At 41.6% G+C, this 527,167-nt stretch overlaps 4 protein-coding genes across 10 annotated transcripts; 3 read left to right on the top strand and 1 right to left on the bottom strand.

Annotated features, from left to right (window-relative positions):
- Positions 1-94,928: 94,928 nt before the first annotated feature.
- Positions 94,929-415,613, top strand: LOC125462409 (uncharacterized). Its single transcript, XM_059654215.1, has 179 exons — positions 94,929-95,055; positions 96,439-96,557; positions 96,705-96,866; positions 97,885-98,093; positions 101,572-101,675; positions 103,061-103,179; positions 103,327-103,488; positions 104,507-104,715; positions 107,332-107,435; positions 111,295-111,422; positions 112,180-112,344; positions 114,082-114,290; positions 116,005-116,108; positions 118,651-118,769; positions 120,393-120,548; positions 120,977-121,179; positions 122,000-122,085; positions 123,751-123,878; positions 129,312-129,467; positions 133,652-133,851; positions 135,671-135,759; positions 137,142-137,275; positions 138,746-138,870; positions 141,848-142,013; positions 147,634-147,846; positions 150,536-150,706; positions 150,965-151,102; positions 152,687-152,736; positions 155,086-155,206; positions 156,532-156,617; positions 157,955-158,081; positions 160,634-160,824; positions 161,837-161,924; positions 164,067-164,187; positions 167,479-167,651; positions 169,979-170,125; positions 172,380-172,507; positions 175,169-175,302; positions 177,091-177,185; positions 179,768-179,927; positions 180,208-180,235; positions 181,801-181,882; positions 184,433-184,600; positions 188,506-188,717; positions 189,376-189,470; positions 191,024-191,151; positions 194,223-194,378; positions 195,483-195,670; positions 196,516-196,601; positions 199,025-199,152; positions 201,447-201,602; positions 202,269-202,456; positions 204,144-204,229; positions 206,502-206,629; positions 208,760-208,915; positions 211,516-211,703; positions 213,599-213,684; positions 216,376-216,503; positions 220,870-221,028; positions 222,978-223,165; positions 224,443-224,531; positions 226,466-226,599; positions 227,251-227,375; positions 231,330-231,507; positions 231,593-231,805; positions 232,745-232,915; positions 233,092-233,229; positions 233,442-233,491; positions 234,407-234,527; positions 235,983-236,068; positions 236,944-237,073; positions 238,189-238,379; positions 238,931-239,018; positions 239,964-240,081; positions 240,636-240,814; positions 241,417-241,563; positions 241,973-242,100; positions 243,881-244,014; positions 244,559-244,653; positions 247,260-247,419; positions 248,671-248,690; positions 248,968-248,989; positions 249,082-249,109; positions 249,374-249,455; positions 250,663-250,830; positions 251,789-252,000; positions 252,771-252,865; positions 253,035-253,162; positions 253,419-253,571; positions 254,506-254,705; positions 256,411-256,499; positions 256,946-257,079; positions 257,536-257,660; positions 258,388-258,565; positions 261,535-261,747; positions 263,056-263,226; positions 263,405-263,542; positions 263,731-263,780; positions 264,890-265,010; positions 265,631-265,716; positions 266,317-266,446; positions 271,482-271,672; positions 272,145-272,232; positions 275,056-275,173; positions 275,716-275,894; positions 277,414-277,560; positions 277,961-278,088; positions 278,198-278,331; positions 279,388-279,482; positions 281,051-281,210; positions 282,659-282,678; positions 282,950-282,971; positions 283,062-283,089; positions 284,479-284,560; positions 284,773-284,940; positions 287,641-287,852; positions 288,218-288,312; positions 288,786-288,910; positions 289,692-289,850; positions 292,467-292,669; positions 293,541-293,626; positions 297,347-297,474; positions 300,229-300,384; positions 304,800-304,999; positions 307,939-308,027; positions 309,892-310,025; positions 311,151-311,275; positions 312,333-312,492; positions 314,882-315,094; positions 315,675-315,845; positions 315,999-316,136; positions 316,486-316,535; positions 317,799-317,919; positions 322,061-322,146; positions 325,121-325,250; positions 325,956-326,146; positions 330,018-330,105; positions 331,300-331,420; positions 337,512-337,690; positions 342,433-342,579; positions 343,636-343,763; positions 345,600-345,733; positions 348,029-348,123; positions 352,338-352,497; positions 352,755-352,774; positions 353,696-353,717; positions 353,805-353,832; positions 355,380-355,461; positions 357,152-357,319; positions 359,390-359,601; positions 360,607-360,701; positions 361,945-362,063; positions 363,750-363,917; positions 366,374-366,582; positions 367,530-367,633; positions 369,260-369,378; positions 371,667-371,825; positions 375,873-376,075; positions 377,765-377,853; positions 378,413-378,543; positions 378,799-378,920; positions 380,540-380,687; positions 382,402-382,614; positions 383,163-383,333; positions 385,954-386,094; positions 389,135-389,187; positions 389,780-389,897; positions 394,306-394,391; positions 395,142-395,268; positions 398,686-398,870; positions 399,432-399,522; positions 400,908-401,025; positions 402,623-402,804; positions 408,158-408,304; positions 409,931-410,064; positions 413,043-413,176; positions 413,804-413,898; positions 414,438-414,624; positions 414,748-415,613. The coding sequence occupies exons 1-179, from the start codon at positions 94,929-94,931 to the stop codon at positions 414,849-414,851; spliced, it is 23,646 nt and encodes a 7,881-aa protein (XP_059510198.1). The 3' UTR covers positions 414,852-415,613.
- A 5,489-nt stretch (positions 415,614-421,102) lies between these two features.
- On the top strand, positions 421,103-448,736 carry narfl (nuclear prelamin A recognition factor-like). Of its 2 annotated transcripts, none has more exons than XM_048552409.2 (11): positions 421,103-421,561; positions 425,849-425,944; positions 426,392-426,535; positions 430,679-430,811; positions 433,085-433,219; positions 434,816-434,934; positions 436,719-436,848; positions 437,622-437,694; positions 444,305-444,442; positions 446,080-446,237; positions 447,354-448,736. In XM_048552409.2, the coding sequence occupies exons 1-11, from the start codon at positions 421,496-421,498 to the stop codon at positions 447,593-447,595; spliced, it is 1,434 nt and encodes a 477-aa protein (XP_048408366.1). In that variant the 5' UTR covers positions 421,103-421,495; the 3' UTR covers positions 447,596-448,736. The 2 variants fall into 2 exon arrangements, with proteins under 2 accessions (XP_048408366.1, XP_059509893.1); XM_059653910.1 differs by lacking the exon at positions 421,103-421,561 and adding an exon at positions 424,804-424,907.
- A 36,689-nt stretch (positions 448,737-485,425) lies between these two features.
- hagh (hydroxyacylglutathione hydrolase) lies at positions 485,426-520,759 on the bottom strand. 6 transcript variants are annotated; one of them, XM_059653907.1, is made up of 10 exons: positions 520,045-520,759; positions 515,816-515,982; positions 511,400-511,464; positions 508,961-509,078; positions 508,063-508,171; positions 505,942-506,045; positions 505,313-505,369; positions 498,139-498,240; positions 496,749-496,828; positions 485,426-490,461 (listed from the first exon to the last, which is right to left on the bottom strand). In XM_059653907.1, the coding sequence occupies exons 2-10, from the start codon at positions 515,918-515,920 to the stop codon at positions 490,362-490,364; spliced, it is 840 nt and encodes a 279-aa protein (XP_059509890.1). In that variant the 5' UTR covers positions 515,921-515,982; positions 520,045-520,759; the 3' UTR covers positions 485,426-490,361. The 6 variants fall into 6 exon arrangements, with proteins under 6 accessions (XP_059509890.1, XP_059509891.1, XP_059509892.1 ...); XM_059653908.1 differs by having other exon boundaries at positions 520,473-520,759; XM_059653909.1 differs by having other exon boundaries at positions 520,596-520,759.
- Positions 519,747-521,221, top strand: fahd1 (fumarylacetoacetate hydrolase domain containing 1). Its single transcript, XM_048552025.2, has 2 exons — positions 519,747-519,973; positions 520,319-521,221. Exons 1-2 carry the CDS (start codon positions 519,966-519,968, stop codon positions 520,983-520,985), a joined length of 675 nt encoding a protein of 224 aa, XP_048407982.1. The 5' UTR covers positions 519,747-519,965; the 3' UTR covers positions 520,986-521,221.
- Positions 521,222-527,167: the final 5,946 nt, after the last annotated feature.

Raw genomic sequence — 527,167 nt, 5'->3', positions numbered from 1 at the left:
CATTGAGTGTTGGAAACCCCAATCCTTCTCCTCCCCTTATTTCAGCTTGAATTCAAGGAGGTCAGTGTTCCTGAACTGACTCCTAGTCTTTACAGTCCGAAATGGATTATATTGAAACATAAGCAGAAACATAGAAGGTAGGAGCAGGAGGAGGCCATTCAGCCCTTCGAGCCTGCTCCACTATTCATCACAATCATGGCTGATCTCCCGAATCAATGGCCTAATCCTGCTTTCTCTCCATAAACTTTGATCTCATTCGCCCCAAGTACTATATCTAGTTGCTTCTTGAATACATTCAATGTTTTGGCATCAACTACTTCCTGTGCTAATGAATCCCACAGGCTCACCACTCTTTGGGTGAAGAAATATCTCTGTATTTCAGTCCTAAATGATCTACCCTGAATCCTCGTACTGTGGCCTGTGGTTCTGGACACGCCCACCATTGGGAGGAGCCTCCCTGCATCAACCCTGTCTGGTCCTCTTAGAATTTTGTAAGCCTCTATGACATTCCCCCTCATTCATCTGAACTCCAGTCAGAACAACTCTAACCTAGTCAATCTCTCCTCATGCATCAGACCCGCCATCCCTGGAATCAGCCTGTTTAACCTTCATTGCACTCCCTCAAGAGCAAGAGAATCTTTCCTCAGAAAAGGAGACCAAATTCACATAATATTCTATGTGTGGCCTCACTAAGGCCCTGTATAACAGCAACCACACATCTCTCCTCCTGTACTTGAAAGTGTTCTCAATGAAGACCAACATACCATTTACCTTCTTTACTGCCTGCTGCATCTGCATCCTTACCTTCATTGACTGATGCACAAGGACACCCAGGTCCCACTGCGCACTCCCCTCTCTCAATTTACAGCCATTCAAGTAGTAATTTGCCTTCTTGATTTTGCTTCCAAAGTAAATAACCTCATACCTATCTAAATTATTCTGCATCTGCAATTGATTTGCCAACTCACCCAGCCTGTTCAGATCATGCTGAAGGATCTCTGCATCCTCGTCACAGCTCAATATTTTAGAAGATCCACAGAATTAATGGATCTTGAAGCCTGCACCATGAAAAGTAAGCCAATTCAGCAGTATTAATGCTGGAGGACATATCATGGACTCTTGCCTCCCAGAATCTGAACTGAAGAATTAGCAGTTTCACTGTCCATTTTGCCCATTAATTGTGGAATAATTCTGATGCAGAATAATATATCTCTATTTTGAAATACCTTGACATACTGTAGTAAATGTTTTGATTTATATGACCTTTAATTCAGTTAAATATCCTGAGGAAGTCTGCAGAAGTGTTATCATCTTGGGCAGCACGGTGGCTCAGTGGTTAGCACTGCTACCTCACAGGGCCAGGGATCTCAGGCAACTGTCTGTGTGGAGTTTGCATGTTCTCCCTGTGTCTACATGGGTTACCTCTGGGTGGGCTGGTTTCCTCTCACAGTCAAAGGATGTGCAGGTTTTTGGCCGCTAAATTGCCTGTTGTGCTCAGGTTTGTGCAGGATAGACGTGTTAGCCATGGGAAATGCAGGGTTACAAGGATGGGTCTGGGTGAGTTGATCTTCGAAGGGTTGGTGTAGACTTGTTGGGCTGAATGGCCTGTTTCCACACTGTAGGAAATCTGTTCTATCAGAATTTGACACCAAGACATTTGACATTAGGACAGATGGCCATTAACAAGGGTGGTATGGTGGCTCAGTGGTTAGTACTGCTGCTCCCAGCACCAGGGACCTGGGTTCAATTCCAGCCTCGGGCGACTGCCTGTGTGGAGTTTGCACGTTCTCCCTGTGTCTGCGCGGGTTTTCTCCAGGTGCTCTGGTTTCCTCCCACAGTCCAAAGATGTGCAGGCTAGGTGGATTGGCAATGCTAAATTGCCCGAAGTGTTCAGGATGTGTAGATTAGGTGTGTTATAGGGGAATGGGTGTGGGTGGGGTACTGCAAAGGTCAGTGTGGACTTGTTGCGCTGAAGGGCCTGTTTCCACACTGTAAAGATTCTATGATTCTCAACCTTCACAAGACAAAATGCACAGGTATAAGGATCATTTTAAAAGGGGAGAGAGGAACACAGATGTTAATGAAGGGAATCCAAGAACTAGGCTGCTGAAGGCACAGTTACCAATGAAGAAGCGAAGGGCACGTGTTAAGCAAGAACGAGCATGTGAGGAATGAAAAGATCTCACCGTATTGTAGAACAGGAGCACGTTGCAGTGTTAAAACAGAGCAGGCCACAAAGCCAGTTTCATAGAAGGATGAGAATTTAATATTTGAGGCTTTGATTGAAGGTATTTTATTGAATTCAATCTCCACCATCTGCTGTGGTGTGATTTGAACCTGGGTCCCCACAACATTATCCATGTCTCTGGATTAACAGTCCAACAACAATACGACTAGGCCATTGCCTCCCCTATATACACATGAGATGAGAAGAAAACTAAGCAATTACAGTAGTTCGGTTTAGTGGTAAATTAAGGCAAAAGTAAATCTGCAATAGCAAGGTCAACTTATCTAGGATTTATTGCAGGACAAGGACAGGAAAAGTAAAGGCTCTAATAGGTTTCTAAATTTAAACAGGAAATCGTGAGATTTTTTAGGAATGTGTTGCTTTTATTAGAAATTTGTCTAATTTGACCACAATAGGGTTTACGTTAACACAAATTTATTAAAGCTACCAAATAAAAACATGGGTAAGTGTGGCATGGCCAACAGAATACCTGGCTGCCCCTGAGAAGCTGAGTGCATTCCTAATAAATGAATCAATATTGGCCACTCCTGATTCTTCCAGATCTTTCAAAATGGTGATTGGTTCTAGTGACTTAGGAAGAGTTGCAGTCTTGTTACAGGATGAGGGATAGAGAAGACCCTGAGGTACTTCTCTAAGAAACCAGGCCAGTGTAAGAGAAGAAGTTTGCAACCAGAGAAAAGGAGATTTTTGGATTATTATAAGTTCTTCCACATTTTACCAGGATATTGCCGGGTATGGAGGGTTTGAGCTGGATAGGCTGGGACTTTTTTCACTGGAGCGTGGGAGTTTGAGAGGTGACCTTCTCAAAGTTTATAAAATCACGAGGGATATAGATAGGGTTAATAGTTACTTCTTTTTTCTCCTGGAATGGAGGAGTTCAAGAGTAAGGTGAGAGGAGAGATATTTTAAAAAGGCATGAAGGGCAATTTTTTTACACAGAGGGTTGTTCGCATGTGAAATGAACTTCCTGAGGAAGTGATGGATCTGGGCACAGTTACAACATTCAAAAGATATTTGGATAAGTACATGATTAGGAAAGGTTTAGAGGGATATGAGTCAGGAGCAGGCAGGTGGAACCAGTTTAGTTTGGGATTATATTCAGCATGGACTGGCAACCGCCCAAAGAGGATCCTCCTCGTTCTCACACACCACCTCACCAACCTCCGGATACAACGCATCATCCTCCGACACTTCCGCCATCTACAATCCGACCCCACCACCCAAGACATTTTTCCATACCCACCCCTGTCTGCTTTCCGGAGAGACCACTCTCTCCGTGACTCCCTTGTTCGCTCCACGCTGCCTTCCAACCCCACCACACCCGGCACCTTCCCCTGCAACCGCAGGAAATGCTACCCTTGCCCCCACACCTACTCCCTCACCCCTATCCCAGGCCCCAAGATGACATTCCACATTAAGCAGAGGTTCACCTGCACATCTGCCAATGTGGTATACTGCATCCACTGTACCCGGTGTGGCTTCCTCTACATTGGGGAAACCAAGTGGAGGCTTGGAGACTGCTTTGCAGAACACCTCCGCTCAGTTTGCAACAAACAACTGCACCTCCCAGTCGCAAACCATTTCCACTCCCCCTCCCATTCTTTAGATGACATGTCCATCATGGGCCTCCTGCAGTGCCACAATGATGCCACCCGTAGGTTGCAGGAACAGCAACTCATATTCCGTTTGGGAACCCTGCAGCCTAATGGTAACAATGTGGACTTCACCAGTTTCAAAATCTCCCCTTCCCCAACTGCATCCCTAAACCAGCCCAGTTCGTCCCCTCCCCCCACTGCACCACACAACCAGCCCAGCTCTTCACCTCCACCCACTGCATCCCAAAACCAGTCCAACCTGTCTCTGCCTCCCTAACCTGTTCTTCCTCTCACCCATCCCTTCCTCCCACCCCAAGCCGCACCCCCATCTACCTACTAACCTCATCCCACCTCCTTGACCTGTCTGTCTTCCCTGGACTGACCTATCCCCTCCCTACCCCCCCACCTATACTCTCTCCACCTATCTTCTTTTCTCTCCATCTTCGGTCCGCCTCCACCCTCTCTCCCTATTTATTCCAGAACCCTCACCCCATCCCCCTCTCTGATGAAGGGTCTAGGCTCGAAACGTCAGCTTTTGTGCTCCTGAGATGCTGCTTAGCCTGCTGTGTTCATCCAGCCTCACATTTTATTGTCTTGGACTGGTTGGCTGAAGGGTTTGTTTCCATGCTGTATGGCTCTAAGGCTTTGTTTGTGTTTAGCACAGTAAAAGTGAAATATTAATCCACACTAACAATAATCTACCTGTGTTCATTGAAATGTTTAAAACTTGAAATGCAAAGGTATCCAGGTGGAGTCTTTGATTTCAACCGTTTAATGTCAAGATTATCTACATTGCTGAAAAGGATAATATAATTGCAAACAAACACAGAGAATGCTGGAGAAGCCTAGCAGATCTGGCATCATCTATGGAGGAATTAGAAAAACAATTTTGCGTATGAAGGTTTACAAAACTGTGGAGATTATACAGGGCTGTATAAATTGGGGGTGGAGCAATGAATGCTTGTAAATCTTGTGTTTGTTGTTTGTGTAACATGTCTCATCAGAAATGCGTTTTTTTGAAATGTCATTTCAGCTCCTAAAAATGTAAAGACTATACATTTTTATTTTTCTGTATTTTTGATTGCAGGCTGAATTGGGAAATGGACTAATATAAATTGCGGAAGGGATCGCTGCACTTTTTAGTAGCAAGTTACTGTAACTCACACAGATGTAGCAAGAACTGCAGATGCTGGAGTCAGAGATAACACAGAGTGGATTTGGAGGAACACAGCAGGCCAGGCAGCATCAAAGGAGCAGGAAAGCTGATGTTTCAGATCAGGATCCTTCTTCAGAATAGGGGAGCTGGGAAATAAATAGTGAGGAGGGTTGGGGATGGGGAAGATAGGTGGGATGGCGACAGGTGAGTACAGGTAGGGATTGTTGGGTTTGGTCAGTGAGGTGGGAGGAGCAGATAGGTAGGTGAAGAACTCTTCTTGTTGTTCCTCCATCTCCACACTGTTGTTACTGTACTCACACGCTATCTATAATGATGTGCTATTTATCTGTGAGAAATAGTGATTCTCATTAAGTAGAAACCTGGTCTCTGTTTTCTCTTAATCTGGATCTAATAGAAAGGTAATTTGGGGACATTGTGAAATTTGGTAAAACCTTTAATATTTCTGCTTGCTGTGGAAATTGTGAGGCTTAAGTAAAGGAGGTAAATCTGTTGGAAACAGTTAATGGAAGCTGTACTAGACTAATACCTGGAATGGGTGTACTGTTTTATCACGATAGGTTGGACAACCCAGACTTTTGAAAGGGCCTACAGGGCCAGAAAACCTTTGTTTCTTAATTTTGTATATCTGTATATATTACTATTTTGTATATATTGTATTCTTAAGAAGAATATAATTTTTTCCTTCTCAAAGAGCAATACTTCGAAACTCAAGAAGATATTAAACAAGTATTTTCCATCAGTATTTACCACAGAGAAGGATATGGAAGCTAGAGAACATGAGGGAATAAATAGTGACATCTTGAAAAAATGTTCATATTACAGAGGAGGAGATGCTGGATGTACTAAGGTGGGTAAATCCCTGAGACCTGATCAGGTGTACCCTAGAACTCTGTAGGAAGCTAGGAAAGTCATTGCTGGGTCCCTTGTTGAGATATTTGTATCATCAATAGCCAAAGGTGAGATGCCGGAAGACTGGAGGTAGCTAAGGTGGTGTCATTATTTAAGAAAGATGGTGAGGAAAAGCCAAGGAAGTATAGACCAATGAGCCTGACATTGGTGCTAGGTAAACTGTTACAGGGAATTCTGCGGGACAGGATTTGCATTTATTTGGAAAGGCAGGACTGATTAGGATTTGTGCTGGAGATAAAATGGAAACGGGATGTATGAGTCCCTGCCAAGGTGTGCTGGTATTTCAAATTTGATCTTTGCGAGACTTCTTTTGGTCCATTTCTCTGTGACATATCCGTCAGTCCTCAGATGAGCAGAATTCCCAACAATGATAGGAAATATTCCTTTGTCAGAATTAATTTGTAGCCTATATTAATGAGAAGACCTGGTGCTACAGATGGTTCACAGGAGCAACCTTATGCTGAAAAAAAATCATCACAGCAGTCTGAAAGACAGGACACTTTCTCTTCAGTATATCCACACACAGCAATTGTAAATGAAATGTACCCACATTTTTTGGAAGGACAAAATGTTTATAAATTAGCTGCAACAGTCTTGGGAGTTACACTGTGCTACAAGATAATGGGACATTGTGCATAGGTTGGGATAGAGTTGGCAACATTAACTTTGAGCAGCTGTGACTTAATCTCTGTTTGTTGGCAGAGAGGTCTTTGTGTCACTTCAGCTGTCTTATGCTTATGGAATATAATGTTCCAGTTCTTACCAGTTGATTCCCCTATAAAGTATAAACAATACCACAGAAAATTTGCTAGTCTGCTGTAAATAGTTTTGTTCTATTGCACACTATTTTTGTTACAATTCAACCATGTTGCTTCCCGATACTCAAGTCGTCACACTGAAGGCATCACATGGTGTCAGTTCTGACTCAGTTAGTAGCATACTTGCCTCTGAACTGGCTGTGGGCTCAGCCCATTCCACAACATTGAGCACAAAATCAAATACTGTAGGAATATTTGGAGTAATGCATTGTAACCTAGTATGCCTTGCTCTGTCTGAGCACCCTATGATCTGTAAGCAGAAAAACGGAAGTTGCTGGAAAAGCTCAGCAGGTCTGGCAGCATCTGTGAAGAAAAAAATATCAGAGTTACTGCTTCGGGATCTGGTGAGCCTTCCTCAGAAGGGTCCTATGATCTGTATGTCCTTATTTGCTATCATCTGTCTGTACTGCTCACAAAACAAAACTGTTCACTTGACATCGGTACGTGTGACTACAATAAATCAAATCAAATCAGTAGTGGTCTTAATCAGATGTGATGGATAACCCTTTGGCCATTTAGGTAGACATCAAAAGTGCAAGGGAATCTTTTATAGAGAAACTGGAAAATTTTCACAGGTGTTTTGCTTAATATTCATCACGCAACCAACAACACTGAAATTGACATATCGATCATTATCACATTCGTGTTTGTGAAACTTTTCTGTGTGCTGCGTTTTCCACAATGTGACAGAGGCTACACTTTAAAATTATTTCATTGATTTATTCTGTATTCTGAGGCCACGAAGGGCACAAACTAAATACTCAGATCTTTTAAGATTTGTATTTCTTGTGGCTGACCTCTATCCATTTTGTGTTCGTAAAACAGCAAAAAGGACATTAAATGTTCATTTCATTCCTATCCAAAGTTCTTGAATAGAAACATTCCAACTTGAGGCACTCCTAAATATATGTTTTTTTATTTTCCAGTTGATCAGTGGGTAAAAAATAACACTGAAAAGCCCATGTTTGAAATCCACTTAGCCACACATTGGAACTGGGCTAGATGGTTGTTTGGGTGCTATACACCATCACTGAATCCCTACATTGCAGAAAGAGGCCGTTTGGCTCACCAAATTTGCACTGACCCTCTGAAGACCATCTTGCCCAAATCTAGTCCCCTACGCTATCCTTGTAACCCCAAATTTGCCTTGGCTAATCCTTGTAGCCTGCTCAACTCTGGACACTATGGACAATTTAGCATGGCTAATCCACCCAAACTGAGCATCCATTAACAATTCAGGCAAGATACTGGAGGATAGCAATGGAATCTAGCCTCAGCATTAAATTAGGACAGAGGGAGAAGCCTTATGGTGGAAGAAAGGTTCTATAGCCTCATAACGGTTAATTAAGAGACAGGGGGATTCAGGTACAAAATTCGTTGAACTTTGCATCACAAGTGTACAGGGTGGTTGAGAATGCTTTCAGCACACTTAGAACGTAGAACATAGAAAAGTACAGCACAGTACAGGCCCTTCTGTCCACGATGTTGTGCCGTGGAATATTCCTAATCGAAAAGTAAAATAACCTATCCTACATTCCCCTCAATTCACTGCTGTCCATGTGCATGTCCAGCAGTTGCTTAAGTGTCACTAATGACTCTGCTTCCATGACTACCACTGGTAAACTATTCCATGTGTTCACAACTCTCTGGGTGAAGAACCTCCCTCTGACGTCTCGTCTACACCTTCCTCCTAACACCTTTAAACTATGACCCCCCGTCGCAGTCAATCCTGCCATGGGGAAAAGTCTCTGGCTATCGACTCTATCCATGCCTCTCATTACCTTGTACACCTCGATCAGGTCATCTCTCTTCCTCCTTCTCTCCAGAAAGAAAAGTCTGAGCTCAGTCAACCTCTCCTCGTAAGACCAGCCCTCCAGTCCCGGCAGCATCCTGGTAAACCTCCATTGCACCCTCTCCAAAGCCTCCACATCTTTCCTATAATAGGGTGACCAGAACTGGACACAATATTCCAAGTGTGGTCTCACCAGGGTTTTGTAGAGCTGCAGCATAACCTCACGGCTCTTAAACTCAATCCCCCTGTTCATGAAAGCCAAAACACCATATGCTTTCTTAACAACCTTATCCACCTGGGTGGCAACTTTGAGGGAGCTATGCACTTGAACACCAAGATCCCGCTGTTCCTCCACACTACCGAGAATCCTGCCTTTAATTCTATATTCAGCATTTAAGTTCAACCTTCCAAAATGCATCATTTCGCATTTATCCAAGTTGAACTCCATCTGCCATTTCTCAGCCCAGCTCTGCATTCTGTCAATGTCTCGCTGAAGCCTGCAATACCCCTCGATACTATCAATGGCACCTCCAACCTTTGTGTCTTCAGCAAACATACTAACCCACCCCTCAACCTCCTCATCCAAGTCATTTATAAAACCTACAAAGAGCAGAGGCCCAAGAACAGAGCCCTGCCGGACACCACTCAGCACTGACCTCCAGGCAGAATACTTACCATCTACAACCACTCTCTGCCTCCTGTCAGCCAACCAATTCTGAATCCAGACAGCCAAATCACCCTGTATCCCATACCTCCTGACTTTATGAATGAGCCTGCCATGGGGAACCTTATCACTTACCTTCAGACCTTTGAATATGGGAGTTGGGGTGTCATGTTGAGGTTGTACAGGATGTTGGTGAAGTCTCGTCTGGAGTACTGTGTCCAGTTCTGGTCACCCTGTTATAGAAAGGATATTATTAAGCTGGAGAGGGTTCAGAAAAGATTCGCCAGGATGTCGACAGGAATGAAAGGCTTAGATATAGGGAGAGGTTGGATGGGCTGGGATTCTTTGCATAGGACGTTGATGGTTGACCTTATAGAGGTTTATAAAATCATGAGCGGTACAGATAAGGTGAATGGCAGGTATCTTTTCCCTATGGTAAGGGATTTCAAGACTGAGGGCATATTTTTAAGATGTAAAGAGAAATATTGAAAAAGCACATGAGGGGCTACTTTTTTACGTAGAGAGTGGTTTGAACGTGGAATGAACTTCCACAGGGAATAGTGGATGTGGGTACAGTTACAACATTTAAAAGACATTTAGATAACTACCTGAATAAAAAAAAATGCTTGGAGGGAAATGGGCCAAGAGCAGGCATGTGGGACTAGTTCAGTTTAGTATTAGATCGGTATGGACTGGTTGAACCAATGGGTCTGTTTCCATGCTGTATGATTCTATGACTCATATTGGAGCCACCCTTTTGCTCACAAAGTCAGGTATTACTTGTATGTTTTTTCTGCAAAAAGGCCTTTAGGCTCCCTAACTTTGTAAATAACTCAAAGCCAGCAGGCTAATTCAACTTATGACAGTTCTTATGGTTGACAATATTATCCAAGATTATCTGTGTTATTACTTTACAACACCTTAAGGGAGATTTTCTTCTATTTACTTAGGTTGGCGAAAAATTCTGAACATAAAACAGTGGGAATTCTACAAGATACACGTGCCAACATTTTTGCTATTTAAACAATTTGTACTTGGGATATGGGTGTGGCTAGTTAAACTAACATTTACTGACCACCTGTTTTTACTGTCCACCAGGAGAAGTTATAGTTGAGCTACATTCTTGAAGCACTATAGTCATTGGGATATAGGGACACCCATAGAAGGAAGGGAGCTCCAGGATATTGATCCAGTAACATTGCAATATAGTTCCAAGTCAAGATGGCGTTTGACTAGGAAGGGCACTTGCCATTGTTTGTGTTCCATGCATCTGTTGGCCTTGATTAATTGATTTATTGTGAAGTGTACCGAAATACAGTGAAAAGATTTGTTTATAAGCAGTATAGGCAGATCATAGTAAACAAAGGATGTATAGATCAAAAAAGACATAGAGGCATACAGGTTACACTGGCAGCACATGTGCTAGGGAAGATCATTGTTAGCAAGATCAATGATTATTTGATGCTAGAGAGTCCATTCAACAGTCTGATAATGGCCGGGAAGAAGCTGCTCCTGAACCCGCTTGTGAGTATGTTCAGGATTCCGTATCTTCTGCCTGATGGAAGAAGTTGTAGGAGGTCATTAAGAGGGTGCAGTGGGTCTTTGATGATATTCCGTGGCAGTGAGTCATGTAAATGGAGTCCATGGATGAAAAGTTGGCCTCCATGATGGCATGGGCAGTGCACACCACCTTCCAAAGTTTCTTACAGTTCTGGGAAGAGCAGTTGTCACAGCAGGCCATTATGCACCCGGATAGTATGCTTTCAATGGTACATCTGTAGAAGTTAGTGAGGGACCTTACGGAGATGCCAACTTTCCTGAGCTGTCTGAGGAAGAAGAGGCATTGTTGTGCCTTCTTGACTGTCACATCCATGTGGGAAGTCGAGGACCGGTCATCGGTTATCATCACTCCGAGAAACATGATGCTCTTCACTCTCTCAAGCGCAGTTCATTGATGTAGATGGGGGCGCTGTGTTCTCCTCCTTTCTTTCTGAAGTCAATGATCAGTTCTTCAGTTTTGCTGACATTGACAGACGGATTGTTTTCAATGCACCACACCACCAAGCCTTCTGTACATAAAACCTTCATATATCTCCCTTCTGTAGTTTGACTTGTCAGTGTTAAATATCCACCCCACTATGGTGATGTTGTCAGTGAGCTAGTAAATGGTGTTCATTCAGAATTTGGCACCACAGTTGTAGGTATAAAGGGGGTAGAGTAGTGGACTCAGGATGCATCCTTGGGGGGGAGTCCAGTGTTGAGTGTTATTGTGGAGGGGGTACAGTTCCCTATCCTCACTGATAGCAGCCTTGGGCCAGAAAGCTGGGGATCCAGTTGCAGAGGGCAGAGCCGAGAACAAGTCTTTGTACTTCTAGGTGGTACAGTCATGGGTTTAAATGGTGGTAACAAGGGAGCTTTTGTGTGTTATTGCTCTACATCTTTTAAGGAGTGTAAATTGCTATTACATAATTGCAGTGGTGAAGGTAGATGATGGGATGCTAATCAAGTGGATTGCTTTGATCTGGAGGCGACACTCAACCAGGCACATGGGATAGTATTCTTCACAATCTTGATATGTGCCTTGTAGGTGGTGGTCAGGCTTTGGAAAGTCAGGAGGTGAGTTAGTGTCTGCAGATTCCTAACCCTAAACAGCTTTTGTACCCACAGTATATATATGGCTGGTCCAATTCAGTTTCTGGTCAATGCCAACCCCCAGTGAGTTTCAGTGTTAAACATCAAGAGGCGATATCAGATCCTCTCATAGTAGAGATAATCATTGTCCAGCATTTGTGGGGCATAAATGATTCTTACCACTGATTAAACCAAACACAGATGTTATCACAGTTTTTTGTTGTATTTGGACTCAGGCTGCTTCAGTATCTGAGCAGTTACAAGTGGAGGCCCAGGATGGACATGTCGTCCAGGGAGTGGGAGTGGGAGTTGAAGCTGTTTGCGAATGGAAGGTGTTGATGTTTGCCGTGAACAGAGCACAGGAGCTCTATAAAGTGGTCCCCGAGCCTCTGGGGCCTCTTCCAGTGTCACAACGACACCACCTGGAAACTGAAGGAGCAGCACCTCATATTCCGCCTTGGGACCCTACAGTCCAATGGTCTCAATGTGGACTTTACTAGCTTCAAAATCTCCCCACACCCAGCCTCATCCCATGACCAACTCTCCCTCTCATCCCCGCCTCCTTGACCTGTCCGTCTTCTCTCCCACCTATCTGCTCCTCCCACCTCACTCACTACTCCCCACCACTTCTTACCTGCACTCAACCATTGCCATCCCACCTACCCTCCCCAGCCCCTCATATCCCCACCTCCTTGACCTGTTCATCTTCTCTCCCACCTATCTGCTCCTCCCACCTCACTGACGAAACCCCACCATTGCCTACCTGCACTCACCTATCGCCAATGCATCTACCTTCCCCAGCACGACCCCCTTCTCTCTATTTATTTCACAGCCCCCTTCCCCTCCTCCATTTCTGAAGACGGGTCCTGACCCAAAACGTCAAGCTTTCCTGCTCCTCTGATGCTGCCTGGTCTGCTGTGATCTTCCAGCTTCACACTGTGTTATCTCAGTCTCCAGCATTGGCAGTTCTTACCATCTCTGTGTTTTCTCATTGATGTTTCTGGCAGCTGGGTCAATGCTGGGTATTCCATAGGATTTTATTCTTTTGTTTGATATTGGAACGGTTTGATACAACTATGTGTATTGTTTTATAACAAAGTGTGGAGCTGGACGAACACAGCAGGCCAAGCAGCATCTTAGGAGCACAAAAGCTGACGTTCCGGGCCTGGACCCTTCATCAGAAAAGGAGGAGGGGAAGAGGGTTCTGAAATAAGTAGGGAGAGAGAGGGAGGTGGATCGAAGATGGATAGAGGAGAAGATAGGTGGAGAGGAGACAGACAAGTTAAAGAGGCAGGGATGGAACCAGTAAAGGTGAGTGTAGGTGGGGAGGTAGAAAGGGAATAGGTCAGTCCGGGGAGGATGGACAGGTCAAGGGGGCGGGATGCGGTTAGTAGGTAGGAGATGGAAGTGTGGCTTGAGGTGGGAGGAGGGGATAGGTGAGAGGTGTTCATGGAATACAGTTTGCTGATTACACCTGTGTTTATGGCACATCCCTAAGTGCCTAGACGGTAGTTAAGAGTCAATGACAGTGATTGAGCGCTGGAGTCATATGTAGACCAGACCATGTAAGGATAGCAGATTTCCTTTCCTAAAAAGCATTAGTGAACCAGATGGGTTTTTACAACAATTGACAACGGTTACAAAGTCACCATTAGGTTAGCTTTTTATTACAAAATTTTTATTGAATTCAAATTTCACCATTTACCGTGGTGAGATTTTGACTTACATCCGCAGAACATTAACCCGGGCACTGGACTGTTAGCCTAGTCATATTACTATTACAGTACAGCTACCCCTGAAGAAAGTGGGCAATTTTCTTTTTCCAGAGATCATCCCAGTTGGTTATTGTTCTGCAAATTGAGAAATTAATCAAATACTGGTATTTGGTTATTTCCTTGCCCCCTGTTGTTCTTTTCTATGTTATAAAACCAGTCAAAACGTGGGAAACACTTAATTTATAGGAAACTTGAATACACTTCAGGCATGCAGCTTCTGGTTCATCGCAACACATGACTGAGCTGATAAGAATGCGACTGTTTTTGATGAGACTTTTTGACAGGTGTCAAATAAAGTTTGTTCACCTATGCACTGGTTGCAGAAAATGGTTTTGTGTGTAGAACTTGTGTTTGTCTCTGGGGCTAGACTACTAACCTTTGGGTACAATCCGAAAAATAATAAGAGAAAACAAAAATCATAGTTCATTTTTGTAATAGGCCTAAAGTAACAAGCACAGAAACATAAAGAAAAAGGTCTTAATGTACATGACAAAGTCTGAAACTGGGAAACTGGTCACCTGACTACAGTATCTAGAATTAAAGTATGTAGTCTCAGGATTTCATTCTGAGATGAGTAGAACCATCTTCACTTTGGCAGTTGTGAATCTTCTGGGCGGTGGGATCTTGAACATTGGATAATCCAACTTTGAAATCAATGACTTTTGAGGCAGGATTTTGGGTTGGGTCACTGACCTGAGGGTCAATTATATAATTATCACTATGTACTGAATGGGCAGCTATCATCCAGTGGTTTTTTTCAAACTGGTCAATAAGTTAACCTGAGATAACAAGACGTAGAGCTGGATGAACACAGCAGGCCAAGCAGCTTCAGAGGAGCAGGAAAGCTGATATTTCGGGCCCAGACCCTTCTTCAGAAATCTTCAGAGGCCCAAAACGTCAGCTTTCCTGCTCCTCTGATGCTGCTTGGCCTGCTGCGTTCATCCCGCTCTACACCTTGTTATGTCAGATTCTCCAGCATCTGCAGTTCCTGCTATCTCTGAATAAATTAACCTTTTTGGGTAGCTGAATACAGAAGGATATCAGTTCACCCTTCCTTACTTAGGAGCTTAACGGTTTCGTGTACCCTGTCCAGAACAGTAACAAACTGGGGGACCTCACCTGGTTGTAATACTATAGCTCACTTATTGTTAGCTCCTCACCCTGTGCGGATCCAATTTCCATGCATTCTTCAAAGGCACATGGGTAAAGTTATGCATGGGTAAAAGAGGAAAAGAAAGGATGTATTCTTACATGTGTTGAAACAGAAGATAATGTGCAATGAGGGAGAGGTGCCCAGAGGAAAACAAAATGGCTTTCACATCTCATCTAAAGGACAGTGCCTTCAGCAGTGCAGTATTCCCTTGGTACCGCACAGGAATGATTTCAGTATCTTGATACAGTCTCTTGAACATATTAAAACATCCACTGCTTCACAAGTACATTGCAAAATGAAACATAGCAACAAAGAGGATAGGAATATGATAGACCATTTGATCATTTCAGCTTACTTTAATACGGTCATGCCTGATCATCAGGATCAATACCCTAATTACAGCCTCACCTCATATTCCTTGATCCCTTTAGCCACAAGAGGTACCACCTTCTTGAAAACACCACCCATAATGTTGGTAATATTCTTCCTGCATCTAACTGATATAGTCCTCTTAGAATTTTTGTAGGTTTCAATGTGATACCCCCACATTCTTCTAAACTCCAGTGAATATAATCTTAAAGAACTCCATCTCACTTTGTTAGTTCTGCCATCCCAAAAATCAATTTGGTAAGTCTTCATCTCACTCCATCCTTCCTTCCAGAGCATCATTCCTCAGATAAAGAAACCACAACTCTACATAATTTTCTAGGTGTGGACTCACCAATGCCCTCTATAATTATAACAAGACAGCCTCGTTCCTCTACTTGAATCCTCTCGCTATGAAGGCCAACATACTCTTTGCCTTGATAATAAAATGTGAGGCTCTTTTCCTTCTTTACTGCCTGCTGTGCCTGCTCACTCACTTTCAGTGACTGGTGCACAAGGACACCCGGGTCTCACTGAATATTCCCCTCTCTCAATTCACAGCCATTCAGATAGTCATTGCTTTGTTATTTTTACTACGAAAGTGGATAACCTCACATCTGCCCTGCACTTACCCATTCCCTCAGTGTGTCCAAATCACATTGCAACACCTCCGCATCCTCCTCACAGCTCACCCTTCCACCCAACTTTGTATCATCTGCACATTTTGCGACGTTATATATTAAGAGTAATTAGGGTCCCCTTTTCTGATCCTAGCAGTACACCACCAGTCACTGTCTGCCATTCACAAAAAGACCCATTAATCCCTACTCTTTGCTTCCTGCCTGCAACCCAATTTTCTATCCATCTCAATACCCCCAATCCCATCTACCTTATTTTTACACATTAATCTCTTGTGCAGAACTTTATTGAAAGCCTTCTGAAAGTCCAAATAAACCACATTCACTGGCTCCCTTGATCAACCCTACTAGATACATCCTTGAAGCATTCCAATAGATTTGACAAGAATGTTTTCCCTTTGTAAACCCATGCTGTCACTGACGGATTCTCCCACTCTTTTCTGAGTGCTCTGCTATAACATCCTTGTTAATGGACACTGGCATCTTTCCCACTCCTGATGTCAGACTTACTAGTCTAAAGTTCCCTGTTTTCTCTCTACCACACTTTTTAAAAAGTGAAGTTACATTAGCTACTCTCCAATCTAATGTATTAACAGAGGCCTGTAGCTTGGGTTGTGACTGGAGCTGTTGGTTGTTTCACCGAGCTGAATGTTTTTCATTGCAAACCTTTCATCTCCCTTTGAGGTGACATTGTCAGGCACTGTGTAGCCTCCACTGAAGTGCTGTTCTGTCCTGCTCTGAATTTTCCACCACCGATGCAACTAACAAACATGTTGAAATAGATGCCATCTACATACCACCACAGTACTAAACTAGAAACAAGGCGGCCCACCATTACAGACCGGAGCGTATAAATTCAGAGCTGGACAGAACAATAGCGCTTCAGTGGAGGCTAGACAGGACTGATGATGTCACCTAGAAAGGAGATGAAAGGTTTGCATAACAACCAGTCCGTTCAATGGACCAACCAGCAACTACTCTCCAATTTGTAGGAACTGTTCCAGAGTATAAATTATCTCGGAAGATAACCATCAATACAGCCACTGTTTCTACAGACACTTCCTTAAAGAATATGGGATATAGATTATCAGGCCTTGGATATAGAACATAGAACAATACAGCGCAGAACAGGCCCTTTGGCCCTGTGAACTAATCTAAGCCCATCCCTCTACACTATCTCATCATCATCCATATGCTTATCCAAGGGCTATTTAAATGTCCCTAATGTGGCTGAGTTAACTACATTGGCAGGCAGGGCTTTCCACGGCCTTACCACTCTCTGAGTAAAGAACCTGCATCTGCCATCTGCCTTAAATCTATCACCCCTCAATTTGTAGCTATGCCCCCTCGTACAAGCTGATGTCATCATCCTCAGAAAAACACTCTCACTGTCCACCCTATCTAATCCTCTGATCATCTTGTATGTCGCTATTAAATCCCCCTCAGCTTCTTCTCTCCAATGAGAACAGACCCAAGTCCCTCAGCTTTTCTCCATAGGGCCTGCACTCCAGACCAGGCAACATCTTGGTAAATCTCCTCTGCACCTTTTCCAATGCTTCCACATCCTTCCTGTAATGGGGCGACCAGAACTACACGCAATATTCCAAGTGAGGCCGCACTAGCGTTTTGCTTCATAGGATGCCAAGGCTCTGATGGAGATATTCAGGAAAATGACCAAAATCTAGCCTAAAGATGTAAGTTTTAAGGAGCCTCTGAAAAAGAGCAAAGTGAGTTAGAGAGATGAGAGTTTAGGGAAGAAATTCAGATCTTTGGGTTCAGGCATTTGAAACCACCTGTGGTAGGATGATTAAATTTGCGATACTCAAAAAGGAATTGGGTTTAGATGAGTGTAGATGTCTCAGACACTTATGGGGTTGAAAGAGAGTGCAGAAATGTGGATAGAATGAAACAATGAATGTATTTGAAAACCAGTAAAAAGATTTTAAATTAAGGTGTTGAATTCATGAGGAACCAATGTAAGTCTTTGAATAAAAGGATAATGGTGAATGGAATTTGATGTAATAAGTCAACAGTGTTTTGGATGACTTTAAATATTTACATTCCCACTTTCATTCTATGTTCTACCATACCTTGCAAAAATCAGAACAAAATTATATGAGGGCTTGTGTTGGTATTTTGCGATTGGAACTATTATGCAATTAAGCAGAAGAATTTGCATGTTGTATAAAGCCCTCACAAAAACAATATGCCTTTGATCGGTCAACAAGAAAACAAAACATTTGAAGAGGAGGAAACCCAGATGGGGAGGAATAAGGGTGTGGTCATAGAGGACTTTTGAGATGAAACAAAGGCTTATTTTGAGCCATTTCCAGAAACCAGGGGTGTAGTAGCTGAGAGACCAGAGCTGGGAACGAGCAATCATCCACAAACCCTGACTAACAGGTTTAGTTTGTCTCAACAAAAATTAAAATGCTGGAAGACTTGAATCTGAGCTGAATTAGTTCCTAGTTAGCACCTGAACCCGTCAGCCAAGTAGGCTGGAGTGTTTCCAAAACGCTTAGTACTGCAGCTATTATTTTATTATGCCATAAAATTAAAATGAGGCAATCTTAAGAAATGCAATAGTTATTACTTAATATCAATGCCGGAATATTGGTTCCTGTTCAACAACTTAATAAAACAACGCTAAGACCTTTCATGCAAGGAGGGGTACCCTCTAAATCACTTGTTCTACCACTGGTGGATAATGGCTGCCTCTGAACTCTTAGTAGCTTCAGGCTCGGCAGGATACCACTGTCATCGGAAATGACTGGCTGTACCAGGAGAGGTGGTAGAAACAGATACAATAGCAATGTTCAAGAGGCATTTAGTCAGACTCATGAACAGGCAAGGAATAGAAGGATAAGTACAGGCAGATGGGATTAATTTAGAATGGCAGCATGGTCAGCACAGACATCGGTCCAAAGGGCCTGTCCCTGGGCTCTACTGTTCTATAAAAGGGCCACTAGTACACTACTTATGCACTCAATTAGCACTCAATTCCACAGACTTTTTCACTGGTGGGAATGGGTTTTTTTTTCTCTCTCTTTAGGATGCGAACATCCACACTGAGATTAAAAATAAGAAAATCCCTGTAATGATGTTTGTGATGATGGTTGAGGCCGCAAGGGAGGAGGAGTTTGGGATCCAGGCCTGTCTGCTCCCTCTGTTATGACCAACCACATCCTTCCTTTTGTTTTATTTTAGTTTTCTTCATTTAACTTTTGAATCAAACTCGTTCTTTTCTTCTTTTTGCGACTGCGGTGGTGGAGAGAGGTTGTATGGGGGAAGCTATTGAGTGGTAGATGTGGTCTGTTCCTCATGGCCATACCTGTCATGGCTTCAGCAACTTGTTGATGATTTGCAGCCCATTCTTTTCGTAATGTTTTGGCGACGTCTACAAAGGCAATGGAGCAAACCATTTCTGGAGTGAGCGATCTCTCGGTCCTTGGGAGTTAATTTGGACAATTCTCAGAAGGTGAGAATGGGCCTGGCTTTGGAGAGTTGGGACAGTCTCCTGGCTATGACAGAGGCGGGAGTATTGGTGGCGATGAGGCAACTTTGGAAGAGGCGACGTTCTGGGTGCTGGTTGGGACTGGTACATTTACAACATTTAAAAGGCATCTGGATGGGTATAACAATAGGAAAAGTTTTAAGGGATATGGGCCAAATGCTGGCAAATGGGATTAGATTGATTTAGGATATCTGGTCAGCATGGACGAGTTGGACTGAAGGGTTTGTTTCCATGCTGTACAATTCTATGACTCTAACAGTGCCTGCCTCAGTGAGTTGACTGCCACGCGGCTTGTCTGAATATGTTCTTATTTTTTAATCATGAAGGTTTAACACAGGAAGAATTGGGTTAGACATCCCCCCCCCTCCCAGAAACCTCTGCCCCAATGCATTAATGATAGGCCATTCGTGCAAATCCTTACAACCTAGGTAAAGTGGTCGGATTCTCCTGTGTGAGGGCGCGACACCAGGTTATTCATAGACGATGAGGAGGCTAGAGGAGTCAGAAGTGGGATGAGGAATCCCAGATTCTAACGAATGGCTCACCATAGCTTTGGAGTCATGGAATTCAGAACTCCAGGTTCCAAGGATCGTTTGACCAATGTGAGGGCCTGTGACACCAAGTTCTGAGGACATGCAGGAACTGATGGCTTTGGCACTTCTGCAGCTCACTTCTTTTGCTTGTTGCAAACATTCGTGGAACACATGGCATTTCACTGGTCCATGGCAGATCCCCTAACTAGGAAGCCACCTGACAGAAGAGCTCTACAGCTCACTGTAATATATCAATAGTCTTTGGCTATTCTCTTGCTTTGTCCTGAAAGGACAGAAATAGATGGTGGCTCAATAATTAGCACTGCAGCTTCACAGCTCCAGGGACTTGGGTTCAATTCCAGCCTCAGGCAACTGTGTGAAGTTTGTGTATTCTCCCCATGTTTGCGTGGATTTCCTCCAGGTGCTCTGGTTGCCTCCCACAGTCCAAAGATGTGCAGGCTAGGTGGATCAGCCATGCTAAATTGCCCATAGTGTTCAGGGGTGTGTGGGTTAAAGGGGGTTGGGTCTGGGTGGGATGCTTCAAGGGGCAGTGTTGATCTGTTGGGCCGAAGGGCCTGTTTCCACACTGTAGGGAATCTAATCTAGATTTAATGTATTGTGCATTCTGACAGACATGTGCCAAAGATATCTCCTATTTTCAATAGGAATGATCGTGGATCAAGCTGCTAGGCTCTGTTACAGCACTTGTAAATGTGAAACATTTTGATTGTGTAAGTTCGAACATAATACAGATCCTATACAAAGCTTGCAGTGAAAGCTGGCTACAAGAAATGGGCACATTGCTTTCAGTGAGCTGGCAGTGTAGCAGGATAACAAGGTGTAGAGCTGGATGAACACAGCAGGCCAAGCAGCATCTTCGGAGCACAAAAGCTGACGTTTCTGGCTGATGAAGGGTCTAGGCCCGAAATGTCAGCCTTCCTGCTCCTCTGATGCTGCTTGGCCTGCTGTGTTCATCCAGCTCTATACCTTGTTATCTAAGATTCTCCAGCATCTGTAGTTCCTACTATCTCTGGCAGTGTAGTGGTACTGCCACTGAATTAGCGATCCAGGCTAATGCTGTGGGGATAGATGTTCAAATACTGCCATGGCAGCTGCTGGGATTTCAATTCAGTTTTTAAAAGATCCAGAATTGGAAGCTAGGCTTACTGTCGGAGACCAAGGAATGATTGTCTTAAAATTCCATCCAGTTCAGGAATGATGTTTAAGGAAGGGAACGCCTTGTGTGGTCTGGCCTTCAATGGAATCCAGATCTGTAGAAAATGTGTTTCAATCTGAAATATCTTAACTAGCCTCTCAGTTCAAGGATGATTCAGAATGGGCAAATAATGCAGAGATTTTTAGTGATTCTGATATACAAATAAGGTGCAGGCCTTTCAGCCCTTCAAGCCAACTTTGCCATTGAGTGAAATCATCGCTGATCTTCCACTTCAACAACAATTTCCTGCTTCATTCCTGTATCTCTCAATGTTTTCAATACGTAGAAATCTATCAATCTCAGTTTCGAACATACTTAATGACTGAGCTTCCTCAATTCCAAAGATTCACCACATCACTCTGGATAGGAAATTATCTCTTATTTCACTAAACTTCAGGGAATGTGGGCCTGCCTGTCTAATCTTTTGACAAAAAAAATCACTCCATCCAGGAATTAGTTTGTTGCACCTCTTTTAAGGCACATCCCATCAATGAATGAATAAATAAATCCTTTACATTTACTCAGCCACCAATTTTCAATTTCCTTCTTACAAATCACCACTGGGTTTGGGAGGTGGACCTTTGTATTCAAATGAGGCAAGTTGTGATTACCCCTTTATGCGAGTTTTATCTACTAAATGTTGATGACGTGCAGAGATATTAGAACCAATTGCCGAAAGCTTGGCCAAGGAAATTTAGTTGTCAGATGATCTTAAAGGAGAAAATAAATATTTATAAAGAACACATTTCAGAGCTTTGGGCTGAAAAAGCTGAAGACACAGATGCCAATAATGATTGATTTTCATCAGGATGTGCAGGTTATCAAAAGGATGCCATTAACCTGGAGAGGGTGGCATGGTGGGTAGCCCTACTGTCTCTCAGTGCTTGGGACTTGGGTTCAATTCTGGCTTTGGGTGATAGTCTGTGTGGAGTTTGCACATTCTCTCTGTATCTGTGTGGGTTTCCTCCCACAGTGCACAGATGTACCAGTGGGTGGATTGACCATGCTTAAAATTGCCTGTGGTGTCCAGGAATAAGTGGCTAAGCCATGGGAAACGCAGGTGTAGGATAGAGAGATGAGTCTGGGTAAGATGCTTTTCAGAGAGTCAGTGTGGACTTGTTGGGACAAATGGCCTGTTTCCATATTGTTCGGATTCTTTTTCAAAAAAAACAAAATTTGCCAGGATGTTGCTGGAAATGAGGGTTTGAGATTTAAAAACCGACTAAACCGAACATTTTTAACTGCAGCATAGGAGGTTGAAGGGTGGCCTTATTGAAGTTTATAAAATCATGAGGGATATAGAGAAGAGGTCTTTTCCCTACATGGGGGCATATTTTTAAGGAGAGAGGAGAAGGATTGAAAAAAAGACCTGAGGAGCAATGTTTTTACACAGAGAGTGGTTCATGTGTGGAATGATTTGCTTGAGGAAGTGATGGATACGGGTACAGTTACAATGTTTAAAAGATATTTGGACAAGTTCATGAACAGGAAAGGTTTGGAGATATATGGGCCAAATACAGGCAGGTGAGATTAGTTTAGTTTGGGAACTTGGTTGCCATGGACAGGTTGGGCTGGGAGGTTTGTTTCCATGCTGTATGACTCTTTAAGAATACAAAATTTCCCCAGGGCAGGATTGAGTGCCACGAGGGGTCACAGTTTTAAGGTGTTAGGAGGAAGGTATAGAGGAGACGTCAGAAGGACGTTCTTCACCCAGAGAGTTGTGAGCACATGGAATACTTTGCCAGTGGTAGTCGTGGAAGCTGAGTCATTAGTGACATTTAAGCGACTGCTGGACATGCACATGGACAGTGGTGAATTGAGGGGAATGTAGGTTAGGTTATTTTATTTTTGGATTAGGATTATTCCACAGCACAACATCGTGGGCCAAAGGGCCTGTACTGTGCTGTACTTTTCTATGTTCTATGTTCTAAAATTGTAGGAGCACAGAAATCTCTGAGGCTTGTGGGGCTGATCTACATTTCAGGGATAGAGAGGGGAAAGGCCATGACTAAATGTGAAAACAATGATGAAAATGATCTCTTCATCCAACATTGAACTGCAGATAAGCAGCCTAATACTTTAGAGACAATGAAGGTATTGAAAGAGATGATAATAAAATGGGATAGCAAGAACTGCCGATGCTGGAGTCAGAGACAACACAGTGTGGAGCTGGAGGAACACAGCAGGCCAGGTGGCATCAGAGGAGCAGGAAAGTTGGAGTTTCGGGTCGGGACCCCTCTTCAGAAATGGGGGAGGGGAAGGGAGCTGGGAAATAAATAGAGTGAGGAAGGATGGGGCTTGGGAGGGTAGGTGGGTTAGTGACAGGTGTTTGCAGGTAGGGAATGGTGGAGATTGGTTAGTAAGGTGGGAGGAGCAGACAGATGGGAGAGAAGAAGGACAGGTTGTGTCAGGTCAAGGAGGCAGGGATGGGTGGGAGGGCTGGTCATGGGATGAGGCCAGGGGTGGGGAGATTTTAAAACTGGTGAATTCCATTTTTAGGCCATAGGGCTGTAGGCACCTGAGGCGAAATATGAGGTGCTGCTCCTGTAGTTTGCGGGTGATGTCGTTGTGACACTGGAGGAGGCCCTGGAGGGATATGTCACCCAGGGAGTGGGAGTGGGAGGGGGAGGTAAAATGGTTGGCGACCGGAAGGTGTTGTTGTTTGTCGCGTACAGAGTGCAGATGTTTTAGGGAACAGTCTCCGAGTTTATGCTTGGTCTCACCGATGTAGAGGAGGCCACATACAGAGCAGCGGATACAGTAGACCAAGTTGACAGATTTACAGGCCTGACATGAAAGGTTTGCTTTGGAATGGACCAAGCGTCATCAGCATACATGTGAAATGTGTCTTTGTAGTTTAAAAGACATTGCTGAGCGACAACATGTGATTGAGAAGTGCAAGGGGGCAAGGTTATCCCCCTGAGGTAACAGGAACAGCAAAGTAAAACATATGGCAAATGATTCCCTGGTTATGGCTGAAAGATAAGACTTTAGCAAGGCAGGTTACCATTTCCCAGCCCCGAGTGTGTAATTAGAAGAAGTCTGAGAAGCATGATGTGATTGGTGCAGTACTAACCTTGTGCTGCTCAAGGTATTTGAACAGTGAATGTGTTACCATTGTCAGAGGGCCAGGACACCTAGGACAGCAACTCCTGGTATTTACGATCACCTTAGCATGTGCAGAAATTCTTGTCCTTAATTACAGTTAGTCTCATTAAATTCATTGCAGTCTGGCCCTTGTAGCAGACAAGCGAGCAGAATGCTTAATAGAATCCAATAAACCACTTTATTTAAACACATGCAATTTATTTTGAATGTTAGAATATGAATTTTCTAACAAGATTGTTCATGGAACGTGGGTGTAACTGGCTGGGCCAGCAACGATCGCCCATTCCTAATTGCCCCTTAATCTGAGTAGCTTGCTAAAGCCATATCAGAGAGCAGTGAAGAATCAAGTCAGTGCGCTGTGGGTAAGGAGTCACATGGCAGACAAACGAGGTAAGGGACGATTGATCCTTAAACAGCAATTACCATCAGGTCAGATCCTTATTGAATCCATATTTTACTGGCTGCCTGTGCAAAGTTTGAACTCTTGTCCCCAGGGAGTTAAACTGGATGTTCTGAGCTACTAGCCCCAGTGACATTAACACTACACCACCACTTCCCCAGATTACTGGTTACACTCGAAAGATGAGGCAGTTATTGGCCAAAAGAAATCGAGCTGAAACTGAAGAATGTTGTTTCTGTTAAAGTCAACCTGAAACATGGTTGAATTTTCCTTGTGAATTCTCTTAATCATCTGCTGTAACTTTAGTGGCTCAAATGATCATTTTCGCATTTCACATAGGAATTCTGCTTTGACCAAAGTGATCAATTGTCATGCAATTTCTATCCCAGAGAGCTTTAGTTGATAAATACTAGGCCAATACATCGAACTTGTGATTTCGCCAGATCCTGTCCACAGGCGAAGGGAGAATAACAATTCCAGAAGAAGTATTTGTTGCTTCATTTGATTTGACCTTGACTGTGCGAGTTCCAGGTGGAAAGATAGCATGACCAAATCCCCACAGTACGTGAACATTTTGTATCCACCTAACAGAGGACATTAAGTTCACATGTTTACAAGATCACACTGATCCCATTGTTAGATGGCATCTCTGAGAGCTATATTGTTACATCCAGGTGCATCCAAATGGATGTTCTGTCCTTTGATTAACATCATGGAGGGATATGCATAATCTGACCATCATTGCCACGTAAGCTATTCGTTCTCGACTGCACTGATTCGTTTTGGCAAATTAAAGTTTCACATAATATATGCTTTTGTCAATAAATGAGGTGCTGGGTTTTTTTTTTGTCGGTCGTTATTACCGTAAACAAAAACCCATGAAAGATTATGACTAAATGGTTAACCTGGTGGCACAATGGGGAGTGCCTCTGCTTCTGAGCTAAGAAGCTCTGAGTTCATCTCCCACTCCAGGATATGATGACCACAGAAGGTGTATTGAAGAAATGGCCAAACAGTTCAGTTATCAACCTATATACTCTTCCACTATGCCTCTGTGGATAGTAAGACTGTGATCATAGTTGACTACAGCACAGCAGTCTACCATGATTAAAAAGATTGCACACAGGTCTTTGCTGTTGGTTGCAATCCATAGCAATCACCCTCCTAGCTTTTAGGTATTAACAGAAGAATTAATTGAACAGGCAAGTTAGGGAAAAAAAACAATAAGAGTGTTTAGAATGCAAAAGTCAGTATCATAAAGTCATTGAGGTAAATAGTTTAGACGCAATAAGGGGGAGCTAGACAAATACATGGAGGAGAAAGAAATTGAAGGATATGTTGATAAGAGGGAGTGAGTAGGTTACTTAAACCAGTGACACCTCCTATCACTTTTCAGATGATTGATTAGTTCAGTTAGCAATACAGACTGAGGCCCCCAACGTGTGTTCAGTTCCCAAGGTGGCTGAGGTTAGTGTGAATGACTTTCCTTCTCAACCACTCCCTTTACCTGAGGTGTAGTGACCCTGAGGTTAAACCACCAATCATCGCTGTCTAATGAGAGAGCAGCCCTATGGTCTGGCAGGACTGGGTGCAACTTTACTTAGTGTCACAGAACAAGATGGAGGTTCTCCTCAGTGTGAAGTGAGGCAACTCCACAAAGGTTGCATAGTGATCGTCATTTATGATGGATGAGGACTGTATGTCTGACAAGAAGTAGAGATTGTGAATATCAAAAGCACTACAGTTGTATTAAGGTCCCTAAGAATGGAAAAAAAAGTTGAATTTTATTGAACTTGGTTCAATTTTCAAATCACAATGTTTGTAATGTACTTTGACAAAATTTATAAGTGGGGTATATTTCCATTAAAAAAGCATGATTTCTTCCAGCACAAACTAATATAATAAAGTTCAAGAGGCATGCTGTCATCTACATTGTCCCCAGATGCAGGATTACTTGACTACAAAATATGTGTTTGTGGAGGACTGCAGTCACACACTCCCCAATTACAAATCAAAAAATAGAATTCAAATCAGGCAGGGGCTGGTGTGGAGGCTCAGTGCTGCCTCATAGTGTCAGGGACCAATGTTTGATTCCAGGCTCAGGTGACTGTTGGAGTTTGTACATTTTCCCCGTGTTTGTGCGGGTTTCCTCCTACAGACCAAAGATCTGCAGGTTAGGTGGATCAGTCATTGGGAAATGCGGGGTTATAGAGATGGTATGGATCTGGATGGGATGCTTTTGGGAGAGTCAGTGTGAACTTGATACAAAGAACAATACAGCACAGGAACAGGGCCTTCTGTCCTCCAAGCCTGGGTCACTGCATTTTCCCCTTCCATACTAAAACTGTCTTCACATACAGGATCCATACCCCTCTATTCCCTTCCTTTTCATGCTTCTTGAACGCTGCTACTGTATCTGCTTCCACACCTTCTCTGGCAGCGCATTCCAGGAACTTGCCACCCTTAGTGTGAAAAACTGGCCTAGCGGATCTTTTTTAAACTTGCCCCATCCCTGCAACTTGAACCTGTGCCCCCTAGTAATGGACCCCACCACCCTGGGAAAAAAGCCTCATACTTACCACTCTCTCCATGCCATTCACAATCTTATAAACTACTATCAGGTCATCCCTCAACCTCCTCTGTTCCGGTGAAAACAAACCCAGTCCATCCAACATTTCTTCACAGCTAAAATCCCCCATACCAAGGCAACATCCTGGTAAACCCTTTCTGTACCCTCGCCAAAGAATCCACATCCTTCTGGTAGTGTGCTTCCAAACTGCAGGGATTCTATGATTCTATGTCTTCTGCAGCGTTTGTACTGCATCATCTTTCTCAATGTACCTTTCTTTGCTGAACCATGCACAATACACACCTTGACCGCAGCTGAAGAACAATTAACTTGGGGAAGGACACTCTCTGATTTGCTTGAAACATGCCAGACATATCATGCAATAAGTTGTCCATGACCCTGCATTTTAGTTCAGCATATTCCAAGTTCCAGAACATGGTAAGGAATGAACTAGAGTTCGGGGTATGGTGTGGTGCTTCCTGATTTGTGGGTACCCACCTTTTGTTTGTGATTCCATAATCACTTGGCTCCTCATTGAATGCTCCCTATTCCTCTGATCCTGATTTACCTTCAAGTTGCTGTTTCCAACAATTCAGCTTAATAAAACTGGCCTTTCCCCAACATAAAATCTTTCCTTCCCAGACTTATCCTGTCCATAACTAAACTAAACATAACTTTACTGCAATACTACCACTAAAATGTTCTTCTCCTTTCACTTGATACCCATCTTGATCTGGTCTGTATGTCAGAACATCACACAGACTAACTCCAACCACTGCTCATTAGTCTGGCCACTATTGGACATTTGGCTCCATTTTCTCTTCAATCAAACTGCATGATTCAAGGATTTGGCATGGGGGAATACACATTGACTGATCTTCGCAAATGGGTGTGCCTACTCTACACCAAAAAAGACAATACGATGAGTATTTAACCAAATATGTCGTGAGATTAGGTGCAGCAGTAAGTCTTTCCATTCTCTTTGCAGTTTTATGACTTTGAGAAAATCTGTTTGCAAGTGCTGGAAATACGCAGTAAGCCAGGCTGCGTGAGTGGAGTTAACATTTCAATTGACTTTTCATCGAAATTGGAATAAATTACACATATTGATGTTAACAGGTATTAAGTCATAGAGTCATCCAGCACGGAAACAGACCGTTTGGTCCAATCGGTCTGTGCTGACCATCATCCTGAACTATGTTAGTCCCACCTGCCTGCACCTGGCCCATATCCCTCCAAACCTTTCCTACTCATGTACTTAAATGTCTTTTAAACGTAGTAATTGTATCCACATCCACCACTTCTCGGGAAGTTCATTCCACAGGTGAACCACCCTCTGTGTAAAAATAAATTCCCCCTCAAGTCTTTTTTAAATTTCTCTCTCCTCTCACTGTAAAAATGTGGCCCCTGGTCTTCATATCCTTCAACCAAGGGAAAAGACAACTATCATTAACTCTTCCTATACCCCTCATTATTTTATAAACTTCTACAAGGTCACCTCAACCCCCTGTGCACTAGTGATAAAAGTCCCAGCCTATCCAGTTTTGTGCTTGAGAACAAAAGAAAGATCTGTGATAGGGGTGGATACAAATGAGATTACATTTTAAAAAATGCTAATAAAATTACAAGCGAGTGGTAATGATCAAAATGAAACAAAGTATTTGTCTCAAGGAGCCATATTTAGCATATGTGCCCTTGCGCCATACCCTATTTGTCAGCTAATCAATACCTTCTACCTTTTGTTCAGCCACCTCTCCCCCTACTGGTTGAGCAACCAGTTTATGGTGACCTAAGGAAATGCGGAAAAATTGTGCATGGTGTGTAAGCCTCAATCAAATCAATAATTTCAGCGCTGCAACCCAGCTGCTTTGCCACTTCAATTCCTATAAGCGCATTCATTACCACTCCTCTCATTAGTACATACCTATTCTGACCTGCTTCACCTGCTAGGCCTGTTTGTGTAGCGTGACTGTGCCTCTGTTAAGGATGAGCTCTTTGGAAACCACTGATGTGCAGTCGTGATACAAGTAGCAATGTAGTGGTAGGGGCAGGTCCTTGGATTATTGCACCATACTGCTGGTATTCGTGTCAACTGTGCTCCTCGGCATTTGCTTCCTCAGGGGTCAAGAGGAGGGGCATGAGATTTTCGTGATTCTGGTTCATTCAATCTCCCAGCGTTTGGAATCTAGCCTGTGGTCACTGTCCTTTTTGTTGGAGACTGCCTCAACCCAACAGTCAATCAGGCATCAGCAATGCAGCACTCAATGTGTGTGAGTGTACCCCCCCCCACCCATCTACTAAGCTATTCCTATAGTTTTGCCACTTTGTTTATGGTTCAAACTGGAACGTTTCAAGAATTTTGCTTTTTTAAAATTCATTCATGGTATGACAGTGTCCCAGCATTTACAGCCCATCCCTTAATGCCCAGAGGGCAGTTAAGAACCAATTACATTGCTGTGAGTCTGGGGTCACATGTAGGCCAGACCAGGTAAAGATGGCAGTTTCCTTCCATAAAGAGCATGAGTGAACCAGATGGAATTTTCCTCTCAGTCGATTCATGCTCATCATTAGACTCTTAATTCTAGATATTTATTGAATTCAAATTCAAATTCAAATTGCAGTGGGATTCAAATCCAGCTCACCAGAGCATTGCCTGGGTCTCTGGATTAACAGTCCAGTGATAAAGCCATGAGGCTATTCCCTCTCCTTCAAGTTACCATTCCTGTATTCCCTTCATGTGCGCCATCACCAACTTTCCAGTGACCCTGATTGGCCTCTTTCCACCCTATTTCTGGAGGAATGCTGTCAAACAGCATCTCTTATAGAAATTTTCTGATCAACCAGATGTTATTCTGGAACAGTTGGGAGGTGAACCCAGACCCCAGGGCTCAGAGGTACTACTGAGGGCCTCAGTATCAATTATAATCTTAATGACTCCTACAGCTACCTTATTACAATTCCTCTAAGGTGACCAGAAATCCTGATTTGTTTGAACTGGTATGGGTACTTCCTTAAACTGGGACTGTTCCAGTGTTCCAATGGCTGAAATGTCTACATTCAGTTAAGCCCACACGCTGCATTGAACCCTGGGATTGGGGTCAGGCCATTTGGCATTTGCTTCCTCTGGGGTCAAGAGGAGAGGCATGAGATTTTCATGATTCTGGTTCATTCAATTTCCCAGCGTTTGGAAGCTCCCCCGAGGTTACTGTCCTTTTTGTTGGAGACTGCCTCATCCCAACAGTCAATCAGGCATCAGCAATGCAGCACTCAATGTGTGTGAGTGTCAGGTGGCTTCTCGTAATCAGTAAGGAACTCACATGGAGGAGGGAGTTACAGGCTGATGTTGCACCAGTCAATGGGAAAGGTCTGATGGGATTTGGTTTTGCCACTCCAAGCCCCCGCACAGTGTGATTCGGTGTGCAGCCTGTCATATGGTTGGCAGTGAATTTGAACTGATATTGGTGAGAGTGAGAATTGACATGAAAATTGTGTGTCTCATGTTCCTGGCATTGATCAGGTGGTGACCACGCTTTTATCAATTGCTTGTACAAAATTACTATATTTTCACTGCATATTGTGATTTTATCATAGGTAGACTAATACACAAGTTGCAGATGTACAGTGTATTGGGTACAACAAACATACTTTGAATGATCACTTCACTGAATGGCTCCAATTTATCTACAAACATCAAACATCAAGTGCAATTCACAACTTAACTCTGCTCACTGCCGTGTTGTCGTGGAGTTTCTACTTTCCTGTGAGCTCTAATCTTAACTGCTTCAATCAGAAATTTAGCTGCTTCTACCAAATGTTTAACCTGCTCTTTGTGATGTTTATGGCCACCAGACAAAATGATGTAGCCTCGTTGAGCCCAGACCAACATACAGTCATGGCATACACTAAAGGCATACTGACTGCCTGTGTACATGTTTGTTCTTTGACCCATGGCTAATTTCAGTGTTTCTGTCAGGGCTTTTAATTCTGCTACTTGGGTTGAATATCTCACAGGAACCTGCTGTCCTGCTATCAAATTTCCCTCTACACCTACCACTGTCCAAGCAGTGCAGGGCGTTCCCTCATAATATTTCCTTGATCTATCTACAAATAACTCCAACACTTGGTCTCCTTCTAATGGTTCCTCAGCAATCCCATCACTCTCTCCATTATGAACTTCGCTCACACACTCATGGTTACCTCCTTCCTTCACCATCAATCCTACCAGATTTACTAAAATATCTTTGACTACTTGTACATGTTTACCTGCAGGGAGTGAGGCAGATTTCCATTTAGCTTCTATGACTATTTGATACTGCCTCAATTTTCATGTCTCCACCGAAGTCACTGAACTATGGGGTGTGCATAGGGCAACTCGTCCCATCGGAGTATTGGGGATTGGAGGGTTTGACTGCCCATGTGGCACAATCCAAGGCTCGAGCCTGCCTGTGAAGTCTGGCCACCTCTGATGGCTGGTACAATTGCAACACTTGGAGACCACCTGGATGGGGATATGGGTTGGGATGTTTTGGAGGGATGCAGGCTAAATGCTGGCAAAATGGGACCGGATGGGGACCATTTTGGGGATGTCTGGTCGGCATAGACAGATTGGACTGAAGGATCTGTTTCCATGCTGTATGATTCTATGCCTTTGGCACACTGCTGTCGCACAATGTATGTTCAGTTTGCCTTTGGCATTTAGGTCACATTTTAACTGAGCATTCCACTCCCACTCTGAACTTTCTGAGCTCAAAGAGCAGCTCATCTTTCGATGAGATAATTTATAACCTTGTGAACTCAAAACCAAGCTCAACAATTTCAGAAATGAAATTAGAGAATGCTGGGGAAACTAGAGTTTCTGAGCTGTAGTTCTGAAGAATAGTCATACTGGACCCAAATACTAACAGGTTCCCTAGCATTGTCCATGTTAGTTTCAGATTTCCAGCATCTGCAGTATTTTGCCTTCAAGCAACAAGTTCAGATCCACACTCCAACTTTTTCAAACATGCTATTAACAGACTGGCAAAATTTACATTGTTTTTATGCAGTGCATGCTCAGAGATTGATGAGAATAGTGGGCTGCTAATGTATGAGCTCAATGTGGATAATTATCAAAGTAAATGAGAAAGCATGCATTTCTTTCATGTGGAAAGTAGAAATACAGTATAGCACTAGTGTGCCTGATGACCTCTACTAGGAGGCACCAAATACAGGCAGCCATCTGACTGTTAGTTCAAAGACTGTTGATCCGCAAGCTTTTTAACCATCTGTCATAGGGAAATTATTAGGGTTATAGCAGGATGTTTTAAAATGCATAAGAGATGAGGCACAGTCAGCATGTATAAGGTAAATGGTGCTTAACTTGGGTTAACTATATAGGTTCCTGTGATGATTCTACGATAGGTTGAAGAATTGAAAGAATTGAAACATTTACTGGAATTTGAACAATCCTCAGAGTTTGAAACCATGTCATGACAGAGTTCTAATAGCCAAGAATGGCGAGGTTTGGATTCAGTATGCAGATAAAAATTCAAGGAAAATGAAATGTGACTGAGGGTCTAGGCCCGAAACATCAGCCTTCCTGCTCCTCTGACGCTGCTTGGCCTGCTGTGTTCAAGCTCTACACCTTGTTATCTCTGTGGCTCCAAAATGCTGACTTCCAGATTTAACAGAGGTATGTTTGCCTCCGTACAAGTAACCTGTTTTGCTGAGTTGATATAGCTTTGGCACAGGCAAGCATCCTTTTCAAGATAACCATCGCGTGGAGATGTCAGCTGATAAAGGGGTGTAACTTGCTTTCACAATGAGGGTGGCACTGTGCGTCAGTGGTTAGTACTGCAGCCTCACGGCAATGAGGATCTAGGTTCGATTCCAGCCTCAGGTGACTATCTGGGTGGAGTTTGCACGTTCTCACCATGCCTGCGTGGATTTCCTCCCACTGTCAAAGATATGCAGATTAGGTGGATTGGCCATGCTCAATTGTCATAGTGTCCTGGGATGTGTATGTTAAGTGGATTAACCATTGAAATGCAGTGTCTGGATGAGATGCTCTTCAGAACGTTGCTGTGGACTTGATGGACTGAATGACCTGTGTCCACACTGAGGGGTTTCTATTGCCCCAGCACAGGAAGTGAGATAGAGGAAATATTTTCACACATTCTGGGTCTGGAATGCCCTGCTGGAGTTATAGTGAAGGCAGATTCATTGGAGGCATTTAAGAGAGCATTGGATGATAATTTGAATTGAAATAACGTTCAGGCTTATGAGGAAAATTCAGGAGGTTGGCACTTGGTTAAAGAATCAGACAGGCAGTGCAGACATAATGGGCTGAAGGGCCTCCTTCTGCACTGTAACACCTCTGTGATGTTGTGATAGAACTTGTTGACACCATTTTGTTAATGGAAGACAGTCATCGAGCCTCGCAGCAATGGCATGCTGTGATGAGCTTAGCAGCTCTACAGGAGAGAACATGTCCACAGCAAGAAGGTGCAGATGAGAGTCAGCTGGCACAGTAGAAAACAGTGAAGGAACAGTAATGTCAAAATAAAGTTTTTTTCCCCCATTTAAGATGGACACAGAGTCATAGAATCAAACAGCACAGAAACAGACCCTTCAGTCCAAACAATCTATGGCAACCATAGTCCCAAACTAAACTAGTCCCACTTGCCTGTGCTTGGCTCATAGCCTTCCAAACATTTCCTAATCATGTACTTATCTAAACTTCTTTTAAACATTATAACTGTAGCTACATCCATCACTTCCTCTAGAAGTTCATCCCACACACAAACCACAACTAGCCCACAACTCAGGCTGCTAGCCCTGCCACAGGATTCTGCCTGTACTGTTTGGAGGATGAGTTCCCTGATTGGGGCTGTTAATCTGGTCCAGTCAGGGAGCCCTGGCTGACAGATATAAACAGGAGTGTCAGAGGTTCTGTACCCTCAGAGAGCTGGCTCTGAGGAAGCTGGATCAGTGTCAAGTAGTGGGCATGTATAAATGAAGGGTGACTTTATGATGGGATACCAGCCTCTGTGAAGTTATTTCACTGCCCACCACAGCTTTTCACCCCATAGATACAATATTTCCAGCTATTACTGTTTTTCTTCAAGATCCCAGCATTGACAGTATTTTTCTATTGTAGAGGAGGTAAAAGCTGATGAGTGTCAACATCTAATGCATTTCAAGGCCTGCAAGAGAATCTCTTGGTTTTAGCTTGGCCCACAACTGCCTGCAGAGACTGAATCCTATTCTTTCTAATGAAGAACCTTCATAAAAGGTAAAGACTCCAAGGTTTGCTTCTTGTGCTTCTGGCATTGCCACCCCCACCCCTGCTGCTGGGTTTATACCAGCTACAGTAGCATTAATTGTTCACCTAAAGGCATCATTAGCAGTGGTGTGGAAAGGCCAACCGCGGGCATTCCAACCACAAGATTTAGTCAGGGTGGAGGTGTGAAATTAAAGGGCATCGTCCTGCCTGATCAAATGCATGCCTACCCACTTTCCACAACCCAACTCAATATGGAGCTGTGCACAACATTCTTGACAATCATTCAGGTTTGTATTCTTTCATTAGACTGCACTCCATCCCATCAAAGTCTTTATCGGAACTGTCCGTAGCTCATGCCAAGTTACGAGATTAGGATGAAGTAGAATTTGGCTGGAACATCCTCTTATTCTGGATGGTTTTAAATGACGTTGGTTGCCATGGTATTAATCATGGCAAAACTGTGCAACATTGCATCCACCATTGTGATTAGTAAATGCATTCAAGCCTATCCTCCATCCATCCTTCGCTGCTTTCTTCTGTTAGATCCTATCCTTGTTCCACAGGATGGAATATGTTGTAATATGATGGAGTTGTAACAATGAAGGTTACATACGGAATATCGATATTCAACTTTTCATCTACTGATTTCAATACTTGAAAGCTTCACGGCTTAAGATTGTGTTTTTTATAAGAGGACAAATACAAATGAAATGGTTGCTGTGATCACCTGTCCACAGGTCCAGAACACAAACGTAAACTAACCAAAACTTGCTGCGCTGCTTTTTCCATTTCATTTTCGGACATTGAAACCAGGTAGCTGGTTAATATCTATAAATTTGCACCTTCTGTTTACTTCACAGTTGTATGGTATATTGTACGTATTGGAATTGAAATGGTTATCCGTAAATATTTAACTTGGAAAGACAATGGAGCTTGCATTAGGAATGTATACTGAAGCATACTTCAGTGCTTGCTTTGTGCAGCAGAGCAGAGAGAGCATAAATTCATAAAAGTAGAACTTGGAAAGCTTTCCATTTTTCTCTCCCTGTTTCTCATCACCTTGAAAGATGGCATCTGGTGATAAAACAATTTGGAAAAATAACCATCCACCAGGAACTTAGAGATCTGCAGATTCTGCTACTGCTGAAGTCTCTAGTCAACAATTAAACAATTTTGATTTCAGGTTTCCAAAAGAAAAACTAGTATCGCAAGGCTTCTAAGGTCTTTTAAGCAGCATGATCTTTATTCTCACTCTCTGTACCATTGTCTCTCTCCTTCATTGCCTTTATTTCATTTGTATTGTATGTCACATTTTCCTTTTTTCCTCACAGTTGGTGGATAATAACGTTTCTGTTTTGTCTACACAAGTGAATCTCATTATTGGCTCCTACATGTTATATTTAATTATATTTTAATTATAGTGTGATGGCTATATGCTAAAACAAAATATTGTAGTTGACTTGAAGGAGTTAAAAGGTGGATGATATAATATCTTGGCTCAATACCTGGCAGTATGTGGAAGTTGTGATGTGTGTGTGTGGGTGAGAGAGAGAGAGAGATGTGTCTAAATGGTAAACATGTAAGGTCAGGTGACAAATATGAGTCATGGCTTGTGAACTGATTGCTAGAGATTGCTGTTATGTGAGTGGTGAGGTGAATACATTCCACAAATTTTGAGCTTGGTGATACAATAAGTGTATGGCATTTAGGGCCATAAGATGTAGGAACAAAAGTAGGTCATTTATCCCATCAAGTCTGCTCAGTCATTCAATGAGATCATGGCTGGCATGATAACCCACAACTCCACTCTCATAAGTTTTCTCCTCAACTCTTTGAAATTATCTAAATTAAATTCGTTTTGCCACTCCTCAGCCCATGAGTCCATCTGTACAAGGTCCCATTGTTACTCTGAGGTAAACTTCTTTGCTGTCCACTACCCCTCCAATTTTGGTGTCGTCTGCAAACTTACTAACGATACCCCTTATGTTCACATATAAATCATTAATATAAATGACGAGAAGTAGTGAACACAATATCAATCTTTGTGGCACAGTGCTGGCAGAGGCCTCCAGTCTGAAAGGCAACCCTCCACCACACCCTTTGTCTTCTACCTTCAAGCCAGTTCTGTGTCCAAGTGGCTAGTTCTCCCTAAATTCTATGTGATCTAACCTTGCTGACCAGTCTTTCATGAGGAACTGTGTCAAATACCTCACTGAAGTCCACATAGATCACGTCCACTGATCTGCCTTCATCAATGCTCTTCATTATTTCTTCGAAAAACTCAATCAAGTTTAGTGAGACATGATCCCCCAAGCACAAAGCCATGTTTTCTACCCCTAATCAGTCCTTGCCTTTCCAAATGCATGTAAATTTTATCCCTCAGGATCCCTTTCAACAACCTGCCCACCACTGATGCCAGGCATTGAGCAGAGGAGTTGGGAGGTCCTGTTGCAGCTATACAGGACATTAGCTAGGCCACTTTTGGAATATTGCTTTCAATTCCAGTCTCCCTGCTATAGGAAGGATATTGTGAAACTCAAAAGGGTTCAGAAAAGATTTACAAAGATGTTGCCAGGGTCAGAGGGTTTGATCTACAGGGAGTGGCTGAATAGGCTGGGGCTATTTTCCCTGGCGCGTTAGAGGCTGAGGGGTGACCTTATAGGAGTTTATAAAATCATGAGGGGCATGGATAAGGACTTTTCTCCAATGTGAGGGAGTCCAAAGCTAGAGGGCATGGGTTTAACATGAGAGGAGAAAGATTTAAAATGGCCCTATGGGGCAACCTTTTCACACAAAGGGTGGTGTGTGTGTGTGGAATGAGCTGCCAAAGGAAGTGTTGGAGGCTGGGATAGTTATAAAATTTAAAAGGCATCTGCATGGATATACGAATAGCAAGTGTTTAGAGGGATATGGGCCAAATGCTGGCATATGGGACTAGATTAATTTAGGATATCTGGTTGGCATGGACGAGTTGGACCGAAGGGTCTGTTTCCATGCCGTACAACTCTATGATCCTATGACTCGAGAACTCTTGATTCCCTTATTGATTAAAACTCTGCCTAAGTCAGCCTTGAATATAATTAATGACCCAGCCTTTTAAGATCTCAGCAGTACAGAATTCCACAGATGCACTATTCACTTAAAGAAAAGTTCCTCCTCATCTCTGTCTTAAATAGGTGACTCCTTACTCTGAGTTGATGGTCATAGATTCTCCCACCGAGGAAAAACAACCTTTTAACATCTATCCTCTCAAGCTCCTTAAGAATCTTATATTGTGTTGAGGTCACCTCTCATTCTTCTAAATTCCAATGCATACAGGAGCAACCTACTCAACTTCTCCCCAAAAGAAAACCCCTCTAAACCTTAGACCAATCTGGTGAACATTTCCTGAACTGGCTCCAGTGCAAGTATATCTTTCAGTAGGTAAAGGTACCAAGCATGTTCACAGTATACTAGATGTTATCTGACTAGTACCTTCTATAGTTTTCACAAGTCATCCCTATTTTATAACCAGAGATAACAAGGTGTAGAGCTGGATGAACACAAAGGCCAAGCAGCATCAGAGGAGCAGGAAAGCTGATGTTTTGGGTCTAGACCCTCTTCAGAGAAAAAAAAAATTCTGAGGAAAACGTCAGCCTTCCTGCTCCCCTGATGCTGCTTGGCCTGTTGTGTTCATCCAGCTCTAGACCTTGTTATCTCAAATTCTCCAGAATTGGCAGTTCCCTCTATCCCTATTTTATAACCAATTCCTTTTGCAATAAAGGCCAGCATTCCATTTGCCTTCCCTATTATCTGCTGAACCTGGATGCTGGATTTTTGAGATTCATGCACAGAGACCCCCAAGGACTGCCTCCTGCAGTCTTTCTCCAGTTAAACAATATTCTTCTTCTCTATTCTTCCTTCAAAAGTGCATAAACTCATACTTTCCCCCGTTCTATTTGATCATTCAAGTTTTTGTGCATTCGCTTAATCTATTTATATCCCTCTGTGGATTCTGTGTCATCCTCATCATTTCTCTTCTGATCTATTTTGCATTATTATGCAAACTTGGGTGTCGCACATTCACTTCCCTTATCCATGATGCAAATACATATTTTAAATGATAGCGGCCTTAGCACTGATCCTTGTTCCATTTACCTAGTTCCATGTTGCCCACCAATTCCCTCACTTTAACCCAACTCTATGTTTACTATTAGTGAGCCAATCCTCTATACACGCTAATATACTACCTCAAACACCATGGGCTCTTACCTACTGAAGTGGCCTTATTAACATACCTTTGGAAATTCAAATATATTACATTTATTGCTTCTTCTTTATCAATCCTGCGTGTCATTTCTCAAACAATTCTAATAGATTTGTCAATAGGATTTCTCCTTCATCAAGCTATGTTAACTCTGGATGAATATATTATGTATTTCTAAAGTTTTGCCAACACATTCTTTCCAATGGACTCTAACATTTTCCAAATGACAGATATTAAGCTAACTGGCCTGCTTTTCTCTTGCCTTCCTCCATTTGAGAATAAGGAATTTATATTTCTTACATTATCTTTTAAGATTTCTTCACTGACCTAGACCAATTCGGTGATGTCATTGAACCATTTCTGACACTCCCAGGCCAGACTCCTTTAACAAATTCCCATTCCAATGGCAATGATTAATTTGAAGGCATCCTGACCTGTACAGAGAGATGAGACCTTGCCCCTTTTATTGTAATAAGACCTCCATTTTGCAGTCAAGAGCCAGCAGGTGCTGCCTTTGGTCTCATGCTCCATTTCTGAGCTTTTCTTCTGATCACAGAGTGTCTCCCAGCTACTTCCAACCAGTTCTGCAGCAGAATGCTTTTCCCTTTTTGGAGGCACAGGCTTGCTTTAAGAGGTTCGAGCTATCATTAATTCATGGTAGCCTCAGAGAAACCTGGGCCTCTGCTGTCTCAGACAGCTACACTTGCTGTATTTGTACAGTCACGGACAGGGAGTAAAATGTTAATAATACTTAAAATACAACATGAAAGATTTAATGATGCCAGGAGCCTTTTGACGAAGCTGAGCCAAGATCAACCTTCACTGTCCGTGCATGCCCACCCATTACATATACCGTTGTTCGTGGGGTAAATATACAGTGAGTCTAGTTCCCGCTGATGGGCGTTATCCATATGTTAGCATCACAAAGCGCATTGATATGCTCAGTGCATAGGCTGCACAATTCATATTCTCCCCGTTGGAACCCTACAGAGTCACCTGTGACAGGAAACCAGAGCACCTGGAGGAAACCTGCACTGACACAGGGAGAATGTACAAACTCCACGCACTTGCCCAAGCCTGGAATCGAACCCAGTTCCCTAGCACTGCAAAGTGGCAGTGCTGACTACTGAGTCACCATGCCACCCAGCCCACATTGGCATAAAAACAATTGATAAAATATCTCCCATCGGATAAAATCCTGACTGGCCTTTCCAAATGGCCCATTTCTGAAGCAGGGTCCTGAACCGAAATGTCAACTTCCCTGCTCCTCTGATGCTGCCCGGTCCGCTGTGGTCCTCCAGCTCCATGCTGTGTTATCATGTGACGAGCTATCAATACAGCATGCACAGCACACAGAGGCCCACACGATGCTGCAAGACATTTAATATATTGTATGTTTCTGTCACACTGACAGCAATGTAGAACCTTCGGGAAATACGGGTTGAAATCCCACAATGGTAGGTGGTGAACTTAAGGTTTGACTTCTAGCCAAATATTGACATTGATGTAAAAACTCATCCGTTTCACTAATGTCTTTTAGGGAAGGAAATCTGTCATCTTTACCTGGTTTGGCTTCCACGTGATTCCAGACCCGCAGAAATGTGATTACCTTTCTCTGCTGAATAGGCAATTAGGGATAGGCAAGGAATGCTGGTCTAGTTGCAATACCCCCATCAAATATGTAATTGCTCATGATTTTTTTTTTACAGCTATTGCCTGGGAAGTTTATAAAGGATTAATACATAAGGTAGGGATAACTCAGTGTGGAAGACACTAAGGAGCACAGCTGGCCAAGCAGCATCAGAGGAGCTGGAAAACTGATGTTTCGGATCGGGACTTTTCTTCAGAAATGGGCCATTTGGAAAGACCAGTCAGGATTTTATCCGATGGGAGATATTTTATCAATTGTTTTTATGCCAGTGTGGACTGGGTGGCATGGTGACTCAGTAATCAGCACTGCTGCCTTACAGTGCCAGGGAACTGAGTTTGATTCCAAGCTTGGGCAAGTGCGTGGAGTTTGCACATTTTCCCTGTGTCAGTGTGGGTTTCTTCCCGCAGTCCAAAGATGTGCAGATTGGGTGGATTGGTTGTGCTAAAATTGCCCACAGTGACCGGGGCATGCACACTAATTAGATTAGCCATGGGAAATTCAGGGATTGGGTGGGATACCCTTAAGAGGGATGCTGCGGACTCGATAGGCTGAATGGCCTGCATCCACAGTATAGTGATTCTATGAGATTTAATCTGGGCTGAACAAGACTTGGGTATGACTGGAAAATGATTCAATTAGATTCTATCCTGTCACTGCAGTTCACAAGGCATCTGCGCCTGGCCAAACTGTTCTTTGCTCCTAATCTCTCTTTCTCTTGGCTGAGCATTAATTTTCCTCACCTCAGTATGAAGCACCCTGTGATGTTCCTGCACATTAAAGTTCCTGCATAGATTCATGGTGAAACACTGTGATTCGTTCCCACTGACAAAACTGCTTTTCTGGAAACCTCAGGTTCTTAGGGCTTAGCGTGTAAAAACTTTTCACAGTATTAAATTAGAAGGATAACCATTAATACCCCCAGTACAAATGAATGTTGCACTTCACAGTTCAGTCCTACCTTACAAGAATTCCCTTATTTGCCAACACCCTTTAACTTCCATTTTACACTCCTTTGAGACTGCTTACCTGCATCTGACCAAACCTGATAATCTAGTTTGTTTCTCATTGTTTTCCTGTCAGTCCCAAAAATGCTCTCAGTATGAATTCATGAAAAATGTTTCTCAATTCTGATGTTATTTTTCTGTAAATTGTCGATAAGTATATAGTTGTGAAACATTCTGTTTGAACTCCAGCTAAATCACACAGATACAATTCATTTAATGTCATACCATGACACAGTACATGTCAAATGAAAGTTAAGCTTGCAAATAAAACAAGTTTAGAGTGTAATCTGCTCCAAATCGTTCAGGGCGTTGTTCCGCAAGTTAATCTCGGCAAGGAGTCTCCTGTGCTCAGTACAAGTTTCTTACTGTGGGTGGTTTATCAGAAAATTGTAGATGAATTGAAATTACCAGTGATGGGAAAATAATTAGTAAAGTACCTGAAAATTTTCACTAAGTTATTCATCAATCATGTGCCCCTACCCATGATTTCCAAAATCCTTAAATACCTTATTGACATCGAGCACCCTACTATACACTCCCATCATTTCCCCATTTACATTCAACACAGTCTTTGCACTAATAGTGCCCTGGCTAAAATTAGCAAAGTCTCTTTTACATTCTTGCAGCTGATGTACATTATTAGCTCTTTACCAGATTTTACCAGTTTCAAAATCTCCCCATCCTCGGCCTTATCCCATGACCAACCTTCCATCTCATCCCTCTCACAACCTGTCCATCTTCTCTCCCAACTATTCACTCCTCACTGACCAATCTCCACCATTCCCTACCTGCACTCACCTATCATCATCCCATCCACCTTCCCCTGCCACACCCTCTATTTATTTCTGAGCTCCCTTCTCCCTTCCCCATTTGTGAAGAAGGGTCCCGACTTGAAAGGTCAACTTTCCTAATCACCTGATGCTACCAGACCTGCTGTGTTCCTCCAGCTCCACACTATTCTATCTCTGACTCCAGCATTGGCAGTTCTTACTATCTCTTATTAGCTCTTGTGCTTTACAGCTTCAAATTGAGTAAACATTTCCTGTTCCCTTTACTCTCTTATAAAATGATTGAATTAGGTTGTATCCTGTCACTGCAGTTCACAAGACATTTATAATTGCTGTCTGGCCATTTAATAGATCCATTCTAACTGCCCTAAAACAGCTGGTGTTTTGGACGCAATTGAGCACATAATACAGACGGAAAACATTTGATCCAAACTTCCTGAAAGAGCTGCATTTACTCACATTTTGTTGGTCCCCCAAAATTCCTATTTCCAGTATTTATCGACTGTTTTATTTTTAACTTTTAAAAAAAAACTATATTTACCTTACCAATATTAATTTAGACCACAGCCTAACTTATAAAAGAATGTGTGGAACATTCTCGTTCTCCTTCAAATGTAATCAAACAAATTCTAGTAAGCACACCAGTATCTCTCCATTAACTCAGTTACTTTCTATAATTTGAAGTCATTCTCTTACTGGAAATCTTTGAGTTATTCTAAGGGCCTGCAGCAAACTCATATTCACCACATGAATTGGCAACAGAGTCAAGTGGCGAACAACTCTCGGCAAAGATAACAAAGTGTGAAGCTGCATGAACACAGCAGGCCCAGCAGCATCTCAGGAGCACAAAAGCTGATGTTTCGGGCCTAGACCCTTCATCAGAGAGGGGGATGGGGTGAGGGTTCTGGAATAAATAGGGAGAGAGGGGTAGGCGGACCAAAGATGGAGAGAAAAGAAGATAGGTGGAGAGGAGAGTATAGGTGGGGAGGTAGGGAGGGGATAGGTCAGTCTAGGGAAGATGGACAGGTCAAGGTGGTGGGATGAGGTTAGTAGGTAGGAGATGGAGGTGCGGCTTGGGGTGGGAGAAAGGGATGGGTAAGAGGAAGAACAGGTTAGGGAAACGGAGACAGGCTGGGCTGGTTTTGGGATGCGGTGGGGGAAAGGGAGATTTTGAAGCTTGTGAAGTCCACATTGATGCCATTGGGCTGCAGGGTTGCAGAATAACATAACATTTAACAGAACCCTGCAGCCCAATGGCATCAATGTGGACTTCACAAGCTTCAAAATCTCCCTTTCCCCAACTGCATCCCAAAACCAGCCCAGTTCTTTCCCTCCCCCCCCACTGCATCACAAAACCAGCCCAGCTCGTCCTCTACCCCCACTGCATTCCAAAACCAGTCCAACCTGTCTCTGCCTCCCTAACCTGTTCTTCCTCTCACCCATCCCTTCCTCCCACCCCAAGCCGCACCTCCATCTCCTACCTACCACCTCATCCCACCTCCTTGACCTGTCCGTCTTCCCTGGACTGATCTATCCCCTCCCTACCTCCTCACCCATACTCTCCTCTCTAGCTATCTTGTTTTCTCTCCATCTTCGGTCCGCCTCCCCCTCTCTCCCTATTTATTCCAGTTCCCTCTCTCCATTCCCCTCTCTGATGAAGGGTCTAGGCCCGAAACATCAGCTTTTGTGCTCCTGTGATGCTGCTTGGCCTGCTGTGTTCATCTAGCTCCACACTTTGTTGGATTCTCCAGCATCTGCAGTTCCCATTATCTCTGATACAACTCTTGGCAAAGGGAGGAATTTCCTGATACCTCACTTAACCATGTTTCTGCAACTTATCATGACACTCTCAATGCAACTTTCACCTACTTAGTTCAAGGCTCTGCAGCCTGGGCACATATCCTATCTCACTAGCCAGGGACCTTTACTGATGCACGAACTACATTTCTCAAATCCTTATCTCACTCATCAGTTTCCACTATGTAACCATATGCAAGACATACACATGTCTGAAATTGACCAAGCCCAAAAGCAGCATATTATCTCCATTAGTCAGCCTACTCTTCAGATTATCATCCTGGAACAAGTGAACAGAACTAAAATGCTTGATATCTGATCTGCCTTCTAGATGAAATTGAAGCCCGGCCCTCAGAGCTGTTCACTGAGACTACCAGGTGGTTAGCCACTTATAACCCGCTCAAGGAGAAAATTCACTCTATTCTAAGTTAAAGAATTGGTATAAGGAGTCAATGTATTTGATTTTCTCACACAGAGTATGAGATACAGTGGTAATTCACCATTGTGACCAATGTCAGTTTCACATGTAAAAAGAGTCTACTCCAACTCATGCTTTCCCAATTAAACCCTTCAATTGCTCATCTCAAAACTCTCAAGTTTAATTCAGTGCTCCATCCTTTGCTTTTTCTCCTTGTTTTGTGATGGGCAAGATGAGATTGCTAACCATTTCTTATTCAAAACTGATCTTGTGCTCCAGTGTGACATTAATTCAATTCTTTTCATTTCACTTCAGATAGTTATATATGGGAATATTTGTAAGATTAATTGTGATTGTCCTTTTGACAACTCCCATCAGCTTAAAAGAATATCATTCTTGTGGAATTCTTTCTGATTTCTCCAGGTATAAGCCAATGTATGTAGAAACATACATAGAAACTAGAAAATATGAATAGGAGTAGGCTATTCAACCCTTCAAACCTGCTCCCCATTCAATTTGATCATGCACAATCAGCCAACTCAGTATCCTTTTCCCACCTTTTCCCCCATACCCTTTAACCCTGAGAACCAAATCTAACCATTGCTTGAAGCCATTCAACATTTTTGCCCCAAATGCTTTCTGTGACAGAGAATTCCATAGGCTCACCTAGACGAAGAAATTTCTCCTCATCCCAGTCCAAAACAGCTTGTCCAATATCCTTACCTGATGACCCAGAGTACTGGACTCCCAAGTCATTGGAAACATCCTTCAGTATTCTAAGCACTGCTATGGTTAGTTCATATTTACCACTAAAATATCCTGCCATTATCAAAGAATACATGTTGCACCGAGATTTAGTTAATTTTAACTTCATTAGCAGGGAACTCCTGTTGACAGAATAGATCTCCTGACCTCCACCAGAAAGACTGAAGAGAACCAATAATTCTGATACTGCTAAATTGACCCTACAGCAGTTGAAGAGTTTCCATTATTCTTTTTGGAGATCGGTGGAGTTCAGTCATACTTTCGCATAAATGTCTACTGTGTTAGATTCACTCCAGAATTCAATTGTAGGCTAGTTTCTAGTCACTTGAATGTAGGTAGAGATATTTCTCCAGTTCTTTATTTTTATATAACCTAGCACAAAAGGTGGAAGTCTGAAATTAAGAAAATGCTGGAAAACATGGAACTAATCTGGGAGCATTAGAACGCCTTGACAGCTGCATATTTTCTATTCCTTCTGTTTTAAATCTTACTCACCTGAATATTTAATTGTAAGTATTGGTCAAACTCGTCAGTTCTTAGGAGTTGCAGGTCGGATTTAAAGTTATGTAACACAACAAAGAAATAGGTTCAGAAGCAGCATATATTTCTTCCTGAGATAATGGGAACTGCAGATGCTGGAGAATTCCAAGATAATAAAATGTGAGGCTGGATGAACACAGCAGGCCAAGCAGCATCTCAGGAGCACAAAAGCTTATTCCAAGATAATAAAATGTGAGGCTGGATGAACACAGCAGGCCAAGCAGCATCTCAGGAGCTTTTGTGCTCCTGAGATGCTGCTTGGCCTGCTGTGTTCATCCAGCCTCACATTTTACTATATTTCTTCCTGAGTTTGTTTCATCAGTCACTAAGAACATGGCAAATCAGAACATAGTCTCAATTTCACTTGCCACATTCTTGATAACTCTTGATTCTTTAGTGATAACAGTTCTCTTGGGCAGAGAATTTTAAAGATTCATGACCCTCTGAAAATATAAATCCCTCCTTGGCTCTAACTTAAATGGCTAACCATTATTCTGAAACAAAGCATTCTTGTTCTAGTTTCTCTCACAAGGGGAAACATCTTCCCAGTATCTACCCTGTCAAAGCCCCTCAGAATCCTATATGGTTCAATAAAATTTGCTGTTATTCGTCTAACCTTTAATAAATATGAGCCCAACCTGCTCTACCTCTCTTCATAAGGCAACCTTTCATGTTGGGAATCAGCTTAGTAAACCCTCACCAATTTACCTCAAATGTAAGCATATTTCTCCTTAACTAAGGAGATTAAAACCATATGCAATGTTCTCACCAGCACCAGCAAAGATGTAGCAAGATTTTCCTTCCTACCTTTGTATTCCATTCCCTTTGCAATAAATGCCAATGTAGTATTTGCCTGTCTCATAATTTGCTACATATGCATGTGAACTTTTTGTGATTCATATACAAGGAGGAGGTGGCGGCCTAATGGTATTACTGCTAGACTGTTAATCCAGAGATCCAGATAATGTTCTGGGGACCTGAGTTCAAATCCTGCCATAGCAGACAGTGGAATTTGAATTCAATAAATATCTGGAACTACAAGTTTAATGATGACCATGAATCAATTGTCAGGAAAAACCCATCTAGTCCACTCATGTCCTATGGAGAAAGAAGCTGCCATCCTTACCTGGTTAGGTCTACATGTGACTCCAGATACTTTGGCTGACACTTAACTGGACAACTTGGGTGAGCAATTACTACTGCCTAGCTAGCAATGCCCTCATCCTGAGAATGAATTAAAAAAACACCCAAATTGTTCTGTACCACAGCATTTTGTAGCCTCTTTCCATTTAAATAATAATCTGCCTTTCTACGCTTCCAAACAAAACTGATTAACAATGACATATCTCCACATTACAATCCACCTTTTAGTTTTGCTTTTTGTATCTGCCTCCAACTTGCTTTCTGTCCTGTCTGTGTCATCAGCAAATTTGAACATAACACACTTGGTCAATTCATTTAAATTGCAAAATAGATCATAAATAGTTGATGCCTAGCAAAGATTATTGTGGCACTCCAATAGTTACAGTTGGCACATTTATCAGAAATTTCTGGTTTCTGGGAGTTGGCCAATCCTCTATCCATGGTATTGTTTTATTCTCAATGCCACAATGCTGTCTTATTTTGTATAGTAACCTAAAAATGCACTACATTTACTGGTTCCCCTTTATCAAACCCCTGTTTGACATATCCATCAGGAAAGTTAGAAAAATGTCAAATATGATTTCCCTTTCCTTGCTTCCTCACATAAAATTCAGAAAATCCACAGAACACAAGAACGTACAGTTTATTAAAGTTTATCCATAATGTTTTCGCCTTCTCAATCCTATTCAGCTAATAGTAACTACACATTAATTAATTTCAAGAAAACTGGTCTTGACTGTAATCTTCTCTTCATTGTTGAAAAGACGATGAATATTTCAGTCAGGGTTTGTCCAGTCGCAAACATTTGAACTAGAAGCAGAAGCAGGCATTGGGCTCTTCTGGCCTGCTTCTTCATGCATGAGGGGCATGGATAAGTTGAATAGTCGAGGCCTTTTCCCTAGGGTAGGTGAGTCCACAACTAGAAGGCATAGGTTTAAGGTGAGAGGGGATAGATTTAAAAGGGACCTAAGGGACAACTTTTTCATGCAGAGGGTGGTGCATATATGGAATGAGCTGCCAGAGGAGGTGGTGCAGGTGGGTACAATATTAAAATAGCATCTGGATGGGTATGTGAATAGGAAGGGAGATACTGGCCGCTGGGACTGGATTAATTCAGGATATCCAATAGGCATGGACAAGTTGGACCAAAGGGTCTCCTTCCAAGCTGTACTTCCCTATGACTAATTAGACCACGGCTGATTTGTGTGAGTTTAGTATTCCACATTCAGGCTTACCCCCAATAACCTCTCAGTCCCTCCTCACAAGAATGTACCTAATAATTAAGTGCTCTTGTGGGGCCTTGGTAGTGCCCCTAACTGCAGACCAGGGTTCAAGTCACACCTGCGCCAGAGGTGTGTCACAACATCACTGAACAGGTTCATTACAAATTATGTAATGATTTAACTTGCAGCCAGCAGAAGTGGAACCATATCCCAGAACTAGGAAGAGAGTTGAAGGAGGGTGAGCGTAGACAGCCAGTAAGACCGGGAGAAGCAAACTTGCACAAAGCCATAATTTGAAACAGAAACTCAGACTGCATTCCCTTTGTCTCTCTGTCTCTTTCATAACCTTGCAACTTCTCGTTTTGACGTTACATGACCCCACCCAACTGGAAATGAAACTGCTCGGTGTCCTTGTCTTATCACTGTCTTGCATATTCCTCTCAGGTAGCAGGAAGGTGAGTCCATTCAGTATCATTTTGGGACTCTTTGTGATGTTTAATCCGCTCGTTCCTAATGTGCGTAGATTTATTTTAAAATTAAGTTAGCATCAGCAGTTCGGATATAGAGAATGAACACATTTGTGTTCGAAAGTTTTTTTTTCCCGGCGTTCAGATCTTTTGCAAAATTGTAAATGTGTTTGTAAAGTACGACTTCGAGTTGTCAACAAACGGGATTTTGCAACGGTATTATTATTGAACCAGCCTGATAACTGAAATAAACGGCAAGTTGTGGCTGAGGTTCACAGCATAGCTTGAAAGATATGACTGAGAATTCTAATAATTTATTGTATTGTAATTTATTATATATTATTTTTTGAAATCGGATGGAATGCACTGAGATGTAAGGCTGAGGTGTATAGTTAATTCAACGTGTGGATGAGATTTTAGAATTTGTTGAAAGGTATAGCAGAGCTTTATGAATGGAATGTACCAAATAGCAAGGCTGAGATTTATAGTTAGAATGTGTGAACAGGTAAGACTGAGATTCCTGCAATTTCATGACAATAAAACGGGCATTTACTGCAACTTTAGTTTTAAAATAATTTGCAATCCCACCTAACCTCCTCTTAAAACTCCCTGCAGTGCTTCCACTCCCGACCTTAAAAGAATTCTTAACTGTAATACTGTGATCCTGTAACATTTAAACTCTTGTAGAATTTTCTGAGCTCACTCTCCCCAGTTCCAGCTTTTAAACATTTCCCCAAATTCCTCCCTTGGAAACAGGTCTATAATTTGCACTAGTTCTAATTTCAAAGGAAGTTGCAGTACCTGCTAACCCTTAACTGTTTTATCACCATATACAATTGTTGATTGAACAACACGAAGTGTAAACCTCACCCAACCTACTGCAAAGGTTGGGATGAAATAGGAGATGGCAAAAAAAATTGAGAATCAAGTTGACCCTTTTCTAGGCACATTCCTGCCAAACTGTTTTGTGGAGGGTGGGGAGCAGGAGTATTGTCTTCACTAATGAATTACCCTCCTTTCAGAATTCGAAAGTGTTAAATCTCTTGAACTGCGACCATTATCGAAGGGTCTGTTTCCATGCTGTATGACTATTAGAGAAGTAAGCACTGTCCACATTTTAAGAGTAGAAATCCCATTCAATTTATCTAAATTATTGAGAATTAGTTGCGCACTGAGCATGAATATTGGAGCTTTCAGAGCAAATGAGTATGGCCCAGACCAAAACTGAAATGCAGAACCTCAGTAGTTTTGGATTATCTCCCGATCAAGCACATATTGGCATAGGACCAAACTGATCCAAGTGTTCAATTCATGACTGAATAAGTGACGTAGAAGGCAGAAGTTTCGATTCATGACACCTGACACCAATACTGAGAGGACACCTCTGTGCGAATTGACGTTACTTAAAATAGGAACATTTTACCCTTTAACATAACTAGAATTTTGATTGGGCTAAAAATGAGTGGGGATTAGTGGCTCCAGCAAGGGATAAGTTCAAAAACAGCAAGAGAAACATCAGGAGTATCAGTATAGTAAAAGTAGGAAGAGTGGGCGAAGAAAGACCAGAGAAATTAATAAGCATAATGGGTCACTTGTATCCAGCAGGGTGTGGGGAAAATACCACAATGTTCTAACAGTGGGTTAAATGACCCTCTTGTACACGATAGGGATTCTATGCGTAGAGAAATCTGCCATTAATTAAACTGAGGGCAGTAAGAGCCTGAAGTGAGAATCTCAGCTACTGGTTGTCCGACATTAGGTTAGTGAATGTGCCACTTTTCAATTACTCCTAAACCCATCAAAATTCAGTGGTTGATCAGGGATTAAATGAAACTTAACATGACTCTGACCCATCTGAGACTGTCCAGTAAATTCAGCATTGGGAAGCAGGTTAGCCAAAATAGAAAGTGAGTTTTAGCCTGTTTAATAGGATTAGATAAAAAGAGTAATAGATAGAGAGGACCTTGATTCAGGAAATCAAGGCACAGAGTCATTTTGACTGGAGTGAAGAGACAACAAAGGGCAGAACACAGTGCCACTGTAGTTTATAGCCTCCATGAACAAAGTGGTCACATCAAGCCAGATACTGTTAAGGCAGGCTGATGTTTTAGTTTTTATTTATTCATTTCATGAGATGGGGGCATTGCTGGTTGGGCCAGTATTTATAACCTGTCCCTAGTTGATCTTGAGAAGGTTGTGGTAAGGGCCCTGTTGAGCTACCGCAGTCCATGCGATGTAAGTAGACCAATAATACCATTAGGGAGGGAATTCCAGAATGTTGATGCAGTGATACTGAAGAAATGGCCATATATTTACAAATCAGGATGGTGAGTGGCTTGGAGGGGAACTTGCAGGAGGGGCTGGTGTTCCCATGTATCTGCTGCCCTTGTCCTTCAAGATGGAAGTGATTAGGGGTTTGGAAGGTGCTGCCTGAGGATCTTTGGTGAATTTCTGCAGTACACACTTCAGATTGTACACACAGCTGCCACTGTGAATTAATGATGGAGAGAGTGGAGGCAGTGACAGTGACTTCCTTACTTCTGAGCTGAGAAAATTGGGTTCAAATTTCACCTGCTCCAGAAATGTGTAATCTTTAAATACTAACATATGAGATGGGGGCTGAGGTAGACCATTTGACCCCTCAATACTACTCCAACATTCCATAAGATAATGGCTTGTCTCTTTGCGTTTAAATTTTACATTCCCATCTATCCCCAATAATCCTTAAGTCCATTTCCTAGCAAGAATCTATCCATGAGATAGCAGGAACTGCAGATGCTGGAGAATTTGAGATAACACGGTGTAGAGCTGGATGAACACAGCAGGCCAAGCAGCATCAGCGGAGCAGGAAGACTGATGTTTTGGGCCTAGACCCTTCTTCAGAAATGTTTCTGAACATTTTTCTGATTTCTGAAGAAAGGTCTAGGCCCGAAATGCTCCTCTGATGCTGCTTGGCCTGCTGTGTTCAGCCAACTCTACACCTTGTTATCTAAGGATCTATCCATGTCTGTCTTAATGTTTTCAAATCAGCTCACTTATACTGTCTACTAAGGCAGAGTTCCAAAGTCACACAAGCTATAGGGAGAGGCCGAATAGGCCAGGGCTGTATTCCCAGGCGCATTAGAGGTGGAGGGGTGACATTATAGGGGTTTATAAAATCATGAGGGGCATGGATAGGGAGAATAGCTAAGATTTTTCCCTGGGATGGGGGGTGTGAGTCAAAAACTAGAGGGCGTAGGTTTAAGGTGATAGGGGAAAGATTTAAAAGGGACCTAGGAGCGACTTTTTCACACAGAGGGTGGTGCTTGTATGGAATGAGCTGCCAGAGGAAGTGGCGGAGGCTGGTACAATGACAACATTTAAGCGACATCTGGATGGGTACATGAATAGAAAGGGTTTAGAGGGATGTGGGCCAAATGCTGGCGAATGGGACTAGATTAATTTAGAATATCTGGTCAGCATGAACAGAAGGGTCTGTTTCTGTGCTGTATAACTCTATGACCCTAAGCTGCTAAGAAATAAAATTTTTTTCAGCTCTCATTCTCCATTTAACTCGTGCTCTGTTTCTTGATTTTCTTCCCAAAGTGATCAACCTCACATTTTTTCACATTATTCTCAATTTGACAGATTTTTACCCACTTGATCTACTTAACTATATCCACCTGCAACTTCCTTACGCCTTCTTCACAACATTTTAGAGGGTGATCCCTTTAAAACGGTGCCCTCTAGATCAGGAGGAAGAGAAAATACATTTTCCATGCTCACCGGGCTACCCCTCGCTCTTCGAAACGTCGGTGGAAGCAAACCAGCCTGTCCAATCTATCCTCAGAAAACAACTGGATCATTCCAGCCATTAATCTGATAAATCTTCTCTGAGCTACCTCCAATGCATTAAAATTCTTCCTTAACTAAGGAGACTAAAACAGCTCTCTGTAGTTTAGATGTGGTCTCACCAATGGCTTGCCTGAAGCTTGATACCCTTACTTTTATTCCGCTTGTAACAAAGAATATAATCCCATTAGCCTTCTTGATTACACTTTCTACCTGTATTGTAACATTTTGTGACTCATGCACTTGAGGACCTTAATCCCTTTGTACCTCAGACACTTAGCTAATGCTCTGTTTTTTGTTCTTCTTCCTAAAATGACCAATTTCACATTTTTCCACGTGATTTCCCATTAGTCAGATTTATACCCACTTGGTATTCAACTATATCCACCCACAACTTCCTCATGTCTTCTTCACAACATACTTTATCATCTCTCTTGGTGTTACCTACAAATTTAGCTGTGGTGTCTTTACTTCATTCTCATCTTTGCACTGTTATTTACTTTATCCTTAAGTTTGATGCCTTCCTGAACTTATTTAGTTAACTTAGATAGTGAGTTTGCCCTTCTACAATTTCTCATTGTAGTCTGAATATACTTATTCTGAAATATCACCTTAAATGCCTGCCACTAGATCTCTTTTGGTTTAATTTCACTGCCTAATATGTTGGTTCGCTTCGTCAGCTCAGCTCAGTCCACATAATTGGACTTATTTAGGTTTACAACATTAGTCTTGGACCCAACATTCTGCTTTCAAAGTGGATTTAAAATTGGTCACTGCTATCTATGTGTGTCTTTACTTTGAGGTCATTAACTAACCCTATCACATTACACACTACTGTGTCTAATATAAACTACTGTCTGGTCGGATCCAGAATGACAATCTGATTTTTCCAATTTACGTATAGATTAAAGGCACCCACACTTATTGCAATTACTTTATCATGATGACCCAAAATTGCTTTTTGCATACTTTTATTCTACATTGTGAAAATGCTAGTTCAGTTGGCCAGATGGCTGGTTTGCACTGCAAAGTGATGCCAACAGTGTGGGTTTAATTCCCACACCAGTTGAGGTTTGCATGAAGGACTCTCCATCTCAGCTCTCCCCTCACCTGAGGCATGGTGACCCGCAGGTTAAACCACCACCAGTCACTTCCCTCTCACCATCATCAGCGGTCCCTCACAGATGTGGATGACTCTCTTCCACTCTCAGGGTGAGTGTGTAGTTGGCTGTACAAACAGATATGGCTACCGCAGGCTCTGTTACACTTGGGGCAGAAGGTGGTTATGGGAAGTGGGTGGGTGAGGTGTTGGTGTGGCTGTTTTCCCCTGGCTTCCGCTTTTTCTTGATGGCAAGCCTTGAGATGCTCGTACCTTCCCAGATGCTCCTCCTCCATTTTGGAGCGTCTTGGGCCAGTGATTCCCCGGTGTCCGTGGGAATGTCGCACTTCACCAGTGAGGCCTTGAGGGCATCACTGAAGCACTTCCTGTGTGTAGCTGGGGCTTGCCTGCTGTTTCGGAGCTTGTCTCCCTATAATGAGAGAATATCCCTTGGTCCTCTGGGTCAATGTTGATTTTACCTGTTTCTAACTATATTGTGCTGCTCTTTGGGAGCCTGTAGCCCACACCCACTGCTGACAACTTGCTCTGGCTCTTCTATATCAAATCAGTTCTACATCCTGATTTTCTGAACCAAAATCGTCTCTATTTATTGCACAAGTGTGATCCTTAAAGATCAGCACCACACCTCCACCTTTACCTAGCTTCTACTCTCCTTGAATGTCGTATGTCCCTTAATATTTCAGACCCAATCCTTGTCATTGTGAAATCACGTCGCTGTAGCAGTTGTCAAAGTGTATTTATTTACTTAAATATATATTATCTACTTGTTTACTTTTCTTTCTGAATGCCATGGGCAGTTTAAGTTAAAATTTTAAGTATTGCCTTTTTATTATTTTCATAATAGTAGGTGTATTCAAGCCTTTTTTTCTCTGTGCCCCCTCCCTATCATTCTCTGACCCTCATTTCCCATATGGATATTTTCCTCTCTACTCTTGTCTCTACTCTTTGATATACCCCAGCTTCTCATGTTTGAGTTCGCGCCCCACTGTTTAGTTTAAAACCCTCTCTACTTCCACGGTTATGCAGTTTTCAAGAACATTGGTCTCCTGCACATTATTTCAGGTGTGGACAGTGTGAAAGGTACAGTCCCTACTTTTCCTTTACTGGTGCCAGTGGTCCATGAAGCAAAATTCACTATTTCCATGCCAATCTTTGAGCCATCTGTTCATCTCTCCAATTTGTGTAGCATCCTATTAATTTGCATATAGCTGAGATAGTAATCCAGAGGCTATTGCCTTTGAAGTTCTGTATTTTAATTTTGCGCCTAACTCCTTATTGCCATGCGCCTTCCCCCCACAATTAAGTAGTTTCCTGTATTGCAGTACCATGGACAGTTTGCACATTCACTCCACGAACCCTATTTTCACCAAAACAGGTTGAGCGAACCTCAAACCCATTAGACAGTTGCAGAGGGCAGACACACCTGCCTTCTGGATCCCCTTACCTGCTTCATGCACAATCATACCCTCCTGATCACTCATGAAATCAGAAGACTAATTCTAAGTGGTTTGACCGTCTCCTGGTTCAAGTAATTCAAGCAACCTTCCCCTCCCTGATGAATCCCCGTGTCTGTAGTTCAGCCTTCAGATCATAAAGTCTGACCCAAAGCTGCTTGAACTTCAAACATAAGCAGGGTCTAGGCCAGAAACATCAGCTTTCCGGCTCCTCTGATGCTGCTTGGCCTGCTGTGTTCATCCAGCTCTAGACCTTATTATCTCAGATTCTCCAGCACCAGCAGTTCCTACTATCTCTGAACTTCAAACACTTGCAGGCTTATATGTCCTGGTTTACAATGGTATCTAGGAGCTCCCACATGTTGCATCCTTGACCCAATTTTTGAACTCTTACCTTTAATGATATGTAATTATTTAGTGATATAAGTCACTTATATACTCACAGTTTTATTTACTTTACCACCTATTGGTAAGCTGTGTTAAATTTACAGATACAAAAAACTTTAGCCTTTTACCAGAGACTCAACATACAGCAAACCCCTTTTTCTGTGCAAGAGCAAGAACGAATTCCAATGATCTCCAACGAATCTCACTTTGTTTCTGACTTAGTACCACGGGACCCTTTCCTCACTTGCTCTTCTTAATGATGCTGACTGCCCGTCGGTGATGCTGTCTGCCTGACATGGGTTAGCCTTCTTGCCCACTCCTGTCAATATGAACTGGTCAAAACAAATTTGTATTAACTGTGAGGATGATGAGGAAATGAAGAGTATTCAAAATGGTTTTTTAGATCACAATATCAAAGAAACATTTGGGGAACAGATCTAATATTACATCTAAATCTAATACTATTCAGTGAGACAGAGTTAATTCTTAGCTAAATAAATTAATAATAAATGATAGTGCCTTTGGGGAAGACTGATCATTACATAATTTCATTTTACATTGAAATTGACAATAATTAGATTAAATCCAAATCTTAAATCATAACAAAATAAACCATGTAAGTGTCAGGGGTAATGTGGCCAAGGTAGATTAGAAAACTACGAAAGATGTGATGTTTGGGAAAATAGGTATAACATTTAAAAGATATGATGGTTGGGAAGCTGACTAACTTTTGAAAATTAATTTATAATACATAATATTTCTTAATGCTAAAATATGACGGGCAATGTGGTTCAACTGAGTTAAAGGAGAATTTTAAGACAATATTTGATTAAAAGAAGAGGCTTCTATTTTTGTTCAAAACAGTGTTGAGCCTGAGGAATGTGAGACTTTTAGATTTTATCTCAGGATGGCAAGAAAATGGTAAATAAATAAAAATATAAGGATGTAAAAACAAGTAGGAAGAGGTTTTATTGGTATATTTGGAAAGACTTTGGAAAGTGATCACAATTCACCTTTTTGGATTCATAAGATTGTCAGAAATACCAATAGCTGAAACTTCAGCAAGATCCCAGAATTTTTAACTCAGAAGAGAGATTGTCAGCTCTTGGAGTTTTCTTCTTTATGACTACATATATCTGTGAAAATGCAATGAAGTCCAGAAAGAGTTGCTTTGCAACCATTAAAATAGTGACCTCTGTAGTGTTTTCAAAACTAGTTTTTCCAGCAATTAATTGTCATAAATCCCATCTAACATCTCCCTGAAAATGTTTCTTACCTTTTTGCGAAGGTCACCACTTTCTGTAAACAGTAGGCAAACCACAAGTCACTCGACTTCATTTCCAAGAATCCATGTGATAAAAACTCATGTAAATCCAGGAAGTGTCCAAAACAGCTCCGTATTATGTACTTTTAACATGGACCACAAATAAAAACATATATTCCAAGCATGCCTTCACCCTTGGAAAATGAAATACTACTTGTAAATGCATATTATAATGATGTACGCGTGAAAATGTAGGCATCATGAAAACATCAAAAAAGTCTTAACTTATTCATTCCCATCCACTTGTTTTCCATGATCTATACCGTTCCTTAGAACCTGTTTCATCCCTAAATTATTCCAATCATTAATCTCTCGATAGTGCATCAACAATGATATTATCTTCTCCTGAAATATGGAAAATCTTTATGTTAGATTAGATTAGATTAGATTTCCTACAGTGTGGATAGAGGCCCTTTGGCCCAACGAGCCCACACCGCCCCTTGGAGCATCCCACCCAGACCCATCCCCCTATAACCCATACACCCCTGAACACAATGGGCAATTTAGCATGGCCGATCCACGTAACCTGCACATCTTTGGACTGTGGGAGGAAACCGGAGCACCCGGAGGAAACCCACGCAGACACGGGGAGAATGTGCAAATTCCACACAGACAGTCACCTGAGGCGGGAATCGAACCCGGGTCCCTGGCGCTATTATTAGACTGATTTAGCAAACTCCATAAAAACACAGCAGCATTTTGATTCTTAAAACATATGACGAAGACTAAGGGATTATGCTTAGTGTTTATAAACTTTTTTTGCGATTGTGATGGACCTCAACTTTGAAATGTTTTAGAACCAAAAGAATCCCCAAGCTCCTTTGCTACAGTAGACTATTTCTTTTGAGACCAATTCAGTTTCTTAGAAAAGCACCCTCTAGGCTTGTGTATACCTATTTCATCTTCTTGCATTAAACCACCTCCACTCCACTCAATAGCATCAATCACCATTTTAAAAGGGTTTGGCGAAGTCAGGGACACCCAATATTGCTTCTTTGGTTGGTATTGCATCCAGATTCTCAAAAAATCGCTGAGAGCCCTTTTGATCAAGTTACCTGTGACAGTTTTTGCAATAAATAAGTTGGGGGGGGGCAGGTATTATGCTTTTGTTTGGTACATAGTTTCTGTAGAAGTCACACATCGCCGAAAATCTTATGATTTCCCATTTAGTTTTGGGAATGGGGGAATTCTATCAACACTTATACTTTTCTGCCTTTATCAGCACTTGCCCATGCCCGACTGACAAGTTGCCAATCTGCATGTCTCTGAAGAGCACCTCAAGACAACAGAAGTGACAGCTTTGTGGCTCTGGCTGAAGTGCCAGTGCGCTTACAAGCATGGCATGGGTAGGCATGATGCTGTGAGCATGCAGGTAGGCGCTTGCAGCCCTAAGCTGCAGTTTAGTCCAATGCTTGAGCGGAGTCCATGTCTAGATGTGCAAAGTGTCCCTGCTCTAATTGCTGGTGCACTCTGCAATGTGAGTCAGTACTTTCCTAGTGACCTGCAAGTGTATCAGAGAGGTGCCGTGATAGTCATGATGAGTTGGCAGATGTTGGATGCTCAAGTTCCAGATGGAGAGGTGTAAGTGGCTGGTGCCCATGAATCCTGCCCCGAGCTGCAGTTTCATTGAGTGCAACATTTGGACTAAGTGATAAGCTGAATCGTCCAGATAGCTGCTCAGATTTCCATGTTGCATTTTTCCGACATCGAGCTTGCTTGGTGAGTTTGGTCAGACAGGAAGCTGAACGTTCTTGCGGTGAGTTGGACCATCATCAAGTCATTGAACAAGCAATAATCTGCCTTCAACAGAACAAAAATTGCTCAGCAGGTCTGACAGCATCTGTGAAGAAAAAGATCAGAGATAATGTTTTGGATCTGATGATCCTTCCTTGAGCTGATGTTAGCTGGGAGAAACACTTAGAAGACAGGAAGGGGGAGGAGTAGGGAGTGAATGATAGGTGGGGATAGAGCCTAAAGAGAGACAAGAGCATTTGGATAGACAAAGGAGTTGATGACCTTCTGAGAAACTCACTGAGTTGCTTGTGACAAACTTAAAAGATGACCAGAGATGTTCCCAGTGTCAACATAGGCTTTTCACTAAAGCCCACTTCTCTCAAGTGCCTGTAAGGTTCCATCTTTGCGATTTAAAAATCTGGTCATCTGCTTGTCAAAGTGGACTACTTTACAATTTCCCATAATATGCTCCTCTCTGCCCGAGGTTACTGTCTACTTGTTGACCCCTTGAATGCTTCTCTCAATTTGATTTCTCACCCATCTATGTATTACCTGAAAATTTGGAGGGCCAGTACCGATTCTTGTGGCACACCAGTACTTAGAGTTTGCTGACCTGAAAATGACTCATTTATTAGAGTCATACAGAGTAGAGTCAGACCTTTCGATTCAACTTGTCCATTCCGACCAGTTTCTCCAAATTAAAGTAGTTCCATTTGGCCCATATCCTTCTAAACCTTTGCTATCCATGTGCCTGTCCAAATGTCTTTTAAATGTCATAACTGTACCTGCATCTACGATTTTCTCTGGCAGTTCATTCCATATAATCACCATCTTCTGAAAAAGTAGTCCCATAAGACCCTTTTAAATCATTCCCCTCTTGCTGTAAACCTGTACTGTCTAGTCTTGGACTCCCCTACCCTGGGAAAAGACCTTTTCCATTCATCTTATCTATGCCTCTCAAGATTTGATAAACCTCGGTAAGGTCACCCTTCAAACCTCTTTCACTCCAGTGAATAAAGTCCCAACTTAACCAGCCTGTCTTCATAATTCAAACACTCCAGTCCCAGTAACATCCTTATAAATCTTTTCTATCGCCTTCTCCAATTTACTAATACCCTTTGTATCGCAAGGCAACCAGAACTATACACAATATTCCAAAAGTGGCCTTACCAGTGTCTTTCTCAGTGCAACATGATGTCCCAACTCCTGTACTCAGTGCTCTGACCAATACAAGCAAGTGTGCCAAATGCCTTTTTCACCGTCCTGCTTACCTGCAATCCAACTTTCCAGGAACTATGTACCTGAGCCCGTAGGTCTCTCTGTTTGACAACACCGACTGCCTGTTTCCTGTTGATTGGGAAAAATACCCTATTCAGGCTACTTGATTGTCTCTAACACAATCTGTTATCTGATGCAATAAACAATTATGCGGCACCTCAACAATGCCTTTGAAAATCCAATGACACTACATCTACTGGCTCGCCTTTCCCCATCTTGCTTATTACACTGATAACCTTTTGAACATGATAACCCTTCCAAAAAAACACACTATCTCTGCAAGATTGCATTATGATTTTCTAAATATCCCCCTACACTTCTTCAATAATGGATTCCAGAATATTCCCATGCCAAATGTTAGGCTAACTGGCTTATAATCTTTTGCTGTTATCTCAGTCCTTTCGTGAATAGAGATGTTACATTTTCATTTTTCCATTTTACTAAGAGTTTTCTAGAATCCAAGGAATTTTGGAAGATTACAACCATTGTTTCTATTATCTCTGCAGCCAGTTCTGTTAAGGTTCCTGGGATGTAGACCATCAGGTCCAGTAGACTTGTCAGTTGTTAGTCCCATTATTACGTTTGCCCAAGGTGTCCTGTTTGGGATATGCTTCACATGCTGCAAACATTTCTAGAGCTCGAGTATCCTGGATGACTAAGGATATTGATGAGAAAGTAAGGAAGAGAAAAGAGACATATGATGTATCCGTGAATAATAATAGCAATAGAAATCAGGAAGAGTATCTCAAATACAGGAGAGAGGCTAAGGCTGGAATGAGGAAGGTTAAGAAGAGACATGTAGAAAAGATGGAATGCTGCACTACAACAAAGAGTAAAATGCTCTTCAAACATATTAACAGGAAGAGATTAGTGAACGAGTTTTGAGAAGATTTGTAGCTCAGGTTGAGGTTCTGGATGTGAGTTTGCTCGCTGAGCTGGAAGGTTAGTTTTCAGACGTTTCGTCACCATTCTAGGTAACATCATCAGTGAGCCTCCGACGAAGCGCTGGTGTTATGTCCCGCTTTCTATTTATCTGGTTAGGTTGGTGATGTCATTTCCTGTTCTTTTTCTCAGGGGATGGTAGATTGGCTCCAAGTCAATGTGTTTGTTGATGGAATTCTGGTTGGAATGCCATGCTCCTAGGAATTCTCGTGCATGTCTCTGTTTGGCTTGTCCTAGGATGGATGTGTTGTCCCAATCAAAGTGCAGTCCTTCCTTATCTGTTTGTAAGGATACGAGTGATAGTGGGTCATGTCGTTTTGTGGCGAGTTGATGTTCATGTATCCTGGTGGCTAGCTTTCTGCCAGTTTGTCCAATGTAGTGTTTGTCACAGTTCTTGCAAGGTATTTTGTAGATGACATTCGTTTTATTTGTTGTCTGTATAGGGTCTTTTAAGTTCATTAGCTGCTGTTTTAGTGTGTTGGTAGCCCACAAACCCACCAACACACTAAAACAGCAGCTAATGAACTTAAAAGACCCTATACAGACAACAAATAAAACGAACATCATCTACAAAATACCTTGCAAGAACTGTGACAAACACTACATTGGACAAACTGGCAGGAAGCTAGCCACCAGGATACATGAACATCAACTCGCCACAAAACGACATGACCCACTATCACTCGTATCCTTACATACAGATAAGGAAGGACAGCACTTTGATTGGGACAACACATCCATCCTAGGACAAGCCAAACAGAGACATGCACGAGAATTCCTAGGAGCATGGCATTCCAAACGGAATGTCATCAACAAACACAGTGACTTGGAGCCAATCTACCATCCCCTGAGAAAAAGAACAGGAAATGACATCACCAACCTAACCAGATAAATAGAAAGCGGGACATAACACCAGCGCTTCGTTGGAGGCTCACTGATGATGTTACCTAGAATGGTGACGAAACGTCTGAAAACTAACCTTCCAGCTCAGCGAGCAAACTCACATCCAGAGATTAACGAAGGATAGAGTGGGGCCCATAAGGAGTAGGCAGGGTAAGCTGCTCACTGAAGCAAAGAATATGGCAGAGAGACACAATAAATATTTTGCTTCTGTCTTTGCCAAGGTCGAGTTGAGAATGTAGATGTTGAGCAACTGAGCAGTATAGTGATGGATGAAGATGACGTGCTAAAAAGCTGGGTAGCACTCCAGGTTAGAGAAGTCATCAGGCCTGGATGGGGATGCATCCTAGATCCCTGAGAGAATTTGGGTGGCAAATTGTGGCGCCATTAATAGAAATTCTCTAGGTCTGTCTGAACATGGGATCGGTTCTGGGGAACTGGAAGATTGCAAATATAACACCATTGTTTAAGAAAGGGGCAAAGGATAGCCCAGGAAACTACTTGACATCAATAGTGGGGAAAAATGATAGAAGCCATAAAATGGGATAAGATAAATATACACCTAGCGAAAACATGGCTTTGTCAAGTGCATGTCATGTTTGACAAATTTAATTGTGTTCTTTGATGAGATGACACAGGCAGCAGATGAGGCTAATGTTGTGAATGTTGTAAATTTGTACTTTTAGGAAACATTTGATACAGTGCCACATGGCAAGTTGATTCGTAAATTAGAAATGTATGGGATTGAAGGGTCCTTGACAGCATAGATTAGAAGTTGCGTGAAAGTTTAAAGCAGTGTGGGTATAGATGGGCATTTCTCAGATTGGAGACAAATTGAGAGGAGTGTTTCTCAGAGATCAGTTTTAGTCCCCTTGCTTTTTCTGAATTACATATGATTTGGCGATGGGTATTGAGGGTGGAATCTCTAAATTTGCAGATGCTACTAAGTTAGGGAGAATAGTGGATTGTGGGGATGGTGCTGAGTGACTTCAGAGGGACTCTGACAAGTTGGCCAAATGGGCAGACACCTAGCAGATGAATTTCAATGCTGAGAAATGTGAGGTAGTGCATTTTGGTAGAAGTACGGAGAGACAGTGCAGGCTCAATGGTACAACTTTGATGGGAATACAGGAGCAGAGGGACCTCAGGGCTCATGTGCACAATTCTGTGAAGGTGGCCAGGCAGGTTGAAACATTATTAAAGTGGTTTATGGGATCTTTGGGTTTAAAAATAGAGGCAGAGTATAAAAGCAAGGAAGTGATGTTACACCTCTACAAATCATTGGTCAGGCCAGATTTGGAGTATTGTGTTCAGTTCTGGGCGCCTTATTTAAGGAAGGACATTAAACCCCTGGAGAGAGTTGAAAAGGAGATTTAACAGGATGATTGAACAGGAATGAGGTATTTTAGATACAAGGAAAGATTAAAGAAACTGGGCTTATTCTCCTTGGAGCAGAGAAGATTAAGAGGTGACCTTGTTGAGGTGTTCAAAATTATGAACAATATTGACAGCATAAAGGAGGAAAGTCTATTTCCAGTAGTTGATATGTCAGTAATTAGATGTTAGAATATCGATATTGTCAACAAGATAGCTAGTAGTGAGATGGGGAGAAACTTTGCTCAGAGAGTTGTTAGGATTTGGAATGTGTTGCCTGGAAGAGTCGGGGAGGAGGATTCCATAGGATGTTTCAAATGAGAGTAGAATAGATATTTGAAAACGATGAAGTTAGAGGGCTACAGAAAGGGCTGGCGAATGGGGATAGCAGGGTTGCTGTTTAAGGAGCCAGTACAGATATGACGATTCAAATGGCCTCCTTCTGTACTGTAAAATTCCAATTGACAGTATGCGTTAGGTGTGTTTTACTACTGATGATAAGGCCATCATAACTGTGGTGATCACACACTTGTTTCTAAAACCACTGCAAAAAACAATACAGGTAAACAAGCAAAACTATGATGGGACTCCTGCCTCTTTTAGTGCCTGCCAGACAGAGCTTCCCCGTGTGGAACTGGTGCATCATGTTTCATTCATTAACATCGTGTCAGCTGCAACATTTATATCCTCGAAAAATGTGGTTCAGGATTATAATAAATCAGGAAAATAATTACTGTACAGAAACTGGTCTGTTTGAAAATGGTAAACTTTTGGATTAGAAGTTTGCCTTCAGCCTCAACAGAATCTACTGTGTAACGGGACATAAGCAGTTCTGCTCAAGATGCAGTATTGTATTGATTGTCTGTTTTATGTTTAGATCTGTTACGACCACAGCACCAAAAGACATAGAAGCAGAAGTATCTGTAGGCCATTGAGCCCATCGAATCTATTCCATTGTCCCACAGATTCACAACCCTCTGAGAGAAGAAATTCTACCTCATCCCTCCTTTAAACATGCAACCCTTTATTCTGAAATTATGCTCTGTGGTCCTAAATTCTCCCACAAAAAGTAACAACTTTTTCACATCTACCCTGTCAAGTCCTCCAAGAATTTTGTATGTTTCAGTAAGGTTGGTTCTCATTCTTCTATATCCAATGAGTATAGGCCCAACTGTCTCAGTCTGTCCTCAGAAGACGGCACTTCCTAGTGAGGATCAACCTCATGACCATTTTCTGGACTAGGTCTAATGCCATAAGGAACCCAAAGCTGCTCACAGTTTTCTAGCTATGGTCTGAATACTACCCTGTATAGTTTTAGCAAAATCTCCCTATTTTTATAATCAATTCCCTTTGAAATAAAGGCCAACATTCTGCAGAACCTGCATGTTAGCTTTTTGTGATTTGTGGATGAGGACTCCCTAAAACCTCCATGCTGTAACCTTCTGCAGTCTTTCTCCATTCAAATAATATTCAGCTCCCCTACTCCTCCTGCTAAAGTGCCTAACCTCAAATTTCTCCACCTTTACATGTTGAGGTCCAAAGCAAATATATATCCCTTGGAAATTAATCAAGTAGCACAATTGTCCTAATTCTGAACAGGAAATCAAAATAAGTGCATTGTCAAGGAGCTGTAAGAAGGCTCTACTTCAAGATGTATCAGCAAGCAGAGAAGTATCTTTGTATTTTATCTTTCTTTTTCTTTATTTGTTCATGGGATGAGGGCGTTGCTGGCCAGGCACCATTTATTGCCTATACCTAATTGACCAGAGGCAGTTAAGGGTCAGCCACATTGCTGTGAGTCACATGTTGACCAGACCAGCTAAGGATAGCAGTTTCGTTCTCTAAAGGACATTAGTGAACCAGATGGGTTTTTCCCCAGCAATCGACAATGGCTTCATGGTCATCATTAGATTGTTAATTCCAGATATTTTATTGAATTCAAATTCCACTACCTGCCGTGGTTGGATTTGAACCCAGGCCCCCAGAACGTTATCTCTCGATTAACAGTCCAGTGATAATACCACTAGGCCATCGCCTTCCCAGAACTGAAGAGTCAAGTGACACCACTGTTGCACATTTCAGACTGGCATAGGTTTTCAATTCAACCATGATTTGTTTTTGAATAATCACTTAAACATGATTCTTATGTTTAACCTTCATGAGGATGTTTGCAATTTTTTAGGTGCTGTGTAAATACAAATTGTTGTTGTGATTCAATTCTGCTCACACAATAATTTCCTTATCCCATTCTGTAGAAGGTATTGAGAGAAAAGCCCGAGGTCCCTTACATTTTTAAATAGGCTTTAATGACTGTGGTTGTATTGCTCCACAATATTTGCAAAACAGAATCTGTGAATAACTCTTTCTGCAGATGGACAGCTGCGTTTGATTTGGAAAGGACGATCATTTCTCAACAATGCGGCTGAAGATGGTTTTTGAATGGTCTAGCCCTTGGACTGTCCTTGTGAGCCTCACAGTCGGTAGGTTTATTTTGTTAGCAAACTGTGTCAGAAGGTGTAACGTAGCAATAACTGGAAAATAGCTAGACATAACAAGTTTTTTATAACCCTAGAATAATGTAAATCATTTTTACACGATTACTTTCCCAATAGTATTCCCAAATGGTATTCTGCACTAAAGAGGTTCTGACCTATTGAACCATTTCCACTCCCCCTCCCATTCTTTAGATGACATGTCTATCATGGGCCTCCTGCAGTGCCACAATGATGCCACCCGAAGGTTGCAGGAACAGCAACTCATATTCCGCTTGGGAACCTTGCAGCCCAATGGTATCAATGTGGACTTCACCAGCTTCAAAATCTCCCCTTCCCCCACCGCATCCCAAAACCAGCCCAGATCGTCCCCTTCCCCCACTGCACCACACAACCAGCCCAGCTCTTCCCCTCCACCCATAGCATCCCAAAACCAGTCCAACCTGTCTCTGCTTCCCTAACCTGTTCTTCCTCTCACCCATCCCTTCCTCCCACCCCAAGCCGCACCTCCATCTTCTACCTACTAGCCTCTTCCCACCTCCTTGACCTGTCCGTCTTCCCTGGACTGACCTATCCCCTCCACATCTCCCCACCTATACTCTCCTCTCCACCTACCTTCTTTTCTCTCCATCTTTGGTCCGCCTCCCCCTCTCTCCCTATTTATTCCAGAACCCTCACCCCATCCCCATCTCAGATGAAGGGTCTAGGCCCGAAACATCAGCTTTTGTGCTCTTGAGATGCTGCTTGGCCTGCTGTGTTCATCCAGCCTCACATTTTATTATCTTGGATTCTCCAGCATCTGCAATTCCCATTATCACTCTGACCTATTGATGCTAGTTTTAATATATATGCATTCTGAAACCAAGAGCCATTAATGATCAAATTCTCAGATTAGATTCCACTGAATTTTTAATTTTTTATATATACATATTAAAACTATTTACTTGTTCTGTTACTTCCTTCACTGATGCTGCTCTCGTTTGCTGATCAACACAATATGATTTATTAACCAATATTTTGGATGGAAAATTATGAGCGCATTTCATTGTTCTCCACGCTGAAATCGGGCCATATACATGCTAGTCAGGCTCTTAACAAAAGGACTAAAAGAATTGAACTTGGCTCAGATGTCTGTGGAAACTGTCAAAAGGCGATTGCATATAATTTAATTTGCTTCAGCAATTTTGGGTTACTAACCCCTCTATGGGAAAACCATTCCTTTGCAACTGTGCTGGACTAGATGGCAATGGAAAGTATGGAAAGTAGTGGAAGAAGGTGAGCATATCTGATCTTGTAGCACATTGGTCTTTTGGGCAGCTGGATAGCCCCAACTCAAAGGATGGCCTTTTAACTATGCAAATCATTGCATTAGACCCCATTTGCTCACTCAAATGGTGTAGATATTTTTAAACCGACCTGTTCGGTGTTGTTACGACACACCTTTGGAGCAGGTGAGACTTGAACCCAGGCCTTCTGACTCATAAGTAGGGACACTACCACTTCACCACAAGAGCACCTTCACATGGCCAATGTATATAGGTGGTTGCTAGTGCTGCACAATCTCAGTGGGTTTCTGTGAACAACAGATACGAGGACCAACATCACATCAGAACAAATGCCTGCCCCACATCTCCAGGAGCCTAGCTTCAATCCAAGCAAAGGAAGTCAGTCTCAGGAATAGATGTTTGGTAATCAACCTGCTCATTGAATTTGGTATGGCTCTGGAGTAGTGGGATTTGAACCTGGGTCTCGAGGTGCAGAGGTGCACACTATCACTGCGCTAGAAGAGCCTTTCAGGTTAGTCAATATTATATTGAGCTAGAGATGGTGAGCTGCTCCCGTACCTGAAAATAATTGGAATGTAAGCCTGCTTCACCACCGTCTAACTCAATAAGACCTGTCATATTTAAGATGAATAAGCAAAGCTAGAAAGTTCCAGCAAGCAACTTGTAACAGCATTTTTCTGATGTCTTTCTTTCCAGCCTGTTTGGTGACAACTGTGAATACCAAAGAGGTAAGGAAGGACTTGTCAGTTAGTTCACTAATTTTATCAGGTTTAAACAATTCCATTTCACACTTCCCTGGGTTTCTTACAGCTGTGAGTTGAAGGAAAATTGGCTGAATGCTGGAAAGTGGCTCATAATGTTGGCACGTTTTCTGCTTCCCAAAGTAACGGCCAGAGCTTGTAAGGGCTCCAGGGAAACTCTCTACTTCATGTATTTAAACTTACCGTCACAAATTATTAAAATATTTTCTTTTCCCTTCTTAGTGCAATGGCCTTTTCCCAGATGGTAAGTGGGAGCGACACTGATATGATTTTTAAAGTCTGTTTCGGTTCAGGGATTTGGAGAATTTTGTAACTAATAGCTTTCCCTTTACTTTCCCTGTTACAGAACAGCGAATATGTGAAGGCAACAAGAGGTACGTGGAAGTATGGACAGCCATAATGTTAATTGTTGTCATTGCTGCCATGCTCAATCATGATGAGGACAGTATTGCCCCTTGATAGAATGCTGATGCATCAATGTAGTGCTTTTCACAATCACTGTATATAAGGCTGGGGGCTAGACTGGCAGGCTACAATTTTAACTGCTGGTGAAATTGGAAGGGATGTTACCCACTTTATCTTAACTTACTGTACTTTTAAATTGTAAGGAGAAAGAACAATAGTCCTCATACTGTTGGCATGCACTTTAAACATACAGCTTGGGTTCCAGTGGCTTTACTGGCCCTGGTCACAGATTTCCTCCTCCCTAATGGCATTGTGGGTCAACCCACAGCAGATAGACTGCAGCGGTTGGAGAAGGCAGCTCACCATCTCCTTCTCAAGGAGCAACTAGGGATGGGCAAGAAATGCTGGCCAGCTAACGATGCCCATGAATGAACTAGGAAAAAAAAATGCCCTCGTGGGTGAGGTGCTGGCTTGTATATCAGGCCAGACCTGCTCACGGCTGGATCAAAAGCCAGTTGAAAGCCAGCACAGAAAGGGCAAATTATGATTTTATTTTAAATTTCTTTCCTGGCCACAAGAGGCTGGCTCCTTCCAGCTCCCAAGGAAAACCTGGGTCTTGCTTTATTTACGCATCTCTAACTCTGTCTGTCGATCACTGATGAAAGTCAGCCTCCAGTTATCTGACTGCACTTTTCGTCTGAGTACCCAGCTGTGACAGTTATCTGCCCAAAATGGCATTCCCCACTGAATGGACAATGTTACCCAGGCCTGGGTGGGATTTCAGACTTCATGTTTAAGTGAAGCCCAAGAGTGTAAAACTGCCCAGGCCTCGGCCTGTGACTTTGTTGTAGCCCAGGACACAACGCAACCTGGTTGATCCTTGCCTGATTTAAAGCTGAGCCTTGAATTTTTGTCCAGCGAGACCAGTTAGCCACATTCTGGACTTAACTTGACCTTAAGGACTGCAGACCGGTTTAGTTTGGTCGGCATGGATTAGTTGGACTGAAGAGTCTGTTTCCGTGCTGTATGACTGTCTCTCACTGAATGCCTTCGTCCTGTGAATGTACCAAAACAGTACCAAGAGATGGTAAGAACTGCAGATCATAGAATCCCTACAGTGCGGAAACAGGCCACTCAACCCAACAAGTCCACACTGCCCCTCTGAAGAGATCCACCCAGGCTCATTTCCTATGTCTAACCCACCTAACGGAAACATCCCTGGGCACTTTGGGAAATTTAGCATAGCTAATCCGCCTACCCTGCACAACTTTGGAAGGAAGGAGGAAACCGGAGCACCTGGAGGAAGCCCACGCAGAAGCTGGAGTCAGAGATAACAAAATGTGGAGATGGAGGAGCACAGCAGGCCAGGCAGCATCAGAGGAGCAGGAAAGCTGAAGTTTCAGGTCGGGAACCTTCTTCAGAAATTCTCCAGCAAGTACCAACATGCAGGTTACAATTAGCATATGGACCTTGGATCACAAATTGGAAAAGTACAACATCAAAAGCAGTGTATTAAACTTAACCACAGTTTTTCTTACTTCAACCATCTACTGTTTTGTATATGTACACACACATATATATTCTATACACACGGGTTGTATCTTGCATTCACATATTATTATCTAAAACAATTATTTCCTTTCAGCATGGCACTGGAATCCAAACTACATTCTGGAAACCTAAGTGATTTCTGTGGCTTTACAGTCTCAGAATATGCATGTACTAAGGTATGACCTATACCAGTGAAAGGTAGGAATATGTAATCTTATGACTTGTTCTGGATTAATGAAGCTGACACTAATTACCTGGCAGACAATTGCAAAGTAATTAAATCTGACAACATTTAGAAATGTGAATTGGGTATGTGGGCTCTCTAAAAGAGTAATAAATAAAAATGATAAAGAAATACAATTCATCCAAAGTGAAACTTATTGATTGTGAAAAGTGAATTCAGCAACAAGAATAACTTATGTTTATATAATACTTTAATCAGACGGAAGAACTGATACTGAGACATGGAAGGAGAAACCTGGATTAAATTTGGGAGATAAATGTAGCCGAGCAAAATTCCAACGAATCCCAAAATAACAAAATTATTGTACTCCTTTTACACACGTGCAACCATTACTCTAAAATATACAGCCTGTGACTTCGCATTTTAAAGTTTTCTCAAGAACCTATTGCATTCATTTCTCTTCAGCCTGTTATTAAATGATACGTACACAGCAGTCTCTGACATTTCTAATATTACTGGCTGAAAGCACAATTTGTGCGGGGAATTTGGTAGCATATGTTTGTATTACTGCATCAGTAATATACAGTAAGGTCCCAATATAGGAGTTCAAATTATGATATCTGCAGTGTTTAAATTGAAATAAAAAGCTGGTCTTAGTCACGGTGACCATGAAACTACCAGATTTTTATTTAAAAACAAGCTTGTTTGCTAATGGGGAGATGGTGATGGATGGTAACATAACTGGACTAGTAATGCAGAACCCCAGGCCAATGTCCTGGGGATGTAGTGATCAACATGAAGTCACAGGACTCACAGAAAGATGGTTGTTGTGGGAGGTCAGTCATCTCAGCTCCAGGACATTTCTGCAGGAGTTCCTCAGGGTAGTGTCCTTGGCCCAACCATCTTCAGCTGCTTCATCAATGACCTTCCCTCCATCAGAAGGTCAGAAGTGGGGATGTTTGCCGATGATTGCACAATGTTCAGCACCATTCACAACTCCTCAGACACTGAAGCAGCCCATGTTCACATGTTACAAGATCTGGACAATATCCAGGCTTGGGCTGACAAGTGGCAAGTGATATTTGTGCCACAGAAATGCCAGGCTATGGCCATTACCAATTAGAGGCAATCTAACCACCATCCCTTGACATTTAATGGTGTTACCATCACTGAATCCCCCACTATCAACATCCTGGGGGTTACCGTTGACCAGAAACTCATCTGGACTCGCCACATTAACACAGTGGCTACAAGAGAAGGCCAGAAGCTGGGAATGCTGTGACGAGTAACTCACCTCCTGACTCCTCAAAGCCTGTCCAGAATCTACAAGGCACAAGCCAGGAGTGTGATGGAATACTCCCCAGTTGTGTGGATGGGTGCAGCCCGACAACATTCAGGAAGCTTGACGCCATCCAGAACAAAGCAGCCGCTTGACTGACACCACATCCATAAGCGTTCACCCCCTCCACCACCAATGCTCAGTAGCAGCAGTGTATGCTATCTACAAGATGCACTGCAAAAACTTACTAAAGATCCTCAGACAGCACCTTCCAAACCCATGACCACTTCCGTCTGGAAGGACAAGAGCAGCAGATATATGGGAACAGCACCACCTCCAAGATCCCCACCAAGTCACTCACCATCCTGACTGGGAAATATATTGCTGTTCCTTCATTGTCGCTGGCTCAAAATCCTGGAATTCCCTCCCTAAGGGCATTATGGGGAAATGCAACGGTTCAAGAAGGCAGCTCACCACTACCTTTTCAAGGGCAACTTGGGATGGGCAATAAATGCTGGCCAGCCAGTGATGCCCACATCCCACAAAATGAATAGACATATAAAGAGCCAGGTAGATTTCATTGAATATGAGATCCCTGATTGGGGCAGTTAACTTGAGCCAATCAGGGAGCCCTGATTGAGAGATATAAACAGGAGTCTCAGGGATTCTCCTGAACTCTGGGGACTGGCTCTGAGCTAGCTGGTTAGAGCCCATCCACTGTGCACAGGTAAATAAAGGGTGATTTGGTGATCGGATACTAGCCCCCTTGGAGTAATTTCTGGGCCCATGGGTTTGAATCCCACCAAGTCAGATAGTGCCATTCAAATTCCATTAAAATCCAGCCAAATGGCAATCATGTGATTGTTGTTGATTTTTGTTAAAATCCACTTTGACAGTAGGGAAGAAAATCAACTGTTCTTAGGGATGTGCTTGTTTAGCTTTCAAAGTATATTTTCCTTAAGTTGATATTCTCAAAATATGGATGCTACAACTGGGACTCTGTCCCTTTCTCTGAACTGATTCTCAGTTTATGCCTCATTGTAATTCTCACAGAATGCCACCACTATCCCCTAATGAAACTTCTACTGTTTTGTAATTTTTCTAGTATAACACATTTGTGAACTCTCCCATGTATTTTCCTTCAGTGTAACTTGCTGGCAAACTTAACCAGTAGCGATTTGGCCTCAATCTTCGAATGTTTTGCCGTCACGAGACCTCTGGGCTTTTCTGATGTCAATGCTACCATACTATTCATACAGAAGATCAGTTTACTGAAATTTGAGGAGTTGCTGAAGAAGGTCAACACAAAGGTAATATATAATATGAGTAGTCATTGTGAATACTGGGAAGCATGGAGATTCAAAGGAAACAGTAATATATTTCTTCACTGAGTGTTTCAACAGAAATCTGTGAAAACTCAGATCTTACTTGTCTGCAGGAAGTATTATTTCCTTTCAGATAAAGTCTCTACATCATAAGGATATTGATTTGGATATAATAGAAATGGATTTTTTCCAAGATCCAAATTTTGCATTGAATTGTCAGTAAAGAATTGGCTACTTTGACTAGTGAAGTTCTGCTCTCATGAGAAATGAATGGTCAGATGGAAAATTTAATGCAAAAGTGACTTCTCTGTCTCCTTTTAACAAAAAGATAATGTGTGTTATATGTTTGCCTATTCCTAAAGCCTGATATCTGATTAATGCTTTCGATGCATTTTAATCTTGATTTTATCAACCCTGCTTAGAGAACAAGATCTTACTCAGGTGAAACTAAATTCAGATTCCTCAGGAAACTCAAGAAGCCCCTTTTAATTTTCACTAAAGCCCAGTTTATACAACTAACCATCAATTCAATGGCAGAATAATTACGATAGGGTAAATATAAATAGCATTCTTTAGATCTGGTAAAAGTTCTGGTTCAGGTCCAGATTTTTGTCTGTCCTCTTATGTCTGACCCAACCGTAATTAATTTCCATCGGTCGGGGACCATTATTGATAAAATGACAGGTTCCTGATGAATTTCAGGAACATGGATAGCCAAGAATACCAACAAGATATTGGTAACCAGCTGCAAGAATCATAGGCTGAGATAACAACAAAGTACTGCAGGTTCTGGAGATATGAAATATAAACAGAAAGGAGAAACTCAGCAGGTCTCAGGATCAAAAGAGGCAAATGGATATTTAGTAAATCTGAAGAGACCCTGACATATACCTTTCCCTTTCCCCTCATCCATGTCCTTCTCCTTGGTGAATACCGATGCAAAGCGCTCACTAAGTTCCTCAACGAATTCTTCCAGCTACATGCGTAAATTTCTTCCTTTGTCCTTGAGTGGACTTACCATTCCCTGTCTACTCTTTTTCTCCTGAAATATTTATAGCTTTGGGATTCACCTTGTTCCTACTTGCCAAGAAAATTCCATGTCCCCTCGTGGCCCTCCCAATTGCTCAAGAAGTCAATAGTTTCAAAGGGCTTGGCACAGAGACTGGGAGATCAGTGGGGAATTGCAGGGCGGTGGAGTTGACCTTAAGAATTGTTCCTGCTGCTTCCTTGAATGTACAGCTGACAGGAGCAAATGGCAGTAGCTGGGCCAGACGTTCACTTGGAGTTGGGTCCTTTATTCCTGTTGCCAATTATAATCACCAAATCCAAAAGGAGCAGACAGCAATGACCCAGGATGAGGTAGATGGTAGGAAACCCAGTTTATGGCAATGAGATGCTCACTGCCACATAATCCCCACATTTTCCGGGGGCTTTTGAGGAATTTACCCTATTCTCCAGCAAGCTAATTTGAGGAATTTACCCTATTCTCCAGGGAGCTAATTTGAGGAATTTACCCCTATTCTCCAGGGGGCATGTTGGGGAGCTGACCCCTATTCTCCAGGGAGCATATGGAGGAGAATAGTTATGTTCACGGTAGATAGGCCCGTTAGTTCTGAGAACTTTCATCTCTGGGTTCTGAAGGAACTGGCTCAAACAATTGTAAAATTCCTCCAGCTCACTGACAGAGGTGACTGGGCTCTGAATAAATCCCATCCGAGTGAAATATAGCAAGTGTGACAAAATAGCAAACAGTGACTATCACTGCAAAAAAGATCTTGGCTAGTAAGAAGAGACATTGAAGAAGTAAATTAATACAGGAATGTGTAAAGTTATGAAATTGGCCAGAAGCGGTTATGGAGAGCTGGAAAGGGATCTTAGGATTTTAACGGGACAGATCACTGCAGGGTGTGCAGGATTTAAAAGAAAACAAACAGGGTATTAAGATGTATGACAAGAGATATAACATAAATCCAGAGAACTAAGTTTTTAGAAAAATTGTATCGTCCTGTAATGGAGTCACAATTTCCAGACTTGGGAACATATCGCCGTTCCTTCAGTGCCACTGGGTCAAGATCCTGGAACTCCCTCCCCTAAAGTTATTGTGGGCCAATTGGTAGTAAATGGACTGCAGTGGTTTAAGAAGGCAGCTCACTACTAACTTGTTAATAACAGCCAGGAGTGGCAATAAATGTGGTCCAGGCTGCGGGACCCATGTTTCATGAACAAATGTAAAACAAAATGTTCCTCCTATTTTAAAAGGACATTAATTTATTGGAAGAGGTACATTTGGTCTCAGAACTTATTTGAATTATGGCTGAAGAAAGATAAACCATCTTAGGTCTTCTCTCTTGCAAATGGAATACTAAGGGGAACAATGAAAGCATTTAAAACTAAGAAAATCTAGGACAAGTTGGATTGAAATAAATTTCACTTCGTGGCAGAAGGGGGCTATGGGCTAAGGCTTGATTCAGTTGTGATTCCTGGATAATCCTTCTTCCAGGCTAGTGCAATCAAACCCCACCACTAGACAGTGCAAAGTCATTACAAAAATATTCATCCACTGAGAAGAGTTTGAACTGCAATCTGCCATTAAGTATCAGGAACAAACTCGCAATATGCCAATGTTCCAGCTCCAAAATTTCTAGACTAGAGAGGGCAATCATAAAAGTTATGCTGTGGGGTTGGGTTGGATATTTTGACCTGACTGTGCAATTGACCTCATCCCCAGAATTTAAGACAGGTTTGTCATAAGATAAAGAACTGCAGGTACTGGAGATAGAGCCATGCAGCATGCAAACAAACGCTTTGGTTCAACGAGTCCATGCCAACCAAGTTCCAAAACTAAACTAGTCCCATGTTCCTGCGTTTGGCCTGTATCCCTCCAAACATTTCCTATTCATGTCCCTATCCAAATATCTCTTAAGTGTTGTAGCTGTACCTGCATCCACCACTTCCTCTGGCATGACATGACACTGATTCAGAGAGGGGTCCGGACCCAAAACGTCAACTTTCCTGCTCCTCTGATGCTGCCTGGCCTGCTGTGTTCCTCCAGCTCCACAGTGTGTTATCTCTGACTCCAGCATCGGCAGTTCTATCTCTAATTTAAAGTGGATTTAGCCTCCCTGGGTGAAGGCTTCACTTTCCAACAGTTTAGAATCAGATTGTGCTTTAAGAGATGGTGTAGAAATGAAGTTGGTTTGTTCTGATACTAAGCTAAAAGTTTATTAACTAACAAAGACATTAATTAAATTATTGCGAAGGTTATAATTTTAAATATCAAATTAGAGGGAGGCAATAGCCCAGTGATATTACCACTGGACTGTTAATCCAGAGACTCAAGTAATGTTCTGGGGACCTAGGTTCGAATCCTGCCTTAGCAGATGGTGGAATTTGGATTCAGAAATATCTGGAATTAAGTCTAATGATGACCATGAAACCATTGCCCGTTGTTGGAAAATCCCACCTGGTTCACTAATGTCCTTTAGGGCAGGAAACTTTCCATCCTTACCTGGTCTGGCCTACATGTGACTCCGAACCACAGCAATGTGGTTGACTCTTAACTGCCCTCTGGGCAATTAGGGATGGGCAGTAAATACTGGCCCAGCCAGCCATGCCCTAATCGTATGAATGACTATAGGTAACAAAAAAGGTCATTTCAAAGAGAAGAATGCTCTTGTTAATGTGCCAGTGAATTCCCAAATGCATTATTTTTGAATGTATCTCTGATACTGTTAGACAGACTGACCAGGACAAGTTTTCCTTCTCTGTTAGCTAACAAAGGGAAAGAGATATTTTGCTCACAATGGAGCGAGTTTTTTCAATGCACAAGCAATGGGACACATGTCATAGAAAATAGTTTTTTCACTCAACGTGCATCCCAAAAACCATCCTCTGAATTCCCTTGTGCTTTCGGAGCCATTCTGCAACTTGACCACATTTGGCAGTGAAGTCCAAGAGGCAGGGGCTGCGTTAGCACCTGCTAACTCGCTCTGGATGTGATAACTAGGGATATATGATTGACCAAAGCTTTCAGGATTGCTGGAAGCATTGGGTTAGAGAATGTGAAGAGCGTAAAGACTGATTTCTGCATCTGTTTGAACTTAACGTCAGAGTCCTCCATGTAAAAGATTATTAAACTCTGACAGAAACAGATGGTTGCAGATGCAGGTTTAACATCAACCTTGTCTGCTTTGTGGGGAATTTATACCTGGCTCTTTGAGGATATTGACTCATTTTTAACTTATTGCAGATTAATGACACACTTTCAGTTCCTCTGATGGCCAAAGAAACAATCCTTCGTGCGGTGTGGGAGAGATATAAAGCCGACACAAGATTAAAAAATTCAACATTTCTCGGGACCTTTCTACAGCTCCTCAGACCATTTATTGCTGGCATTTCTAAACCCATTCTGCAATCTCTTCCATACTCAAATATATCATGTGATGACTTCAAAGCATTGTAAGGATGCTTTTCTGCATTCAACACTTGCATTTTGTTAAAACTGTTGTATTCCTGCTAATTCTTTTCCTTTTTGATTTATTTGGGAGACAGAAGAACAAGAGGCAAATAGGTTATGGAAGTACAACAGACAAATCTGTCATTGCATTACGTGTTTGCAGGGTTTAAGATGTAAGGAGAGGCTAGATAGTGGGGACTTTTTCCATTGGAATGCAGGAGGTGAGCTTATTTGATTTGATTTATTGTTGTCACATGCACCTAAGTACAGTGAAAAGTTTTGTTCTGTGTGCAGTACAGGCAGATCATAACATACAAGGACATACAACCATTGGGTGAACAGAGGGAGGGTTACAAAGTTACAGTTGCACTGGAGAAGTGCACAGACAGGATCACCATTAGATTTGAAATTTGAGAGGACCTTTCAGCAGTCTCATAATAGCCGGGAGGAAGCTGTTATTGAACCTGTAACACGTGTGTTTAAGCTTTCATATCTTCTGCCTCACAGGAGAGGTTGGAAGAGATATAGAAGTTTATAAAATAATGAGGGGCAAAGATTAGGTGAATGGCAGGTGTCTCTTCCAGAGGGTGGGGGATTTCAGTGGCATATTTTTAAGGTGAGAGGAAAATGATCTAAAAAACAGACATGGGGCCAGTTATTTTACGCAGAGAGTGGTTTGTGTGTGGAATGAGCTTCCAGAGGAAGTGGTGGACGCAGGTACAGTTATAACATTTAAAACACATTTGGATAAGCACATGAATGAGAAATGTTTGGAGCGATATGGGCCAAGTGCAGGCAGGTGGGATTAGTTTAATTTGGGATTGTGGTCAGCATGGATGAGTTGAACCAAAGGGTCTGTATGACTCTATGACTCAACAGAGAGAAAAAAAATTGTCAACAGTTCTTAATGAAGATGGTGCTTCTTTGCAATTTATCAATGTGTTTTATAAAATCCTAGCCTAGGACAGCAGAAGAGACCATTTTGTCCATTGAAGCTCATCTCTTTGAACAACAATCCAGTTAGTCTCACCCTTACCGCATAATTTGAAAGCTTCTTTTGTAGTATTTACCCAGTTTTCTTCAGAATGCTACAATTGTATTCTGTCTCCACCATCTAAAAGGCAGTCCATTCCAAATTCAATGGGCGCATGCTTAAATGCATCCCTATTGTTGCTTTTGATTCTTTGGCCGGTCACCTTAAATTTATGGCAAACATTAAAAGAAATGGCTGGAGAAATGCAGCAGGTCTGGCAGCATCATTAGGGCAGCACAGTGGTTCAGTGGTCAGCCACCTTAGAGCGCCATTGGCCCAGGTTTGAGTCCAACCATGGGTGTCTGTGTGGGTTTCCTCTGGGTGCTCCGGTTTCCTCTCGCAGTCCAAAGATGTGCAGGCTGGGTGGATCGGCCATGCTGAATTGCCCATAGTGTACAGCGATGTGCAGGCTAGGTGTGTTAGCCATGGGAGATGTGGAGTTCAGGGATGGGGAGGGGTAGGTATCTGAGTGGGATGCTCTTAAGAGGTTCATTGTGGACTTCATAGGCCTAATGGCCTGCTTCCACACTGTTGGGATTCTATGGAGAGAGAAACAGATTTTTTGTATGTTTCAGATTTGTGGTTCTTTGTTTTATCTTGTCTTAAATTTATATCTTTTGGTTATCCACTCTTGAGGCATTGGAAATAGTTCTCATTATTTCTGTGATTTAAATTATTTATAATTGCATTCTGCACTAGATACTTACATTGAATGCAAATGTTAATTGTTATAATGAAATCATAATTGTTGGAATCAGTGTGCTATTCAATAAGAGTGGGTCAGCTTGTTAGGGAATATAGAGTAGAAAATTTTAAACTGTATAGTTTAACTGATGACACCTATAGGTTACAAAGAACAAAATGGCAACAGTTTGATAACTGATAATCATTTAAATTATGTTTAGCTCATGTTCTAATTAAATCAATGTTTATATTTGTTTACTATTGACAATCAGCGTGCAAGGATTCAAAGCAAGTCTGGCAGAGATGACCTTGAATACAAAAGCAGATCTAGAGGACTGGATCTTCAGTTACATCAATGCTACAGGTAAGTGATAGGAATTCTAATGCCTATTTGTTGAAATGACAGGATTACCTTTATAGAGGATATTGATTCTTCCAGATTTGCTCAAGAAGTTAGGATGAGAAAATAATTTAAAAAGTACTTCGATATTTTAACTTGTGGAATACTTCAAGAATATCATTAATTATGGTTTGGCAAGTCATTAATATGATTTCAGCTGATCTGTTACATGTTGAATGATGACTGGCCAATTTTAAACTTTTTAAATCGGCTGTAAGCTCCTGAGGTGGTCTTGATAGGGCGTATGTGGAGAGAAAGTTTCCTCCTCTGGGAGAATCTAGAGCTCGGAATCACTTTGGAAGGATCAGGGGTCAACCATTTAAGACTGCGATGAGGTGAAGTGTTTTCTCTCAGAGGCTGGTGATCTTTGGAACTCGCTTCCTGAAAAGCCGGCAGAACCAGAGTACTTGATTACTATAAACTAGATGTAAGGATATTCTTGCTGAACAGAACAGTGAAAACGTTGTGAGAGTTCAGTACAAATTTGAGGTTACAATCAGATCACCCATGACCTTATTGAATTGCGCAGCAGGATCAAGGGACCAAATTGCCCACTCCTGTCTCTCTTGTACATTAGGGTAATCTTAGTGTTCTCAAGGTTTTTCAGCAGTTTTATAATTCGAGTTTGGAATGGCCAGTCTTATGTCTACTGTGAATGATTGAAGGGACATACTGTGTGACATGATCCAGCAGTTGGGATGCATCACTGACACTGGGAGTATACCTGTAACAGTTAGGCCCTATACCTGACACCAACATTGACTGCTCCTTTCCTCCAGATGCTGCCTGGCCTGCTGTGTTCTTCCAGCATCCTGTTTGTCTACTTTGGATTCCAGCATCTGCAGCTTTTTTGTCTGTATACCTCTAGCTGTTGGGACATATACCAGACACCTGGACATTAGCTGTAGCTGTTGTTACACGTACCAGACACCTGGATATATACCTCTAATAGCTGAGATGTATTCCTGACACTTGGGTACAATTTATGTGACTAATGTTTTTCATTTTTATCTATAGGCGTGAGTTGCATCACCAAGACGAGTGAGTCCAGGGATTGGTTGCTGAAGAATTGGGAATTCATCAATGAACTCATTCAGACTGTGAATCTTACTCAGCGGAAAACCAATTCCAGTGCAGTAAGTCCTCAAGACTATGTGAGATGTAGGCAGCAATGGGTGAAGGGGGTTGAGAAATATTTTTGATCATAAAGATCCTTGACTGAAGTTCGTGATGTAAGGACTATGTTTTAGAAATTACCTATAATAGCTGAATGAGAGAATTGGTAAAAGCTTGGGATATTTAATCTGAATTTACACCCAGTGGAAGTACCAATTAAAAACAGCACTTAAAACTTTAGAGAATATTTTCGCTGTGGCCTGGCAGTGAAAGAAGTGCTTATGCCATTCTAGTCAAAGTTGTTTTCATAACGCTGCAATTATTTTGGGCCTATTTGCTTAGCAAACTGTGGCACTATACTAATTCTCAAACCTGCTTCAACTAACATCACAGGAGCTGGTGTCCCATCACCAAGTCCCCCTTTATTTGTATATGCATTGTACTTGGCACTTGTCTGGCTTCTTCAGAGCCAGCTCTCAGAGTGAACAGCACCCCCGAAGCTCCTGTTTATATCTGTCAGCCGGGACTCCCTGACTGGACCAGGTTATCAGCTCCAATCAGGGAACTCATATTCTATGAGGTCCACCTTGCTGACTTTATTACGATCACTTCACTGTCAATTGCCATCTAAGCCAGAAGTTGTATTTGTTTTTAGTTTGGATGTGTTAAAATTTCCAAAGCCATCACATCCTGAGGTGGATCTTGAACCTGGACCTTTTGACCCAAAGGTAGAGATACTACCCTTGACCAACAGAACTCTGAACCAGCAGTTGTATCATTAATAAAAAGTGGAAAGAAATCTTTAGGGCATTCATAACTTCTCACAAAGCTGGAATGTTATTGCCTGACCAGGAGCAGTATTTCTGAAGATTTCTGAAGAAGGGTCCGACCCAAAATGCCAGCTTTCCTGCTCCTCTGATGCTGCTTGGCCTGCTGTGTTCCTCCAGCTCTATACTTTGTTATCTCAGATTCTCCAGCATCGGCAGTACTTGCAATCCCTTCATAATCTCCAACATGTTCATAAAAAATCTTCTTCTAAGGGACCAATGACAGGTTTATTCAGGACCGATTGTGCACGCGTTGGGTCCTATTTAGTAAAGGTATCATAGTACCAGCAGGCCTTGTGGGTGGCACTGTGACTCAGCAGTTTGCACTGCTGTCTCTTGGTGCCACAGAGTCAGGTTCAATTCCACCATCAGGCAACTGTCTGTATGGAAGGTTGTCAGAAGGTTGGTGTATACTTGATGGGCTGAATGGCCTGCTTCCACATTGTAGGGATTCTATGATTTTGTGTTAGAGGGAGAGATGTGAGTAATGGTGGTTTCACATGTTATATGAGCTGTAGAATATCTTGACTGAACTTGTCATATACACTTACTGTACTTGGATAAACTTTCATTATTATTTGAAATATTTGTTTCTTGATTAGATCTAATATTTACAGAAATAATTATTCCATGAAATTAACAGAGCTGAGTGTTCGATACTAGCTTTGCTAGTGACTTCTTTAGACCTGATTTTATTTAAATATAAATGCTGAACATATTCTCAAAACAGCGTGAAGTAATATGTTTGATGATCAGATTAATTGAGGCGATTGGTAACTGGTTCATTTGCATCTTTCTGTTAATCTGAACTAATCAATTGAAAAGTTAATGAAATTTGTCAAATTTATTGGTTGTGAATTTAATCATGATTTTAATATGATAAATAATTGGAAGAAAATCCTTTAGGATTGAAACAATTCTTCTGAAGTTTTCTGCGAGAAAAATAAACTAACTCCATAGGGTCAGAGTAGCTCTACTGCATTAGGTTCTTTAGGATTTCACCCATTTTGGACACCTTTCCTGACCCTTGCCTTCAGAAATGTTAATGTAAATTATCTCTTTCCAGGTATTTGCTGCTTATATTCAGGCAGGAGGAAGACTAAAAGTTCAGGATAACATATAACTTAAGTTGCCTGTCATTGCTAAAACAAATGGACAGGAAAACTTTGTGTCAAATGAATCACAAGGCATTTGCCAAAATTTTTGCAGTACTCAATCAACAAGTTCTGTTGAAAACAACCTGTAAATTGTAAATGAAGTTGGTAACAGTTAGTAGCAAAATTGAAGCTTCCATTTCTTTTGCCTTTCAGATGAGCACAGCAGTGATTCAAAACAAGACAGCGAGTGACACATTACTCAGTAGTATCTTTGGCAACCTGAAACCCTTGTTTCCCGTGTTTAAACCTGTTAACTTCACAGACTGGTTCGAGAAGAGGCTAAAAGTACTGTTGCCCAGAATTACAAGCTTTGAGCTTGCTAGCATTCCCACAAACATAACATGTGAATCTTACCAGGCCATGTAAGTATTTCTGTTCATGTTATTGAGAATTGCTATGGAGATGCCAGTGTTGGACTGGGGTGGACAAAGTTAGGCAACACCAGGTTATAGTGCAACAGGTTTATTTAAAATCACAAGGCAATGAAAGAGCAGCACTTTCAAAGCTGGTGATGTTAAATAAACCTGTTGGGCTATAACCTGGTGTTGCCTGACTTCTGACCTTATTGAGAAATTATTGGTTAAAACGAAGACTTAAGCTTTGTTTAGAACATGAAAAAAATGGGAGTTTTCATTTGTGTGGGGATTCAAACAGTCTCTTTGCTTTAAACAAAATAGCTGAGAAATTAACTTTTAAAAGGCAGGTCATTCATTTTCTGTGGATTTTCAGCCCCCTTTTATTTTCCTTTACAGAATGAAAGGGTTTAACAGTGTGATAAACTTGACATTACCGCAACTTGGAGATCTGTACAGATTTGGTAAAAATGTCCTCTCCCATCACATCATTTTATCAGGTAATGCACACGTCATGTTTGATTGTACAACTTTTATGTTCTATCTGTGAAATATTTTGGCTTGGAATTAACAATGCTTTAATTCTTACGAAGCCTACTGTAATGCAGTTAGTTATTACTTCAAGACAGTTTGCACAGCTTCCTATGTTGGATCTTCCTGCTTCACTGATTCATCTCCAGGAGTCATCAGTGATTGATATGCCATCTTCAGCTCTTTACTGCAGTTGCAAGGTCGGGATTTGCAGGGTGGCATCCATTCAATTGCTTGGTTATGAGCAACAATAGTTGCAATCTGCTGGGAATTAAGTGTGGTGCAAATATCGGTGTAAAGCAGTGTGGAGAGTAGTGGATTAATCTGCTATGAAACATATTCGGATGTTGCATTGGGAACAATGTTATTTCAGAGTTTACAGACTCCAGAACAAACTCTTCCATTGGATAAAGGACTTGCCTCACTGCTATACAGCTCATGACTGATTATTTCTCACTGCCTTCTACAGGCTCGGAATGTGATGCTAATGTGACAAAAGGCCAGGACTGGATACAAGGGAAATTGATACAATCCTTAAGAGGCTTGTCGTACAGGAGCTTCTTAGCTCTGAACTTCTCTGGAGTAAGTTGAAATTGCAGCAGATTCCATATTGACGGCCAGACAAAACTGTAAACTGAAGAGCTTTAATTGGAAGGGAATAGATTTTTTCTCTTTTTTCATATGTTTTTAAAATATAATTTGATAAGATCACTTTATTTCTCTTAGTTTGAAATACTGGACCTCCTCACTCCACAATTACTTTCTGGGTTGACTGTACACTCTGATGCTTTGAATAACACGGATAAAGTTGGCCAGATCATTGATGCACTTGCTGGCAGGAATTTCAGTGACCTGATTGCATACTTGACACAAATTGTTTCTGATACTCAAGAGGTAAGATGACTTTCCTTTTGTTTTTGAAGCTTCCAATATCCGTCAGAACTTTCAAATTTCTTTTGTTACAGTCGTAAAACCTTTATCTCAATTTAAGAAATCTGCTGGGATGTTTGAGTTGTTTTAGGAAAGAGTATAGTTTATTTTAAATTTAACACAGTATGGAGCTGGGGGAACACAGCATGCCAAGCAGCATCAGAGGACCAGGAAAGATGTCTTGTGCCATTTGTCCTTGGATCCACCTATGCTTGAAGTTGGTTCGTGCAGGCTGTTCTTTCTACATTGACCAGTATCTGCCACTAGGTGGAGCCTGGTGAATTAAAATGTCATGTCGACTGATTACTCATTTGCAGGATGAGGGTGTCACTGGCTAGGCTAGCATTTATTGCCCATCTACTGCGGTGGGACTACCTCTCTGAACGTCTGATTCACCCATTTCTCAGTTTCAATACCAGCTGCCGCTCAAGCTCTGAAATGCAGGGCTCAGACCTCTGCAGCTGCTAAAGGTACACTGGTCTAGGTTGCGTGGAAAGTCTGTGACTCCCCACCGGCCACAGATTGAACATTTTGCTTGGCTGAGCTGCCCTTCTGCACCTTAATCTCACTTTAGTGCAATTTTCTGTCGACTTAATTTTCTTGTGTTTGGTTGTTCTAAAATCTTACATTTTCTAAATTGTAATGGCAATGAGACAAAGTATTGAACAGCAACTGGTCATAGAGGAACACCTCTTCCTCTTTTCACTGAGCTATCCACTCGGCAAGATTAACGTCTTGCAATAAACCCTACCTACAGCACTCCTTCCCCATTGTACACCAAATTCCCTCAGCACTCAGTCTGTCTCATCTCACTCCAGTCTCTGGTCTGAATCTGCATCCCTTAACTTATGAAGATAGGTTGGTCTGTTATTCAACTGAGTGTATAATAAGTACAGGTGATCTTATTGAAACACACAATCCTAAGGGAACTGCACAGGTGGATAATGAATGGGTCTTTCCCCTTTTGGGAGAGACTAGTGGTCACAGTTCAAAATAAAGGCTCTCCCAGTTAAATCAGAATTGAAGAGGATTTTTATTTGTCATGAATATTAGGAACTCTCTTCCCCAGAGAATGGTGGAGCTGGGTCATTGAACATTTTGAAGGGGATCTATGTTCTTTATTAACACCGGAGTCAATGGTTATTGAGGATAGACAGAAATATAGAAGAACACCATTACTCCTCATTGGGGTAGTGTGCTGGAACTCAAACTCTGCTATTCCAGGAGCCGCGACAAAACTTAAAGATTTTAAAACTGCACAGAATTCCCCAATTTATCTGTCTTTGACCCAGTTTGACAGAAAGGCCAGACCAATTTTCTGTAATTAATATGCATAACTATTTATCACAAATAAGTTGATTGTGGCCAGAGATAAATATCCACCATTGACATATTTTATCACGACTTATAGTAACAGCTGAAGAGAAAATAAACTCAGGCTTCTTCAGGCTCAAAGTGTTTTTACTGCAGAAGACGCTGTATAGGTCCTGGCAGCTTTTCTCGATCTTTTTCACAACCCCAAGCTCTTTGGCTCCCTGGGATCCAATTAATTCTGATCGGTGGCACGGTGGCTCAGTGGTGAGCGCTGCTGTCTCACAGCGACCCAGGTTCAATTCCACCCTCGGGCGACTATCTGTGTGGAATTTGCACATTCTCCCTGTGTCTGCGTGGGTTTCCTCCCACAGTCCAAAGATGTGCAGGTTAGGTGGATTGGCCATGCAAAAATGCCAGTAGTGTTTAGGGTAGGTGGGTCAGACATAGGCAAAATGCAGGGGTAGGGGAATGGGTCTGGGTGGGATGCTGTTTGGAGGGGTGGTGTGAACTTGTTGGGCCGAATGGCCTGTTTCCACACTGTAGGGATTCTATGATTCTTATTGAATGGGACAGAAGGAAAGAAGGGCCTACTGGTATTCTCCTGCACCTCTTTTCCCTTCTAGCACAGTTCCACTGGAGCTAGGTCTGCAACGCACTGCAATAAACAATGTCATTGATGTTCACACTCTCATGTTATCTGGTCTCAGTGTGGATGCTGGGGAAAGGGCTGATGTTGGACTCCACCAGTAATGCCAAAATGATAATGTCAAGCCGCAGTTACAACCATCACAACTTACAGTAATTTTTCTATCAATGGATACATGCTGTGAATCTGCATAGGATTAAGCGCCATCAGTAAATCAACACGAGCAGTTCTCAGTTTTGTCTTTTTCCATCTGAAAAATGCTTGTGGTCCACAAATAATTGATTCAATTGACTACACTTTCATTTCAGATGAATGTTACAACATTTCAAAATGCGACGGTAAGGCGCTTGATGCTGAGCAAGATCATGAAGTTGCTGGAACCCTTCCTTCCGATGTTTAATACCAGCAACTATGTTGACATGTTCCAGAGGAAATTAACTCTGCTGTTGCCTAGCATCACAGGAAAGGAGCTTGCCACCATACCCACCAACATAAGCTGTGCATCATATCAAGCAATGTACGTATATAATATTCCAAACTGATGGAGAACAGCCAAGGACATCCAATTATTCTGCCTGTGTCAGTGACCACTAATGGTTGGTAGCAAGGAACTGATTCTCAACAAGATGACCTGGGGAATGTTTGCCCCTGATGTACAATTAGATAGAATGTAAGGCATTGATAAAGGCCTCTTGACTAACTAGTCTGTGTTATACTGTTCATAAGACTCCACCCATTCTATCCACCTCGTTTCAACTTTCCAGCGTTATCTTTCTGCTGTTTGTTTTTCTCATGTATCACTTCCTTTCTCGAGAGTTCTGCCTGGATATATTAGGTAGAGGACTGCAATTTTGTGCTGCATTTCAGGAGAAAAACTGGAAGCTTCTAAGTTTATACACGCTTGCTGTTTCATGCATTTGATTAACAAGTATCAAATTTACAAGGACTGTTAGAAACATCTCAGGTTGGTGCACGTGAATGACTAATAATCTTAACATGATGAGAACTAATGTTTAAAATCCACTGCACATTTATGAATGCATGTGAAATTCTCACTTTGCTCTTAGCACTTTTGAAGTATTTATAAAAATGTGTCGGTATCTCCTATTAATATAGTGGTGAAGGGAGTGCAATAAATGTCAAGCATTTTGTTTGCCCTTAATAACTATTTCAAACTGCATTGAAGTTAGATGAATTACTCTTGTTTTAAGATCCCTGCGCAGTACATCTGCAGGAATGCTAACCACTTATAGCCTTTCCCAAAAATGAGGGTAATAAAGTTGCTTGTCTGCATCATAACTGTAGCCTACATTCCATCTGGAATTAGTGAGAAATGGAAAAGTGCGAAGGTGCCTATTCCCAACACTGTACTAGAGATGCAATGGACGGAGTATTATAGGGGTCTGACCAATATGGGCTAAGGAGAGATTTGCGGCAGAATCAGTTGGGGAGTCTATTAAGCTCATTTTGATGCTGGAAGTATCTTGCTCTATCTTTTGTGCTTTTGAAGAGTGGCAAGACAAGTTTCTCACTGGGTAAGTTCCTAGTTAAGGAAGATTACAGCTTGTTAAATGATTTATTAATGGGCCCATGTTCCTCATTAGCATTCAATTTCCTGTCTCACCAAATGCACCAAACATGTTAGACATTGTGAAAATCTGACTTAGAAATGAGAGCTTGTACCTGATGGATTCAAATTATTGCTTGCTCTGATAGAAATCCATATTACATATGACTACCGCACCAGCTGCATGCACAGACATTTGGCATTTACCAACCCCTCCTGACCATCATGGCTCCTCTACAATACACTGGCAGTGTGCTCTTGAAGCTCAAACTTGTGTTACATGCTTTGCCAGGAACCAGCATTGAAAGGATGCAGCAGGGACACTTTGTGTACAGGGGTGATCACCCAACTCATGGACTGGACCAAGAGGTGTCTCTTGGTGCTCACTCACTTAATGCCTACCTGTGTGCTCACAGCATCTGTGCCTTGCCTTGTGAGATTGATTTTGATTGATTGATTGATTTTATTGTCATGTACAGTAAAAAGTCTTTGTTTATGAGTGGTACAGGCAGATCACAGCAAGTAAAGGATGTACAGATCAAAAAGATTTTGAGTTATACAGGTTACTTTATTTGAGGCTAGTCAACCTGCTTGTGCCTTGATGTGCCAGTTAGTTCAGTCACATAACTAGCAGGTTGCCTTGTTGCTCAGCAGTCCTCAGTCTAAGGGGCTGTACATCTTATTGGGGGCAGTGGGCTGTGTCAATCTCACCCCTGCACCATGTGCCAGCAGCTCCCATAACAAATACCGGGCATGGGCAGCCAGCAGGGAGCCTGGGGTCAAATTCTTAGAGGAGTCACCCTCAGAGAAATCCATGGAGCTAGCCATCAGTCAGGGGGTCTTGGTACTGTTGGGCTCCTAGCACGGTCAGGGTGACCAGGCACAGTATAGGGTAGCTTCCCACACCATTCAAAGTATTTTGTCAGGATGCTCTTCATCAGAGGTCTGTGCTTCTACAGTCGAGGGTTATCATCAGTCCTGTGACTGTGATGTGTCCAGTCTGGGTGCTAAAGCTAACCTGATCAGGGATTTTGGCATTTCTTGTCTGTGGATGGATGTCTGGCTAGGTCAGTCAAGGGATTTGCCCACGGTCAGTCCATTGCCCAGAGGGGCCAATGGGAATAGGTTTAGGGAGGTGCAAGAGAAAGAAGAATGAGCAAGTTATGCTTCAGGGCTGGAGGCTGCAGGCTGGGGAGACGGGGGGATGACGACTATTGCATTGCACTGGAAATTGATAATGTGCAACGGGGAATAAAGTGACTGCACTTGGATTGAGCAGCCTTTAGAGGGGGCTGTAGCACCAACCTATGTGTATTTGGACCAAAAAAAGGTACGATTCAGCCTAATGAGTAATTTTAACTTGTCAAGTGGAGTGAATTGTGGGAAAGGGACTGGAGTTAATGGGAGGGAGGTAAAATGAGCTGCCAACTTGCTCTCAGTAATTTTATACCATCACATATTGTCAATACTATTCCCACTCTCCCAGCTATAAAATTACATATTGAAGCATTTGTTGCATTGGACTTCTAAAGATCCCTTAGCCTGAGAAAATACAGTGACTGGTCCCTTCCAAGCTATACCAAATTGAATAAAAAACAGAGACAGTGGGAGAAACTCAGCAGGTCTGGCAGCATCTTAGAGAGAGAAAGCAGAGTTAATGTTTTGGACTTCTTCAGAACCTTCTTCAGAACTTCTTCAGATCTGCAACATTCTTTGATTTTTGTTTACGTGCCAAATGAAATGTCCCAGTATGATGACACATGATGATGGAAATTCTCTTTAATTTTTATAGCATTCAAGGTCTAAGTGATTTGTATCTAAATCTGTCTGAGTTGCAACACAGAGACATCTACAACTTCAGCAGAAATTTCTTGACCCTTCAGGTTAACTTTACAGGTAATGTACATATCATTTTAATGATGATAGAGGTTCTATTTGAAAGTCAAATCAAGCATGTGATGAAAACATCGAACTATGGCAGAATAGATGATAATATCTGTGAAGCCAGGCAGCCCTGTGCTGAGATACTGCAATGTAGTATTTATCTGTCATTTGTTTATCTTACTGTATTATTTATCCTTTAATATTCTGGTGCTGAGACGTCATGATACCTTGTGCTTTTGGTTCCACAAAGGATAGCATACCACTTACCTTTGTTCACTTGTTTAGCTTTTCGAATGTTTTCAATGTTCTTTTTGTTCTTTTGTGGGAAGTAACTATCACTGGCAAAGGTATAGCGTTCATTGACCTTCCCTAATTGCTATGAACAAGGTAGTAATGACTCTGACCTTGTGTTGAATTGGGTGGTTACCATGGGCTTCCGTTGTGGGCCTGATTTTATCAGGTGTCTTACCCTTCATCAAAAAATATTGGCATTAAATTCCCCATGGAACAGAAACGGAGTAACTAATTTACCTACTGATTGTAGGGTGGCATCCTCTCATAGATTGTCTTGAAACAAAATGATGTGAAATTGTATCTCTAGCCCTGAGAGAACATTTGAATCCAGAGAGTAACAGAATCCTCCCTTAGCGTTCTATAATTGTGAAAGGGATTTCCTTGTGTAGATTTGTCCAATTAACAATGTTGATTTTTGCCTTGTAGGTTCCAATGGTATTCCATGTGCTCCTGACAAGGCTGGAATCCATTACTGGCTACAGAAGAACTTTAGGAAATTCATTGCCCAGGTTTCCTACATTGATATACTTCAGTTGAACAAGAACTTGTCTGTAGTAAGTTGACTACACTTAACCGTTTACTACACAGTTTTCAGACAGAGATTGGACATCAGCCCTTCATTTTCAATTCTGTGAACTTATTGTTTGTAAAACACTGGCTTTTGCTTTCTATAGTATGAAATATTGGAACTACTGAATGCACCCCAACTCTCTGGACTGACTGTAAAGTCGCTGAATAACACATCTCACATCAGAATGATCATTGATGCCCTTGGCAATAGAAACTTCACTGAATTAATCAGCTTTCTTACTCAATTTGTGAATGACGCACAAGTGGTAAGATACTTTTCCTTTTGCCTTAGCTGTGTTTGACTACCTTGTTAATTTTCAAGTTCATTCTGTCACAGGTAACAGTGTTTGAGTGTTGGATGTACAGGCTATGGTGATGTAGTGTCAGTTACACGTTGCTGATAATCTGAGGACCCAGTCTAATACTTTAGGATTCAAATGCCAGCACAGTAGTGGTGGATTTTAAAAATAGAGAATTAATTCAGAATGTAAAACACATTGTATATTGCAACTAGCATTGGCATGAACAGTGACCATACATCACTCAGAGTATGTCTCTGTACGGTAATATAAAGTGTGTGGTGGTAAGGTGGTGCGCATTTTAACATCTCTCTCCAATTTCCACTGGAGATATGAAATTAAAATGAGTAGACTTGTCAAATGGGCTGCCAAATTACTGTTAACCCGCTTTACGCTATTACTAAAAGTCATGATCTATGTCAATTTGTATCAGTAACTGTTACGTTTACCAATAACACGGCACTCTGCAGCAAGGGAAAAGACAGAATGTTGTTCTGTTCAGATATTATGTGGGAGATTTTCAGTTTTTATTTCTTAGTTTACTAGTTAACACTTCTTGGAATATTAAACAAGATTATACCACTTATGCAGTTAGGTTTGGTGGATAGATATAAGATGTACTTTGCTAAAATGTTAGAAACATCAAAGCAGATTGATTATTTCTGTCCAATGGCCTAATTACGGGTTGTTCAGTTTTTAATAGAATGGCTCACTGCTGCCTCACAGCGTAAAGGACCTGGATTTGATCCCAGCCTTGAGTGATAACTATCTGTGTGGAATTTGCACATTTTCCCTGTGTCTCTGTGGGGTTCCTCAGTGTGCTTTAGTTTCCTCCCACAGTCCAAACATGTCCAAGTTAGGTGGGCTGGCTGCGCTAAATTGCCCTGTAGTGTCTAAAGATGTGCAGACTAGGTGGGTTTTCTGCGGGGAATGCAGGGTTACAGGGAGAGAGTAGGGGTGGGGGTCTGGGTGGGATGCTCTTTGGATGGTTGATGTGAACCCAATGGGCTGAATGGCCTGCTTCCACAAGTGTAGGGATTCAATGAAATCAATGGAAAGGTGGTTAACTCAAACTCTGAAAATGAACAGCTATTTCCAGCATATTTCACTTTCATCTAACTTGTTACCATACAGTTAATTAATCAGCAGTACCTTTCGTTTCAGATGAAAATTACATCCATTCAACACACAGTAGTAAGAGACACATTGTTGAATGGGATTATGCGGCTGTTGGGACCTCGGTTTGTAAGATTCAATACCACAGATTATGTTGAGTGGTTTCAGAAAAGATTACAATTGCTGCTGCCCAGTATCACAGCTGAGGAGCTGGCCTCTATCCCCACTAACATCTCATGTGAATCATATCAAGCCATGTAAGTATAGAGTGCACATTATACAAGGTTTATTGACGGGTAACATGCTTAGTTTCACAACTAAAAGCCAACATAGTGTGTTTGATTAAATTAGTTTGATTGTGGCACTTTGTACAGAACATTCAGTTAATGTTTTTAGATCTTGGTTTTATTGCATTATCAGGTTTATCAATGTGGAAGGAATCTTGGCTGCAGAACTGCACTCATATGCATGGGCCCAGATGTGATAGAAATGGCAGGGTGTCCTCATTTGACAAAATCTGTGCCGGTCACAGTTTTGCGAGAGACAATAAAGTTGCATTGCCGCACATGTGCCAGAAGCCTAGGGTGTGGGCAGATTGTTGCGTCAATTAACAACACTGGTTTAGTGCCAGATCTGCTGTTTCAGAAAACTGGCTGAACACGTGTTTAGCTGCACCAAGACTTCAAACCCACACCTCTCACCTTTCCTCCAAACAACCTGCCTGCTCATATTCTAAACATTTCATTGCGGAACCTTTGGCTGGGCTGCTTTCGACCTCTGCTGTTGTGGTTAATGAAAATACTGTGTTACTGGAGAATCTCAAAGAAGTTCTTGCAATTAGTAGGGAGCTGTACTTTGCAAAGTGAAAATTCAGAAGAGTTTTAACCAGATAACGAGGTGTGGAGCTGGATGAACACAGTAGGCCAAGCAGCATCAGAGGAGCTGGAAGGCTGACGTTTCAGTCCTAGACGTTTCTCCAGAAATGGGGGAGGGGAAGGGGATTCTGAAATAAATAGGGAGAGAGGGGGAGGTGGATGGAAGATGGATAGAGGAGAAGATAGGTGGAGAAGAGACAGACAGGTCAAAGAGGCGGGGATGGAGCCAGTAAAGGTGAGTGTAGGTGGGGAGTTAGGGAGGGCATAGGTCAGTCCAGGGAGGACGGACAGGTCAAGGGGGCAGGATGAGGTCAGTCGGTAAGAGGTGGGAGTGGGGCTTGAGGTGGGAGGAAGAGATAGGCGGGAGGAAGGACAGGTTAGGGAGTCAGGGCCAAGCTGGGCTGGTTTTGGGATGGGGTTTGGGGAGGGGAGATTTTGAAGCTTGTGAAGTCCACATTGATACCATTGGGCTGCAGGGTTCCCAAGCGGAATATGAGTTGCTGTTCCTGCAACCTTCGGGTGGCATCATTGTGGCACTGCAGGAGGCCCAGGATGGACAAGTCGCCTGAGGAATGGGAGGGAGAGTTGGAATGGTTCGTGACTGGGAGGTTCAGTTGTTTATTGCGAACCAAGCGAAGGTGTTCTGCAAAGCGGCCCCCAAGCCTCTGTTTGGTTTTTCCGATGTAGAGGAGGTCACAACGGGAACAGCAGGTGCAGTATACCACATTAGTAGATGTGCAGGTGAACATCTGTTTGATGTGGAAAGTCATCTTGGGGCCTGGGACAGGGGTGAGGGGGTAGGTGTAGGGGCAGGTGTAGCCCTTCCTGTGGTTGCAGGGAAATGCGCCGGGTGTGGTGAGCCTAGAGGGGAGTGTGGAGTGGGCAAGGGAGTCATGGAGAGAGTGGTCCCTCCGGAAAGCAGATAAGGGTGGGGAGGGCAAAATTTGGTGGTGGGGTCACATTGCAGATGGCAGAAGTGTCGGAGGATGATGCATTGGATCCAGAGGTTGGTGGGGTGGTATGTGAGGACGAGGGGGATTCTGTTTTGGCGGTTATTGCAGGAAGGGGTGTGAGGGGTGAGATGCGGGAAATGCTAGGGACATGGTCAAGGGCGTTCTTGACCACTGAGGGCGGGAGTTGCAATCCTTGAAAAACGAGGACATCTGAGATGTACGGGAGTGGAATGCCTCATCCTGGGAGCAGATGCAGCGGAGGCGAAGGAATTGGGAATGGGGGATGGAATTTTTGCAGCAACGTGGGTAGGAGGATGTGTATTCTTGGTAGCTGTGGGAGTCGGTGGGCTTGAAATGGATATCGGTTTCTCTGTGGTTGCCAGAGATGGAAACAGAGAGTTCCAGGAACAAGAGAGAGGTATCAGAGATGGTCCCGATGAACTTGAGGTTGGAGTGGAAGGTGTTGGTGAAGTGGATGAATTGTTTGAGCTCCTTTGGGAGCACGAGGTGGTGCCGACATAGTCATCAATGTAACGGAGGAAGAGGTAGGGTTTAGGGCCAGTGTAGGTGCGAAAGAGGGACTGTTCCACATAACCTACAAAGAGACAGGCATAGCTTGGGCGTATGCGGGTAGCCACGGCCACCCCCTTAGTCTGTAGGAAGTGGGAGGAATTGAAAGATAAGTTGTTGAGGGTGAAGACAAGTTCGGCTAGGCAGATGAGGGTGTCGGTGGAGGGGGACTGGTCGGGCCTGCAGGACAGGAAGAAGCGGAGGGCCTTTAGGCATCTGCATGGGGAATGCAGGTGTATAGGGACTGGACGTCCATGATGAAAATGAGGCGTTGGGAATTGGAAGTTCTGGAGGAGGTGGAGAGCATGGGTGGTGATACAGACGTAGGTAGGGAGTTTCTGGACCAAGGAGGAGAAAATGGAATTGAGATAGGTGGAGATGAGTTCAGTGGGGCAGGAGCAGGCCTGACCACTCCCCCTCCACTGACACCCTCATCGGCTTCGCTGAACTAGTGGTACTATCAGTTAAAATATGAGTCAAAATACCATCAACTTCTATGCCTCGAAATCCTTCCAAACTGGCGCCAAGAGTATCACTCACCGTCCCTCAGTTTTTGATGGGGGAGGCTCCGTTAGGGGTTTAACCAGGTTTGCTATGGCAACTGCCCTGCTGAGGACCGTAATCAATAGGCAGCTGTGGATTAGCATCTGTCCTTGATGCTGTGGATAGCACAGTTTAAAAACTACCAGTAAGATCCCTGCATTGCAGGTAAAGAAAAGAAGAAATCTGTTACTCCGAATGCTGCAAACTAGTTCAAAAGAGAATCAGTACAAAGGAACTGCAAGACTTAAGAATTTCAAAAGAGATCAGAAGTCATACGATACCAGGTTTTGGTCCCACAGGGTTTATATTTACAAACACAAGCTTTCAGAGCTCTGCTCCTTCATCAGGTGAAGTGAAGAGAAGCACATAGGCGCAGAATTTATAAGCAGAGGGTTCAAAAGAGTCACATTCTGAGGGTCTAGCCAAAGTGACAAGTAATCAAAAACTGTAGAAACTATTTAAGGTAGCAAGATCACAACAAGTTATCAAGGTGATGGTGTCAAAGCAGGCACCAACAAACTTGAAAGAGGTGACACAGGTCTCTCAATGTCTCTGTAGGCAGTTGAGACCCCCATCTCCTCCATTAAGTACTGTCTTGTGTTTCCACTGCTTTTTTAGACTAAACAGTTGAAGGGAAGATCTCTGAGTGAGGTGTGACTGTCGTTTACATCGAAGAGAAATTCTATTACAGAGGGCACTGGTGTAAGAAAATAAATAATCCAAAATGTATAAAACTGACAAATACACAGATACGGTTCTCAGATCGAAATCATGATTTTCATTTATCTCGACAGATTGAAGGGACTGGATAATTTATACCTAAATTTCACACCCTCGCAGTGGCAGGATATCTACAAGTTCTGTAAAAACGTTTTGAATTCTCATCCCAGTTTATCAGGTAAGATACTCGTTTCTGCCCTTAAGTGCTTCCATAACTCCTTCAAAAATTTCCATTTAGTGTAATGTTGTGAAATGCACAAACAGATATTTTAAGGACCAGAGATTACAGAATTAATTCTCAAGCTATGGTCAGTTTCTTGATCTTAGTGTCAGTTTATCTGTGCCCCATAAGCTTGCACATGTTAGATCAGGCAGCATTCTCACTCACCACAATTCATAAATCCTCACAGGGAGTTGCAGAGGAGCTGATATCAGGTGGCAGGCTGGCCTTGACTTAGCTGCGTGGCCAATTTACATTTGTTCATCTCAAAGTTTTTGAATGGAATGCAGTTCAGCAAAGTAGGAAATTGTGATACTCACGCAGCATCTATATAACAGCAGGGGATAGCAAAGGTAGAATAGTGGGAATGAATGGCTCAGAGTCCATACTGCAGGAATGGATGAACACAGAGTATTTATCTGCATAATATATGGCACAGCCAGCCAAAGGGAATGGATGGATGTTCAGGGAGTCAGCACTGACAGAATTGCCGCACATGCGTTATGTCAATGGAGATAGTGGGAGAAGTTGAGAAAGCAGTTAATAAAGCTTACAACATTTGGGCTATATTATTGGAGGGTTTGAGTACAAGAGAAAGGAAGTTCTGCTGAACTTGTGTCAGACTCTGGCTCTGTCTGAGCTGAAGTGTTGCATAAAGTACTGGGCACCACATTTCAGGAAGGGTGTGCAGACCTTGGCGAGTACAGAAAAGATATACAGAGAATAGATCAAGGAATGAAGAATGTCGGCAATGAAGATAGATTAGAGAAGTTGGAATTGTTTTCCTTAAAGTTGTTGTTGACATGTTGTGCTGAGTGGCCTCATTCTATGCTGTAAAAGTTGTGTGCTATTCCTGAGTCAGGCGATAAAGCAACGTCCTCCCATCATTCGAGCTGCTTTTGCAGCCACATCACTTATATGGCTGATCCTGGTATGTTTCTGCTGGACACTGATGTCACTGAAATTCTCAACATCAACAGTAATGCTGTTGATCATTAAGGGGAGATGGTTAGATTCAATCTTATTGAAGGAGGGCACTGTGAATGTTACCAGTCATCTATTAGCCCAAACCTGAAAGTGGGGTGGACATTTTCAGTATGTAGGGAGTTATAAATGACATTGAAAACTCTCGAATAATTAGTAAGCATGGGGCTCCCTGGCCCCTTCTTGGAATATATTAATACATAATGTTGTGGTATGTGATACGCAGCAGTGAGCAAACTATTTTAATCACAGAGGACCACACTAAGTTCCATTACTGTTTGATAGCTGTATAAGGAATTTACCTCACGTGGATTTGCACGGACAGGAATCATGAACTTTGCCCTGTTGATTCGACAGGTTTGCCATGTGCTTCTAACACAACTGGAATTCGTGATTGGTTGCTGAAGAACTTTGATAAATTCATGTCACAGATTCCCTTCACCGAATTGTTACTTTTGGACAAGGACTTCTCTGTGGTAAGTAATGTACACATCACCATGTACAATGCAGGTTCCAGGTGGACCATCAGAAACATTTGCTAAACTTTGAATTCCCTGGTCTTATTGATTTTGAGGACACTGAAATATCAGCTTTGTCTTAATAACAGCTTTTCATTTCTGCAGTTTGAAATACTGGACTTCTTGAGTACATCACAACTCTCTGGACTGACTGTGAAGTCACTGAATAACGCATCTGACATCAGTATGATTATTGACATCCTGAGAAATAAAAGCTTCACAGATTTGGTTGCCTACATTACCCAATTTATTAATGACACACGGCAGGTAAGATAGTTTTACTTTCGGCCTTGCTGCGTTTAGCTTTCTCGTTAACTTTTGATTGTATCTGTTATCCTTTCAAGTTTAAGTTGTTGTGCATCAATAAATATTTGAATTGGGAAAATAGAAGATTGGAAGTTTTCTAACTTGTGCACCAACAAAATTGCAATTATTTAAAGGAACTCACAGATGCTGGAGAGTCTGAGATAACAAGTTGTAGAGCTGGATGAACACAGCAGGCCAAGCAGCATCAGAGGAGTAGGAAAGCTGACATCTCGGGTCTAGACTTTTCTTCAGAAATTATTTATTTAAACTTTACTTTCAGAAAGTTACCCACATAATAGGCAATGAAATTTTGGAAATTATTAACGTTTTGAAATACAAACACTGATGGCATTTTATTGGGACCAAAGCAAAGGCACCAGTTCCATCCAGAAGTTGGTGCGAAATGCATTTCCCTGAATTGAGTTACATCGTAGTTTGTGGAACAAGGTGCTGGAACATTTTACATTTTAACCAGCATTAGCGTGAGCAGTGACAATAAGAAAAGAAACAAATATAGGGTGGCATGGTGGCTGACAGCAGCAGGGACCTGGGTTTGATCCCAGCTTTGGGTGACTGGCTTGCTTTCCACACTGTAGGGATTCTAATCATTACAAATAAATCAGTGCAGGTCTTGTTCCTTAGTCTACTTGTTAACACTTACAGGAATAATGAAAAAGTGATTATTAAAGTCTGTAACTATGTTTAGTTGGGTGGATATAAGAAATATCAAACTGGATGGCTTATTTTTGTTTTATGGAGCTAAATCTCCATCGGCTATAGATTAATTGGCAGTGCAGGATGCCCAACCTTTATTAGAAGTGAAGTTAATGGATTGAATAACATTTATTGTAAAAGGTGTGTGATTTGATTCACAGCTTGTAACTGGAACAGTGTAAATAAACATCCATTTCCAGTATTTTTCACTTTCATGCAAATAGTTACTGTGCAATGAATGAATCGACTTATCCTTTTGTTTCAGATGGACATCACATCCATTCAACACACAGTAGTAAGAGACACATTGTTGAATGGGATAATGCAGCTGTTGGGACCTCGGTTTGTAAGATTCAATACCACAGATTATGTTGAGTGGTTTCAGAAAAGATTAAAATTGCTGCTGCCCAGTATCACAGCCGAGGAGCTGGCCTCTATCCCCACTAACATCTCATGTGAATCATATCAAGCCATGTAAGTATAGAGTGCACATTATACAAGGTTTATTGACGGGTAACATGCTTAGTTTCACAACTAAAAGGCAACATAGTGTGTTTGATTAAATTAGTTTGATTGTGGCACTTTGTACAGAACATTCAGTTAATGTTTTTAGATCTCGGTTTTATTGCATTATCAGGTTTATCAATGTGGAAGGAATCTTGGCTGCAGACCTGCACTCATATGCATGGGCCCAGATATGATAGAAATGGCAGGGTGTCCTCATTTGACAAAATCTGTGCCGGTCACAGTTTTGCGAGAGACAATAAAGTTGCATTGCCGCACATGTGCCAGAAGCCTAGGGTGTGGGCAGATTGTTGCATCAATTAACAACACTGGTTTAGTGCCAGATCTGCTGTTTCAGAAAGCTGGCTGAACACGTGTTTAGCTGCACCAAGACTTCAAACCCACACCTCTCACCTTTCCTCCAAACAACCTGCCTGCTCATATTCTAAACATTTCATTGCGGAACCTTTGGCTGGGCTGCTTTCGACCTCTGCTGTTGTGGTTAATGAAAATACTGTGTTACTGGAGAATCTCAAAGAAGTTCTTGCAATTAGTAGGGAGCTGTACTTTGCAAAGTGAAAATTCAGAAGAGCTTTAACCAGATAACGAGGTGTGGAGCTGGATGAACACAGTCGGCCAAGCAGCATCAGAGGAGCTGGAAGGCTGACGTTTCAGTCCTAGACGTTTCTCCAGAAATGGGGGAGGGGAAGGGGATTCTGAAATAAATAGGGAGAGAGGGGGAGGCGGATGGAAGATGGATAGAGGAGAAGATAGGTGGAGAAGAGACAGACAGGTCAAAGAGGTGGGGATGGAGCCAGTAAAGGTGAGTGTAGGTGGGGAGTTAGGGAAGGGATAGGTCAGTCCAGGGAGGACGGACAGGTCAAGGGGGTGGGATGAGGTCAGTCGGTAAGAGTTGGGAGTGGGGCTTGAGGTGGGAGGAAGAGATAGGCGGGAGGAAGGACAGGTTAGGGAGTCAGGGCCAAGCTGGGCTGGTTTTGGGATGGGGTTTGGGGAGGGGAGATTTTGAAGCTTGTGAAGTCCACATTGATACCATTGGGCTGCAGGGTTCCCAAGCGGAATATGAGTTGCTGTTCCTGCAACCCTCGGGTGGCATCATTGTGGCACTGCAGGAGGCCCAGGATGGACAAGTCGCCTGAGGAATGGGAGGGGGAGTTGAAATGGTTCGTGACTGGGAGGTTCAGTTGTTTATTGCGAACCAAGCGAAGGTGTTCTGCAAAGCGGCCCCCAAGCCTCTGTTTGGTTTTTCCGATGTAGAGGAGGCCACAACGGGAACAGCAGGTGCAGTATACCACATTAGTAGATGTGCAGGTGAACATCTGTTTGATGTGGAAAGTCATCTTGGGGCCTGGGACGCGGGTGAGGGGGTAGGTGTAGGGGCAGGTGTAGCACCTCCTGTGGTTGCAGGGAAATGCGCCGAGTGTGGTGAGCCTAGAGGGGAGTGTGGAGTGGGCAAGGGAGTCATGGAGAGAGTGGTCCCTCCGGAAAGCAGATAAGGGTGGGGAGGGAAAAATTTGGTGGTGGGGTCACATTGCAGATGGCAGAAGTGTCGGAGGATGATGCATTGGATCCGGAGGTTGGTGGGGTGGTATGTGAGGACGAGGGGGATTCTGTTTTGGCGGTTATTGTAGGAAGGGATGTGAGGGGTGAGATGTGGGAAATGCTAGGGACACGGTCAAGGGCGTTCTTGACCACTGAGGGCGGGAGTTGCAATCCTTGAAAAACGAGGACATCTGAGATGTACGGGAGTGGAATGCCTCATCCTGGGAGCAGATGAAGCGGAGGCGAAGGAATTGGGAATGGGGGATGGAATTTTTGCAGGAAGGTGGGTAGGAGGATGTGTATTCTAGGTAGCTGTGGGAGTCGGTGGGCTTGAAATGGATATCGGTTTCTCTGTGGTTGCCAGAGATGGAAACAGAGAGTTCCAGGAACAAGAGAGAGGTATCAGGGATGGTCCCGATGAACTTGAGGTTGGAGTGGAAGGTGTTGGTGAAGTGGATGAATTGTTTGAGCTCCTTTGGGAGCACGAGGTGGTGCCGACACAGTCATCAATGTAACAGAGGAAGAGGTGGGGTTTAGGGCCAGTGTAGGTGCGAAAGAGGGACTGTTCCACATAACCTACAAAGAGACAGGCATAGCTTGGGCGTATGCGGGTAGCCACGGCCACCCCCTTAGTCTGTAGGAAGTGGGAGGAATTGAAAGATAAGTTGTTGAGGGTGAAGACAAGTTCGGCTAGGCAGATGAGGGTGTCGGTGGAGGGGGACTGGTCGGGCCTGCAGGACCGGAAGAAGCGGAGGGCCTTTAGGCATCTGCATGGGGAATGCAGGTGTATAGGGACTGGACGTCCATGATGAAAATGAGGCGTTGGGAATTGGAAGTTCTGGAGGAGGTGGAGAGCATGGGTGGTGATACAGACGTAGGTAGGGAGTTCCTGGACCAAGGAGGAGAAAATGGAATTGAGATAGGTGGAGATGAGTTCAGTGGGGCAGGAGCAGGCCTGACCACTCCCCCTCCACTGACACCCTCATCGGCTTCGCTGAACTAGTGGTACTATCAGTTAAAATATGAGTCAAAATACCATCAACTTCTATGCCTCGAAATCCTTCCAAACTGGCGCCAAGAGTATCACTCACCGTCCCTCAGTTTTTGATGGGGGAGGCTCCGTTAGGGGTTTAACCAGGTTTGCTATGGCAACTGCCCTGCTGAGGACCATAATCAATAGGCAGCTGTGAATTAGCGTCTGTCCTTGATGCTGTGGATAGCACAGTTTAAAAACTACCAGTAAGATCCCTGCATTGCAGGTAAAGAAAAGAAGAAATCTGTTACTCCGAATGCTGCAAACTAGTTCAAAAGAGAATCAGTACAAAGGAACTGCAAGACTTAAGAATTTCAAAAGAGATCAGAAGTCATACGATACCAGGTTTTGGTCCCACAGGGTTTATATTTACAAACACAAGCTTTCATAGCTCTGCTCCTTCATCAGGTGAAGTGAAGAGAAGCACATAGGCGCAGAATTTATAAGCAGAGGGTTCAAAAGAGTCACATGCTGAGGGTCTAGCCAAAGTGACAAGTAATCAAAAACTGTAGAAACTATTTAAGGTAGCAAGATCACAACAAGTTATCAAGGTGATGGTGTCAAAACAGGCACCAACAAACTTGAAAGAGGTGACACAGGTCTCTCAATGTCTCTGTAGGCAGTTGAGACCCCCATCTCCTCCATTAAGTACTGTCTTGTGTTTCCACTGCTTTTTTAGACTAAACAGTTGAAGGGAAGATCTCTGAGTGAGGTGTGACTGTCGTTTACACCGAAGAGAAATTCTATTACAGAGGGCACTGGTGTAAGAAAATAAATAATCCAAAATGTATAAAACTGACAAGTACACAGATACGGTTCTCAGATCGAAATCATGATTTTCATTTATCTCGACAGATTGAAGGGACTGGATAATTTATACCTAAATTTCACACCCTCGCAGTGGCAGGATATCTACAAGTTCTGTAAAAACGTTTTGAATTCTCATCCCAGTTTATCAGGTAAGATACTCGTTTCTGCCCTTAAGTGCTTCCATAACTCCTTCACAAATTTCCATTTAGTGTAATGCTGTGAAATGCACAAACAGATATTTTAAGGACCAGAGATTACAGAATTAATTCTCAAGCTATGGTCAGTTTCTTGATCTTAGTGTCAGTTTATCTGTGCCCCATAAGCTTGCACATGTTAGATCAGGCAGCATTCTCACTCACCACAATTCATAAATCCTCACAGGGAGTCGCAGAAGAGCTGATATCAGGTGGCAGGCTGGCCTTGACTTAGCTGCGTGGCCAATTTACATTTGTTCATCTCAAAGTTTTTGAATGGAATGCAGTTCAGCAAAGTAGGAAATTGTGATACTCACGCAGCATCTATATAACAGCAGGGGATAGCAAAGGTAGAATAGTGGGAATGAATGGCTCAGAGTCCATACTGCAGGAATGGATGAACACAGAGTATTTATCTGCATAATATATGGCACAGAGCCAGCCAGAGGGAATGGATGGATGTTCAGGGAGTCAGCACTGACAGAATTGCCGCACATGCGTTATGTCAATGGAGATAGTGGGAGAAGTTGAGAAAGCAGTTAATAAAGCTTACAACATTTGGGCTATATTATTGGAGGGTTTGAGTACAAGAGAAAGGAAGTTCTGCTGAACTTGTGTAAGACACTGGCTCTGTCTGAGCTGAAGTGTTGCATAAAGTACTGGGCACCACATTTCAGGAAGGGTGTGCAGACCTTGGCGAGTACAGAAAAGATATACAGAGAATAGATCAAGGAATGAAGAATGTCAGCAATGAAGATAGATTAGAGAAGTTGGAATTGTTTTCCTTAAAGTTGTTGTTGACATGTTGTGCTGAGTGGCCTCTTTCTATGCTGTAAAAGTTGTGTGCTATTCCTGAGTCAGGCGATAAAGCAACGTCCTCCCATCATTCGAGCTGCTTTTGCAGCCACATCACTTATATGGCTGATCCTGGTATGTTTCTGCTGGACACTGATGTCACTGAAATTCTCAACATCAACAGTAATGCTGTTGATCATTAAGGGGAGATGGTTAGATTCAATCTTATTGAAGGAGGGCACTGTGAATGTTACCAGTCATCTATTAGCCCAAACCTGAAAGTGGGGTGGACATTTTCAGTATGTAGGGAGTTATAAATGACATTGAAAACTCTCGAATAATTAGTAAGCATGGGGCTCCCTGGCCCCTTCTTGGAATATATTAATACATAATGTTGTGGTATGTGATACGCAGCAGTGAGCAAACTATTTTAATCACAGAGGACCACACTAAGTTCCATTACTGTTTGATAGTTGTATAAGGAATTTACCTCACGTGGATTTGCACGGACAGGAATCATGAACTTTGCCCTGTTGATTCGACAGGTTTGCCATGTGCTTCTAACACAACTGGAATTCGTGATTGGTTGCTGAAGAACTTTGATAAATTCATGTCACAGATTCCCTTCACCGAATTGTTACTTTTGGACAAGGACTTCTCTGTGGTAAGTAATGTACACATCACCATGTACAATGCAGGTTCCAGGTGGACCATCAGAAACATTTGCTAAACTTTGAATTCCCTGGTCTTATTGATTTTGAGGACACTGAAATATCAGCTTTGTCTTAATAACAGCTTTTCATTTCTGCAGTTTGAAATACTGGACTTCTTGAGTACATCACAACTCTCTGGACTGACTGTGAAGTCACTGAATAACGCATCTGACATCAGTATGATTATTGACATCCTGAGAAATAAAAGCTTCACAGATTTGGTTGCCTACATTACCCAATTTATTAATGACACACGGCAGGTAAGATAGTTTTACTTTCGGCCTTGCTGCGTTTAGCTTTCTCGTTAACTTTTGATTGTATCTGTTATCCTTTCAAGTTTAAGTTGTTGTGCATCAATAAATATTTGAATTGGGAAAATAGAAGATTGGAAGTTTTCTAACTTGTGCACCAACAAAATTGCAATTATTTAAAGGAACTCACAGATGCTGGAGAGTCTGAGATAACAAGTTGTAGAGCTGGATGAACACAGCAGGTCAAGCAGCATCAGAGGAGTAGGAAGGCTGACATCTCGGGTCTAGACTTTTCTTCAGAAATTATTTATTTAAACTTTACTTTCAGAAAGTTACCCACATAATAGGCAATGAAATTATGGAAATTATTAACGTTTTGTAATACAGACACTGATGGCATTTTATTGGGACCAAAGCAAAGGCACCAGTTCCATCCAGAAGTTGGTGCTATATGCATTTCCCTGAATTGAGTTACATCGTAGTTTGTGGAACAAGGTGCTGGAACATTTTACATTTTAACCAGCATTAGCGTGAGCAGTGACAATAAGAAAAGAAACAAATATAGGGTGGCATGGTGGCTGACAGCAGCAGGGACCTGGGTTTGATCCCAGCTTTGGGTGACTGGCTTGCTTTCCACACTATAGGGATTCTAATCATTACAAATAAATCAGTGCAGGTCTTGTTCCTTAGTCTACTTGTTAACACTTACAGGAATAATGAAAAAGTGATTATTAAAGTCTGTAACTATGTTTAGTTGGGTGGATATAAGAAATATCAAACTGGATGGCTTATTTTTGTTTTATGGAGCTAAATCTCCATCGGCTATAGATTAATTGGCAGTGCAGAATGCCCAACCTTTATTAGAAGTGAAGTTAATGGATTGAATAACATTTATTGTAAAAGGTGTGTGATTTGATTCACAGCTTGTAACTGGAACAGTGAAAATAAACATCCATTTCCAGTATTTTTCACTTTCATGCAAATAGTTACTGTGCAATGAATGAATCGACTTATCCTTTTGTTTCAGATGGACATCACATCCATTCAACACACAGTAGTAAGAGACACATTGTTGAATGGGATAATGCAGCTGTTGGGACCTCGGTTTGTAAGATTCAATACCACAGATTATGTTGAGTGGTTTCAGAAAAGATTACAATTGCTGCTGCCCAGTATCACAGCCGAGGAGCTGGCCTCTATCCCCACTAACATCTCATGTGAATCATATCAAGCCATGTGAGTATATTGTCAAATTACACAGGCTTTATTGATGGGCAGCTTTCTTATCTTGAGCAACAATAAATCACACTTTGGTTTTAATTTCTCAAGCAGCAGGGTCTCCCCATACAAACCAAAGCATTGTAGCTGCCCCCCCGACTTTGCCAGCTGGTAGTAGTGCCATTCGGTAACTCTCATGCCCTTTAACTTGCTCAAGATGCCTCTTCCTCCCCAGTTATTGGGGAGGTCTCACCTCTGAGAGCTGCTGCCCCCTAAGGTCAGCTGAGAAGTGAAACACAATGTTGACATGATATCTGTTCAAGTCAAGTACTATTGCATTGTCTTTGTATTGAGTAAAATAATTAGAATTGTATTTTGAGGCTTTGACTCATATATTTTGAACAGTAGGGTCACTAAAGCTGGCCTGATCTAGTTTATGTATCCAAAAAGAAACTTAACTGCAAAACTAGACTTTGGCACTAGAACAGCCTAGAAGTGATAAACATGGCATTTTGGGATATCTGCTTCAGATGATCTCAGGCTTGGCCGCCCCCTTCGCCATATTAGGACAGAGATTTATGCTGGAATGTTCTGGAAACCTCAAAAGGAGGCAGGCTGTGTTGTCAAGTAGTTTTCCTTGCTCCTTCTGCCATTTTGGAAATGACAGGGCCTCATACCATGTGGTAAAAATATTGTGCGGTTGAAGTTGAAGACACTAGGTTGCCATCGGATCTGTTGAAGCATAAAGCTATAATTGGCAGTCATAATGCAATGTTTGGTTATATCATTTGGAAGTAAACAAAGAAAAGCTTTTCCTTGCGTAATAACTTGTTCATTAAGGGATTGTCCATGTTTTGGGGCAATCCTTCACCAAGACAGAGTTTCCTCTGAATCTAGTCCAACCCACTATGTGATTTCAGCAAATCCCAGCATTGATGCAATGGGAATGATGAGGGTGCTTGAAAGGGATAAAATACCCCACAGTTGCTGGAACATTTTGGGTTGGATGTTACAGAGATCCTCCTTCCACGAAATTCTTAGCCAACCATTTGCGGTGCCATACAGTTTAGTTGAGATGAGCCATCTGCATCTACCTGGGAAGAACGCTCCATCTCTGAGAGTGTTCAGCCAATTAGTGAGGAGCGGTGACTGCAACTGTATGTACTTTCTGATGGGGATTGTCGATGGAGCTGGGTATGGGCTTAAGTTGGGAGGATGGTGGATCTCACAAGGCCAAGGGAACCTGGGTAGTGTTGTTGACAGGGAAGGAGAGACTGGGAGGGAGGGATCATGAAGGACCTGGGGAAATGGGGGACCATACATAAGCCATGCTCCCCAACACATTGTTGGCTTGTGATCAGACCAGTGAAAGCCCTGGATGACCCAAGGTAGATTCTAGCAGCAGCAAGAGGAATCCCTTCAGTGGCTGTTGATTGGCCAGTTGGTGTGCTGCTGTCCTAACACCTCCTGCCCCCAATAGAATTGCAGTGCAGGAGGCTGGGTAGGTGATGGGAACAGCACCTATAGCATGCAGTCAGTATTTTTGCCTCCTACTGCCTGCCTGCCACCTGAGACTGTAAAATCCAATTCTTTGAGACCAGGAGCTTGACAGGAGAGGGAATAAATCATCAACTCTGTTCCTTTAACCTGCTTATTGACACCACCAGCAGACTTACAATGTGATGGCTTCCACAGGAGGGAAATCCACTTAGGAGCCAGGTTCAGATCCTCCACTTACCCATTGTACAGGTAAAAAGGGGTAAATAGTGTTCCTACCAAAACAAGTGAACGAAATTCCATTCTTCACTCCACATGTGGCTTCACTTTTTAATTTTTTTTTAACTGTTTTTAACAATATTCCTGCCCGTTTCAGACAGGGTCACAAAGGACAAATCTTCAGAAATGTAGAGGACCAAACTAGCCACTGTGTGATGGTGCACACCATGTGACAAAGAAAGGGACAGAACAATATTTTTTAACCTCTCCATGGCTGAATTGTTGATGGTGTAATCTGTACTATTTTAAGCACCTAATTATTATGATAGTGAGGATAAATATATAATAGTACTCTTGATTGCTCTTTAAGATTATATTGGACAAATAGAATTTGTAGAACAGTGTGGTATCACTTTTTGTGGTTTTATTACTGTAATGTTTCAATATCTCCAGTTACTCATTTATAGAGAGCTTTAATTTGACCAGCACTGAATAATGCACTGTTTAAGTTGTGGGTGAAATCAACGTAATTGTGGCTTTGAAAGGATAATTGGATATGAACCTGAAGTGAAGCAAATTGGAAGAAAAAGAGGAAAAGGCAGGAGAATTGGCATTAGCTGAGTTGCCCTTGCAGTGAGCTAGGTTGGACATAATGAACTGAATGACCTCCTTTTGTACTGTAATGATTCTGTGAATGTGAATTATTCCTTTTGCTTGTTTAAATGAATTGCTTTAATAGTTAGGGATGGTGACTGTGCAGACTGAGTGATAGAGGGCACATCAATGAGTTGAGCAACTCAGGTCCGAACCAGAGAGAAACTCTATTACAAAACCCACAAAAAATACAGCTGACTGATAAACACAGAGGTACGATTCTCAGGTGCAAATCATAAAATCTGTTTTATTTTGTTTCTATAGATTGAAAGGTCTGGATAATTTATACCTAAATTTTACACTGTCACAGCATCATGAGATCTATGCTTTTGGTAAAAGGTTTCTGAATTTCCAACTCAGTGTGTCAGGTAATATATACATTTTACTAATAAATACTGCAAAGAATAAATTGCCGGTGATTTTAGTATCATTCCATTCAATGTAATATTGTAGACATGAGAGTCTAAGGCTTTAAAATCATTTGGCAGGATCTTAAAATCAATAGTCCATAGTTTATTACTATTTCCACAAGAGTATGTAGTGAGATTTTTTTATCGTGGGTACATTTGGTACTGTGCTACTGCAGAAAAATAAGGTACGGCAAAAATATTTAAATATAAATATCCCTGATAAAAGGATGCATTGATGATTTCTTGTACATTGTAAGATCTCTCATTGTTGCACCAGAAAATGCTTAGTTCCTGAATGCTCCAGGGAGCACTTGGGCACAGAGACCCATTACAGGTGCTCTGTGCACCCAAGTATGCTGTTTAGCACTTCCAAGCTTTCTTTACATTGGCCTAGGTCTTAATAATTCACCCAAACACTTGAATGGTCCAAAAAATTTGCTAATGGAGCTTATAAAAAAACTCTCCAGCACAATCCAAAGCAGACATGGTGTGGAGTTGAGACACTCCTGTTTCGTTATTAATCGGCGATTAGAAGCTTACAGCTTCCCCCTGATTTCCAGCAAAATGAGCTGCCCTGGGATAAGAGTGTGGAATCAGTACATTTTAATAATCTCTGTAAGAAACGGAGGTGACTTGTGACCTTTGAAGGCATGGGTCAGTTTGTTTTCCTTATTCTTTCATGGGATGTGGGTGTCACTTGGAAGGCCAGCACTCTTTGCCAATCTCCACTTACCCTTGTACTGCATGGCTTGATGGATTATGTCAGAGAGCAGTTCACTTTCAGTCATTACTATGGACCCAGAGTCAGGTGTAGACCAGACCAATAAAGGATGGCAGATTTCTTTCCTGAAAGGACATCAGTGAACTAGATGGGTTTTTAAGTCAACCGATGGTAGTTTTATGGCACCATCACTGGAACTAGCTTGATATTCCAGATTTTTAAAAAAATGATTAAATTTAAATTCCTCCAGCTACTGGTGGGTTCAAACCCATGTACTCAGGGCTTTAGCGTGAGCTGCTGGAATAATTGGATATGATGCCACCACACCACTGTGATATCCTCTGGGTGCACTGAAAATCTTGAAAGTATGCAGTCATGATGTTCCATAAGACCATAAGACCATAAGACATAGGAGTGGAAGTAAGGCCATTCGGCCCATCAAGTCCACTCTGCCATTTAAATCATGGCTGATGGGCATTTCAACTCCACTTCCCTGCACTCTCCCCGTAGCCCTTGATTCCTTGTGAGATCAAGAATTTATCGATCTCTGTCTTGAAGACATTTAACGTCCCGGCCTCCCCCATGTTCCGTGGCAATGAATTCCAAAGGCCCACCACTCTCTGGCTGAAGAAATGTCTCCTCATTTCCGTTTTGAATTTACCCCCTCTAATTCTAAGGCTGTGCCCACAGGTCCCAGTCTCCCCGCCTAACGGAAACAACTTCCCAGTGTCCACCCTTTATAAGCCATACATTATCTTGTAAGTTTCTATTAGATCTCTCCTCAACCTTCTAAACTCTAATGAGTACAATCCCAGGATCCTTAGCCGTTCATCGTACGTTAAACCTACCATTCCAGGGATCATCCGTGTGAATCTCCGCTGGACATGATCCAGCGCCAGTATGTCCTTCCTGAGGTGTGGGGCCCAAAATTGGACACAGTATTCTAAATGTTCCACAGCATTGCTTGTTGGTGCTGTGGCAGGGGGACAACACCCGAGCATCCGTCAGCATAGAGCAGGTGTGCAGCTGCGAGATGAGATCCAAGCCTGCATTAATTAAAGCACTCCTCCACCGTTGGCAGGGAAGGTGATTTTCAATATGTTTTCTGAGCAGTGTTCATTTGCCTTTGTTAGAATGTAGCCAAGGAGGATCAAAGACTATCTGACCTAGGTATGGGAGCACTTGTTGTAGGGCCTCTCAGTTTGCAAATGGAATAGAGGAAGCTCAGAAGGGAAGCTTTGTAAGAAGCAGTGTAATAGAATGGCAACATTGAACAATAGAAGCCACCATCAAAAGGTTTCACTAATCCCTATGTAGAAGAATACATCCAATTTCACAAACATCAAAGACAGTTCATACTTAATACCAGTTCCGTAGGTGATCCTCTCTGACCTAGTGCAATGTTGTCTTGGTAACTGTAGCATGGCTGTGAGAGACTTCAGATGGTCTTGGAAATGCTGTGAATTGATCTGGGTCAGTTTATACCTTGGCAAGGGTAGTGGTAGACAGGCTTAGGTGACATGACAGAAACATAGCTGGCAGAGCTAAAATGATGGATGCTGTCATCTGAGATGGCCCAACAGGTCCATCCATCAAAGAGACAATACATCTCCTAAGATGTGGCACCTCATCAAATCTCAAAATCTGTTGGAATACATATTAACGGACTGCTGTTATAGCCTGCATGCCACTATTGTGCACTGAAACCTGAGGTCACAATTGTAACACTCTGAACCTGCCTGGTAAGCATGGATCCCCTGAGGTGCATTGCAGTATTGTTCACACAAGTGTGATTAAACATTTCAAGCTCTCCTCCAAGCCACACACACAACCATGACTTGGAAGTTCATGGCCGTCCCGTTGTTGTGCTGATTCAGGATCCTGGAACTCCTTCCTGCCAGCGCTCTATTTGTCCCCGCATGGCAAGGACTAAGATGTTTAAGAAGGCAGCTCACCACCGCCCACATCAGGGCAATTTCGGGTAGGCAAAAAATGGATCTCACATCCTATGAGCAAATACACAAAACTCAGGAGGACTCCATCTGTGCTACAGTGATCACCAGATCATCCATCGTGGGTAGGTGCTCCATCATGAATGGCCCTGGCAGTGTGCTCCCACACTATTCCCAGGCTTGTGCAACATCCCTGCTGTAGAGAGATAATGGGAACTGCAGATGCTGGAGAATCCAAGATAATAAAGTGTGGAGCTTGATGAACACAGCAGGCCAAGCAGCATTTCAGGAGCACAAAAGCTGACATTTCGGGCCTAGAATTCTCTGATGAAGGGTCTAGGCCCAAAACATCAGCTTTTGTGCTCCTGAGATGCTGCTTGGCCTGCTGTGTTCATCCAGCTTCACACTTTATTATTCCCTTTAGCAGTAATCTGTAAGAGCAGGCTTGCAATCATGACTGCAGAGCACAGATGTTGCAGGCACATGGAGCAGAGAGAAACAGCATGGAAGCCATTTCATCTGCAGATCATGAACTGTGACACTCATGCCCCACTAAATGTAATCAAAATTTACTCCACTGTATCATCGTGGCACATGTGCCTGTGTGTGGCTGTGTGTTTGTGTGTGTGTGTGTGTGTGTGTGTGTGTGTGTGTGTGTGTGTGTGTGTGTGTGTGTGTGTGTGTGTGTGTGTGTGTGTGTGAATGTGTGTATGCGTGTTTGTGTGTGTGAGAGTGTGTTGGTGGGTGGGTAGTTGGGTGTGGTGGGGGTGGGGAGCATGAACATCATGTTTAGTCCTTATGAGCCAATGACTGCAGCTCAAAACACAGCTGTGGTCCCATCGATAAAGGTAAGCTGCCCAGTAACATCAAGTAGCTAATCTCATCTTGTCTCCAATGGGGACTTTCTGGTATAACTGAAGTACTATGAACAATCTGCAGAGCAGAAGGAAAGTCATGTCTACTTTACAGAAGTAGAGGTGCCTACTTCAGAATACCCCTGAACTTAAGGCAATCATGTAATAGAATGCAAAATAAAGTGCAGCAAGACCTGTAGTGCAAAGGAACTGTAAATTACTGTCTTATGGCTATATAAATAACGTGCAGTGAAATCACACAGCTAGTAACATTAGTGTTTGTCCTGCAGGTTCCCTAGGTGTAGTGTGTGTTGACGACATCAGTGGAACTCGTGAATGGATAATAAAGAACTTCTTCCGATTCATGGCACAATTTAAATACAGTGACTTTGCAACTCTAAACAAGAACTTCTCTGGTGTAAGTGATTGAAACTCTTTTATCCTCACCTCTTCAGGCAGTGATTTCAGTCGGGAGCCCAATGCTGGTCTCAAATGCAGCCCTGACTCCGCACTATGTGAGAGCGGTGAGCCGACATTTTTCTCCCTGCTTTGGCCCATCAGTGGTCCATCTTGCCCTCCATGTAAGAACAGCGGGTGGGCTCTCAATGATAGAGGGCCAACAGGAGATCTTTCAGGACAGAAAACTTCTCTTGCAGGCACAGGTGAAATGCCGTCAACTTGAAATGCCCTCTCAAAAGATGTGAACGGAAAAATGACGAGTTATGGACCAACATTGTCGGAAGTAAACCTACCAGACTGGCTTGTGGTTAGGTAGATGAGGCAGGGGGAATCTCAGAGTCATCCTGGAGCATTGGACCCATTCCCACTCAGTGCACCACCAGGAAGGGATTGTGGTTGACCACATCGTGAATGTTGTTTGGATTCTGCTCACTGGCTTTAGTTGGCTTTTTAATGACCTGAACAAGCTTGCCTGGCTGATTTATGTGGGCAGGTAGCTGTCCTATCCCTGAACTGAGTCTCCCAAAAATGACATGGCGGGGGTGGGGGGGCGGGGTGGAGGTGACATGATGCTAACCAAGAGTAATGTAGCTGCTGGCACCCTTTCCCATACTCACATCAAGATAAATCTCCTACCGCTGATCTCCATCATCGTACTTTAGTGGCCCATGAATATCACTGTATTTAACTTGTGCACTGTTTGGTATATTTTTCAGTTTGAAGTTTTGGACTTACTCACCCCATACCAACTTGCTGAACTGACTGTAACCTCAGCATTGAACAGCACAGAGAACATCAGCAAGATACTCGATACCCTTGCAAGCAGAGGCTTCAAAGACTTGAACAAATACATTACTCAATTTAATCAAGAAACTCAAGAGGTGAGATAGATTATTTGAGTGTCCATGTGTAAAATTTCCATCTTTACCATCTGGACAGCGATTAAATGCTACATGTGGTCTGCCCGGTGCAGAACTTGTTTGATTTTCTCTCAGCGACCTTCTACATGTTGAAAGTTACACTCCGTATGCAACTTGCTGCAAAGCTGCAAATTACCCGCGTATCCAAATGGTGATGACTCTATCATGTAATACTTGTCAACTTATTTTTTTATGTTCGACCTCATCATATAAGAATGGATCTTGAGACCAAAACTCATCTTTGACAGAGGTACAAAACAAATGATCATGGACTGTTGGGTTTCTACTCCTAAAATTCCTATTGGGTGCAATGGAAACAAAATCAGACTGGGAGTATAAAGAGATGCCAGTTTGTTGGCTGCATTCTTATTTCTTATCATCACCTAAGAGCAATTTTGTCTCCTTTGCGGTTTAAATGAGAGTGCATATTAAATAGGCACCAGTTAAAAATTAGCATTTCTAACCAGCACTTGCAGTTTGCACCTGAAGGGTGCTTTAGGGGTGGCACAGTGGCTCAGTGGTTAGCACTGCTGCCTCACAGTGCCAGGGGCCCGGCTTCAATTCCACCCTCAGGCGACTGTCTGTGTGGAGTTTGCACATTCTCCCTGTGTCTGTGTGGGTTTCCTTCAGATGGTCTGGTTTCCTCGCACAGCCCAAAGATGTGCGGGCTAGGTGGATTGGCCATGCTAAACTGCCCATAGTGTTCTGGGATGTTTAGGTTAGGGGGATGGGTCTAGGTGGGATTTTCTGAGCGTTGGTGTGGACTTGTTGGGCTGAAGGGCCTGTTTCCACACTGTAGGGATTCTATGAACTATGAACAAGTACCACTAATGCTGGTCACTTGAGCAATAACTCTCTGCTGGGTCCCTCACCTTTGTGTTGAAGCACCAAGCCTAGGAGACTTAACACAGCAACACTGTCTGGTTGGGGGTCACTGTCAGACACCAAGTCTGCATTTCCATGGTCCATGCTGTTCGATATTTGCATGCCCACGTTCGGCACATCTGAACAAATGCCAAGATTTCCCCACTCTAGACCTTCATTGTTCAATTCGCTGATATGCTCAAGGACAGGGGCAGGTCCTTCATTTGCTTGGCACTAATATATACTGTGTCACTGTGACACCCCTATTGCACCAGTGCAGAAGGCAACGCTAGAAATTAGCATATAAGTAGGTTGTTGGTGCGTGTGGAAGATGGGAAATGGGAATGTGGCTGCTTTCCAGATAGATTTTACTCCATCTACTTGGCAATCCATAAGACCATAAGACATAGGAGTGGAAGTAAGGCCATTTGTCTCATCGAGTCCACTCCACCATTTAATCATGGTTGGTGGGCATTTTGATGCTAGTAAAAATGTTTTAAAGAAATGTAACTCTTTTGTGGAGTTGAGACTACAGTCTTGCCTAGACTCTCCAGTGATTGCTGGGTTGGGCCTATGTGCCTAGGCTTAAAGTCCCATTAAATTCTCACTTGAGGCTCTGACAGCAAGTAATGTCATAGACAGTGAGATACGTATGTTGAACACAGGCACATTAATGAGGGCTATTTTCCAGCCATTCTAGTGATTAAGGCAGGAGTATGTGGGATGTTTCACACATGTTGGGGCGACACAGTCTTATTTTTCATGTTGAAATGTCACTGGGGTTTCTCACAAAGGGTATTGAAGTAAGTCCAGGCATTATTCTCTTCATTTCAGGCGAACATTACTGTTATTAAAAACTCGAGAGTGTGGCACATAATGCTGAGCAGAATCATAAAGCTGCTGGAACCTCAGTTTCCGATATTTAAAACCATCGACTATATTGACTGGTTCCAGACCAAATTATCTCTTTTGCTGCCCAGTATTACAAAAAAAGAGCTTGACACCATTCCCAACAACATAACCTGCAAAGCTTACCAGTCTATGTGAGTATATATCTATTGTTTCGTGGTGATTTCACAATGACTGCAATTTTTAAAGGCAAGAGATTCATAATATTCAAATTTTGACTTTGTGTCAATTCTGAACTGAGCCATGTTAGTACATGATACCTATTGTTTGTACTTAAGGTCGTTGATGCTGTTTTCATTAGTGAGATCTTATAGTCAAGCTTTTAAAGATCATTGAAATAAAGGAAGAAAGAATTTGCACCTTTCACACCACTAAAACACTTTATGGCATAGTCTTACGCTCATCTGGAATTAAATGTCAACACAAATCCACAATATTATTGTGGCAAAATGGTCCATCATCAATGAGCAAAATCTCACTTCATCCCTTGTCTGTTCAAATTGGGACTCAACTATTTTGTGGTTGTAGTGACTGGAATGAGGTTGGTCATGTGGATATCATTGAGTATAATTTCCCTGATTGGGATTGTTAACCTGGGCCAATCAAGGAGTCCTGGCTGATAGATATAAACAGGAGTCTTGGGGATTCTCCTCACTCTGGCGACAGGCTTTGAGCTGGTTGGCCAGTGGCTATGCAGGACATGAGTAAACAAAGGGGGTGACTTGGAGTTATTTTAGTGATTAACAAGGAAATACAGTTTTTGGTTTGCTTGGCACAGCAGAGTCTGTGGTGGGCCTTCTTCCCCAAATTTTGCATCTGCTTGCTGCTGATGTGTGACACCCATTTGCTTCTTCCTTTGTGCCCAGTGCCCAGTGCCCAGGCACTAAAACTTGTACCTTACTTGCAATAATTTTATGCTGGTCTTCCTGTCTGCATGGCTACCTGGTCACATAGGCTTGTCTTTGTGCAGAGTGTGAGGGAGATCATGTCCCTTTCTCCAAACTGCCCCACTTTACTTTGAATTAAAAGAAACAGTTTAAAACATAACTGTCCTATAAAGTCTGGAGTTTGAATCATTTCATGTGTTGCTGCTGGGCAAGAAGTGATAATTTTTATGCCTAGCTGATTTTCCTTATCATTGCAGTGTCATAGGTCAGAGTGCAAATGGCAGCCAAGTTTTCAATACTCTGTTTTGGTCAAGCATAAAATTAAATTCAAGCCCAAAAAAGTTCAGTTGGCAGCAGTAAGCCACACTTTTTTTCATGGAAAGCATAGATTACACATGCCTACTAGTTTCAATCTACTGCTACATGAAAGAAATGAATGCAAATGAAAAATTTATCCTTCCACTTAAAAACAAGAGGCCTTCCCTTCTATTATTTACATGTAGTAACCAAGGACAAAAATTTTTTTATCCCTTCCTACCCCCCCCCTCACCTTCTGCAAAATGAAAGCAATACACAATAAGCAATATTTCATTTTTGAGTTCTGAGGAAGGGTCACTCAAGATGCTTGAGAACACCGTGTCTGTGTGGGATCCCCCTGCGGTCCGAGGATGTGCAGGCTAGGTAGATGGGCCATACTAAATTGTGCATAATGTCCAGGGGTGTGTAAGTCAGGTGGATTAGCCTTGGGAAATGCAGGGCTATGGGGAAGCGTTAATTCTGATTTCTCTTCACAGATGCTGTCTGACCTGCTGAGCTTTATCAGCAATTTCAGTTTTTGTTTCTGATTTCCAGTATCCGCAGTTCTTTTGGTTTTTAGCTTTCATTTTTGAGCATTCACCTACTGTTTGATCAGTGATAAACACAGCCTCACACAACATGTTGCATATTTGTTTGCTTACAGAGTGAGAGAACTGGACAAATTACATCCAGATTTATCAATGGAACAACAAAGGAACATTTCTGATTTTATATTAAACTACCTGTCTGCCCAACTTGTTTCAGCAGGTAATGTATCTCCAGTATTCTGTCTAATGCTGGCAGGCTTGCCATGAATTTTCCCACTGCACTGAGTATGGGTACTGTTGCTTTTTAAGCTCATGAGACAGAGTGGTGCTTCAGGTCCTTAGCTCTGATGAAAAGAACCAGAAACAATATGGAATTCCAAACTAGAATTGGGCTTGAGTAACTCTGTTTCCCCTTCAGCAGAGTGTTTTTCTCCAAAGATTAGCTGCCCACACCCCCACCTTCAGCATGAACTTGCTCCAGCAGGCCAGGACAATCGTTTTGATCTTCACCTGCACTTCTGTGATAGAGAAAGGACATAGCTCAAAAGAGGCCAACGTAAGAGAAACAGAAAAAGGGAAACTAGATGGTCGAATGGCTCCCCGGGGCTGTTCTATCCCATTCATTAAGAATATGGCTTATCTTCAAACAAAATTCCAAGCCAAGCTTCTAAACCTTTGATTGCCTTAAAGATGAAAAAAGTGCAGGTCAGCCTTGAATATTCTGAATGGCTGAACATCTGCAGAACTCCAAAAAATCCAAACCTCTTTCAAGAAACGTTTCTTCATCTCAATCCTAAGCAGCCAATGTGTTATCCTGACACTAGGCCCAGAAGCCCCTGCTAAGTTCCCCAGCTATGTTTTGAAGTACTGCACACTCAAACGATTTTGCCTAGTTCAACAAAAGCGCAATTAGATGTGATATTGCAATGATCCTAGTTCAAGATGCATGAGAACACCGTGTCCGTGTGGGTTTCCTCTGGGTGCTCTGGTTTCCTCCCGCGGTCCAAGGATGTGCAGGCTAGGTAGATGGGCCATGCTAAATTGCGCATAATGTCCAGGGGTGTGTAAGTTAGGTGGATTAGCCTTGGGAAATATACGGTTATGGGGCAGGGGCAGGGGGATGGGTCTGAGTGGGATGCTCTTTTGAGGAACGGTAAGGACTTGTTGGGTTGATTGGCCTGTTTCCACACTGTAGGGATTCTATGATTCAACGAAATGGAACAGGAGTAGATCACTGAGCTCTCTGTTGTTCAAGGATGGTCATGAAACCATTGTCAATCATTGGAAAAATCCATCTAGTTCACTAATGTCCTTTAGGGAAGGAAATCTGTCATCTTCACCTAGTCTGGCCTACATGTTACTCTAGGTCAATGTGGTTGACACTTAACTGCCCTCTGGGCAGCTAGGGATGGACAATAAATGCTAACATAGCCAGAAGATGCCTATGTCCTGTGAGTGATTTAAAACAAATACAGTGGTAGTTGATCTTAGCTTTCAACTCATCTTACTGCCGCCAGCTGGATGGAACATGTTCCTGCAATCTTTTATGCTTTCATGTGATCCTGAGAGTAAAGTTTCAACCTGTATGTGGAATGAGCTGCCGGAGGAAGTGGTAGAAGTGGGTACAGTTACATTGTTCAAAGCACATTTATATAGGTACGTGGAAAGGAGATGTACGGAGGACCATGGGCCAGTTGCAAGCAAGTGGGAGTAGTTCAATTTGGGAAAGTTGGTCAGCATGGATGAGTTGGATGAAGGCTCTGTTCCTGTGCTGTCTAACTCTGAGTGTATACTCAATCTTTCCATGTGATAGATATAAAGACATTCACCAATGGAATTGTCAACTCGTCACCTGGAAACATAGCTAGTGAGGTTCAGGAGGCAGGACCTGCCACAATTTGAAATGAAAAGATTGAGTCCTTCTGTAACTTTGTTGCAGTCCAGCAAACCTCCTTCATACAGTTGGTTACTCACCTCCTTCCCACCTTAGTCAATGACAGAAATGGATAGGTCAATGACTGGTTTGGATCAGGAATCTTTACCCACCAACTTGAATCAGACCTATACAATTTTGTTAAAACTTCCTTCTACATTTCTGGTCAAGAAATAGCAAATTGTTTCCCACATTAAGGGAATGGAATGCTTTGCCTGCAATGGTAGTAGATTCGCCAACTTTAGGTACATTTAAGTCGTCATTGGATAAGCATATGGACATACATGGAATAGTGTAGGTTAGATGGGCTTGAGATCGGTATGACAGATCGGCACAACATCGAGGGCCGAAGGGCCTGTGCTGTGCTGTAATGTTCTACGTTCTATGTTCTATTTACCAGGATGATTTGAAATTTCAAAACTATACTCATTGTTAAACCATCAATCACCTTGGGAAGCCAGCGGTGTGGGACTTTTCTCATTGAATTTAGCTATTGAATGGTTAACCGACCATAATAATGGCTATATAAATGTTTAAATCAGTTGGAGGTACTGCACAGTTACATTGATGCAAGCTGATGGAGCAAAATGTAAGCAGTGATATATATGGCCATTTTTTGGATCAGGGACTGCCAGGCAGCATCAGTATAAAATTGATGACCTGCAGTCTCTGATTCTGAGCCCAGTTAAGTTTATGGAGGAAAGAAACCAGCGCTAGGGGTGATGGTTTCTAAGTGTATCGCCCTGTCTTGAGTGCATGCAATCAGGGGATATCAGCTGCTTGTTTTATTTCATGAGTATGGGTGTAATCTGTCTGTTTTCTCTACCAGAAACTGCATGTACTGCTGGCACTAACGGAAGTAAAGCTTGGCTCGTAACTAATTTCGGCAGATTCCAATCATTCGTCCCCTACAGCAAACTCCTAGCTCTGAACAAGAACTTCATTGGGGTGAGTTACCCAGGTCAAAGAAGAAAGTTATCAAAGTTATTTTCCTGTCAATGTTGAGGCCTCATTATGGTACACCACCTCAGAACTGCTGAGTATGGCGTAGACAGAAGACACTCATTGTTATTTCACATATTGTTATTACACAGCTGAAGGATCTTAGCCAGCTCAAACTGTTAGGTATTCTCTTCGTTCCAAATATACTCAAGCGTCCAGTGATCCACTCATGCTGGTATGGTTGTGCATTATTTAGCAGGCCCCAACATTAATCTGGCAAGAGAGAATAGTTTTGAGTGGTTTGTCAGTGACCTCCCCCACTTCACAGTCTCAAGCGCTAGTGCAGAACACATGCAAGTTCATTCCCACAGTCAATGTCACAGTCTCAGATGATGCAGTCCTCTTGTCCTGTTTTGGGATTGCATTGTGTTTTTGTCCCATATCACATTTCATTGAGCACAGCCTTATGGAAGTGTGGAGCATTGCTGAAGTTCAGGTAGGAAAGTCATTCCTCAGTGCCTTATTTACCTTGAGAGTGTTTGTAACCTAGCAAGGAAAATAATTGTGTGGAGCTGGAGGAACACAGCAGGTCAGGCGGCATCAGAGGAACAGGAAAGTTGACATTTCGGGTCGGGACCCTTCTTCAGAAATTTCTGAAGATTTCCGAAGAAGGGTCCCAACTTGAAACGTCAGTTTTCCTGCCCCTCTGATGTTGCCTGGCCTGCTGTATTCTTCCAGCTCCACACTGTGTTGTCTCTGACTCCAGCATCTGCAGTTCTTGCTAAGTTCAGGTTAAATAATTATACTTGAAGGTTTCTGTTTGCAATTTCTAGACTTCTTAAGCCTAGGGGAAATACCCATAGCTTAGAGAGAGATGTATTTTCAGTTTTGGGCAGTTCTGCAGAGCGTTTCATGTGTAAGATTGCTCCTGAGAACATGAGAAGATAGTTTAGATTTTTTAAACACCAAGTTATCTTAGAATAAAGAACTAGTGATTGTTCCAAATTAAAGGTATTTGGCTGAAACCCTGAAAATGTCATCTGAAGCTGAGAATATTTAAGCACAGTTGTTCGACAGTTTCTTCCTGGAGCCATTAGATTGTCCAAATTGGAAGCTGAAGTCAAATTAAACCAATTGAGATGTTGGAGAAGGAGATATTGGGGTGGTAGTACAGTTACAGAGTATTTTGAGATCTGTAAGGTATGTTTAATGGATTTATAATTCACTATGTATTTCAAAGCCATTAAATTTGTATTATAAGTAAGTTGTCTTATTTCTAATTTATCTTCATTCCTGTTGTTAAGAAGAATACTAAAATATTGTACGGTTATGTTTCGGTGAGAGACCACTTTGTTAAAATCAATCAACAATAAAATATGATCTATTAAGTCAGATTTCATTCTGGAATCTGGCTTGTACAATAGTAATATCAGCCGTGATCATAACACTGTATTCTAACAACATACTGCATAAAGCAGGTGCAATAGTTTGCACTGTGTCTTGCTTGCCTGAACCAGTTTCTTGGTTTTATAATATCTCCACAAGTTATATGCGACATATTTCTCAAAGTGGACAGACTGCAGATTAGTAGAAGGATTCACATTTCTATTTTCTTTTCATTTTTCATAGTTTGATGTCATAGAATTACTGACTGTTTCACAACTGGGGGAACTGGCTGGCAATGGGGCACTGAGGAACGGATACGAAGTGCAGAGACTTTTCAGAAACATCAATAATGGCGCCATTGTTGAGTTCATTGATGCATTCAGAACTGCTGCTGACAAGGTGGGAATCTTTATCACTTCTTTTCGATCAATCTCAGCTCATAAACACCACCACACAGCAATTTCTCCAGGCGATTGATCTCATTTCCAAAGTGATCATTACTGGCAATACTTTGATGCCAAGCAGGTTAAGTTGTTATTGCCTACCTCTATTCGAATAATGCTCCAAATTTGAAGGTACTCCTAAAAGTACTTAAAGTACTGCAAATTATAATTTGTCTAATAGTTTCAGCTGCTGTGTGGGTCATATGTATGGATTATGACAAAAACAGAATATACAAAATTGCCTGAGCATGTGCAGCACCAGTCAGACTTGCAGGCGCTCGGCATGGCGTTCCTTATTTTCCATTGGAAGAGTGTGAATCTTTTTGGGGGTGATTCCTGCCCTACCTTTGTGTTTAAAAGTTATTTCATTCCTTGCCTTCTCAGAGAAAAGTGGACTTCTCTCCTGGAGTGCAAACAGCTTTGTTAGAGGAAGTTCTCAACCTCATCCAGTCTATTCTTTCAAATGCCAGTACTGCTGAGCTCCGTTTCTGGTTTGGAACAAGGCTACAAGCACTGTTACCTGGACTGAATGAAACCCTGGTAGCTTCATTATTTGTCACTGAAAGCTGCAATGGGTCTCAAGTCATGTAAGTCTAATATAGATTTCCTTTCAGTTCACTATAAACAAATGGAAACTAAAAAAAAACTTTGTGTTTTTGCACTGGTTGCAAGAAAGAATACTTTTAGCCAGATGGTCAATATTGAAAATGTGCTGAACTGCAACACTTTTATTGAAGCCTTTCATTGTGATCAAGAAACAGTTTTGAGCTACTTTTTTCTTTAAAGTCATCAGTGTTTCTAACAACAATGTGCCAGGCACTCAGGCTGATACCAGCTGTATGTAGATTTGGTGACTTTATTGAACATTATGCAAGCAATCTAAAGACTCTGCTTTAACACCGAGTCGATCATCACATTCCATTTCCAGACAAGGGCCTCAACACTAACATGGTGATGAGATGATGAGGAGCAGCCTGAAAATGTGCTAAAGAAACTAAAGGGCATGGCTGGAACACAGATGTATGAGTGTTTGGGAAGGGAGGGTTGGCTGTGTGTTTTTTTTGGGAGGGGTGGAATGAGTATGTGTTTTTGGGAGGCGAAGAGAGGTGTATGTTTTCATGAAGGGCTAGGCCAATGCACAGAACTCCTTAGTATCTGTAAGTGAAAAGATAGAGGCGAGAATCCCTGAAAATGCCTGGAAACGGATGAGTGTGTCATGGGAAAATTTATTTCAGCAAGTTAGCATGTTCTGAATCCAGCCGAATTTTTGAGTCCAGTCAGGAAAATGGCCCTCATAGTCTGATTCCAAAGGGGAATTTTGCACACTTGGGTCATATTGGTGTGAACAAAGCTTCACTTTTAATTGTGATGATCTCTCTGTAATATATATTTGTTTGTCTTTTATAGTATCTCCACATTGAGCTCACTCAAACAGCAACTAGATATTGCAGTTCAAGAAGCCATATACAGGAATATATTAGCTTCCTATAATGGTAACGATGCAATGATTTGTATTATTTACTCGCTTTTATTTGTGTGTTAGTAGACTTGTAGCATTTGAAGGAGAAGTTCGTTGTTTGTCTGATGTCTGAGTGTTCTGATGACCCTACACACAGTTGCAGCACACAGTGCAAGGGAATAGACAGACACCTATCCTGAGACCATTCTGCTGAAGTCTAGATTCCAGCTATATTTCTCAGAGAGGTACAATGTGAAGGCTTAGTATCTCTCTGCAGGTGTAGCTGGGAGAATAAAACAAACAGTCACAGGTGTCTCACTTCTTTTAGCATACGGTAGCCTGGAAGAAGGGGGCTTGCGATGGTGGAATGGGTCAAGGGGATGGAATTAGAAGCTTTCAAAAGAGATACCCATATTAAAAGACAATAAGTAAATAATACTGACACCCTGCTGTCTTCATAGATATAATGCACTTCCAAATTAATTTATTAATGTTTGGTCTGATGGTTCTTTTGATCATATTTTAAGATGAATCACCAGTAAATGAGTACAACTTGAGACGAGGTTACATTCTATGGTGTCCTTAAAATTGCACAATTTGTTTGCTACAGTAATTTATCTTTGTCCACTTTGTTTTTATATTAATAAATATCTATAGTTTTGAACTTTTATTAGATTGAGCATTCACATGCAAGGAATATTGTAGATTTGTTTTTTGAAAGTGAGTAAACATTTATGTAGTCACTGGTTAAGACACCTGATTCCATGAATATAAATTGCCAGGGTTGGAGGGTTTGAGCTATAGGGAGAGGCTAAATAGACTGGGGCTATTTTTCCATGGACAGTTGGAGGCTGAGGGGTGATATTATAGAAGTTTATAAAACCATGAGGGGCATAGATGGGGTGAATAATCGAGGCCTTTTCCAAAACTAGAGGGGCGTAGGTTTAAGGTGAGAGGGGAAAGATGTAAAAGAAACCTAAAAGGCAATGTTTTCACACAGAGGGTGGTGTGTGTTTGAAATGATCTGCCAGAGGAAGTTGTGGAAGCTGGTACAATTACAACATTTAAAAGGCATCTGGATGGGTGCATGAACAGAGTGATATGGGCCAAATGTTGGCAAGTGGGAACGGATTAATTTAGGATATCTGGTGGGCATAATGTACAACCATAATGTACAACTCTATGACTCTATTTAAAGAGAAATCAAGTTGTTCAGTTTAATAAATGTGCCCTAATACGATATTTGTGTGAATTTCTGTCAAATTGATTTGTGATTTTAGACTTGAAGTTATATTCTGAGCGTATGAATGGTCAAATGCTTAATCCATTAATGTGAAATTAGCTTTGTACTCATAGTGGGGAAGAAACATGTTAAAAGGATGTCAAGGCAAAATGTTAATTTGCTGATATGTCGTGTCATTTCAAGGTTAAGCTGACCACTTATGTATGTCAGCACCTATTTTGAATTGTTTCTCATCTTTCTCTCCTTGATGAATCATGAACAATAATACAAAACTGTAAGATTACTAAAAACTTAATTGCGCCATCAGTGCTGAATTGCTGTATTTGCCTTGATTGTTTTGTGTATTTAAAGAATAAATATGACTTGACTAGAGTACCAGTAATTTACATCTTTGTTGTATCAGGTTTGTTGTTTTGAAAAAAAAACTTAGCAAATATTTTCCTGTTTCTCCCACAGTCTCACCCCTTCATTGCTTTGGGAACAACAGTTTTGTTGACTACCTAAACAATCGATTCCAAAATTTCTCAGAATTTCTAACACTGACGGATACATTTCATCAGGTCCCTCACAGTCAACTTGCTGAGGTAAAAACAAAGAAAATTTCATAAGCATCTATGTATGACTCGTTGTAATACCTGTTGAAGTATAAACTGGTAACGTAAACACAAATGAAACTAAACTTGAGAGGTAGTGGAAACCAGGGGATCATTTAGAGAGAAACACCAAGGTATACAGTGCAATTGAAGAAACAGATATCGCTAGAGTAGGAAATTGGGTAAGGTACAGCATTAGTGGGGTGGTCATGAAGTTCTGAAGTAGACTTCCCATGCAGAGATTTGAATATACAGATTGCATTAAATAAGATTGGTGAGTTGCAGATGCAGATAGTGTAATGTTGTGATGAAGCCAGAGATCTGGATCAAAGAAGGCAGGACCCAGTATTAAATGTTCCAGGAATTCAGAGAAGATCGGGAATGAAGGAAAGCAGAACAGGTGACAGTACTGATTAGGGAGCACGTTGCAATGTTGGAGGGAGAGGATGACCAGAGGGTCCAAGGAAATAATCTTATTGGTTAAGGCTAAGCCACAGAAAAAGTTTTTTTTTGCTTGGCAATGTCTATAGGCTACCAAATGTGAGTAGAGATGTAAAGGAACAAACTTGCAATGAAATCTCAAAGCAGTGCAGGAATTGTATGTAGTGGAGCCATTAATTATAAGTATATTAACTGGGATAGTAGCACTGGAAGAAGCAAGATTTCCTAAGGTGTGTTCAGGAGAGGTTTCTGCAAGAGTATGATTCCAATCCCATAAAACAGCACGTACAGAGTAACTGGTTTTGGGGAAGAAGGTGGGCCAAGTGGGAAAAATGCTAGGGTGCAGTGATCATTGTATCATTAGGTTTAATCTGGCTATTGGCAACGACAGGAAACAATGCAGTGAAAAGAAGAATTAACTGGGGGAACAAAGCCAGCTTGGCCCAGAAAGGTTGTTGTGCAATACCATACCGAACAATGAGCTGTTTCTGAAGAATAAAGAATTCTTCAGTCAAAGTGCTTCTGTGCCTCAGAATCCATGCATGAACCCCAGTCAAAGTATGATCCCCCAAAGGTGAAAGATAGAACAGATAAATCCAAAGTCTTCGGATGGTGTAAAAGAAAGCGATTAAGATGAAACAAGCTTGAAAATTCCTTACTAACAGCTCTGTAGAATACCTGCGTCGCAAAGAATTAAGCATTTCAAGAAGACAGCTCACCATCGCATTTTCCAGGTACAGGAGTTTTAGGATGGGCAATAAAATTTGGCCTAGTTAGTGTTGCCCAAATCCAGTGTTTGAATTAAAGAAAAACAAAAAAAAAACAGGAAGTCCGGTATTTTCCAAGGAAGAAGATGCGACCCAGGTCATGATGAAACAGGAAGTAATTCAGCCACTTGGAATGTTAACGTTTGATAAGGGGATGGTATTATATATGCTGTCAGTACTTAACATGCATTAGAACCAAGGACCGGGGTGGAGTTCATCCATGGATTCTGAAGGCACAGAAGCACTGGCCATAATTTCCTAATCTTCCTTCGACTCTGGTTTCGTACCAGATGACTGAAGAATTGCAAATGTTACATCCTTGTTCAAACGTGTGTAAGAATAGGCTGAACAACTATAGTTTAAGCATGGTAATGGGGAAGTTTAAGAAATGATCATTTTGGACAAAGTTGATAGTTGTTTGCCAGAAGTGGAATAATTAAAGAAAACCAGCACTGAAATGTCATATGTGTACTGTGTTTAACTAACTTGCTTGGGATTTTTAATGAGCCAGAAGTTGATGAGAAAAATGCTATGGTGTGGTCTAGCTGGACTTCTAAACAGCATTTGATAAGGTGGCATCAACAGGCCTATAAGCAAAGTTAGAAATTGTGGGATGAAATGGAATAAAGCATCAAAACAAAATTGTCTGAATGAGTGAAAGGAAATATGTGTTAGTGGTGAACATTTGGGGTTTTTTGGACTGAAGGAAGGTTTCAAATGGAGTTCAAGAAGTTCTAAGTGAAAGATAATGAACTTGGAAGTCTGTTTCAGGATAGCTCAGAGGAGGCCATAACATCTCAGTGATGGCTGAAGCTTAGGCAGTTTCTTTAGTTTCGATTTCATTGTTTCCTGAGAGAGTTTCTAGTTGTAGTTTAGATTTGTTGTGTTTTGTAGCTAACTAAAACTTAGATAAAATTAACCTAACATAGCTAGAAATGTGCTGAAAGCAGAGCAAAACGCTTACATCATCTTTGATCTTGTAGAAGGTGGGTAAGGATTAATCTCTGTTCGAATTTTGTGAAAAACAAATGCTGCAAGCTCAGTTTGAAATGAGAGAAACAGAAAGTGAAATTGCTGGAAAAGCTCAGCAGGTCTGGCAGCAACTATGGCGAGAAATCAGAGCCAACATTTAAGGTCCAGTGACCCTTCCTCAACACCTGATGTCACATCAACAGTTCTAAGTGAACTGGTCAAGGGTATGGAGAGGTCCAAGTGGAGGGAGACTGTTGGAGGTGGGTAAAGGGGCCTGGGGGGCAATGAGATGACTCTTGTCCAAAGAAATGGGCATGGAGTTCAAAGCAATAGAAGAAGGGCTCAACGTCATGCTGTGTCTGAAATTCATTAAGGGAGGGACACTGAGGGATAAAACTGAGATGAAGTGAGTGGATATGCCTGAAGGTCCTTCAGTGTGTCGAAGACAGCAACAAACGTGTGTACTTGGCAGTATTGGATAAGTAATCATAACAAGGGATTTGAAGCATTGAGAGTAACGAGAGGGTAAATGGAAGTTATACCTCCAATAGCTGGAGTTAAAGAAAATTCTCCAGAGTACTGTGGCATACTTGTATAGTAGGAAACTTTGAGATTGGTGTATATTGTAGAGATGTTTTGGGGGGAATAGCTCCAAGTGAATTGTTCTAAGAGACCAGCTTGGATTTGCTGGCTTCCTTTAGTGCTGTAACCACTGCATCATTCTATAAGTGAACTCTGCACTAAAATACTCAGTCATCTCGTTGAATGATTGCAATCACTCAAACTCAATAATAATGGAATATGATTATGTGAAAAAGTAAGAAAAAGGATCTATTAATGAGTTAACAGTTCTGAAGAAGAGTCAAGCTTGACTTTAAAGCTTTACACTTCATCTCTCTGGGTGCTGTCAGGCGTATTGTGTTTTCCAACACTTTCCGCTTTTTTTTGGGACCTCCAGAATCTTGCCTTCATTGGCCAGGGCATTGAGTTTAAAAATGTGGCAGGTAATGTTGCAGCTTTATAGAACCTTAGTTAGGCCACATTTGGAATATTGTGTGTAATTCTGGTTGCCACACTACCAGCAGGATGTGGTGGCTTTGGAGGCGTTGCAGAAAGGATTTACCAGGATGTTGCCTGGTATGGAAGGCATTAGCTATGAGTAGAGGTTGGAGAAACTTGTGTTGTTCTCACAGGAAAGATGGAGTTTGAGAGGCGACTGATAGAGATTATGAAGGGCACAGACAGAGTGGACAGTCAGAAGCTTTTTCCCAGGGTGGAAGAGTCAGTTACCAGGGGGCATAGGTTAAGGTGTGAGAGGCAAGGTTTAAAGGTGATGTACGAGGCATGTATTTTATACAGAGCTTGGTGGGTGCCTGGAACTCACTGCCAGGGGAGGCAGTGGAAGCAGATACGATAGTGACACTTAAAGGGTATCTTGACAAATATATGAATAGGATAGGAATAGAGGGATACGGTCCCCGGAAACAGAGGCGGTTTTAGTTGTGATGGGCGGCATGTCTGTGCAGACTTGGGGGGCCAAAAGGCTTGTTCCTGTGCTGTAATTTTCTGCATTCTTTTTTCTTGTTCATCTTTAGTGTTATCATTTTATATTAATGTACTAATATGCCTCGATTAACATAAGGTTAAAGAAACTTTATCCAATGCTTTGAAATCAGGCACGGAAAACTATCTACACATGAAAGCAATTACATCTCTGTAGAAATTACTCAATTAAAAGATGTGTAAATCAGCGCATGTTGTTATTTGCTTTAACTCCCAATAGAAACTAATCAACATGCTTTAACTATCCGGTGTCCAAGGCAAAATTATAGAATTATAGAATCTCTATAGTGCAGAAGCAGTTCGTTCAGCCCATACTGACTCTCCAACGAGCATCCCATCCAGACCCAAATGCACACCCTGTCCCTCTGGCCCTGCATTTTTTATGGCTAATCAACCTAGCCAATGCATGTCTGAACATTACGAGCAATTTAGCACAGCCAATCCACCCAACCTGCATATGCTTGGACTGTGGGAGGAAACCCACACAGACACCAGGAGAATATGCAAACTCCACACAGTCTCCAGAGACTGGAATTGAACCTGGGTCCCTGGTACCGTGAGGCAGCAGTGCTAACCACTGAGTGACCGTGCCACCCCATTGATTGTCTAACTGTTTGATAAAACTGGTTTGGCCAACTTCGCACTTTGCAAGAATGCTAATATATTGAGGACCACATTTAATACTGTATGAAAAGAATGAGCCAACTAGTTGACATGTGGGCGCAGTGATAGAGATGTTACAGTTAATTGTGACTCACATTAAATGCCAAACTCTGTTTAATTAACTAAAGCAGGTTGATTCTGATTCTGGTCAAAGTGTTGCCCTAAAGAATCAGAGAGCAGCTGTCGCCTATTTTAAAAGTTGAAACAGTCACAATGTGTTTGCTTGTTGTTATCAGTAGATGTAGTTACGTGTGCACACAAGTGCTAATTCTTAACACATTCTGGATTATTTGGTAAATGCTGTCCAGTTGCTGAACGATATTTAATGTTGAACATCATGTCTTGAGATTTTCTGGTTGGATGTAGCTTTGTTTGTGTGAACAGCTGAAGGGACATGCTTTTGAAATTATCTTCCAGATGCTGTAATAATGGCCTATGTACCCAGCAGTGAAATAATACTGAAATACATATATTACATTGCTGAATTGTGTAATAAACAGAATGTCATTCTGGCTTGATGGTAACTTCCTGTTAGATGCTGTCAAGGCCATTGGCCAACCAATCACCTGTCTGTCCTCACACGTTCCCCCTTACAATGGTATCCTTGAGAGATGATCTGTTGAGTGAAAACCCAAAAGCTTCAGCTCAATGTGCCTTCTTTCAGCAATATTCCTGTTCTATGTGACTGGATTTGGACAGATCACCATTTCAAGGACGTAGAATGAAGCACCTGATTTCCTTACAATGGAGGCAAATCCCCATTTTTACCTTGCGTCCTGTTCATGCTGAAAAACAAGGTGATGAAGATTGTGCAAAATTCTCATTACATAGGCCAAACCAAACTCCAAACAAAACTAAACCAAAATGCCAAATTTTGAGCTAACTTTGATTGCCCCGTGTGTCAAAATAAATGCAGCTATATGCTGCTTTGTCATTATGAATTTATTTAAATGCTCAATAATCTTCAGTGAATGACACTATTGATATAAAATTGAGAATCTTCCTCTTGTTTATACAGGTGTTGAAAACCATCGATCCCAGTGGATTGGCTGATCTTCTGAACAGGCCAAGATTCATTAACGACAACACGATCCTGATCGCAGTGTTAACTACTTATGGATCCGTTCAGAATCTAGTTACATTTATCGATATTTTCAACCAAAAAGTCCAAGATGTGAGCTTCACATATTATGTTCCTGATTATATGCTGCGGAGATAAATAGTTCTTTCAAAACAATGTCTGTTATATCACTCTTTGTGAACTGAAGTTCTGATCTCAGGTCTAAGTGCCCCTTCATGGGAGGGCAAGGGGTGAATATAGGCAGGTATGGACACATTGCCTGTGAGCTAATAATTGCAGATAACAAGGTGTAGAGCTGGATTAACACATCTTCTTCAGAAATCAGGCCTGAAACATCAGCCTTCCTGCCTGCTGTGTTCATCCAGCTCTTACACCTTGTTATCTCAGATTCTCAAGCATCGGCAGTTCCTACTGTCTCTGATGCGAATAACTGCATGTAGCCGAGAGAGAGAGGAGGGCACCACAGTGGGAAGAGTGCTTTATCTCCCATTCCGATTACATTTCGACCCTTCCCAATCTTCCTACCTCTCCCTCACCTTTGATGCTCTGCAGTGCCCTTAACTATTTTGAATGCAAGTTATTCAGTTGGAAAACATGAGTGATTTACAGGTGATGGCGAGTAGATGGAGAAAAAGTGCCAAAGGTGATTTGGTGATAGGTTTAAAAAAAAGGACAGGCGTGTGTAAGAGCACATGTGTAGGATACAAAAGAAATAAAAAAAATCTGCATGTAGCGTTCTTGTAATGTTCCTACCTCAGGCCCAGGAAATGGCTGATGAAATTCAACGTGAATAAATGTGAGGTATTGCACTTTGGAAAAAAGAATATAGGCATGGACTATTTTTTAAACAGTGAGAAAATTCGCAAAGCAGAAGTGCAAAGGGATCTGGGAGTGTTGGTCCAGGATTCTCTAAATGTTAACTTGCAGGTAGAGTCCATAATTAAGAAAGCGAATGTAATGTTGTCGTTTATCTCAAGAGGGTTGGAATATAAAAGCAGTGATGTGCTTCTGAGACTTTATAAAGCTCTAGTTAGGCCCCATTTAGAATACTGTGTCCAATTTTGGGCCCCACACCTCAGGAAGGACATACTAACACTGGAGCGTGTCCAGCGGAGATTCAGACGGATGATCCCTGGAATGGTAGGTTTAACGTATGATGAACAGTTAAGGATCCTGGAATTGTACTCATTAGAGTTTAGAAGGTTGAGGGGAGATCTAATGGAAACTTACAAGATAATGTATGGTTTAGAAGGGGTGGACGCTAGGAAGTTGTTTCCGTTAGGCGGGGAGACTAGGACCCGTGGGCACAGGCTTAAAATTAGAGGGGGTAAATTTAAAACTGAAATGAGACGACACTTCTTCAGCCAGAGAGTGGTGGGCTTGTGGAATTCATTGCCGCAGAGTGCATTGGAGGCTGGGACATTGGATGCCTTCAAGGCAGAGATCGACAAATTCTTGATCTCAAAAGGAATCAAGGGCTACGGGGGGAGTGCAGGGAAGTGGTGTTGAAATGCCCATCAGCCATGATTTAAATGGTGGAGTGGACTTGATGGGCCGAATGGCCTTACTTCCACTCCTATGTCTTATGGTCTTATGGTCTCTGAGCCAGGAGATCCAGGTTCAAGTCCCACCTGCACCAGAGGTGTGCAATCACATCTTTGAAAAGGTTGAATAGAAAATCTGAGGAAAACTACATGTACGGTATTGTAATGCAGTGGTAACATCCCTATCTCTCGGCTGTGAGCCCCAGTTTAAGCTCCACTTGCTCCAGAGGTGTGCATAAATATCTCTGAATTGGTTGATTCGAAAAATATCTGCAACCTGTATGTTGACAGGTTTAGATTCCTTACAGTGTGGAAACAGGCCCTTTGGCCCAACAAGTCCACACCGCCCCTTGGAGCATCCCACCCAGACCCATCCCCCTACAACCCACACACCCCTGAACACTACGGGCAATTTAGCATGGCCGATCCATCTAACCTGCACATCTTTGGACTGTGGGAGGAAACCGGAGCACCTGGAGGAAACCCACGCAGACATGGGGAGAATGTGCAAACTCCACACAGACAGTCACCCGAGGCTGGAATCGAATCCCGGTCCCTGGCGCTGTGAGGCTGCAGTAGTGGGGTATGCAAGGATTGTGAAGTTTTGTTGCATGGAGTGTGCACGGATGTTCAGTCTAATGTATATTCCTCACTGACATAACTAACGCAAATGACTTGTTCTGGAACAATACTGCGTCCACATAAGCTGCCATATTTACTTCAACAGAGATAAGTCCATTCTGCAAACACTTAATTCATTGCCAAGTATCTTGGGATGTTTTGAGGTTGTGTAAGGAGCTATTTAAGTGCAAGCTACTTCCTTTAAAAAATCATCTTGCGCAGAATGAAGTTGTTTAGTCCATTATACCTCTGCTTGGTCTTTGAAAGAACTGTTAATTCAATCCTATATCCCTGTTTTTTCCACATAGCCATCCAAGTTTCTTCTTTTCATGTATATCTGTAATCTTAGTTTGAACGTTACTATTTAATATGCTTCGAGTATCTTTAAGATAGAGAATGATAGATTCCTCATTTGGTGGGGCATGCAGAATTATGGGTACGGGCTGAGCAAAAGGCATTGAAGTGATCAGTCAGCCATGATCATGTTGATCATGGGATTGATGGGTTGAATGGCCTGATCCTGCATCTGCCACCCTTTCAGGTATTTCAATCTGGGCCATAACTTGTGTAAAAATTATTTTCTTCTGATAATTTTCAGTCTGTTCCCTGGTCAGCCTCTTCTGCCAGTGGAAGCTGATTCTATATATCTATTCCACTGAGCACCCCTAATAAATCTCATCTTCACCTTCTTTGCTTTCCATTCACATGAAATTCTGCAGGATACCAGGTGGTTTTAAACTGGGTGCTATAGGGCAGTAACAGCACTGGTAAGATGGGGAATACTACTGTAACAACTTATCATGCATTTATAACATCAGAAATTGCACGAGATTACAAAGTCCAGAAGGGCGAGGTGCTGATGGGTGACCTTGTAGAGGTTTATTAAATCATGAGGGGCATGGATAGAGTAAATAGCCAAGATCTTTTTCCTAGTGTACGGGAGTCCAAAACTAGAGGGCGTAGGTTTAAGGTGAGAGGGGAAAGATTTAGACAGGACCTAAGGGGCAACTTCTTCACATTTATATCACGAAGTTCAAAATAAATTCCACGTTCTCTATTTTTTTGCTAAATTAGAGGGTGGTGTGTGTATGGAATGAGCTGCCTGAGGAGGTGGTGCAGGCTTGTACAATTACAGCATTTAAAAGGCATCTGGATGGGCACATGAATAGGAAGGGTTTAGCGGGATATGGGCTAAATGCGAACAAATGGTACTAGATTAATTTAAGATATCGGGTCACCATGAAGGGTTGGTTTCTGTGCTGTACATCTCTATGACTCTGACTTTATAACAAAGGCATTACTGAGAGTTTCTCTATCAGATAAGCTAAAATGGTGAAAGAATGAGTGTCATTCATACTCCACAGTGCATTAAATCCAAAATTTAGTTGTAATTAAGGTTGCAAATTGTACATTGATGCAGATAATGAGAAAGTAACACTAGCCTTGTGATGGAGTAGAATCTGGTTTAACCAGTTTCAGAGATCCTAAGGCATTGCTGAAAATGTTTGCATATAGTGTGAAAGGAAGCAATCAGCCAGCATTTGATTTGCATACCACAAACTGAGAATTTGAATTTTTCATTCCGATTTGTAGATCACTGAATCTTACTTAGAATTTGAAGCACAATCATTATCATGTCAGGGGAGGCGATGGGCCAGTGTATTCTTGCTGGATTCAGAGACCCAGATAATGTTCTGGGGACCCACATTCAAATCCAGCCATGGCAGATCGTGGAATTTGATTTCAACAAGAAAAAGTATGGAATTAAAAATCTACTGATGACTAAGAGTCCATCATTGATTGTCAGAAAAATCCGTCTGGATTCAATAACGTCCTTTATAGAAGGAAACTGCCATGTTTACCTGGCCTGACCTGTGTGTGACTTCAGGCCCTCACCAATGTAGTTGACTCTGAACTGCCCTCTGGGTAATTAGGGATGGGCAAAAAATGTCACCTAGCCAGCAGCTCCCTCATCCCATCAATAAAGGAAAACATGTTTTTTTTTAATTAGAATGAAATTGGGAAATGTTTCACTTTGAAATTACGTAAGGTCTATACAGCAAGCTGAGTGTTTCACTGTTTGAAACAAAACTATGTCTCTTCCTTTTCCAGAGCCGTCTGACTGATGATAATCGTGTTGCATTTCTAGAGGTTTTCTGGGACCACTTTGCTACAGCATTGTCTGAAGACAAAGATATTAATGTGGATGAATGGCTTAATGTCAGACTGCAACCGTATTTGCCTTTTATTACAACTGACCTTTTGGCTTCCAACATCACTCTGAAAATTCCATGCTTTCCTTACAGGAAAATGTAAATACACTCACATTTGTTTCTATCACTGCAGAAATGTTCTTTGCAGGCTTCTTGCTCAGTTCTACTTTAGCTGTTACATCAGCATCAATACTTCCTGTAAAATATTTACTTATAATTCACTTTGGTTCCAAGTGGGTAACAGTAAGTATAAGCAATGCTGGACTCTAATCACTTTCTGCTTCAGATGTATCTGGGTGCGGGAGCATCTGCATCACTTTCATTGTTGATGTTTTCTAATTCACATTGGATCCTTGAGCAGATTTGTTGCCCAGGTTGTGGATGCTGTGGTTGGTTCGCTCGCCGAGCTGGTTCATTGGTTCACGAATGTTTCATTAAACATAACAAAATGTCTGCGAACTAATGAACCAGCTCACTGAGCGAACCAACCACACATAATAAAATGTGAGGCTGGACGAACACAGCAGGCCAAGCAGCATCTCAGGAGCACAAAAGCTGACATTTCGGGCCTAGACCCTTCATCAGAGAGGGTCTAGGCCCGAAACGTCAGCTTTTGTGCTCCTGAGATGCTGCTGGGCCTGCTGTGTTCGTCCAGCCTCACATTTTATTATCTTGGATTCTCCAGCATCTGCAGTTCCCATTATCTCTGAACCAACCACACAATTCAAATTGGAGTTTATTTGTTTCCACTGGTTAGATACCTAGAATAATGCAATCATTATCCCCAATTATGTGAATTATTGATTGAGGGGAAAGTTCATACAACCCTTATTTGAAAGAAAAATTGTCATTTTATATCAATCATAGTATCAATACGATGTTACTTAATACTATGAAATTTCCTAAAGCCAGACTCAGCAGAGCAGTGGAAATAGGGTCAAGGCTTACTGCTGTTGGTCTCTGTTAGTTGGAGAAAAGAAAATTAGAGTCGAGGGGATGTATGATGGAAGTGGTAGAAAAAAACTTCCTTTGTTTTTAAATTGAACCGTATGGTACTTACAAAAGACTTCTAATTATTTAAGGAATGGATCTTTGGTGGACTGTTTGCAGGTTGATTCGTAATGTCACACATAGTGTAAACAATGATCTGACTTGATTTACAATTGTCTCATGTACCTAGCTACAGTGAAAAGTTTTGTGTGCAGTGCCACCTGATCATAACACATAAGGTGCGTTAAGGTGATAGAACAGTGCAAGGAATACAATGTTATGGCTGTGGAGAGAGTGAGATCAGTATTAAATTTATAATTTGAGACGTCTAATAACAATGGGGAAGGAGCTGTTCTTGAATCTATTCATACTTATATGCAAACTTCTTTAGCTTCTGCCAGGTGGAAGAGAGAATAACCAGGGTAGGAGGGGTCTTTAGTTACATTGGCTGCAGTGTGAAAAGAAGCCTTACCAATAGGGCAAATGGAGCTGAAACTGTCTTTCTTGTTCAATCCAGGTCCTTATCTAAATAATGAAAATTCATTAGTAACCTATCTAGAGTAGTTGGTAGGCTTGATGTTAAATTTTACAAATCTGTAGCTCTGGTGTAGTGCCAAGAATATTGTGTTCTGAAATTCCAAGAAAGTCTGGAATTGGGGTGTCGTGCATAGTAAGTCCCAAAATATGAATGCATCTTCGATTTATCATTATGCCCGTTCACACTTATATGTCTAACGTATTTATATATAGTATATAAAATGTGTGAGTGTATGTTGGGAGGGAGCATAGAGATCCAAATTGCAATTTGCTTTTCTTTTTCATCATATTATTGGACATTTATTTTCTTCGCTTGTCTTTTAAGATAAAACTTGCAATAATACCCAATGAAAAGATTAAGTGTTAACGTATTTTTAAATTTCACATTTAGTGTGAGAACATTGAACACCCTCTACAGTAAGATGACTTCTAGCAAACGGAGAGAAATCTATAATGGGATCAAAATTTATTTACAACAAGGTAATAAAAGTAGTTTTTCACTTTTAAAGTATTGTATTTATGGAATAAATGTACTATAATCTTGAATTGCTTTGTGATTTGTATTGAAAAGTTTGCATCAGGAAAAAGAGAGTGACTTCAGACTGAGCTGAAGAGAGATTCCTTCATTCGGAGTTGTGAATATCTAAAGTTCTCTACTGCAAGAGGGCTTTCGTTGGGTGTTCACACATTGAGTATAAGCAAGACTTTGTTGGAGTTGGAGTTGAAAGGAAATTAGAGGTGTCAAAATCATGTTAGGAGTGGAGTTCTGGTCAAAGACCATTCAGTATCTTTTTGAATGGGGATACTGGCTCAAGGACTGTATGATCTCTTCTTAATTGTATTTTGTACTTGATTATTCGCATTAATGGCCACCTGTACTTTATTGCCATGACAGGAATGCATTTGTTTATAATTAGAAAACACCCATTTCATGTAGCCTTTTATTGTTGCCTAACATAAATGCTCCATCTTAACTACAATTATCCGTGCCATTCAACATGCTGGTTTGTCATGTGGTGTAAAGGGAGTGGAACCCATACCCATGTGATGTGTTTAATCCTGCTGGATGTCAGTCTTGAATTTGCAGTGTGGTTCATAGCTTGTATCTTCTGATTCCTAATTGTAAAAACTACTGTTGAACCACAGGCTCGCGCCTCCTAGCATTTGACCAGCACTATCAAAGTCCTCGATTAGAACCGTTTTTAGTCATTTGTTGATGATGTACTTGTCATCTTCTTTGATTGTCTGCATACTGTTGTTGGTTCTGTGAATGGAGTAATTTTCCAGTATGAGGGACCAGTTTGCACTCCTTAGAACTTAAGTTTAATCACTGTTCTTAACAAAAATGATTTGCAGTGAATCATAGAGACCCTACAGTGTACAACCATTCAGCCCATCAAGCTCACACCGACCCTCCAAAGAACATCTTACCCAGGCCATCCCTACCCCCGCGCTCCGCTCCACCCTGTCTATGTACCCTGCATTTTATTGGCAATCCACTAAGCCTGCACCTCCCTGGACACAATGGGCACCTAGACTGCACAACTTTGGACTGTGGGAGGGTACCTGTGCACCTGGATGAAACCCACACAGATATGAGGAGATTGTGCAGGCTCCATGTAGACAGTTGCCTGAGGCTGGAATTGAACCTGAGCTCCTTGCGCTGTGAGGCAGCATTGCTAACCACTGAGCCACCGTGCTGCAGCTTTGAAGGGAATGGTGAGATGAGAAACTGATTTAGCAAAAAAATGGAGAATATATTTTGAATTTTGTGCGATAATTGCTTTAAATCAATGCGGTTTTACTTTCTGAAGATGGGTCCCAAGCTTTCTGTAGTTATCAGTGTAATGTTTACGTTGCAGAACCCAAACCCAAATGCTACAATGCAAGTGATCCAGTTCTGAACTCTACTGCCTGGTTTGTTGACTACCTGGGACTGTTTCTGAATCAAATATCACTGACTGATCTTCAGTCTTTCTTTGATGGTGAGACCCAGGTATGTATACTAATATAAGCACAGATATGACTGACTCTTGGTAAAATTGATTTGCTTTCAGAGCTCGGAACTGCAGATGCTGGAGAATTCCAAGACAACAAAATGTGAGGCTGGACGAACACAGCAGACCAAGCAGCATCTCAGGAGCACAAAAGCTGACGTTTCGGGCCTAATGGTATCAATGTGGATTCCACAAGCTTCAAAATCTGCCCTCCTCCTACTACATCCCAAAACCAGCCCAGCTCGTCCCCGCCTCCCCAGTCTGTTCTTCCTCTCACCTATCTCCTCCTCCCACCTCAAGCCGCACCTCCATTTCTTACCTACTAACCTCATCCTGCCCCCTTGACCTGTCTGTCCTCCCCGGACTGACCAATCCCTTCCCTACCTCCCCACCTATACTCTCCTCTCCACCTAACTTCTCCTCTATCCATCTTCAGTCTGCCTCCCCCTCTATCCCTATTTATTTCAGAACTCATCCCCCATTTCTGAAGAAAGGTCTAGGCCTGAAACGTCAGCTTTTGTGCTCCTGAGATGCTGCTTGGCCTGCTGTGTTCGTCCAGCCTCACATTTTGTTGTCTTGCTTTCAGAACTCGCTTGCCAATGTGTGACTAGCCGGCTTTTGTGAGCATTAGCTAGTGCAATGTTCATACCTCAGTGCTTAAAGCATACAATTTGGACTGTGCAAATGCACCTTTTTTAGCCACTAATCATAAAAATTTACCAACATAAATAAGGCCAACAATAAAGTCACGAACTGTCATAGCCTGGTATAGGGCTTAGTATCATTGAAAAGTTGCATTAAACTCAGAACTTGGTTTAAAAAAAAAGAGATTGTCACCAAGGAACAGTTCGGGTATTATGCTTTGATAGCCCTGTTCCAGTTCAGTGCAGACTGAGCTATTTAGTTCAGTCAAATTTCTGTGGGGAGATTGTTATTTTTTATGATCGGATAAGAGATTTTTTTTTACACAATCCTTCAATCTTTCTCTTAAAATTTCTCAGCTGGCTCTCCATAGCTTGGATTGAATGGGTGGAATGGCCTGCTTCCACACGGTATGGATTCTAAGATGCTGTTATTGAACTGCATATGTCCGACCAGTGATCAAATTTTGAGGGGTTCAGTTTACAGCCTTATAAACCTCTTCATTTGGAGCCGCAGTCATTTGGAAATGTGACTGTCTACAGAATGGTGTTGACATTCTTTTGGGGGTTTTCTTCACATGCTGCCTCCTTTTCCCTTGCCGTGGAAATTATATGTGCCAGAATGAGAGTGTAACCTTTAGATCTGGGCCCCGTATTGCCATTTTTAAAGTTCTTCTGAGTCTCCCTGATTCCACAAAAGTTGAGCCCTCAGTTTCTGTTCAGCGCTACTGCGAAACATTTTATTGCCCAGCAAATGTTGAACCTTTATTTTCAGTAAGGAATGAAAATAGTGTGTTATTTGATAAGTAATTTATGTTAACTCTGCAGCTTCAAGAGTTTGTGGCAAACCCTACAAATCAGGCTCTTTTTGAAAAACTGATGCTATCCACTGAAATCACAAGATTCTTTATTAACTTGCTATTGAAAAACAACTCGCTTGTTAATACTACCAGGTATGTTGTGTGCTAACTTTGCTGGAGTAAAAATAAAGTAATATTTTGAAAATATTGCACCTTAAAGCTGATTTGGACAGGGTGTTGTGGAGGCTTACTGAAATAGAATGCAGCGGGACGTCAGGCATATGGAGAGTTGAGGTAATCTGGGATTTTTCTCCTTACAGCAGAGATGGCTCACGGACGATTTAATAGGAGTGTTCTAATGTTTTAACGAAGATGCGTAGCTCAGGTTGTGGTTGGAGTTGTTGGTTGGTTCACTGAGCCCATTGGTTTTCACCCAAACATTTAGTCTCCATTCTAGGTGAAGTCATCAGTGCTGTCTAGCCTCCGTTAAAGTGCTGTTGTTCTGTCCTGCTGTGAATTTATAAGATCTGGTGTGTCATGGTGGGCTGTCTTGTTTCCGGGGTTTTGTACCCGAGTGGTACGTACGTAGGGTCTAATTCAACCTGTTTGGTAATTGCATCAGTGGTTGCAAACCAGGCCTCCTGAATTACAGCAGTAACCACCCCAGCGTCCACGAACAGGCCTATGTCAACACTCTGTTTAAACAAGCAATAACAAACTACAGCACCCCGGAGTTGTGCAAAAATGAAGAGGAACACCTATACAGAGTCTTTGCAAACAGGAGTTATCCTAACAGCTTCATCTGCCAATGCCTGATAAACAAATACACCAAGAAGACTGTACACCTAAACACACTGGCCATGCTACAGTTCGTTTAATGCATAGAACTGACTACAAGACTCCTCCAACCTCTTGCAATAAGGATAACACACACTTCACCAGTTACTCTCAAAGATGAAAGACCCCATACCCACAATGAGCAGAACAAATGTGCTTGATAAAATACCATGCAGCAACTGCGAGAAACACTACATAAGGCAAATGGACAGGAAACACGCCACCAGGATACATGAACACCAACTCGCGCAAATCAGCACGCCAAACTCTCCTTCATTTCAATACGCTCCAACATAGAAGGACGTCATTTTGACTGGGACAAAGTGACAGCACAAGGACAAGTGAGACAAAGACAAGCCCAAGAATTCCTGGAGGCTGGTCTTCAACCACCGATGCAATTAACAAACTTGTTGAAATAGACCCCATCTACATACCACTTCAGTACAAAACTAGGAACAAGACTGCCCAGCATGACAGACCAGAGCATATAAATTCAGAGCTGGACAGAACAGCGCTTCAGTGGAGGCTACACAGAACTGACGATATCACTTAGAAAGGAGACAAAACCTTTGCATGAAAACCAGTCAGCTCAGCGTACCATCCAACAACACTAGGGGTGTTCTAAATTATGCACAACTTTGATTGAAGAAACAGGAAGATCAGTAAATGTAGTACACAGAGTATTGATAAATTGATAGATTTTTATTATAATTTAAGTCAATTAAGTGAGTAACAGCTCTCCAACTCTGGCCTCATCCCATGACCAGCCCTCCCACTCATCCCCACCTCATTGACCTGTCCATCTTCTCTCCCACCTATCCGCTCCTCCCACCTCACTGACCAATCTCCACCACTCCCTACCTGCACTCACCATTCACCATCCCATCTACCTTGCCCAGTCCCATTCCTCCTCTCTCTCGTTATTTCCCAGCTCCCTTCCCTCACCTCATTTCTGAAGAAGGATCCTGATCCAAAACGTCAGCTTTTCTGCTCCTCTGTTGCTGCATTCCTCCAGCTCCACACTGTGCTATGTATGCCCATCTTATCTAGTCTGGCCTACAAGTGACTCCAGGCCCACAGTAAATGGTTGACTCTTATTTACCCACTGGGCAATTAGAGATGGGCAATAATTGCTAGCCCGAACAGTGATCCCCTCATCCAGTAAACTAACAAAACAAAATTAGCTCAACCTAATAAAAGTTATCCTAAAACGTCCTGTCTTGCAAAATGCTCTGCTGATGACTACTGATAAATTGATCCATGTGAAACAAATCTGGACAGTCTAGTGGAATTTTTATTTCCCTGATCAAACCAACAATGTCTGCCCAAAGGGAATTTGTGAATGAATTTCTGCCCTACAATCTTTGCGTTGCTTGTCAACATGATCACTGCACTTACATCCCTAACTCATAGAGGAATGGAGGTTGTGTTGTGCTGATGAAAAGAAGTTGGAGGGCATTCCATTCAATTGTGTATTTTTGCCCTATAAAGTGTCTCAAACCTCTTTACATTCAATTGGTTATGAGGCCACTGCCATGCCATCGCTAAACTTCAGAGTCGGATGACACCATTTCACAGGAATATTTCATTGCCTGCCTCCAAGGTTGTGGTGAGTAGTTGTGGGCAACATTGTAGAATGTAGCAAGTAAAATTCCCATAATCCCACAGGACCATAGGGCTGTCCTGTCATGAGAGAGAGGCACTTGGTGCTGGTTTAATCTGAGCATCAGCACACCCCAGGCATGGGGAAAGGTTGAGAAGAAAAGACCTTTGCGGTAACTTCAGGGGGTATAGGAATTGAATCTGTACTATTACTGTCACTCTGTGTTGCAAACTAGCCATCCAGTTGGCTCAGTTGGCTGAATGGCTGGTTTGCAATGAAAAATGATGCCAACAACGTGGGTCCAATTCCCCACTGGCTGAGGTTACCATGAAGTTCTCACCTTCTCAACCTTGTCCTTTAACAGAGGCGTGGTGGCTCTCCAACTAAGATGGCACCAGTCAACTTGCTGTAATGAGAGAGCAGCCCTATGGTCCGGGCCCACTAGGGAATCTTAGCTTTAACTTTACCTTGTATAATTTGAAAATAGCCACCCATGCAAGAATCTGATCTGTAGAGGTCAGGGAGATTCATCTTAGAAAATGAAGTGAGATAGATAAAGTCAGCTTTTAAGACAATGCATATTTACTTCTGATTAATTTGTTGCGGGACTTTGACATCTTTGTCAGGAATATAGTGCACCAATGTTCTTGGAGACAAATTAACCTAACACGTAACTGACCTCTTTTGCAGTCTACCAGACTCTCTTGTTTGCTTTATCCTTGGCACTGATGCACTTAAGTCCTTGAATGTGCAGGAAACTTTGGCTATAATTAAGAAGGTCAATGATGTCTGTAAACTCACTTCTCCACTCAACAGAACTGGGAATACATCTTTTCTGAGCGATGATGAACGAAAGGTAAATTGGAAAAAACATGTGTGCGAGAGTTAATTTTGAATGAGTCTGCCTGTATTATATTAATATAGAAGATGATCTGTGATTAAGGAATTATATTTGTAAACACGGGAATCTTTTTCTAAGCTTGAAACAGGTCTACACTGAAATCTTGAGTGAAAACAATTTCGTCAGTATAGTATTTTAGCTTTCAGTAGTCCCTTTAATTATTTTGTTGTAATCCTTATATTTTAAAGGTTAGTAACACCTGACTTCAATAATTCAGTACAGACTGAGGTGGTTTCTATTAAATACTTATGTTGCATACTCTCTTATTTCTAGCCAATCCCAAGGTTTAGGGTGACTATTTTGTATGGTCATAGAACCACAATTAAGTGTATGTAGCACCTACCTGAACAAGTCACTTAACAGCCATTTTAGGGAAAGAAGTTTCTCCTGAATCCCTGAAATTATTCGTGACTCTCTTGCACTTATGGAACATGCTTCTGGCCTTCCCTCAAAGTTTCAAACTGTCATCGTTATGGCATTTTCTTTATGTCTACCCTATTAAACCCTTTAATAATTACAAAGACACTCAAACAGGCCATTATAGTATTTACAGTATATAGTACATTATAGTATATAGTACAGTTGCCAGCACAACTCCGCCCACCGCTGACATTGCTCCGACCACTGCCTCCACAGCCAGCAGCTCCAGAGGAAACAGCAACACCCAGCCCGGCTGAATCTTCACCATCCCCCCAGAACTCCCCCTTATTGAGGATGAACGGTCAGTCCTCAGTAAAGGGCTCACCTTTGTCCGCCTCCACCCACACATCAACGAATACCGGTCACGGCTGAACATTGAGCAGTTTTTCTGCTGCCCTCATGCTTACTTCTTCAACTGTGAGTCTAACCCTCCCTCTACTGACCCCTTCTCCCACCTCCAACACACCCCCTCTTCCTGGACACCACCCCAAGGCTTCCTACCCTCCCTTGACTTCTTCATCTCCAACTGCCATGGAGATATCAATTGCCTCGACCTCTCCACCCCTCTCACCGAATCCAACCTCTCCACCACAGAACGTGCAGCCCTCCGCTCCCACCACTCCAATCCCAAACTCACCATAAAACCCACGGACAAGGGAGGCGCAGTTGTAGTATGACACACTGACCTCTATATCGCCGGGGCCAGATGCCAACTCTCCGACACTTCCTCCTACCGCCTCCTTGATCTCGACCCCACCCTGACCACCAAACCATTATCTCCCAAATCATCCACAACCTCATCACCTCAGGTGACCTCCCACTTACAGCCTCCAACCTCATTGTTCCCCAACCCCGCACTGCCCGCTTCTATCTCCTTCCCAAAATCCACAAACCCGCCTGCCCTGGTCAACCCATTGTCTCCGCCTGCTTCTGCCCCACCGAGCTCATCTCCACCTATCTGGACTCCATTTTGTCCTGCTTGGTCCAGGAACTCCCTACCTACGTCCGCGTCACCACCCACGCCCTCCACCTCCTCCAAAACTTGCAATTCCCCGATCCCCAACACCTCATTTTCACCACGGATCTGACCAGTCCCCCTCCACTGACACTGTCATCCACTTAGCTGAACTCGTCCTCACCCTCAACAACTTCTCCTTCAATTCCTCCCACTTCCGACAGACAAAGGGGGTGGCCATGGGTACCCGCATGGGCCCAAGCTATGCCTGCCTCTTTGTAGGTTACATGGACCCTTCCATACCTACATTGGCCCTAAACCTCACCTCTTCCTCTGTTACATTGATGACTGTATCGGCACCGCTTCGTGACCCACGAGGAGCTCGAACAGTTCATCCGCTTCACCAACACCTTCCACCCCAACCTTAAGTTCACCTGGACCATCTCCAACACCTCTCTCTCCTCCCTGAACCTCTCTGTCTCCATCTCCAGCAACCACCTAGAAACCGATATTCATTTCAAGCCCACCGACTCCCACAGCTACCGAGAATACTTCTCCTCCCATCCACCTTCCTGCAAAAATTCCATCCCCTATTCCCAATTCCTTTACCTCCGCCGCATCTGCTCCCAGGATGAGGCATTCCACTCCTGTACATCTCAGATGTCCTCGTTCTTTAGGGACTGCAACATCCCCCCCCTCAGTGGTCGAGAACGCCCTCGATCGTGTCTCCCGCATCTCCTGCAACTCATCCCTCACCCCCATCCCCGCAGTAACAACCAAAACAGAATCCCCCTAGTCCTCACATACCACCCCACCAAACTCCGGATCCAACACATCATCCTCTGACACTCCTGCCATCTGCAATCCGACCCCACCACCAAAGACATTTTCCCTCCCCACCCTTGTCTGCTTTCCGGAGAGACCACTCTCTCTGTGACTCCCTTGTCTGCTCTACACTCCCCGCCAGCCCTACCACACCTGGCACTTTTCCTTGCAACTACAGGAAGTGCTACACCTGCCCCCACACCTCCCCCCTCACCCCATCCCAGGCCCCAAGAAGACTTTCCACATCAAGCAGATGTTCACCTGCACATCTGCCAATGTGGTATATTGCATCTGCTGTTCCCATTGTGGCCCCCTCTACATCGGGGAAACCAAGCGGAGGTTTGGGGACCGCTTTGCAGAACACCTACGCTCAGTTTTCACTAAACAACTGCACCTCCCAGTCGTCGACCATTTCAACTGCCCCTCCCATTCCTTAGACGACATGTCCATCCTGGGCCTCCTGCAGTGCCACAGCGATGCCACCTGAAGTTTGTAGGAACAGCAACTCATATTCCGCTTGGGAACCCTGCAGCCCAATGGCATCAATGTGGACTTCACAAGGTTCAAAATCTCACCTCCCCCTACCGCATCCCAAAATCAGCCCAGCTCGTCCCTGCTTCCCTAACCTGTCCTTCCTCCCACCTATCCCCTCCTCCCACCTCAAGCCCCACCCCTATCTCCTACCTACTAACCTCATCCCGCCCCCTTGACCTGTCTGTCCTCCCTGGACTAACCTATCCCCTTCCTAACTCCCCACCTACACTCACCTTTACTGGCTCCATCCCCGCCTCTTTGACCTGTCTGTCTCCTCTCCACCTATCTTCTCCTATATCCATCTTTGATCCGCCTCCCCCTCTCTCCCTGTTTAGTTCAGAACCTCCTTCCCCTCCCCCATTTCTGAAGAAAGCTCTAGGCCCAAAACATGAGCTTTCCTGCTCCTCTGATGCTGCTTGGCCTGCTGTGTTCATCCGGCTGGACGCCTTGTTATCTCAGATTCTCCAGCGTCTGCTGTTCCTACTATCTCTGAATCACTTTTCAATCTCCTCTTTTCTGGAAGAGAAACCCCAGTCTGTTCATTATTTCCTGATTGGAATAAACTTTCAGTTCAGCCATCATCATTATAAATATTTTACATTTCAGAAATTGTCCTCATTGCCTCTTTTCTCTCAAGGTGCATGGAGATCAGAACTGTGTGCACTACTCAAAAGTTGAAGCCTGACTAAAACTCAATATATGTTTATCAAAATTCCACTTATCAGTTTTGAACACGTTTAAAGAAGGATGTCCATTTGCTGTGTATGTGCTTTTTGATGGCCTTATTAACTTTCACTGCTGCCTTTTGTTGGTTTGGGAATCAAAACGACTCATCTGTTTGACCTGCACTTCATTCAGTCTGTTTTCCAAGAAGTATCTGGCCTCCGTACTCTCTTAGCAAATCCTCATACATACCACCTCCAGTTTATATTGAAGTTCGTTTTCTCTCAGCAAGTTTATTTATGGCTTCCTGTATTTTGTAACATTTGTCCCTCATCACACCCCAAGATGTGTGATATTTACAAGTTTTGATGTTGTACATCTAATTCTTGAGACCAACCCCATTGTGCTCTGAGTTTATTCAAGGCTGTTTGAGTTGTCAACTTTTTAGGTGCTATGACAATATTTTCAAAGATGTTGTCGTCATCTTTGTCACAATTTTTAGCATCAGGTATCTGTGAATAAACTGACCACATTTCCATGTGGTATTCCTAACCAGGCTTCAGATTTTCAGTACCATATTCCTACAATTTTTGTTAAGGGATTGTCTGATCTGCTATAAAAGTGAACCAATCCATTAACCTGGTTACCTAGCCATCCATTAGTTCATTGATGAAAATCACAGTCCTTGGAAATAACCAATATGATTGTGTGTTCAGAATTTATAACTGAGAATTCCCTTGGCATTTTCCTAATTCACCAGCAATGTTTGGAAACCCTGTTTACAGAGTGACAGATGCAAAGGACGGTCATAGATACTCTCACCTTCTGTTACTAAGTGCTGATTCCTTGCCTTTTAAACATTTCTGTCTGTTACCTAATATAAAGTGGAGCCCCAAAGCACACTCCAAGGAGAGTTGGGAGAATAGGTTTATTTACAAAGTGTTAACAGATGGATTCATGCAGAGGTCTATAAGCAGTCTCGTGTGTCATGTGGTAGTATTCAGCATTCGAATGTTCGTTAAAGGTTGCATGTGTCCTTTTGTAAAGCATTCTGGAATGTAGCAGAAGTGAAATTAATCTTTGACATTATTGCAGAACGCCTAATATAAATTGGTAAACCACTTTACTCTCTGATTGATCTATTTCCTTGACTTCAGTGCTGATGTCAGATGGGCTGCTGATTTGGTGTTGCCGGGGTCCTGCTATAATGTGACCAAGTTTTTGTTTCTTGGGAATTACAGCAACTTTCCAAGACTGAAACCTGCTCCTCTTAATTTGGCTGGGTAATTAGCCATGGTCCACAAGTAACCATAGGATAATTTTTCTTTAGAGAGATATGCTCTCACATCACTTGACTGGCAGCACTCCCCATTGAGTGTAAGGCAAGGAGACAAATCTCCTTTAATAATCACAGCCCACACTATCATTCTACATCACAGTCTAATTGTATGAGCTAACTGACCCCTTTATTTCTCTTAATTTACAGTTACTTAATTCAAGTTATCTGACCATTCAGTGTTTTCAGCAAAATACCTTCAATTTATCGGTTATAGTCCGAACATGGTCACCAAAATATTAATTGATCACCAATCAAACAAGTGCAGACTTTCTGTGAGCAGTTATTAATGTTCAACAATTTTAGAATAGTCTCTGAGGATGTTAACAGCACAGAAAGAGGCTTCTTGGCCCATCATTTGCTGGGGAAAGACGAGCTGCCCAATCTAATCCCACTTTCCAGCATTTGGTCTGTAGCAATGCAAGTTGTGGTGCTTGAAGTGCATCTTTTAAGTGAATTGGGTGTTTCTGTCTCCTTTACCCTTTCAAGTAGTGAGGTCCTAGAAAAAAAACTGTCATTTAAACATTATCATTCACATTTGCAATATTTTTGTGCTGTTATAAAACAGTATACTCTCTCACTTATCAAGACCAATGTCACGAGATAGTAGGAACTGCAGAAGCTGGAGAATCTGAGATACTGGAGAGGACCTAGGCCCAAAATGTCAGCCTCCCTGCTCCTCTGATGCTGCTTGGCGTGCTGCGTTCATCCAGCTCTACACCTTGTTGTCCAAGACCAATGTCATGGAAGGCTCACTAGTATAAAATGACTATAGCCAGCCTATTCTCAGAATATGTTTTGCAAGACTTTCATGCCTTAATGCCAGCTATCTTTACTTTCAGCTCGCAATCTTCTTGGTCAGCAAGTTCAACAACTTCTCAGTCATCACTCTGAATAGTTTGGGACAAGCAGCTTTTGGGCTGTCATTGTCCCAGATTAGAGGTATTGAAGCGAACATTCTGCAGGAAGCTCTGCCAACCCTGGGTCAAGTCAAAAGATGGAATCTGGGCCAGGCTAAAGCAATTGTAACTAAGTTACTTAAAAATGGCTTCCAGGTAATGGCCAAAAATAACACAAGATAAGATATTGCTTGGATAAAGAGCTGAATAAGTGAATGAAGATAACTATTATAATGATTATAATAATTATGCTATCTGTTTCTTGTCACTTTGATGTGGGAGGCCTTGGGAGTAATTTTAAATTGGAATGATGGTGTAAAAGTGGTGAATTTGGATCTGCTACCTTGCCTGATTTTCTTCTGCTGTCACTTCAGTGGAAAGGACAATTGGGCAGGGCTTTCGAGAATGGATTGCAGAAACTTTGAGCGTATTCTCATTCTGTAACCAGGCTGATGAATTGTTGTATGTACCTGCCTCCTATCAATGTCTAAAATTTAAAAGGATGTAAGGGACAATTTTATAAATGGCTGCACGTCATTGGTTCCTCATTTACAACAACATACAACTGCAGATTAGTTTGTAATTTGATGACACAAAGTTAAGCGCAATGCAGACATTGCAGATGATAGCATATAATTACAAAGAGGGATTGGTAGACTAAGCAAAATGGTAAAACAGCAGATTATGAAGTTTGATATGAACAAGTACGACATTATCCATTTTGAACCAAATAAAAGGGTAGATCAAGGTGCTTTCTAGATGGTATGGATTTAAATACGGTAGATGTCCAAAAGACTGGATGGTTCAGGTGCATAGATCTTTAAAACATAATGAACAGGCACAGAAAATAATTAAGAAAGTTAATGGAATGCTGGTCACTGTATCTACTGGACTGGAGTACAAGCATGGAGATGTTATGCAGCACATATCCAAAACGCTGGTTAGATTCCACTTGGGATGAGCAAATCTGGTTACCACACATTAAACGGGATATTTTGGCTTTAAGGGAGTACATTGTAGGATGGACCACTCTTGTTACTATGTTCTTAATTCTTTACAACAGCTTTGACTAAGAGATGAAATTTTAGACACTGTTTTGTGCACCTATTTGGAGACTCAGGATTTCCTTTCTTGATGACGGCCGCCATCTTACTTTGTTGTGGTAGTGCGTTTGATTGTATTTTGCAGTCGGCCTTTTAAATCCATTTCTTCCGATGTTTAATTGCGAATGTGAATTGGAGACTAATAATACCTTTCTGTCCTGAACCTAATTTGAAATAGGGACTACCGGTTGCAGGGGGAAAAAAAAAAAATCGCTTGTTATTTTGGACTTAAACTCTCACAACCAATTCAGATGATCTTATTGTCTTCCTTTAAGTTCAGAATGCTTTCTTGTTCTAATAGTTAGTGTTCTGAGAAGATCCCAGATGAGGTTCCTCAATTTGTTATGGCTCCAGATGGGATACCCCAAACTGCTCAGGTCACTTGGTGAGGGGAATGAACTGCCTCCACTTCTTTATTCGGCCACCATCCACCACCACCACCCCCCCCCACCCGTTCCCCAAAAGGATTCCTTCCTTTGTAGATACCTTGCTCCCGGACAAAGTGTCCTCATTGCTTTAGAAAAGGAGCCAATTTAACTCGGCTTTCTTGAATTACGAAAAGAGAGAGTTTATTAATTTCTAGATGCAGAAGAAATGCTACCAAAACGCATGCACATTAGATCAGCACAGTGGTTAGCACTGCTGCCCCACAGTGCCAGGGATCCAGGTTCGATTTCAGCCTCAAATGACTGTCTTGAGGGCAGTTTGCATATTCTTCCTGTGTCAGTGTGGGTCTCCTCCCACAGTCCAAAGATATGCAGGTTAGGTGGATTGGATATGGTAAATTGCCCAGATGGACTAGCTATGGGAAATACAAGGGTAGGTTAGGGGGTTGGGTCTGATTGGGATGCTCTTCAGAAGATCGGTGTGTACTGATGGCCTGCTTCCACACTGCAGACATCCTATGACGCATATGCACATATCTTAGATATAAGAGGTGAGTCCTAAAGAATAAAGTGCTTATTAAAAAAAAAACTGATCGGCCTTTGATTTGTTCACGAAGAGCAGATAGTTTACTGTTGTAGCTGTTGCCGTGGAGTTACCGATAGCGTTGACATTGGTAAGTTGACCACTTGGTTTCTTGACACTTAAATCTTCAGATTAGTTGAGTTCTGTAGTTCTGATTTTTTTCGTCTGTGATTGAATTCCAACATTCAATTTGGGAGAGATTTGTTTCCTTTGCAACTAGTTTGCAGGACGGAGCTAGCAAAGGTCTTTACCTGCAACACAACGTTACCTCGGGGATAGTTCTTCAATTGTAACTGTCACAGCGTGCGAATGCTTGAACCTAGGCATGAGTATTCTATCCCTACAGTACATTCCAGCAGAGTTGAAACTGGTTTTTTTAACCTTTCTCCTTGTGTATTCTTCAGTGGTAAAAATACAATGTGTCAGCAGTGTGGAACATAATTCTGAGTAGGTGCCTTGCTCTCGAGCAGGGATCCACTGGCCCTTCCTTGACTTTGTAGTAACAAGATATCACAGTCCAATCTAATGTAACTCACCTTTTCCTCAGCCCTCATTTAAAGGTCTGTTGTTTGAAGCTCCTTTCACATTCACCGTGTGAAAATCCATGGTTCTCTCTCTCTAGCAGCGACTTAATTTACATGCAACCATAGCCATTTTTGGCTTTATCAGCCCTCTATTTCTTAAAAAAAATGTGGATTGCCATGTTTAAAAAGTGTCCACTGTACTTCTGAGCAGTTTTGAATTGACTTGTCTCTTTTGTTTTCAAAAACTAGGTCAATAACAAGGAGAATTTGCAAAAGCTAGGAACCTTGGTGTCTGGTATTCCAAGCAATGTGTTCCAAGGTATCAATCCTGGGATCTTCATCAGTTTAATCTCAAATTTAACATTTGTTGAGAATATTGGAGCAGCACCACAGCCTCTACAATCGATATGTGTTCTGCAGGTGAGTGACTCATAGTGCACAATCAACTTTAACAGAATCGATGTAAAATCTAATTTTCTTCTGACTGCTGTGTATATTTTCCCAAAGCCAACGCTGTTGTGTCAAGATAATAAAATGTGAGGCTGGATGAACACAGCAGGCCCAGCAGCATCTCTGGAGCACAAAAGCTGTTGTGTCAAGAATGTTTTTACCTCAGACGTTGCTCACAGGATGTGGTGGATTTGCATTTAAATACTGTTCTGTTTCCTTGTTATTGAGGTGTTGCGGAATGTGGAAGACCCTGTACAAACAGTGAAGAACATTCCATCTGTTCTGGCCAAAGAGGTCCCCCCTGTCCTGCTAAACTCAAACTTAGGCCTCAGTGACGTCAACGACAAGCAGTGGGCTCCCAGTCAGGTAAATTATTATAGTCTTTTTGAAGTGTGAAATGATACTTATTTGGGGAAAGAATACTTGATAATTTAATGCGCATTTTAAAGATTCAGTCAGTTCCTTAAAAATAGCTTTCCTGCAGTGCAGGCACAAAAATGCAGTAAAGACAGGAAGACCAGATGATGAGTTACCAACCCATTATTATTGCATAAAATCAGGATGAAAATAATGGCATGGAACCTACCAGAGTTGGATTCTACATTTAAGAGACACTAAATGTAGAAAGGGCCATACGTACAGAAAATACATGGACATGTTTACTTGTAAGTTGAGCTAAAATGATGATTCATGTGGGCAGAGGTATGGCAAATGGAAAACATAACCTGTGACCCCCACCATCGAGAAGGACAAATGCAGGAACTGCATGGGAAAACCACCTGCAAGTGTCCTTCCAGGCCACTCGCCATCTAGACTCAGAAATAAACCCCCTTTAGTTCTGAGGAAGGGTCACTTGACCCGAAACAGTAACTCTGATTTCTCCATGGATGCTGTCGGACTTGCTGAGCTTTTCCAGCAGTTTTTGTTCCCCTTAGTGTTGTTTGGGCAAATTCCTGGTGCTCCCTATCTGCCAGCACTGTCTGTCACCGTCTGTCACCGTGTTCCAACTGAAGTGGTTTTAGGATGCCACCACCTTCTCAAGGGCAATTAGGGACTGGCAATAAATGCTGCCTCTCAAACAATTTGCTTTAAAGCTCAGCCAGTGCAGATGAGACTGAGCCAAAGTGCCATAAGTTAGATTGGAAGACTATAAATGCAATGACAGCTGAAGAATGGTGTACTTGTACAGTTCTTTACCAAACCTTAAATACTCTTGACATGCTTGGTCATTTCTTTCATATAGGAAATGTGACAAGCAAACTGCACACAGCAGAAAACATTAATGAGATAAATGATCAGATAATTGGTTGACTGGGACCTGAATACTAGCCAGGACATCAGTGACAACACATCCGCACCTCTTCAAGATAGTGCTACCTTCTATGCCCACCTTAGAGAACAGAAAAAGTCTTGGTTTAAATTCACGTTTATCCTTCAGATGGTACAACTGTCCCTCGGACAGAATGCAGCGCTCAATCAGTACTGCACTGATGTGTTGGTCTGGATTGTGTTCTGGTCTCTGGAATGAGAATTTTATTCAATACTTTCCTAGCCCGAGATTACACTGATCCAGGTTTGCACAGCAGATGGTTCATCGGAAAATCTTTAATGCACTGTCCATGGATTTACATCCACTTATGTGACAAGTGGAGAATTTTGAGAACATCATTTCCGCTTTCTGTATCACCCACTTTGGAAGCAGGCCCTGCCAGTGTATTGGAACGACAGGAGCTTCGATGCCCACAGCTGACATGCTTTGATATTGACATTGCAGGCTTTATCTATGTAACATAATGGAATGCATATGTTCAAAACATGGAATTAATCAACAAGTGAAATTGCATCTCAAAGATGTCTTAGCAGTCAACATGCAAAAAAATGTTTAAGCACTTGTGTTAAAGCAGTTAATCAGTAACATTTCAATATTTTCTCCTATGCTTTTATCCTCAGGCTGCCGTGTTTTTTGAAAGTGTTGTGAAAAGCAGTAATGATTATGACATGTGAGTAATATTTGCACATGATAATAGATCGCATGTCAGCCAACACTATGGAATTGTAGTTTGTGTAAACAGGAATAAAGGGTACAAGAAAGAAAGAAATGATGCTAAATCTATACAAATCATAAGTTAGGTTGCAATTAGAATGTTTGGGCACCTTACTTTAAGAAAGATGTCAAAGTTACGGTGAGATGTTTGCTCAGGGATACTAGCATTTAAGACATCATAAATAAATTATACTCTTTTTCTCTTTCATTAGATGTTTATGTTACATTTTTGGGACTCTGGCCTGGTCACATTTAAATAGCATATAGTTCTGATCTCCCACCTGTGAAGGAGGACTTATGTGTTAGAAAAAGAACAAAAAAATTGTTCAAAGAGCATTAGAACTGAGAGTTTAAAACTATGAGAATATTTAAGTAGTTGGGCTTTTTTCTGACCTATTATGTTTTGAATAGATTGGACAGGCTAGATACAGAAAGAATGTTTCTATTTTTGGGCAAATACAAAATGAGAGGCCTTAAGTCCATTGTTGTCAATAGTAAATCTAATATAGAAAATTTCTTTATCCATAGCTGTTAGAAATTAGCACTCTCAATGAGAATTGTTTGCAATAAATGGAATCATATAATCCCTACATTATAGGAGCAGACCACTGAGCCCACACCCACTTTCCAGAGAGCCTTCCACCATACCCACCTTCCTGCCCTTTCTCTGTAACTCTATCTGCCTAGCTTACACATCCCTCGACACTATGGGCCATCGAGCATGGCCAATCCACCTGAACTGCCCCACACAGATACCAAGAGAATGTACAAACTCCACACAGATAGTCACCCAAAGGTAGAATTGAACCCAGGTCCCTGGTGTTTTGAGGTAGCAATGCTGACCACTGAGCCAGGTCAATATTTCACAAACTGTTTTCGATTGTGACCTCTTTTGTTGCTTGTAATTTGCTGATATCCCAGAACTGAGAGTGAAGGAAGTGAGGAGGCGTAGAGTCATTTGAGCAGGCCAGAGCAAGAGATGTTTCATCCATTTGGTTCTTCCATGCTAACAATTTTAAAACAAATAGTTGCGAGATTTTAAAGGCACTGTTAGCATTAGCCCAAAGGTCAGTTGTACCAATTGCTGCCTCAGAGTTTGCAACCTCAAAATAATTGGCTGGTCACCCCAGTGCAGGTTCTGACTCACAGTTTGACGAATCCTTCTTTATGTACTTCTAAAGGGAGTTAGACAAGTATGTGAAAGAAAGTCGAATAGAGAGAGAGCTTGCAACTTGGATGGAATGGGAAAAGACTTGTGCATTATTGTTAATATCAACATTGATTAGTTTGGCCAAAAGAAATATGTTTCTGTGTTGTATGTCTATGTAATTGTATGTAATATGTCATTAAAAGAGAACGTGGTGAAAATACTGAGACCACTGAAATGGTCCATGCTCAAATGCAGGCTTAAACCGGCAAGTGGCAATTAACTTGTGCAACACACAGATGCCAGGCAATCACCATCTCCTAAAAAAAGAGAATTGCCCCTTGGTATTCAATGGTGTTACCATCGCTGAATTGTCCACTATGAACATTCTGGGGGTTACCATACACCAGAAATTAATTGACTAGCCAATGGCTACAAGAGCAGTTTGGAGGTTAGGAATCTTGCAGTAAGAAACTCAGTTGACTCCTGACCATCATCCACAAAGCACAAGTCAGGAGTGTGATGAAATAATCTTCACTTCCCTGGATGGGTGTAGCTCCAATAACTGTTCAGAAGCTTGACACCGTCCAGAAAAAAGCAGCTGCTGGATTAGCACCAGTACAAAAACATGCATTCCCTCACCACCACTGCACAGTGGCAGCAGTGTGCATCATCTACTATATGCGCTACAGAAATTCACCAACATTTCTCAGACAGCACCTTACATGCCTATGACCACCACCATCTAGATGGATAGGGGCAATGGGAATATCACCACCTAAAGGTTCCCCTCCAAAGCACCCAATATCTGTACTTGAGAATATGTTAACATTCTGTCCATGTCACTGGACCAAAGTCCTGGAATTCCAGCCCTAATGTCATTGTGGGTCCACTTACACTGGACAGAGTGCAGTGGTCCGAGAAAGCAGCTCACCATCACCTTCTTTTGGCAACAAGGAATGATCAGTAAATGCTGGCTGAGTCAGCGAAGCCCACATCTCCTGAATAAATTTGTAAAATGTCTGTAAATGTGCAATCTTACAATAGCTGCTTCAATCACGAGCTTCGAGTGCAGAAGCTGTAAAGCCAAACAAGCTAATTCCTGTATGAAGGAAGTGAAATATTCAATTGGGTTGACAATGTTTTTGTCTGTTCCAGATTCTCACCTTCAGTTCTGCAAGGTTTCAGTTGTGGTGCAGTCAAAGATCTGAATTTTACAAATTTTCTTCAGCTCGTTCAAGCAATGAAGGGGAAGGGGGCTATGCTTGATGAAAGTCAGGTGAGGTCATTCATTAAAAATCCTGTTGGGAAGAAACCCTAACTATATTCATTGACCATTAACTTCGAGTTGATTTCAGAGTAAAAATTAACTGTCAAAGTGACTTGCTTGACAGACTGGGGATTGAGACAGTACCTGTTAGCAATACTCAACTTGGTATGTTTGGCCAGCGCTGGATGTTCCAAACGCTCATATATTCTTTTACTCAACATTCAAACATTGACCTCATTACTTTCTATCCCCAAGAACATTCTTCTTACATTTTTGGAAAAAAGTGGGTGATTAACATTTCCTGTGCACCCAAACCCTCCAGTACATTATGGAAATTAAAAGTGTTGCTAAGACTTTGAGTGCAAGTAATATGTCAGATGGTGTGTCCACTCTCATTAAAATACTAATGGGCATATTCAGCATTACCAGCATTTCTGGTAGTGCAGTAAATACTAGTGTACGTGGGAGGGTCTGTTCCTCACAATTAAGGGCTCCAGCTTCACCTATGTCTTGGAATTTAGTGATAACTAAATGGAAACTATGCTCAGGTGAGGGTTTGAGTTATAAAAATTGGCTGGATAGGTTGGACCCTAGGAAATTGAAGGGTGACCTCACGGAGGTTTATAAAATTCTGAAGGGCATAGATAAGGTGAATAGCAAGGGTCTTTTTCCGAAAGTGGAGGACTTCAAAACTAAGGAGCGTATTTTTAAGGTGATGGGGTAAGTTTTAAAAAGGACAAGAGGGGCAACTTCTTTAACACAGAAGTACATATATGGAATGACATGCCAGAAGAGATAGTGGATTCGGGTACAATTGCAACATGTAAAACGTGGACAGGTACATGAATAGGAAAGGTTTGGAGGGATATGGGCCAAATGCAGGCAGGTGGGACTGGTTTATTATAGGAACACAGTTGGTGTGGACTAGTTGGACCAAAGGGTCCCTTGCCATGCTGTGTGTCTCTATGACTCTATGACCTAAAGTGAAGTTACGTTTTTCTTTAATAGTACAACTTGTTTTTGTTTACAAGCCCTACTATTGTTGATAAATGTTATAATGCTTTTAATAGAACAACTGCAGTTTGGTAAATCTTTCTAGTATCACTGCTTAGGAACCCATGTTGCACTGTTAGTGCTCTGATTCTTGACATTACCATTCGAAGCATTTGAAACAGCACTACATGTAAGTCAGGATCCAAGAAGCCAAAATTTTAATCATTGGTTTCCATCTAATCAGGAGAAGGTACAAGTCACACTTAGATTGTTGGGTCAATGTTGGACAGTCTAGATGGTTTTTTTTTTAGTAACTATTAATTTCCTGTTTTGTTTTACAGCTCAGTTGCATGTTTTTTCGACTAACCTCGAAAGGAAATGTGCCAGACAAAGACAAGTTGCCTGTAGATGTTTTGCTTTATTTTAAGTAAGTCTCCAGGAGGAGAAAGGCTTGACAAGGTTGCACTGTTTGCAATCTGATTCTCCTACCTTGGCCTCTTATTAATCTTAACTTTGAAATAATTGTCGTGGAAGTTCGAGGAGTATGACTTAAAATTTTTGTCCGCTATGTTATGCAAGTTAATGTGTAGAAAAAGAATAAAGCCTTGCAAACTAGATAGAGAAAACATGAAAAACCAGGTTGTATAGATCGAATGCAAAATGTGGGAATTATAATTCTGCAAAATATTCTTAATTAAGTAACCATTTTTTAGATTTAAAAATTGTCCTTGTTTCCCTATTTTCTGTAGGGAAGCCAGGCAATTATGGATAAGTTATTTTTTATCTGTCATTAGGAAATGGCTTGCTCCTATAATCAAGAGCACGACCAATACCTTAAATTTTTCATTTAATGTGGATGTCTAAAGGTTAGCTCATGTCTGACAGATTTCATTTTAAAATGATAGCTAAAATACTGGAGAGAGGACATATTGGACTTGGAGAGACAGCAGGGAAGATTTGAATGACATTCAGAATGACACCTAGCTCCAAGGTCTAAGCTACAAGGAGATATTAAACAAACTAGGGTTTATTACATGGAATTCAAAAAATTAGGGATGATTTAATTTTGATTTGATTCGATTTATTATTGCCATGTGCACCTAGACACAGTGAAAAGTTTTGTTTTGTGAGCAATACCAGCAGTTCAAAGCATACAAAATGCATTAGGGTAATAGAACAGAGCGAGGAATGCAATGTGACAGCTGCAGAGACGGTACACAGAGATAATCTTCAAGATACAGACAGGGAAATCAAGTTTTCAAAAGGCTCAAATGGGGGTATGGAAATTTGCGCTATTTACACAGGCCTGAGAGCTGAGGAGTAGGGTGAACACTGTTAAAATTATCAGTCAGGACTTTCAGAACCGAAAATAGGAAGTCCGTTATATACAAATGTCTGTAAAGATTGTGATCTCTGTTCTCCAAATGACAGTTGATACTACGTCAGTTTTAGATCTGAGATTTATCATTTTTTGTCAATCAAAAATCAAAGGAAACAGAACAAAAGTGTACATATTAAGTTATTTCACAGATTAGTCAAAATTTTCTTGATCGTAGAATTTGCTGAGCAGTCTACAGTTGTTCCTATAGACGTATGTACCTGTCATTATGAATATGCAAGTTTTTTTTTAAAACGTTAATTTTCAAAAATTTAAATTGACACCCTCTTATTCTGACAGAAAGTAATGTCCTGAGTGTTTCTAGCAATTAAAAAAGAAGTTCTCATTACATACAATCAATGTAATTCAAATTTTTCACATTGAAGCTCCAAGAACAGAACATCTCGAAACTGTGAGTCATTCTTCAAAGGTGTCGGAAAATCAAACATTCGTCTCTTACCGAAAGGATCGTTAAGAAGACAAAATCTGTTGGAAGATGCCAAAACCTGTTTGGTAAGGAAAATGTGCAACTAGGGAGTGATAGCATCCATATTCTGGATGACTGATGGACAATAGTCTCACCCTTCCATTAATTGCAAACTGCTATTATTGTGATATTACAGGACATGACCGGGTCAGCATTCAGTGCCCTTCCCTAATTGAAAAGGTAGTGGTGAACCATCTTTGTGAACTGCTGTTGGAGGATAAGTACACTCACAGTGCTGTTAGGAAGAGAGTTCCAGAATTTCGACCTTCTGGCAGTGAAGTAACAGTACTATAATTCCCTGTCAGGATGTCACAGGTCATCATTTTAGGTGAAGAGGAGGCAGATTTAGTACAGAATTGAGAAGGAATTACTGTTCTAAAAGTGTTGCGAATTTGTAGAATTCACTACACTAGAGTGCGGAGGTTGAATAGATTTAAGTAGAGGTAGTTGACATTTATAATTAGCAATGGGTTAGAGGGCTATGGGAACCTTGTAGGGAAGTGGAGTTAAGACTGAGATATATCGGTCAAGATTGTACTAAATGGCAGAGCAGACACAAGGGGCTGTTTGCTGACTCCTGCTCCTAGCTCTTGCGTTCTGGTAATGGAGTATGGCTTGGAGAGGAACTTGCAGGCAGCTGCACTCCCATGCATTGACTTCTTGTCCGTTAGGTGGTGGAGTTTGCAGCTTTGGAAGGTGTTGTTGAAAGAACCTTCACTTTTGATTGCAGTGCATGGCACACACTGCAGATGTTGTGTCCTGTGATGGAGTGAGTGAATATTGATGGTAATGGTTGGAATGCTACATTGTCCAGGTTGTATTCAGCGCCTCGGGTATTGTTGGAGTTATACTCATTGGGGAAAATGGAGAGTATTCCATTACACTCCTGTCTGTAGATAGTAACTTAGGCTTTTGAAAGTTAAGAAATGAGTTAATCACTGCAAAGTTCTTAATCTCAGACCTGCCCTTGTAGCCATTGTGTTTATAATGGCTAGTTCCATTCAGTTTCTGGGGTCAGTGGTAACCGCCTCGATGTAGATAGTGGGGGATTTAGCAATGTTAAGGCCATTGAACATCAAAGGTGGATGGCCATTGTCTGGCACTTGGGTGGAGTGAATGTGACTTGCTATTTAACAGTCCAAGCCTGGATATTGTCAAGGTATTGCTACATAAGGAAGTGGACTCCTTCAGTACCTGAGGAGTTGTGAATGGTGCTGAACTTTGTGCAGTCGTTAGTCAACATCCCCGAATGGCCTGCTCCCACACTGCAGAGATCTATGATCTTTTTCCCTTGCTTTAAATTCTAGCTCTGACTTCATAAATTCTATTTCATTTTTCTTCCCTCCCTGAAGTGACATTTCCTTTTCCTTTTGCTCCCACTGGAATGTTCTGTCTCGAAATTGTTTTGCCGATTGGAGCCTTTTTTTCTTGGGTTCAAAGTTTTCTGGTTCAATCTTCAGTGAAAAATTCTTGCTAACTCCATCAATTCACCCTTTGGTTTACATTGCTCTTCTTCCAAGGTCAATACTTGTGCTGTTACTTCAATTACATCAGCTTTCCTAGACCCTGGTTTCAACTCTGGGAGGTGAGAGGTAATCATTTGGGTTTTGGTTAACTTTTTTTCTTCTGCTCCAACATCTTATGCTCTTACATCCAGTTTTAACAGACAACATACAGGAGCTAAGTTTTCTAATAAAGACAAGTACTAGTTGATTAACAAAACAACCTTAGTCAATTAAGATGGAAGAAGTCCTACGCAGTCAGTAGTATATGAATGCAGAGATAGTAGGAACTACAGATGCTGGAGAATCTGAGATAACAAGGTATAGAGCTGGATGAACACAGCAGGCCAAGCAGCATCAGAGGAGCCTAGGAAGGAGGGTCTTGGCCCGAAACGTCAGCCTTCCTGCTCCTCTGATGCTGCTTGGCCTCCTGTTCATCCAGCTCTACACCTTGTTATCTCAGTGTATGAATGCACTTTGTTCTAAATATGCCCACAAATATACACACATGTGTTTTCTCTCTCTGTGTCTCTCACTCTCTCTTCTGGATGTGAGGAAAACAATTTTGGCTTTCTGAGAAAAGAACAATTTGCCCAATAGGTTATTTAAGCAAAGTGTGCACCTTCCATCCCATTTCTTGTTAGAACTTGAACAGAGCTGAGTTTTGTCAGTGTGCATCAATCTCTGTGCATTGAATTAAGATGGAGAATTCATCTGAGAATTACCTAGCTACCATCTGGACTGGTGTTAAAACTAAGTCATACAATCCCATGTTTCGATTCATTTTCTGTTAGAACCCTTACCCTTAACTAAACCCTATGTCCAAACTCCTAAAATAGGTCATTTCAAAACTGAAATGTACCTTGATTGTTGCATTTCAATGGTAACCAAGCAAATGTGATTTCCTGACTCAGCAAAATGGAGCTTTCAGTAATCTTTTTAACGTTGATGAATGATGGACTTTTTATTTCATACAAATGTTGTCTTCATCAGCCTTATAAATTTAATTGTGTTTGTGTGGAAAAGAAATGTTATTCCACCAATGTGTTAATACTATTCTCTTGATTCAACTGCAGGGAATTAATAGCAGAAATCTGACCAAAGAGAATATTGCAGTACTGGGAGGTTTGGTATGTGACCTTGAGGGTTCAGTCATCAAAGAATCTGATCTTTCCATCTTGGAGGCATTGAAGACTTGTACCTCATTCAGAGAGGATCAGAAGAGAGCCATTGAAACTCTGCTCCAAGGTGGATCCAGCATCTATGGGTGAGTTTGAAACTGTATTGACCAGAAATTGGCCTTTTCCTCAAAAGTGGGCAATTAAGCAGAGGATTAATTGCCCTGATATGTGCCTGCTAGCATCAATATGGGTAGTTATGTATCAGACTTCGTTGGAATTGAACTCGTGTGCCAAATGATCCCAATGCAGCTCACTGATCATGGCCTGATGAATTATTTTGGTTGCAATGGAGAAAGATCTACTGGTGGGGGTGGGTGAAAGGCAGATACGAAAATAAAATAGTGCTGGAGCAAGAGGAGGCCAGTAGTCTCCTGCAGTTGTTTTGTGGAGTATATAAGGAGTTCCTACTTAAACAGAAATTTGGCTTTAAGTGGAATTTATTGAAGATTTTTTGATTGTCCTCCAGTGGTTGCTTTACTCTATCCGAGGGAAAATTGGATGTGTGTAACCTGAATACTTGGTTTTTGTCAGGACCCTGCTTCAGAACTGAAGAACATGAGTCCTGTCCCAAAATATTGACTTTCCAGCTCCCCAGATGTTGTCTGACCTGCTGCGTTCCCCCAGGTCCACACTGTGTTATCTCTGACTCCAGCATCTGCAGTTCTTGCTATCTCTGCAATTAATTTGAATTTCTTTCCCTTCATCCTTCAGTTGCATGTTATGGAATGGAAGATTTAAATTTTCCTCCTTAATTGTATCAAATAACATTACAAATGGCAAGAATAGAATATAGGCATAATTTTTATGCCACACTGTTTACAGAGCAAAAACACAGGATGACATAGGTTCTCAGTAATTCCTGGCCAATGCCAACTGGTGATCACTTTGCACTAACTTAATTTGTAGGTCGGATGGCCATTGCAGGCAGTACTGTGGTCATTTCAAGTGGGTCGGAACACTGTTGCAATTCTGAAGGAATAATTTCAAGAAAATTTCTGCAGGGAGCCATTTTTACGGTAGAAATCTCCACCAGGCATTCATAATGAAACCGCCACCAATAGAAATGTGTTCTCTAATTCAGATTTTATTTATCTGCAGCACTCCTTCATCTTGGTCGTCATCTACAATCGGAGAGCTTGGAAATCTTCCTTTAGCCTTGACTGACACATGGAGTCAAGTAAACAGGGTATGCTGTAGTCATTGAAAATCAAGCCCTAAGTTAAGTTCATGAGTCTATAAAGCCCGTTTTACTGAACCTTTCTTCTGATCTCTCATTTGCCTCAGTTTCTGATTGCCTTTCATCTCAAATGCCTATTTTTGAGTCTTTACAGGGACTATTTTGCAGCTGTTCACACAAAATTAACTGAAAACAATACTAATTCACGCATATGGATATGCATTTTTAGCTTTTTATTGAACAGTATTCTTATATCAGAAGAATACTTTATCTGGAATAAGAACTGAAGGTAAAGGAGAAACTCAGCAGGTCTGCAAGTGGTCAGAGAAGCAGAGTTAATATTTCAAGGTCTTCTTCAGAATTGAGGTGTTCAAGAGTTCTGAAGAAGTCATTCTGGACTTGAAACATTAACTCTGTTTTTCCGTCTCTACATATACTACCAGATCTGCTGAGCTTCTCCAGCATTTTGTTTATTTCATATCTCCAATGTCAAACTATATTTTGGCTTTATTTGAAAGATCTTTTTATTTGTGTGCGTGAAGCATTATGATAAAGCTGAACCATGAGTAAAAGAAGTTTGGTAAAATATAAATCTGTTTTCAGTGTTTTCAAACTGTTTTCAAAATACTTTAAGGATAAGACTCATCCTTTCCTGTTGTAATTTAAATATGTTCAGGAAAATGTTGACTTCTCGCTCTTTCTAGAAAATTGTATGGAGGAGATTAAGTCCCAAAGATTTTTCACAAATAAATTTACAATGTTTCACATAATGACCAGGTAAATGTTAAGATCTGCCACTCATGTACAATAAATCTTGATTTGGACCTCACGTGTTATAATGTTACCGTTTGATTTTGATAATACTATTATTTCTGTTCACTGTGAAAAATGCTTTTCACAAACTGACTCACATCTCACATTATCTGAAACATGAACTGTAATGCAAGCAAACTGGAAAAACCATGTTCCAGAAATAGTAGACTATCAATCATTAACGACTTACAGACTAATCCACCTCACCCACTGTAAAATATGTTTTTGGCCTCTCCTATAGACAGAAATGATTGTGGGGAATCTATACCAAAAACAAAAATTGCTGGAAAAACTCAGCAGAACTTCTGAACAAGGGTCACTGGACTGAAAATGTTAGCTCTGTATTCTGTTCACAGATGCTACCAGACCTGTTGGGTTTTTCCAGAACCTTCTGTCTTTTTCAGATTTCCAGCATCTGCAGATCCTAGTATGGGAGATCTGTGCATTGACACATCTGAGGATGACTGTCATCCACCTTCACTCTTCGACTGACCCACAGGTCCCTGCCGCTGGGTCAGTTTCAGCTAAGTCATGGGCAGATAAGCCTGCAAACTGTCACTCCCCCCCCACCTCCCTCCAACAGTGCTCTGATCCCTCCTCCCACCCAGAAAAGAGGCTAAACAACATGGCCTGCATGCAGATTTCCTTTCTCCTGAAGTAACAGTAAGTCTCCCTTGAGATCCGTAGCATATGTTAAGAAGGCCAGTCACTATCATTGCCCCAGGTCATATCTGAGCCTTAGGGGGATGGTTAATTTGAACATGACAACAAAAGCTGCATCAGCTAAGAAGGATGAAACCTGGTGACTCCAGTGTTTGGCATTCCCTGACAGTGCATACTGTCAACATACATAATCTGTTAAAGGTTCAACTTACTGAAAAGCAGTAATTTTGGCTTAATATTAAACATGCCATGATTGGCAAAATAGTGTCAACTTTGAGAAGTCCCTGGCATTTCTTACCTTGACTCTCATTTCAACATCCGTGGCCAACTGGCACCTACAGGCAGTTTACCATTTGGAGATAAAAGATCCGCTGGTTTCTATATGAAGCTGTGCTTGATGCAAAGGCTTATGCAGGAATGTATATTTGCTAGAAAGTACTGCATTTGGCATGATTCCTTCAGTGAGAACCCTCTGCACACCTGCTGCTTCCCCCCACAAGCTTGTGATATTGGTTTTATATGTAGCAGGATAAGATAGCTGTGTAACAGTCACTCATTACCTTGGGATACAGTTCTCATTGAGGCTCCGAGCCAATTGCATCAGTCGTTAATCGGGGCATGCATATGACTAGGTATTAATTCTGGAACATTTTTCAATTATTGTGCTCTGTGCAGGACGTCCTTAAACAAGCTCTCCCAAGATTCATCAAGAAAGTGAAGACATTCACACCACCCAGTGAAATGCTTGTATTTATAAATCAGCTCAACCTAAGAAGAGGTTCGGACAACTTAGCAAGTACGTAATCGGTCCATGTACACAACAGTGTTTGGCAAGATAATGTTATGCATATAGAGACTAAACTCACATGTGGAGCAAATATTTCCCTGCTGTCAGTTTCAAGTCCATGAGTAAACATTAGTCTGGCAGAGTGCTTTGTGAATCCAACTAACTGTTAGGAAGAAGAATTTACTTTGAGGATAGGAAAATGTTCTACCTTGAATCTTGAGGCCTTTTGAAATATGGCTATTTTCCCATGCTCAAAAAGTCTGAGAAGTGGTTTCAACCTTGGGATAAGTTTGGATAATGTAGACATGGAACACCTATTCCCATTAGTTGTAAGTGGAAGGGCTAGGGAAGACAAATTGAAGGCTTTGGGAAAGAGGTGGGGGCAGGTTAAACAGAGTGTAATGGTCTCCCGCTTGGAATGCTGCAAGGTGGTGGAGGAAAATTGATCAGTGATTTTGGAAAGAATTTGGATGAGGCATTTGAAAGCATTAAACTTGTAAGGTTATAGGGGTAGAACAAGGAAATGGTACTGACTGAGTTCCTCCAAGACAGATGCTGTAAAATCGATATGCTGAACGGCCCTCTTTGTTACTGTGTGTGAATCTATAACTCTAAATTGCCTGAAATAATTTAGTTGGCTACTTACGCTTCATGGACTTTGTGCTAACCCAAGTTACATTGAATGAATTGTTACCAATAGCCTGGATTTTGCAGTGGTGTTCGTGATGAAACTGTTAACATTACACTGTGAACCTTGCAATGTCTTCTGCTGTCCTCACATGTGTGGTTAAATGCAGGGATCTATGTTGTTATCAATGATTCCTTGGTCCTCCAAAAGGTATGCTGTTGAAGTTGTTACAGATGGAAATTAATCTGAAATTACTGACTTAATGTGAACTTATTATATTATAAGTCCCCCTGCAAAACACGTTGAGACTGTTATGCCTTGTTAAAAGAAATACAATTTTGTTTTCAATATGTATAAAGTCATAACCGCTGCTGAAAAATGTACTTACTTCTGAATGGCTACATTTTTGTCATTTGTGGAATGTTAGATATCTCCATTCTATGATGAAAATTCTCTCTGCCTTTTATAATAATGATAATCATTTTTATTAGAAGTTTGTTTAAGATATACCAACTTACTGTAATATTATAGGCGGTGAATGACACATGCCAGTGAGCTGTCTGTCAGAATTGTTTTCTTACCCTGTCATATTGTATTACTGTTGCTAGTTACCAGAGATTCCCTATAGTTAGTGCCAGAAATACATTAATAGAAACATAGAAGATAGGATCAGGAGGAGGCCATTTGGCCCATTGACCTTGTTCTGCCATTCATCACGATCATGGTTGATCATCCAACTCGAAAATATTGGGAAAGATTAACTGTATACTGCAGTGCTCAATAGATCTTTGTGAACAGCTTTCTTTAAGATCACTGGTGACCAGCATAACTCTTCTACTGTTTGCAAAAACACACATCAGCATGTGTGCAGATTAGTAGGAAAGATTTCGCATTTGTTTCATGATTCAATGTTGGCATTGTAGTCCTGTGAGGTTTGGTACAGCTGACAAAACAATGTTGCATCTAACCACTTATGTGGCCTTAAATGACCCCATGACAATATTTTGAAAAAGAGCAGGGAGTTATCCTCGCTGTCTTAGAAAATAGAACATAAAACATTACAGCACAGTACAGGCCCTTGTGCCGACCTGTCATACCGATCTCAAGCCCATCTAACCTACACTATTCCATGTACGTCCATATGCTTATCCAATGACGACTTAAATATACCTAAAGTTGGCGAATCTACTACCATTGCAGGCAAAGCGTTCCATTCCCTTACTACTCTCTGAGTAAAGAAACTATCTCTGACATCTGTCCCTTCTCTTTCACCCCTCAGTTTAAAGCTGTGCCCCCTTGTGCTCGCCGTCACCATCCTAGGAAAAAGGCTTTCCCTATCCACCCTATCTAACCCTCTGATTATTTTATATGTTTCAATTAAGTCACCTCTCAACTTTCTTCTCTCTAATGAAAACAGCCTCAAGTCCTTCAGCCTTTCCTCGTAAGACCTTCCCTCCATACCAGGCAACATCCTAGTAAATCTCCTCTGCACCCTTTCCAAAGCTTCCACATCCTTCTTATAATGCGGTGACCAGAACCGTACGCAATACTCCAAGTGCGGCCGCACCATAGTTTTGTACAGCTTCACCATAACCTCTTGGTTCCGGCACTCGATCCCTCTATTAATAAAAGCTAAAACACTGTATGCCTTCTTAACAGCCCTGTCAACCTGGGTGGCAACTTTCAAGGATCTGTGTACTTGGACACCGAGATCTCTCTGTTCATCTATACTACTAAGAATCTTACCATTAGCCCAGTACTTTGCCTTCCGGTTACTCCTACCAAAGTGCATCACATCACACTTGTCTGCATTAAACTCCATTTGCCACCTCTCAGCCCAGCTCTGCAGCTTATCTATGTCTCTCTGCAACCTACAGCATCCTTCGTCACTATCCACAACTCCACCGACCTTAGTGTCGTCTGCAAATTTACTAACCCATCCTTCTATGCCCTCATCCAGGTCATTTATAAAAATGTCAAACAGCAGTGGACCCAACACCGACCCTTGCGGTACACCACTAGTACCTGCTCTCCAGGATGATCATTTCCCATCAACTACCACCCTCTGTCCTCTTTCAGCCAGCCAATTTCCGATCCAAACTGCTATATCTCCCACAATCCCATTCCTCTGCATTTTGTACAATAGCCTACTGTGGGGAACCTTATCGAACGCCTTGCTGAAATCCATATGCACCACATCAACCAGTTTACTCTCACCTACCTGTTTGGTCACCTTCTCAAAGAACTCAACAAGGTTTGTGAGGCACGACCTTCCTTTCACAAAACCGTGCTGACTATCCCTAATCAATTTATTCTTTTCTAGATGATTATAAATCCTATCCCTTATAACCTTTTCCAACACTTTACCAACAACTTGACTAGTACTTACTATTCAATCAACATCTGGGGAAACAGTAATGATTAGTCGTTGACACATGGTTGTTTTGGGAGTTTTGCTGTGTTTCCTACATTGCAGCATTCACCAAAAATAAGTCATTGACCATAAAGTGTTTGGGATGTCTTGAGGCCCTGAAAAGTACTATAAATGCAAGACTTTTTTCTTCCGTATTTTTTCAACAATTTGTTCACTGAGCAATAACCGTGTTGAAAATAGCTTTGTTGAATATTAAGGTTAATCAGGAAACTGAAATGCCGTTTCTTTATACTTTCAGACTGTACAAGATTAGCAGCAGAGTCCATTGATGATCTGACCCCCGCAATCTATGATACAACCAATTTAGACCTCTGTTTGAGTGACCGTGTGCTGAAAGACAATGTGCTCCAACTGGGAGCTCTTGTGTTTGACCCTGCTCAGCTGGAAGTTCTGAAAAACAGACTAATACAGGTAACAAATGGGGTGTGGCACTTTCACAGCAAAGTGAACATAATCTTTGTTATAAATCATGGTAATTCATACTTTACAAGGTAAAAGGTCTGATTTAAACTTAAAAGAAATCATTGAAAAGGTTCATGTGAAATGGTTAAATTATATTGTGAGGGCTAAAATTGAATGGAAACCTCCATTCATCTTTTAAGTGTTTCCTGTATTAACTCTGACCCCTAATAGTATTAACTGAGACCAGGGAGATAAGAGCCACGAAGCTAAAGGCAAGAATGCTGATTTGTAAGTTGAGGCATTTTCGGAACAAGAGTTATAGGTCAGTGACCATAGGGTGATGGGTAAAGATGACTTGAAGTGAATTCTGGTGCTGACAGCAGAGTCTTAGATGAACTGAAGTTCATGATGAGTCAAGATGGTAACCACATGGAGAATATTGGAATAATCAAGTCTAGAGGCACTGCGAAAGCAATATTCCGGTGTTTGAAGTAGATGGGCTGGATGATGGAGAGGATTGGAAGTGAAATCTCAGGGTCTGTAGGATGCCAAGGTTACAAATACTTCGGTTCAATCTCAAACAATGGCCAGTTAGCAGCATTATTTTGGGGATTTGGGAATAGAGTTTGTGTGGATACAAATGACAGTTTGCTTTTGGTTTTTCCACTATTTAATTGGAGGTAATTTTCTAGTCATCCACCGCTGGATGTCAGACAAGCAGTCTGACAATTTAGATCCAATTGGAAAATGTAGAAAATGGATCTGAGGTACAGTTGGGTGTTGTCAGCACTATGGAATGTGATATGTTTTCAGATTATGTCACCTTGGGAGGGTGTATTTGGGTGAGAAGTAGAAGAGGGCGCAGTATAGGTTTCAGAGGAATTCAGAGTAGCAATGGAGAAGAATGGAAAAAGAAACTATTGCAAGTGATTATTTACGATTTAATATTTGGAGATGAGGGCGGTCCCATCCAGCTGGATAATGAGAGGGAACTAAGTGGAGGATTGTATGCTTAACTATGCTAAAGACCCAGTCGAAGAGGAACAATGATGACTGTCACATAGAATGTAATTTTTGACTTTGGTAATGCCTTTTCAGTATTCTGACAGAGGCAGAAACTAGCTGGTGGGTTTGCCAATTACTATGCTCTCTAAATGTTTATTTTCTTCAGAGCACCCATTAAGCTCTGCTGTTGGTTATCTCACTGCAATCTGTTGCACCATTTATCATTTTCTCTACTCAGCGCATGCAGTCACCTTTATTCTATCTGGTGTGCTGTTTGTGTTTCCCTTTTAGTGTTGCTCTCTCGAATCTTGTATTAAGTCTGATGACATCCAATTCTGTCTTTCCACTTAGCCTGTTAACTTGGCAGCTGCTGCCACGATCTCCAGCTCCCTCTCTAACATTACGACTTCTACCAACTAAACTTGCTTCCACTTTAAAATCTGCAAAGTGGAAGCAATTATGTAAAGAGCCAGCCTCAACTTCATCTTTCTGCCCACTCAGACACAGCATAGAATTTCAAAGCTGTGGTGTAATGTTCAACCCTGTACTTGCTTGTTTTGTCAATCCAATTTATATTTCCAAAACTTCTGTAAAGGTACCTGCATTTGTCCCTATTCCTCACTTAATCGAATATCGTATTTTTATCAATACATTGCAGGATGTCACCTCTGCATTTGCTGTTTGTTTCCCAGTCTCTATGAATTGTATGAAAGATTAAAGTTCACATTTCATTTCTGCCCATGGAAACATTTTACATTAATAATTACATATTTTACGTTTTTATTCTGACTCATTTGTTTCTCCTTTGTTTCCACTCGCTTTAATTTTTTTTATTAATTCATGGGACAAGGGTATTGCTGGCTGTGGGTCCGGAGTCACATGTAGGACAGACCAGGTAAGGATGGCAGTTTCCTTCCCTAAAGGACACTGGTGAACCAGATGGGTTTTTCTGACAAATGACAATGGATTCACAGTCATCATTAGGCCCTTAATCCCGGATTTGTATTGAATCAAATTCTACTATCTTCCTAGGCAGAATTTGCTTTTATTTTGTTTATCGTTATGTATGAACTTACACTGAATTAAATATTTTAATGCCCTCTTGTTATTTAGGTTGTGTGCCTCAGGAAATATTTCAGCCAAAATCCGCCATCTCTTACATATCTGTTTCAGGTTCATTTGTTAGGATAGTATACGAACAGTGTAACAAACAGATATTGAGTCAGTCTGACTACAGAGTTTTAGAAATGCGGCAAAAAATTAAGTTTTACTTTGTTAGGACTTCTCTCATTCAGTTGCTGAAATATGTTATTTTGTATTTCCTGAAACAGATATACCCCAGTGGGCTACCAGAAAGCCAGATTCAACTGCTGGGGAACATATCGACTGTGTTTAATGTAGCAGACATCAGTCTTTGGAATATCACCGAGGTTGTGACACTTTCTACACTAATGATGCAGAAATTGGAAAGTCCAATGGTAGGGGAAACCAGGAGAATATTAAGTAAAATATTGATCATCTGTTCAACTCAGAATTTTGTTTGCAAGAAAATTTGATATTTGACTCCAGCTAGTTTTGCGAACAGAATTAATGTAACTTGCGCAAGCATTGAGGAAGTAGGGATGCAATGTTTTACTGCAGGCATTGTGTTCCTTTCTAGCCTCAAGGGGTAAACCTGAAAGAGGGCTATTAACCCTCACTTCGGCTGTTTTGTCATTCTGTAGATGACCCTGGTAGACGTTAGGTCTCCTAGGAAATTCTGCAAGTTTTCCTGATGTAGGGGTCATGATATCAGCGATTCTTATTGCCATTTAGAGAACATAACACCAGGATGGGACCAGGAACTGAGTAAAAAGTTAACACTTGACATTTGGATGACACTGGCCGAAATGTTTTGCATCCCCACTGGAATAACATATGAGCTACTCTTACAAGCTGCATGTCTCTAAGACACAGCCTCTTGACCCTGTGAAAACCTTAGGATTTTGGGTGAGTGCAGAAAAGGAGTCGCACTCCTGCCTAACAGCCCATCTGCTGGAGAAGCAAGCCATTTGGAATTTCTGGGATCTGTCCTCACCGGCGTCTGTGTCCTTTTATGATGACATTATTTCCAAAGTTTACCAATATTAATAACAAAATAAAGAGGCTGTTGTTTGCACTCACTTCGCAAACTTGTCATAACCTCAATTTTCAAATTTGCCATAACCTCCAGCATTTCACTTCATTTGGATAATCTAGGAAATACAGCTCTATAGTATGCTTAATGAAGTAGTGAGATTTGAGTATTCTTGCATAAGAAACTATTGTGCAATAAGACAGGATGAAATTGTGATCTTATAAGAGATCCTCTGAGATGGGCAATTCATAATCTGATAGAATTTCATGTTGCATTTGAGAGGTGTGTGGTTAAGTCCAACCCTAAATTTGTAAATTTAAGGCCTATTACATTTGTATAAGGGCTCAGGTAGACTGACGTGCACAATTTAAAAGCTATGATGATAGAAAAGTAACAGCAATCATTTAAAGAAATAATTCACATTTCTAAGAGAATAGACATTCCCTAAGCTATAAATACCCCACTGGAAAAGTGGCTTACGAGAGAATTTTAAGATAATATTAGATTAAAGAAAGATGTTCACAATGTTGTTAGATAAAGTTGTAGGCAGGAGACTGATGATGGTTTTAAAAATCAAAAAGAATGACCAAGAAGTTGATAAAGGGGAGAAATAGAGAAGGAGTGCCCTTCATGGCAACTTCAGCTAACATGGGAATTAGTGCTGCTTTGCACAGTTAATCAACTGTCCAGACAACTGAGCTAACTGACACTCAATGGTAGATTGAAATAGCAAGCAGTTTAGAAACAGATTGCAAGAGGGCTGACATACAGGAATAAGAAAGTTTCATGGAGATATACAAGGCTTTGTGAGAATAATGTGTACGGTTTTGTTCTTATCTAAGGATATATTTACTTTCATTCATATAAATATTCAGTAGATTGATTTATGGCATGACTGGACTGATGAAGTGTAATAGGCCTACATTCCCTGGAGAATGAGAAATGCCCCCATTAAATTGTATAAAATTCTTAAGGACCTTCTTGACAGGATAAGAGCTGAAAGGCTTCTAGTCTTAGTTTTAGAGCCTTGATTTGCTGGATTAGGGGCCCAGCAACTTCAGGAATGACAAAGGGAGATATTTCTTCTGTTAGAGGGTTATGAATGTTTGGAATTCTCTATCCTATAGGTTGTGAATGCTCAGTCACTGACTGAAGTTTTCTTTTAAGCCTACGGCAAACTGACTAGAACACTTAGCCAGGAAATGGATATGGGAAACGGATGGGAAAGTGGAGCTAATTTGCAAGTTCAGCCATGCTGTTACTGAATAACAGAGTGATCTCAAAGGGCATTTGACCTGTTCCTGTTTCTATTTCTTTAATGTCGTTCATCTCTGAGCATGGACTTGAACTGAGCCCAAGCAGAATGATGAAGAATTAATTTCTCCACTGATGTATAACTCAAAATACTCAAAAGTGCAGGAATGACAACAAATTGATATCTCTTCAATTTACATCCCTTCCAACTTTTATTTAGATTGATGTCAATGCAATTTTAGGAAAATATTGAAATTTTATACAGATATATATTTGGGAAAGGCCAGCAATCTCAAAAAATAATGTATACGCTCCACTTGGTAAAATGCCTTCTGAATTGTACTTTAAATTTCCTTTGATAGGTGAAATCTATCATTGAAAGATATCTTCAATTGGGTGGAGTTCTGAATGCTGTTTCTGTAAAAGTTATTGGTGGTCCAAATCTATGCCTTCTGAATGAAAGCCTGTTGGTAACAATTTCAAATTTAACGTAAGTGTTGAATCTTCCTTTTGCGAATTTACTGATCTCACCGTTTTCCATTCATGTTGCAGATTTTACTGAACACAGTCTTACAAGATACTTTACAGTTGGAGTTCAAACTCTAGCTGAGGTTTCAGGGAATTAAGGTGGTGATTAAAGGCTAGATTAAGAAAATGCATAATAATAAATCCTTTAAAATTAGGAAATGATGTGATAAAATGGAGAGGTTTTGGGAGAGAACTGAGATATGGAGACAAGATAGTCTACGATTGATTGCGGAGAAAAGTGGAGAGGATTTTACAATTATCTGATGAAGAGATTTTGAAGTAGAGACATATTTGACTTAAAAGGTTCACTCTGTTTCTTAACCACAGATGATGCCAAACTTGCTGGGTTTCTCCAGCATGTTCTGTTTTTGTTTCTGACTTTCATCACGTGCATTATTTTACTTTTGTTTATATGGAGATTTCACAATTGATCTGAATCAGAATAATGGAAAATGAGAGCCAGGATGTAGGACTAGAGCTAACTTACAAGTAAGAAGGCCATGAGAGCTTTGGAAGATGAGGAGTTTGAAAGCACAATTTGAGACAAAGACTGAGTGTGACATGGTATAGGTACCAACCTGGGAATGTGGTATAGAGGGGGAGGAAGATTCTGCCTTAGATAATTGTTGCACAGCCTCTAGAAGTTGCTGTGTGTTCAAAGGTTTTAATTAGGTCAGCTGATAGGTAATTGCTTGTTGAATATTAAAGATCTAATCCTCGAAATGTGAACAGTAGTTGAAACCTATACTTAAACGTTAATCCACGTGGAATATTTGCAGTGAACACTTGACCAAAAACTCTAAAATTGAAATTGAGTCAGCTAAATGAAACACAATAAAGATTGCAAGGCAGTTTTTGTCTTGCAGCTGTAACTTGTGTATAATAGTGAACACCAATGTGTTCCATGGTAACCAACTCTGCATTTAATGACTGCAGTTCAAAGATTGTGGCTCAGAGTTGATGAAATAGATTTGCTGACACTGCAGTACTTCAAGCAGCTCTTTAGTTACTAGTGCACCTTGTTACAGTAGACAAAACTTCAGATTTGGCCTGTAGCAAGGGAAAGGAGTTGTGACTCTAAATGGGGCATCCAGAAAGTAGCAATGGAGGAGTCTCAGCTCTCGCAATTTCCCAGTAGGTTCAACGTTCTTTGTGAATGAGAATAGGAGACGAGCAAGCAAATTGACCATAGTACAATGGTGCAGTGGGCCATCAAGGTGGAAGTAGTAAATCGATGTGTGATAGGGGACAGTACAGTTAGCGGACAGATCCTGCTTTCTGCAACTGAGTGTGTGAATCCTGAAGGCCGTTTTGTCTGTATGATGCCATAGTTAAGGACTCCTCAGGGAGGAGGAGGCTAGAATGGGATCAGAGAATCCAGTTGTCATGGTCCATTTGGGTACCAAAGATATAAGAAGGACTAAGAAAGAGGCTTTCCTGGGGAGGTGTGAGCAGCCAGGCACAAAATTAAAATGTAGAACCACACAGATGATAATCTACCACCTGAACCATGAGCAAATTGGCATTGCTTAAATATGGTCAGAGAGCTGAACGCGTGATTCAAAGACTGAGTTGGGAGAAATACAGCATTAACGCCAGCACAGTGTAAAGAGAAAGCTGTATCATTGGAATGGACTTCATGTAAAATAAAAAGAAGTGATTGCAGGCATAATGGATGAATTGATTGTAATTTTCGAAACTTCCTGAGATTACGGAAAGGTGTCGGCTGTTTGTAACCCCCATACTTGATGGGGGATAAAGAAAAAAATTACACTCGTTAGTCTAACTAGTCATTGGAAGAAAGGTTAAGAAGGTAGTTACAGATCGTTTAGAAATTATAATGCAATCAGTTAGAGTCAACATTCTTTTATGAAGATGAAATCATGTGAGACAAATGTACTAGAGTTTTTTGAGGACAAGATGAGCAGTGTGGATAAAGGGGAAGCAGTAGATACATCTTTTGGAAATGCAAGTACACTTGATCAAGTTCCTCATAAAGTACTGCTGCACAGGATAAATGAGCACAGAAAGACTAAGGGATTGACTAATGAACAGGAAACAGAGAGCCAGAATAAATGGGTCATTTTAAGTCCCTTAAAAATAGCATCAAGTAATTGCCTGAAGAGGTACATTTTATCTAGGTTTGACAATTTCGATTTTCCCTTGTGTCAACACATTGCAGTGCCTTTGCTGCTTCTGCATTAGAATGTTTTTCAAAATGCCCAACACTTCCTCTTCCTTAATATCGATGCGCCTTAGAATATCAACAGACCCATCTATTAAATTAGCATGATCCATTTCTTCCTCTTTGGCGAATACCGATGTGAAGAAGCATTCTTGAGAAGCAAAACATTCAAAGTTGTATGCCTCAATTTAATTGCGTGGAAATTTTATTAGTCTAAACGATAGTGGTCATTTTTGTTTTAGTTTCTTCAAACAATCTACCAATGAATTCTGCTGGCATCCATATGATGGTATATACTGTATCAAGTCTGCGTGTCCTTGATTGTGTTATACATTGCTTAGGAAGTGGTACCTTAATACATTTGAATTGAAATGTGGAACTTGGTTTAAAAAGCGTGAGCCGAGAATAAAGCCTGATGCTGTAAGTGTTCTTTTGCAGGGATGCAGGAGCACTGGATCTTTCAACGTGTACACAGTCACAGAAAAATCTGTTGTACCACCAAGCATCCTTCGCATTGAGATCTCAGCAAAGCAGCCCTATACCCTACTTTCAACTACTGAGGCCATATCTAGGTAAATGAACAAATGCTTGTGTGTTATTCACCTTTAAGCTTAGAAATAACAATCAACAGCAACTCGTAATGCTTGTAGAGTTCAGATGCATTCCTTTCTCCTCTATTCTACTAGAAGTTGTTATTTGCCTGAAGTGAATGTTAGAAATGTGGGATAGTCGTAGTGCAACACCTTTGGGCCAGAATATCAATGATCAAGTCTTAACTTCTCCAGAGGTGTGTTCTAACTTGCCCCAACAGTTTGATTAAAAAAGAAAACTCAAAATATTGCATAGAAAAGTGTCTTATAAATTTATTTGCCAATATTGACATTACTTTGAGACAATGAGGTTATATATAACATTTTCAGATTTAAAAAAATTCAAATCTTGCTAAGATATTTACATCATTGCTTTATCTATCGATCGATCTACCTATCTATCTGGCAATCTATCTATCTATCTATCCATCCATCTATCTATTTTTTCTTATCTATTGCTATGGAGCCACCCAGCCCTGTGATGAGTCAGGGGTGCTTTGGCAATATGCACTTCCACGTGTATGGTGTAGCCTGGAACTATGGACAGTGATGGAAGACTCATCAAATTCTTTCTGTCACATGTTTGGCCAGCTCTTCCTGCCGTCAATGTTGTGTTAAAAGGATTTGCTAGTTAATACTGAACCTTCTTGCCTGTGTTATGAATGCACCTTGCTTGACCATCAAGTCCTGGAATAGGACTTGAACCCAGAGATTCGGCCTCAAAAACAAGGCACTGGGGCCTGCAACTCTCAATTTCCAGGTGATTTCATTGTAGCATAGAAAACAAATGGGCGGGAGTGGGCCATTCAGTCTTTCGAGTCTGTGCAATATACCGTGACACTGGCTGATCATCCAATTCAGTCCCACTTTCTTCCCATATCCATTGATCCCTTGGCCCTGACAACTGTATCTTACTCCTTTTTGAAAACATTCAATGTATTGGCCTCAATTACTTGCTGTGGTAATGAATTCCACAGGCTCACTACTGTCTAGATGAAGAAATTTCTTCTCAGCTTGGTCTTAAATTACCTATGTTGTAAACAGTGACCCCTGGTTCTGGACTCCCCATTGCCATTGGGAACACCTTCCTGTGTTTGTCCTGTCTAGTCTTGTTGAAATGATCACCTGTGATTCTTTGAAACTCCAGTGAATTTAGTCATAACCGATCCAATCGAAGGAATCAGTTTGGTAAACATTGGTTGCAGTCCCTCCACAGCCAGAACATCTTTCCTCAGATAAGGAGATCAAAATTGTACGCTATACTCCAGGTGAGGTCTCACCAAGGCCCTGCACAATTGCAGCAAGACATCCCTGTTCTATACTCGAACCTTCTTGCTATGAAGACCAACATACCATTTACTTTCTTCATTGCCCACAGTAGCGTGTGCTTACGCTCAGTGGTTGGTGTACTCCACTGCAGTTCTCCCTTTCTTAAACTATCACCACGCAGATGATAATCTGCCGTCCTACTGTTGTTGCTAAAGTAGATACCTTACATTTTTTCGGTATTATATTTCACCTTCCATGCAATTGCCCACTCAAAAACTTGTCCAGATGATGCTCAGAGAGCAGTGTCAGCTGACTCACTGAATTCGATTAAGACTGGGTTAGTCAGATTTTCAGTCGGCAAGGGTTAGGGAGTGGAACTGAGGTCACAATCAGATCAGCCATCATTGTATGCGTGGCAGAGCAGGCTCAAGAGGTTGAATAGCTTTCTCCAGCTTATCTTACATTCCGATATTCTTACGAATGGTATTTCTTTTATTTAAGGTGGTATCCCACAGGGTGATCTTGAGATGCTTGCAAATAACTCAGTAAACATGGATTTTGCAACCTTCATAAGCCTGAATCCTGAGGAAGTGAAGGTATACTTTGCTGATTAAGTTTTGATTGCTGAGGTAGTTTTGACAAGTATTTTAACTACCAGCAAGTTTTTTTTTAATGGGAAAGTGTGTGGATTAATTAAATCTCTATCTGACTCAACCACTCTGTTGGATTGGGGGGGGGAAGTGACTAATAATCACCACAGCTAGGTGATGGGACTGAGATGCTGGAATGTTCTAGAAACTAGCTTGGTGGGGGAGCCCGAGGAAAGATCAACACCTTTCCTAACCTCTTCCAGATTTGATCCTCGTCTGCTGTCAGATTGACTGAATGGTAAAGCCTCTGCATCCTGCTCTCCTCTTGCCTTAAATATAACTACGGTTGAGCACCATTAACATGATTGGGACTCTCCTTTTTAAAATTCATTGATGGGATCTGAGTGTCGCTGGCCAGGCCGGCATTTACTGCTCATTCCTAATTAGCGTTGAGCTCTCTCCTTGAATGGCCGTAGTTTTTGGAGTGTTGGCAATCTGATAGCGTTAACAAGGTGTGGGGCTGGATGAACACAGCAGGCCAAGCAGTATCTTAGGAGCACAAAAGCTGACGTTTCGGGCCTAGACCTTTCTTCAGAAATGGGGGGGGTGGGAAGAGAGTTCTGAAATAAATAGGGATAGAGGGGGAGGCAGACTGAAGATGGATAGAGGAGAAGTTAGGTGGAGAGGAGAGTATAGGTGGGGAGGTAGGGAAGGGATTGGTCAGTCCGGGGAGGATGGACAGGTCAAGGGGGCAGGATGAGGTTAGTAGGTAAGAAATGGAGGTGCGGCTTGAGGTGCGAGGAGGAGATAGGTGAGAGGAAGAACAGGCTGGGGAGGTGGGGACGAGCTGGGCTGGTTTTGGGATGTAGTAGGAGGAGGGGAGATTTTGAAGCTTGTGGAATCCACATTGATACCATTGGGCTGCAGGGTTCCCAAGCGGAATATGAGGTGCTGTTCCTGCAACCTTCAGTGGCATCATTGTGGCACTGCAGGAGGCCCAGGATGGACATATCATCTAAGGAATGGGAGGGGGAATTGAAATGGTTTGCAACTGGGAGGTGCAGTTGTTTATTGCGAACCGAGCATAGGTGTTCTGCAAAGCGGTCCCCAAGCCTCCGCTTGTTTTCCCCAATGTAGAGGAAGCCACAACGGGTACAGCGGATGCAGTGTACCTCATTGGCAGATGTGCAGGTGATGTGAAAAGTCATCTTGGGGCCTGGGACGGAAGTGAGGAAGGAGGTGTGGGGGCAAGTGTAGCACTTCCTGAAGTTACAGGGGAAAGTGCCGGGTGTGGTGGGGTTGGAGGGGAGTGTGGAGCGGACAAGGGAGTCCCGGAGAGAGTGGTCTCTCTGGAAGGCAGACAAGGGTGGGGATGGAAAAATGTCTTTGGTGGTGGGGTCGGATTGTAGACAGCGGAAGTGTCGGAGGATGATGCGTTGTATCCGGAGGTTGGTGGGGTGGTATGTGAGGACGAGGGGGATTCTCTTTTGGCCGTTATTGCGGGGGCGGGGTGTGAGGGATGAGTTGCGAGAAATGCGGGAGATACAGTCGAGGACGTTCTCGACCACTGTGCGGGGTGGGATGTTGCGGTCCTTGAAGAACGAGGACATCTAGGATGTACGGGAGTGGAATGCCTCATCCTGGGCGCAGACAGGGCAGAGGCAAAGGAATTGGGAATAGGGGATGGCATTTTTGCAGGACGTTGGGTGGGAGGAGGTGTATTCTAGGTAGTTGTGAGAGTCTGTGGGCTTGAAATGGACATTGGTTTCTAGCTGGTTGCCTGAGATGGAGACAGAAAGGCCCAGGAAGGTGAGCGATGTGTTGGAGATGGTCCAGGTGAACTTGAGGTTGGGGTGGAAGGTGTTGGTGAAGTGGATGAGCTGTTCGAGCTCCTTGTGGGAGCACGAGGCGGTGCCGATACAGTCATCAATGTAAGGGAGGAAGAGGTGGGGTTCAGGGCCACTGTAGGTGCGGAAGAGGGACTGTTCCACGTAACCTACAAAGAGGCAGGCAAAGCTTGGCCCATGCGGGTACCCATGGTTACCCACTTTGAAGTCTGATCGTGTTATTAGGAAGGGAGTTCGAAAGGCGAGTGGGATAAAATTGGAAAAGAGACAATGTTGGAAGTTCCAGAGAAAAATTATCTCGAGGCACTTTAATTGCCCATCTATTTGATTTCTACTGGTTGGGTAGTTTGATGTTACCAGTCAGGAGCAACTATGCTTTTTCTGGAAGATGCCAATAAAATGCATGTGAAGAAAATTATGCCGTACACACGTTTGGAGATTCTCTAGATGGTGTAAAATTGGCACTTGGAACTGATGTTAATGACATTTTTGTAAATGTGATTCAGTTGTCAGAGGAGAAGTCACATTAAACGTTCCCATTCTCTATTATTTGCATCAAAGCCACATTTTATTCCTGTGAATCTATTTGCTGAAATTACAATGATCAGTCTGAAATGACAATCTCGCTTTTTTCATATGGTTATATATCATCAGTTTTCCTCAGCGTTATGTAAAACTGATTTTCATGAGGCGTGCACTCATACATGTTTATTTATCACGTGTTTAATTGTCTCATTTCAGAACTTAAGTGCCCAGAATCTGATCGACTTACTTGGATATACTGTTCAAGCTCTTCAAAGTGGAGCCAATGAAACTGTGGTGATGGTTTGGGTGAACTCACACTTTCAGTCTGAAGTCCGTAAACTGGGTTTGACTGGAGGAATTCCAGATCCTACTCTAGGTATGTGCGTTGCTTAAAGAAAGTGAAGTACTGCAGACATATTTTCTGTGGGATCACAACCCATAATAATTAGTGAATGTTTGGTCTCTAAGTTATTTTGAATTACACCACTGCATTTTCCTTCATGATTATTATCTTTTCCTAAATCCACTTCTTAAATAATCTAATAATCATAATTTCTAGCTTAAATGCATTTGTTTAGTTTTGTACCTTGTTCTTGCCAGCTTATTCCAGCATCATAAGAATATGTAACTCATTTCTGTTTTCTTTTATATTTTAGAGTCAATATTTTGTGCTGGCAAAGACAGGTAAAGACTAAAACGATTCACGTTACTTTGAAGATAATGATCTCACTGCCAATGCATTTGTTAGTGATTCTTATTGAGAAGATTTTTGGGATATAATCTATTTGACAAATTTGGTCAAAATTAAGTTTCTAAATATTCACCAATTTTTATGCACCTTTATAAAAGTGGGCTGCTATTGTGCTGGCAGAGTTTGGTCACACGTTGTGGAGTGTTCACACTCAGCCTGTGGGCTTAAATTGAGAGAACATATTCATTTTCAACAAAGAGGCTACCAAAATATTAGGGTAACCTGAGTGCCAGCAAAAGCTACTAACATGTCCTTAATGATCAAAGCCTGCAACTACAGAAGGTATCACACCTGTCTGTTTATTTCCTTCCTCCTCACTATCCAGGGCCCCACACACACCTTCCGGGTGAAGGAGCACTTTACCTGCAATTCACACAATTTAGTCCACTGCATTTGCTGCTCACAATGTGGTCTCCTCTACATTGGCAAAATGAACCATAGGCTGGGTGCCTGCTTCGCAGAACATCTACGTTCTATCTGCAAAAAAAAACCCCTGAGCTTCCAGTTGCCTGCGACTTTAACGCGCCGCCTTGTTCCCTGGCCATCATCCCTGTCTCAGGCTTGCTTCTGTGCTGTAGTGAAGCTGAGCGCAAGCTGGAAGAACAGCACTTCATTTTCTGTCTGGGGGGACCTTGCGCTGTTCTGGACTCAATATCAAGTTCCATAACTTTAGGGCTTGAGCTCTCCCAGTCCTTACCCCAAACCCCTCACACAAGGCCTTGTTATCACATAGTCTGCTATTACACACAACGTGTCGTTAGTCACTAACAATCCCCATTAATAGCTGTTCACCCTCCTGGCCAGATTGTTATCCACTCCTTTGCCTGTCTAACTGTCCTTCTGTCTCTTTAGGTTCTATCCCTACCTATTGTTTACTCCTTACCCCCTCCCCTGAACTCATCTTCTGCATATGAACCAACATTTTCCTAGCTACTATCAGCTGAGGGGAAGGGTCACTGGACCCGAAATATTAACTCTGATTTCTCTCCGCAGATGCTGCCAGACCTGCTGAGCTTTTTCAGCAATCTCTGTTTTGGTCCTTAATGACTGATATTGATTCAAAATGAAAACATTTTGTTTGCTGTCATAAGCCAACTTCGTCAACACTATACAACAGTCCATGCAGTTGTCCAATTATACCAATAAAACTATACTTGAAACATTGTCGTTGTGAATGTAATTAAAGTAATAGTTGTGCAACATTTGCATGTAATTTAATCACTTGCAGTTTGAGAACACCACTATTCAGATGTGCCATGATCTATGCTCTAATCAAGCAAAGCTCTGTCACTGGAACTAGAGCTTAATATCATTTGTCTTCAAGTCTCTACAGGGAACTCTCTCTCCTAAAGAGCGGAAATTGCAAATAAGTGTTTAGAGATAGAAGTCCCTGCATTTCACTTAAAATTCTAATACTGAGATGCTCAGAATTTTTACTTTGAGGTAAAAGTATTTTTAAAAAGTGTCCCAATTTATCCTTTTAATTTCCTCCTTACAGTTCGGCTGTTAATAGTTTCCTGAATGATGTTAACCAGAACGAAATCTGCAACTTTAACATTGCAGAATATGCATGTTCTCAGGTAAGGTGTGTCATAATTCAGAATTCAGTTGGAAATGTAGCATCTGAATATGTATTTCGATTTGTGAAGGATGCAAGTGCTTGAAGGTTCATTCCATTGTCCTTTGTTTTATTTTTTGAATCAGGCTGTTTTATTAGTGGGTTAACAGTGCTTAAAAATAATGCACGCAAAAAGGCAGTGTGAGCTGTCATGCAGTCATTCATAAACTTTACTGACAGCAAAACATAGTCTCAATCTTACCCATTGTGTGTATATGTCCAAATTAAAGAAAATTTCCAAAATAATTTGTTCCCATCTCAAAAGTTTGTTCTTGAGCATGATCAACAGTTTCTATAAGATTAAGTCCAATAAATGATCTGTTGACTTTTGATGCAATGACTTACGGTCTGAATGCTGGCCTGACTTTGAAACGTAAGGCCCTGTTTCATTTTTAGTATGTGTTATGGACCAGACCAATCTCCCTCAAAATATATTAACAAGGTAGCCTAGACCCTAACTGTTTCCTATTTTCAAGTGTAAGTGTAAGGCGATATGTTGTGGATAAAATTCAATCAGTCAAACTGCCAGGCTTGAAACAAAACACATTTTATTCATACACTAAGTAAAATACAAACAAAATAAAAATAAAAGAATTGGCTTAATTGTAACTCTATTGAATTGTTTAACAAAATAATATACATTGTGGTTGGTTGGCTTGCTGAGCTGCTTCGTTGTTTTTCCACAGACATTTCATTACCCCACTGGGTAACATCATCAGTGCAGCCTCCAATGAAGCACTGTTAAATACCAGACGGGAAAACGCAACAGCCCTTCCCTGGAGGCTGCACTGATGGTGTTACCCAGCAGGATAATGAAATGGCTGCGGAACGATGAACTAACTCGGTGAACCAACCAACCACAACATCCACAACCCAAGCTACAAATCTGCTCTAAAACCTTGGAAAATATTATATACATAAAGTATTACGATTTAACTATTCTAATATAGTAATAGAGAAACACATCCTTGGCAAAGGCAACTTCAGTAAAATGGATTGTCTCACATGCAATTTGAGAAGCAGGAAGAGAACGGCAGCTTTCGGTTGTGAGAGAGAGAGGATTAAGAGCTTCCACATCGGGCTTGAAGATCCCAGCAACTGGAGAAAGCCACGACTAGAAATCCTGTTTCTGTGGGAGCTTGATACCACGTATTCAGGCTGCTTCTGTCGTTCCAACTTTAAAAAAAACCCAACAACCACAAGCTGTTTACTTTGTTGCCTTTGAGCAGTCTGTTTTCAACGTCTGTCTCAATCTTTCTGTTGTAAAAAAAACGTGGTAACGCACATCTCTTAAAGCCATAGTATCATTGCAGTAAACCTGTTGAATTGATGACCCTTTCTATAGATTGTAGGACGCTGCTAATCTCCATTAATGTACTATTAATATGCTATTAGTATGAATGTTTGATTTACTAAAAGATAAGTAGGATAACACAATAAGAGTGGGTTCTTGATAATAAAATGTGAGGCTGGATGAACACAGCAGGCCCAGCTCCTGAGATGCTGCTGGGCCTGCTGTGTTCATCCAGCCTCACATTTTGTTATCTTGGATTCTCCAGCATCTGCAGTTCCCATTATCACTGATATAAGAGTGGGTTCTTGTTGACAATGAATCTAGCCATGATATCCCATATAATTCTGACAGAAACTAATATTTACAATATGTTAGCAGTACTGGTTTCCAACATTACAAGAGTTGGAAGATCGGCCCATTGCCATCAGTTTTAAGATGGAAAATGCTAATCCTCACTTGAAAGAAAGCAAAGGTGGATCTTTTCAACATCCTTTTGAAAGGGTGCAAGTTGCCATTCACCTTTTGGGGTTAGGTTACAATTCCATCCTCGTGCTCTGCAATGCATCCCTTCACTTATCATTTTAATTGGCAGACGACCTACCCAGTATTTCCCATACCTCGCAGAGATTTGGAGCTGAAAAATGGCTGGGATTGAAGTTTCTCCTTGATCCATTGTCATCAGCACAAGTCATCATGTTTAAGCTGAACAAAGGCCATAGGAAACACCAGGCAATTTCAGGAATCATTGTAGCTGGGTATCCGTCTAGTCTATGGCCCTATTGCTATGAGCCTGTTAGACTTAGGGTGGAAAGGCTTTGAATGTGGCAAAGACTTACGACCCCAGTGAATTTATGGTGAATTTACATTCTGGAACATGCTCAGATTTCAAGAATTCACTGAATTCTGACAATGAGGACTGTTATTTTGAGAGGAAAATAGAAGGTTCAATGAGCGTAGATAAAGCAGTACTTCTTAAACATGTTTACTTGGGAATGGTTTTTTTTTAAAAACAAAATTCGATCATGGGATTGGCTCTGCCTGATTATCAAAGCCCTTATTGCCAGAAAGAAGGTAGTGAGCTAAGTCCTTGAACTATTGCAGTCACTTGTAGTCACTGCTGGATCCATTAGAGAATTTTGTTTTTGTGATGTACTAGATTAATAGTGTTTTGTCTAATGCCTGAATCCATCATAATTCTCAAATCCAATTTCATTGCAGACTGATCTACTGAGGGCACGTATAAACAGCGAAGGTTTATCTTCTATATTTGACTGCTTCACTGGCCCAATGGTTCTGAATACCTCCGATGAAACGGCACTGACTGTTTTCCTTCAGAAATTTGAGGAAACCACAAGGAATGAAGCACTGGAAAAGTTCAACAACAGGGTAAAAAATATTTGCTTGCATGAACTTGACCTCTAATCCCTCGAGGATTGAAGATTTGATTACAGAATATGGAACTGTAAAGCGTAAGAATGGGCACAAAGGTTAACAGTTATGTTTCAACTCCCTCACCTAAGAAGCTACATGTTCTGGAACAATTAGGACTTTCAAGACTTTTTTTTAGTTTTTAGATAAGAGTTTCAATACTTATGGTTAATTGCGGGGGGGGGCGGGGGGGGTGGCAGTGGTAATTGGAATTAAGATACAGGTACACTGTGATCTAATTGAATGGCAGAGCAGGCTCAGTGGGATTGAATAGTCTATTTAATCATTTTTATGTATGCGCAAATGACATATCTAAGTGTAGTTAGTATTATAAAAACCAAAGGAACTGCGGATGCTGTAAATCAGAACCAAAAACAGAAATTGCTGGAAAAGCTCAGCAGGTCTGGCAGCATCTGTGGAGAGAAATCGGAGTTAATGTAATAGAGTTCTGAGGAAGGGTCACTCAACCTGAAATGTTAACTCTGATTTCTCTTCACAGGTGCAGCCGTACGTCTTTCCAGCAATTTCTGATTTTGTAGTTAGTATTATTCCTGAGTTTGCTGCTGAAATGTGCTGCTGTAGTAAGTAGAAGGTAGAATTATGTGACCCAGAAGGAAGCCTTTGGGCTAGTTGTATCTGGACCAGCCTCTGCAGCAGCAATTCAACACTCTTATGCCTGGCCCTGCAATTTTTTTTTCCCCTTCTGATGATAATTCAGTTCTGTTTTGAAACCAAGATGAGTCTGCCTCTGCCACCCCCTCAGACATTCAGATTTTTAACTACCCAAAAGGGAAAATATGTATTGTTTGTCTATAAATCGTGACCCTGAATAAACAGCAGTTTCATAAGTTTACTGCACTCTAACCTTGCGAGCTCTGTAAAGCAATGTGTTAAATGCATGCTGTTAAATACAGAGTGCACCCATCACCTTTTCATGTTGCATCCAAAGTAATGACTACTAGTCAATGATATTTCATTATACTGCAGAGTTTTAACACTCCCCACTAACCAAACTAAGCATATTGCTGATCAGAATAAAATAATAAACAAGGAGCTTTATCATTAACCAGTGTGCTCCAAAGAATTGGTTGTAGCATTAAAAATGACAGATACGCTTGCATAAGGAAAGTTGTTGTATATAGTATAGCTTGTGGCAGGTTAAGTGTGCTTTCGAAGCTTCAAAAAAACCAAAGAACACATGAATACCTTAAGTATGAAATTTGCATTGAAGGAATCATGATTATTTGTCACCATGGTATGGTCTGCTCTGTTTGGACATATTTTAAACTCCTAGACATCTTGGCAACACAGCCTGCATGCTGGGAATGTACCAAACATTACATGTGCTCATGATGTGTCAGGTGAATATAACCCTAAACACATATCTCTGAGCTGAAAGCTTGAGGCCAATGTCCAATGTGAACTTAAACGTATTAGTTGTAAAATGGGGAATCTATTAATATATGTGGTATAAACATGCATTTTTACACCAATAGGCAGAATAATCATATACATCAAGTAAACTTGTAAGCTGTAATTTACACTCATGAATTTCCAGAGAAAATGCAAGAAATATTAAAAGTTATGCGATGAAAGGTGATTTTATAAATAAATAATACGGTAAATAAATGCCTTTTAAGAATTTGGATTCCAAAGTAGTTATACATGGGTGTTGGTCTATTTTTATGAAAGTTTTAATGAGAATTATGTCAGTCTTCCCAAAATGATGACTTTGGAACCAATATGTGTCAGAGAGAGCCAGCGACTGTAAGGATCGCAGAGTGTTAATCCTTCAAGAGCCCCACTCTCATGTCAGCTACTTTCTTGTCATATACCCCTGGAAGCTCTTGCTGTTTGTTTTCACATTTCTTGCCAATTTACATTTAGAACCAGTTTTCTCCCTTTTTGCTGGCTCTTGAGTCACCCCAAACCCCAGGCCTGCCACTAGTTTTCAACAATTAGTATTCAATAGGTTTTGATTGGATACTCTCGTTCACTGCCATTGTTCGTTCTGTTCATCAAAGCCATTCTGTTGACCAGATGATTTTTTTTTTGCTGGATATTATGAACTCTCTTTCAAAATATCTCTCTCTGCTCATCTACTGACTTTCCTATGAGCCTATTCTTCTGGCCTGCTTTGTACAACTCTTTCCCCACACCTCCGTTACTGTCCTTATGTAAGATGAGGACATTGGTTTGAGAACTGTCTTTCTTTCCCGCAACTGAATTTCAAGTTGCACCATGTTGTGATCATTGCCTCCTAATGGATCCTTAAATATGAGGATCTCTTACTTATCCTGTTTCATTGCACACTACTGGATTTAAAATAATCTGTTCCAGTGTTTATTGCATGAAAAATAAATAATAAGTACAATTTTTTCTGAAGAAGGGTCAAGACCCGAAACGCCAGCTTTCCTGCTCCTCTGATGCTGCTTGGCCTGCTGTGTTCATTCAACTCTACACCTTGTTATTTCAGATTCTCCAGCATCAGCAGTTCCTACTATCTCCGTAAATAATCCCTGATGCATTCCACAAATTCATCTTTCATCTTCTGTTTGCTCATTTGATATGTACACAGATTAAAATCATCCATGAGATTTGTAGTGCTTTTCTCAAGTGGCACCATTATTTCTTTGATTTATATTTTGTTCTACATTGAAGCTACACTTCAGGGTCTGTGGACAGCTTACACCTGTGATTTCTTGCTCTTGCTATTCCTGATTTCCACCCAAACTAATTCCACATCATGATCAATTGCACTTGTATCAGTACCCACCATCACACTGAGACTTTCCTTCATTAATACCACTATCCTGCTTCCGTCTCCTTTTCACCCATTTTTTTGGAACATTGAATACTCTTGAATACTGAGTTTGCAGTCCTCGTCTCTTTGCAAACATGTCTCGGTAATTGCTATCAAGCAATATTCATTTATTTCTATTTATGCCATCAACTTTTTAAAAAATTGTACTGTGATATTGGTGCCAGTGGTAATGCTCGCATTTATTACCCGTCCCTAATTGCCCAGAGGGTAGTTAAGTGCTGTGGGCATGGAGTCACATTTAGTCCAAATCACATAAGGCTGACAGATTTCCTTCCTTAAAGGATATTATAGAACTTAACTCTTGATGTTAATTGTCCCTTGCGATTTTCTCTTAGATGTGAGGTTTTGGTATTAGATGATGGGTTACATGAGAACAGCCTTCTCCCTATCCCAGTCTGCTCCCTATCCCACCCTCCACTATTTAAGAAACCCATTCAGCCTCTGGCTTGCACTCACTGTCTCTCTCTCACATGCGCACACACATGCACACAGGCACGCCCATATGTGCACACATACACATGCACTCACATGCGTGCACACTTATACACATGCTTGTACACAGACACACACTTGTTCACAGACACATGCATGTATATTCACACAGACACATACATGCATACAGAGACAAACAAACGCATACACACATGCACCTGCCCATACACACACTTTCATGATCTTGATGTACACTTCTGTGTCAGGTTTGCTGGCTACATCGAAACAAGGCCAAAGACTCAGTATACAAATTATTTCAGGCTTCACCATTCTGGAGCCAGGGGACCCTGCTTCCCAGCATAAGTGAGTCTTTGTCACTACCTAAATACCTCCTGCTTTGGCTCAGCTTCTAAAGCTTTGGAAAGTGCCTTGGGATACTTTTCTAAAGTTAACTACGAGTTATTGTTGTTGATCACAGGGCACAGCTTCCTTGAATGCTTATGTTAGTGAAACAAATTGCTTCTGATGAGAAGAAAAACTCATCAGTTTTGAAATCTTTAAAGAATTTCCTTGACTCGGAATTTGAACACGTCATTGCTTGTTTCAGATGCTGAACACATCATCGATTCCTTTGATGACAAAGATCACGTTCGTGAATGCTCTGTGGGAGATTGTGAAGACCAACGAAAATTTAACCGACCCAGATTTCCTGAGGAAATGGTTCCAGGAGAGATTCAGGCCTTTCATTGCTGGCATTTCTCAGTCAGTGCTGAACCGCCTTCTGATGAGGAACATTACCTGTGATGGTTACCAAGCTGTGTGAGTGTACACTTCTCTATTGCAAAAATCCATCATTGTATAGTCAATGGGAGGAACAACTGTATCATAATGTTTTAACTTATCACTAAGTCACCTACAATATAACTAGTATTTTGTTTTAATACTTGGTCATTCAGATCATTTTTTGTAAATATGAACTCAGACCCCAAACATTGGAATGGTTTAGAGGACCTTTTCAAATGCTGGGGATTTGTCAATCAATAAATCACTCTAAACACTTGGTGTTGTAAATTGAAATCAAGTTCTGCCTAATTTCATTTTAGAATGCTGTTCTGAGGGCATTCAAATAAGTACCATTGTTTAGAATGTTTGTGTTAGTTCAATGATTATTGCCTCATCTGACAATGTGAAATGTATGTGTATAAGAGAAACTCCACTCAGTAAGAAAGGACCCTGAGGTGTCTGTCATTTACCTCTTTCAAAAGAAACTTCTGAAATGCAGGATGTTGATATGCAACCTACTGCTGAAAAATTTGACCTTTTTTGCTCTAAAATGGAACATGGTTCAGTAACTGAAATTTAATGAGTTTTCAAATAGGGTTATGCAGCCCTTTGAAATGTCCATCCCTGTTTCTGTACAAGGATTTAGGATTTCTGTAGATTTGACATCTAATCAAATATTTCTTTCCTGTGTCAGCGTAAAAGGACTCGGTTATGGTCTTAGGGAAATGCCACCGGACACGAGAATGACGGTACTGCAAGAGTGGGTTCTTAACTTCCTCAACACCACAGGTGAGCAGGAATGCCAACTGTGTTTAGACAGTGTGGTGAAAATAATTGTTAGCCAAACCTGCCATTATTTTGAAAAGCTTCTGCTGTATAAGACACAGGACGAGTATGTTCAATATTAAACAGACTGGCCTCGGTCCTCTGGTCCTCATGTAAGAAGAATTTTGAAGAATATTATTAACGTTGCAAATCTACAGCTCAGAAGGACACCATTTTACCCATTCTGTCTCCAGGAACAAAACTGAAGGAGAAACTCAGCAAAACTCGTAGCATCTGTGGAAAGAAAACAGACATTAACATTTTGAACCTAATGACACTCCTTCAGAAAAAAGGTCTTCAGTGTTACATTCCACTGTGTCCCCGGTCCCACACTGGGGCCAGGAATTGTTTATTGCTGAGCGGAAGTGTAGGGATGGACATCATTATGAGCGGGCCACACCTCTCCAGCACCAATGAGAGAGGCTACTAAATTAAATGCTCGTCTGGCAGATTCTCCTTTGCAGTGCTTCCTGGATAGTGGTGCCTTACCATGCCTGACGATGCAGGCAGACTGGAGGCTGTCTGACACGCTAAGTAGCAGGGCTGTTACACTGGCAAAAGCCTGCTGGTAGTAATTTAAGGGAGAGAAGGAGGGGTGGAATCACAGAAAAGAGGGTTGGAGAGTTTCAGTGACAATCCCACCTTTGCCCCAAGTCACACGTAAAATGGGGCAGATGGCAGCTAGTCTGTTTAATAAAGGCAGGAAAGAGGAATGCTACCAGACTCAAAATGTTAATTCTCTTTTCTTTTTGCAGATGCTACCATACCTGAGTTTCTCCAGCAATTTCTGTACCTGTTTCACTCCAGTTAATAGTCCAGAGAGCTGCCACCTCCTGGGAACGCACCATATGGTGATGTCGAGGACATTTATTGACCACTTAATTAGTGGGGCATCTGGAATGCAGCTACCTGGCACCCGTTAGTTTGGGAACCTTAGGACTGACTGGAAAATATAGTCAGAAAATCCAGTCAGAACTCACCTGGAATTTAATCGTTAAGGTGGTAGAGGGTTGGGTATCTCCCTGCTGGTGATCAGTCTGATAAATTGTGTTAGCTGCCTCTCCACATTAGGGTAAATCCTGTTTTATGTGTTTCAATCAGAACGTCCTTTAAGATAGTTTAGGATGAACCCCAGTCAAGAAGAATAAAATTTAATAAATAGCATTGAAGCACTAAATTAGCTGAAATAATCACCAAAACTTTGATTTTATGTACCTGAACCCCAAGGTCCTTTTGTTTTACGACATTACCCAAGGCCCTACCATTAATTGTGTATGTCCTACACCTGTTTGTTTTACCAAAATGAAATACCCCTCAAGAGGAAACATGAAACAGAAAATCTTGTCTCTTGCTTCAGCCTATTTTAACTATTGTGTCATCATTTGCTAGGAATTTAGTAATTGGATAATGAATAGCTGTACCTGTTTAGTTTGGCTTTCAGATATTCAAGACAAGTTATTCTTGTTTGCTCAAGAAGGACAATTGAAAAGTAACTGAATACTTTCTGCTCTTCACAGCATTTTCTCTTAATTGTTACAAAAGCAACAGTTTTATTCAATTCCTGAAGAGGTCAGTCCAGAAGTTCTCCGGCTTTATAACTCTGAAGGATGTATTTATGCTGGTTCCTCCTGACCACGTAGCTGAGGTAATAACAACAAAAAGATTTCTGTTGTGTAAATCCGGTGGATATAACTGTCGATTAATTATTCCAGATCAACATTTGTTCATTGATCTACCTATAGCCAGCATAATAATTTGGCAATTTTCACCATGCTTGTGTTCACATTCCAGTGTTTGTCTTTCTGAATTTGGTCGCCGCTCTACAAACTGAAAAAAAAATCTGTTTTCCATGTCTTTCAATGTCCCGTGAGTGTCCCATAACACTATTTCATGAGCTGAATATGATTACAGCTGGAATTCTAAGCCAGATCTCTTGCCTCTGTGTCAGTATTTGGAAACCAGATCCCTGTTTGACTCAGAGATAACAAGGTGAAGAGCTGGACGAACACAGCAGGCCAAGCAGCATCAGAGGAGCAGGAAAGCTGACGTTCTGGGCCTCGACCCTTCTTCAGAAATGAGGGAGGGGAAAGGGATTCTGATAAATAGGGAGAGAGGGGGAGGCAGGTAGAAAATGGATAGAGGAGAAGATAGGTGGAGAGGAGACAGACAGGTCATAGAGGCGGGGATGGAGCCAGTAAAGGTGAGTGTGGGTGGGGAGTTAGGGAGGGGATAGGTCAGTTCAGGGAGGATGGACAGGTCAAGGGGATGGGATGAGGCTGGTAGGTAGGAGATGGGTGTGGGGCTTGAGGTGGGAGGAGCGGATTGGTGGGAGGAAGAACAGGTTAGGGAGGTGGGGACGAGCTGGGCTGGTTTTGGGATGTGGTAGGCAGAGGGGAGATCTTGAAGCTTGTGAAGTCCATATTGATATCGTTGGGCTGCAGAGTTCCCAAACAGAATGGGAGTTGCTGTTCCTGCAACCTTCGGGTAGCATCGTTGTGGCACTGCAGGAGGTCCAGGATGGACATGTCGTCTAAGGAGTGGGAGGGGAATTTGAAATTGTTCGTGATTGGGAGGTGCAGTTGTTTAGTGCAAAGCGAGTGTAGGTGTTCCGTAAAGCTGTTCCGAAGCCTCTGCTTGGTTTCCCTGATGTAGAGGAAGCCACAATGGGAACAGTGGATGCAGTATACGGCATTAACAGGTGTGCAGGTGAACATCTACATGGTGTGGAAATTCTTCTTGGGGCCTGGGATGTGGGTGAGGGGGGAGGTGTAGGGGCAGGTGTAGCACTTCCTGCGGTTGCAGGGGAAAGTGTCAGGGGTGGTGGGGCTGGAGGGGAGTGTGGAGTGGCTAACGGAGTCACGGAGAGAGTGGTCCCTCCAGAAAGCAGATAAGGGTGGTGAGGGAAAAACGTCTTTGATAGTGGGCTCATCCTGCCCCCTTGACCTTTTATCCATCTTCAATCTGCCTCCCCCTCTCTCTCTTTATTTCAGAACCCCCTTCCCCTCCCCCATTTCTGAAGATGGGTCTAGGCCTGAAATGTCAGCTTTCCTGTTCCTCTGATGCTGCTTGGCCTGCTGTGTTCATCCAGCTCTATACTTTGTTATCTCGGATTCTCCAGTATCTGCAGTTCCTACTATCTCCTGTCTGACTCAATTAGGAACACTACCTCTAGAATAAACGTTCACACCATTAAAAAAAAGTCACAAAATTCTATTAATTATAGTTTGTTGTTAAAATTATGATCTGGAGGTGCTGTTGTTGGACTGGGATGGACAAGCTTAGAAATCACATGACGTCAGGTTATAGTCCAACAGGTTTATTTGAGATCACAAGCTATCATAGCACTGATTCTTCATCGGTGAAATTATAACAAAATTATGCGATCCTTTTAATTGACTTTCCTGGAGTTGATCCATAAACGATTTCAGAGATTCTGTACCTATTTAAGAAAAATAGTACGCAAAAACCTTTCGGAGTGCTTGCAACAGTTTTATAATAGAGCTATGTAGAGGATTATTAATTTGAGTAAAGCACACAGAAGGCACATCTTTGATAAACATTGAAGCGGAAATCAGAATGAAGCTGTCTGGAACCTGAGGAACAGGAGAATGCAAATCTCAGCATTTCCTGAGTGTCTTTGCCATTGAAAGCATGAGATTGCCCCTCGAGATCGCACCGCATTGGCAAAGGAAGAATCAGCTGAGCAGAGAATTTAGTTTTCTTCGCAGAGCAACATTCTGGTCTCACCCTGGTGGGAAAGAGTTGCAACCACTGCAACACAAAAAAGATTTTCCTTCTGGTTTCATTTCCCTCAACGGTCTAACTTCCACCTCCATTGGGTCATGACTGAGCTCTGCCAGCTGCTTGCATGCGCTGTCCTGTTGGCTGCAGCTTGGCTAGCGTCAGTATTCCTCCCATAATCAGCATGACAGTCCCTATCCCCATTCATTTCCAAGCAGGCCACAAGGGGAGAACCTCATAGGAGTAACTGACTTTCTTTAAAGAGAAGACCTTTATGGGAAAATGATGAAAAATGAATGGAAGACAATGATTCTGCTTGACATTAAATGAGCTTTTTGGTTTGCAGTGAGATTTCGCCAAGAGCTTCCGTTTTCTGGATGACGTTGATATTCAAATGATTCAGGCAATGTTTCTTTTCTTCGATCAGATCCTGGAGATTTATCCACCTATTTATTCTCTAAGATCTCATGGACTTCCTCAAGTGTGAACTGTTTTAAAAACTTCAATATTTACTTCCCTGAATTCTCTAGACTCCATTTCTTTCTCCACAGTAAAAACTGACATGGAATATTAATTTAGTATCTCTTCCATCTCCTGGGGTTCAACACAAAGATGACCTCTGTGATCTTTAAACGGACTATCCTCCCTCTAGTTACCCTCTTAATCTTAATGTATTTGTAGAACCAGTTTGGATTATTCTTAATCTTATAGAACATAGAACAGTACAGCACAGAACAGGCCTTTCAGCCCACGATGTTGTGCCGACTGATCTGCCAATGATATTCGATATTCCTCTTTGCCTTCCTGATTTCTTTCTAAGGAATGCCCCCACACTTTTTATATTGATTTGTGATGAATAGCCAATGAGGCTCATTAAGTGTTTAGTTTTTGTCTCTTTAACAGCCATATGTTTCACCCAGTCTGCTTTCAGGTATTTATAAAATATTATAATATGGTTTTATTGTGTTTTTACAGTTGGTGAATAACATCGATCCCAGAGAATTGGCTCAGGTGCTGAGCAGTCCTGAATTCATTAATGACAACAAAATACTGATCAATATCTTAGTCCACATCCAACCCAGCAAGAACCTGGCTGCACTTATTGATCAATTCATCATTGAAGCACAAAATGTGAGCTATAAATGTTACCTGTGCTTTTTAGAACACTGTTAGAAATGCATATTAGCTGTAATGGTCTCTCAAAATGACAGCAGAGCAGTTTCCCAATGTTCTGCAGTGCCATTTATCTGAAGTCTGGCTGCTTCATTTACAGGCGGATAAACAAGCAAATGGATCTGTTGCTTGCAGATTAAAATAAGTAGATGGTTCAGCGGGTGTAAAGAATTGTTATTTTCACCATTTCGGATCCACAACCGGCTGATAATAACCAGCTGCAAGGTTCAATCTTTCATCCATGTATTGCCCTTCGCTCTTGAAACTGGTCACAGCATTGGGCCTCCTCAATGTTTTATGTCATAATTTAAGTGGTAACTAAATCACAGGAACACAGAATTATTACAGTGTAAAAGGAGGCCATTTGGCCCATTATGCCTGTGCTGCTTCTATTAACTAGTGCCAATGTCCTGCCTTACCACCCATCTCACGACATGCCATTTCTATCCAAATAATCATCCAATGCCACCCTCAAATGTTTTTTTTGAATTGCCGCTATTACATTTTCGGCAGTGAGTTCCATACTCTCACTACTCAAATCTCCTCTCAGTTTTCTCTCCAAGGATAGTCCCAAAATCTTCAGCCTATTCTGAAAGCTGAAGTTTCTCAACCTGGGGACCATTCTTGTAATTTGTTTCTGCACTCTCTCCAGTGCGTTCACATCTTTCCTGTAATGTGCCAACCACAGCTGTACGCAGTACTCCAGTTGGCATCTAACAAGTGCCTTGTACCAGTTCAACATCACCTCCAAACTCTTGTACTTTGTATGGGGCTAGTTATCTGTAGCACTCATAGTAAGACTGCATTCTGATACGGACTCCCCCGCAGTGGATTTGGAGTAGATAGGTACAACTTAAATTGGAGGGTCAGAATCACAGAATGATAACGTCAGACCCTTCGCAAACGTGTTTGTAGCAATTGCTCAGGTCTAGTTTCCTGTTTGGAAAACGTGATCTGGCCTCATAGCTCTAGTTGACAGAAAAATGTCATGATGCAAGCTGAAGGAATTTGTTACCTAAAGGTTTGCATGTTTAATTTTAGCACGATTGTTTCCTTTTTCAGAGCGATGTTTTAATGATTGTCATTAAGGGGTTGGAGCTTGAGTTTTCCAGAATCCTGTCTGGAGTTGATGATCTAAATGTGAAGGAATGGATTAACAATGTATTGATTCCATCTCTGCCTGAGATCACTAGCATCGTTTTCGGATCCAATAACAGCCTCGAAATTCCATGCTTAGCTTTGGAAAAGATGTAAGCATTTTTTTACTATTCTATCTTGCTGACCCCATTCAAATGTAAATAGTCTGAAGTCACTTGACCACTGTCCAGTCATTATAACTACTTGTCGAATTGAAGTACCCGCGGGACTGTTGTGATCCACAAACACAATATTCACAGCATTTTTAGGATTGAACACAATGAACGAGTATGTTCCTGAACTTTACCTAATGCCCAATATGCAACGCAATTAAGTTTTTAATCATCAGTCAGTCCCTCAGTTGATTGTTCCTACTAACCAGCTGAATTGACGTGGTTTTAAAAGAAAGTCTTGTTTTAATTTAAGAAAGGCTGAAAGAAACAAGTACTGTAATGAGTATCTTATGGCTCAAAGTCACGCGCACAACCCCTGAACATTCAGATTACCTAACACCAGCAGGTTAAACTTTCATGTTCTCAGCTAGTGAGATGTGAGTTGTTGCGTGGTGTTGACACAGTATTGATGGGGGGCGAGGGGGGCGAAGGTTTTCACATCCAACAGGAATGTATGATGAGTTTGTACACCCCTATTATGGGAGTTACTAATTATGAAAAAGTTTTTTTCTGGTTTGACACATAATATATAACATGCAATTTTCTGAAAGGTGGTTGAATGTGTGCATTTTCTTAGATTTGCTCTTTGATAGTGAATACCACTAGCCACGCTGCATTTATTGTTATCCTTTATGAAATAAGTGAAAAATCATATAAGCAAGTCACACACAAACAGGAAGGCACTTCTCAGAATACCTCTGACAATAATTTTAGTTCCTAAATACTTGGGGACATTGTTAATTCTCGTGATTTGTGTATCTGATGCATCTGTTTGTTTTCCACAGTAACATGGCATTGAGTTTTTTCAAACAGCAGCTGAGCGAGTATGATCAAGAAATTATTTACGATAACTTGTTAAATTATGCCAAAGGTAATTATATGAACAAAACCTTCTCCTTAATCACTTCATGACAGGTATCTGATCTTCCAACTGATGTGTTTTTGCCCCTGTACCATCTTTGTTTTCCTGTCCTACAATGTGGCAAATCCATTTCTGGCTGGCTCTGCTGCCCCACAGCACCAGGGACCCAGGTTCAATTCCAGCCTTGGGTGACAGTGTGTGTGGAGTTTACACATTCTCCCCACGTTTGTGTGGGTTTCCTCTGAGTGCTCCGGTTTCCTTCCACGGTTCAGAGGTGTGCAGGTTAGGTGGATTGTCTCTTTTAAATTGTCTGATTACTCATAGTTAATGTGAGATTATGGGGATTGGGTGATTGGGGTACACTAGGACTGGGTGGGATACTCTTTGGAGGGTCAGTACTGACTCAATGGGCTGAATGGCCTTTGCACTGGAGGGATTCTGTGATTTCTGTTTGTTTTTCAAAATGCCTTATGACTTAAGACACCTCTAACATGTTCCAAAACTACTTCTGAAAATTACAGGTCTGTACTCATTCTCTCATGTTTAGCTCCACTGTGCCTCAGAAGGACATAAATAGTTCATACTTTTTTGTCTATTATTAGTTTTTTTTCCACCAATCACAGAAGATGGGAATATCTGGCAACTCTAACATCCCCGAGTACTATGAGCAATTTAGCATGGCCAATCCATCTAACCTGCACATCTTTGGACGGTGAGAGGAAACCAGAGCATCTGGAAGAAACCCATGCAGACATGGGGAGAATGTGCAAACTCCACTCAGACAGTTGCCCGAGGGTGGAATTGAACCCTATGTACTGTGAGGCTGCAGTGCTAACCACTGAGCCACTGTGCTGCCCCCACCTCCTCCAATCTAAAACAAGAAGCAAACAAAACTGAATTAAAATCCCTGAGGCATGGTGATAGGATTTGAACTCACACGATTGGTGCAAAGATCCAGGCCTCTGATTCAGTCATCTCGTAACGTAACTGCTTTGCTATTGTACTGGGTATCTAGGGAGTTCAGTGCCTAAATGGCAAAAGTGAAAGCCATCCCTGTTGCACGATTTCAGGTTTTCCATGTGTTTATTTATGTGTGTTTAATGTCAGGTAAAATGGAAATCTGTGATCTATTTTCAACTCTGCTGGTCAGGCTGGGTTTGGTCAGTCTCAATATTTCAGGTCTGGTGACCCTTCCTCAGAACTGATGGTAGCTGGGAAAACATCGGTTTGTGTGCAGAAAATAGGGAGAGGGATGGGGTAGGGAGTAAATGACAGAACCCGAAGAGAGAGAAGAGCAGTTGGATAGACAAACGAGTCCTACATCTGGCTGGGAGGGTGAAGAGCTGTTAATGGGCACTGTTAGTGACTAACAATAGGTAGTGTGCAATGGCAGGCTATGTGATAACATGGCCTTGTGCATAGGGTAAAGGGCTGCACGTGGGAGAGTTTGTCATCGAGCTCTAAACTGAGTCTGGAGGTCTGCAGGGTACCCAAATGGAAAATGAGGGGTTATTCTTCCAGATTGTGTTGAGCTTCGCTGGAACACTGCAACAAACCAGAGACAGAGATGTTGGCCAAGCAACAGGGTGGTGTGTTAAAGTGACAACAGGTAGTTCAGGGGCTATTTTGTGAGCAGAACTTAGATGTTCTGCGAAGCAGTCACTCAGTCTACGCTTTGATTCACCGATGTAGAGAAGACTCTAATGTAGCGGCTGCTGAGAGATACCAATGCTTAAGCCTGGTATTTTCCATTGATGTGCTGGACACCCTTTCCTAATGAGATGTTTAGTTATTCATCAGTTTTCTTGACAGGATTGCAGAAATGCAGACAGTATGAGAATCTTAAAACTAAAAGATTGTTTTTATATAAGGTCATACCATCTATCTCCAACTTTTGAGATTTACCAACAAAATATTTATCTGTTACACATTTTCCAAAAAAAAATTGCAATTAATGTTGATTTTCTGAATCAAATGCAAGCTGCCCAATATGAAGGGGACCAGTCATCTTTACCTAACCTGGTCTGCTTGTGTCTACAGTCCTACACTATATGCTGTATTTTGGATTCTAATCCTGAGGTAGACTGTTTCTGCATCAAGAACCTATGGTTGGCCATGATAGAATAACATCCAGTTCTGGGAGTCCCATCCCAATTAAGAACATTGATAGGAGCAGGGTCTGGGAAGGTCCAGTAGAAGGGCCAACAGCAATGTCACTTGGCATCGCTCATCAGGCGATGTGAATGCTGCACATGCAAGCAAGAAGCAGCAGTGGGACCTTACTGCCCCAGCAGGAGTCAATGCATAGCCACAGCTTGTGTAGCACCCCCACAAGTTAGCTGAGCCTCTGGCCATCACATCACAGCGTGCTGGGACAAATGTATGGTGTGACTGCGACGCTTGAATACTAGTATTTTCTGTTTTCTTCCCAGCGTTCCCTCTTCATTGTTATCAAAATGGCAGTTTTGTCCGTTACTTGAGGAACTATTTCCAAGCATTCTCCGATTTTGTAACTCTGAAGGATGCATTTTCATTTATTCCTATTGACGGTTTAAATGAGGTAAGAATAAAATTATTTTTCTTAAGAATTTAGGTGAATCTGGGTGTCTGTCTTTTTGCCCCCAGTCCTTACAATGAGTAGGACGTAGCCGCCTATGGCTACTGGCCCTGAATCTGCCTTTGGAAGGAAGGCAAACCATGTTGGCTTTTGGTGTGACCCCCATGAGTAATTATGTATTGACTTTTTTCTCCTTTCCCCTGCCTCCCTATTACCCCACCCCCCGTTAAACCTGTTGCACCCTGTGTGACCTTTGCTCCTTTGTCAAATATGCATCTGGCCAGCATTAATGTAACATCTTCATGGGCTCTTTTGTTATTCACTGCTTTCAAAACACCACTCTGCTAGGCAACATATTCACAATACATTCTTTTGTTTTTTTATTGCTCTGGAACCACTCCGTATTGCCTGCCCGAAAAAAAGATGTTTGCGAAAGTATATGTTTTCTAGAATTGGTGCCAACCCTTGATATATCAGTGGTCCTACTTGTCTTTTTAATAATCCTCATATTGTTCAGGGTAGAAATAGGAAAAGAAATTTATTGTCACCAGTACTTTTACATGAAGAATACAGTGAGACATTTTATGAGTCACCACTGCACCCACATGAATGACAGGAGTCATGCATCATAATTTAAAAAAAACTAAGACAAAGTTCATCACAGTTCAGTTAGCGGCTCTTGTTCTCAGGGAAAGTTGATTTAGGAACAATGGAATATGCTGAAGACGCATCCAGGGTGAGACTGCCACTTCCATGAGGAGGCTGCCACTTCCGGCCCACAGTTCTGCCTTGCTGGAACAGTGGGCCTGAAGCCTCAGTCAACAGAAGCCTGCCATGTTGGGCCAAGACTGCCTGCTGGGCCACTAGAATACCCAGATGCCAAAGACGAAAAAGACCGCCACACCGGGACAAGACCGCAAACTGCACTGAGGCTGCTGCTTCTACTTCTTCAGGCACCCAAGCCTGGAGCCATGGACCCAGACCTTTGGCCTGGACTGCAAGTCTAGGCTGCGCTGTCAGCCCAGGACCTGTTCCTCACTTGCCACGAGACCCTGGGCTGGGGTGGAGCCGATCCTCATATTGCTGCCATTCCTGGTGCCACTGGAGGCCTCCCTCTTCACTTCTCACTCTCCAGACATAAAAGAAAAGTAAATGAAGAGAAAAGAAAACAAAAAAAGAAAGAGCTAAAGAAAAAAAAGAGAAAGGAAGCCAATGGGAGCAGGCAAGCCCCGGGCTCAGACTACCTATCCCACTGCCATCTTCGATATCAGAATGATAGAATGATATCGTGGACCTCAGACACGATTATCCAAAGGAACAATGGAATGCCAGCTGCTGGGGAAGAGAAAGAGGTATGTGGGGTCAAAGACCTGAAGCATTAACTCAGTCTCTTTCCCAGAAGAAGTTGACAGACCCGAAGTAAATTAACTCTTATTGGTTATACATCAGTTTTTCTGTAACAGCAGTGTTTTGCTGTTGCATGTTATGTAAATGAGAGAGAGAGAGAGATATCTGGAGAGAGAGATCAGGAAAACAGAGAAATAAATATTAAGGTCGTTGCCGTCTGCACCAGCCTGTTGGAGAAATGTGACCTCCTGCATTGCTGCTTTGGTGAGGACCATGAAGATGATACTTGATCACTTTGACGGCCCCTGTATATTGGAATCGTTCTCTGCATTTTATTAAGAGAAGCACAGCTAATGGGGGTTTCTGTTGCTGCTCTTCATCCTCCCAGCTCCAAACAGACAAAACAACAATAAAACTGACTAAAGCATCCAGGACATCATAAAGCAACTTGTGAACAAGTTGCGATTGGTAGGCTCATTCGTGGTAAACCAGACAGCAAAATGCCTGGTGATCCAGTGATTTGCAGTTCTGAGTTCACCTCTGTTATTAATCCTCTAATCTCACCAATATTGCTAGCCAGTACAAAACTGTGTATAGCATTGGAATTTGACATTGAAGTGTAATATGTTGTGTTTGATCTCATGTTCAAGGCCCACTTTGCCTGATGTGCAGTGCATGGAATGGATTTTTCTTGATCTATGTCCAAAAGTTGGTGACCTGGCATGATGCAGTGAGCTACTCAACATGATTCTGACTTCTATAATGTACTGCTCTTGCAGAGAGGCTGAGTGAAATTGTGTCCCATGAACATTTGGTCTACTTTTGCCTTTGAAAAATTCATATTTTGCATGTGAAATCTTGTTAAACAAGTAACGGTATTTGTCCCAGAAGTGACTCAACTTTCATCTGTTGAACACTTAAGGTGAAAATGTCCTCATTATGTTTTACAGGTGTTGGATAACATTAATGCCAGTGAATTGGCTGATTTACTGACTAAGCCTGGATTCATTGATGACTTTGAGACCTTGACCAATATCTTAATCCACATCCACTCCATCCAGGATCTGAAGTTACTAATAGAAGAGTTCATCACCAAAATGCCAAATGTAAGCTGGAGGTGTAATTTTTAATGTTGAAATCGCAGATCAATTGTAACATATTAATATTATATAATTATAAAATTATTTCCATTCTACCGGATCTGAGCATATTGGGCATATAGTGCTTGGGAGGCCTAAGTGCCTTATTAAAGGGATGGCAAAGGCATTCATCTGTTGCCTGTAGACAAACAAGTGAAAGTTTTTGCAGGAGACTCAAGAATTGTGGAATCTTGTTATTCTTGACCCACTTCAGATACACAGTCCCCGCAGCTGGTTGAAATTTGGGGCAGCCCAAGAAGACCTGACTTCAAGTGTCATTTTTCCAACTGTTTACTGTCTTGTCAAAACTGACTTTGCACCTACTTATCCATGTGGTTTTCTAAGCTGTTTTCTCCACTGCGCAGTGAAGTCACACCCTGTTAAGGGGACTCAGCAATGGTGAGTGGGGCAAAATGGTTAAAATTGACTCTCAGAACCAGGATAATGTAGCTTCAACCCTTCTAATACCTAAACTGGCCTGTAACAAATACTTAGTCTGAGTTTCCTATTGTGGAAAACCAATCTTCACTTATTAATCTAATGAGGAGAAAGAATGCATGTGGCACTTTGAGGGAGTCATGGCAGAATTGTAACATTTGCTGTACAATAAAACTGTCTTTTCCTTTTTCACAGACTGAGACCTTAATTGCTATCTTAGATGGTGTACAGTCTGAAATTAAAAAAAGCCTCTCTGGACTCAGTGAAATAGATGTGAAGGAATGGATCAATGAAACACTACTTCCATCTTTGCCATCGATCGTCGAAATAGTTTTGAATTTCAAGTTTTCTGTGAACATCCCATGTGCCCTTAACAGAAAAATGTAAGTTATTTTTAAGTTGAAATGAAATCTTTATAATTTAATGCAATTTGTTGTTCGGGTCAAAGTTTCACACGATCAGCATACACTACAAGAATACCCTTGTTGCATTCCTGTATCGGAATCAGACCCTACATATTTGTGATAGTATTCACAAAACTTATGTCATATCTCTACTAAGCTTTTTCACGTTTTCACATATGCATGGTAGGAAGTTACTCATATTCAAGTCTGACGATTGAAGTACATTGTTGGTTTCAACACTATTAGCATTTTCATGTTTACTACTCAACGATGCTGTTTATCTATTGTATATTGTATTTTATCTATTGAAGCAAAAATATTTCCATTTATTTCTTAATGACATTATGCATATCAAAATTGAATGTCTCATCATCATCATCATCATCGTCATCAATGAATGAGTCAATCTCTCAAATAGCCTGTCAACGTTGAATGTAACAGCTGCATCAAAAATGATCAGTTGACCCTGTACCTTTGGAAGCTAAAGTCAGCCAGGGTCAGAAGGTGAGGAGTGAATCGGGGCAAATAGATGAATCTTGTACCAGAATCGTGTTTTCTCATCAAGGTCAATGTATGATAAATAGACAGGAGTGATAATGAATACTGGCAGATTAAATGACGGTGACGTAGGAGGTACCTTTAAAGGGGAGAACAATGTGTGGAGTTGCAGATTGTGTTCGTCTGAGGATTGCTAAGCAGTAGAACACTGCAGAAGTCAAGGGTACAGGGTTTGCACTGTGTGACAGTCACCTCTCTTGTTCCTGTAGGGTTTTAAATAAAGTCTTAATTCATATGTTGCCAAATTTTCAACAGCCTTTCAGAATGTGCCCTGTAGAATTCAATAACATGTTCTTTTCAACACCATTACTCCAGTGCAGGTACAAGGGATACAGTTTTAGTATGGGGGTTGGTTTAGTTCAGTGGCTGGATGATTAGGCTATGCAACAGTGTGGGTTTAATTCCCACACCAGCTGAGGTTTCCATTAAGGACTCTCCTAAACCTCTCTCCCCTTACCTGGGTGTGGTGGCCGTCAGGTTAAACCATCACCAATCATTTCTGTCTGATGATAGAGTAGCTCTGTGGTCTGCTGAGACTACAGTTTTAATAAGTGACTCCAAAACGCTGGATGATATTGACAAGACAGTAACACATTGAGTGATTCTGCACCATGTTAGAAGTGTTCGCTGGATTTTCACAATTCTAATGAGGAGATATTAGTTAGGAAAGGAAATTTCAGTGTGAGAGAATATCTAATATTTAGTTTTGTAATGAATCAGTGTGTGCACAATTTTTATTTGTTATTAGGAAATGACTAGCATTGTATAAGCTATCTGTCCACAGTTGTCCTGGGAAAGAGCTAGGAATCTTCTCCTTGAACATCTAATGGTATGGTTTAGAGAATTCAGACTTGTTTACAGTGGATTTGTGTGTGGCTGAGGCATTCTTCATACTAATTTTTGAACAGACCTTCACCTGAAATTTCATTATATGCTGGTTTGATTAGTTCACAAATTAAGAGTTAATTGGTCAACAGGTATCTAAAGAATTAAATTACTCACCAACTTGACAACATGTTTCTTAGAAATATAACTGAGAACAATTTCAATTTCCAGTTTTGCTTGTTAACTTACACTTACATTGTGTATTTCTGTTTATATTCTACAGTGTCTCAGTGTTGAGCTATGTCAAAGATCTGCTGAGTAAGAGCGATCAAGAATTCATATATAGAAAATTATTGGAAAATGCTAGAGGTAATAAAACACATTAATAATGATAACTGTTCTTGCTCAGTGGTTTGTGCCACTTGTAGTTTAATGGCTTTTCAAAACATGATACATAACTCTTTCAAGGATTTTTTCTTTAATGTCCCATTAGCACAGCAATAACAAAACCTGAGTTCATATATGTTTTGTTCCCTCCAAAATATATTTAAGCTAAGACACCTCCAACATATCAAAGTGGTTGCTGCATTATGGTAAGTTGCGACTCCACAAAGCACCTATATGGTCAGATTTTCATTCCAGTTGAGTGGATGTCAACTGGAGTCTGACTCACCACCTTTTAAATACAGTCTAGAGGCAGCCACAGAGGCCTCTGGGTCAGGAGTTTGGTTATGTAAAATGCCGGCCTCAGTAATACGGGATCTCATCCCATTTGTAATCAAAGCTACACAGCAAATAGGTCTCTCATTCTCATCACCCAACATCCTGGTAACCAAACGACTCTCCATGTCTAATCCCTGTCAACAAATGGCACTTCAAGCATCCTCCCCACTACTCCCTCACGGCCTCTCATGCCCTCCATGCCAACTCTGCTTCCCTCTACAACATCCTATAACCAATCTCTTCTTTGATCTCTTTGTAGTTTTTATGAGATCTTGGTTTCAAGTATGTCAACCCACGGCCCCATCCATCACCTTTTGTCCTTCCACCCTTCATTCAATATCCACCTCAGGAGACGAAGAACAAATTCTCTGTGTCAGTTGCAGATTTAATTTTAAAACCTCATTCATTAAAAAGAATGTAATTTTTTTCAACTGCAAAATCCCTTATAAAAGCAAACATTTAATTCAAGTGTTTACTTCCTTATTAAAAATAAGATTTTGTATTCATATCCTTGTTGCAAAGAATTTGTAACAACTTGGAGCTGTTAATCAAACTATGAGCTATCAGTCACCACACTGTGATAATGATAGCTTGTGGAATCAATCATTTAACACACTTCCCATGAAATACACAAAAGACAGTGAAATAACAAGCAGTGATTTTTCCCCTCAAATTGCAGAGTCTTTTCAACTAACGAGCAATGTAAACACCTCAAAATTTTGACAGTTTCCCTGAACCTATCTAATTTTCACGCATGTTCACGTCAACTGTCAAGTCTGTCATGGGATACCCTTCCATCTCACAAAGAAATATCTAGATTTCTTCTAAAGTTATGTCTAAAGACTCATCCAAAAGGACACTCTGCCTTTTCAAATAATGTTGATAGCTTTCGACCATTTTTATCAAAGGTTTAGATCTCGCAACATATTTGGGTCAGACCACTAACAGAAATTGGATCCGCCTGAAGGCGGTTGCAGTTTGTATCTCCCTCTATGAACCCCAGACATGTGAGCTACAATGCTCTTCCTCTTCCAACCCCCTCTGCCCCTTCCTCTCTTGAGTGCTGGGTTCAGGAACAGGACTTGGGCTCTCACTCCATTTTGGTTAAGCTAGATGTCCATTCCAATCCTACAAGTGATAGTGGGAACTGCCAATGCTGGAGTCTGAGATAACAAAGGTGTGGAGCTGGATGAACATTGCAGGCCAGGCAGCATCAGAGGAGCAGGAAGGGCCCACACCTGAAACATCAGCTTTCCTGCTCCTCTGGGGCTGCCTGGCCTGCTGCGTCCATCAAGCTCCACACCTTTGTTATCCAATTCCTACAAGTAATGTCTGTATGATTGACTTCTAATGCATTCAAAGCAACTGGGGATGAGCAATGTGTAGCTACTGACCTTTTCACACACGTGAAACATTAGTAATAACTAATGCAGCATAAAATATTACCGGAGCATTCAGCCTCATTTGAGGCCTTGCAATAGAATGAAGTAATCTTTTGCCTGATATTTTTGGTGAGCTGAACTTTGGTGCGAATGGCTGTTAGAAATTTAACAACCGTTTATTAAATAGTTCCATGCATTTCGTCCTGTTGCACAACTTGAACTTTCTTCACCCAGGGAGCATTGGAATTCACGGCCACAGAAAGCAGACCTGGCTAACACGTTGTGTGATCTCAAGTGGAAGTTGGCTTGGGGCTAAAGGGATCAATGAGAGGGGGGCAAGTGGTAACAGGCTATTGAGTTGGTGATCAGCCATGATCGTAGTGAATAATGAAGCAGGCGCAAAGGGCTGAATGGCCCACTTCTGCTCCTGTTTTTTTTTATTTTTCTATGTGCCTGATTTTTATGACTAATTAACTCAATTTTTTTAGACAGAATTATTAAAAATGTACTGAATATTTACTGCTTTTTATCCCCAGTGTCCACTGACATGTGTTTTGGAAACACAAGTTTTGTTCTCTACCTGAAGAACTATTTCCAAGGTTTTTCCAACTTCCTCACTCTAAGCGATGCGTATTCACTGGTTCCTCTGAGCCGTGTAAATGAGGTAAAAAGAAATGTAATTGTTTTCTGAACTGAGATGGGGATGGGTGTGCATTTAAAGAACAGCGTTATTTGTTTAACCAGCCTGCAGCTAGAACTAAGAGTAGAATCTAAGGCCACAGAAGTGAGTGTTCAGGCTCCGAACACGCTCTCACTGCCTGGACAATCTTCCTGACCCATTAGGAAACCAGACAGGACTGATGTCCAGTTAGAACATTGATGAAAATAGATGAGGCTGCAGGCTTAAGCCTGACGTCATGAAAGGACTGCAGCCTGACTCTCCGAGCTGGTTGCTGCCATCAGTTGAAGGGAGGAGCAGAGTGACGAGCATTCTTTGGCAGCTTCTGAGGAGGTATTCAATGGAACAAAGAATTGGCCGCAAGACCACTCCAATGGAAGTGGAATTCCTCCACAGGATGTCTGGAGACTACAAGAGTAGCGCGCTGGAGGTTGTAAGAACTGCCGATGCTGGAGTCAGAGACGACAGTGTGGAGCTGGAGGAACGCAGCAGGCCAGGCAGCGTCAGAGGAGCAGGAAAATTGACATTGCCAATGGCTACAGCTCCTGTGGGAATTGAATAGCCTCATGGATTTCCCAGACCTGCCAGTCGCCAGATGCTGCCTTTGAGAGAAACTCATTTACCACCAGGAAAAGTGTAGTGATGTGTCCAATCAAGCCACAGTAGACACTTAGTTCTTCAGATTGGCCGCATGTCACTGCTAGACTGGTGCTTATCCAGCACTGGGTGACCTGTGGGGCCAGTAATCTTAACGTATTTCTCTGAAATTCTTCACTGAATCTGTCACCTCTCCAAAAATTGGAGCAATCCATCCACTGAATCTGGTAATGTTATAGTAAATCTATTCCACTTCTAATCCTGGAGTATTCTCGCCTAAATTGTATGTGCACAGGATCAAAAAATGAGTGGCATTGCATTTTCCTTCCATTAAGTAATGTGCCTATTATTCTAAATAAAAACTGAAAGAACTGAGGATGCTGTAAATCAGGAACAGTTCTGAGGAAGTGTCACCGGACCCGACATGTTAACTCTAATTTTTTTTCTCTGCAGATGCTGCCAGACCTGCTGAGCTTTTCCAGGAACTTCTGTTTTTGTGCCTGGCCTTTTGATCTACTAAGGTCAATGGAATTGAATATTAGCAGGGTGTAAACAGATGACGAATGCATTGCCATGTCTCCAGTGTTCTCATCTATGTTTCTTACCAATTTCTTCAAATTTGCTTGTAACTCCTGGAAGCTAAAGATAAACTAATTTTAGCTACTATGGTTGTGATGTGCCTTCACAGACTCTGAATGATGTGCAATAGAGCTTTATATTGTAAAATTTAAATAATATCTGAATTTGATTTATAGAAGGTAAATCAAATTTTTACAGGTATCACAGTGTTTAAACAGTCCCGCATAGATTTCACAGTAATACCTATTTTACTTGTTCTCTTAAAAAAAAACTGTTCAGCATTGTTAAGGTAAAAACGCAATATTGCAAATAAGCAAATGTGTTCGTAAGTGTTTTAATTAGAATATACATGAAAATAAATTCACCTTGAAGACCACGTGCAACATTTTCCTTAAAGGAAAGGCCATGCTGAGGACTATTAATATGAATAATGCACCTGAAACTGCATGAGGAGCAGACGCATTGTGGGATTGAAGGGGGACCAGATTAAGGAAGCAAAAGACTTTAAGAAGACTGATAAAGGAAGCAGAAAGAGAGGGAACCAGCTCAAGGACTTGAGACGTGGAAGGAGAGAGAAAGAGAGTTTAAGGAGAAAGATATTTGAAGAGTGGAGGGCCACATCTTGGGAAGAAGTGAAAGAGAAGATAAGAATACAGATATGATACAGGGGCAGAGAGAGACAGAATGAAATAGATTCCGAGAATGAGATTGGAAGAAGAAAATAGAAATTATCCCTTGAAATGAGTACCAGCTTTCTTGGGGTTTAAACCCTTCCTGCCCCCACTGGGGTTTGTGTGTCTATTGTGGCTTGCTAACTAACCATTGATAAGCCAACAAAACATTGTTGACACGGTAATAGTACATATGTAATTGCATGTTTTGTAAAGTCTGCTTTTGGGTATGGATATATCTAAACAATTCTGCATTGTGTTTTAACAGGTGCTGGATAGTATTGATCCAAGTGATTTGGCTGTTGCACTGAGCATGCCTGGATTCATTGACAGCGGTGCGGTTCTGATCAGGGTGTTGATCCGCTTCCAATCCGTCGATAAATTATTAGTACTTATCGATCAATTTTTCAGAAATATTCAAGACGTGAGTTGAAAATGTTACTTCTACTTTTTGAGTTTGTAGGATTTAATGCAGATAAACTGTTGTGGCTCTCCCAAGATAGTGTCCATTGTATCAGAGCGATGTGCTTGAATTCACAAGTGTCAAATTGAGCAGGAGTGCCAGCAAATGCATCTGTTACGTGCACACGAGCAAATGGAGGATTTCGCTGAGTGCAAGTATTTGGAAATTTGCCTTTCTCTACCCATTTCAGATCCGCAACTCCCTCAGTTTTCTGATTAATGCACAGTTTTAACTCTTCCCTAAACTGATAATCTCCAAAGACCACCAGATGAATGATAGTCACATCCACAGCCCAATTCAGAGAGGAAAACTCAGTGACAGTGAACGGTGATTTCAGATTTGTGAGACATTGCGACCATTTCTCAGGGGAACTATGACCTATACAAGTTGGACAGTTGCACCTAAACAGGAATGGGACCAGTATCCTCATGGGGAGGTTTGTTAATGCTGTTGGGGTGATCTAAAACTGGCCCAGCAAGAAGACACAATCCTGAAAAGTGACTGAGAGTGGCGAGAAACTGAGTTGGAATTTGAAGTTAGAATCTGAGTGAGTCCAGAAGGCAGAGGAAATGTAAACTAGATCAGAAAGAGGTGAGTTTAGCAAGGCTAAATGGAATTTGTTTTCATGCAAGTAGCCTGAAGACTAAGGCAGACAAGCTGAAAGACAGGTAGGCAAGTGGGACTATGATATCATAGCTTTAACTGAGATTTGACTCTCAACATTCCTGGTTGGAAGGTTTTGAGGTGAGATTGGAAGGGGGTGGTGGGAAACGAGGCAATATTAATCAAAGAATCAATAATAACAGCGAAGAGGGACGATACCTTGGAAGGATCACCAAATGAGACCACATGGGTAGAAATAAAAGTAATAGAGGATCATATTTAATTACATTTCAAAGTAGAGTAAGAATAATGTGGCAGTGATAGTAGGGAATTTTAACAACCAAAACATTTACTTGCAGTGCGCAAAGTAGGAAGGGAACAAAATTCTAAAGTTGCATCCCAAAGAACATTTTTAGACAGTGTGTAGCAGATCAAAAAAATGAGAAGGCAGTTCCGGTCCTAATAAATATCTGGAAATGAGTCTGTGCATGTTGAAGATTTAACAGTTAGGCAGCATTTTGGAGATAGTGGCCATAACTCTGTTAAGTTTTGGATAGTCTTAGAAAAAAATAAGGATGGGCCAGGAATAAAAGTTCTAAACTGGGGGACAGGCAAATTTTACTAAGATGAGATACAATTTGACCCAGTTGGACTGGGAGCAGATGCAAATGTGTAAGAGAAATAGGAAGGAGTCAAGGAGGAAATAGTACTAGAATGGGATAGTTTTTTTCCCTGTAAAGACAAAAAGGGTCGGATAAAGACCAGAAAACTCAGGACATCCAGGGACGTAAATATTAGGATGAAGGAAGAAAAAGAACCTTATGTCGAGTAAGGGGGCTTAGTAGGGTGGATTCCAAGGGGGAATCTAAAAAATGCTGGAGGGAACTTAACAGTCAGTCTAACCTCAGTGATGGGGAATTTACTGGGAACATTCTGTCCCTCAGAATTCTATCTGCACTTAGAGAGACGTAGGTTACTCAAGGATAGTCAGCATGAAATTGTGAAGGCAGGGTCATGTTTGAAAACTTTGAATTTTTTTAGGAAGCAGCTAGGAATATATTGGAAGGCTGTGATTATACTAGAGTAGGTGCAGGGGAGATTTGCCAGGATGCTGCCTGGGTAGGAAGGTCTGAGCTGCGAGGAAAGAGTAGTTAGGCTGTGGAGGGTTTTTTTTGAAGCAGTGAAAGAGGAGATAGAACTGTATAGATGTGTATAAGAATATGAGAAGCATACATAAGATGGATAGCAAGGCACCTTTTCAATTAGTGGAGAGGATAATAACCAGAGGACATAGATTTAAAATAAGAGAAGAGTTATGGAAAACTTTATTTACCCACAGGGTAGAGTTCACTGTCTGAAAGGGTGGTTGAGTCAGAAACTCTTGTAATGCTTCAGCAATAATTAGATATTCACTTGCCTTGCCATAGTATCCAGGGCTAAGAGCTCGAAAATGGGATTAGTGTAGTCAGGAACAAAAACCAAAAACTGCTGAGCAGGTGTGGCAGCATCTGTGGAGAGAAATCAGAGGTAATGTTTCGGGTTCAATGGCCTTTCCTCAGAACTCCGAACTCCAAACTCCAGCAATTTCTGTTCTGTATCTGATTTCCAGCATTCACAGTTCTTTCTGTCTTTATTTAGTGTAGTCAGATCCTTTATTGAACAGTATGGGCACGATGGGCTGAGTGGTCTCTTCTGGACTGTAAATGTTGAAAAGTCTACAGAGTGAAGGCAGGATGCATAGTTATGGTTATCATTTTAACTGACGCATCAAAATGATGGAAGATAACTTAAATCCTTCCAAAACCTAATTCTGTTTCTAATAATCCTCAGAAGTATTTCCATTTTAAGTAAACTGATTTTCACAAACAAAATCAAATAATTTGAAAGGTGATATGTGGCAAGATGAGAGAATTTGCTTTATGTTCGACTTCCAAAAAATATTTTGTTTCATTTTTCAGGGTGAATACTTTGATGAAGTCATAGAAGAGTTACAGAAAGAGTTGTACAGAAGTATGGCTGGGATCAGTGAGCTTGATGCGGACGTATGGCTTAATAACACATTAATTCCATCTCTGCCATTGATCACAAACACTGTTTTGGCTTCCAATAACAGCAGAAGATTTCCATGCCCTTTCCTTAAAAGAATGTAAGTACGGTTTAATATATCTTCAACTGAAGTGCTTACAATTTCATGGACACTGCAGTAACCATTCAGCTAAGCGTCTCTGTAATTCACATTTGTCCTCCTGAGAACACACATCACATGGTACCAGAACATATATGTAACATGTAAGGGTCCACTGAGCCTTTGCAATCAAGTTGATTTGTTTCCATTGTTAATTTTGTCTTCACTTCCAAATATAAATGATAGGAAACAGCTCTGAGAGATCACACAGTGCCTGTCATGATGAGTTATACACTTAAAATCAGCCTCTAATCAGATGTGTAACATATTGCTGAGGGAATCCTTTTTGAGCTTTGTTCATTCTCAAATATCAGGAAGAAGAAGACTATAATGCCAGCCTCTGTCACCTTTTATACTACTGTGAGATTATCAAATGTTCTCCTTTGGAACAGAGCTATAATTGCCTTTACAATGAGGCAGCCAGCTGCTTAATGCCCAGGTACTGTTGTGCTCTTTGGATCAGATGGATAGCTTTTGCCAAATACCTGCTTCTCTCATCCCTCCCCATAGATTGAAGGATATGACATGAGCATAGGAGTAAACAGGAAGATCCCCAGGGTTAAATTTAAAATAAAACCAGGGAATGCGGGGAAACTCAGCAGATCTGGCAGCATTTGTGGAGGGCGAAACACAGAGTTAGTGTTTTGAGTCTGGCATGGCTCTTCTTGCAGCTTTGGAAAAAGCCAAGGAAGAGGCTACTCAGCCTCCCGTGTCCATGCAAGCTCTTTGCAAGAGCAAATCAGCTCATCTCACTCCCACACAAAGTTGCGTTGTTGGGCTGTCTATGTTTTTTTGTTCTCAAAGCACAGCAGCATGTGCAAACCACCCCAAGATAATGTTGGCTCTGGTTCTGTTCAGGTGTAGACCCTCTTGGTCTTTATGGTTCCTCCCCCTTAGAACTGGTCCAAAATATGTTCTGAATCAAATGCTGTCCTAGCTGCATATCTGTTAGGCCATGCATTCTCCTGTCCTACTTGATGTTCCCAGGCATGTGGCACTGGGTGTGATGTGGAGTTCAAGGTAAATGTCAGTTAAAGTCTCCATTGTCTTCTCATACCATAGGACTGCTGTCTCATTAGAGAGAGCTCATTGGTGATGGTTTAACCTGAGGGTCACCACACTTCAAGTGAGGGAGAGCCTGAGATGGATGGCCCTTCATGGTGACTTCAGTCGGTGTTGGAAGTAAACCCTCACTGTTGGCAACATTCTGCATTGCAAACCAGCTTCTTCATAGAATCCCTACGGTGTGGAAATCAGCCCTTCAGCCCAACAAGTCCACACCAACCCTCAGAGCATCCCACCCAGACGCAACCCCCTATAACCCACCTATTCTACACACACCCGGACACAATAAGCAATTTAGCATGGCCAATCCACCCTAACCTGCACACCTTTGGACTGTGGGAGGAAACAAGAGCACCCGGACGAAACCCACGCAGACACAGGGAGAATGTGCAAACTCCACGCAGACAGTCGCCTGAGGCTGGAATCGAACCCGGGTCCCTGGTGCTCTGAGGCTGCAGTGCTAACTACTGAGCCATCGTGCTACCTAAACTCCAGACCCACAGCTGTCCAGCCACCTGAGCTAACCACTACCCCATGTCTGTGTGATTGTGTTTGCAGAGGAAAATAAAAGACCTCACCTTCTGCATGAAATTACAACCCTTAATATTTTAACCACTTGGAGTTCTTTTCAAATTAACAGATTGATAGAATGTCAAATAGTCTGCAGGATTTTCACCAAGTCTACAGGCACTTTTTTGAGAATAACTTAAATAAATTTTACCATCCCCTATAAAGGCGACATTAGTAATTCAACATATCTGTGGATCTGATGTTCCTTTTCTTTTCTACAGAATTGAGCTACTGAGCTATTTCAAAGACCAGCAGGAAATCAATGATCAAGAGGCTGTATACAAAAACTTATTAACATACAATAAAGGTAAGAAAATAAAATTAGATCTTGTGTATAAACATAGCCATTCCTGTTCAGCGATTTCATCATCTTGTGGTTTGATCAATAGGTGAGGTTTCATAGCTGTGATGTCCTCATTAATACTTTTTTAATCTACTCTCAGAATAATTCAATATGCTAACTTTTATCCTGTTCTGCTCAAAAATATTATATGTTTACGTAGCTATAATTACAAACCTATTTTTAGAATTTAAGGAATGTTGAGAGATATTCTCTCATGTTCATACTGCCAGGATCCCTAGGAAGAGGACTATATGTTTCTTACAGATTGGAGTTTACCATTGAGTCATAAACTGGTTCCTATCAGTGAAGGGTACATTTATTCCTTTAATAGCATAAACCAAAACTCTAGAGCAAAGCTTAACTTGTAACATTCTTAATCCTGGCTTGATCATGAAGATATAAAAGCTGAAAGATTTGATGAATGAGGTTAAACCACTTGCCTCCAAGAAATATGGTTCCAATTAAAGGTTTGTTTTTTTGACTATAATACTTGTTTTGCAAATCCGCACATGAAAGTTGTGATATATGGTGGAATATGCATTTCATGAGAGGGGACCTGTCAGCCTTACCTGATCTGGTCTACTGATCAGCTCCATCCCACGTTATGTAGTTGACTGTAGCTGGATTTTTGCCACATTGAATAAGGGACTTGCAGATGCAGCTGGTCAGTTGCTTGAATCTGATTTTGGCGTCTCTTTGGTATGAAACTCGGAATTTGTGGAAAGTCTGAAGTTCGTGCGGTTTTGTTCTGGGTATACAGTTAACCCATTTGGAGAGGACTGGCACCCCTTTAGATTCAGTCTTGGCACACCTTTGAATATGGTCACATGTTCTTTTGGGGGAGTAAGGGATCTTTTGGAATTGTTAAAAGAAGGCATAAGTGTATGTAGAAGGTGTATGAACTCCTCGCAGTCAAGCTCACTGGAAGTGTTGACAGATCCATCAAAATTGAATGTCAAATCTGTCAGAAGGAGCTGTCAAAGGGGGGGTACAAAGTATTAACTCACTTAAAAGCGTTACCCATTAATTTTTCAAAAAAAAATGTCCACAGTGAATGTTGATGTAAGTTTCCGACGTTCGATAACAGTTGCATGACTGATTTTACAACATCTGCTCTGAGTTCTTCTGGAGTCACCTGTCCTGACTTCTTATCCAGGCCAACCAATCGAAAGTGTGGACTGCTTTTTTCAAAGGGCACTTTCAAGGAGCGGGGAATTCTTCTGTCTTTGCGCACCCGATTGGGAGTGAAAGTCTGGGGCTCTAAATTCCCCAAGTGGTAGTGATAATATTATTGTCAGACCGTTAATCCATAACCTAGGTAATGTTCTGGGAACCCAGGTTCAAATCCCATCATGGCAGATGGTGGAATTTGAGTTCAATAAAACCCTGAAAATAAAAGTTTAGTGATGACCATGAAGCCAGTGTCAATTGTCAATCTGGTTCACTAATATCCTTTAGGGAAGGAAACTGCCATCCTTACCTGGTCTGGCCTACATGTGACTCCAGACCCACAGCAATGTGGTTGACTCTGGGCATTTAGGGATGGGCAATAAATGTTGGCCTATCCAATGACAGCCTCATCCCATAAATGAATAAGTAAAAATGAAATATTATAGAAATGTAATACCCTAATCCCAAGAATAATTAAAGACATCAAACCGCTCAGCTGGAAAATTTAGCCAGAATGTTCTTGAAACTTCAACTGATGCCCCAAACCAGAATGGAGACCTTTTTGGACTGACACTTTTGGCTAGTTTACATCAGTCCTGGTCAGAAATCTGGTGACTATTTGATGCATAGTTCTGCCTGTCAAGGGAGTTTAAAATATTTTAGATCGTCACCATATTTCAGTATCCTATGCTGTATCGTTTTAGCCAGAGAGCAACTCTGGAAGAAAGGGTTAGTGTATGAACTGAAGTACATTGGATACTGAAAGACAAGGGAAAAAAAATCACATTCAAGAGGCTGGCCTCTACCAAGATATGAGGGCAGTCGCTGAGACAGAAAGGAAGGTGTCTGTACTTCTCTCTCTCTCTCTCTCACTCACACATGCACACACACGCGCGCACACATGCACACGCACACTCTTAACATCCTGCAAACAAAGCTTGTAAACAGAGTTGAAATCCAAAAGATTAGCCATATGCGGCCTCAACAAACAGACTGGGAAAGAAAGCCATGCATTTATTTATGAAGCAGCCTATAAGCACTTACAGGAAACTCCTCCAAGCAGCAGTGTGATAATGTTTTGAGTATACAACACAATAGTGTGCTCGAGGAGGAGGACGTTAGTGAAGGGAATTAAGATATGTATACCTCGTAAGTAGAAGTCACATGACAGCAGACTAGTACAGATATTTTTACATGATTGTCATTCAAATCAAGCACCTCCCTTTTTGATACTTGCCATTTGATGTAGATCATTATGTAAAACAAATGTGGCAAATATTCCACATATATTAAAGACTGTTCGAAAGCAGTCATTGCAAGGCTAATGATCCACTTTTGCGACTGTCATGATGACAAATCCACGATCGTTAACTGTTTAATTATGTTGCATAATTTGGACGTTCACTTATTCATGCTAACTCAAGATCTCTCCTGTATGAATAAAAGTAATGCAATTAATTGAATATTTTCTGTTTTTGTTTCCAGCATTCCCTCTTTATTGTTATAACAACAACAGCTTTTTCCTTTACCTGGAAATGTATTTCCAAAAGTACACTGTCTTTCTAACTCTGAAGGACGTTGCTTCATTGGTTCCTCCTGACCGTGTGACTGAGGTAAATAAAAGTAATCTGTGAAACGGAGTGGAAAGGGTTATCTTTTTCCAATTCAATTTTAGCCAGAAGAAGTGTTCAGTCAGCATCTTTTTGAAAGAACTAGGTGACACAGTGAATTCCCTAGGAACTGGGAAACTACCCGTCCAGGTTATACTGCAACACGTCACCAGAAAGAACATTGAAGTCTTGTTACTGTTATTTTCCTGAGATAATGTATCACACATTATGTCCACAGAGTCTGGTTGATCGGACATGCTAAATTGCCCGTAATGTCAAGGGATGTTGAGTTTGGATGGATTAGGCATAGGAAGTGTAGGGTTATAGGAATAAGATAGGGGGTGGTGAGTCTGGCTAGGATGTTCTTCAGAGGGTCACTGTAGATGTGTTGGGTCAAATGGCCTATTTCCAGGCTGTAGGGATTCTCTTCTATTCTATTCATTAAACAATCACTGGGATCAGTTTTGTACATGTCAGATTTGTCTGTATTAGCATGTACTTTAAAATAATAATGCAGTGAGATTGATTTCAACAAAGCAGTGTATATTTTTAGATCTTTAGAAACTATAAATTCCTTTTTTCTTTTAGATGAATTCTAAGCCTCTCTATCCTCAAGGACATTTAACTCCCAGTATGACTTTTTAGCATTGTCAATGTTTTTGCGTTTTCGTACCAAAGGACAAAGTAATTATTTTTTCTAGATTTCCTCAATGGTCACTGTTCAGTTTTCAAGCTCTCAATTTTCATTCTTGCTAACAGCTTTATTAGCAGAAGTTATGTAGCAGCGTTACCCTCTGAAGGCCATTCAGCCCCTCTACCATGCTCTGCCATATGTAGGATCATGGTTGATGCAACATTCCTCACGTTCAATTTCCTATGTTTTCCCTGTGCCCCTTGATTCCCTGACTGTTCAACAATCTTTCTAGCTCAGCCTTAAATGTACACAAGGACTCTGCCGTCACAGCTTTCTGTGGCAAAGAGCCCCAAAGACACTCAATACTCTGAGAGAAGAAATTCCTTCTCATCTCAGTCTTAAATTGGCACCACTTTATTCTGACACTATGCCTTTTAGCCCTAGACTCTTCCATGAGGGGAAACATCCTCTCAGCATTTACCCTGTCAAGCCCCTGAAGAATCCTACCTGGTTCAATGAGATCACTTCTCATTCTTCTAAACTCCAACGAGTAGAGTCCCAACCTGTTCAACTTTTGCCCATAAGACAGTGCCTCCATACAAGAGATCATCCTAGTGAAACCTTTCTGAATGGTCTCCAATGAAATTATATCCTTCCTTAAGTAAGGGGACCGAAACCACCCACAGTACTCCAAATGGGGCCTCACCAGTTGCAGTTATTCCCTACTTTTATAATCCAATCTCCATGAAATAAGACCCAACGTTCCTGATTTCCTGCTGCACCTGTGTGCTAGCTTTCTGTGTTTTGTGCACATGTGTCCCCAGGTGCCTTTATGTTGCAACTTTCTGCAGCTTTTCTCCATTTAAATAATATTCTAACCTTTTGCTCTCGTGGGATGTTTGAAATATCTTTCACCATAAAGACTGATGCAAAATATCTGTTTAACTCCTATGCCACTTCATTGTTCTCCACAACTATCTCCCTGGATTTATTTTCTGAGGGCCCTGTGTTCACTTTGACCTCTCCCTTCCTTTATATATATTTTAAGAGGTAATTCCTCCTCGTCTGTGTTTTAAATCTGCTACGCCTATCTTAAAACTATGACCTCTCATTTTAGATTGCCCTATAAGAAGAAATACCTGCTCTACAGAGATAGCAAGAACTGCAGATGCTGGAGTCTGAGATAACACAGTGTGGAGCTGGAGGAACACAGTAGGTCAGGCAGCATCAGAGGAGAAGGGAAGTTGAAATGTCAACTTTCCTGCTCCTCTGATGCTGTCTGGCCTGCTGTGTTCCTCCAGCTCCGCACTGTGTTACATCTGCTCTGCATTTGCTTTGTCAATCCCCTTTAATATCTTATGTATTTCAATGAGATCTCCTTTCATTCTTTTAAACCTATGGAATATACACTTAAACTGCTCAATCTATCTTCATAAAACAAGTCCCTGATCTCTGGAATCAATCTTGTGAACCTCCTCTGAATTGCCTCCAATACAACTACACCCCTCCTTAAGTATGGTGAACGAAAACTTAATACACAATACTCTGAATGCTCATAAATGGTCTCACTAATGCCTTGTACAGTTGCAGTAATACTCGTCTATGTTTATGCTGTATTCTGCCAGCAATAGATGCCGGGATTCCATTTGGCTTCTTTATTACCTGCTGTACCTGCAGTCTAGTTTCCTGCAATTTATGCACAAGTTTTTCTCCATATAGATAATAAATTGCCTCTCTATTCTTCAGAGCAAAATGGATGACCTTGCATGTATCTATGTTAAACTCCATCTGCCAGATTTGGGCCCGTTCACCTAAACTATCTGCATCTGCTTATATATTTTTTTCATTTCTTCTTTGCAATTTTCTTTCCCGTGCATTTTAGTACCATTTACAAATTCCATTAAAGTATCTCTACATTCAAGTCATTAAGATAGATTATAATAAGTTGAGGCCTGAGGACTGAACCCTGCGGCATTCCCACAATTTACATCTTCCCAAACGTAAAAAGACCCATTTACCTCAGGTCTCTGCTTTCTGCTAGTTAGCCAATCCTTAACCCAAGCTAATGTATTACCCTTAACCCCATTTGATCTTAGCCTTTGTATTAACCTTTTGAAAGCACCTTATCAAATGCCTATTGGAATCCAGATGAACTACAATGACAAGATCCCCATTAGCCATTTTGCTCGTTACATCTTTCAGAAATCTGGCAAATTAGTCAAACATGATTTACCTTCCATAAAATATGCTGACTTTGATTGATTGTGATTTGACTTTCCAAATGTCTTGTTATTACCTCGCTAATAATATCTTCTAACAATTTCACAATAACAGAAGTTAAATTAACTGGCCAGTGGTTTTCTGCTGTGTGCCTTCTACCCGTTTGAGTAAGGGATGCATAAGTTTGGCTTCCTTACTCAAGAAAACCTATGCTTGCTGCAGAGTGAGTGCTGTGAGGATTCACTGAATTGGTTCCTGGGATGGCAGGATTGTTGGGTGAGGACATGGTGGGTTGACTGGGCCTGTATTTACTGAAGTTAAGATGAATGAGAGGGGATCTCATTGAATCATATAAAAGTTTGAAAGGGATGGACAGACTGAACCAGAGAGGATATTTCCTCTGGCTTGAGGGCCAAAGCAAGGGGTTACATCCCCAGGATACCCAGTAGTTCATTTCTGACAGAGACGAAAAGAAATTTCTTAATTCAAGGGCGCTGAACTATTTTTTATTCACCAGAGATGTGGACTTTTCTGGTAGTAATTGACCGTTCTGGTTGCATTTGTGAAGGTAGTGGTGAACTACTTTCTTTGAATGGTGGTAGTCCATTTGCATGCGCTATTAGGAAGGGAGCTGTAGGTTTTGCACCTAGTGACACTGAAGGAACAATGATGTATTTCCAAGTCAGGCCAATGAATAGCTAAGAGGGGGACTTAAAAGTGATAGTTTTCCTTCATTCTTTGATATGGGGAAGGGATGGCCTAGTGGTGCTATCACTGGACTGTTAATCTAGAGACCCAGGCAATATGCTGGGGACCTGAGTTCAAATCCCACCATAGCAGATGATGAAATGTTAATTCAATGAAAAGTTTGGAAGTATGAGTCTAATGATGACCATGAAGTCATTGTCAATTGTTGGAAAAACCCACTAATATCCTTCAGGGAAGGAAACTGCCATCTTTACCTGCTCTGGCCTACATGTGAGTCCATACCCACAGCAATGTGGTTGACTCTTAACTGCTCTCCAGTATGGGCAATAAATGCTGGCCTAGCTAGTGATGCCCTCGTCCTGTGAATGAATTAAGGGGCTTTGGTAACTTATTGTAGATTGGGAACCTGTACATTTTCCCAGAAAGGAAGGCTAAATCACTGAATATATTGAAGAAAGAAACAGATTTCTAGGGTCTAACAGTGTTAAGGATATGGAAGGGAGAGTGGGAGTTTGCTATTAAATAGAATATCAGTCATGATTGTGTTGAGTGTTGCAGTGCACTCAGTGTGTTGCTCAGAGGGAGCAGGTTTCAACTTTCTTACTGCCTCCCATTCACTAATCTGAATTTGATAAACATTTATGGATTCCTTTCATATTTCTATCCCACTGAATGTTCAAGGAGACAATCCATTCTGACTTTGACAAATTGATTTTTGGCACATATGTGTACATACATCTGTTGCACCTAGCAAATAAAGTTAGCTGTTGATACAAGGCTTTGAAGTTCTCTCTTGTGTTTTCACAGGTGCTGAATAGCATTGCTCCAAAAAAATTGGCTGATCAGTTGAGAACACCTGGATTCATTGATGACAACAAGACTCTAACCTTTTTGTTTCTGAATATCAAACCAATCCAGAACCTGGCCGCATTTATAGATGCTTTCAACAACAACAAAACCCAAGATGTGAGCTCAAAAAGTTATTTGCAAGTCAGGGATTGCAAGATTTAATGCAGACTTTAACTTTCGTGTTCAGCATTCCAAAAATACCAAATAATCAAAGGGCAAATGGACAAGAGGAATTAAACACACTAACTGGAACAAGAGGGAGAGTACTTGGGACAGCAGTGGGGCTAAAGATTGATAAGACTGATGATCTGATGGAATTCCAGGCAATTTAAAGAAGTAGCTACCAACATAGGGAATGCACTGATAATAATCGTCCCAGAATCCTTAGATCTTAGAATCCCTACATTGTCAATTCGGCCCATCAAGTCCACACTGATCCTCCAAAGAGCATCCCACCCAGACCCAGCTCCCCCACCCTTTCCCTGTAACCCTGCATTTCCCATGGCTAACTCACCTAACCTGCACATCCCTGGACACTATGGGGCAATTTGGCATGACCAGTCCACCTAACCTGCACAGCGTTGGACTGTGGGAGGGAAGCAGGGCACCCAGAGGAAACACACGCAGTTACAGGGAAATATGTAAACTCCACACAGACAGTCACCCAAGGGTAGAATTGAACCTGGGCCCTGGTGCTGTGAGGCCGAGAACATGTCAGTGGATTGCCAAAGTGACACCTCTCTTCAAAAAGGGAACGAGTTCCAAAATAGGTGACTGTGGCTCAATTACCTTAGCACCCGTTTGGGAAAATGTAACATCATTCAGAAATGCATAATGTGATCAAGAAGAGTTAGGATAGCTTTATGAAGGAGAAATCATGCCTGACAAATTATTAGAGTTCTTTGAGGAGGAATCAAGCAGGATAATAAACAGGAAGCAGTGAATGTAACTTTTTGGATTTTCAGACAACATTTGATAAGTTACCTTACCTTTGGCTACCAAATATGATTGGAGCCCATAGCAATGGATACCATATATTAGCATGGTTATAGGATTGGCTAACTAATAAAAGACAGAGTTGGGATAGAGGACACATTAGCAGGAAGGCAGCCTTTAACTACTGGGAAAAGATTGCAGAAAGCTGCAGCACAAAGTAATTTGCGAGTCCTTGTAAGTAATTTATAAAAATCTAGCATCGAAGTTCAACAGATAACAGGGAAGACGAATGGATCACTGGCCATTTGAAATAAAGGGAGTGGAGTCTCGAAATAGGGAGGTCTTGTTGAACCTGGTGAGACCTGTCCCTGAATTACTGTGAACTGTTTTGGCCCCCTTATCTAAGGAATTATTGGAGGCAGCCCAGATTGTGTTTCACTAAGTTGATCCTCAGTATGGAGGGATTTTCCTATGAAGTAAGGTTGAGTAATTGAGTTTGATTCATTTGAGTTTAGAAGAATGAGTGGTGACCTAGTTGAAACCTGCAAGATTGAGGACTTAACATTGTTGTTGGAAGAGAGGTTGTTGCCTCTGGCGAGAGAACCTAGGACCAAGGGCATAACCTCTGAGTCAAGGTGCCCATTTATGATGGAGATGAAGAGGAATTTCTTCTCTGAGGGTAGTGAATCTGTGGAATTCTATATAGCAACGGCCTGCACAGGCTCAGTCATTAAGCATATTCAGTGCTGAGGATAGACAGATTTTCAATCAGTAAAGAACTCACGGGTTATGGAGAAAAGGTAAGAAAGTGAAGTTGAGATTATCAGTTGAGCCGTAATCTCATTGAATGGAGCAGCAGATCAGTGGGATTGAATGGCCTACTTCTGCTCCTACATCATGGTCTTCAGATTAATTTGATGACTAGAAAACTGATGGTTTTCTCCAAATAGTTTTTCAACTAATTCATACTCTAAAAGATGTTGCCTGTGCTGGCCATGCCCATAATTGACCACATCAATGATTTACATCAATAATTTATTGCTGTAACTAATTTGTAGAGACACATTTTTGATAGCTGTGTGAATTTGTGTTCTTACATGATAATTTTGATATTTTCTTTTCCCTTTCAGAACAAAATTTTACCTGCTGTCATAGAGGGTTTATGGCCTCCGTTTACTGAAAACCTTCCTGCACTCAGTGATGCAGAGGTGGATACGTGGCTTAATGACAGATTGGTTCCATATCTTCCTTTTATTACCACACGTCTTTTGGTCTCCAACAACACTTTGAGAATTCCATGCCTTTCCTACAGAAAAATGTAACTATACCCTTAATCCTTTTTGCACTGAAGTATTGTCAGAAGCATATGTTTGCGAAATGTGATGCCACTGTCTCACAACCAGAATATATATGTTACACATTGCCATCGACCAATTTCATTTAATTTTGATTTTGTTCACTGAACTTGCAAATGTAAATGCTGAGAAGTCACTTGGGTCAAATTCTATCTATTGTGTTGATAAAATGTTGACTAAGATGCGACCTCTTAAGGCGTACTTATTCAGAATCACCAGAATACTCTCCTTGCAGAATATTTTCAAAACTGAGCAGACTGACCAAGTGTATTCTCGATCATTGGGGGAGGTGGTGACATTCTGACAATGTCACTGGACTGGTAATCCAGGACCCAGACTAATGTTCTAGTGATAGTAGGAACTGCGGATGCTGGAGAATCTGAGTAATCTCCTACTTACTAACCTCATCCCGCCCCCTTGACCTGTCCATCCTCCCTGGACTGACCTACCCTTCTAACTCCCCACCTACACTCACCTTTACTGGCTCCATCCCCGCCTCTTTGACCTGCCTGTCTCCTCTCCACCTATCATCTCTTCTTTCCATCTTCAATCCGCCTCCCCCCTCTCCCTATTTATTTCAGAACCCCCTTCCCCTCCCCCATTTCTGAAGACGGCCTGAAACGTCAGCCTTCCTGCTCCTCTGATGCTGCTTGGCCTGCTGTGTTCATCCAGCTCTACACCTTGTTTTCTCAATGTTCTAGGGACATGTTTGAATCGCACATGTCAAATAGTAAAATTGAATTATGTAAAAGCTGGAATTACAAGCTGGATGCGTGATGACTATGTAACCACTGTTGCTTATCATGAAAAGGAAATCTGCCATCCTTCGTTGAAACAGAGTTGTCTTGATGGTAATGATGGAATGGGAAAGATACCTGGCCATGTGATTGTAGATTGTGTTGAGGTACAGTTCTGTTGCTGATTGCCAGTCCTGAGTAGCCAAATCTGTTCAAAGCCTATCCCGTTTAGCACTGTGCGAGTGCCACACAGTGTGATGTAATGCCTGTACAATCATTACTTCTGTCACCTTTAGTTTTCTGTCTAGTGCGTTCGAGCTGATGTGTGTCTATAAATGCAACTGAGGCAAAGGGTAGCTATGTAGATGAAATGGGGGATTAGGTATTTCTATTTTAGTTTCACATAAATATCAATTTCTATTCTGCAGCTTTAAAATCAACTTTACTAATTAAACTAGATTTGAAAATTCAACCCTAAAATATTATTAAATTTCACCTTTTAGTGTCAGTACGCTGAACACCCTGTACACAGGATTAAATGCAGAACAACGGATTGAAACCTACAACGGGATCAAAACATATTTACAACAAGGTAAAGCTTTCATAGTTTCAGTTATGGGGAAGCGACCATTTGCTGTTACCTTTGTAAGTGATATAAGGGGAAGGAAATGGGCAGGGCTTTTACTGTTGGTCACCTTGTGGTGAACTGAACTAGAATTATTCTAAGAGTGCATGATAGGTGAGCAAAGGGTGCAATGTGAGCATGATTCATCGTCCAGTTGTATATTCTGCTGATATCGGATGCATAGACTCACATGTGAAGGCTACTGATAGCAAAGAAACTGTATGCAGTAAAGAAATCACTTTGAAGAGCTGAGAAAATTGGAAAAGTAATTAGAAACACGTCTAGTGGTAGATGTAGGTTTATCAACAAATCTTATTTCTTGTGTCAGTATTTCAGAGTGATATATTCTGTGATAGCACTTAGAATTGAAATATCCATGCGCAAATATTTGTAATGGAACTTGATGGCAGAACATATACTGCCACGTTTGGTTGCTTGCAGTAGTGTCCGAGTGATTAATCTTCGATTGCAAGCCTTTGTATATTTGTGTCTACGTGAGGGTGAGCGACTATCCTGCGACAATTGAAATTGACACTAAGCATTGTCAGTTTCACTCTTTTGATCACTGGTCTTGCTTTTGCTAGATCAATTGTGCTGCAACAAACCTAAATCTGGATGTGAGTTTGCTCGCTGAGCTGGAAGGTTAGTTTTCAGATGTTTCGTCACCATTCTAGGTAACATCATCAGTGAGCCTCCAACGAAGCGCTGGTGTTATGTCCCGCTTTCTATTTATCTGGTTAGGTTTCCTTGGGTTGGTGATGTCATTTCCTGTTCTTTTTCTCAGAGGATGGTAGATTGGCTCCAAATCAATGTGTTTGTTGATGGATTTCCGGTGGGAATGCCATGATTCTAGGAATTCTCGTGCGTGTTTCTGTTTGGCTTGTCCTAGGATGGATGTGTTGTCCCAATCAAAGTGGTGACCTTCCTCATCTGTGTGTAAGGATACGAGTGATAGTGGGTCATGTCGTTTTGTGGCTAGTTGATGTTCATGTATCCTGGTGGCTAGCTTCCTGCCAGTTTGTCCAATGTAGTGTTTGTCACAGATCTTGCAAGGTATTTTGTAGATGACGTTCATTTTGCTTGTTGTCTGTATAGGGTCTTTTAAGTTCATTAGCTGCTGTTTTAGTGTGTTGGTGGGTTTGTGGGCTACCCTGATGCCAAGACGTCCGAGTAGTCTGGCAGTCATTTTGGAAAAAGCCCACTAAATTCCAAAGAATATGAATGCACTTTGTGTAGTTTCTCTTTGTTGTTGAATCCACAAAGTCCGTGTGTCATATTGAGTAAACATGCTGCACTCTGCGCAAGATTACTACAAACAATTATGTGACATCCAAAACTGCTCCATGTATCTACGTTGATCTACCTGGACCTCCCACAAGTCTATTTGTTCCTTAACTGTTTCTAGGTTTGTACTTTATAGAAATAAAAAGAGTGGATAACCTCATATGCGCCCATACGGAAATCTGTTTACCACAATTTTGCCCGCTAATGTAATTTATCAACATCGCTTTTTTAATGCTTCCTTTAATTACTGCTTTCTTTCTGTAATTGGAAAATCAAATAACTTTATATTCTATCATCTAAGTCATAAATACATATTGAATAGGTAAATTTCCAGAGCAATTAACTAATGGACACTACTTGTGCCATTCTATAAATCGATTACCTGCCTCTTACCTTCATTCTTTACCTTCTGCTGCTTAACCAATTTCTGAACCAGACCAACTATTTGCTTTCACTGTAAACAATACCCCAGGAATCATTTTATTTATATAAGTGAATAGCTAGGTGGATGGAATGCAATGGATGAAACACATTTATGTTTAGATTAGCTTTCTACATATTGATTTAAAATTGTCTGTCCTTTATGTAACAATATTTCGTTCACTTTTGTGTAACAGATCCCAAACCTAAATGCTATAACGAGAATGATCCAGTCCTGAACTCCACTGCATGGTTTGCTGAATATCTGGGACTATACTTGAGCCAAATGTCATTGTCTGATCTTCAGTCTTTCGTTGACAATTCAACAGTTGTATGTATTTACGTTTTACTCTGTTGTTAACAGTCACCATTCAGTTCATTTGTGTGAATAGAAAGATGAAGCATGACTGTTCTTTAGTTGAGACATGGAAAGTGCGATGTTAAAGTGGTCACTTGAATAGTTAGGCAGCCCAGCAGTATCTCTGTAATTTACCAGTGACTGATTTCCTGTCCAATAAAGGAAGCCATTGTGAAGTGATGGTAAGTCTGTCAGGCCGAAGGTAAGTGTGTGGACAGGTGAAAGGCTTTCTGTGATAGTCAGTAGTGTAAGGCCTTCTGGGAGAGTCAGTGGTGAAGAGCCTTCTGGAGTGATCAGTGTTTAGCAAAGGAGCATCCTAACTCTTCCTGCTTCCACAAATGATAGTTTAAACCTCTTTTTAGTATTTACCTATAGCTTCCAGAGTCATCTCTTCCAGATTAAGATAATGATATGGTCCAGTTGACATAATCGGACTTAAGTTTGTATAGGTACATCTTGTTTGTCAGAAAAATCATGAATTAGATGTTCAAAATGGGTCAGGCATGGAACCAACTCTGCTCTAGCTGTCTGGCTGCCTATCAGTGTGGCAAGTTGGGTTTATATTTCATTCATCATTGTTTTATTTGAAGTAAGTGTTTCCATTTTCTCTCAAAACCTGCACAGCTTCAAGAATTTGCAGCAAATGAAGAAAACCTGGCTCTTTTGGAAAACCTAGCATTAATAAATGAAGTCTCCAAAGTCTACATTAATTTCCTGGTTGAAAACAATCCAAATTTTAATGCTTCAAGGTATGAATCCAATGATTTAGCTTTTGAGTAATATGTAAAATGTAAGATCTTGTTCATGATATAAATAGATCTGAAATAAATAGACTGAATTCTAAAACTGGGATAGATTTTGAAATTTCTCCATTTTGCAGTTTATTAAAAATTCAAATTCAGACGTATTTTAATTCAAAGGACTAATCCATTAGGAAATTCAAATGCGCCTCCATCTGATTATATTGTATCAATAACTGAACCTCTGTTTTGCTTCTGAGTGAAATAATTCCCTGCGTTTTAAATTGTCCCATTAATTGCTGTCAACAACAAAGTCTTCTGCTCCCTAAAGATAAAGAAATGCAAGAAATGCATCTCAGCCCAACAAATTCAGATTATTCCTGTAGGCCTGACTTACATTGTTGCTATCTCCTCTTACACTTAACCGTTCTCAATTGGAGTACCTTTTCAATCCTTTTGCTTTTTTATCACCATCCAACCATATCTATCTCTTTCTCTCTTCTGCCTCTATTTCCAACAAGAGCTGATATTAAACTAGGAAACTGTGCAAGTCTTTCTTTCCTAGAACAAATTGTTGGCCCAGTGGGAACTATGCTGCTCAAATGGAATAGTTAGGTGCTTGTTTCTTTCAATGGCACTCACTTGGTGAGCTGAAGGGCCTTTTTCTGTCCTATATACTTCTACGATTCTAAGTGAAAATGTGCAAAGGGGGTTAAAGCCGTGGATCTGAATCCTGGGTTGACATCTGGTGGGGTACGTGCATTTGGAATATGTGGTCGCCCCTCCCTCATAAAATATATTGCAGAATCCTATTAACCTGAACAACCGCTTCGGACCAATGGCCCACTTGGCTGGAATAATGGCAGTCATGACCATCAAAGGAGTGTTCACAACACAGCCAGTCAGACTGTTAATCATCCTGTTCACACTATTACCAAGGGAAAGAAGTAAACGCCTTTATTTCAGGATAGCTTTTCTGAGCTGCTTTATCTTCAGTGAGACTTTTGAAAATGTACTGATTATGAACAAATGTAACACTCTGATCCTTAGTTCAGCATTGATGAGATCTTGAAAAACCGTCCCTTAAAGCAGTACATTGCAAACTTCAAGGCGACTGAACTGGGAATGGTTACCTGGAGCTGTTCAATGCTGACATTGCTGGGATTTGTGCAGTTAGTGAGAGCTCCATGTGTAGGCTAGACCATCCACTTTGAGATTGATATCCATGACCCAAACCTTGATTCCTCAAGCAAAGGTTAGAGGGGGCTGTCTAGACAACACTCAGCTTGACCATGTTCCACTAACTCTCGTTGGCATAGAAACCAAGACTAGATATGTTGAGTGAAATACCAATATCCTTCAACGCTACAGGGCACTTGGATGTGGCCTCAGACGTGTTTGTGGTGAGCAATATGCCAGACCTCACCAACACGACAGCCTGGCTGATGCAAAAGTCCGAGCCCACTTGAGCATTTTAAAACATTTAAGCCCTCTTAGATGTTAATATGAAAAATTTGAAATTTTGTGCACAGTTTCAAAGTCGAGGGCCACTGGAAAACTACTGTTTTACATTCAACCTGGTGCATTCAGGAGAATCATACAATTTCCTGTCAACAATCACCATTTTAGTTTAATGGAGAGAAAGCTTCTGTACCAATTCTTGAAAAATTGATCAATACAATACCCTGGTGGAGGTTGTGCACATAAAGTTTCCAGAAACTTAAGGTGCAATCTGTTCATCCTTTACTGCTAAAGGTTATTTAAAGTGCAATTTCACTCCTTTGTAATTTCTGTTTAAACTTGTAAGGCTTATCTGTTTACCTTTACATCAGGCACTGGGCTGTGTCGACACTGGCTGTTTCTATTCAAATGCTTGCTCTGGTAACCTGAGATGAATTGTTGAGTTGGTTTGTGTTTTTCTTGCTTTCTTTTGCCTGTTTCTGTTGTACCTTTTGACTATTTTTCCTCATGTGAAAAATTTCAATGAAAATAAATAATGTGTATTTCAGATATGTGTACAAGCATTAAAATGTATTGCACATGTAATGCATCATTTTAAGTGCGTTATGAATAGCCCTTGTGCTGTATGTATATAAAATTTGCAATTTTCTCTTGCACTTGCGTTATTTAAGTATTAAGTGCTAATGTTCGAGCAGTACTTTATTAATCAATTAAAATATAAGCTGTCCGGACATCCTGCTTGTTTTGACTATTCCTTTTGTCGCATTGGAGCTGTAAACTGATTTGTGAACCCATTCATTTTTATAACAACTCCGTGCATCTCGTAGTCAGGTGTTGAATTCTGGACAGGTATCTCATCTTATTTTTAGTACCAAAGTGATAGAAAATAGCCATTTGGTAGTTAAGAATCAAGCAATGCTGAAAGAAAACACATTTTGTCCAGGTTTTTCATGCTGTGCTCATCAGGATAATTTGCGAGAGATACCAAGGTTTACAAAAACAATATTTATTAACATTCTTTTATATTTATTTAAGACAGATATAAATATTCAATATTTAATTAACTGTATTAAGACAAGCTTTGCCATGGTAAATGTATTGTCATTAATTGCCCTAATGAGTGCAAGACAATTTTGATAAGAGTGGAATTTTTTTTCTGCAATATTCAGAGTGGTAGCAATGAATTCATTACAAAAATAAACAGGTAACGCAAGATATTTGTAGCATAAAACCGCTGGGGCTAACTTTAGTTGTGTGCTTTTCTTTTTTGTTTGTCAAGCATCAGAGTAAATGTGTCCAGTGATTGCAAACAATGCATGATTTCCCAGCATGAGTGAGTTCCAACTATGTAATGGGTTTTCACAGTAGCAGCTCTTGCTTGAGGCATGATGACCCTCAGTTTAACCGCCACCAGTTAACTCTCTAATGAGACAACAGTGCTATAGTCGTCTGGAACTATGGTCGACTTTATGTTTCAATTACATTGCAAATAGACAAGTGCAAATTGCATTTGTTTACCATGGGACTTTGATATTGGTCCATCAGATCGATGGATATTAATGTAGCTGGGGTTTGCAGAGTTGGGTGTACTTGAGTTCCAAGATGATCAGAGTGTCATGAAGGTGCTCTGTGCTCTTTGATGAAATATGTGGAAAAAGCATTTGTCTATTGGTAAGTTGTTTACCTTTCTATATGCCTGGAATTAGAATAGATGAAATTTATGGTAGAACATAATTGAATTGATTTTTAGCAGACTTTAATTGGATATATTTCTGGTACATTTGATTTATTAAAATTTCTTTTGGTAGACTTGTAATTGGTAGAATTTGTAGATTGAGTGCACTTATGGAGATTTATTGATACAATTTAAAATGTTTTGGAAGGATGAGATTGGTAGAATTAGAGCTTGTTTTGTGCAAATTTGATTGAGAGAGACTTTTTTCTGGACCAATCTGATTGAGTAAAATCTTTCGTTGATTTACTGTAATTGGGGAGAAAATGAAATTGCTAGATTTTGAATGATTTGATGAATAAATAATGATCATACATGGTAATCAAAATGCAATTAATTAAAGACGTAACCAATGAGAATGAAAAAAATTCATGAACACACTGAGAGGTGAAATTTCAAAGACAGATTCTACCCTCAAAGCTGGTGTCAGAAACTCTGCCATAAAGATATAACACTCCAACATTCGGCATTATGATCAGGTGCTGTTGACGAACATGTTCTCTACACATTTAGAAGGCATTGCTTTGAAAGTCACCTTTCAGTCGATTCATCAGTTAAGCAAGGCAAAGGGCATCATTTTAAAATGTCAGGACCTGCGAAACATTTCACAATATGCAGTATTCGCTATCATAATTTGTACGCTTGTAAAAATGCAATATGACACCCTGCAAAAATCATCCAATATAAATCTTACTGTATCAGTAAAGCACACATTGCAGTCGTTTTGAAAGACCATGCTAATGCAGTGTGTGACTGGTGTTCTTTTGCAGACTGCCAAACTCTCTGCTTTGCTTCATTACTGATACCAATCTGCTTCAGTCCTTGGATGCACAGCAGTCCTTGGCTCTAACTGAAAGGATAAACCAAGTCTGTGGGCTTAATATACTGCCGAACGCAACTACCAATGGAACAGGGCCGGTGGAAGGTCCAACAGATGAGCAATTGAAGGTAGATGAGGAATCACGACTGCAACATATTCAAGTGCGTGCTCAGAGAGCGTGGAGTCTGAATGCTGTTTTTGGTTTTTCTGCAGCTTTCGATAGCGATAGTGAGCAAAATCGACAACTTCACAGTCAGCACTTTGAATACTCTGGGACAAACAGCTGTTGGACTGTCAGTGTCACAGGTTGGAAATATTGATGGGGAGACTCTGCAGAATGCACTGCCAAGCCTGGGTAAAGTCAGAGGCTGGAATGTGGGCCAGGCCAATGCGATTGTCATCAGGTTACTGAGAAATGGCTTCCAGGTAAGAGCCCAATAAATCTGAAATTGGTATACTATAGTCATTGACCTGTTTTGCTCAAACATTTATATCAGGAAACAAATCATTGTGGCACTAAATATAGGAGTTTCTTCTCTTGTCTAGTGACTACAGGTCTATCCTCACTCCAAGACTCAATGATTTGACAAGTGCTGTTCAATTGGCAAATGTGAAGTATATTTTCAGAAATGTTTCCCAACCCTCCTTTATGCTTTATCCTTCAGTAGCTTAGAAAATAAAACATGGAATTGTACAGCACAGTAATCCGCCCTCAGACCCACAATGTTATGCTGAACATGACACCAAATTAAACTAATCCATTCTGCCTGCCCTTGGTCCAGATCCCTCCATTGCTTACTTACTCATGTGCTTATCTGATGTCCCTTAAATGCCCCTCGGGGTATCTGCCTCTCCCACCACCTCTGGCAGCATGTTCCAGACTCCCAGCACTCTCTGTGTGAAAAAGACATGCTCCTCACATCTCCTCTGAACTTTCCCCTTCACCTTAAATGCACGCGCCCCCAGCATGAGTTTCAACTCTGGGAAAAGGATACTGACCGTCAACCCTGTCCATGCATCTCCTAATTTTATAGACTTGTGTTACATCTCCTCTCAGCCTCCACTGCTCCAGAGAAAACAATCCGAGTTTCTTCCAGCCTCTCCTTATCCCTTGAAACGCAAATTGCAATAATATTGAGCATGTTCTCGAGTAAACCGAGGATGATTGAATGTAAGGCCATGTGGCAAAATGAAGCCAAGAGATGTGATTGGAAAGCATCTTTTCCATGAGTATTCCTCTGCTCACAAGAGAAGCCAGCTATGTTTGTCATTGCATTTCATAATATGTCACAAAAAGTTGGAAAATGGCTTGATCCTATGATTTGGTCCTGACAGCTTTTGATGTCTGTTTTGCTTTGTAACCAGGTCAGTAACAGCGAGAACCTCCTGGGGCTGGGAAGCTTGGTGTCTGGTATTCCAAGTGGCGTGTTCCAAGACATCAATCCTGGGGTGTTCATCAATGTGATCTCAAATCCAACATTTGTTGCGAATATTGGAACAGCGCCACAGCCCATACAAACCATCTGTGTTCTGCAGGTGAGTGACATTGACTGTACGATCAACTGTAACCAAATTACCTAACTTGTTTCTGACTGCCGCTGATATCTTTTGAAAGTCGAAGCTTTTGTATCGAGACAACATTGACCTCCAGGAAGTGCTCACAGGTTTTTTTTGTCTCGGATTAACATCTGTTCTGTTTCCTTGTTATTGAGGTGTTGCGGAATGTGGAAGACCCTGTACAAACAGTGAAGAACATTCCATCTGTTCTGGCCAAAGAGGTCCCCCCTGTCCTGTTAAACTCAAAATTAGGCCTCAGTGATGTCAACGACAAGCAGTGGGCTCCCAGCCAGGTAAACAGTCTGTTTCTCTGACACTCCATGATGATGCTAAGGGAGTTAAACATCAGTGGAATTGAAAATGTACATAAATACAGTGATTAAAATAAAAATTAGAATAGATCTAATGCGATTGAACATGTTGTTTTAGTCAGATTGTGTTAGTGTTAATAAACACATTTATCTCCATTGTGTGTATTAATGATTTCAATGCTTTCTTCCTACAGGCTGCAGTGTTCTTTGAAAATGTGGTCAGAAACAGCAATAATTTTAAAGAGTAAGCAATTATTGTTGACAATATAACTAATTTTCTGATAATTTTTCCTTCTGTCTGTAATCAGCGTCTGTGTAATTTTAGTTTTGTTTGGGCCTTGACTTGTAATCCAAAGTGAAGAAATATAATTTCCTTTGTATTTGAGTTCATTTGAGTTAGTTATTCAACCTGTTGTGGCTGTGGTCTGCTCACTAACTTGGTCAGAGTGCATGTACCAGCTGAATACTCTGGCCAGTGTAATAATTATTTCCGGGTCTCAACATAGAAGCTCCATCTAGTCATTAGTGAGTAATTAGTACCAGTAATTCTTCGATAGCAACCATTGCCATTCATTGCAGTTCCAATCTACATTCCATGACACAACTTGCAATAGGTCATAAGTAGAATAAGTAAATAGAGTTGGAAATTTTATCCATGTGTGAACATATGTCTTAAAGAGACCTTCATGAAAGTAGGATAGTAGCAATGTGAGGGTCCTTATTGGACCAGCCAGTTCCACATGCCTGTTAATATAGTCTCAATACTTCAGTGTTTGAAGGAAGTGAAACAAAGAGAACTGCAGATGCTGGAGTTCAGAAACAAAAAAAAATTGATGGAAAAACTCAGCAGGCCTGGTAGCATCTGTGGAGAAAAAGCAGAATTAATGTTTTAGGTCCAGTGACCCTTCTTGAGAACTGATGTTAGCTTGGAACAGGTTGGTTTATTTGCCGAAGATGGAATGGAGGTAGGGGGAGGAGTGAAAAATTAGGTGGAAGCAGAACCCAAAGAAAGAGAAAAGGAGTTGGACAGACAAAGGAATGAGTAAAGGTCAGACTGAGGGAATGAATATCTGCTAATGGGGACTGTTCATCACAAGGAAGTGATTTGGAGGAGGTGGAGTGTTTGGAAACTAATTAATGATCCCCTTATTTGTTTCAGATTCTCACCTTCTGTCCTTCAAGGCTTCAGTTGTGGTGCAGTCAAGGAGTTGAATTTTACAGCGTTTCTCCAGCTCGTTCAAGCAATGAAAGGGAAAGGGGCCAAATTCGATGAAAGTCAGGTGAGACAATTCGAAGCAATCACACGGGAGAAATTTAGAGTGAATGACCATACGGTGCCCATTGTTACAGGTGGCTTAATTTATATCTCAAATAAATAAGCCGATTGCAGAAAATAATTCTGATTGAGACATTCTGGCCGGGAAATCAGCACTAAGAGCAGAAATTATTCTGTCGAGGGACGAGGGAAATGAACACTTTTGACCAAATGACTCCATCATTTCTCCATGTAATAAGCAGCTGTCAATGAGAGATCCCCATTTAACTGTCTAACTTAAGACTGACTTAAGACCATAAGGCAATAAGACATAGGAGTAGAAGTGATGCCGTTCACCCATCGAGTCTGCTCTGCCATTCAATTACGGCGGATACGTTTGTAAACCCCATTCTCCCACTGTCTCCCCATAACACTTGATCTCCATGACAACCAAGGATCTATTATCTCTGTCTTAAATTTACTCAATGCCCTGGCCTCCACACCCTTCTGTGGCAGTGAATTCCATAGATTCACCACTCTCTGGCTGAAGAAATTTCTCCTTATCTCTGTTCCAAAAGGTCTTCCCTTTACTCTAAAGCTGTGCCCTAAGGGTCTATGCTGTCTGAACAATGGAAACATCTTCCGAACATCCACTCTGTCCAGGCCATTCAGTATTCTGTAAGTTTTAATGAGATCCCCCTTCTTCCTTCTTAACTCCAATGTGTATAGGCCTTGAGTGCTCTAACGTTCCTCGTTTTCATTCTCGTGAATTTCCTCTGAACATGCTCCAGGGCCAGTTCATCCTTCCCGAGATATGGGCCCAAAACTGCACACAATACTCCAAATGTAGCCTGACCAGAGCCTCATTGAGCATCAGAAGTACATCCCTGCTTTTATATTCAAGTCCTGTCAAAATAAATGTCAACATTTCATTTGCCTTCCTAACTACTGATTCAACCTGCAAGCTTACTTTGGGAGAATCGGGGAGTAGAACTCCCAAACCTGTCTGCACTTCAGACTTCCGGATTTTACTTCCTGATTTCGGAAACAGTACATGCTTTTATTCTTCTTTCCAAAGTGTATATCCTGACACTTTTCCACATTGTACTCCATCTGCCACTTCTTTGCCCACTGTCTTAACTCGTCCAAATCCTACTGCAGCCTCCCCACCTCCTCAATGCTACCTGTCCCACAACCTATCTTTGTATCATCTGTAAACTCAGCCAGAATGCCCTCAGTTCGTTTATCTAGACGATTAATGTATAAAGTGAAAAGCTGTGGTCCCGACACTGACTGTCATGGAACAGCACTAATCACCAGCTTCCATCCTGAGAAAGGCCCTTTTGACCCCACTCTGAGCTGAAGAGGATGCCACCATCTTGCCAAAATCTAGTCAGAAGTGTAAGTCGTGAGGAATATCAGCAAGTTTGGGTTTGTCGTGTTTCTGTTCTGAGTATGTATTACCGGTTTCTCTTTTTAGCTGAGGTGCATGTCTGCAAGAGTAACTTTGAACAGAACCACACCAGCCGTAGAGACTCTCCCTGTGGACGTTCTCCTCTTCTTCAAGTATGTTGTATTTCATAGCAATATTCTTCGATTGTGGTTTGAATGATGCTTTCTTCCCAGGTGTGTAAGGATTTTGAGGCTTTTATAAGATGGAACTGGAGCACTTTTCTCAAAATTGTATTAGTTTCTTCATGAGGTGCTGATGGAAAATATGAAGACTTCAACGCAATAGGCAGAGATTTAGACGATGTTTCAAACTGTGCAATTTCCTCATGTGCTGATAGCTCAGTAGGCCTTTTCATTTCATTGGGACAATGAATGTAAGAGAAACATAAAGTAACATTATCAGGTGATAGACAAGATAGTTCCTGAAGGAGGTGGAAGTTGGCAGCAAGTTCGAGAACACTGAGCTCTGGGATTAATGAGTTTGGATAAGTCTGAGCCCTTCAGGAGTAGGTGACCTCTCTGGGTGTCTTTTTAAACAGTTGCTCAGAAATGGTGTTTATAATTTTAGTTATACCCTGTGTGAGAACGAGCTGTTGTTGTGAAACAGGAGAGGAACACAGAACAGGGTATCATGTCCGTTATTCTGAGGTTGTTGGAACCAGCAAACATTTCAATGGAAATATTTCATGGCCTTATTTGATACTTCTCCATCAATGAACATTTGACAGTGAGTTGGTGTAAAGGCAGTTTTTATGAGTGTGACATTTGTCCTCAGTGCCCCGATTTAGGTATTGGAAGAATCTGGAATCTGTCACTGTCAACCTCTGTGCAGAAAGCGTATGCATGTTTGTTTGTCTGCATCTGTTTATGTGTCTGTGCAGTTATTTGTTAAGGGAGTAACGCTGTGAAAATTAGGACAGGAGGTGTGGCTGATAAAGCAGTTCATTGTCCTCACTGTAAGCTGAACAAACTTCTGTTTACCTTTCTAGCTCTGCACAGTTCAGGAGCTCCTCCAACTGCCAAACATTCTTCAAATTAATTGGGAAGTCAAACATTGACATCTTGAGAAAAGGATCAAGGAGACGACGGAACCTGCTGTATGATGCCATGACCTGTTTGGTAAGGATGATGTGCTGGGCCAGTGCATGCTGGGAATTGCTAGCACTGACAGAAGCCTGTTGTACCTTGTGACCGTGTAAATTCAGAGAAATGCCTGCCCATGCTGCCTTATTCTGGAGTAACGAGTAAAGACAGTCCTTTGAGAGTGAACACTTCAATAAAACAGAAAGCCAAATGATGGTTAGAGCAAATCAGAGATCACTCTGTTCTCTTTACCAGCTCTGCTTGAAGGTTGAACGTTCTTTGCTGTATTTACTAAAGCAACATCCTTTTGAACCAATCTGTATTCACTTTGAGTTTGCATCACCCATTCATGAGTGAAAGTGTAGGAATTTTTAAAAGGACAAACCAGTGAGTTGCAGTGAGGTCATTATGTCGGTGAAGTACCATCAGCAGCTCGAACTGGATGCAGCTGAGATGATCGTAGACGTACCTTCAATATATTTATATAGGTTACATGTTCAAAAAATCAACAGGCTCACTGGAGCTAAGGGAAACTGACAACAATGAGACTCACTTGAGCAGCTGTAGAAAGAGTATGCTGGATGTGGAAGTGAACAACATCATCATGATAGAAAACCCATTTCAATTTAACAATGGTCTACGGAGACTTGTGAGCCACAGCCCATGTTCTGGAAAGCTGAGAGATTTAGTCTTGAGGGAATGGGTACATAATCCATGCTGACACTTGGTGCTACGCGATGAGAATTACAGTCATTTATCTGCGAAAGACTAATGATCAGAGCACATCAGCGACAGTATCTAAGAAATTTTTGGGGTAAACTAACACATGATCTTCAGTCAATATATGTGACATTTTCATAATTCTGCAACAGCTGACTGAGTTTTATATCTGAGTTGTTCAGTTTGAGTTACGGATGGAATGAATACTTCACTGTTCATCCCTGTCAGTTTAGTGTGTGTTCATTCTGGTGCCGTTACAATGTCTGCAAATAGAGAAGCCCAGAGTCAAAGGAAAATCAATCCCTGGTAATGTTACAAAAATTACGATTGTGCTATTTTCCTCAGCTTTTGTGTTCTTCAACATGAACTGAATATTACTTGTTGGTGATGTTGTGGTAAAACTGAAATTGTTGTTGTTCCCAAATGTGCAGGGTATTTCTGGCAGGAACCTGACGAAGGAGAGTGTGACAATCCTGGGTAAATTGGTGTGTGACCTCGAGGGATCCATCATCGCAGAATCTGATATTTCCATCTTGGACGCACTGAAAACATGTCGCTCATACAGAGAGGATCAGAAGAGAGCCATTGAAGGTCGCCTTAGGAGTGGAGCCAGCAGATATGGGTGCGTGTGAAACGTTCACATAATTCCATACACATTACCCCCGAGTTCCTCAGGTTCATGCTCCATGTAGTGCTGTCAGTTTCCAAGAGGAATGTACGTAGTGTGTTTGGAAGAAACCCCACGTAGATGCAAGTGAAAGCAGGTGAATTGGATTGGTAACAGAGCTGGGATGAAAGCTGTTACCTTCTAACATTAGACATAGAGACACACTTTGGAAGATGAGGTGACTGTTACTGTGGTTCCAAGCGATTTGTAGAATGAGCTCGAATCTGGGTCAGTTTCAATAGCGTATTTAGCCAACAGTTTCATTATGGATTTCTCTGGAGGCTCTCAGGATGGCAGAAGGCGAGCAAGATAAATCTTGCTCTTGTTTGGTTCAAACGTGTAATTCTGCCCCGCACTGTCAGTAATGTGTTCTTCAAGCCAGAGATAGTAGAAGAAAGTTCTAGGCCCGTCACTTCAGCCTTCCTGTTCCTCTGATGCTGCTTGGCCTGCTGTGTTCATCCAGCTGTGCACGTTATTCTTAAAGTCTCGTTCCTTTTTCTCTGCAGTGTTCCTTCATCGTGGTCATCATCGACAATCCAGGATCTGGGAAATCTTCCTTTGACATTGACTGACACGTGGATTCTAGTAAACAGGGTATGGTTGATTTGGTTGAAGGTTGATTCAGATACTTGAGTTAGTGAGACAATAGTCAAGCAGAATTGTTTAGTTGCAACTTAAAAGACTCTACATTTTAAGCGTTTTCTTGCGAAACGCAAAGTGATCAAACCCCATGTTAATTACACGAATAATCACTATTTATCTACTCAAAGCGTTGGCCCTATAGATCTATGAGAACTGTTTGCATCCACTGTATTGTCTGTGCTGCCTTTATTAATGTGCCTGAAGTCCTGGGACGGTTTATCATTGAATTATCATGTGGTTATACAGTCACAGAGTCCAACAGCACAGAAGCAGACCCCTCAGTCCATACTGACCGCAATCCCAAACTAAACCAGCCCCACCTGCCTGCACTTGGCCCATATTCTAACCACCATTGCTTATTCACGCGCTGATCCAGATGTCTTTTAAATGTTGTGACTCTATCTGCATCCACCACTTTCTCAGGTCGTTCTTTCCACACATCAACCGCACTGTGTTAAATAATTGCCCCTCATGTCCTTTTTAAATCTTTCTGCTCTCACCTTATGAATATGGCCCTGGTCTTGAAATCCCACCCACAGGGATAAAACACCTGTCATTCACCTGGAGTTGTTATCGTTGAATGTGTGAAATTTGGAGAAGCTCATTTTTGCCTCCGAGTGGAGCCGGTTCTCCCCCTGGAGATTTCTTTTGCTAAAGCATTTAGCAACGGAAAATTAAAATTAATTTGGGATTTTAGAGAGTGCGGTTCGTGCATCACGTGAGAATCCTCCCCTTATCCTGCAGCGATCATTCACTCATTAAAACACTGATGCGTTCAGGCAAGTGTCTTCATCATTGAAGAATGTTTTCTTGAATAGGCTGATGTTGGCAAATCAGGAAGTGTGAAATCAGAAATTATTGAAGAAATTTGACAGTGTTTCCATTTGTCCAATGCAGGTTGTCCTTGATGCAGCTCTTCCAAGATTTATAAAGAAAGTGAAACGTACGAGACCTCCTGATGACATCCTGATCTTCATAGATCAGCTCAACCTGCGAAGATCAAACAATACAGCAAGTATGTTGTTGGAATAAGTATTAAATAAAATGTATCTGCAAATCACCAAAAAGAGGGCTGTTCTGGTCTTTACAAAGGTGACGCAGCTTTGGTCCATGAGCATGAAATAGCAAAGGGAGTTTCAAAAGACTTTTCAATCCATCTGATTGTTCAATGTGCGGTTGTCAGTGGGATATAATATCATTGACAGTTTACACTTTGGAGTTTACACCCAGCCAAACCCATTGTGAAGAACTTATTCAGGTGGAGCAGCACTTTGTGTGTCGCTGACACTGATGGGGACATGCAGCATCTTTCGAGGTTACATCCACGTAACTGTCTGTTGATTGATGTCTTTCCGAGCCGCCAAGTAGTTACATCCACTGTATGCACTAGCAAGCCACACTCAACTGGTCTTTGTCAAGTGCAGATCAGGAATGGTTGTTATGCTTTCCTAACAGCATTTCTCCAGAAAAGGAATTGCCACACAAAGCTGCAAATTTCTGTGTTATATTGTGAGATCAAAATTACCAGCAAACTACAAAGTTCTATCTAATAGAGGTTTGTATTTCCAGACTGCACCGAGGGCTTAATCGCAGGAGAAGACATTAATGACCTGACCCCTGCAATCTATGGCCCGTCCCAGCTAGACCTCTGTTTGAGTGAGCGTGTGCTGAAAGACAATGTGCTCCAACTGGGAGCTCTTGCCTTTAGTCCCACTCAGCTGGAAGTTCTGAAAAAGAGCTTGTTGAAGGTACGTGACCGTGATGTAAACTGTGACAAAGGAACCTTTTGGCTGAATGTGTACGGTTCTGTTCACACCTCAGGGATTTCCATAGTGCTTCAAAGCAAGTGCAAATCTCTTGAACTCTTGTGATGGGATAATGTTCGGGAACGTAACAACTAGTTTGCACACACTTAAGTATCATATATAGGGAAGAGGTAAGAGGCCACATACTTTATTTAGTGCCATGAATAGAGAAACGTGTGTTGGGCTGGACTCCGTGAGGATTGTGTACAGTTCTTCAAATAGTATTGTAGGAATGTTTCCATCCACCTCGTCTCCACAGTGAGGCTTGAACAGGGTAAGGGAATAATGAGACATTGTGTAGTCTCGACTGTTTTCAACCTGAGCAGTGGAAACGCTGAAGATTTTCTGTCAAATGGCAACGAAGTAGACCATCCAGTCCTTTAGCACTGCACTGCCATTCAGCAACATCGTGGTCAAGGTTTTTGGAGATTGATTTCTACTCAATCCATTTCTCAGCTGAAATGCAATCTGAATCCTGATTTGAATTCAGAAATAACTTCTCAGACTCTGACAGCATTTGATTATTTTTTGATTTCTTGAAACAGATTTATCCCAGTGGACTGCCCGAAAACCAGATTCAACTTTTGGGCAACATCTCAACTGTGTTTAATGTGACAGAAGTCAGCAGCTGGAATATCACTCGAGTTGAGACACTTTCTGCATTAACGAAGCAACAGCTGGACAACACAACGGTACTGAAACCAGGAGAATATTCCTGTTCAAGTCTTGTTATCTGCAGAGAAAGGATAACTAGATCATGAAAAATAACCGGAATACACTCTCACCAGTGTTTAAGACAAATGTCTTTCTTGAAGCAAGGTCCTTGTTTATGTGCAAAAGATTCTGCAATAGCTGCAAATTGATTGCAGTCTTTAATTGTGGTAATCGGGAATATAGTAACTGAGATTTGGGAAAGATGATTTGTGGTATAAGCCAATGTTTTTCGATAGGAATGTTATTTAAACAGAACAAAATTGCGAGAATTTTACTTGAATGTATGGGTTGTTCTAAATTTGAAGAAATGAACAATGAAAGGCAACATCTTGAATTTATCGGTTCTGTTATAACAATGTATTTTGAACTTCACTTCTCGTTCAATAGATCAAATCCATTGTGACGAGATATCTCCAGTTAGGTGGTGACCTGAATGCAGTTTCTTTGAAATCTATTGGTGGAGCCAGCTTATGCACTTTGGATGAACAGCAGCTGTTGACAATTTCAAACTTGACGTGAGTGTTGGATCTTTTCTTTGCTAGTTTCCTCATGTGTGCAATGTGAACAGTCTGGAGAATGTGCAAATTGTTTAATCATCGAACTGGGTGCGATGCAGCTGTGAAGCCAAGAGTGGAAACGATATTCGACAGGAGCTGATTTGGCTCATTATGTCTAAGCCGGCTGAAATGGTCCTATTGAGCCTCACCCCTTTTTCCTGATCTTCATTGACTGTGTTGTGGTTCAGTGCATTTGAGAACCATATCCCGATATTTGCTGAAAGCAGTGAGTGTTTTGATTGTGGTCCCTGTTTCAAGCAATGGGTTGTTAGAGTTCTTGCCCGTGGATGAAATAATATTGCTACTAATGACATTAAATTCACATCTTCCAATTATTGACTTCTGTGTTGAAAGACACAGGCTTGTCCTCTCTCAGCAACTCATGATTTTATCAGACTCGATGAAATTACCGCGCAGCATTCTCTTTTCCAAACAGAGCAGGCAACAACACAAGCAAAGGTTATTAAAGTTGTTCTCCTGGTTAAACATCTCCTGTCCAGGTAAATTTTTCTCAAGTGGAGTTACTTTGTTTCTGTTTCTGAAATGCTGAGAACAATTCACTGAACTCTAGATGTCACCTCTAACTTGGATGTGAACACACTGAGCATTAGCAGCTGGCTGTTATGATGCTGATGCAGAGACAATGTTTGGGCAACTGAACTTGATACTCTGCTAACTTCAGAAATCTGTGGATATATCCTCTGGGGTTGCTCTTTTCTTCTGTCACAACCTCAATGGTTGCCCTGGATGGACTTACAGCGATATATTCTGTTAGTTTTATGGCTGTATAATTACTTCCAAGTAGGTTAGTTCTGATGAAAACTGAATATTTGGGACTTGCCATCATGAAATGTCTGCTTCCAATCGTTGCTGCAGGTAATTGTCATTGCTTGAAGCAATTTGTCTGAAAAATTTTGAACTTAATTAAATATAAGAGCTGAGAAGTCAACTTAAATTTGCAGCTGTCGTCATGCAGTTGTTAATCTGCAATTTCAATCTACATTATAGCGAGTTAGATTATAATGTCTGACTATTCTTGACTGAAGATCTATCGTGTTATCCAGCGGCCTCTCAGCGTAATGTCCCTTTCATACTGCCATCTGGTATTGTTCTCCCACCACAGGCAGTTGAATGACAAGGAGATTCTGGAGCAGTGCAATTTATTCATCGTATCTCCCACTGATTCTGAAAGCCAACAATCATTGGAGGTCACTGACCAGAATGGACGATAATCGCTAATCAATCTTCGAACATTTGTTTTTGTTGCGTTTTACATTGAATTATAATCTTTTCCCAAGGTGAAGTAGAAGGCCTGTTGTGGATGTAGGGCTCTGTTTGACCTTTGCTGTCTTATCCTTCTGAAGTCATTAACCCTTTCTGGGATACATTGCCATGGCTGTGTCTTACAACAGCAACTGTTCACTAGGCTAATACATAGGTCCTTTCTAACATGAGTCGCTGAATTAATATCGCAGTACAAGTGTGAATTACGTGGGAGATATTTTGCCATCAACCATTTCTGAGGTGTGATTGCACAACTCCAATGTAGATGGGATTTGAACCCATGCCTACTAGCTCAGAGGTAAGGATCCTAATACAGTGTCACAAGGCCGCTCGAGTCATGTCAGAAGATGTGATTTCCAAATTGGCACACCTGGCACTGTGCCACATTCTGATAAATGATTGGGCAGATACAGAGGCACTAAAGAAAACTATCATTATAACCTTTCTCCCACAGGGATGCAGGATCACTGGATCTTTCAACGTGCACACAGTCAAAGAAAGACTTGCTTTATCACCGAGCATTCTCAGCATTGAGGTCTCAGCAAAGTGACCCGATTCCCTACTTCCAGCTGATAAAGGCCTATGTTGGTGAGTAGAAGGATTCACAGGGATCTCATGAACACTGACGATTGACAAATAGAGTTTCGGTCAGTGTGATCTGGAGTTCACTTTCACTTCCTGTTGGCACCAAAGAAACACAATGGAATTCAGGAGCTGAAATTGGCAGAACTGAAGGAAGCCAGTTTATGCTGAAATATTGCTGTAGTTTAACCTTCTGAGATGCGTTAACCTAGTTCATTTCACATGTCATTGATGAGTTGTCCACATCTTGAAACAATTGTGATCACAATGCACATACTTTGAATAAAATCAACAGACATATCATCACGGATCCAATGAAGTGTCCCACACTTCTATGTGAACATGGTGAGGGGAAGCAGATATGTTCCCATTGGAAATACATCCAAGCTCTCCTTTGGGTCCTTATCCCAAGCAATTGTCTAAATGTTCTGCTCGTACATTTTGTAGATTTTCTCCCCATTTCTCAATTGGCTGTCCATGGAAATTTTTTCCCAATGCTGTAACATGCCATTGGAGAGCGTGCAACTAAGAAATGTCTCTCTGTTTTCAGGTGGTGCTGCAGCTGATGATCTGAAGCTCCTCGCTAACAACAGCATCAACATGGACTTTGAGACTTTCAGAGGGTTGAATCCCGAAGAAGTCAGGGTATGAAGATCATGCTCCGATGTTGTATTTGTATGGCAGCGATTCCCTTTTTATTTTTATGTCTCATTACTGCATTTCCCATTGCTAACACACCGAACCATGTATCGTTGCACACGATTAGATAATTTAGCATAGCCGATCCACTGAACGTGCACATCTTTGGACTGTGGGGTGGGAACTGGAGCAACTGGAGGAAACCCACACAGATACAAGGAGAATGTGCAAACTCCACACAAACAGTCGCGTAAGGCTGGAATCGAACCAGGGCCTTGGTACTGTGAGGCTGCAGTGCTAACCACTGAGCCACCGTGCCGGCCCTACGTTGTGACTAAATCCTAACAAACAAGAAAAAAATGGACAATTTATTTCTTCCCTTCTTGAATCTGTTGATTAATTCTGCCTCCAATGCACCCTGGGGCAGTGAGTTCCACAGATTCACAACCCTCTGAGGGACGTAGTTTCTCCTCATCTCAGTTCTGAACCTTCCCGCTCTCACTCTGTGTCTCTTCGAAATGGCCCCACAATGGGGAACATCTGTTCAACGTCGCCCCTTTATCGATCCCTTTTCAACATTTTATACATCTCAATCAAATACCCCTTTAATTTCCTGAACTCCAGTGAGTCCAAGCCCAAACTATTTAACTGCTCCTCATACAACAGCCAGTTCATCCCTGGAATCAGTCCTGTGAATCTCCTCTGGACAGATTGCAGTTTCACCACATCCTTCCTCAAGTAAGGAGACCAAAACTGGACCCAATACTCTTGGTGTGGTCTCACCAATGCCTTACATAAAAGTAACAGCAGTTTTTTACTTTCATAATCCAGTCCTTGTGCAATAAATGCCAGGATTCCATTTGCCTTTCTCATGAAATGTTGCACCTGCATACCTACTTTCTGTGTTTGAAACACAAAGACACCCAGATCCTCCTGCACAGATGCACTTTGACTCTGTTACCCACTGAAATAATGACTTTCCCTTTTATTTTTTCTGGTTCATTTCCCTCAGCTGTCAATATCCATCTGTAAACCATTTATGTCCTCTTTACTACCTCTTTTCCCGCTTATTTTAGTACTATATGCGAGCTTTGCTCGGTGACACTCTGTACCCACTTACAGATCATTGATATAGATTGTAAATAGTTGAGATCCGAGAATTGAACCCCACTGGTTATAGTTCACCGTCCAGAGAAGGAGCCATTTATCCAGAGACAAAAACAAAATTTGCTGGAAAAGCTCAGCAGTGCTGGCAGCAGTTGCAGAGAGAAACAGAGGTAAATACTTCAGGTCTGGTGAGCCTTCCTCAGAAGGCCCCATTTGTCCTGACCCTCTGCTTTCTGTCCAAGCCAATAGTGTCCCCTTAATTTCCCGGGATCTCATCATCTGGATCATTCTTTGAAGTGACCCTTTTTCAAATGCCTGAGAACAAAGTAATGTCTGTCGAGGACATTTTGAAAGGTCTTAACACAAACTTAAAAACTCCCACATCTACAGCTGAACCATATACACTTCTGGTGGTGTCTGCTTCTGATTGGGAATAACTTTAGAAGTGATGAGCAAGCCGGCCTGGTGTCGAAGCTCCACACACTTCTGCTGAGGTGACTGGTTAGAGTCAGAGTATCACAGAATCCATACGATGTGGAATGAAACTTCCAAAGAGCATACCACCCAGACGCAGCCCCCACAGTATCCCCATAAACTGGCATTTACTGTTGGCATCACACCTAACCTGTATATCCCTGGACACAATGGGGTAGTTTAGCATGGCCAGTTCTCTGAAGCTGCACAGCTTTGGACTGTGCGATCGAACTGAAACGTCCAGCAGAAATCCACGCAGACACAGGGACAACATGCAATCTCCACACAGGTTTCCCTGATTTTACTGGATTCTTCTGCTCTGATGTCAGTACAGATTGAATGCACGGATGGGTTCACTGTGATTTCTTTTGTTAAAAGTATTGAAATACTTTGTCTGCGGTTACACTTTGGATGTAAGCTCCTAAGTACAAGTGACAACAGATGTTGTAGGTAGACGCAATTCTCTTTCCTACTTCCATCCTTCTCCAGTCCCAACAAATATTAAATTTAACCGGCTTGGTGACATGGCCAAATGTACCAGAATCAGATGGTATTGGGTTCACATCCCAATCGTATGTTGTGGGAATTGGAAGTTGATTGTGAGTTTGTGTTTATTTGGTGAAGGTGGGAGGCATTTACGAGTTTTTTTTTGAATTGGAACAGACTGGCAGTTGGCTGGTGGTTAGGCAGGGATTTGTTTGTAATGGGATTCTCTGTGGACATGTGCTGACAAAGAATCATGTAATGATTATCTCCAGTTTTATTCTGCTCCACCAGGCTCACTGAAGAGCAGAATCAGCTATGCATTGGGATGTCTTGCACTATTAACTTGAAATAGAATATCACTCAGATAGATGTACATAACATTGATATTTTCTGTGAATTAACATCATTAAGGTGCCGAAATGAATGGTACCACATCCTTGTTTAAACCCAGTACCACGCTGTGTCTCAGTTACACATTCCCAGGTTTGTGAAGGGCAAGATGCTGTTGAGAAAAGTTTAAACACACTATGTTATTCCTATCTCAGAAACTGACTGCCCAGGATCTGATTAACCTGCTTGGAATTTACCTTCGGGATCTTCAGCGTGGAGTGAATGAAACTGTTGTGGTTGTCTGGGTGGCCTCACACACCGAGTTTGAAGTGAGGAGACTGGGATTGACTGGAGGAATTCCCGACAATTCATCAGGTAACGGCCTCACTGAAGCCCGTTAGGCAATAGGATTCTTGGAAGGGGATAAGTCAACTATGGTTAGCCCAGAAAATTAAGGGTAGTATCAAATTGCGCAGAAATAGGTGCAATATGGCAAAGTGAGTGGAAAGTTTTCAATGACAAAAATGAAAAAAATGAGAATAAAGTGAACTGAGGGCACTCACAAGGAATATGCAATCAGCCAGTAAGAGCTTCTTGAAGTAAATAAAAAGGAAGTGAGTGGCCACAGTGAAAATAAGGCTCTTAGAGAAGGAGATTGGAAAAATATGATGGGGATCCAGGAAATGGCAGAGCAACTGAATCAGGACTTTGCAAAGGTCGTGACATTCGAGGATACTGACAGCATTCCACAATGACTAAATAATGAAGACTTGTAAAGGCGGGGAGGAGTTAACCCAAATAACCATAACGAGAGCAAAAGTACTTGAGAAGCCAGGAGGAGTTGAGATTGGATTATTCTGTTCAACCTGACGAGTTGCAGCCCATTGTTTTGAAGGAAGTAGTTACAAAGGAAGTGAATATGATGGTAGTTATTTTAACAAGGAACTTTAGAATCTCGAGATTCAGGGTATCAGAAAGGTGGCAAGCTACTTCGTACTGTTATTCTAAACGGGAAGCAGACAAAGACCTATTGTCCAATTAGCTTAACAGCTGTCATTTCAAAATGTTAGCGTCTCTAATAAAAGGTATATTATAAAGGAGTTAGTTTCCCATTGTGGGAGAGTTTCAGACCAAAGAGTAAGGGGTCACCCATGTAACAGAGAGATGAGGAGGAATTTTGTCTTTCAGAGGGTAATGGATCTGTGGAATCCTTTACCACGGAGTACTGTTTAGAATTGGTTGTTCAATACATTAAAGGCTGAAGCAAACGTATTCCTAAACAGCAAGGGAATCCAGCGTTACGGGGATAAAGCAGGAAAGTGGAGCGTAATGTAATTTCAGGTATCCATGTGTTTAAGGGGCTAGCATTTACTCTCAGGCCCATGACGTCTGCAATATGAATACGTGTTTGATGTAAAAGTATGAGTACATTGTTATCAGGGAAGAAGTAAGCCTGCCAAAGGAAACGTGACATTTCACAGGTTCCATTTTCGCCAAGATCAGTTGTACGTTCCGCTGTAGGCCATGCTAATCTGTCGTACAATTGAACAAAATGATGTCAGTTTAATAGTGGTGGAGCATGGTCAGGAGCACTATTTAACGTGAATCATATTGTTTTATTTTCAGAACCCCGACCTACTGAAACGGTAAGGAAGACTCATCAATTTGTCTTCAAATGGGTCAATCTTCAATTCAGTTTCTGGACTATGTGTCTCTAAAGCCAGTATTTTGGTTGAATAACTGTGATTTAAATTGTACAGTAGTTGCCTTTAAACTTGTGTACGATTAATTATGACAAATGATTTAAATAATTTTTAACAGCTAAAATGGTATTTATAATATGTGCATAGTTTGAATGCAACATTCATAATATAAATTTCAGATGGCTCAGTATAAAAGTAACATGTGCTTTGTACCCCTTAGCCTGGAAATGCGACAGTTAATGGTGAGTGCCTCTCCTACATTGTTTGATTTCATCAGTTATTCTTGCTGAGATCAGTCCTACATATTAAGATATCTTTTCCACTTTTCAAACAGAAACAACGCTGTGCCGAGCCGTGAACAGGTGAGAATTTGCGGAGAATACCTTTGCTCCTGTCAGACCATGTTGTAGTAAGCTGCTAATCTTGCTGATTGGTGCCTTCAGTTGTCACGGCAACATCCCAGTGCACTGTGTGTGAATGACTTTGAGTTTATGCGAAAACTTAAATCACAGGTTTGATAAGTTTCAAATAATGTGGCACGGCCGAATGTGCAAACAAAGTTGTTTGATTGTTTATGTCTGAATTGATCGCATGTCCTAAGAGGAGGTGCACTTGTTTCCCTGCAGTTCGACTTTGAATAATTTCCTGATTAGTGTTAACAAGACCCAACTGTGCACCTTCAACATTAAAGACTACGCATGTGCTCGGGTAAGCTCAGCAATGTTTCATATCTCAGATGGAAATATCAGTGCTAGTTTACATTCAGACACAGTAAAGAACTGGAGAGTTTCTCCCACCAAAGACTGAGTTTTGTTGGGCCTGTGATTGTATAAATCACTTGCTGAATAGAATGAGTTGATTGCGAGTGGAAGGTCCCTGAATGGTTGCTCCTTTATGATGTCATCCAAAAGCGCCACACAGTTTGCTCACATGTCCCCTGATGACACCCAGTTCTAGATTGGCACATGCTCCCTTGATACCTCCATTCTCGTGAAATGATCAGGCTGCTGATCCAACATTTTATGCTGCAAGTGTTGCTGGATTTGGCCATTGATTTTGGCCTGTGTTTCAGGCTCTATTCATTAATGATCAAATCCATCCCTCTCTCTTGCAATAATGTGAGATTAAGGCTGTCTATTAACAGCCTCAGTGTCATATTCAACAGTGAGATGAGCTTCTGACTTCATTCATATCCTGCCATCGCAAGTTGAACCTGCATAATGTTATCTTTTTCTGTCCGTACCTCAGCTTGTTTGACTGGACAAATGAGTATAGTTATTGTGGAGGCTATGTGTATCTGTTGACATGATTATTCCAATACACTCCTGGCTAGCCTCCCACCTTCTGCAGTTGATAAATTCACTGTCATCTAAAAATCTTTCCTTAACTCACAACAATCCTCTTAGCCAATGACTGTTTTGCTTGCTGTAGTATATTGGCTTCCCCTCAAGCAGTGTCTCAATTCAAAATTCTCACCCTTGTTTTCAAATTCCTCTCATCTCTTGCCTCTCCGTGTCTGCATAAACTCCTTCAAGCAAGCTGTTCCCCTCTAATCTGGCTCCATTTGCATCCGAGAAATGAACTGTTTGACAATTAGTGGCCACTCTTTACATTACCTCCATGCCCAGCACTGACATACACTCCCAGCATCAATTCACCTCCCTTCCTTGTGTGCTTTCCAACATTTAAAGCACTTGTTGAAACTTGCTCTTTCATCAAGCTGTTGATCATCTGACCTACGATCTCCTTCAGTGCTTGGTGTTCAAAATGCTTTAATGCGCTTCTTGTGAAATGCTTTGAACTTTTCCTCTTGTTGAATCATTGATATGAAAATAAATTTTGGTGTTATGGGATACATGAGGCATTTTCTAAGTAAAATGAAATAAAACTGCATTTTTACTGTATTTCTTTGCAGACTGATCTGCTACGTTCGGGTTTAAGCAGTGATGCCTTGACAAGTATATTTCAGTGTTTTGTTGGTCCAAAGGCTCTGAACAGGTCAGATGAACTGGCACTGACCACGTTTGTACAGAAACTTAACAGAAGCACTTTGAATGAGGCACTGGACATCTTCAACAACAAGGTAATTACTATTTAACTCACTCTAAGTGTAAAGATGCATAACTAGTTCCAGGGGAAAAAAGAACAGAAAATGCTGGGAAAGCTCAGCTGGTCTGGCAGCATTTGTGGAGAGAGAAACAGAGGTAACGCTTTGAGTCCAGTATGAATCTTCTTTAGGATGGCTGAATTTCAGAGCAGTGTTTCCTGTTTTTATTACAGATTTTGTTTATACATAACTCATAACACCTCTATTCAATACAGTGTTTCCTATTTGATTGATTCCTGTGAAAGCTGCAATTTGAATTCTTCCTGATTGGAGTGACGTGCAGCCTGCACTGACATTGGATTCACTAAGAGTTTCGGGATTGCTTGCTGGCCTGTGTTTGTGGTCTGCTTTTACTCTGAAAACAGAAAAAGACCATAAGATGCCGAATCATTCCGTGATTTGTCTCTGCACGTTCTGTAATGTCCTTTATCTCCACTGTTGCAATGCTGCCCTAATCAAAAATGTCATCCAGCTGCCTATTTCTTTTTCCATTCAAATCTTTCTTGAACACATTGGTACTTTACACATTTAACACACAGACCTCCCCTTCTTTGTGCCAGGTCTCTGTTATTGCTGCAACATTCTGTTGCCCTGTGTCTGTCACTCCCCCATTAAGTTAACTATATTCGATCCATTCTCATGCCTGCAGTGCGAACCTGATGTGGACTTGCTTATCCGCTCCGTTTCTACCTCATCGAATCACAGATCGTAGAACCCAACGTGTAGAAAAAGGCCCTTTGATGGGGGTCAGTCGGTGAGCTGTTAACAGCTACCGAGCCCCATAATTATCATTGAGGCATTGACATTCCCCGCATCATGAATTGCTGACTGTAAGAAGTAGCTTCTGGGCTTTGAGGCTTTTGGAACGTCCGTGCAATGTAGGAAGCCATCCTCTTGCTGACTGAGTTCAAACAGATGTCATTGCTTGTTTCAGACCGTGAACACATCATCGATTCCTTTGATGACAAAGATCACGTTCGTGAATGCTCTGTGGGAAATTGTGAAGACGGACGAAAATTTAACGGAGCCAGATTTCCTGAGGAAATGGTTCCAGGAGAGATTCAGGCCTTTCATTGCAGGCATTTCTCAGTCAGTGCTGAACCGCCTTCTGATGAGGAACATCACCTGTGATGGTTACCAAGCTGTGTGAGTGTACACTTCTCTATTTACAGTCGTTATTTACCTTGTATGTAATTGTTACATTGACCCATAGCAAATGTATTAAATTATTGACGGCAAGCAGTCACATGGGATTTCAAGGAACCCAACAAGAAGTCAGGGAATTGCAAGTGCAATGGTCAATTCTGTAGCAAGGGATGAGCCCTGGCAGTGTTTCACTGTCGCTAGATAGAAACTCATGCCTTTCATACTTAGAATTGAAAAGATATTGCATGTTAAATGGCAGCAAATGAGAGTTTGTGCCTGACATAAGATGTAGCTCACATTTGGATACTTCACTATCTGGGGAATTAAGAATCTGCTGATGAACTGAAACCATTGTCAAAGCAGATGTGGCTCGCTAATGGTCGGTTTGGGTGGGATGCTCTTCAGGGCGTCAGTGTGCACTCAGTGGGCCAAATGGCCTGCTACCATGCTGCAGGGTTTCTGTGATTCTATGATGAACTGTACGGCCATTGGGGTCAGGCCATCTGAAGAAAGAGACAGTCATTTAATGAGGAAAAAGAGGAAAGAGTGACCAAGTCTCACAAGACGTTAATCAGCTTGTTTTGGTCGCCATCTTTATAAAAGGTTCATTTCAATGAGGTAGACATCGGAAACAGCTTTGACTGACTGCGGGTAGACCAGAGCATTGAATATTGTTCTGGAAGAATCCGAAGATTGTTCTCTTGACCGTTTGGTGCTGGTCATAGATTTAACGTCCCACTGTTAATTATTGTAAATGTTTATTCATTTAGCACGAAAGGCCTGAGCAACAGATTCAGCGATATGCCACGTGGAACACGAGAGACTGTTCTGAGAGTTTGGATCCTCGGTTACCTCAACGCTTCAGGTAAATCAAGTTGTGAACAAAAGGAACAATAAACGAGCTGTTGATCCCAGCTGTCAGGTGCTGATCAACACAAGGAGCATTCTCCTGCTTTGTCATTCAAGTTTCACACAGTTATGATTGAACAGAAGTTGACATTTACATTTGCAACTATGTTTTTTCTTGCTCCCAGAATTCCCACTTCGCTGTTATGAAAACAACAGTTTTGTTCTGTACGTGGATGCCAACTTCCAAAGATTTGCCGAGTTGCTGACTCTGTCAGAAGCATTTTCTCTGCTCCCTTCCAATCGTGTTGCTGAGGTAAAAGCAGAATGATTTGTGTTCTGAGGTGGGGTGTGGTTGGATCTCTGTGTCTCCTGGTCAGTATTGCTTACCTGACATGCCAGTTGCAGCTATAAAGACCTGTAATGGGCATTTAGGAAATGAGTTTCCAAAGTCATGTCTTTGCATAACATTTTGCAAGCTCAATTTGATTTGCTTTGTGCATTTAGTGGTTGAGTAAAATCTTCTCCCGGTTACCTAAATGGAAGTCTGAATTGTGTTTGTTTTTTTTCAGGTGCTGAATGTCACTGATCCGAGCGATTTGGCTGGTGCACTGAGCAGGCCTGGTTTCATTAATGACAACAACATACTGACTACGGTCTTACTCCATATCCAACCCATTCAGAACCTGGCTACCTTCGTCGATGAATTCAATCGACAAACCCAAGTAAGTTGCAGTCAAGGAATAAGAAACATACGCGTGGGTATGGGCAGGGTTAGTGAACAGGCTGAAGGTGGCGGGTGGCATTGAACATGGATAAAGTGTGAGGTTATCCATTTTGGTCAAAGAGACAGAAACACAACTGATCATTTAAATGGAGTGGAAATTCCAAGTGCTTCTTTGTAAAGGATTCTGTGTGTCCTCAGACATGAATTGCAGAAAAGTGGCAAGCAGTTCCAGCAGGTGACATGGAAAGCAAATGGAATGGTTGTCATCATGGTGAAAGAAACAGAGTGAGAAATAGTGTATGAAAGTTGGGAAGTGTTGCTGCAATTGTGGATGAGAGTAATGGATCGTCACTGAGTGTGTTGCATGCAATTGTCCTTCCTTTAGTTGAACAGGGAAGTATTTGCACGGGAGGCAGTTCAGAGAAGGTCCCGTAGATTGATTCTATTTATATGGGGTATGTCTTATGAAGAAATGGGGAGTAGTTTCTATCTGTACCCTCTAGAGTTTAGAGGGATGAGAGGCGATCTGGTTGAGGTATATCTGATACGAAAGGGAATTGAAAAGCAATAATATTTCCTCTTGGGTAGCACCCTGAAATGAGAGATCACAGTTTTAGGATAACAAGTAGCAATCACAAAGCAGAGATGAAGAGCAATTCCTTCTGCCCAAGGTTCATAATTCAACGGATTTCACGACCACAGAGTGTGGTGAATAGACGTACTGTCAGTTCAATTTCGGAATCAGAATGCAGCACCTTTCTTTCCTGTAAAGTCTAATTCTGGTTGTAAGGAATGCTTGATCTTAATATCCACTTCAGGAAAAGTAGTCTACATGAATGGATCTAATGGTAGAATCACACTGCAGTCGAGGAAGTATGAAGTGTCGTGGTGTGTTTCCAGCATTTAGTTTTCTTTCCTTTTCCCTTTTGCAGGACAGTCTGCCAGCTGCTATTCGAGTGGCCATCGTCGAAGGTCTGTGGCCTCAGTTTGTCAACAGCCTTCCTGTACTTAATGACACCGAGAGGAATGCATGGCTCAATGTCAGATTATCTCCATTCATCCCATTCATCACCACCCGCCTCTTGGCTTCCAACAACACATTGAGAGTCGGGTGCCTTTCCTACAGGAAAATGTAAGTTCAGTCACATCCGTTCTGCGTATATCCTGAAGGAAAGAGATTTCCATCAAGCGGTGTGCAAATTGTTCTGCAGGATTAGTGAGCTCATCAAGTCAGCAGTGCCAGATGAAATGCCTGAGAAACGGTATTAATGAGATGACCAAGAATATCTCTTTTCCTGTTGCTATTGTGGACATCATCGCGAACCAACACAAGAAGGGGATAGGAGAGGAAAGCATAAAATGCTGGCAGTTGTGGGCAGATGTGTAGAGAGAAACAGAGTTTCAACTGTGTGCCCCTTCACCGGAACTGAAGCATGAGTCTGAATAAAATTAGTGTAGAGCGGATGTGAGAAAATACCAAACGCGTAGAAAGCCAGAAAACAAAAATGGACCAGAGACTATGGTGTAAATTTTTAAACACCGAGTTGAATCCAGAAGACTGTGATGCGCACAGTTGGATGAGAAAGCATGGTCTTTGAGCTTATATTGATGCTGATTTTGCCTCGATGATAGGACACGCACGGTAAAGAGTGAGGGCAATGGGGAAAATCAAACTGACAAGATGGCTCCAGTGGAGAGTTGGAGTAGCAATCTGTCTGAAGCCCTGTTGCACCTTGTCCAATTAGACAACATGACTTCTGGAGAGTTAACTAATACTTTATTACTGAGCTTAAAGCTCTATCTGTCTGTGTAGAGTTTGCACATTCTCCCCATGTCTGCGTGGGTTTCCTCCGGGTGCTCCGGTTTCCTCCCACAGTCCAAAGATGTGCAGGCTAGGTGGATTGGCCATGCTAAATTGCCTGTAATATCCGGGGGTGTGTGGGTTAAAGGGAGATGGGTCTGGGTGGGATGCTTCAAGGGATGGTGTGGACTTGTTGGGCCGCAGGTCCGGTTTCCTCACTGTAGGGAATCTAATCTAATCTAATGAAAAACATTCATGATTCCTGCATGACAGAGTCCAAAAGGCTTGCATCAACTCTATCTTTAATCCTATATTCCTTGCAGACCACTGTATAATAGATCAGAGTGCACAAGGAATGACATTCGACATACAGGAAACTTTTCAATAACCTTCACCTATAGGACCAGGAGTGTGCCAATTGATCGAGTATTCCAGTTGATCTGGAGGGTCACGCAGACTAAAAACACACCCTGTGTAATAAAAGCGTAATGCAGGGAGTAAACATTTAACTGTTACACTTTATTTACAGCATAAATCAGTGAAATAAAAAGATATCGTAAGAACTGCCAGTGCTGGAATCTGAGATAAAACACAGTGTGGATGTACGCAGCAGGTCAGGCAGCAACAGAGGAGCAGGAAAGGCGACGTTTCGGGTCCGGACCGTTCTTTAGAAATGGGGGAGGGGGAAGGGGAATACGATTTTGCCTCGAATAAAACTTTCTGGCAGAGAGCCTTCTCACTCACATTCTCAACTGACTGCTCAGACATCCTGGAGATTGAGATAATACAGAAAACTTCTCGTACTTCAGGTTGCTAATTCTTGTCAGTTTCTGGAGTGTGCCTGTTCATGAGGGGCTGGTTTAAACAAAGCTGGCTTTACGTTACAGTTAATTCACAAGGATTGTAGGTTGCTGCGTGGTTTTAGTTGTACAGTTACGATGCCTTCATTTCCAATACATTGTTCCAAAATTAGTCATTGTCGAATCGAAGTGTATCTGAAGATGAGATTTAAAATGTTTTTACATTTTCCCCTTAGTGTGCGAACTCTGAGTGCTCGTTACAGGGATTTGACCTCAAACAAACAGAAGGAAATCTACAATGGCATCAAAGCTTACCTGCAGCAAGGTGACACAAACATACTTTTGGTTAAATGTCTTTGAAATGAGAATATTGTTATTTGTCAGATTCAAAGGAACTGAAAGCTCAGCCAGGGTTCATGCAGATTATTAGTATCCAGAGAATTTTACTGAGACCTACAGCTGAGGTGGTGAATTGTGAGGAGGGGCAAGGGTTTCCTCTGCAGCCGAAACTACCCAGCAGTGTGCCCTGTTTGGGTTCATACATGATAAACGACAGAGTGGTGTGAGGCTGTAGGCAGCTGTGGACCTATACCACAGTTAGTGTCATTAAAATAAGGAGGGATGAAAGGCTCTTTTCAACTTTACATTAGTGCTGGGGGAAAAGCTGATAATCCCTGTTGGCCGCTGTCCTGGTGTCGAATTTGTTGCATATTTTCAAGAAATATAGGTCTCCATTTACTCAAGTTGATGTGGAGTTTTTCTACATAACAGGTCCCAAACCGAAATGCTACGATGTGAATGATCCAGTCCTGAACTCCACTGCTTGGTTTGCTCAGTATTTGGGATTGTATATGAATCAGATTTCCCTGAGCGATCTTCAATCTTTCTTTGATAATGAAGCACAGGTATGTCTCACCTTCTTACTTTTAAGGTTGAAATAGTGGCCGATCGGGTTCTCTGGGAGGCAGGCCTTTTGTCAAAGATCCAGTCACACTAACATGACCCATATGTTTGGAAATACTAGTCATTTAGGAGATTGCTTCCGCCAGATGTAATTCCAAGTTTAAGCCGAGCTTAATACTGAGGGTAACCACCAACATTTTTGAGAGAATGGGTGGGGAAATGATGCCACGTGAGATGTTAATTGTCAATTTATGATTCATCCAAAAGTGAATTTTTGATGCCTACTGGCTTTTCAGTTGGTTGTCTGGGACTGATGCCACTGTGGGCGTTTGTTACAATCTGTATTCACAGAGAATGTGTGGTGGAACATGACAAAGCAGAACTTTTCATTGTTAAAAATGTTGGAAAGCCCTGAATCATTGGTGCTAACAGTCAGATATCTTGCAATCTTTGCACAGCTTCAAGAATTTTTGGCAGACCCTGAAAACCTGGCCCTTCTGGAAAATCTGACACTATCCAATGAAGTTTCAAAGTTCTATCTCCAGTCGTTGCTGGCTAACAATCCGAATGTCAATGTTGCAAGGTACGTTTCAGATTGTTCTTATTTTCCCCGCAATGATGGGAAAGTTGAGTGAATAATACCTAGATGCGAAACCAATGTGGAGAATGAGACCCAGGGAATGCTTTAATGAGCTGGATTCAAAACTATCATGGCAGATAGGGGAAATGAAATTCAATAAGTATTGAGAATTTAGGATCTGACAATGGCCATGAAATCCATGCGAATTGTCAGAAAAACAAATCGGATGTTGTTGGGAAGGTAAGTCCTGACCAGGCCTCAGAATGATCGGCAACCTGATTGTAATTCACTTGTAACTGGCGTGTGGGCTGGGCAATAAATTCTGGCTGAACCAGCAAAGTCCACAAGAGCAAACCAATGAAAATGAGAAGAAAGCTGATAGTTTGCAAGCGAGGAATGGCTCCAAAATGTGCGACTGGGGCCTTGTCGAGAATATTGATGTAAAAGTATTCAGATGACGGACAGCTGAGAGCTGAAAAGGGCAGGAGAGAAAGAGACTCCTCATCTTGTTGTGAGAGGACTTTCTTTTAACTTTGAAACAGAAGGAAAACCTTTCAGGAAAGCAGAAACTCAGACAGAAGGTTCTGTAATGGTGGGTAGAATGTGTGGCAAACGGCTGGAAAGTATTCTGAAAGTTGCCACGTGTAGCAAATCATAATGAATCTATTGAGTGGAAGCCTTGTTGTTTTGAAAGATGCTCATATACTTTGTGTCTGGTGTTCTTTTTCAGGCTGCCAAACTCTCTTGTTTGTGTCATTACCGACACTGATCTGCTTCAGTCCTTGGACACACAGCAAATCTTGTCCATAGTAGCAGTAATAAACCGAGTCTGTGGAGTCAATGTGCTGCCAAACACAACATCGAATGGAACAGCACCAGCTGAAGATCCAACAGATGAACAACTGAGGGTACGTGGGCAAGGTCTACTGCAGAGGATTGAACTGCAGGCTCGTAAAGACATTGTTAAAATGTTGCCTTCCCAAGGAATTTTGACCGCATGTCTGAAAAGTGAAATAGTCTTGAGACTTTTCATCAGGCACACCCTCTTGTTAACTTGCAGGGTGATCTGTGACCCAAACATACCTGAACCATGTTGACCAGCTGTGATCCGTTTTCCACTGGCAATTCTCCTCTGAGGAGCAGCGCATTGTTCGTTCCCCTCAGAAAATACCAGCCTCTGTTGGGGCCCTGCAAATGAGCAGCCCTGGGAAAGCCACCAGGGTCAGTGTCAGGATCAGGGTCATTTGACATTTCACAGAAGTATTTTGACCAGCTGTGACGTGAATTCTGTGAAATTCAGTGGCGCTGTTGTCAGTCACACAGGCTTGCCTCCCCTTGGGATTTTAGTGATTGATTTACTGTTGGGGTAAAGGGGTTCATTGTTGTCGTAATGGGGGAGTGATCAGTGTCCAAGGTTTGGAACTAATTACTGTTGGCGTCGGGTATTGATCACTGTTAAGGGAATGCAGTGGTGATCAGTGTCAGAGGGATGGAGGCAATGATCTCTGTCAGCTTTGGGGAGCACTGGTTCAGTTTTCAATGCTGATCTACTCCTGGAAAAGCTGAGTTTCAAACCAGAAACAAACGTATTGTTAGAAGCTCCTCACCATGTGACATTTCTGCGCCAATGCTTGGGTCTGTTGAAATCTGATTGGTCTGGCCCAGGAAGGATTTGAGAGACTCCATCCAAAACAAACCTGAGCAGAAAAGTCAGCCGCAAACAAACTGAGCCAGAGGAGAGCCTGTAGTGATCAAGCTGCGTTACTGATCGCTCCCACTTCTTTGAAGAAATCTTCAATGTCAGTTCAGAGTGAAGCCAGTTTGTTCTTTTGAAGAAGTGGTCGAAAGAACATCTCATGTTTATATTTCCGGAGCTTTGACTTTAGGCACATCTGTAAGTGAGCCTTAACTCAGTTGTTGGTAACGTGTTGGAAAAGGTTATAAGGGATAGGATTTATAATCATCTAGAAAAGAATAAATGGATTCGGGATAGTCAGCACGGTTTTGTGAAAGGAAGGTCGTGCCTCACAAACCTTATTGAGTTCTTTGAGAAGGTGACCAAACAGGTAGATGAGAGTAAACCGGTTGATGTGGTGTATATGGATTTCAGCAAGGCGTTCGATAAGGTTCCCCACAGTAGGCTATTGTACAAAATGCGGAGGAATGGGATTGTGGGAGATATAGCAGTTTGGTTTGGAAATTGGTTTGCTGAAAGAAGACAGAGGGTGGTAGTTGATGAGAAATGTTCATCCTGGAGAGCAGTTACTAGTGGTGTACCGCAAGGGTCGGTGTTGGGTCCACTGCTGTTTGACATTTTAATAAATGACCTGGATGAGGGCGTAGAAGGATGGGTTAGTAAATTTGCAGACGACACTCAGGTCGGTGGAGTTGTGGATAGTGACGAAGGATGCTGTAGGTTGCAGAGAGACATAGATAAGCTGCAGAGCTGGGCTGAGAGGTGGCAAATGGAGTTTAATGCAGACAAGTGTGAGGTGATGCACTTTGGTAGGAGGACCTGGAAGGCAAAGTACTGGGCTAATGGTAAGATTCTTGGTAGTGTAGATGAGCAGAGAGATCTCAATGTCCATGTACACAGATCCTTGAAATTTGCCACCCAGGTGTTCAGGGCTGTTAAGAAAGCATACAGTGTTTTAGCTTTTATTAATAGAGGGATTGAGTTCCGGAACCAAGAGGTTATGGTGAAGCTGTACAAAACTCTGGTGCGGCTGCACTTGGAGTATTGCGTACGGTTCTGGTCACCGCATTATAAGAAGGATGTGGAAGCTTTGGAAAGGGTGCAGAGGAGACTTACTCGGATGTTGCCTGGTATGGAGGGAAGGTCTTACGAGGAAAGGCTGAGGGACTTGAGGCTGTTTTCATTAGAGAGAAGAAGGTTGAGAGGTGACTTAATTGAGACATATAAAATAATCAGAGGGTTAGATAGGGTGGATAGGGAGATTCTTTTTCCTAGGATGGTGACGGCGACCATGAGGGGGCATAGCTTTAAATTGTGGGGTGAAAGAGAAAGGACAGTTGTCAGAGGTAGTTTCTTTACTCGGAGAGTAGTAAGGTAATGGACCGCTTTGCCTGCAACGGTAGTAGATTCGCCAACTTTAGGTACATTTAAGTCGTCGTTGGATAAGCATATGGACGTACATGGAACAGTGTAGGTTAGATGGGCTTGAGATCGCTATGACATGTCGGCACAACATCGAGGGCCGAAGGGCCTGTATGTTGCTGTAATGTTCTATATTCTGTGTTCTATGTTCTAATGTTCTATGTTCTATGTGCAAGTAGTTCTGTTGTTATACGTGTTTCTTGAACACAAATGGTCTGTTACGCGATTGATGAAGAGTGGATGCTGTTTGGATAGAGTGAACCTCCTGCTGTGCGAGTTTAGCAGTTTTCTTTTGCAATTTCCCTCTAAAGTGATTTCCTACAGCGTGAGGTCACACAAGAACGCAACTGTCACGTTAGAGGAGAACTATCAGTATGTGATTGATGACTACAGATGGCAGAAAGTCAGGGGGTGACTCAATACAGAATACCCTATGCTTTATCATTTTATATTCAAGAACCACCCATTGGCCAAAGCATTTTTTTTAAATGCCAACCTGTGCAGAGAACTTTGTTTTCTCTCTCTAAAACAGAGTGAGTGTGTGTTTTGGGTTTATTTAGAGGGATGATCATTCATCTTCTATATTTCTAGGTGTGCACATAGACCAATTATTGCATCTTTATTGAAAACAGTTTGCTTTGATAAATGATATTCTTAGGTAGGACTCACAGTGTAGTGGGGCCAAAGTGACGGTGCGCTACTCGATCCTCGGTCGTAAGAACATAGCGTGTTAATGTTTTATTATTTTCTTTTGTCTAGTCTTCAATAGCTCTAGTGAGCAAAATCGACAACTTCACAGTCAGCACTTTGAATACTCTGGGACAAACAGCTGTTGGACTGTCAGTGTCACAGGTTGGAAATATTGATGGGGAGACTCTGCAGAATGCACTGCCAAGCCTGGGTAAAGTCAGAGGCTGGAATGTGGGCCAGGCCAATGCGATTGTCATCAGGTTACTGAGAAATGGCTTCCAGGTAAGAGCTCAAAAAATCTGAAATGTGTATATTCTGTTCATTGATCTGTTTCGCTCACCCATCCATATTAGGAAACAAATCATTGTGCACTTAATGTAGGAGTTTCTTCTCTTGTCTCGTGACTACAGGTTAGTGTTATCCCATGTTTTGGGTACAGTGCTGCTGTCAGAGATTTGAGATGATTAAGAGGCAACGAAAGAATGCTGCCTTTGTGAAGTAAATTGATGTCCCTGCAATGGATAAAAATCTGAAGTAAAATCCCTGTGAGGTTGGGGTGTAGAAGCAGCACCAGAACCTTCAGACTTTTTTGTTTGCGTATTTGCAGACAGGGGAGCATCAAAGTGCAGTGTATCATAATCTCCATGTTTTAGTCAAATCTGCGATCACCCGAATTGTGTACAGGAGATGGAAATTTGAGAAGCAGGAGCCAGAGCTGAAAGCACATAGCTTTCTGACACCTTATAGGTAATTTCTTTTCCAGACTGCATCTTAGAACAGATCTATCTGATGCCCAAGATTCAATGATTTGACAAGTGCTGTTCAATTGGCAAATTTGAAGTATATTTTCAGAAATGTTTCCCAACCCTCCTTTATGCTTTATCCTTCAGTAGCTTAGAACATAGAACATGGAATGGTACAGCACAGGAACACATCCTTGGACCCACAATGCTGTGCTGAACACGGCACCAAATTAAACTAATCCCTTCTGCCTGCCCTTGGTCCAGATCCCTCCATTGCTTACTTGCTCATGTGCTTATCTGATGTCCCTTAAATGCCCCTTGGGATATCTGCCTCCCCCACCACCTCTGGCAGCATGTTCCAGACTCCCAGCGCTCTCTGTGTGAAAAAGACATGCTCCTCACATCTCCTCTGAACTTTCCCCCTCACCTTAAATGCACGCGACCCCAGCATGAGTTTCAAATCTGGGAAAAGGATACTGACCGTCAACCCTGTCCATGCATCTCCTAATTTTGTAGACTTGTGTTACATCTCCTCTCAGCCTCCACTGCTCCAGAGAAAACAATCCGAGTTTCTTCCAGTCTCTCCTTATCCCTTGAAACACAAATTGCAATAATATTGAGCATGTTCTCGAGTAAACCAAGTATGATTGAATGTAAGGCCATGTGGCAAAATGAAGCCAAGAGATGTGATTGGAGAGCGTCTTTTCCATGAGTATTCCTCTGCTCACAAGAGAAGCCAGCTATGTTTGTCATTGCATTTCACAATATGTCACAAAAAGTTGGAAAATGGCTTGATCCTATGATTTGGTCCTGACAGCTTTTGATGTCTGTTTTGCTTTGTAACCAGGTCAGTAACAGCGAGAACCTCCTGGGGCTGGGAAGCTTGGTGTCTGGTATTCCAAGTGGCGTGTTCCAAGACATCAATCCTGGGGTGTTCATCAATGTGATCTCAAATCCAACATTTGTTGTGAATATTGGAACAGCGCCACAGCCCATACAAACCATCTGTGTTCTGCAGGTGAGTGACATTGACTGTACGATCAACTGTAACCAAATTACCTAACTTGTTTCTGACTGCCGCTGATATCTTTTGAATGTCGAAGCTTTTGTTTCAAGACAATATTGACCTCCAGGAAGTGCTCACAGGGTTTTTTTTTGTCTCGGATTAACATCTGTTCTGTTTCCTTGTTATTGAGGTGTTGCGGAATGTGGAAGACCCTGTACAAACAGTGAAGAACATTCCATCTGTTCTGGCCAAAGAGGTCCCCCCTGTCCTGTTAAACTCAAACTTAGGCCTCAGTGACGTCAACGACAAGCAGTGGACTCCCAGTCAGGTAAACAGTCTTTTTCTCTGACACTCCATGATGATGCTAAGGGAGTTAAACATTTAATGGAATTGAAAATGCAAAGATTAATTTCCACATCAGTCCACATTGTTATGGTAACTGGATTATGTCAGTTTGAAAAGAAAGTCTGTACCGCCATTGTGTGTATGAATAATTTCAATGCTCTTCTCTCACAGGCTGCAGTGTTCTTCGAAAATGTGGTCAGAAACAACAACAATTTTAAAGAGTAAGGAATTATCTTTTTCAATGCTTTTGGTTCCCTGATGGTAGTCTTTTTCTCTCTGCCTGTGTCATTATCGGTGTAATTTAGTTTTTGATGAGGTCTTGCTAATCTCACAGACTGATCAAGCAACAGCCTGAAATTATCACTCTCATCGAATCATATCTTTTGTACAAAATCCCAGTAACATCGCCAATTCTGTGTCAGTCCTGCCCGTCTAGTCGGTCAGAGACAGCAGAAGTGGCAGTACCTCTGCCATTAGGGAGAGAATTTCAGGATTCTGAAACTTCAGTGACACTGAAGGAACAATGATATGTCCCCAATTCGGGGTAGTGAATGACTCGGGGGGAGTTCGTATACAAGAGTGCGTGTATACCATTGTGAGGCAGATATCCGGGGAGTCCTCAACATTGACTCCAGACCCCATGAAGTCTCATTGACTCAGTCAGATGTGGATGAGGAAACCTCCTTGTGTTTACCACATACGACCCTCCCGTGACTGATGAATAAGTACCCACCCGCTTTCTGAACACTCTTTGGAGGAAGCACTGAAGGTGGTAAAGATGCAGAAGGTCTGATTGCACAAAGTTCAGTACCATTCATGACTCCTCTGATACTGAGATGCTGGGCCCAGCCAGTATCACTCTCACTCAGTGACTCAATCAAAAAAAGAAGAGTAGAATTCTCTTTCCTGAACAACAGGACCTTAATTCGCTTCACTCCTTAGACCTGTTACAGCTTTGATCTTCTCACTAATATTAACAAAGTATGTTTACTGCTGAAAAATTGGCCCAGTATTACTGGCTTCCACCATATGAAGCTCCACTTGGTCAGTATATGATCCAATAATTTTTCGATCCAACTGTTTCCTCTTCCTCCAATTGTAGTCTGTATTCTGGTACACTCCTTTAATCAGGTGCTAATCAGAATAAATAAACAGCGTTGGATGTTTCATCAACATATAATCATGTACCTGATGGAAATCTCCCTTTGAAAAATATAAGCTATTATTCCACAACTCAATTCCTCCTGACTGTTCATATTGTCTCAGCAGCTAAGTGTGAGAAGGAATGGAGTGTTTAGAAACTGATAAATGGCTCTATTATTTGTTTTAGATTCTCACCTTCTGTCCTTCAAGGCTTCAGTTGTGGCGCAGTCAAGGAGTTGAATTTTACAGCGTTTCTCCAGCTTGTTCAAGCAATGAAGGGGAAGGGGGCCAAGTTTGATGAAAGTCAGGTGAGACAATTCGAAGCAATCGCACTCAGAGAATAGTTTGAGTGTATGACCATACAGTGTCCATTGTTACAGATGGATTATTTCAAATGTACAATAAATGAACATGTTGTACAAAATGACTCTGCTTGGAAAATCCTGAGGATATGAATGATTTCCACATTCAAGTTCATGATCTTTTTTAAGCTAAATATTAGTGCTAAGAGCACATTTTAAAATGCCGCCATTTAATGTCTGGACAAGGATAAGGTGTGATAACAGAGCACTGTTAGCTTTGACCAAATGACTGATTGACTGCACATTTATAGTTTGGACTATTGCCAATCTAAGATCCTCATCCAACTGACTGTGACTCATTTTAACACATTCCTGACTTGATTTTTCAAATGCACTGTTGTCAGATTATCATAGACTTGAATGTGAGTAAATTTCATTTTAAATCTGTGAAGCAGCTGAGTTGAATCACGTGTTGTGAATCATTGCACTTTCTCTTGCTCACCAGCTTAAGTGAATTTGCCCATCTAGCCAACCTCTTGGCAGAAGGATATGTAGTGAGAAACATCAGCAAGTACAAGTTTGTTGTGTTTCTGTTCTCAGTATGTATTACTGGTTTCTCTTTTCAGCTGAGGTGCATGTCTGCAAGACTAACCTTGAACAGAATCACACCAGCCATAGAGACTCTCCCTGTGGATGTTCTCCTATTCTTCAAGTATGTACTATTTCAGTAGGTTTTTACTCAATTTTTTTTGAATGATGCTTTATTGACGATTACCTCCCAATGTGTAAGGACGTTTGAGCATTCCCTTAGATATAAAACTGGAGTACATTTATCAAAAGTGTGTTGACTTAATGGAAAATATGAAGAGTTCAAATCAATAGGCAGTAGTTTAGTTGATATGTAAAAACCATGAGATCTCTTCATGTCTTGGTAATTCTGTAGATATTTTCATTTCTCTTCCATTCATTGTATCAGAGAAATGTAATGCAGTTGTTTCAGGAGATAGAAAATATAGTTATTGGAAGAGATGCATATTCCCAGCAAATTGGAGAGCAGCATTGGGATTAATGATTTCTACACAGACTCAGATACCAGGAACAGGTGGTTTATATGAGTCATTTTTAAACAATGTTTGTGTATGGTGATTATAAATTGTGGCATATGACCCTTTGAAATTTTTAAGAAATAGTTTTTCTGATTAAACAGGAGGAGAGAACAGAAGAGTATTTTGTATTTAAACTGGAGGAATTACCAATTAAGTGGTTCATTCTCCTTAATATAACCTGAACAAACTCCTATTTCCTTTTGTAGTTCTGCACAGTTCAGGAGCTCCTCCAACTGCCAAACATTCTTCAAATTAATTGGGAAGTCAAACATTGACATCTTGAGGAAAGGATCAAGGAGACGACGGAACCTGTTGTATGATGCCATGACCTGTTTGGTAAGGATGACATGCTGAGTCAGTGCGTGCTGAGAATAGTTGTAACCAACATCCCAATAGCTCTGATGAAAGCCAGTTAAACGTTGTGTCAAGGTAAATTTAAGAGAAATGCCTGACCACTCCAACCTTGTATAAGAGTGACAAATAAGGACAGCCCTTTGAGAGTCAGCACTTCAGTAGCTCTGAAGGGAGAGCAATGGTCACAATTGATTGCTGAGAGCTCAGTTTTCTTTCTTAGTTCCATTTCTTGACTTATCTTTCTTCTCTCCCAATCTACCTCCTTTCAAAATGGCCAGTATTCAATTTGAATGTTGCTCATGAGTACATTGGTTTGGACATTGCAACTTGAGCATGCACAAGTGATTAAGAGATGTTAAATATTTATGTTCGGAGAATACAATTACTACAATAACTACGTATGACATACCCCTCAGGACTGGAGTCTGCTGACTGTCTCCAGACAAGGCTACATCAAAAGTGATGTCAAAGAAAAATTGCCGGAGCAGGCTGTACCTTTTCCCATGTACACATGACACATTGTAGGATATAAGGAATCAGTCTTGCTGTGTTATTTGGTGGATACAAGGTTGTGGTATCACCAACCCTACAATATGCCTGTGTATCTTAGAGTTCTGCATTATTACTCAAATCGAACGGTGTGGACATTTAGGACCTACAGCTGATAACCAAAGAAGTAATAAAGAAGGAGAAGATGAACTTTCAGGGTAAACTTGCAGATAATTTCAAGATCGACAGCAAGACTTTCTTTAGATATAGAAAAAGAAAGAGCTGGGCCAAGCGAGGCTGGAGAAATAATGATGCAGGAAATGGCAGAGGAGTTGAATGAATATTTTGCATCAGTCTTCACATTTCAAAAAGGCTAAATACTCAAGGTGCTAAAGGAAGAGAAGATCTAGTGCTTGGTAAAGTTTTAGCAAACCTTCCCTGTTTTGTTCTCCATTCCTTTGAAATAAAGGCCAACATTCAACTTCACTTCCCCATTATCTGCTGAACTTGTATGATAGCCTCTTTGTGATTTGTGGATGAGGACAATTACTGGCACTGGAGAAAAAGTGCTAGGGGAAACTCTAGTGAGACTAAAGGCTGACACACCCCTTGGACTTGATGGAATGCATCCTAGGATATTAAAGGAAATAGGTAAAGAAATGGAGAACACACTGGAAGAAATCTTCCAGGATTTCTTTGATTCTGGAAAAGCGCCAGAGGTTTGGAAATCTTCCAATTGTAACACTCTTATTCAAAAAGGAAAGGAGACAAGAAACAGGTAATTGTAGGCCCATTTGTATAACATCTGTTCCTGAGAAAATGTTAATTCTTATTATAAAGGATTTATAGCAGAGCATTTAGAGGAGGCAATGCCTCGTGGTATTATCACTGGAATGTTAATCCAGAGACCCAGATAATGTTCTGGGACGCAGGCTCGAATCTCACCACAGCAGATGGTGGAATTTGAATTCAATAAAAATATCTGGAATTAAGAATCTAATGATGACTGTGAATCCATTGCCAATTGTTGGAAAAACCCATCTGGCTGACTAATGTCCTTTAGGGAAGGAAACTGCCATCCTCACCTGGTCTGGTCGACATGTGACTCCAGACCCACAACAATATGGTTGACTCTAAACTGCCCTCTGGGTACTTAGGAATGGGCAATAAAATTCCCGGTCAGCGATGCCCTCATCCTGTGAATGAACAAAGAATAAATAAGAAAAGCAGAGTCAGTGTGATTTCCTGAAGGGGAATTCATGCCTGACAGATTCATTAATTTTCTTTTGAAGTAATAGTAAAGGGAAGTCATGGATATAATAGATTTGGATTTTCGGGAGGTGTTGGATAAGGTGTCAGATGTTAGGCTACTTGATAAATTGCCATGATGCTGGAGGTATTGCATTGCCGTGGATCAAAGATTGGCTAACAAATAGAAGACAGAGTTGGGGAGAGAGGACATTTTCAGAATGACAACATATAACTGGTGGAGTGTTATCGGCAACAGTACTATGGCCATAATTATTTACAATGTATGTTCATTACTTTGATGAGGAAAATGATGATACAATTGCCAAGTTAGAGATGATGTAAAATAGGAGGTAAGGCCATGATGAGAATGGCACAAAGGGTCTGCAGAGGGATACAGGCAGGTTACATGATTTGGCAGATGTAATGTAATGTGGGAAAATGTAGCATTATCCACTTTGACAGGAAGAATAGAGGAGTTGAACATTATTTAAATGGAGAAGGATTGCAGAAAGGTACAGCGCAGAAGTATTTGTAAGTCCTCATTCATGAATAACAGAAAAGGTATCACATAAGTTCAGCAGTTAATGGGGGAGGGAAATGGAATGATATACAGCATCTGCAACTCTTTCGGTTTTTATTAAGGGAAATACAAGTGGTCTTTATTCAAAGGATTGGATTATAAAACAGGGAAGCTTTGCTAAATCTATACCCGGCCCTGAAATACTGTAAACAGTTTTGGGCCTCTTATCTCAGGAGAGATAAGCTGGCATGGAGGCAATTCGGAGATGGTTCATTAATTTGATCCTGAAGTGGAGGGAGTTTCTTCTGAAGAGACGTTGAGTAGGTTGGACCTGTACTCATTGGAATACAGAAGAACGGATAGCAATCCTACTGAAACAGACAAACGTCTTAGACAACTTGACAGAGTGAAAGGCCGTTTCCTCTTGTGGGAGAGTCTAGGACCACAGAACACAATCTCAGAGTTAGGGGTTGCACACTTAAGACAGAAATGAGGAATTTCTTTTCTGAGGGTGGTAGATCTGTAAATTCTTTACCGCAGAGGGTTGTGAAGCCTGGGTTATTGTGTATATTCAAGGCTGGGATAAACAGATTTCCATTCAGTCAGAGAATTGAGTGTTATGGGACAAAAGCAGGAAAATGGAGTTGAGAATTATAAGATGAGCCACGATCTCATTGAATGGCAGAGATATTCAATTGGCTGAATGCTTGTAATCTGCTCTGAAGTTTTATGATTTTACAGTTAAACTCCTCTAGGTGATCATATATTTCAACTTAAACTCTGAAACAACTGCAAGATTGGCCAAGAATACAGTTCAAGTATTCTTTGAAGGTGATCTAGGAAATGTGGCATTCCACCATAGACTGAGTGGGAAAATGTCAGAAAGGCTCAACCTGGGGAGTGCCCTCAAGTTGTGCCATTGTTTCCATTTAGCAGCGAAGAGTACAAGTAGCTAAGTTCGAAGGCAGCTGGTAAAACATAGCTGTTGCAGCAAAATTGAACAGTTCAGTCCTACCCACATTGTGGAAAGACATTCAGGGCTGAAGTAGACTCCACAACTATATTAGTATACAGACAAGATGGCTACCCAGGCATAAAGTGGTCATTTTCAATACACCAAGGGAAAGTGGTGAGGAGAATCACGTTAGCGGCCATAGGTGTGGTACGCTGCACTTACAAATGAAGATGATAGAAAACGGACGTTTTAATTTACTAGTAGACTTCATGAAGCTACTCATTCTTTGCGACTAGAATGTATTGATAGATTTCTAAAGCAGGCTTCGTGGTCTTTGCTAGGCCGAACGCATATATCGTATCCTGTTTTAGCGATACCCTTTATACGGAAAGCTGAGAGTTATACTGTTCGCGGGTTGCTCTCTCTCTCCCTCATAAACGAGAAAGCGCAACCCGCGAACAACTCTACTTCCTACATGGATGCCTCAGGAACCAGGTATTACCATGCAGTGCGAAGTACAAACCACCCATCCACAACCCACAAGCCTGGAAAGTAGCTGCAAGATGGTACAGATAATGATAAATGACGCACAGAACCAGCTCCACAAATACGACAGAGAAATTACGCACCAAAAAACCGTTTTTCCAGGAAGCTACCAATCAAGACTGGGCATCTGACACGGAACGAACCATTAGCATCAGCCGACAGACCACAAGAGCCAAGAAAAGACAGGCCCTGCAAGACAAGCTAACCACACTTACCCTCCAAAACGATAACAGAACTGACACATGGATAAGGCACCTCTTCAACAGGAAACTGACAGATGCGGAAAAAGCCGTTCTCACCCGGGGACTGAACTACAACTACAGGGACACCAACAAAACAGAATTCCTAGCTACACTGGAAGCCACACTCAAGACCAACAACATCAGTGAAGGCACACAACAAACTACAAGACAGACAGTAGTCCCGACACTAACCAGAAAAGAGGGAACTCAACACCCTCAACACACAGGAAAGACAAGCCCTGGACAGATTAAAGGAGGACAAGAACATCACTATATTACCTGCACACAAAGGGCACATGACAGTGATAATGAATAAAAAGAACTACATCTCCAAAGCACAAGCACTGCTCACCGACGAGAACACATACCGGCCAGTACAAACTGACCCGACACCACAACTAGGCAGCAAAATCCTACACGCACTACAAAGACTTAAACAAACAGGACAGATCAACAAAACAGACTTATTAAGAATGAAACACGAAGTAACCAACACACAAATGAGTGAGAGTTATATTCTTCAGGGAATGAATCATAGTACTGTGGGAGCTGCACTCATTCATATACCAAATAGACCTAAGGCTTTGTGGGCTTGTTTCTGAACTATGGGACTGTATTTAAATTTGATTTTACTTTCGTAAATAAAACCGTATTAGCAACAGGTCCACATGATATTTTGCAATGCAATAATGCTTAAAAATTTCTCAATTTATGCTGCATTATCAATATTCTTGATTGGCATAGTAATTTTTTTATTTGATTGCTCTGATCAGCATCACAGAGAAGAATGAATATTGCATCAGTGTCCAACTAATTCCCCTGAGGTTGCATTGTCAGCTGGGAGTGAGTGAATCCATGGTCAAATTGAAATCTCTCCCTCGTAATCTAGATAAATTATGATTGTGCTACATTATGCAGTCTTTGTTGTCAAGTTATGAAGGTGAACTGGATCTCATTTGTTTTTGGCTGTATCCTGCTGCTGAATTGAAATTGCTTATGTTTCCAATTACGCAGGGAATTTCTGGCAGGAACCTGACGAAGGAGAGTGTGACAATCCTGGGTAAATTGGTGTGTGACCTCGAGGGATCCATCATCGCAGAATCTGATATTTCCATCTTGGACGCATTGAAAACATGTCGCTCATACAGAGAGGATCAGAAGAGAGCCATTGAAGGTCGCCTTAGGAGTGGAGCCAGCAGATATGGGTGCGTGTGAAACGTTCACATAATTCCATACACATTACCCCCGAGTTCCTCAGGTTCATGCTCCATGTAATGCTGTCAGTTTCCAAGAGGAATGTACGTACTGTCTTTGGAAGAAACCCCACATTCCCATGAGTGAAGGTGGTAGATGATATTAGGAACAGGCTTAAGCTTGAAGTTTGGCAGCTTCCAACATTAGATCTGTATGTGTGCTTTCGAAGAATAAGTGATTTTACCTCTGGTACCCAGAACTTTATACTTTGTTTGAGACTTTGTTCGCTTCAAATCTGGTGTTGTTTTAAATAAATTGATAGAGATTCATCACCGTACTAACTCAACAGTTCCATTGTTGATTTATTTCAGGATGGCAAAAGACAAGTGAGAAAATCCTTTCTCCTCTTATGTTCTAACACTTCCTATTTTTCTCAGCACTCTCAGTATAATGTTCTTTAATTCAGTTCCTTTTTATCTGCAGTGTTCCTTCATCGTGGTCATCATCAACAATCCAAGATCTCGGAAACCTTCCTTTGGCATTGACCGACACGTGGACCCTAATAAACAGGGTATGGTTGATTTGGTTGACTGTTGATTCAGATACTTATGTTTGTGAGACAATAGTTAAACTGCCACCAGCTCTCTTTCTCTAATGAGAGAGCAACACTAAGGTCCTGTGGGCCTATGAGATAACAAGGTGTGGAGCTGGAAGAACACAACAGGCCAAGCAGCATTAGAGGAACTGGAAAGCTGACATTTCGGGCCTAGACCCTTCTTCTAGGCCCGAAACGTCATCCTTCTTGCTCCTCTGATGCTGCTTGTCCTGCTGTGTTCATCCAGCTCTGCATCTTGTTATCTCAGATTCCCCAACATCTGCAGTTCCTACCATCTCCTGTGGGACTATGGTGACTTTACTTCAAAATTTCCTAACTGTAATGTGATAGACTGTATAGTTTAAGCATTTTCCTGAGCAGCTTAAGTGATCCATCCCCATGTAATTAACACACATATTCCCATTTTGTCAAAACATGAGTATTGTTTGAATTTGTTGCCATGTGCATGCTAACTTTAGTAACATGAATATCTATACTGGATAATTAGTCACTGATCTGGTACAATTAAAGCGTAGGGTAGAACAGGGAGCTATAGGCTCGTGAGTCTGTCATCAATGGTAGGGAAACCTTCGGGGAAAAAATAGCTGAGGAATAGAATTAGCTCTTGGCAAAGCAAGATTCAATCAACTGCAGTCAGAGCTTTGTCAAGGGAGATCATGTTTGACAGGTTTGATTGAACTTTACAAAGAGATGACTTTTTAAAAATTCATTCAGAGGAGTGGGCCAGCATTCATTGCCTATCCCTAATGGCTTAAGGGCGATTGAAAATCAACCACATTGCTGTGGGTCTGGAGTCACATGTCAGCCAGACCAGGTAAGGGTGGCAGTTTACTTTTCTGAAGGTGAACAAGGTCATTTTTTTTTCTGATATTCACAATGGTTTCATGATCATTATTAGATGACTTTGGAATTCAAATTCGACCAACTGCCACAGAAGGATTCAAACCCAGATCCCCAGAAGGTTACCTGGGTCTTGGGAGTCATAGTCTACTGATGGTACCACAAGGTTCTTGCCTCCCCTCGATGTGTAGATGAGGGGAGTGTTATTCAAATACTTTACATGGATTTCAGTAAGGCTTTTGACAAGGTTCTCGTCGCATGGGACCCTGCTTCAAGAAGCTAAGAGCCCATGGGATCCAGGGCAATTTGGCAGATTGAATCCAAAACTAGCCAAGTGGCAGAAAGCAGAGGAAAATGATTGAAGATTGTTTTTGTGACTGGAAACAATATATTGTTGTAGCATGCCATAGGGTTTGGTGATGGGTCCTTTGCCATTGGCGCAGTGCATTGCTGACCTTGGCATGAAGGTAGGAGATTGTGAGTTCACAGGTGACATGGGACAGAATAAGGAAGAAAGCCTTAGACTACAGATGGGCTGAACATTTGTAAGTGGAATTTAATCCTGAAAAGTACATAGTGATGCATTTTGGGAGCACTAACAAGCCGAGGGAGTAGCTATTAAATGATAGGACCCTCCAAAGTTCAGGAGATCAGAGGAACCTTGTTGTGCATGTCCTTAGATTCTTGAAGGCAGCAGGATAGATGGATAAGGTGGTTAAAAAAAAAGCCAAGGCATTGAATGCATGACAGGGAACATCTAAATGGGGCTGTTTAGGATGTTTGTTAGACCAAAGCGGGGTACTGTATGCCCTTCTGGTCGCTACGTTATAGGTAGGTTGTGATTGCTTCAGAAAGGATGCAGAAGAGAATCATCAGGATGTTGCCTATGGTAGAATGATCCAGGTATGAAGACAGGCTAGATAGGCTGAGGTTTGTTTTCCCAAGCACAGAGAAGGCTGAGGAAAGACCTGATTGAGGTATACAAAATTATGAGGGTCTTAAATAGACGAGATAGGAAGAAACATTTCCCATGAATAGAGCAGTCAGTAAACATGGAGCATAGATTTTGAGGAAAAGTATAGAAAATTCAGAGGAGGTTAAAGGAATTTTTCTTTTAATCCCAGATGGTGGTGGGTATCTGGAACTCACTGTCTGAAAGGGTGGTAGAGAAGGTGGTCATCACAACATTAAGCAAGTATTTAGATAAACAGTTAAAACACCATAGTGTGCAGGAATGCAGGTCAGGTGCTTGAAAACAGGACTAGAGTAGATAGTGTTGACAACTGTCACGTACATGATGGGCTGAAGGGCCTCTTTCTACGCTGTAAAATTCAATGACTTTGTGGTTATTTTAATTAGGTTTATCTCTTATTCAAAATGAATATTTATGTGTTGTAGCTGCCAATGAAATCTTGAGGAGATTATTTAGAAATCTGGACTGCTTTTACCTCTGGAGATGTTATTTTTGCAACACCTTTAGCTGTTGAAAGCTTTGTTTTAATTGGTGATGTAGAGAATAGGGTTTGTGCAGCCACCATTCATTTGATGTAACTCTGACCTGCTCAGACAGGTTATTATTTGTCTGATGTGATTTATGGCTGTCTTATGTACCTTAGTAGAGTAAAACATTTTGTTTTGCATGCAGTACAGGCAGATTGTAAAGTACAAAAGACATACAGATCATAGGGTGTTTAGATACAGCAAGGAATACAGGGTTACAGCTGCACAAGAGGTGCACAAAAGCACAATTAATATTAGATTTGAAATTAGAGAGGTCCATTCTGCAGGCTAATAACAGCAGGGAAGAAGCTGTTGGTGATCGTAATGGTACATGTGTTTAAGCTTCTGCATCTGAACAATGTTCTCTTTAAATACACACATTGACACAGCAGGAATTATTTTTGGTGAAACTCCTCAGCATCCATTTGTCCAATGCAGGTTGTCCTTGTTGAAGCTCTTCCAAGATTTATAAAGAAAGTGAAACGTTCGAGACCTCCTGATGACATCCTGATCTTTATAAATCAGCTCAATGTGCGAGGATCAAACAATACAGCAAGTATGTTGTTGGAATAAATATTAAATAAAATGTATATGTAAATCACCAAAAAGAGGGCTGTTCTGGTCTTTACAAAGGTGATACTGCTTCAGTTAATTAAATGGAAAGGGAGGCTTTCAAATGACTTTACAACCTGCCTGATGGTTCAATATGCTGTGGTCAATGGAATATAATAGCACTGAAGCTTTAGATCAGAATATAACTTTGGAGTTTACACAGGGCCAAACCCATTGAGAAGAACTTATTCAGGTGGAAAAAACAATTTGTGTGCTCTGTATGCTACATGCTTCAAGCATATGTTCATGGAACTATGTGTTAAATGATCTCTTTCCTAGTGGCAAAGTAGTTATTTCCACTGTATCTATTAACAAGAGATACTTTAATGTTCTTTGTCAACTGCAGGCCAGTAATGCTGTAGATGCCATCTTTCCTCAGTCCTTCTCTAGTCCAGGAATTACAATGTTAAAATAACCGCTTCTATTTTGAGAGCTAAATTACCAGCAAACTGCAAAGTTCTATCTAATAGAGGTTTGTATTTCCAGACTGCACCGAGGGCTTAATCGCAGCAGAAGACATTAATGACCTGACCCCTGCAATCTATGGCCCATCCCAGCTAGACCTCTGTTTGAGTGACCGTGTGCTGAAAGACAATGTGCTCCAGCTGGGAGCTCTTGCCTTTAGTCCTACTCAGCTGGAAGTTCTGAGAAAGAGACTGTTGAAGGTACGTGACCATGAAGTAAAGTGAGGAGGAAGAACCATTGCCTTAAAAACAAGCTCTTCACTACCTTAGAAATGTCCACAGTGTGAAACAGCTTGTATTACAGTGAGTTAATTATGTGGTTAAACATGACAATCACTTTGCACAAATTTACTTTGCTGCCTAATTTATTTTAGTGATATTTAGAGAAAGTGGAGGCTCTGTGGCACAGTGTTGTGTGTATCTTTCTGGGCCAGAACCTCTGGGTTCAAGTCTCCAATAATACATTTCACCCAAGGCAGGAGTGTTCCCCAAAGGGGAAAAACTGTACATAATGATATGCTAAGAAGGAGGAAAGGGGGTGGCCTGTAAGAACATAGGAATGGTAGTAGGCCATTCAGCCTGTTGAGCCTGTCCTGCCATTCAATATGATCATGGTTGATTGAAGACTTCAATGCCTTTTACCTGTCCCGTCCCCTTTACTCAACAACAATCAATCAGTCTTTCAATCTCTACCTCAAACATACTCAAAGACTGAGCTTCCACAGTCTTCTGAGGTAGACAATTCCAAAGACAGAGTGAAAGAAATTTGCAGAAACTCTGAGATACCTGGCACTGCCTTGCTGTCAATAGAACTTTCACATCCCCTTGAGAGGTCAGAAGATGTGCCCCTTTAACCATTTTGAAATAACTCTTCAGAGGTCAGCATTCCATCATCAATCACCCTTTGTTTACAATGCAGAGCCTTTCAGAAAAGCACTGCCTCTCATTGAATCAGGCATTCAGGGCTCAATATCCCTGACATTCGCCCTTTTATGTCAGCCAGGGAGCCCGGAATGGACTCGAATTAATAACTCCAGTCATGGGACTTATATTCCATAAGGTCCAGATGACCGACCTTGTTACGATCACTACATCGTCATCGCAAAATTGCCAACTGTTACAGTGTAGAGCCCCCTCAATGCTGCATTGAATGATCAGATTTGACTGTGTGCACTATTCTCTGCAGTGAAGCCCGAACAGGAAAAAAATATAATGAAACACATGATCAAGATTCCTTTACAAACTTACTGTTAAAATACTGACAATTGTATGGTCTAAATTAGACACATGCAGGTGGAGAGTCTCGAAATCCCCAACTTTGGAACGTAATCATTGTGATAGTTTTGATCTTGTTGGCTTCTGGTCTGGGTAGGTTCAGGTCAGGCAATTCAGACCAGGATGACGGTCTGTTGGGCGACTTAGAGCACAGGAGAAGATGGGTGTTCAAAGCCTATAACCAGGCAGCACATGGCCTTACAAGCTGTTAAGTTATTTTAGACAGTTAATAAGAATTAACAAGCGCACAAAGCAGCTCAAAGGAATGTCCAGGTCCTGGACTTGGCAGTTTTGAATATTCAGATTTGTGATATTGTGCATGTCTAGCTAGAAATTAATTAATTGCTAAATATTCCGTACCTAAAACACAATCTAGATTTGAATACAGGAAATCACTACTTTAAGAACTGACAGCATTTGATAATTTTCCAATTCCCTGAAACAGATTTATCCCAGCGGACTACCCGAAAACCAGATTCAACTTTTGGGGAACATCTCAACTGTGTTTAATGTGACAGAAGTCAGCAGCTGGAATATCACTCGAGTTGAGACACTTTCTGCATTAACGAAGCAACAGCTGGACAACACAACGGTGCTGAAACCAGGAGAATATTCCTGTTAAGTTATTGTTATCTGCAGGGAAAGGATAGCTGGATGAGGAAAGATAACTGGAATGTACACTTAGCATTGGTTGAGACCACCAACTTTCTTAAAGCAAAGTTCTTATTGTATCAGTTCTAACTAGAAAGATGTTTGTAGCCTCTCTGATATTTGCTTGCGGTGTTTATTTCCTGTGAATGGTGCAGTTGAATTATGGTCCAAATCAAAAAATTATGATTTATTGATGGATGTTTTTGAAATAATAACAACAGGAGTTTTACTTGTATCGTGTATACTTTTAAACTTAAGATAAGTGAGCATCCCAAAAAGAAGCGCCTTAAATTGTTAGGTCCTACTTTCTAACAGGGTATCTCTGACATCTCATTCAACAGGCCAAATCCATTGTCACAAGATACCTCCAGTTAGATGGTGTTCTAAATACAGTTTCCTTGAAAGCTATTGGTGGACCCAGCTTATGCACTTTGGACAAAATGCAGCTGTTGACAATTTCAAACTTGACGTGAGTTTTGTATCTTTTCATTGCTAGTTTCCTAATGAGTGAAATGTGATTGTGTTCAACAGTGTCAAGTAACTTATGCAAAACTAACATCATAACCTTTCTCCCACAGGGATGCAGGACCTTTGGATCTTACTGCGTGCACGCAGTTAAAGAAAGACTTGGTTTATCAACGGGCATTCTCGGAATTGAGGTCTCAGCAAAGTGACCCGATCCCCTACTTCCAGCTGATAAAGGCCTATATTGGTGAGTAAAAGGACTCTGAAGGAATCCCACAACCACTGAGGTGGAGTTTCTATCTTCCCAGTCTGGAGCTAACACCAACTCGCTGGACCAACACTACTTACTGAAATTCAGAAGCTCAGATTGACAAAGCTTCCAGACCGTGAACTGTGTGCAGAAACATTACAGCAGTTTATACATCTGAAAGTATCTCCCTTCACTCCTTGTGCCATACTTATGATGGAGTTTTCATCTTGTTTAATCAATTGCTGGCCCAATGATATTACAACTGAATCAAATTAGTAGGAATAACTAGTTAGCTATAATACGACAGAATGATGAATGCTATTGAATTGCGAATAAAAGCAGAAACATTTGCCAGTGATTGAGCTGCAGTTGAAGGTTTTTAGTTCACCAGTGGATAATTCTGACGAGGACATTGTTCCAACCCCAAGTTAATGAAAAATCTGAGCATCTTGCTGCCATTTCAAAGGGGATGCTAGGTACATTCATGCATCAATTGATGCGTTCATGTAAGTATGTTTAGACTCATTAGGCCTGATGGTGGAGTGATGGGCTGAAATCTTGGTCTGTGCCAGCAATTCTTCTAAATCGGGATGGGCAGCAAATGCTTTTCCATTTGAAGCTTTTCCAAGTATAGTAAATGAGGCAGCATCTGAAATACCTCCACAAAGGCCAGTATCCCATCACCCGCTCACCCTTTATTTACATGTGCACAGTACTTGATACTGGTCCAGCTCCCTCAGAGCCAGCTCTTAGAGTGAACAGAACCCCTGACACTTCTGTTTACATCTGGCAGCCAGGGCTCCCTGATTGGACCAGGTTAACAGCCCCAATCAGGTGACTCATATTCTGTAAGGTCCACTTGGCTGACCTCATTACAGTCACTACAGTATCCATAGAAACTGTCCAAGACTCCGCAATTCCTTTTTCAGGGCCATCTGTTTCCCTCTGCCATGAATGCCCATTTTTCACCTGACCTCCCAAGCTTCACCCAGTGTGTGTACTTGTGGCTATAAGGAAGTCTACAGCTGAGATATGGTGTTTCTCTCCCCACAGGTGGTGCTCCAGCTGATGATCTAAAGTCTCTTGCTAACGACAGGATCAACATGGACTTTGAAACCTTCAAGGGCTTGAACCCTGGTGAAGTTAAGGTGAGTACAGTCGGATCGTGAGTATGTTTGGAAGACAGAAGTGACCTTATCTCAGATTTTATCCTCAGGTCACGCACTGGAACTCTGAAGCATCGCAGGTAATTAATGATATGCCATTGTAAAATTGACCATCAGTAACAGAAATTAAAAGAAACCAACTGTCTTTGCTGTTATATAATAGAAGATACAATCAATGAGAAGGGTAGTTAACTTGCAGTCGATGTTGTATTCTTTAGAATTCTAAGTGAGAGAACCTTAAAGCAATAAAATGCAGAGGGCAGGAAGCATCTGACTGAATGAATATTGCAAGCTGTGAGGACAAGGGTGAAATAGTTGGATTACTGGCTGAACTGCTGACACAGAACAAAACGGTGAAATCTGTAGTCTTCCTGTTGGAAGATTGAGAAACTATATGCAAGAAATATGTAATCTGGATGATAGTCGAACAGGACTTATACTATGAATATATGCAACTCTGTAATATGTGTTATGCACTCCTGAATACAAAATGGGGACCAATAAACCTCAGAGCACAGGCTGTGAATATATAATTGAAACAAACTTAAAAAGTGCAATAGGTACCTTCTTCTCAATAATGCGTGAATCTCTGGAAGGAACTGAAAATATTGTAACATGAAAGCTAGTTGAAATTTGACAGAGCTAGAACCGTGCTCCAACTTAATTTCACATTACGAGGTAAATTGGTGATGAGGCATGAACCATAAAATAAGACCATAAGACATAGGAGTGGAAGTAAGGCCATTCGGCCCATCAAGTCCACTCCATCATTTGAATCATGGCTGATGGGCATTTCAACGCCACTTCCCTGCACTCTCCCCGTAGCCCTTGATTCCTTCTGAGATCAAGAATTTGTTGATCTCTGCCTTGAAGGCATCCGATGTCTCGGCTTCCACTGCACTCCGTGGCAATGAATTCCACAAGCCCACCACACTCTGGCTGAAGAAATTTTGTCTCATTTCAGTTTTAAATTTACCCCCTCAAATTTTAAGGCTGTGCCCACAGGTCCCAGTCTCCCCGCCTAACGGAAACAACTTCCTAGCATCCACCCCTTCTAAACCATACATTATCTTGTAAGTTTCTATTAGATCTCCCCTCAACCTTCTAAACTCTAATGAGTACAATCCCAGGATCCTTAGCTGTTCATCATACGTTAAACCTACCATTCCAGGGATCATCCGTGTGAATCTCCGCTGGACACGCTCCTGGGCTAGAATGTCCTTCCTGAGGTGTGGGGCCCAAAATTGGACACAGTATTCTAAATGGGGCCTAACTAGAGCTTTATAAAACCTCAGAAGCACATCGCTGTTTTTATATTCCAACCCTCTTGAGATAAACGACAACATTACATTCGCTTTCTTAGTTACAGATTCTACCTGCAAGTTAACCTTTAGAGAATCCTGGACCAACACTCCCAGATCCCTTTGTACTTCGGCTTGGTGAATATTCTCACCATTTAGAAAATAGTCCATGCCTGTATTCTTTTTTCCAAAGTGCAAAACTCACATTTACTCATGTTGTGCTCATTAATTAATTTCTTTATCCTTCAGAAACTGACTGCCCAGGATCTAATTAACCTGCTTGGAATTAACCTCCAAGATCTTCAACGTGGAGTGAATGAAACTGTCGTGGTCGTCTGGGTGGCCTCACACACTGTGTCTGAAGTGAGGAGATTGGGATTGACTGGAGGAATTCCTGACAATTCATCAGGTTCTTACTTATTATTTGCCATGTATTTAAAAGCCTCCAGGCACTTTCAGCATATTTTCTACAGCAATATCTTTAATACAGTACCTTTTACATGATGAAACATCACAAGTTGCTACACAGATGGTTTATAAAGCAAATTTAGACTGCGCCACATGAGATGGTATGAGAACAGATAACCAAAAACTGGGTCATAGACTTTGGATGTAAACTATCCTTGAAGGAAGACAGACAAGTAGAGAGGTTGAAGGAGAAAATTTCAGAGCTTAGGACCCAGGAAGCTGCTCGCAACGGCAGACCAATAAATTCTGGATGCTCAAGAGAACAGAATTAAAATGATGCCGATATCTCAGAAGTTAGTATTGCAAAAACGTGGAAGTATTTGAAAACAAGAATGAGAGATTTTGAAGCACAGCATTTGTTGATAGACCACCAGTGTAGGGAGCATGCATGGGATGAATGGAATTTGTCACAAATTTGGAAATGGCCTGTAGATATTTGAATAGTCTCAAATTTGCAAAGGGTAGAATGTAGAAGAGTGCATTCAAATAGCCAAGATTAGTGTTAACAAAGGTGCAAATGAGTATTTTATGAACAAATGAACTGAGACAAGACAGAACCAGGTGAAAGTATAAAGGTTGAACGTGTGGATATGTGGCTGGAAACTCAATTTTGAAACCACATTTGCGAATGGCCAGGATTATTCCCAGACAGTTGCTAGGGAGATGGGGCGAAGTCAGTACTGGGGATATCTATAGCATGGATCAAAGCCAATGGATTTGGTCTTTCTATAATTGAATTGGAGGAAGATCCTGCTCACCAGGTATTGAATGTCAAATGGGCAGCCTGAAAATTTAGCAACAGTAAGTGGGCTGAGAGTGGCAGTGCTAAGGTGGAGCTGGATGCCATTCAGAATCCATTTGCAAATGTATTACCTGGTGATTTTTGTTATTTTATACCAATAATTACACACATCAGTTTTAATGTATGGAATTATGAATGTCACAGTATAGTGACATGAAAGTGGAAAGTGCTAGAGAAATTCAGCAGATCTGGTAGCATGTGTGGAGAGAGAAATATAGATAAACATCTTGAGGCCAGTGACTCCTGTTACAAAGAAAAGTCACAGTTGACTCAAAGCATTCAATTTGTTTCTCTCTCTGCCCATGCTGCCAGATCTGCTGAGTTTCTCTAGCATTTTCGGTTCTTATTTCAAATCTCCTTCAACAATAGCCCTTCTACTCTGAAGTACGATGTTAATATACCATAAACTATGAACGCATTCTATTATGGAAATAGATGAGCTTCACTACCATGGGTTTGTAATGTTCTCTAAATGTTTCCGATTTCTTCCGAAATCAGAATGTCATTTAATTTAGTAAAGTCATGTATTTCTAATACTGATGCATTAGCAGAAGTATCTTCTAACAAAAATCATTGTTTTATTTCAGAACCCCAGCCTGATGATAGGGTAAGGCTAACTAAACACTTTGCACTTAAAATGGGATCAATTTTCAATCCGATTTCTAACCTTATCTATTTTAAAGCCTCTATTTTGGATTCGGTCTCCATTTTATCAATGTACAGTTATTGATTTAATTTTTTGTCATTTTGTAATTGTTTAAAATTTTTGCAAATATAAAATAATTTTTGTAGAAATGCATGGGTTTTCAAGTTGTATGTATCCCAACAAGTTAAGATAATCCAGAGGTAAATATATGATTGTGCTTTCTCTTCCCTAGCCTGGTAATACTACAGTTAATGGTGAGTATTTTGTCCACATTTTTTTCCTGATTTTATCAGATAATTTTACCGAAGCGATTTCTAAAAACATTTTTGTTTATTTTGAAACAGGAACAACGCTGTGTATAGGTGTGAACAGGTAAGAATGTAAGAAGTTTTAATTATAGGAGTAAAGGTGTCTTGCTTCAGTCTGTTAGAATCTTGATGAGACTCGAGTTGTATGCTGTTTGGCCCTTTTTGTCGAAGGAAAGGTATACCTTCCATAGAGGCAGTGCAAGGGATGTTCACCAGATGAGTTCTGGGAAGATGCTGTTGTAACACATAGGCTATTCTGTACAAAATTCAGAGGAATGAGAGATAATTTCTTGAAACTTAGAAATTTTAAAGGTCTAGGCATGTTAGGTGCACAAAAAATGTTTCTTTCCCTGACTGAGAGGTCTGGAACCAAAATCTCAGAATGATGACAACCACAAGCTTGTGATGAGGGGGAATTTCTTCAATCAGATGATCTGAATCATTAGAATCCTGTATGCTAAATAGCTGTGAAAACTTAGTCATTTCATCTGTTGAAGATAGGGATTGACAGATTTCTGGATGCTAGTCACACCAAGGGATGTGGTGACAGTCCATGAAAATAGCAGTTGGATGCCGTATGGTGATGCACTGGACTAGTGATCTGGAATCCAGGCCAAAGCTCTGGGCGCATGAGTTCAAATCCCACCATGGCAGATCAGGAAAAGTGAATCCAATAGAAATCTGGAATCAAAAAGCTAACCTAATGGTGACCCGGTAACTCCTGTTGATTGTTGTTTTAAAATAAAACAATCAGATTCACTAATGTCCTCGAGGAACGGAAATCTGCTGTCTTTACCTGGTCTGGTCTACATGTGACTCCAGACCCACAACAATGTGGTTGACTCATAGCTGCCCTCTGCACAATCAGGCACAAGCAAAAAATGCTGGCCTAGCTAGCTATGCCCATACTTCCAGAAACAAATTTAAGAAAACAGCTAGACATCAGCCATAATCTGGAATCAGGGGACTGAACAGCTTGCTCCTACGTTCTTAATAAATTTGCCAGAGTGTAACTTCGCTTTTTAAAAATTCATTCATGGGATGAGGGCATCACTGCCAGGCCAGCATTGCCCATCCTTAGTTGCCTAGAGGGCATTTAAGCATCAATCACATTGCTGTGGATCTGAAGTCACTGTAGACCAGACCAGGTAGGGATGGCAGCTTCCTTTCTGAAAGGGCATCAGTGAACCAGATGTGTTTTCCCCCAGCAAATGACAATGGATGCATGGTCATCATTAGATTCTTAATTCCGGTTTTTCATAATTGAATTCAGGTTGTACCATCTGCTGTAGCAGGATTTGGACCCAGGTCCCAAGAACATTCCCTAGGTCTTTGGCTAGTGATAATGCTTCCACACCGTCACCTCCCCAGTGACACTAACAGGAACTTTTTCTGCTATTTGTTCCTCAGTAAGTTTCCTTACCTAAGAAAAGGTTTTGTTTTCTCCCTGCAGTTCTGCTTTGAATAATTTCCTGATCGAAGTTAACAGGACCCAACTCTGCAATTTCGACATAAAAGTCTATGCCTGTGCTCGGGTAAGCTGCATTTCCACTCAAATAAAGCAAAGGTTTTGTAAAGCTGCTGTGACCTGAGGCTGAATTTTAATTACAACTATAAAAACACTAGCCTGTCCTACAGAATGATGTGATCCACAGTGGTTTATTCCTCACTTGTTAATATTTCGCATGTTGTACTCGAATAACTTCATCTGACATAACGTCTTTTTTGCTAATGGATTATTTTGCAGACTGATCTACTGCTTTCAGGTTTAAGCAGTGATGCCTTGACGGATGTATTTGGGTGTTTCATTGACCCGAGGCCTCTGAAGAGGTCAGATCAAGTGGCATTGACTGTCTTTCTTCAGAAGCTTGACAGAACCACACTGAATGATGCACTGGACAAGTTCAGTCGCAAGGTAATTCATTATTAAGTGGAAATGATTTGTAGAGAAGCAGAATTATGCAAACTATTATGTATATGCAGGGTCAGTGATTTTTTTTAACACATTTACTGTGAAAGCTTCTTTACAGAATATTTCTGATTTAATTGTGATATGCAAAAATTGGATACACTAATCTGCTGATTTTCCCTTCTCAGTACATGTTCAGGGCCTCCAGTGCTGTGCAGAAAGACTCAATATATCTGCACCAAACTGTAATAGCATGCCTTCAACTTGGCCTCAGTCATCTTAAGAGCATAAGAATCTCCTTTCAGATACAGTAGATTGTTTATATCTAGGCTCTGTGGCAGATTTTACAACACTGACATAACAGTCATGATTTTGAGGATTTTGGATTGTGTTGAATGTCATAGATGGAGCTATTCATTTTGAGTTGGATTTCTGTCTCGTATATTAATGCAATTGCATTCCTTGTTAAGGTGTGGTTTCTGTGAAACCTTGCAGAGCTAAGTAACATAAAAAGATGGATAGCAGATTAACATCTGGATAATTAAACAAAGTTATACCTACTTATAATAAAAGCCTGATATATACATAAGCTTTAAATGTCCGTTACTTTATCCCCTATTTTGTTTGGATTTTATATTGCTCAAATTAAGTTGAATAAGGTAGCAGCTCATGGATTTACCATTTCATGCGCAGAAGATCCACCCCCCCCGACACTCTATGTATGAATCATCAGATAAATAGAGTATTAAATTGATTTTAATTGCTATTTGTCTATTAGCACCCTGAGACTGTCCCGGGGCTTCCATTTGTGTTACATTTGCTGAGGATGTTTAGCTTCTGATGGGGTTGATTAGCAGTGCCTTGGAGTTTCTGTGATCACCCCTTTATAATGTCTCTGCAATGTTTCTCCTGATTTTGCTTACTACATTGTCCTGGAGATTCACGTTGAACTCCTGGAGATTCCAAGGCATTCCTGGGGAAATCCAAGTCAGAAAGACATGCTTTCTATCCATTGTGAGCCTTGCCTTATCATTCAATTAGCATTTGCTGAACTTCCATTCTTTTATCTTGACCCTATCCTACACTGAAAGCCTTCAGCCATCAAAAGGGCTTCCTAATAAAATGCCATGCATTCTTTGTAAAAGAAATAATTTGCTTTTGAAGAAATTAAAAAATGGAGTAAATGTTTGCTGATTCAGATATGCTGATGTTGAGCTTCGCAATGATGTCATAGCCTTTCAGTAGAAATCTTTGGAGGCAATGTTGGCTCTGGAATCAAACTATCTTTCATAGAATCCCAAACATGCAGAAAGAGGCCCTTTGGCCTAGCGCCAATAATCAGATGAGGATCACACCCAGAACTACCTCCCCATCCTTTCCCTATGATCCCACATTTAGCATGGCCAATCCACCTAACCTGCACATCGGTGGACTGTGGGAGGAAGCCCACACAGACGCAGGGACAGCAGGCAAAGTCCACACAGACAGTCGCCTGAAGCTGGAATTCAACCCGAGTCCCTGGGGCTGTGAGGCTAACCACTGAGCATTTGAAGCTTTTCCGTGAGCTGCCACTTTGTTCAACTTGAGTGATATAAAATCCAAACAAAATAGGCTTTTATTATAAGTAGATATAACCTTGTTTAATTATCCATACATTGCCTATTTGCTGGATTGAAGTATAAGTTTATGAACTAAAGATGCTGTGGCTGCGAATCAACAACTATTCAATCAGCCTGGCTTCCACTGGCTCCTTCCCATGCCTCACTTTCACTGCTGCTGGCTGTGAGACCTCACAGCGATTTGGGCTGCACTGCCCTGCTCCCCGCTCCAGGTGTTTGCTGAGAATTTTGACTTTATTCCTTAGTCTTCCTCCAAACACTTCCACATGTTTACCCAGCCTTGTGGCTCTTCCACGTAGCCAGCAACAGAGCACGCTGGGATTAATGACAGCAGCCAGATCTGGGCCGGAGTGAGGCTCGGTGTCGTCTTTGCGTAAAAGTATGAACTGCAATGATATTGAGGTTTTGGACTTGTGATTTCCTGAAATAACATAATTTTAACATGATCTAGCTGCCCTGATCAGACTGGCCGTGTGGTTTATCCTTGCCCAGTTTTATTTCCCATTGATTTCATATTAGAGTAAAATCAGGAGGAATGTAAAATAACCAATCCACCTGATTTGGTTTTGATTCGATTTTATTTATTACTGTCATGTGTACAAGGTACAGTGAAAAATGTTGTCTTACATGCTTTACAAGCAGATTGTAATATACAGGTATATCAGAGTAACTAGAATAGAGTGCAGAATGTGGTGTTACAGCTGGCGAGAAGGTGCTGAGAGACCTTGACATTAACATTAAAGAGATTCAGTCAAAAGTCTGAATCTTTTGGTTTCTTCTCTGGCTGACTATTAAAAAGATATGAAAAATGTTAATCAAACATTAAATTGTTTTGGCACCGTCATGGAATGCCAAAATTCTACATTGTTGCCATCTGCCAAAACAGATCTTTCACAATTATACAATCCATCAATTGTTTAGACAAAGATCAGGTGAAGGTATATTATGTTCCCTCAACTTGTATAACCCTGCTGTAAGATATTTTGGGTTAGCAATAATCTAATTTTCCACGTTCCCTCTGACTTGATGTATCACAAAATAATTTCTTCCCTCTATGAATTTCAACATGCATCATGATTTGTTTTAGACCCTGAACACATCGTCAATTCCTTTGATGACAAAGATCACGTTCATGAATGCTCTGTGGGAGATTGTAAAGACCAACGAAAATTTAACGGAGCCAGATTTCCTGAGGAAATGGTTCCAGGAGAGATTCAGGCCTTTCATTGCAGGCATTTCTCAGTCAGTGCTGAACCACCTTCTGATGAGGAACATCACCTGTGATGGTTACCAAGCTGTGTGAGTGTACACTTCTCTATTTACAGTCGTTATTTACCTTGTATGTAATTGTAACAATAGCCCCTACTAAAACAATTTAAGTTGTTAATCATCAGTGGTGACATTTAGTAATAAGTGCCTTACAGCAGCTTGGGAATTTCAAGATTAATACTCAATTGAGCTACAGATGAACTTCATTCAGATTTTGGGACTTATCGCTGAGCAGTTATTCAATGTGGGAGAGATACTTGAAACAATAAGCACAAAGCGTGATTAATGACCATCTTTATTGAAGGTTTCCAAAGTTGTTTTCTGTCATGTCAATAGAAAATGTTACCATTGATTTGACGTCTGATTAATAATGTTACCAATGTTTGTCCATTTAGCATAAAAGGACTGAATAATGGATTCGGTGAGATGCCTCGAGAAACAAGAACTACCGTGTTAAGAGTGTGGATCTTTGGTTACCTGAACAGCACAGGTACGTTGGAAAGTCCAATGAAGCAGTAAGAAAGATACATTCACAGGCTGTGAAATAAGTGCACACAACTATGTAGAAAATTTAAAACCATCTAATTTGGACCAAAGATAATGAACACTCAATTTGCTAAATAATCATTGCCTTCTTACATGTCTTTTTAATACATTTCAAAGTCTGAGTGCATTAAGTGTTAAACTAAGCATGAAGTATTGGTCGTAACATTTTTCTTAGACATTCCTTGAAGCTAATATTGAGAGCGCTTTCCTTACTTTCTTTCACCAAAAGAACAGTTCAATTAGAGGACGTCAGGTTAGTTGATGGACCTGGAGCAATGTTCAAGATTCTTCTTCAAAGATAGCCCTTAACAGAAGATTATTTTAAATTATTCCACAGACAGAAGCATGGGTGATTCTGTTATAAATATGACACAGGAAAATATTTTGTGCAAACAGTTAACTTTCTCTGCCCTTTAGTTTCAGGTGCTGCTTGTATCGTGAACACCAATGGGTCCAGAGATTGGCTTCTGAAGAACTGGGGCAGATTCGGTCAACTTGTTCAGATAGATGATTTAACCAGGCTGAATCCAGACTTCAGTGCAGTGAGTGACAGAACCAACCTTTCTCCTTTAGGATCCCGAATATTAACATTTTGCTGTCAGAGTTTGTTGCACTAATGACATTATTCAATGAGTATTTAATCTGAATATTTAAATAACTGCAGGTTAAAACCAGATTTCATGGTTTTTAATGTAGCCATCATTTTAATAAGTTTAATTTAGGTGTGGTTGAGGTTAAATTATTAATCCCTGTACCTTGAAATAATACGATCAAATGATCTAATTTCGCCTCCGGTTATGAAGTTTTACTCACTTGAAAAAATAAAATTTCCATTTTAAACAGATGCTATCGAACAATGCAATTGTGTTTCCTTCTCTCAACAAAGATATGAATGACTGTCTGTACGTAGGTTTCACTCATGTCATTATTATTTCATTTATGAAAATGTTCTCCTTTCCCGTGCCATGAAGTAGCATATAATAACTATTTGGCCAAATTTAATTGCAGCTCTCTATAAACAATAGAGAATAAATGGAAAGCAAATTGGTGCATGAGTACAATGCATTATTTAAATCCAAAATCTCAGTTCATTCTTCAGCAATTTATCCTGAAAAATAGTGCAAAGTGGGTGACAATGAATCTGTTGATTTCAGATGAATTTCTGCCCCTCCCATTTGAAGCTCAATGATTCTAAGCCAACAGAAAAAATGCAGACCAAACAAATTTTGTGTGTGTCTTATTGAAAATTGGTCATTTGTTAGTCTGCAAGATTCTGATCATCTCCATGAGAGGATTAGTCTTCAGGGTTTTCTCTCTTTACAGCTCGATGCAGTAGACTTACTGACACCTTCTCAACTTGGAGAATTTGCTGCAAAGAACAGAACATTGACCAACGTTGAGGACGTGCAGAGGCTTTTCAACAGTATCACCAGCGCCACTGTTACAGAGTTTATTGAAAAATTCAGAACTGCTGCCAATCAGGTAGGAGTCTGTTACAAGTGATGTTAAAACATTATGAATGGAATTCCATGTCCTCCACATGGGCTGAGTTAGAGACTGGAGAAAATCTCATTTGGCAGGACAGTATCAGATGGAGATCCCACCATCATTTCCCACTTCTGTCCTGATTAAGTCCAGGATGCAAAGATTTGTGAATGACCTTCTCATTGTGATCCTTTAGAAAGCTACCATTGGTCATTTGAGGCTTCAGTCTGCCACTATTTATATTCAATGACAAAGGAGCTCCAAAAACTAAATCCAGATCTCATCAGAGGAATTCCTTGTTTGAAGTTACTCAGTGCTTGACTGAGGGACCAGCATCGGGAAAGAGAGAGACCCCATGGCAAACCATCACCTTTCCCTCTTCCTCCTCTCTCATGACCCCGTGCCATGCCATTGCCATCTGTAGGCCTGACGTTACTTGCCAGTCCTGAGCCTCTGGCTGTTGTAGTGCTGGCAAGCTGCCTCCTCACTGCAAAACAGGTGATGGGTTTTCATTGACTGGCAGCTCAGGAGCCATCTTGGGGTCCTAGGTCTCCAGGGAGGCCAACTGATGCCCTAATAAGTGCCTGATGGGCAGGGTTCCCCCAAAGGAAGGTAACATTAGGCTCCACCCAGCACTCCTGCCATGTGATTCCCATCACTTGGCATTAATCTGCTTCAAACAGCCCGTCTTGGCAGCTTTCCCTAGATCGATTAAAACTAAAATACTGCAGATGCTGGAAATCTGAGAGTAAAAACAGGACACTACTCCATTTGAACTTTGTACCTGCTGACATCGCAGCATTTTTATTTCTTCCTCAGAGCCAGGAGGTGATATAGTTGTTCCTTCTTACTCTCAAACAAATCTTATAATTGGTTGCTTATTGATACAATAGAAACTAGTTTTAGTTGCAGAACAGTGTAGCCTCATGCTTAAAAGAACATAAATCTTTGTTGCGACCAAACAGGTGAGATGTTGAAAAGAGGAGAACAGATTCACTCCTCCTCACCTAAATGTAGAATCTGTACGCTACGGAAGCAGGCCATTCGGTCCATTGAGTCCACACTGACCCTCCGAAGCACATCCCATGCAGACACATGCCCTTACCCTATAACCCTGCATGCCCTGTGGCTAACCCACCCAGCCTGCAAATCCCTGGACACTCTGGGCATCTTTGGACTGTGGGAGGAAACCTACACAGACGCGGGGAGAATCTGAAAACTTCTCACAGTCACTGAAGTGGGGATTCAAACTCAGATTCCTGTTGCTGTGAGGCAGCAGTACTAATTACTAAGCCACTTTGCCATCCCCACACTTGGTTTATAACTTATTTGATAGTGCTTGTCAACGATCCTTCCATTACTGTTCTGAAATTGAGTGTAGACTGATGAGGTGGTAATTAGATGATTAGATTTGTCCTGCTTTTGCAAGCATGGCAATTTCCACATTGCTGGATAGATGCCAGTGTTGCAGCTGTATTGGTATAGCTTGGCTAGAGAGATAGCTAGTCTAAAGCAGAAGTCTTCTGTACTCCTGCTGGATTGTTTGTGGCCATTGCAGTATACAGTGCCTTTTGCCTTTACTGGATATCACAAGAAGTGAATCTAGTTGCTAACACCTGTAATGTTAAGGGCCACAGGAGGAGGACGATACTGATCATCCATTCCTGAAGAAATCATAAATTCTTCTGAGTATTTCTGGCACTTTCAGTTCTTACTTTGCAGATGAACTATAGTTTCCAATGTAATTGACATGAACCTAAAAACATCAGATAATCCCTTTCTGAAGAAGGGCCCAGACCCGAAACGTCAGCCTTCCTGCTCCTATGATGCTGCTTGGCCTGCTGTGTTCATCCCGCTCTACACCTTGTTATCTCAGACTCCAGCATCAGCAGTTCCTACTATCTCTAATCCCTAGTTACATTCAGTTGTACATGAGTTATGTTGTATTATATCAGCAGAGTTGATTGCAGTACAAATTTATTGTTCTTTTAGTAATATTATGAATGTTGGGCATGCTTAGAAAATTCACAAAGCAATACGTATTTCATCCTCTGCTAGATGAATTTTCCATAAATTGGACTATGTAATACTGAGTCATCTAAAACCCCGACTCTTCCAAACACCAGAAGATACAGGGCTAAGCTATCTGGCCTCTTAAAAAAAACAGTGATGAATAGCTCGGTGGCCAGTACTGCTGCCCCACAGCACCAGGGACTTGAGTTTGATTCCACTGTTTGATGACCTTCTCTCTCTGTGAGTTTGCACATTCTCCTCATGTCTGTGTGGGTCTGCTCCAGTTTCCTTCCGCACTCCGAGGATGTGCAGGTTAGGGTGGATTGGCCGTGCTAAGTTGCCCATAGTGTCCAGCAATGTGCAGGCTAGGTGGAATAGTCATGGAAAATGTAGCGTCGGGGGGTAGGTCTAGTGGGATGCTCTCTGGAGGGTCAGTGTGGACTCGATGGACTGAGTGGCCTGCTTCCACCCTGTAGGGATTCTGTGATTCTAAAATATCCCTGACATTTAAAACAGTTTGCAGTATCGATTTATGGGTTTGTACCTATTGTTGCATTAATTAATGCTGTTTTTCCCTCCATCTGCTACCAATTACTTCAGAACAACGTGGTTTTTGCTCCCAGTATCCGATTGGCTTTACTGCGAGGAGTTCTGGATCGGGCACAGCCGATTCTTTCAGATGCTAGCAGCGGTGAGATCCAGATCTGGTTTGGCATGAGGTTACAGTTACTCCTCCCCGGACTCTCAGAAAACACAGTGCCTTTAGTGTTTGCTACGGAGAGCTGCAATGGAACTCAGATCATGTGAGTACATTTTTTGTTTCATTTCCATTGGGAAATGGGGAAACTGTTTTGCTAACTTTGATCACAATGATGAATAATTTGAAACTGAACATTGAAAAGGCTTAGGTCTGGGCCTGCTATTTGTCATCTTATTCTTTGTCACAGACTGCCTAACTGAAGTCGTCTTTTAAATTTCTCCATGTATCAGATAAGGGCACTACTGGCGCAGCCAGCATTTATTTCCCATCCCTAATTACCCAGAGGGCAGATCAGAGTGAACCACATTGCTGTGGCTCTGCAGTCACATATGGGCCAGATGAGTTCTTTCCCCCATCAATTAATTCATCAGGCTCTTTAATTCTGGATATTTATTGAATTCAAATTCCACCATCTACCATGGCAGGATTCGAACCCAGGTCCCCGGAACATTACCTGGGCCTCTGGATTAACAGTCCTGCAATAATACTGCTAGACCATCGCCTCCCTGTGGCATAAAGTTGCAAGCACAAAGTGATCACAATATGTTCTCTCACAGAAACTGAGTAGTGACTTCCGTAGCATGCTGACGTTATGTTTTTACAGCCATTCCGCTAAAACATAAAAACTAGCTCATGGTGTCAGATGGATTGATTTTACAAATTTCTGGTGGATCATTGAGTGCTGGCATTTAGGGCATTTGGATCTCTTGGATTTGCCATCTTTTAAAATTAATGGATGAAACAGTTTTTTCCAAACCCAATGATCGCCATGTACATACTTCCAATGTATGCTTCCATTGCAAATAATGGCAAAAGAAAGGACCACACATTGATGAAATCTAGAATTTAATATTAATTTGTTTTTACAATTACTGTCATCAATGTATCTGATTGATTTGCTTTTATCCTGGTAGCGTCTCAACACTGAGCTCAATCAAACAGCAGCTGACTGCGAGTGTGCAAGAAACTATATATCAAAATATACTGGCTTATACTAAAGGTAATTAAATTAAGTTTGACTACATTGATAGAAGTGACTTGTTTTTGTTCAAAGGATTCTGATAAACTAAGCCTTAGTTGGCCTGTTGCACTGGGTGTTAAAATACTTTCAATTTCCTAGTCTTTCACTGACCCTGTTGTTGGATCCCAGATATGTGTGGAAATGTAAGGATGTGGAGATGCCGGTGTTGGACGGGGGTGGACAAAGTCAGAAGTCACACAACACCAGGTGACAGTGCAACAGGTTTATTTGAAAACACACAAGCTTTTGGAGCGCAGCTCCTTCGTCAGGTGCAGTGAGAGAGATGAGCACACAGATCCAGAGTTTATAGGCAGAGAGATCAAGAGCAGAGAGATCAAAAGATCATACAATTAGTGCGAGTGGGCTTCAGATGATAAGTCTCTGCAGGTAACCAAGAGTGTTAGACAGTGAGTAAAGTGTCAACAGCTGAATAGCCAGTGAAGGGATGTCCTGTAATCCAATTAAGTAAGGCAGAGAGATACTTACAAAAAGTTAAAAATAAGGCAGTGCTGGAGACAGACTAAATGACTGGAATAGCATGACAGGTATTAGAGTCGCATCTGAGAATCTAACCAAAGTAATAAGTAATTCGAAACTGTACAAACTAATTAATGTAAAGAGATCATAACAAATTTATCAAGTTGATGCTGTCAAAACAGGACAGTAAGAAAGATTTTAAAGATACAGAAGAGTGGGGGAACACTTCAGTGGTCAAGAGCATTCAGCCTCCGATCTTTGGGTAAACGTCTTCCAAGGCAGACTTTGGGATACACAACAACACAGAATCACTGAGCAGAGACTGATAGCAACATCCTGTACCCATGAGGACGGCCTCGACTGTGATCTTGGGTTCATATCCCACCACGGATGACCTCACCACACTGTTCTATATCTGTAAAACCTTTCTTCCTGTCCTGCTTGGACTGCATCACTTTGATTAATTGTTATGGTCTCTCTACCTTAATTTTTTACTGTTTTGAATTCGGCTTGTTATTCCAGTCATTTAGTTTGTCTCCAGTACCACCTTATTTTTAATTTTTTGTAATTATCTATCTGCCTCTTTTACTCACATTATAGGCCATCCCTTCACTTGTTATTCAGCTGTTGACGCTTTCCGTCACCTGCAGAGATTTATCAGCTGACACTTCACTCACACTAGTGCGATCTCTCTGCTCTTGATCTGTCTGCCAATAAACTCAGGAACTGTGTGCTCTGCTGTCTCACTGCCCCGACAAAGGAACTGCGTTTCAAAAGCAGAGATAACAAAGTGTAGAGCTGGATGAACACAGCAGGCCAAGCAGCATCAGAGGAGCAGGAAAGCTGATGTTTCGGGCCTAGATCCTTCTTCTGAAGAAGGGTATGGACCCGAAACGTCAGTCTTCCTGCTCCTCTGATGCTGCTTGGCCTGCTGTGTTCATCCAGCTCCATACCTTGTTAGCTCAGATTCTCCAGCATCGGCAGTTCCCACTATCTCGTGCAATAAGGGTACGACTTGTGTGTAGAATAGTCAAATCAAACTAATATGGAAGATTTCCTGGAATGTGTTCCTAATGGTGTTTTAAACCAATACATTGAGGAACTAATAAGAGAACAGGCTGGCTTCTGTGTACTGAGAGAGGATTTACTTTCTATCCTCTCACGGGACTTGGGCATTGCTTAATTATCAAACTCGTGTGGAGAACCTTGGGGAGGAGCAACCGTAATATGATAGAAATCCTCATTAAAGTATAGAGTGAAGTAGTTGAATGAAGGATCTTGAAGTTAAATAAGAGGCAGTATGAGAGCTTGAGGCACGAATATCCAGAACATCCTTCCTTGGATAAGGAGACCAAAACTGCATAGAATACTCCAGGTGCAGTCTCACCAAGCCTCTGCATAACTACAGCAAGATGTCCCTGTTCTTGAATCCTCTTACTGTGATGGCCAACCTACCATTCGCTTTCTTCACTGCCTACTGTATCTGCTCTCGGTGGCCTGTGTGCAGTGACACCCAGGTCACCGAGACCCTTATCTGAGAGTGCACAGTAGGAATTGAGCTCCCGAATTTAAACCTCTCGTTCTGATGATTCACATTTGAAAGATATTTAAGACGTTAAGAATTTTTACTGCTGTTGTTTCAAAGCATGCAGTCTCCTGCAAGAAAGATCCCATTTTGGCATGAGAAATGTTAGAAACAATAAAATGCTGATTTCTCTGTTTAGAAGAGCAATAACAAGTCACTTGTGCTTGCAAACAATTGCTCTGTGAAACACACCAGGAGGACGAGAGGATATTCTTCTTGTAACTATCTGTTCACAATAGCAATTGTAATGGTTAATACAATGGAAAGGAAGGTGTGGCAATGCAGCTTAAAACAATGCTTGGTACATTGTAATACATAGGCTTTTTTTTGAATAGTCCATAACTTAAATTAGTAGGAATATGCCAAATTAAACTGCTTTAAGGAATAACAAAAGATTTACAAGGATGTTGCCAGGGTTGGAGGGCTTGAGCTATAGGGAGAGACTGAATAGACTGGGGCTATTTTCCCTGGAGCATTGGAGGCTGAGGGGTGACCTTTATAGAGGTTTACAAAATCATGAGAGGCATGGAAAGGGTGAATAGCCGAGGTCTAGAGGAGAGACAACAAGGTGTAGAGCTGGATGAACATAGCAGGCCAAGCAGCATCATAGGAGTAGGAAGGCTGACGTTTTGGGCCTAGACCCTTCTTCAGAAAAATGAAGAAGGGTCTAGGCCCAAAATGTCAGCTTTCCTGCTGCTATGATGCTGCTGGACCTGCTGTGTTCATCCAGCTCTACACCTTGTTGTCTCAGATTCTCCAGCATCTGCAGTTCTTACTATCTCCAAAACTAGAGGATACAGTTTTAACAAGAGAAGGGAAAGGTTTAAAAATGACCTGGGCTATAACATTTTCACACAGAGGGTGATGCGTGTGTGGAATGAGCTGCCAGAGAAAGTGGTGGAGGTTGGTACAATTGCAACATTTAACAGACTTCTGGGTGGGTGCATTAATAGGAAGGGTTTAGAGGGATATGGACCAAATGCTGGCAAATCGGTCGAGATGGGTTTAGGATAGGCATGGACAAATTGGACTAAAGGGTCAGTTTCCATGCTGTATTTCTCTGAGTAATCATTTTCTGACACCCGGGTAGGCATGGCCAGTGGGGAATCCCAATTTCACATTGAAATGGTAGGCACCTGTACTGCAAGTGTTAAAATGAGCTACCACTGTAACAAAAAGGACAGAAAGTCGAGTAAAGACTCTGAGGCTAGAGGGATCATCAATGGTATCTTTTGCCTATCTGTAAAAGCCAAGCTAAACTGCCCATCTTGTACCACTTTCTAATGGGGCTGCTTTTAAATATAACTAATGTCCCTTCACGTATCTTTAGGTTTGAATCCAGGTGGAGCTCACATTGAGGGGCACAGCCAATCGGCGACCCCATTGAGGGCTGGAAATGTGTGATGCTTCAAAGAAGGACTCTTGGGTCCTACATTTGTCTTCAACCAATAGCTGCCTCGAGCAGAGCACCGTGGTAATCCTCGCATTTCTGGAACCCAGTATAGAGCAGAAATATTTGGAACTAACATTGTTTCCCAACTAAATTCAGTGACAAATTTCTAGTCATGGGATGACATTTTCATACAAGTGCCTGTTTCGAAAATAACCAAATTTTTTTGCCTTTGTTCTTTTTGTAGGAACCCCTCTCCGCTGTTATGAAAACAATAGTTTCAGCCTTTACCTGAACAGCCAGTTTGGAAATTTCTCAGAGTTTCTAACTCTGTCTGATGTATCATTCCTTGTTCCTTCAAACCGTACAGCAGAGGTAATATCAATAATGATAACTTTAAGGACAAACGGCAGATGTTGGGGTTGTGGTTTCACTTGATAAATATCTGAAAGCTGATACCAACCCATTGTGAAAGTGCCTACTTTCAGTTCAACCATACTACGTTGAAGATTGATCAAGTAAACCATGCAGTCGTTAATCATAATATGCAAAATGAATATTTCGGAAGTGTCATAGAATCCCTACAGCGTGGAAAGCAGGCCATCTGGACCATTGGGTTCACACCAGTGCTCAGACCCACCCCATCCCTGTATTCCTGCATTTCCCATGGCTAACCCACCTAGCCAGCACATCCCTGAACAGTTTCCCATGGGCAATCCACTTAATACATTCTTACTGTGGGAGGAAACCTACGCAGACACGGGGCAAATGTGCAAAACCCACACACTCACCTGAGGGGGCAATTGAGCCTGGGTCCCTGGCGCGATGAGGCAGCAGTGCTAACCACCATGCCACTCCATCAGTGCCCCGAAGATGAGATTTGCCAAATCCAACAGGTTTTGGCAGTTGGCTGTGGGTATAAAAGAGCAGGAGTGCTTTCCACCCTGTCCTCCAAAGTTAATCTTTAAGCAAGCTGCCATTACCTCCCTTCCTTCCACCCCACCCCCACACTTGTGATCTGCTGACTCCCAACATACTTCAATGGTGCCGAGACTGCCCCTACAGCTGTTACAGGTTGCAGCATCCTCCAGCAGCAGGCCAGTTTCTTAATCTGCCTCAGGGTCACCAGACCTGAAACGTTTACGCAGTTCTGAGGAAGGGTCACCTGATCCGAAACGTTAACTCTGATTTTTTTCTTCACAGATGCTGCTAGACCTGCTGAGCTTTTCCAGCAACTTCTGTTTTTGTTCCGGCTTCTTAATCTGCTGGGTGAAAAGTGAAGTTTAGAAAAAAAGCAATGAATTCCTGTGCCTGAATTTAGCTGCCCTTCCTACATTTCCTCAAATGCCTGTCCTCACCTTCTCTCCACATTACAGAAAACATGTCATTTCACTTGTGACATAAGATGGGTATCTGCCTTTCCAATTCAATGTTGCTTTACTTCCCCATATATTGCAGTAAGGCTGTCTTAAACAATATCAGTTTTCCATTTTATGTAAACAAAATAAGTTACAGAGTAAAGGAACCATTTGATGCCTGTGTAAACCATGTTTAATTTTCTGAATGAGAGAGCAAAGATTCTGTCGTTGTCTTTTTATAGCAAACTATTAATAACAAGAACAAGGAATAATGCATCATGCAATAAGTGTCTGCAGTTTGATGTGTATCTGTCATTTTGAATATTATGTCAATAGAAAAACCCTATTATGGGCAACATTATGCATGTCATTGGATGTTTGTACAATTAATATTTATTGAAAACCTACAGATACTGTAAAAGTGACCTTGCACAAGGCACTCATCACCGTCATCGCTGCCTCCACCTCTCACACACAACTCGATAAAACGAACTTGAGATTGTACTGATTAGGTTTCAATTCAAGTTTCCATTTAAAGAATTTGCATAATCACTATGGCAAAGTATTTTTCTGAACCAGGGCAATCAGGCAGTGAAATAAATTGTAATTGTTTACTTCATATGAACAAATATTTGTAACATTTTCAAAAGTGATAATCTGGTTCACTTTATTATAAACAGCTTAAAATATTGAGTTTTGAGAAGATTTGTAGCTCAGGTTGAGGTTCTGGGTGTGAGTTTGCTCGCTGAGCTGGAAGGTTCATTTTCATACGTTTCATCACCATTCTAGGTAACATCATCAGTGAGCCTCCGACGAAGCGCTGGTGTTATGTCCCGCTTTCTATTTATCTGGTTAGGTTTCCTTGGGTTGGTGATGTCATTTCCTGTTCTTTTTCTCAGGGGGTGGTAGATTGATTTGGAGCCAATGTGTTTGTTGATGGCGTTCCGGTTGGAATGCCATGCTTCTAGGAAACGAACCTTCCAGCTCAGCGAGCAAACTCACACCCAGAGCTTAAAATATGTTTACGCATGAAAAGCACTTTTAATAAGTTTCTGGTCCCTCATAAACTAGATCTAAAATCAATGAAAATCTTTGTTTTAGAGAAAGCAATGTTGAACATTATATTACTTGCAGTGTGGTACAGTAGATGGCTTTGTAGTAAGTTCATTATTTATGATAGATGGTAACTGTGCCTGTGTACCTACGAAAACTAGTGCAGCTTGATAAACTTTCACTTGCCAGTACAAACTGCAAAATCAAGAAATGTCAACTCAGATGCATAACAGATTTACAGTGTAACAGAGATGTACAGTGTAGAAACAGTCCCTTCGGCCCTACTCATCCATGCCAACTGGGTATTCTAAATTAATCCAGTCACATTTGCCAGCATTTGGCCCATATCCCTGTAAACCTCTCCTATTTATAATCTTGAACAAATTTGAAAAACACCGACATTAGGGTGCTTATATTTTTAGGCATGACTCAATTTTGTTTTACATTTCCCATTTTTTCCATTGGTTTGGTTGATTCCGCTCAGAGTTCGCCAACAAATACAGGCTAAAAGAGAAGAAATTTTATCACATCAACTATTTGAGAAAAACACAGTATTTCCATTTCGCTTAATTTTAAAATCAAATATTTATTATGACATTTCTGTGGAGAACATATTGATATTGCCTTGTTTGTTTAACTTCTGGCACAGTCTTTACTCCTACTTTTATAGAGCATGCCTTTAAAAGGTTAAGAATTTCCCTATTCTGTTTCTATTCAGGTGTTTAATACTGCTGATCCCAGTGATTTTGCTGATTTGTTCAGCAGACCTGGGTTCATTGATGACAATGACATTCTGAAAATGGTGTTAATCAATTACCAACCCATCCAGAATCTGGCAACATTTGTGGATCAGTTCAATCTAAGGACACGAGACGTGAGTTGCTAATGTCACTTAAAGCTTTAGAATCACAGGAATACTGTGTACAGTTTTGTCCTCCTTGCTTACTTGCGTTGGAGGTAGTTCAGAGAAGGTTGCTTCTGAGACGAAGGAGCCGCCTTATGAAGAAACATTATCATGTTGGGACTATGTTGAAAAACGAGAGATGATCTTATTGAAAGACAAGAAGATTCTGAGGGATGGGAGGTTGTGAGGGGACATGCTGAGAGACATTTTCTCTTGTGGAGCAATTTACAACTGGGCAGTACAGTTCCAAGATAAGGGATCTTTCAGTGAAAACAGGAAATTCTCTTCTCTAAAGGTTGTTAATTTTGGAATTCTCTACTCCAGAGACCCATGGAGGCTGAATCATCAAATATATTCGGGTTGCTGAGATTTTTAATGTATGGTAGATTCTGGGGACTTGACGGGCTGTAATTAAACCACCCAAGATCTTAAAGCATGGTCTTAATGAATTAAATTTTTGCCATACCATCCCTCTGGGAATTCTTGCATCAAAGTTGCAGTGGAGAACTCAGAGAACCTCTGAAAGAGTTCGAGCCCATGAATTTTAGCAGAACACCTTAATGTTTTCCAACTTCAACTTTCTTGCCTGTCACATCCATGAACCTCTCATCTGTTAAAATAATTGGAGGCGAATTAGAACATAGAACTAGAACAGTACAGCACAGAACAGGCCCTTCAGCCCACGATGTTGTGCCGACCATTGATCCTCATGTATGCACCCTCAAATTTCTGTGACCATATGCATGTCCAGCAGTCTCTTAAATGACCCCAATGACCTTGCTTCCACAACTGCTGCTAGCAACGCATTCCATGCTCTCACAACTCTCTGTGTAAAGAACCCGCCTCTGACATCCCCTCTATACTTTCCACCAACCAGCTTAAAACTATGACCCCTCGTGCTAGCCATTTCTGCCCTGGAATTGTTAACGTTTGCAAGTGACGCAAGATAAAGAGAGCAGTGTACAAAATCAAATCATGGCATGTCATTGCTTGAAATAAATATGAGACCCCAGATCTGGAGTTTTTGCTCCCTCACACAAGCAAGACCACTTGAGCCTTACTTAACGACATTTGAAAGAAGCCAAGTGTGCACGCTATATTCGAATAACAAGAGATATAGGTTTCAGATCCTTCGGGAACAAGACCCAAGACGAACTTTGACATTAATTCTCTCTTTTAACATTTAACAAGTAATGCTACATACATTACAGGGAGATGATGACCTCGTGGGATTATCTTTGGACAGTTAATTCGAACACCCAAGTACAGTTCTGGGGACTCCAGTTCAAATTTGGCCACAACAGATGGTGAAAACTGAATTAAAAAGCTACTAATGACAACGAATCCATTGTCGACTGTTAGAAAATCTGGTTCACTAATGTCCTTTAGGGAGGGAGGTTGTCATCCTGAACTGGTCAGGCCTGCATGTGACTCCAGACCCACAGCAATGCGGTTGACTCTTAATTGACTTCGGGGCCATTAGGGATGGGCAGTAAATGCTGGCCAAGCCAGAGATGCCTACATCCCATGAACGAATAAAGAAAAATCTGAGAATGGTAATGAACCACTAAAAATATTACAGCCTAGATATTAGAAAATAACCAATGGAGCATGTTGCATGAGGTGACAGTTCTGAAAATGTTAATGTTGTAACATTGTAATGATGTGACAGTGGTGACAGTTAAGGTGTACATGAGTACCTGAAGAGAGCAGACATATTTCGTACTCCGAAAACAAATGTTCATTCAGAAGCTGGTAAGAGGCATAGGGAGAAGAGTGCTGGTTAGTCAAAAGAGAGAAAACAAGGCACACTTCAAAAATGACAAAGACCTCAGTGAAGGATACTCTGTACGGAGCAAGTGAATGCGCCAGGAGTAAGCAAGAACAGAAATTGCTGGAAAAGTTCAGCTGGCCTAGCAGCATCTCCAGAGAGAAATCAGAGTTAATGCTTCAGGTCTATTGACCCTTCTTCGGAACTGATTGTACGTAGGAAATGAAGGTATATACTAAAGAAGGAGTAAGGGAGAGTGCAAAGGAGTAAACAATAGGTGGAGTTGGAGCCCAGAGAGACAGTAACAGTTGGGCATACAAAGGAATGGGTAAATATCAGCCAGGGAGAATGAATAGCTGCTAGTGGCCAACAGTAGGTTGTCTCTGGTAGCAACCCCTGTGATGATAAGGACTGGTCGGTGGGGGTTGGGGTATGGATTTGGGAGAAGGAGCACGAGGCCTAAAATTGTTGAACTCAATATTGAGTCCGGAAGGCTGTGGAGTCCCCAAGTGGAAATTGAGTTCCTGTTCATCCAACTTGCACTGAGCTTTGCTGGAACACTGCAGCAACCCTGAGACAGAGATGTTGGCCAGGGAACAGGGTGGTGTTGTTGAAGTCGCCAGCAGCTGGAAGCTCAGGTGTTTCTTTGCAGACAGAATACAAGTGTTCTGCAAAACAGTCACCCAGTCTGTGCTTACTCTTGCCAATGTAGAGGAGCCCACATTGTGAGCAGTGAATGCAGTAGGCTCGATTGTACAAGGTTTGGGTAAAACACTGCTTCAGCTGGAAGATGTGTTCGGGCCCTTGGATGCTGAGGAAGGAGGAAGTAAACGGACAGGTGTTGCATCCTCTGATGGGCAATGGGGGTGGTGTTGGGAGTGGAGGAGGAGTGGACCAGGGCATTCCAGAGGGAACAGTCCTTGTGGAAGGCTCTCAAGGGAGATGAGGGGAATATGTGTTTGGTGGTGGCATTCCACTGGGGTTGGCAGAAGTAACCACAGGTGACCCTTTAGTTGTGGATGCTGGTGTGGTAGTACGTGAGAATGAGGGGGACCCAGTGGCCGCTCTGGGAGAAGAGAAAGGGGGAGCGCTGAAGTGCAGGAGGTGGTCACACCCTGTCAACCATGGTGCTGGGGAATCCTTGGTTTAGGAGGTAATTTATATCCCAGGGCTGCAGCGTCAGGATACCTGAGAAGTTATTTTGGCCGATAATAGTAAATTTGAAGAAGTTTGGAGAAAGCGTGTGGCAGGAAGAAACTTAAGATTTAAAAGAACCAGACTCAGAAATTAAACCACAGGAAGATCTGTAAAAGTCTCAGCCAGAGAACCTCATTTGAAGAAGTTATGCAAAAGAAATTTTGTTGTGGTTGGGCCATAAAAGGCAGGAAAATGTTCGCAGAGAGACAGTATTACAAAGAAACAAAATTTAAGAGCTTGAAAACAGGAAATGTACATCCACGCTGTAGAGAACAGGTTCATTCAACAGGGAAGACAGTGGCTTGTATCTTTGCTTGTCATTGGGCAGGCATGAAGTTGCAAATCCACGTACACTGCTTTGGAGCACACAATCGTTTTTCAGGAGGTGGCCAGTGAAAGTAGCTGCCTATGGTGGCACAGTGGCTCAGTGGTTAGCACTGCAGCCTCACAGCACCAGGGACCCAGGTTCGATTCCAGCCTTGGGCAACTGCCTGTGTGGAGTTGGCACATTCTCCCCATGTCTGCGTGGGTGTCCTCCGCGCCCTCCGGTTTCCTCCCACAGTCCAAAAATGTGCAGGTTAGGTGGATTGACCATGGGAAATGCAGAGTTGCAGAGATGTGGTGGGAGGAGTTGGGTCTGGGTGGGATGTCCTTTGGAGGGTCGGTGTGGACTTAATAGGCCGAATGGCTTGCTTCCACACTGTAGGGATTCTATGGGAACCTGGTCCAAATGAAAACAGAGGGCTGGCTCCTCAATCTGGGCCAGAAAATAGCAGACCTCCCAGCACTGATGCAGTGACAAATGTGGAGGCAGCTGATGTCCTTTGGTGAAAGAAGCTCCCTCCTAAGACTTTTTTGAACTTTAGAAGCAAGAAGAAGCTATCTGTGTGGAGAGACAAGACAGCTATGTATTGCTGCAGCTGTAGGCATTTTGCAATCCCGGTCATGGGAGGAGTTGGTAAAAATAGTAGATTAGCCCCAGTACTTTTGCTCAAGCATAGCGGAATCCTTTAGTTCATTTGTACAAATAAATTGAGTTAATGTTGACTCCACTGGTACTGTTGCTGAAAAAATACTTAATAATTTTAGTGTCGAGTTTTGATTTGATTTGATTTGATTTATTACAGTCACATTTACCTAAGTGCAGTGAAAAGTTTTGTTTTGTATGCAGTACAGGCAGACTGTAACATACAAAGATCATAGGGTGATTGAACAGAGCGAGGAATACAATGTCACAACTACAGAAAAAGGTGCACTGGGATGACAGGCATATTAAGAAGTCTAATAACAGTGGGGAAGTAGCTGTTTCAAGATCTGCTTCAAATAAGCACAAAATATGACAGATTTGGAGCCACCTGTTGAATTTTTTTTTATTTTTCTCAAACGGTAACCAATCTGTTTCCATTTTGTTTTCCAGATGAACTTGACCGATGCTAACCAAGCTGCCATCATTGAGGGTCTGTGGCCACAGTTTGTTAACAGCCTGCCTATACTCAATGATACAGAGCAAGATGCATGGCTTAATGTCAGACTAAGCCCCTATCTGTCTTTCATCACTACTGACCTCCTGGTTTCCAACAGCACGCTTAAAGCCCAGTGCCTCCCTTACAGGAGAATGTAAATATATTCACATCTCTTATTATCCATTCTCACATTGATCAATTACACTGTTATTCTATTAAGTTGTTCACAAATAGCAGTTCATTCTTAATGATGTCATTTGAAGTTGCAATCGGATCAGCTTCACAGTTAAATTATTGCTTGTTGCTCCAAGACAGCCTGAACAATGCTGGGCACATAATAAATTAATTTAAAAAGCTACATGTGACTGAGGGGGTGCAGAGGAGGTTCACTGGGTTGATTCCGGAGTTGAGAGGGTTGGCTTATGAGGAGAGGTTGTGTAGTCTGGGCTATATTCATTGGAATTTAGAAGAATGATTGGGGATCTTATAGAAACGTTTAAAATTATAAAGGGAATAGATAAGATAGAAGCAGGGAATATGTTTTCACTGGAGGGTGAGACTAGAACTAAGGGACATAACCTCAAAATAACAGGGAGCAGATTTAGGACTGAGTTCAGCAGGAACTTCTTCATCCAAAGGGTTGTGAATCTGTGGACTTCCCTGCCCAGTGAAGCAGTAGAGGCTACCTTGTTGAATGTTTTTAAGGCAAAGATAAATTTTGGGACAGTAGACACATTAAGGGTTACGGTGAGCAGTTGGGTAAGTTGAGCTTGAGCCCATGAAAAGATCAGCCATGATCTTATTGAATGGTGGAGCAGGTTCCATGGGCCAGATGGTCTACTCCTATTCCTGTTTCTTATGTACTTGTACACTGTATTCAGTAACTAGGTTATATAAGTTACCAGCAAGAATTAAAGCCATTGCCATGATTTAGGGCGTGTTGAATTTGTTCGTGATCCAATTGTATGCAGCAAAAAAAATCACTTACTATACTCTCTGATTACCAATTATTGATTTTCAGACACAATAATGTGTACATTTCTGATCTAAGAAGAATATTAGTTTACTTTTCAACTGATTCTACTCAACTAATTTATGGTCTACTTTATTTCAAAGTCAATTATCTGATGTGAGAAATTCTTAATGAGAAGAGCAAAAGGTTCATCTTGTTTGTCTACCTTCCTGCTTTTATTTTCAATTCTCTCATGGGATGTGAGTGTTGCTGAAGGAGCAGTGATATATTTCCAAGTCAGGATGGTGAGTGGCTTGGAGGGGAGCTTGAAGATGGTGGTGTTCCCATGTATCTGCTGCCCTTGTTCTTCTAGATGGAATTGGCTATGGGTTTAGAAAGTGCTGTCTAAGAATTTTTGGCTAATTTCTGCAATGCACCTTGTATGTTGTACACCAGATACAATATTAGAGTTGTTGACTAACTTAAAAATCAGTCTCTAATAATTAAAAGACGTAGAACATAGAACATTACAGCACAGTACAGGCCCTTCAGCCCTCGATGTTGTGCCGACCTGTCATACCAATCTGAAGCCCACCTTTCAAATGTTATGACATTTTAAAAATATCTTATTTTCTCATCTTTGAAAAGAAAATGCAAGTTGAGTATTGCTGAAATTTGGTAACATGCTCACTGGTCGACTGATCAGCCATTGGAGTTATAATGACAATCCTTTTTAAAATAGTCGAACCACTTAGACCTTTGCGTGGAGGGTTTCCTTTTTAAACATGACTAGAATGCAAATACTGACTTGCATTCTCAGAGCAATTGCATCATGTGAGTTGGAATATGGAGCAAGTCACGGCTCTTTCAGACTATTGTCCTTCTGTTGTTCTGTCATCAAATGTTACTGGATAAAGGTCTCATCACTGCTTCTATCTCTGTCAACTCAGTTATGAGACATGGCATGAATGGTGAAAGGATGCTGCTGAGAATCATGCCAGTTCTAACTGTCTTGTGCCCCCTTTGCCAACACTAAACTTGCCTACACAATAAATGTAACTAAGTGAATTTGGGTCTGCAAGTAACTTAGATACACAGTTTCCCAATGACAAATGATCACAATTTGGAAATGATTTATTCACCAATTTTCCGTGTATATCTTTGAACAACATAGTTAACCTCGGAACTGTCATCTTCCCCTAGTAATTGGCCCAAGCCAAAATAAACTGAGTACCACTCTTTGCATTTAGTTGCACCAATTTCTAGATTTCAGAGTTCAGTAAATTTACAAGCACATCATAGAACCCCTGCAGTGTAGAAATAGGCCCTTTGGCACAACAAGTCCACACCATCCTTCAGAGCATCCCACCCAGACCCATCCCTCATAACCCACCTAATCTATGCATCCCTGAACACTGTGGTTAACTTAGCACTGCCAATCCACCTAGCCTGAACATCTTTGGACTGTGGGAGGAAACCGGAGCTCCCAGAGGAAACCCACGCAGACACGGGGAGAATGTGCAAACTTCACACACAGTCACCCAAGGATGGGATTGAACTTGAGTCCCTGGAGGTGTGAGGCAGCAGTGCTAACCACCGAGACATCTTGTATCTCTTCACATCTCTCCTTGTGTGAGGCAGTGCCCCAGTGGTATTATCACTGGATTGTTAACCCAGAGACCCAGGAATGTTCTGGGGAAGTGGGGTTCGAATCCCACCATGGAAGCTGGTGGAATTTGAATTCAATAAGCTTATCCGGAATTAGGGTTATGAATTGGGACAATGACCAAGAATCAATTGTCTGGAGAAACCCATTGGGTTCACTAATGTCCTTTAGGGAAGGAAACTGCCATCCTTACCCGGTCTGGCCTACATGTAACTCCAGGCCCACAGCAATACTGGGCTAGTCAGTGACACACTCATCACGCAAATGAATTTAAAATAAAAAGGTTTTTCAAAGCTGAAGAATTAGGTCTCATGGATATGTGTGTGAAAGAAAGCAAAACAATGGATTATGTTATTGAGCTAATTTGTAAAAGCTACTCTTTTCTGTATATGTTGTAGGGATCAGTTCAATGATCTTACACACTCTTAGAAATCAAATAATGACTAAATGTTAAAATATTGCATTTTACATTTAGTGTAAGAACTTTGAGTGCTCGATACAGTGACTTTACATCAGACAAACAGAACGAAATCTATAATGGGATCAACGTGTACCTGCAACAAGGTAATTTAACCCTCTTGCTTTATAGTATGCTTTGTATGGAATAAAAATGTGATATTGGAAAATATTGTTCAGTAGTTGAACTATATCCATAGAATGAAATGTTAGCAATCCAATTTCTAACGTCTGTGAGGCAGATTTTAAGAGTGCAAGCAGAGAAATTAGTTTAATTTTGCAAGGCTCAAACACAGTGAGAATTTAAAATTACAGCCAATTTGGCTACACAACAATTACCATTCAATGCTTAGGAATTTTCCCTCGTTTTTTATTGGGCTTTGCACTGTCTAGATAAAGTGGAATTACATTTTATGTAGTTAATGATAAAGACTTAGGTTCAATAGAGTATATAAAGGTTTATAAATATCATTTATCTACACTCAGTTGGAATATTTCCACAATGTTTCTACAAAGAAATGAATAACACACAAACTTGTAAAATTCGTTCAAAAACCTTCTTTTACAGTTGTTGACACTTGGGTCAAACTCATCTGTAATGTTTAAGGCCTCATTACTATCTGAGAACGGATATAGGAGAGATGGCCCACTGTGTTCAGGCACGCCTTCTATAAAAGTGACTCGTTTGGCCTCAGCGCCCAGCATTTTGCTGTAGCCCTTCAGTTTTGTTCTCTGTTTCGGATAGTTCTCAAGTTCTACATTGAAGCCCTAGACTAAATCTACGCCACACTGTCAGGCATTGCACTCCAGATCCTGATGACTTACTGCATAACAGTACATTTCCATCATGTTACCATTGCTTCTTTTGGCAATCACTTTAAATCTCAGTCATTCCGTGAACACAACATTTCCCCCTACTTTGTCTATTAAATCACCTCTTAATCTCCTCTACTTCAAGAAGATTGCCATTGCTTTTCCAAGCTATCCTTTAAACTGAAATACCGCATCTCCATGGAAGCGTTACTGTGAGTCCTTTCTACAATTTCTCTAATCCTTAACTTGCTTCTAAAAGTGTGGTGTCCCCAATTTACCAGTTAAGGTTGAACTAGTGTTTTAAGCAGTTTCATCGTAACTTGCTTGCTTTTGTACTCGTCTCCCTCCTTGAAAAGTTGGTATCCCACATGTTTTATTACGCACTTTCTCGACCGTTTTGCCACCTTCAGTGTTTTACTTGTGACGAGGGAGGCACCCAGGAGGGCCAGTTTTGGTACCTTGCTGGCTATACCCCAGAGAAGAAGTTGGCATCTCATCTGACCGCACCCCAGGGAGAGCCAGCACCTTCCCTAACCATATCCCAAGTAGCTTAAGTGTTTTTCTCTTGTTACATTTTTCGTGCAACAGCGTATTTGAGAAGTAACTTGTCCTGCCAAATTAAAAAAAATCATGTCTGCTATTGTGCATACCTCCATACCAACAAAAAATGGCGACCCACCTGGATGATGTTCACATGACGCAAAGTTCAAGACAATAAACAGAACGGAGTTCTAAAAATTCTAGTTATGAAGCACTTCCCCGAAGCATTTTGTGCACAAATTGTGAAGCACCATATGTTTTTTTAGAACCGTTTTGATTTTCACAATTCACCCGTGCCACGGTCAGAAATGTGCACCGAGGACCAAATCACTGTCAGCCAAATTAAGGCACAAACAGATGTATCCTTTATTGCAACATTTTATTGTAACATTAAGGTACAAGTGCAGAAATTTTTGATGTACTTGACAGAATCAATTAGAATAAAGGGAGAAGGTCCTTACTAGTGGACGCACTCCTACCAAAATAGCCTGGGCAGAAGAAATTTTCTTTAAAAACTGCTGATTGTTTATGGATTGAAAGAAACAATTGATCTTTAATTTCCATAAGGACGTATTTTGCACCAGTCTTTAATCATTGCTTTATTCACTTTGTCTAATAGAGCCCAAACCAAAATGCTACAATATGAATGACCCAGTCTTGAACTCCACTGCCTGGTTTGCTGAATATCTAGGACTCTTTATGAATAATGTGACAGCAACTGATCTTCAGTCATTCACCAGCAATGCATCAATTGTACGTAACTCTTGATTTACTGCTAAGATATCCCACGCGAAGGATTGAGTTCAAGGAAGATTGGCCCTCTCTCACTGTTGAGGTTTTTGCTGACGGTGTTTAGATACTTTCCAAAAACAAACCTATTCAGAGATTTGTACCCAGGCCTTTTGGCTCAAAGGTAGGGACACTGCCATTGCTGTAGAAACAAACACTACAAGCTAATGAGATAACAAGGTGTAGAGCTGGATGAACACAGCAGGCCAAGCAGCATCAGAGGAGCAGGAAGGCTGACGTTTCGGGGGTGGACTCTTGTTCAGTTTTTCTGAAGAAGGGTCTAGGACCAAAACGTCAGCCTTCCTGCTCCTCTGATGCTGCTTGGCCTGCTGTGTTCATCCAGCTCTACACCTTGTTTCTCAGATTCTCCAGCATCGGCAGTTCCTACTGTCCCTGCTACCAGCTAATGGTTGGGTAGAGTTGTGCCACCCATCTTCCTTTCCATACTGGGTCTGAGGGCCTGTTGATTAGCAATGGCAGTTTTAGGAAGAAGGGCTCTTAACTTTGTTATTTATTGCATGTTAACAATTGGTATAAGTTACATTGGCCAGTTAGACAAAATTGTTAAAGTTATCAGCAACCAGATATGACATTATCAAACCCCATTGCAATCACAGGCTAGATCCCTGTTTATCCACCCAAAACTCAATAGAATGGGAAGAGCTTACTCCCATCTCCAGCATCCACCCTTTCAAAATCATCACTTTATACATCAGGGCAAATGGGAACAGGCGAAAAGTTTTGACCTACCCAGCATCCCAAGAATGAATGATAAAAGCACTTCATGACTGAGGAATTACTCAAGAGTGGATTGGTTGAATGAATGGAGAATAAAGGGATACTTAAACAAAACAAACACACAAGATTAGGACTCAACACAACACTGGTTGGGCAGAGTGATCTGTATCACTTCTGCAGTTTCCATGATTAGTTTGGTGATTAATGCAACATTATTTTCCAGACTGGTGTTAATGAATCACTTATGAAGTTTTAGTTGTGATACCTGTAGCAGCAACAACCTTTTGTGATTCTATAAAATGGATATATGGTGGTAAAATATTCCTCATTCCATCAATCTGCTTTGTGCAGCTTCGAGACTTTGCAGCAAACCCTGAAAACCTGCAACTTTTAAACAATTTGACATTGCCTACTGAAATCTCAAGGCTCTATGCTACATTCCTGGCGAACAACAACCCTAATATTGATATCGTAAGGTATGTATTCATCAGATAATATTTTTTGCAGAATTAGAAGTGTTTGAATATGGTTTGAAAAATTGCACATTGTTCAAAAATATCTTCATCTACGTTTCTGCTGCTAAAAACTAATGAACTTTATCAATACGAACTTTCCCTGATTATTTAATGACAGGAGTGCTGCAGTCTTCTGCATGCACACTTGGTCGTGGTTTGTAAAAGAAACTCCAAATTAATCTTTTCAGTCCAAATTTTAAACTCATGGCATTAAATCATACACTTAACTAGATTATGCAAAGAACATTGCCTCAATTCTGTTGCAAAAAGCTGCACCAACTCTTTACTAATAATGAGGACCAACATTGCCTGATTCACAGGGAGAGGACATCTCATTACTATTGTTTTTGTATTGGATGGGTTGGGATTACCTAGGGCTAGGGCAACAATCGGCAAGATAATTAATACATGCCATCATCTTTATTTCCAGCTGATGGTTTCATTCGGAGCCTGGGCCACTTAACGCTTTAAATTATACACTGTATTGTAGCCTGCAGTCTTAAAGTTCATTCATCATCAAGGGAACTTTATCACAAATGCACAATGTTGCTTTTTTGTATCTTGTCTTCATCATTGTAAATGATGTGGGGGAGTCGGTGTTGAACTGGGTTGGACAAAGTCAGAACTCATACGACGCAAGGTTGTAGTTCAACAGGTCTGTTTTGAAATCACAAGCTTTTGTCGTGCTGCTCCTTCATCAAGGATTTCACCTGACGAAGAGGCTGTGCTCCGAAGCTTGTGATTCCAGCTAAACATGGTGGACTGTAACCTGGTATAACGAGGTGTCGAGCTGGATGAATATCATAGGAACAGGACAGCTAACACAGCAGGCCAAGCAGCATCATAGGAGCAGGACTCAAACCTGGTGTCATGTGACTTCAGACTTTATCATTGTAAACGTTCAACCTATTTATTGTCTTGCAGCTAGGTAATTCGTGGTAAATGTATGGATGTACCTACCTGATAATTATTGTGATTCTGAAATGCCTACCGGTAAACCTCTGGCATTTGCTTGTAGTCTTCCAGATTCTATTATTTGCTTCATTGCTGGTACGGATGTATTGGAATCTTTGAGTGGAGAGCAGACTTTGTCTGTCATTGAAAGGGTAAACCAAGTCTGTGGGTTCAGCACGTCATCCAATGAAACATTATCTCAAACAACTGATGAGCAGATCCAGGTAATAAAACACTCTTCAAACACTGGAGAAAATAATTCAAAGTGCCTGTAGCACTGCACAGATTCCGTATATATCTGTTGTTTGGTACAGGCTTGTTCGAACACTAGGTGGCATTCTGCCATTTGTCCTAAACATAAAGTTGTAGGCTCATACAGACCATTCAGCCCAACTAGCCCATGTTATCCAAGTTGGGGTCGACATAATTTCAATTTGAACAGATGTACAGCATAGGTGCTGTTGGATCAGCTGCTGACTAAACATCTCTCCTGATTTTAGTTTATATTGGTGTTATTGCCCTCTGGTTTAGTCATTTGCATAAATGATCCAAGTCAAAATTAACCCCAGACAGAGCCTTGCACTTCAATTCACGACAGTACTCTATCTGCACAGAGATAATACTATTTACAAAAACATTGAGAACCACTTTTATGGACAATTATAAAATCATGAGGGGCATGGATAGGGTGAATAGATGAAGTCTTTTCCCCAGGATAGGATAGTCCAAAACTAGAGGGCTGAGGCTTAAGGTGAGAAGGGAAAGATTTAAAAGGGACCTTAGGAGCAACTTTTTCGCAGAGGATGGAGCGCGTATGGAACGAGCTGCCAGAGGAAGTGGTGGAGGCTGGTACAATTACAACATTTAAAAGGCATCTGGATGGGTGTGTGAATTGGAAGAGTTGAGAGAGTTTGGGCCAATGGGGCTAGAATAATTTAGGATATCTGGTCGGCATTGACAAGTTGGACCGAAGGGACTGTTTCCGTGCTGTACATCTCTATGACTCCATGAACCAGACATTGGCTGAGGCAAGTCGGCTCATCAGCCAGAAAACCTGCTGAGTCCCTCATCTCTCTCAAGCTCAAGTAATGGCCATGGAAGTTAATTCTTATCATTTGCTGACAGCTGGTATATATTTCAGCAAAAGGCAAAGATCTCTTGGTCACCATTGCCAAAAATAGTCCCTAGAGACTACAATGTTGGTGTTAAAACAAAACATTAACTTAGAGTTGGGCCTTTGAAGTGTAAAATCAAAGAGCACTCCTTCATGCAAGGGTGATAGAAATGCAGAATTCTCCTTTGGCAAGTCTGGCTGGCTCAGTTTAAATCTTTTAAGACAGGGACGAACTAACTGGACTATCCTGGCCAGCGCCTGCTGCTACTTCAGTAAGTGACAGCAAAGATCAAGAAATTAGCAGAACGTATGACTGCTGGATTCTCTGCTTTACAGCTTTCATAGAATCCCTACAGTGTGAAAGCAGGCCATCTGGCCCGTCGAGTCCACACTAACCTTCAGAGGAGCATCCCCAGACCCAACCCCATTGCTGTAACCCCACAGGGCAGCACGGTGGCTCAGTGGTTAGCACTGCAGCCTCACAGCGCCAGGGACCCGGGTTCGATTCCAGCCTCGGGTAACTGTCTGTGTGGAGTTTGCACATTCCTCCCGTGTCTGCGTGGGTTTCCTCCTGCAGTCCAAGGATGCGCAGGTTAGGTGGATTGGCCAGGCTAAATTGCACCTTGTGCCCAAGGGATGTGTAGAGTAGTTGGGTTATAGGGGGATGGGTCTGCATGGAATGCTCTGAGGGTCGGTGTGGACTTGTTGGGCCAAAGGGCCTGTTTCCACACTGTAGGAATTCAATGATTTCCCATGGCTCTCCCACCTAACCTGCACATCCCTGGACACTATGGGCAACTTAGCATGGCCAATCTATCTAACCTGCACATCTTTGGGCTGTGGGAGGAAACTCATGCAGACACAGGGAGACTGTGAAACTCCACACAGACAGTCACCTGAGGGTGGAATCGAATCTAGGTCCCTGGTGCTGTGAGGCTGCAGTGCTAACCACTGAGCCACCGTGCCGCCCATCAGTGCAAAGAAAGTAAGAATTGCCAAATCCAACAGGTTTTGGCAACTGGCTGTGGGTGTAAAGGAGCAGGAGTGCTGACAACTGCGCCACTGTACTGCGCTATGTTAGAACAGACCTCATTGTCAGCTAATGACTGCAGAGAAAGCAATTTCAGATAGTGCAAACATGAAAAGATAAGATCATAAAATAAATAGTTAAAAATTAAATTGAATCCTGCTGACTTTTAAACAATTCTTTGTAATCACTATGTAAGACATCCTAATCACCTGAGATCACAGGTTGAAAACATTTGGTGTGAAATTAAACATCTAATTTATAATCCCTTTTACCAAAGTATCAGATGGCAGAGGGATAGAAGGGCTACATTAATTGGAGCTCTGAGGAAGCTCCTGAAATGTTGCAATACAACCAGTTTCATCCAAAGTTAGTTAAACTAAATGCTGTACCTAATCTTTTGTCTACCCACTGCATTTCTCTTCCACTGTTTCCAATTTCAGTTATGCTTCTTTTCTCTTATTTTTTGCAGCTCTCAAAATCATTAGTGAGTAGAATTGACAACTTTTCGGCCAGCACTCTGAATAATTTGCAGCAAACAGCAGTTGGGCTCTCAGTGTCACAGATTGAAGAAACTGATGCAAATAATTTCAAGGAATCCCTGACAACTTTGAGTCAAGTCAGAGGATGGAATCGTGGCCAAGCCAATACCATTGTGTCCAAGTTATTCACTAGTGGTGTAGGGGTAAGATCTGAATAAACAGGGAACTGAGGTTTTATAATCATTTTCACTCCTAAAATTCGCTGAGAATTTGATGTATAATTACAGTAAGATCTCGTGTACTTGAAAAGATAGGAGTTTAATAAATTGAGAAGTGTTTCAACTATGGAATTATTTCCTGGGACCAAGCGTTTATAGGAATACCTGATCAGGCTGAAGACAACGGAGGAGGGAATTTTGACTATTTACGTTTCTAGTGGGAAAAAAGAGTCACTGATTCAGTCAGTTTTTTTTGACAGGAACTTGTTTACAGTTTGAAACTTGCTGACCTTAAAACTATTATAACATGTGGTTTAGACCTCTTCAGTTTATGAGATATAACTTAACCCTTGTCACCCAGCAGTACTTTATACTGGGCAAGAGGGTGTTTCGGGGGGTTTGTGACAGAAGAGTCAGGTTTGTGGGGTAGGGGTGTTGGTGGTTGGGGAGGCAAAGGTGGAAGAAATATAGACTTTTGCATTCTGCGCTTCATTCAGAGATAATTTTGCTGCATTTTCTTTCATGGTTTTGAATTTGCTTTATTCATTTCTCTTATATTTATTAGTTCAGAAACACAAACACTCTGCTTCAGCTTGGAACCTTGGTACGTGGTGTTCCAAGCAGTGTGTTTGAAGCTGTTGAATCCACAGTTCTTGTCGATGTGACTTCCAACCCTACGTTTGTCAGAAATATTCTCGTAGCACCACAACCGACTCAGCAGATTATTGTTCTGAAGGTAAACATTGCATGTACAAATGGTGTAAGGAAAATCAAATTATTGTCGTTGCTTGGTACATTATGTTAAGTATGGGAAGCTTCAGCACTGTTGATTCTAGCTTACAGAATGCAATGTGTTTCGTAAATTACACTGCTTTTAATTTGAATCCAGGTTTTGCAGACTGAAACTAATCCTTTAAGAGCAGTGCAGAAGATTCCAAGCGAACTAGTTCGAGAGATCCCACCTGTGCACTTGACGGCAGATCTCAATCTTAATGATGTCAATAATAAACAGTGGGTACCACAACAAGTAAGGAATCACATTCTTCATCTATTCATCGGACACATTTAGAATAAATGTGTTTGGAAATCATTTTACATACAGTGGTCATATGCGTGGTCTTCCCCTTGCTAAGTTGTGTAATGGGAGCATTTCACCTGGTCAATGTGTTGAGAATTCAGAAGGAGCTGTGAGAGGCTGAATGAAAATTTGACCACTTTCCCCAAGTATAAGGATTAAGTTGCTAATGAATAAGCATGAAATTAGACCACAGTGTGCTTTTTAACTGCTTTATTTCTGTGTCTTACTACTAATATTGCAGTTTCCCAAAAGCAGTTAGTACACTACAGTAATATTTTTTATAACTTTCCCTTCTTAGGCTTCTGTATTCTTTGAAAACATTGTAAGAAGGAATAATGAGTACATCAGGTAAGTAATAAGTAGCTTACTGTTCATCTGTTCATAATTCTTTTTCTACGTGTTTGTATCTGTGTGGATTTGGCTTCCTCACTATTCGGGTAATTATTTATATGCATACAAAGGAATGTATTCCATACAGATTAGCGTATACCTTTTAAAAATATCATAATAGTGTTCAATTGAATTATTATTAAATGGTTGATGGACTGTGGAATATTTTGTCAGTTAATTATGATTTAATTTAGCAAGGAGCGAGCATATTTTCAACAATCTTGCTAGTCTTCTGAACTACAAACTTCTTTGATTCCACAATGTACCGTGTAATGACCGAAATATTCTCACTTTTCACCTGTAGAATATATTTTAACCACTCGAACATTTATTATCTTCGCAGACACTAAGTTAGATTTGACAGTCATCTAGACTCGAAATGTTGGCTTGCTCTGTCTCCATGGATACTGTCTGATCCGCTGTCATTGCCAGCATTTGTTGTTTTCAGTGCAGATTCCAACATCTGCTGTAATTTGCTCTTATAAAACGGGTAGTAGATTTCCCCTCCTCATTTGGTCGTAACAACTATAAACAGCTAAGTTTGTTGCTGTGTCCAACGCAGGTGTGATTTCCGAGCAATAGTGTAAATATCTAGAACAGAAAGAAAAACCCTTACAAACGTCGAAGAAACATGATATCCCCTGATGGAGCTGTAGACTTGAGCTAAGATGTTGTAGCCCTCTTTTCTCGTCTTTCTTTACCTTGTGAACATGATGTATTTTGTTCATAATGGCTGATTACTGGCTGGGACCTAACAGTTCAACATATGATGAATGAAATTGTAGAATTACTGGTAGACACGTGGAAACATCAAAGATAGGAGCACAAGGAGGCCATTCGGCCCTTTGAGCCTTCTCCACCATTCTTCACGATCATGGCTGGTTGTCCAACTCTGTAGCCTAATCCTGCTTTCTCCCCATAACCTTTGATCCCATTCTTCCCAAGTGCTATATCTAGTTCACACCCACCATCGGGAACAGCCTCCCTGCATCTACACTGTCCAGTCCAGTTAGAATTTTATAAGTCTCTGCAAGACTCCCCCCTCATTCACCTGAACTCCAGCAAACTCTCGGTGAGCGTGCCCCAATAATATTTCTAGGAAATCGCACAATATACCCTTGGGATGAGTAGGATTGGAGTTATTAAGGAACGGAATCTGGTTCCTGTTAAAAGAAAGTGAGCTGTTTGATAATGACTTGATCGTTCCATTATTTGTTTCAGATTCTCGCCTTCTATCCTCCAAGGTTTCAGTTGCAGTGCAGTCAGAAACCTGAATTCTGCGGCGTTTCTTCAGCTTGTTCAAGCAATGAAGGGTCGAGGGGCAGTGCTTGATGAAAGTCAGGTGAGGTCACTTATAAAAATCATCTGTAGAGAATAGGACTGTTGTGGTGCAATGGTAGTGTCCCTACCCCTGGACTGGGAGGCCTGGGTTCAAGTCCCACCTGCTCCAGAGGTGTGCCGTAACATCGCTGAACAGGTTGATTAGAGAAGAAAGGACTCTCTTTTGGTAGGGTCTTTTGCAAGGGTAGCGTCCCTACCTTTGAGACATGAGGCCCACTTTCAAAACCACATGATCCAGAGATGTGCAGAGATACTTCTGAGTATGGTGATGAGCTCGTCTCTGGAAGAAAGACATACTCTGTTGTCTTTTGATTGTAACTGGTTTCTTCTTCTACATGTTCTGCTGTGTTAGCTGGCCACGTAGGATTAAGCTGGGTGATCAAGTTAACGGATTGTGCTGTAGTTTTTGTTTCATATATTGATTCCTGAAGTTCCACTCTGGGATTTGCTGATTCCCCGCTGCAACCGCAGGCAGTTAGGAAACGCGGCAGAGCCTGGCTATAGTAGGTCTCTGTTATCTCTATGAATACCTCCATCTACTCAGTACAGGGGAGTTATGCCAGGGAGTAGTTCTTCTCCTAGTATCACTGGTATACAGTGTGCCAAGTGATCAAAGATGTAATGTTTACAAGGTAGTAACATGGACACGTGGGGGCTAAGAACATTTTATAAAGAATTTGTTTTGTGCGTGTGAACCATCTTTAGATCTTAAATCTGTAATAAGTGAATGCCTTAGAATTGTCTGCACCTGTTGATTGTAAAATAAAGATGCCAGTATTCTTCAGGTGCTATCACATCCCATTACTGTAAGTCAATTGCAGAGCATAGGTCAGATGGCTCGAAGAGATATTTACCATCAGCTATAGCCACTGCTATTTCCCAGCAGTGATGGTCATTATAGAGAAGATGAAGCCTCTGTCCCATGTCACCAAAAGCAAAAGCCACCCCGTGTTTTGGCCCTGACAATGCTCTTCAATGTCAATTGTTCAGAGTTTAGGGGTCAGTAAAGTCATAGAGTCATACAGCACAGAAACAGACCCTTAGATCCAACTCATCCTTGCCAGCCATGCTTCCCAACGAAACTAGATCCACCTGCTTCTGCTTGACCCAAATCCTTTTACACCTTTTCTATTCATGTGCCCATGCAAATAGCTTTACAATGTTATATATTTTACCCAAATCCTTTTACACCTTTTCTATTCATGTGCCCATCCAAATAGCTTTACAATGTTATATCTGAAATCTGCATCTACCACTTCCTTTGGTAGCTCATTTCCAAATACAGACCACCCTCTGTGTGAAGATATTGCCCCTCGGGTCCTTTTGATCAGATCCTGGACACTTATCCACCTTTGTGTTTTTTTTAAGACTCCACCACTTCCTCTTCTAGGATGAGACTTAGTTTGTATGGGCCAAGTGAGTGTCAGCACCATTTTGTGTGTATGTCTTGCAACTGTATCCCTATCAATGGCAGAAACGTCAATGTCAGAAGTGAGCTTATTCTGGTCACTTGCTCTCTGCATTGTGATATTTCTCTGGCAGTATTACTATACTAGACTTCGAATATGTGCCAAAAATAACATAATTAGAACTACAGAATGTCTATCACAAATGTTAATTGTCCCAGTGATAAAACAGGCTGAATTTTTCCAGGGGTAGATTAGGAGGTAAGACCAGGAATGACATTGGAAGATAGTGTGTCAGGTTGCCGCCTGTCAGACTTCCACCTCTGAGCCACCTTTCCAAAGGGAGAGTTAGCATGACAGAGACCATGCTAAAAATTTGTCGGAATCCATAATTAAGTAATTAACAGCAGCATATTTGAATAATTGTAATCAAATCAAGCAGAGTTCAGCATGGCTTCATGAACTGGAAATCATATCTGATTAATTTATTCAAATTCTTTGAGAAAGCCTCAACTAGATTGGATAGAGGGGAACCAGTAGATGTGTGATATTTGGACTTCCAACAAGGAACCTCACAAAAGATTAAGTCCTAAGATAAGAGCCCATGGTGTTGGAGGTAGTATATTGGCGTGGATAGAGAATGGGTTGTGGGCAGGAAACAGCACATGGAGATAAGATTTTTTTTTCAGATTGGTGATTCATGACCAGTGGGGTTCCACAGAAAGCACGGTGGCTGAGTGGTTAGCACTGCAGCCTCACAGCGCCAGGGACCCGGGTTCGATTCCCGCCTTGGGCAACTGTCTATGTGGAGTTTGCACATTCTCCCCTTGTCTGCATGGGTTTCCTCCGGGTGCTCCTGTTTCCTCCCACAGTCCAAAGATGTGCAGGCTAGGTGGATCGGCCATGCTAAATTGCCCGTAGTGTTCAGGGGTGTGTGGGTTATAGGGGGATGGGTCTGGGTGGGATGCTTCAAGGGGCGGTGTGGACTTGTTGGGCCGAAGGGCCTGTTTCCACACTGTAGGGAATCTAATCAAATCAGTGCTGTGACTATGGCTGTTTTATAATATATATTGCTGACTTGGAGGAAAGAAATGAATGTAATGTAGCCAAATTTGCAGATGACACAAAAATAGGTAGAAAGGCAAACTGCGAGAGCGAAACAGTTTATAGAGAGATAATGATAGGTTAAGTAAGTGGGCAAAAAGATGGCAAGTGGAGCATAATGTGGGAAAATGTGAAGTTGTTCATTTTGGAAGAGAGAACGAAAGAACAGTATTATTTAAAAGTAGAAAAACTGTAGAAAGCTGCAGGGCAAAGGGACTTTGCGGGAAAGCAGATGTGATGAATGGTGGATCAGTTGTGACCCAATTGAGTGGTGGAGCAGGCTCGAGGGGCAAACTACTTACTCCTGTTCCTATTTCTTATGATGTTATAGGCCAGCTACCCAGCAGTGGTGAGAAAGTGACTAGGGCCATAATGAACCAATTGGGGAAATGTTGATAACCTTGCAGTGAGTTTCATGGCAGAGACTGGATACCTGCAGAGGCTGGACTGGCAGCATAAGGAGCCATTGCAAACCCCTCCGCCTCACTCAAGTATGGCCTCACTGGGATGCCATAGCCATAGGTGCAACCATAAGACACCCTGTCAGGGAATTACCCCTCTATGCTGATGGTTTGACAGCTGTGGGCATGCACGATGAATTTTTCACAATGCTGTATAGAACATGGAGCATGAGTAGGCTCTTCAGCCCTCGAACATGGCCCAGCATTCTATAAGATCGTGGATGATCTGCCCCAGAACTCAACTTCGTTCATGTCAATTCCTCATAACCTTTAACCCCACACTATTTCAAAAACCTGTCCATCGCCTCTTTATATACTTTGTGATCTAGCCTCCAGAACCCTCTGAGGTGGAGAATTTCAGGCATTCATTACCTTCTGGGAGAAGAAATTCTTTCACATCTCATCTTTAAATCCATGCCCCCTTCATCTGTGACTATGTTCCCTTGTTCGAGATACTCACATAAGCGGAAACATCTTCTGTATATCTCCTGTCAAATCCCCTCAGAATCTAGTACAGCTCAATAAGATTGCCTCTGTTTCTTTAAACGCTCATGCAAAAAGGCCTAACCTTGTTCGCCATTCTTGATAAATTCACCTCTTCATCCCAGGAGTCAGCCACCATTTTGAGCCACTGTTGCACACTCATATCTGCCTCACTGTGTCCATTTTTTTCCCCCTGGTTGATTGGATGACCAAACATTGTTGCTGGGCTTGGCCCTCCCACCATCCTTCATTTAGATGGAAGGTTCCAGAGGCAGCTTCTTAATTGGTCACCTCTGGGAAAGCCATGACATTCACACCACACCCATGTAAACAACCCAGGTTTGGGACCAATGACGAGATAGTGAACAAAATTGAATTCAATCCAATACTGTTAGAAACCATTTAAAAGTTGTTTTCTTTCTCCCTGCCAAAAAATGGAAAATATTTGCATTTGTACAAAACCATATTTACAGTCTTTTAGAATGTGCCAAAACACTTCACAAACAATGGCTTGCTTTCCATGTTCACATATCAACTGCTATGTTCATTTCTTTGGTAACGATTGAAACACAGCAACTCTGTGATAATCAGTTTTTACTAAAGTTGACGACAGCATGATTGTCCTATGGGACTTGTTGCTTTGGGACTGGTTATGTTTTAATCATACACTTATTGTCTCTCCCTTCAGCTGACCTGTATGTCATACAGGTTAACCTCTACTGAAACACCGTTGGTCATAGACACCCTCCCTGAAGACGTTTTGCTGTTTTTTGAGTAAGTTGCTTCTCATGCAAGTTTGCAAAACTCATGTTTGCACTTAAATTCAGAATGTGTTATTCAAGAGGAGGAGTCTGAGAAGATGCCAACCATAGATGAATTTAAAAAATCTCATTTATGTCCATGTATCCACAAGCTAACAGCAACACTCTTGAAGATTTATTTAATTTCTTTGATCCTTTCATTCCCACCAAAGGATTGCATCAGCTTTACTTATAAGATGATTAGAAATGCTGGTTCTGATATGATAATTATATTCTGGTCTGAGACAAGCCCTGAATCCACTGCCATGACCCCTCATAGCACTTTTCAAGCGAGTTGCATTGATATAATCCATTAGATATCACTTCAGAATATTCCTGGGATATAATAAATAAAGCAGACCATAAAATTAGAAAGAAAAAGAACAAAGGTGGCATGGTGGTTAGTTGCTACAAGAACCACCGCAGAGCCACAGATAAAATGGGCTTCTTCTGTCCGTCATGATTCTGTAACTTCCACAGAGGGAAAGGAATCCAAAACCAGGGGAAATAACATAAAGTAAGAAGAAAAATGTGAATCAAAGCCATTGGAGGCTATCAGTACGTTCTTACTAGACTACAACGATATGAAGTCATAGAGTTGTACAGCATGGAAAAAGGCCCTTCGGTCCAACGCGTCCATGCCGACCAGATAACCTAAATTAATCTAGTTCCATTTGCCAGCATTTGGCCCATATCCCTCTAAACCCTTGGTATTCAGATGCCTTTTTAAATATTGTCATTGTACCAGCCTCCACTGCTTCCTTTGGCATACATTCACCACCCTCTGTGTGAAAAAGTTGCCCCGTAGGTCCCTTTTAAACCTTTCCCCTCTCACTTTCAACCTTTGCCCTCTGGTTTTAGACTCCCCCGCCCTGCGGAATAGACCTCGGCTATTCACCCCATCCATGCCCCTATGATTTTATAAACCTCTATAAGGTCACCCCTCCTCCTCTGGTACTCCAGTGAAAATAGCCCCAGCCTCTCCCTATAGCTCAAACCCTAGCAACATCACTGTAAATCTTTTCTATGCTCTTTCAAGTTTAGCAACATCTTTCCTATGGTAGGTATTTTCTTGTCCTGTTCATTCTGATGTTGTTACTTGGTTGTCCAGAGAATGGAAACAAAATTTCAATGCAGATTGACCTCAACTTTGCCCGCTTGATTTGCTCTACACCCACAAGCGTTCACTCCCTCCACCACCAACACTCAGTAGCAGCAGTGTGAACTATCTACAAGATGCACTGCAGAAATTCACCAAAGATCCTCTGACAGCATGTTCCAAACCCATGACCGCTTCCATCTAGAAGGACAATGGCAGCAGATATATGGGAACGCTATCACCGCCAAGTTCCCCTCTTAGTCTCTCACCATCCTGACTTGGAAATATATCACCATTTCCGTCACCGTTACTGGCTCAAAATCCTGGAATTCCCTCTCTAATAGCATTGAGGGTCAACCCACAGCAGGAGGGCTGCAGCGGTTCAAGAAGGCAGCTCACCACCACCTTCTCAAGGGCCACTAGGGATTGCTAAGAAATGCTGGCAGGTCAGCGACACCCACATCCCACCAAAATGAATAGAAAAAACAATTCAGGATAATGGAAGAGCATTTGCTGTTTGCTCTGCTGACTGCAGCCTTAAGATTCTTCCTATGGTTTTTACTTTGTCGAACTAGGATTGGGCATTTGATCAAAGGCTGTGCCCTGTGCTGGGAATCTGAGCAAATTACAATGAGGCTAGTTAGTGAAGGAGTTTGAGGAATTCTTACTAAGATGTGCAAAAATCAAAACTGAGAAGTAAACATTAAATTTAAATTGTGTATAGAAGACTGGGAAAGAAAGATTAGATTGAGAGTTTAAAAAAAAACAAAGGGAAAACAATTTGGCTTTAAAATGGCCAACATGAATTGCATTGTGAAAGAATGACACTCTACGATTATAAAATTGAACTTACAGGGCCAGAGGGGTTGTTCGATTGTGATTATCACTTAATATACTATTAAAAATTCATTTAGCCCCTTAGAATACACTAGCCTTAACATTTTTGGGGATGTTTTACACAAAACTGGCATGTCAAAAATGCAACTTCAGACTCATGCACCAATTTCAGTGTTGAATTTATCAGTGAGGTACAGCTAAAGTGAAGAAACAGACCAACTCAGACTGCAACTTTCTGAGTTCCATGTGCACATTGTGACGATGGTTTGTTTTAAAAGAGAGATTGAAGAAGGGATGTTGAGTGGCCTGTAACAAAATAAACAGCTTATGAGGCCTTGGGGTTTCTTTTAAAAGTTGGAACAATAGAAGCAGCCTGAGTGGGTGTCGTCAAGCTTCCACCCACAGAACCAGGGATTTTATTTAGCTTTCAGCAGTTGCTGTTGGGAACCTGAAGAAATGAATGCTATTTTTTGTTCCTATTTCAGTTACAGCCACAAGCTAGGGTTTCTCCTCTTGCTACAGGAGTTGCGTGTGAGACAATCTGTGTTCTGAATGTGCCTTTCTCCAAGGGTGTGTTCGTGGGATGTTATAATACTTGAACAATTAGTTTGTAATAGTTACAGTACTTATTATTCTGTTATGTTTTCCCAATAGAGTTGTTATTCCAATACAATTTCTTTTGTTGTATTTCAACTATAGTGGACAAAGAAAAGTGTGTTTTGCCTCAAATCCAGTAGCTTGACCAATCAACTTGCATCTGGAATGTAACAGCTTATATTTACCTTTAAATAATAAAATGTTAAGGGCTAGACTGTCTGTCTTCTAAATATTTTGACTGGGTTTGGTTTGGCCCATTACAATATTGACACTGCAAGTTGCAGTACCACTAACTCCATGATGATGTGAGTGCTCACTCACTGTAATTTTGATTTTGATTGTCTATAAGTTGCAATTTTAACAAGCTTGGGCCTATATAGAATAATGTTAAAATGCCAACTTTCACCTGTTTCAGCTCTACTGAATTAAGGAGTTCTGCAAATTGCAAGTCATTCTTCAGAGCTATTGGAAGATCAAACATAAATATATTGCAAAAAGGATCAAGAAGACGACGAAATCTGTTGAATGATGCCTTAACCTGTTTGGTAAGGACACGCTGATTGGTCACAAATTGGAAACAAACACACACAATGCTGAAAAACAGTCAGCAGAGCAGCAGTATATGGAGAAAGGAAGAGGTTAATGTTTCTGCTTCTGAGGAAGGGTCACACGACCTGAAACATTAACTCTGACTTCTCTTCACAAATGCTGCCAGACCTGCTGAGCTTTTCCAGCAATTTCTATTTTTGTTCCTGATTTAAAGCAGCCACAGTTGTTTTGGTTTTTAATGTTGCTGGTGACGCTTATTGTCAGAATGGAAGGTTATACATAAATTATTTTCTTTTCTCTGATGCTGCCTGATTTACTGTGTATTTCTAGGATTTTCCATTGTTAACTTCTTTTAAAATGAACAATTATTCAGCAGGTTGCTTGAAATAAATCTTCTGCTTTATGCAAATCCAGACTGAATGGGATAATTTCTACCTGGAGAAACCCAGCAGGTCCGTGTAGAGAGAATCAGAGTTAATGTTGAGATTCCAGGGGCACATGGGGAAAATTCTTTGGATGACGAACTTTCATGCCCAACATCAAACTCACGCGATATACTTTTCTGATATTTTCTCCAAATGTCAGTGCATAATAATAGTCTTTTTACAAGCTTCTTGCTGCATAGATAGTTAGGATTCAGAGTGTGCAACTGAAATATATTGTAATATTAAAGTTTGTTTTTCAATTTATTTAAATTTCAGGGAGCTGGCAGTGGAAACCTAACAAGGGAGAGTGTTACAGTATTGGGTGATTTGAGCTGTGACCTTGAAGGCTCGGTTATTGAAAACTGTGACATTACTATTTTGGATACATTGAGGAATTGCATCTCGTACTCAGAAGATCAAATGATTGCAATTGAAAACCTACTTAGCACCAGAGCCACCAGATTCGGGTAAATTGATACTATTCGTCTGTAATTATTAATGACCCAAACAAAATTTTTTTTTGTGCATCTTTATTTTGGGAATGTTGCTTTTGCCCTTTTTTGCCAATTAGTGTAAATCTGTGTGATCGTAGTTTCAAAGTAGGGCATTTTTCCAAAACTATACTGTTCAGACCAAACCTGGAATAATGTGTTCAGTTTTGGGTCCCTTATCTAAGGAAAGACAATACTCCCTTTTGAGGCAGTCAGAGAAGGTTCACTAGGTTGACTCTGGCTACGAAAGGATTTTCTTATAAACATAGGTTGGTTTGGTTGGGGCTGTACACATTGGAATTTAGAAGAATGAGAGGTGACCTTGTCAAAACATCTAAGATCTTGAGGCTCAGAGATAGCAACAGCTGCAGATGCTGGAGTCGGGGTTGATACAGTGTGGAGCTAGAGGAACACAGCAGGTCAGGCAGTATCAGAGCAGCAGTAGAGTTGCTGTTTCAAGCCTGGACCCTTCATCAGGACTGGGGAAGGGAGCTGGGAAGCAAATAGAGGAAAGATGGGTGGGGCTGGGGGAAGGTAAGTGGGATGGTGATACGTGGATGCAGGCCGGAGTCGTGGGGATTGATCAGTGGAAAGATGGGACAGATAGGCGCAGTAGAAGATGGACAGATAGTGTCATGTCAAGGAGGCGGGGATGAGAGGGAGGATTAGACATGGGATGAGGCTGGGGCTGGGGACATTTTAAAACTGGTGAATTCTATGTTTAGGTCATCAGGCTGTAGGCTCCCGAGGCAGAATATGAGGTGCTTCTCCTCCAGTTGGAAGGTGATATCATTGTGGCACTGGAGGAAGCCCAGGATGGACACCCAGGGAGCGGGAGGGGGAGTTAAAATGTTTGGTGACCAGAAAGTGGTGTTGATCATAATGTTTGGAGCACAGATGCTTTACAAATCTGTCTCTGAAGTTACGTTTGGTCTCACCAATGTAGAGGAGGCAACATCAGGAGCAATGGATACAATTGACCACATTGGATGATGTACACGTGAAACCCTGTCAGAAATAGAAAGTTTGTCTTGGGCCTCAGATGGAGATGAAAGGGCGGGTGTAGGGGCATGTGTAGCACGTCCCGCAGCCTCCTCCTTCAGAGGCCTGATGGGGTAGATACTTGGAGGTTGAGGGAGAGTCTTAGACCACAGGGCATAACCTTAGAATAAGGAGTTGCCTATTTAAGACTGAGGTGAGGAGGAAATTTCCCCCATCGAACGGCTGAGCAGCCTCATTGGGCCAAGTGGCCTCCTACTGCTCCTATATCTTATGGTCTGCCTGGAAAGCCCCATGCCTGTTGCTGAGTAAACACAGATGGTCTTTGAGTAACCTGGTTTTGCCTTAACATGGTTTTGACTTTGCTCTCCATCATCCCATTACCCAGTGCCTGATTCACAATAACTCAGTTCTTACCTAAGTCCCAGCAGCAGGGTGTCATAAATGTGCAGCATTTATAGGCACGTTCATGTTCAGTCCACACTTTTTATCCATTGAGTGCCTCTGTCAAGGCTGGATAAGTATTTAAAAACTGTCCCCAAGCGCTCTTAACCCTCCACCTCCAAAGCAGCGACAGTCTGATGACCTTCAACCTTCAGCTTCTAATTTGCTGATGAGTCGAATGAAGACCTGTTGCCAACCCTCCACCTCCAGATAAACAATCTTGGATGCGAGGCAAGAAACTCAAAAGAAAATTCTTTTTGCAAATTTCCACATCTGTTTTGCTGGTTTATTTTAACTGTGTGCTTGTATTTGGTGCTTGATTGACGCCCTGAGAGCGTGACTTGAACATATACATGGGTTTCTGTGGCCATGAGTTCTTCAAGTGACGTAGCTGTGCTTAACGTGGTGATTTTCAGAGGTGTAACTACCATGTTAATGGAGGACTACCTGTGCTATCACTTACACACTGACTGGTCTCGATTGGCATCTTGTCAGGAAGAGTCTTCTTATCCTGGGCTTAAAAAAGGGGAGGTAGAAAAGCTGCAGGAAAGCAACCTCAATCCTGATCCAATGTCCCATACCCACCTCAGCATTTAACTCTGGGTGGCGGCATTAAATTCCACAAATTGTTTTGGCATTCTAGTGGAATATTCTACCACCATTTTTATTTTGCGTCATCCTGGCTTTCATTTTTTGGCTTGATATACCTGGGCACCTGAATCACTGGAATCTTGATCCATATTATCAGAGGATAGCTCGAAGTGTCAATTTGACACACTCCCTGGTTCTTCACAGTGGTTTCAATGCATGAGTTGAATGAGTGAATGAATTAGCTTTATTGTCACATACATGGGAATGAATGCAGAGAAAAGTTTGCAATGTCCCTGCTTGTGGCACCATCTTAGATAGAAGACATCTGGGTACACATACTTAAATATTTGGTACAAAATTGAAAGAATAGTAAATAAAAGTCCAGCAAAAGCATAAAAAGGAGAAAAGAAGCACTCGATTTACACAGATAACAATGAGTGGAGCTAGAGGAACACAGCAGGCCAAGCAGCATCAGAGGAGCAGGAAAGCTGACGTTTTGAGTCTGAATCCTTCTTCAGAAAAGTTCTAGGACCACAGTAGTTTGGGCTGCGTACTCCTAATTCCAGACTGGCATTAGTGCATGCCACAAAGAAGAAATGATCGATATATTTTCCTGAAGAAGGGCCCAGACCCAAAATGTCAACTTTCCTCCTCCTCTGATGCTGCTTGGCCTGCTGTGTTCATCCAGCTCTACACCTTGTTATCTCAGATTGTCCAGCATCGACAGTTCCCACGAAGGCAAGAGAAAATGAGAGGTACTAAGATTCCGTGAAGTCTTGGTGACCTCCCATATTCAACATGAGATGCTGGAGTGAGAGATGTTGGGCTGAACTGTTGGGGGAATGGTTAGATCTCCCCCAGACCCCAGTTTAGAAAAAAACAATTGGCTGGTAGCTGATTAGCCCATTGCAATCCCACCCTGCAGCTATAAAATGCCATGGGTGGAAATTGGAGGACCTTTCATCTCTCACTTAGGAGGGAGCCATGCCATCAGGAAATACTGGCTAATCTCACTGAATGACTGGCAGCTCTCAGCAGAGCCAAAGATGGCTGCCAAAGAAAGGTTAGTCTCAGGGTTTGATGGTGGGGATGTAAGCTAAGGACCAGAGAGTCGGTTGATGGGGCTGGGCAGGCAGGTAACATGGAAGGAAGGGTAGGGTTGTAGCTTAGAAGGGGATCTCTCTGAAGCATGCACAAGAGGTGCCCTTGGTCTTTCTTCCATTTTTGCTTATGTAGGCACTTAAAAACAGGCTGCCCTACTCCAACTGTCCTCTCAAGCCATATTTTGGTGTGAGCAGTTTGGAGTCAATTGACTTCTAACAAACTTGGTTGACCTTTTTGTTGGCCCTTGAAATTAGAACTAAGTTCTTTGGCATGGACCTAGCTACTCTCTGTAGATTTGTCAACTCTACCGAATTCTCCAAACCACCAAACCAGCCCAGGCTAATCTGTCAGTAGTTGGTAGCTCTTGTGGGGGGGGGGGGGGTGGTGGTTGTTGGAGGTGAAGTTGGCAAGGGGCACTCTGACCTATTGTCGCACACCTTCAGAACAAGTGGCATTAGCTGAAGAATTATGCTCTGAAATGTTAAAATCAACTTTACAAGCCTACTGTGGCCATGCCCAACAGACGCATCGTGCTAAGGTCTTCGTCAAAATGGCCTGCAGCATTAGCAGGCCGTTAGCCTGGAGATGCTGGAGACTCCATTTTGCAATTAATCCGGCACACGGAGCAATGAATAACTGGGTGCTAAAAAGTGGAATTTTGTAGCCAAACTGTCACTTACTTAACAGACATTTCTTTGTTGACTTGCAGCCCCCCTACGTCATGGACGTCCCGTACAGTGCTTGAGCTGGGAAACCTACCTTTGACATTGACTTCAACATGGAATCAAGTGAACTCGGTACAACTTAAATAATTGAATATTACTTCACACAAAGTTAACTATTTGGGACAATTAAAGCCTTCTACATCACCTCCTAGTTTGTGCTTTTTGTAGGCTCTATAATCTGAACATTTTAACACTAGAAAGTATCCCAAACCCCACTTTGTAAACAAGAGTTTCATATCTATTTAATCCACATTTAACATACCTTGAAAATTCTACATGTTGCATCCAGCCAAAATATAATTCTGTAGCCTGGGCACTGGCTCAGGAGGTGCAGACTAGCTTGGCAGCTATACCGAACCTCTGTACATTGTAGGCTGGTATCCTAGGAAGATGAAAGCCGTGGGACATTATCAGTTGGAGGATTTTCTGGAAGTTGAAGAAACAAACCAATCCCCCAGAATCCGCAAACACTGTGGAGGCAGGCCATTTGGCCCACCAAGTTCACACCAACACTCTGACGCACATCCCACCCATACCCACCCTATCCCTGTGACCCTGCATTTCCCATGGCTCATCCACCGAACATGCACAGCTTTGGACTGTGGGAGGAAACCGGAGCACCCAGAAGAAACCCACACAGACATGGCGAGAACGTGCAAACTTCTCACAGACAGCCCTCGCCTCTTACTCGCCCTTATAGCCTCCTCCTTTTACTCACCCTCACAGACCCACCTTTCCTCTCTATCACCCCTTTGCTGACTCCTCATCACCTTCCAGGGAATCCTGTCCTTCGTGGATAATAAGGAGACCGTGATTGGAGAACTGTGAGAGTGAAAGAAAGAGATGGGATCTCAGATTGGAGATCCTCCCAGCTCAATGCTGTCTTCTAGTGCATGTGGTCAAGCCTGTACTGAATGGGCCTGAAGGAGGGCCAGTGCTTCTGAAGCCCGGTACTCCTGCCCTGCCCCTCCGCCAAAAGCCTGGGCTCCACTGATCCCCACTATGTGCAGCCTTTGTTCCCAGGACCTGCTTCCTAAACCCCTGACCCAGCCCCTCTCTCCCCAGCTGGTTTTCCTGTACATTTATCAACTTCAAAGTCACCTGTCAGTGTATGTTTGTTTCTTTTTCAGGCAATTTTATCACATTCTGGTTCATCTCCAAAAGAATCCATAGATCTAAATGAAAGATTTGCTCTGGATAAGAAAGTGATATCAAAATCAAGGGTTGCATATGATTATATATGTATTATTCTCCTTTTCCGTGCAGTTCGTCTTTTCTGAAGCCCTCCCAAGATATATCCGCAAACTGAAACGGTTTAGAAGGCCCAGAGATGTGGTCAGGTTTTTAAAACGGCTCAGACGAAGGAGAAGAGCAAGGAGAGCTACAGGTAATTTGTTATCACAGATTGGTATTAGTGACAAGAATGAATAATAAAATTCCATTATCTTTAAGGGGATCGCATCAGTTTAAGTAAGGACTTGAAGTTCTCCTGTGAATGTGCATGGTTTTCATGAATAGACTCTTTATCAATGATGTGACTTAAGTTTCACAAGGATTGTAGCGGGTTTACAATTCCGAGGGAAGTCTTTTGAGGCAATTAAGTCTTGACCAATTCTCTGTAAGAGCGGCTCACCTGGGCCTGCTTTCCATCAGTTACCTGTGAAATAATTCGACAGAGACCAGTATTCCATCATCAAAGTTACCATTTATGTACACGTAGTTAACACTCGTCTGGCTCCCTCAGAGCCAGATCGCAGAGTGAACAGAACCTCTGATCCTCCTGTTTATATCTGTCAGCCAGGGCTCCCTGATTGGACCAGATTAACAGCCCCAATCAGGGACTCGAACTGTAAGAGGTCTACCTGGCCAACTTTGTTCAAGTCAGTCCAACTTGTAGCTGTGTGTATTTTTTATCTGGAGTGGAATTGAGGATTTAAATATAGGAAGGTTAGTGAAAGAAAATGTCCTGAAAACACTTGAAAGCAGTGTTTTTGTAAAGGGGAATACGTTCAATTCGAGGGTGGGTATCTGCCGTGGGTCTGCGTGTGGCTGCTCAGGCCAAAACTCAATCTGCAGATTGCTGGGCGTGTGGGTCACGATGTCCCGTGTGACAGTAGGATTTGGAGTGCAGGATTTGTTTCCTTCATTGCTGTGGCTATGTTCATTGAGGTGTTTGGACTTGAGGCATAACACTGCATGATGGACTGGTTGTCCTCACTTTTAGCTGGTCAAAGAGGACCTGAGAAAATAAAAAGATACTCTTCTACCGCCCAGACCTAATGTTCAGTCCACTGTAGCCAATGTTGCATGACTTCTGCCTGAGTGCTTCTGGAGATGGAATTGAGAAGGACATTAGTGTTTTCTTGATTATGCATCAAATCCAGAAAAGTGGAATAGACATTGATGGTAGGGTTTATCTCATGCTGTTAAGTGTCACTAATGAAGTCTGGATCTCGCTGCTGCGCAGGAATGTGACAGTAACTACTCTGTACACTAGGCCTTTGACCTGCAGAGGTCTTCCTTGTGAAGAAACCTTGCTGCCACAGTTTGAAGAAGACTGAGTTAACACACCTACAAAGATACAAAATAATAGCACAGGTAGACCATTCAGTCCTTTGAGAATGCTCTACCACTCAGTAATATCACGGCTGATCTGTTTGTGGCTTGCATTCTACATTTCGCATTTATTGCCAATAACCTTGGAATTCTTTGCGCCACAAGAACTCATCTACTTCTGTCTTAAAAATGCTTCATGACTGCCATGTTCACTGCCTACTGAAGGCTCCAAAGCCCAAAAACTCAGGCAGAAAATAATTCCCATCTTAGATTCCTAATTTTAAAACAATGCCCCCTCGTTCTGCTTTCACCTGCAGGACAGATCATCCATCCCATGCCCACCTTGTCAAGACCATCCAGGATTTTACACACTTCAGTCAAGTCACTCTTTACTCTCATAAACCCCAGTGCAAATCAAGGCCAGTGTGTCCACTCTGTCCATGTAAGACAACCTGCCAATGCAGGTATCAATCTAGTAAATCTTCTATGCCCAGGTTTACAAACCAGTAAACCTTACTAATGTCTTTGACATCCTTACCTAGTCTGGCCTGCATGTGACTCCAGACCAACACCAATGTGGTTGACTCTTAACTGTTGGCTGGGTAATAAATGCTGGCCTAGGCAGTGATGCCTTCATACCATGAATGAATAAATTAAACCTTCCATAAACTGCCTCCAGATGCTGTTGTATCCTTCCTTAGATAAGGAGACCAAAACTACACACAGTGTTTGAGATGTCATCTCACTGTTAGCTTGTACAACTGAGGCATAACCTTCGTGGCCAGTCCCTCTCATAACGAAGGAACACATCTAATTAGCCTCCTTGATTATGTTCTGTACTTCCATGCTGTCCTTTTGTGACTCATGCACTAGACCGGGGGAAAGAACAGATGACTTTAGGGCAATTAACCTAACATCTATTGTTAGAAAAATGTTAGAATCAATTATTAAGGGGGTAATAGCAGAACATTTGGAAAATCATAATCTAATCCAAGCAGAGTAAGCCTGGCTTCAACAAAGAGAAATCACGTCTGACTAAATTATGACAGTTTTTCAAGTTGGATAGAGGGGAACCAGTGGATGTATCGTATTTGGACTTCTAAAATCATTTGATTAGATACCTCATGAAAGGTTAAATCATAAAATAAGAGCCCATGATGTTGGAGGTGGCCTATTGGCATGGCAGAAGAATTGGCTAATGGGTAGGAATGGCTAGTGGGGGTAAGGAGTAATTTTGTTCATGTTGGTGACCTGTAACAAGTGGGATCCCATACGGATTACAACTATTCACAATGTAGACTTGGAGGAAGGAAGTGAATATACTTCAGCCAAATTTTCAGACAACGGAAAAATAGGTAGAAAAGCGAGCTGTGAGAGAGATACAAACAGTTTGCAGAGATATTATAGGTTAAATGAGTGAGCAGAGTCAGAAAATGAAGCATAATGTGGGTATATCTGACATTCACCTTGGAAGGGAGAACAAAAGAACAGAATGTTATCTAAGTGGAGAAAATCTGCAGAAAGCAAGGAATCAGAAAGCTAATGGAATGTAGGCCCTTATTTCAAGGAGGTTTGAGTATATGAGCAAGGAAGTCTGGCTGCAAGTTTACATGGCCCTGGAGAGATTGCATCTGCAGTACTATGAGAAGTTTTGCTCCCCTTATTTGGGGAAAGATATTGCTTCATTGGAGGCTGTTTGGAGAAGGTTCACAAAGATGATCCTTGGAATGGAGGGATTGTCTTATAAGCAAAGGATAAACAAGTTGGGACTCTGCTCACTGGTATTTAGAAGAATCAGAGTTGATCTTGTTGAACCATGTAGGATTCTTACGGGTCATGACAGGGTAAATGTTGAGATGGTATTTCCCCACATTGGGAGAGTCTAGGTCCTGAGGGTATGATCTCAGAGTAATGGGGGCACCAGCTTAAGGCTGAGATGAGGAGGAATTTCTTCTTTCAGAGAGTTGAGATTCTTTGGAACTCTTTGCCATGGAAAGCTGGGAGGGTGGGGCCAGAGTACTTGTGTGTATTTAAAGCCAAGATTCTTGATCAGGAGGGGAATCATGGACTACAGGGAAAATGCAGGAAAGTGGACATGAGAAATGCCTCAGAGATAGTAGGAACTGCAGATGCTGGAGAATCTCAGAGATTAAGGTGTAGAGCTGGATGAACACAGGAGGCCAAGCAGCAGCAGAGCATCAGGAAAGCTGACATTTCAGGCCTTCAGAAAACTCAGAAGGGTCTAGGCCCGAAACATCAGCTTTCCCGCTCCTCTGATGCTGCTTGGCCTGCTGTGTTCATCTAGCTCTACACCTTGTTATCTCTGAAGAAATGTCTGATCAGCCATATTATGCTGGGCAGAGCAGGCTCAAGGGGCTGAATGGCCTATTCCTGCTCTTACTTCCTATGGTCTTATGGTGTAACACCTAAATCCCTCTTCATCCTGGAATTGTGCCATTGTTTCCCAATTAAGTGACACTTTTTGCTTTATTCTTCATGCTAAATTGAACGACTTCACATTTTCCCACATTATTTTCCACTTGCCTAATTTTTGCCCGCTCACTGAACCTGTCTGTAAATACCTTGTGTCTTTTCTCAACATACTTGCCTATTTTTCTTGGCATCATCTCCAAATTTAGCTAAGATGCTTTTGCTCCACTCATCTAGGTCAATGATATAAATTGTAGACTGACCTATCCCCTCCCTACCTCCCCACCTACACTCACCTTTGCTGGCTCCATCCCCATCCCTTTAACTTGTCTGTCTCCTCTCCACCTATCTTCTCCTCTATCCATCTTCCATCCGCCTCCCCCTCTCTCCCTATTTATTTCAGAACCCCCTTCCCCTCCCCCATTTCTGATGAAGGGTCTAGGCCTGAAACATCAGCTCTTCTGCTGCTCTGATGCTCCTTGGCCTGCTGTGTTCATCCAGCTCTACACCTTGTTATCTGAGATTCTCCAGCATCTGCAGTTCCTGCTATCTCTGTAAAATGTTGAGGTCCTGGCACAGACCCTAGTAAAACTCCAGTCATTATATCCTGCCAAACTGACATAGGGACATGAATAAGCCATTCAACCTCTCGAGCCTGTTCCACCAAAGACCTTTTATACATACTCTCTATTTTTTTCCAGCGATCCAGTCTTCTATCCATGCTAACATCTTAACCTCTATACCATGAGATTTTAGTACTCCAATCCAGTATTAAATTTATTTTCATTTTACTGATCATTCTTTGCCAATGATGACCTTTCGAGACAGGCTTTTTCCTTTCTTTATTCATTCATGGGATGAGGGTATCACTGGCTAGGCCAGCATTTTATAGCCCATCCCTAATTGCCCAGAGGGCAGTTAAGAGTCAACCACATTGCTGTGGGTCTGGAGTCATATGTAGGCCTGACCAGGTAAGGATGGCAGTTTCCTTCCCTAAAAGGGCATTAGTGAACCAGATAGATTTTTCCCTGACAATCGAGTCTTGATCATCATTAGGTCCTTACTTCCAGATATTTATTGAATTCAAATTCCACCATCTGCCATGCCAGGATTCGAAACCAGGTCCCCAGAACATTATCTGGGTCTCTGGATTAACAGTCCAGCAATAATTCCAGTAGGCCATCATCCTCTCCCCAATTGATAAAGAGTGGAAACTACTCAGCATATTCCAAGGAATCCCCTTGAAACTATCTAAGAGAGAGAATATTTAACTGAATTGTCTGGGTTGATATAAGTTTTGTTTGTGGCAGCATTCAAGGACAGGGTGAATCTCTTTAAAACAGAATTTCACAGGTTGAGACTGGCTTAAAAATTTGGGCAGTGATACTGAAATCAGGACATTGATGTCTATGGTAGTCACTTCAGTTTTGGCCTATGGCACCTGAGGTTAAAATGTGTTCTATCCAGAAGGTGTTTAATACTCACACACCAGGGGGCAGTTGATGAGGTTAATTGCCACATTAATGAAATAGATTGTAAATAGCATGGAGTCTGTCATGCCACCCTGCTTGCCATCGTGCTATATTTTGACAGCATCTGTTTCAGAGCTTCCACTTAAGATGTTATGTCTGAATGAACTCAGAGGGGTCAATCCAACTTTGGTAACCGTGTCTGTCTTTGAACCCGTTGACATGGCTGAGGTATCTTATGATGTCAGCTGAAGTTCAAACTGATTTTCAAAACTGATAATATTTAGACTATTAAGTGTTCTGTCATTCCTGCAAAAGGACCTTTCCCAACAATACTGTTCTTTAAAGAAATGCCACCATTTCTAAAATATCAAGCAGCATGTTGACAAATTTATGCTCCCAAAAATCATGCTTCAGGTCCGTAATGCATGTGTCAAAAATGGCCCTAATAAAGTCCATTGGTTGGTAAGAAATCCTACAGGGCGAACTGGCTTCATTACTCAGATTCTCATTCTGTTTCTGACACACAATCAAGAAATATTGACAAAAGTAATGTCCTGGTGGAAACCTTCCCCATGAAATGATTTGTAATATGTTGCAAAGGAATTAAAAGTTAGCCTGTGTGTTGTACATGGACCAAAATAAAGTATATTTCTGACTTCTTGATTATGTTTCTCCTCTTGCCTCCCAGTTCACTTCCAGTTCCCATGTTCCCACTCTTCCCAGTGACCACATTGTCTCTATTGCCTCTGTCCTCCTCTTTGTCTCTGACTCATTCCCTTGCTCATATTGAATAAGTCTATCTAACCCCGAGCTTCCTTCTCTTCCATTCGCTTCCGGTTCCCAATCTTTGTGTCTCTCACACATTCCTGAATGGAAAGGCCTATTCTCGTGGCTTATCTGTTGCCACTACCCGTGTGTTTAAATCATAATTTAATGATTCATAGACTTTGCATGAGAAGTAATTTTTAATATAATTGATCATTATTTGCATTGATATATCAGACAAAACTTTATTTACAGACTGTACAGAAGGACAGATAATGCCGGAAACCATTAATGAGTTGACCCCAGTAAACTATGATGCGGCCCAGTTGGAAGCCTGTTTAAGTAATGCTTTATTAAAGGGTAACGTGGAGCAACTCGGAGCTCTAGACTTTGATTCTGATCAGCTTCAAGTCCTGAAAAACAAACTCAATCAGGTAAATAACATGATTGAAGCTTTGTTCTCCTCATAGAAGTGACAGTATAACATTTTACAATTTCTATTTCAACCTTGATGGCCCAAGCATTAATCTAAAAGCATGAATCTTATTCCCTACTTCACTGATTTATATTCTGCTGTGCTGTTTATCCACATTCAAAGTGCTACATAATGAGCATTTTCCTTGATCTATGACAGAAAATAATATTTTCCTCCATTGTGTCCATTTTCTCCCTTTTGTTAAAATTAGCAAGAGGAAGATCAGTCAGTTTAACTTCAATTTTGGGGAAATCTCTTGAAGCAACTATACATGATAGAATTAGTAGTCACATGGAAATTGGTGAGTTCACTAGGAAGAGTCAGTACGGGTTTCTGAAGAGGAAATTGTAGTTCATTAAGTTGCTGGAGATTTTTGAAGAGGCAAGTAAAAGGGTCAACGAGGGCAGTGCTGTAGCTGTAGTTCATATGGACTTCAAAAGGCATTTGATATCAAGCCACACTACAGACTTGAGAAAAATAATAAGTTATGGTGTAAAGGGATTTGATTTGCTTTGATTTATTGTAGCCTCGTGTACATAAGTACCATAAACAGCTTTGTTTTGTGAGCAGTTCATAGCTGATCATAGTAAGCAAGGACGTGGGGTGCTTAGACAGAGTGAGGAATATAGGTCACACTGCATAGCAGGTGCATGAAGCTAGATCAACATTAATTGAAGTCAGAGAGTCCATTCCTCATCTAATAATAATTTTTACCGATTTAGAATTTAGGTTTAAAGGTGTATTAGGAAATGTTAGAATAAAATCTGCTTTGGGGAGTTCGCCAGGAGTTACTGAGTGTCGGTGCCATCTTGAATTCATGTATACAGGAGCAAACAGAGAGTAATGAATCCATAGCTTTTTTTTTTGAAGTGCCAGGAAGGATTGTCGGGAATTCTCCAGGGATCAGTATTGACACCCTTGCTTTTCATGATAACTATTGAATGATTTAGATCTTGGCCTGCAGACGATGATTTCAAAGTTTGCAGATGATACAAAAGGTGGAAGCATTGTAGAACCCAAAAGGACATTGACAAGTTGGTGGACTGGGCTGGAAAGTGTAAGCTGCTACATTAGAAGGAGCAGAATAAGAGGTGCAATTGTTAAGGGGTGCAAGAGCAGAGGGACCTGCGCATAGATCATTGAAAGTGGCAGGACAGGTGGAGGGAGCAGCCAATAAAACATCAAGTCTTGTTAATAGGGCCATAGAGAACAAAGACAAAGACACTTGTTAGCCTTAGCTGGACTATTGTGTGCAGTTCTAAGCATCGCACTGTTGAGAGGGCTGGATGCAGTAGATATAGAAAGACTGCTCCTGTTTAAATCTGTGTGTCTCATTCTCACTTGGGAACAAAAGTGCATGAATTTATAAAGTGATCTGCAAAATTACTTGAGAAAAATCTTTTTCACAGAGCATCCTGGAATGCCGTGCCTGGAAACGAGGCAGAGGCAGGGTCAACTGGTGTATTCAAGAGAATAAAATGTGAGGCTGGATGAACACAGCAGGCCCAGCAGCATTTCAGGAGCACAAAAGCTGACGTTTCGGGCCTAGACTCTTCATCAGAGAGGGGGATGGGGTGAGGGTTCTGGAATAAATAGGGAGAGAGGGAGAGGTGGACTGAAGATGGAGAGAAAAGAAGATAGGTGGAGAGGAGAGTATAGGTGGGGAGGTAGGGAGGGGATAGGTCAGTCTAGGGAAGACGGACAGGTCAAGAAGGTGGGATGAGGTTAGTAGGTAGGAGATGGAGGTGTGGCTTGGGGTGGGAGGAAGGGATGGGTGAGAGGAAGAACAGGTTAGGGAGGCAGAGACAGGCTGGGCTGGTTTTGGGATGCAGTGGGTGGAGGGGAAGTGCTGGGCTGGTTGTGTGGTGCAGTGGGGGGAGGGGGCGAACTGGGCTGGTTTTGGGATGTGGTGGGGGAAGGGGAGATTTTGAAGCTGGTGAAGTCCACGTTGATACCATTAGGCTGCAGGGTTCCCAAGCGGAATATGAGTTGCTGTTCCTGCAGCCTTCGGGTGGCATCATTGTGGCACTGCAGGAGGCCCATGATGGACATATCGTCTAAGGAATGGGAGGGGGAGTTGAAATGGCTTGCGACTGGGAGGTGCAGTTGTTTATTGCAAACCGAGCAGAGGTGTTCTGCAAAGCGGTCCCCAAGCCTCCGCTTGGTTTCCCCAATGTAGAGGAAGCCACACCGGGTACAGTGGATGCAGTATACCACATTGGCAGATGTGCAGGTAAACCTCTGCTTAATGTGGAAAGTCATCTTGGGGCCTGGGATAGGGGTGAGGGAGGAGGTGTGGGGGCAAGTGTAGCATTTCCTGCGGTTGCAGGGGAAGGTGCCGGGTGTGGTGGGGTTGGAGGGCAGTGTGGAGCGAACAAGGGAGTCACGGAGAGAGTGGTCTCTCCGGAAAGCAGACAGGGGTGGGGATGGAAAAATGTCTTGGGTGGTGGGGCCGGATTGTAGATGGCGGAAGTGTCAGAGGATGATGCGTTGTATCCGGAGGTTGGTGGGGTGGTGTGTGAGAACGAGGGGGATCCTCTTTGGGCTGTTGTGGCGGGGGCGGGGTGTGAGGGATGTGTTGCGGGAAATGTGGGAGACGCGGTCAAGGGCATTCTCGACCACTGTGGGGGGAAAGTTGCGGTTCTTGAAGAACTTGGACATCTGGGATGTGCGGGAGTGGAATGCCTCATCGTGGGAGCAGATGCGGTGGAGGCGGAGGAATTGGGAATAGGGGATGGAATTTTTGCAGGAGGGTGGGTGGGAGGAGGTGTATTCTGGGTAGCTATGGGAGTCGGTGGGCTTGAAATGGACATCAGTTACAAGCTGGTTGCCTGAGATGGAGACTGAGAGATCCAGGAAGGTGAGGGATGTGCTGGAGATGGCCCAGGTGAACTGAAGGTTGGGGTGGAAGGTGTTGGTGTAGTGGATGAACTACTTGAGCTCCTCTGGGAAGCAAGAGGCGGCGCCGATACAGTCATCAATGTAACGGAGGAAGAGGTGGGGTTTGGGGCCTGTGTAGGTGCGGAAGAGGGACTGTTCCACGTAACCTACAAAGAGGCAGCCATAGCTGGGGCCCATGCGGGTGCCCGTGGCCACCCCCTTAGTCCGTTGGAAGTGGGAGGAATCGAAAGAGAAGTTGTTGAGGGTGAGGACGGGTTTGGCTAGGCGGATGAGGGTGTTGGTGGAGGAGGACTGGTCGGGCCTGCGGGACAGGATGAAGCGGAGGGCCTTGAGGCCATCTGCATGCGGAATGCAGGTGTGTAGGGACTGGACGTCCATAGTGAAAATGAGGTGTTGGGGCCAGGGAATTGGAAGTCCTGGAGAAGGTGGAGGGCGTGATTGGTGTCACGGACGTAGGTAGGGAGTTCCTGGACCAAAGGGGAGAAAATGGAGTCCAGATAGGTGGAGATGAGTTCGGTGGGGCAGGAGCAGGCTGAGACGATGGGTTGACCAGGGCAGGCAGGTTTGTGGATTTTGGGAAGGAGATAGGGGTTGGGGAACAATGAGGTTGGAGGCTGTGGGTGGGAGGTCCCCTGAGGTGATGAGGTCATGAATGTTGGATGATGATTTAAATAGTAAAAATGTGAAGAATATAGGGAAAAGACAGGAGGATGATACTTCTGTGACTCCAAAAGTACAATACAATTGGACGAGGATTTATAAACAGTTTAAATGTTTCAGCCACAATCAGAACCTGTCATAATTGTGCAAATATTATGAGGTGTCAGGCAGAAGAGGCAGCTTATGTAATCTTCTTGCATTAGCTCAACCTTCCCTGGAGGTCTAGTGGTTAGGATTCATCACTTTCACCACTGCAGGTTCGATTCCCAGGCAGGAATTGGGAGTTCATGTGTTCTCTTAATTTTTCCTTGAAAGTGGATTTGCAGGTAGATAGGGTACTAAAGAAGATGTTTGGTACGCTTGCCTTCATTGGTCAGTGCACTGTGTAGAGGTTTGGGAGGTCATGTTGTGGCTGTACAGGACATTGGTTAGACCACTTTTGGAAAACAGCGTTCAGTTCTGGTCTCCCTGCTATTGGAAAGGTATTGTGAAACTTGAAAGGATGCAGAGATGATTTACAAGGATGTTGCCAGGTTTGGAGGGTTTGAGCTATAGGGAGAGGTTGAATAGGCTGGGGCTATTTTCTCTGGAGCATCAGAGGCTGAGGGTTTGACCTTATCGAGATTTATAAAACCATGGGGGGGCATGGAAAGTGTGAATAGCCAAGGTCTTTTTCCCAGGTTTGGGGAGTTCAGAACTAGACTGTTGAAGGTGAGAGGGGCAAGATTTAAAAGGGACCTAAGGGGCAACTTTTTCACACAGATGATGCTGCACATACAGAATAAAACTGCCAGAGGAGGTGGAGGAGGCTGGTATAATTACAATATTTAAAAGGCATCTTTTAGAGTTTAGGGTTTAGAGGGATATTTGCCAAATGCCGGCAAATGGGACTGAAAATGCTGCATTATTCAAGTGATAATATTTTGTAAGAGCAATAAATTATTAATTATAAAAACATGTCTATTGAGACATCTTTTATAAAACATAGATTCAAAATAATACTTTCAAATGTACAAATTGAAAAGGAAATTAGTTACAGACGTTACGACAACTGTAAAGGTTGTTAAAACTGTACTTGTGGAGTGGGAAATAAACAATCAATAAGTGATTTAATTTTTTTTTTTGGATCTCCTGAAACAGATTTATCCCAGCGGATTACCAGAAAACCAGATTATACTTCTGGGAAACATCTCAACTGTGTTTAATGCAACAGAAGTCAGCAGCTGGAATATCACTCGAGTTGAGACACTTGCTGCATTAATGATGCAACAGCTCGAAAACACAACGGTACTGAAACCAGGAGAATGTGCATTTAAAATATTGATACCTGCAAATAAGTGGGAATTCAGTTCTGAATAAGATGCGAAAACTACTTCCTTGAAACGCCAGGATAATTTTAACCTCACTTCAGTGTTGTTGGTTCCTTTTGATGATTGCTTAAACTAGCTGAAGCTTCATGAGCGCATAGTGGCTCAGTGGCTAATGCCGCTGCCTCACAGTGCCAAGCACCTGGGTTCGCTTCCACCCTTGGCTAACTGTGTGTGTGGAGCTTGTACATTCTCCCCATGTCTGCATGGATTTCCTCTGGTTTCCTCCCACAGTCCAAAGATGTGCAGGTTAGGTGGGTTGGCCACGCTAAATTGCCTGTAGTGTCCAGGTATGTGTAGGCTAGATGGGTTAGCCATGGGAAATGTGGGGTTATGGGGATAGAGTAGGGTACTGGGGTGGGTTTGGGCAGGACGCTCTTTGGACGGTCAGTGTAGACTTGATGGGCTGAATGGCCTGCTTCCATACTGGCGGGATTCTATGACTCTGCGAAAACAGGGTCATGCGATATACATAGAGGCCAATTCAGATTACTTGTTGTTTCCTCTGCTTAGTAAAGTCTAGCTAGTGAGAAGCAGATGCAGTAAGTGCCTTGAGAGCAGAATGCTTGCCTGGACTTCATAAAGAAAACTTGGGCCAATGCTTATCTATGCTCTTCCGCTCCAGCTTCTTTGTTATCTCCCCACAGTTTTGCAGATTTTTAAATCTCTCTTTTCACACCTTAAAAATATGCCCCTAAATTGCCATAGTCTACTCTGAGTAATCAGCTATTAACTCAGCACCGCCTGAAATAGGAAACAGTGTCATGGTCACCTTTCTTTGAATAAAAACAGAAATCAAGATTGATTAAAGAATTCTGTTGGGAGGAACAAGCCCAGTTCTATGTATGGAGAAGAAAAAAACGATGTCTACAAGTTCTAAATAAGAAATTCAAGAATTAAGCAAGGAAAGTAAATAAATATAAAAATGCAGTTTATTTGGTATTTGCTACTGAATATTTTATGAATTGCTCTTCAGGTTAAAAGCATTATTACAAGGTATCTACAGTTGGGTGGAACTCTCAATGAAGTTTCTTTGAAAGTTATCGGTGGGCCAAACCTCTGCACTCTAGATGAAAGCCAGCTGATGACTATTTCAAACTTGACGTAAGTATTTCATCTTTCTCCTCAGTTTTCTCACTTGCATTAAATATCCTTCTCCAAAACAGAATGAAAATCGCTGTTCCAAGTGTTACAGCACAATGCTCAACAAATCAGATGGTAGCAATGAAAAGGTGAAAGGGTCAAACACTCTTAGCATATATATTTCCGTTTTTTGTCATTAAGGAAAAACACATTCTTGCTACCTCTGTGACTTTCTCCTCATCATTTCATGTCTGGTTCAGAACACAAATTTGTGACCATAATATGTAGCAGTCTGCTCTGCCATTCAATCAAGGCTGATATGTTTCACAGTCCGATTCTCCTACCTTCCTACCATAGCCTTTACTCCCTTTACTAACCAAAAACCTAACTATCTGTGTCATAAATACACTCAATATCTTGGCCTCCACAGCCCTCTGAGGCAATGAATTCCACAATTCAACACATTCTGGCTGAAGAAATTCTTCCTCATCTCGGTTCTAAAAGGCTACCTCTTCACTCTGAGACTATGCCCTTAGGTACTAGTCTTTCCAACTAGCGGAAACATCTTCTTGCCCACTCTATCCAGGCCTCTCCAGTATTGGGTAAATTTCAGTCAGATTCCCCCCCCCCCCCATCAAGCTTCTAAACTCCATTGAGTACAGACCCAGACTCCTTACCTGCTCCTCACAGGACAAGCCCTTCATCCTGTAATCATTCTTATAAACCTCCCCTCACTCTACTTGAAGACTAGCACATTCCTTTTTAGATATGGGGCCCAAACTGCTCATGATATTCCAAATGTGCTGTGACAAATCCTTAAATTCCCTCGGCAGTACATCCCGGTTCTTGTATTCTAGCCCTCTCAAAATGAAAGCCACCAGTGCATCTGCCTTCCTGACTGTCATCTGAGCCTGCATTTCTGAGGAGTCTTAATTTTAAAATCAATTTTACGAATTCCATTGAGATTGCCTAGTTTGTTCCATTCCTAAACTGGAAATACACACATTGGGGTGAAACTTCAAACTGTCTCTGTCAAAAAGGTCATGGGTGCTGCTATCATCATAGAATCCCTGTGGTGTGAAAGCAAGCCATTCGGCGCACCCACTTCACACCAACCCTCCAAAGAGCACCCCGCCCAGAACCACCCATTACCCTATTCCTGCATTTCCCATGGCTTATCCAGTTAGCCTGCACATCTTTGCACTGTGGGAGAAACTGGACGAGACCCCACACAGACACTGGGAGAATGTGCAAACTCTACACAGACAGTTGACCGAAGGTGGACTCGAACCCAGCTCCCTGGCACTGTGAGCCAGCAGTGCTAACCACTGAGCCAAGGTGCCACCCTTCCTTTGAGTAATGTTGATGAATCGGAAGTACTGAACGAGTGGTGGCTGGTGGCTCGCTAGCTGGGGAAAGTTGCAACATTTAGCAGGTTTTCCTTGGAGCTGTTCTTCAAGTGGGACCTTAGAGGTGGTGAGAATGGAAGACACAGAGGAGTCAGACTTCCTGTGCACATTTTTGTGAAACAAAAGCAGAATTAATGCTGCCCTGACTTTACAAAAATCAGCTTTAAAACTTGTAGTCATTCCTTTTTGAGAAACATGTTATAGTCCCTTAAAAGGACCACTGCTTATCAAATATAAGCTGGCAGTGATTGGCTCCAACTATCAACATACACGAATGTCACTTTGCTGCAGCTGCTAATCACCTGCAGTTATAGGCATTACCACTGTCAATAAGTGGAATTTTATTGTTTCTATGGGAATGTTCATGGATGAATAACAATGATAACTACAATGCCAAATAATTTGTTTCGTGCATTTCAAAGTTAAGGTTCTGCCCTTTCTTCTACAGGAATGCTGGAGCACTGGATATTTCCACATGCACTCAATCAAAAAAGAACCTACTCTACAACCAAGCAGCGTCTGAATTAATATCTCAGCAAAATAACACCATTGCCTACTTCAACCTCATCAAGTCATACCTTGGTAAAGTGCTTGATTCTTGACATTTACCATGTCTTTCTTTAGGTTTGAAACATGCAGCTAATAATTTTGGCTGGTTGATAAATTGAACCTAAAGCTTAATGGTAGGCTAATTTCCTCTTGGCTGTACGTTTACTGTTTCACTGCAGTACTGAGTTACTGACTGCATTGACAGAGGTGTTATCATTAAGAAAAGATGGTAAACCAATTCACAATCTGCCTGTTCATCCTCCCACAGCCCAAAGATGTGCAGGTTAGATGGAATGGCCGTGCTAAATTGCCCACAGTGTCCAGGGATGTGCAGGTTAGGAGGATTAACCATGGGAAATTCAGGGTTATGTGGATGGGGTAGGGGTGTGGGTGTGGGTGGGATGCTCTTCAGAGGGTCAGTATGACTCGATGGACCAAGTGGCCTGCTTCCAAGTGGAAGATTCTCTGATTCTGTGTAAAATGTACCATGGCAAAATTAGAGTCAGGTATCTTGGTCAGCGTTTACTCTTCAAACAATTGTCACAATACTTTCTGTGAGATCCTTTTGCGCAAAAGCTTTGCTGTTTTTACCTGCATAAGGACAGTGGCTACACTTTAAAACTAAGCCATTGACTGTTCGAAGCTTTAGAACATGCTGGGAGCATTGAAGGTTCCATACAACCTCACGTTTACCGTTTGGCACACTGGGTCAATGAAAGCACCTTACTTTTAAATATTAGTAATTTTAAATTGGTAATGAACAAATTCACTGATACATTTAAAGAAAGTGAGCTAATGAACGAGTGTTAAAATTTTTTAACATATTTTTGCAGGAATAACCAAGAATAACATAGAGAAAATCAAAGAACTGTTATGAGAAAGTGTGCTTACAAAAAAACAACTGCCAGCTGTTAAAATATCATTTTACGTATTTCTTTTCTAAGATGATACAGAGTTGAAGGGTTTGATGTCTGCTTCACCTCTTATAGCTGGGTTTTTAAGTAAGGGGCAGATTTCAGATAGTGCACTGCTCCAACAAGTAAACCTCATGCCTGGTACTGCAACAGGAGGGCTTAATAATTTTGATTACCAGGTCTTAGTTAAGTGTTGCAGGTTTATTTCCATCATCCCACTAAGTAGTGAGGAGGAACTTCTGAGAGAGTCGCACATAAAGGAAGAGGTTGGAGGAGATTCTGTGTGATAGAGGTGGGGCATGATTTCCAACGTGGGGTCAAAAGAAACAATCCTGTTCCTCTTGACCCTACTGAGGGACTTTGAATAATTTGCTTGCAGGACCTCTTTGTTTTGTGAACTTGCTTCAGCTAGGTCGCAAAGCAACAGTGACCTTCCAACTCAACCCAGAGATAATAATCTATGAGAATAAAAACCGAAAGAACTGCGGATGCTGTAAATCAGGAACAAAAAACAAAATTGCTGGAAAAGCTCAGCAGGTCTGACAGCATCTATGAAGGAAAACTACAGAGTTAGAGTTTCAGGTCTGGTGGCTCTTCCTCAGAACTCAGTTTTTACAACTTTGTTGTTGTAATAACCTATCAGTCCTTTTCACATTATAGAGCCCTGCTTAGAATTTATGCAGGAAGATACTGCCTAACCATGACAAATACCTAATCTCCTCGAAAAGCAGTGGTGTTTAAAATGAAAATTTCTTTATTTAACTGTTCTTGTGTGAGCAGAGAGAATTCCTTCAATGGAGTGAGCTATATAACCTGCAGTGTGGTAGAACAGCTGAGGAACTATTATCCACACATCCATTTATAAGTTAACACCAGCCATCAAAATCTTCCTAACACCCTTAGATCTGGTTTGTTACACCTAACTGGTGAGGTTTTAAAATTTTATTTTCAAGTGGATATGATCTGAAATTGACATGCAAAGCAAAGAAACAGAATTGTGGAGTTTGAGAGATATTGGGATAGAATTTAAATTTGAAAAACAGTCACCAAATAGCTAAGGCGCAATAGTGTAGATTTTTCAAGAAATGTAGATGCAGGGAGAAATGGATTATGGCCAGTGATTGATTCAGGAAGTTCAGGCTTTTAATGGGGCATGAATATTTACATCAGGTTGTTCTGCAGTGCTTCTATGCAGATGAGCATTTTAAGGGCAGAACATGTTCAGATGATGAAAATGCCTATATTCTTCTATTGTGAAAGTAATTAACAAATAATGAATGGTGCTAAATACTGAGAGAAAATAGCACAACATTCCATTTTTAAGCAATAGGTAATAATGCAGAATTCTATATAGGTACAAAAAAGTGAAAAATGTTACTGCTTTTTGATAAATGAGTGTGTTTGCTTTCTTAAGGTGGTGCCAGAGCATCTGATCTGGAGTTTCTCGCCAATAATCTTGTCAACATGGACTTCCCAACCTTCATAAAGCTGAATCCTGAAGAAGTAGCAGTATGTATATATAGTATAACAATATGATTTGATCATTTAAGAATGACTATGGTTTCTTCTTTAGCAATCTGTTTCATACTTGCACGTTTGTATTTGGGAATGACAATGAACTTCCTGCAAGGAAATCGAGATTCATTTAAAAAAAAAGACTATTTGATTATGATGGGAAGTGTAACATCTCATAATGTAATCTTACATTGGAATAAATGTTGGTTGAATAGGGAACATGGGTCAGTGTCGATGGTATAGAATACCAATTTAGAACTGTAGTGATTGGAATGAGGGCCAGTTAGATCTCAATAACAATGAGATCCTTGACTGAGTTTGTTAACCTGGGCCAATCACGGAACCCTGGCTGAAAGATATAAACAGGAGATTCTCAGAGTCTCCTCTTTATAGGAACTGGCTCTGAGCTGGCTGGTCAGATCCAATACACTATGCCACATATAAAAAGCGGATGATTTGATGATGGGATAATTATTAGGTATTATCAAGAACTATATTATGAAATCCGGATTCATAGATGAAGGAAATTCACAGCTCCACTGTTGTGATCAGTCTGATATTCTTTTAACCACCCCCCCATAATCTGATATTGCTGTTATTTTTAATGTTCAAACAACATTTAGTAATGTTTACCATATGGTGAGTCACTTTGAGTTTCACTTGTTTGATGTGAGGGCACTGCCGATTGGCAATGGACTTCACAGAATGTGCAGCACCAGTGTAAGGTTGGTGTTCCCGTAGCCTCATAAACCATTCCCAGATTTTTATACTAAGAAGCTTCAATTAGTTAATATTTCTATTAATGAGCTCTTTTCTCATTTCAAATCTGTTTGTGATGTTGAGGATCACCTAATTATATAAGCACTGAGCCCTGGCCACATCACACTTGAAGTTTAATTATCTGGGTGCAGTGAGACTCTGAGGTTAGTTATAATTTGAGAATAGACTGCCAATTTTGTTTTGATTTGGTTGGAGGACAATAACCATTATTTTTGAAGTCAATAAAATGGAATGTGTTAAGAAACTAAAGCTAAGGAATCCCATGAGTTTGAACAAGCAACATTATACTTGAATATAGAATGTTAGAACAGTAACATAATCCATAATACATGGACACCTCATTTCCACCATCCCAAGTTACACATCCTCCCTTTATCAATCTGGTTAAGGGGGCAAGGATGTTACCTTTTGGGGTCAGTCCAGGATTAGGGGGACACTGTTTTAAAATCTGGCGAGGCCACTCCTTTCAGGACAAGAATGAGAACATTTCCCTCTGAATTTTGAGCCACTTTGGAACACTCTGCCTCACTCTAGTGGGAGCGTGGGCCATTGAATATTTTCGAACCCGAGGTGGGTGGATTCCTGTCAGGCAAGAGATTTAAAATTTATTGAGGGTATGTAGCCATGGGAAATTCAAAGCACAAAGTAAAAATGCAGAAGCTTGCTGATTGATGGTCAAGATGCCAAATTGTCGACTCTTCCCATTTTGTATTTTTGCAAGCCACCAGCTTGCTGCTAAACGCTTTCAATATGGGAGAAGTGACCAGAGGGCATAGGTTTAAGGTGAGGTGTAGGAGGTTTAAATGGGATGTGAAGGAAACTGCTTCACACAGAACCTGGTGGGAATCTGGAGCTCAGTGCCTGTAAGGGCGGTAGAGGCTGAAGCCCTCGTAATATTAAAGAAGTATTTAGATGTGCACTTGTGGTGCCAGGCCTTACAAGGCCATGGGCCAAGTGCTGGGTAATGGGATTGCTTGTTTTTGACTGGTGCAGACTCAATTGGCTGAATGGCCTTTTCTGTGCTGTAGACCTCTTTGACTCTCTGATATCAAGAGCCATTCTGTAATGGACTACATGAAAGACTGCTCTTGTTCCAGTCAATCACATTCCTTTTTTGTGTCTATGTTCCCTTTGACTCCAAACCTGCCCTCCAGTACTAATTCACCTGCCTTTCACCAACAGTGAGCTTTTCTGAGCTCGATCCAACCCTGGCTTTTCTTCCCCTAAACTCTAATCATGCTGAGTTGTATGAAGCAAATACTTCTTATGGGGTTTTCAGCAACCATTCCTTCAATTACAATAAAATATTAGTGCTCTCCGGCTTCTTTCCAGCATACCCAGCAAGTTCCCACAACTTCCCCAGCGCCTAGCCAGTCAACTGCTCTTATACAAATTAAGCAGCCCATTGAAACCTTTGCGATAAGGCCCACCCTTGTTGTGGGCCTGAATCGAATGATGTGACTAGCAGTTTTCGGAACTGCTTGTTCCACAAGCATTAGGTTTGCACAGAATGCTGGAAATGGATTGTATCGCTGATTGCTCAATCATCAAACAGTACAGCACAGCCCACTATGACTGTGAGAAATGGTTCCAGGTTTGGCATGACAAAGACTGATCTGATTATATAATATATGCAACCAGATCTTACCTCATAGCTTAGACTTTTACTTATCTGCGAAATAACTCCATGGATCCAGTCACCAAGTCACCCCTTATTTACACATGCATAGTATATGACACAGGTACTGTTAACTCAGAACCAGCTCTGAGAGCCAGCAGAACCTCTAGAAGGGCCATCGGACCCGAAACATTAACTCGATTTTTTTTCTTCACAGATGTTGCCAGACCTGTTGAGCTTTTCCAGAAACTTCTGTTTTAGAACCTCTGACACCCCTGTTTATATCTGTGAGCCAGGGCTCCCTGATTGAACCAGGTTAACAGCCCCAATCAGGGAACACATTTTTGAGCTCACCTGGCTGACCTCATTCCAATAACTAGAGTCTGGACAAAATAACCTCTTCATTCAAATGTTGAATATTTATTGCAGCTTCATATTGGACAGTAACAGTTTGAATTAGACATTAGAATTAGTTTTGAAGGGATTAGGTTAAATTTGAATATGCGGAAAAATAAAACTGAGCTAAAATCACAGATTGAGAGAGGAAAAGTGGTAGAAGCAGGAAGACAGGATGAGGAGATGTATGTAAATGTTATATTTGAAGTATTGGAGCTGTACAAAATAACAGGAAAATGATAAGGCAGGTCAGGCAGTATCTGTGAAGCGAAACAGCTAATGTTTCATGTTGAGGCGACCTTTCATCAGGGTGGTTCTGATAAAAGGTCATTTTGACCTGAAATGTTATCTCTTTTCCCCAAACTAGAAGAGCAAGAAGGAGAAATAATTGGGCACATCGGTCCTGGAGAGAAACTCATCACTTTCCCATCGTCTCTGGGCTGGGCAAGAAGGCTCCTGTGGACCTTGCCTTGGCAACAAATTTAGGTCCCGAAGTGGTCAATTAGTGGCCACTTAATGGCTTCAATTTGTAACCGATCCAATCAGCTGCCTCTCCATTGGGTGAGAAAGAGGGCTAGTTCACCTGCTGGGAAACCAGGGTGCTGAGTTTGAGGGGGATAGTGATAGCGAGGCTTACAGTTGCCTTGCCCTGGAGCCTGAAAGCCAATGCCTCGCCTTTGCCTCTGATTCCCCTCTTCCCTGACTCCTGTCTGCAACAAAAAGTTTTAAGAATTACCTTTTCTGGTTCTGAATCATGACCAGACTAGGTTTCAAGTGAGCAATGACAGCAGCTCCTGGGGTCCTGACATGCTAATGTCAAAGTATCTGATTGGCTGAGAAACTGGCCTGTTGATTGGCAACCTGCTGTTAATGGGCTGACCAGCAAGGTGACAGGTCAGGTTACCTCACAGGTAGGGGTAGTGTGTTAGTCCCCAGCTTTCCGCCACACATACAGACTTGGAAAGGGAAAATGCAGGCCGCAGTTTCCATAGAAGCTGAGTGATATGTTGAATATTTCTGTAATTTTTCATTTTTATATCATCTTTAAAGTAGCTGCAGCCCTGAAAGTGCGATCAATTATTTCTAGATAGTCAGAACAAAACATTTCAACCTATTACTCTGGTCTGACATCATCTGACAGTTCTCATGTCACCTATGTGTTCAAAATCTTTCCACGGCTGGGCTTTCAGGCTTGGAATTCATTTAATTCTATAACACTTGAAACTATTGCTATATCTTTGTTTAAATAATAAATCATCACGCCAAAAGACTTAGTTCATTAGCAATTTGGTTTTTGTGCCGGCAATGTTTTCCTTTCGTAGATGGATCCAAAAATGTAATAAGCTGACCACTGAAGGAATAGGCATTGATCAATGTTTCATACTCATTCTGCTCATATTCTTCCTATCATTAGAAACTTTCTGCAACACAGTTGATAAACTTACTTCAGGCTAACCTCCCAGCTCTTCAAACTGGAGCCAGTGAAACTGTGGTGTCAGCCTGGGTGAGGTCACACTTTGAATCTGAAGTGAGGCGTGTTGGATTGACAGGAGGAATTCCAGATCCTTCGTCAGGTATGTGCCTTGATAAAAGTTCAGAAGTACTGTTGACAAACAATATTTATTGTTGTACTCCCTTGCTCATGGTATAATACATTGTAACATAGTTGCAAGTACAGTCAACGCTTTCAAGTTAATTTCTTGGCTGTAAGATTGCTGTGTATTTTGGTTCTATTTCCATCAAAATGTTTAAATAATTCTTGATAAGATAAAACCATCTGAGGTATTGGGTTTCAAGTGCTTTTTTTAATGATGTTTTTACTTTCTTTCAGATCCTCAATTTAACTTCAGGGTAAGGTACTGTTTTAATACAGTTCTGTGTCAGAAAGTTAATGAAAGAAGTCTCATTAGCCATTCCTGATATGGTTCACTCAATACAATGGCACGTTTTACACCAAAACCTGTTTGGTTAAGAGCTTGGAATGCAAAAAAGCAATGAAAGATTGAGTTTTGTAATCCGTGCTTCTACCAAGCCAATCTTTGTGGTGGAGGTACAGATTCACTAAATTTACCTTTTTATTCTTTCTTGCAAAAAAACTGCTCCACTGAAAGAAAATCTGGATGCATTTGTGCCTGCTCTGTGCCGTTTCAGATTTTGTCCTTTTAATTTTCCATCTGCTGCCTCATGGGCTTGTTTTATTGATCAGCAACAATGGTTGGCACCACAAGAAAGAAAAACTCTTTTTCAACAGCTGCTGGTATGAAACCAAACTGTATCAATTCAACCAGTGGCATTGGAACGCTGCAATGTAGTGCTGTGCAAATTATCTGACCTTCAAGCCCATACGATGCGTTACTTGTTTTTTCATCGTTGCCGTTAATTCATAATCAACATTGGAATGTAAGCCATTGTAACAATATGTAACCCATGCTAATTAAGTAATTGTGATTATTTAGCTTGCATGAAGCTTGTTGCTAATATACATTATTGACAAAATAACAGAAAGCCATAACCATTATTTTTACAAGTTGACACAGCTTTTTTTGTTCACTTAGTATATGTTCTCTGTATAGTTCCCTATTCATTATATATTTTAATGTATTGCATGATATTCGTGTGTGTATGTGTATGATACTTTCATGTAGTAAACATACATTATGCATTTGAATTCATATATTTATATGTATATATTGTCTTCAAGGATGTATGTAGTTTATTTGTGTCATTGTGAAACTAAAATTAAGTATTAACCTTTACGCTTTATTTTGATAGTGTGGAAATACTACATTTAATGGTAGGTACATTTTATGTAAAACTCACTGTTTAATTTTCTTCATACATTTCTAGTATTTTAACATCTTGTTTTTTACATTTCTATCAGAAACAGATGCATGTGCAGGAGTAAACAGGTAAGCATTTGAGGAAAATTAATATCCACATTGCTTCAATTGAAATTATTGATTTGTTCTGTGAAACGTGGTTCCAGCCTTCCTTTAGGAATCTGTTTGTAAAATCTAGCTTTACATATTGTTATCCCAATTTAACCCCCTAACTTTCAATGTTCCTTCTATTGTTTTTCCCTTTCTGTACACCCCATTCATTGCATTGTGCGGCACCTTCGAGCTCATTGACTGGCTGTAAATGCAACCATCCTAAAAGTGGGCTCTATATGACCTGATAATTCCACCATGTGGTATTTTCCTGCTTACTGCAAGGTTATCCGTTAGCACAGCCTGATACAGACATTGTTCATGGGCTCACAGTACTGAGCTGTACTGGACTACAGATCAACAATATCCACACTTTAGTATCTGTTCCAAGTAGCTGCTCTTCAGGTATGAGTCTGAGCATGGAGTGGGGGAAGCACCTTCATCTTTAGCGAAAATTACAGTTTTGCCCAATCCAGTTCTCAAGCAACTTCTGTAATACTGCGCCCATCATTGTAATGGTTAGTAGAGAATAGTAAGCAGCAGGGACTCTGGAAATACAGTACCTTCTTCTTAGTGTTGGGGCTGAATGTACCATCTCTATCATCAAATGGATTTAGAGTAGAGACATAGAGCCATACAGCATGGAAACCGACCCTTTGGTCCAACAAGTCAACGCCAACTATGTTCCCAAACTAAACTAGTCCCACCTCCCTGCGTTTGGCCCATATTCCTCCAAACCTTTCCTATTCATGAACTTATCCAAATGTCTTTTAAACGTTGTGACTGTACCTGCATCCAACACCTTCTCTGGCACTTCATTCCACACCCAAACTACTCTCTCTGGAAAAAAGTTGCCCCTCATGTCCTTTTTCAATCTTTATTCTCTCACCTTAAAAATATGCCCCTAGTTTTGAACTCCCCCCACCCTAGTGAAAAGACCCATGTCATTCACCTTATCTATGCCCGTCATGATTTTATAAACTTTAGTAAGATCACCCCTCAGCCCCATACCCTCCAGTGGAAAATGTCCCAGTCCTTCCAGTCAGTTTTTATAACTCAAACCCTCCGTTCCCAACAACGTCCTGGTAAATCTTTTCTGAACGCTCTCCAGTTTATTAATATCCTTCCTAAAACAGAGCGAGCAGAACTGGATACAGTAGTTTAGAGTTCAAACCTAAGAAGTTCATGGTCATGAGGCTCATCATATTGCTTGCAGCTCTTCCAATTCACTAAAGATCATTGAATGATTACTGTACAAAAGGAGTCCATTCAACCTGTCGTACTTGTGTTAGCTGAATGCGTGAGCATCATGCCTAATTCCCTGCCTTTACCCTGTAGCCTTTTTCCAACTTCAGACAATGATCCAACTCTCTATTCAGACCACAAGTTAATGTGACTCTGGGCGGCAGAGTGGCTCTCACTTAATATATTTAGGGTTGTATTGATGGCTTTTTTGTTAAAAAGCAACTTCGATCTTAATACAATGTTTCTTTAAATAATAATTTTTATTTCCCTCCCACCAACAGTTCAGCTGTGAACAGTTTTCTGATGTCCGTTAACAGTTCCCAGCTATGTAATTTCAACATTGCAGAATATGCATGTGCTCAGGTGAGCTTTAACGTGACCCACACTTTCACATTAGAATGACAGACTGCAGCTGGAAGTGTTCCTCCTTCTGAGAAATGTGGTACAAATACAATGCACTTACTTGCATTGCAAAAAAAACACAATACTGTTTTAAATGGACATGTGTCGCACACTTGGACAACTCAAAAGGAGCAAAGAGGGATCTTATAACTAAGGCCTTTGTGTGACATGTTGCCTTCGATGTGGACCCAGTGCAATTTTGAATGAAAACAAAATTGTTATTAATGCAGCCACAATCTTTAAATCCAGATTATATTCTACCTAATGCTTGGAAAATAATGACTTTCACCACTTGTGTTCTTCATTGTCTAATTTGAACAAATATTTAGCATCTTATCATATACAGTGTATTGTTAACCACTGATACCTAAATATTCTGTTCTTAATTGTACAGATGTATCGTTCAAGGTGACAAAATAATTGGGAGATTTCTGAAGTTATGAATGCCTTTAATATGTGACTTGGGGAAAGAATATTTCCTCTGGTTGTTCAGTAAATAATGAGAGTTTATCAATTTAAGATAGTCATTGAAAGCATATTTTATCCAAAAAAATTGTTAGAGGTTAGAACACTTCTCTACATAGTAATTGAGGTAGGAATTATTACATTACATGAGAAAATAAAATAAATATTTATTACAGGACATTATATAGAAATCTGGTGAAAGAGCAAAACAGTATGGTTTGTTTTAGATTGCTCTAGCCCTGTTTATGATAAACCAAAGAATCCTGTACTCTAAACTTAAATATTCATAGATTAGGCAACAGTGCGGTGGCTCAGCGGTTAACACGGCTACCTCTCAGCACCAGGCACCCAGGTTCGATTCCAACCTCAGGCAACTATCTGTGTGGAGTTTGCACATTCTCCCCATGTCTGTGTGGGTTTCCTCCCACAGTCCAAAGATGTGCAAGTTAGGGTGGATTGGCCATGCTAAATTGCCCTGTAGTGTGTAGGTTAGGTAGATTAGCCATGCAACATGTAGGGATAGGGTAGGGAGTTGATCAGGGTGGGATGCTGTTCAGAGGGTCAGTGTGGATTCGATGGGCTGAATGACCTGCTTCCACACTGTAGGGATTCTATGTTGAAGATCATCATGGCATCCCAGTCAAAATTAGCTATTTTTAAATTAATTTTGTTGTGCTTTTAAAGGCATGGCCTCAAAATCAAAATGAATTAGCATCAAGTATCAGTACCAGGTATTGCTAATTTATCCTGTTATTTTACCCACCAGGCATTTCAGATATAAGTTCAAAACCTGAAAAAAAAGAGTGAATCATGGCCCCAGAATTTAATGGGGATTGCAGTGTTCTTGTAAACAGACTAAGCCCATTGTAACCACTCGAATATAATAGCTTCACATGAAATTGGCTTTTGGATTTACGTAATATTGAATGGATAACAAGGAGAAAAGTTGAATTTATACCTCATAATGTTGCTCCAAAGCGTGCTAAGGAATTTTGCAGTTAACTTATTCAGCTAATAAGTTAAGGATTTGAAATCCCAAACAGTCAAACTACCATTGTGCTGTTCTCTGCTAATTTAGTTTCTGTTTTCCAAAACCCTGAACTGCTGAATCTATAAAGACAGATAAACAAAGTTAAATATATTGAGATGTATTACCGTAACCTTTTTCTAATGGGTTCTTTTGCAGGGTAATCTACTACTGGAAGGTCTAACCAGTGATCACTTGACCTCTATATTCAATTGCTTTACTACCTCGAAGACTTTAAAAAATCAAGATGAAATTGCACTAGGTGTATTCATTCAGAAGCTGGACAAAACTACCCTGAACGAGGCACTAGACAAGTTCAACAACATGGTAAATGACAGTTAAACATTAGATGAAAGCAATGTTCAATTGAACCAATAAACGTATTTTGTACAATGATGGAAAAGTTTGCATTTGTACCATTTATAACTGTTAGAGACAGAGTGTGTTTTTCTAAGTGCAGTGACTGTGGAAAAAGACAACCACAATTTTGCAAAGGAGATCCCACAATCGTTGATTTTGGTTCTGTTGGTTGAAGTAGCAGCATTGGCCAAGGCATTGAAATTGTGAAATGTTCTTGATATAGCAGTGATCAAAATAAAACACAGAAATTTCCAGGCCTGGTATATGCAGATAGTGTTACATCTCTGCAAAGCCAAATGGCTTATTTAGCCAAATTACTTTGCAAAAATCTAACGTCATTTATTTGTAATAATCAGAAAAGATTAAGGAAAGATGCCAGTTTAATTCATAGATTTTCAAAATTTAAATTAAATTTATTAAGTAAATAACGACCAAAAAATGAAGTCTTTATTGAAAATGCAACTGAAAATTTGGAGCCGAATTATCAGCCGTGAGGCATGTCAGGATCTGGAACGTTTAGGATTTAAAAGTCATAGTTTCAGAGATCATCTGTGGAATGCCGAACCTGTTCCCTTCTAGTTGTTATGGATGAGGGAGGTTGCAAACATAATTTTCACTTGGATATTTTGGCAAACATGAAGCATTACTGCAAAGTTATTAATGTTACCATGAGTCAAAGATACTTATCATTCCGTAATGTTTAAAACTTTGAGGCCCTGCGCCACAATATGCATAATATCTCAGTTTCCCTGTGTCACCTTCCATTTCACCCCCTTATGCTTCATAAGCAGTTTTTGAAAGTTGGCGGGTGACTTGTTTCTATTCATGTTCAATGGTGCCGAAATTGGCTGGCTAATCTGGAGACTCTGTCACGTGTTAATACTTGAAGGGTTAGGTAGGTGGATTGCTTGGATTGTCAATGGGTGTTGCCTTTAAGTTTCTGCCCCTTTAAGGAGCTGATGGCTCTCTGTGGCCAGGTACTAGCAGGTTCCAAGATGGCTACCATCTACCTTTGCGTATAATGCCAGGTGGAGGTAGCTCCCAGCTTGTGGAGATCTTGCTCCCTGCGTCACGAGAGCATTTACATTTTAAAACAGGATCACAAAAGCAACACAATTGAGGCTTCAGGTCAGGACTCTGAAATCACCCAGGCACCAGACTCCTGAACCCACTTTGAAAGTACCCCACATGAACTCTAACTACAAAGTTGTGGATTTGAATATCCTAGACGCTGAATGCTGTTCCTTGTCTTTCAAAGCATATCTGAGGGCACAGGACCAGTTTCCATTTTTATTGTAAGAGTCCCATAATTGGACATCTAAAAATTTAAATGAAGGACTTTAAATTAACTTTATAATTGTGGAATTCCTGTTCTAGATGTCCATAGATACCTCCCCCCATAAGCAGTAAGCACACTTGCCAAACAACATTTTCATCCTTTATGAACATTTATAATTAATTTACTTATAATTCCTTTAAAATCCACACATATATCTGTCTGCACATAGTTACTGATGGAGTCTTTAGTGAAAATTAGTAATAGAGCACCAACGGTACTGAATGGTGTCTGTATTTCCATGCTGTCCATTGTAGCTTATCAATTGCCATTTCAATAAACAAGTCAGAATGTGAACTGAGATAACAAAGTGTGGAGCTGGATGAACACAGCAGGCCAAGCAGCATCTTAAGAGCGCAAAACCTTTTCTGCTCCTAAGATACTGCTTGGCCTGCTGTGTTCATCCAGCTCTACACTTTGTTATCTCGGATTCTCCAGCACCTGCAGTTCTCATTATCTCTGATAGAATGTGAACTAGTGTAAGTTTTCAGACTGAGTATTAACTGTTTTAGTGATTCATTTTCTACATAGTAACTTATTGCCAAATTATCATAGAGGTGCAAGGGAATATTTTGTTATCACATTAATCTGAGTGATTATATAATTTGTGTTTATCTTAATTCTGGAATGAAGAGAAATTTCATGTACCTGCAATAGGATCTCTTTCTCTTTGAGTTTAAACATGTCATGGTTTGTTGCAGACCTTCAGCACATCATCAATTCCATTAATGACAAAGATCACATTCATGAACGTCCTGTGGGAGGTCGTGAAGACCAGTGAAAACTTAACCAGTTTAGATTTCCTGACAAAATGGTTCCAGGAGCGATTCAGACCTTTCCTTGCTGGTATTCCCAAGTCGGTGCTGAGCTGCCTTCTGATCAGGAACGCAACATGCGAAGGTTACCAAGCTGTGTAAGTGTATGGCTCTTTCTCACCATATATAATGCAACAGATTCTAGTTACTCACCAGTAGGGCTCACAACATTCTCCAGTGTCTTTGTCTTTGTTCTTGGAAAGCAATAAGACATTGTTGGGTTGTATGTTGAGATATTGAAAACAGCACTTTGGTTGGCATGGTTGGATTCCAAGTTTGACTATGAGTGAACAAAAAATCCAAAACTAAACTAATCTAATACTGTGTGTTACACATTTGTATAACATTAACCAAAAATTTGGTAGAAAGCCATAATGTCAGTGGATTATTTCCCATCGAACCTCAATGTAACGCACATTACTGCCTTCAGAACAAAAGAGATGGACAAAATGTGGGGAAAAAATCATTGTTAATATTTCACCTCACAATGTGTTTACATTGGGGAGGAATGTTGAAGTCTGCCGAAGATAACTGCAAATTTGATAGCATTGGTCTTCTTTTAAATGCCACTGAAGAGATATAGATAGCAAATGGACAACTTATTGTGGCTCAACAGTAAAGAAGGAAACAAAATGAATTAACTTTGATACTAAGTCTGTCAGCAGGTCAGATCTTATCGTGGAATGTTCCACTCCTCCTGGCACCATAACAAAGATATTTATTTGCCTCAGCTTTATATAAAAAAAAGTTGCTGCTTTAAAGGTTTGCCAGTTCAGCCGCTCAAAGCTTGGCAAAAATTGACAGTGTGCTTGACAGTTTCCGCATTCTTGCACCTGAAATTTGTATTTGAACCCTAGCAACAGGCATGGGATTCTTAATTTTATGTTAATGCAGCATTTTGCTGATCACAGGTGGGCAAGTTGGTCATCTCTTTATAGGCTAACCTGAAAGTTTACATGAAATGGACTTTAGACATCAATAAATTGTATTTGTAACAGAGGTGCACAGATCTGGCCTCAGTATTGAGCATATTGTTATGTCTATCAGATGAATAAAGATGTGACTTCTTTTTAAATGGTTTTATAATTTTTTTTCCATACCAGCATAAAGGGACTCAATAATGAATTCAGTGTGATGCCACAGGCAACAAGAGATACTGTGCTAAATATGTGGATCCTTATCTACCTTAATACCACAGGTAAACCAGTAAGGCCCTTGCAAAACAGGGAGAAAATTGAACTTACAACTTGTTCAATTGCTTCTGTAAAATTGCAGTGAAATTGCATATTTCCTTGATCTGGCAAGTTATAAGCATCTTGGAAAAGATAATTAATGACAGATAAGCTTTTCTTATTTTTCAAAGAGATCATTCCTTGGTGTCGCAACTCGAACTAATGTCTCCACTTTATTGGCTCCAGTTTGGTCTTATCTCATGTATGGAAATATTTGTCTTAACTATCAGATCTGATCTCATTTAGAACTTTCACATCTCACATCTAAAAATTTGGTAAACTTCTGTTTAAAAAAAGCTCAATGGTAGTTCATCACGCATCTTTAAGCATCAATAACTAATCAGTCTTTGCTGCAACTTTATTTTGAATTTCATTTTATTTGCCAAAATATAGCCAGTGCTCTCAGAATGTTTGTTCACTCCTATAAAATGTACAGCTTCTCACTTCTCTCATTCCCCGCTCTAATACTCATCTCGCTTACATCAACTCATTCTTTCCCAGGATTCCATATTTTTCCACTTTTTGAGGCACATAATTCCTGAGCTTGGCATCATCAAATCATTGCACCTTGATTTTTCTCACTTTACCTCTACATTCTTGGTTGTGCACCTTAGTCAACTCTTCTCTCATTTTTAGCTGTGTATTTCATGATTGTATTGTTCAGAATTTCTCCTTCTGACTTCCTCAATCAATTAGACTTCAGAAAGTAATGTAACTTGTTACATCAAAATTGTACAAACAATTAATGTAATGGTCTCTGGGGATTTGAATGAAATGGTCTCGCAATGTGTTTTTAAGTATATATTTAAGAAGCAATATGCATAAGCAGCTTGCAACTAAGTCTAGAACTGCTGCAAGTTTTCAGAGTTTATTGCTGAGAAGTCCCTTTATATATCACGTAAATTACACTTCTACTGTAGTTCTGCTCATGAGATGACTCAACATTAATGGACAGGTATCTAACTGTATTTCTCACAATGAAATAGTAGTTAACTACTCAAATGCACTTTTGACATGCTGCGATTGAAACCAGACACAACTTTTTTGGAGGATTCATGTTTAGCAGTCTAGCTGGAAGTAGAAACACAGCTTTCTTACTTTCAATGTAAGAGACTTGAGGAGCACTGAACACTTAAAATGTCACGTGTTCTGCGTAGATACAAAGTTCATGACAATCCACCGAAAATACCTTCTTCCTTTTAACTAAAGGTGCCGGTTGTATCACCAACACTAATGGGTCCAGAGACTGGCTGCTGAAGAACTGGGGAAGATTTGGTCAACTTGTTCAGATAAAGAGCCTAACCATGCTGAATTCAAATTTCAGTGGAGTAAGTTATTGATTTTTTTTTCTCTCTCTAGAAACTGGGAAGCTAAGTATGAAAGTTTGATTTTAAAAATGCTGATTAGTTACCTGATCAACTACAAAGTTGCAGGACGAAAGAAATTAGCCTGGCCTTTTACCAATGGGTTTGATAGTTTACGAGACAAAGTTTTCCAATAAAGCTACTAGTTTGTTACGTCCATTGCTGTAAGAAACCAAATAGGTTATCCACCATTTGTTGAAATGGTCTCTCTTCTATCGAAGATGTTTTCTTCCACCAAATGCAAGGGTAATTCTAGCATTTCAAAATGGAAATCAGAAAAATGAAGGTCAGACTTTTTTCAGAGGTTTTTACTTAACAACTGCAAGATTGCTTTCTTGCATTCTCCTACACCAGTATAGACACCAGCAGATTTTCTCGCTTATTGAACAAATTAAACAAGTAGAAGACATTTATGTTGTACTTTTATAAATACAGGATGTATCAAGGTGCTTTACAAACTTTGCTGTACTTTCAGAAGTGCAATCGCTTTTATAATATGGGAAAGTAGAAATTAAATTATATGCAGCAACCTCTGAAAAGCAGCAGAGTGATAATGAGTAGAAAAGCTGCTTTTGTGACGTTGCAAGACACTGGGGATAATTCACCTGCTTTCTTTCAAGATATACTATTTATGTCCACTGGGAGGGCAAAGGAGGGTTCCATGGAATGTTTCATTCATAATAAAAACATACCTTCAACAGTGCAGCAATCCGTCAGTGCTCCATTTGAGCATCAGTTCAGATTGTGTGCGCAAATCCTGCAATACATCTTCAACCCCAACCTTCTCAGGCAGGCATTCAAACAACAGGGTACACAGGACAGGAACCAGGCTTGAAAAACTGTTGTTGTCCATCACTTTGGAATTGATTACTAATGAGCTTGAAGAGACTATGGCCTTCCAGCTTTTCCTTTCACCCCTTGGTGAAATGCCCAGCTCCAACTGGATGTGGATGTGGATGTGTACATGTGCGTTATCATTTCCTGATGTGGCACATTGATACTGTACTGTACAGTGTAACTTTGTAGTTATCCCAGCTATTGAATTACATCTTAATATTCAGCACATGCACTGTAACAGAAGAATCACTGTAAATATAAAGAATGAAGCAATGTCTTAGAATTGGAATGATTTTAAACATGTGATAACTTCCCACACTCTTAAATGCCTCCATTTAAATGTCTACAGTTCCTTGCATACTTCAGTGCACACGTCTGTCTATTGTTGGGACCTGTGCCATTTTTGGCATTGATGCTAATTGCCGTATGATAGTGTAACATTAAGCCATTACTACAGAATGTGGATGATTTAGAATTTGGGAGAGAACAGCCAGTGACAGTGACGAAATATGAACGAGTAACAGAAGCCTCTTAATCATTTTCTTGTTAGTCATCAGATATTTTGCCATTTCTGCATTTCCCCCAGCAGTACCAGGGATAGGTATTTGTCACTCTTCATATTAAGCAAAATTCTTCCTGTGTGTGGTCATATTTTGAAGGTAACAGAACAAAATCATTGGGCGATTGACCCGACGCGAAAAACTTCAGCAGTTACTTTATGGGAAATTTGTGACAGAAGTGAATAGTACTGCTTGGAGGTATATTATTCCTTTGTACATATTGCACAAATTTAACAACTTCAAATTTCTTTAGTTTGACGTGTTGGACTTACTCACTCCAAGGCAACTGTCTGAGCTGACTGTGAACTCAAATACTTTGAGCAATGCTGTCAATATCAACAAGATCCTTGATACACTTTCAAACAGACGCTTTAGTGAACTGAGCGCCTACATGAACCATTTTGTCACTGACACGCAAACTGTAAGTTGGCTTTTTAAACAAAAATCATTTGTTTGCACGTTCTGAACATCACTGGTACTTTTCTCGTCTACCCCAATTATAACCAAGTGGCTTGCTGTGGGCAGCAATTTAAAATGAAACGTGGAACTAAGGTCGTATAGAACACAGCAGGCCAAGCAGCATCAGAGGAGAAGGAAGGCTGACGTTTCTGGTCGAGACCCTTCTTCAGAAATGGGGGAGGGGAAGGGGGTTCTGAAATAAATAGGGAGAGAAGGGGAGGAGGATAGAGGATGGATAAAGGAGAAGATAGGTGGAGAGGAGACAGACAGGTCAAAGAGGTGGGGTTGGAGCCAGTGAAGGTGAATGTAGGTGGGGAGTTAGGGAGGGGATAGGTCGGTCCAGGAAGGATGGATCTCAAGGAGGCGGGGTGAGGTTAGTGGGTAGGAGATAGGGGTGGGGCTTGAAGTGGGAGGAATGGATAGGGAGGCAGGGACGAGCTGGGCTCGTTTTGGGATGCAGTAGGGGGAAGGGAGATTTTGAAGCTGGTGAAGTCCACATTTGATACCGTTGGGCTGCAGGGTTCCCATGCAAAATATGAGATGCTGTTCCTGCAGCTTTCGAGTGGCATCATTGTGGCAATGCAAGAGGCCCATGATGGACATGTTGTCCAAGGATTGGGAGGGGAGTGGGAGCGACTGGGAGGTGCAGTTGTTTGTTGCGAACTAAGCGTAGGTGTTCCGCAAAGCGGTCCCCAAGCCTCCGTTTGGTTTCCCCGACGGAGAGGAGGCCACAGTGGGAACAGCGGGTACAATATACCACATTAGCAGACGTGCAGGTGAAGCTGGATATAGAAGCTAGACAGGTTTACTCCCCCAAAGAGCATCAATGAATGTATTGGGTTTTTATGACATTCCAATATTTAATTCATCTAAGGCTTTGGAGTAGATCTGTAGCTTGGTTTGTGGGTGTTGAGATTGGTTGGCTCGCCGAGCTGGTTTGTTGTTCTGCAGACGTTTCGTTATCGTGCTGGGTAACATCCTCAGTGCAGCCTCTGATGAAGTGTCGGTGTGTTTTCCCACCTGTTATTTAAACTCTGGGGTCTATTGCGATTACCTAATTTCTGGGTTGCCTCCGTAGTGGAATGTATATGGGGTCAGGTTCAATGTGATTATTAATAGCATGCTTCATGGAGTGCTATGCTTCCAGGAATTCTTGTGCCTGTCTCTGCCTAGCCTGTGCCAGGATCTTGGTGTTGCCCCAGTCGAAGCCATGGTTCTCCTTGTCCATGTGGATTGAGATGAGTGAGTATTGGTCATGTCATTTTGTAGCCAGTTGGTGCTCATGTTCTCTTGTTGTTAGTTTCTTTCCTGTTTGTCCGATGTAGTGTTTACAACTGGACAAACAGGAAGGAAACTAACAACAAGAGAACATGAGCACCAACTGGCTACAAAATGACACGACCAATACTCACTCATCTCAATCCACATGGACAAGAACCATGGCTTCGACTGGAACAACAGCAAGATCCTGGGACAGGCTAGGCAGAGACAGGCACGAGAATTCCTGGAAGCGTGGCTCTCCACGAAGCATGCTATTAATAATCACATTGAACCTGACCCCATATACATTCCACTACGGAGGTAACCCAGAAATTAGGTAATCGCAATAGACCCCAGAGTTTAAAATCCAGGTGGGAAAACACACCAACACTACTTCAGAGGCTGTGCTGAGGATGTTACCCAGCACGATAACGAAACGTCTGCAGAACAACAAACCAGCTCGGCGAGCCAACCAACCTCAGCATTTAATTCAGCTTTTATTGATACCATTGAAATATGAATATTCTATTTTTCATCTCTGTACAGATGCTGCTGAGTTTCTCCAAGTCTACTATTTATGCCCAATCTTTCAACCATGCCCTCTTCCCCTACCCTACCCACCAGCAACACACACTTCTAGAAAGCATGTGTGTTGAGGCGTAAAGGGAATGGGAAACTATTTCGGCTTCATAATACGACCATCGGACGGTTGGATGGCTTTCTCCAAATAATGAAAGAGGTCGTGTGAAAATGCATCCTGCTTTATCGATGCACTTTCATGTAACTACAACAGGAGAAATTTAGAAATCACTGACTGTCTTTGAGATGTAAAGATAAATTGTTGTCCTCCCCTTTAGAAAGCTTGATGGAAGATAATGACATCACAATGAATCCTCATCTTTTTCCACTGTCCTAAAGGCATTATACCAAATATTGCAAGAGAGGAATAAAAGTCTTTATCATGATATGTAAAATCAATCTGAAACCTATTGCAAAAATTGTTCTTACTAAATTGTATAGCATAATTTATTAAATGCATAGTAATCTGTATGGATTTAAATGTGTCTTAAACCTATTATTAGATGTTAATGTTGAGATGTTAAGTAATTGCCCGAGAATATTTAGGATGATTTTTCACCTGATTTCATTTTATTTCAGATGGGTATTTCAGCTATTCAGAATGAAGCAGTGAGGGACTTGATGCTAACAAGGATCTTGCAACAGCTGAGACCCCACTTTCCACAATTTAAAACCACAGATTATGCAGACTGGTTCCAGACTAACTTGCTGCTTCTGTTGCCCAGCATTAAAGCTGATGACCTTGCTCTCATACCCACCAACATTTCCTGTGAATCAAACCAAGCGATGTGAGTACAGAGCCAATTTTGTTTTCTGCTTTCATGGGATCTGAGCCTCACAAGGTTGGCAGTTTATTGCCCACTTCTACTTGAGAAGGTGGCGAGGAGCCACTTTCTTGAATAGCTGAACTCCATGGGTGGTAGGTGGGGAGGGAATTTCAGGATTTTGACTCAGCAACCATGAAGTAATGCTGAATTATCTTAGGCTTGTGGCTTGGAGGGGAACATGCAGATAATGGGGCTTTCATGCTTCTACTGCCCTTGTCCTTCCCTTTGGTAGCACAGAGGTTTGAATGGTGCTATTAAAGTAGGCTTGACAAGTTGTTGCCATGAATCTTGTAGACAGTACACACTGCTGTGGCTCAGTGAAGAGAGTGAATATTGAATGCGATGGAAGGCACACTGTAAGAGAAGGCTTCTTGGTCTTGGATGGTGTCACACTTCTTAAGAATTTTTGGTGCTGACCTTATCCAGGCAAATGGAGAGGAATCCCAACATGCGCCTTGTACATGGTTGACAGGCTTTGCAGTCAGAAGTTGAGGATGCAATATTTATAGAGAGCTCGACTTCGCAAGAAGAAGTTTGGCTTATTCATTCCCTACGATTTGTTTTCATGTTTATTTGCCTAGATGGCTCATCACTGTTACAGTCATTAATAGTTGCTACCAGTTCCACCATATGTATGCACCCACAGGAACAATTCCAAACATGCTTTCATCTTTATTTCTAATGCACAATATTGTAAATACAGACATTTCAACCATGGCAGTGAAGGAATATTTCCAATGTTGAACAAGTTGATCAGGCACAGTTATATAAATTCACTATAAATAATGAAGAGAAAATCTTTCTCATCCACTTCAGGCAAATTTGAAAGGGTCTGCAGCCTATTATTTTGTTGGTTTTCAAGCAAAAATACAGCATGGAACATTCACTCTTTATTTTAATTCATACAGAGTTAAAGGACTGGACAAAGTTTTCACAAAGTTAACAATGTCTCAGATCACTAATGTCTACAAACTGATATCGAAGTACCTCTCAAAGCAGCTCAATTCAACAGGTAATGTGCCAGGAACAAATTACAGGAACCGATTAAATTGCAGTGTGCAGTTATCATCTCATGAACCTTGTAGAATGTGTTCCCTTCCAATTATCCAACAAATTCTCTTTTGAAAGCCATGCTTAGATCTCCCATGAATTTGAACATCTTTGCCCAATCTCTTTTCAGCTCCGCTCTGAGGAGCACAACTGTAGCTTCTTCAGTCAGTCAATGTTACTGAAGTTTCTCATCCCTGGACCCATTGCAAGAAGTATTTCCTGCACCATCTCCAAAGCCTTCACATATTTCCCAGCGTTTATTGCATAGAATTGACCACAATGTTCCAATCATGACAGAACTAGTTTCCTTTACCTCCAATGAATATGGGAAGGAAGCACCTCAGGTTGTATTTTATAGGCCCAAAGGTGGTGGGTGATTAGGAGGACATATAATCTGTAAAATTCTCTGGGCGCTGTGCCTGCCATCGACCTGTACATCCTGCCACAAATATACCAGTGGCAGGGAATTTTAAGGAGATCTGCCCAACTGTGAGCCAGTTGAGATCATCAAGTATCTAATTAATGGCCACTTAAACATGGAAACACAGAAAATAGGGGCAGGAGTAGGCCATTCGGCACTTCAAGCCTGCGCTGCCATTCATGGTCGATCACCTAACCCAGTCCCCTGTTCGCACTTCCCTCCCATATCTTCGCCCAAGAACTGTATCTAACTCTTTCTTGAAAACATTCACCGTTTTGGCCTCAACTGCTTTCTGTGGTAGAGAAGTCCGCAGTCTCACCTCACTCTCTGGATAAGAAATTTCTCCTTCTGACAGTCCTAGGTGACATACCCCATATTCTTAGACTGCGGCCCATGGTTCTGGGCTCCCTGGTCATTGGGAACAGCCTTCCAGCACTTATCCTGTCCAGCCTTGTTAGAATTGGATAGGTTTCTATGAGATCCCCTTGCTTATTCTTCTGAACTCCAACGAACATAGTCCTAAGCAATCCGGCCTCTCTTCATGCATCAGTTCTGACATCTCTGGAATCCTGTTATGCTATGGCCTTATCCTTCTGCCAGTGATTGAACCAGCAATTGGAGAAGTCCTTGGTAATGTCCATTCCAGCAGCTTTCAGGTCAGACCTAGTGGCGTGCAGCATTGGGGTCGTATTGGATGCCTGGTCTGTCAACTCTGGCTCCTTGCCAGGGCCTACCAGGCTGGCGCCAGTCTACTTACCTCTGGACCCAGCTGCAGAGCTGCATACCAACCTGCCCAACTCATTACAGCCCCCTACTGGCAGTAGCTGTTACACCCAGTGTTGGTGCAAGTGCTGCAGAGCTGCCAACGTCAGACCAGCCAGCGGCTTTCTGAGCCGGGATGTCCCCTTTGCTGAGGAATGGAAGCTCTGCCTCAGCCTTTTTTACAGGCCAAAGAACTGACAATCGCCAGCGGGGCTCACCTCCAGATTTTAGACATCCGCACACGTGCCCACCTTCCACTACTCAAAACCCAGGGTCCTTGTTACGGATAGCAAAGGGAAATTGCAGCATTAATTCACTTGTCTCCTGCATTGCAGTCTACACTGCACTGCACAGTTATGAAGAGTTTCTGAGAAACGGAAATGTTGGTCCTGTTTCCTTTTGTAGGTTTTGCATGCACTGTGAATATCACTGGGAGCAGAGATTGGCTTCTCAAGAACTTCGGCAGATTCCGTTCACAAGCTGATTATAGCAAGCTGATATCACTGAACAGTGACTTTAAGGGAGTAAGTCATTCATGTCATGTGGAAATACAAACTATTTTTCAATTTGCTTTTGTTACGTGGAACTATCTGTAAGAAATTAGCCAAAAATCCAAGGGCTGAAAATATTTCTTCAAAAGAGAAAGAGTACTGAGATAAACTAAAAAAGGTTTGAAATATCTAGCAAATGTCTAAAACGATGCTTTGTTCTAAATAAGAATGTCAAAGCAATGACTGCAGAAGCTGAAAATTTAAAATTAAATGATAACAGAAAATACTGGAAATTCAGCAGCAAATGTGGAGAGACAAACAAGTTAGCATTTCAAGTCCAGTATGGCACAGACAGGACTTGTTTCTGAATAAGTAGTATGAGGAGCTAAGCATTGAATTAAAAAAAAGACCTAGCCATGAGCAGATTGGTGTAGGGTGAATATGATTGGAGAAATCAATGTTGTGGCTGAAAGGCTGGTCATACAGTGTGGAAGCAGGCCCATTCAGCCCATTGAGTCCACACCAACTCTCCAAAGGGCATCCCACCTCCTTACCCTATTCCTGTAACCCTGTACCTACCATGGCTAACCCACCACGATGGGCAATGTCCAAGGCCAATCCAACTCACCTGCACACCTTTGGACTGTGGGAGGAAACCAGAACACCTGGAAGAAATCCACACAGACACAGGGAGAATGTGCAAACCCCACGCACACAGTCACCTGAGGGTAGCAATGAACCCAGGTCCCTGGAGCTGTGAGGTAGTAGTGCTAACCACTGAGCCACCATGCCTGCCCTAGTTTTTAAGGCTAGCTTTTAATTCCAGACTTTGATTCAAATTTCACCTTCTGCCATTCAAACCCACGATCCCAGAGCATTAGACAGGTCTCCGGATCACTAATTCACTGACCATGCCACTAAGACTACAAGTCTACTTCCGATAAAGATGTAGGAATTTTTTTCTCAGATTATGGTAAGTCTTTGGAACTGTCTCCCTCAGAAGGATGTACAGGTGCAGTCTTTGACTCATTTTAAGACAGTAGTGGAGAGATCTAAAAGTTCTTGATAAGCACGGGGGTTGAAGCATTAATAAGGAGGTAGACAGCAATATGGAGCACTTAGATCAGCCATGATCTTTACTGAATTATTAGAGTGGGTTTCAGGTGGAGTGTGACCTTCGCCTATACTTAATTCATTTGTTTGTATGCTCCTTCAGAATATCCTGCTTAATTTGAAAGGTGAACTCTATTCCCATTTCCAGAATTGCTCCCAAACCTGCTGAGTTCTTCCAGCATGTTTTTTTAATTTAATTTATGAACAGTGATAATCTCTTTGCAACAGTAAGCATCTCAAAGCAGAAGTTCTTCCAGGAGAGTTGAAATAAATCATACAGATTCTCACAAACGTAAATCACAACATGGGTTTCTGGCATTACATTAAGAATTTAGAAATAGAAATAACTGATAGCAGAGCACACCTGGCCAGAGTTCCCTCAGGCAGCCCTTTTTGCATTGTACACATTGAAGTCAATGAGAAGAAAAAGAGAACAGTGTAGGAGAAGCCAATAAATTGTAATGAGCCTCTCAAAGTACATTTTTTAAATCCCAAAGTCAGTACTTTGCTTGTTGCAGCCAGCCGAAGGGATATGTTGTTTGATAAGATCTGCCCATCTTTGGGACCTAGCATCATATCATGTGCAACACCATCATGTCCCCTGAAGACAGATGTGGAGAATTTATGTCTGAACGTGATGTATCTTCAGAAAGTGGTGCAAGAATAAGAGTCTTCAAATAATTTTCATAGAATTCCTACAGTGTCCTACAGGCCATTTGGCCCATCAGGTCCACGCTGACTCTCTGAAGAGCATTCCACCCAGACCCACCCCCTTCTACCCTATCCCTGCATTACCCAAGGGTGATCCACATAGTCTGGACACTATGGGCAATTTACCATGGCCAACCCACCTAATCTGTACGCCTTTGGACAGTGAGAAGAAACCAAAGCACCCAAAGGAAACCCACGCAGACATGTGAAGAATGTGCAAACTCTACGCAGACAGTTACCCTAGTTAGGAATCAAACACAGGTCCCAGGCACTCTGAGGAAGCAGTGCTAACTACTGGGCCACCGTGCCTTTAAGATAGAAGTCAATAGATCCTTGATAAGCACTACACAGTATACAAATGTTTGTTTTTGTTCCACACTGGCATTTCTTTCTTTACAAGATGACTAGTTTTGACAAACTGTTTCTTTTATCAGCAGGACTCAAGTTCTGAACTATCAAATGACCAGAATCCATTTTTTCACTTTCTTTTCATTCAGCTTGATGTTGTGGACTTACTGACTGTAAGACAGCTTGCCCAATTATCTGCCAGCAATGGAACATTGAAGGACTCACAGGATGTAAAGAAGGTCATGAATATCATTACAGATGTTACCATTACACAGTTCATGGACATTTTCAGCTTTGAGGCAAAGCAGGTAGGAAATGCACAGAGCTAATAGTGCAACGGGGAACAAAATACAATTATAGATGGATGGTAAGTCTATTATAGTATGTAAGCAAATATAATCCTGAATTTTAAGGGTTGTTTTTAATCACTGAGATGTGAGCACCACTAGCAAGCTAAGTGTTTATTGTCTATCTTCCATTGTCCATGATGCCTTTTTAAACCACTGTAGCCCATATAGTGTAGGCCCAACCACAGTGCTGCCAGGAAAGGGGTTCCAAGCTATTTGACCCAGCAACTGAGAAGAAACAGTAATAAAGTTCACAATCAAGATAGAGTAGGGTTGCAGATGGTGGTGTTCCCAGATACCTGCTGCCTTGCCTTCTAGTGTTTGGAGGTTATGAATTTTGAAGATGCTGTCAAAGGGTACTTGGAGAATTATAGTAATGCATGTGGTAAGCAATGTATTGGTGTTGAAGAGAGTGAATGTTACAGGCAATGCTGTGGTGTTCACCAGTCAGGCTGGTTGTTTTAACCTAGATGGTGTTGAGCTCCTTTAGTGTTGTTGGAGCTGTACTCATCAGCTGTCGGAAGGCATTCCATCACATTTTGACTTGTGCGTGGATTCTGAGGACCTAAGATTTAACCCTCACTGTGTAATTACCAACCTCTAACCTGGTCTCCTTTTCTGAGGAAGGATGCTCTTGCTGTCATTGGAGTGCAACAAAGGTTTACCAGGTTGGTTCAGATGAATGGGGGTGTGGGGGATGTCGTAGAGACTGATAAAATTTGAACAAGACTAGACAGGGTGGATGCCAGGAGGACGTTCCTGATGGCGGGTGTGTCCAGAACCAAGGGTCACAATATGAGGATTTGGGGTAGATGATTTAGAATGGAGATGAGGAGACATTTCTTCACCCAAAGAGTGGTGAGCCTCTGGAATTCATTAGCACAGGAAGTAGTTGATGCCAAAACATTGAATGTATCCGAAACACGACTAGATATAGCACTTGGGCCAAATGAGGATAAACATAATGGTGAGAAAGCAGGACTAGCCATGGATAATCAGCCATGATTGTGAAGAATGGCAGAGTGTGTTCAAAGGGCTGACTAGCTACCCCCTGCTCCTATCTGCTATGTCTTTATGGCCCTAGAGCTACAGTATTGCAATGGATAATCCCGTTAGGTTTCTGGTCAGGAGCAACCGCAAGATAAATTGGGAGAGTTAAGGGTGGTGCTGCCATTGAATAATATGGGAAGATGATTACATTATTGCTGGCTGGAAGTGATGCGGCATAACTTTGTGTAGTATGAATATTACTGACCACTTTTGTCTGCCCAAACCTGCATACTCCAGACCAGGAAGATGTCCTCAGACGGACGTGAGCGGTACATCGCACGGTAGTTTGTAAGAGGCAGTATGCGCCGTTTTGTTTCTGGTACCTAGGTCAATGTTCGGTAATCCATCTAGTTTTATTCTTTCTTGCAAAAAAAAACTTATTAGGTGATTTAAAGAGTCAGTCTTATGGCTGTAGGTCTGGAAGCAGACGAGGTATGGATGACAAACCTCTTTCCCTGGACAAGGCAAACAAACTAAACGGGTTTTCACTGCATTCTGGTGATTTCATTATCATTGTTAATGAGATAATGGGAACTGCAGATGCTGGAGATTCCAAGATAATAAAATGTGAGGCTGGATGAACACAGCAGGCCAAGCAGCATCTCAGGAGCACAAAAGCTGACGTTTCGGGCCTAGACCCTTCATCAGAGAGCTCTGATGAAGGGTCTAGGCCCGAAACGTCAGCTTTTGTGCTCCTGAGATGCTGCTTGGCCTGCTGTGTTCATCCAGCCTCACATTTTATTATCATTGTTAATGATACGCGTTTCTTCCTGAAGGGAGTTCTAGATTGTTAGAGTTTGAACTTGTGGCAAGGATCTGAACTGACCCCAGCAGGCAGTTGTTGGAAGGGTGGGGGGCGTCGGGGAGTGGTGGGGGTTGGGGAAGTTGGGGGGAGGAGGAGAGAAGTAAAATTGCATGGCACCAGGTTGTATCAGCTTCCAACACGCCTCCACCATCAATACAATGCAGCACCAACTGTAGGGAGGCTGTTCACCCTCCGCATACAGATGGGTGATGTACATATTTACGAAGGTATTATGATGGGCCATTTTGCAAAAACATTAGCTTTTTGCCAGAAGAAGAAGTCACCAGTGAAATGGAGGTGGTCTCCCAGTGGCAAGTGGAAAGCCTCCCAGGCCGAAAGAGGAGTTCGGGGAGTGGCGGGGGGGAGCTGGCAGAGAAAGTATTACCCCTGACCTTCCCGTTATAGTTTGCCCTTCAACAGTTGACCCAGTGATGGAGCCAGGACAACGCATGCTATCTTTTGTTGGACGGTGGACTAATTTAAGAGGGCTTCTGTGGTAAAAATGATGAGCACGTCCCACTGCCAGCAGGTGGGCCCAGGACCTGCTTTTTATCTCCCAATGTCTGAGTCCCATGCCCCTTGGAAAAACTATATCTCTGTAGCATCACTTCCACCCTCTAGTCCTAGTTCTGTGACATTGTCACCGTGCTGCTGTTCCCATCAACTGACCAAACATGCTGCACAATGTTACATCTAATGGAGTGCTGTACAATCACCAGACCCCTGTTATTATAAACAGCACAACACCTCAATGAATTAAAGGGGGAAACCTATTAGCTCTGTCTGGAACAAACCAGACCCCCTCAAAATATATTAAGAAAGTAGCCTAGACCCTACCTTTTTCTTGTTTAAAAGGTGAATGTCAGGTGTTGTGCTCCAGGTGCAATTTGAACAGTCAACCTACTTGATGTTAAGCAAAACACAATGTAATCAAACGCTGTATAGGTAGCTCTGCTATAACATGTGTTTTATTAACACGAATTGGCTGTAATGTGATTGCTGAATAGTGCACTCTGTTTGTATAACATGAACGTTCTGCTGTACAAGTATAGCACTTTCTATAGCAATTTCCCTGGAACGTGATTTTCTTTAGCACGAGGTCGCATAAGAATGCAACTATTGTATCATGGGAGAACTACCTGTAGTTAAGATACAAAGAAAGAAAGAAGAACTTGGAATATCTTAACTCTATCAAAAACCTAGCAGAATAGTACACACAGTAACTGTTACTAATTAATTGTTCTGACCCATAAACACACCCTTGGTAAAAGGCAAATTCAGAAAACTGATTTTTCTCTCACATGCAATCCAGCAGCCCAGGGAGAGAAGCCACAGCTTTTGGCTGTAATTGAGAGAATAAAAATTAGCTTCCACTTCTTCAAGACCCCAACAGCAACTGCACATACTTGGTTCTGAGGGTGGGACTTTGACCACACCCTTTCAGGCTGCTTCTGTTGTTCAGCTTTTTTAAAAAAAGTCCAAGACTTCACAAAAATCAAAAGAACTGCTGATGCTGTAAATCAGGAACAAAAACAAAGTTGCTGGAAAAGCTCAGCAGGTCTGGCAGTATCTGTGAAGGGAAAAAAAGAGTTAATGTCTCGGGTCTGGTAAGGGTCACCCAACCGGAAACCATTAACTCTGTTTTTGCCTTCACAGGTGCTGCCAGACCTGCTGAGCTTTTCTGGCAACTTTGCTTTTGTTCCAAAACTTCACAAGTTGTTTGCCTTCTCATAGAGTGCTCAGTACCTGTCCGTTGATCTAAATGGAATCAGGGCAAAACACACTTGTTAAAGTCACAGCATTGGCACAAAATAATCTCTTGTTTAATGCTTCATTACGTGAAGCCAGATAGAAGTGTTCAAATCGCCAAGCTCTTCATCCTGCTTAAATAAAGCCCAAGTATATTGAATCAGAGTCCATTGTCTGAGATCAAAAGAACAAAGTGCTTCATCGGTCTCAGTTGGCTTCCAAGCTGACTTATGTGAACAAGGTAAAACGCCAGTTACTAAATGAAGAGGTGTTTAGTAATTAGTCACACATGGGTTCAAAATTTAGGAAATTCTTTGTGAAGAGTGCGTATGTGTGAATTTGACCATTGGAAGTTTAATCTGATAGGACTTAGTGCAGCTTATGCTGTTTCTTCACTTTTTCAGAACAATGTAACCTTGGACCCAGAAGTGAGATCAGCCTTACTGCGTGAAGTTCTGAACCGTGCTGAACCAATTATATCCAGTTCAAATGAAACAGAACTCAAGACCTGGCTTGGAACTAGGCTTCAGTTGCTGATACCGGCGCTGAACGGAAATTTGGCCAATTTAATTCTGACGAATGCAAGTTGCCGTGGAGCTCAAATCATGTGTGTTCTGAGTATTGGATTTTAAATTATTGTTCTACTGCTTTTATACATCTAAACCATTTCCAATTAGTTAATGATTTTGTTCTACATTACATCATAAAATAATTCAATCATATTATAGCTTTTAAAAGTATCTAAATATTGCTTTTCATCTGATTTTGGTCAGTGCTCCAAAGATTGTTACTCCTCTTGCATACAGCTGTTATTCTCAGTATTAAACAATGTAATGACTGAGTTCCTTGGAGCTCAAAAGGAATAGCAATTTGAAGTTACAGCTCAATAATTCCCTTCATAGCAAGCTGAGCACAGTATTATGGACAGCATCCAAGTGATCAACAAGCACCATCCAATCAGAAGCTTAGAGAACTGGTGTAGAGACAGGCCAGCACTGTTCAGTGCACAGTTGTAGAGCACAGACGCAGAAGCCTTGCAGTATGTTCCCACTCATCAAAATGAAGGCACAAGAAGGCAATCCATTATAATGTTAGTGACAGAATGATTGGAAATACTGTGTTTTTATTAGCATTCAAATGAAACTTTAATGCGGACACAGACTTAAGTTCTGCTTCACACAACCACACAACATCCCAAAGTACTTTACAACCAATTGGGTAATGTTGAAGTGCAGTCACTGTCGTTTGGCAGGAAATGTGGTAGCCGGTTTGCCCACAAGATGCCACAAGCAGCATTATTGATTGAGCAATCAACATTGACCGGCCTACTTTGGGTGCCTCCACCACTCTTTTTCACCGTAATGGCAGGTGGTTTTTAATATCCACCAAAAATAAAAGGGCTTTAGTTTAATATCACATTCAAGAAATGGTTGCTCCCAATAGACAATAGAGTTGTAGAGACATAAAGCACAGAAACACACCCTTCAGTCCAACTCGTCCATGCCAACCACATATCCTAAATTAATCATCTCATTTGCCAGCATTTGGGTCGTACCCCTCTAAACTTTTTCTAATCGTATTCCCATCCAGCTGCCAAATAAATGTTGTAATTGTACCAGCCTCCACCACCTCCTCAGGCAGCTCATTTCACACATGCACTATCCTCTGTGTGAAAATGTTGCCCCTGAGGTCCGTTTTAAATCTTTCTCCTCTCTCCTTAAACCTGTGCCACCCAGTTTTGGGCTCCCCAACACCACTCGTTCTGTAATGTACCAGAATATCAGTGTGAATTTTTGCGTCTAAGTCCGAGGAGTGGGATTTGAATCCTCACCTTCCGACTGAAGAGGTGAGAATGTTATTCTCTGACCTGTTTTGTTGAATGGAGTCCAAGAAGAGAACATTGGGATGTAGCTGTCTGAAGTCTCGACTGACCGCCTTGGCTAAAGTCAGCAAGGAGAATAATGAGCAAGCGGGCTTAAAAGAGGAGGGAAAATGTCTTATTCTTTAAAATAATTGCAAAAACTTTTCAACTTTGTGCTTCGGATGGGGTCTTCCTGTCACTGAATTCAGGAGTATGGCATGCATGGTCATCTCGCCATCGTTTTGCATGTTGGGAAATGGTACTATTAACCTGCAGCTAGAAATGTTGCTTCAGTTTGCTGGCAGCGTGGGAGAAAATTGCGATTTTGCTGAATAGACCTTATTGATTCAGCCTTGCACAATCAGTATCTCCTCCAGGGTGAAGGGGTTTGATCAATAAAAAGCCTAATAATAATATTTTCGATTTTTTTTTTAGAATACACACCCTGAATGCACGGATCTCCGAATTTACAACTAACATTCAGCAGGAACTGTACAATGGCATCAGAACCTATCTGCGCAAAGGTATTTGGCTACGGTTGTAATCTGTATAGTCAGTTTTTAAGGTTGGAATGCCAGTGCATGTGGACTTTTATAACACATGCCTTTCCACAATTACCTTCTCTATAAATGCAGCAGCTGTGTGGATTTTTATAACAATGTGACTTGGGTAGGAGCTAGAAGTTGCAACATATTCTGGCACTGAACCATCTAAAAATCCTTTCTGTGCTCACTGTTCCCTTAAAAATGGAAGGGACAGTGCAGAAAACCTTCCCGGTGATGCTCAATTCTTGATCTATACACTAACCTTGTAGTTTAATTCTCTAACGTCTTAAATTTGCTAAGCACATCACAGCTTATTTGGTTATTCCCTATTCTGTGTTAAGGTTACACCCCACAGCTGTGTGCACTTATCACCACTTGCAGCTCCATAAACTCCAGAAGTTGCAATCTCCAAACCCAGAGAAGATGGAATCGCCAAACATTCCGAGGGAAAATTCATTGATGTTGTGTTTCATGAGAGATTCCTTAATGCTGATAAAAATCCTGGTTTCTACCTGATACACTTCCTCTATTTACCCAGGTCCTAAACCAAGATGTTATGACGTGAATGATCTAGCTCTGAACTCAACTGCTTGGTTTGCCAATTACTTTGGCAAATTTCTGAAATATACAAGTGTAGATGACCTTACAATGCTCACTGACAATGCCACAGTATGTATAATTATGTTATTTTGTAGCTTGATTAAATTCCTTTCTTGCTTTTCATTACAGTGTTTCTGTCTCTCTTTTAATAACCGCGTAATTTATGGTTACATTTTTTGAATTAAAAACAAACTGTTGATAATTCCTTTGAGGATTTAATTATCATAACAAAAGAAGTGAAGAGTTAGCTTGTCTCTTAATCTTATTTCCTTAAATATATTTACTATAAAAATCCTACCACCTATTAACACCTACTTTCTACAGTTACAGGTATTTGCCGCCAACCAGGAAAATCTGATTCTTTTGAACAGTGTTGAGCTTCCTGAAGATGTCCAGAGGTTTTACGCAAATGCGCTGTTCAAAAATTTAGCCTTTAATGCATCAAGGTATGTGTTGTTTATAATTTGCAGAATGGTAAAACCACTGACATCTCATGACTAGGACTAAAACAGACCTGCAAACTCAAATTACTATTTAGTTTCCTCACTAGAGGAAGGCATGAAAGGACTTATTGCCCTTCATTGTTCATCACCAGGATGTGAGTATCACTGCCCATGTCAGCATTTACTATCCATCCCTAACTACCCTTTGAGAAGCAGGTAGTGAGATGACACTTTGAACCACTGTAGTCCATGTGGTAAACTTAAACCCACAATGCTGTTAGGGAAGCAATTCCAGGATGTTCACACAGACAGTGAAGGGACAGCGATATATATTCACATCAGGATGGTGTATGGCTTGGAGATGAATTTGCTGTGGTGGTGTTCTCGTGAGTCTGCTGTCCTTGACCTTTTAGACTATAAATATTATTGGTTTAGAAAGTGCTGTTGAAGGCAAGCAGGGGATAGTCAATCAAACCATATATGTTAATTCTCCATTCAATGATCACTCCCAGTATGTAGATGATGGAATGGAAATGCTGCTGAGTGTGGTTAGCTCAGTTGACTGTGCTATTTCTGAAGAAGGGTCCAGGCCCGAAACGTCAGCTTTCCTGCCCCTCTGATGCTGCTTGGCCTGCTGTGTTCATCCAGCTCTACACCTTGTTATCTCAGTTGACTGAATAGCTGGTTTGCGATTTGTAGTGATGCCAACAGACTGGGCTCAATTCCTGCACCGACTGAGGTTTCCTTGAAAGGCTCTCCTCAACCTCTCCCCTTGGCTGAGGTGTGGTGAACAGGTTAAACCACCACCAGTCATCTGTCTGTAAGGACAGAGCAGCCCTGTGGTCTGGTAGGACTGGGGTGACTTTAATTACAAAAGTGCGGCCAAATCATTGATATAATATTTTGTTGCATATTTATTGTAAAATTTAAAGCTAGTGATTGAGTTTAATATTGGAATCAGATGTAAATTGCATTACTGCTGCTAACTATTTTTATTAAAACTATTGTTCATAGAAATCCTAAAACTTTGCAGAACAGCAGACCATGTGACTGACAATATCATCGCCAGCCCCTTTGGCATTGCTGTGCACTTATTTTAATCCCCACTGACCTTGCCCTTTCAACATTCTTCCTTCCAATCCTGCTTTAGCTACTCCAAGCTCTAACAACACTCTGTATAAAAGAAAAGTCTTAGAATTGCTTGTTCTTTTTATGGGGATTTCGATTTATGCTCTCTAGCTAACAACTCATCAACTATCGAAATTACTTATTCTGTTAAACGTCATCAACACCCTTCATTATTTTAACTACATCCAAATAATCTGTTATTAACTATCATTGTTCTAATCAAAATATTAACATGGCCCCTCCTTTGTAAATATATCAGATGGCTGTTGTAAATTTTTCTTCCAGTTCAAAGCCTGCTGTGCAGTTTTTGATAGTCTTTAAGGCAAAGCAGTACAGCAATTGAAGAGTACATATTTTTTTTAATGATACCAAAGATCTACTGCTCACAAAAATATTTACATTGTTAATTTAACGTGCTTTATGATGTGTTGCATATCTAACTGTATCGGCACAGTGAATTCTGATTGCTATCGATTTTCTCCATTTTTGTGCAGTGTTCCTGACAGCTTGGTCTGCTTTATTGTTGGCACCCCAACAGTTCAATCTTTAACAGCGCAGCAGGCTGAAATTGTACTTCAGAAAGCAAACAGAGCCTGTCAAAATCTTAGCACAAATGGAACACCAACTGATGAACAACTGCAGGTAGGCATTCCCAGCCTGGGGGAAAGAGAGCTATTCTATCTTTGATAGTTTGGGATATTGTAGGACTTGTGCAATGAGCAAATTTCTGAGCTTCTGCTTCATATTCTTCATTTTAGTGGATTCCCCCTCCCCAGCCAATGGGGTAAAGCTTGGTTGCTGCAACTTTAAATCCAAATACAAACTTTGACTTCGCTGCCTATAGCTACATAATTGATTGATTTTAAATAGCCAATGCACTGCCTTTAGCAATTCTAGACACTTGGTACAAGCAAATCTTTATTGCACCAACTACAGAAGATTGTGAACACAATCCATCAGTCCATCACACAAGCCAACCTTCTGTCCATTGACTCCATCTATACTTCTCACTGCCTTGGAAAACAGCCAACATCCTCAAAAACTCCTCTTCCTCGGTTATAATACTTCTTCTGTCAAGCAAAAGATACAAAAGCTTAAACACGTACCAACAAATTCAAGAACAGCTTCTTCCCTGCTGTTATTAGTCTTTTGAACAGGCCTGTCAAATTTCAAATCTAACCTTGATCTTGTTTTTATTACACCTTCTCTGCAGCCATAACTTTGTATTTTTCACTCCGTTCTATTCTCCAATGCAGTTTGTATGGTATGATATGCCCCTATTGCACACAAAACAAAACTTTTCACTGTACCGAGGTACATGTGACAATAATAAATCAAATAAATTCATTGCTAAGGCACAAATGTAACAAGGTATGTACAAACAATGTCATATCTGTATTTTGTATTACCTGGGGCATTAACTGTTGCAACCAGTCTACATTACGTAGTAGCAATCTCAGAAATGGTAGAGCAAACAGGGAACTGGCTGATTATTCCCCATTGTATTCTCTGCCTAATTCTGTCAGTGTAATATCTAGGCTTTGGTTTATTGATTGTATTCTGTGCAGTTGCTTCACTGTTAGATGTCTGACATTAATATTTATGACACAGACTGAGTTTCAATTAAATGCCAAAAAGACCAAAATTTTTGTTTTCAGACCTTGCCAATATATCACATTTGCTATTGATGCCTTCTCCCTTTTGAGTACATTCTCAAGTTGAACCAGAATACACATCTCTTCATCATTTGAACCAACCCAGGCTAAGTTCCAAACCTTGCTTTCTATTCACTAGCAAAACCTGAATTCAGTTCCTCACTTCCTGATCTGAATTATGCGGTGCCCTCCATGTGACGCCCCAACTCCCGTGATGAAATATTCTAACCTGCAACTTGTGTCACACTTAGCCCCAAACACCTTTTGTCCTTCCCCTTCCATGCTGACCCACATTGCCCACCAAGCAACAGATTGAATTTAATCCATGCTCGTGTTTAGAAACCCAACTATACCTGTGCATTCTTGCTTCTTCCTTGTCCATCTCATCATGTAACTCCATGTTTGTCAATAGACCCTTTGGAACTCTCTCCTCAGACCCTTTCCACCTATCTACCCCATTCATTGACTTTTAAAGACTTCTCAAAACTTCCCCTCACCCCAAGCTTTTGGTAAAATCTCCCAAGCCTGTAAGTTGTTGTTGGTGACAATGGGAACTGCAGATGCTGTAGAATCCAAGATAACAAAGTGTGGGGCTGGATGAACACAGCAGGTCAAGCAGCATCTCAGTTGTTATTGTTTGGTAAGATCATATCCTCAAGAAGAATCCTCCAGACAACACTGATGGTTGTATTTTCTTGCAGTTTGCAGTTTCCCTCGTGAGTAAAATTGACAGCTTTACCCCTGAGACTCTTCGTAACCTAGGCCAATCAGCTGTTGGACTGTCAACCGCACAAATTAATAATATCAGTGACAATGATATCTTAGAATCCCTGGACCCTCTGAGTAAAGTCAATGGCTGGACCATGGGAAGTGTGCTTGCATTGGTCAGGAAATTGATCAATACTGGATTTCAGGTAAGATTGCAAACAATTCAAATGAAAGCCTCCCTTAGAAATTAATTAACAAAATAGGACTTGTTTCAAGTTAGAAGTAGTGTGTATTAGAATCACATTGCGGAAATCTGTTGGAGTACAACGAAGAATGTGCTGTCCATTAAAATTAATGAGCGGAAATCTTGAGCTGTGTAGCTTTCCATTGTGCGTCCCTATGAGTTCTGTCCTGTTTGGGACCATAGATGTTTGTTTATATCAGAAGAGATTGCATGTCATTGCTAATTCACATTTTACTCTGATTCATGCTGGTGACTGCAATTCAGAATTGCCACCATGTCAAATTTTGCTTCAACAAATTAAAAGCGCAAGACTGGAAGATGCCTCGGCCCAAATCCCATTCCAATACAATAACACTTAAATTGAGGCCCCATGTTTGACAAATGATTTGAGAAAATGCTCTGGCATGGTCATGTGTCCCATGTAGTTATCAGAAAGAGGGCGTGGAAGGGACAACAGCCAAAAGAACAGAGTTCGCCATGCCTAATCATACTTCATCTTCTACTTAATAGGTTAACAACGCTACGAACCTCTTGAAAATGGGAACCTTGGCATCTGGGCTTTCAAGTGATGAAATAACGAATGTCAATAACAGTGTGCTCGTCACTGCTGTCAAAGACACTACCTTTGTAGAAAATATATTGCTTGCTCCTGAGCCTGTTCAAGTACTTCTTATCCAGAAGGTAAGTGGCCAATAAATTTGTGGGATAAAAATAGTTATTTCCCTTTACTTTTCAGGACATAGAGCAGCTTGTGAATTTAGAGTTATCCTCGCAGACAAGAAGACTTAGATTTCCCGAGTAAAGTCTTCACAATCAGTTAAATTCAATGCTGTGAAGACATTGAAGCAAAACTGCTTGACTTCTGTAACCATGTCATTAGAGCCCTTTTCACTGTAACTCCATCAGCACTTGTTGGACCTCTCTATTAAAAGACCAAAGGTGAAGGAAGGGCTGAAGCTGATATGCCCATCTTGCAAGCCTCTCATATCTTAGTTGGGCAATAGATTGTCAACCTCTACCATTTCAAGTAATAGGAGTTGTATGAGGCCAGGAAATGGCACAGGTTTGACACAGAGTGAAGGAATGTTCAATCCCTCACGTCAAACTAGCCTCCACCCCATCAATAAGCCTATCACAATTCTACCCAATTGATCCAAAGTATGGCATAGTTGAGTTCAAGTTGGACGCCCATTGAGGGGTATTTAAATCAAGGATGCTCCTTTTGATGGTTTCAGAGATTTTAGCAGAGTTGGTGGGATTTCAACCAGCCACATACCACAGCCCACATTCCAGTTTTTGCCCTATTGTTTCCCTTCCTAAATAAGATACTTTTACCAAATCTGCACAGATGCTGAGGATCCCAAAATGCTGCCAGCACTTATTGGAATACTACAGACATATTTCATGTAAATGCGTTCATGATCTTCTGATTATGTGCTAATTGTATATCCTACTGTTGAGAAATTTCAACTGTTCTTTCCTCATCAGTGTTTCCTTGGCATAAATTGGTTTGGCTATTCCCTCATCAATAAGACAGCCATGGTTAATGCTGTATATAGTAAGTGCGGACTGCCCACAACAAAGGAAATGTAAAGGAGATCATTGCTGTTCACCCATCTATTGTTCACCTTACGTCATGAGAAAGAAAAGCCTTGTAACTAGATCAGGACACTACAGGCACTCTCCTTGAAGAGGCCAATCATCCTCATTCCAACTCTGCCCATTATTGCTTTTGCATGGCCTAACTTTCCCCTTGAGTGGACTGCTCATTTGTCACTACAGTCCTCCCCCCAGCTCCTCCCAATTGTTTACCTATTTATTAAACAACTGCAACAAATTAAATATTACAATAGTGCTCGAGTCTTCTGGCCATACTTTTAACATGATTTCCCATAGAAATCCTTGCATTAAACAGCATGTGTGGTGGAATCTTCGAGTCTGTGAATGGTTGAAGAATTGATGAGATTCCGAGTTCACTTAGGTGCAAATGTTGGTTACCAGAGTACAATTAATGAAAGCTTCATTGTTTTTATTTTGAGATGGAACTATATTTAAATTGCGGAATTTTACTGAAGCTAAAGTCTTAGTGTTAGTTGTACAACTGAAATATTGTGGAGGTAGATTTTTTTTGTGAAAAACACCAAATATGTAACTTGCAGAAAATTTCCTACTGTGAAATTGAAACCACGAATGCTGTTGGGACTAATTTATACATCTAGGTCAATGCTTCCCAAACTTTTCCCACCGTGAATCCATGTCAAAGCTTAAACTGTCATGAACTCTTAATGGAGAGGGGGGAGAGGACCTATGACAGCATATTGAGGAGGGTTGTTGCTGTCTTTCAGCACACCATCACAAAATTGCAGCTTGAGGCCCCAAAACCCACTTTGAAATGACCCATCTAGGCTTTATGAGTAGAACTTTGAATTCCCATACCAGTATGGATGCGGCATGCACAATCTGCAGCTGATGGGAAAAAAATGACCCACTCATTCCTGTGACTGTTTGGATCTACTTATGTCAAAAGCAGAACATCGCAGGCCAAACCTGGAGATGGTAAGAACTACAGATGTTGGAGCCAGAGACAACACAGTGTGGAGCTGGAGGAACTCAGCAGCCCAGGCAGCATCAGGGGAGCAGGAAAGTTGACATTTCGGGTCGGGACCCTTCTTCAGAAAAATTTTTCAGCTGTGTTCCTCCAACCCCACACTGTGTTATCACAGGCCAAACCTGCCTCTGTTCCTTGAAGGGCTTGCTCTGTGTGAATACTGTATGTAACAAAAGAACTTGGATAATTCCATCTCTCTTATTTAACTAATCTTACTTTAGGGAGGAGATTCTACTTTGGATGGCTTTCAGTTTTGCTGCTTAATGATTTTCACTGGAGCATATGAGGCCGAGAGGTGACCTTGTAAAGGTTTATACAATCATGAGGGTTATAGATAAGGTGAATGGCAGGAGTCATTTCCCTAAGGGGATGTCAAGACTAAGGGGCATATTTTTAAGATGAGAAGAGAACGATTTAGTAAAAGCCACGAGAGGCAAATTTTTTTGCACATAGTGATTTGTGTGTGGAATAAATATCCAGAGAAAGTGGTGGATACAGTTACAATGTTTAAAAGGAAATGCTTGAAGGGATATGAGCCCAGCGGGCTTGTGGGGCTAGTTTAGTTTGGGATTATGTCCAAAATGAATCAAAAAAAGCCTTCAGGTTCAGGAAGAGCTGGAGAAGCCCATTTGTTAAAACTTCTACTTTCTTTCATTCTCATTAAATGCTTTTCATATTTTGTTTCCTCTTTAGGTTATCGCATCTTCGAATAACCCCACTACAGCTATACAGAGAGTTCCCGATCAGCTTGCATCCAAGATATTTTTGCCTCGCCTGATTTCTAAAGATATCAGCCTGCCTCTTGTGAATAATAAACAGTGGAAACCTGAACAAGTAAGGTCTTGATGGCACCTCCTCAAATAAAATCTCAGATCATTTGTAAGATTTCACATTTATCCAGATGTAAATAACCAGTGTTGCGCAGTTGACAACTTTCCCACTTTTGAAAGCTGTGCTAACATCAAGTGAAGCACAGTGCAGGCTAAATTAAAGTAAACTCAGCCTCCAACAAGCACCATTTATTTCTCCAGAATTTTTGATTTTTGTTTTATTGCCTGCAAGAATTGTTATAAAATCTGAGTGAGCTTATTAACAAAGGGCCAGCTGATTGATATTGGGCCAAAGTGTATTCAGATTTGAGATGAATACCCACGGCTCTTAGAAACAGGTTTGCTCTTAGAAGCAGGGGATTACAGGATTTGGGTCTGTTGTTCTCTTACTGAATAGTTAATATAAAGCTTAAAACAATACAGCACAGGAACAGGCCCTTCAGCCCATCATGTCTGTACTGACTGCAATGCCATTTAAACTAATCCCACCTGTCCGCACATGGTCCATATACCCCTACTGTCAGCCTGTTCATGCGTCTATCTTCATGCCACTTCAACATTCCCGTCATATCTGCTTCTCCCACTTTCCCTGGCAACAGGTTCCAGGTTTCTACCACCGTCTGTATAAGAAAACCTGCCTTACACATCTCCTTTTAACATTCCCCCTCTCACTTTAAACCTGTGCCCCTAATATTTGACATTTCCACCCTGGGAAATAAATTCCAACTCTCCACCTGACCCACACCTCTCATAACGTTATCTACTTCAATCTCACCTCAGCGTCCAGCGCTCAAGCGAAACAATCCAAGTTTGTCCAATCTCAGCTTATGGTTAATATGCTCTAATATAGGCAACATTCTTTGCACCCTCTTCCTATAGTATGGTGACTAGAACTGCTCACAATATCCCCAAGGTGACCCAACTAAAATCTTCTACAGCTGCAACATGATTTCCCAACTTTGATACTCAATGCACTGACCAATGAGGGCAAGCATGCCGTACACCCCTTTACCAACTTATCCATGTGTGATGCCACTTTCAGGACCTGTACCCCAAGATTTCTCTGTATATCAATATCGAGGCCATTTAGTGTGTACTTCACTCTTGCATTTGACCCCTCACAATGCATCACCTCGCACTCGTCTGGATTGAACTCCATCTGTCATTTCTCTGTCCAACCTTCCAACTGACCTATTTCCTGTTATATCCATTGATATGCTTCCTCACTCACCACAACTAAACCAATTTTTGCCAATACAGAATGGAGCTGGAGGAACATAGCAGGTCAGGCAGCATCAGCGGAGCAGGAAAATCAACATTTCAGGTTTACACCCTTTCAATTTTTGTGTTGTTTGCAAGCTTAACAATCAGATCACCTGGATTTTCACCCAAATAATTTTATAAGTACTACAGACAGCAGAGGTTCCAGCACTGATCCTTGTGGATCACCTCTGGTCACAGACCTCCGTCAGAAAAACAGCCCTCCACAACATCCTCTGTCTCCTATCACCGAGCCAACTTTGTATCCAACTTCCCAACTCACCATGATTCCTGTGTGATTTAATCTTCTGAACCATGAGGGAAATTGTCCAATGCTTTAGTAAAGTCCACGTAGACAACATCCATCACCCAACCCTTATCAATCACCTTTGTCACTTGCACAAAAAACTCAATTGTGTTTGAGCCAAGACGTCACCTACACAAAGCTGTGCTGACAATCCCTAATACATCCATTCTTTTCCAAAAGCGAGTACTTTAATGTTGCCTGTCCTCCTCAGCAAAGCCTCATGCTCGCCAAAACCGATACTTTGACTTCAACTGCAGCACTTCAACCTCACTGCAGAAGGTCTGCTGTTTCTACTCCACAACTACATTTTTTAACACACCCCTGCTATCTCTCTGTTTTATATTCCAGAAGGAGGGAGGGAAACTCTACAGCAGTGTAATGTTTAGGGCTTCACCCTTCTCTGGCGCCAGATCCTCTGTGGTCCCATTCTCAGTTGGAGTGAGCAAGCCATCTTCTCCCAGAATCCTCCTCACTCCCATGTTTCTCACTCCCACCCTTTTCATTAAAAAAGACAGGATGGTGCTGATTTGGCATTCCGTTATAAACTTGAAAATTTTTGCTTGAGAACAATAGATTTGCTGAAGCCTAACAATTTACTAACTTCTTCTTGTGCCTTAATAGTAGCTCTGTCACAAAGCAATTCCTAATTGTATCTTGATAGACTCTGAACCATAATACATTGCACACAGATCCACTCATTATTCTACAGCATGTCTGGAAAAAGAAGTTGCCTGTTCACAGCCAGCTGTATTGCAGTAAACCAGTTTTACTGACATTTGCAATTTTGCTCATGATGTTGGACTTTTGTTTTAAAGCATGAAATTTGTAATGGTCAAGAGGAGAGAAAGCTATTCTTGGATTCCTGTGAATTATGTACAATAAAATTCTCATGACGTGGAGGTGCCGGTGTTGGACTGGGGTGGACAAAGTCTGAAGTCACACGACATCAGGTTATAGTCCAACAGGTTTATTTGAAATCACAAGCTTTCAGAGCTCTATCCATCTTCAGTCCGCCTCCTCCCTCTCTCCCTATTTATTTCAGAATCCTCTCCCTATCCCCCTTTTCTGATGAAGGGTCTAGGCCTGAAACATCAGCTTTTGTGCTCCTGAGATGCTGCTGGGCCTGCTGTGTTCATCCAGCCTCACACTTTGTTATCTTGGATCCTCCAGCATCTGCGGTTCCCATTATCTCCTTTCAGAGCACTGCTCCTCTGTCAGGTGAAGTCACTTCACCTGATGAAGGAGCAACGCTCCGAAAGCTTGTGACTTCAAAAAAACCCGTTGGTCTATAACCTGACTTCTGACCAAAATTATCCATAATCATATTGTTCAAGTTGTGAGTGGTACCAGTGTGGCAAAGTATTTTTTAATGTTTTTCATTGAATAATTTTGTCATTTAAATGAATAGCAACTGCTCCTAATGAACAAATGTTCATGGAAACAGATGTACAGTAAATGATTATGACTTCTTTTATAGGCCGCTGTGTTCTTTGGCACTTTAGTGGAAAATTCGACCATCAATTTTGATGAGTAAGTACTTTATCTTCAAGTGCATTGAAGTAAATTTTCACAGGATTTTGCTAACTTTATGTTAAATGAAATAGCTGGTCAGAAATTTGATGCTAATTATAAAATAATATCTTTTAAGAATCCGCCCAGAGTATTTGCAAAAAAGTCATATTTCATACCTTTGGATTAAATTCTGTTCTCTCTGTAAATATTAATAACTTTTAGTTCCTGTATTATGTCCTGGATTTGGTAAAGCAATTAAAATAGATCTTACATGGAGTAGAATTAACTTGTTGTTGTTAGCTTGCAAGGATATGAATCACATACTGTAAAAGTCATTTTTAAAAGTTGTAATCTACATGGAGTTTCAGAGGAAAAGCATGCCATTGTCTGCAGAGATGGGAGGAACTGCCAATGCTGGAGAATCTGAGATAACAAGGTGTAGAGCTAGATGAACACAGCAGCCCAAACAGCATCAGAGGAGCAGGAAGGCTGATGTTTCGGGTTTGACCAGCTCTACACCTTGTTATCTGCTATTAAATGTACCCGTTTTCTGAACACAAGTTTGCGAAAATCTCATTGCAAACTTAAATGGTGTTATTTCATGTTACAGTGTTTCAGCCTCTGTTCTGCAAGGTTTCAGTTGTGCAGCGGGAAATATCTTGAGCAGCAACCAATTCTTGAAATATGCTCAAGCCACAAGGAGTAAGACTTCACTCAGCCAAGATCAGGTAAGCTAATTTTCAAATTAAACGTTTTACTCATCTGTATAGCAAAGGAGGAAGTGACATACTGTTATATCTGTGTGCAAACACAATGGGCTAAAGGGCCTCCTTCAATTCCATAACACATTCAGTGAAATGTATCCAACTTGTACATACTGATCTGGGTCTGTAAGGAAAACTGTTAGCCTGTACCTAGCGAGTTTTGAGTACATTTGTAGCTCAGGTTGAGGTTCTGGATGTAAGTTTGCTCGCTGAGCTAGAAGGTTCGTTTTCAGATGTTTTGTCACCATTCTAGGTAACATCATCAGTGAGCCTCCAGTGAAGCGCTGGTGTTATGTCCCACTTTCTGTTTGTGTTTAGGTTTCCTTGGGTTGGTGATGTCATTTCCTGTGTTGATGTCATTTCCTGTTCTTTTTCTCAGGGGATGGTAGATTCATTTGGAGCCAATGTGTTTGTTGATGGAATTCCCGTTGGAATGCCATGCTTCTAGGAATTCTTGTGCGTGTCTTTGTTTGGCTTGTCCTAGGATGGATGTGTTGACCCAATCAAAGTGGTGTCCTTCATGATATGTATGTAAGGATACGAGTGATAGTGGGTCATGTCGTTTTGTGGCTAGTTGATGTTCATGTATCCTGGTGGCTAGCTTTCTGCCAGTTTGTCCAATGTAGTGTTTGTCACAGTTCTTGCAAGGTATTTTGTAAATGACATTCGTTTTGCTTGTTGTCTGTAAAGGGTCTTTAAAGTTCATTAGCTGCTGTTTGCTGTTTTAGTGTGTTGGTGGGTTTGTGGGCTCCCATGAAGCCAAAAGGTCCGAGTAGTCTGGCAGTCATTTCTGAGATGTTTTTGATGTAGGGGAGAGTGATTATGGCTTCTGGGCACGTTTTGTCTGTTTGTTTGGGTTTGTTGCTGAGAACTCGGCGGACTGTGTTCATTGGGTACCCGTTCTTTTTGAATACGCTGTATAGGTGATTTTCTTTTGCTCTTCGTAGTTCCTCTGTGCTGCAGTGTGTGGTGGCTCATTGAAATAATGTTCTAATGCAGCTTCGTTTGTGAGTGTTGGGATGGTTGCTCCTGTAGTTCAGTACTTGGTCCGTATGTGTCGTTTTCCTGTAGACGCTGGTTTAAGTTCCTCAGTGGTCTGTACCTGTTGATATCATCCCGTATTGCATGAGCAATGAAGTCATTACATAGTTCACATCAAAGTCTTTCATGCACTACTTTCACAAAAACATTCCATCAATTTATTTTCAGAAGATTATTGTCTATTTAAACGCAATAGTCAAAAGAATTTCTAATTAACAGGCTAATGGGTTCATTTCTAATCCTTTTTTAAAATTTCTTGCTCATTTAACTAAAAATTGCAAGGCTCTATATTCAATCCAAATTCTGTTTGAAATCAGCTGAAAATCATGAATGTTCTTAAATGACCATTTCTGTTTGTTGCACTCCTACAACCGTAATATAAAACTAAACACCTTGCAAGTTCACAGCTGTGAGCAGCTGTTGTAGTCCTTCAATCCATCTGCCTTTTAGAAACAGAATAAAGGCATTTAAACCTATTCATTGCATATAACCAAAGGGCAGAACTTTAAATTCTCTTCAGCAGTCTGGGCAATAAGGAGCAATGTAAAAAATGCAGCAAAAATGACAAAAATGAATCTCACGGTTGAGACAAATACTTCCAATTTTGCTCTTACTACCTGATTTGTCATTTAGGTTTTACCTCATGAGCATGACTACTTCATTTCCATTGCATTTCCATCATAAGAGCCCAGATCACTTCATTTTTATGTAATTTTCAATTCTCCACAGTTTCCCTGAGAAACTGAACAGTGCTAGTTCCCAATATGAAAGTTTGAGACTCGAGCTGATGTTGGCAGCTCAGTGCTTGCTTCTCTGGGCCCACTGCCGATTCTGTCTTCAGCAGGTATGCTCCGTAGACACCATCCACCTCCACTCTTTGCCCAAACAATTTTGCATCAGTAAATCACCACCCTCACTTCTTCACCAGGCCTGGTCTTGAACCAATTCATATACCAATTTAATTCTTAAGGATTTTAGTTTGGGACTCAGGGACAGCTGGAACATTCATGTTTCTGCCAGGTTTTGTTGTGCTCAGATAGAGACACGCACACGCACACTCGTGCGCACCGACACACGCGCGCACACATTCACACATGCGCATGCACACACACAGGCACACATGCCAACTAATGCGCAGACACAAACATGGAGACACACACATGCGCAGACACATGCACATACACACACACTCACATCGACAAATGCCGACACACGCGCAGACACTGATATGGTTACACACACGTGTACAGACGCAACCATACACACAGATACAGACACAGACACACACAGACAAACCCATATGCAGACGTACACCCGGACATGGGCGCACACATACATGCCCACATGTGCAGACATGGATTCTCACATGCAGACACAGACATACATAGACATAGACAGACACATGTGCACACACTGACATGGACAAGCACATACACGAACACATGCACACACGTACACACACATACGTGTACAGGCATAATTGACACACACATGCAGACACAGACATGCACAGTTACGTGCACACACACTACACACCTAGAACATGCACACACGCACACATCACACACACGCAACTTATACATGTACACACTTCTTAATTTAAGGTACTTAGCTTAATCTCTTCCCACGCATTTTGCACAAACTAGTTTAGCAATCCTCTCTCCATGCTAATATATTACCCTGACACCATGGGCTCTTATCTTATTTAGGAGCCTGGTTCGTAGGACCTTATCAAACACCTTTAGGAGTGGAGAGGTGACCAGGTGTCCCCAGTGAGAGGATATGCAGAGCAAAGGGTTATCAGTTTGGCAGGATGAGGTGGGTAGGAGTCATTCAGTGGATATGATGCATACAACGATGAAAGCTGTAGTTTATGTACCTTTGGTGAAATGAATGTGCAGTGGTGCAGTTCAGTTGAGTGCTGGCCTGTAGTGCAAGGCTGCAGAGCATTTGTGGTACTTGAGATTGAAGATCCCAGAAGACCATTAAATAGTTCCCTCACTTGTGTATTGTGGTTTGCACAGGACACTGCCCTGAGAGAACACTCTCTCAGTGCAAACTGACTGCGTTGATGGCAGGGCCTCCTTGTGACGATACAGCACTGCCCTTCTGTCTACCACCCTGACCATCTGCACGCCCAGGCCCCTGTTGCGATGAACTCAGGAGATAACTTGCCTTTCTCAGACCTTTCCTTTTTGGAAGACCACACATGTGAAGTGTTGCTCCAGGCTTGCAACGACTGATGGAATTGGGAGTTGAAATATTGCAATAGCAGCGTAGACTTTGCAAAGTGTCAGCAGCATTTCCATCTTACAGCTTACGCATGATGCGCTTCAGTGAGGCTGGTTGCATTGTTTGGAGGTGAAGAGTGGCAGGTTGCTGAGAAAAGTCACCATGTGCTGTGATGGAGCAGGCACATCAATCTCACTGAAGAAATCATCTTGCTAAAATATGGGAAAATTCACCTCTTAATCATTATTTGTGGCACAAATTGACAAATAGGGCTGTCTTGATCTTAAATTTTACCTAACTGAATGAATGATTAGAATCCCTACAGTGTGGAAACAGGCCATTCAGCCCATATCAACTCTCCAAAGAACATCCCAGCCAGACTCAATTCCCCCATTCTAGCCTTGTAACCCTACATGTCCCACAGCTAATCCACCTAAGCCTGCACATCTCTGGACTGTGGGAGGGAACCGGAGCACCTGGAGGAAACCCACGCAGACACGGGGAGAATGTGCAAACTCCACACAGACAGTCACCCAAGGATCGATTCGATCCTGGGTCCCTAGCGCTGTGAGGCAGCAGTGCTAACCACTGAGCCACCGTGCTGCCCCAAATTAATTTGAATCAGATCTAGAGTATTATGATTAAAAGTTTATGTTAACATTTACAAGAATTCTGACTTCATGATCAATTAAAGTGCAAGAAATGCTGTCACGCCAGAGTGAAATACTATAGATGCTGCAGATCGGAAATTAAAGCAGAACGTGCTCAAGAAGCTCAGCAGGTCTGACAGTATCTGGAGAGAGACTTTTAGGTTTTGAATCCCATGACCCTTTATCAGAATGTTTGTTGCTAATTTAGCTTTATTACAAAATATACAGGCCAAGTCTTAACTCTGAGTAAGTGGCTTTTTTTGAATAAGTTAAATTATTCACATGTCTGTACAAGTGAAAGTCTTTTTTTTTAAATTAGCCAGCAGTTAGAAAATAAAAAAAATTCATTATCTCCACAAAATTTAACTTATGTATTTAATTTGTTTTGGTTAATGACGTAAACTGTATGTGAGAAAATATTATTTAACACTGTAATCTTGGCTCCTCAGCTGATTTGCATGGCCAGAAAGCTGAATTCCAGTGGAACACCAGGGAAGATTTCTGATTTGCCTGAGGATGTCTTGCTATTTTATGGGTAAGACACACAGGGGTTTTTTTCCTCTGTGTCCTTTCTCCTATATTAACTGATGATTAGAATCACAGTATCCTTACAGTGTGGAAGCTGGCTATTCGGCACGCTGACCCTTTGTAGAGCATCCCACCCTTTTCTTTGGAAAAACCCCCCGGGACTATAGGCCAATCAATACCCCAAGAAAAGAAACCAAAAGAACTGCACATACTGTAAATCAGAAATAGAAACAAACTTGCTGGAAAAGCTCAGCAGGTCTGGCAGCATCTGTGGAGGAGAAAGCAGAGTTAGTGTTTCTGAGGTGACCTTCCTCAGAAGGATTAGGATCGCAGAATTAAGTGATAGTGAGGAGGTTTCACAGGGCAGGGGCACGTGCGAAGTGAAGCGCTGAGGGATCAGCAACAAGGACAAGAGTTGACCCTGAGGTACCCTTCTTGATGCTGAATTACTCAATCAGGCACTGCCTCTAAACAAAGGACCATGCCGTGGAGATCACAACAATCCACACAGGTTTGCACTCCACGTTTTAACAGCTCCACTTGCCCCCTGTTGAGTTATTGCCAGTGGAAAAAGAATGATCTCCTTATTGGGCATTAATTGCCTCTCAAGCTACTAAATTGAGAGTGTGGTGGGGACACTGACTTTCCTATCCAGATGATGAGTGAAAGTCATTACAGTACATGAGCGAGAAATAAAAGTTGTGTTTAACCCATCATGAAATAGACTTTAACCTGGGAAATTCACCTTTTTTTTTAGCCCTGAGACATTCCCAAGTGAAAACTGCGAAAGTTACTTCCGGGCAGTTGGACGTGCCAACATTAATGTTTTACCTCAAGGGTCAGCAAGAAGGCAGGATCTATTGAGAAATGCTCAAGCATGCCTGGTGAGTTCAAATGCCTCTTCAAGACTATTTATATTAAATCAATGAGAGCAATGTTCATTGTACATGTTGATGGCCAGTACCTGTCTACTGTAGAAGATGAATGAGGCTGTCTTCCTGACTCACATGCCCTGTTTGTAAAGTATTGCAGTTTCTCGGTTGCCAGTCACAAAACTCTGCTTCTTATTATTGATGAGCATTTTAAGTACTTTGCCAAGCAGTTAATAATTGTGTTTTGAGTTTTAAACCTCTTCTACAGCTTGCAAGTGTGACATTGCCAGCTCCCTGTTAAAATAAACAGGACATTGCTGCTCTCACAGTTCAGGATGCAATACCTAGTGATGTATCGCTAAACAATTAATCCAGAAACTCAGCTAATGTTTCGGGGACCCAGGTTCAAATCCTGGCACAGCAGATGGTGGAATTTGAACTCGGTAGAAGAATCTGGAATTAAGTGCGTTATGATGACTATGAAACTATTGTTGATTGTTAGGGGAAGAAAGCCCACATAGTTCACGAATGTCTCTTCAGGGAATGAAACTGCCTTCCTTACCTTGTCTGGCCCACATGTGACTCCAGATCCATAGCAAGGTAGTTGGCTCTTAACTGCCCTCTGGTCAATCAGCGATGTACAATATGTGCTGACCGAGCCAGAGATGCTAACATGCCATGAGTGAATAAATTGGAAAGTCAAACTTTGTATGTGGAAAAATAGTTCCTTGTTAATCTGCAACAGGGAACAAGGTTTTTGAATATTTTCTTATCATTAATAAAGGTTAAGCACCAATGAACTCACTTTATTTTCCCTGGCATGTAAAAGATCTAAAATGAATCTTTACTAAGATGTTTTATTTCCCTATTTGAAAAGAAAGTCGCATTTACAGCAAGGGGAACACCAAAATTGTGATTGTCACGGCATTGAAATTAAAAGCTGAACCTAAGGCCAAAATAATGGATATTAACGGATTATCTTCATCGTTAGTATTGGGTTGCACAGAGAAATTTTAATCTTTGCAAGTTTGTTATTCAAAAGAAGCCAACATTCCATTTTGTTTTAAGTCAAAGCTGTGACAAGTTTTTGTTTCATAGTTTCCCTTTACCAAATTGGTTTATAATGATTCAAATTCTTCCTCTCCTGAAAGAAAAATTGCAAAGCGGGTTTTCATCCAGCCACAGAGAAGTCTTGAAATCAAGAAGCAACAATAAAATAAAAATCTATACTTCCTGCAGTTTGAAACTCAAACAGCATTCGCTCGAAACATTCAATCCATTAGCTAGCATCTAAGGAGAGCACAGACCTGTTCCATTTTTGGCTGCAGTTTCTTCCTCAGGACCTGAAAATCATTTTAACTTTACTTGATGGAAGCAGATCCACTGAACAGAGCAGAGCATTCATTCACAAAATGTTGTATGTGATGCTCGAAATGACAATTTATTTATAAAAATTAGTTGGACATGAATAGTTTACAGTGTTATCCCGGGAAGTTCCTTAGTTTGCAGTTGACTGAGTTGAGATTAGCCAGTGATTGGTTGGTGGTCGTTGTATTGGGTTCCTGAAGCAGTGAGATGTGAGCTCATGCCTCTGAGGATGAATTCCCTCAGACCTTCCCAACAAAGCTACCAAAACTGGTGACAATTTGGTAGAAACCCTGTTTGCACTTAATAATCAGCTTCAACTTATATCTGCAGGAGTTTCTTAAAGTAGTGTTCCACACCCGGCCACCATAGGTTGGCTCAGTGTTTAGTACTGCTGTGTCACAGCACCAGGGTTCTGGGTTCAGTTCTAGCCTTGGATGACCGTCTGTGTGAAATTTGCACATTCTCCCCTTGTCAGCGTGGGTTTCCTCCGGGTGCTCTGGTTTTCTCCCACTGTCCGAATATGTGCAGATTAAGCAGATTGGCCGTGCTAAATTGCCCAGGCTGGGTGGGTTAGCCATGGGAAATGCAGGGTTACAGGGATAGGGTAAGTTGCTGTGTCTAAGTTGGATGCTGTTTGGAGGGTTGATATGAGTGTGATGGGCTGAATGGCCTGCTTCTACACTGTAGGGATTCTATGATTGTCAGCTGCCTAAAAATAACCCAAGACTTATATCAAAGAAAAGCGCTCCAAAGACTCATGACTTAGTCTGAGAAAAATGTCTCCTCATCTCTCTCTTCAGTGGGTGACCATTAATCCTTAAACATTCTTGTTCTCAATTCTCCCTCGTACATTCCAATTAGGTTGGCTCTTGGCTTTCTAAACTCCAGCAGATGCAATCCTAACCTGTCCAACTTTTCCTCATAAGACAACCTGCCATTTCAGATACTGAGATAACAAGGTGTAGAGTTGGATGAACACATCAGGCCAAGCAGCATCACAGGAGCAGGAAAGCTGCGATAAGGTTAGGGTTAGCTCTCCTGCTCCTACAATGCTGTTTGGCCTGCTGTGTTCATCCAGCTGTACACCTTGTAGCTCAGATTCTCCAGTATCTGCAGTTACTACTATCTCTGAAACATTTCAGATACTATATGAGTAAATCTTCGTTAAGCAACTTCCAATGCATCCAAATCCTTAAACAGGTAAGGAGACCAATACTATACTCTTGATATGGTCTCACCAATGACCCGTACCGCTAAATAACTTGATCTTTATTCTTTCATGGGGTGTCCGCCCTAATTTTCCTAGTAAGTAGCTTACTAGGGCCCTTCAGAGGGCAGTTAAGAATCAATGTCTTTGTAGGTCTGGAGTTGCACATAGGCTGGGCCAGGTAAGGATGGCAGGTATCCTTCCTTGAAGGATATTCATGAACATGATGGCTTCTTATGGCAAATGGTAATAGTTGCATGATCCTACTTGCTGGGACTAGTTTTGGATCCAGATTGATGAATTGACTTTAAACTCCACCAGCTGCCAAAGTGTAATTTGAATTTGAGCATTATTGAAGTCCATAGTCCAGCATTAGTACCACTATGCCGCTATCTCCAACTTAAGAAGTAACATTGTGTATCCAAAATGAGGTGTCGGATTTCAAATGCTAATTCTGTTTCTCTGTCCTCAGATGCTGCCAGACCTGCTGAGTATCTGCAGCAATTTCTATTTCGTCCACAAACCGCTGTTCACTGTGTGTTTGGAATCTCAAGCATGTCAATCATGCTGGGTTCCAGGTAGTGAACCAAATGATGACTTCACCTTTCTTTGGAGTTAAATCTCCACAGCCTGTGGGAGGATCCTGATTTACAGAATTCTCTGCACTTTTCCAACCTCCTGCACCCACTCCCAGCCAATTAGCTTAGTTAAACTCCCAGCAACCTTCCCTTTCTGCCAACAAAATTATAAATAGCCTAAAAAGATCTAAGACGGACTGAATAAAGGAAGGGAACATAAATGGAAAAAAATGCTGCCTACTTCCTTATCACTTTTATTTGTATTCCTACTCTCAGAAATTTTCCAATGTAAATCTGTCAAAAAATAATGTGACAATCTTGAACAATTTGATCTGCGACTATGAGGGAGACATCAAAACTGCTGACGTTTCTATATTGGAGCCTTTGAAAACTTGTGTCAATTACACGTCCAATCAACAGGATGCTATTGACTTCCTGCTTAACCAAAATACCACATTTGGGTAAGTTTTAACAGTTCTGTTTTCTTTCAGGGGGTAGTGTCACTAATATAGGTGACATGTACACTTGTTCTTCTTCAGCTTCATGTTTGCTGCGTTTTGTTAAAAGCGTGCCGATTGTTTGAAAATGCTTTTGCACTGAACATGAATAGCCCATTAACACTTAGATTACACAAATGAGTGGGAATTTAGTATTTATTTTTATTAAAGTTTTGGAGTAATGTACTACAAGGGATTGATTACATATAAAAGGCTTTATTTAAGTTAAAGAAGTTGTATAATTTACATTGTATTATGAGGATAATGTGACTTTTTATAACGTGGAATAATGGATGTTTATTTTGCTTTAAAAGAAATTAGTTTGTACAATAAATATCTAAGCTTTGTACAGTTTTGTTTTATGGTGTTTGCATTTTTTAAGAACAAAGCATCTTTGAACTATGTAATGTTCTACAATGTTTAACGTAATTTTATTTGAATAAAATGCCTTCGCATATTAGTGTATGTCTTGAGCTCTGGATTTTAATTTTGCAGTAATTTAATGTTTTTTTTATGTGCCTTCAGTGATCCCACCACTTGGACAGAGTCCACTCTGGACAATTTAGGGTCACTTGTCTTTGCTGTGAGGAGAAGTACATGGGGCAAAGTCAACAAGGTACAAAACTATTACAAAAGCTTTGAAATTATGTTAACTGGATTAACACTTCTGTTTAAAATCTGATGGTTTGGTTGCTATAAATGCAGTAATAACCTTTGTGTACGAGTATCCAACCTATAATATTTTAATTAGCTGATTTGCAGCATGTTCGTATGCTGGAATTTTCATTAAATGCGTCCCAATTACTTGCTTTCCTGATGATCTGATGACCAGACCTCATTGCTTGACCTGCTATTGTTGGACTTTTTTTGTTGAGCCTCCCTTCATATTACTGCCCATGGTATTGTTGTCCCATGACCAGTTTGAAACTGATTATCCATTGGTTTCAATTCTCTGTTAGGCAAAGGGGAGTCCTTCCATTAAGATGATTAATAGAGGTTCCATTGCAGCATTTTTCACATTTATTTTACCAGTCGTCAGATTTTGGGTTATTTAGTGAACGCGTGCCAAAATTCAGTTTCCAAGAATTCTCTTTATATTTTAATCTTCTCCTTATTTACTGTCACGCATTACTATCTCAGCATAAGTAGTTGTTAGAGTCAAAGGTTTTACAGCACGTAAAAAAGCCAGCTTTGTCCATACCGGTTATCAAATGTCCACCTATTGTGATCCCATCTTCCAGCATTTGGCCTGTTGCCTTGCATGCTCAGGCATTTCAGTTGTTCATCAAAATAGTTCCTAAATGCCTTGAGTGTTCCTGCATCCCGAACCCTTTTAGGCAGTGTGTTCTAGACAGCCACAACACTCTGGGTAAACATTTGTTTCACCAAATCCCCTCCAAACGCTTCTACTCCTGACCTTAAATCTGAGTCCCTTGTTATTGTCTCCTCTATTAGGGGAAAATTTTTATCCCTATCTACCCTATCCTTTGCACCCTGTCTTTTGCATGTCTCAGTCAGAATCCTCTGCAGCCTTCTCTCTGCTCTAAGGAAAACAACTCCAGTATATCTAGTCTCTCTTCGTAGGTGAATTGCTTCAGCACAGGCAACGCGCTGGTGAGTCTACTCTGCACCCTCTTGAGAGTAACTGGATCCTTACTATAGTAAGGTGACTAGATTCACACACACAGTAATCCAACTGTAGCCTAACTAACGTTACATACAGTGTTGTCTGTACAAAATCTAAGTGCAGGTATTAGCAACAATGGAAGGCTGGGCCATTCTGCTGTTGGGATGTACCAAGAATGAAGCCATGAAGACACTTAATATATTGAAAAAGTATTTTATTAAGGAAGAAGACACCTTTTTAATGCTTATACAGGATGGGCAATCTGCGACACACTATTTTAGCTCCTGTGATAAGTGTAAACTGAAGTTTACCAAGTCTTGTGTTTCACATTTCTCAAGGTGGAAAGTTGGCTAATGGTGCTTTTCCCTTCACAGAATGTCATTTTGAAAGGCTTGCAACGATACGTGAGGAGACAATCTAGATATCAACTCCAGCAAAAACAAAACCTTCTCTCCGAACTGTTCCTGCCTATAAGATCAAGGCGTGCAACTGGTATTTGATCATTTGTGTCATGTTCCCAATCCTGGTTGGAAACATTCTTGCAAATTTAATCAGTTGGCATTCTAATCACCTTACCTGTGATTACACGATGATTGTTTCGTTATTGTACCTCTCTCCCTTGATTTTGGACTGTTGTGTTGACCTGCATTTAGACCGTACACGGCACGACTAACAAGTGCAGACCAACCTAAGGACTCAGTGTTTGATGCTTTACTTACCGACAGGGCACATCATCGTGAACTCAGCTGAGCAACGGCATTTCTGAGTAATCTAGGACATGAAGCCAGTGAGAAAGAGAACATGGAATTGTAAAAAATGCTTCCAGTGGAAGCTAATTTGACGCTGATGATTATGCCAGTGTTTTCTTTATTTCTACAACTTCCCCATCATCTCATATTTCTTTGGTTACAGATGTCTATCCTGTTAGCTTTTAAAGGGTGTTTAGTGTTGACTTCAGTAGGCATTTGCCATGAAAGATTCAGTGCTTTAATAGCCCTTATTTCAAGTCTGTCCTATGAGGGGTTTAACCTCTCTCCCCGATTCCCCATTTGCTGTTTATTGAGAACAGTATGTGATTGCTGACCCAGAGTACAGCCCCAAGGTTTCGCATCCTCTGTTGGCATATCTCCATCTATAATATCATTCCTGCTTTGTGCAATGTAAATTTTGTTCTTAATTTTTTCCTTTAGCTGTGTTAAAATTAAGAATGATATATCAGAGAAATGAATTCCTGGTGCTGTCCAAAAAAAAACCCAAGGAATGTGGAATCTCACTTGTGTAGGCCTGATCAAGAGGAGCATGGATCCCTGCTACTCAGTAGTAGGTTGGATTTTCCTCCTATTGGTCCTGGGCGTATTGTATGACCCTCGCAGCACCTTGAGGAAATTTTTTAAAGATTCATTCATGGGTTGAGGAAGTCACTGGCTCTGCCTGCATTTATTGCCCAACCCTAATTGCCCAGAGGACAGTTATGAGTCAGTCACATTGCTGTGGGTCTGGAGTCACATGTCGACCTGACCAGGCAAGGATGGCAGTTTCCTTCCCGAAAGGATGTTAGTGAACCAGATGAGAATTTTCTGATAATCAGCAATGGATTCACGGTCATCATTACACTCTTAATTCCAGATATTTATTGAATTCAAATTCCATCATCGGCCCTGATGGAGTTTGAACCCAGGTCCCCAGAACATCGGCTGTGTCTCTGGATTAACAGTCTATTGATATCGCTGGTCTATTGCCTCCCTCCTGACATATAATCCATTCCCATTCACTTTCCCTCCATTTGGTGCGCTCAGACAGTGCGACGTGTCTAAACTCAGTGACAAAATCAACTTGCGCAGAGTTGAGGTAATCAAAGGAGATGGTCAGAGTGTTTCTAACAGATCAGTAAGTCAGTGCACCATCTGGTGTGTTATCCAGCCTTAAAAAGCTAGATGACCTTTTGTCTTTGAAGAACTTGCTGATGCTGACAGTTTTCGCTCGGGAACAATTCTAGAAAGCCTTACCATAGCCTAAGTTGCAATCCAGCAGAGTAAACTTAAATGTTTTGATTTTTACACTAATTACCCTATTATCATTGTTTTCATAGAGTGTACAAATGGCCAAATAACAGCAGATAAGGTTTTTGATGTGATACTACCTGCACAGTATACTGCTGCCGATTTGGACGCCTGCCTGGATAATAACATTCTGAAGGATCGACTGTCTCAACTGGGAACTCTTGCATTTTCGACAGAACAACTTCAAGTTCTCAAAAACAAACTGAGTCAGGTAAAGTTACACGGTGTGAAAATAATTATTGCAAGTATGACAAAGAAACAAATGAGGGATGTGAGATAACAAAGTGTGGGGCTGGATGAACACAGCAGGCCAAGCAGCATCTCAGGATCACAAAAGCTGACGTTTCGGGCCTAGACCCTTCATCAGAAAAGGGGGATGGGGAGAGGGTTCTGAAATAAATAGGGAGAGAGAGGGAGGCGGACTGAAGATGGATAGAGGAGAAGATAGGAGGGGTATGGGTGGGGAGGTAGGGAGGGGATAGGTCAGTCCGGGGAGGATGGACAGGTCAAGGTGGGGGGCGGGATGAGGCTAGTAGGTAGGCAATGGAGGTGTAGCTTGAGGTGGGAGGAGGGGATAGGTGAGTGGAAGAACAGGTTAGGGAGGCATGTGCTTTTGGATAGGTGAAGTGAACATTTGGTGTAGGGGGAAATCATTATTAGAGGGAATTCCCCACAAAGCATTAGCTTTAAATTTAAGTAGTAAATACTTCAATATTTGATTAATGATTGTCCTTTTCAATTTTAATGGAGAATGTGAATTATTTTTTGCACATTCTGCTATGTTATTGCATGAATTTATCTTTGTCTATATCTTTGAACAGTAGTTTGTTCTGTTTGAAACCCTCATAGCCTTGAGAATCTTTTCTCACTGCAGCCAAACTGAGAGAATGAAGTCATTTGTTTTGGACAGTGTAGGAATAAGAGAAGGTCACTCAGCTCTACCATTCAAATTGACTACATCTGATCTGCAGCTTAAGTCAGTTTTCCCATGTTTGTTCCATACCCTTTCATACACTTACCCAAAGAAAGTGACTAATATCTGTCTTGACAATTGAAATTAGCCCAGGATCCACAGCCATTTGTGGGATAAGAGCTGCCAAGTTGACACCCTTTCTTCCCAGCTTTTCAATAATAACTGAACTAATGCATTGGATCATTATTAAAACAGCCATCCATTCACGAGCACAATTAAATTCTTTCCCAGTCAGTGTTTTTTTCTTATTCTTATTTCTTATCACTTTATAACCGAGCAGCTTAGAATCAAGACAGAGATAGTAGGAACTGCAGATGCTGGAGAATCCGAGATAACAAGGTGTAGAGTTGGATGAACACAGCAGGCCAAGCAGCATCAGAGGAGCAGGAAAGCTGACGTTTTGGGCCAAGACCCATTTCTGAAGAAGGGTCTAGGCCCGGAACGTCAGCCTTCCTGCTCCTATGATGCTGCTTGGCCTGCTGTGTTCATCCAACTCCACACCTTGTTGTCTTAGAATCAAGACAGCTGGTTTCTTATGAGGTCAGCCAGCTGGACTTCATAGATTGAGTTCCCTGATTGGGGCTCTTAATATGGTCCAACCAGGAAGCCCTGGTTGACAGGTCAAAACAGGAGGGTCAGAGATACTCACACTCTCTGACTCTGAAGAAGCAGCACTAAATTCAAGACCTGTTCATGTGTGGAACATAGAACAGTACAGCACAGTACAGGCCCTTCGGCCCACAATGTTGTCCCAACCTATTATCCTACTATGTAAATAAAGGGTAACTTAGTGACAGGATACCAGTCTCTTTGGAATAATTTCATTGGACATCATGGATGATTATTTCCTTCAGTATTGCTAGCTGGGAGTAGCACCCATGAGAAACATTTTCTAAGAAATCACAGGTTGCAAGCTTGTGATGTTACAACCTGCATTCCTCGCAGGCATTAACTGTGAATAAACTAGCTTCTCTACTCTCTTCAAGGGCAATAATAGCCTGAAAAATGCCCAATCATTTAAAAACTTTTGGTTGTCAGCAAAACTCATTTGCAGTCGGGAGATGTAGCAATTCTGCTTTTTGCAGTGCAGATAAGTTTCCTGAGAGGGAGGCATTCCAGGCGATTTGAACCAAGTCTTGAAATGCTAATAATCCATGGCAGAGACATCAAAATCCTGTTGAGACACAAGGTATTCTTTTGAATGTTAGATCGGTGGAGGAGAGTCACAGAAATACTGATGTACATGTATTTCCAACACACAGTTACTTACTATACTAGGGCCAATGACAACAGCTAATTCTAACAGGTCATTAACCAGAAAGGGTACCTAACAGACATGGACATGAAACACAGCAGGTCTGGCAGCATCCGTGGAGAGAGAAGCAGAGTTAAAGGTTTGAGTCTAGTATTACTGTCCTTCAGAGTTCTGACCTGCTAAGTTTCTCCAGTGTTCTTTTTTTTTCGGATTTCCAGCAACCATAGTATTGTTGTCTTTATTCAAGCACACAAGGGAAATGGATGAAAATATAAACTTATACAAATAGAATGCCTCATTCAATTATAGAGGTCTTGTGTAGAGGGCAAAGAACACATAATTAGATCCTTTTGTAGACCTGACAAAAGAATGGGAAAATTACAGATTTTTCACTGCCTCCTTGCCCTTTTCTTTAAAGAAAGCAGTACAGAAAAGGGGTTTCCATTTGTTGTGAAATGATGTCGTCCTTTTTGATTATTTTAGTGCCAGTATCAGGGAACGCCCAGATTGGCTGCAGTTTAAGAGAAATGGGAATGCTACATGTGTAGGGGTGGTGGGGGAATGAATTGAGTGGCAGAATATTTTGTAACTTCTGAGTTTTAGGGAGTATGGATTTCCAAAGGGACCTCGTGTATTCTTGTTCATGAGTCACTAAAAGCTAACATGTAGGTAAAGCAATCAGTGGGGAAGGAAAATGGTGTGTTAACAAAGGGGGTTTTTGGCACAGGCTAAAAGATACCTTAAGTGATGAAAGCTGTGTTTTTTTTGAGGTTAGATTTTAAATTAGTGGCAAACAGTGAGTGTTGGTCTATTTTTGTAAAAAATGTTAAAAGATCAGTGTTTCCATGATTTTAAACCAGTATATGCCTCTTGAAGTGTTAATGATACTGTAGAGTTTTACAACCAGTGAGAGCAAATGTTAAACCATGAGCATAGCAGAGGTTAGGAAGAGCAAGGTTTTTTTTACAGATTACTTAGTTTTTGAGTAGCTTGAGGAAGACCTGACTAGAATCAGAAGCAAGTAAAGCCTCTCATAGGAAAAGGAGATTGTTTAGAGCAGTTAAAGAAATTGATTACCTTAGTGAAAGGGTGTTATTTGAGAACTTCCAGACCAGAAGTGTGTGGTTACAAACCTGCATCGGTTATTCAAAGACTGAGAAAGTGTAAGCTGTCAGCTGTGTGAGTGGTCAAGGCAAAAAGTGTCACAGATCATGTGACCAGAATGGTGAAGAAGGAATTCAGTCAAATCTACTGAGCTGATAGGGTAGGAATTTCACTGGGTTTTGTTAAACTTTAAAATGATAGCATTGAAGAGTAGATCTGATTTTGTTTTGTTATGTGTTTTGAAGTCTTTCAAGCTGTTATATTTAGAAAGAGCTTGGGTTATTTTATTTTAATTTTTTTGAGGTTGACACCAAATGACCACTTTAAATACTTATGTTTCATTGAAAGGCCAGCACATTGAAAACTAAGTGAAATATGATCTGTCAAGCCAGACTTTATTCTCGTTCTGACTTGTTCAATAGTAACATTGGCTGTGATTGTAATGCCTCCTACAGTTCTGTTGATGCTTGGTGAGACAGAGCTATAGTATTGCGCACAGTTTCAGACTCCTTATCTAAGGAAGAATATATTTGCCAATGAGGGAGTGTAACTGAGGTTCAACAGATTAATTCCCTGGAATGACAAAGAAACCAAATATGGAATAGAGAGCTGGCCAAACAGCAACTGTGTAACCACTGGTCAATTGTCATAAAAACCCATCTGGTTCTCTAATGTTGTACAAGGAAGGAAATATACTGTCTTTATTTGGTCTGACTACATATGTCTCCTACAGATGGTTGAGTCTGGAAAATTCTGAAAGCAAGTAGAATCATAGAAGAATCTCTAAGATATGGAAAGGGGCCATTCGGCCATCGAGCCCACACTGATCCTCTGAAGAGCATTCCACCCAGACCAACCCCCTTCCCTATCCCTGTAAATGTGCATTTTCCATGGCTAACCCATCTGGCCTGCACATTCCTAGATACTATAGGCAATTTAGCATGGCCAAACCACCTAACTTGCACGTCTTCGGACCTGTTGGAGGAAATCAGAGCACCCAGAGGAAACCCACACAGACATGGGGCGAACCTGCAAACTCCACATGCATAGTCGCCGAGGCTGGAATCAAAACAGGTCCCTGGCGCGAACCACTGAGCCCACTGTGCCTATTCAGGATAGGCAATAAATGCTGGCAAAGTCAGTGATTCCCACAAATGAACGAATAAAAAAGAAGCTGGATTTTCTTATGAGAAGAGAATAAGTCTTTTTTCTGGGCCTGTATTCTCAAGAATTTTGAAGAATCAGACGTGATCTCATTGAAACTTACAAAATATTTACGGGGTGTGACTGTATGGATGTGTATAGGATGTTTCCCTTGGTTGGTGTGTCCAGAATCAAGTGATATAATCTCTGGATTGGCCATGTAAGACTGAGGTGAGGAGAACTTTCTTCACTCTGAAGGTGGTAAATCTTCTGGAATCCTTTACCCTACAGGGTTGTGAAAGCTTAATCGATGAGGATATTCAAGAGAGAAATCAATATATTTCTAGAGACCTAGTGGGATCAAGGGATATGACAATAACATGAGAAAGTAGCATTGAGGTAGATGATTAGCCATGATGTTATGAAATGCTGGAACTGGCTCAGTGAGCTGAATGGCCTACATCTATCCATATGGTCCCTGTTGGTTCAGAGTTGCCCAGAAATCTTGCAAGAAAACTGGAATATACCTGGTCAACAGGCTCCTCAGCAACGTGCCATGCTCTTTACAGAATTGGCTGCCCAGGGCTTGAGTGGATCCTCCAATTAACTTAAATCATTAGATTAGCCAAATGTGGTGGGAGACCTTAACTGATTGTTATTGTATTTTGCACAAGGAAGCATAGAACTTCTCAGTTCGCGTGTGGAATGAACTTACTCATGAAGTGGTGGATATGAGTACAATTACAATGTTTAAAAAACATTTGTGTAAGTCGATGAGTTAGAAAGGTTTGGAGGGATATGGGCAAATAGGAGTAGCTTAGTTTGGGATTAGGTTTGGCATGGATTGGTTGGACCAAAGGGTCTGTTTCTGTGCTGTATAACTCTATAGAAAATGATCGATGTTTCATTTCTTATTCTTTTCTTCATCATGTACAATCTGAATAAGTGTTACAATTCATCTCTAATTTTTCACTAACAAACATTTTGATTAATGTTCATGGATCTGAAACATTAACTAAGTAGAAGCTAGCTAATCTTTGTCCAGCATTTTCTGCTTTTATTTTCTAACTCTGAATATTTCCAAAACAGATTTATCCAAATGGATTACCAGAAGAGAAAATTCAGCTGCTGGGAAACATTTTTGTGGTGTACAATTCTACCGAAATCAGCACTTGGAATATAACCAAAGTGGAGACTGTTTCAGCTCTACTGCAGAACAGCCAGAATGATGTCATGGTACAACAGCTCAAAAGAAACTTTTAATAAAAATTAAGTTGAGGGATTGTCTTGGTTGAAAGAGAGTCTGGCTTTAAACTCAGCCCTTCTGGGCTTATTTATATGGGGAAATATAGGGCAGTAAGACAAGTCTGCAATGGAGTCAGTTCGACTGATGTTCGGCTGAAATTTCTTTGCTGTTCTTTCAGCATTTAACAGAGGATTACGGTTGAAAATGTTAATTATCATTTTTATTAACATCCTGTAATGGAAAACTGTTTTATGGTTTGCTAATGGTCTAATGGCTACTGTAGGGAATTTTGCTCTTTTTAAACTTACTCCTTGTAAAGGATTCTACTAAAGTGGAAACATGGATCATGCAGACAGAGCTTTCAGTTGATTGCCCTGGATATTCCAATGGCTAGACAGTTGTAGGAGAGGCATAAATTGATGTTGTACATTAGTACCATGTGGAGTTAGCAGCTGACTTTACAGGAAATGTCCAGGAAGTTGAGAATTCTGATGGGCAGCTCCCATGTGTCTGGCAACCTCCGAGAAAAGCCCATAATTTCAGGGGTGTTGGAGAGTTCCAATTCAGCGCAGCCTTACAGTTAGGTATGAGTTAGAGAAACCTACTCCATATCTCTTAAACTGAACTACCAAACTCAATCCAGCTGGATCCAATACCCTCCTTCCTCACATTCCAAACCTCCCCTGACTTTCCCAACTAGACAGCCCCTCAAGCTGAGCATTCCTCCATGTACCTGGTATCTCACTGAGCTAGCACCCAAACCCCCTCGCCCACCCTTCCCCCTTAACACCCACCTGCTCCTTACTCAGCATCTGCAGAACCCACAACCACTACCATCCAGAAGGAGAAGGGCAGCAGATACTTGGGAAAACCCCAGACTGCAAGTTCCTCTCCAAAGCCACTCACCATTCTGACTTAGAAATATATCGCTGTTCCTTCACTGTTGCTGGGTCAACATCCTGGAACTCATTTCCTAATAACAGTTTGGGTCTACCTACAGCATACAGACTGTAGTGCTCCAAGAAGGCAGTTTACCACCAGATCCTTGAGGAATCAGGGATAGGCAATCAGCCAACAATGCTGAGAGTGAATCCAGAGAGTGAATTTTTTTAAGAAAAAAGATTTTGTAATTTCATCAGAATACCTGGGCAATTTATCCCAAAAATCAGAATTCAAATCTAATCTAAGTTACAAAGGTTCTTTGTGAAATTGAATTTGGCTGTCTTGACTCAGCAAGTGCAGATATTCAGCTCAGAGTTGCTATAATTTGAAGTAAGTTGGTAATTTCAACTAACCAGGATGTCAAGATTTGCTGCCAGGCAAAATGAAAGTGTTCTGTTAATTAAGCAGGGCAATGCTTTGAGATTGGTGTTAGACATTAAACAGAACACATTAGAGGAAGTCTTGATTCTGCAATAACTGATGCCATATTGCTAACAGAGTATCATAATTGAATACCGTCTGGTATCGAAGAACAAAAAAAAGACAAATTAAATACGACCAAAAAGGATTAAGTAAAATACGCAGAAAGTTTTGTCGTGTGAAATTCACTTTGAAAGAAGATTACTTGCTGAGCTGCAGTCGTTTTCTTAACATTCTGCCATTCTAATACACAGAAAAAAGCTGTTGTTTCAACGTACTTGAAAGCAGGTGGAGTGTTAAACACAAGTATCTTGAATATGATCGGTGGTAGTGTGTTGTGTCTTCTTGATGAAAGCCAAATCCAAGCAATCAGCTCCACTGAAATCAGGTAAGTGTTCTTATATCCAGGCTGCTGAGAACCAGTTATGTGTATTCTGTGCTTACACGGCTATTACTGTGAACCAGACCAGACCCTGTCAATATATTTTAGGAAGGTGGCCTAATCCTAACTTCCTCCTTGTTTTAAAGGCAAATATGAAGTGCCTATCCCAGATGGAATGTGATTGGTCAAACTACTCAACGTTAAGCAAAACACAATTTATTTAAACATTATGTTTAAAATACATCCAGAGAAAGCAGGAATTTAGAATAACAACTCTGTTAGAAAACTTAACAGAATAATAAATACAGTAACTATGACTAATTAACTTTTCCAATATAGTAATATCTTACAAACACACCCTTCGGCAAAAAGGCAAATTCAGAAAAACAGATTTTGTCTCACAAGCAATCTAGCAGCCTAGGATTACAACCCTCAGTTTTTGGCTGTAATCAAGAGGGGAAAATAGCTTCCACTTCTTCAAGATCACAACAGCATCAACTCTGTTAAGACTCCAACAGCAACCGTTCAAAACTAAAAAAATTAAAAACCTTGGTCTGTGAGAGCTGCCCACACCCATCCAGGCTGCTTCTAATTGTTACAACTTGCAAAAACACCCAAGGCATCATGAACTTTTTATGTTACCACAGACTGCTGGGCGCCTCTCTCGACTGCTCTCATTCAATCTCTCTTATAAAAAACAGTCAGGATAAAATAGCCTCTTAAAGTCACAGCATTGTCACATCATGCAAATGTCACAGTTCTAACCCATGCAGGAACTCATTTTTAATACTGATTCCTTTTAACCAGGACCTGGAGATTTGCAATCACTTCCCCAATCCTCCAAGTTCCCTTAGCAACAAAAAATTAAATGGCCTCGAGTCTTCTATTTTCTTCAGTTCCACTTTAATTGCTGTAGAAGTCTGTTTCAACACAACACAGAAGGATGCACAACAGATACTGTCATACATAAATAATATACTTCTGTTTACAGATTTAGCAATCCATTGAAGATACATCTCAATATTAATATATAAGAAGTGATGACTACACACATATTTGCTTTAAACTCATGTGTTCACATTTCTTATGAAATTCTCTCAGTAGAGATAGTAAGAACTGCGATGCTGGAGTCAGAGATAATGCAGTGTGGAGCTGGATAAAAACAGCAGTCCGGGCAGCATCAGAGGGGCAGGAAAGCTGATGTTTTGGGTCGGGGGCCCTTTGAATTGTCTGTATTACAGCCTCCCACCACTGGGGGTGTAGCACCATCCAACCGTTCTAACTCATTCTTTGAAGTGAACTGTTTCTGTTTTACCAAAAACCACATTGCACTGGGCTTTTCTTTCCCTAAACAACAGATAATAGGAGAGAATCAAAGTAAGATATAAAAATAAGGGTCAAAATACATAAGTTATTTAGGTAGAGACTAAATTGGCCGTAAACAGTTTGGTCTAGTTAACGGGCTGTTCAGAGACAATTTGTTTTCATTGATTATTGCTTTAGATTCAGTTAGAAAAGTATTCCTTCTGAGCTTCTTTTTAGGTGTAATGTTTTGTTTGACACTAAAACTTAAACATTTTATGATGACTTTCTTAATGCAAAGTTACAAATGATTGAATAATTTAGCAGGCTTGTTACTGTATTTGTAAACTGTCTCAATGAGAAAATTGCACAACTTTCACCAATAATTCCATTTGCCTTAACTTGCACAAACAGAAAATATATATTTAAGTACTTGACAATAAGGACCTAAAGTAGAACGTAATCGGGCCATGAATGATGATGGACAGAGTGATGATGAGGAAGCATAATGTGGAAGCATATTTGGGGAAGATTGTTCATTTGAACGGGAATAATTGCATTTTGGAGTTCCTCTTGATGGTCAGCCTTCCTCAACAAGAGTGTTATCTCCAATAGTGCCTTCAACAATCCTTAATGGTCCCAGCCAACCCAGCTGGAATCACCAGGGAAACCTGCAAATGATACACACTGCTTCATTGCATTTTATATACCATGGAATTGAGCTGTAGTACATTCATTCCCAAGTATCACTGTTTCTTTTTAAACTAGTTTTTCGCTCACCAAGCTTCTTAAGTCCCACAACCACAAATCCCAATCTTTCCGTTTTCCTGTGTGATACTCTTATAATTTTTTTCAATCTGACTTTAAGAACTTGCGCTGCAAAACCTCTTGTTTTCAACATACCTCTCTTTGTGATCCAAAATGTAAGCCCACCTAACAGCGTCATAGAGTTGTACAGCATGGAAACAGACCCTTTGGTCAAACTAACCCAAGCCAATCAAATATCCTAAATTATCTAGCCCCGTTTGCCAGCATATAGCCCCTATCCTTCTAAACCTTTCCTACTTACATACACATCCTGATATCTTTTAAACGTTGCAATTGTACCAGCCTCCACCGTCCCCTCTGGCAGCTTATTCCACACACAAACACCACCCTCTGCATGAAAGGAAAAATTGCCTCTTACATCCTTTTAAAACTCACCCCCTCACATTAAACCTATGCCCTCTAGTTTTGGACTCCCCTACCCTGAGGGAAAGACCCTTGATTATTCACCTATCCATGCTCCACATGATTTTATAAACTTCTAAAAGGTCACCCCTCTGCCTCTGACTCTTCAGGGAGAGTAGTCCCAGCCTATTCAGCCTTTCCCTATAGCTCAAACCCTGGCAACATCCTTGTAAATCTATTCTGCTCCCTTTCAAGTTTCACAGCTTCTTTTTTATAGCAGGGAGACCAAAATCGAATGCAGTATTCCAAAAGTAATCTTCCCTAGCATTCCTGGAAATGTAAGCATCTCCTCCCAGTGCTTTGAGGCCTTGGCCATGGCCATCCTCAATGCTAGGACTGGTGCCCAAGTCTCTGACACTGAATTATGCTTTGAAAAACCCAGTTGTTGAATGGAATTCTGCTTGCTTTTTGTAAGTAAAATAACTCAGACTGTTGTAACTATTTTCCCACAGCAACGCATCCACATTGAAAATTTCATCATGCTCTCAGTCGAAGAAAAAGATAATATACAACAAAGTAAAAAGCATTCTTGAGAAACAAACCAATGATTCAGTCATTTATTATAATCAGATAAAGACATACCTTGGTAAGTAATACAGATATAAATCTCAACAGAGAAGTTGCTGTGAATTCTGGAGTTATTTCCTGTACTGAATTGGCCAATTTGCAGGACTGTTATGTAAAAAGGCTATTTTTTCCACGATTGGCAAAAGACTGTTAAAATTTGTGGAAGTACAAATTGAACCTTTGAAAGCTACAGTTAATCACAATATGACATTGAAGTGGAAGAAGCATTTTGCTGCTTTTATTAGGGAAAACCCTCTTCAATCTAATTCTAATCTACTTGCAGATATAGTTATCGTAACAAATTAAGGAGTAATGATTGTAAAATGCTGATTTTAAATGAAGACACTATTGACATAAACATTAAACTAATCTGAAACTGAACTGCTACTACTTTCAAAAAATTGCTGCATTTCGATTTTGTGTGCCTTATATTGGTATTTCAGATCTACTTATTAACACTTTAAGGAGAATTGTCAGCACAAGTAAATATTGTCTGAGTATGAGAAGGGAATTTTACTAAGGAACTAACAATGTTCACTGTATTACTGAAGCTTATCATATGCAGGAAGTTCTGTGTATTCTAAGATGCCAGTGCTTGGAAAGTACACTGTCATTTTTATTCAACAAGTTTTTTTGTTTTCTAAAGCTGGTGCAACGACATCTGATTTACAAACTCTTGCTAAGAACACTATCAACATGGACCCGAGTGTATTCCTGACACTGAATCCTGAAGAAGTAAAAGTATGGAAAAACACAATATTTATGATTGTGTGTGCGTGTGTGTGTGTACGTGTGCGTGTGTGTGTGTGTGCGTGTGTGTGTGTGTGTGTGTGTGTGTGTGAGAGAGAGCGAGAGAGAGAGCTGGGGGGAGGAGTGTGTGACCAAAGTTGAACTTGTCCTTGCACAGTAATGCCTTTCAAAATCAAATAATCTGCTAATAAGCATTTGTGACACGTGTTCAGAGAATTGTTACTCAGTTTAAATAGTAAATGTCTGCCACTTTGCATTTCATATTATAGCAAATGCAAAAGTTGGGTTTAAGTTAGAAACTAGACTTTAATAAATTGACAACAAATACTTTTGACTGAGAAGCATAATGGGACGTTGAGTTCACAACAGCTTCATGAAAGTGCAAAACTTTCTTCTTCTTTTGTTCAGGGTTTCACTTCTGCCCCATAATTTAGGCACTTTCCAGCATTTTATGCACATCAATAAGGTCTGTTGTGTGGTACAAACATGACCATTTTTCTTGAAGCAACACATAGTTCTTTTTGTTTCAGGCACTCAGTCCTGGCCATTTGAGAAATTTGCTTGGAGTAAACCTTCAAACTGTTAAGGATGCTGAAAATTCCACATTAGTCCAAAAATGGATTGCGCAGCATACAGTAAGTGAAGTGAGGAGTCTAAAAATTGGCTTGACAGGAGGGAACCCAGACGTAATACCTCCAGACCTAATAAGTATCCAAGGTAAGTGGAGTCAATTATAAGTGAATTATGTTAATAATGATTACCGATAACAGAAATGCATTTTAAGGTTTCCAAAACGTGTTGAATAATTTGAGTTAAAAATCTTTTTGTTTTTGATTTTAGAAATAGATTCGTCATCTTCTTCTATCAACAAGAACTGTCTCCTATGTACAATCCAATCTTTATCTATCAGCATAATAATTGTCATAGTACAAAGGTGGTTATAGTAGGGAAAGAGGGTTATTGACCTCAGTGGTATTTGTAATACACATGTCAGTGAGAAATTCAATGACTTCTGTGTGCAAAGCAATAATGCATCCAGCTAATGAAAACACAGTCTGAGTATACTACTCACAGACATTTACTGTATGGCTTAAATTATATGATAATATTTTAATTCTCAAAACAAAATCTATATAGGTTCTGTTCTGTATATTAGGAGATGGTTAACTGGGATTCTAGAATGATTAAAAACATTACCAGAATGTAATTTTGAATGAATCATTAAAATCATGCAAAGGGACATAAATTTGAAGGAGAAACTGAAGAATTGATATAAAGAAGCTCTTTGATCAGAATGTTAAATGTTTTTTAATAAAATGCCACTTCGCCTACTGAAGAATACATTCATTGTTCAAAATCAATATTTATCTTCCAATGGATGCAAGAAGCTACCTGAGAAATTAACTACATTCGATCAAATGCCATATCTTGTTATTTTACTCCTTTCCATATTTTATATTTAAAATGCATTAAAGATACAAATACTAAGATATTGATATATTTTTTTCAGTAAATAATAATTGAACAATTTATATGTGACAGGTGAAATAATTATTTTTGTTCTGGATGGGTGTGACAATTAGTTCTGTTAAAAGAGCAATAGAAAAATTTTTGTGTTATAAATAGTAATTAAATAATTCAGGACAATGATAAGTAAAAACTGCATTTATCTGTCCTAAACTAAAATGGAAAAATAAATTTAACTATAGCCCTTGAATCTCTGACTTGTGTTTTCTTTAAAATATCCCCACATTGTAGTTCATAGAATTCCGACAGTGTTGAAAGAGGCCATTTAGCCCCTGGAGTGAGCAGTGACCCTCTGAAGAGGATCCCCTTCCCAAACCCAGACCCCATCTTATCCCTGTAATCCTGCATTTTCCAGGACTAACCCACCTATCCTTGGACACTACTGGCTATTTGGCACATCCAATCCACCTATACTGCACATCTTTGGACTGTGGGGGTGAGGCGGGGGATGCGGTTGGAAATAGAGTACCCGGAGGAAACCCATGCAGACACGGGGAGAATGTGCAAATTCCGCACAGTCTCCTGAGGGTGGAATCAAACACTGGTCCCTAACACTGTGAGACAGCAGTGCTAACCACTGAGCCACTGTGCTACCCCTAGTTGTTACCTGTGTAATATTTACATCACCAAGAAGAATTGTATGAGCACCTTGACACGTTTCAGACTCAAAAATTCAAGTACCCAGATTATAATCAGTTTGTCGGTGCCTAGTGTTCAAGAGAAATGTGTTCAAGAAATACCTTTTGCGGTTTGTTCATATGTACTCTATGTTAGGAGGTTGTTTTACACTAAACAGTTTTCAACACTTCTTCGCCACAGCCACATTTAAATACCCAATGTCATTCTGATGCTTCATTTGACAGAAAAGGAGTGGATTCACTGAGAGGAGACCTGACACACAAGTGATCAGGAATTAAATCTCTCCAAGCTTGCCTTTCTTAACACTGCTGCCACACCAGCTCCTGCCAAAAGACAAAACCTGGCCACAAATAAAGATGGAATAAATTCCAAACTACAGCATAAAGTATCATTTACCAGAAACCGAAACACAATTGAAATGTGTAAGAAATAACAAAATAAAGCACAAAGAAGCTTTTCACAAGCTCCCCTACCCATTCCGGAGAATGGTCAGATTAATCAATTGGTTACCGAGCATTCACACTAGGTGGCAGTCTAAGACTGCTCAAGTGTTTTAATGTCTTACGATCAAGGATGAGAATATAGGATGGGAGATGAACACTCGATCTGTTCTGTCAATCAGGCCAATCATTGCTGTTCCATACCTCATTGACCTGCTTGGTTGTATAAAAGTATGACACATCGTCAGTCAGGTTGTGAATAACTTCACCTCTTTGCCTGGTGAAGGAGCAGCTGTATGAAAGCTTGTGATTTTCAATAAGCTTGTTGGACTATAAGCTGGTGTCGCATGACTTCTGACTTTATCCGCTTCAACCCCAGCACCTTCACATCATGAATAAAGTATGCTATAACACAGTCAGACAGCCACAGGATGTTTGGAAAGGGTGATCAGAATAAAGTCAAGCTAGATGATCACTGATATGTAAGCTTCATCATCTTTATAATGGCGAAGTCAAGTAATATTGAATGTAATAGTAAAATCCATAGTTCTCTGTCATATTCTTGTCAGTGGAATAAAGCAGTTTAAGAACTTACATCTTCCTGTTTTTTGAAATTTAACTATTTTCCAACAGATTTAAGAAATACACATGCAAAAACATATGACTACCTAGTTCGTCAGGTAATTAGGCACAGCAAGTAACTATGGTTATATACCCAAGTTATCCTACTCTGCAAACAGATGTGAGGCAGTTGTGTAAAATGCTTATGGGATCCACTAACATTACAGACCCTTGTTTGAAGCAGAAGTGTTTTAGTCTCCATTAAATCAATTTAAAAATATCTATTTAAAGGAAATTAATTCCAATCAGTCCTAATCATTTAAGTTCAGGATATTAGCCTAATGGTTACCTGTGATATATAAAGTATATTTAAGAAAGAGAATTTTGTGGACACTACCTTTGATCTCTCACATATGCTACTCCACACCCTTCCAGCCACCAGCATGGATCTTCGTAACTCTATCCCAGCCAATGCCCTTCTGCCCTTGACCCTGGTCTTTTAAAGCCCTAATGCTCTCTGCCTACCACAATTTTCCCTTCCCCCTGCCATACCAACCCATCTAGTATCCGTGGATAAGAATCAAAGGCCACAGTAATGTGCCTATTCATGATGTTGCTATTTTCAAATAAATGTATTAAAATTTCTTTGACTAATCCTTTACAAAGACGGGATATGTGTAATGGTTTATAGAGTCATAGAGACAAAAAGCTCAGAAACAGATCCTTTGGTCCGACCAGTCTAATCTGACCATAATCTCAAACTAAACTAGTCCACCTTGACCCAAAGCCTTCAAAACATTTCTTATTCATGTATTTATCCAAATACCTTTTTAATGTTGTAATTTTACCCACCTTTACCACTTCCTCTGGAGGTTCATTCCACATGTGAACCACTCCTTCATGTCTTTTTTTTTTAATTTTCTCCTCTCGCCTTAAGAATGTGACCCCTACTCTTGAAACCTCTTGCCCTAGGGAAAAGGCACCTGGTATTCACCTTATCTACATCCCTCATAATTTGATAAACCTCTACAAGGTCACCTCTGAACCTCCTACACTCCAGGGAAAAAAGTCCCAGTCTAATTTTATAACTCAAACCCTCCATTCCTGGCAACGTTCTGGTACATTTCTTCTGAACCCTCTCTAGCTTAATAATATTCTTCCCATAACTGGACAACCAGAACTGCACATAGTACTCCAGAAGAAGCCTCACCAATGTCCTGTACAACCTCAACATGACGTCCCAACTCCGATACTCAAATGTCAGAGAAATGAAGGCAAGCGTTCTAAAAGCCTTCTTAATCACCCTATCTGTGGTGCAAACTTCAAAGGATTATGTATCTTAACTCCTATATCATAGGATTGTTGACAATTTTGACAGAATTTGATGCCTAGTCAATTATTTGTCTCCTTTTACAGTTCAAATGAGTTTACACACTCTTTAGCTAAATTTTGGTCTACATACTGCAACTCCAAGGTGATGTGATACTGCCTCATACTGCATCCACAGCAATACCATACCACATCTGTCTCCAGACCAGCCAAAATAAATTCACTAAAACAAACCCTTGGTCAGCTCTGCCACATCCAAGTTTCGGAGAGCTGAGAAACCAAAATGGGATTTAAATTGAGACAGCTGATCATTTGAAAGGGCACAGCCACTTCTGAAGCCCACATTTTCAGTATTATTGCTGGAACATTGTCACAGCTTCCAGCCTTTGGCTGTATGCGCTGCCTCCAACCGTGTCTTAATATCCGATAGTGTGAATCGGGTTAGCTAATTGTCATCTAAGATGCTGGAAAAATGTTAGCATTTATTCTAAGCAGAATTATGTCTAGGACGAGTAAATTCTTGCTTCAATTGTATGCGAGCTTGGTTGCACTGCACCTGGAATACTGTGAAAACAGCTTTAAAGGGTAGTTAATGTAACCTCATCATTTAAAAAAAGTAGAGAGAAAACAGGTTGCTTCACCTGATATTGGTAGCAGGTAAATCACTAGAGTCAATTCTAAATGATTTATTAGCAGAGCACTAGGAGAACAGTGACTGGAACGGATGGAGTCAGTTAGGATTTACAAAAGGAGAGTCATGCTTGGCAAATCTATTGGAATGTTTCAGCGATGTACCTAAGGCAGTTGATAGGAGGGAGCCAGTGGATGTGGTTCACTTGGACTTTTGGAAAGCTTTTAATAAGATCCTGCGTAAGAGATCAGAATATAAAATTAAAGCACGTAGGATTGGTGTGGTGTACTGACAAGGCTAGAGAACTGGCTGGCAGATCGAAACAAAGAGGAGGAATAAGCAGGTCTTTTCCAAGTAAGGCCATGAGGCCATTAGATACAGGTGCATAATTAAACCATTTGGCCCACTGCAACTGATCCACCATTCGATCATAATTGTTATGTTTTTCAAGCCCCATTCTCCTGCCTTCTCCCATGACCCCTGATTCCCTTACTAATTAAGAACCTCGCTACCTCTGATGAAAACACACTGAATGATGATTTGACCTCCGCAGCCTACTGCAGCAATGAGTTCCACAGATTAACCAGGCAGTGGCTGGCAGGGAAATGGATATATCAGTGCTTGGGTCCCAGCTGTTCATGGCATATGTTAACCATTTAGATGAGGAAATTAAATGTAATATCTCCACATTTGCAAATGACACAATGCTGGCTGAGAGGGCAAGCTGCGAGGAGGGTGTGGAGATGTTTCTGTGTGGTTTGACCAATTTAAATGAGTGAGCAAATACGTGGCAGATGAAGTGTAATGTGGAGAAATGAGAGGTTATCCATTTTGTAGTGAAAACAGAATGTCAGTTTATTATCTTAGTAGCAATAGAATGGTAGATGGGGAGATGCAATAAGACTCACTTGTCTTTGTACATCAGTCACTGAGACTAGAATCACAAAATCCCTACAGATTGAAGCAGACCATTCAGACATAACTCAGTGGTTAGCAGGCCAACCCTCCAAACAGCATCCCGCCCAGATCCAATGCCTCCCCCACCCCCCATAACCCTGCATTTCCAATGGCCAATCCACCTAACCTGTACACCTTTGGACTATGGGTGGAAACCAGAGCAAACCAATGTAGACAGTTGCCCAAAGGCAGAATCTAACTTGGGTCCATGGCATCATCAGACAGCAGTGCCTACCAATGAGCCACCATAGGCACACGGTTCAACAAGCAGTCCAGAAGACAAATTGAATGTTGGCTTCAATGTAAGAGGATTTGAGTACAGGAATGGGGATGGTTTGCGACAATTGTACAGGGCCTTAGAACTGGAACATGATGTATGCTTTTGGTCTCTGAGGAAGGTATTGGTTAGTTCAGGCTGGATTGTTGGTTTGCAATACAGAGTAATGCCATCAGCATTACAGCCCGTTGTCTATTTCCAATGTGAGGTCCTCTGAGGCTATGGCCTTTATTACCTGAGGAGGGATGTTCTAACTATGGAGGGAGTTCAACGTAGGTCTTCCAGACTGATTCCTGGTTGGCAGGACTGACAAATGAACAGAAACTGGATTGTTTAGGACTAGAGATAATGGGAACTGCAGATGCTGGAGATTCCAAGATAATAAAATGCGAGGCTGGATGAACACAGCAGGCCGAGCAGCTCCTGAGATGCTGCTCGGCCTGCTGTGTTCATCCAGCCTCGCAATTTATTATCTTGTTTAGGACTATATTGGAAGAATGTGTTGTAGGGTGGATCTTATTGAATCCTATAAAATCCTAATAGGACTTTTGGATGCGGGAAGGATAGTCGTGATGATCAGGGAGACCAAAACCAGGGGGTCACAGTCTAAGGACATTAAGTAGTTTGTGCTGACCATATGAGCTTTCCCAACAATTTCTGTCCCTCACCTAAATCACTGAGCCACTATACCCACCCCCTCAATCTGATGAAGCAAAACAACAGGGTAATGATAGTGGGCGTGACCCCGTCGATGGGGGTGTGGCCCCGCGGCTGCAGGCGGGGCCAGGTGGCAGAAGGCGGGGACAGGGTTTGGGGGCGGAGCCGGAGTCTGGTTGCTGGCTCTTTGAGTAGTGGACCGGCACCGTGGCTGGGGAACGGCCCCGTGGTCTGGGGGCTAGGCGCTGTGGCGGGGGCGGAGCCGGGGAACCCAGCCGTTCGGCGGAATCCTGGGAGAGGAGCCTGAGCTTTGGGACGGAGCCCCCCAGCCTCGGGGCGCGGCCCGGAATCATGGGGGCAGCCCCTCGATTTATGGGCGGGAGCGTGGAGCGAAGGGGCGGGGCTAGTCGTGATGCGGACAGTTGTCGGGATCTAGGGGCGGGACTGCAGTGGGGAAGGTCATAGTGGTGAAAGGAACAGTCTTTTGTTCCCTTTGCCTCACTGCCGTAGATTGAGTCCGAGGGTCTACTTTACGGCTGTTATTTTGCGGCGCCGTCGGGCTGAGTAAAGATGGTGTCGCAGTTCAGTGGGGTGCTGCAGTTGACGGATCTCGATGATTTTATAACCCCGTCCCAGGTAGGATAGCCATTGGGCTGTGGTTCGACACCGGCGATAGTATTATTTTAATTGGCTTCCAGGGGAGTTGAGTCGCAAAGCCGGACTGGTTTAAACAAATAATAAAACGAGGGTTTGTAGGATCCGAGATGGTCTGAATGGCCAGGTTAATTGATGGTGTTGCTGTTCCTGTATTGTTACTGTAATTTTTTTTCCCCCCACTGAGATCCCAACATTGTAATCTGAGTTCCCCCATCTCTGGTTTAAGGTTAGGTAGAGATCATCAGAGTGTGTGGGCCAGTAAAGTGGACGCAGAATCTCTCAGAATCACACCATACACGGAAATAACAAACTTCATTCCCTGAGATGGTTGATTGTGAATCCTCAGGGCTGCCTGAAACTGAATTGTAGTCAGAGAGGAAGATGTAAGCTAAAATAATGTGCCTGTGTTATATTTATTGTGCAAATGTTTCTGCTAAAAGTAATAAATATTACACTATCAGAAGTAGAAGTAAGCCTTTAAATCTGCTATGTCACTCAACATCATGCTTGATGTCCTGCGAGCTGCTCTTGCCTGTCAGCTCCTCATAGGCCTCAACTCCCCAATATTTTCCAAAGTGCACATGTTCTTTTAAATAGTTTGTGATCTACTCTCAATAACTCTTTGGGGTCGAGAATTCTAGAGTTTCACTACCCTCAAAGTTGAAATTTGTTGTGCATCTTTGTTTTTAATTCAGTACCCCCTTATTTTGTAACTAGGATCCTTAATTTGAGATTCACTCACTGGTGCAACATCTCTATCCTGTCAAGCCCTGTGAGAAACTTGTAATAAGATTATCCTCAATTTCATCCCAGGAGTCAGCATAGTGAATCCCTTTTGAAGATCCTGCAATATCAGATTGTCTTTATTTTTCAAACATCAGCACAGTACTTCAGGTTCTGCCTCGCCAACCCCCTGTACAGTTGTAACAAAACTTCCCTATCATCTTAGAAATGATAGCAATTGCATATTCACTGTGGGTGCAATGATGATGGTACCTAGCAGGGTGACAAAACGTTTGCGACCAAACCCACCAGCTTGTTGAGCATGTGTACAGTCTCACCCACAACCCAAACTACAGATCTTCTCGAAAGCTTTAAATAATTGCATGTCGTTTCAGTTAACACTTCTTCCCATTTGTGCATTCCTCCAATTTGAAACTGAACATGGATTTTTGTATTTACTTCTGTTTCTGTTCCACAAAGTGGATATACTGATTCACATTTATAAAGATGCATTGTCTTTTAATCTTTACCACTGTGTAAAAAGTAAGATATGTTGCAGCAAATGCATTAGATTCTTTACTAATTTTCAGAGATACATAGAGGTAGAAAGTCACTTTTATCAAGTTCTCTTAATGCAAACACACTGAAATTTCTTGCTTTAGAGATAGTATGAAAGGCCAGGGGAATAATGTGGGTTTCCACTTAGCTTAAAGAATTAATACAGAACTCCAGAAATGCATACTGCAAAATTTCGGTATTAACCTTAGCTGTTAAGCATGGCACAAACATAGGAAACTAGCTCTGTCCGGTGTTTTACATGAGGAAATAGATTTGTCAAAGTTTGGTGGTTGGCATCAAGTGTTCCATTAAATTGAAATCAATGAAAAGGATTGGGTATAAATGTGTGAGAGTTATTTATGTCTGAATTTCTTCAGTCTTTTGTACTGAACATTGCTGTTTTGTTGCTGTTTCAGTGAGACTTTAAACAGGACATTTCAAATTGAGAATGCTCTGTATCATTTGCCTCACTGACATGCACATAAGTTCTGGAGCTGCTTGGGTCCCGCCCTACTATTTGATGGCCTTGCTTAAACATGTATATGTGTTGTTCTCCCAACTGCACTCTTAGACTCTTCTCACTAAAATTCCTTCCGCTCCACAGCTGAACTACAATCCTGTGAGGTGATTATAATGAGAAATGGAACTGAGAATTATCTACCTGGCTACATTATGTGAATATCTAGGTTAAATTTCTGTACTGTAGTTGCACCTGGATCCTTGTCTTATTGACATTCTTTTCAACAGGTACACAAACTAATTCAGTGTTTAGTTAAACTTAGGTTTCCCCTGTTCATTTAAATATTGTAGAGAAACAAACACTTGTTTTGGCTGGCAACCGCAGGAAATGCTACACTTGCCCCCACACCTCCTCCCTCACCCCTATCCCAGGCCCCAAGATGACATTCCACATTAAGCAGAGGTTCACCTGCACATCTGCCAATGTGGTATACTGCATCCACTGTACCCGGTGTGGCTCCCTCTACATTGGGGAAACCAAGCGGAGGCTTGGAGACCGCTTTGCAGAACACCTCCGCTCAGTTCGCAACAAACAACTGCATCTCCCAGTCGCAAACCATTTCCACTCCCCCTCCCATTCTTTAGATGACATGTCCATCATGGGCCTCCTGCAGTGCCACAATGATGCCACCCGTAGGTTGCAGGAACAGCAACTCATATTCTGCCTGGGAACCCTGCAGCCTAATGGTATCAATGTGGACTTCACCAGTTTCAAAATCTCCCCTTCCCTAACTGCATCCCTAAACCAGCCCAGTTCGTCCCCTCCCCCCACTGCACCACACAACCAGCCCAGCTCTTCCTCTCCACCCACTGCATCCCAAAACCAGTCCAACCTGTCTCTGCCTCCCTAACCTGTTCTTCCTCTCACCCATCCCGTCCTCCCACCCCAAGCCGCACCCCCATCTACCTACTAACCTCATCCCACCTCCTTGACCTGTCCGTCTTCCCTGGACTGACCTATCCCCTCCCTACCTCCCCACCTATACTCTCTCCACCTATCTTCTTTTCTCTCCATCTTCGGTCCGCCTCCCCCTCTCTCCCTATTTATTCCAGAACCCTCACCCCATCCCCCTCTCTGATGAAGGGTCTAGGCCCGAAACGTCAGCTTTTGTGCTCCTGAGATGCTGCTGGGCCTGCTGTGTTCATCCAGCCTCACATTTTATTATCTCTCTCACTTGTTTTGGCTTGCTATGCCTCTGCTGCTCACCTATCTTAAATTTGTTTAACAGAAGAATGTGTTCACATTGTTGTTTTGTACTAAAACCCAAAGCAAGGAAAACATTGGCTAATATCCCTGGTGGGTTTGTAGACAGTAGTACTAGCCACACCCCTGGGCAGATCAGTACTGTACTCCAGTTGCAGACGCCTTCAATACTGGGTTGCAGGACAGATGATAACACCAAGATAAAGCTGAGACCAGCCCTGGGGTTTGAGTTGTCATTATCTTGACCTACTTCACAGAAGATCTCCTCAACATACTTAGTTTGTCATGAAGTTGGAAAAGTGTGCCAACTGCCACAGCCGGGTGAGAATGAACTATTGTATAACTTAGGAAGGAATGCTGTTTGCTTTTAGAAATAACAGTACCACATTAAATAATGGAGAGAAGTTTGATTTTTTTCACTTATCTTTAATGTACTTTGTATTCTTTGAGATAATATTATTCTGTAAATATCATGCACGAATGTGGTTCTCGTAACTGTAAAGTGAAAGCAACAATACAATTTTTCAACTAAATATATTCTACAGCATATCAGACTGGAAATTAGCATTATTCAGAAAGGCACTTTGAAAGAATGTGTTGTGATAGTACTTTCCTAGATCAAGATAATTCTGAGCTAATAATCACAATACTGCTGTTTGAAAAATTCAGGGAGACTTTTTCACTGGAAATTTACAAGTTGCCTTTCAAAGTACAAAAGCTGTAAAACTGCCCCATTGACAACTTTCTGTTGCTGTGCCCTTTTTGCGTGTTCCAATTCCTTTATTATAATATGGCATCAATTTAAATGTAAATCTATTTTAAAGTAGCCTTTGTATGTCTGGTGGGATTGGTTAGATATAGCAGGCTCCAACATAAGTTCTGCTGATACTCTTAATCCTTTCAGTACTGCAGTGTTATTGATTTTTTATCTTTGTAGGTCTTACGTGGCTGTGCTGTCCTATAAATCAGCTAGTGTTAACTTTCCTTCAGTTGACACTTGTGCCCAACTTTGCTCAGTCATCAATTTACCCCAAATGTTGCTGCCAATTTTTAAGAAAAATTGCTTGTGAACTGCTTGTTGCTTTGGTTCAAGGAGATGCTTCTTGCAAGGGGCGTTTTTGCCATCTTCACGCACTGTAATTGTGAAATCACATGACAGCATCGATACAAAAGTTCAAAAAAAGTTTTACAACAAGTCTGAAGGGGGAGGAGACCCCACTTACAGTTGAAATTCAAAGTTAAAACATACTTTGCTTTAATAGGAATGTGTGAAGCCAGTGAAAGTGGAAAAGAAGCCAGGAAAAACGTCTGGGATAATCAGAATTGAAGATGATGGTAGTTATACTGAACTGAACCAGGTAAACCCTACAAGATCATTTGGTTGGTGTTTGGCCGTACTTTGATGCCAGTGCCTGAGTTGATGTTTGTGCAGAGAAAATTTTATAATTCATATTTGTTTCTTGTACAGCTGTTTAAAATTAGATTAGTGAAGGAAGTCTAAAGCATGAATATATGCACTGATAAACAAAAGGCAATTATTTAATAAAACGTTTTCTTCATAATGCCGAGGCAGTTTACTTATTTAACATTCCCAGACCTCGTAAACCTTGTATTCTGGCAAGAATACTTCAGCGGGGAGAGTTTCACATTGTTTGCACTATTGTGCTGATTCCATCTATAGTCTGAATAGATTTTGATCTCTACTCAAAATGAAATATAAAATGCGAAGAAGATTTATTTCTTCACTATTGGGTTAGCATACTTGTTTGTTCCTTTTTCTCATTTGTTTTTGTTTTCGTTTTCAGGATGGGGGCATCAAGAAACTTGAAAAAGCAAAAATAACCTTGAATGACTGTTTGGCCTGCAGTGGCTGCATTACCTCAGCAGAAAGTGTATTAATCACGCAACAAAGTCACGAGGAACTCTACAAGGTTCTGAATCAAAACAAAGTAAGGCTCTGCTATATTGTGGTGGGTGTAGTCAATCATTCAGTGCCAATTTTTATAGTATGCAATCATTCAAAGTGCGCAGGAAGACATGGATGCTTCGTCCTGGATTACTGACTGATTCATAAGGTCATACTACGGAAGCTAATGTCTCTTTGTTATAAGATGGCAGACATGCAATTTACCATTTGTTAAAATTTGTATGAAGGGAATTTAAAAAGCGAGGTTCATAGAGGATAGTTTAAGTAAACTAGGTTATGAGAACCAGAAATCATTATAAATTGAGAAAGCTAGAGTAAGTCAAGTATGATTTGATAGATTTTCCCAGCCCTAGTCATTTTACTGTTGTCTAACATAGTTTAGTACATAACGCTTAAATCCCAAATTTGACTGGGAGCAGATGGGTGTAAATTTAGTGTAAGATTTGTACTAATTGAGATCAGATGGAATTGCACATTGTTTCATGATAACTTCTCCCATGGTCTAATACTGCACCAAATGTAATCGCTCTCATATCACAATCTGAATGCTGATCCTTGAAATTAATTTCAAGTGTTGTAATGTTAAAATAAAATGGGGATGCTAGAGATCTGAAACAAAAACAAATTACTGGTGAAACTCAGCAGCCTAGCAGCAACTGTGGGGCAAAAGCAGATTTAATGTTTCAAGACTGGTGACTGTTCATCAGAGTTGCCAGATTTGATGAGCTATGCCGGCAGTTTCTGTTTTTGTAATGTTCAAAATGATCAAAGGAAGTATGTTTTTGATGAGAGGTGAAGAGTAAGGCTTCCAGTTTCTCCTATAACTCAAATATTTCGGTTTGAATATTTAAGAATTTCATTATTCATTCACGGGATGTGTGTGTCACTGACTAGACCAGCATCCATTGCCTAGTTGCCCAAAGGGCAGTTAAGAGTCAACTACAGCTGTGGGTCTGGAGTCACATGTAGCCCAGATCTGGTAAGGTAGATTTTCTTCCCTAAATGCCATTAGGTGAAGTAAAGAGATTCTTTTAGGACAATGTTTTATGTAATTACCATTAGGCTAGCATTTTATTTCAATTTTTCATTGAATTCACTTTTCTCTTTTCCCAGACCATTAGGTTAGCTGCAGGGCTAAAAGTCCAGTGACATTACTGCAGTGTCATCGCATTCAGTGTGCTAAATTTTTGAATTATTTTTTATTCAAGGTGTGAAAATAGTCATAGATTCATGCAGCACGGAAACAGACCCTTAGGTGTAACTCATCCTTGCCTACTAGATATCCCTATCTGACTTAGTGTAGTTTGGCAGCATTTGGCCAATATCCCTCAACCCTTTCTATTTATGTACTCATCCAAATGCCTTTTAAATGTTGTAATTGTACCAGCCCCCACCACTTGCTCTGGCAGCTGATTCCATACACGCACCAGCCTCTGTGTGAAAAGGTTACCCTGGGTTCTTTTTAAATCTTTCCCATCACCTTAAATGTACGTTCTTTAGTTTTGGACTCTCCAACCCTCGGGAAAATACCTTGGCTATTCATCCTGTCAATGCCACTCATGATTTTATAATCATCTATAAGATCGCCCCTCAGTCTCTGACACTCCACGGAAGAAAACCCCAGCCTATTCTGCCTCTTTCTGTGGGTAAAACCATCAGGAACATCCTATTAAACTTGAGAGGGTGCAGAAAAGATTTAATCATATCCTTGCTACAGAAGAGTGACCAGAATTGTACACAGTACTCCAAAAGTGGCCTCACCGATGTTCTGTACAACTGCAACTTGACATTCCCAATCCTACACTCAATTTTATGACCAATGAAGGAAAGCGTGCCATACGTTTCTACCTGTAGCACCAGATGGACTTGTATAAAATTGTTATGTGCCGGGTGCATTGAGTTCCATATTCAGTTGTAAGTTGCATTCTTCATTCCAACTCACAGATTTACACTATGGTTCAAGCTATAAAACTTGATGACCTTTGTATTTTGTTCAACACTCACTTATTTCATTCAAGCCTAGATTTTGCCTACCTTAAGAGTTTCTGAGAGTCACATACATAAAAGTGAAACTGTGAAAAACATCCCAATATTTCACTTGTGTCATAGTTTGACAAATCTGAAACCGTTAACTTGCACATCTTTAGTATTGCCAGTATCTGTTCACCTCAGCTCGGCTGCTGGTGAGATCCATGTAAAATTGCTATGCGCCATCTATGTTGAATTCCATGAAACGAAACTCCAGCATTGTGTAAATCAGGCTTCTAACACAGTATGAACTTATTTCCCAAAATTGCAAAGGCTAACTTCATGTCCTGTAATTCTTCCATATTTTGCCAATTTCCTCCCGTTCTCGATCAGTTACAGTCTGACGGGGCAAGGTGCCTCTGATACTCTGCCCAATGTGTTGTTTAGCTATGAACTTCACAACAGGCTTCTTTTTAAAGTTCCAATTTATACCCAAAAGAATGTCCAAAAGTCTTGTCTATGTAATTGGAGCTACAAAGAGATTGACAGAAATACTAAATTCGTACTTTGTGTCCATTTTGTTGTGGGCATGGATTCTGCTGATGGTATTGATGATGCCTAGGTACACCAGGCACGGTTTCGGAATTACTAGGTGGCACAAAACTTGGAATTACTGTGAACTATAAGAAGGATAGTAATCGTCTTTGATTTGTGGCAGATGAGATGTAATACAGCGGAATGTGAAGTGATGCATTTTGGTAGGAAGAACAAAGAGGCAGTTTAAAAAAGAGACAATTCTTTTTTTAAAAAAAACTTCAGGAATGGCAAGTCTGAGGGGTGTGTGTATACAAATCTTGTAAATGGCAGAGCAGGCTGCAAAAGTGATTAATAAGGCATATGGCATCTTGGGCTTTAGAAGTAGAAACATAGAACGTGGGAGCAAGTTAGTAAAACTACTGTGAAGGGCCAATTAGAATCTGGCACGCACTGCATCTGGTGGAGACTGATCCAGTTGTGGTTTTCCAAAGAGAATTGAATAAGTACTTGCAGAGAAAGTATTTGCCAGGCTATTTGGTCTGGTTGAGTTGCTTGCACAGCAAGTAGGCACAGCCACGATAGGCTCAGTGACTTCTTACTGTGCTGTAATCATATTGCGATTATAAATCTAATTGCAGTTTTGCGACGCAAGTATGATCACTGTTTTGCAAGTGTATGAATCTGGGGGGGATAAAAAACACTTGGATTGGTGCAAAATATGTGCTGATAGAAACTGCACACTGTGATGTTTTGCTTTATCAGTTAAAGGACAAATGTTGCCCAGGTCACTGTGGACAACTCCCCTGTGCTTTTCTGTGCTCTGGAAACTTTTATATTCCAAGCAGGCAGATGGGGCCAAAGTTTAACCTCTTACATTCTTACTACTCCATAATCTTCCAGTCATCAAAATATTTCCTCCCTAGAGCACTAGGTTGTTGATCTTGATTTTAATTTTCGCCTTCCAGTTCGGAATTAGCTCTTGAGTGCACACCCTGTGACTGACAAATGAGAATGGTATCAATTGAACTGTGACTGACAAAAATCAAAAGTTACTGTTGGCATGGCAGAGAATTATTCAATTTTATCTTCTGCAAATCAGATTATGCACAATTTGTTAAATCTGGCAGAGGCAAGATAGTTAATAGCACACTCAAACTTCTGAATCTCATTAGAATGACTGCTATTTTCCACATTTTGTGCATATTGACTATATGAATTCAATGTGATTTATGTTTGAACTCCTATTATTGACATTTCAGTCACTGTCACATCTCTTTCCCTACCTCCCCTAAATTCACAACACAAATGGACACGTGCTTTCCTTTCCTGAAGATGGCAATTCTTGGCAGAAATGCATGAGAGTATTACAGGTGTGCCTGCTCCATTTTGACTTGACTCCTCACACCTTTCTAGGTTCTACAGAGATCTTTGAACAGTCATCATGAGTAAAACAAGTCTAGTGGATTCCTTTGTTTTCTCCTTCAGACACCCAAAGTCAATTATCTGAACAACTTTTTGCTTTAGCCAGTGTACAAAGGGGAGAGGACAAGGAATTATGAAGAGTACGTTTCTTTGAATCTATTTGGTTGTGGCCACTGCCTAAGTAGATCACAGAGTAGCACTGAGTTCATTTCTTGAGCACTGCTGTTTCATTGATTAGGTGTCGGGTTCTGAGAATCAGAAGCTTGTGGTGGTTTCAGTTTCACCACAATCCAGGGCATCATTAGCTGCAAGATTTAAACTGCAAGTTACAGACACCGCACGACGGCTAACTTCATTCTTCAAAAATCTAGGTGAGTGGATTTATAGCAACACAAGGCTGACTAAGGTGCTTTTATGTGCTCAGCTACGATGCACTTTAATGAATAAAACCTGTGCAGTCAGTCTAACCCTGCATGTAGGTGCACTCAGTTTACATATTAAAGTGGTAGAAGGTGATGTCATGTAGAACCACTTTGGTTCATTGTTCCATGCCAGAGTGGAGCCTGAGATCTAACCTGCACATGTCAATTTTTTTTTAATCGATCTGGGGAACCATAAATTAGCTGCTTCCCTCGGAAAGGAACCGTAATTGAAAGGTGAATCAGAAGTAGAAGACGGCTGAAATAAAACACAAAATGCTCCGCAAGTCTGGCAACATCTGTGAGGAGAGAACCAGAGTTAGTGTTTTTGATTGACCAACAGGTCATCAATCTGAAATGTTAACCCTGATTCTCTCTCTCAACCTACTTGATGTACTGAGCATTTTTAAACATTTTGTTTTTATTATTTACAGGTGAGCTTTCCCATCTAACAGTTATCACCTTGTCATTTTTGATTCTGTGGAGAGTTGTTGGATTATAAGAACAATCTCCTGCACACATGACCGGATAATGAGAGACCAGGGAAGAAAATAAATTTAAAGAGGAAGGTCTTTCGCGACAGTTTATCTAGGAGGCTGTGTATCTGAGTCATACTCAAGCAGCTCCCAGTTTCAATCTGCACTTGTTGCTGAATTTGTTCATTTGAGCTGGGAAGTAATAAGCATGCTACAGTCTGTGAAACCATGCCAAACATGGAAGTCCTGTTGTCTATGAAACCATTCCTAACAATAGAGCTCTTTGTAATGCAGGGTTTATGGATCTGAATATTTTACTTACTGCCAAAACGTAAGCTGCTATCTCTGTTGTTTTAGCAGCTAAGATTAAATAACAGCCTCCAGAGACTTGATTGCAATCTAAATTCCTAATAGGGCACTTCATTTTACTGCATGCTAGGGCAGCATAGCATGCTCCCTAAACAGTGAGAAGCAATATCCACCAGACAATTACTTCCCGAGTTCGTAAAACTTGAATCACAACTTCAGCTTTTACAATGCAGACTTGACTTTGATATCTGTATTATGCAGATTGTCATAACAATTGCTTGTCTTTGACAAAATTGGATAAACCGTACAAAAGTCCAAGCTTCAGTTTTATTTGTGGTCAGGTTTGGTAGTATAAAATTGTCATGGTTTCACCAGTACCAGTGTGCCCATCTCAGGGGAGGGGGGGAATGAAGAACGAACCAATTGTTTTGCGAGCAGAGGAGATGGTTCCATGAAAATCTCGCTTGCCTGTGGGTCAGGGCATGCTTCCTAACGCAACGCCTCTAAAATTTAAGATTAACATGGAATGCGGGAAGAACTTATCACCATGTTATTAATTCAGCCCAATGTTGTGATTTGGTGGGTGCTTTACTCTTGAAGACTCTCTACAAGTATCAGTGGAATCTTTGATGCAAGTCATTTGCATTGCTGCTAAAGTGTTGATCTCGGTCACGGGTATATGGTGGTAGGCTGGTGCTGTAGGTCATCCAGCTCCTATAGAACACAAGTAATTTCAGTTCCATGATAGGATGACTGTGCAGGGTAAACTTATCACCTGCTGCTGTACAAAGCTGCGGCTTGATACAGTGAGGGCACAACTACAATGATAGTTTGATGGCACAAGAACTGTATCACTGCTGAGCACTTCTTCATAGGCAGATTAGTCAAAAGTTTGAATTATTCACAGGAAAAAAGCTGAGCCTGAAGGAAGTTTAAATCACTCTTTCAACAAAAAAACTAGACAATTTTTATTTTCTGCTCTTCGTTAATGACACATTCAAGAAATTATATGACTGCCTTTCAGTGGATTCTGAGAATCTATTGTTGTTCAGTTTTATGACAGCAACTATCAATCATATTCTCCATGAAAGGAATTGCATTGTATTTGGCATGTGCACCTATAGACAAGCATGAATTAGTTGGAAAATGCCACCTTGCCTTGTCTCGTGCTTGATGCCGTACCCCTCAAACTACATAACTAAATGTGTCTTTCAAATAGTTGCTGTGTGGACTATGATTACGGCTAGTGGTAATTACACATGTTCACGAAGTGAATGAATTAAAGTATGCAATATGAATAAGAAACTCCAAAATAGTTTATGATTTTGAGTTCAGTTGATTCAAATAAATACTTGGATGAAAATATTTAATTATTTTATGGAGCATATTCCTAAAATTTAAATTTCTCTAAACCTGTTCTTGCCTACTGCATATTCTAAGGTGTTCACTATGTGTTTGACACAACCTTCTCGAGAAACTTCAGCTTGCTGGAGAGTCAACGCGAATTTGTACAGCGTTTCCAGAGGCAGAAAGAAGATAGTAAAGCCCTGCCGATGCTGGCTTCTGCCTGTCCAGGTATTTGTAACATAAATAAAGAAATTAGATTTGAAAAGCGTCACAAGATAGTATAAACAGAACTCAGTGTACTGACTATTGTACTGAAGGCAACACAGCCACCAGTAAGATCCGACAAAAGCCAATATGATGTTAGCTGAATTATTTGATTTTATGTCAATTCAGATATTGTTTCCCTGAACACTAGACAGAACTTCTCTCTTCTTTCCAGCAACACCATGGGACCTTTTGAGGACGGTCAGGAACTCCATTTAAGGTCACTTTTGAAAAGCTGGTATGGGTATATTCCCCTGGATCTGGCAGATCAGCCTAGATTAAGTGTTCAGTTTCTGGTCTGAGATTTTGACCCAGTCAGAATGAAACTGGGATTGCAAACTGTGAGGTGAATACAGTGAGACGTGAAACAGTTATATGATTTGACATACAGACATAAGATGTGGAAATTTTTTTTGAAAGACTGGAGCAACGTTATTAAATGGTGAGAAACTAGTAAGTATCAGTTACTTCGAGAGATCTGGGGATCCTTTACATGAAACGCAGGACTTTAGGTAGGTATAGCAAATGGTTAAGAAGGCAAATGATACATTAATATTTATTACAAGGATATTGTAGTACAAGAATAAATAACCTCCTGCAATTAATAAGGCTTTATAAGACTATATTTAGAGCACAGTGTGCTGTTTAGTCTCCTCCCCAAAGGAAAGATGAATTTATTTTCTAGGGAGTGCAGTGAAGACCCACTCGATTAGGCAGCTAGATTGAGAGGACAATCTTATGGAAGAGATTGTGTAGAATGAACCCACATACACTCTAGTTTAGGGGAATGACAATTTTGGTAAGACTCTGCAAGGGCTTGACAGAGTAAATAGGTTCGGATTTACAGGGTCATCCATTTAGGACTAAGATAAGGAAAATAACAGCGGCCAATCTTTGGAATTCTCTACCTTAATCAATGAGCATATTCAGAACCAGAATCAATAAGGTTTTTGGGGACTGAATATATCGGGGGATATGAGAATTGAATAGGAACATGAAAATGATCTAGAATTTCAGCCATATTCTTAGTGAATTGTGGAGCAGACTCAGTGGAATGTGTGGCTTACGCCTGCTCCTATGTTTTTTGTTGATTTGGAAGGGAGAGCCAAGTCCATAGTACAAATACTGAAACAAACACTCTTAGCGTGTGACTTGTACTCCTATTCCCAACTAACAATTTATTTAAAGATAAAAACATCAAATTTTGACAGCCCAAATTAAAAACAAGTCCATAGTGATTAAGCCAGCAAGTGTAAAAGCTGATTAGTTGGCAACCTTTTGAAATAGTTAATTGCCACTGCACTAAATGATTATGCAGAAAATTGGCTCCGCTTCTATTCCACAGCAACTTTCCTCATTCTTCTTGAACTGATTGGATTATAAGAAAGTTTAGGTTTACAGTCACTATCAAATAGTTGCCAATAAAATAATGCTTGCAGCTGTACTTTGCCTTTTTTTCTTCTAAAAGTTCAAAATCCTTTGCTTGAAATGTTTCGTCAAATGTTTTTAAACGTAATCTAGCTAAATTACATGGGATTATTTCATTCTCGTCCCTTTCAGGTTGGATCTGTTATGCAGAGAAAACTCATGGTAGCTACATTATTCCCTATATCAGCACAACAAAATCCCCACAGCAGGTGATGGGCTCTTTAATCAAGGACTACTTTGCAAAACAGCAGGTCAGTGATAATGTCAGAATCTTTAAATCCCTCAAAAGCTTTATTGTTGTAGCAGAGTATTAGAATCTCAAAAGCTGACATCGTTAACTGGAGGCTTTTCTGCGCGAGGCCAGTGTAGGCTGAAAGAAAGCATCTCTTTTCTTGTACTTAATGGTGTGGGTACACTTTCCCTGCTTCACTGCCGTAGCTTTGCTAAGATTTCATTCATGTGGACAGAAGGGAAGACAGTCAATGTGCATTATAGCTTCTTCCATTCAGATGATCCATCAGCAAAAGATGGTCATGTTGCTGCATTGATTTAAAAGTAAATTGCTCTCTTGGTTGCTCCAATGAGATTTAAATGACTTCTGTTGTTACAGATAATGAAATCTCGCATGAACGCATTATGAGCTGGGTAATGTCTGTCGCATCGATTTGTGCCTTTCACAGGAGGCATAGATATATTTTTGAAGGGTTTAAATCCAATGACCTGACTATAATTTGATAAGGCTATTGAATGGAGACTTACACAGCCTCAGACCTCCTGTTGGATGACACTGATCTCAAATTAGTGCACTTTATTAATTTATCTTGAGTTAAGAAGATTGAGGAATGCTATTATCAAGATATTGAGAAATGTTAAGGTGCTCAGTGAAGATATAGATTAGATTTAGATTTTGTTTTCATGTGTACTGAAGTACTGGAGTACAGTAAAAAGTGTATAATATCACCACACATGGTGCCATTTTGGGTACCATCGATACAAAAAGCTTGGGTACAATGTAGTAAGATAAATAAGTGTTAAAAAGTTAAACATTATTTCATGGAACAAGTAGAAAAATAAAGAAATATGGCAATAGTTAACATTAAAGTTTTTTTGTAGTTTCAACTATGAAAATAATTAAATAAGCGTAAAGTTCAAAAGCCTTTGAGTCCTCCACTTATCTCACTCTCTGGAAGACCTCAGCTGTCTGTTCTCAACGCAGCTGCTCCAGATACCGTCACCGCTGCCACCTCCAAGACCTCCCCCAGTACCTCATGAACGTGCCCGGACAGAATCTACTCGTGTGCTGAGCCGAGACACTGCCACGAGTCGTTAAGAGACCGACTGACATACTGCCGGGCAACCAGACCGAGACCTGCCACAAGCTGTCCAGAGACCAGGCTGGGACCTGTCACAAGCTGCTGTGAGCAAAGGGACCGTGAGCCAAGTGGAAATCCAGAACCTGAGCGTATAACCTTGACATTAGCGCCAAGCATGAAGGAAATGAATCAGGAAGCAGGCTTTCATGGAGGCCAGTGGAAGTCTAGAACTCTTGCAGAAGGCTGTGGATGCTTGAACCGTTGAAATATACAAGTCTGAGATGGCTATATTTTTTTGGGTAAGGACAGTGTTTCCTCCAAGCTGCAGTCACAGAGCAACCCAGAGATTTCCATGCGGCCATGCATTTAGGTTGCGAAGTGTACAGACAAAATAATTTAGAGGCCAGTACTTAATTTGCTTGTGCACTCAACTCAACATACCTTGTAATTTAATTATGTTGTAGAATTGAGGTACAGGTCGGTCATAACCAACTTATATGATAGAATGGCATTGAATAGCTGACTGGCGTACCGTTTTATATTCCTTTGAAATATGTTGCTTGCAAGTTAGAATTTTTGTTTGTAGTGTGAGGTGTTGCAAATGTCTCATTTGACTGTAGCAAGAAATGTGAATTAATTGGATAAGTGTTTATATGATTGTGCAGGATTTAGAAGATCAGCAGCAAAACACAGTATGATGTATTCTGTTTCTCCCCCCGTAGAATGTGATGCCAGATCAAATATACCATGTAACAGTAATGCCATGTTACGATAAAAAACTAGAAGCTTCAAGGGAAGACTTCTTCACTGAAGATCACCACACAAGAGATGTGGACTGTGTGATTACTTCAGGTAAAAAAACAAACATGAGCAGGGTTAATGGGAACTGCAGATGCTGGAGAATTCCAAGATAATAAAATGTGAGGCTGGATGAACACAGCAGGCCAAGCAGCATCTCAGGAGCACAAAAGCTGACGTTTCGGGCCTAGACCTAGGCCCGAAACGTCAGCTTTTGTGCTCCTGAGATGCTGCTTGGCCTGCTGTGTTCATCCAGCCTCACATTTTATTATCATGAGCAGGGTTCCCTGTTTGTGTGCACTAGCGCTGATGAACTTGTGATTGTCTGTCTGTTTTACTCATTATTTTTCACACAGACTTGTACTTTGTTGATAGGGTCAAATTAAAAATTTTCCAAATCGGCTGAATTGGCAGAAGTCTTTTAAAAATGAAGACTAAACAAAGTCAAATTTGGATGTAAGCCACACCCTACTTAATGAAACTATAGTATTGAATAGCAGCTTCAGCACTTTCATTGGAACTTTTCACTGTTATTTGTGTAACGGTGTCATCAGTACCTTCATGAAGCCACCTTTAACTTGCTGTCAGGTTATCTGGTTGGTCAGTATTGCTTCTCAAAATACTTGTGTTGTAAGTGATTTGACGTATGATCAAGTTTATGAAAGCATCATAAAGACTTCTTTCCCTGGAAGAAATCTAGTTGTTCTTTATATTGAAATAATTCACACCTGAGATTCAGTGAGTTCTTGGTCCATGTACAGACTGTCATTTGCTTGCTTTAAAGTTCTGCCCAGTGATATACTAATGGGAGAATTTCTGTTTTAAAGGTGAAGTGTTGAAAATGTTAGAACAAGAGGGACTTTCATTAACAAATGTGGACCCCGTGCCATTGGATACAATGTAAGTCACAAATACTCTGAAGAAGCCCACCAGTCCCTTCACAGGTTAGGCTGTAGTCATTGGCGTACTTGAACAAAACGTTCATTTTTCAAAAACAAATCTTGTTGAACGATAGAATTCATAATCTAGAATTCGAAGGGTAATTTAGTTGTTGTACTGAATTTTGAAGGAACCACTCCCTTTCCTTTAATATCCATCTCGCCATCTGGGTACTTCACTGTAATAACAGCAATGCAGGAGCTCAGACGTCATTAATTCCAGGAAGCCCACAGTTTCCTCCACTATGCGCTGTAATCAGAAACCCTGTCGCAACTATGTAAAGCTTCTATATTGGTGGTGTGTTTATAACTGTATATTCTTAATCCAGAGTCACAACTTTTCAATTTATTTCACACCGAGCTTTTGTGCAAAGGTAATTGCTTTGTCCCTTCTAGTCTTAAATTGAGCAATCCAGTTCTTAATACAGCGAATCCTGAATTCCTCCTCACTGTCTTCAGACAGTTGGTGTGACAAATAAGATCATAGCTTGAGCTTCTTATTGTGTCACTGTTGTCTAATGTAGTTAGCCCATAAGCAGGTAGGAACTCACTGTCTGCTCATATTTAGTAAAAAAAATCATTTTTATATTTCAGTATTTTTTACTGATGGAATTGTAAATCCTTTCTTGCAGATGTGTAGAATATTCAGTTCTTAATCCTGTTAAAATACATGTGTGATTTTCTGGTCTAAAACCACCAACTGCAGAACTGCACACTATTCTTGCTGGTCAGTATGGACACGATGAGCCAGCAGACAACCTATTGTACTGTAGCCAATTTCCGATTTTGTAATTTGTCTTCATTTTATGAAATAATTATTCTCAAATTATTAATGTTTTAAATTATGAATAACAAATCAGCACTACAATCCAGATTTCAGATCAAGGAAGTTCACTGTATTAAGCCACACTTGCCTGTTTTAAGTCCTCACTCATCTCCAGTATTCTGAACAATCTGTTGTCTGAATATTTAAAGTAGTTTCCATCATAGCAGTTCTTCCTATGCACCACTTACAATGGTGGGGGGGGGGAGGAGGAGGAGGAGAAGAGAAGAAAATCAAATTATATCTTGACATACTGCACCCATAGATCAGAATTTCCCCAATAAGGTATGAGCTGGAAAAACATATTGCAAGCAGTTTGTCTGTCACAGGTCATTAACTTCAGGAAGCTGGAAACAGGCTATCTGCAGATATCAAAATCTCTAAGCATCAAACAACAGAAGCCAAGATTGTTTTGTCTTTGTCCTGAAAACACCAAAATGCAGCATTTTTCATAAACTTCAGAAAATCAAATAGACTTTACATGGAACATGACTAGATACATCAAATAGCAAATTATTACAGGAGTAATGGAAATTTTTGGAGCATTTTTAAAATAATGACAGTTTTTGACTTGTTTTATTGAATGTCAACAAGTATAACAGTGCTGGGGCACAGCATAAAACTAAAATTGCAGGAGGCATTTATGAAGATTAACATTTTGTTTGTTATTGGTGGGGGTGGGATGATGGCAACACAGGGCGCAGTGGTTAACACTGCTGCCTCACAGCACCAAGGACCCGGGTTCAATTCTAGCATTGGGCTACTGTGTGTGGGGAGTTTGCCCATTCTCCCTGTGTCTACGTGGGTTTCCTCCGGGTGCTCCGGTTTCCTCCCACAGTCCAAAGATGTGCAGGTTAGGTGGATTGGCCATAGTGTCGAGGGTAGGGGGTGGACTTGGGTGAGATGGTCTTTGGAGGGGCATTGTGGGCTCACTGGGCCAAATGGCCTGGTTCTACACTGTAGGGATTCTCTGATGATTCTATGATCTGTAACATGCCAAAACTTGCTGAATAATATTCCATGTCTAAATGCCTCAAAAACATTGATGTTTAATCCATGACATAGCCATAATAAAAGTTTATCAACAGTCTTGATCCCACCGTTAACTCTAAATTGTCACATTGCTGGTTCAAAAACCGGTACAGCAGAGGCCATAACCCCTGACAAATCCCAGCTTTGGTAGTGAAAACCTCCTCCAGAGTTAGCAGCACCTGTACCCACTTAAACATCTAAATAACAGGTGCCTCGGTGTGTGCTATCCACAAAGTGCAAGACAAAACCAATACAGCTGTGTACTATAACTCAGCCATAGAAATATACAGCACAGAAACAGACCTCTCGATCCAATGCTGACCAGAAATCCAAAATTAATCAGATCCATTTGGCCGATATCCCCCTAAATTCTTCCTATTCATGTACCCATCTAGATGCCTTTTAAATGTTGTAATTGTACCAGCCTCCTCTACTTCCTCTGGCAGCTCATTTTCATTTCATGCACACACCACCCTCTGCTCGAGAAAGTTGTCCCTTGGGTCCCTTTTAAATCTTTCCCCTCTCACCTTACACATTTTGCTTCACTAATAAAGTGATGGAATGTGTCGTGAACACTGCTAAGAAGATGCACTTGCTCAGCAACACCTTGCTGACTGGCTCAGTTTGGAAGCTCCTGAACTCATTGTAACCTTACTTGAAGCTTGGACAGGAGAGTTGAATCCTAGAGGTGAAGTGAAAATGAATTAATATCATGCCAGCTTTTGAGCAACAAAGGCAACATCAGAGGTTGGTGCAAATTGGATCAAAAACTTCCAACTAGCTGGAGTCACAAAAAGGAAAATGGTTTTCAGTGTTGGTAGATATTCATCTCAGCCCCAGTGTACGAGTTCTTCAGGTCAGTGCCCTAACCACAACCATTCAGCTGTGTTATCAATGACTTTCCTCCACCGTACCATCAGAATTAGAGATGAATGTTCATTGTAGAATCATCAATGTTCAGTATCATTTGTGGCTTCTGGGATACTGAAGCAACCAGTATTTTTATGAAGTCATACCAGGACACCATAGAAGCTTGGGCTAACACTGACAAGTAATATTCACAACACAAAAGTGCCAGGCAATGACTATCTCCAATAAGTGAAACTCTAACCTTGATGTTCAACAAAAATGCCACTGCTGCCATTACTGGGGAACTGCCATTGAAAGTAACATAACTGGGACAGCCATAGAAATATTGTGGCTATGAAAGCAGGTCAGAGGCTCGGAACACTGTGGCAAGTTACTCCTCATCTGACTACCCAAAGCTAAACCACTGTTTGTAAGTCAGAGATGTAATAGAATATTGTCTGGATGGGTGCAGTTCCATCAATACTTGAAGATTTTGACACTATCCAGGACAACACTGCCTGTTTGATTGACGCACTGTTTACCACTTAAAGGGCGTGTAACACACGTGTGTGTGTGTGTGTGTGTGTGTGTGTGTGTGTGTGTGTGTGTGTGTGTGTGAATATTCACAAGATATACTGTAGATACTTGCCACGGCTCCTTTGAGATCACAGCACAAACCTGTGATCTCTACAACGTAGAAGGAGAAGGACAGCAGATGCGTGGGAACACCACCACTTGTAAATTCCTCTCTGGGTGACACACTATCCTGACTTGGAACTGCATCAACTTTTCTTCACCCCTTGCTTGGTCAAAATTCTGGAATTCGTTCCTAAAAGCACTGTGGGTATTCAAGAATGCAGCTTGTCACTATTACTTAAATGCAATTGAATGATGGACAATAAGTGCTTATCCTGCCAGTGAACCTCATTTTGGGAGCTAATTTTTATACTTTTTTTAAAAATATGAGCAGATATTTTCTGCAACTAACTGTTGGAAAGGCCAAAGCCATTGCCTTCAGCCCCCATCACAAACTCTTGCCTTGCTACCATCCCATTCCACTTCACACTAGCTCTCCGATTCTGAATCAGACTGCTCACAACCATAGTTGTCATCCTTGTGGTGAACTTCAGACTACAAAGCTCGATCTTCACTAATCTTCATCTTTTCTAATTTCAGTACTTCATGTATCTATCTGCTGCTGGAGTGCTCACTTACGCCTGTTTTAGACTTGACTAAAGCTGCTGGCCTCCCAGCTCGTACCCTGTAATCATGAGGCCATCCAGAAATCTGCCGCCAGTGTCCTAGCCGACACCCAGGCTGTTTGCCGTGCGATGTTGCTGATCAATGCTGGCTGCTGGTGAAGAAATGCCACAAATTTAAAATTTGGATCTTTGCTTTAAAATACCTTTTGATTTCACTCTTACCTTTCAACTTTAAATTTCTCTTGCACCTCTGCACTCTGCCACTTTAGGTCCTTCTCCAATTTAAATCATTCCTTTATTGAGGATTTTGTCTTTAGGTGCTAGCTCTTAAATTCACCTCCCTAAATGTCTTGAAGGCAGGTTGACAATTCTTAAGACCTATTGCATTTAGTTAGCTGTCCTGATGGGTCCTTTTAGCTGTTATTAGTAGTTGCCCCAATTATGAGCCTGTGATCCTTTGGCTGTTTTAAAATTATAAGTTATTCATCATAAGCTTTATAAGTTATTCACAATATTGCTCCATGAGAGTGCTGCAAAACCTTGACTCGGCTGCCTACTTTGGATAGTTTGTAGCTTTGGGAAATCACTTTGCTGAGTCATGTGCGCTTGTGTCAATTTTGTCTCACCATGCTGCAGCATGTCCATGTTATTTTAAAAGTTTTGGTCAATGTTAATTGAAACTTTTGCAAAGATCTTCAATTTTACTGGACGACTTGATCATATTCATTCATTCATAGCTTAAAATCCTGCTATTGAAGAGAACCCTATATGTAAATAAACAGGAATTACTCACTCAGTTAGATGCTGAGGAATTTTGTATATTTTAAAGATTTTTTTTGATATGGTTTACGAGTGAAAATGCAATGCTTCCGCGAGCCCATTACTTCTGATATCTTAATTGGCTTGTAGGAAGGTAAGCAAAACTCACTGAACTTGGCTGGGATAGAAGAGTCTAATTGCCAAACTCAGTTTTTATCAGAGCAGACCTGTCTGGAGCTTTTATTGATGAGCATAATTTCCGCAGAGCTACGTGATGGGAACCACACTTAGCTATTAGCATTAAGGGCTTCCTGTAAACAAGCCAGCTATAAATAAATCTGAAAAAGATAGCCTGTCCACAAGGTAATTGAGTCCTTGGACAGTAAATATTTTTAAAAATGTCTGCTGGTTTTTAGTAAGCATTTTTTTGCACACTGCCGAAATGTAATTGTAATTGATATTCAAGATGGTTCGTAACACTTTGCCTGCCTAAGTGAGGTCAAACTCTTGCAGGAATTAATTTTGTATTAAAATTTCAGTGCTTTCCAATGTTTAAGACATGACCTTAGCATGTTATAGTTAGGCTACCAGCTGAAATTAAGCATGTGGACTAAATGCACGCACCTCTCCATTCAACTAAAAGAAAACAGGCTCAGGCAGTAATGTGACTTAAAGTCATCTTACTTGTGAATTATCTATCGAACTTTATCCTTGAAGACTCCACATTGTCACGGGATTTGAGGACTGATGTTAGAATGAACAACTGCACTTCATTTTCTGTTACAACATATTTTCTGTACTAAATATAATAATAGTTGTGCCTCTAAACGGTCAATGACACCCTAAACTAAATCAGTCAACTGTTGGCACTGAATTACAGCCAGGTGCTATTATGTGATATGTGTTGCTAAAAATTGTTCACCATGTGGATCTAACTGCTATAGTTTATACATATCTATAATCTGACCTTACTCCTTGTGCCCTCAATTGTATGATGAACTGCATAAATACATTAAACTGAGTACCAGAACCAGGCTATCTTGCTTATGAATATCCTAATGGTTTATGTAACTGTTCCTTCCGATTCTAGACAAGCTTCATTAGAGGAATGGTAAAATGCTAACTGTTTATACAATAAATGTCCAGAGGCTTTTATGGACTGTTTGGTTGCATCTGAGTAATTTTAGTATCCTTGCACTGATTAAATAATAAAGGTTACTCTATTTCAATTAGTAATCTGTTTACAAGTGGCCTGCTACTTTGTCAAGCTGAATTTTTATGTGAATCAAGGAAGGACATAGGAATGGAATTTTTTACTACCATTTGCAGCCATGTGTAGCCAAACTCATCTGTTCTCCCCTCCTCACACTTAGGTTTATGTGTGTTTTTTTGCGAGCAATTACTCATTAAAATACTCCCAAGTTAGATGCTTATACTAACCTTAAAAGATTAGGTTACGTTGCACCGGTTTCACCTTTTTATGACTTTGTGGGACATCATCCTCTTCAACTTAATATCAAGTGCAGCACCGTGTTGGAAGGGTATGGTGAGGAGCATGGAGATTTAATCTGACCTGCAGTTCACTGCTATTGGTGACTATTGCAGCAAGAACAATACCATTCATCCACACGGCTTAGAATGGAGAAACTGGCCATTAATTCTCATTGAACACAACAACGTTCAGTTCAATTTTCAGAGCTCTCCTGTATAAATTCTAGGGGAGTAAGTGTTTCATTTAAGACTGGCCTTGCTGAAGATAATCTTTGTTATACTAGGATCGCTGTGACTGATGGATCACAGTATGGTATTAATGTTTCTGTTTGTCTGAACTAGTAGTAAAGCTGTATCTTCTGTTTTTACATAACATCAAGAAATTTGGAATTCATGTCAGTGTAACTTGTTTTTAGGTTCAGTGGTGAGGCTGAAGCAGAAGTAACTGGGCATTCAGGTGGTGGTTCTGGTGGATACCTGGAACATGTTTTCAAACATGCGGCTAAGGAGCTCTTTGGAATTGATGTACATGACATTACCTATAAAACACTCAGGTTGGTGGTTTCATCTTTCTTTTAATGGAATTTGTTCTGCTTTTTATCATACCTTGATTAAAACAGGAAATAGTTTAATTCTACTAATTGCTTGGTAAGTCCTGTATATTAAATAACGAATCAAACAGGCAAGAAGTTCCCTGGTTTTTTTTGTTTATCTATTACTGAGTAATACCGAGCCAGGAGATGGTCTAAGGCTGCTACAATTTCCTCTCAGTGATCAGGGGGAACATTAGTTAGAGTTCTCTTTCCTGGCTGCCATCCAGTCACTTACCAGAAGTGCTTACAGTCAGAAGAGGGCGGCATTGGACTTGTCTGTGATGTGCTGATCATCATATAACAAGTTAATATTGGACCAAGTCAGCCATGGTCAAGCTAAAGGAAATCCTGTAGCTCAGGAAGCAGTTACAATCCTTAATTCAATACCTGGCCTTCAATAACAATGAAGTAATCCTTCACTAATTTTTGTGAAGGTTAATTCTTTTAAAAATTGTTCAAATTAAATAGACTGCTTTTCAGTGATTGCATTGCCAAATTGACCAGACCCATTGTTGTTCCTACAGTGGTGATCAGTTTAGCTCACTTGGCTGGACAGCTGGTTCTTCATGCAGGGTGATGGCAGTAGTGTGGTTTCCATTCCCACATTGACCAAGGTTACCATGAAGGACGTCTTTCTCAACCTCTCATCTTGCCTGAGGCATGGTGGCCCTCAGTTCAAAGGTCGACCAGTCATCTCAGAGAGCATTTGCTTATTCTACGTTGGTTTCTTTATGGTGGTCTGACCTGACAGAATATTGAAGGAAATTACCTCTAATTTAGGGGACTTGAGATGTCCAGTGTGAATCACCCCACCTTATAACTTCTACATTGTTCCTTTTAATTCTTTTTTTTCTTCAATCACGGGATGAGGGCTTTGCTGGCCAGACAGCATTTATTGCCCATCTTAATGTTCACTTAACTGATCAATGCATTTCCATTTAATATACTACATGTTTAATCAACCAAATAAATTTGAAAGGAGGACTCACAATGATAGAAATGCTGAAGTAATGGATCCCACCACCATGTTCATCAGTATTTTCCTGGTTTTGTTACCTAGTGCCTGTGTTGCCCTTGTTTAGGTACCCACAGGACAAAGGTTTCATGGATAATTTGGATACCCTACAGAAATATCGTGTAACAGTCTTTTGAACTTTACCTGCTGCAGCTGTTTAATAAGAATAGAATTTTATTAGAAAACTTATAGCTTCCTTAGCTTAGTTCACAATGAATAAATTTAAGAGCCAACAAAACACATTCACAGAAATTGTTTCAAATATGGTTGTTTAACTGGTTGTGGATATTGTTGGATGCAAAGGTTGTCACTTAACACTTAAAATTAAGGTGATAGTAGAAAACAAATGATTTGAAGTTGCCTTGTTGTATAGAAATCCTATTCAAAAGGACCCACCTGCCTGATGTTTCACAGCAATTCACAATTTCTGCACCTATCACCTGACAGCTGACCATGCTTCAGTAAACTGTGCTTACCTTCCTATTCCCTTCAGGTTATCAGCCAGGATTCTGAAAATTTACTGTGGCAGAATACTTTTAGTAATAACAATTATCAAGCAATAATGTCTCTAATCTTTCTTTAGGAATAAAGATTTCCAGGAGGTAACACTGGAACAGGATGGAACTGTTCTGCTCCGTTTTGCACTAGCCTATGGATTCCGAAATATTCAGAACCTAGTGCAGAAGTTGAAGCGTAAAAAATTGACTTACCATTATGTGGAGGTGATGGCTTGTCCCTCAGGTAAAACTTTAAGGATTTTATGAAAACGTAAAACAAATTAGGGCATCAGTGTAAGAAATGCTTGCTTGGTGGAAAAATAAAGCCTAACCACTTGCGTCTGCAGGAGATTTGTTTTGAAATACAGTGTACAATTTCAGTTGATGTTTTTCACACATTTGCAGGGTTTTTTGTACATATTTCATGTACTGTGAAGTTTAGCCTTCTTTTGGATCTTTGCAAACTTCAGGTTGATTTTTCTTGTTTTGCAGATGAGTGAAATGATCCTCATTTTAAAGACATACACTATATCTTTGTTTTCAACTTTCTGCCATTAATTCCTAATGTTCCCATTGTAATGGAGAATGCCTAAGTAAAATTACAATGCAGTAATTACACATCTCTACCAGCGGTAGGGTGTCTTGGCTGAGGCTTGAAGATTCTAATTTCAAGGACAATTTGCAGTGGCCACTTTACATTCTAAATGTAGACATTGAAGTGATACTTAAATATTTAAAACTTTACTACTTGTCAATTTTTGTTCAAATATTTTAGTAGTTGTTTCCTTAAGGCATTGCTTATAACAGGAGGTTAAGACTAAGCAAGTCTCCAGGAGAAGAAAAGTTAACTGCCAGGGATAATGTGTCCTGTCTTTTATTGTTATAATTTTCTTAAATATACTAAATTATAAATGGAAATATACTTTTGTAGGCCTGTTGGTCTACTATTACATCATCTTAAAAGTAGGAATATAATTAATACTTCATCTCATATAGGAAAAGTGTTTTTATAATGCAAGTTAAGAAAGACAGTTTCATTAAAAATTTGAATGTGTGCATTGTAAGTTCCCCTTAAGGTTTTAGTTTATGAATTATAAATTTCATTATTGTTTTCAGGAATGCCATATTTCATTTGAAGATGTTTGGTATTTAATTGACCTATTAGATGGTGTTTTACACCTATACAATAACTGGCATTTTAACTTGAATGTAATTATCTACAAACTAATGTAAATGTTAAAACTGACTTCCCATGGGTGTAGTTCTGCTTCCTTTCAAATGTAACTCCAGGACTTTTGTTAATGTGTTCATTTCTTTTGAAAACTGATTAGTCGTTAATCAGACTTGTCACTGTTTGCAGGTTGTCTCAATGGTGGTGGCCAAGTACGAGCAGTGGGATCCGAGTCCAGTAAGGATTTGTTGCAGCAGGTTGAGGAACTTTACACAAGTGTGAAAGTCCAGGCACCAGAAGCAAATGAATCTGTTAAGAAGGTCTATGAACAGTGGTTTGAAGGTGCTGACAGTACCAAATCTTTGAAAATGCTGCACACTCAGTACCATGCAGTGGAGAAACTGAACAGTGCCCTGAACATTAAATGGTAAAGGATCTAAAACGTCAAAGTCTGAACTGAAAATAGTTGGCCGTTAACAAGATCTGCTGTAGCACCTGCTATGTGGAGATATGTATTTGGTGAATTATTGAAGCTTCATGTTTTGAAGGTGCAGACCTACAACTTACAAGTTGATGTTTAACGTCCAGTCTGTTGAAAATGGAAGGAAGATGCCTTGATAGCTCCCTGTGTTATAAGATTATCAGGTACTCGGATCAGGACAATCAAATAGCCATAGGTTATGTACCTTCTAGCTCAACTTAGTTCTTTGAAACTGAAATAACTTCCAATTTTAAGGCAGGAGGAAATACTTCTAAGGCCATTGAAGTATTTGAACACATTTTCTTGCTGAGGCTGATTTTTATTTTTCCCCATTTCCCAGATGGGGGACAGGTAAGTGTCTGCATCTCCATTGTTCAGCTCTCTGTGATGCTGTTCATCAGATCAAATTTCTGACGTACTACTGCCTACTGCCAGTTGTTCAGATGGCAATGCCAATCAATGGCAGTTTTCATTTCCCTCCCTCTCTGAACAGTATTTAAATTTGCATGCTTTCCAGTCCTGGCTTGTAGTCGAGCAGTGTCCATACTATAAGAAAACAAATCCAGCATCAACCAACACCACCACTTGGAAGTCTCTCTGCAATTATTTTGAAAATAAACCTGTGCCTTACGTTGATCACCTGAGCAGTTGAGGAAATTTGTTAAGTAACACAGGAAACTACATCATATTAATCACCACTGATCTTGTAAATGACCAGAATTTAGCAAATATGTTTATGCGTTGACCTACTCCAGCATAATTTCTAATAAATTCAGATTCTCAAAAATATTGACTGCACCCTTTGAAGAGGATATTTATTGTTCCTGGAATTCTTATTTTCACACTCGTGGAGCAATATATGAATACATTATATTTTAATAATGTTAAACAGGAGGGAAAGGGGGGAAAAAAAACTGCTACAAAGGGAAAGTTAAAATGAGAAAATGCAAATATGATCTGACACTTTTTTACAAACTGTTGTATATTTGATTTGAGTACAAATTCTACTAAGTGTTGTGGAGTGTGCCATTCAGCAATATACTTGATGTAATTCTGTAAATGGTAAATGTAATTATTTTTAACTTTGAAAATAGTGTGGAAATCCTTTATTATACATAAGCAATACTTTATAAAACTGAACACATCAAATGACTAAAATGGTAATAGCCTAAATTTATTAACATTACAACAGAAGACTATTTCTGTAAATAATTGCAATATAAAATTTAATTTTGAGGAATTAACTTGCTGTTCCATAGTTAAGTAAAAGGTCCCATAAACAAGGAGATACATTGGGGAACTGTATCATAAGAAATGTTATTTTAGTTCTGATCGTGTATCTATTAATGATATACAGTAGCTGGAGTTGCTTGCAGTAGTTCATTCAGTCACTCTCATTTTAGAACATAGGACATAGAACATTACAGCACAGTACAGGCCCTTCGGCCCTTGATGTTGTGCCGACCTGTCATACCGATCTCAAGCCCATCTAACCTACACTATTCCGTGTACGTCCATACACTTGTCCTATGACGACTTAAATGTACCTAAAGTTGGTGAATCTACTACCGTTGCAGGCAAAGCGTTCCATTCCCTTACTACTCTCCGAGTAAAGAAACTACCTCTGACATCTGTCCTATATCTTTCACCCCTCAATTTAAAGCTGTGCCCCCTTGTGCTCGCCGTCACCATCCTAGGAAAAAGGTTCTCCCTATCCACCCTATCTAACCCTCTGATTATTTTATATGTTTCAATTAAGTCACCTCTCAACCTTCTTGTCTCTAATGAAAACAGCCTCAAGTCCCTCAGCCTTTCCTCGTAAGACCTTCCCTCCATACCAGGCAACATCCTAGTAAATCTCCTCTGCACCCTTTCCAAAGCTTCCACATCCTTCTTATAATGTGGTGACCAGAACTGTACACAATACTCCAAGTGCGGCCGCACCAGAGTTTTGTACAGCTTCACCATAACCTCTTGGTTCCGGAACTCGATCCCTCTATTAATAAAAGCTAAAACACTGTATGCCTTCTTAACAGCCCTGTCAACCTGGGTGGCAGCTTTCAAGGATCTGTGTACATGGACACCGAGATATCTCTGCTCATCTACACTGCTAAGAATCTTACCATTAGCCCAGTACTTTTTGCCTTCCGGTTATTCCTACCAAAGTGCATCACCTCACGCTTGTCTGCATTAAACTCCATTTGCCACCTCTCAGCCCAGCTCTGCAGCTTATCTATGACTCTCTGCAACTTACAGCATCCTTCGTCACTATCCACAACTCCACCGACTTTAGTGTCGTCTGCAAATTTACTAACCCATCCTTCTACGCCCTCATCCAGGTCATTTATAAAAATGACAAACAGCAGTGGACCCAAGACCGACCACTAGTAACTGGTCTCCAGGATGAACATTTCCCATCAACTACCACCCTCTGTCATCTTTCAGCAAGCCAATTTCTGATCCAAACAGCTATATCTCCCACAATTCCATTCCTCCGCATTTTGTACAATAGCCTATTGTGGGGAACCTTATCGAGCGCCTTGCTGAAATCCATATACACCACATCAACCGGTTTACTCTCATCTACCTGTTTGGTCACCTTCTCAAAGAACTCAATAAGGTTTGTGAGGCACGACCTTCCCTTCACAAAACCGTGCTGACTATCCCTAATCAATTTATTCTTTTCTAGATGATTATAAGTCCTATCCCTTATCGCCTTTTCCAACACTTTACCAACAACTGAGGTAAGGCTCACTGGTCTATAATTCCTAGGGTTGTCTCTACTCCCCTTCTTGAACAGGGGAACCACATTTGCTATCCTCCAGTCATCTGGCACTATTCCTGGAGACAATGACAAGTTATTTTGAGAACCTTTAACTTAATGTGATTCAGTCCTCTGATGACATTGACATAGAATAGCACAGAACAGTATAGGCCCTTTGGCCCACAATGTTGTGCTGAACTTTTACCTAAACCTAAGGTCTATCATCCATATGCCTGTCTAATAGCTGCTTAAATGCCCCTAATGAGGTCAACTCCACCATCCTCTCCAGCACTGCATTCCATAATGATGTACCGACCTAAGTTCTAAATCATTGAGGAAATCCCATCCGAATAGCCTAGCCCTCTTCTCTGGTGTACATTCATTTCCAAAATTAGTTACAGCATTCAGTGCAGATTTGGATTAAAGGAAAAGAGGGAGAGAAAAATTGCAAACAAATTCAGTTCAATGCAACAGAAAACGACAAAACGGTATGCACTGGTATTGGTTTGGAGTCTCATCTTGTACAGTTCCTAGGAGCTACATTCCTGCCTTTCTGCTGTCTTGATTATAAGGGAGCCCAGTGTTGTCCAGGTATGTGCCCAATGACCTGATACTTGTGTTGTCCCTCCTGGAGAGAAGCATCTTGGGATCCCCACAATTCTACAAACCGTGGGTGAGATTAGGTCACACTATTTAAATTGTGCCTTATGATTAACTTGATAATTTTGCAAATTTCACTCAGCCATGATTGCGTTCCTCATTAACTTCATTAGCTTCTTGTATTGGATTTAAAATAATTGTCTCCACATCTTACCATGACCTCAAACACACAATCTTGATCATTTATTCTACTCTCATAACCCTCCCTATACTACCCCACCTGACTTTAGTCATTTGTACAACTTTGTCTCTTAACATCAGTATAATGGGCAGAAACGTTGTCATTTAAAAGCAGGATGGTGCAGATGGTGGAAATCTGAAACAAACACAAAGTGCTGGAGAGAGACTCAGCAGGTCTGGCAGCATCTGTTTTGTGTCCAATATGATACCACTGCTCTTCAGAACTGTAAGCTGTTGATAAGGGCAAGAACAACAAGTGGAACAGAGTCATACAGTATGGAAACAGACAGTTCGGCTCAATGCTGACCATATTTCTAAACTAAACTAGTCCCATCTGCCTGACCTTGGTGGATATCTCAAAATCTTTGCCATTTATGAACTTATTTGAATATCTTTTCAATGTTGTAAGTGTACCTGCATATACCACCCTCTCTGGCGGTTTGCTCCACTCTGAAAAATTGTTCTGCATGTCCTTTTCAAATCTTTCTCCTCTCACTTTAAAAAATGCCCCCTACTTTTGAGCACCTGCACCCACAAGGGAAAAGACCATTGTTATTCATCTTATCATCTTATCCACACCCCCTCATAATTTTCTGGATGTGAGTTTGCTCGCTGAGCTGGAAGGTTAGTTTTCAGACGCTTCGTCACCATTCTAGGTAACATCATCAGTGAGCCTCCGATGAAGGACTGGTGTTATGTCCCGCTTTCTATTTATCTGGTTAGGTTTCCTTGGGTTGGTGATGTCATTTCCTGTTCTTTTTCTCAGGAGATGGTAGATTGATTTGGAGCCAATGTGTTTGTTGATGGAGTTCCAGTTGGAATGCCATGCTTCTAGGAATTCTTGTGCGTGTCTCTGTTTGGCTTGTCCTAGGATAGATGTGTTGTCCTAATCAAAGTGGTGTCCTTCCTCATCTGTATGTAAGGATACTAGCCACAAAACGACATGACCCACTATCTCTAGTATCCTTACATACAGATGAGGAAGGACACCACTTTGATTGGGACAACACATCCGTCCTAGGACAAGCCAAACAGACACGCACAAGAATTCCCATAAGCAAGCCATTCCAACCGGAACTCCATCAACAAACACATTGATTTGGAGCCAATCTACCATCCTCTGAGAAAAAGAACAGGAAATGACATCACCAACCCAAGGAAACCTAAACAGATAAATAGAAAGCGGGACATAACACCAGCGCTTCGTCGGAGGCTCGCTGTTGATGTTACCTAGAATGGTGACTGATTATCTGGGAACAAACTTTCCAGCTCAGTGAACCAGCTTACATCTGGAACAAAATAAAGACCCACTCTCTTGTGGACCAAGAGGAGGAGAGCGCTGTGTTGGAGGTGGAAGGAAGACGTCGGGTTGGCTGTGCACCCTTGCAACTGGTGGATCTTAATGCTGGCTTCGGCCTAACGCTGGTTCAAGGGAGCAGCCAACCTTCAACGATGGCCGCGGCAAGTGCTCGTGCCCCAGGTCAGGGGGTCCGGAACACCACCCATGTTTCCGTGAAGAAGGTGGATGAAGGTGCACCTGTGGACTGCACCTTCTTCGTGAAGAGGGTCCTGTTGGACTGTTGTGAGTTTGCTGCTGCGGACATTTACTGCCTGCAGATTTCCCCGGAGGAGGTTTTTACGATGTAACCTTCAAGAGTGCCAAGCTTTGCGAGCACTTCCTTGAGGTTTTCAAGGAGAAAGGAGGTGAGGGCCCCCTCTCTGTATTGACCGCTGTCCTGCTGTTCGTGATGCCAGCGCAGAGGAGCCGTATGGTGACTGTCCACATGTACAACCTGCATGTGCCAGCAGTTGATGTCCTGACCTTCCTTGGAAGGTACGTGAAGGTGGAAGGGGACCTAACCGACACGATGGACCCCTTCGGCATCTCGACCTGTAAGAGGCAGGTCAAGGTGACGCTGAGGATGGGCGCGGACCGGAACATCGTACACCCACCGTCCAGCTTCGCAATCGGCGGGAGCAAGGGCTACCTGACCTATACAGGGCAACCTAAAGTCTGCCGTGCCTGTGGTAGGTCAGGTCACATGGCGGCCGACTGCAAAGCCACCATCTGCAGGAACTGCAGGGAAGAGGGACACCTTGCAAAGGATTGCCCACAAGAGAAAAGCTGCAACCTTTGCGGGGAAGCGGGCCACCTCGATAGGGCATGCCCGCGGCATGGGACCACCTACGCCCAGGTCGCCGGCAGGGGCAATGCGGGGCCAGCCCCCCCGGAGGAGAGGAAGGCACCAGGGCCCTGCAAGGACCCCACTAATGTGCAGGAGGGCCAGGTCATGCAGGAGGGCCCAGCCCCGCAGGATGGGCCCGAGGCCAGCAAAGCGCCCCTTCAGGCTCCGCTCCCCCCCTCACCAATAACCCAGAGTCGATGGAGGAGGCGACAGCGACCCAGGGGAGTGGACGACCGCCCGGAAAGCAAGGAGGAAGGCGCGTCAGCGGGCCCAGGAACCGCAACCATCAGGCGGGAAGAGGCAGCTACAGGGGGGCTATAAGAGCTCCTCTGACGAGGGAGATTCAGAGACGGCCCACCCAAAGCAGAAGCTAAAGATCTCAAGGGAGAAGGAAAGCAGCACCCCACTTCCAGGTGACTGAAGGCATCCTGAGGCTCCCTCCGACACCCAGTCACATGCCGCTGAGGCCCTGGAGGGCCCCCCGGATCTTCCAGGTGGGAAGGAGGAAACAGCGCATCCCCAGCCTGACCCAGAGCCGGACTCACCTGCCTCCGTACCCCCGACGGGGGGATGCCACCCGGAAGGCAGCGCAGACGGTTTCCTGAGCCCAGAGAGCGCCCAGCAGTTAGCCCGGGCAATGGGCATGAAGGGACAGATGGAGGGGCTGGACCTTGGACTTGGGGAGCGTACTGCGGTCACTGCCCACAATGGGGGTACGAGTTGCGAGCATTAATGTGCGCAGCGTCAAGTCCACCGCAAGATGTGTGTCCACGTTGGCCTACCTGACCACCGTCAAGGCAGACCTCTTGTTTCTGCAGGAGTGCGGGATACCGCACCTCGGCAGGTACAGGAAATGGTCCGGCGCCTGGACCTGTGGGCCTTCGATCTGGTCGGGGGGTAACGACTGTCGATCCTCCGGCCTGGCTATTCTGCTGCGGGGGCGCAACTTCACCATCTCGCAAGTTCAGGAGGTGGTGGGGGGGCACCTCCTAGTGGCTGACGTCACCTACCGGAACGCTCCCCTGAGGCTGATCAACGTGCATGCGCCAGCGGTACGGAGTGAGCGGTTGGCCGTCCTGCAGTGGCTTCCACCCCTGCTGGCTACGTCCAGGCCGGTCATCCTAGGCGGAGACTTCAACTGCATCATTGATGCAGATGGAAGATCTGGCATGGGGACAGCGGGTGGGGGGAGTCCACTGGACGTCTCGTCCAGATTCCTGATGGGCACGGTGAAGGACGCCAAGCTGCTCGACGTCTTCAGCACCCCTGCGGACGGAGCGCAGCAGAGGTACACCTGGTCACGGCCAGACGGGTCTATTCGCTCAAGGATAGACTTCCTGTTTGTGTCACGGGCGTTCTCTGTCAGGTCCACCGGCATCGAGCCGGTGTTCTTCTCTGACCACTGCCTCCTGCTGGCCGACTGTCACTTACAGGACAACCAGCCGGCCGGCAAGGGGACGTGGAAGCTCAACACGACTCTGTTGACCCCAGAGAACGTCGAGGAGCTTAAGAGGGAGTATGCCGGTTGGAGAACCGTGGAACCCTCTTTGAGTCTCCGGGCGACTGGTGGGAGACGGTGAAGGAGAACATCAAGAGGTTCTTTGTCCTCAAGGGTGTTCGGAAGGTGAGAGAGAGGCGGGGAAAGTTGTCGCGACTCCAGAAAAGGGTGCAGAACCTGCTCCTTCTGCAGTTGATGGGGGTCGATGTCACAGAGGACCTCCGCAAGGTGAGGGGCCAGCAAGCCTCGCTCTTAGCCGCGGAGGCCTCCAGGATAATCCGGTCCAGGGTCCGCTCCATGGAGCAGGACGAGACGTGCTCGCATTTCTTCTTTCAGAAGGTGCACAAAGAGACCTCTGTGCTTAGCCAGCTGAAGGAGGACGACGGCTCGGTGACGTCGTCTCGGCCCAACATTTTGAGGATTAGCAGATCCTTCTATGCCGGACTGTATGACACGAAGCCCACGGACAGCACGGCCTCCGAGTCATTCCTGTCGTCTATCACGGAGGTCTTAGACGACGGCACGAGGGAGTGGCTGGACCGGCCGATGTCCCTGGACGAGCTGACCAGAGCCCTCAAGTCCTTGGAGAGGAATAAGACTCCCAGGAGCGACGGCTTACCGGTCGAGCTGTATTCCACTCTGTGGGACCTGGTCGGCCAGGACCTGCTGGAGGTGTGCGATAGTGCACTTCGGGCAGGGGAAATGTGCAAGTCCATGAGGAAGGGCATCATCACCCTCATTTACAAGAGGAAGGGGGAGAGGGAAGAAATTAAGAATTGGCGTCCCATTTCACTATTGAACGTGGACTACAAAATCCTGGCCAAGGTCATAGCCAACCGGGTCAGGTCTGTCCTGGAGTCGGTGATTCACCCTGACCAAACCTGTGCTGTGCCGGGCAGGAAGATCGCTGAGAGCCTCGCGCTCATCAGGGATACGATCGCCTATGTGCAGGACAGTAGGGTTGACACCTGCCTCGTCAGCCTGGACCAGGAGAAGGCCTTCGATAGGGTCTCTCATGCTTACATGAGGGACGTCCTCTCCAAATTGGGGTTCGGGGAGGGCATCCGCAATTGGATCCGGCTGCTCTACACCAACATCGTTAGCGCAGTCTCGATCAACAGGTGGGAATCGGACAGTTTTCCCGTCAGATCTGGAGTCAGGCAGGGCTGCCCACTCTCTCCTGCCTTGTTCGTGTGCTGTGTGGAGCCCTTCGCCGCATCCATCAGGAAGGGTGTGAGCCTGAAGGGCGTGACTATCCCAGGCAGTGGAGGCCTTCAGGTCAAGACCTCCCTGTACATGGACGACGTCGCCGTCTTCTGCATCAATCGTCGGTCGGTGAGTAGGCTGTTGGACATCTGCGGCCAGTTTGAACTGGCCTCGGGTGCCAAAGTCAAACAGGGGTAAGAGCAAGGTCATGTTCTTCGGGAACTGGGACGACCTTCACCGTCAGGACAGACTACCTGAAGGTGCTGGGTGTTTGGTTAAGTGGAGCTGGGGTGTGCACTAAGACTTGGGAGGAGCGTATCACCAAACTGAAGCAGAAGCTGGGCAGGTGGACGCTCCAGCCCCTCTCCATCGCGGGTAAGAACCTGGTTGTCAGGTGCGAGGGGCTTTCGGTACTGTTGTATGTGGCACAGGCCTGGCCTATTCCCTGGACCTGTGCCGCTGCGGTCACCCGGGCCATCTTCCACTTCATTTGGGGGTCGAGGATGGACTGGGTCCGCAGGGACACCATGTACAAAGGCCTGGAAAATGGGGGAAAGGGCGTACCGAACGCCACCCTCGCCCTGATGGCTACCTTTGTGTGCGGCTGCGTCAAGCTGTGCGTAGATCCTCAGTACGCAAACACCAAGTGTCACTACTTACTGAGGTTCTACCTGTCCCCGGTGTTGTGAAGGATGGGCCTGGCCTCGTTGCCGTGGAACGCTCCAAGTAGTTGGACCGTCCCGTACCCCCTGTCCTTTGTGGAGAAATTTTTGAAGGGAAACACCTTTGATCACAAGGCCGTCAGGCAGTGGTCAGCACGTAATATCCTTGAGACCCTTCGGGAAAAGGAGAGGGTGGATCCCGTCGTGTGGTTCCCCACGCAGACTGCCAAAGTCGTTCGGCAGAATGCCTCATCGGCAGAACTTTCAAACAAGCACAAGGACATTACTTGGCTGGCGGTGAGAGGGGCTCTGCCAGTGAGATCCTTTATGCATGCCCGGAATCTCTGCGCCACTGCACGCTGCCCTCGAGGCGGCTGCGGGGGGTGGGGTGTGGTGGCGACACTGTCGATCACCTCCTTCTGGAGTGTGCCTATGCGCAGGAGGTCTGGAGGGGGATGCAATGGTATTTGTCGAGGTTCATGCCGAGCAGCTCAGTGACACGGGACTCCGTGCTCTACGGGCTGTTTCCCGGGACACACACCAAGACCAACACCAACTGCGCCTGGAGGACCATCAATGCGGTGAAAGACGCTCTTTGGTCTGCCCGCAACTTGCTGGTCTGCCAGCTGAAAGAACTGACCCCGACTGAGTGTTGCAGACTGGCGCACTCCAAGGTCCAGGACTACGTGCTGAGGGACGTGCTAAAGCTTGGGGCAGCCGCCGCCAAGGCGCGGTGGGGAAAGACCACGGTATGAAACCCCTCGTCCAGAATAGAAAAAAGGGCCCTATCTGGTAACTGGGCCCAGCTGTCGCCTTCCCCAACTGGTCAGGGGGTAACGGGGACTGTGCGGGGAGATGACTGCCGGGGTATTATCTTTGCTTTTTTCTTCCTTCTTTGTTTGTTTTTTTTCCTTTAGTTGATGTATGTACCCCCTGGGTAACCCAGAGCGGCTTGCATGACTGGGTAGGTGTGTAAATATGTTTTATTTTTTGTACATCTTATGAATAAAGTATATTTTTTCAAATAAAAAAAGTGAAGAAACGTCTGAAAACTAACCTTCCTGATTAGCTCAGCGAGCAAACTCACATCCAGAACCTCAACCTGAGCTACAAATCTTCTCAAAACTCGCTACCTCATAATTCTATAAATCTCAATAAGGTCACCCCAGAACCTCCTACACTCCAGTGAAGAAAGTCCCAGCCTTTCTCAAAACTCCCATTCTCAGCTACATCCTTTCTGAACCCTCTCTAGTTTAATAATATCCTTCCTATCTCTTCTTTCTTTTGTAAAAATATTACTCTTTCAACACTAGCAGGTGCAGGGCAGAAATGTTAGCTTGGGAGCAAGATACTGCAAAGTCAGGATGATTCTATGGGCAGAGCCAACACATTCCACTATGTGGTCGCCCAGACTTTTTGTCATAATCTCTGCAATTCTCACTCTAAAGCTCTGTTTCCAATCATTTTGAGGATTTTCAGCATGCTCTCCTGGTTCTCTTGTGGCTCAGCATTTTTTCATTTTATCCGTTTTGGTTTTGTATCGCTCACTTCTGCAGTGAGGGTATATAAATGCAAGATGATCTTAATGAAATCTTAAGGGTTGCATGATTACACAGGACTAGAGCTATCTATCTTCCAATTTTGTAACTGACTTGAAAGTTTGCATTAATCCACTAGATGGCACCAATTATTTTAAAAACTGGATTATTAAATGTATAGATAATAAAATGTGAGGCTGGATGAACACAGCAGGCCAAGCAGCATCTCAGGAGCACAAAAGCTGACGTTTCGGGCCTAGACCCTTCATCAGAGAGGGGGATGGGGGGAGGGAACTGGAATAAATAGGGAGAGAGGGGGAGGCGGACCGAAGATGGAGAGTAAAGAAGATAGGTGGAGAAGGTGTGGGTGGGGAGGTAGGGAGGGGATAGGTCAGTCCAGGGAAGACGGACAGGTCAAGGAGGTGGGATGAGGTTAGTAGGTAGCTGGGGGTGCGGCTTGGGGTGGGAGGAAGGGATGGGTGAGAGGAAGAACCGGTTAGGGAGGCAGAGACAGGTTGGACTGGTTTTGGGATGCAGTGGGTGGGGGGGAAGGGTCCCTAAACCAGCCCAGTTCATCCCCTCCCCCCACTGCACCACACAACCAGCCCAGCTCTTCCCCCCCACCCACTGCATCCCAAAACCAGTCCAACCTGTCTCTGCCTCCCTAACCGGTTCTTCCTCTCACCCATCCCTTCCTCCCACCCCAAGCCGCACTCCCAGCTACCTACTAACCTCATCCCACCTCCTTGACCTGTCCGTCTTCCCTGGACTGACCTATCCCCTCCCTACCTCCCCACCCACACCTTCTCCACCTATCTTCTTTACTCTCCATCTTCGGTCCGCCTCCCCCTCTCTCCCTATTTATTCCAGTTCCCTCCCCCCATCCCCCTCTCTGATGAAGGGTCTAGGCCCGAAACGTCAGCTTTTGTGCTCCTGAGATGCTGCTTGGCCTGCTGTGTTCATCCAGCCTCACATTTTATTATCTTGGAATCTCCAGCATCTGCAGTTCCCATTATCTCTTATTAAATGTATAGGTTTCCCACTATGATCCACTCAGTGCTCATGAGAAGCATTGCCCAAGTTATTTCCACAGCAAGAATGGTTTGGGGGATAATTTATTGTTTCAGTTAATGTGCCATGCAGTCAGTACTCCCCTGTGACAGGCCGTGTTACAGGTTACCCGGACACACCCCTCCTGACCCAACTGTGTCTGGTCGATTTTGCTCTCAAAAGACCGAACCCCTTCTCTCCTTTCCATCCCTTTGTTTATGTGCATGTTATATCTCTATTTCCTCTTTGTCACCCATAAGCACTTCATATCTGGGCACCCTCACCCTATAGGAAGGATACTATTAAACTGGAGAGGGTTCAGAAATGATATACCAGGGTGTTGCCGAGAAATTGGGGGCGGGGGGGTGCGGTTTGAGATATAAGTTGGAAATGCTGGGACTTTCTTTACTGGAGCGTAAGAGGTTGAGGGGTGACCTTATTGAGGTTTACAAAATTATGAGAGGCATGGATAAGGTGAAACCACAGTCAGGAACTGGAGGTTAAAGAACTGAATTAACCTTCCCAACAGAGTGGAGAGACTCTAAATCACTGGTAAATCTGTTTAATCAGAGTAATTTCTACCACTATAATGTTCAATTTTTTTTTCACTGCCAGTGATCTTCTGGGCTATTGGCTAGTTATTAAAGGCACTTCAGGCCATTTCCTTTGTGAATGGAAGAGTTCAAAAATAGGGGACACTTTTTTGAAGGCAAGACCTCTGTTAAGAGGTCATCTTGAGGTAAGCAGAGTCCGTGTGTTAGCCAAGCTGTCGAAGCTACTCTAACTGGAGGAAGAAGTGTGACAGCTTTTTTGAGTAAGTTACAGTCTAACCACTTTGTGTTAAACACATTGTTAATTCACCACTCTGCAGCTCAAATGCTGTATTCAGTCTTGTTCAGTTGCAGCTCAGTAGTGTGTGCAGTTCTGGTCACCTCACTGCAGAAAGGACACAATAGTGATAGAGGGGATACAGAGGACTTTCACCAGGATGTTGCCTGGGATGGAGAAATTGAACTATAAGGAAAGATGAGATAGGCTTGAATTGTTTTCTCTGGAGCAAAGACTGAAAGGGAGCATGATTGAGTAAATTGAAAGTGATTTGAGTTTATGGTTTTGACATTAAAAGTTGATTAAAATATATATCATTGGGTATAAATCCATCTGGTCTCTGGGTCAGGGACAGAATCTTCCAGATAACATTATCTCCAATGATGCCATCAGATCCTTGTCATCTCCTGATATTTGGACATGTAGGTTTTGAGGCAGCTATGAAATGTGAAACAGCTAGGGAGACAGAGAAGTATCTGTTGGGAGGTCGGGGTAGGGGGAGGTGTGCTACTTGAACTTTTCCTTTGGTCCATGTGGCAATTATGAGCCACATTAGGTCTCTGGAGTGAAATAATGTTTTACCTGTACATATTGTAATGGGAAATCTCACAGCCAACATGAGCCTAATGGGGAGACCTCTGTCAATATCAGTTGAGATTCTTATCCTGAAGTGCCCTAAGTAATTAGACAATAGCCCAAAAGGCCACTAGCAGACAAAAGAACAAGTTTGAACATTCTAGTGGCAGAAATTATCCTGATTAAACAGAGTTAGTTGTGATTTGGAGTCACTCCACCCTGTTTCGAAGATTATTTCAGTTCTTCAACCTCCAGTTCCTGATTGTGGCAGACTTTGTTTGTAAAAGTGCCAACAGTTTAACGAGCTTTGTACATACTGAGGGTGGGTTGATGCTTAAGCTGATCCTCAGTGTTTCTGGTATGATTCTTTTCAAGGCATCCACTATAGATGTGCTGCAATTATTTAACTTTTTCACTGTGATTGCCAAAAATGCTTGTAGAATGTAACTGGTAAATATTTTAACATAATGAATAAAATCATTATGAATGGTTGCATGTAAGGTATGATTCTTAAAATTGCAATAGTTAATTATTTCTCACTTTGGACTGATGTACTAAGTTAATTATGTAAACAAATGAATTACTTTGCATTTGGAATAGCACCTGGTGGTTATAGGTGTGAAATGCACACTAACAAAACCAATAGGAAATTCTTGATGCAAAGAGAAACAAGAATATGGAATTCCCAATCTTATACAAGATGTAGTTGAGGCTATAAGCATTTAAATGGAAGTTTGGTACATACACAAGGGAAAAAGGAATTGAATTGTATCAGAGATAATGGGAACTGCAAATGCTGGAGAATTCGAGATAACAAAGTGTGGAGCTGGATGAACACAGCAGGCCCAGCAGCATCTTAGGAGCACAAAAGCTGACGTTTCGAGCCTAGACCCTAAACATCAGCTTTTGTGCTCCTAAGATGCTGCTGGGCCTGCTGTGTTCATCCAGCTCCACACTTAACATTCAATTCCTTGAAAACAATGTTTGAAGACTGAGGTGATGAGAGGTAGGAGGAAGTTTGTCTGAAGCACAGATACCAGCAAAGGTGAATTCAGCTGAATGTTCTGTCTCCACGCTTTTAGACTCTATGGAATGGACTTTGAAATCCAAGAATGAAGGGGTTGGCATTGGGTGAAAGTTAAAATGCTATCTGATTCTGTAGTGTAAAGGGTTAAATGAACAGATAAAAAGAGAGTTTACATCCTTGTTGGCAAGTGATGACTATAAAGATTTATGAAGGAGATGATGGCATAGTTGATGTCACTGAAATTGTAATACAGAGACTAAGACTAATGATCGTGAAACATAGGTTCAAATCCCACAACAGCAAATGGTAGTATTTGAATTAAACAATTCATTCCAGATTTCTTTAATTAAATTGCACCTGGAAACATTGTTGATGATGATTGTCATAGAAAGCTGTTTGGTTACTAATGTTCTTTAGGGAAGGAAATCTGCTGATCTTATTTATCCTGACCAACATATGCCTCTAGACTTACAGCAATGCTGTTGACTCTAAACTGCTCTCAGGAATGGTCCAGCAAGCCACGAAGCTCAATGGCAATTAGATATGGGCAATAAATGGTGACCGATGCAGCACCCATATCCCATGAATGAACAGATAAAAATGATTTTCATGCAACCTAATGGTAGAAGTGAGACCCTGAGCTATTTTACTATGTTCAAATAAGAAAGTTATGTTTGACCCAATATCAAAAGGCTTCGATATTTATAAGCCCATCTCTAAGACTCAACCATTGTATCAACTTGTCCATTTCTGGATTCAGTAGGTATGTGTTTGAGTGTGTGCGAGTAACTTATTCAGCAGTAGAGTTTTGGTTATTAGTTAAACAAAACTATTTGCATCATTAACTAAATTCAATATCATTTGTTAAGCAAACATTTGAATTTAACACCACCTGTAAAATATAAGGAATTCACTAGAAATTAAGAAATTTAAGAAATGTTTTAGAATTTCACCAGCCGCAGGGTGAGTTTTGGTTGGAGGTGTCTATATCTCTGATCCCCTCGTTCTTACAATTGCCTCAAACAGACATTTCTAGAGAATTCTGGTCACCAAGTTTGTGGAGACATTTGGGAGTTCACCAGCTAAAAGCAGCAATGGGAATCACATGAGAGATATTGGGAACTGCAGATGCTGGAGAATCTGACAAACAAAGTGTGGAGCTGGATGAACACAGCAGGCCAAGTGGCATCTCAAGAGCACAAAAGCTGACGTTTCAGGCCTAGATCCTTCATCAGAAAAGGGAAAGGGGGAGAGGGTTCTGAAATAAGTAGGGGGAGGCAGATCAAAGATAGATAGAGGAGAAGATAGGTGGAGAGGAGACAGACAAGCTAAAGAAGGGGGGCATGGAGCCAGTAAAGGTGAGTGTAGGTGGGGAGGTAGGCGAGGTCGGACAGGTCAAGGGGGCAGGATGAGGTTAGTAGGTAGGAAATGGGGGAGCGGTTTGAGGTGGGAGGAGTGAATAGGTGAGAGGAAGAACAGGTTAGGGAGGCAGGGATGAGCTGGGCTGGTTTTGGGATGCAGTAGGGGGAGGGGAGATTTTGAAGCTTTTGAGAATCACATGGCTGTTATTAAAAAGAAGAACAATGCGCTGATCTAATCACATTATGTTCTATCGATGAGAGAATAATGGAGGAGCTGTGATACCTGTGTGAGGGGGCTGACCAACAGATCAAGTCAAGTCAAGTCAGCATGCGTATCCAAGAGTTTTATAACTGTCAAAATAGCCTGTGCATTTCTGGCATGTCCTCAGATCGAGGGGGAACAAAAAACAGAAGTTGCTTTTTCATAGTTACCAGCCTCGCAATGTTAACTCTGGTCCCTTCCCACAGATCCCACAGCTGCAGAGTTCAACCAGCACTTTCTAATCTTTGTTTCAGATCTCTAGCATCTGCAATTGGCTATTGCCATTTAACTCCACGGTCTTGTCTCAATGTTACCTCTCAGGCAGAATCTTATATTCTCTCACAGAGTGAGCTTGGTGGCAAAGGGATATTTAATTGTGGAAAGCCAATGGTGAGATGCCCTCTCTCCCACCCTCCGATTTCAGGGAGCTAATTGCCTTGTGGATTTATCGTGGGACTATTAATCCAGAGACCCCAGCTAACGTTCTCGGGACCCAAAATTAAATCCACCACAACAGATGGTGGAATTTTAATTCAACATAAAAGTCTGGAATCAAGAATCTGCTGATAACTATGAAGCTATTGCCGATCGTCAGAAAAACCCAGAAATCGTGCATCCTTTCCTGGTCTGACCTATATGTGACTCCAGCCCCACTGCAATGTGGCTGACTCTTAACTGGCTGACTGGGCAATCAGGGATGGCCAGTAAACGCTGGTCCAGCATTTTGTGATGCTGAAACTGGATTTGCTGTGAGGAATGTGGTTCTGGAATGTGTTTGGTGAGACAGATGGATTGGGGTTTACAGCTCAGAATCCCCTTCGGGTAGAAGCATGCCATCTGGCCCATTGAGTCTCTCCTGACTCTCTGGAGAGCATCCCAGCCAGACCCTCCCTATCCCCTTTACCTTGCATTTACCATGGTTAATCTACCTAACCTATAAATCCCTGGACACTATAGGTAACTTAGCATGGCCAATCCACCTAACCTGCACATCTTTGAGTTGTGCGAAGAAATCAGAACACCTGGAGAAAATTCACACAGATAGTTGCCTGAGGGTAGAATTGGGCCCCTAGTGCTGTGAGGTAGCAATGCTACCCACTCAGCCACCATGCTAGGTATATCAGAATCAGTCATTACTATTTCTACACATTACCAGAGCATGGCGTCATCCTCCTAATGCCAGCTCCGCTATCTTCAACCATTTCTCCTTGGTGACTGTCACAGGTTCTACCCTCATTGCTGGGAATTTCCCTCTCCTGATCCTGACTAACCCAGTGGTAGTCGCAGGGAAGCATCACAAATTATGGCGATAGCTTTTCCCTTTGTGTGCCGTCCTCCTCCAAATACCATTTCTGCACTGGCCCTTCAAATAGTAGGCATCAGATTAACCAAGTGGGTGCAAATGAATGCAGTGCGTAACAGGCAGATACAATACCCAAAATGAACAATCTGATGATTGGCTCTGGGAATGCCGACCCATTGAATTAATATCAGGGCTTATATCTCGATTGTAAACCAACTGTGTTTCCTGAGAATCACCAATCTCAATATTCTTCTGCATTCTAGGGTATCCTCCCATTTCTTCCTTAAACACACATCCCCAAGCATGCACGGGAAGTTTACACCTCTGACACACATACACAGACTCTATGATGGTAGTAATGTGACCACCTTTAATAACGTCCAAAAACCACCACATGCTCTAAATCGATAATAATAATATACAGCAACTTGAGTCTAGAAGGATGAGAGGGGATCTGATTGAGGCGTATAAGATTATTAAGGGATTGGACACTGTGGAGGCAGGAAGCATGTTTCCGCTGATGGGTGAGCCCAGGACCAGAGGACACAGTTTAAAAATAAGGGGTAGGCCATTTAGAACAGAGTTGAGGAAAAACTTCTTCACCCAGAGAGTGGTGGATATATGGAATGCTCTGCCCCAGAAGGCAGTGGAGGCCAACTCTCTGGATACTTTCAAGAAAGAGATGGATACAGCTCTTAAAGATAGTGGAATCAAGGGTTATGGGGATAAGGCAGGAACAGGATACTGATTGTGGATGATCAGCCATGGTGGTGCTGGCTCAAAGGGCCGAATGGCCTACTCCAGCACCTATTGTCTATTGTCAAATTTCCCATTGTACAACACAGTACTGACAATAATAATTTTACCGCAGCATCAAAAGATACCATTACTGAAATCTGTACTTAGCGCACATTAAATAGCAAAGAAAGCCACATCAACAAACTTTTTATTATCTGCTAAAAGCAGAAATTGGTTCAACAAGATGATTAGGATTGACTGAGAAAGATGGATTATTATTTCAGATGGGACCCTGTCTTTACTGGTCAGACTGTGAATAACTAACTATTCATTTATCGCGGTGTGTGTTTTTATGAGGTTATGCTTTATAGCTTGGGGCTGGGTCTCTCATTCGCACATTGCCCTAGAGCAATATGGCATTATTAATCATTCTAATGGATTACCATCATTTGTGTACATTTCAGTCAAACACAGCAACACTGATATCAGAGTTTTACATTTTTATTTGCTCAGCACATTACCAAATAAGGTAACTCATTAACAGCAATTAGTTTGTTTGAAGGGATGGGCTGGGAATAGAAGCTGTTTGCTGAAGCCATGCACAGCTTTAGATAATTAAAAAGTGATTCTGTGATATCCCTTTTCACGGGCCCCATGATCACACCAAGTGTTGTAGTTAAATCATTAATACCTCACATATAGTGCATCTGCTAGTCTTCTCTGGTCCGGGTAGGCTAGTAAAGCTAGATGCTAACCTGAAATGTTAATAAATCAGAGGAACTCCCACCGGAGAAAGCTTATGTCTCAGTAACTGATGCATTTAACACTTTGTGGAAAGAATTTTAACTCACACCTGAGAGCTTGTTTCATACAGAGTTATGAAATATGAAGAAACCTTTGAAGATGAGAATGAGAATTCACCAGGATCACAGCCCTTATTCATAATCATTGAGATATTGTTCTTTTCCATAAAACCTTTAAACTGCCTCTTATTGTAGTTACTCTCTGATTAGTGCAGACCATCATACAATTGTACACAAAACACTACATGTGTGATATAGAGCAATTAAAAATAGTTTGCAGATGATCCGGAAGACAAACTGATTAGGGACAGAGAAGTGCGCTTGGTAAATATAAGTGGGAAAGTTTTTTTTAATTATCTATCTGTTGTTAGGACAGCTGTGAAGGAGAGCACAGCAAAATTCCTGACAATTAATTTTGAATTACACAATGATTCGCCTGACATTCAACCAAACATGATATTAATGAGCTGTAGCATCATTGAAATCAATGGGACTCGGGATGCAAACTCTCTGCTGGTTGGAGTCATACCTGGCACACAGGAAGGCGGTTGTGGTTATTAGATGTCAGTCATCTCAGCTCCAGGACATCTCTGCAGGAGTTCCTCAGACTGGTATCCTAGGCCAACCTGTGTTCAGATACTTCATCAGTGACCCTCCCTGCATCAGAAGGTCAGAAGTGGGGTTGTTTACCAATGACTGAACAATGTCCAGCTCCACACGCTACTCCTCAGCTACTGAAAGCAGTTTGTATCCAAATGCAGCAAGGCTTGAACAATATTCAAATAAGTGCAACGTAACATTTGCATAAGTGCAAGTGCTCGGCAATGATCATCTCAAACGATTAAGAACCTAACATCACCCCTTGACTTTCAATGGCACCATTATAGCTGAGCCTCCACCATCAACATCTTTGAGATCACCATTGATGAAAATACTAAATTGGACCAGCCACATGAATAATCTGGCTGCAAAAGAAGTTTGCAGGCTGGGAATTCTGTAGAAGGTAAGACACTTCCTGACTGCCTCAGCCTGTCCACCATCTACAACTTCCAAGTCAGGCTCCTGATGAAATATTCTCTACTTGTCTGGCTGAGTGCACAACACAAGGATTTTTGGCAGCATTCAGGATAATTACCCACTGTCTACTGGTGAAGGTTTATTTTCTAATTGTGCCGCTGGAAAAGGCTTCGGTAAGATTGACTGGGGGAAATGGTGATCAAGAGACCCAGAGGACTATTAGGAAATGGGTTCCATTGTGGATCAACTGACTAGAAAGTGTAACTTAATGTATTTTCCTCCCAGTCATTAATAATATTAACATAAAGAATAGAATCAGGAGTCCACTCAGCCCTTTGAACCATCTTAACCACGCAATATGATCATGACTAATCATCTATCTCACTGACCCTGCTTTCCTTCCACATCCCTTCATATTTTTAACATCTAAAAAAAAGTGTATCTCTTTCATGAACATACTTAGTGACCTTTGGCCTCATGTGGCAGCCAATTCTGCTGGTTGGCTACTGTCTAAGTGAGGAATAATTTCCTCATCTCCGTCTTAAATGGTCTACCCTGTATCCTGTTACTATGACCCCTGATTCTAGACTCACCAACCAGGGAAAGCATCCTCCCTGTGTCTAGCCTGTCCAGCACTGTTAGAATTTTATACATTTCAATCAGATCTCCCTCTCATCCTTCTAAATTCTAGTGGCTACACACTCAGTCGAATCAGGAAACTCTGTTGCATTCCCTGTAATGGCAACCATATCCTTCCTTAGGCAAGGAGACCAGAACTGCACGCAATACTCCAGGTGTGGTCTCACCAAGGCTCTGTATAACTGCAGTAAGACATACATCCTACTGAGCTCAAATCCTCTTGCAATGAAGGCCAACATTCTATTTGCCTTCCTAATTGTTTGCCTGTCTACTTTCAGTGACTGGTCTGCAAGATCTCTTCGTATATCCACACCTCCCAACATATCACTGTCTAAATGGATGCCTTTCTGATTTTCCCATCGAAGTGTCGAACTCTTGAGAAGGTAGAAAAAGGAGGAAAAAATATTCTCACAGCCAAATTCAGGAACAATTCTGGCAACTACTTTTCAAGTTTCATTCAGGGATTTAGGAAACATTGCGGGCCATGTACTTCACTAAGCAAACTTAACACACAGACTCTAAATTTCGTTGAAGAATGTGCTACCGATAGTCTTTAACAACCTTAACAGCACTGAGCAGCAACAATATAAATTGTCCTGCTGCAATGGTCCATTGTCTCACTCTCCATGTGTTACTTCTGAATGTCAAACTTCTGCCCCATTCTCTGTGCTGCTCCTTACCAAAATGCTACTGGTTTGATTCTAGGAGACAACACTCAGAAGGAAAAGACTTTCAAACTGATTCTTTGCCTCTGTATATTTTGTCCACATTCTCTGGTCATATCAAACTTGGGAAAACATTTCCTAAAAATATTGATCAGAGATAATGGGAACTGCAGACGCTGGAGAATCCAAGATAACAAAGTGTGAAGCTGGATGAACACAGCAGGCCAAGCAGCATCTCAGGAGCACAAAAGCTGATGTTTAGGGCCTAGACCCTTCATCAGAAATGTTCATCATCTGATGAAGGGTCTAGGCCTGAAACGTCAGCTTTTGTGCTCCTAAGATGCTACTTGGCCTGCTGTGTTCATCCAGCTTCACACTTTGTTATCCTAAAAATATTTCTCCTTTTCAACTCAGTAGAACTGTGGAAAGGTTCAGATATTGTCTGAAATAGTTAAACCAGGTACATTTTAAAGGCCAAAAGGGCCATTTAGAACGTTAGTAAAGTATCCCTCCCTGATGTGATTCCCTTTCGCAAAAGCAAAGTGATTGTAGATGCTGAAAATCTGAAATGAATAGATAAAACATTGGAAATACTCAACAACTCTGGCAACTTTTGTGGGGAGAGAAACTGATATAACATTTCAGGTCAGGGCCTTTAATCAGAACTGGAATTGTTATAGTATTTGAGCGAAGCAAATGTTGTTGGGGAGGATGGAGGAATCAGTCGGAAGAAGAGTAAAGAGGAAGGTCTCGGATCTGTCAAAGAGCAACAGAGATGAAATTACAACATATTTCTTGGTTCAATGCCAAAGAGGCATAATAAATGAGAGAGAAAAAAGTCTGGAAATGGCATGATTAGATTAGATTCCCTACAGTGTGGAGTCCACACCGCCCCTTGAAGCATCCCACCCAGACCCATCCCCCTATAATGCACGCACCCCTGAACACTACGGGCAATTTCCCATGGCCAATCCACCTAGCCTGCACATCTTTGGACTGTGGGAAGAAACCGGAGCACTTGGAGAAAAACCCACGCAGACACGGGGAGAATGTATAAACCGCACAGACAGTCGCTCAAGGCTGGAATTGAACACGGGTTCCTGGTGCTGTGAGGCTGCAGTGCTAACCAAAGAGCCACCGTGCCGCATGAGTGGAAGAATCCTAAATAAACGACCATCTAAAAACACAGTCAAGGAAATGACCAAGAGAGAAAAAAACAAACCAGCAAAAAAAAAGCAAATGAAGAAGAGGTTGTGATTTAAAGTAAGTGAACTCAATGCTGAGTCTAGAGACTGTAAAGTGCTTCTGAGACAGTTTTTTTTAATAGCAGTTTGTTTTTGAACCAATCAAAAGGCAGTTTATATTAGACTTCTATTGTATAATGTGACAGGATTAATTAATAAAGACACCACTAGGGAGCAGGCACCGCAATATTTTTGAATTTGACATCCATTTCAAAAGGGTTTGATGGAGGCCCCAAGGTACGCAAGCTGGGGGTCCCCTCAGACACACTGTTTCACTACCAGGCACACCAACATACAGACTGGCCAAAGAACTACAACAGAAACTGAAACACTTAGTTGACAACACTATGCACCCCATCCACTCCTCCAAAGAATTCCTCATCATCAAGGACACCTGAACAGAAGAGGTCGAGATAATGGTATCCTTTGATGTAACAGCACTATTTACATCCATAAACATAGACCTAGCCAAAGAGACAATTGTCACACTTCTGGATGCACCAGGAAGGCAGACACCCCACATAGCATACAGCATCTACACGGACAGCACCCTGAAACTGCTGGATCTGTGCCTCACAGCCCACTTCACCTTCATCAGTCATATATTTAAACAAGTCAACAGCACACCAACGAGATCCCCAATATCAGGACTAATAGCAGAAGCAGTAATGCAAACATTAGAATGAGCAACGCTCCCCATTATCCAGCCCAAACTCTGGGTCCACAATGTAGATCACACCTTCGTGATTATTAAATGCACAAGACTAGAAGAAACCCACCAACACATAAACTACATCCTCATTGGAGTAAAATTCACAAAAGAAGAAGAGAACAACAACCAACTACCCTTCCTGGACATCGTGGTAGAACGTAAGAACAACAGACTAGTGTATATAGACAGACAACACATACGGACCAGACCCTTAATTACACCAGCAACTGCCCCAGCACCCATAAATGGAGCTGAATCAGGACACTATTTAAATGGGCCACAGCACATTGCACCAAACTGGAATTGCACAAAGCAGATCAGGAGCACGTATACGGAATTTTTAAAAAGAATGGATATTAAAAACCACAATCTGCTGTTAGCTCCTCAACAGTCCACAGCAAGAAAACACAACATGGCCAGACACATTAGTCAACCTACTGTACATCGGAGACGTATCAGAGATGACCACAGGACTACTCAGACCCTAGGTACCAGGGCAGCCCACAACCAACAATCACCCTGTGACAGCTCCTAATGAACATAAATGATCCCAAACGCACAACCAATAACACTAACATAATATAGAAAATATCATGCAAGGACGGTGACAAACATCACATTGGCCAAACTGTAAGAAAGCTGGCAATAAGGATACATATCCATTTATGCAAACTCTCTGTTTTCTTCCAGCCAGCCACTCTTCTGTCCATGCTAATATTTCATCCTCTACACCACCAGGAAATTTCTAATCTGCAATACCCCCAGCACCTTATCAAATGCCTTCTGGCTATCGAAGTATAGGATATCTATAAGTTCTCTGTTCTTACCTCTGTAAAAATATTACTCTTTCAAACAACTCCAATAAACTGTTTAAACATGATTTCCCTTTGACAACCACATTGCCTTCAATTTTATTAAGATATAAATTCCTTTAATGATCAATTCCAACAGCTTCTTCATGACAGATGTCAAGCTGACCATACTAATTTTTTCTGCTTTTTTTGCCTCCTTCCCTTCTTGAATATTTGTTATTTTCTAGTTCAGTGAACATTTCCTGAAGCTAAGGAATTTTGCGAAATTAACTTCAATACATCTCTTACATCAGTAGCAAACTCTTTTATGAGCCTGGGATGAAGTCTGCCTGGATGTGCAGACTTGTCAGCTAAGCTTTACGAAGTAACAAAAATAGAAATTGCTGGAAAAGTTCAGTAGGTCTGGCAGCGTCTGTGGAGAGAAATCAAAAGTTTTTGAGGAGATTTGTAGCTCGGGTTGTGATGAGGTTGCAGCCTTGCTCACCGGGCCGGTGATGTTTCATCACCCTGCTAGGTAACATCATCAATTTGCCTCCAGTGAAGCACTGGTGTTCCATCCCACTTGTTATTTATATGTCTGGTTTGCTGGGCTGGTTGGTATCACTTCCAGTTTTGTTCTTCAGTGGTTTGTATATCGGGTCCCGTTCAATGTGTTTGTTGACAGAGTTCTGGTTGAAATACCAGGCCTCTAGGAATTTCCTGACGTGTCTCTGTTTGGCTTGTGCTATTATGGATGTGTTGTCCCAGTCAAATTTTGTCCTTCTCTGTCCTTGTGGTTTGAGACCAGTGAGAATTGGTTGAGTCTTTTGGTGGCTTGTTGGTGTTCGTGTAAACAGTTTATTGGAGTTGTTTGAAAGAGGTAAAAACAGAGAACTTATAGATATCCTGTACTTGGACTGACAGAAGGCATTGGATAAGGTGCCTGGGGTATTGCAGTTTAGAAAAGTTTCTGGTGGTGTAGGGGATAAAATATTAACATGGAGAGAAGAGTGGCTGGCTGGAAGAAAACAGAGAGTATGCATTAATGGATCTTTGTCTGTTTGGCAGGATGTGATGTGTGGAATCCACAAAGTGTAGTGTTTGGACATCAACCTTTCATAAGTTTCATCAATGACTCAGGGAGTTGAAGGCATGGTAACGCAATCCGCAGACAATGTCAGGACAGGAAGGAAAGCATCTTGTAAGAAAGACAGAACGAAGTTATAGGTGGATACTGATAGCTGAATCAGTGATCAAATCTCTGGGAGGAAGAGTTTAATGCATTTTATCAGGTAGAATGAAAAAGCAAAGTATTATTTAAATAGAGAATGGCTGTAGAGTTGTAATGTGAGTTCTGTTCTGTTCTGCTTCAGTTATACAGGACATTGCTGAGGTCACATCTTGTTAATTGTGTGCAGTTTTGGTCTCCATTTTTAAGGAAGGATGTAAATACGTTGGATTTGGTTCAGAGGAGATTTATAGAGTAGAGTAGAATCCCTACAGCATTTACACAGGCCATTCAGGGCATACAAGGGCAGGATAGAGGCAATGGCTAGTGGTATTATCACTAGACTATTAATCCAGAAACCCAGCTGATGTTTTGGGGATAACAAAGTGTGGAGCTGGATGAACACAGCAGGCCAAGCAGCATCTCAGGGGCACGAAAACTGATGTTTCGGGCCTAGGCCCTTCATTAGAGAGGGGGATGGGGAGAGGGTTCTGGAACAAATAGGGAGAGAAGGGGAGGCGGACCGAAGATGGAGAGAAAACAAGATAGGTGGAGAAGAGAGTATAGGTGAGGAGGTAGGGAGAGGATAGTTCAGTCCAGGGAAGATGGACAGGTCAAGGAGGCGGGATGAGGTAGAAGGTAGGAAATGGAGGGGCCCGACCCCACCACCCAAGACATTTTTCCATCCCCACCCTTGTCTGCCTTCCGGAGAAACCACTCTCTCCGCGACTCCCTTGTCCACTCCACACTCCCCTCCAACCCCACCACACCCGGCACCTTCACCTGCAACTGCAGGAAATGCTACACTTGTCCCCACACCTCCTCCCTCACTCCTATCCCAGGCCCCAAGATGACATTCCATATCAAGCAGACATTCACCTGCACATCTGCCAATGTGGTATATTGTATCCATTGTACCCAGTGTGGCTTCCCCTACATTGGGGAAGCCAAGCGGAGGCTTGGGGACCGCTTTGCGGAACACCTCCGCTCAGTTCGCAACAAACAGCTGCACCTCGCAGTCGCGAACGATTTCAGCTCCCCCTCCCATTCCTCAGACGACATGTCCATCATGGGCCTCCTACACTGCCACAATGATGCCACCCGAAGGTTGCAAGAACAGCAACTTATATTCTGCTTGGGAACCCTGCAGCCCAATGGTATCAATGTGGACTTCATTAGCTTCAAAATCTCCCCTTCCCCCACCGCATCCCAAAACCAGCCCGGTTCGTCCCCTCCCCCCACTGCATCACACAACCAGCCCAGCTCGTCCCCTCCCCCAACTGCATCTCAAAACCAGCCCAGCCTGTCTCTGCTTCTGTAACCCGTTCTTCCTCTCACCCATCCCTTCCTCCCACCTCAAGCCGCCCCTCCATTTCCTACTTTCTACCTCATCCCACCTCCTTGACCTGTCCGTCTTCCCTGGACTGACCTATCCCCTCCCTACCTCCCCACCTACACTCTCCTCTCCACCTATCTTCTTTTCTCTCCATCTTCGGTCCGCCTCCCCCTCTCTCCCTATTTATTCCTCACCCTCACCCCATCCCCCTCTCTGATGAAGGGTCTAGGCCCGAAACGTCAGCTTTTGTGCTCCTGAGATGCTGCTTGGCCTGCTGTGTTCATCCAGCCCCACACTTTGTTATCTTGGATTCTACAGCATCTGCAGTTCCCATTATCACTGATGTTTTGGGGACCCGGGTTCAAATCCCACCATAGCGGATGGTGGAATTGGAATTTTTTAAAAAACCTGGAATTTAGAATCTACTGATCACCTTGAAATTATTGCCTATTGTCGGAAAACCCATCTAGTTCACTCGTGTCATTCAGGGGAGGAAATCTGCAACCCTCAACTGGTCTGGCCTACATGTGACTCCAGACCCACAGCAATGTGGTTGATTCTCAACTGCCCTCTGAAATGGCCTGGCAAGCCACTGCGATGTATCAATTGCTACAAAGTCTCAAAGAAATAGAACTGGATGGATCACCCGGCATCGGTCTAGGCACTGAAAAAGACAACGGCAGAAACAGCCCCGTTGACCCTGCAAAGCCCTCCTCACTAACATGTGGGGGCTAGTGCCAAAACTGGGAGAGCTGTCTCACAGATTAGTCAAGCAACAGCCTGACATAGTCATACTCACAAAATCATACCTCACAGACAATGTCCCAGACACCACCATCACCATCCCCGGATATGTCCTGTCCCACCAGCAGAGGGGCCGGTACACTGGGATACAGACAGGAGGGTGTTGCTCTAGGAGTGCTCAACGTTGAATCTGGGCCCTATGAAGTCACATGCTTTCAGGTTAAACATGGGCAAGGAAATTTGCTGATTACCACATACTGTCCTCCCTCAGCTGATGAATCAGTATTTCTCCATGTTGAACAACACTTAGAGGAAGCACTGAGGGTGGCAAAGGCACAAAATGTACTCTGGGTGGGGGATTTCAATGTCCAATTTCAAGAGAGGCTCAGCAGCAATACTCCCGATCGAGCTGGTGGGGTCCTAAAGGACATCGCTGCTAGACTGGCTCTGCGGCAGGTGGTGAGGGAACCAACAAGAGCGAAAAACATACTTGACCTCATCTTTACCAATCTGCCAGCTGCAGTTGCATCTGTCCATGACTGTATCGGTAAGAGTGACCATCGCATGGTCTTTCTGGAGACAAGGTCCCACCTTCACATTGAGAACAACCTCCATTGCGTTGTGTAGCTCTATCACTGTGCTAAAAGGGACAGACTTCGCACAGATTTAGCAACTCAATGCTGCACATCATGAGGTGCTGTGGGCCATCAACAGCAGCAGAATTGTACTCCAGCACAATCTGTAACCTCATGGCCCCGCATATCCCCCACTCAACCATTACCATCAGGCCTGGGGATTGACCCTGGTTCAATGGAGAGTGTAGGAGAGCATGCCAGGAGCAGCAACAGGTACTGAAGATGAGGTATTAACCTGGTGAAGCCACCAAACAGGGCTATTTGCACACCAAACAGCAAAAGCAGCAGGTGGTGGACAGAGCTAAGTGATTTCACGACCAACAGATCAAATCTAAGCTCTGCCATCCTGCCGCATCCAGTTGTGAATGATAGTGGACAATTAAACAACTCACTCTACAAATATCCTCATCCTCAATGATGGAAGAGCCCCGCACATCAGTGTAAAAGATGAGGCTGAAGAATTCGCAGCAACTTTCAGCCAGAAGTGCCGAGGAGATGATCCGTCACGGCCTCCTCCAGTGGTCCCCAGCATCACAGATACCAGTCTTCAGCCAATTCGATTCACTCCATGTGATATCAAGAAATGGTTGGAGACACTGCATACCGCAAAGGCTACAGGGCCTGACAACATTCCTGCAATAGTACTGAAGGCTTGTGCTCCGGTACTTGCCACTCCCCTGGGCAAGCTGTTCCAGTACAGTTACAACACTGGCATCTACCTGACAATGCGGAAAATTTCCCAAGTATGTCCTGTACACAGAAAGCAGGGCAAATCCAACCCGACCAGTTACCGTCCCATCAGTCTCCTCTTGATCATCAGTAAAGTGATGGAAGGTGTCAGTAACAGTGCTATCAAGCAGCACCTGCTCAGCAGTAACCTGCTCAGTGACGCCCAGTTTGGGTTCTGCCAGGGCCACTCAGCTCCTGACCTCATTACAGCCTTGGTTCAAACCTGGACACAAAAGCTGATTTCCAGGGATGCGGTGAGAGTGACAGCCCTTGACGCCAAGGCTGCATCTGACCAAGTGTGGCATCAAGGTGCCCTAGCAAAACTGGAATCAATGGGTTTCAGGGGGCAAACTCTCTGGTGGTTGGAGTTATACCTTGCACATAGGAGGAGGTTGTGGTTGATGGAGGTCGGTCATCTCAGCTGCAGGACATCTCTTCAGGAGTTCCTCAGGGTAGTGTCCTAGGCTCAATCACCTTTATCAATGACCTTCCCTCCATCGTGAGGTCAGGGTGGGGATGTTCGCTGATGATTGCACAATGTTCAGCACCATTCTCCACTCCTCAAAAAGTAAAGCAGTCTGAGTGCAAATGCAACAAGATCTGGACAATATCCAAGTGTGGTCTGAAAAGTGGCAAGTAACATTTGCGCCACACAAATGCCAGGCTATGACCATCACTAATAAGAGACAATCTAACCACTGTCCCTTGACATTCAATGGTGTGGCCATCACTGAGTCCCCCACTGTCGACATCCTGGGGGTCACCATTGACTAGAAACTCAACTGGACTCACCACACAAACACAGCGGCTACAAGAGCAGACCAGAATCTGGGAACACTGCAGCGAGTAACTCACCTCCTGACTCCTCAAAGCCTGTCCGCCATCTACAAGGCACAAGTAAGGAGTGTGATGGAATATTCCCCAATTGCCTGGATGGGTGCAGCCCCAACAACACTCAAGAAGCTTGACAAAGCAGCCCACTTGACTGGCACTACAGACATTCACTCCCTCCAGCACCGATGCTCAGTTGCAGCAGTGTGCACTATCTACCAGATGCACTGCAGAGATTCACCAAAGAGTTTCAGACAGCATGTTCCAAACCTGTGACCATTACCATATAGAAGGACAAGGACAGCAGATATATGGAAACACCATCAGGTCTAAATTCCCCTCTAAATCAGTCACCACCCTGACCTGGAAATATGTCACCATTCCTTCACTGTCGCTGGCTCAAAATCCTGGAATTCCCTCTCTAATAGGCTTGTGGGTCAACCCACAGCAGGAGGGCTGCAATGGTTCAAAAAGGAAGCTCACCACCACCTTCTCAAGGGTAACTAGGAATGGGCAAGAAATGCTGGCCAGTGAGCAACACCCACATCTCACAAATGAATAAAGAAAACAAAAATACCAACCCTCCAAAGAGCATCCCATCCAGTACCACCCACTCTACTCTTATCCCCAGAATCCTGTCTAACACAGCTAGCCTGCACATCCCTGAACACAATGGAAATTTAGCATGGCCAATCCACCCTAACCATCTTTGGATGGTGGGAGCACCCGGAGCATCCGGAGAAAACCCACACAGACATGGGAAGAATGTGCAAACTCCACACAGGCAGTTGCTCAAGGGTGGAATTGAATCCAGGTCCCTGGAGCAGTGAGGCAGCAGTGCTAACTACTGAGCCAATGTGTCACCCAATTACTAAACCGATGCTTGGAATGAACAGGTTTCTGATATTAAGGTTGAACAGGCTGGGCTTGACTCTACCGGCCTTGAGAAGCGTGATCGTCTAAAAATCTTAATTCAGATTCCAAATGGTTATGGCATAGGTGGACGTTATTGGAGGTGGCTTCATGTAGATTGCAGAAATAGTCGTAGGCAATTTGTTGAATACAGAAGGTCATGACATGCAAACATTTAAAATAGTCGGCTCCTTGGCTGCTCAAGCCGACTCCGCCAGTCAATAAAATTGAAGAGCCGCATAGTGGGTGGTGAGGATAAAACTCTGGAAGAAAGAGGTCAAAATAAAAGTATTTGTAATAGAATTGCAGAGGACTCCAATGATGGTGCAGTCCCAGGTTGAGAAAAATACACAGTGATATTGGAAAGCTGTCCTCTCTAAACAGGGAGAAACAAATAGAATGGTGCGCGATCTATTCAATAGAATAAGATAGTTTGTGCATTGGCCTCAAACTACAAACTGAGGATTTAAATGTAGTCTAATCAGTACAAAAATTGCACAGCCATTCGAAACAAGGTCATTCAAACAATGTTTCGAATGGAGAAATAATCTGAAAGCTTGCCTGATAATAACCTGGTGTGTTCGTATTGTACTGATTTCAATAGGCTTTCTAAATCTGTGCAAATTGAAGAAGGAGACTATTGAGTTGAAGACATTATCATCTTATATGCAAGCATTACATTTAAAATCTTCGCAATTCTACTGTACTGCAATTAAGACTGTGTAACACACTGGTGCAAATCTTCTCACAGATATGAAGCAATTACAGCTAATTGGTGCTGCTCTCGAAGAGTGTGCAGCTCCTGGGAACTGTGCATCCTAAAGATAAATGATTTTAATTTTGGTGTTTGCACAGCACCAATTAGTACCAATAATACGTTTATTACAACAACCTCCACCACCTCAAAATGCCTGCAGTGCTACATAAAAATGTTCTAATTAAATATTTAAAATACAAAAATTAGATACGCTCAATTAACTTTATTACTGATTAATGGCTGATGCTGGAAAAATAAACATTGTGCAGATGGTTATATCCTGCTGACATTAACATTCTTCCAGCTTAGTCAAATTGCACCTAATTAACATTAATTATGCCTCGATGCCAGACACGTACATCAGAAAATTGAATGAATCTGCCAACTTACACTCAGTGAATATTCAAAGATCAGTGTAAATGAACTAATCTGTGGATATTAATTTACCTGGTTGGAAAGAAATACACAAGAAATCATAGAGGCCCTTGGCTTGAAGAGATCATCAGCACCAGCCCTCACTTGCTTTCTCCTTTATATAAAGCAGCTAATTGTAGATGGTAGCATTTCACTTTCACATTAACAATCATAACTGGGGAAGCTCCAAGTAAGATATGTGAATTGTCTTCTTTCTAAGCACAACATAGAACATAGAACATAGAACGGTACAGCACAGAACAGGCCCTTCAGCCCACGATGTTGTGCCGACCATTGATCCTCAGGTATGCACCCTCAAATTTCTGTGACCATATGCATGTCCAGCAGTCTCTTAAATGTCCCCAATGACCTTGCTTCCACAACTGCTGCTGGCAACGCATTCCATGCTCTCACAACTCTCTGTGTAAAGAACCCGCCTCTGACATCCCCTCTATACTTTCCTCCAACCAACTTAAAACTATGACCCCTCGTGTTAGCCTTTTCTGCCCTGGGAAATAGTCTCTGGCTATCAACTCTATCTATGCCTCTCATTATCTTGTATACCTCAATTAGGTCCCCTCTCCTCCTCCTTTTCTCCAATGAAAAGAGTCCGAGCTCAGTCAACCTCTCTTCATAAGATAAGCCCTCCAGTCCAGGCAGCATCCTGGTAAACCTCCTCTGAGCCCTCTCCAAAGCATCCACATCTTTCCTATAATAGGGCGACCAGAACTGGACGCAGTATTCCAAGTGCGGTCTAACCAAAGTTTTGTAGAGCTGCAACAAGATCTCACGACTCTTAAACTCAATCTCCCTGTTAATGAAAGCCAATACACCATATGCTTTCTTAACAACCCTGTCCACTTGGGTGGCCATTTTAAGGGATCTATGTCTCTGCACACCAAGATCCCTCTGTTCCTCCACACTGCCAAGAATCCTATCCTTAATCCTGTACTCAGCTTTCAAATTCGACCTTCCAAAATGCATCACCTCGCATTTCTCCAGGTTGAACTCCATCTGCCACCTCTCAGCCCATCTCTGCATCCTGTCAATGTCCCGCTGCAGCCCACACACCCTCTATACTGTCAACGACACCTCCAACCTTCGTGTCGTCTGCAAACTTGCTGACCCATCTTTCAATCCCCTCATCCATGTCATTAATAAAAATTACAAACAACATGATGTGGTACTCTCAGCAATGTGCTTTGTTAGATGCAGATTTCCAAACAAAATATCCTGATGGCAATTTTCCCACTTTTCTAATTCATTATTTTGATAAATTCATTCATTAATAGGAAACAGAGCTGAACAGTAAAAAGCTGACTAGCGTAAACCAACAATCATTAAGGTATTCACACCTAAGCTTCAGACTCACAAACGTTTTTTTCAAGCAGATGCTGGATTCGATTTGGCGTATTGAGGGGCAATAATAGACTGCAGTTGGAATTAACTCTAACATGAACATCTGTCTCATGAAATTGACCTTGTTACTTCTGAGAGTGCAGAGAAAAACCAGGACGGTTTGTGTTGGTTACCAAAGGAGAATACTTGAACCTTTCAGTGGCTGAATACATGCACTAACAACAATGCTCACTCTGAAGCAATTGATAGATAACTCGGTATTTGGGTTTCTCCGTGCAAACAACACTCGTCCCAAGCAATAAAATTGTCTGGGAGAGACTGACAGAAAAGAAAGGTGTTTAGTAAAAGTTTGGCACTCATATTCTGCATGGGCTTGGCCAGAATGGCGACATGTTGCTACAATACAGTCTACAGAATTTTCCTTTGGTGCAAATTTAGACTCAATTCTCAATCAGATACAGGTGGGAAAATCTAAACTCACAGAGTAATACGGCACAGAAATAAAAAAAACCCTTTGGTCCAACAGGTTCATGATGACCAAGTTTCCCAAACTCGTCCCATTTGCCTGTATTTGGCCCATATCTTGCTCAACCTCTCTTATTCATGTATTGTCCAAATGTTTTTTAAATGATGTATCTGTGCCACTTGGATCCACTCTTGATCAGTAGGGGAATCAAGTATTATGGATAAAGAGCAGGAAAGCGGACATGAGGAATATTAAATGGTGGAGCAGGCTCAAGGAGTTTAATGGCCTATTCCTGTTCCTATTTCATAAGGCCTTAAGTGTGCTTCATATCTGGAATCCAATTTTATTGGTTATATGGCTAATTGCGTGTCCCACAATCTTCAGTATTATTAACATTGCAAAATCCAAGCTAATTTATTTATCTCTTTATAGAATTGATCATCCCCTTCCCATACTGCCCCATTCCCAAAGGCTTTGCTACTTCTGTTCATAATGGTTCATTACCAGCCTGAGCACTGCGTTCACCCATTAACAACTCATTTTAAAAATAAATGTCTTCATGTCCTAATAGTTTGGAATCATCAAGGCTTTTTCATTTTTGATATATACCAATAATGATTGATGTAGTGCCTTTCATTTCAAAGTATTTTACAAACAGAACAGAAAATAAAGCAGCATAGGCAATATTATTTGCAAGTAAATGGTGATTGGAAATGGATAAATAGTTATGCTCCAATAATATTTTCAGTAACACTGAATCTTGTATGAATAAAGTATCAAAAGTATGAGATTTTGCTTTGGATGTATGTATTATTGAGTATTTTCATAATACTTGAATATATTGAACTGTTTTTAAGAATCTTTTACAACATGTTTTTCTTTAATTGTATCTCAAGTTTGTGTTTGAATCATTTTAAAACAACAGAGATGATATCTATGGGCCTCTCTGGCTGTCACTTCTATCACTGGTACATGTATTTATATTCAAGCAGTATTGTAACTTTTACCTAGTTAATGAACTGACATAGTACAATGAGCTGAAAACTGAACATTTCCATAGCACAGGGAATTTCCCACAAGAAACTAAAACTTAGCAACACTTCAAATACCTCCCTTCAATCCAAGAAGGAAGATTGAGTTCACATTTTAAGAAAACCATTGTTCAGCAACTTTAAAAACTGTAATGGCAAAGATTCACATTAAGTATGTTATTTTAGTGAGAGATCTCAACTCAATGGTGAATCAGCTGTTACTTAGTCATACAGAGCTGTAGGAAACTCCAACAAGCCCTCAACTAGTTCAGTTAATAAATCATTTATTATGTTCCACGCACAAACCAAGGCATGGAACTTTCCACTCAAACTAATTCCGAAATCAAGATCCTTGTATTACAAGTGAAAGTTTGCTGTGAAGTCTGAGTATTATTTAGTGAATTTTTCCTAAAATTATATTGAAAAAATTAAATTAGTAGAAGCATTGTAATGTTGACCCCAGTGTAACCATTGGTCACAAAAGTAGTGAAAGAAAAGTTCTCTTGTGTCGGTTGCTTTAAATCTGCTCAAACATTGCAAACTAATCACATGATATAATCGTTGACACTTTGCAAGATTATTAAATCCACTGATTTTGAACAGTGAAGAAGACTAAAGTCTGGAAAATACAAATATATGATAAATTAAAAATGATTGGTTGTGTTAAAGAAATCAAAGTATACTTGTCCCTCACATACATAGGTCCATCATGAATCTGTTTTTTCTGTCATACCATCTGTAACAATGATAAGGAAATCAACATTAAAACTGTAATTGCAATTTGGCTTTTTTTTCAGTAAATTTCTCCAGCAAATGCCAGGCGCTATCGGATGCGTCTGTGGATTAGTACCATCTTAGGTACATCTGATTATTGAATTCTCTTAAGGGATTCTTAGTATATGTACTGACTGAATCCATAGCTTGACTCAGCCTGAAACCCGGGCAAAGAGGAATAAGGATCCTTGGAGGACTTCAACTTTCTTTGTTTGTGAGTTCAGCCACTGTCTTACAGGCTAAAGGCTTTTTAAAAATTCATTCAGAGGGCGAGGGTGTCCCTGGCCAAGCAGCATTTATTGTCCATCCCTAATTGCCAAGAGGGCACTTGAGAGTCAACCACATTGCTGTGGGTCTGGAGTCACATGTCATTTTCCTTCCCGAAAGGACATTACTGAACCAAATGGCATTTCCCCCCTGACAATCAGCAATTGATTCATGGCTAGACTTCTAATCTCAGATTTTCATCTTGCATTGAATTAAAACTCTACCATCCACCATGACAGGATTTGAACCCAAGTCCCCAGAACATTAGAGATAACACGGTGTGAAGCTGGATGAACACAGCAGACCAAACAGCATCAAATGAGCAGGAAAGCTTGACGTTTCAGTTCAGGACCCTTCTTCAGAAAATGAAGAAGAAGGGTCCCGACCCAAAACGTCAAGCTTTCCTGCTCCTCTGATGCTGCTTGGCCTGCTGCGTTCATCCAACTTCACACTGCGTTATCTCAGATTCTCCAGCATCGGCGGTTCCTACTATCCCCGGAACATTAGTTGGGTCTCTGGATTAACAGTTCAGCAAGAATACCACTAGGCCATCGCCTCTCCTATTAGAGAGGCTAGAACTCCCTTTGCAGTAACATTAACTTGATAGTGACAGTGTTGTAAGGATATGTCAATAAAATGTACACATCATATACACACTTCTGTATAGGCCCTTCTTCTCTCCTGCTGATGTATCTTTCCACCAAGGCTAAACTCACAGATGGGGATTCTGTTCAGACCAGGCAAAGTCAGTAAGATTATTGAAGCACCTGATTAACACAAAATTGGATTCAGCCTGGTATATCCCCGCATGATACCCTGATCTACTTCCCACAGTAGATCACTGAATTGATTCAGGAGGGGAGCTTTGACCAAATTGTTTCCGTTCCCTAACACAGAGGCACTGAGGCCAGTGGTAAGAGGATAGTTTGTTAACACATCATGTCGCCTCTTATGCAGGGGTTATTAAAATCTTAGGGTATCTCTCTCGATGAGTAACATTTTAAATTATGCACCATCTTAGTTGACATTCTTGGAATCAATTCCACTGTCTTCATGTGCGTTTTCATAAGTATTCTGAATAAAGCTGAAAACAATGTGGTCTCATATGTGTGTAATTTAATGTTTTGGCTAATCTCCACTGAAATAAATTCTACTTGTCCACTGTTTATCTCAGCGATTCCTGTAATGAAATGAGGCAACATTCTCCGCATTTGGTCAAAGATTGCATCAATCATTTCCCCTCAATCTGTTCGATTTGGTGATGCACATGATTCAACTGGTCATCAAATCTTCTCTTACAGCCTCATTGCAAAGACATTTCTTCTGCTCGATTGTTCAATCTCTGAAGACACTACATCCAGCTTAGAACATTCAGCTTTCCCACATAATTATCCACAGAATTGAAACACTTTAAATAGAATATTCTCAACAGCATCATTTATAATTTGTATGAACAGCTGGGACCCAGGACTGATCCCTGGAGTGCTCCACTGGTCACAGCAGTTCAATTAGAACTATTACTATTGGTAACGACCCTCTGTTTCCTATTATCTAACCAATTTGTTATCTAATTTTCAACTTCCTCCTTAGTCCTTATGGGCACTTTGGTTATGCATCTCCCGTGAAGGAATTAGCAAGTGTTTTCTGAATGTCAGTCAATATAATAAATCATCATTTCCAACAAACTCAATTCCTCATTTTCTAAACATTATCTGTCCTTCATAAATACACACTGGCTCAATGTTTTGCTGCAACAGATGCACTCACATTGTTTCTCATGATTGACTGTGGTACTGATCTCAAACTAAATGACCTATAATTGTACATTTTGACCTTTTTTGAAAACAAATAAACCTTAAATATTTTTTCAAACCCTTGCTATCGACAGATAATGAGTGGTGAAAATTTTCAACCAGCTCCTATTATCCTCATTTCAACGTCTTCCAGCTGGCCCCATTTTCTTGTGAATACACAATACGAGCTGTCTGAGAGAAGGGAGGTTCACAGCTGAATAGTTGACCTTGGCTCATCCAACTCCAGCACCAATCACTGCCAGATTAGAATCCAACGCAGAAGGTAAACATTCCACAATCTGTTGTAGCAAAAAGATTTAGGAGAGCAACTCCACCTCATCGATAAGATATTTCTAATTCCCAAACCAGCTATCTTGAAAGTGACCTGAGTGAGACTAAAATTAATGCTATGGACTTGTGTTATTCAAGAATTGCACCAACACCGTCCTGGTTATTTTCTTTCGGACACATACATCCATGAGTTTAGGTTAATTCTAAATTCAGGACCCAGGCCTGTTAGGTCTAATTTCAATCCATTGCATTACTAATCCTTAACCTGCCAGGAGTTTTGTTTAATCATTACAGAAATAAATCATCTTAGATTTCAGTTGCATCTCCTTTATCTCCAGATATTGCAGTTGAAGTGCTTTGGAGACTAAAAGCCTATAACTGAATACTTCAGAATGAATTAGGATCCCATTGAGTTCCTTCTACTTTTTTATTACAGTAACCTGGTAGGCTGAGACTGTATCATTACAACAGCATCAAACAGCAGACAAATTGTGTCATTTTCCTTGATTACTTTGTGTCATTGTGAGAATTACAGAGTGTCCTTTCTACTTTGGCAGGTTTTCAATTCAACCACTTTTATTAGAATTGTTGTCTCTAAGTATAGATTCATACAGCACAGTAATCAAAGCATTTTTTTTACATTCAAGGATAGGGTGTAGGCATCTCTGGCTAGGCCAGCATTTTTTACCCATCCCTAATAGTACAGAACTCAGTTAAGATCAACCACATTGCTGTGGGTCTGGAGTCACATGTAGGCCAGACCAGGTAAGGATTGCAGTTTTGTTCACTAATGGACATTACTGAACCAGGGTTTTTTTTATTGAATTAAAATTCCACTTTCTGTCATGGTGGGATTTGAACCCAGGTCCCTAGAACTTTACTTGGGTCTCTGAATTAACAGAACACTAGGTCATTGCCTGTACAACTGCTGTATGTGATTATAATAAAGTGTTGACTTAAAATTATTTAAGTTTTCAATATAATACAAACTCTTTAAGAAACAAACTAAATTGTTAGGTGCTCAGTCACTAGTGTTTGTGATGTAGCTAAAATCTTTCACTTACGTATCTAACTTTACCATTGGAATTAAGATTTTTGATTTGATATATTGTTGTCACATGTACCTAAGTACAGTGAGAAGCTGTGTTTTGCAAGCAGTGCAGACAAATCATAGCAAACAAGGACATATAGATCTTATGATGCTTAGATAGAGTAAGGCAATGCAAGGATACACTGCAAAGCAAGATCAACATTATTTGAGGTTAGGGAATCCATTGAGCTACTTAATAACGGCAGAGAAGACTCTGTTCTTAAACCTGTTGGTGCGTTCTGCATCTTCTGCGTGACTGAAGAGGTCGGAAGAGAGCATTAGAAGGAACTGCTGGGAAGAATCAAGCAGGAAGGTGGATTAGAGGTGGAAAAATCAACTGTAGTGTGTGGTGAAACATTCTCAGGAGCTCTGTGGTTTTTACCTGCTCCTTTTTCCTTTGGTAGAAATAAAATTCCAACCTTGTGTGCGATTTGACAGTCTAAAACCTCCATTAACACAGATTGATATCCATATGCTCATCCAGTTCTATCCCTTTATGTCCAGGAGCTCTCAGCTTAAACCTAGGAATGGTATGTTTGGTGTCCTGCTTGAATTGTATATGGAGGCCTGTGTTGGAACTATCCATTTTCACATTGCAGTATCATTCAACTACTAGCCCTATTTCATATTCATGATTAAGTTCTCCAATCAGCTGCTTTCTAACTTTAATTTATCCAGGATTCCACCAATATTATGCTATCATGTACCTGTATCACCTCTGACCTGTCTGAGTGCCATTTCACACTCTCTGCAACTCTTTCAATTAAAAAGATATATAAAGCCCTTTTACACATATGCATGCTGATGCCATTTGTGGTTTGCAACATATGTAAGCTCACATAACCGATGTCACAGATATCACAGTCTGTTAAGTCAAAAATCTGGAAGGTTATTAACAATCCTATCCCAGCTATCACACATTTGTGTGTGTGTAATGCATAGTCACTTCAGTAAGCAGGGATCGTAAACTATCTACTTGGACTCTATAACAGGGAGAGAATAACTGAGGACAAGGCAGGCACCTTTATATTGGGATGTTTATAACTTTTTTAAAGGTACATTTCTTGTGTGGTCTGGCATCTGTGCCTCAACGCAGCATCCTCCTGTACCCTTTACAGAATGGGAGCCCTTTTCCATTAACAAATACAAGGAGAAAGGGAAGGGTGAATCTGCCATGGTCTGAGCCGACCTCAAACTTGTTCTCTCAGTAGAGAGAGAGATAACTGGTGATGGTTTCACCTTAGGGGGTCACTGTGCCTGAGGTGTGTGTGGCAAAACCGAGGAGGGATTGCCCTCCTCATCCTGTAAATCCTGACTGTCCACCGACACTTCCAGGTCTCTGTCAACTTAGCTGCCAATGAGTTATCCTTTCCAAAAACACAAATTGCTGGAAAAAACATAACGTCTGGCAGCATCTGCAAACAGAAAGCAGAGTTAAGCTTTTGGGTCCAGTGACCCTTCTTCTACAGTTCTTCAGTTTTTTTTCATAAAAGTGTTTTCCTTTTCACTGGGTTAGTGGAGTACCACAGCACGAAGGGCAATTCCGAAGCTTGCAGCATCTCAAGTGACATGAGCTGGGTTTAAATATGGCACCCACAGCATAAACTTCTACCTTTCTGGCTGCACAGTTCACCAAGAGAGGCACCCAACGCCTGGCTCTATAATTAGTGAGCTGAAGATTGCTTGAAAAAGAGAGCTCTGGATCACGACAGACTGGGTGCCATGAATCTCCCGCTTGCTAAAACACTAACGGAAAAAAGAAATTCAATGCTCTGATGACGTTCAAAGAATCAGGAAGTACTTTGTATCCAGCACTTATCACTCTGCTTCCCACCTTAACACTCTTGCATGAGTAACAAAAGGTTGGTTGCAAATCGTGCCTTGAACATACAAACTAATTCTGACTCTCCGGTTTAGTCCCGAGGGACAACTGCATTGTCAAAGGTGCTGCTTTGCAGATGAAATATTAAATCCTACCTGTCTACTTGGGTGAATTTAAAAGTATCCGTTGCAAAATTTTAAAGAGGAGCAAGGGATTGATCTCCGGGGGCCCATCCAACCTCCGATAGCACTAAGGACTGCAAACATTGAAGGGTCACCAGATCTGAAAATTAACTCTGCTTTCTCTCCACAGATGCTGCCAGACCTGCTGAGTTCCTCCAGCTATTTCTGTTTTTATCGTATAAATCACATTAGCTGGTCATTGTTACATTGCTGATTGTGGATGCTTGTTGTGGGCAATTTAGCTGCAACAGTGTCTTCAAAATATTCAAAGCATTTTGAGAAGTCCAGAGTTTCTGAAAAGTGCTACATAAATGCAAGTCTGGATGGAGCAATAAACCAGTTCACCCACGCAATATCACTTATTGTTTCTTGTTGTGAAATCGTTTCACACTTGTGTAAGTGTAAAGTTATCATTTTCCTTCTTGTATAAGAAAATGAAAACCACAATGCATTTTGCTTTATCAATGTGTTTTATGGTTAACAGTGAAATTAATACTCCAATTCCAAGAATGCTACGAAAAACAAAAGCACAATCAGCAGATTATATAGTGTCAATACAGAAGCTTAGTAGTAGAGATCCTATTAAAAGGAAGCCAAGGAGGAGGTATCAGACTACTAAAGCAATTCTTCCCAATCTAATTTTAAACAGAAAAGCTGGAACAATTTTAAATCAACATATTGCACAGATAGTGACACATTTTGAATGCTTTTGAGAGAGCTGAGAAAAGCAAATTATTGACTGCCTGCACATGCATGTATGTTGAGTTAGAAGATGGTGGACGATTAAGCAAGGTGTAATATGGATAAATGTAATCATGTTAGATATAACTCTGCAGGGAACCAATCCACAAGACTGCAATTAATTTTGGCTAAAATCCTAAATCGATACTTTGTCATCTAGTTTAGCCTTAGCTTCTAGACAAATTACCACATTCTTATTGTGGCTTTCAGAGTGCATTTTCCAGATTCTTAAAAGACCTTCAGAGCTCTTGATTTTACATAAACAATTAAAGCAAGGAGGAAGCCAAGATTAAAGGTAGTCTATAAAACAGCAGAAATTATTATATCATACTGAGGATGCAGGTGTATTAGGGCAGTCCTAATGTTTTAACAAGAAGAGGGAAATAAACTAGTGTTCATGTAGTTTATCCAACTACATGCTGACAAGGTGCAATCCATTTAATGATTTCAGTTTGATTCTTCAGATAGAAAATCTCTGAATGGACAGTTAATTCTACCCCTTAATGTGCGTAAATAAAAGCAAAATATATTATTTACTATTTAAATTACAATTAATTCTTTCCCATTCAAACCACCATTACTAAAAGCGAATTTTCTAATCTGAATAGGAATTTCACAATTTTCAAAATTCAGAAATGAATAAATTGGGATGGTATGATGGTGAGAAAAACGGGAGTCTGCTGAAATAAACACCTCAATGTCAAAATTGTATGTCTTGGAACTAGAGTGACCAAATTCAATTATCATGAGCTTTTAAACAGAATTTTACAGCTGCAACCTTGGCACTTTGCAGGATGGTATGCCATAAATTTCTGACGGTGACTTTCCCATCACTACCCAACCGCATCTGACCTTGCCGCAGTTGCAGAGATGGGCGAGGTCCCACCAGTCTCACCTCCCATCTAGTTTTTGGCTCTGCTTTGCTGGGAGTACATGCAGCCCCAGCAGTGGCCATCACACCCAGTGGCGCTGCTGGGACTGGAGACCTGACAGTCAGATGACATTTACAGTGGAAGAGCGGGCAGCACCACTACTTGTTAAATCCACTCTATCCCTCTTTCGCCAGAAGAATAGAGGAGATACGTGGCTATAGCCACTTTCAAAATGTCTCCAATATTATGGATTCGAATGGGTCAATCATTGGGTCTTACATTTTGTTCTCCAAACCTGGGAATGAGTATCTATGAAAATGTTTGGTGCTTATCACTCAGTAGTATATGATTGCTGAGTCTAATTGACAAGTTAACATTGGGGCTTCAAATTGCAATCTTCTGGCTTGATATCAACTCAGTTATTTGCTTGGCTCTTGGAGACCAGAAGTGCATGAAGTGAACAGGATGTGGTTTAATGAAAAAAAAATGGACAAAAGCAGGTTTCAATAGGACTAAAGCCGCTTATACTTCAGAACATGTGTCACAATCATTTATGATTGTCAATTAGAAAACCTATACACATTTTACAAATTGCAACTGCAAAGCAAATTTAAATTATTTAACAGAACATTCACTACTTAACATGTACTTTGTAACTCTCTGCCACTCCATGCACACCAGAAGGTGCTGTATTGAAGACTATGCTGGGGGTAAGTATTGGTACAGGTGCAATTAATCCTTTGGTACTTGAAATTGATCTTTTTCTTTTCTGATTGCATCCATGGTCGAAATTGGATCTTTTTGTCCAACATGGTCTTGCACACTCTTCTCCCTGTAACAATAATTTCACTGTTTGACACAAAGTCTTTCATTCCCAATCATGAGCATGAATTCAGAGGTCAAACCTCAACCTCAAAAATAGTTGCTTTAGTTCTAGTGAGGGGGATGATAAATTGTGAAAGATGCTGTTTTGTTATTGCAGAAATGATCTTCCAGGGGTGCATGCAAGTTCTGTAAAAGTTAATGGATGAAGATTTCAGGGAAAGAGTGAATAAGTGACATATGATGTCTGTCACCTGGCTGTAGAATACTTTGATCCTAAACTGGCTGCTTTGCAATTCTTATTCCTGCATACACTGGATGTAACTCATTCCTGACCTACTGCAGACCCTTAATCCAAAAACTCAGCTAATGTTCTGGGGACACAACACATTGGTTAGGCTACTTTTGGAATACTACATTCAATTCTGATCTCTTTGTGATAGCAAAGATGTTGTGAAACTTGAAATGGTTCAGGAAAGATTTAAGGATGTTGCTGGGGTTGGAGGGTTTGAGCCACAGGGAGAGGTTGAATAGGCTGAGGCTATGCTCCCTGGAGCGTCGGAGGCTGAGGGGTGACCTTACAGAGGTTTATAAAATCATGAGGGGCACAGATAGGGTGAATAGTCAAGCCAGGGAAGGGGTGTCCAAAACTAAGTGGCTTAGGTTTAAGTTGAGAGGGGAAAGATTTAAAAGGAACCTAAGAGGTAACTTTTTCAGGCAGAGGGCAGTGCGTGTATGGAATGAGCTGTCAGAGGAAGCGGTGGAGGCTGATACAACTACATCATCTAAAAGGTACCTGGATGGGTACATGAATAGGAAGGGTTTACAGGGATAGGGACCAAATGCTGACAAATGGGACTAGATTACTTTCGGATATCTGGTTGGCATGGATGAGCTGGAGCAGAGGGTCTGTTTCTGTGCTGTACAATTCTATGACTCTGTCACTCTAACCAGAGGGTAATGTAAAGGGAAATTAACAGAAAGTGATGCTATGTAGAGAAAGCACGAAGGTGCAGGTAGATTTATTCACTAACAATGCCTTTGACTGACAAAGTATTTGAAATTGATCTGTTCTGGTATGATTTTCCCAAACAGTAAGGGAAAAAAGACAACAGCAAATTCTAGAAGTAAATCTGATGCTAGAAATGGACATGTTTAGTGGTTGTGGTTCCTGTAGCTATTGAAAAAAAGCTTAAACGGGAATATTACTTAGAAGTGATTGTAAGGTCTTGTGTTGATTTTCGTTGAATACATTTGTCTTCAGTGCTTAAATAAAGTTATGTGGCTGGTTGACTGATGTCCCTCTCATTTGGGTTTGCTGGGTGCAGGAAGCTCATTTTCAGCTGCAGTTTGGTTGGGTGAGATTCATGGTTTGCCATGGTCCAGAATTGCTTTTTGCACAAGTCTTCCACTCTTCACCTCTCAGTAAATGTGAAATCGGTGTCTTTGGTGCCTGCCTCATGCAGTCCATAAGACCATAAGACATAGGAATTGAAGTAATACCATTCGGCCCATCGAATCCACTCCACCATTTAAATCATGGCTGATGGGCATTTCAACTCCACTTCCCTGCACTCTCCCCGTAGCCCTTGATTCCTTGTGAGATCAAGAATTTATCGATCTCTGCCTTGAAGACATTTAAAGTCCCGGCCTCCACTGCACTCCGTGGCAATGAATTCCAAAGGCCCACCACTCTCTGGCTGAAGAAGTGTCTCCTCATTTCCGTTTTAAATTTACCCCGTCTAATTCTAAGGCTGTGCCCACAGGTCCTAGTCTCCCCGCCCAACGGAAACAACTTCCCAGTGCCCACCCTTTCTAAGCCATACATTATCCTGTAAGAGAGATAATGGGAACTGCAGATGCTGGAGATTCCAAGATAATAAAATGTGAGGCTGGATGAACACAGCAGGCCAAGCAGCATCTCAGGAGCACAAAAGCTGACGTTTCGGGCCTAGACCCTTCATCAGAGAGGCACAGAATTTATCGATCTGCTCTGATGAAGGGTCTAGGCCCGAAACGTCAGCTTTTGTGCTCCTGAGATGCTGCTTGGCCTGCTGTGTTCATCCAGCCTCACATTTTATTATCATTATCCTGTAAGCTTCTATTAGATCTCCCCTCAACCTCCTAAACTCTATTGAATACAATCCCAGGATCCTCAGCCGTTCATCGTATGTTAAACCTACCATTCCAGGGATCATCCATGTGAATCTCTGCTGTACATGCTCCAGGGCTAGTATGTTCTTCCTGAGGTGGGGCCCAAAATTGGACACAGTATTCTAAATGGAGCCTAACTAGAGCCTTATAAAGTCTCAGAAGCACATCGCTGCTTTTATATTCCAACCGTCTTGAGATAAACGACAACATTACATTCGCTTTCTTAATCACCGACTCTACCTGCAAGTTAACCTTTAGAGAATCCTGGACCAACACTCCCAGATCCCTTTGTACTTCTGCTTTACGAATTTTCTCACTGTTTAGAAAATAGTCCACGCCTGTATTCTTTTTTCCAAAGTGCAAAACCTCACATTTACTCACATTGAATTTCATCAGCCATTTTCTGGACCACTCTCCTAAACTGTCTAAATCTTTCTGCAGCTTCCCCACCTCCTCAGTACTACCTGCCTGTCCACCTAACTTCATATCATCAGCAAACTTCACCAGAATGCCGCCAGTCCCTTCACCCAGATCATTAATATATAAAGTGAACAGCTGTGACCCTAACACTGAACCCTGCGGGACACCACTTGTCATTGGTTGCCATTCCAAAAAAGAGCCTTTTATCCCAACTCTCTGCCTTCTGTGAAACAGCCAATCCTCAATCCATGCCAGTAGCTCACCTCGAACACCATGGGCGCTCACCTTACTCAGCAGCGTCTCGTGAGGCACCTTATCAAAGGCCTTCTGGGAGTCTAGATAAATAACATCTACTGGGTTTCCCTGGTCTAACATACTTGTTACCTCTTCAAAGAATTCTAACAGGTTTGTCAGGCACGACCTCCCCTTACTAAATCCATGCTGACTTGTTCTAACCGACCCTGCACTTCCAAGAATTTGGAAATCTTATCCTTAACAACGGATTCTAGAATTTTACCAACAACCGAGGTTACGCTGATTGGCCTATAATTTTCCATCTTTTGTCTTGATCCTTTCTTAAACATGGGGGTTACAACAGCAATTTTCCAATCATCTGGGACTTTCCCAGATTCCAGTGACTTTTGAAAGATCACAACCAAAGCCTCCGCTATTTCCTCAGCCACGTCCCTCAGAACTCTAGGATGTAGCCCATTGGGGCCAGGAGATTTATCCATTTTTAGACCTTTTAGCTTTTCTAGCACTTTCCCTTTTGTAATGCCTACCATACTCAACTCTGCCCCCTGACTCTCCTTAATTGTCGGGATACAACTCATGTCTTCCACTGTGAAGACTGACGCAAAGTACTTACGTTTTTCAGCTATTTCCTTATCTCCCATCACTAGCCTTCCAGCATCAGTTTGGAGCGGCCCAATGTCTACTTTTGCCTCACGTTTGTTTTTTATGTATTGAAAGAAACTTTTACTATCATTTCTAATATTACAAGCTAGCCTTCCTTCATATTTGATCCTCTCTTTCCTTATTTCTCTCTTTGTTATCCTCTGTTTGTTTTTGTAGCCTTCCCAATCTTCTGATTTCCCAGTGCTCTTGGCCACTTTATAGGCTCTCTCTTTTTCTTTGATACAGTCAGGTGCCAGGAGAGGTGGAAATCCTCACTGCTGCCAGGACCTTCCATGCTGTTGGCACCATATTCGAAGTTCAGCTTCTCACCACTTGAGTCAGGAACTGTCCTCTGTACCAGGCTGCTCAAACACCATCATCGAGGGCACGGCTTTGAAAGGAAAGTGTGCAGCCAGCTTTTTGGGACTGCACCGTGGAGTTGCAGGTGAAGGGGGTTGGGGAGAGGGTGTAATTTACCCTGCTGTCACAAGGCACAACCTGGTGGGGCCTAGAGCATGCCGCAGGTCAGGTCTGTATCCTGGATAAAAAGGAGCACCCAGCAGTGCAGGAAGCAGTCTAATGATCCTCTATGTGCTGCTAGGGTCAGCGTCACTGTCTACTCACTTCAAACGCACAAATAATTCGACCACCGCAAATATATTTCACCAAAACTTACAGGCTCCAACTCTTACTACCGAATGCTTGTGTACCTCATCCTCCCAAACTGGCAACCCTTCCTGCCATCTGCACTTTGTACTCAATCACTGGGGACAGTTCATCATCATCTTTCCTGCTTCTGCATCACACACAATCTCTCCTTTCGACTCAGTGCAGGGAAAAACTGGTACACTCCGACAAGAGCGGGTTGGGGCAAGGAATCCTGCAAGCAAGCAACTCATCTCCTGACGTGTCAAAGCCTGTCCACCATGTACAAGGCCCAAGTCAGAAGTGTGACAGAATACTCCCCACCTGCCTGGATGAGTGCAGCCCCTACAACACTCAGGAAGCTTGACACCACCCAGGACAAAGCAGCCTAACTGATCGGCACTACATCCACAAGCATTTACTCCCTCCACCACTGACTCTCAGGAGCAGCAGTGCGTACTATCTCCAAGAGGCACTGCAGAAATTCACCAAAGCTCCTCAGACAGCACCTTCCAAACCCACGACCACGTCCATCTAGAAGGACAAGGGCAGCAGACAGATGGGAACACCACCCCCTGCAAGTTCCCCTTGAAGCCACTCACCATCCTGAGTTGGAAATATATCGCCGTTCCTTCTCTGTTGCTGGGGCAAAGTCCTAGAGATTCCCCCTAAATCCATCGTGGTTCAACACACAGCAGGTGGGCTGCAGTGGTTCAAGAAAGCAGCTCACCACTACCTTCCCAAGGGCAACAAGGGATGGGCAAGAAATGCTGGTACCAGCCAGCGACACCCACATCCCACAAATTAATTTAAGAAAAACTGCTTGAATTGCTTTCTCCACAACACTGCAGCTGATCTGGCTATAAAAAGGCCATTGACTGACTGTGGTGATATCCCTTGAGAGCTAATAGTTCCCCTTGAACCCCAAACGTCTGCTCACCTTTGACGGTCAGACATAGCCATCTGCTTGAAGCGTGCGTTTGCCGCTTAAGCTGCTGGCACATGCTGCAGCTATGACACTGATGTAGCTCAGGGTCAAAGGTGACATGCCCAGCCCTTTAGGACTGTTCAGTTTTTCCCGCCCTGACAAACTGCCCGAGTCTCCCTCTGTGCTGAATTCAATGCAAGTCAGAGGCTGTAACTCAACATTGAAGACCCTAGGCATTAAGGTAAACAATGTGAAGTAGACTGAGTTTGCTAGCCTTCAAGAAAACATAATGTGAGTCAGCGCTAAGAAAGCCAAAAGCCATACGATGCATTCTGTGTGGATGCATGAGACGTGAGTTTGTCCCTCTGGTGCACAGCTACTTGGCAGAAGGCCACAAGTCTTAGGTGTCGTTCAGCTCCAAACTAAACCAAGGGGGTGAGTGAAACATCAGGTGTGATGGTGTACTGGGGTTTGTAGTTTGACTTGTGTGGACAAAGACTTGAGGAGGACTGTGACCACGCACGGGCATCATTCTGCAGAAGTAGTTTAATGATGGCCGTCAAGCTGCTGCCAACGTTACCTGCTCTGATTCACACATTGCCAATTTGTGGCAGTTAGTTTTGTCGAGAAGTAAAATGAAAGTCAGACGTGGCGAATAAATAAGAGGAATTAAGTTTTTCATGAGGTGCAAATGCACGGAAATCAGGTGGTGGTAACTTAACAGTGAGAATCTGAAGTCACTCACTGAAGGCTTAGGGACGGAACTGGAACCTTTTTCTTGTTGTCGAAATGCTGATCTAATCATTTTCACCATAGTTCCCCAAATTTCTCCCAATTGTTCAAACCACAGCAGGAAGGGGAAAAGTCCCTCTGAATTGTTTACGAGAACATCTCACTTCGAAGAGGAACGAAAATGGTAGAGGGCTCTGGAGGACGTGAGAGCTCCATGAGTATTAAAAACAGGTAAGTTATTAAAAATGGGGTATTATTAGGGTCCTAGTCACTTTAGCTGTGCACCTCACATTGCCTCTCTGCTATATTTTATGCAGGTACTTTGTTTTTTTTTTGAAAATTTCCATGAGATGAAAATTATGGTTAGGTCAACTATTAATAAGACAAATAAAGTTAATAAAAGGAAGTTAATTATATGTTTCACAATTCTGCCTTTTTATATTTCATCTTGGCAACAAGTCCGAATTCTGACAGAAAAGATGCAAAAGTTTTAGAAATGTCAAACTTGGATTTCGCTGTACCTCACTCGCATGAAAGGGTTATAAGTGAACTCCTCCCCAATAGTGGATGGGATGGTGGGTTTTCCAAGATCATAGTGCTCCTAAAATCAAATACAAAAAAAAAGTTAAATTTACCCAATATTGGTAATAGAACATAGAACATAGAACATTACAGCACAGTACAGGCCCTTCGGCCCCCGATGTTGTGCCGACCTGTCATACCGATCTCAAGTCCATCTAACCTACACTATTCCATGTATGTCCATATGCTTGTCCAATGACGACTTAAATGTACCTCAAGTTGGCAAATCTACTACCGTTGCAGGCAAAGCGTTTCATTCCCTTACTACTCTCTGAGTAAAGAAACTACCTCTGGCATCTGTCCTATATCTTTCACCCCTCAATTTAAAGCTGTGCCCCCTCGTGCTCGCCATCACCATCCTAGGAAAAAGGCTCTCCCTATCCACCCTATCTAACCCTCTGATTATTTTATATGTTTCAATTAAGTCACCTCTCAACCTTCTTCTTACTAATGAAAACAGCCTCAAGTTCCTCAGCCTTTCCTCGTAAGACCTTCCCTCCATACCAGGCAACATCCTAGTAAATCTCCTCTGTACCCTTTCCAAAGCTTCCACATCCTTCTTATAATGCGGTGACCAGAACTGTACACAATACTCCAAGTGCGGCCGCACCAGAGTTTCGTACAGCTTCACCATAACCTCTTGGTTCCGGAACTCGATCCCTCTATTAATAAAAGCTAAAACACTGTATGCCTTCTTAACAGCCCTGTCAACCTGGGTGGCAACTTTCAAGGATCTGTGTACATGTACACTGAGATCTGTCTGCTCATCTACACTGCTAAGAATCTTACCATTAGCCCTGTAATGCGAATTAGCAGTACAGAACACATAAGATTTTTAATTTTAGGTCATGAAACTAATATATTTTGCTTTAATCAAGATTATTTTGTTCCAAACATCTTCAAAACTTAAAAGACAAATTAAGGGAAAATAATCCTTTACAATATTGAGGTCCAAAGATGTGCAAGTTAGATGGATCGGTTGTGCCAAATTATGCATGGTGTCCAAAGATATGTAGGTTAGATGGGTTAGCCATGGGAAATGCAGGGTTACAGGGATACGGTAGAGGGCTGGGTCTGGGTGGGATGCTCTTTGGAGCGGTGGTGTGGACTTGATGGACCAAAAAACCTGCTTCCACACTGTACAGATTCTATCAATCAACTACGATTCTAGATGCCAGGGGCTGAACCTACCCAACATGACAGCTAATTCATACGGCCAGTAGATCAGGAATCAGATCAAAAGGTGGAACTGGGCTGATCACACATCAGAAGAATCAAATCCCAGGAGCGTTTGACTCTAATGACTTGCATCAGGATAAGCAAACTTACCTTTGCCCAAGCTAATTTCTGTCTGATTGCTTCATTGTTTGGTTCAACATGACGGGCAAATTTGAGATTGTTGATGGTATACTCATGTCCACAGTACACCCTCTAAAGGCAAAAATATATGTTAAATTTAATGTCAAACATGTAGAAATTGGGAATACTGAAGCACTAATTTTGCCATAATTCCCATTAATACTTGCAGTGTTACTACACATCGCTCATCTTGTTTCACATTACAGATTAGAAGTAATTCTTAGATCTAAATCTTACAGATTAGTAGTATTAGAAGTAATTCTTCTTCTGCCAATGTCACACCATCCTTTTCGTTAGTTTCCACTAAAAAAAATACATTTGGTGAATGTTTATGCCAATAGGAATTCCATTGGGAAATAAAAAGTCTATGGTGAAGTGCTCCATATGTGTCTATCTCAGGAAGTTAAGAGTGGTTTCAAATTGAACAAAAAGGCATCCAACGCTATGAAATATAGTAACTGGTCAGAAGACTGGGAAAATGACTCAAAGGTAGGAGCTAGGGGGTGGTGTTGGAGGACTGCTTTTAGGACTGAAGGCTGGTAACCAGCAGTATGGTTAGTAAGTTTGCAAATGACATCAAAATAGGCGGTGTAGTGGACAGTGGAGAAGATTAGCTCAGAGTACAATGGGACCTTGATCAGATGGGCCAATGGGCTGATAAGTGGCAGTTTGGCAAGGCAAGCCCAGGGTAGTTAATGGTAGGGCCCTGGGGAGTGTTGCCGAACAAAGAGACCTAGAGGTGCAGGCATATAGTTCCTTGAAAGTGGGGCCGCAGGTAGACAGGATAGTGAAGAAGCCATTTGGTATGCTTGCCTTCATTGTTCAGTGAATTGAGTATAGGAGTTGGGAAGTCATGTTGCAGCTGTACAGGACATTGGTTAGGCCACTTTTGTAATATGGTGTTCAATTCTGGTCACTCTTCTATAGGAAGGATGTTGTTAAACTTGGAAGGGTGCAGAAAAGATTTACAGGAATGTTGCCTGGTTTAGAAGGGAGCTGTAGGGAGTGGCTGATTAGGCTGGCCTTATTTTCCCTGGAACGTCGGAGGCTGAGGGGTGACCTTACAGAAGTTTATTAAATCGTGAGGGCCAAGGATGACCAAGGTTATTTTCCCCTAGGGTGGAGAAGTCCAGACTAGAATGCATAGGTTTAAGGTGAGAGGTGAAAGATCTGAAAGGGAGCTAAGGGGAAACATTTTCATGCAGAGGGTGGTGTGTATGGAATGAGCTGCCAGAGGAAGTGGTAGAGGTGTGTACAATTACAACATTTAAAAGGCATCTAGATGGGTATACGAATAGGAAGAGTTTAGAGGGATATTTGCCAAATGCTGGCAAATGGGATTCGGTCAGATTGGGATGTCTGGTTGGCATTGAAAATTGGACTGAAGGATCTGTTTGTGTTCTGTATGGCTCTATGACTTTATACCTGAAAGAAAGAGAGCAAAACTAGAATGTCTAAGTAAACTGGCAAGAAATGTAAGAGCAGACAGTAAAAAATGTCCACAGATATCACAAAAGAAACAGAAGAACTGAAATGATCATTGATCCCCAAGAGTGAGACTGAGAAAATAATAATGGTGCAGAGTGGAAACGGTGGAGACCTTAATCAAACGCTTAGTTTATATCCTTATAGTAGAAAACCCAAAGAACATCCTAAAAATAATAGAAAATAAAGAGGCAAAAGGGAGGGAGGAACTGAAAATAAAGAAACAATTACGAGGGTAAAGGTTATAGGAGAAGTAATGGGAGTAAAAGCTGGTAAGTCCTCAGGACTTGATGGCATGAACTTAAGGATCTTTAAAGAATGGGCTGCAGGAGAGTGGATGCAGTATTTGTAACCTCCCAAAATTCTGGAAATGTCCCAGTGAAACTGTAAATTGAACAAAAGGAGGGAGAAAGAAAGCTGGAAGCTATAGACCAGTTAGGATAACATCTATTATTGGGGAAAATACATCTCCTATTAAGGAGGCAGCAGCAGGGAATTTTAAACATCATAATATAAATTGCTAAAATCAATACAGGAAATCATGTTCAAACATTTTATCAGAGTTCTTTCAGGATGTAACAAACAGGTGGAATCAAACAAAAAGGGGAAATCAGTAAATCAAAAAAGTTTGGATCTCTAAAAAGCATTCAATAAGGTGCTGCATAAAAGGTTATCGCGTGGTTTTGGGGTGATACATTATGGGAAGCTGGAAATTGGCTCATGAACTGGAAACAAGAGTTGGGATAAACGAGTCATTTCCAGGTTGGCAGGCTATAATGTTTGGTGTGCCACAGAAATCAGCACTGGGCCTTAACTGTTTAAAATCACTATTGCTCATTTTGATGTATATTGGACCAAGTATATTGGAACCATCTTTGCCAATGATACTAAGATGTAAGGCGCAAGAAGGATAGCAGAGTCTGCCAAGGTGTATGGATAGAATGATAAAAAAAAATGGCAGGTGGAGTAAATGTAAGGCTGTCTTTAGCAGGAAGAAAGGAAAGCAGAATATTATGTATGTGGAGAGAAACTGCAGAATAGCACAGTATGGAGGAATCTGACCATCCTGTAGGTGAATCACAAATGAAGGGCAGCAACTAATTAGGAAGGCAAAGGAATATAGGTCTTCATAGCGAGGGTAATGGAGCATTAAAGTACAGAACACCTGCTAGGGCTATACTAGGCAATGGTGAGTTCACACCTGGAATAATACGCACAGTTAGGTTTCTTTAGGAAGAGATATACTTATCCTCGAAGCTGTTTAAGAGGAGATTCACTGGGCTATTTTCATGGATGGAGGGATTGCTTTACGAAAGACAGGTTAAGCAGATTGGGCCTGTACAGGTCTGACCGTTTAGAAGAATGAGAAAAAAAAATACAATATCAGAGCATGCTGAGAGGATATATTCTCCCCTGGGAGATTCTAGGACTAACAGCACTGTTTAAAAAGGCTTTTTCATGCTTTTAATTATATTTTGAAGTAAAGGAGATAGGAGGTGAAACGGAAGACTTAGGAAAAGTTTTTTTCTTAAAGATTTATTTATTTACGGGATGAAAGTGACACTGACCAGGCAGCATTTATTGCCCCATCCCTAATTGCCCAGAGGAGAGTTAAGAGTCACCCACATTGCTGTGGGCCTGGAGTTGCATGTAGGCCAGATGGCAGTTGTTTCAGAGATTGTAGGAACTGCAGATGCTGGAGAATCTGAGATAACAAGGGGTGCAGCTGGATAAACAGAGGGCCAAGCAGCATCAGAGGAGCAGAAAGGCTGAAGTTTCAGGGTCTAGGCCCGAAACGTCAGCCTTCCTGCTCCTCTGATTCTGCTTGGCCTGCCGTGATCATCCAGCTCTACACCTTGTTACCAAGGACAGCAGTTTCCTTCTTTAAAGGACATTTGTGAATCAGATGAGCATTTCCAACAAACGATAATGGTTTCACGGGCATCAACAGCGTCTTAATTCCAGATATTTATTGAATCCAAATTATGGTGGAACCTGGGTCTCTGGATTAACAGTTCAGCAATAATACCACTAGGCCAATGCCTCCCCAGTATCCCAGACATTATGATCACAGCCACTCAAAACGTCGGTCAGGTATACTTCAAAATCCAATCCAGCTGTAACAAATAAATCGTGAACTTGGGTCAGAGGATACAGAGTTGGGAAAAAAAAACATGATTAGAAAGGAAGTGAAACCGTCAATTTGAAAATGTGAACAAGGTCAATGAAATAGTCACACTAAGGAACAGGGATCCAATGCTGAGCTGGAGGAAATCAAGACTTATCTAAGGCTTAATACTGGAGACATAGTTAAGATAGTATTACCAGTATCTTGGACTCAGTGGTGAAGGTGAGAGGGTAAAACTGGATGTCATCAAAATACATCTGCAAGCTGAACTTGGATTTGCAGATGGCAGCATCAATGATAATGTATAGATTTTTGTAACAAAGATGTGTTATTCATAATATTAGTTTGCAATATACTTGATCAGACACAGAACCTTGAATTCTTTGGAAAGAATATTTTCCAAACTTAAAGACCCTGACTACAGGTGCTTCAATGTTACTTCTGTAGGGAGTTTGGAATGAAGGTGGCAAGCCTACAATACTTTCAGAAAACAGTCATGTGACCTAGTTCGTGGGTAAAATAAAAATATAGGATTTGAACAGGCAGTGTGAGAGGTAACTTGCCAGGAACAACTTTTACTCCTTTCCCTTTTGGCTTTTCTTCTAAATGAATCCCAAAGTTTGAATGTTGCACATACACAGAAAGACTCATCTCCACAAGTGAAGGGTTTCCTAAAGGAGAATCTATAATTTATCACCACTGTCACCAGAAAAAAAAAGTGACTTCAGCTAGACATAACTGATCCAGGAAGAAATCCCAGCACCAGTACACAAATTGACTTTGGCTAGAAATCAGCATTTCGGACAATCTGTGAGTAATTCTGCTTGAGATAGTAGGAACTGCCGATGCTGGAGAATCTGAGATAACAAGGTGTAGAGCTGGATGAAGGAGATAGTGGAAACTATTGTAGTGCCTGGAGATCAGCAGCAGAGGAACAGGAAAGTTGACATCTTGAGTCGAGATCCTTCTTCGGAAAAATTTCTTTCTGCTTGGCCTGCTGTGGCCTCTCCACACCTTGTTATATCAATAATTCCTCTTTTCTGAATTTAACTGTTACATGACCAAAGCACTTTAATGAAACCACTCTATAGAGCTGTAATATTTTTTCACAGATTTGGAGATTATGTGCAAATCTATGTGTTCCTTTTTAGCAAGTGCAACTGCATATATTTCCATAGTTTAAACTTTTTGTTAATAATCTCGATATCCTTACTTCAGTAAATTTTTTTGTAATAAACTATTCCTTTACTCGTTACTTAAGAAATTGGGCTGACTTGTTTCTGATACTGAGTATATATAGTTTGAACTAGCAATTTTACCTTTTTTTTAAATTCAAACTTTATTATGACCAGTGGGACATGGAACATGCAAACAAGGGGAGTAGGTCACTTGGCCCTTTGAGTCTGCTCTGCCATTCAATAGATCACGGCTGATCTGCTTCTGACTTCAACCTGACTTCCTGCATGCCCCCGAAGATCTTTCAAAGATCAGAAAGGAATTCACCTTCCTGTCTTAGCCATAACATTAGAAACAGCAGGGGACTGCGGATTTAGCTCGAGGGCATACCGCAGTTGATTCACTGGGCACAGAAAAAGAAACCATTTAAGGGGCTTCTATGGCTGCGCTGGGAAAAATAAGACCATAAGACATAGGAGTGGAAGTAACGCCATTCGGCCCATTGAGTCCACTCTGTCAGTTAATCATGGCTGATGGGCATTTCAACTCCACTTACCCACACTCTCTCCATCGCCCTTAATTACTTGCGAAATCAAGAATTTATCAATCTCTGCCTTGAAGACATTTAACGTCCCGGCCTCCACTGCGCTTCGTGGCAATGAATTCCACAGGCCCACCACCCTCTGGCCGAAGAAATGTCTCCTCATTTCCGTTTTAAAATTTACCCCCTCTAATTCTAAGGCTGTGCCCACAGGTCCTAGTCTCCCCACCTAACGGAAACAACTTCCTAGCGTCCACCCTTTCTAAGCCATACATTATCCTGTAAGTTTCTATTAGATCTCCCCTCAACCTTCCAAACTCTAATGAATACAATCCCAGGATCCTCAGCCATTCATCGTACGTTAAACCTACCATTCCAGGGGTCATCCATGTGAATCTCCGCTGGACACGCTGCAGCGCCAGTATGTCCTTCCTGAGGTGTGGGGCTCAAAATTGGACACAGTATTCTAAATGGGGCCTAACTAGAGCTTTATAAAGCCTCAGAAGCACATCGCTGCTTGTATATTCCAACCCTCTTGAGATAAACGACAACATTACATTCGCTTTCTAAATCATGGACTCTACCTGCAAGTTAACCTTTAGAGAATCCTGGACCAACACTCCCAGATCCCTTTGTACTTCTGCTTTGCGAATTTTCTCACTGTTTAGAAAATAGTCCACGCCTGTATTCTTTTTTCCAAAGTGCAAAACCTCACATTTGCTCACATTGAATTTCATCAGACATTTCCTGGAACACTCTTCTAGATTGTCTAAATACTTCTGCAGCTTCCCCACCTCCTCAGTACTACCTGCCTGTCCACCTAACTTCATATCATCAGCAAACTTCACCAGAATGCCCCCAGTCCCTTCATCCAGATCATTAATATATAAAGCGAACAGCTGTGACCCTAACACCGAACCCTGTGGGACACCACTTGTCACTGGTTGCCATTCCGAAAAAGAGCCTTTTATCCCAACTCTCTGCCTTCTGTCGGACAGCCAATCCTCAATCCAAGCCAGTAGCTCACCTCAAACACCACGGGCCCTCACCTTGCTCAGCAGCCTCCCGTGAGGCACCTTATCAAAGGCCTTTTGGAAGTCTAGATAGATAACATTATCTCATCTTGACTTCCTGCATATATTCATAGATAACAAAAATAACACAATCTGAACAATTTTTGAGTCAGAAATGCTCAAGCTCTCAAAATATATCATGGATAACTTGGGCAGTCGCCACGAATCCTGGGCCTGATGAGGAAACAAGACAATGGTCGAAACGACCGATGTTCAGAGCAGCATTTTAAGGGGAAAGGGTAGATTCAGAACCAGTGGGCATGAGGTTAGTTTGACAATGTTGACTGAAGTCAAAGAAGTGCAATTATCAGCAATCTGCAGAGGAAGACTGAAGAAACATGAAAGGGATTTATTGTGAAGGCAGTTTGCTAAGTTGAGAGATGGATACGCAGGGAAACGGTGAAGTGAAGCATGAATGACATTTGGCATCATTTCAGCTGGGAGTGAGGACACGAAGGAGACAGTGTCTAGCAAGTAAATAACCACAGAACTTCAATACTGTCCTTAATTGCTTGTCTACGTCTTGAGAGTTAACCTCACTTGCAACGACACCAGGGAAGCAAACATATTCCCTCAACATCTTGGAATTAGGGAAAAATTGACGCAAGTTAATTTTCCTAGTTTATATCTCTCTTTGTCCATATAGGAAGTCTATTTGTGAGAACACTGGATGAAGACAGGTTTGTGTCACTTGTGACAGTGCCAAATTGAGGTAGTCCATCAGCACTAAGTATAACTCACCCTTGAGATATAGTCCTTTGAATGAGGTCTTCGAGAGTCCCGAAACCTGGTAACTGCCTGATATGTCCAAGAGTGAAGGAGGCACAGGGAAAAACACATTTTCAAAAAAGAAAAGGAAAAACTGAAAAGAACTGCGGATGCTGTAAATCAGAAACAAAAATAGAAATTGCTGGAAAAGCTCCGCAGGTCTGGCAGCAGAGGACAGATTTGGCTGTATCTTTGTCTTGCCAACTGTTCTTCTCTCGCATTGGGCTCTATCCCCACCTAACATTTACTGCTTACCCCCTCCCCCAGCCCCATTCTTTTGCATAAAAACTGACAATTTCCTAGCTACCATCAGTTCTGAGAAAGGGCTATTCGACCCGAAACATTAACTCTGATCGCTCTCCTCAGATGCTGCCAGACCCGTGAGCTTTTCCGGCAACTTCTATTTTTGTTTCAAAAGCAAAAGCAGCAAGGCTAGAAAAGTACCAGGACAACAGGGTGCAGTGATATTTATATTAAAATGATTATGCAGAATTATAGTCATGACAAAACAGAGATGGTGGAGATCATGAATAATCGAAGTGTTGATGTTTCAAAATAACACATGGTCAGTTACAGTCCTGACTGAAAACTAAAACACTTACTGTTTCAGATGGCAGGCTGCCCAGAATGTCAATCAGCGCTCGGTACATTTCCTCACCGGATCCTTCAAAGAATTTGCCACATCCAGCAACAAATAGTGTGTCACCTGTGGGGAGACCGAAACCAACATATAATTACACCAGAGACACAAGTCCAGCTTGAAATTTAGAACATGCATAAATAAAATTAAACATGTGAGGGGTTGAACAGAAAACAAAAACTGGGATTGCTTTTTTTTTTAGCAACAGTGTGAATCCAGCACATTTAATGTTCTAAATAAACAGAATACAGGAGAAACCTCAGCCATTCCATTAGAACAAACAGGGGGCAGAAAGCACTAAAGAAAAAATGGCATTTATTCAATGGTCAGTGTATTTCATATCTTTCATTTGGCTTTATGTTTAATCGCTCCATTGATTTGAGCTTCAATTTACAAAGTACTTTTGAGAAACTGTTATTTCTAACTAGCTCTGCATTTTCATTCGCATTGATGAACAATGACTTTAAGAACAGAAAGTGCAAATCACAATGTAAAGTCAACCAAGACTGAATCACCAATTGCAAGGCAGACATCACTATCCACAAATATCTTTCATCTCCTAATGCACAAAGGGGTACTAAAGCAGCGTTTTCCTCGCAATGGCTGTGGAAGCACACAATTTCCACGCAGACATTAGCAACAATTTTCAGCATCAGTAAAATAAACTACGCAGTCATTATCAGATTGTTTTTGTGGGAGCTTGCTGTGTGGAAATGGGCTACCAATTTCCCACAATGCAACAGAGTTAAAATTTCAAAACGTACATAACCGCCTCTAAAGTACTTTGTCTCAGGTTGCCAATGATACTACATAAATGCAAATCTCTGGTTGGCATGGACAATTTGGACTGAAGGGTCTGTTTCTGTGCTGTATGACTGCTTATGAGCTATTGTATGATCATGATTAAACTGGCATAGCCTAGAAATTCAGCAGGGCAGCACAGCATATACAAAACAGATAACATACAGCATCCTGAACCTCCAATGCTGAGACAGGTAGTATCACTCAACTTAAGTCACATCGGTAAAGGTCACAAAATCTATGCTATTGTCTATATTAAATGCAAAGAAGCTGCTTAACATCTGTTCAATGCCTGATAAACCTGGTTTGTTCTAATTGGGCAGCTGTCGGTCACATTCTGGAAAACAAATCTAAATGTAACCCTTAACCAGCAGTTCATTAAGGAAGCATGACAGATGGCCAGTAGCAAGGCAAATTATCAAAAAATACTCATCTAATTGAAGAGCTGGGATATTAGGACTCTTTACCCCACCCAACTATTATTGCCCTCTTAATCAACCAACGCTGCTCAAACCTTCACTTACTCCCACTCCCCCAAAATCACTATCACCCCCACTGCCATTACAGACAGAGAGGGGATTGGTGGTGGTTTAATCTGAGGGTCGCCATATTTCAGGCAAGGGGAAAGGTTCAGAAGGAGAGTAACCTCAGCAGGTACAGGAATCCAACCCATGCTGTTGACATCACGCTGTGTCACAAACGAACCATCCAGCCAACTAAGCTAACTGACCCCTTTACTACCCCTTCCCTTCAGCTTCCCTGATTAGCTGCCCTTGAGCTCAACCCTTGCCACTTCCCTTTATTTATCTGACTTAGCAGTGCTTCTGATCTTGAACAGCACAGTACCTGAGGCCTAAGATTCAATACAGAGGATGCTTCAAAACTCATTACTGACTCTCTGCAGTGGCACCCCCACATTCCAGGCTCCAAAATGGGCTTGATCAAATTTTTAAGGCTTAATTTGAAAAGTTCGTAAACTTGGTAAATCAAGGCAAGCAACTTAAGATTTCTCTACAGGCTAATTTACACAGAACCAACATGGTAAGTATCAAACTGAAGGACATTTTAGGTCTAGTCTATAAAAAATATAAAAATTAAACTTTAAAAAGAAAGTCACTTGGGCTTATTACAGAAAGCTTGGTTAGTACTCAACATGTTACAATTCCCAAAATTAATAAATGTGGATTACTTTTACATCTGATGAGTATTCAGTACAGAGAGTTATCTGTCTGTTGAATGATTATTTTGTTACACCATAAAGGGAGGTTTCAGCTACACTCACCAGTGAACACAGCTGGTGCTTCACTGCTATTCTCTTTAGTCACAAAGTAGCAGATATGTCCTGATGTATGACAGGGTGTAAAGAGGCATTTCACATTCAAAGAGCCAACCTGAATGGTTAAGCACATCATGTATTGTAGTTAGTTTAATTTTTAAAACATGGTTTCTCTCACTGTAAGAATCAGTGACCTAGTCTCTTCTTGAAGTTTCTAGTCCCTCTTTTTGTTTTTCAAACCATATAATTTCATAAATTAAACAGCTTTATGTATAGCAAGCAAAACATATCAAACAATATAGAATTCATTCTTTGAGCATAGAAAGGTCTTACTATTATAGCTATACAGAGGATAAGTTACAAAATCTAGACTGCACAGGGCACAGGCAGCAGGTACATTTGGAGATGCGATCACCCATCACTTGCCCTCAGTAAATGGAAAGTCTGAACAGCTCTTAGCAAGTTTACATTATTGACGTAATATTGCTTTGAGGGGTGTGGGAGGAAAGATAGAGGACAAGCAGACATACAAAGCTGCCCCATATCTCCCAGAAACAAGTTAATTATCAAGCAGTCCACACCACAATCTCTAAAGCACTCCAGGCTGGGAGTGTACCCAACTGGTCCCCAGGGAAACAAAAGATGGCAAATCTGATAACATTTAAACAAGGAGGCAATTATATGTCTTGACAAAATAGATAACACAACTTCAAAATAATTTGAGTCTTCTTCATAAACTGTCACTTATAAAATCATAAACTCTACTGAAACTCATTTACTGTTAAGGATGTTCTTTCATCAAGTTACATAGTTGGGCCGGCAAACGGAAACCGGCAGGAAATTGTCCACAATGATTATGCCACAGCTGATCCATCTGGTTAAAGCTCAGATTCTTGTGATCTACCTGTAATGTTTTCTTGTGGCTCACTTTGCAAGTGAGAGCTCCAACCCGGTCATCACCACCGTATACCTGGAGACCAGGCACTTTCTTCACCAGTTCTGCGTTACCTCCAGCATGGTCCCTGGAAACAAGATAGCAGGTCAAGCTTACCAAAATCAAACGATACAGGGAAATAGTTAATGCGTATATGCACAGTTTTGGAGGGGCAAAGGTGGACAGATACCTGCTTGTGGGCAGACAGGACATGGGTACCTTCCTGATCACTGCTCTCAATTTTCCCCACCTCTCAAATTGCAAACTCTTCCATTATCTACCTCCTCCATCAGCTATAGCAGCCTCCTGTCTCAACTGCACTCAACACCAATCTACCCACTTAAGATTTGGTTAGTTCCTTTCCTCACGACATCATTTTGCATTGGAGGAGATCTTGAATCGCACTTTGCCTCCGAAGTGTCTGTCTGCTTCCTGTCCTCAGATCAATGTGAATAAGCCAATATGGAGAATACCTCAACACTCATCATATGGGCACAGGACTAGCACTCTGACCCGACATACCCAGAAATATTCCCCCCACTAACTAATCAATGACATTAACCAGCTATAACAGTGGCATGTCACTTGGAAGGTATATCAGTGAGATTACACTTGTGTAGTAGCTCCACTTGACTCTGCAGCTCTCACAGATATCTCCACATTTCTTCTTCATCAAATTTTCACTCTATATGTATAATAGTGTCCGGCATGTGACAATTATGTCACTTTGAGAGGTCACTTTTCCTTGGTGTTTTTTGAAGATAGGTTGTAGGGCAGAGTTGTTGAGCTGTCTCAAAGGAAGTAAACAATTTGTGAAGTCTTGGGTTTTTCTTTAAAAAGCTGAAACAATGGAAGCAGCCTGGGTGTGGCCAGCTCTCACAGACCAAGCTTTCTAGTTCTTTTAAAATTGTAGGTTTAGTTTTATTCAGAAGACTTTGGGGTCTCAAAAGAATTGGAAGCTTCAGTAAATATCTCTTGGCTGCTACTTTTACTGTATTTTTTTCTGTTGTTTTTTTCCTTCTGGATTGGAGAATTGCATGTGAGAATCTGTATCTGAATTTGCCTTTTTACCAGGGGGGTGTGCTTATGGGATGTTACTATATTGGAACAGTTAGTCAGTAATTAGTACTGTATTATTTGGTTAAGTTTTCCAATAGTTAAGTTATTCAGGATTCCTCTTTCTTTTGTTTGCATTTTAACCATAGTGTTTAAATAAATAGGAATTTGCTTAAATTTGAGTTGTTTGACCAGTCACATTGCATCTAGGACATATTTAAAATAAGAAGTTAGGATTTAGGTTACCTTCTTAAAATATGTGGAGTGGGTTTGGTCCATAACAGGCTTATTAAAAATTATGCACCCTTGATCAGCTGTCCATTTCTCTCATCCTTACTCAGAGATAGTAAGAATTGCCAATGCTGGAGTCAGAGATAACACAGTATGGAGCTGGAGGAACAGAGCAGGCCAGTCAGCATCAGAGGAGCAGAAAAGTTCATGTTTCGGGTTGGTACCCTTCTTCAGAAAAATCTGAAACATCAACTTTCCCGCTCCTCTGATGCTGACTGGCCTGCTGGGTTCCTCCAACTCTACACTGTGTTATCACTCAGCCTTACTTTTGTCTTTTGTTCTGCCTTATTGGCTTTTTTCTCCTTTGCGTTAGAAGTAATGGCATGGAGTGTTGGATTTATCCAGATTAGATACTGCGACAAGGCGAGACTGAGAATATCTGTGAAAGTTTTGGGCGAGGTACAGTGCTGTAACAAAAGGAAACAGCAGGGATTGGGCAAAAAGAATTGACATTCCACATTAGCACATGGGTTTCCAACATTTGCATTGGATGACTTATCATCATCACCTCTCTGTAACCAACAGTTTCAAATGTTATTGATGGTCCTTCCTTGCCATAACACCTTTGCCAATCTTCTCTCCCAAGCAATGCCATTTACTCTCACACTTTGGTCACTGTGGATCTCACCTCTTGTGAATGTTCCAACATTTGGTGATAAACCCTTTTGGTTGCGTCAACCTTATACTCTGGACTTTCCTCCCTCAAGTTGACAGACCACAAAACACCTCCTCAAACATTTCTTTTTGTTCACATTTTTGATTACTTTACTTTTCTCTTCCATTGCATCTGCTCTCTGGGCTGCATTAGGCTTTAACTACATTAAGCAGATTTTATAAACTTAGATTGCTCTTATCTCACTCTTACCTTCTTGTTAGGTCCAGATCTGAATACAGAAGTGACACTCACCTGTAGAACTACATTGAGCTAAGAAGCACAAATCAATCACCAGATTGAACAGAGTTTTTTCGGGGTTTATGCTGGTATGGTAATTTTTTTTTCTGTTTAGTATGTCATTCACTCCTTTTGTTAAGTTTACTTCAAACGAAAACACCATCACTTACCAGTGGTGATGGGTGGTAAGAACTGTAGTCAGGTTTACTCCATGCTTTTTTACTGCTTCAACCACCTAAAAGAAAAACGCAGATAACCTGAAATAATTGGCAACTTTCAAATCACAGGTTTTCATAAAGAACTACAGGAATTTGGTAACTGGATGTTATTTAAGTATAACTGGGATTTATAAAGGTAATTGCAAAGATAAATCCCCGTGATATAGTCATAGAGTCCAGCAGCATGGGCAACAAACCCTTTGGCCCAAACTGGTCCGTGCCTACCAAAATGTCCATCCACCCTAATCCCATTTCCCTGCACTTGGTCCAAATCCTTCTAAACCTTTCCTATCCATGTATTCGTCCAAATGCCTTTTAAATGTTGTTAATGTACGTTCCTCAACCACTTTTGCTGGCAGTTCATTCTGTATGCGTACCATCCTCTGTGTAATAAAGTTGCCCCTCAGGATCCCATGTATTCTTTCCCCTCTTACCTTAAACTGATGCCCTCTAGTTCTCAATTCCCCAACCGTGGGAAAAAAAAGTGCATTCACTCTATCTATGCCTCTCATGATCTTACGCACTTCTACAAGATCTCCCCTCAGCCTCCTATGCTCAAATTGGAATGTCCTAAGTTGTCCAACCTCTGCCTGTAACCTAGTCCTCAAGTCCTGGCAACATCCTTGTAAATTTCTTCTGCACTCTTTCCAGTTCAATAACATCCTTCCTATAGCAAGGTGATCAAAACCGAGCACAATACTCCAACTGCGGCCTCATCAATGTCCTGTACAAGTGCAACATAACTTCCCAACTTCAATACTCATTCCCTGACTAATGCCAAAAGCCTTCTTCATTGCCCTGTCTACCTGTGATTGCACTTTCGAGAAACATGCACCTTAACTCCAAGCTCCTTCTGTTCCTTAAGGCCCTACGATTCACCATGAAATTCCGACCTTGATTTGACTTCCAACACCTCACACTTATCTATATTAAACTCCATTTGTCACTTCTTCGCCCACTTCCCCAGGTGATCAAGATTCGGCAGCAATTTCTGATAACCTTGCTCACTGTCCACAATAGTGCCTATTTTAGTGTCATTCACACACTTACTAATTATGCCTTGTGCATTCTTATCCAAATCATTGATATAGATAATAAAGTGCAATAGGCCCAGCACCGAGCCAAGGCACACCGCTAGTCACAGGCCTCCAGCCCAATAAGTATCCTTCCACTATTGCTGTATGCTTCCCATCATCAAGCCAACTGTTTATCCAATTTGTCAACTTGCTCAGGATTCCATGCAAAGTAACCTTCCAGAGAAGCCTACATGTGGGACCTTATCAGAGGCCTTACTGAAATCCGTATAGACTACTGAACAAAAACTGCAAGACCTGTGGATATTGTAAATCAGAAACAAAAACAGAAGTTGCTGGAGAAGATCAGCAGATCTGGCAGCATCTGTGAAGAAAGAAAAATCGGAGTTAATATTTCGGGTCTGGTGACCATATAGACTATGTCTACTGCTCTGCCCTCTCAACCTTCCAGGTCACTTCATCAAAGAACTTTAACAAACTTGAGGCATGACCTCCCACACACAAAATCATGCTGACTACTCCTAATTAAACCCTGTATTTTCAAATGCACATAAAATCTTATCCCTTGGAATCTTTTCAAGTAACTTAACTACCACATATGTTAAACTTACTGGTCTATAATTCTCAAGTTTTTCTCTACAGCCCTTCTTGAATAAGGGCACAATATGCACTGCCTTCCAATCTTCTGGAACTTGTGGCTAACGACAATGCAAATATATCAGCCAGGGTCCCCGCAATTTCTTCTCTAGCCTCTTGCAGGGTATATCTTATCAGGACCAGGAGATTTATCCACCTTCACACATTCTAATACTTCCAACACCTCCTCTGCTGTGATATGGACAGTTCCTAGCATATCGTCACTAACTTCCCCAAGTTTCCAAGTCTTCATGTCTTTCTCCATGGTAAACACACGGGAGAAATACTCATGGAGGGCATCGCCCATCTCCTGTGGTTCTACACATAAATGCCAATCCTGGTCCTTGAGGGTCCTATTCTCTTTCTAGTTATTCTTTTTCCTTTAATGTACTGAAATAATCTCTTTGGACTCACCCTAATCTTGTCAGCCAAAGCTATCTCATGTCACCTTTCTGCCATCCTGATTTCCTTCAATAAACTCCTGTATCTCCTAAGTGCCTCCAGGGATTCCCTTGATTCCAACTGCCTGTATCTGAGCTATGCTTCCTTCTATTTTCTGGTCATAGCCTCAATATTTCATGTAATTAAGGGTTCCCTACTCCTGCCAACCTTGCTCTTGACCCTCACAGAAACATACAGACCTTGAACTCTAGCTAAGTTTTAAAGGCCTCCCACTTGCCAGAGGTCTCTTTGTCTGCAAACAAACTACTCTAGTTAACCACTGTCTAATTCCAGCAAAATTTGCCTTGCCCCAATTTAGAACTTGAACCTGTGAACCAGTTTTGTCCCTCTCCATAGCTATTTTAAAATTAATAGAGCTATAGTCACTGGTCCCAAAGTGCTCCACCGTGGTCACCTCAGTCACCAGTCCTGCCCTATTCTGAAGGGTAGGTCGAGTTTTGCCTCTTCTCAAGTAGGACCCCCTGTATACTGCTTGAGGAAACGTTCCCGAACACATTTAAGAAATTCCACCCATGTAAGTCCTTAACACTATGACAACCCTATTGCTGCTGCAAGTCTCCCCAGTCTCCGGCCTATTTACTCCTCTAATTCCCATTGACAATTTGGGGGCCTATAGTACAGCCCAATAATGTCACCATCCCCTTGTTATTTCTTAGCTCCACCCACAAAGCCTCACTGATGATCCCTCAGTTAATTCATCTCTGACTACTGCTGGGATACACTCCTTTTTCAAAAATGCAACTCCCCCTCCCCTCTTTCATCCACCTCTGTCCCGCCTATGATGTAGAAATTGAGTGAAACAGCAGTTTTCATTGGATTTTTCCACTGTCTTCATTCAGGTTGGGTTATCATTACATACACAACATTCAATTATTTGATCAGTGTGTTTCGAAAACATGCTGATTGCATGATATTCACTCTGCACCATTCCCCTTGGGAATATGGTTCAGAGGCTTGGGGATAGGTTAACAAGCATCAAAGCTTAGGGCCCCTTAATGTTTAGGTACAATGTAGGAATTTCAGCCATTAAATTCCATAATCTGTCAATGGTCAATACTGCATTAGATTTTTTATTGTGGGTTCAAAACTCTCAAACTTTTGGAGTGTTTTGTTAAGGGATTGATAACCAATTTGCACACCCGAAGTTCCCACACACAGTAGTACGATAAATAACTAGTTCATATGTTTTAGTTAATCTGATATTTGCTATCCAAGACATACTTGCATAATAATGTTATTGAAATTATAATTTAATGTTGGTGACATATCAATGATTTATCGATATAAACACTGGTGTATATTGTAAATTCCCAAATTTTACTGTTATGCTGTAATAATTTGAACTTTAAATGCTGTTGTACCCAAAACTGAATTATACTATGTTAAGATGAACCAAGTTAATAGGCAAATCTTTTGGAAATAAGCTTCTGCAACAGTTGATACAACATCTTACAATAATAGCACATTACAGATGTAGCAGATTGAGATTTCCTAAATGTTTACTCCTGTTAGTCAACTGATATTCAGACCAGAACTGTTCTGCATTCATGTTGCAATTTGAAGTCTTGTTAATCTATTTTAGCTGAGTTAGCTTTTGTAAGATCAGATCAAGATCTGAAATTTAGAGAAATGGTGGTGTAGCAGTAATATCCTTGGACTCGTACTTCAGTTTCCCAGGCTAATATGCCAGGGAACAGATTCGAATACCACTATTGTGGCTGGTGGAATTTGTGTGCAAATGTGTTGGCTCATTGGTCTACGTGTACGGTTCTTACATTGGGAGGCATTATTTCGTGCGAGTTGTTTAAGAAGTTGTCAGTAGAAACTTGGAATTGCTGGTGACTGTGGCACTATTACTGATCATTGTCAAAGCCCATTTGGTTCAATAATGTCCAATAAGGAGGGAATCTATCATTCTTACTCACTCTGGCTTACATGTGACTCTAGAACTTTAGAAAATGTTGAAGTGTGACTTGGGAAGGTTAAATTAGAGACGGGCGATAACCTTGTCAGCAATACCACATCCAATGAAAGAATAAGAAAAAAAAAATTGAGTGACACCCATTAAAGACCCAAATTGAATTATGAATTAACATTTATATAAATTAACATAAACTAACAGCTTTATACAAATGATAACTTTTGATTTGCTTCAGTTGCATTATCATCAAATTTGCAAGTAATTCCAACATCTAACTGGCTGAAACAATTAAAAGAATTGTCTGTTTCTGCTTGCCTTCTGTGGTTCCACTGGATCCACAATTGCTGCTTCTCTCGTTTCATTATCGATAAGGAGATACATATAGTTATCGGCCAGAGCGGGCAACAATTCAACCTTCATGTTTGCCTGTATAATGGTTTCAGACCTTCTAACAGGAGATCCAAACTGAGCGGATAGTGAACCTGCAGGTAAACAAAATTATGTACGTTCTTTCCGAATATTTTGTATCATTGAAAGTCATAGGCTGTTAATTGACCAAGAGTATGATAAACATTTTACATGGTTTGCAAAGAGGTGTCTAATTTTATATAAAACAATGATTATTGATTGAAATTGTTATCCTTCCAAGTTTCAGCTGAACTCTTCCAAATGCTTTATTTTGCTGTTATAATTTCTACTGATTCTATTAACCCTTCCCTATCGCACCCGAGTGAACGTTCTCCTGCACTCGTTCACATTTCATTTCCAGCCTCACAAAAGGCACTTCCTGCACAAATCCTTTCCTAGGCACCATGGTTCTTTTATACCCCTTCCTGCCTCAAGATGCTGAAGCCAATAGTAACAGTCAATTACAAAGCTGGATGATGTCATATCAGTTCAAATAAACCACATGGCTGGACCTCAGTGAAAAACAGTGAGGATCAAGCAGACCTTTGAACTTCCTGTCTGTCTATTGCTGAGGAATACATCGCCTGCTCATTAGAGACTAGATTACAGAGCACAGACAGACAAGTGGCAATGCTGGCTGTTTCCAATATTGAACCCTTTGTTGCTTCATTTGGTAGTCTCCCCTCATGGCCCTGTCCCCCTCATCTCACACATCCCTGAGTTTCAAGAATTCTGCACTTCAGACCACTTGGTGATCTATTTCCACAGGTTTAAATTCAATTTGCAGCCTTCCAGGTTAAACTCCATCAAATAAACAAACACTGGAGAAAGAAATAAAGTGCATTTGTAAAGCATTATGGGACAGTCTAAGCTCATCTAAGAGGCAGACAAGCCCTTGGTTTAACCTCTCATCTGAAAGAAATCCATCTCCAGCAAAGAATACAAAGCATTTGTCGAGACATGGGCCTAGCGTAGGTAGATGGGAGTTTGGGAACATAGTCAGCATGGGCCGAAGGGTCTGTTTCCATGCTGTATGACTCTAGAAATTTGTTGTGCAAGTAGATATTCTGTAATAAGTAAAGCAACATTCTTTACTCCCTTGGTTTCTAACTTGAGCCAGGAAGAATTCTCTCCAGTCCCAATTTCAAAGTGACATATTTACAAACCATTTAGAGATGGGAACAAAAACAAAGTTGCTGGAAAAGCTCAGCAGGTCTGGCAGCATCTGTGGAGGAGAAAAAAAAGTTAACGTTTCAGGTCCTTCAGATCTAAGGAAGGGTCACCGGACCTGAAGCGTTAACTCTTTTTTTTCTCCTCCACAGATGCTGCCAGACCTGCTGAGCTTTTCCAGCAACTTTGTTTTTGTTCCTGATTTACAGCATCTGCAGTTCTTTCGGTTCTCATTTAGAGACGGGGTCGGGGAGAACAAATATGAGTAAATGGCTCCAGTCGAAGAGATAGCAAAGGCCCCATTCTGTATTTTCACCTTGGTTTCATTCAGTGCATTTCATGTAAAAGGCTCCCTTACGTCTGATATTAGTCATAATGCACAGGATTAAAAAAAAAATAGATTTGAAGGGGACTTCTGTCTTTACAAAGCAATTTCAATTTACACTGAACCTACTTGATTATCATTATAAATGTCCGAGCTGACTTTGGAATAATGAGACAAGTTATTTATTTAATGTGGAAAATACCATCTATTGTAACACAAAGGAAGTATTTTACATTTAAAGTGGAGCACCTGCAGCTTTGTTCACTGTAGTAAGGTGCTGCTTTACAATCTATTGATTTAGGCTCGACCTCTTCCAGGCTGGAAAACTCCAAATACTGCACATGATAAACCACCAGAATATTGGCCAACATCCTATGTGCGTAAACTTAATTGATTAAGTAAGTTGTCAGTTTGCTAAAAGAACATTTTTGTTCTAGCACACCTTTTTTCACACTTCCTTTCCTTTGCACATTATTTATTTTAACCACACTCTTTAATCAAGTTTCCAATACTATAAGGTTCTGCATGGTAGACTATTTAGTAAAGTTGGACCATACAGAATTCTCGGGGGGCTTGCCAGCTGGACATGAAATTGACTTAGCAGTAGGAAACAGAAGGTGGTGGTAGTACTCAGAGATAATGGGAACTGAAGATGCTGGAGAATCCAAGATAACAAAGTTTGGAGCTGGATGAACACAGCAGGCCAAGCAGCATCTCAGGAGCACAAAAGCTGATGTTTCGGGCCTAGATCCTTCATCAGAGAGCTCTCTGATGAAGGGTCTAGGCCCGAAACGTCAGCTTTTGTGCTCCTGAGATGCTGCTTGGCCTACTGTTGTTTTTCAGACTGGAAGTCTGTGACTGGGGTGTTCCACAGGGACGAGTCCTGAATCCATTCTTATTCGTCATTTATATAAACAATTTGTATGAGAATTTAGGAGAAACTGCAGATGACACCAAAACTGATGGCATAGTGGACAATGAAGAAGGTTATCTACAATCACAAAGAGATCTTGATTAATTGTGTCAATGGGCTGAGGAGTGGCAGATGGAGTTTAATTGGGAAAAATGTGAGGTATTGCATTTTGGTAAGACAAACAAGGGCAGGACTTAAATACAATTGATAGCAGGGCCCTGTGTAATAATAGTATAGGATGAGCTAGGGGTTCAAATTTATAATACTTTGAAATTTGCGTCATATTTTGACAGGATGGTTAAGATGACATTTAGCACACTTGCCTTCATTGCTCAGACTTATCAGTATAGGAGTTGGGGTGTCTTTTTGAGATTGTACAGGATGTTGGTGTGACCTCTTCTGAAGTACTGTGTACAGACCTGCTATAAGAAGGATATTATTAAATTGGAGATGGTTCAGAAACGATTTACCAGGATGTTGTTGGGAATGGAAGGTTTGAGTTATAAAAACAGGCTGAGACTTTTATCATAGTAGTGTAGGAGGTGGAGGGGTGATCTTATGAAGGTTTATAAAATCATGAGGGACATAGATAAGGTGAATACCAGGGGTCTTTTCCCTAGGGTGGGAAAGTTAAAAACCAGGGGATATATTTTTAAGGTGAGAGAGAAAGATTTAATACGGACATGAGTGGCAACTTTTTTTTTTGAGAGTGTGGTTTGTATGTGGAATGAACTGCCACAGGAAGTGATGGATGCAAATACAGTTACAACATTTAAAAGACATTTGGACAGATACATGATGAGGAATGGTTTAAGAGGGATATTGGCCAAATGGTGATCAGAGATAATGGGGACTGCAGATGCTGGAGAATTTGAGATAACCAAGTGTGAAGCTGCAAGAGCACAGCAGGCCAAGCAGCATCTTAGGAGCACAAAAGCTGACGTTTCGGGCCTAGACCCTTCATCAGAGGCTTCATCAGATGAAGAGTCTAGGCCCGAAACGTTTTGTGCTCCTAAGATGCTGCTTGGCCTGCTGTGTTCATCCAGCCCCACACTTTCTTATAATCGGCCAAATGGGACTAGTTTAGTTTGGGGACATGGTCGGCGCGGATTGGTTGGACCAAAGGGTCTGTTTCGTTGTTGTATGACTTCAATGCTTCTATACTGCTGTTCACTAAATTATTCAGAACAGCAGCCCAGACAGACTTACTTCTTCGACTAACCTGCCATAACGTTGTCTGAATTTCTCCCCAGTGTAAGAGGGCCGGAACACTGCACTAATCCCTAGTCAATATCATATGCACTGTAAACATTTACTGAGCTGGGCCTCACTGTGCTAACTGACAGACCCATTTTAAAAGAAATGACTACCAAATCAAGGTACCCGGAAGAGGCAGATACATCACGTGTGTGGACTTATACTCACTTACATAATAAGGTGGGCTGACTTCCGCATGGATTGGATAAAATTGCAACATCATGTACAGTACGGCACATGCGAACAATTGCTTTTAAACAGAAATACAGACTTTTAAAGAATATTACAAATAATATCTAACGTATTAAAGCGTTTGCAGGAGAAAATATTACTGAAAAAAATTGCATTTAGCAACGACACGGCTCTCGAACAGAATAAGCCTGGGGTGACAAATGCAAAGGTATTTTGCTGGCAGGGTGAGGGAAGGGGGTTCCTACCGAGCCTGCGAGCAGTCAGCGCGGTCACACTCACACAGCTGAGTCGGTAAAGGAGCAGCAGCATAGTCAGAGCCCGAGGACTGGGGACACACCAGCTCGGGCGATACACAGCAGCCTTTCACCTCCAACCCTCAGCCTCTCCTTCATTGGGCGATCTCCACCAATTGCAACATTTTCCCCATAACCCTTGCGCACGTTGTTATTGCGAATAGTTTAAAGAAGGCCGAGGAGGAGTTGGACTTTGCAATATCTGTGCAAAGGTGCACAGAGAGAGACTGTGGGAGCTGAAGCTATTTTCTGCTTTGTAGTTTCAGAGCCATGGCTCGGGACTTGCACTCTTTCTGGGAGTGGGGCAGGAAGATTGTCTGCGTTGGCAGGAATTACGCCGAACACGCTCGGGAATTGGGGAACCCCGTACCCGGAGCCGAGCCGCTGCTCTTCCTGAAGCCGGTCAGTGCCTACCTAAGGCCGGGTTCTGCGATCCGGCCACCTCGCTATAGCCGCCGGGTGCAGCCGGAGGTAGAGCTGGGGTTGGTACTGGCTAAGGGCGGCAGCTCTATCCCGCCGGAAGAAGCTATGAGCTACCTGGGAGGTTACGCGCTTTGCCTGGACGTGACAGCCCGGGACACCCAGGAGGAGTGCAAGAGGAAAGGTCACCCTTGGACTTTAGCCAAAGCCTTCGACTGCTCCTGTCCAGTGAGCGACTTCATCCCCAAGGACAGGATCCCTGAACCACACCGCCTGACTCTCTGGCTCAAGGTCAATGGGCAGCTCAGGCAGCAGGGACACACCTCCCAGATGATATTTCCCATCCCCTATCTCATCAGTTATATCAGTGGGATTATGAAACTGGAAGAAGGGGACCTGGTCCTCACGGGGACACCTGCAGGAGTGTCTGATGTGCAGGAACATGATGAGCTGCAAGCTGGCATTGGTGACCTGATCACTATGAAGTTCAAAGTGGAAAGCAATTAATTTTATTGCAGAATTAATTATTTGTATTATTATTTTCTGTACAATAGCAGCGTGGAATTCTGTCTATCAATTGCGGAACAACATGAATTATTTGATTTCTTTTGAGATAGGTACATTTCTATTAGGCTTCCCTTCTCTGGACCATAAACAATGTAATCTGTGACCTGATATTAAATAATTCCTTACATTACCAGTGACTACACTGCTAGTGCCACAAGTAAAATATTTTTAATCAGTCTATTTGTGGATATTATTGACACACGTTGAATTGAATACAGACCTTCTGCCTCAGTTAGGATCACAACAGCACCCTCCACAGATATAAACTGATATTTCAAGGCAGATTGCTGTGTGCTACATAGCTGCTGTATTGTAAAATTACTTTTTTAAAAAAAAGTTTAATGCTTTGGGATATCTTGGAAGTAGTCATTACAATTTAAATGTAAGTTCCTTTATCTCACATTATTCCTATTTCAATGACCACTTGCAACAAACTAGGACTTAATTCTAAAGTTATGTTGCTCAGAATTATCTTTCTCAATCTAATTGGTGTCAAGATAAAAATCTATAATTGTATAGGTCATGTCAGGTGTTTTTCAGAATTCAACCGGATGTATGTTGATAATTTTATACGTCCACCACTATACTAAAATTTCAGTGACAAAAGTAACAGAGGAATCACTGTCAGCTGACTCATAAATTCTGATCTTTAAACACTTTTTGTGCTGTGGGTGACCATCCAATCCTTTGAATAATTAATTTTGTGATTTAGGAGTTTTCATAATTTTTGTCTCCATATAATTTTTAGAAAATTGATCTTTCATGTGATGCAGATGTAACTGGCAAGGTCAGCATTTGTTGTCCATTGCTAAATGCCCTTGAACTGATTTCAAAAGGCAATCAAGTGTGTGAGAGTCTCGAGTCTAATGAAAACTCCACCAAATTTCATTCTCTAAAGGTCATCAGTTTTTACAACAAATGATAGTTTCACAGTTACCATTATAAGCTTCCAGATTTATTAATCAAATCAGCTGCTGTGGTAGGGTTTGAAACTACGTTCCCAGATGATTCATAGGCTAGACCTTTTGACTGTTAACTTAGTAATATTACCACTTTGGCACTATCTTCCCCTATAGAAATAATTCTATAAATGAATTAATTGCTATATTTTAAGGGTTGCATCTTAAGCCAAAATGATTTCATACAAGTTGATAAAGGCTATAGGCATTGAATATGTATTGAAGCCAGAAATGCCAATTTGTAGAATATATAATCGATAGACTCTTCCCAGGTCCATTTGCTAGGATAATCACCCAACATGTATTATGAGAAGAGCAGTCAAGTATAGCACTTATAGATACAGACAAAATGTCTGAATTTAAGTTATCAGAGAGAAAGACAATGCCAAGGGCAAGTTAAATGTTTCTGCCACTTGGAGTGGAAAAGCACTTGTGACAGCGCACGTGAAAGTAAGATATCCAGTTTTAAGTTGCTGTTGATAGATTTTGGGCACTACTGGCACGCTCTTAAACAATATTTCTAAATATAACTCAAAATACTTGAGTGAATAGCCAAATCTTGTTCACATGCTCGTTGTCAAACAAAATGTTTGGGAAGTTGGAGATGTGTTTGACAGCTCTTCAAAGTGAAGCAGGTAGTCGCTAAACACTTGCGTGTCAAGTAAGGAAGTGCATTTCAGGGGTAGGGTGAGAATCCTGGGGAGAAAAATGCCTGTGGTTGCTCTGGAGGAAACTAGAACTTAAACCTGCTTTACTTTCTGTCATTTGGCGCTGTTTCTGGCAGGTACTTCCAGCTTAGGTTTCAAATTATTTTTCAGAAAGCGCCCCAAGATATCCTCACAGCCTAATATGCATATTTATAAAGGATCCTACTGGCTCCTGTTGCCTTTCTGCCTGCAATTTTAAACTGCAGTTGGCCAATTTGGACTGAGAAAGAAGTGCCTGTTCTATTATAAGTACAACTATTACAGCATAGATCATGAAGTTGAAAGAATAATCTCCCCTTTCCTGAATATATCCAACTCTTGACAACATACAAGGAGTTTGACACCATCCAGGACAAAGTAGCCCACATGATGGCACCCCAATTTAAACCAAACACTGACATACAGACAGCCAAGTGAATTTAAAAGCTGATGATGTTGACATCGAACCTATCCTACGTAAGAAATACTATTATGTCATCATAGATATAAAGATGAGGGCATTTGGAAAATAGAGGGATAGCCAACTGCTATGTGAGGGGACAGCCAAACTTCAGCTGCATCATCTGAGATACAAACCTGGCTTTCACGTAAAATTATTGAGCTCTCTAAAAAGACTATCAAAAGTATATTAGCTCTAAGACCTCACCGAAGATATTGAAGTGGAAAAAAAAATCCAAGACAGCAGAATCAGTGGAAGAAAGGCACTTATGATGTGGAATCAACAGAAGATTGGAGATAAAGCAGAGAAGACACAGACTCTGTGAATTTGGAGAGATTAAGTTTTAATCTTATTGTTTTTTTTTAACTTGAGTTTGTACAAGTGGGACTTGGGTTTATTTGAACAGCATTCCAGTAGAATTTAGACCAGTTAGGAAGTAGCTGGTGGTCTACGAGGGAATTGTTCAGTTTGTTAGGAAGTCTGTTAATTTGTTTGCTGTTAGGGTTAAATAAATAAATTGTTTTTTGTTGTCTGTAAGGTGGAAATTAGGGATTTTTTTTCTTTTAACCACACTTTTAATAGATTGAGGGGAAAGACAAGTTTCTCTGGGTTGTTCAGGGGTACTCTCATCATACAGATGGGGCTTGTATTTTGGCTTAATTATCAGAGGGTTTCGGCCATTCCCCCCGTACAAAACTGGGGACTCAAGTTTGGGATCTGGATGGTTTGTGTATAGGATCGGAACAGATGTTTAAATTCTTTATTCTTTCACAGGATGAAGGTGTTGCTGACTATGCAGCATTTATTGCCCATTTTTAAATTGCTCAGAGAGCAGTTTAGAATCAACCACATTGCTGTGGGTCTAGAGTCACTTGTAAGCCAGATCAGGTAAGGATGGCAGTTTCCTTCCCTAAAAGGCATTAGTGAACCAGATGGGTTTTTCTGACAGTCTGTATTGGGATCATGGTCATCATTAGATTTGTCATACTACCATCTGCCATGATGGGATTCAAACCTGGGTCCCCAGAAAGTTATCTGGGTCTCTGGATTAACAGTCAGCAATAATACCACTAGGCCAAAGCTTCCCCCATAGATTTGGGCAGATTGAAACAGACTTGGTGATTAGTGTGCTAGATCTTTAAATATAACTTAGGTGAGAAAAATCTGTTTACTTTCGGTTACTTGTGTTGGTTAAATTAAAAATGAGGGAAATGGCTCTTAACATTATTGAAGAGGTTCTGGGATTTGAAGATGCTTCAAATTTGCCAAGTTTAGAAAGACAGAGGAAAGATACACTTCTACAACTATCAAACGGGTTAGATTTGGGTTTAACTTGGGAAAGGATAAAAGCTGAAATTTTAAGAGGTGGTCAAGTCTTTAGATGTACCAAAGAAACAGGCAAGTGCAGCGGAGTTAGAAAAAATTAAACTGAAAGCTAGACAATTGGAATTAGAAGATAAAGAAAAGGTCAAATGAGGCAGGGCAGAAGAGCAAGAAAGGGAACTGAAACTGTTTGAATTACGGTTACAAGCAGAGGAACGACAAAAAGAGAGTTTGAACTTCAGAAGTTAGGAATGAGACAGGAAAGTCAATTTTAAAGGATGGAAATGAGAGCAGAAAGTAGGTTTAGTGAGGAAGACGGTGATGATGAGCAAACTCATAGTAGTCAAAGACATGGTAGGGATATATAAGTACGTCAAAGCATTAACCAAATTCAATGAAAAAGATGTAGAAGACTTTTTCATTTCATTTGAGAAACTGGCTGAGCAGATGAATTGGCCAGTCTGTGTGGGTAATGTTCAGACCAGGTTGGTAGGCAGGGCTAGTGAGGTGCTCGCATCAGATGAGGTGTCAAGAGATTTATGAAGAAGTTAAACAGCCTATTTTGAGTGCCTACAAATTGGTACGAGAAGCATATAGACAACGATTCAGAAACATAAAGAAGGAACCTGGTAAGAGTTATGTTGAGTTTGAAAGAATTTAAACAGAGTAACTTTGACAGATGGGTGACAGTGTTAAAGATGGTAAAGACAGATGAGGATCTTAGAGAGATTATTCTGCTGGAGGAGTTCAAAAACTCACTTCCAGAAATGATAAGAACTCATATTGAGGAACAGAAGGTTGCCAAAGTAAGAAGAGCTGCAGAAATGGTGGATAAATATGTATTAGCGCACGAATCAAAACTTAACTTCTGACAGCAATTTCATTCCGTGAAGGATAGAAGTTGGGAAAATGGGAGATCATACTGGGAACAGTTTAACACAGGTGAAAAAAGAAAAGCAAAAGGGTGAAAAGGAGGAAAGAGGCCTCAGGTGTTTTCACTTTAATGGAGTGGGACACAAGGTCACAGTCCTGGCGGTTTAGGAAAGGCACTGGGAAACAGGATGTGGTAAAAGAGGCTAAACCAGTGGGATTTGTTGAGATAGTGAAGGAAATCCCAAAAGGATTCGAGGAGGTGCAGGAGAGTGAGACAGTGCCCAATCTCTACAAAACGTTCACCTCTGTGGGTAAGGTTTACTCAGGTAGGACAGGGGGGCGACAGTAAAGAAGTTACAATATTGACAGGTACGGGAGCCATTCAGCCTCTAATAGTAAGAGATGAAAGTATTTGCATTCCTTCTGAAACATTACCGGAGAGGGCCATAATCTGTAGAATAGATGGACAGAGATTTAGTGCTCCCTTGTGTAAGGCCAGGTCGGAAAGTCCAATCAAGATTGGGGCAGTGAAAAGGGGAGTGATTGAAAGCGTGTCAATTCCAGGAATACAGTTAGTTTTTAGAAACAATTGAGCAGGAACAGAAGTGGGAGTGACGTTCCTTGTGGGAAACTGGATTCTTTCTAGATTTTGTGGTGACAAGATCCTACAGTCATAGGTTAAAGCAAGAAGGGAAAACCAAAGAGGAAGTTGAAGGAGTTGAGGTCCAGTTAGCTGACTCTCTGTCTTACCAAATGGTAAAGAAAGAACCTAAGCAGGTACAGAATCAGCCAGAGGTGTTTAGTTCTGAAAGATTATTGGAGTTACAACAAAATGATGAGACAATAAAAGATCTGTATTGTGATGTCTATTGGAAAAGGAATTAGAATGTATTCCCGAGTGTTATTACCTTAAGGATATAATCCTAAAGTGAAAATGAGACCTTGGCAGGTTAGTACAGAGGAGAAATGGGTGGAAATTCACCAGATTGTGTTGCCTGTAGCATACAGACAGTAAATATTACGGGTGGCATACGAATTACCAGTAGGTGGTCATTTAGTAGTGAGGAAGCCTCGGGCTAAAATACAAAAGCACTTCTGTTGGCATGGATTACATAAGGATGTGGTTGAATTTTGCTGTACCTATCATACTTGTCAAATGATAGGTAAGTCACAGGCAGTAATAAAACCAGCCTCTTTGATGCCAATTCCCACAATTTGAAGAACCTTTCATGCAGGTTATGATTGTTTGTGTAGGTCCTCTTCCTAAAACCAAAAGTGGGAACCAGTATTTGGTAACCGTAATGGATGAGTCCATCAGGTTTCTGGAGCAATTCCATTATGGAGTGTCAAGGCAAAAAGGGTTGTGGTGAAGTTGTTTGATTTCTTGTATGGAAGATTCAGTCAGACCAAGGTCCAATTTTACTGCCAAACTATTTAAGGTGTTCATGGATAGTTTAGGCATCAAACACTTTAAATCAAGTTCATACAATCCTGAATCCACATTGGAAAGGTGGTGTCAGACCCTAAAACTGATTTGAGGACTTATTGCCAGGATTACCCAATTGATTGGGATAAAGGTATCCTATTTATATTGTTCGCCATTAGAGATGCTCCAAATGAATCGACTCACTTTACTCCATTTGAGTTGCTATTCAGACACAAAGCAAGAGGGCCTTAAAATTAATCAAAGAAAAGTTGATAGGTCTGAAGTCAGAGATCTTACAGTTGGATTATGTATCTGACGTGAAAGATTGAATAGTCGGTGAATTATCTAGACAACATCAGAAAGTGACACAGTATCTAATGAAGCAAGAAGCAGAT

Source organism: Stegostoma tigrinum, chromosome 23 (assembly GCF_030684315.1).
Source record: "Stegostoma tigrinum isolate sSteTig4 chromosome 23, sSteTig4.hap1, whole genome shotgun sequence".
NCBI classification, from domain to species: domain Eukaryota; kingdom Metazoa; phylum Chordata; class Chondrichthyes; order Orectolobiformes; family Stegostomatidae; genus Stegostoma; species Stegostoma tigrinum.
Note: the sequence above shows the minus strand (reverse complement) of the source record. Positions and strands in the feature narration are given on the sequence as shown.

Coding starts and splice junctions, on each gene's coding strand:
- LOC125462409 (XM_059654215.1), top strand. CDS start 94,929: ATGATTTTCATTTATCTCGACAGATTGAAGGGACTGGATAATTTATAC. Junction 112,345..114,081: donor TTAATCAAGAAACTCAAGAG/GTGAGATAGATT, acceptor TCTTCATTTCAG/GCGAACATTACTGTTATTAA. Junction 266,447..271,481: donor ATGATGCCATGACCTGTTTG/GTAAGGATGACA, acceptor CCAATTACGCAG/GGAATTTCTGGCAGGAACCT.
- narfl (XM_048552409.2), top strand. CDS start 421,496: ATGGTGTCGCAGTTCAGTGGGGTGCTGCAGTTGACGGATCTCGATGAT. Junction 433,220..434,815: donor GCTGGCTTCTGCCTGTCCAG/GTATTTGTAACA, acceptor CGTCCCTTTCAG/GTTGGATCTGTTATGCAGAG. Junction 434,935..436,718: donor ACTACTTTGCAAAACAGCAG/GTCAGTGATAAT, acceptor CTCCCCCCGTAG/AATGTGATGCCAGATCAAAT.
- hagh (XM_059653904.1), bottom strand. CDS start 520,074: ATGCTGCTGCTCCTTTACCGACTCAGCTGTGTGAGTGTGACCGCGCTG. Junction 506,046..508,062: donor AGCACCAGCTGTGTTCACTG/GTGAGTGTAGCT, acceptor GTCTCCCCACAG/GTGACACACTATTTGTTGCT. Junction 490,462..496,748: donor AACCCTTTCATGCGAGTGAG/GTACAGCGAAAT, acceptor TTATTGTTACAG/GGAGAAGAGTGTGCAAGACC.